Consider the following 576716-nt stretch of genomic DNA (forward strand, 5'->3'; position numbering starts at 1 on the left):
TTGACACCACTTTAATTGCTATGGCTCAATTCTATGGAATCGTGGGAATGCACGATTATATTGGAAACCGCCCTGAGTCCCTTTCGGGAGAGAGGGTGGTATACAAATAAACTTTTACTTACTTATTTACTAATGCAGTTTTACAAGGGCTTTGCCTTCTTTTTTAAAAATCTCAGCTGAAAACGTTTTCTAAAACTTTGATGTCGTTTTGCAATCGTGTATATTTTGATCACATATATTGATTAATTTGATTTGCACTATATTGTTTGTTTTTGCATTTTATCCAAATAATTTGCTTTGCACAACGTTGAGTTTTGTTATCCCTCCTTCCTTCTCTGTTTGTACATGTTCATACACATATATTTTAGATTGGATACCTTGAGCAGCAGGGCCCATTGTTTTTTGTTGTTTTACTGCAAAGCACCATGTACATTGTGTAAATAAATGATAAGGCTAATGCTAATATCTCAGGATATTATGCAATACAATCAGTTAGAACAATCCACCCCTCAAGACATTTTTCTTTCCATTCAGTCCATCTTTACCTCAGTTTTATGATTCCCTGGTGAATGCTAAGAAACCTAAGAGCTAGGAAGATGTAGCTGTATAAAGCACTTTATTTGCCTTTTTGTTGTATTTATATGGCAAACGTGATGTGATCTCCCATTAAGAGGGAAAAGGGTGATTGATATCAGGTCAGAAACTTTTTGTGGTGTCCCCAACTCTGGAATTTGTCACATGGGATATATATATATATTACTCCTTTTTGGTCTCCTTCTAGTGAACCTTAAAACCTTTTCACGTCACACTGATTTAATTGAGTGTGTTATTGGCACGATATGCTGCCTCTAGCAGTTTTCCTTTTTTTTTTCTCCCAGAATTGATCTCTTGGTTTTTTAAATTTTGTATGTTTGCTTTATTCCATTTGTTTCATTAGTCCCTCTATGAGAGTTCTTCCTGAAAAACAGAATATAGATTTACTCAATCAATCAATCAATCAGGTAAGTAATAAGTTATGACAATTTTTCTCAGCCTTTTAGACTGTAAAAATACAGCTATTTGGCTTACCTGGATATGATTGCACAATTGAAGTCTGCTTACTGGAACTGTCTTGGGTTTACTCCAAAAATATAAAGAGGAGGATGTATGCATCCAAACACAATTATTATGAAAGGGATAGGAAAATTCAAGCCCTGATGTTGAATTTGGCATTTGCTATGTCCCAATCCTCCTTCTAGGGTTCTCCAGAGGGTGATATATACCTTCCATATGGCACTACCGCTGGTTTCCCGGTTTCTGTATGCATTTACTCCATTCTATGAGGATGAAAGCCTTCTCCTAGGTGTAGTTACTGCTACAAGGAGGTCAAACAAAAAATTTCTGGTATTACCTTTCCACCTTTTGGTGAGGCATAAGCATTCTTTGGAAAAGTAGGCTAAGAGTACTACTCCCATGATTCCATAGCATGGAGCCACGGCAATTAAAGTGGTATCAAACTGAATTAACTCTAGAATGTAGATCAGTGGTTCTCAACCTGTGGGTCCCCAGGTGTTTTGGGCTATCCCAGCCACTTTACCAGCTGTTAGGATTTCTGAAGGCCAAAACATCTGGAGACCCATAGGTTGAGAACTACTGATGTAGATGGACCCTGAGTATACATGAAAATGATAGACACTTAAGAAGTGTGTTTTCTTCATTTGTTCAGATCAATGGGACTTAATTTAGTCATGATTAACATGACCCATTCATCCCATTGTCTTACATCATTTTCAATGCCTTCTTGTCTTAGGCATATATCTAAAACTCTAAAATGTAGGTGTAGTGAAGAGCTGACCCAAAACAAATACATCATGCAGTTTTTCTTAGAGCAAGGACTTGCTACAACTTGCTCCTATGTTTAACCTGCAGGGGAAAGGCTGGCCTAATTTAGACTACATGTGTCATTTTTTAAAGATGGGAAATAATGTAGAAGAGCATTGTTACAGTAAGTGTGGCCCTTGTTGCTTTGGTCTCTGTTGTTAATGAAAGGAGCAGAGAGAAATGACTTTTCCTTTAAAGCAAGGAGGATGTTTCCTTGAGTCTTGTTTACAAGTGGAATCAGAACCTCTCTTTTAAAGATAACTAACATTCGTCATGATCAAATACTGCCTTTAGAAATATTTACTTTTGGAAACAGCACATACGCACCAAAACCATTTCCCAAATAAGTGAAAAAGAAAAATACATAGAACCCCACCGCCTTGGGTTTGCAATCTGTGTTTAGATGTGCTTTCCAAGATTACAACTCTAAACAAAATCAAAAATTCCTATGGTGTGAGGCAAAACCTCCTTTTGTTGATCATCTTAGGTCATTCACCAGCCCATTATATGGAACTATGAACTTTTCCACTCAGAGAAACTCTGTTGACTTTAGATATCATCCTATCCCTCAAGGACAAAACAGAAGGGAAATAAGAGCTCTTTGTTTTATTTTCATTTATCCATTATTTATCAAATGCCTTGTATTTTCGAGGTATAGCTCCAATATTTTTTCTTTTTAAATACAGTACAGTCTTTCTTCCTAAGGATAGAACCTAATGAGGGGTTGGGATCTAGTGGTTGTTCTCTGGGTGGTAGACAGATGTATTTGTATTATGTGTATCTGATGTATTTCTTTTTTCCCCTTTACATTTTGTATACCACTTTTATGCAATAAATGTTATTTTTTAAAAATAAAAAAAATCTGTTTTCTATTGCTCCCACCCCCAGAAAAAGGGGCTGAGCTGAATCAGGCTGATAGAAAGACAAAAATGTTAAGGTAAGAGGAATGTTGTTGCAAGTACTCCCAGTAACAAGGAAAAGCCTTTTTTAAAAAGGTTCTTACTCTATCTGTAACACAATAGTTTAATGCACTTTTAAGAGAAATAAACATTTCTAATTCCGGCTCTTTATGGCGTATCTTTCTCATTATGTAACAAATTATACATGTATGTATATATTTCAATAAAAAGGCCACGGTGGTGGGTAAATATTGCTCTCTAGCTCTTCGAAGCCTTGTTAAAATGCATGACTTTGGTAGCTGCCTTGATGTCAAGGGCAGGATGGATGAAATGGGAATATTTCAACAGGAACAACCAAAGGGAACATGAATTAGCACAACTAAACAGGGACAAGGATCTGTTTCACACTAGGTAAAGGTTCTCCCCTGGCATTAAGTCGAGTCATGTCCGATTCTGCGGGTTAGTGCTCATCTCCATTTCTAAGCCGAAGAGCCAGCGTTGTCCATAGGTATCTCCTGGTCATGTGGCCGGCATGTCTGCATCAAGCGCCGTTACCTTCCCACTGGAGCGGTATCCATTGATCTACTCACATTTGCATGTTTTCGAATTGCTAGGTTGGCAGAGGCTGAGGCTAACAGCAGGAGCTCACCCTGCTCCCCGGATTCAAACTGCCAACCTATTAGTTAGCAAGTTCAGCACTTTCACACTACTTACTATTATAATGATTATTATTACTATCATCATCACCACCACTATCACCCCTGGAGTTGTAGATATTATTTTTTAGTTTTCTAGTTTTTCTGGATTTTTGTTGCCACTACAACAGTTGTGTGGGCTTATTTTTACTCTTGTAATGAGCTACCTTCACTATTTTGCAGGGGGACGACATGTAAGTGAAACATCAGCCTTACAGGTATACAGTTTTTTTGTTTTATGTAATGTCATAACTGAGGAGTTATTTCTGTTGGGGCAAATATTGGTTTGTGAGGACTCGGGTCACTGGCATCACCCTTGTTTCTGGTATTCACATGAAAAGCTCACTGTATAGGATATGCACCATGGTAGCTAAGCTAGAAATGCATATACATGGGCTCATCTTAGAATGGAAACATTTCCTGTTGAGTTTCTGAGTGGGGCAACCTATCACAAGATCAGCGCCTCAGCTAAAAGAATCACACTGGCTATATATGAGCTCAGGCTTGCCAGGGACATAAAAAACAACAAAAAAGGCTTTTTTGCTTACATTGGTAGAAAAAGGAAGAACAAGGAGGCAATAGGGCCACTGCAAGGAGAAGATGGGGTGATGGTGACAAGGGACAGGGAAAAGGCAGAACTACTTAATGCCTTCTTTGCCTCGGTCTTCTCACAAAAAGAAAGCCATCTTCAACCTCAGCAACCTGGAATGGACGAAGGATTGGGGGAAATCCAACCCCAAATAGGGAAACAAGTTGTCCAGGAACACCTGGCCTCTCTAAACGAATTCAAGTCCCCAGGGCCAGATCAGCTACATCCAAGAGTATTGAAGGAACTAGCGGAAGTTATTTCAGAACCACTGGCAATTATCTTCGTGAGTTCTTGGAGAACGGGAGAAGTCCCAGCAGATTGGAGGAGGGCGAATGTGGTCCCTATCTTCAAGAAGGGAAAAAAGAACGACCCAATTACCATCCAGTCAGCCTCACATCGATACTAGGCAAGATTCTGGAAAAGATAATTAAGGAAGTGGTCTGCGAACACTTAGAAACAAATGCGGTCATTGCTAATAGTCAACACGGATTTACCAAAAACAAGTCATGCCTAATCTGATCTCTTTTTTCGATAGAGTTACGAGTTGGGTCGATACAGGGAATGCTGTGGATGTAGCCTACGTGGATTTCAGTAAGGCCTTCGACAAAGTCCCCCACAACCTTCTGGCAAACAAACCAGTAAAATGTGGGCTAGATAAAACTACGGTTAGGTGGATCTGTAATTGGCTAAGCGAACGAACCCAAAGGGTGCTCACCAATGCGTCTTCATCATGGAAAGAAGTGACAAGTGGAGTGCCGCAGGGCTCCGTCCTGGGCCCAGTTCTGTTCAACATCTTTATTAACGACTTAGACGAAGGGTTAGAAGGCATGATCATCAAGTTTGCAGACAACACCAAACTGGGAGGGATAGCTAACACTCCAGAAGACAGGAGCAGAATTCAAAATGATCTTGACAGACTAGAGAGATGGGCCGAAACTAACAAAATGAAGTTCAACAGGGACAAATGCAAGATACTTCACTTCGGCAGAAAAAACAGAATGCAAAGATACAGAATGGGGGACGCCTGGCTTGACAGCAGTGTGTGTGAAAAAGACCTTGGAGTCCTCGTGGACAACAAGTTAAACATGAGCCAACAATGTGATGCGGCAGCTAAAAAGCCAATGGGATTCTGGCCTGCATCAATAAGGGAATAGCGTCTAGATCCAGGGAAGTCATGCTACCCCTCTATTCTGCCTTGAACAGACCACACCTGGAATACTGTGTCCAATTTTGGGCACCGCAGTTGAAGGGAGATGTTGACAAGCTGGAAAGCGTCCAGAGGAGGGCAACTAAAATGATTAAGGGTCTGGAGAACAAGCCCTATGAGGAGCGGCTTAAAGAGCTGGGCATGTTTAGCCTGCAGAAGAGAAGGCTGAGAGGAGACATGCTAGCCATGTACAAATACGTAAAGGGAAGTCATAGGGAGGAGGGAGCAAGCTTATTTTCTGCTGCCCTGCAGACTAGGACACGGAACAAGGGCTTCAAACTCCAGGAAAGGAAGGAGATTCCACCTGAACATCAGGAAGAACTTCCTCACTGTGAGGGCTGTTCGACAGTGGAACTCTCTCCCCCGGACTGTGGTGGAGGCTCCTTTTTTGGAGGCTTTTAAGCAAAGGCTGGATGGCCATCTGTTGGGGGTGCTTTGAATGCGATTTCCTGCTTCTTAGCGGGAGGTTGGACTAGATGGCCCATGAGGTCTCTTCCAACTCTACTATTCCATGATTCTATGATTCTATATTCGTCATCGGATTTGGTTTAAGACTTCATCCTTACTTTATAAAGCCCTCAAGAACTTGGGATAGGTTACATTTTCCCCTTTATACACCCATTCAGATTTTGAGATTTTCTAGCATACCTATCTGAAAGTGCCATGTGTTTTCAAATTCTCTACTGCAATCATTTGAAGCAGGGCATTTAGTGCAGTGGCATCTAGTACGTATATTGAATGTTTTTTCATTAGAATTTGACATTTTGCATCTATTCATAGTTCAAAAAATATTGTAAAAATATTTATTTAAGCAATCCTTCCCTGTCACCCGACATCTGTTTCTTAGACCTCGTGTAGTCTCTTTGTGTATCTGCTCATATATTAGGTCTAATAGTATAGGAGGGCTTCAGCTTGATATTAGTTCTTTGTCAAATTGAAAAGTTCATGAAAGGCTGCCATTAAGTCCAAGAGATTTTATTAAATAAAACACCAGTGACACTGCAATGCTATTTCTTTTTCATAGCTCTCTTTCCTTCTCCTTTCTTGGGAGGTCCTTTTCCACGGAGCTTCTTCAGACGTTTCATTTCTTCTTTGAAATCTTCATGTTCATCTCTAAAACAAAGAGGACAGAAGTAGAGAGTATGTTAATACACAGAAAAAGGGCCCTTTTCAGATTTGAGTGCCACTTGCCAACTTGAATCAATGTACAAGTTGGCTTAAAGAAGATGAAACAATAGGGTTGGCAACATTCATCCTTCAGATAGTTTGGACTAACTTTAACTTTCACATACACAGGAAACCTGGTTGTTGACACATGTGAAGTTTTGGGCAGAGTTGTACATGATAGAGTCATAGAATAATAGAGTTGGAAGAGACCACATGGACCATCTATTCTAATCCAACCTCCTGCCATGCAGGGAAAATCACAATCAAAGCAACCTTGAAAGATAGCCATCCAGCCTATGTTTAAATGCCTCCAAGGAAGGAGCTTCCACCATAGATCTTTTAACCCCAGGACTGTTCGTCTGAAACTTTAAGCATACAAACCACTGATTCTAACTTTCAAATTATTTGTGCCATCATACTGGAGGCTTTGGTGGAAAGAAATTTAGTAAATGTAAGATTAATTGAAGCCATTACAAAGGCGACTTCTTCATCTTGTTAAAGAAAGTGGGCAACCACAGTGAGTCTAGGAACCCATATTCTGCCCCTATGATCTTCCAAATCTACACAAAACAACAAAAAAGTGGGGGAAATAGAAACTGAGAATGCCCAAGTCCACTTCCAGTTTTGGAAACCACATTTTAAAAAACAGTAAACTAATGAAGGGGAGTAAGCTTTTAAAGCTTACTTTTAAAATATCGCTACTCCTGGCTAATTTACACTGAAAAGGAATGGTGTAAGGCATATGGCATCTACAATGTGGGGAACCAACATTTTTTCCCCAAATTTGTCAGGGTCAGGTAGCATATTTGTATCCATTACCTACAGTCGCTTCTTTCTTTCCCGGATGCTCTCTGCAGACCAGTAGCTTATTGCTTGTGACTGACACTGGTCCATGGACCACTGCTTTGAATAGTAATGGTGCAATGAAAGGCCACCAAAACTGCCTTGGAAGGTGGACCTAGGGCTGTGCTTTGCGCACTCTGAATTAAAACCTCATTTAACTACCAGTAGCAAAGATGCCAAGTGTACAGAGGAAAAAAACCACCGATTTCTGCTCTCTGTATGTTTTGCAAAGCTTTTCTTTACCTCCTACCAGTCGTCTGTATGTTTTACCGCACCCTGTATTCTTCAAACGTGTAGCTTTCTCATAATGGAATATTATTAAGCCTGTTAGAAATCATGAGCTCATTTTTAAAGGACGTTAATGAGACTCAAGAGAAGCCCCTTCACGCATCCTTTCTGGCTGCAATAAGCATCTGGCTTATGCTAACAAGATCAAACTATGCCTTTTAATAAAGCCAATTCTGATTAAAGAGCAATGCACTGTATTAGAGCCTTAATGTTGATTTACCTTCCCCAGTTGTTCCACTTGTCCATTAGCAAAATAATATCATTTGCCTAAGGCTGCTGAGCTGCTAATACAGTTAAAATGTTCATGAAGTACCTCTCAGGCCTTGACTTTCTTCCACCCCCATAAACTATCTTTAGTGAAATGAATTTCTGAAAAGCCAGCTGTGATCCCTTACAGGCTTTTCTCAGAAAGAAAGCAGCTAAAAACAGAAGCTTGAGAGAGCCAAACCCGTAATTTATATCTGTCACTGCCAAAGGGAAACCCCTCTGTGAAATGGGTAACTGCCATTTTCCTCTAAGCAACAAGGAGAACACCTGGATGGTTATTATGCAGGAGTAGAAAAATAGCAGGAACCATGAGGTCCCCATCTTAGAACAGGTTTTTTTATTCGTGTCAGAAGCGACTTGAGAACATATTGCAAGTTGCTTCTGGTGTGAAAGAATTGGCCGTGTACAGAAACGTTGCCCAGAGGATGCCTGGGTGTGTTACTGGGAGGCCAGCATGCAGCCCACAATGAATACATCTATATTGTAGAATCAATATAATTTGAGACCACTTTAACTATCATGGTTCAATGCTATATAGAAACATGGGAATTGTAGTTTTACAACTTAATCTGCTCTGACAAATAGTACTGGAGCCTCACCAAATTACAAATCCCAGGATCCCAAAGCATTGAGCCATGTCAGTTAGTGACATCAAACTGTAAATTCCACAGTGCAGATGCCCTTTCATCTCTTTTCACAGCTATACACTTTCTCACAGAGGGGTGTGTGTGTGTGTGGGGGGGGGGGGGGAGGAATGGAATGGTGGCCTAATGTTATTATATGGTTCCTTTCTTTTCCCAAATGAAGTGGAATAAATGTTCTTCTTCTTCATTCACAGTCGTTTCTGACTTTGTGACCTCATGGAATAAATGTAGGTTCCTAATATTTCAGTATGTGTATATATGAGAGTGTGTCTCCCTTACTTAATATACTTCCCTACTTCAGCTCTCTCCCCTCTTTGGAAGGACTTTATAAGCCTTAAGAAAGCTCAGAACATTCTTAAGGATTCATCTCACCCAGCATATTCTTTTTTGAATTATTACCATCTGGCTGACAGTATCCTAGAGCTGTAACCATATTGAACTCCATGGTTTCGCAATGAGGTGGCATTGGGGGCTGTGAGGTGGTTGGAGTGTGGTAGGATGGGTGTTGTTTTTGTGATGTGTGATGGTGAAAGCTTTTAGTTTCATTGTACAATGATAATAACATTATTACATTGTATTCTGTTCTACTTAGTTAAGAAACTAGGTTTTGAAATTAGCAAGAAGGAACAATTTGTCTGCCTCTGGGAGATGAAAAAAGATGAAAGAACCACCTGGACCCCTTTTTTGACTTCTAGGGCACAGGTGGGCAAAGTGCAGCACTCCAGATGTTGGGCTGCAGCTTCACAAAGCTTAGCCATGATAGCCAATAGTGAGAAATGCTAGGAGCTGTAGTACAACAGCATCTAGAGGGCTACATATTGTTCTACAGCAGTGGTTCCCAACCTTTGGTTCTCCAGGTGTTTTGGACTTCAACTCCCCAAAATTCCAGCCAGCTTACCAACTGTTAGGAACTGTTGGAGCTGAAATCCAAAACACCTGGAGAACCAAAGATTGGACACCACTGTTCAGCAGGAATAGGGTTAAGGCACACTTTGTCTATGCCTAAGAACTTCTGTGGGACCAGATGAGCTAGACCAAGGGCTGTTTGAAGCAGTAGGGACACAGGATATTGACAACCTGGGTGGATGACAAAAATGGTAAAAGGTCTGGAAAACAAAGCCTAAAAGGAGTGGCTTAAGGAGCTGGAAATGTTTAGTCTGGAGAAGAAAAGGTTAAGAGGGGACATGAAAGCCATATTTAAATATTTGAAAGGACATCATATTGAGGATGGGGCAAGCTTATTTTTTGTTCTAGAGACTAGGACACGGAGCAATGGATTCAAATTGCAATAAAAGGGATTCCACCAAAACATTAGGAAGAACTTGCTGATGGTAGAATACGTTGCCACAGAGAGACCAGGATGGCTCTATCCCTGGTTGCCTTTCACCGGCTGGTGAAGACATACTTCTGCTACCAGGAATTTGGGGGGATGTGTTGTCGAAGGCTTTCATGGCCAGAATCACAGGGTTGTTGTGTGTTTTTCAGGGGGATGTTTAGCTTTTGAATACAATGTTTATTGTCACTTCTGTATGTAATATTTAATTGTTTTTAAAATTGTATTTATATGTACTGTATATGTATTTACCTTGTTTTTAAAATTCTATTGTGTTGTGTTATGTTATTGTTAGCTGCCTCCAGTCTCAATGGGGAGAAAGGTGGGATAAAATAAATAAATGACACCCAATGGAGGAATCTCCTCCTCTGGAGGTTTTAAGATAAAGGTAAAGGTTTCCCCTGACGTTAAGTCCAGTCATGACCGACTCTGAGGGTTGGTGCTCATCTCCATTTCTAAACCGAAGAGCCGGTGTTGTCCATAGACACCTCCAAGGTCATGTGGCCGGCATGACTGCATGGAGTGCTGTTACCTTCCCACCGGAGTGGTACCTATTGATCTACTCACTCGAACTGCTAGGTTGGCAGGAGCTGGGGCTAACAGCGGGCACTCATTCCACTCCCGGGATTTGAACCTGGGATCTTTTGGTCCGCAAGTTCAGCAGCTCAGCGGTTTAACACACTGTGCCACCAGGGGCCCCAGAGGTTTTAAAGCATGCACTAAATGGCCATGTGTTGTGTTGGACATAGCAGCTTTCTAAAAACCTCCCATACTAGTTATTTGTTATGTATATAATTGTGATTGCTTACTATATTTATGTATATGATTTAGTATGCAGTTTTCCCTTAACTCTATGTTGTTTGATGTTGTGTGTGTGTGTGTGGGGCTGCAGACCATGTGACAGATCTGGGCCTATTCAGGCTGAGTCTTCATCAGAGGCAGTGCAGTTTAGAAGTCAGTACAGTATGCAGTTGGTAGTGTCAGTATGCTACTGTGAGTAGTCAGTCTGTATTGAGTAAATGTTCAGTAATGTATTAGATTGAGGAGAGTGTTAGTCTGAATGCACAAAGAAGAGACTAAAATAGAATGCTTTGGAGAACTTACTGTTTAAACTATCAACCAATAAGAAATGTACCTGTATGATGAATACATCAAGTTTGTAAGTAAATCAACTATGTTACTTTTAACGAAGACTTAAAAACCAATATTTTATGGGAGAGTAGATATTTTTGGGCAACTGAAATAAGACTTCTGAACATCTGCTATATATGTTGTACGTTGGTATATCTTTGTTACTAACAGTTCAGAGAGATAACCAGGTAGATCAGTCTAACAACTGAGAAGCCTAATTTGCCTTGCATGAATACTAGTGGATATTTACCACTAAGGAGAAGATTCACTCAAACAAGTATTTAACTCTTCTTAGAAATATCATACTGATTCCGCCCATCTGTTTATTTATCACTGTATTTTTATGAATGTTATTGTAATTAATTTAGGTAATTAATTTTAATTGATTTGTATTGTATTTTATATTTTTATATATGAGTGTTTTATTGTAAGCCGCCCTGAGTCCTCTGTTGGGTGAGAAGGGCAGGATACAAATGTTGTAATAAATAAATAAATACATACATACATACTTTATAATAGGTTATGATTATTCCAAATAGTGTGAATGCCAATTAATCTCCAAAAGTTCCACACTTCCAAAAGGCTATGGAGATTCATGGTTTTCCAAAAGCTTATGGTCTCTAAAAGGTCATGTCTTTCCAAAATTATGGGAGTGCTTTGATTGTGTTTTCCTGCATGGCAGGGGGATGGACTGGTGGCTCTTGTGGTCTCTTCCAACTCTATGACTCTTAAGTAGTCCACTCCTACTTTAATAATAATAAAAAGGTCTGACTGTTGGACTGCCTACATATAAATATGATTATCTACTACAGGCATGGGCAAACTTTGGCCCTCCAAGTGTTTTGGATTTCAACTCTTACAATCCCTAACAGCCAGTAGGCTGTTAGGAATGGTGGGCATTGATGTCCAAAACACCTGGAGGGCCAAAGTTTGCCCATGCCTGATCTACCATGTTACTGAATCCAATCATAACCATTCTTCCAGCCCCTACTGTAGAAGGACTCATCCTCTTTTCAGTCCACAACTTAATCGCAAGCCTGTCTTACCTGTAGAGCCCATAGTAGCGCAGCTTCTTCATGAGGCCATGGTACTCGTTGTGGGGAGGGTACCAGTCGTAAACCTCCTTCCGTTTTGCGTATGGTGGTTCGCTCATCAGCTTCACCACTTTCATTGAGGACGCATCCGTTGGCCGAACGACTTCTCCGAAGATCCGGGCGCTGAGACGCGCCATCCGCAAAGCATAGCTGGAAAGGGAGGACGACATCTCCAAGCGCCGACTCAGTGTGTGGACCTCTGTATGCCTCACTGAAAACAGAACAGATATTGCCACATTATTGATCTAATTTACATACAAACCCAGGGTGCGTCTACACCAGCCTGAGCAAACTTCTGCCCTCCGGGTGTTTTGGACTTCAACTCCCACAATTCCTAACAGCCTACCGGCTGTTAGGAATTGTGGGAGTTGAAGTCCAAAACACCCGGAGGGCAGAAGTTTGCCTATGCCTGGCCTACACTGTAGAATCAATGCAGTTTCACATTATCTCAATTGCCATGGATGCATGCTATGGAGTGTTGGGAGTTTGGTGAGGTACCAGCACTCTTTAGAAGAGAAGGCCTTGTAAAGCTACATCTCCCATATTTCCATAGCATTGAACCATGGCGGCTAAAGTGGTATCAAACCGCATTAATTCTATAATGTAGACGAACCCCTCTCTGTTCTTGATTATTTCTCTTACCATTTCCTAACAGACAAAACTCCAAACGCTGTGTGATTAATGTTATTCTATTTACACACAGACCCACGCTCTCCTGGAATAATTCCTTAACTTTTAACACAACTCCTCTCTTGGGAGTCTTATAAAACGTGCGAGAAAGAAAAAGCAACCCCCTCCTCTCACCTTTTCCATTTTTACTGCCGTACAAGCCTGCCACCTTCAGGAAGCGTGCTTCCTCCTAAAAACTCCGGGTAAAACAGGGAAGCGGAAGTGTAGAAGACTGTTAACGCGCAGGCGCTGATCCCTATTGGATGCTGCCATCTTGGACAAGAATGGGCGTGACGTCAGCGTACGGAAAGCGTCCTTTACCATTGTTCTGCTTGGAGTTGGTTCAGGTCTATTCAGAAGCAAGGTTTATTGAACCCATTGAGGTCTATACATCGGTCCAGAGTCATACGGTCCGGAATACATTTACACTGTATAATTAATACAGTGTTGACGCCACTTTAATAGATGTGGCTGAATGCTATGGAATCCTGGGAGTTGTAGTTTTACAAGGTCTTTAGTTTTCTCTTGCAAAGAATGCTGGTGCATTACCCAATTACAGTTCCCAGCATTCCAGAACATTGAGCAATGGCAGTTAAACCAGTGCATTAATAAAACTACATTAATTCTTTTGGCCAGTGAAGTAATGCAGTGCAAGAAATAAATATGGAATACGTGCAATTGACAATTGGACAATTGTCCCAGGTCAAAGAATTTGGATCATGTGATTATAATGTTTTAAATCGATGTTTTCATATCTAAGTGCTGTTTATATTTTATGTTTAATGGTCTTATTCATTTTAATGCATAGTTACATGTTTTTGTTTAGATTTTATGCTTTAGTTTTATGTGTATGTTAGGCATTGAATTTTGCCATTATTATATTGTAAACCGCTTTGAGAAAAGCAGTGAGAAAAGCAGTATATAAATATGGTAATAAATAAATAAATAATAAATGGATGCAACTTTGGACTGAGGCTGAGAGAGTGTGACTTGTCCAAAGTTACCCAGTAGCATTATGAAGGCTGCTGTCTTTCTGTCTTTTCCTTGGAAGAAAGTGTAGTTGAACTTCATGGGAATCAGTTTTGAATAAATGTGCACCATGCATTCATTTCAATAGGGTTCGGTTGTTTTTTTCCTTACAATCCTGTTTATTTGTTTGCTTATAATATTAATTATTATCACTTTGTTGACAATATTTACAATGTATCCTTTGTCTAAGAATATCAGGGCAGCAATATGGTTAAAACCAATCTAACACTTTTTGAACTGTGCAATAATACTAAAGTTTAAAAGTTAAGAACATATTAAACATATTGTCTGGAGATTTTTGAGCAGAGGTTGGATGGCCATCTGTCAGGAGGGCTTGGAATGTGTCTTCCTGCCTGGCAGAATGGGGTTGGACTGGATGGCCCTTGTGGTCTCTTCCAACCACTGCATCATGCTAAAAGAAGCACAATTAAAGCCCTGGCAGATCGTGCAGAAAGAATCTACAAACCCCACCTCCTCCGGAGGGAACTGAACCACCTAAACTGGGCTCTCCAGTCCAATGGATACTTCACCACAGACAGCAGAAGAGCTGCAAGGCCAAGAACAAGCTGTGAGAGGAAAGACAAAGATCCACCCAGAAGAAAAGTGTTCTTACCATACATCAAGGGAAGCACTGACCACATAGGGAAGTTGATGAAGAAACACAACCTACAAACTATCTACAGACCCACTAAGAAAATCCAACAGTGCTATAATTTCAGTATAATTATTATTTTATGATATTTTATTATAGTCAGATAGTACTATCTTATCACCTTTTATGATTGGATTCCGAATACTTTGCTCTGGTCTTTAGAATCATAGTGCAACCATTACTCCATGCTGTCTCTCAACCCAAATCTTACTCCTTTCCTATTTTCCAAAAACTGAAGACTCAACAGCCATCTTTTTTATTTTCCAAGCAGATGCAAACAAAATACAGACCCAAAAGTTTTATGATACATGATTGAATATTAATAGGTATAACAGTTATTTGTGTCACTAGGGCACATTTTGGGTTAATAGCATTATTATTTGCTTTGGATTATATCAGTTAGCAGTTGTTTGCAATGGAAGCCAACACCGAGGTGCTATATTACGAGCCTGACTTGTAAGGCTGCACCAGTCAGCCAAGAGCTAAGGTTATTTGCACAAGATGCTTGTTTATTTATCAGCTGAACAGAAGCCATCCTGTATAATTTATGAAGCCATAAACGGCATGGGGCCCATTTGTGCTCACTCTGGCTTCCTCACATCGATGAGGAAATGCAAAGCCCATGGTTTCTCAGAAGAATCCCATAAAGCACAAGTGACCACACCCAAAGGGCCACTTTTAGCTGTTTCTGAAACCTGGCTGGCAGAGCTGACAACTGTTTCCCAGAATTTGAAGTGACATACCCATAATTATCAGTCAGTTTTGGGGGCAATTCAAGATCCCCCTCTATTTTAATTAATCAAATAGCAAAACAGGGTTGTTTCCTTATGGGGTTTTTTTTTTTGTTGTGCAATGTGGGGCTTTGGGTAGGATCAAAGTGGGGATCAATGTCAAGCTTTATATGGGATTCTTGAGATCTATATCTGGTGCACAAACTGCAGCATTCCCACTCCAATATAAAGCTGTAACTGTCGCAGCTATATTTATTCAAGAACCAGGCAAAGAAAAATTCAGAAGTAGCCAGTGAACATAACATGACCATAAACATTAGCTAATTGGAACTCATCAGACTCCTAAGAAATAGTTCACAAAGAACCTTGAAAATATGGGTAAGGGTGACTGTTCTCTGGTTTAAGATTGCTTTCATGCTTTGCCATATGAAGACAAAGAAAAATCACTTTTGCAGCCAAATGTATGTATGCAAAATACATGTGCACAATAAAACATTCAGTACAATTTGTCTTTCTAGTCATTCTATTGGAAACCTATTTTTTGGCCTAAACGGGTAAAATTTTTGAATGAGTGAGATTCGTTGCAACTACTAAGCCTGAAATCTTTTCACTTTTTACTTTGAAGATCAGTGATATCATTGATCCTGCCAGTGGATCCTTGCACAGATGCAGTTTATTTATTTGCTTTATGTTTATCCCACCTCTAGGTGGCTAACAATAATATGATGCAATGTAAATGCATTAATATATGTGTGTGTGTAATTGAATATAAAAATATTGAAATACGTTAAAAACTACACAGCCACCTTAAAATCTGAATCACACCATCCCCAGCAATCAACCTCATCATTTCATAAAAGCCCAATGGCAAAGGTATGTTTTCACCTGCCTGCAAAAGGCAAATGGGTGCGGCCATCCTGGTTTTTCTAGTTCACACCTATTCCATTTGTAGTTCCCATGAAGAGATGTTATGGTCATTTTGTAACCAAATGGCCACATTTTGTGGTGAGCAGGCATTCCATATTTTTAGACTGGCTGGTTCTTGTCTGACAATGCAGAATCTGGACATTTATTTATTTATTTACAGTATTTCTATTCCACCCTTCTCACCTCGAAGGGGATTCAGGGCGGATCACAGAACACATATACGGCAAACATACAATGTAGATTATAACAATGGCAAGACAGTAGCATATATAGACTTTCTCATCTTTCAGCATCTTTGGAGGTTGTGCTCAGTTCCAGCCATTGGGGGTGCTGTTGCTCCATCTCTCTGCTGAAAAGTTTTCTTTGTTTGTAAACTTTCTCCTTTGTCTGATTGAAACACGGAGCTTAAGTACCTTCCTGCTTTAATGAAATCCCCATTTATCTTTTCACATTTGTTTTCAAACTGCTAGGTTGGCAGAAGGTGGGTAAAGGTCAGGAGCTCACACTGACCCGGGCTTTGAACTCTCAACCTTCCAGTTGGCAAGATTTTTACAGCTTGGTGATTAGCCTGCTGTGCTAAAGCCTGGCCCAGGCCATGCTCAAAGCCTTCTAGAAGCTGCCTCCATTTCCATAGTAGAGGGTTAATTCCACATCAGGTTGATGCAATAACATAGGACTTTTCTACACTGGTACAATTGGTCCTCCATATCCATGGATTCGATACCCAATCTTCCATGACTTGAAAATATATTTAAAATGATCCCAATAGCAAAATCTGATTTTAGCATTTTATATAAGAGACATAATTTAACTTTGCCATTGTATATAATGGAAACAGTGCATCCAAGGATTTTGGTATCCACAGAGGGGTCCTGGAATCAGACCCAAGTGGATACCAACACCCGTAATCTCATAGTGAAATAAAGCTAGTAGGCATAAAAAGGTCATTGAAAGAAACTGGGGAAAAACAGCTTTATACCAATACAGGGACATAACTGTACTCAGTGAAATTGGTTTCCTGATTATGATAGTTGTAAATTCTTATATGAATTGGCCGTGATATCTTTTGCATTAATGCACAGATTGGAATATAATTAGCCATCAGATGTTGCCCTTCTTGAAATGTGCCAATGCAGTCTTTGATTTTTTTTAAAAAAAGTATTAGAATTATATAAAAATTATATGAGTAAAAGATACATTCCAAGCAATGCATGCTGAATATCACATGTTTGTCTATTTGTTACATTTTATCTACTAAAGAAGTAGTGAAGAGGACAGATAATAAATGCAATTAAAATATAGATCAAGTAATGAAATTATTAAAATAATCACTGCAATCAACAAAAATCACAGTGATTTTGTTGCTTTTGTGCATCTTCAAATTGTTTCTGACATATGGCAAGCATTGTTCATTGATGCTGAGCGAGTGTAGCTTGCGCTAGGCTCACTTTCTTGGCCATGTTTTGATTGTTGTACACTGTTCTGTTTATTTTCTGCAGATTTTTTAATTTTTTAAAATCCATTTAATGCAGAAACAGGACCAAAACAGACTGAGTAGTGAACACACGCAAAAGTGATATGGATCGGTTCTAGTGTAATTCATCCATCCCTAGGCAGAACACATGGCTTTGGGAGCAGGCCTTTGAAAAATAGTGCAGTGCTATAACTTTAAGAGAAAATTGTGCAATTTGATTACAGAATGGCCTTAGACTGATTCTGGATGACGTGTTTTAACATTGGAATGTATTTTAATTGTGCTATTATGTATGTATTTTAATCCAATTTTATCTTAAGTTTATGTTTTTATGCCTTAAGGCACTGTATAAGTGCCGTTTGTAAGTTGCCTTGAGTCCCCCTTGGGGTAGAGAAATCTGGGGTATAAATAAGGTAAATAAAATAAATAAATAATAAATAAACAAGCACATGGTTTGTATGCAGAAGGTGGTAGATTTAGTCCTTCACATGTCCAAGAACTGGTTAGACCTGGGGGCCGGGCTGTGGCGCAGCTGGCTAGTAACCAGCTGCTATAAATCACTACTAACCGAGAGGTCATGAGTTCGAAGCCCAGGTCGGGTTAAACCTCCGACCATTAATAGCCCCGGCTTGCTGTTGACCTATGCAGCCCCGAAAGACAGTTGCATCTGTCAATTAGGGAAATTTAGGGACGCTTTATGCGGGAGGCTAATTTACAACACCATAAAACTGCCAGCAAAACACGAGGAAAGGAATGAGGAAGTACAGCCTCTACTGGACGGTAAAGCAACAGCTCCTCCTGTGGCCGGAATCGTGAAGCTGGAAAAATGTTAAAAATGCCTCTGAGTTTGTCTAATGTATGTTGTTTGTCTGTTGGCATTGAATGTTTGCCATATATGTGTTCATTGTAATCCACCCTGAGTCCCCTTCGGGGTGAGAAAGGCGGAATATAAATACTGTAAATAAATAAATAAATAAATAAATAGACCTGGCTAGACTGGATCGCCCAGGGAAGGAGCCTATAGCAAAGCACACACCAATATTTTTATGTCAGACCGAACTTATAAAGGTGTGTAACATTTAGTAAGGCAGGGTGACAGCTAAACGTGGTATGAACTTCTCAGAGCAAAGTGGGAAATGGTCAGAATGGTCAGGACCTTGGACAGCACATAGCAAAGGTAACTGACTTGATTGTTGAAGCAGAAAGGAAAACTCTTGTTCTCACCAACCAAGGCGTTAAGGATCATGGTAGATCCAGCACTTTCAGAGGCATTACCATCCACTATAAAATATTTTAAAGGTATGTGGTTGCAGGCAAGATATGGCTATGAGATTCTGGGAGTTCTAATCCTCTCAAGTTAAGTTTCCCAAGCTCCTAGTAGTAAACAGAATGGGACTAGCCCAAAGTATAGTCCTCCAGTTGTTTAGAAATCCAAGATGCCTTGTCTGCCTTGGGCAATAATCAGGGATGCTGGAGACTGAAGCCCAAAACACGTGGAAGACAAGTTTGGGAAACACTGGACTAATCCAATTCTGTCTAATATACTAAGAGCTTGAGAAACTTTTCTTGTGTGGACTACAAGCCCCAGAACTTCATAGCCATAACCATAGCAATATCTAGATAGGCAGATACCTACTATGATAGAAAACCATATTCTATCTTCCTGGATAATTAACTACTATTATCAGCCTACAAGTGTCTGGAAAAATGGTATCTATTGCTGCTAAAAGAGTTCAAGGCTTATGCAAATTCTGATTCCCATTCTTAGTCACTGCAGGATAACAACTCATAGATTTATTTTGGGAACTCAAGAACAAACACAACTTGAAATAGACAGCAATCCAGTGGCACTGCTTAAAATGTTTGATGCAATTAACAAGTTGGGCCTGCTTTACATAAACTGATGATGGAAGTAGCTGGAAATACTGCTTCTGCATATTTAAATAATTTCCAGGAGAAGCCACAGGGAAGGCTATACATCTAAATATCAACAGACATATCCATCCATCCTCATCCACATAAAGTGCCAGATTGGTGCACAAGCTAATTAAGTTCCAGGTTAAGGCTTCTGCCTATTACAAACCTCTAAATGGCTCCAAACAAATCTGAAAGTTTTTGTTAGTTGTTGGAATAAATAATACACAACATTATCAAATGCGGCATAGCTCATGGCCTTGGCACATTCAGGAGGTTGGAATTTCCTGAAAAACTTTCAAGGAATGATAAGCCCGTATTCATAATAGGACTATACCAAAATGCAGCTAGAAGCCCTGGAGAACCACTGCCAACCAGGGATGGCAATACTTGACTGGATCTGTGTGGGGTGCATTGTGTAGGCTATGGTGGCACCTGTGGCACTGCAGAAAATCTTTCTCCCTCCTCGATCCACTGGAGTTACCTATTGACAGTAAATAAACATGCACATTTAATATATGGATGGATAACTATGGCCCTCAAAAGTTGATTCCCATCTATTCTAGCTAGCATACTCCATCATGAGGCATGCTGTGAGTTGTAGTCTGAAAGCACTTAGCAGGCCACAAGTTGTTCACCATTGAGATAGAAACCAGCATTGCAGACAGTCACATTGCTTACCCCATAAGGTAGAAAGCAACAGGGAAGCCAGGAAAGGTGGTGAGGGGCTTCAGACCCCAGTGCTAAGCCAAGATATATCAGTTGCAGTAATTACTTCCATTTGTCATCCAGGCCTCTAATGGCCTGGAAGTATAATAAATCATTAGGCGGAGACAGCGACTGATCTAGAGTGTGTTTATATATTAACAATATAATGTATGTGAAACGCTTTAAGCATTTGAAATGTGCTACATCAAAACTAAGTATTATTTTGAGACTGGTAGGATAGCTGAAGTAACTTTAACTCCCATTCTAATATGAATTATCCATCATACCTAGGGTGCCCTAGATAAAGTCATTCATAGAGGTTTTCCAAGAATCCCATTCTCTGATCCATAATATTGAGCTTTCTAATATAGAAACCTAAGGGATTTATATCAATAGACTTAAGATATATGAATACGCATGAATCAGCATATTCCTTAAGGTTTAGGGACTTCCACTTATGTTTTGGATATTAGTTCAGAATCATGGCAATCTTAATCAATAATAACTCAGTAAGTCAACATATCTGTAGATCCTGTTGATTTAGTTTGTGTTGCTAAACCTGGGTTGACTTATACATTGGTCCATGTAAGTACTGTATCTTCACTTGTATCAAAAAAGGGAACATTTATGTTCTCTGAGGCCTCTTCTACACTGCCATATAAAATCCAGATTATCTGCTTTGAACTCGATTATATGGCTGTGTTGACTCATACATAATTTGAATTATACAGCATTGTAGAAGGGGCCTGAGTAGAGTGATAAAAACTGAGAATTTGGGCACCTTCTACACTGCCATTTAATCCAGATTATCAAAGCAGATTACACACATTATCTGCTTTGAAATGGATTATACGAGTTTACACTGCCACATAATCCAGTTCAAAACAGATCATCTGAATTTTATATCGCAGTGTAGAAGGGGCCCAGAGAAGAGAATGATGCTGGGGAAAAAGGAAGGAAAAAGGAAGAGGGACCGACCAAGGGCAAGATGAATGGATGGTATCCTTGAAGTGACTGGCTTGACCTTGAATGAGCTGGGGGTGGTGACAGCTGGCAGGGAGCTCTGGCGTGGGCTGGTCCATGAGATCACAAAGAGTTGGAAGTGACTGAATGAATAAACAACAAGTGGCCTGAGAAAATGGAGGAGGTTGGTGCTTCTTTTAACTTCTCCTAAAATGAAGTAAGCCCTTACCTTTTGCCACTATATCCAGACAAGGGATGTTTCTTTTCTAAAAAAAGAATCAGTACTGCACTTTTCTTCTCTAATCACAGTGGTGAAAAGCCTTCTTGAATGCTAGAGCAGGAAAATGGCGATGGCCAAGAGCAGCTGTCCCTTAATAATAATAATAGTAGTAATGACAACAATAACTTTTTTCTTGCCCATCTCTCCTCATGACTCGAGGTGGGTTACAACACTGTAAGACACACATTCACCTAAAAACATTCTTTAAAATACACATATTAAAACCTATTTCCACAAAACACATATTAACATACACAAAACAAAGCTTAAACATTAGGTGAAATTTTAAAATTCATCATTAAAACAGTCTGGGTAGGCCTTCTGGAAGAGACAGGTCTTAACTTGTTTCTTAAATTGCGACAGCTGATCTAGCTGTTGGAGCAGGTCGTTCCACAGTCTTGGGTGGCCGATGTGAAAGTCCTCTGGTCGCCAGTTGGATTCTGGCAGGCTGGAGCAGATGCCCCCCAGAAGACCTCAGGGTTGAGGGCAAATTGTAGGGAGAAGACAATCTTGTCAGTAACCTGGACTCAAGCCATGTAGGGCTTTAAAGGTCAATACCAACACCTTATACTTTGCCCGGAAACTAATTGGCAGCCAGTGGAGTGACTTTAGGATAAGTGCTCACTCCTGGATGCTCCTGTAACCAATCTGGCTGCCATATTTTGAACCAGCTAGAGTTTCTAAACTTGGTACAAAGGTAGACCAATGTAAATCACATTGCAGAAGTCCAACTTTGAAGTTATCAGCATGTGCACTACCATCTCAAAGTCATCCAAATCTAGGAAGGGGTGCAGCTAGAGGATTAGCCAAAGCTGATAGTAAGCAGTGGCACTTTCCCCTTTCTGCAGAATGACAGTCGACCTATCCTTGGGCCATATCAACATTCATCATTTTGTCCCTCAGAGCTACCGTATACATAAGAGCAACTTATACATGAGTATATAGGGGCCTCAACAAACCATTTGGGCACAGCAACAATAGTTCAGCTGAAAATTGTAAACACATCCCTTCCTCCATCCCTTCCTCCTTTCCTCTTATGCTTTCTTCAACTTGGTGACCTCCAGGTGGTCAGAACTACAGCTCCCATCATCAAGCTGTGGTGCTGAGAGTTGTAGTCTAGTACACTTGGGAGTATTCAAAATTTGGGAAGATCAGTCTTAAGACAACCATTGGGAAGAAGAAGAACCAGATATTCTTCATTTGAGAATTTCTCTCTTATGCTTGTATATTTTTTTGCCACTCCGTTTTATAATGTTTTTGTGATCTAATCATTCCTACAGCAACCCATTATAACACACACAAGAAGTCTTTAGGATTTCAGGTGGGAAAACACAAGCTTCAGGCACAGATGAACTCTGAATAATCAAAGAGTGAATGCATTTTCATGCAAATACCTGGTAATAAAGAATGAAAAGAGAAGAACATAAAGCTTGTAGGAGATTACAGCATACTTGTTTCTAAACATATTTTTTCATCCTTGGTGTCAGCTCTTCTTATAGATATTTTTGTGTTATTGACTGCAGTGACTCAGCTGGGACTCTCTGCCAGAAAAGATACAAAAGAATATTTTCCTTCTCTGTCCTTTTGTGGATACAAAAAACCTGGGAGAAACCCTCCCCATTTGTCTTGATGCCGAGCCTCCTGTAGCAATTTCATAACATTCGCAAATGTGGACTAAAATAATTCTTGGCTTGTATTTTCATTGGATGCCAATATGGAGCAGCACAGCAAGTTGCTAACTGAGGTTGGCATTGTGCACTCATTGTAGATCATACTGCATTCATTCTTGAGAGGCATCATTAAATTCCAGGGAAGTTTCTCAGTCAGTTTATGGGCACAGTTAACATTGCTCTATAGCAAATCTCCCATCAAAATAAACGTTTCTTCAGTTTGTCCAGTGAGTAGAATGACACTGAAATGACATTGTTCAGGCTCATTCTCTGAATATTAAAACTTGAGCTCATCCAATGAAACTAGCATAACCTGGGGATCACAACCAGACACAGTGAAGGCATCTTCCTTTGCGCTTTGCTACACTGCTGCTGAATACACATGCCCAGTGTGGAATACATCTCACTACGTTAACACAGTGGATGTGGCTCTTAATGAGACATGCCGCATTATCACAGGATGTGTACGCCCTACACCACTGGTGAAATTATACTGTTTAGCCGGTATTGCACCACCTGATATCTGTTGGGAAGTAGCAGCCTATAATGAAATTGACATCACCAGTCGATCCTCTCTTTGGGTATCAGCCAGCAAGCCAATGTCTTAAATCAAGAAATAGCTTCCTAAGATCCACAGAGATACTTGCAGGAACACCTCAGAAAGCAAGAGCCCAAAAGTGCCAGGCTAGAACCCGAAACCTCAATCATTGACTGATACCAGATGAGAGACTCCCTCCTGGGTACACAGAGGACTAGACAACTTGGAAGGCACTGAACAGGCTGTGCTCTGGCACCACAGGATGCAGAGCCAACTTTAAGAAATGGGGCTACAAAGTGGAGTCCACAACATGTGAATGCAGAGAAGAGTAAACCACAGACCATTTGCTACAATGCAGTCTGAGCCCTGCCACAGGCACAATGGAGGAACCTTCTCACAGCAACACCAGAGGCACTCGAAGTGGCCAGTTTCTGGTCAAAGGAAATTAAGTATAATGCTAAGTTTTTAACTTTGTTTGTGTTTTTTCTATACATTATATCTGTACCATCAATTCCTTTCTGACACAATAAATAAATCCAATGAAACTGAATCATGAGAGATTCAACACAGAAAAAACGAAGCAAAGTTAACGGTTGATACTAAAATGAAATGAGACAGCCAGTTCAGGCAGCAGCTTAAAAAAGGCAGCATTTAAAAAAAAGTTTGTATTAAAAATTAATTGTAACAATAAATATACTTGAATGGTTATTATCCAATGTTCCATATAGTACAGCAATTTTCTATGTGTGCTCAATGTATTTCTCCAAAAAGACATCAGATCAATCTGATAAGCTATTTACAATATGCAGGATAAATAGAACACAAAGAAAGAAGTTGACCCTTCTGAGCTTGTTGATCGGCTTATGTTTTGCCTAAGCTTTTCTGCTAGAGCAATTATCCATATTCTTTCCATCCAGGATTCTTTGTGGTGGTTTACAATATGTTTCCAAAGACTGGTGTCAAGGGCACTCAATAATAAAGAAATCAAGTCTTTATACTGTAGCATCCCTTTGAAATAAGGGCAATAATAAAAACTCCACTGCTACTGTTGCTTTTGTATTGGTTATTTCATCAGTTCCTTTAACTATTTCATTCCCCAACTTCGAAATTTCTGGCATTCAAGCTATAAATGTATTATAGATCCCTATTCTTAAATCCTATCTAACACTAGGGAGCTTGTTGATCTAGTGAATCAGGTACCACCAACTAGTGGCCTTCAATACATTTTTGCATCATGATGCTGAAATACATTTAAATGAAATAGATGAGCAAATTACCTTCCATCCATTCCCAAGACTGTAATTCCCAATTATCTCACCTAATATTTGGCCCCAACCAAACAAAGTTGTCATTATATTTTTATTGTTGGAGTAAAACAGTAAAGATATAATGACAAATTTTCTGCCTCATGTGCTGTGGCTGCTTCTTGTTCCAATGAACCTTGATTTAGGATGTGTGTGCCATTTTCTGCTGTCTCAGGTGACAACATGTCTGGGGATAACCATGAAGAGATGCAAATCTTCACAGAGAATGAGTATGGTATTTGCTGGCAGCTTTGGCCGCTGGCTTAGATGTCTTGAAAAGAGGATTACAGAAATTCAGGAAGGGCCAAGCTATGTTTGGCTAGTAGTTGTGGTCATTATATGCCATCTCTAAGATTAGAGATACCAGCTGCAACAACAGGAAATAAATATTGACCGCCATGTGGATGGCCAATGTGAGAACCTAAATCATAGACTAGATTGAATTTTTGTCTGACCCAACAGACTATTCTCTTCTTGTGACTGTTCATATTGCATAATAACAAGTATTCAGCTGGGAAACCAAGTATGAATAAGAGGATAAACTGTAGATTATCAATCAAGTATCATTTTGCTGATAGTTTCTCCCAACTCCTGTATTGCATCTTAGATTGCATGGCAGTAGCAAATAACCATACATTAGGAATTGTGTCTTTGTTATTAATTATTAAAAAGGATTTCCCCACTGTCTTTCATGTGCCAAAAGTCTTTTAGCTGATCAAAACTTCCAGGCAGCACCTCTCTTAATATACCTGCTGAGTTCTGACTTTTCCATCTGGATCAAATCCCATTTGCATCTTCTTTTCTTGCATTTTTGTAGATCTGGCACATGCTATTGTTATTTGCAGACCGCTCAAAGCTTTTCCATGCAATGAGGCATACTCTTGGAAAGACACCAACGCATTAGTATATACTGAAGCAACCGTTCTGTTTCTTCCTTATTCCCTTGTCAGATTTCTCTGCTACAGGAACTAATATGCTGTAGATTTTTCATTTAAAATGTGAAGACATTAGGAGCAGGTAAATGTAACCCTGTAGATAGGGATTATTTGGCAGACAGTTTCCATCCATTCTTGTCAGCATAACCAATAGTGTGGTATTATAAGATTTGCTGTGGAAAGATATCTGGAGGGTCAAAGTTGCCACTAATGCTCAGAATTTGGAAAATAATCACAGTGGCTGAAAGATTTTGGGAGCTGCCATATAAAATATGTATTTTTTGCAAATTCTGCCTCTGCTATACACACATCCAGAGATGCATGTTTACCACTATGACAATTATGGCCAGGTGCAAATGAAAACAGGGTTGTTGTTTTTTGCCTTTAACAGTTATAGATAAGAGAGGATTTTAGCAGGTGCAGCTGGCCAGTCTTTGATCAGAGCCAGCTATTAGAGCTTCAAGATCTCTATCTCCTTGTACCCAACTTCCCTAACTGTGAACAATACCAAATGGAAATTATACCATTTCCAACTCAACTAGAAACAGTGCCACTTACTGCAATAGACCATGGCTGCGGGGCAATTTATAATACAAACATTCTCATGTTATTTCAGAAATTATCCTACTGTTTTCAGTACAGACAAAGGGTCTTCAAAATGTTTCTGCACTTTTAAATTTCTGTTGGAAACAGTGAGTGGAGGAGTAGTAGTAATTGGTCATGTCTGAGAGTGTCACGTGGTTAGTCTGTCTGGCAAGCTGGCTGACCTTGCATTTGAGTGTAAGAGTTGTCATGATGTGGTGAAGAGGGCTTCAAAACTTGCAAATTACCTCAAAGAGGAACAGCGTTCTCATATACTTTTCTGTGGGCAGAAGATGTGCCGGAAGCATATGCACTCTGTAGTGGGATAATTCTCTTTTGTTGCATCCCATCTATGAGTGAATTGAAATGTTTGAATACGGCTGTACTAGTGTGATGGAGGCAGAGTGCTCCAGATGTCCAGCTACAGCCACAGCCACGAGGAATGAATAGAACTGGTTCATGATCACAGAAGAATAACAGTAGAAAAGATTGCAGGAAAGATAAGTACAAGTGTTGAATCTGCCTATGCCCTGATTCATGACAGCCTTAAATTCAGTAAAGCCAGGTGGGTGTCTAAGCCACTGATAGAGGAGCATAAGTCATGATTATGTGAAAACAGCAATGCATCAGTGATTGCATGATCAACCCAAAACATTTTTTGCAGATAGCATTTAAAAGTTGGGATGATTCTGGGAAAAATGTATTGCAAAGGAAGGTGACTGCGTAGAAAAGTGATGTGGTGTTGTAGACAGCTTGGTAAGTGTGGATGAGGAGATGCTGGTAGAAGGCTCAGTAGTAGGGATGGAGCCAGCAGCTCTCTCAGACCATCATCTTTGAATCATCATCATCATCATCATCATCATCATTATTTTTCTCTCCGCAAGGAGACTCAAAGAATCACCCATGGAAGAAGCTACTACTTCTCAGCCCGCGGAACAAGTGCAAGCGAGTTCCTCTGCGCACACAGGCTAAAGAAGAGTTAACTGTTCCAGCTTTCATGGATCTGGGAAGAGAGAGGTCTCAGCTACACAGGTACTCAAGAGTAGTTGAGAAGAGAGCCAGTAACAGGTAATACTTGTGGATTTATAATTTAAGGAACGAAAGCCTGGCATTTTGTTGCTTGCTGAAACATCAGTTCTAGAAGCTACGATCTTGGACTCTTGCTATCTCGTTGTGCTGGAATTACATAAGTTCCATTTCCTTTTGTTAGGTTGCCTAACAGTTTCCAAGTAGCCATTTTTTTTTGGTTAGTTTCATGAGGGTGGAGTTTAAGAAAACCTTTCCTGGTTTGTGTCAGTAAATTTTCCCACCCCTTTTGCCTGAGGAAAGGGAGCCATTTTAGATCAGAATTATTATCACCAGGGAATCTTAGGTGCAAGCAGGCCTGTAGCCAAGGGGGGGGGGGGGTAGGGGTTCAAACCACCCCCGAAATTTTTCAGGTTAAAAAAAAAAACCTGGTTTACTCATGAATTTTAACTGGTTAACCAAATCCCCATGCTAAGTCTATGAGACGCAAAAAATTAAGAGTCCCTTCAGGCACTATCTCAAGCAGATATTGACAGGTCTGTAGCGGTGGGGGTGGGGGTGGGGGTGGTTAGGGGTTCAAACCCCCACCCAAATTTTCAAAACCCCCTCTGAAATTTCTTTCTGGCTATGGCCCTGGGTGCAAGATGTGTCTGCAGTTGGTCCCAGTGAGATCCAGGCTTGGACAAGCCATTTCAAGTCAATTTTAAACCAATAATAACCAATTAACATCTTGGTTATTGGGTCTCAGAGGCCCCAATACCAGAGACAGCAAACAAGGAAAATTTTCTTCTATTCTTCACCTCAAGAATCATTCACTACCACAGCTTCCAGAACAATTGGTTACCCTTCAAATTTTAAGTATGAACTTTGTTGTGGGGAAATCAAGTTAGTGCCTGGGTGGAGAAAGACACAAGACCAGTTAATAAATTGTTCTTTAAAGCAATAACGTGGACATTGCTCCTGTGGGGTTCCTTCTTCAAATAGGAAGGTAATCCAGCATCCCCCAAGCTGATAGAAGATTAGGACACGTTAATGCTAAAGACATCTAAAGCAGCTTGGGTGCGACAGCACACTGGTTTTTCCTGAACCCTGGACTTACCTTGGACCTTGGCTACAGATTCTGATTCAACTTTGCACTCTGGACACTCCAGTATTTGGCTTATGGAATGGACATTTGGCTTCTCTATTGTGTTATTCTGTTAATGTTTGACCCTCTGTTGAACTATCGGTTTGACCTTGGTCTGTGGATTATTTGAGGTTGAGGATTTCACATGTAATTTGTTTTTGAAATTCATAATAAATAGAGTTCAAATTGTAGAAACTTTCCCTCACACTTTCATTGCTTTAATTTATTTTCAGAAGAATGTCCGACTTCTATGATTCCATAGCATACTGGTGGGGGGGGGGGGGGGTAGAAGGTGGGTCAGCCTTATCTGCTCCCTCCTCCTTTTTCTGTTTTGCTTTTTCCGTACTGCCAGTAAGGGATTATGGGGGCAGCTGCTGTTTACTTTGTTTGTTGTAGGAAGGCACACACAGTTGCAGTAGGATTAGGCAGTGTGTATCCAATTGTTTCCCAGTATATACTTTTATTGCATTACTGACTGCAGATATGTCACTGACTGCAGATATGACACTGAAAACCTCTGTTTCTCAATCCCTCCTTTCACATCCTCTCAATGCCAATATTTCTTTAAAATTTATTCCAGAGAACGATGAATAAAAGGGGGATTGGGGAGGCATAAAAATACTGTAAAATTCAGGAATGACTATAGTCAGTATGCAGCACACAGATGCCATATAGATCACAGGGGTCAAATGTACTCATAAAAGACATTGTCATCTCTTTGTTCTTCATAGGTTTGTGGGGGTTGTGTGTTCTCTTATCCTGTGTTATTTGACTCTTACTTTTGAGAAACTACCAAGGGAATGGCAAAGCCATAGGCTTTGGATCCCAGGTTAAAAAAAGAAGAAGAAATTGCTTTGAATCTTTCCAACCCCCTCCCCCACTAGATGGCACTGAACTCTTTTTCTTTTTCAGTGGAAAGAAAAACCAGAGGAGGAAAAATGATTGTAATAAAAATACAGTGCAAGTCATTTCAATAAAAGCGGGGAAGCGAAAGACAAGCAAAGTGAAAAAATGCCTCTTGATATGAATGCAACATTCTCAACCACATCTTAACAGCATATTAACATCAATAGAATTGCTTCTAAATTAATGGCTAAAATAATAATGCCACTAAAACTGTGATCATATACTTATTTACTCAGGAGTGAATTTCATTGCATTCCATAGATCTTGCTTCCAGGAGGTTGTCACTGTGAGCATTATCAGGAAGTAAACTCAAGGGATATATACACCTTTCTCTGATGCCAACACACATTTTTGTACCTCAAATATTAGGTCTGTTTCTGGGTATAAGTGACCTGTGGATTCCAAAAATGGCAGCAGTTTCCTCCTATTCACTCTAGTTTTTGAGATATAGAACTTATGTTACATGTTAGTCACTACCTGCTCACCCATAGCAAATTATGATAATTAACCATACCTAAGAAACTAGAGCTGATGCATTCTAGCCAGTGCAGCTATAATCTGAATCAGTGTCCCAAACAACTCCAAGAAGAGCCCAAAAAATGAAGACACCAATACTTTTTTGTTGGCCTGTGTAATTACACAGAAGCAAACCCCAATGATTTCAATGGAGTTTATACTCAAGTAAGTGCATATTAGTCTTGCAGCCATTTCTTTGCAGACTGGACCTTTATACTCATTGCCTGGAAGTCAGCTTCATAGAACTAGGATGTGCTTATTTATAAGTCAAAATCTCCATACCACTCAGAGTTGAATATAGAGAAGGAATAGGATTCTGTGTCCTTCTTTACATGTGTTTATCAGAGAGATGCTGCCAGGTGCTATATTTGCCACCAGCTCAGCCTCCCCAGGTGAGGAGTGAAGAGTTTTCCCTTGAGACTTGAGGAGCAGCTCTCTAACAGTGCATATTCACTGCAGAATTAATGAAGTTTGACACCACTTTAACTGCCATGGCTCACTGCTATGGGGTCATGGGACTTGTAGTTTGGTGAGGCACAGCACCATTAGGCAGAGAAAGCTAAAGACCTTGAAAAATTACAAGTCTCATGGCCCATGGCAGTTAAAGTGGTGTCAAACTGCATTCATTCAATAGTATAATTGCACCCTAAGAGAGCTCCTCCTCCAGTCTTCATGGGATAAAACAAGAGCTGCTTCATGAGGCAGTCGCCTCTCTCTGCCTAAGAGTAGGGTCCACCTGTCTCTGCCTCCCCTCAATTCTTACTTTCACCAAGCTGCTACCAAGAGCCAATTCTGAATATAAAGTCACTTTCTCCTCTCTATTTCAGAAATTGACATTTTTTTTATATCAGGAGAGACTTGAGAAACTGCAAGTCGCTTCTGGTGTGAGAGAATAGGCCATCTCCAAGGACCTTGCCCAGGGGATGCCTGGATGATTGATGTTTTACCAATCTTGTGGAAGGCTTTTCTCATATCCCCGCATGGGGAGCTGGAGCTGATAGAGAGAGCTCAGCTGCTCTTCCCCGGATTCGAACCACCAATCTGTCGGTCAGCCATCCTGCCGACACAAGGGTTTAACCCATTGTGCCACTGGGTGCTCCTATTTCACAATAAAAGACCAGAAAAACTCAACAGAGAGGGGAAGGGGATTTAATAATAGTCTGCGGAGAAATGCTTCTCCCTTGAATAGTATTGACAAGACAACCCCATGAATTTTATAGAGTTTTTTTCCTCATTCAGAGGTTGTTTTGCCAGTTTCTTCCTTTGAAATATAGCCCACAGCACACCAGTATTCATGGATGGTCTCCTACACAAGTGTTAACCAGGGCTGACCCTGCTTAGCTTGCAAGACCAGAAAAGATCTTTTAGGGCAGAGGTGTCAAACTTACTTGCATATCTGTTTATTCAGAGGTGTCAAACTTGTGGCCCTCCAGATGTTTCAGACTCCAACTCCAAGAAGCCCTAGCCAGCTTGTCCAATGACCAGGAATTCTGGGAGCTGAAGCCCAAAACATCACTGTTTTAGAGCATTTAAATTGGGGAAAAGCTAATAAAGGATGATAAAAGTCAGATCTTTCAGGACCCTGGATAGAGCCATGTTTTCTTTAAATTGGGGAATATATACAGTAGAGTCTCACTTATCCAACATAAATGGGCTGGCAGAATGTTGGATAAGCGAATATGTTGGATAATAAGGCGGCATTAAGAAAAAGCCTATTAAACATCAAATTAGGTTATGATTTTACAAATGAACCACCAAAACATCATGATAGACAACAAATTTGGTAGAAAAAGTAGTTCAATACGCAGTAATACTATGTAGTAATTACTGTATTTATGAATTTAGCACCAAAATATCATGATATATTGAAAACATTGACTCCAAAAATGTGTTGGATAATGCAGAACATTGGATAAGCGAGTGTTGGATAAGTGAGACTCTACTGTACCTTGCAGGAATCAAAATTAATAATGCCCTGCCTGTCAGTGTTGAGCCCCCATCTTATAAATCGTTCTAGAGCAAGGGTCCTCAAACTTTTTAAGTAGGGGGCCGGTCCACAATCCTTCAGACTGTTGAGGGGCCAAATTATCATTTGAAAAAGAAATACGAACAAATCCCTATGCACACTGCATTTGTAGTGCAAAACAACTACAACAATGAAAGAACAATAAAATATTTTAAAATGAAAACAATTTTAACCAACATAAACCTATCAGGCCAATGAGATAGTCAAGTTAATTAGGATTGTTGTTGTTGTTGTTGTTGTTGTTGTGTGCCTTCAAGTCAAGTGGGTGAGCCTAAGTCTAAAATTATTTATTTATTCATTTACTACATTTATTTACTACATTTATATCCTGCCCTTCTCACTCTGAAGGGAACTCAGGGCAGCTGTATGTACATACAATATATTATATTATTAGCATAGCACAATATTAGCATTATATATTACTATATTGAACTATACCACTATACTGTAATATTATATGTAATATATAACATGTAATTAATACTATTATATGGTGTTATTATCAGTATTACATTGTATAACATGATAATATTATCAATATCATATGTATATTATTAAAACTGATATAAAATATTATATTATAAATGAGGGTGGGGGCCAGGTAAATGACCTTGGAGGGCCGCATCCGGCCCCCGGGCCTTAGTTTGGGGACCCCTGTTCTAGAGTTCAAGGGGAGGAGGAATCAACTCAGGCCCTATATACACTGCTGTGTGATCCAGTTTCTGAATGCAAATTATCTGCTTTAAACTGGATTATATGGCTGTGAAGACTCATATAATAAAGTTTGGAGCAGATATAACATGCATTCGGAAACTGGATTATATGGTCAGTGTAGATGGGACCTACTTTGGATCCAACCTACATCTACACCAGTCATGGGAAAACTTTGGTCATCCAGGTGTTTTGGACTTCATCTTCCACAATTTCTAACAGCCTGCTGGCTGTTAGGAATTGTGGGAGTTGCAGTCCAAAACACCCGGAGGGGTGAAGTTTGCCCACGTCTGATCTAGCGCAAACTTACCCAACATAACAAACTTTAAGTACTGATGGTGCTTCTTGGGGTTAGTATGGCATGATGCGAGTTGTAGTTAATCCACAACTTTATGCATTTTGTACAATTAACACATTGGCTTTTTCAAATAACGTCGGCAGTGCTGGGTACCCAAGCTAGTTATACCCTAAATCCCATTATTCCATAGCATTGAATCAGGGCATAACGCCAAGCTGCATTAATTTTGCAGTGTATAACTGTATATGCATCCCTAGGGGTTGAAACTAGCTGCATTTTTCCCTGGGAACGAGATGGATGCGATGCGAAGGGGGAAATGTTGCCTTTGGAAAGGGACTTCTGCGAGGGACCAAAACCATATATTTTGGCCACCAGCCTCGGCATGACGTCACAAAGGAAGGCACCTGGCCCCGCCCATTTGGAAGGAGGGGGGGCAAAGATCTCGGAGCGGGTCGGAGCAAAAACCCGGATCTGGAGGTAGATAATGGAGTCAGCCGCCTTTGTCGGGCTTGAGCGTAGAGTCTTTCTTTCCTTCTGGCAAATGAAGCATTTGCAAGCTCTGCGGCGATAGACTGGCTGAGCTACTTACTCCTCCGGAAAATGTAATAATAAGCAGGGACTCCTCGCTTTGTCTAGCAAAGGAATCTTGAAGTCAGGGGATCTTCCCTATTTACATATTTCTTTCCCTTTACCACCTGTTTGTGGGAACAAAGAAAGCAGGAAGAGCGTGGGAATGCTGCTTCCTGGCCAGAAGAGAAGGTGATAGTACAGGCTGAGCATCGCTTATCTAGAATCCCATAATTATCCTTGTGCAGAGAAATAGCGGGGTAAATAATAATAATGATAATAATAATAATAATAATAATAATAATAATAATAATAATTAATAGTAATATAATAATAATAATATGATGATGATGATTATTATTATTATCATTATCATCATCATTATTATTATTATTTGTGTTGTTGAAAGCTTTCATGGCCAGAATGACTGTGTTGTTGAAAATTTTCTGGGCTCTACGGCCATGTTCCAGGAGAATTCTCTCCTGACATTTCACCCACTTCTATAACAGGCATCCTCAGAGGTTGTAAGGTCTGTTGGAAATTAGTCAAGTGGGGTTTATTTATCTTTGAAATGTTGAGGGTGGGAGAGAGAACTCTTGTCTGTTTGAGGCAGGTGTGAATGTTTCAATTGGCCATCTTGATTAGCATTGAATAGCCTTTCAGCTTCAAGCTCTGGCTGCTTACTTCTGGGGGAATCCTTTGTTGGGAGGTGTTAGCTGGCCCTGACTGTTTCCTGTCTGGAATTCCCCTGTCTTCTGAATGTTGTTATTTATTTACTGTCCTGATTTTAGAGCTTGTTAACACTGGTGGCCAGATTTTATTCATTTCTGGGGTTTCCTCCTTTCTGTTGAAATTGTCCACATATATGTGGATTTCAATGGCTTCCCTGTGTAGTCTGACGTGGTGGTTGTTAGATTGTGGGCAAGTCAACACAAATCAAGGAACATGAAAGGCACTGCAGACTGACCCACCTGGGCACAGCATATTATTTGAGTACACAGAAATACTGCTCTAAGAATCACAATGTTAGACTACACCATGTCGAACTACACCATGGCAGACTAGCCATCTCCAATAGTATGTCTACAGTGTAAAGTTAATGGCTTCCATTGCCATGGCTCAATGCAATGGGATCCTGGGAATTGTAGTTTCACAAGATCTTTAGCCTTCTCTGCCAAAGAATGCTGGTACTTTACTGAGCAACAACTTCCATGGTTCCATAGTATTGAGCTATGGCAGTTAAAGTGGTGTTGAGATACATTTACTCTACAGTGCAGATGCACCTCAAGATACGATATTATAGTGCTATACACAAAGGGGTTGGGTTTAGCACAGTGGGCTAAACCGCTGTGCTGCAGAAAAATCCTGCTGATCAAAAGGTCAGCAGTTCAAGCCCGGGTTGGGGAGAGCACCCGCCATCAGCCCCAGCTCACCTGCCCAACTACCAGGTTGAAAGAAGAAGTGTGGGTAGATAAATAGGTACCACTTTTAACGGAGAGGTAATAAAGTCACCCTTAAGGACAACGATCGGGAGGAAAGTTCTTTGGCATGGAAGATGGAGTGACAGCACACCCCCCCCCCCCCCCCCTGGCCAGAGTCGAGCACAGCCTCCAGGATGCCGGAAATAAGATGGGGAAAACCGCCTTTACCTCTGTTTGTGTTGTATGTCCTTGTTAATTGTATAATCAGCACTGAATGTTTGCCATATGTGTGCCCTGTAAGCCACTCTAAGTCCCCTTCAGGGTGAGAACGGCGAGGTATAAATACTGTAAATAAATAAATAAAATACACAAATGCAGGTATATTTCCATTTTTTTAAAAAGCCAAAATCCCACTTCTGGCCCCCATCCATTTTGGATAAGGGATATTCAACTTGAATTTGAAAGCTCACAGGTTTGTCAAGGGAGGTCTTCTTCACGACTCTAATTTTAGAATCATCTTTTTTGGTAATTAATAGCAATGGGAGCTGCATGGATTCATAAGATATCACTTATTTGCCCTGCAAGGAGGTAGAGACAGGGAAAGCTTCACTTGCTGAACTTCTGCAGCTTAGAGAGATTTATAAAACATGCTAAAATTGTCTCTGTGCACAGGGTTATTCATACTCAATGTTGTCCACATTTTGAAGTATCCCCCAACCAGGAAAAATACTTACATTGTGATTCTATGGCAATGAGAAAAGAATATGAAGGTTGCCCTGCTGTTGTTGCCAGGGCTGGGCTGTGAGTCTGAGAGTCTGAGAGGCAGGTTGCCAGGCACCTGTCGCTCCAGAGGGTGAAGGAGGGCTGGCCTGATGACTAAGCCAGCTACTTCAAGAAGCTGAGTTGAGATGTTATTATAACACATACACAGTTATCTGCTATTGTAATATCTTTACTACCCAGGACACAGAGGAATTGTTTTCTATCTCTTCTGACCAAATAATTTCCCTGGCTTGGGTGTACCCAGACTTGGGTGAATTGGAAAGTCCCATTTCCTACCACAGCAAAATGTCTTGGACCTGTCTGACAATAAAGGTGACTGTCAGTACTACAGTCAGTGAGAAGTGAAGGGGTGCATTTACACTGTCTAATGAATACAGATTGGCACCACTTTTATTGCCCTGGCTCAATGTTATGGAATTATAGGGTTGGTAGTTTGGTGAGCACCCATACATTGGCAAAGGAGGCCAAAGACCTTGTAAAATGACAGCTCTTAGGATTAGCATTTAAAATGGTGTCAAACTGCTTTAATTCTGCAGTATAGATACACCCAAGGACCAATTGGAAAGCAGGGCTGAGGAGCAAACCAGGATCAAGAAACAGTCAGAAATCTACATTTTAAAGGAATTATCCAGTGTTCTGAAACTTACCATGAAATAGGGTCTGTGCCCTAACAAGCCCCTTTAAATTTCAGTTCCAATTCCGCTGCCCACTGACATGACAGTTTCCACCCATCATCAGAAGGAGAGCCTAATGTCTGAAGATACTGAGCTAAGCAGGCTATATTTGAAAGTCTTTCGTGTTAGAGATGGAGCATGCCCATTTTCTGCTGATCCACAGGATCCAAACCAATGGATTTCAACAATAGAAAAAGAGATTCCAATTCAACATTAGAGAGAACTTCTTCATGGTTCTACAGGGCCGGTCTGTGATGCAGCTGGTTAGTAGCCAGCTGCAATAAATCACTATTGACTGAAAGGTCATGAATTTGAAGGCAGCCCATGTCGGATTGAGCGCCTGACCATTAAAAATAGCCCAGCTCATTGTTGACCTAAGTAACCCAAAAGATAGTTGCATCTATCAAGTAGGAAATTTAGGTACCATGTATGCGGGGAGGCTAATTTACCTAATTTACAACACCATAAAAAATCGTCTAGCAGCATGCGGAAAGGAATGAGGAAGTAATCCACCAAGGACTCGGTGTCACAGTGGATGTTGAAGCAGCAGCTCCCCCTGTAGCCGGAATTGAGCATACCTTCATGAAGCCTGGAAGCTGGAAAATGTTAAATTGCCTCTGTGTCTCCGTCTCTGTCTCTGTCTGTATGTCGTATGGCATAGAACGTTTGCTATGTATATGTACATTGTGATCCGCCCTGAGTCCCCTTTGGGTGAGAAGGGCTGAATATAAATATTGCAAATAAATAAATAAATAATCGGGGATCAGAATCATGATGTTGTAAGACTGCAACTCCCATCAGTCCTAGTTAGCACAAACAATAGAGAGAAATACTGTGCATTTTGATTCAGCACACAGTTGCAACCCATGTGGCAACAGCATTCAACAGTAGACTGTCTTGGTGGATCGTGGAGTGCATCCACACTGTAGAATTAATGCAGTTTGACATCAGTTTAACGACCATGGCTCAATGCAATGGAATCCTCAAAGTTGAAGTTTTAGAAAATGTTTAGCCTTTTTTTGCCAAAGACTGCAGGTGCCTCATCAAACTATAGCTCCCATGATTCCAAAGCATTGAGCCATGGGAGTTAAAGAGATGTCAATCTGCATTACTTCTACACTGTGGATTCTTCTTTGTTAAAAGGATTTTCAATGGGATGCTTTAGCTGTGAATTCCTACACTGACAGGAGCAAACTAGATGGTCCTGTGATTCTTTGAATTCTTTAAATCTGGCCATGCTCTGTCAGGCTGATGACAGCTATAGATGAAACCATCTGGGTGTCTAAAGATTCTTTTGTTCTCCCATACTCTGTAATAGCAGTGGTTTACCACTTTTTGAGACAGCCGTTTTATTGGACGTGTCAAAAAAATGGGGCAAAACATCCCTTTAGTTGCTAAGCATCCATAAAACCTGAAGTGGCTGCAGAGAGCATTTGGTGGCTTAGCAACCACAAGTCAAGCTGTCCTGCATTGTCTGGGCATGCTGCTGATTACAGCCACACTTTGAGATTCTGGAATCTGCTGGAGCAGAATAATGAATGATTGTGTATTGCAGGAACAGACAACATGGACTATTATTTGATTGCCACTCCCACAATCCCTCAATATTGGCTACTGTTGGATTAGGGGACGTTTCCCAGGGTGCCAATTCCCCTTTGGAAGGATAGATATGGCTCAGTGAAAAGGCAATCTCATTTAGCGGAATTTGCTGAGAAATGTGCTGAATTTCTTGAATACCCCCTCTGGGATTAACTTCTATATATGCAAAGCAAGCAGGCATTATTCAAGTGATATCGCTGAAAAGTTTACTAGTTTCATCCAGTGGGCATATTCTCACAATAACCTCAGAGCAAGCCCTGCATTCTCTTGGGACATACTGCTGTGCTTGTTGCACTTTTCAATCATTTTCTGACTATCATAAGGTTTTCTTGATAAGATTTGTCCAGAGGAGGAGTTGCCCCTGCCTTTCTCTGAGGCTAAGAAAGTGTGACATACCCAATGGGATTCCATGGCCAAGTAAGTATTTGAACCCTGACCTTCAGAGTTATATTCCAATGCTCAAACTATGACACTACACTGACTCTCCTGAGGTATATTGCCCAGTTGTTTCTGGACAGATGTTGCAAGGAGCAGTGTTTTAATATAAAGGTCTTCTATTAAACTGTGGGATGATCACAGTTTTGTCTACACATATTTCTGGAAAATGTTTAGGATTGTGTGCCTGTAGAAATATTCCTTTCCACAGTAATTCAAAATCCTTGTTGATTTGCATGGAGATGCTATGAGTGGTAAGCAACTACAGTAATTCCCTCCTCTTCTTGTAAAATGGGGACATGCCCCATGTTGACTCAGCAGTTGTGGTATCATGCTTTTGTGAGTGTGCATTAACAAAAATATATCAGAATTCAAAGAGATAGCAGTGTTGGTCTGTTTCCGCATACAAAGCCAGGCAGGAATCCTGCAGCACCTTTGAGATGCATCTGATGAAATGGAATGTAGTCCACAAAAACATTTTCCCCATCACTTAGTCCCAAAAGGCACTGCCCAATTATTTTACATAATGTAACAATTTGTGAAAAGGGCTTTGAAGACTTACGATTTGCAGACTTTGGAAGCATATTGTCAACATGTGCTTCTGAACCCGAGTATGGAGACATTTCTCCAGATTGTGTGCCATTTCCTTCTGATCCATAGTTTCTCCAATGCAAGAATCAAGGCACTGCTTTTATTTTTCTCCACCCCTCCCATTAGATGAATCTACCCCAGGCATGGGCACACTTGAGCACTCCAAGTGTTTTGGACTTCAACTCCTACAATTCCTAACAGCCGCTAGGAGGGCTGACGTTTGCCCATGTCTGATCTGCACTGTAGAATTAATGCAGTTTGACTCCACTTACCTGCCATGACTCAATCCTATGGAATCCTGAGAGTTGTAGTTTGGTGATGAAACAGCCCTCTTTGGCAAAAGAGGCTAAAGAACTTCTAAAATGGGTCCCCAAACTAAGACGTGTGGGCCAGATGTGGTGCAACAAGGTCCTTTACCAGTCTCATGCCTTAACCTTTAGATTTAGGGTTGTCTTCAGTCTGAAAGGATTTGACCCCACCTTAAACTTTAGACTTAGGGTTGCCTTGGAAATGACTTGAGGGCATACAACAAAAACCATCCTAATTAATTTGACTTATCAGCCAAAAGCAGGCCTACACTTCCCATTGACATACTGGTAAGTGAATGTTGGTTAAAATGGTTCTTCATTTTCAATATTCTATTGTTCTTTTATGTTCTTTTTGCACCACAAATAAAATATGTGCAATGTGCATAGGAATTGGTTCATGTTTCTTTCCAAATTATAGTCTGGGCCCCCCAACAGTGGGCTTAAAACCACTTCTTTCCATGGGTTCCTATTGTTCTGCACCAAACCCCATAGGATACAAGAGATAGTGGTCCAGGATAAAACCATTTTTTTCCATGGGATCCTATTGTTCTTGCCCAAACCTCAAAAGATACAAGACATAGTGGTCCAGGTTAAAACCACTTCTTTCCATGGGATCCTATTGTTCTGCATCAAACCTCCTATTGTTCTGCATCAAACCTCATAGGATACAAGTGATAATGCTCCAGGTTAAAACCACTTCTTTCCATGGGATCCTATTGTTCTGCCCCAAAGCTAATAGGATACAAGAGAGAACAATCCAGGTTAAAACCATTGCTTTCCTTAGGATTCATGCTTCCCCATGCTTCAGGACAAAGCCTCATTTATTGTAATCAGAAATAAATATTTCACAATATATAATTAATTACATATTGTTTTTGTGAGCAATCACTATGCTTTCATTGTGTTCATTGTAACAATGAAAATAGATCCTGCATATCAGATATTTACATTATGTTTCATAACAGTTGCAAGATTATAGGGATGAAGTAGCAACGAAAATAATAATATTATGGTTGGGGGTCACCACAACATGAGGAGCTGCATTCAAGAGGCTGTGGCTTTAGGATGGCTGAGAAGCACTGGCTTCAAGCGTTCGAGGTTCTGAAACTCCAGCTCCAGTGATGGCATAGCAAGTGGTGCCAACCTGCCCTGGCTCTCTGGATGTGGAGGAAGGAGTGCAGTTTATCTTTAAGGAGGCGAGGGAAGCATCAGGGATGGGGCTCACGTTGCCCGGGTGACATCACTGCCTTTGGGCTCCGTCTCCGCTTCCCCGCCTGGCTCGGCTTCGGTTTGAGCAAGGCCAGATCCTTCCCCAGGCGGAGGGAAGGAACCGGAGTCACCCCGAATTGGGGAGGTGGTTGATTTCCAAGGAAGCGGGGACTCAACCGGCTGCAGACGCCTTACAAAGAGAGATTGAGAGAGAGAGAGAGAGAGAGAGAGAGAGAAGAGGGCAGGGCCATGCCATCCCTAAGCCTCCCTTTTCGGGGAGCTCGCCTTGCCTTCCTTCCGCCGCGACGTGGGTGAGTTGATTCCCTTCAAAGGCGGGGGAGAAAGGAGAAAGGAGAAAGGAGAGAGAGGAGAAGCGGAGGAGGGAAGATCCATCCAGGTAGCAGCCGAAAGTCGGTCTGGAAACGGCTCTAATTTGGCTGCGGACGGAGGGAGAACGAGGAAAACGGCTCAAGGAGGAAAGATAGATGTAAACAAAGCAAAGGCGAGGAGGAGGAGGAAAGCTTCAGCTCTTGTGTCTGGACGGCTCGGAGGAAGAGGAAAGCGGCTTGGAGGGGAAAAAGACATGCAAATGAACCAAAGGCCAAGAGGAGATAGGCTTGGATTGTGAGTCGGAAAGTATATCTAAGTATCTATCTATCTAAGGTAAAGTAAAGGTAAAGGTTTCCCCCCTGACCTTAAGTCTAGTGGTGTCCGACTCTGGGGGTTGGTGCTCATCTCCATGGCTAAGCCGAAGAGCCGGCGTTGTCCGTAGACACCTCCAAGGTCATGTGGCTGGCATGACTGCATGGCGCGCGTCTATCTATCTCTACATGTAAATAGATCAAAGGCTAAAAGGAGGCAGAACTCAGCCCCGTCTTGGAAGGTGGATCGGGCCTGACTTCAGCGCACTCTTGGACTGTGGAAACGGACTGGAAGGACTGTGGGTCGGGAAAACGGACGGGAGGGTCAGAGCTCTAACTATCCATCTCTATCTACATGTAAATAAATCAAAGGCGAGTAGGAGACAGACCTTGGAAGGTGGATCGGGTTATTGGACTGTGGATCGGAAAAACGGACGGGAGGGAAATAGATCTAACTATCCATCTCAATCTACATGTAAATAAATCAAAGGCTAACAGGAGACAGACCCTGGAAGGTGGATCGGGCGTGATTTCAGAACACGGTTGGGCTGTGCAAACGGACTGGAGGGGGAAAAAATACATACCTATCTGTATAGATAGAGAAAGAAATCAAAGGCGAGGAGGAAACGGGGATTGAGGAGCCCCTTGCTCGGAATAGGACCCCTTTGGCCCCTCCCTGCCCCATTTCCGTCCGCCTGCTCTCCTTCGGCGTGGGATTCTCTCTCTCTCTCTATCTCTAGGCTTCCGCCTGGATAAATAAACAGAGACCCAGAGTCGGGGAAAGCAGCCTTGAATCGGGAACGGAGAGAGAAGCAAGAGAAGGAGAAGAAGCCAGGAGACAGAGGAGGAAGAGGAGGGAAAGGAAAGGAAGGAAAGAAAGGAAAGGAAAGACTCCCTCTCGCCCTTCTTCCTTCTTCCTTCCTCTCTCCCAGGCTCCATCTACCGAGGCCTCCTTCTTGGCTGTGTTTTCCTTGCAGAGGAGAGAAGCGCGATGTTGGGGCTTTGCTGCAAAGCGGCGGGAGGGCTGCTCGGGCTTTTCAGGGAGAGCTAAGAGGAGGAAGGCTCTGCTTCTGGAGGAGGAGGAAGAAGAGGCTACGACAGGGAAGCATCCCTTCCTGCACTTGCTTGTGTTTGGCTGCTTTTTTTAAGGAGAGGGGCGTCCAAATGGCCAGGCGGAAGAAGGAGAGGCGCCTCACCCGCCGCTGAGGCTTTGAGGATCCTCCAAGCCTGAAGGAAGAAGACCTACACTCGCCTTTTCCTTCCTTCCTTCCCTCCCTCGTGGGAGTCTTATTATGCTCCTGGGCCGGCCCTGAAGCCATGGCTGCGGGCAGGCTGCTCCTGTACGCGGGGCTGGCGCTGGCCCTCTGCGCCCTGGGCATGCTGGCCGTGGCGGTCTGCTCGGACCACTGGTACGAGACGGACGCCCGCAAGCACCGCGAGCGCTGCAAGAGCCTCACCACCCGCAGGAACGACCCGGGCTTCATCTACAACTCCAACAACAACCTCCCGCTCCGGGCCAGCCGGCCCAAGCTGGACCGCTGGGAGGGCAAGCTGCTCCTGGCCCGCAACCGGAGGCAGCTCTTCGCCCTCAGCGCCGTGGATGAGTGCAACCGGCAGTACAACTCCACCAACATGGGCCTCTGGAGGAAGTGCCACCGCCTCGGCTTCGACCAGGACCTGGAGGAGCTCATCGCCAAAGGTAGGCACTGGCAGATCTCTCTCTCTCTCTCCTGCCTCACATCAGGCAGGCATGGGCCAACTTGGGCCTTCCAGGTGTTTTGGACTTCCACTCCCACCATTCCTAACAGCCTCAGGCCCTTTCCTTTTCCCCCTCAGCCGCTTAAGCGGCTGAGGGGGAAAAGGAAGGGGCCTGAGGCTGTTAGGAATGGTGGGAGTGGAAGTCCAAAACATCTGGAGAACCCAAGTTGACCCATTCCACCCCCTATATCAAAGGGCGACATCAAGCTTGGAATTCAAAACACATTTCCACATTTATAATTAATGTATGTATTTACAATATTTAGACACCGCCTTTCTCACTCCCAAGGTGGTTTGCAACATATTGATGACAGAAATTCAGTGCCAACATACATACATCATAGGGAAAAAAATCATAATCACTCAACACTAACATATAGCTATGAATTCAAATCATTAAAACCATCAAACGTATGCATACACAACATTTAAACACTAAGACCAACATACATATAATGCGGGAGAAAAAAAAATCATAATAACTACATGCCAACATCTATATATATAAAAGAGTGATGGCATCACGGCAGCAGACAAAACAACAAAAGTAAACACCTCACAACCTCGAAAATCGACATCACAACCCCTCATCCATGCCTCTAGGTTGATACAACAAAAAGAAAAGAAAAATAAAGTCCTAATTAGAGGGAGAGGAATAATTGTTTTTATCCAATTGCTGCCAGTTAGAAGGCTAAGCTCCGCTCATTTGGTCTCCTAGCAACCCACTCAGCCCAGGGGAGCCTTTACCTTAACTACCACCAATTCCTCAATACTTTATTTCCCATACCACCATACTTCGCCACAGCAACGCGTGGCCAGGCATAGCTAGTATAGCTATAAATTAAAATAATTAAAACCATCAAATGTATGCATACGCAACATTTAAACACTAAGACCAACATACATATAATGCGGGAGAAAAAAAATCATAATAACTACATGCCAACATATAGCTATAAATTAAAATGTTTAAAGCCATCAAATGTATGCATACACGACATTTAAACACTAAGACCAACATACATATAATACAGGAGAAAAAAATCATAATAACTAAACTCCAAGATATAGCTATAAATTAAAATAATTAAAACCATCAAATGTATGCATACACAACATTCAAACACTAAGACAAAGCACTGAAACATTATAATATAAATATTAAAGGTAAAGGTAAAGGTTTCCCCTGATGTGACCAACTCTGGGGGTTGGTGCTCATTTCTAAGCTGAAGAGCTGGTGTTGTCCATAGACACCTCCAAGGTCATGTGGCCGGCATGACTGCATGGAGCGCCCTTACCTTCATGCCAGAGCAGTACGTATTGATCTACTCACATTTGCATGTTTTCGAACTGCTAGGTTGGCAGGAGCTAACAGCGGGTGCTCATTCCACTCCCGGGATTTGAACCTGGGACCTTTTGGTCCGCAAGTTCAGCAGCTGAGTGCTTTAACACACTGTGCCACCAGGGGCCCCTAACATATGCATATGCAACATTTAAACACTAAGACCAACATACATATAATACGAGGAAAAATAATAACTAAACGCCAACATATAGCTATAAAGTAAAATAATTAAAACTATCAAACGTATGCATACGCAACATTTAAACACTAAGACCAACATACATATAATGCGGGAGAAAAAATCATAATAACTGAACGCCAACATATAGCTATAAATCAAAATAATTAAAACCATAAAAGGTATGCATACACATGTAAACACTAAGACAAAGTACCGAAACATCTTAATAAAAATATTAAAATCACATTAATATTATTATAATATATACAAGGTGCCACCCAAATCTTCATATATATATATGTGTGTGTGTGTGTGTGTGTGTGTGTGTGTAGTACTATATTTTCATATTATATCTTGTCAATAAAGGGTACATTCAGCTGCAGTTTCCCCACCTATGGTGACTTTTGGGTCGCTCTGTATTTTCACCCTCATAGAATCATAGACTTGGAAGAGACCTTATGGGCCATCCAATCCAACCCCCTGCCAATCCCCTGCCCATTATGTACTCCATGTATACAATTATTTTTTCAGAATTCTCAGTTAACTGGAATTCAGGCAGTCAGGACTCTCAAGCCACTGGCAAATCAAACTGAAAAAATAATACATTAAATAAAAATATGTTTTTATAATACACTGGGTTACCTTCAGTTAAGTTGGTCTCAAATGCCTCAATTTGCTTTTATTTACTATTTCAATATTAATATCAAGTCAATACAGAGTTAGGAGTCATGGTGGTGGTGCAATGGGTTCAACCCTTATGCCAGCTGAACTGCTGACCTAAAGATCTAAAGGTTGTGGGTTCAAATCCGCTAGATGAGGTGAGCTTCCATCTGTCAGCCCCAGCTTCCCATGCAGGGACATGAGAGAAGCCTCTCACAGGATGGTAACACATCCGGGCATCCCCAGGTCAATGTCTCTGTAGACAGCCAATTCTCTCACACTAGAATTGGCTTGCAGTATATTCTCAATTCATCTATGACATGATAAAAATTACAGAGTTTATGACATGGTATAGTATGGGGTATAGTATTAGTTAGGCCTCTCAAGGAACCCAAAAACTACAGTTGTCCAGCATCTACCAGTCTCCATGGGTGCCAATTAACTGAGCGTTATACAATTTGTGTTATGCAAGTTGTAAAATCAGTAATTTTGCAATACATTGCATATACCAACAACACATTCATTCAAAACAACTTTCCCTGCCCCTCTTCCACTTGAAAGCAATCATCATAACATAAAGAAATTTCAAAGTTAAACTTGACTTCCCACCTTAAAGACAATGAAAATATTATCCTCATCCCACTAAGTAAGGCATGGGCAAACTTTGTCTCCCCAAGTGTTTTGGACTTCAACTCCGCTTAAGCGGCTGAGGGGGAAAAGGAAGGGGCCTGAGGCTGTTAGGAATGATGGGAGTTGAAGTCCAAAACACCTGGAAGGCCAAAGTTTGCCCATGCGAGCACTAAGTCCTTATCTTTATTCTACCTTACTATCTCAATATTTCAAAAATATTTTCAAGCCATGCATGGCTGAATCCATGGATGCCGAGTCCATGGATACAAAAGACAAATTGTACCGAGTCTGTTGAATTCAGTACAGTTTATTTTCACAGGCAAATGGAGGATGGGGCAAAATCAAAACATATTTAAGCCTGGTGCAAGCATCTACCCAACAGGTGGGCAAAGTATTGCCCTGTGGATCCCCATGTCTATTTTTCTGGCCCTTTCCCCACCAAAGAAAATAGTATGTGTATTTTGTCCCTTCTAGAAGCCTCTAGGAATAGCAGTTGATCTTATACTCCCAACACTTTTTATGATCCAAAATACCATTTTTTTCAAAGCCAGGACTCCCAAGGTTTTTATTTGTAATCCATGGAGCGTCCCCAAGGCAGAAAAATTGGACCCTTTGCAGCTGCCCATCTCAGTCTAGTCAAAGCATGGTTTTCTTGCTTCGGGTTGTGATGTCCACAATCTTATCCACTTGAGTAATGTTTTTGGCATTATTCTTGAGCCGGGAAAGATGGTTGGTGACAGTGCTCTGAAACGCTCAATCTAAGGATGAGGAAATTCAGTTGAGCTGCGGACTTATAGGAAGGGATTTGTAAGGTCATCAAACCTATCTTCTAATTTGTGTCTTGTTGTTTCCACGAGGCTGCACACATCACAGTGACATCCAGAATTCTGCCTTAATGCACGAACGGCAGAGCAAAGGCACAGAGCCAAGCATTTGGAATTGGACCCTGATTAGCTGAATCTGGCTAATTTTGTGGTCATTGCTAATCTTACACCAGAAAACTAGATTACTTCTGAATTAAACTAATAGGCTTCTATTAGCATCCAGCAGGAAGGAAACAAAGAGAAATGAGAGTGAATGAGTGAGTGAAAGAGAGGCGCTTAGTGGTTACAGGTTATTTACAAATGGATCCTTGAACTGCAATTGGCACCGTTATTGTTGAATGGAAGCAGCAAGAAAGCTCTAGAATGGATTCATTTTTCTTCATTTCCCCTCACAACACACATCTCCTGGCCTCAAACACCAACATATTATTATCTCTCCCCCCCCCCCCCAAAAGCATTTGGCTACCAATGATGGTCAATATGCCTGTACCAAATAACACAAAAAAGGAATTAGCAGTCGTGGAATATTGATCTGAGGGATGTGCATGTATTTACAAGATGTGTAAGGTAGAAGCAAAGTGTTTCTGCATGATTCCTGCCCACATGATTGTATTGCTGTGAAGCAAAAGCTCTTCCGATTGTTCTTGAGGTGCATTAAAGGGATCACCTTGCAAGGTTTTATTTTCTCGACACAGAGAATAGGCTTGTTTGCTTTCTTTTTCATCAAGCTTTTATTTTTGAAACGTTAAGAAGCTGCATCCCTCATTTAGCCAAGTTCTTCATTTCTAATCGTCTTCTGTGTAAATTCAAAGTAAATTTGCATAAATAAATATATAACTTGGCTCCCTTTGCTTTATGCAGTGATTCCAAAGGTCAGTGGTGAGACACAAAACACCCTGTAAAAAAAGCTAGGCATCGGAGTGGAAGCTTGTCATCTCTTTGTTCTGAGTTCAAATGCAATCTTAGGTTTAATAGCCTGGAGGCATTTCAGGCTAGTGGCTGCTTGGTGACTTCATCAAATGCATTCCTGGCTCTGTTCCATTTGGTAATGGGCAACTGTCCCTGATCAAAAGCTGTCATCACGGTTGGCATCCTGATTGGCAGGCTCAGCTGGGAAACTAAGGTTTCTTCCAGGTCAGGGTTTATTGACATGGTACTGAAAGGAATGATGGGAGTCTATCCTGGATGAATCTCTTCCCTCGATAAAGTGTGTAACTTGAGTCTCTACTGCATCTGGGTGGCAATAGCCACTGGCACTTGTATCCCTATGGTAAAAACTGAAAAAGGTGTTGCATTCTACTATGCAAGGCTGACTTACAGCTTGGCTCAGGAAACAAATTATTGGGTAGATCTGAGAAAACCTCGAGTCCTTAGTTTCACCAAGCCATTAGCAAAATAGAAATAGGACAGGCATGGTTATCATGAAGATGAGATTATAGAACCATGATTACTTGCCTGAGGGATAGGATGAGGTGCAAAACAAAACAAAATCCTGTATCAAAAATCCAGCCTGATATAACAAACAGAATATGTGAAACAGTCTGCTCTTCCCTGCTAGAATCCAATTTTAACAATCTATTCTTGCCTCGTGACTGTTGCTTATCATTTACACAATACTTTCAATTTGACAAGCACATTGTTCTTTTTATTTTATTTGCTGTCATTCTGTGTTAGACCTGAAAATTAGATTTTAACAGATACAGAACTAAGGCTGAGAGACAGTAGTATGTCCAAGGCTGCAGAGGGAGTTCAGTGATCAGATTGGCAGACTTGTATATGGGAAGTCATTATTCAAATCCCTGCCTGGAGGTAGAGTTCATTGGTTGACTTTGGGCAAGCAATTCTCTTAGGCAATTTGCCACCCAAGGTGAAGGTGAAATGTCCAAGATGATGAATGGAATCAAAGTCATAGGCTATTCCAATTTCATGGCAGGTGGTCTTTTCCAACTCTGTGATTCTATGATTCTATTCCAATTGAAATGAATGGTGCTTGCTAGTCACCAGTACCTGCATAAATCCTGTTGATCACTCAAAATGAGATTACTGAAAGTGGGACTAACATTGGATTTAGCTCAAATGGCAGATGGGCAGTTTGAGTTTAGGTCACTCCTTGCCCAAGCATTACTTTGGTTGTCAAAATTGCTTTTACTGGCCAGGACTGAAGAGAATTGATGTCCAGTAACTTCTGGAGTGCCATATTTTTCCTTCTGCTCCAATACATGCTATATAGCTCTTGAAAAGACTCCAGGAACCTCAGCTGGTCTAGAATGTAGCATATAGATCTTCAGAGCTGGTTATTGGTGCACATGATTCCTCTTTTCTAACAGTTTAATCAACTTCTGTGAGTTTTTATGTCAGCAAGTATTCAGTTTTTTTCAGTTAAAACCTAATTTATTTAGGACAGGGATGACTATTATGCAGTCTTCCATAATAGATAGAGGTAAAGGTTTTCCCCTGACATTAAGTCCAGTCGTGTCTGACTCTGGGGGTTGGTGCTCATCTCCACTTCTAAGCCAAAGAGTCGGTGTTGTCCGCCGACACCTCCAGAGCGGTATCTATTGATCTACTCACATTTGCATGTTTTCGAACTGCTAGGTTGGCAGAAGCTGGGGCTAACAGCAGGTTCTCACTCCGCTCCCTGGATTCAAACCTGCGACCTTTCGGTCCTCAAGTTTAGCAGCTCAGTGCTGCGCCGCTGGGAGATCTCTTCCAGAGAATAGTTAACTACAATTCCTAGGACTCCCCAGCATTGTTTTAAAAACTCTACATCTTGCAGTCTACTAATATATGAAAAGCCACACGACTTCCACCACCTGTTTAAAACCAAGACCTCAAGAGAAGTGTTTGTTCCATATGAGTTGCTCATTAAGACCAACTGGAGATGACAATATATGGAAGGCCATATGAATCCCACCTTTGGTTTCAGACCAAGATATCAAGAGTACGGTTTGGTCTTATATGAGCTTCTCATTAAAGCCAACCGGAGATGCTCTCTTTTATAACATTTGATATTCCAATTACATTTAGCCAGGGTGTAAGAGAAGAACTTCTGTACTATAAGCCTTGAGCTGGTGAACAAAGATATTTTGCCATTTGATCTAAATCATTAATGTTTAAAATTTCTTGATCTTGAGTTCTTGATTTGTTGATTTTGACATCGTTTTATCTGGTTTCTGTCACAATAAACCGGATAGGCGATATGGCGTTTCCCTATTGTTTTGGATCACAGATCTTGCAATCCCTAAGCATTGTTCTTGTTGTCTGTTTCTTATAGAACATAGTTCAAAATATTTGTTGGGTACCATGTTGCCTACTAGTGGTGTAAGCAATCTTGAGTTCTATGATATGAATGTTTTAAATAAGTTAATAAGATATAGAGAGAACTGAGTTAGAAATAGTGGTAATCTATAATTTTGATAGAAAGCATAATGGCATGTTTATAAAGATAGAGAACATAGGGATATCATCCTAAAACAGAACAAGATTCCTTTTGGATACAACTAAGGGAAAATATAGTTTAGCATTCTAGATCAGTAGTGATCAGCCAGATGCTTGGGAAAAGCCCACAAGCAGGATATCGGTGTAACAGATTTTTGTGGCATGTTATAAATCAGCACATTTATTAGGGAATTAGATTCATTGGATACACAATTATTCAACTATAAAGTGCAGTGCAGCTTTGGTGACAATTGAAGCCACAGACCACATTGAAAGATGAGCCAATGTCTGAAGCTCTGATGGTCTGGGTGGCATGCAACAGAGTAGTTCTATGTAGGTCTATTCTTCATAGGACAAGCACACTCTAGTTTCCATTCAAAATATTACATTGATATACATATAACAACAGATACAACATTATTCGAAAACATCCCAGTATACTTGGTCACTGACCTCAAGATGATTGTCCTTAAGCAAAGGAATTTCAATTCATCCATATCTTTATTTATATTCTACCTTTTTTCCAGGCTTGGGCTCAAGGCAGCTTATGAAAAGACAGTGAATACAATTAAAAACACATAGTTAAAAAGGCAAATGTTAAGATAAAAATAATATTAAAACAACAGAATTTTAGAGAAATACGGTAGTACAGAATGAAACTACCAAATAAGACATTCAAGTCTCTCTCCTCTGTCTTGATCAAGATTAAAAGCCTTTTGTCATCTACATATAATAATTATGTCCTCAGTAAAAGAATGTGTTATTACCGTACTCAACAACTGATTTGTGAATAATCACCATTAAGCCAGTTATCACTGTCTGAACTTTATGCATTTAAGCATGTATGTCTATAGTTCTGTCAGCTGGAGATAATGCCTGTGCATCCAATGAAGTGGATGGGGGTCCATGAAAGTTTATACTGTTTTTAAAATGTTAATTAGTAAGGGGCCATAAGCCTCTGCATCTCTCAAGCCCTAACAGCTGACAGATTTAGGGAGAGTAATAATTCAGGTGATAAAAATGCACAAAGGGAACAAAATTAGGAAGAACTGAAGACAAGGAGGGGATCTGAATAGTTTAGGGGCTATAATGAAGTGTGTGTATAATTAGTATTGCTGATGTTAAACTTCAGGAAAGGAGTATAAATGAGTAAAAAAGAATGAGAATGTGGCCTGAAAAAAAGTGGGGGGAAAAGAATAACAAGGAAAGAGGTATGTGTCACGGACAGCTTGGAAAGTGAGGATGACGAGATGCTGGTGAAAGGCTCAGCAGTCAAGCTGGAGACCAGCAGCTCCCACAGCTTTGAAACAACACCCATGAAAGGATCTACTACTTCTCAGCCTTCAGAACAAGTGTGTTATTCTGAGCAGGCAGAGAAAGAGTGAACTCCCAGCTTTTGTGGACCTGTGAAAAGAGAGGTCTCAGCTGGTCCTTGAGATCAGCTGAGAAGAGTGACAGCAACAGGTAACACCTGTGAATTTAGGACTTAAGGAGCTCACAGGTGGCACCTTGTTGCTGGTTGCAATGTCACTTCTAGAAGTTATGACCTTGGACTCTTGCTACTTTGTGTGTCTGGACTAACCCTTGGACCTTGGCTTACGGATTCTAATTTCAACCTTGTATTCTGGACCCTCTGGTGTTTGGTTTATGATCGGAATGGACATTCGGCTTCTCTATTGTGTTATCCTATTAATGTTTGCACCTCTGTTGGAATATTGGCTTGACCTTGGACTGTGGATTAATACTCTGCTACTATTTGTGGTCAAGGCTCTTAACAGTAGAAGTGAGAAGCACTCCCACCCCATTCTCTCTTCTTGCCCAAACTAGAAAAAGAAAAGCAGCCTCCTCCCCATCCTTGCTTCCTCATCTTTTTTTTTTTTGGCCTGAGGGTCATTCGGAAACAACATGGGGAGCCAAAGAATGTGGGTGCTAGAGGTTCTGTGAAGCAACAATGGTTATTTTTAATAGGGGCTTCCTATAGTCCCTGGGAGGCTTGTAAAGAGACTGCTAATGCCATGCAGTATTACTTATACAATAAGCCCTATAAAATATGGCCAGTACCATTCTGCTCCATTTCAAGTGCTTCAGATGGACGGAGTGCAGAGCATTTTCAGCACTATCCCATGAACAAGTGAAGCTGGTTTTTTAGGGCAAATTTTTAAATAAAGAAACTGACCTATATACAAGCATATATGATAGTATTTCTGGCTGGTTTCATGTTGATTTTTTTTGTTTCTCAACTTTCTCAATCTGTTGAAAAAGGGAACCAGAAAGCAGAGTTCCACCTACCTTAAGTACTGGTATAGCCCTCGTCAGCTTTCTGAGCTGTATTGACAATATTGATTTCAGACAAAAAGCTATTTCAGTGAAAGATACCCATAGAAACCATTGTGAATTCCATTCCTTTTAAATGGTCCTTGACTGCCAACTGTACTTCCAGGTATTCATTGTTCCAGGGAGCTGCACTTTCACAATTAAACTCTTTCGGAGAACCTTTATAAATCTTCCTTTAGATAGAAAGAAAGGAAATCAAGTCCTTATTGTTGGGGAAAAGAACACAGCAGGAGATTCCCATCATTTTCTATATTGACTTAGTTTGGAGATTGCTCTATGCACTTCAGAGAGCTTCTTTGATCTTATCCATTTCAGGGCTGTCTGATTATGCATATATTTGGGTTCAGAGGCAGAAAGCTTGCTGGTGTCCACATCAGTTGGGCAAAAATCTACTCCTAGTTTTAGAAAAACTTTAATGGTGAAATTCAAGGTGTTCAATCATATCCTCTCAAACAGTTTCTTTAAAATACAAACTAAACATGTAGTGGATTTCCTGCCTCTTTGAAGTGGAGGCTACCATTACTTGGATTATGAAGAGCAACACATCTTTGATGTATTATGTACAGATTATGTTATCTCTTGTTTGAACTAAGCTGAGTCTCTGCAATTGGGTCTACACTGGGATTGAATGAAGAGGAAATAGAGCAAATAAAATTTACTGATAGGCAATGCTTATCCTGTGTCCAGGCATCAAGTGTCATAGGAAGCAGGTTGTCAGAATACAAGACCTGTTGTGTGGTTAGTCAAATAATGTCAGTCACAAGGTATCTAGCAGGATAGAGAGCGAAACAAAGAGGGCAGGCATCACCTGATCAAGGAATTCTTCAATAAGTCAGTAGTCCAGATAAACAAAGGCAGCAAGAAATAAAACAGGCTCATAAATCATAACCAGTCCAAGTTCAAGAAAGCACAAAAACCTGAAGAGTACTGATAGTAATCAAGAAGGAGTGTTGAAAACAGCAAAGCTGCCACTGTAGTTGGGAGATGTATAGACAGTGGTCTTCAGACATTACGTGTCTAATTAGGTCAGCATCTCTTACTTAATTTACTGGAAACCATGCAATTTGTCCTTTTCTCTTCCATGCTTGATGAATTACGGTAATTGATCTTCAGCATCTGTAGTCTCCTGCAAGGAGTAAGCCCCTCTTTGCCGCAACTCCTGGCTCCTCAGACTCAGAGAGAACATGAACCTTAGAAGCTTCTCCAGTAAACTTGGTTGGCAACGCCATGGCCGGTAGACGGATTCCGCGTTCCTTCAAACCTTTTATTTCTCCATCCTGGGCATTGAGCTTATCACGGATTCGATCCACCTCATCCTTGTCGATGGTGTAGGTAATCGGCTGGCCGCTCGGCCCAGGTACGGTTCCGGTAGACATTCTGGCCGAGGTTAATTGGTGCTTAGGGCGCGGAGTCAAACTGTCACGACCCAGGCTACAGAGCACCAATAACCATACACAGAGGCCAGATTCTATCTAATATCTTTATTAAGGAAATATATAAGTTTAATAAAAATAAATGTAAAAGTTAGTTCAGAAGCAGACCTTTCAGGAAAGGTCAAAATTAGTCCAAAAAAGCAATGTCCAATATGAAATATTATGTTCCAAAGTTGTAATCCAATAACCGAAACACTCACTTTGCCAGGCAAAGTGAGGGGAGATGACAAGGTCCTTTAGTCCATAAACTTGAGCAAGGCTAGGAAATAACTTGATACTTGAAGCAAGGCTTAAAACGTGGAACAAGGTAACAAGGAACAAGAACAAGGTCCGTGGAATAACTTGGTAAAATCCGTGATACAAGGCAAGGTATGGTCCTGGAAAACAAGCAAGGTCCGTAGGTAAACAAAGGCTGAAACTGGAGCGAAGGCTGGAAAGCAGGGCAAGGCTTGAGCAGGAACGAGGCTTGAAACGGAGCGCGCTGTCCAGACACAACTCGCTCCGGAGGCTGACGAATTGACTCCGCGAAGTTACTACGCGGGTAAAACACCTATATAGAGTCTAACTTTCTCGCCGAAGCAGTTCTCTGGGAACCAGAAACGAAAGCTAAACTCTGGGACCAGATGTTTGACTCCCTAAAGATTCTCACGGAAAGCAGTCTTAATTGGCTACATTCTTAGCTGCTATCCTCGCACTCCTGCGCGAAGCTGCTTCCAAACCCCTCTGTTGTTTACAAAACTCACGGCGCAAGAACACGGGAGATGTGGGCTCTGGGTTTGTTTGACATACTTCTGGGACACAACTTTCTTGCAGGTGCAAGGTTCCCAGATCTGCCTGGGAAAGATCTGGCTGAGAAGATTCCAGTTCTGACTGGGAAGGTAAAAAACCCAAGTTTTCTTCTTCATCAGGGATTACAATGTCCTGAGCAGGACTACAAGGCCCATGGGTCATCACACTATCCCCCTCCTCAAGGCCCCTCCCAAACTGGGACTCTCTCCCCGAGGCGCGAGGTCGCGGCTTGGCGGGATAGGTCTGATGAAAGCGACGGGTTAGATCAGGAGCATGGACTGTGGAGGCGTCTTCCCAAGAGCGTTCCTCAGGGCCAAAACCCACCCAGTCAATGAGATATTGTAGGCGGCGGCGGTGAAAGCGAGAATCCAAAATGTCCTCAACCTCGAACTCCTCCTCCCCATTCATCAAAACAGGAGGGGGGGCCGGTTGGTCTGTATCAGGACGCACACCATCCGCCGGAAGGAGCAGGGAACGGTGAAACACTGGGTGGATGCGCATTGAACGCGGAAGTTGGAGTTTGAAAGTCACGGGGTTTAATTGCGCCACCACTGGATAGGGGCCAATGAAACGGGCATCTAACTTCCGGCAAGGGCGGTGGGAGGGCAGAAAGCGAGTGGACAGAAAAACCCGATCTCCTACCTTGATTTCGGGGCCCGGCTGGCGATGTTTGTCAGCGTGGCGTTTATAGTCCTCCTTGGCTTGGTCTAGTTGCTGGAGCAAAAGTTGTTGTACCGCTGTGAGTTCCTGCAGCCAATCCTCTGCTGCGGGAACTTCTGAAGTTTCAATGACAGGGGGAAAGAAACGTGGATGGAAGCCGTAGTTTGCAAAGAACGGCGTTTCTTTTGTAGAAGCTTGAACTCCATTGTTATAGGCAAACTCCGACAGTGGTAACAGAGAAGCCCAATTGTCCTGTTGGTAGTTTACATAACAGCGAAGATACTGCTCCAAAGTGGCATTGGTGCGCTCCGTTTGCCCATCTGTTTGGGGATGATGAGCTGAAGATAAGCGAGAGTCTATGCCCAATAGTTTTTGTAGTGCCTTCCAAAAACGAGAGGTGAACTGAGATCCACGGTCTGTGACTAAACTCTTGGGCAATCCATGTAGTCTGAAAACATGTTGAAGGAATAGATCTGCAGTCTCTTTGGCCGTGGGAAGACCTTCACAGGGAATGAAATGGGCTAACTTGGTGAAAAGGTCCACCACCACTAGGATCGTGGTGAATCCACAGGAAGGTGGTAGGTCAGTGATGAAATCCGCAGAAATTATTTCCCATGGCCGAGATGGGTTAGGAAGGGGATGCAGAAGCCCTGAGGGCTTCTCCCTTCTTATCTTGGAGCGCTGGCATACTGGGCAGGTGTTGACATATTTTTCCACATCTTTGCGGATCTTGGGCCACCAAAAATCCCTTAGGATCAGATGCATGGTTTTAAATAGTCCGAAATGCCCTGCTGGTTTGCAGTCATGACACAGACGAAGCGCTTTCTCCCTGCCCGGTCCGGGTGGGATATAAACATGATTTCTATAGCATAGCAGTCCATCTTTAAGCGAAAAGGGAAAATGCAGACCTTGGCGAAGTTGGTCCTGCGCCCAGGCATCTGCTTGCTGACTAGCCCTGATTTCTTGAGCACAGATGGGTCCTGGAGTAGAGGAAGTTGAACCAATGGGAGTGGATTTGGTGTTCCCCACTGTGAGCGTGGCAAAGTTCTCGGGTTGTAGTAATTGGGATTCAAAGGTCTCCTTGCGTCCTGCAGCGTATTCCGGTTTACGTGACAGGGCGTCTGCTTGCTTGGTTTGGGCTGGGGTCACATAATGAATCTGGAAGTTAAAACGTTCAAAGAACAAAGCCCAACGTTGCTGCCTCTGATTTAGTTTGCGGGCAGTTCTTAGATGTTCTAGATTTCGATGATCAGTGTGGACTTCAATGGGAAATTTGGCCCCTTCTAGCCAATGTCTCCAAGTTTCAAAAGCTGCCTTTATGGCCAGTAGTTCCTTTTCCCAAATGGTGTAATTTCTCTCTGGTGTGGTTAGTTGACGGGAGTAAAAGGCACAGTCATAAGGTCTATGTGGGGGTAACTTCTCGGCTTCCTTTTCATTGAATACATCCCAATACTCGGAGTACTTCTTGGGCAGGGTGATGATGGGCTCGGTGTCTGTGGCATGGCAGACCTTGGCTACAAGGCAATGGTTTTGGCAGTACTGTGAAGCAAACTGCAGTTCTCTGTTGGACCAGGAGATGCTTGGGTCGTGGAGAGTCAGCCATGGAATTCCCAAAATCACAGGGAAATGGGGAACCTCGGTAACAAAGAAGGAAATCTCTTCCATATGTTCCCTTATCCACATCCTGGTGGGTTCCGACCACTGACTTACGGGGCCCGTCTTGAGGGGGCGGCCGTCTATGGCTTGCACCACACGGGCATTCTTGAAATCATGATATTGTAATCCCAGAGAGTCGGCATACTCTCTATCAATGAAATTGTTGGTGGCTCCGGAGTCTATCATGGCGTGGATCATGACGGGTCCCCTTTTTGCCGACCATAAGGTGACCACGAGAAGGAACAGGACCCCGGTTGGCGGCTCTTGAACGGGTTTTTTGACCGGGTTGGCGAGCCTCTCTACGCCCGGTCGTTGGCTTCCCCCGCCGGCTGTGTGCCAGCCGGCTCAGACGCCTTCGTCTCCGTGGAGGACGCCGCCGCAAGACGGGCGGCGGGCTTCCCTTTGGCTGGGCACTCTCTGGCGAAGTGGCCCCCGTTCCCGCAGTACCAACAGAGGTTTAAGCGTTGACGACGGGCCTTCTCGGCGGCATCTAATCTGGGACGCACGTTGCCCAACTGCATCGGCACCTCCTCGCTTCCTCTGGGGTATGGGGTTGGTGGTGGGGGTCTCCACACTGGACGTGGCTGAACGCTGGCGGGAGCGGGGGGTTTTGCCCCAGCTCTACCGCTCTGGCCTCGAACCCACTGTTTCCTGTTGGCAATCATGACTTCAGCCCGTAAACATTGATCAATGAGTGCTTCGAGGGTCTGGGGAGGATCCACCTTGGAGATTTCCTCCAGCATTTCGATGTTGAGACCCTCCCGGAATTGTCCTCTGAGGGCTACATCATTCCAGCCGGTATTGTGGGCCAGCACTCGGAACTCGGCTATGTACTGAGACATAGGTCTGTCTCCTTGGAAGAGGCGACGGAGTTTGTGACCGGCTGCCTCCAAATTGTCCTCGATTCCCCAAGTCTCTTTAAGGTGGTCCAAGAAGCGTTGCGCGGATCTTAGGTGTGGAGAGGCTTGGTCGAACAGTGCCGTCGCCCAGTTGGCCGCTGGCCCGTCTAGAAGACTGTAAACCCATGCCACCTTGATGTCTTCTTGGGGAAATTCGGCAGCACGGGCCTCTAGATAAGCTTGGCATTGGCGACGGAAAACATGAACCTTAGAAGCTTCTCCAGTAAACTTGGTTGGCAACGCCATGGCCGGTAGACGGATTCCGCGTTCCTTCAAACCTTTTATTTCTCCATCCTGGGCATTGAGCTTATCACGGATTCGATCCACCTCATCCTTGTCGATGGTGTAGGTAATCGGCTGGCCGCTCGGCCCAGGTACGGTTCCGGTAGACATTCTGGCCGAGGTTAATTGGTGCTTAGGGCGCGGAGTCAAACTGTCACGACCCAGGCTACAGAGCACCAATAACCATACACAGAGGCCAGATTCTATCTAATATCTTTATTAAGGAAATATATAAGTTTAATAAAAATAAATGTAAAAGTTAGTTCAGAAGCAGACCTTTCAGGAAAGGTCAAAATTAGTCCAAAAAAGCAATGTCCAATATGAAATATTATGTTCCAAAGTTGTAATCCAATAACCGAAACACTCACTTTGCCAGGCAAAGTGAGGGGAGATGACAAGGTCCTTTAGTCCATAAACTTGAGCAAGGCTAGGAAATAACTTGATACTTGAAGCAAGGCTTAAAACGTGGAACAAGGTAACAAGGAACAAGAACAAGGTCCGTGGAATAACTTGGTAAAATCCGTGATACAAGGCAAGGTATGGTCCTGGAAAACAAGCAAGGTCCGTAGGTAAACAAAGGCTGAAACTGGAGCGAAGGCTGGAAAGCAGGGCAAGGCTTGAGCAGGAACGAGGCTTGAAACGGAGCGCGCTGTCCAGACACAACTCGCTCCGGAGGCTGACGAATTGACTCCGCGAAGTTACTACGCGGGTAAAACACCTATATAGAGTCTAACTTTCTCGCCGAAGCAGTTCTCTGGGAACCAGAAACGAAAGCTAAACTCTGGGACCAGATGTTTGACTCCCTAAAGATTCTCACGGAAAGCAGTCTTAATTGGCTACATTCTTAGCTGCTATCCTCGCACTCCTGCGCGAAGCTGCTTCCAAACCCCTCTGTTGTTTACAAAACTCACGGCGCAAGAACACGGGAGATGTGGGCTCTGGGTTTGTTTGACATACTTCTGGGACACAACTTTCTTGCAGGTGCAAGGTTCCCAGATCTGCCTGGGAAAGATCTGGCTGAGAAGATTCCAGTTCTGACTGGGAAGGTAAAAAACCCAAGTTTTCTTCTTCATCAGGGATTACAATGTCCTGAGCAGGACTACAAGGCCCATGGGTCATCACAGTTAAATATCTGTGCGTATCAAATAATATAGAGGAAGAAATTGTAGTGGATATTTCATTATGGTAATCTGGCAAGATTTATATATCTGTGTTGGTTAGTTGTAGGTGTATTTAGCTGTTAAATTATTACGTATGTTGTGTTGTTTTATTATTTTTGTTATATGCACCTTATCTTATATATAGTTTTATGATATCAATTGGATTCCAGCAAAAATATTTTTTAGAAAAACATTTCATTTTCTTTGTCTCAATTATATTTCATCTCTTTTTGATTGTTTAGGAGACTCAATAGTCACTTGACACAGCATAATTTGTATTGTGATTTCAATGCTTTTATCAGCTATTTTTCTCATTTCAAAATGCTTCTGTCCATTTTATCAGATTTTAAGTACTTTGAAGGACATGTGATGCCTCATTTTTAGAAAAAAGAAGACATGTAACTATTCTATTTAAAACAACCAGCAGATGCAGTTATCATCTCTAGTAGTGAATAGGAATCTCAACAACTGTCTGAAGAACCTAACATTAAATAAGGTAGTGAAAGGTGAAATAAACTACTTGTGGGAGATGTACAGTAATATGAGAGCTCTCTGCCTAGACCTTTAGACCCTGGAGGAACATCACTATCTTGCTTTTTGGAAAGCTGCCACTGACAATGTTCCACCTGACCCTATTGCTGGCTTCTACCATAACTGGATTATTTTGTTAAAAATAGATATAGCCACATTTTTTCCAATAGATCTGCTCCTGCCAGTTTATATTTCGTTTTGTGGAAACTGGATTTAATTAGAGAAGGGGGAAGGGGAGGGAGAAGGAGGACGGCACTATAGTCTAACATCAGTATGGCCAAGCCTTTCTTAATCAGGTCAACTACAAGTATATTTCAAATCATTTAATTTTTGTTTAGAATAGCTGGAAACAATGAGAAGGAAAGGCATGATAACAACACATTTATTTCCTATAAAGTTTAGGAGACAGAACTTGTGACATTTCCCCCTGTGAGGAAAAGGTCATAAGAACATTTCTGAGTGAAAAAGAATTGGTTATATCTGAACGAGTGCTGTACAGCACCCCCAGGATTGGGTACTTGAATTAAATTAATTGGAGCCAATTGGGAATATACACCATTGCATTTGCTAGTGCAAGTGCCTCCAAAATTTATCAACTCTGTATGTTACAGGAGGTGCAAAGACAGAACAATCCTTTCCCCTTTATTGCTAGAAGAAGCAACAGGAAGGGAAGGGAATGCCCCCCACAATTTTGCTGGAACATATGTTAACGGTACTGTGGAGTGTTTTCCCAAAGGGGTGCAAGGGTTCCTGGGAATCCTGCGATGACAAGATATGAGGATAAAGTCATTCATATTACCTTCTAACCTTCATGACATTATTGATTCACCTCATACAGGTATGTCCAGGGTACTATCTTGTTCGATTATATAAGATTAACTTTAGTCAATGCAGCCAGAAGTGCTTGGAGAGGTTCACATAGTCACATATGTGTGCTTGATCCTTGCTCATTTTAGTTACTTATCATTTAGCTGTGGTTCACTGTGTGGGTTCAGGGGATTATGAATACCTTTGTAAGAAAGGAATGGCCTGGGCCAATTTGAAAGTAAGGCCGTTTCTTAAGAAACCCTTGTTAGGCCCTGATGAGTGGCTTATCTATGAACCAGGTAGAGATATTCATAGTGGAAGACCATAGCATCTAGCATCTTATTTTTTGGAAGGTGATGATGGCTTCAGCTTCAATTAGTCTGTGCTGAACTGGCTCATTTAGACCAATTTCAGTCTTTTTTAAAGCCAGAGTTTAGCACTGAAGCAGCTTTGGACTTTCGGGTAGACTATTTTTGTCAGGTGAAAGATGGAGGAGTGCAACCCTATTAATTTAGTTGCCATAAGTTGGACTTTACTTGAAGGCATACAACAACAACAAAGCCTAGGTTAAACTGTTGGTGCATACCTTTAATGTCCTAAACATCTTGAAACTTAACCCAAAGAGGCCCCTCTCCTCTACTGTTTGGCTAGTTTATTATAGTTTTCACATAAGGATCGTCTTTGAGTTGTTGAACTTCATTTCATTTTGTGAAGTTCAATATAATTATAGAAAGTACCAGATATTTTCTGTGATGTCATGCCAAATTGGAAACATCCTTTCAAAGTTAGTCCAGTTATATAGGTGCCAGGTTAGAACATTGTCGTTTGCTCAAATATTTAATTTTTTAAATTGCTTTTGTCTGCGGTTCTGTGTTCCCACCCCCCACCATCCACCCTCCACTCTTCAGTTTTATGAAAGAAAATGTGTTGTTTTTACTATAATATATACTGCTCTGGAACATGTAAGGATGAAGAGGAGTCTGGAATTTTTAAAATAGCCAACTGCATCTATTTTGGCAGGAAGATATGTGTGGGGGGAATTAATGAGACATTACTCTTCCATTTGCTGAGGAATTGCTTCCAGTTCTTGCCTTGCTAATATGGAACTAAGTACTGTAGTTGACTTTGGTTTCATTGCTGCAGCCTCCCAGAAGTCCCCTTCCCGCACACTCTGCTCATGGAAGCAAGAGAAAATTGATCTTTGCATGGAGTGTCCTGCCATGATTGTGAACGGCAGCCCAAGGGGCAACGATAGTCCTTCAGCAGTGGGACTGACCCAGCTGCACTCAGTCAATACCTAGTCGAGAAAGAATCTCAGGATTTTGGACAGCTCCAAATAGACAACTTGTTGCGATGACAGCTGAAACCCAATGGAATTAATATAATCCTGCTATAGCTGCTGAAGATTTAACTGTGTTAATAACCTCATAGTCTGGGCTCTTTAATAGTTCTTGTCAGGCATGATGCCGGTATTGGGCAGTTTGGAATGAGATGCTGTTGTGGACAGGATAGTGATACTGCCAGGCTGGAGAATGCAGGTCAGGAACAATAATCTCTGGCTTTCCTGCTTTGGGAAACTTTTGTTTTGGATGTCTATGATCCTGTTTGGGCCTGGTTTTAATACATCTGCAGGTTGTACCTGTGACCCACCTAACATAACAGCTACTTTGGTTTCTCTGTATTTTTAGGTTAGTGACTGGAGTTGAGGTCTGGACAATTTGTCAGCAGTACTTAGCTAGTGTTTCATCAATTTTCATATCCTCTAGTCCACCCTTAGAGAAAATCAGACTATATCTTGTAACATACTCTTCAGTCCATTCCTATACAATCTATTTTGCTCCTTTTCTGAGATTTTATTTAGCACTAGAGTAATGCTTAGAAAAGCTACTTTTTTAGACTACAACTCTATGTCCCTTTTTCAGCATGTCCATGACCAGTGTCAAGGGGATTCTGGGGGTTGTTATATGAGGAAGGGCATTTTATAAGTTCTGCAGCATCTCTTTCAGGATGACATTTTAGAGTCCAGAAGATGATGGAAAGTAGCATTGTGAGCAAACATAGGTAAGTCTTCTTATTTTAAGAATAGCACCAAGACCCCCCCCCCCAACTAAATTTCTTTGTTTTATTTCTCTCTGCCCCCTCAGTGACCTAGATTAAAAGGAAGCCAGGAGAAACTCCCAGCAGCAAAAGTAACAGCTCTTGCCTAGAATACCATAGATGGAACTAGGACCTTGTTTCTGATTCTTTCCCTATTCTACTTTTACGTCCTCTGAATCTGGTCCTAATTTCTGACAGCCTATTTGCTTTCACTTTGATTCTTCTTTACCATCCATCTCCTGTCTTGGTGCTGACATCTCTAGCTATAGCATTGGTTGAAAATAGGCTGCCTTACTTGTTCACTACAACCCCCCTATTAAAAGAGCTCCACTGGCTGCCGATCAGTTTCCGGTCCCAATTCAAGGTGCAGGTGATTACCTATAAAGTCCTAAATGGCTCAGGACCTGCCTATCTTTGTGAACACATCTTCCCCTATGAACCCACACAGGCTCTAAGATCTGCTGGGGAGGCCCTCCTCTCGATCCCACCCACTTTTGTAAGATGTGTTATTATATTGTGATTTTATTGTGTTACTGTTTTTATTGATGTAATACTGTTTTAGGCTTGTCCCAGTGTAAGCCACCCCAAGTCCTTCAGGAGATGGAGCGGGGTATAAATAAAGTTTTATTACAGTAGAGTCTCATTTATCCAACCTTCGCTTATCCAACATTCTGTATTATCCAACTCAGTCAGCCCTTTAGTAGTCAGAGTTTTTGTAGTCAATGCTTTAAATACATTGCGATGTTTTGGTGTAAATTTGTAAATACAGTCATTACTACATAACATTATCTTGTATTGAACTGCTTTTTCTGTCATTTTGTTGTAAAACATGATGTTTTATTGCTTAATTTGTAAAATCATAACCTAATTTGATGTTTAATAGGCTTTTCCTTAATCCCTCCTTATTATCCAACATTTTAGCTTATCCAACATTCTTCCACCCCGTTTATGTTGGATAAGCGAGACTCTACTGTATTATTATGAACTAAACCCTTGCACTGTAGTGCTAATCTTTTCCATGTGAGTGAGTGACATTCTGCTTGTAGGGTACTTTGTGACATTCCATTGAGAATAGTCAGAACCAATAAAAGCTGATGTTCAGCAGGAATCAGTCTATGAATAAAGATGTTGAAGGGCAAAGGGGCAGACAGAAGAAATAATGGGTTTGTGTCCCAATACTAAACCCAGCAATCCTTCTACTCAAGACCAAGTTAGTTCACCTTCCAGCATATGAACTCTCACCACAGGGCTTCTTGACAAAGACTTTGCACTTCTCAGAAATTAGGCAGAACCTAGTAGTATAAAAGCTAAGCCTAGACCAATGTTTCTCAACCTGTGGGTCCCCAGGTGTTTTGGCCTATAACTCCCAGAAATCCCAGCCAGTTTACCAGCTGTTAGGATTTCTGGGAGTTGAAGACCAAAACATCTGGGGACCCAAAGGTTGAGAACCACGGGCCTAGACCCTTATGGTCTGTACCCTAGGCTCTGTCCAGGGTCTTGAAAGATCTGGCTGTCATTATCATTTATTAGATAATTTCCAACTTAAACACCCATAAGGCACCAAATCCTATCTGATCTTGGAATCTAAGTAGGGTCATTTGTGGTTAGTACTTGGATGGAGGACTGCCAAGGAATATCAGGTGCTGTATTTCAGGGGAAGGAGCTAGTAAGGTCGTCTCTTAGTATTCCTTGCTCTGTGAAATTAATGGAGTTGCCATAAGTCAACAGATAACTTGAAGACATACACACACGCAATCACGTAATATTTGCCTAGAGACCTGTCCATCTATTTCCTTCCTGTCTTCACCCTCTGTTCTACACTGTTTTCTGAATCTGCATCATCTTCCCTCTCTCGCAGGCTTTGACAGCCCAGAACCAGATCATGCTAAACAATACCATTGATGCAGAGAATAGTGGTAATGCTGCTTGTTCTGGAATAATGCTGCCTTTGAGAGAGAAGAGGGGAAGAAAGGTGGAGGGAGAAGGAAGAAACATTTTCAAATGTATGTACTATCATAAAGAGCCAGCATGGTACAATGGTTTAAGTACTGGACTAGTCCACTAGAGTTTGAATCCCTGCTCAGCCATGGAAACCCACCTTGGACAAGTCATATTCTTTCAGACTCAAAGGGGTGTAATGACAACCCCTCTCAGAACAAATATTACAAGAAAATCCCATGGTTGCCAAAAGTCAGAAATGATACGAAGTGCACACAGCAACAAAATTCAAGATACAGGACCAATTTTGGAGAATAAAGTTCAGCACTGTGAACTCCTTTCAAGTTCATTGCATGGTCTGACCTGTTACAGAGCAAATTTCTACATTTACACCATGTGGGAAATCCATAGTTGCATCTCTTGCCTCTAAACAGCATGACTTTTGCTCCTTCCAAGTACAAGACACATTTCACTGACCTTTTCTCTGTATGATGAAAGCATTTCATACTCACAAAAGAAAAAGGGGGAAAAGTCACACAGATACCCTCCAAACTGACAGAACATTGCATTGCACTCAGTCTTACCTTGGGGAGAAGATGAGAGAGTGAGTGAACAACATGTGACAGATGTTAGATCCATCACTTAACGCTTGATAGGAAAATACCATGGCAATGACAGTCATGTAACAACTTGTATAGGAGGAAACAGAGAACTCCCACCAGTGCCCTTGTTTCTTCCCCGGGGTTCATATTCATCCAGGTAAAGAAGTGGGTCTCCAAGAAAAACTCTTTCTTGCCCCAAAGAGCATTGCAAAAGAAATCTGATAGCTTCATTGTTCATCAGAGAATAGAAGTTCTATGCCACGAATATGGTGTAGATTCAGGAGAAAAGGTTCCAAGACAGACATATGGAAATGGGTTGTGAGAATCAGGTTGTGAGAGTCATGCAAAGAATTTAGAGTGCAGTTATGAGGAAACAAAACACGGGACAATTCAAAAGTGAAGTACTCTTCATGTGTAGCGGTAGGTGAATGGTATCTAGGTTTGTCCCTCACTTAAATGGCTACTGGTTCACAATGGCAGAATATGTGGGCATTTTCTAGCTCCCATTACATGGCCAAATGAGAAAAAATACAATGGTGAAGCTTTACTTTTTATCTGTATCAAACAGGATCTTGGCCTATGGCTCTAGACTTCACAGATATTGCCTTGGCTATGTCTGATAGTTGCTTCATTCAAGAGTATCATCTCAAATAAATACAATGAACAGCTTCAATGATATAGTCCTATGCTAGGGTTGAGAGCCTCTGCCTCCAGCTATCCTTATGTTTTCCTTCAAGAGTTTGGCCAATAGGTTGATATTTTTCTCCCAAAGAAGGTAAGCCCCCACATAAGCAACATAATTGTGTTGCAGCTAAATATATTTTTTGGCCATAAAGTCCCATTTCTTGTCCTCCTTATAGAAAGAGCAATATGGGTCTTTTGTGTGTATTTGGCTTGGGCAACTTTTACAATTATGGAAATTGTCTTCAGATGATGTAGAAGCCAATCCAAACATGACTCCACTTGCTCAATACAGTCAATTAATTTTCTTAGACCTGGGCTATATAGTAGATGGAATAGCTCAAGACCTGTGTGCAACTTTTAGGATGGGTAGCATTGAAGCTGGCATTGTCATCCTAGTATGAATCTGACCACAGATCAGGTCCACATGTTCAGCCTCCTATTTAATGTCTAAGTAAGACTCCTAGGCTAAGGTTGGGAATTTTGCAATCCTTCAGAGGAACTCCCAGTATTAATTATCACAGGCTATTGTTCTTGGGGTGCTGTCCCTTGAAGTCAAACAGCATCTGAAAGGCCTCTTATGTCCACTGTTGTTCTGTATCATAGTGTTTAAACCAGGTTTCACTTACCTGATGCCCTCTAGATGTTTTGGACCTGAACTCCGATCACTCCATTAGCATGCTTATGGGCTGAAGCTACGGTACATATTCCACTTTAATGCAAGAGAGGAAGGAGGAAATTAGACAAGGTTTCAAGATTTGTGATAGGGAAGAGTTCTTTCTCCTCATGACCCTTCAGGGAGTGGAATGGTTCTTCTGATGGATCACAGGACCAAGAGTGGGGTATTTCCTCCCCTAGTCTAGGGAATGGTGCTCTTTCAGTAAAGGATTAATGGTACATTGAGATGGCTTTCCTTTACATCACAGATTGTTCCCTTCCTTGAGCTTTTTCCTTCCTGGGATCCACTTCCCATTTTACTCTCCTTCCTTGTGGTATCCATATTTACCCTATGCCTAAGATGAATATGAGGCTTTTCTAACATCAGAATCAACTTTCTACTTCTCCCACTGTAGCTGCACTGTCACTGATCTTTGCCTTTCAGCACATAAAATATTATGTGACATCTTCACAAGAGAGATGGCAATTGCAGACGTTAATGCTTGTTGAGGGTAAGAGAAGAAGAATGGCTGTCAGACAGTGTCAGCTTTCATGTCAGGCTGACTACTGGTGTTGCCAGTGGGTGAGAGTTCAGGAGAACTAGGTTGTCACAAAATGAATACACTCACATATTTACTATATGTTGGCCACTTCAGATACGATAACTTTTAGACCCATGCCAAAACCCAGTACTTATTTTAAGCAAAATAATGAAAACACTTCTAAAATCTCCAGGGGCCCTTTTAATAATAATAATAATAATAATAATAATAATAATAATAATAATAAGAATTTTATTCTTGTATCCCACCCCATCTCCCCGTAGGGACTCGGGGCGGCTCACATGGGGCCTTGCCCAACATCACAATATAAAAACAAATCAAAACACATAAATTTACAACAATAAATCAACAATATCAGTAAAACCATCATAAAAACAATATTGCAGAAAAAAGCGTTAGAAACAGATATAAAACACAAGTCTAGGCCAAAGGGCGAATGTGTCAAATCAGGGGGAGGTAGTTACGTAATTGACATAGTCATTAAAGTACTAGAAATGACAATAATGACAATAAGAAGGCGAATCAGTGGGTCTATTATTATGTAGGCAGACAACTTGAACCAACAGAATTCACTCATCAAAGGCTTTCCGGAAAAGCCAGGTTTTCAGGAGAGGAGGGTGGGGGCCAGCCTAATCTCCCTAGGGAGCAAGTTCCAAAGCTGGGGGGCCACGACAGAGAAGGCCCTCTCTCTCGTCCCCACCAACATCACCTGCAAGGGTGGTGGAAGCGAGAGAAGGGCCTCTCCCGACGAGCGAAGAGATCGTGCGGGTTCGTAGGTGGAAATGCGGTCTCTAAGGTAGCTGGGTCCCAAACCGTTCAGGGCTTTGTAGGTAAGAACCTGCACCTTGAATTGGGCTCGGAAAGTAAGCGGCAGCCAGTCGAGCTCCTTAAACAGAGGCGTTGAACGTGCCCTGTAATTTGCTCCAGTTAGAAACCTGGCTGCTGTCACGACCCAGGCTGCAGAGCACCAATAACCATACACAGAGGCCAGAATCTATCTAATATCTTTATTAAGGAAATATGTAAAGTCAATAAAAATAAGTGTAGAATATAGTTCAGAAGAAGACCTTTCAGGAAAGGTCAATTATAGTCCAGGAAAACAATGTCCAATATAAAATATTAAGGTCCAAAGTTGTAATCCAATAACCGAAACACTCACTTTGCCAAGCAAAGTGAGGGGAGATGACAAGGTTCTTAGTCCAAGGAACTTGATGCAAGGCTAGGAAGTAAACTTGATTCTTGAAACACAAGGCTTGATACAAGGCAACAAGGAACGAGGAACAGGGACAAAATCCGTGGTAAATACTTGGCAAGGTCCTGGAAAGCAAGGCTGAGTCCTAGGAAGCAAGGCAAGGTCCATGGAGCAAAACAAGGCTGGAAACAGGAACGAAGGCTTGGAAGCGGGAACGAAGGCTTGGAAGCGGGAGTAGCGCTGTCCACACACAACCTACTCCAGTAGCTGACGAATTGACTCCGCAAGATTCCTACAGGGCAAAGAACCTAAATAGGGTCTCGTTTTCCCACCAAAGAACACTTCTCTGGGGAAACAGAACCGAAAGTCAATCTCTGTGTCCAGATGCATGACTCCCTAAAGTTTCTCATGAAAGCAGGCTTAATCAGCTGAATGCCTGGCTGCGATTCTCAGGCTTCTGCGATTAGCCTGTTGAACTCCTTTTTGTTGTTGATAATAATTACGGCGAGAAAATGGGGGAGATTTTGACTCAGGGCTTGTTTGGCAGATTTCTGGAAGACAAACCTCCTGCAGGTGCAAAGGCTCCAATTCTGGCTGGGAAAGTTCCAATTCTGGCTGAAACGGTGGAAAACCCAAGTTTTCCTCTTCATCTGTCACAACAGCGCTAGGAACGGGACTACATGGCCCATGAGTCATCACACTATCCCCCTCCTCAAGCCCCCTCTCAAAATAGGGCTCTCTCCCCGAGGCACGAGGCCGCGGCTTGGTGGGGTAGGTCTGATGGAAGCGGCGGGTTAAATCGGGGGCATGGACTGTGGAAGCGTCTTCCCAAGAGCGTTCTTCGGGGCCAAAACCCACCCAGTCAATGTGTCACGACCCAGGCTGCAGAGCACCAATAACCATACACAGAGGCCAGAATCTATCTAATATCTTTATTGAAGGAATATATAAAGTTAATAAAAGCAAGTGTATGAAATAGTCCAGAATTAGTCCTTTCAGGAAAGGTCAAAATTAGTCCCAAGAGACAATGTCCAATATGAAATATTAAGGTCCCAAGTTGTAATCCAATAACCGAAACACTCACTTGCCAAGCAAAGTGAGGGGAGATGACAAGGTCCTTTAGTCCATGAACTTGAGCAAGGCTAGAAGGTAACTTGATTCTTGGAACACAAAGCTTGATTCAAGGCAACAAGGAAACGAGGAGCAAGAACAAGATCCGTGGTAATTACTTGGCGAGGTCCGGGAAACAAGGCAAGATCTGGGGAGAAAAACAAGGCTGGGAACGAAGGCTTGGAACAGGAACAAAGGCTTGAGAGCAGGAGTAGCTGTCCACACACGCTGCTCCGGTAGCTGACGAATTGACTCTGCAAGATTCCTCCGGGAGCAAGGAACCTAAATAGGCCTCGTTTTCCCACCAGAGAACACTTCTCTGGGGAATCAGAAACGAAAGTCAACCTCTGTGTCCAGATGTATGACTCCCTAAAATCTCTCACGGAAGCAGGCTTAATCATCTGAATGCTTTGCTGCAATTCTCAAGCTCCTGCGATTAGCCTGCTGCACTCCTTTTTGCTGGAGATTATAATTACGGCGAGAAAAAGGGGGAGATTTTGACTCAGGGCTTGTTTGGCAGATTTCTGGAAGACAAACCTCCTGCAGGTGCAAGGGCTCCATTTCTGGCTGGGAAAGTTCCTTTTCTGGCTGAAATGGTGGGAAACCCAAGTTTTCCTCTTCATCTGTCACAACAGCACTAGGAACGGGACTACATGGCCCATGAGTCATCACACTATCCCCCTCCTCAAGCCCCCTCTCAAACTGGGACTCTCTCCCCGAGGCGCGAGGCCGCGGCTTGGCGGGATAGGTCTGATGGAAGCGGCGGGTTAAATCGGGGGCATGGACTGTGGAAGCGTCTTCCCAAGAGCGTTCCTCAGGGCCAAAACCCACCCAGTCAATGAGATATTGTAGGCGGCGGCGGTGAAAGCGAGAATCCAAAATGTCCTGAACCTCGAATTCCTCCTCCCCATCCACCAAAACAGGAGTGGGGGCCGGCCGGTCTGCATCAGGGCGCACACCATCCGCCGGAAGGAGCAGGGAGCGATGAAACACTGGATGAATGCGCATTGAGCGCGGAAGTTGGAGTTTGAAAGTCACGGGGTTAAGTTGCGCCACCACTGGATAGGGACCAATGAAACGGGCATCTAACTTCCGGCAAGGGCGATGGGAGGGCAAAAAGCGAGTGGACAGAAGAACCCGGTCTCCTACCTTGATTTCGGGGCCCGGCTGGCGATGTTTGTCAGCGTGGCGTTTATAGTCCTCCTTGGCTTGGTCCAGTTGCTGGAGTAAAAGTTGTTGCACCGCTGTGAGTTCCTGCAGCCAGTCCTCCGCTGCGGGAACTTCTGAGGTTTCAATGACAGGAGGAAAGAAACGTGGATGGAAGCCGTAGTTTGCAAAGAACGGGGTTTCTTTAGTTGAAGCCTGGACCCCATTGTTGTAGGCAAACTCTGACAGCGGTAACAGGGAAGCCCAATTGTCCTGCTGGTAGTTCACATAACAGCGAAGGTATTGTTCCAAAGTGGCATTGGTACGCTCAGTTTGCCCATCCGTTTGGGGATGGTGAGCCGAAGATAAACGAGAGTCTATGCCCAATAGTTTTTGTAGTGCTTTCCAGAAACGAGAGGTGAATTGGGACCCACGGTCTGTAACCAAACTCTTGGGCAATCCATGCAATCTGAAGACATGTTGAAGGAATAAATCTGCAGTCTCTTTGGCCGTGGGAAGGCCATCGCAGGGAATGAAATGGGCTAACTTGGTAAAAAGGTCCACCACCACTAGGATCGTGGTGAATCCACAGGAAGGTGGTAGATCAGTGATAAAATCCGCAGAGATTATTTCCCATGGGCGAGATGGGGTAGGGAGGGGATGCAGAAGCCCTGAGGGCTTCTCCCTTCTTGTCTTGGAGCGCTGGCATACTGGGCAGGTGTTGACATATTTTTCCACATCCTTGCGGGCCACCAGAAATCTCTTAGGATCAAATGCATGGTTTTGAATAGTCCGAAATGCCCTGCTGGCTTGCAGTCATGACACAGACGAAGTGCTTTTTCCCTGCCCGGTCCTGGAGGGATGTAAACATGATTTCTATAGCAAAGTAGCCCATCCTTAAGCGAAAAGGGGAAATGTAGTCCTTGGCGAAGTTGGTCCTGTGCCCAGGCATCTGCTTGCTGACTAGCCCTGATTTCCTGAGCACAAAGGGGCCCTGGAGTAGAGGGAGTTGATTCAATGGGAGTGGATTTGGTGTTTCCCACTGTGAGCGTGGCAAAGTTCTCGGGCTGTAGCAGCTGGGACTCAAAGGTCTCTTTGCGCCCTGCAGCATATTCCGGTTTCCGTGACAGAGCATCTGCTTGCTTGGTCTGGGCTGGGGTTACATAATGGATTTGGAAGTTAAAACGTTCAAAGAATAAAGCCCAGCGTTGTTGCCTCTGATTTAGCTTGCGGGCAGTTCTTAGATGCTCTAGATTCCGATGATCAGTATGGACTTCAATGGGAAATTTGGCCCCTTCTAACCAATGTCTCCAAGTTTCAAAGGCTGCCTTTATGGCTAAAAGTTCCTTTTCCCAAATAGTGTAATTTCTCTCTGGTGCGGTCAATTGACGGGAATAAAAGGCACAAGGGTGAAGATGATCTCCCACTGGTTGTAGGAGTACAGCCCCAATCGCCACATCGGAGGCGTCCGCCTGCACGACAAAAGGGGTTTCAGGATCTGGGTGCTGAAGGATTGGCTGGGACGTGAATAATTTCTTTAGTTGCTGAAATCCTTTCTCTGCTTGTTCCGTCCAGCGGAAAGGCTGTTTCCCACGGATGCAGCTGGTGATTGGGTCAGACCAGCGGGCAAAGTCTGGAATGAACTTGCGGTAGTAGTTCGCGAACCCCAAGAAGCGTTGCACCTCTTTCTTGTTGGTTGGCGCCCGCCATTCCAATACTGCCGCTACCTTGGCCGGGTCCATGGTGAGCCCTAGTGGCGAGACACGATAACCCAGGAAATCTACCTCTTGTAGATCAAAAGCGCATTTTTCCAGCTTGGCATAAAGTCCATGATCCCGCAATCATTGTAACACCATTCTGACGTGGTTCTCATGTTCTGATTGCGATCTAGAAAACACCAAAAAATCGTCCAGGTAGATGATCAAGAACCGGTCTAGATAATCCTGAAAGATATCGTTGACAAAATGTTGAAACGTTGCGGGAGCTCCACATAAACCGAAATTCATGACCAGGGTTTCGAATAAACCGAATTTAGTCTGGAAGGCAGTCTTCCACTCGTCCCCTTCCCTGATGCGGACTAGATTATAAGCTCCTCGAAGATCCAGTTTGGTGTAAACCTTAGCCCCTCGAAGCCGGTCTAAGAGGTCCGAGATCAAAGGCAGGGGATACCGGTTTCGCTTAGTGATATTGTTCAATGCTCTATAGTCCACCACCAAGCGTAGGTCCCCTGACTTCTTTTTCACGAACATCACTGGGGAAGCGGCTGGGGATTGAGAGGGTCTAATAAACCCCTTGCGGAGGTTTGTCTCTAAGAACTCCCTGAGAGCTTCTTGTTCTGGTTCAGTCAGGGAGTAGAGGTGTCCTCGCGGGATCGGGGCCCCCTCCACCAAGTCAATGGCACAGTCATAAGGTCTATGAGGGGGTAGTCTCTCGGCTTCTTTTTCATTGAATACATCCCAATATTCTGAGTACTTCTTGGGCAAGGTGATGATGGGTTCAGCGTCTGTGGCATGGCAGACCTTGGCTACAAGGCAATGGTTTTGGCAATATTTTGAAGCAAACTGCAGTTCTCTGTTGGACCAGGAGATGCTTGGGTCGTGGAGTGTCAGCCATGGAATTCCCAAAATCACAGGGAAGTGGGGTACCTCGGTAACAAAGAAGGAAATCTCTTCCATGTGTTCCCTTATCCACATTCTGGTGGGTTCCGACCACTGGCTTACTGGACCTGTCTTGAGGGGGCGGCCATCGATGGCTTGCACCACACGGGCGTTCTTGAAATCATGATATTGTAATCCCAGAGAGTCGGCATACTCTCTATCAATGAAATTGTTTGTGGCTCCTGAGTCTATCATGGCATGGACCATGACGGGTCCTTTTTTCACCGACCACAAGGTGACCACTAGGAGAAATAGGACCCCGGTTGGCGGCTCTTGAGTGGGGTTTTTGACCAGGTTGGCGAGCCTCTCTACGCCCGGTCGCTGGCTTCCCCCGCCGGCTGCGCGCCAGCCGCCTCAGATGTCTTTGTCTCCGTGGAGGACGCCGCCGCCAGACGGGCGGCGGGCTTCCCTTTGGCTGGACACTCTCTGGCAAAGTGGCCCCCGTTTCCGCAGTACCAACAGAGATTTAGGCGTTGGCGGCGGGCCTTCTCGGCGGCATCTAGTCTGGGACGCACGTTGCCCAACTGCATTGGCACCTCCTCGCTTCCTCTGGGGTATGGGGCTGGTGGCGGGGGTCTCCACACAGGACGCGGCTGGACGCCGGTGGGGGCGGGAGGTTTCGCTCCAGCCCTACCGCTCTGGCCTCGGATCCATTGCTTTCTGTTGGCAAGCATGACTTCAGCTCGTAAACATTGATCAATGAGTGCTTCAAGAGAGTGTGGAGGATCCACCTTGGAGATTTCTTCCAGCATCTCAATGTTGAGACCCTCCCGAAATTGTCCTCTGAGGGCTATATCGTTCCAGCCGGTGTTATGGGCCAGCACTCGGAACTCGGCTATGTACTGGGACAAGGGTCTGTCTCCTTGGGAGAGGCGCCGGAGTTTGTGGCCGGCCGCCTCCAAATTGTCCTCGATCCCCCAAGTCGCCTTAAGGTGGTCCAAGAAGTGTTGCGCTGATCTTAGATGTGGGGAGGCTTGGTCGAACAGTGCCGTCGCCCAGTTGGCCGCTGGCCCGTCTAGGAGACTGTAAATCCACGCCACCTTGATGTCTTCTTGGGGAAACTCGGCAGCACGGGCCTCTAGATAAGCCTGGCATTGGCGACGGAAAACATGAACCTTAGAAGCTTCTCCAGAAAACTTGGTTGGCAACGCCATGGCCGGGAGACGGATTCCGCGCTCCTTCAAACCCCTTATTTCCCCATCCTGCGCATTGAGCTTGTCACGGATGCGGTCCACTTCTTCCTTGTCGATGGTGTAGCTGAGTGGCTGGCCACCCGGCACGGTTCCGGTAGACATTCTGGCCTAGGTTAATTGGTGCTTAGGGTGGCGGAGTCAAACTGTCACGACCCAGGCTGCAGAGCACCAATAACCATACACAGAGGCCAGAATCTATCTAATATCTTTATTGAAGGAATATATAAAGTTAATAAAAGCAAGTGTATGAAATAGTCCAGAATTAGTCCTTTCAGGAAAGGTCAAAATTAGTCCCAAGAGACAATGTTCAATATGAAATATTAAGGTCCAAAGTTGTAATCCAATAACCGAAACACTCACTTTGCCAAGCAAAGTGAGGGGAGATGACAAGGTTCTTAGTCCAAGGAACTTGATGCAAGGCTAGAAGGTAACTTGATTCTTGGAACACAAAGCTTGATACAAAGCAACAAGGAAACGAGGAGCAAGAACAAGATCCGTGGTAATTACTTGGCGAGGTCCGGGAAACAAGGCAAGATCTGGGGAGAAAAACAAGGCTGGGAACGAAGGCTTGGAACAGGAACAAAGGCTTGAGAGCAGGAGTTGCTGTCCACACACGCTGCTCCGGTAGCTGACGAATCGACTCCGCAAGATTCCTCCGGGAGCAAGGAACCTAAATAGGCCTCGTTTTCCCACCAGAGAACACTTCTCTGGGGAATCAGAAATGAAAGTCAACCTCTGTGTCCAGATGTATGACTCCCTAAAATCTCTCACGGAAGCAGGCTTAATCATCTGAATGCTTTGCTGCAATTCTCAAGCTCCTGCGATTAGCCTGCTGCACTCCTTTTTGCTGGAGATAATAATTACGGCGAGAAAAAGGGGGAGATTTTGACTCAGGGCTTGTTTGGCAGATTTCTGGAAGACAAACCTCCTGCAGGTGCAAGGGCTCCATTTCTGGCTGGGAAAGTTCCTTTTCTGGCTGAAATGGTGGGAAACCCAAGTTTTCCTCTTCATCTGTCACAACAGCACTAGGAACGGGACTACATGGCCCATGAGTCATCACACAATGAGATATTGAAGGCGGCGGCGGTGAAAGCGAGAATCCAAAATGTCCTGAACCTCGAATTCCTCCTCCCCATCCACCAAAACAGGAGTGGGGGCCGGCCGGTCTACATCAGGGCGCACACCATCCGCCGGAAGGAGCAGGGAGCGATGAAACACTGGATGGATGCGCATAGAGCGCGGAAGTTGGAGTTTGAAAGTCACGGGGTTTAGTTGTGCCACCACTGGATAGGGACCAATGAAACGGGCATCTAGCTTCCGGCAGGGACGGTGGGAGGGCAAGAAACGAGTGGACAGGAAAACCCGGTCTCCTACCTTGATTTCGGGGCCCGGCTGGCGATGACTGTCAGCGTGGCGTTTATAGTCCTCCTTGGCTTGATCTAGTTGCTGGAGCAAAAGTTGTTGCACCGCTGTGAGTTCTTGCAGCCAGTCCTCTGCTGCAGGGACTTCTGAGGTTTCAATGACTGAAGGAAAGAAACGTGGATGGAAGCCGTAGTTTGCAAAGAACGGGGTTTCTTTAGTTGAAGCCTGGACACCATTGTTGTAGGCAAACTCCGACAGCGGCAACAGGGAAGCCCAATTGTCCTGCTGATAGTTTACATAACAGCGAAGGTATTGTTCCAAAGTGGCATTGGTGCGCTCAGTTTGCCCATCCGTTTGGGGATGGTGAGCCGAAGATAAACGAGAGTCTATGCCCAATAGTTTTTGTAGTGCTTTCCAGAAACGAGAGGTGAATTGAGACCCACGGTCTGTGACCAAACTCTTGGGCAATCCATGTAATCTGAAAACATGCTGAAGGAATAAATCTGCAGTCTCTTTGGCCATGGGGAGGCCATTGCAGGGAATGAAATGGGCTAATTTGGTAAAAAGGTCCACCACCACTAGGATCGTGGTGAATCCAAAGGAAGGTGGTAGGTCGGTGATAAAATCCGCAGAAATTATCTCCCATGGACGGGATGGTGTAGGAAGGGGATGCAGTAGCCCTGAGGGCTTCTCCCTTCTTGTCTTGGAACGCTGGCATACCGGGCAGGTATTGACATATTTTTCCACATCCCTGCGGATCTTGGGCCACCAGAAATCTCTTAGGATCAAATGCATGGTTTTAAATAGTCCGAAATGTCCTCCTGGCTTGCAGTCATGACTCAGACGAAGTGTCCTTTCCCTGCCCGGTCCTGGAGGGATGTAGACACGATTTCTATAGCAAAGTAACCCATCCTTAAGTGAGAAGGGAAAATGTAGTCCTTGGCGAAGTTGGTCCTGAGCCCAGGCATCTGCTTGTTGACTGGCCCTGATTTCCTGAGCACAAAGGGGCCCTGGAATATAGGGAGTTGATTCAATTAGAGTGGATTTGGTGTTTCCCACTGTGAGCGTGGCAAAGTTCTCGGGCTGCAGCAGTTGGGACTCAAAGGTCTCTTTGCGCCCTGCTGCATATTCCGGTTTCCGTGACAGAGCATCTGCTTGCTTGGTCTGGGCTGGGGTTACATAATGGATTTGGAAGTTAAAACGCTCAAAGAATAAAGCCCAGCGTTGTTGCCTCTGATTTAGCTTGCGGGCAGTTCTTAGATGCTCTAGATTCCGATGATCAGTATGGACCTCAATGGGAAATTTGGCCCCTTCTAACCAATGTCTCCAAGTTTCAAAGGCTGCCTTTATGGCCAAAAGTTCCTTTTCCCAAATAGTGTAATTTCTCTCTGGTGCGGTCAGTTGACGGGAGTAAAAGGCACAAGGGTGAAGATGATCTCCCACTGGTTGTAAGAGTACAGCCCCAATTGCCACATCGGAGGCATCCGCCTGCACGGCAAAAGGGGTTTCAGGATCTGGGTGCTGGAGGATTGGCTGGGACGTGAATAATTTCTTTAGTTGCTGGAAACCTTTCTCTGCTTGCTCTGTCCAGCGGAAAGGCTGTTTCCCACGGATGCAGCTGGTGATTGGATCAGACCAGCGGGCAAAGTCTGGAATGAACTTGCGGTAGTAGTTCACGAACCCCAAGAAACGTTGCACCTCTTTCTTGTTGGTTGGCGCCCGCCATTCCAATACTGCTGAAACCTTTGCCGGGTCCATGGTGAGCCCTAGTGGCGAGACACGGTATCCCAGGAAATCTACCTCTTGTAGATCAAAAGCGCATTTTTCCAGCTTGGCATAAAGTCCATGATCCCGCAATCGTTGTAACACCATTCTGACGTGGTTCTCATGCTCTGATTGTGATCTAGAAAACACCAAAAAGTCGTCCAAGTAGATAATCAAGAACCGGTCTAGATAATCCTGAAAGATATCGTTGACAAAATGCTGGACCGTTGCGGGAGCTCCACTTAAACCGAAATTCATGACCAGGGACTCGAATAAACCGAATTTAGTCTGGAAAGCAGTCTTCCACTCGTCCCCTTCCCTGATGCGAACTAGATTATAAGCTCCTCGAAGATCCAGTTTGGTGTAAACCTTGGCCCCTCGAAGCCGGTCTAAGAGGACCGAGATCAAAGGCAGTGGATATCGGTTTCACTTAGTGATATTGTTCAATGCCCTATAGTCCACCACCAAGCGTAGGTCCCCTGACTTCTTTTTCACAAACATCACTGGGGAAGCAGCTGGGGATTGAGAGGGTCTGATAAACCCCTTGCGGAGGTTTGTCTCTAAGAACTCCCTGAGAGCTTCTTGCTCCGGTTCAGTCAGGGAGTAGAGGTGCCCTCGCGGGATCGGGGCCCCCTCCACCAAGTCAATGGCACAGTCATAAGGTCTATGCGGGGGTAGTTTCTCGGCTTCTTTTTCATTGAATACATCCCAAAAGTCTGACTATTTCTTGGGCAAGGTGATGATGGGTTCAGCGTCTGTGGCATGGCAGACCTTGGCTACCAGACAATGGTTTTGGCAGTATTTTGAAGCAAACTGCAGTTCTCTGTTGGACCAGGAGATGTTTGGGTCGTGGAGTGTCAGCCACGGAATTCCCAAAATCACAGGGAAGTGGGGAACCTCTGTAACAAAGAAGGAAATCTCTTCCATGTGTTCCCTTATCCACATTCTGGTGGGTTCTGACCATTGGCTTACTGGACCTGTCTTGAGGGGGCGGCCATCTATGGCCTGCACCACACGGGCGTTCTTGAAATCGTGATATTGTAATCCCAGAGAGTCGGCATACTCTCTATCAATGACATTGTTTGTGGCTCCTGAGTCTATCATGGCATGGATCATGACGGGTCCTTTTTTCGCTGACCACAAGGTGACCACTAGGAGAAATAGGACCCCGGTTGGCGGCTCTTGAGTGGGGTTTTTGACCGGGTTGGCGAGCCTCTCTACGCCCGGTCGCTGGCTTCCCCCGCCGGCTTCACGCCAGCCGCCTCAGACGCCTTCGTCTCCATGGAGGACGCCGCCGCCAGACGGGCGGCGGGCTTCCCTTTGGCTGGACACTCTCTGGCAAAGTGGCCCCCGTTTCCGCAGTACCAACAGAGATTTAGGCGTTGGCGGCGGGCCTTCTCGGCAGTATCTAACCTGGGACGCACATTGCCCAGCTGCATCGGCACCTCCTCGCTTCCTCTGGGGTATGGGGCTGGTGGCGGGGGTCTCCACACTGGACGCGGCTGGATGCCGGTGGGAGCGGGAGGTTTCGCTCCAGCCCTACCGCTCTGGCCTCGGATCCATTGCTTTCTGTTGGCAAGCATGACTTCAGCTCGTAAACATTGATCAATGAGTGCTTCAAGAGAGTGTGGAGGATCCACCTTGGAGATTTCCTCCAGCATCTCGATGTTGAGACCCTCCCGAAATTGTCCTCTGAGGGCTATGTCGTTCCAGCCGGTGTTATGGGCCAGCACTCGGAACTCGGCTATGTACTGGGACAAGGGTCTGTCCCCTTGGGAGAGGCGCCGGAGTTTGTGGCCGGCCGCCTCCAAATTGTCCTCGATCCCCCAAGTCGCCTTAAGGTGATCCAAGAAATGTTGCGCTGATCTCAGATGTGGGGAGACTTGATCGAACAGTGCCGTCGCCCAGTTGGCCGCTGGCCCGTCTAGGAGACTGTAAATCCACGCCACCTTGATGTCTTCTTGGGGAAACTCGGCATTTCGGGCCTCTAGATAAGCCTGGCATTGGCGACGGAAAACATGAACCTTAGAAGCTTCTCCAGAAAACTTGGTTGGCAACGCCAGGGCCGGGAGACGGATTCCGCGTTCCTTCAATCCCCTTATTTCTCCCTCCTGCGCATTGAGCTTATCATGGATGCGGTCCACTTCATCCTTGTCGATGGTGTAGCTGAGTGGCTGGGCCCCCGGTCCGGCTCCGGTAGACATTCTGGCCTAGGTTAATTGGTGCTTAGGGTGGCGGAGTCAAACTGTCACGACCCAGGCTGCAGAGCACCAATAACCATACACAGAGGCCAGAATCTATGTAATATCTTTATTAAGGAAATATGTAAAGTCAATAAAAATAAGTGTAGAATATAGTTCAGAAGAAGACCTTTCAGGAAAGGTCAATTATAGTCCAGGAAAACAATGTCCAATATAAAATATTAAGGTCCAAAGTTGTAATCCAATAACCGAAACACTCACTTTGCCAAGCAAAGTGAGGGGAGATGACAAGGTTCTTAGTCCAAGGAACTTGATGCAAGGCTAGGAAGTAAACTTGATTCTTGAAACACAAGGCTTGATACAAGGCAACAAGGAACGAGGAACAGGGACAAAATCCGTGGTAAATACTTGGCAAGGTCCTGGAAAGCAAGGCTGAGTCCTAGGAAGCAAGGCAAGGTCCGTGGAGCAAAACAAGGCTGGAAACAGGAACGAAGGCTTGGAAGCGGGAACGAAGGCTTGGAAGCGGGAGTAGCGCTGTCCACACACAACCTACTCCAGTAGCTGACGAATTGACTCCGCAAGATTCCTACAGGGCAAAGAACCTAAATAGGGTCTCGTTTTCCCACCAAAGAACACTTCTCTGGGGAAACAGAACCGAAAGTCAATCTCTGTGTCCAGATGCATGACTCCCTAAAGTTTCTCATGAAAGCAGGCTTAATCAGCTGAATGCCTGGCTGCGATTCTCAGGCTTCTGCGATTAGCCTGTTGAACTCCTTTTTGTTGTTGATAATAATTACGGCGAGAAAATGGGGGAGATTTTGACTCAGGGCTTGTTTGGCAGATTTCTGGAAGACAAACCTCCTGCAGGTGCAAAGGCTCCAATTCTGGCTGGGAAAGTTCCAATTCTGGCTGAAACGGTGGAAAACCCAAGTTTTCCTCTTCATCTGTCACAACAGCGCTAGGAATGGGACTACATGGCCCATGAGTCATCACAGCTGCCGAGCGTTGTACTAGTTGCAATTTCCGAGCCGTCTTCAAAGGCAGCCCCATGTAGAGCGCATTGCAATAGTCCAGTCTAGAGGTAACTAAGGCATGGACCACCATGGTCAGATCAGACTTCTCGAGGTATGGTCGCAGCTGGTGCACAAGTTTTAATTGTGCAAAGGCCCTCCCGGCCACGGCCGACACCTGAGCCTCAAGAGTCAGCCTCGAATCCAGGAGGGCTCCCAATCACACAATTATAGCACTAATGCCATAGCACTTGCCATCCAATGGAATCCTGGGATTTGTAATTCAGGGCAGGCATTCAGAACTCTCAACCAGAGAGTTCTAGTGTCCCTCAAATTACAAACCCCAAGATTTCCCAAATGATTTTAATGGCAGTTAAAGTGGAATCATAGTACTATAATTGTGTAGTGTGAAAAGGCCCAGGTCTGTTCAAAAAAGCAGCCCTGGGCTGTAAGTCATAACAAGTAACTTTGCTTGTCTTTTACTCAATAGGTAAAATCCTGTGGTCTGTATCCTTCCTGAATTTCCACGATTTATCAGAGCCTAGCATCTCAAAATAAATGGAGCCCAACTTGGAGCTCTCTTATCTTCTGTGTCACCAGAACATCTGCTTATATCTGAATAAAATGACAAGTTACGTTTGCATAGATGCCTTTATCTTGTATTGATTTTTAACTTTAAAAAACAACTGGCAGAATGGATTCAATCAGTTTTAAAGTGACTCTCATCAGTATAGAGAGGGCTGGTTAACTTCTCAGATGCATTGCAATCCAAGTGAAAATCCTCATTCCAAGCCTTTGTTTCCTCTGGAAAGGAAGCTGAATTTGGTGTTACTAGCGGTTTGTTTCCAAGTTAACCAGCCATGGGTATGTGTGTTTTGAAAAGAACACGATGCAAGAGATATGAGAGATCTTTGTGTTTCCTGATGTTTTTGGCCTAAAACCTGTAGAAGTCCTACCAAGCAGGACTAATGCTAAGCGATTGCGGGAGTAATAATTCAAACTATTGAGCAGGGCTAAGATTCCTCACTTTCTATATAGTAGGAAAGGTCCATTCCTTCTTTTAGAGGTGTTATAATTCTGATTTTGGCATGTGTTTGTGAAATACTGGATTGGGTTGAGAATATATTCTGTCTTAGCTTTTACACACCTAGAATAGTCATTTGTGTAGAATTCATGGCAGCTGTTGGTTCCTATTTCAGAGGGGCAGTGAACCGGCTGCAGGTTCCATCTGAACTTTAAAGAAACTATCCAAGACACTGACATATTTTGAGGCTACAGTTCAGAACCTTGGATATCTCCTCTAAAGTTGAAACTGAAACCTAGAATGCATTCATTGCCTTGCTGATGTGGGAACCACTGCTGATTAGAATGTGGTAATAATATAACAGATATGGAAACAGTCTCTTTATCCATTGAATCCAGACTGTGATAAATAGAAACCTTTTTGTCTGGAAGTTTTCAAGTGATTATGCCGAATGCTTTCCTGTTTCTGATAGCCTTTTTTGCTGCAAGGGTGACTCCTTTGACATTTCAGGATAATGATGTTCGAAACATGGATATATTTTCCTGTGGTTTTCGTAGGAGACACAGGGGAGCCGGCTGATACCTGTCACTGTTTTTGTTTTGTTTTTGCCAGTCTAGTTTCAGAGGGCTTTGAGAGATCATATCCTTCAGCCAAGTGTCTATTTGATGCCCTCGATTACTGATGTTTCTCTTGTGTGACCTTTCCCTTCCTCAAAGTTTGTCTCAAAGTATGAACTCATCTTTTTTTTTTAACCCCAAATGACTGTTTCAAAGTAGTTAACTATCCTTAGGAGAGAATCTCTGGAATGCTGAAATTATCATTTTTTTTATTTTGGTCAAAGACGGAAGGAAAATATTGGAAGTGTTGCCTGTAATCCATGCTTGGACCTTTTCAACTTGTTTTAAATCAGGCTCTCAGATGGCAACCCACTCTAACCCTCTGCAATATATTATGGAAATATATTTGAGAAAGATATCACTATATTCCATTCTTCCTCAGCAAAATGTATGTTCCTCCTTGCTAAAGGCAATGTAAAATTATAGGAACAAACAGACTGATACAACCTAGTCTTTGGAAATGCTGGAGAAAATAAAAACATCTTTTTTGTGTAAACTGTTTATTATAGGTATGGTACATAACAAAACAACAAATCATAGCAGATATAGTCAGGTAATAATAATTTTGATATATACATGCCTATCTACGTTAGTCAATTAACCAGTTAATTCTGTCATTGAGTACATATTATTATCAGTGACTTAACTTAAAACATATAGACTAACTATTTCTGCATGTTATCCTTTTAAACACCTCTTAACCTGGTATGAGGAATCCTGTAATGTTGGTTCCTGTTGTGCTTTTTTTAAGAAGTGGTTTTAGAGTTGGGGCAACACAGCAGAATAGGTTATCTCCTTAATATACAAAACACACCTCTGCTCACTAAGGCCCTTGGATGGGAGCCTCAGCTGAGGATCTTAAAATAAACTAGATGATTTGGGAGGTAGCACAGGTTATATAGGGCTTCACATACTAAATACACTGAATCAGGATTGGAAGCACAGAGGTAATTGGGGGAGTTCTTTCAAACTTGCAACAACATCTTTCCATTTGCTGACAAATTCTGCCGACCAAGTTCTGTTCTGAGTAATCTTCATGGGCACCCCACATAGAACACATTACAGTAACCCAGCTGAGAAGTTATGAGGGCCTGGATCATTGTGACCGAATTACTTCTATCTCTATAGTCTTAGCTATTAGAGCTGGGGTGGAGAAATTCTGCCTGCCACCCACAACATAATGGGTTGTGTTAATGAAAATGCACTGCTACTGCTGAGGTTCTACCATATTCAGCAAGAACAGCAAGAACTCTCTACAACATAGAGAACTATTTTACAACGATCATGCCAGAAAGTTGCAATCTGTTTCTAGCTGTGACAGTAGCATATGGGGGGCAAAGGGAACTTCAAAAACAACTAAGGGGGTACATGTGACTTGGAGGATGTGTGTTGCCCAGAAATGGCTGCATCTAGCAAATCATACAGAAATTGCAAAAGTATTCATTTCTCAAGGATGGACCTCCCACAAGATGGAAGGATCATGCTGGAAAAGAAAGTGATCTCTAATACCACTTGGAAATGACTAACTGCATCCTTGACCTTCACTTGCAGACCCATGGTTTCTCATTTGATTTGGTCAAAAAAACGAATGGTCTCAATTTATCACTCAATAGTCACCAGCAATGTTTTAAGGCTGAGCTGTATAGCAAGTCCAGTCTTGAAAGTTTCATCAGTGAAATGCTTCAAGTCTATCATAGCAGCAGTGCCGTAGTCACACATTTTGAAGTTCAGGTTCTCCTTGATAGTTCCTCTACCACAGTGTTTCTCAAACTGTGCTCTCTTCCAGGTGTTTTGGACTTCAGCTCCCAGAAATCCCAGACAGTTTATCAGCTGTTAGGAATTGTGGGAGCCGAACTCCAGAACATCTGGAGGAACACAATTTGAGAAACTCTGTTCTAGCAACACTCACAGGAAAAGTCCAAACATGCAGAAGGCTGTGCAGTTTTCATGCTAGAAACAGGCCTATTATAAAGCTAATGAGTCTTGTCTATTCAAGACTAAGGCTGGATCTACATTGCCATATAATGCAGTGTAGACACACAGAATACAGTTTAACTGCAGTGATTGCCTTATATGTGTCTACATCAGTAGTTCTCAACCTGTGGGTCCTCAGATGTTTTGGCCTACAACTCCCAGAAATCCCAGCCAGTTCACCAGCTGTTAGGATTTCTGGGAGTTGAAAACATCTGGGGATGTTCACAGGTTGAGAACCACTGGTCTAGACTGACCATATAATACAATTGCAGTTTTTAGAGGGATTAGGACATCTTTATCACTTTTGTAATGCAAAAGTGTAGGAACTTAATTTCTTTTATAGTAGATGAAACCTTACAGTAAAAGTGTAACCAAAACTGCATTTAATTAAAGTACATTAATAGTAAATTGAGAATGAGCAGGATTTATATTCTGTTTATGTGAAGGGAGTATTCATTTAAATTTGTAGATATACAGTAGAGTCTCAGTTATCCAAGCTTCGCTTATCCAAGCTTCTGGATTATCCAAGCCATTTTTGTAGTCAATGTTTTCAATATATCGTGATATTTTGGTGCTAAATTCATAAATACAGTAATTACAACATAACATTACTGCATATTGAACTACATTTTCTGTCAAATTTGTTGTATAACATGATGCTTTGGTGCTTAATTTGTAAAATCATAACCTAATTTGATGTTTAATAGGCTTTTCCTTAATCCCTCCTTATTATCCAAGATATTCGCTTATCCAAGGCCCATTTAGCTTGGATACTGTACTTCCTTCTAGCCACTGTGGTGATTGTAGTTAAATTCAGGTTGAAATATCTATCTTTCTCAGCAAGCCAATGATGGGAGTTGTAGTCCAGCACTGATGAAAGATACACAGTTGGTTTAAGCTATTTCAGTTGGAATCCTGCTGGGAAAAAGCACCAGGGTTTCAGCACAGGAAGAAAGCTATCTTGTTTTGCATCTGTATGAAAGAAAACCTTTGAAATCTCACATCTCTTCTTTTTCATAATTTAAAAAAGAAAAGGAAGTGGAGTGACAGTGGAAAGCCCTGCATATAAATATCTTGTTTAGTTAGTCTAATAAAGGTATTACTAACAGCCCTGCTTTGAGGATTTATTGGAGGATTTCAGTAAGACAGTTTTAGTAGTGGAATTACATTCATTCCTGGGTAAGACCTTCCCATGCAAGAGAAAATAATGTTGATCCAATCAGAGATATTTTACAGGATCAATATAATATTCTCCTGCATAATCACAACCAAGAAGATTACTGCCTCTGTTCTGGGATGACAAAGGATCACTTGGCAGATCACGGCCTTATTCGTTCCTATTGTTTTAACTCTTCAAATAGAAAAGCAATTTTTTTTGGTACTGGAGAGAAAATTACATTTATATCATGTTAATACACTGACAAACACACGTGCCAATGTTTCTCGATAAGCGGAAATACTTGAATGTAATACTTTGTAAAACAACACCAAGACGGAAATGAATGCACATAAAATAACTTTTGCTGTATGACCTTGATATTACTTTTCTATTACTATCCTGAGATGGATTTCATGAATCAGAGCAGGTCTTTATAGGACCAAAAGAAGAGCTAATAGATAGTCTGCATTCCACCTACAGCTGGGCCATAACAGAGGCATGATGCCTATTGGGTTGGCTAATCCAGATATTTTATTAGGGATGGACAGGTCGGTCTATCTTTAATAACAAGGGACCGGGCTGTGGCGCAGCTGTTGAGCAGCTGCCTTAAATCACTCTGACCATGAGGTCATGAGTTCGAGGCCAGCCCGTGGCGGGGTGAGCACCCGTCAATTAAAAATAAAAAATAGCCCCTGCTCGTTGCTGACCTAGCAACCCGAAAGATAGTTGCATCTATCAAGTAGGAGATAAGGTACCACTAAAGTGGGGAGGCAAGATTAACTAATTTACGACCTGGAATGAGGAAGTGCCGTCAGTGTGGATGATGAAGCAGCTGCTCCCCCCTGTGGCCAGAATTGAACATCCCCTCAGAAGAAGGTTAACTTGCCTCTGCGTGTGTCTCTCAGTCTCTGTTTGATGTGTTTATGGGCATTGAATGTTTGCCCTATGTGTGTTATAATGTGATCCGCCCTGAGTCCCCTTCAGGGTGAGAAGGGCGGAATATAAATACTGTAAATAAATAAATAAATAAATAAATAAATAAATAAATAAATAACAACTGGAGAGCATATTTGGCTCCATAAAATGTAGAACCATCAGTTCCTCATTGCAATACCATTGGTTATGTTAATTTTAACATCTATTTTCTGTTTAGAATGAATTTCCGGCCATTTTATGATTGGTTGTGTGAATCTGAAACCAGTTGGGTAATAATGTTTCCTTTATATTGCTGGGAGAACACCTCCTAATGCAGCGGGAGCAGATGGCACATGGATATTCTTTTAACCCCATTGAAAGGAGTAGCAATCATGGAGTTATAATCATAACCTAATTTGATGTTTAGTAGGCTTTTCCTTAATGCCTCCTTATTATCCAACATATTCGCTTATCCAACATTCTGCCGGCCCGTTTATGTTGGATAAGTGAGACTCTACTGTATATCTTATCTTTTCCTTCTTCCCCCTTTTGTACTGTTTATTTGAGTTATTATTTTTTCTTTCTTTTGAAAACAAAATAAAACTTAATTATTTCAGAATATATATATAAAAAACTTCCAATATAGAAGAGGAACAAGAGCTTTGTGGTTATAAGCTGTTTTGCCAGAAAATAAATCCCCTGGAAAGTTTACCAGATTGTGCCATCCCGAATCCCATGCTGGCTAAGGGACTTTATGCTCTATAGTCAAAACATTAACCTTTCCAAATTCTACTAGTAAGATATTATTTCTCTTTGCTTTTCATTCATCTACCTTTCTGGTTTCTCTAAATATTCAATACTGACCTTTTCTTTTCTGCCCTGGGACTTTGCAAGGGCCTCACAAACTGGGGTGGAGAAAAACTAATGGTTTTTTTTTTAAAAGGTTAATAGTGTGTGTGAGAGAAAGATGGTGCAGGGGTGTGAGCGCTATAGCCTCCTTAAAAAGGAATCACTGAAGCCAAGTTTTGCCTATTCTAACTTGGGTTGGTGTGAGTTTTCTGGGCTGTATGGCCATGTTCCTGACTCTTCACCTGCATCTATGGCAGGCATCCTCAGAGGTTGTGGGGTCTATTGAAAACTAGGCAAGTGGGGTTTATATATCTGTGGAATGTTCAGGGTGGGAGAAAGAATTGTCTGTTTGAGGTGTGGATGTTGTAATTGGCCAACTTGATTAGCACTGAATAGCCTTTCAGCTTCAAGGCCTGGCAGTTTACTGCCTGGGGGAATCCTTTGTTAGGCAGTGTTAGCTGGCCCTGATTGTTTTCAGACTGGAATTCTCCTGTTTTCTGAGTGTTGTTTTTTATTTACTGTTCTGATTTTAGAGCCTTTTTAATACCGGTAGCCAGATTTTGTTCATTTTCATAGTTTCCTCCTTTCTGTTGAAATTGTCCACATGTTTGTGGATTTCAATGGCTTCTCTGTGTAGTCTGACATGATAGTTGTTAGAGCGGACCAGCATTTCTGTGTTCTAACTTGGTTTCAGGTTCCCAATGTTTCTGATTTTAGTTTTCATGAAGACATTTCCATTGTCTAGGAATGATGTCTCACTGCCAGTTTATGTTTTGACCAAAAAAGATTCTCAATTGAGTTAAATATGGTTTGAAAGAGCAATCATTGCTCAAAGTCTGTTCCTCCATACCATTTTCCTAGCATGTAAACAGAAAATTAATGCGCCCAAGAGCTAATCAAGCCTAATTTGTCATTAGAAGCCAAAATGTCTAAATTGAGGATATTGTCCTTTGGACACATCATGAGAGGGCATGATTCATTAGAAAAGACAATAATACTTGGTAAAGTGGAGAGAGATAGAAAAAAGAGGAAGATACGTTATATTGTAGATGGATTGACTCAATAAAGGAAGCAACCATAGCCCTATGTTTATGAGCCTTTAGCAAGGCTGTTGATGGCCGAGTTCTTGGATGTTTTTAATTCATAGGATTGCTATATAGTGAAACTGACTTGATGGCAAATAACATCAACAAAAAATAGATTGACAGGTTTTCACATTCTTGGCCAGAAACAATTTGGGTCAATAGAAGTAGTTACGTTTTTACCATGTGAATCAGTGTCTCTGTCTTCCATCCCAGTTTGTTTTTATTTTCTTAAAAGCTACCAGTTGTACAAGATAAAATACATAGAATTGTTTTTTTTTAAAAAAACAAATAAAGGGAAGCTAAATATGTAGTTTTTCTCCCACCCACATTTTAGTCAGTTATGGAGATCAGATATTTCAAAAAGGGGATGTTGTGCTGAGCATTAATCTCTTAGAGTAATCATTTAGTATATCAGCACAGCCCTGGCTGCAGAAAAAAACACCACAAGGTATTTATAACCCTGTAATTTGCAGTTGCCTGTCAGTCATTCTGTTAGTGTCTGTAGGAAAATCCACATTAAAAGAACATTAGGGGTTCAGGCTTAAGCCCACAAAAGCAAAGAAAATCATTGCAAATCCATGTTGATACTCTTGACCTCTGTTGCATAAGTTCACGAAGGGCTATTATTATAGATTTGTCCTCTTAACTCTCGGTTTTCTGGCTTTCTTTGTGTTTCATTCTGCTGTTACAAATCAGTCGTCTTACAAAGACTTGGTACATGAGAAAAATAAGTGAAAGGTGGAGAAGGGTGTGTGGTCTGGTTCTGAGACAGGCAAACCAAGGTCTAAAGGTCCCAGAGGGTAGATGACATAGTCAAAGGAAGCCCGGGTAGTTGGGTCACATAGGTCAAGCCAAATGTGTTCAGAAGCTTCTCACAAAAAACAACTTGCTCAGACTGAGGAAAAGTCTAACACAGGACTTTGTGAGACCATGATTGGCCTGGGGAGAATCAGCTGACAGTGTTCAGCCTGGTATTGCGATATACCATAGTAAGACTCTGTATCCATGGGGAATATGTTCTTAGCTGGACTGCAATTACCTGAAACCGCAGATACAACCCAACACCATTAAGTGATCTCTCTTCCAGTCTCAGCATACCAGAGAGTCGAGCTGGAGGATATAAAGATTCACAGAGAGGTATCCTCACTAGAAATTTGCTACATCCTGTAGCACAGCTCTATAGAAATCTCTGGGAGAAGCATACTATAATATTCCTAGAGAGGTCATTTCCTGCAGGCACGAGTAAGTGATGCTGAAGACATGGGTTCCACTATTATGGACATCTTACTGTATGTGGTTTGGTGAAGAATATGAGCATCAATAGTGCCTAAATAGAACCTAAAGTTCTGGAACATGGCCACGCAGCCCGAAAGACATACAACAACCCTGTGATCCCGGCCATGAAAGCCTTCGACAACACACAGAACCTAAAGTGTTACAGTACCTGGTTTATCTTGATCTACAACTACTATCATCCCCAAAGAGCATGGCTCTGGAAGGTTAGTTCTGTAGTACAACACATTGCCTTTGCTTCCTGTTGATTCTCATGAACTCTGACCTGGTTTTAATTCAGCATTGAGATACAGATACAGGAACAAAGGGGAATATTTGAATGGCACAAAGATGCAATTCCCAGCAAGACAGTAACTTGGAGGGAAGACAGTAACTTAGATGGACTGTTTAAAGAATTCCTATGATCCAGTCTTTTGTGATGTGAAGATACTGCATAGTTATTTTAGGAACACAGGAATTAGCATGGCCATTGATCCAGCTCTGTCACTATTGTCAATCACTTATCTTTAGCCTTTACAGAACTGGGATTGACATGATCACCTTAACATGATTTTAAGGAACTACTTTTTTATAGGGACATAAGAATACCCTAACTAGATCACCCCAAAGGACTTTCCACACAGTCATCTGTGTGATACCCATGCATAACTGCAATGGCTTTAATTTTACCTTTATTCTTGTGCAGATATAGGAATCCATAGCATCTCTGATTCAGGAGAGTGTATAATTCCATCATGTCTGTAGGCCTTTCCCCCATGAATTTGCCTGATCTCAAATTCTGGCTTGGGAATTCTGTGAGCAGGAGTCTCTAAAAGTAATGTTTCCATGGGAATCTAAAACACTGGACATGATTCCCCATGATCAATTTAGGCTAGTGGATAATGGACAATTATGGAGAATTCTTGGAGTTGCAATCCAAAAAGCAACTGTGGATCTGGATTAAATGGTAATTTTGATTTTAGTACACAAAAATATGCTTCCACAATCAGAAGTTAAGAAAATTGGAATTATGTTTTAAGAAACCGTCTTTCTCACCAGGCTTTACAAAATGGAAGGCACTAGATTTCTTAATAGCCAGCATAGCTGAAAACCCTCCAATCAATCTCTTAAATAAACACTCACAGGGTTGAGTATAGGTGAAGCAACAATTAAAATTACATCTTTGAGCTACACAATGAATCAAAGAAACTGGCAACTGCTTAGATCTGCAGGGTATTCTCCTGAGAGGCAAAACACTAAGGAAAACAGCTGGAGGATTGAAATGCTGGTAAGGGCTGGTAAGCACAAAACATCGACCACATGGGCGACACTTTCAATCTATTCTCTTTGATGGAAGTCTTTATATGAAGCAAAGTATTTCTGTGTAACCCTTCACTGCTATAAAGATTTGGTGGCATCCCCATCCCTGACAAAGCCTCCAAAGGCAATGTTTCCAAGGGGAAATTGTTTAATTTGAGTAATAATAATAATAATAATAATAATAATAATAATAATAAAGCTTTATTTATACCCCACCACCATCTCCCCATGGGGACTCGGGGCTGCTCACATGGGGCAAAGCCCGATCAGTATAATTTACAAAAACAACAGCGTAAATACATTGCACAATATACAAAAGATAAAACACAATAAGGCAATAAAACAAGAGTTAATATAACAGTAATAATATCAATCAACCACCAAGTACAATGCAGTTGACTTCATAGATGAAGGAACAAAGGCAGCTACTGCTATAGGGAAAGGTCAGCCACTGTTTTCTGTGGCTACAAGATTAGAAAGGGCACATGCTTATTCCAAAGGATTCTAACGTGGCTGTAATAATGGTATCAAGGAAAAAAGGAAATATGAAAGAGAATTTGCTGAAATGTGCAAGATTAAGAAATATTTTGGACTATGCTGTAATCATTCACTGGGAGAGGAGAGAAAATGCATGGATAATTAGCAGTCCAGCGGTCAAGATAGGTGAAAAATAATAGTCAAGATTCAGTTCCAAATGTCCAGAAAACTGCCCTGGATGTCTTTTATACAGAGTAGTGGAACAAGTACCCACAGTGACTGATAAGTTCTTGCTGCCTGCCTTATCTAGGTAGACTGATGGTTCAATGAAAATAGGTGGAACAGCACCAACTGAGCTTTAGATGTGTGGAAACCCTCTCCAAATACACTTGAGCTGGTGCTATCTGAGAAGGAGGCACAACAAACACATGTAACTTAGACATACAGTCAGCAGTGGAGGAATTTGAATAAGAAGAGCTAAAGCCACAGTGGGGAACCTCTGGTGCATGACCCATATCTGTCCTGACACACCTTCCCATTTATCTTGCCACATTTCTTGCCAGGTGATTCCTCCTGCTCCTGTACCCAACACATTGCCCACAGTGATCTGACAGTCTTTGCACAAGAAGGAAAGCTGAGAGGTTGGGGAAGAACACAGAAAGGGCAAGGAACTCTTTGTAACACCATGTGGGAATTACATTCTTGAAGACTGGGCCTGAAGATGCCTGGTTGTTGAAATATTATGTGTATGTGCGCACTAAAAATGGAACGTTGCATTGCAAGAGGCCACCAGAAGACATAGCTCTTCAAGTACTTCCTCTCCCCTCCTTTTCTGCAGCTGGAAAGGCAATCAAACAAGGGCGAGGGCGGAGGGGGGGGCTCTGATGAATGCCTGAATTGGAAAGTTTATTTAAAGCAATGGATTACTAGGAAATAAGTTACTCATATTTTTGGAGCAAGGAGGCTGATTGATATGTATGTATGTGTTTATTTGTGTGTATTCCAAATCATTCACGTATATAAGATGAGGGAGAGAAAGAGAGGGAGAGAAGGAGAAAGTAAGACCAATTCCATATTCCATATTCAGATTACAAAATTAAATTAGATTTGCACTTCTTCGCGAAATGTATTTTTGTTGTTCTGGTCATACATCCTTGTTTTCTCACCCAGCTGAAATAAGAATTAAATCAACCACTATCTACACCCTTGTTTGCACATTATGCCTATGCCCATAAGAGAATATTTAACAAATTGAAGTTCATTTGGGAGACTTTACAAAACCAGGCCTTCTGAATCAGCATCATAGTTTGTGGCCCATGTAGATGTGCCCTAAGAAACAATGTTCCAGGGAGTTGGACTAAAATTATGTCTTAAAGAACTGGGAAAAAACAGTAAGAATCAGTTTGGTGTAGCTGGTTGAGCATTGATTCTTCTAGGACAGCATTTCTCAACCTGGGGGTCAGGCCCCTGGGGGGTCACAAGGGGGGTTTCAGAGGGGTTGCCAAAGACCAGCAGAAAACACATATTTCTGATGGTCTTAGGAATCCAGATCCCGCCAGTATTTTCTGTTGGTCATGGGGGGTTCTGTGTGGGAAGTTTGGTCCAATTCTTTTGTTGGTGGGGTTGAAGAGGCTCTTTGATGTAGGTGAACTATAAATCCCAGCAACTCCCAAATATCATGGTTTATTTTCTCCAAACTCCACCAGTGTTCAAATTTGGGTATATTGAGTATGCGGACCAAGTTTGGTCCAGATTCATTATTGTTTGGAGTCCTCAGTGCTCTCTGGATGTAGGTGAACTACAACTCCAAAACTCAAGGCCCATCAAACCCTTTCAGTATTTTCTGTTGGTCATGTGAGTTCTGTGTGCCAAGTTTGGTTCAATTTCATCGTTGGTGGAGTTCAGAATGCTCTTTGATTGTAGGTGAATTATAAATCCCAGCAACTACAACTCCCAAATGACAAAATCACCCCCCCCCCCAGCCCCACCAGTATTCAAATTTGGGCGTATTGGGTATTGGTGCCAAATTTGATACAGTGAATGAAAATACATCCTGCATATTAGATATTTACATTACGATTCATAATAGTAGCAAAATTAAAGTTATGAAGTAGCAACAAAAATAACGTTATGGTTGGGGGTCACCACAGCATGAGGAACTGTATTAAGAGGTTGCAGCATTAGGAAGGTTGAGAACCATTGTTCTAGGATGTTCTAATCCTTGCTCACTGTGGAAACTCACTGGGCAAGTTGTTCTTTCTTATTCTTAGAAAAAGGTAATGACAAATCTTCTCTGAATGCATCTGGCCATAAATTGGAGCCAAAGGCACATAACAACAACTTTCACTAGTACACATTTCAGAACAAGTACTAACCAACAGACCTCTCTGTGTAAGCATTCCATAAGAAAGGTGTTACCACTGAGAATGCTCTTTCTCTGATAGCTACCTGCCTTCCTTAGATTTGCAAGCTTCCCCACTCCAAAAGTTCCACAAGGGCTGTGTCTACACGAGCTGCTTAATTTGGAGCCAGTCCAAAACATTATGCATCAGACTGTCTCTGGAAGAATTGTGATGGTGATCACTTCAACTGGGCCAAGTCTTCTGCAAAACTAAAGCAGTGTTCAGCCAACCCACTAGGCCTGTCCTCTTGTCTTCTCTGTCTTCTCTGTCACTTCTGTTCTTTATAAATCACGAAGCTCCCTGCAAAAGCCTGGCCATTGCAGTTGCATCTACTAAAGTCATAACTAGGTCCCTCTGCCAGCAAGTAGGAGGTAGAGTGATCTGTCCTCTTTACTGCACGCACCAGCATAGGGAAAGGGGAATGAGGATGGCGTGAGTGTAGATAAAATGAACCTGATCCACATGGCCATGAACCCAAATGACAGTAACAACAATGGGACTACATGACCGATTCAAATGCAAATTTGGTATGGGCAGGTCATGGTCTGCTACCATGTTGGATGGGGATTCTAAGAACTGTAGTGAAAATAGTAGCTTCTTCCAAGTTCTGGGTCAAACCCAGTGATATACAACCAATAAACATATTCAAGATCAATTGATACCTAAAAAGAGTGAAGGCCAGAAATAATCCTTGCACTCAAGGATTCAGATTGAAGGACAGTGTGCTTGTTTCCACCAGTTAAATACGTGCAAGTTAAACTTATTCCTTTCTAAATAATATGAAGTTCATTTAAAATATACTATAAGCCTTCTCCTCCAAAGTGAACTTAACTTGGCAGAGATTGCTCTCAGTGTCCCACAGCTGGGAGGGAAAAATGAATCACCCGGATTTTTTTGGCTTATGCATATTGCTCTTGATCCGATGATTCAGCATATAATGACTGAAAAAAAATAGACTGAAAAGGTGTGCATCGCATTTAAAAACCAAATGACAGTGAGCATATTCCCTCTCCCCCAATGTATCTCACATGAAATTTGGGCATGCATATGTACTGTGAGATATTAATTTTGCATTAGTCCTTGACATTTTTAGATGCTTATGTACCTTTCAATTATTTTTCTTTGAATATAACCAATGGTCATTTTTTTCATGTCAGAAGCGACTTTGAAATGCTTTCAAAGTAATCTGCTTTGAGTCTCCTTGTGGAGAAAAAAGCATGGTATAAATAAACAAGAACAACAACAACAATAATAGCAGCCCTCCAAACATGTTTAGGCTGCACTTGTTAGCAGAGCCATTGGTGACATATGGTGGAAGCTGCAGTACAGCAACATCTGGAGGATTATAAATGTTGAACTTCCCATGCCCTTTCAACTTGAACAGATGAAAACCGGGATAGATGCTGTTGTCCAGAAGCATGAAAGAGTGATAAAGATGGCAAATTTTATTAATGAGAAAGAGCATGCAAATTAGGAGAGTCTGTAGCAGTTTGCTTTTGGATGAGCCTACAGGGAAGGGCAAATTCAGTCTCTTCCTCTGCACTCTGCTGGGATAAGTACAAAGTAATTCTATATCCTGTGTTCATCTTGTACCAATAGAAGTAAACTGAGGACAGAGGGGAAGACAAGTGGAAGAAGGAGAGAAAAATTGATAAATAGGTAAAACAGAAGATTAATTGGGAATGCCTCTCCCAAATAGTTGAAGGATATGAAATGCTCCTATCATAGAATCATAGAAACATAGAATAACAGAGTTGGAAGAGACCTCCTGGGCCATCCAGTCCAACCCCCTGTCAAGAAGCAGGAAAATTGCATTCAAAGCACCCCTGACAGATTGCCATCCAGCCTCTGTTTAAAAGTCCCCAAAGAAAGAGCCTCCACCACAGTCCAGGGAAGAGAGTTCCACTGCTGAACAGCTCTCACAGTTAGGAAGTTAGAATTGCCTTTCCTGTAATTTGAAACCATTATTCTGTGTCCTAGTCTCCAGAGAGCAGAAAACAAGCTTGCACCCTCCTCCCTATGACTTCCTCTCACATCTTGATACATGGCCCTCATCATGTCTCCTCTTAGCCTTCTCTTCTGCAGGCTAAAAATGCCCATCTCTTCAAGCCGCTCCTCATAGAGCTTGTTCTCCAGATCCTTGATCTCCCTCCTGTCTTTCCGAAAGAGGACAAAAACGTGGTTATGGGACCAGGCATTTGAGCATGAGTAGCAGCAAAAATGAAATAAGAATATATGACCTACTGACAGACCCCACATGAACATGGAAAGCGCCTTAAATGTATATTTAAATGTATAATTATGTATATTTTAATGGATATTCTTAATTTTATTGTAATTTTTAATCTTGATGGATTTTTAAATTTGATGATAACTGTTTTTAATGTGTATGTTTATATTGTAAGCCGCCCTGAGTCCCCTGATGGGTGAGAAGGGTGGGGTAGAAGTGATGTAATAAATAAATAAATAAATAAATTTCAGTCGCCCTCCTCTAGACACATTCCAGCTTGTCAACATCTTCCTTAAATCACAGCACCCAGAATTTGACACAGTTCAATTCCTGGTGGTCTACAGCCCCCCACTCCCAACTGAAAATTGGAACATATGGTTAAAGAATCTGGAAATCTTTAGTTGCCCACTTGTCTTTTCTTCCCACTGGTGTCAGTCTGCTGCTTTTTTGCTGTTGGAATCCACCTCTATATCATACCCAGCCTTTTTAATATGCCAGGATTCTTGGGGAAGGACTGGATGAGCCGTGGAAATCTTAAACTACCCACTTTGCCTGCTTTTCATTCCATTCATTGGTCCTCTAGCTATTGCATTTAAATCCAATTGTTTTTAAAAAGTGTTTTTCAAAAGGGAAACATCACAAGCCCCGACTTTAGCTTTGTGTCTCCTGCTTTCCCTGAGCAGTTCTGACATCTTTTTGGAATGGGCAATTTGTGGATGTCACTTTGCTTCCTTTCATCTCCAGGGATCCCTCCATTTTTGGTTTTGTTTGCTGGGGTTTGGAGGAGACACCAAGATAAAGGTCACTTGGCATTTTAGAAGTGCCTTTTCACCCTTCTTATTCCCTCTAAAAATAAAATGAAATGAAATATCTAAAGGGGTGACCCCTTTTGTTCTGGTTTAGGACTTTATTTCTTTTTCTTTTAATAATATACTATTCATATTGACTGAGTAAATTGATCCAAATCCTTATTTTATATCTGCCCATCCTTATTTATTTATAAGACTAATCTTGAAATGTATTCATTCAAGTGTTATTAGATAGGAATTTTGGCTGTCATTCATTTTGATGCAGAGTTCCTCCCATCATCAGCAGTCAGCATGACCTTTACTATTGTCTGTTAGTAAATGGATAACTGAATAGCCCACCTTTTTCCAGTATTTCTGTATTTCATGTCACATTGTTTACCAGTTGTTAATAGTGAGCTTGAGAATTCAAATTCCTTTGCTTAATCCACATCTGAATTGTCAAACAAGCAATCTCTATAGTCTGTCCTATACTTCATAGGAACCTTGCTGGGGATAATGGGTTTTATTCCAACCCATCTGAAAGACACTAGATTCAAGAAAACTGCCCTTAACCATGATGGAGCATCAGTCTAAAAAATACAGAATGGTTTCACATGGCTGTTTTCTATGAAATATCACATTTCTTGAGGACTTAAGTCTCAGGTGCCAGGCTGGAATTCAGATTCTGGACTTCGGAGTCCCTTTCCATATTCATACGAGGCTGAGTGTGATTTTTCAGTGAATAGGAAGCAAAATACCCAGCAACTGTTCAGACACCCAGAGTTTTTTTTTTTACACTGGCCCATTATTTGGAGCCAATCCATAGCAGTGTCTGCTGTTGTTCCATAGTTGAGTAAATTTTCTCAGACACTAGAGTGCTCTGCCTGTTATTTTGGGATACTGAGGTCCTGAATGGGAAATTATTGTATATACTCGAGTATAAGCCGACCCAAATATAAGGCGAGGTGCCTAATTTTACCACAAAAAACCGGGCAAAGGTATTGATTCAAGTATAAAATGAGGGTGGGAAATGCAGCAGCTACTGGTAAATTTCAAAAATAAAAATAAAAATAGATACCAATAAAATTACATTAATTGAGGCATCAATAGGTTACATTTTTTTTTAATATTTACATAAGCCTGTAATTTAAGATAATAATTAGACTTTGATAAGATAAAACTGTCCAACTCTGATTACCTTTATACTCGAGTATAAGCCGACCCAAATATAAGCCTGCCAGGATCCTTACTTGAGTATATGCTGAGGGGGGCTTTTTCAGCCCAAGAAAAGGGCTGAAAAACTCTGCTTATACTCGGGTATATACAGTAATAACCATTAGTGTTACAAAAATCTACTCCTGCTAGAAATGGACATCAATAGAGCTTATTTGTTGCTATGAATCAATACAATGTAGTTTTAGATTCAGGTGTATTTGACTAAAGAGATTATCATAGAGACTGGAGTATTTGGCAAAAGGGATTGCCATAGTGAATGCCTGTACTCCAAAATTTACTGCTACTAAACTGCTGTAGCAGGAGTAGCCACTAGAAGCTTTGTGATATTAAACCAAAGGAAAAGTCCTGCTTGTTATTGTTCATAGTAACTGGCAAGAGGTCTTCAGATTCTTAGGCAGAGGACTTTTCAGAGCCTCACAAAGTAACTTTTGAGGTCACTGTCTTTCCGAGTTCTTTTCTGGACCTTCTAGTACAGACATGGGCAAACTTTGGCCCTCCAGGTTTTTTGGACTTCAACTCCCACAATTCCTAACAGCCTACAGGGAGTGTCAGAAAGCGAACCTGGGATCTTCTGCATGCAATACATCTATCCTGTTGGGTTGTGGCTCATCCATTGTACATTATGTGCAAAGATACATTGCTACAGCCTACCCCCATCTTGAGAAAAGGGCCCCTTTTTTCCCTAATCAGTTTTAATTTTGTGTTGAATCAACGACAAAACCAAATGCCTCTTTTTCTTTAAAAAAATGCTATGGTTGCTTCAAAACATAATTAACGGTTTTGCAAGTTTCAGAAGATTTGTACTTACCGTAAGTTCTTCTGTGAGCTGCAGATTGCATGCTCCATTGTCATGTGCACAGTTTTAAATGTTTTTCAGGCTAAGAATTATTCATTGTGAAAGAAATTATGAATCATTTTTGAATACTGAATAAATGTGAAGCTTCTTGCAATCTGTCGAGAGACAATAAATGAACAGGGAAAAGGGCAAAATATGTTGAATTGGTTCTACTTGGCATTATTCACTCGGTTCACTGACATGAGATGTCCAAATTGATGTGGCAAATGTGACAAGACTGTAGCTCTATTTCATATTCCCAAGGTTTTTTTTTGTATTTTGGAGCAGTTGTCTCTTTTAAAAAAAAGATTTCAGCATGAAAAAGGCATGTATATGAACTCATGACCCACATAATGATGTCTGTTCCTTGCTTTTGGGGGATTCTTGAAGTCATAATCCAAAAAAGAAGCTTTCCAAAGCTCCGTACCATGAAACAATAAAAGGTTAACAGTGGCATACAGCATACACCCCATGCTAGTGATTACACACCATTGTAGACAGGCATGTGATTATTAAACAAGTGCAGAAAAGTTATACTTGTAAATGATTATAAATATAATAATCATAATATAATATATATTATAAATATAATAATAAACATAACAATAAATATAGTAATCCCCAGGGAGATTAGGCAAGCACTCACTCTGGCAGCCTTTAGGAAAAGTTTAAAAAATGGCTTTTCCGGTGTGCTTTTGAAGAATGAATAACTAATTCCCAAGTCAGGTTCCGTCCCAGTGTCAATTGTTTTTTCTGATGCACTTTATCTCATCCTTCAGTTGAGAATAACCTCATTGTTTATCCCACGCGAGTTTCCCACTAAACGCAGCACTTTATCTATGGGCTCGGGCTGTGGCGCAGGCTGGAGAGCAGCTGCAATGAATCACTGCAATGAATCACTCTGACCAGGAGGTCATGAGTTCGAGGCCCGCTCGGAGCCTATATTTGTCTTGTCTTTGTTCTATGTTAAAAGGCATTGAATGTTTGCCTATATGTGTAATGTGATCCGCCCTGAGTCCCCTTCGGGGTGAGAAGGGCGGAATATAAATGCTGTAAATAAATAAATAAATAAATAAATAATAATCTACTTCACCCACGGGTTTTACAATTTTCACACCTCCCACCTTAGCCCAGCTTGCCCTCGTTTAATTTTTGTACTGTTTTCATACTCTGTTTTATTATGTTACTGTTATTATGTTTTGTTTCACTATGTTATTGTGTAAGCATATTTGTTGGATGTTGATGCGTGTCTTGTATGTATTTTATCTTGTTTTATTATAATTGTTTGGGCTTGGGCCCATGTTAGCCGCCCCGAGTACCTTTGGGGAGATAGAGGCGGGGTACAAAAATAAAGTTGTTGCTGTTATTATAATTATAATTACTATTAAAAATAGCAACATTGAACTCATACACAAATGTAGAGACAATCAGATTTCCTATATGCATACCATATGTACAAGTACAATACAGTACAATACAGACACATACAGGCAGTCCCCGAGTTACTGTTATCTGACTTACATCCAACTCATAGTTACAAATGGGGGTGACATAACAGGAAGTGAGAGAAATCTACTCCTAGGAAGGGAAATTCACTCCTGAAAGAGTAATTATCATGGGGAAAAGATGGCTCCACTGAAGCTTTAGCACCAGTCCTTGTTTCCGCAGCAAGCCAATTTTTTCCAAATACAATAATCACAGGCACAGAAAGTTGGGTGAAATCTTCTTATCAGTGGCACAGACAGCAAAACAAACACCAGAGGGGTGTTAACCCTTCCCTATGTTATCCAAAGCTTTAAAATACCATATATATATTTGGTTGGAGTTAAAAAATTGTACTGGTTTTGACTTAAATATAAATTCAACTTAAGAGCAAACCTACAGAACCTATTTTGTTCATAATTTGGGGACTGCCTGTATATCAGCATGATGTTCTAGTCTATGTGCAGTGTTAACAACAATTTTACCAAAAAAGTCTTAACACTAAACCCCTTGGAGAGTACTGGATGTGTACGGTGATTGATGCACAACAGGCTTCCAGGCAATGTCCTAATGCCTGTACAAATTTCTCCAGGTGCCAATCTGCCCAAGTAGAATCAGAGATACAAACTATGTGAACAGTTGAATACACTGTTACATAAAAAACCCCATAGACTCAACTTCTGTTTCTTCCTTTGATATTTATTTATATCCTGCCCTTTCTGTAATCTGGGACTCAAGACATATCGCAGGAATAAAAGCAGATACAGCTGAAAAATGCACATCACACAAAAGTTTAAAATACAATCAAACCATCAATAGGATTAAAAGCAGTTAAAAGCATGATCATTAAAAAGAAAAAAAAATAGAGCATATTATAAAAGGCCTCTTCTTCCTGTGCAATCCAGACTGAAACAATACAAAGTTTTTAGCTGCCTGTATAACAGGCATGGGCAAACTTTGGCCCTCCAGGTGTTTTGGACTTCAACTCCCACCATTCCTAACAGCCGGTAGGCTGTTAGGAATGGTGGGAGTTGAAGTCCAAAACACCTGGAGGGCCGAAGTTTGCCCATCCTTGCTGTAGAAGAAGAATATCTCTTTGGGAAGGGAGTTCCAAAGCCTTTGGTGTTACTACCACTGAGGAGGCCCTTCTCCATGCTCCCACCAGATGTACCTCTGTGTGTGGTGGGACGAAGAGAAGGGCCTCCCTAGAAGAAACCAAAACCCAGGTAGGCTCATATTGGAGATCACTAGGAGTTCATCTACATAGCAGAATTAATGCAGTTTGATACTACCCTCTTTGAGCCATGGCAGTTAAAGCTATGGCAGGTAAAGTCACAAGAGCTGTTGTTTTACATGCCTTGTCTGCCAAATAGTGCTGGTGCCTCATCAAACTACAACTCCCAAACTTTTATAGCATTGACTTTATAGCATTAACTTTTATGGCAGTTAAGATGATGTCAAATAGCATTAATTCTGCAATGGGACTTAATAAACCATAATCAGCCCTTTCCTCTATGCCCAGAAACTGGAAAACAATGGAACAGTCACAACAAGGGTGTTGCATGCACCTTCTTACCATGTCCAGTTAAAAATATAGCTCCAGCTTCTGATATCAAACATGTGTTACATCTAGGCTGGCTTTATTAATTCATAGCAACATTGCTAACATTATATGGGTTGTTGACTATGGTAGCAAATATATGTACAGTAACCTCATGTACTTCTGGCATAAGTTGACCATGGAATTGCTTTGCAAGCCTGGAGAGAACATTTCTTTAGGCATTGTTAAATTATCCTAAGTGATTCTATGGTATAAGCACAATTGTGTTGAATGAGCTCACATAAGTAGGCCAACTATATGCTTACTAGAGCTTGGAGAGGTTAGTTTTTTTTACTAGTACTCCCATTATCTTTCATGCTGGCCTCTCTGGCTAGGGAAATGATGAGAATAGTATTTTAAAAACAAACCCCAAAGAACCTTTCCAAGCTGTGGTCATATTGGAGCCTCCGGTGGCCTAGAGGATAAAAGCCTCATGACTTGAAGGTTGGGTTGCTGACCTGAAAGCTGCTAGGTTTGAATCCCACCCGGGGAGAGCGCGGATGAGCTCCCTCTATCAGCTCCAGCTCCATGCGGGGACATGAGAGAAGCCTCCACAAGGATGGTAAAACATCAAAACATCCGGGCGTCCCCTGGGCAACGTCCTTGCAGACGACCAATTCTCTCACTCCAGAAGCAACTCCGGTTGCTCCTGACACACAAAAAAAAAAAAGCTGTGGTCATGGCTTAAATTATTATCTTATCAGCATTACTTTCAAACTCAGCCCTGTTTCCTCAAGGTTCTGCTGAAATTTTGTTGGTGTTAATGTCATTGGCTTCATTGCATATGCTTTCTCTTTTTGTTTCATCTTGCTTTGGATTGTTTTTAATCTATTTGACGTGAGATGCCTTGGAGGCTAACATTTGATAGAAGGGCAGGAAATAAATTCTTATCCTTTAATTTCTGAATTTCTGATGCTATTTCAGTCAAAGACTCTTTAAGTGAATAGGGTATTCTTGGATATTATCACAGAAATTCGAAGCATAATTCAACGTTACCACTCTTAAAGGTAAACCCCACTGAGTCCAGGGAGTGACACATACCCGCTCCACCAACATGGCTCTACATAATTGTTGCACAAATCAGCCTGTACTTTTGGAGGGTGAGTGAAATTTTAAGTTAGTGGTTGAAAGGCAATCATGGTTATTTTTACACATGCTTTGGACTAAACAAAAAAAATTTTTCTACCTAAACTGATCTTGAAAGCCAAGCAGGGTCAGCCTTGTTTGGTATCATCGATGGAAGACTGCCAGTGAATACAGGTATTATAGACTGTATTTCAGAGGAAGGAACTAGCAAAACCATCACTGAGTAGTTGCCTAAGAAAACTGTATGAAATTCATGAGATCACACATACGCACACACTTACAAACACACACAGATAACCCATTAAAATAGGTATGGAATATTAACTCTTCTATATGTTGTTGGACTCAAGACCCATATCCTCCAACACAGAGAAATATTAAGGCACTTGTGGCAAAGCTCTCATCCTAAAATCTCCCTTTCTATGAACTGGAGAAGTCATACCCTTCCAACATTTTATGGATAAAAATTGGGGCATTTGTGGCCAAGTAATATCAGAGTGTGATCAAGATGGTGAAAATTATGAATGGGGAAGAACACACAAGCTAGAAGAGGCTGAAGCACAGTGGTTCTCAAGCTTTGGGTCCCCAGGTGTTTTTGCCTGCAACTCCCAGAAATCCTAGCCAGTTTACCAGCTGTTAGGATTTCTGGGAGTTGTAGGCCAACACATCTGGGGACCCACAGGTTGAGAACCACTGTGTAGCAGTTTGCATTTCCCTGACCTCGTTGGAAAGAGTAAATCTTCCTTCCTTCCTTCCTTCCTTCCTTCCTTCCTTCCTTCCTTCCTTCCTTCCTTCCTTCCTTCCTCCCTCCCTCCCTCCCTCCCTCCCTCCCTCCCTCCCTCCCTTCCTTCCTTTTGAATTAATTTTGTCCAAATTACTTTTACACTTTGAACTCTATTTGCAGAAACTGAAGTAAGCTGAGGACAAAGGGGGAATGTAAGAAGAAAAGAGAGAAGCTAGAACATTTTAAAAACAGTTGAAGAAGTGAGATGACAGAGGATTAACAGTTGGAGGACTTGTGTTTCCCTGTCTATACAGGCTAGCACAGCTGGGACTTGCAATCTTGTGCAGAAGAGGGTCCTAGTGAGGCTCATAGGACCCTCTTCTGCTCTAAAATGAAAGCTATTTGTTAGGCAGAACTAGCATAAGCCTCATTGTTTTCAGTGGATTGACTGTAGGTTGAGACTAAAATTGAAAGGTTATCTTTTTTTGGATTGTGACTTTCGGGATTTGGAAGCTATAGTTCAGAAATAAAAGTAGTGTTCCTAAGCCCTTCATTCTAGTAGCACATAAAATTGGACTCAGTTGAGATATTTGGAGAATCTCATAGCAGAGAGATGATGTCATTAGATAATCTCAAAGTAGGCTTCCATCACGTCCACTTTGAGGCCCTGATAGACAGTATATGTAGAGAAATACACTTTCCCTTAACTACTGGGCAAACTTTCAATAACAGCATATGGAAATTACACACAGACAGCATCCGTCAGTGCAATTAATGGACTTTTCTCTATAGTTTAACAGCAACATTTGGGAAACATATGGCTGACCTGGCAGAGAAATGGCCTCTCCCATTGCATAAAACAGAGGAAAGCTTCCTAGTCTCCCGCCCCCAGTAAATATGACAGTGCTAGTGAAGAACAACTACTTCAGTTTCCAAATAGGGCTGCTAGATTTTAGGATCCCTTCAATAGTCCTGATTTGGCAAGCACAGTTATAAACAATATTGGTTGTCCCATTTCTTCACCTGCTTTTAAAACATTCCAGTTTCTCTTTCCTCCTCCCAGCATGTCCTCTGCTTACTTCAGTATTTGGAAACTGAGTTCAAATTGCAAAAATAGTGTGTTCTCAATTAACTGAGCAATAGGGAGAGAACAGGGAGCAGAATTCTAACTTTCCCATAAGGCTCAGGCAAAAATAAACTTCTTAAATCTTTCCTGTATGGTGTGTTTTTCCTCATCAATAATGTTCACCATCTTTTATTTATTTATTTATGTATTTATTTATTTATTTACAGCATTTATATTCCGCCCTTTTCACCCCGAAGGGGACTCAGGGCAGATCACATTGCACACATAAAGGCAAACATTCAATGCCATAACATAGAACAGAGACAGAGACAAGACGCAGGCACGGGCTGGCCTCGAACTCATGACCTCTTGGTCAGAGTGATTTGTTGCAGCTGGCTTGCTATCCAGCCTGCGCCACAGCCCGGCCTTAAGCACACTCTGATGTTGCTTGGCCAGAAATGTTTCATCTGTGAAATTTTATGACTTGTCCACTCCTCTGGAAGAAGGGATCTTAGGATTCGAGCGCTGCCTTGCAAAGTATGTGTGTCCTCATTTGTTGCATTTGAAGTTATCATTTGAAGTTTACATTTTCATTTTTTATTTGATTGCCACATTGTGGCTGATGCTTAATGTTTCATGCCTAATGTCACCACCTTTGAAGTATGTCCAGGGCCCTCTATCTGTGATGTTAGAAGAAATCATCACTAGGTCTCAGAGTTTGAACTGAAATTTAGGATAGTTCTGTCCTGAAAATCCTAGAATTGTGTTACCAACTATTAAATATTGCTCTGGTTCCTGTGCTTCAAAGGGCCCTTCCACACTGCCCTTTATCCCAGGATCTGATCTCAGGTTATCTGCTTTAAACTGGAATATATGAGTCCTCACTGCCAGATAACCTGAGTAAACAGATAATCTGGGATCAGTTGCTGGGATATAGGGGTAGTGTGTGTCATGGTTTGTAAAGATACTATATGTGTGTTAACTGGAAAAACAAATGCATGAAGCAGATTGGCTTAGTTTGCAAGGACCTGGGGAATTAGTTTGCAACTGTTCCTGTCCTGCTGCTGGAGAACTGGTTTGAACACATTTCTCTCTCTCTCGCTCTGTGAGTCCTCTGAGTACTGGCTGAAAAGAAGATGGCTCTGTATTATTTCTGAGGCTTTGTTTGCCGTTGATCTTCACTTAAACAGATTTATGGACTAAAAAAGGACTGCTTATGACTACTGATTTCTGTAAGCAATCAGAGGGACTATTGTAAATACCATTGTTCTGTTGATCTCTTGGATTTAGTAAAAGTTCCTGTGTTAGTAAAAGGCTGCGTGGTGCATCATTCTGCAGAGTGACTCTGGGCTCATGGGCACACGCAAGAGCTTCCTTCTATCATCCCCAATCCCCAACAGTGTGAAAGGGTCCAAGGAACTGCCTACCACACAGACATTAAGCAATTAGTTATAGAGGAGTTTTTCTCTATAGTTCTATTTTGCTAGGCAGATCCATGTGACCATCCAGACATTATCAGACTACAGCTCCCATTGGTTACAGATGGCACAGACTACAGTGGGGATGATAGGTACTGGAGGGCTGCAGCACTTCAAGATGCACTTGGTATTCCTCTGCATGTTACAGGACAAGAGTGGTCAGAAACCTCTCTTCCTGGGTGTTTTTTCCTCATGTTTCTAATTTTGTTAGGAAATATCCATGAGAAAACTCAGGCAAAGCCCAGTGAGTCACTGAGACCAGTGGGAAGAGAAGAACTTGGATCGGAGAATACAGGAAGGGTCTGCAAGCATTCTCCTCACTAATTTACCACCTCTTCAGGCCAGCACATGACTTTCCCTGCTTTTAAAATTTTATTTAGAGAATGTATAAACTGACCTTCATCCATTGTTTTGATTTGAAACAATTATGTAAAAAGCCCACAATGCGATGAAGGTCAATAAAAGAATAATACAAAGGCTGGCAGCCATAGGGCCACTGAAATCAATGAAACTATACTATAAGAAATCTCTAGAAGTAAATATTAAAGCATGCAAGGATGCCTAAGGGAAATAAGCATGATTACTTTTCTGACCCGGTGCCCAGAAAATAATAAAAGCTGGCACCAGGTGAACTTCTCTGAGAAAGGCATTCCTAGAGCATTACAAACTTATTTCTTTTTTTGGGCTACAATTCTCCTCAAGCATCACTTTTCGGAGGTTTCCTTCTTACAAGAGTCCCACAAACAACAAGGTAACCTAACCTCAGATGGTAGTGATGAGGAATCACAGCAAGGCTTCTAGTGATTAATAAAGAGTTCAGACAGGGCCATTTGGTGGAAGATATGATGAATAAAATCCAGATACTAAATCTTAAAATGTTTCTGGCATGGTAGGGGAATTATGTGAGTAGACTGCATTTGCATGAACACATCCCATCTTTGAAATAAATACTTTCTGCCCACTCCTTGAGAGTTCTTTAGTACATTCAGATCCTTAGCAAATTTGCTTGGCTCTGCACGCCTTCTTTTTCTACTCGTTTGTTTCCCTGTCCTTGCCTTCATTCTGACTAATTTGCTATTGCTCTGATCAAGAAAATCTCAATTTCCTTCTCTGCTGGAGCCCACCTTTTCCCTTCTCACAATGTTATATTACTTGTCTAGCTTTTTGCCACTGATGGGATAACAAAACCATTTGAAAAACCAATGCGTTAAATTGATTGCAGTGTACATACCTGGAGCAACTGCCTTCATGAAAGGAGATTACGATTCATTATCAGGCAAAGACATTTTAGGCCAATACTTCCTTAGAAAAAATCTCTCACATATCTGTAGTACATTCCTTGTGAAATCTTTTCTTTTGGTACCCCAAGTCCACAATTAAAAAGGGGAGTAGGAACATAAATATCTGCATGTTTCACTCTTGCAAGCATTTGGCTTCTTCAGGTATCAATATTTTCTTATCCTGAATGAAAATAAGTATTGGATTCTTTGGTAAATTCCTCAAAGAGTCCCACAAACAGCAAGGTAACCTAACAAAACAGGAGCCGCGGTGGCACAATGGGTTAAAACCTTGTGCTGGCTGAACCGCAGACCTGAAGGCTGGGTTACTGACCTGAAGGTTGCCGGTTTGAATGTGTGAGATGGGGTGAGCTCCTGTCTGTCAGCTCTAGCTTGCGGGGACATGAGAGAAGCCTCCCAGCAGGATGGTAACACATCCAGGATGGGCAATGTCTCTGTAGACAGACAGTTCTCTCACACCAGAAGCAACTTGCAGTATGTTCTCAAGTTGCTTCTGACACAATAAAAAAACCTCACAAAATTCCTTGCATTTTTCATTGTTGTTCAGTACTTTCAAGTTGTTTCCAACTTATGGCCATTCTAAGGCGAACGTATAAGAGTGATTTCTTGATGGGATTGTTTCCAACAAAATTTGCCATTGTCTTTTTCTGAGGCTGAAAGAGAAAGTGGCTTGCCCAAAGTCACCAAATGGGTTTTTGTGGCTGATCATGGGTTTAAAGCCTGGTCTCCAGGGGCCTAATCCAAAACCCAACCCACTACACCACACTTCATCTATAGTAAGGTAAAGGTTTGTCCAGTCATGTCTGACTCTGGGGGTTGGTGCTCATCTGCATTTCTAAGCCAAAGAGCCGGCGTTGTCCGTAGACACCTCCAAGGTCATGTTGCCGGCATGACTGCATGGAGCGCGTTACCTTCCCGCCGGAGCGGTACCTATTGATTTACTCACATTCGCATGTTTTCAAACTGCTAGGTTGGCAGAAGCTGGAGCTAACAGTGGCCGTTCACGCCACTCCCGGGGTTTGAACCTGGGGCCTTTCGGTCTGCAAGTTCAGCAGCTCAGTGCTTTAACACAGTTCGCCACCGGGGTTCCTATACAGGGCTTTAAAGGGCACACCCAGCAACTGATTTTCAGTGAAGCAGCTTCAGCAAGGCAATTATGTGCTCCTGTAATCAACCTGGGACCAGCAGTCTGGTTGCAGCATTTTAGATCTGCTAAAGGTTCTGAATGGTTTCCAAAGTCCGCCCCATGTAGAGTGTGCTACAGTAATCCAAACAGAATACAAAGCTGTTATCAAAAGCTGATATTTCAAGGAATAAGCACAGCCAGAGCTCCAGTTTTATGAAATACACATATAAATTACATATTTGTTCTTACTTTGAAACTGTTGGAGTTTGGGTTGGAATAACAGATGTAGGGAATAGGAGGAAAGAGGATTCTGTGTTGCCTTCTCCTTAAATTAAGGGTGGTTGATGTGTGGTATGGAGCCTAAATGCTACCTCCTTTTTATTGCTTCTTCGAAGGGTCCAAATTATCTTACCACCAAAATCCAGTCATGAGACAAGAAACAAAAAATAATTATGGATTGTCCCCTTTAATTTTCCTGCCATGCTACCACATTTGAGAAATATGTCAGATTTCTTCCTCCCTCCCCAAACCTAATGTATTCAAAGTATATTATCATATATCAAGTGCAGTGGTTCCCAACCTTTGTTCCTCCAGGTGTTTTGGACTTCAATTCCCAGAAATCCCAGCACTCTTACTAGCTTCTTGGAATTGTGGGACCTGAAGTCCAAAACACCTGGAGGAACAAAGGTTGGGAACTAATGATTCTAGGGTTTTAGTAAGGCATTGTTTCCAGGTATTGGGCAGGGGGGCAAGGATGAACCATAACCATACATTGGTCCTGACTGGTTTCTTTTCTCTTCTGGGCGGAGCTGAAAACCAAGGATGTCAACTCTGTAGAATCTAGCAGAGGAAATACCACTTCTTTATCAACCAACCCTTTCTATTTCAAGAACTAATTGTTTTTTTTCACTTTTTTTCTTTTATTTTTACTTTTTGAAACATCATAACAATTAACTATTTTTGCCATACATAACTTATTTCAGTATACATTGTTCCAAAGGTAACTATTTCTTAAATGACATTTTAAACAATCCTTAGAAATGTATCACCCTCCACCCCCACCCTCCCCCCATACCCCCCACCCCCCTGGAACAGCCATTCAAAATTGTCAATACATCAGTTTAATCGTGTGGAACGCCTGGTTCAAGGTGCGGTATCTTTCGTCTCCGTCTATTTTGTCGATTAGAACAGTTCATTTCCTTAACCAGTCTTGATCTTTTAGGCTATTTGTATATATTTTTTTCTTTTGAATGATGAAATCGTTAATTATATATTCTGATATATAAGCCCACCAGGTTTCTACATCCCATTTTGTATCATCCCTCTATCCTCTGGCTATCGTGGCTTGTATTGCGGCTGTCATATATTTTAGAATCTCTGTCCAATTATTGTTATCTTCCCTTACCTTTACTGTGAGAGACATGTATCTAGCTTTGTCCCATATTAATTCTTTCCCTATTATTTCTTCCATTATTTTTCTTATTTTTCTATAGAAGTTCTGAATTTTTCTACAGTCCCACCACATGTGGGAAAATGTACCTATTTCCCCACAGTTATGCCAACACTTATTTGAAGTATTTCCTGTTATATGTGCTACTTGGAGTGGGGTTCTATACCATTTAGATATTATTTTCCTTTGGGTTTCTTTAATCCTTATATGTTTAATTTTATGAATATTGTCAATCCAAGTCCCAATTAATTTCTCAGTGAAGTTTTTTTCCTGTTTCCAATTATCTATAATGGTTATTTTTGTATTGTAAGTTAATGTGATTAGTACATCATACAATGGCCCAGTTATTCCTTTATCTATTTCTATTTTCCTTTTAATTATTCTATCCAGTGGGGTTTCAACTACTTCTCTTCTTTTCATGGCCTGAGCTTTACTGGACAGATCTAAATTTCAAGAACTAATTGTGAGGAGGAAACAATAATAGAAGAGACCACAAAGGTATCCCAGTCAAGGAGAGGCAAAAGGAGTGCAAAGGTATCAGACATCAGAGAGAAAATAATGCAAAACTCCCTCCCAGAAACTAAGTCCCATGAGGAACAGAGCTGCCATCTTGCATCTTTTTGGGAATGGATTGTCTTTGTGGTTTACTCTCTCTATTATGTTTTTAAATTCACATTGAATTTTGCTAAGGTCAAAGGGTTCTGTTTGGATTCACACAATAAACAGAATAAACACACAAGTGGTTTGGAATACAAGATTTTATTGAAAAACCAGCAAAACATCAAAGTAAGGATATAATCCTGGTAAATCTATCCCTCAGTCAGGTGCTCTAGGATTAACTCTGAGAAATGCCATTATGGGCAAACATAAAGCACTGATCTCAGTCTCTAGTAAAATACAGTCATAAAGCTAACTTCTCTTGATTTATATAGATGCCTCAGTTGCTGAAGTACTTTGCCTTATTGAAGTGTTAATTCTAATATACCAATCATGCTTCTGACTTTAATCAAACTACTCAAAACATCAAACAAGTGGACACTGGCCAGGCTACCCAATCATAGGAATGAAGGACTACTTGAAACATTAAACAAGTAGACCCTGCCCAGACTACTCAATTGGGTGAATGATGGTCAACCTTGATGATCAGGGCAACCTCTTCGGTCCAAGGCTTTCCACATTCAAGGCCATACTTTCCCAACGAAATTTGACTCAAGTTCACATACTCAAGTGAAAGAAATCTACTCTATTTCCTAGGAAGGGAAATTCACTCCTGAAAGAGTTATCATGGGGAAAAGGTGTCTCAGCTGAAGCTTTCTCACCAATCCTTGTTTCCACAACAAGCCATTTCCCCCCCAAAATCCAATTATCACACAGACAGAAAGTGAGGCGAAATCTTCTGAACAGGGGCACAGACAGCAAAGCAAACACCACAGGGGTGTTAACAATTTCCTATGCTATCCAAAGCTAAAAGATATATATTGACTGAAGTTACATTTTAAACTTACGTACAAGTTCAGCTTAAGAACAAACCTACAGAACCAATTTTGTTCGTAGCTTGGAGACTGCCTGTACGTACAATAGTCTTCTGCAATATTTCCACTACACTTTGGAGGACACAGGACAAGAAAACTAGAACCATGTAGGACTTGTAAATCATGGAGGGTGAAACTGACACCTTGTTATTTTAATGGATTTATTATATTTATTGTTGTGTGTTTTTCAAGTAGTTTCCAACCCAATGCAACTCTCTCACAGGATCTTCTTGGCAGGATTTGTTGAGGAAAAGTTTACCTTCCTCTGAGGCTGAGACAGAGTGACTTGCACAAATTTACCCAGTGGTTTTATGTATTATATATTTATATTTTCTATTACTTTTACTTTTCGGTTGTATTTTTATTTGGTTGAAATTTATATACCCATTCATACAGGAATAAAACCTTCAAAAGCACCAAGTGATTAAGTGAAACTGTGGACTTCCTGAAAGACAGGGCTTTTGTGTATGTGTATGTGTGCATGTGTCTTTTATGACATTTTCACTCCTATCACTCATCCACTGTTGTCGCTGCCAGCTGACTGCCTCAATGCCTTCAGCTGCATTTTCACAATTGTGGACTGGAATCTTTAAGTAGCTCTTAAGGAGAAAAAAAGTAAGATTAAATAACCAGCTGGTGTAGAAGCTAGGGAAAGGGCAGGAGAGATATGGGTGAGAAAAGACATTAAGAATGTATAATCCAAATGCTCTGCTCGTGGCTGTGTGTGAGAGAGAACAAGAGAGGGAGAGAAAAAGAAAGAAAGAGATTGACATCCAGCCACCTTGAAATGAAAATTTGATTTTGTCCCCAAAAGTCTCTGGGAACATGAGCTGGATAAATGATGTGCACTCACATGCATACACACGCACACTTATTCAGTTGTGCTCTGATGTGCAATGCTTTGTAGTGTAAAATCATTGCCATTTTGATTCTTGTGGCCATGTTGTTTCATGCTTAGATTTTCATGGGAGCCGAAGCATTTGTTTGATTTGGAAGAAATACGGAATACCTTACTGTCTAGGAAATAATAGTTATTTCTGCTTCAAGAAGGTGCTGCTTAAAAATAGCAGATTGAAATGGAAAATGGAGGCATAAGAAGAGAGAGCTGCTTTCCCCCTACCATTTTGAAAATATCAGCTTCAGCTCTTAAGACAAAACAACTCACATGATTGTTCCAGTTGATTCATGTCTTTTGCTCATTAAGGAATCCACTTTGCCTTCTTTTGAGGACACAAGTTCAGCAGCGTTGGTGGAGCCAGGAAAGAAACTCATTTTAATGGTAATTTACACCCCAGATTCATACATTCATTCTTTTCTTTTTAAAGGAGTTGTTGTGAATCTCTTTTATGGCTGTTTTTTCTCTGATATTCACAACATCAACACTTTTGTTGTTGTTGTTGTTGTTTATTCGTTCAGTTGCTTCCGACTCTTAGTGACCTCAAGGACCTGCCCACGCCAGAGCTCTCTGTCAGCTGTTGCCACCCTCAACTCCTTCAAGGTCAAGCCAGTCACTTCAAGGATACCATCCATCCGTCTTGCTCTTGGTTGGCTCCTCTTCCTTTTTCCTTCCATTTTCCTCAGCATCATTGTCTTCTCCAAGCTTTCCTGTCTTCTCATTATGTGGCCAAAGTACTTCAGCTTTGCTTCTAATATCCTTCCCTCCAGTGAGCAGTCGGGTATTATTTCCTGGAGGATGGACTGATTGGATCTTCTTGCAGTCCAAGGCACTTTAAGAATTTTCCTCCAACACCACAGTTCAAAAGCATCTGTCTTCCTTCGCTCAGCCTTCCTTATGGTCCAACTCTCATATCCATAGGTTACTATGGGGAATACCATTGCTTTAACTATGCGGACCTTCGTTGCCAGTGTGATGTCTCTGCTCTTCACAATTTTATTGAGCTTGGTCATTGCTCTCCTCTTAAGAAGCAAATGTCTTCAGATTTCCTGGCTGTAGTCTGCACCTGCAGTAATCCTTGTGCCTAGAAATACAAAGTCTTTTACTGCCTCCACATTTTCTCCCTCTATTTGCCAGTTATCAGTCAGCCTGGTTGCCATAATCTTGGTTTTTTTAAATGTTTAACTGCAATCCAGCTTGTTCACTTTCTTCTACACTAGGATTATTAAAAGAAAATTGAGCCAGTCCAAGAAAAAATATTTCTCCTAGAATATGAAAGTGGCATGAATTATTGACACAATCAGTTCCAGTCACTTTCTATTACATTTGTGGAACCAAACAACTTTGTGGTTTATTGAGTAACTGAGTGATTAACTGACAGCAAGATATGAAATATCCAAAGAATGGTGACAGACTTTGAATCCTACTAACCCACTGCTGAAATCTAGTGGCTACTGCAAGGTTTCCACCACCATCATTGGTTTATCACTCATGGCTGAGTATTATTGTCTTCCAAGAATAAATTCTTGGCGGTGGGTCCGTAAGTTACTATTCAGGATCTGCATGGTTTCCAGTGCTGTCATAGTAGGAATCGCAATGCTCTCCTTGGTAGCCATTCCAAGAAGAGAGCTAATATACGTAGTCTAGGTACTCATGCTTCGATATTAGGGAGCCACAGGCCCATTTAGTTATGCTTATTGGCACTTTCATCTTACAAGCTTAGCATCCTTTGCCCAGAATCCCAAAATTTGAAATACTTCAAAATCCAAAACTGTACGCATGGGTGATGTGATAGTGGTGCCACCTTTATTTTCTGATGGTCCAATGTACAAACTTTGTTTCATTTTAAAATTATTTTAAATGTCACATATAGAATTACCGTTTAGGCTATCTCTTTAAGGTGAATATGAAACATATATGAATTTCCTGTTTAGACTTGGGTCCCATCTCCAGGATAACTCATTATATATGTATATGCAAACATAGATATTCCAAAATCCAGAATACCCCAAAAACAAATCCAAAATCTAAGGCACTTCTGGTACCAGGCATTTTGGATAAAGAATAGTCAACCTGCACTTATATTTGCTATGAAATTTGAGGTATCAATAGCATTTGCTTGTCGTTTTTCCAAGTAATACTCAATACTTGCTCAATGGTCTTCATGATATCCCTGGAAAAATATGGCCAAACACTTTTTCTTGCCATCTTAATGAAGACCGCATGCTACTGAAAGGGCATTCCTTTGAAAGACAGATTTAATTCTTAGCATTAAGGAGAAACTCTGATGTTCTGTGCTGAAAGGCATCTTTTGTAAGCCGACACATAGCTACAACTATGCAGCTTTCTGGTATCATGGTCTGAAATAAGACACAGTAATGTTGACTGATGCTCAAATAATTTTGGTAAGATCAGTGGCACTATATCAGAGTAAATTTGGAGCACACGGCTGTTCTGGAAGACAGAAGAGGTTTTCTGCTTGCTAAACGGCAATGAATGGAGGATCTGTCCAGTGCTGATCTCCTTTTTTCATCAGTAATCTATTGCAATGCATTCCTTTATAGCAAAGTTGGGAGTCATGTTCCTGCCCAGACATTGTTGCACTGGAGCTTCTCTATCTGGTGAATCTGGCTAAGCCTGCTGTGATGTGCAGTCCAAAAACACCTAAAGGGCTGCATGATTCCCATGTCTATCCTATTGACTACACTTTGCTTTCTGATGCTACAGGGATAAGGATGAAGTTTTTTTAAAAAGCAAGCAACTCTATAAAAAATGTATATGTCACACTCAGAAGAACATATATATTTTTTAAAAAGCTAACATCCCAAGGAAAAGGTAATCAGGAGTTAATCACTTAGGCATGAATATTTTAGAATCAGTACGTAACATTTCAATAGCAACATAGCTTAGAAAACCTCAAAGTACTATACAGTCTCAGAGGATAGCCAAACAGTTTTTAATGAATGTTATAGGCACTCAAGTTGGTCATAGGAAGGTTGTAGGAGGTTGAGTCCTGTTGAAACAGCTCTACATAGTTTCTGGCTTTTTTGTCACTTAACTGAGATCTGAATCAATTTTTAAAAACCTTCTTCTATTCCTCTCTTTCTAAGCTTCGGTTTCCTCAAAATGTGCTGCAGTGCCACTGTATGATGAAGTCATTTATGTCTGATGCTGTTATAGGACAATGCTGCATTATGTGTGATGGATTGAGAAAGGATCAGTGGAAGTGCTTACAGTATAAAAAGTGAAAAGCATCAATAGCAATGAAGCAAGGAGCCAAAAGCTTCAGTAACAGCTGCAATAGAAGCAGAAGTTTCAGGATTTTGGTGGACAGAAAACAGAGGAAGTTGGTGTCTAGGTTTGATCAAACTATGGTGAAATTTGGGGATTTTGGGTGGATTATTATATTTGTTTCATAGGGTGCATCTACACTGTAGAATTAAAGCAGTTTGACACCACTTTAATTGCCAGGGCTCAATGCTCTGATATTATGGGAACTTGGTGAAGCACAAGCACAATTTGGCAGCTCCCGTGATTCCATGCCAGTTAAAGTGGTGTCAAACTACATGAAATCTACAGTGTAGATGCACCCTCAGAGATAAATCCCGTTGAATTATATAGTTGATGGCCAGATGAGTCGGTTCAGAATTATAGCCAAAGGTGAACACTGTCCAAAATTTCATTTCACACCGGTGACTTGCGGTGGGCGATCTGTATACTTGTTGGCATTTTTTCCAAAAGTGGAAGTGATTAGAATTTGATTTGCAGCTTCAACGATCCCTACACCTTTCTGTTCCCTCCCCAATAAACATCTTACAAAACAACCCTTACCAGCATCTTGCTGCTCCTACAGGTTTCCAGAAATACAATTGCCCTCTTTCCTCTAATTCTTTTCAACTGGGGTTTGTGGGAAGCTTGTAGGTGCCTAAAAAGATAGGCAAAGGCAGCACATGAATTGTAGGCCATGAGTTTCCCATCCCAAGAGAAAGAGCAATTAGCCTTATCTGTCATTCCATGAAGCCACTTAAATTTATCATGATTTAATCTGGATTTTGCTACCAAGATTAATTACTCATTTCTGTGGAAACTATTATGTTCAGAAACTATATGTCCAATTCTAAAGAATAGACTCACAAATTCTAACTCAAGTGTATCAATCTGTGGGGGTGAAACCCTTCCTCCCTTCCTGCATTTTCTCTTTACTATTCTGTTTGGAAAAATCTTTGCCTTGTTACTGAGTATCAGGGGATTCCTTTCCATCCCTTCCCTTCCTTTTCTGTTTGTTCACTCATTTGTATTGGAAGAGCCATTAGACATTCTTTGGGGTTTCATATTGCTGAGCTTTCTTTTTTATATCTAATAAATTATGAAGAGCTGACCTGCAGGCTCATACTCTCCGCAAGCTTGTCCTGAGGGGACAATTTTTGCTAACTCCTAGTCACATTAATAAGGCTTGAGCCAGAGGAGTTATTGGTAGATTGTGCCCTAAGATTCAAAGGGAGGAAATGAAATACACTGCTTACACATGTGTGTACACTTGTTTGAGTCCTTTTATTGGGAGACCTGACTTATATCTGCTTTGGAGTAGATGCTAACTGTAAACTATTCTTTTTGTGCCTTGTGCGCATTACACATTACATTAATCTTTATAAGAACAGCTAAATTTGCAAGCTATAGACTTTGTTCAAGGTAGAGGTTGCAGCGGTATTGATAGAATAATGGGAGGATTTGAAAGGTTTGTTCAGAAATTATGCTGGATGCTATTCAGCATTTGTGCATGTGTTTTGACTATCTTACCCCACCTTGATCTGTGAGAAGAGGCAGGTAACAAATAAAATGTTGTTGTTGTTGTTGTTGTTGTTGTTGTTGTTGTTGTTGTTGTTGTTGTGTTTCTACAACCTTGGACTTGCCCAAGATCACCCAGTAGAATTCCATAGTTGAGCTGAAATCCCTGCCCGCTTGGAGTCCTAGTTGAACACTCAGATCATTGCATCACACTGCCCCATAAATATTTAAAGACATGTAAATGTCAGTGTGCTTTAGTTGCCTGAGCATTGAATCATGACTTTGGAGACCAGGGTTTGATCCCTCATTTGTCCATGGAAAACTGTTGGGTGACCTTTGGTGAATCATACACTCTCAGCCATAGAAAACCCCATGTTAGATTCACCTTAGGGTCACTATAAGTTGTAAAAGAATGGATCTGGTTTCAGCCAGGAAAGGACAGACTAAAAGGTAAAGGTTTTCCCCTAAGTCTAGTCATGTCCGACTCTGGGTGTTGGTGCTCATCGCCATTTCTAAGCCGAAGAGCCAGCGTTGTCCGTAGACACCTATAAGGTCATGTGGCTGGCATGATTGCATGGAGCACCATTATCTTCACACTGGAGCGGTATCTATTGATCTACTCACATATGCATGTTTTCGAACTGCTAGGTTGGCGGAAGCTGGGGCTAACAGGGGGAGCTCATCCCGCTCCCCGTATTCGAACCGCTGACCTTTTGGTCAGCAAGTTCTGCAGCGCAGTGGTTTAATCTGCTGCACCACTGGGGACAGACTGATTGCTGGTAATTGACTTCTGTGTCAATGGGGTGATTATATGTCATGTGTTTTATATTGAACTTGAAAGGAGTTGTCTAAGGTGCTGAACTTTATTCCCTCAAAAAGATACCTTGAATGTTGTTGTCCACGTTCTCATCAATTCTGATGTATGAAAACCTGTATGAAAACCAACATGGGGTTTTCTTGGCAAGATTTGCTTAGAGGGGCAGGGCAGGGGTGGGGGTGTTTTTGTCTTCCATTGTGGTTTTCCATGGCTGAGTGAGGACTGGAAACCTAGACTCTAGAATCATATTCAAACCACTACACCACACTGACTTATGTGCAGTACCTTGAATATTTTTTTAAATTCAGACTAAAACCTTTAAAGTTCAGACTAAAACCATTGTTCCCATGGTGTGGAAGCCACCTTTCACTACTGTAGGTACTTAAAGCTTTTCTGTCTTCACCTTGAAGCATTTCAGCAACAGCCATTCCAATTATTGTCTCCTTAAAGGTAAAGGTAAAGGTTTCCCTGACATTAAGTCCAGTTGTGTCTGACTCTGGGGGTTGGTGCTCATCTCCATTTCTAAGCCGAAGAGCCGGTGTTGCCTGTAGACACCACCAAGGTCATGTGGCCAGCATGACTGCATGGAACCCGTTACCTTCCCACCGGAGCAGTACCTATTGATCTACTCACATTGGCATGTTTTCGAACTGCTAGGTTGGCAGAAGCTGGAGCTAACAGCGGGTGCTCACTCTGCTCCCCGGGTTTGAACCTGGGACCTTTCGGTCTGCAAGTTCAGCAGCTCAGTGCTTTTACACACTGAGCCACTGGACACTCCTTACACTGTTATATTTCTTACATCTTTTTCCAGCTATCCATTGCCAAGTTGTAGGGGACTGAAAAGTAGCACTGATGCTTTGTTTGTTTTTGAAATATTTTAATGCTTTTTAAGTACTGTATTGGGTTCATTTCAAGAGACCGACATGTCCTCATTGTAAGTTCTATTAAAAATGCTGAGTAGTTATCTGTCGGAGATATGGTAGGAATTTTCTGAGATTTCTCTTGGACCTAAAACATGCCAGTGGACATTACAATTGTACTAAAACCAATATATATTAGCAGGCACAGATAACATAAATGCTTACTAGTATCTAATGGTAAACCCCACTTACAGCCAACTGGTGAGCTGTGTGGCACTTGGGGCCCTTTGAAGGCCCCCATGAATGAGGCTTGGGTCCATGGTGGTGCTGGCTGTTTTTATTTTATTTTATGTGAGGGTGGCAGGCCATTGGAGGCTATTTAAGGCTGGTCCACCATTCTTTTTTTAGTCTTTTGACTGGCATGTGACCCACCCTCCCACCCTAAGGATAGTATGAGTGCAAACCAATTGCATAAAGACCTGGTAGGAATCTTTTCCCCTCAAGAGGCTCTTGGGCAGGGGCTACCTTCCCAATACCATTACTGTTGGGTCTGGTAATTGGCTCAGAGTGTCATCACCTTAATGACATGTTAAAAGGTCAATCAGATCCAGTGGGCTCCATGGCACGCCCTTTGTGGATGAAAGGCAGGCTTCTATAACAGTCTCTCTGGGTTTCATGGCTTGGGGTGCTGTGAGGTAGTGTCCACAGGATAGCCTTCCACTTAAGACAGGCCAGGGGACCAACCGAGATAGTCTGGATTGCATTTGAGGTTCAGATAATCAAGGATTGACATCTGGCCCGTGAACTAGAACCAATGGTGGCTTTCAACCCTTATTATGTTTCCTTATAGGTTGGCAGGAGTTCACCTAATAAATAAATAAATACATATACAGGTCAATAAATGAACCTTTAGTTCCATATCTTCTTTGGCCTCTTTATTTCACGTAGGAACTCAATAGGACTTAGGATACAGTATTTAGGCCTGGAAAGACCTAATAAAGGATGTCAATAGCCTGATCTTTCAGGATCCTATACAAAGCCCAGGAAGTGGTCAACTGGTATCCAGGCATGGCTTTTATCCCATCAGATTTTGGAAGCTAAGCAGGGTCAAACCTTGGATGCTAGACCACTAATGAATCCTAGGTCTTGTAGGTTCTATTTCAGAGGATAGAATTGGCTTCTGAGTGATCCTTGCCCAAGGAAACCTTATGAAATGTATGGGGTTACCGTAAGTCAACAGGAGTCTTTGAAGTATTACCTTGTAGTCAATGCTTTATAGTTTGTGCCACAGGGTAACAAAGGTTGTGGTCAAGTACAATGTATTCATGTACAGTTTCAAAATTTGGGGGAAAAACTGGCACAGCTCTGTGAAATATGATTGGAAATACAGTTTTATTGATAAAGGGAAGACAATCAATAACTAGGCAGGAGACACCTAGCAATGACTTGGCATACCTTTGAGTAGCATCCCTCTTTGGATTGATATAGTCACAGTCCTAGTCTTTGCCACACGTTTCAACTAAATGTAGAGTGAGTAGGATATCCTACATTTTTTACTTGTTTGCTTCCATCTGATCTTGAAAGCTAAGCAAAGTCAACCCAGTTAGTACTTAGATGGGAGATCACCAAGGAATTCCAGATGCTGTTGCCAATATTTCATGGGACAGAACCAGAAAAAACTAGAAAAAAAATTCATGAGGTCACCGTATGTTGCTATGTGACTTGAAGGCAGACAAACAGTTACATGCAACTGCTCCTAGAATATGAATACAAAGTTTCATAAGCCTTCCAACAACCTTGTAAAACAGATCATTCTTGCCTCGCTCGTATTGATAGAACCCTCACTGAACATTTACATGTGCATACAGAAGTGCTGTCTCAAATTTAAGGCACATTTTTAGTCTAGTAATGCAATGTGGTTCAGAGGAATTAAATTTCCATATTGTAGATGGATTGCTTTACAGATCACAGACATCAAATTCTGGCCAATTAGGAGCTTGGGATTCATTTCTAATTAACTGGTTCAATAATGTGAATTCTGCAACAAAGCATCAGCATGCATTCACCCTGATCCAATTAGGCTGTCGCTGTAGAACAATGTTCTCATGAAAACTACAGTTTCTCAAAAGCTTTGCAAGGCTTCTTAAAATTGCCACCAATTTTCCTTGGCAATACAAGCAGAGGGTGCTTTAGAATTGTAGAACCATGGAGTTGGAAGAGACCACAAGGGCCATACAGTTCGATTCAAAACCCAAAGTTCAGAAAATGAATTTGGCATCCTTGCAGTGCCCATCTGAAATGAACACTGCAATTTTTTTCTTTACTACAATGTTGCCTTTCTATCATACTGAAAATGCTGGAATACTAAAACCCACTGTGCCATGGCACTTAAGAAACGGGTACATCAGCCAAATTGAGAGGCATGGGATTTGCCCATCATTGAGTTAGATTGCATTGTTGGTTCATGCACTGTCTTGTGTGCAGTAAAATATTCTTAACACATCTCTGCAACACGAGTGTCATCATGGTTCCTCAATAGGCAACTGTTGCAAAGCCACTGCAATGAAATATATGAATATTTGTAGGGCCAGTTAGTGTAAAGAACTGAGTATCAGACAATCACGTTGGAGACTAAGGTTTGAATCCCTTTTCAGCCATGAAAATCCACTGGGTGACTTTGGGCAAGTCACACTCTCTCAACCTCAGAATAAGGCAAAGGAAATCCCCATGAGCAAATTTTGACAAGAAAACTTGGTGAAAGGGTTGTCTTAAGGCAGGGGTGTCAAACCCATTTTTATTGAGGGCCACATCAGCCTTGTGGTCATCTTTAAAGGGCGTTTGAATCTATGGATGGAGAATCTATGGATACAGAGGGCCACTTATAAAAAAAATTCATAGTGGTCGATGCTCTTTAGTTTTTACCCAGTTTGGCTCCTCAGATGTTATTGAACAACAGCTCCCATCATTTTTGATTATCTGCCATATGAACTGGGGAAAATGGGGACTGCATCCCAATAGCACTTGTGGCTCTGAGGATGGGGAAAGGTTAAAGGACATTTTAACATCAAACATCAGATCCACTTGCCTTGTATCAAAATTCAACTCTCATTATTATGACTAAACAAAGTGCAGCTTTCCAGATTTTCCACAACTTCCATCATCTGTAGTCATGATGTCTAATAACGAGGAGTACAGAAGTTATAGTCTAGCATCTGAAGGGCCACATGAAATGACATGGAAGGCCAGATTCAGCCTGCGGTTCTTGAGTTGGACACATGTGCCTTAAGGTCTTCATAAGTCAGAGTAGAGAAGCATTTTGTCTGGTCTAAGATCCCTTAATTTATGTTCTTCCTAGAATCTTGGTCAGAGCCACAAGAGTTTGAAAAAGTAACTTTTCCTATTACAGCTGGAGATTCTGGATAATATGCCCCCAAAAGTGACTATTTGGTGAGTTCTGCCTCTGACTGAATGTAAGGGTCAAACCTGACATCTTCTGCATTCAAAGGCCCTCTCCCTTGTTTCCTTGTGAGTGAAAATGCCATGATATTTATAAAGATAAATGGGACATGCATTATTTGCAGTGGCTACAGGTACCATATGTGTGCATGGGTATCTGATATTCTTATATGTCCATGTCTGTTATTAAGTAATTTATATCCTTTGACCCAGTACAGGGTCAGTTAAAACAAAATACAACTAAAATCCAATTGTGCGATTAAATAGGTTATTATATGAAAACCAAACATTAATGTAAAAGGGTTGAAAATAGCAAAAGGTGTGTGGGTGGGTGAGTGTCTGGGTGGGGGATCTCACTTAACATGAAAGACCCTCCTGCAGCAATCAGTTCATGGTCTCACTTCATTGCCTCTATACACTTATATCTACATATTGATATAAAATAAATTACATTGCAGTAAAATAATGTATTATATTATAATTGGCAGATAGGTTCCTCATTCAACAGGCTGTTGGATCATCACTAAATCATTAACAGTAATTGATGCCTCAGTAACTCTGATCATTTAATTTCAGGAATAAACGATTTTCAGCCTTATAAATTGCATTGCCCATAGCAGCAGACATGGCTAGGAAAGAGAGCAGATGCCTCTGCCTGCAAACTCCTCCTTGCCACTTTCTCCTGGCCTGGAGACCACTCAGAGGCAGGTGACATTTGTGCTTCGTAACTTTACATTGTGCCTGCATCTGTTCTGCAAGTCCTTTTTTTTTTTGGTTTCAGAAAAGAAGCAACGAGCTTGTCTTTCTCCAGTGGGAATTGAGTGCTTGGGTGTCTTCAGAGTTGGAGTATTTATCTTTCCCACCAGCTGCTATATTTATCCAGCTGTGTGCATCTGGAGCATCATTAGTCTGTAATCCACATGTTGCAATTTAACTCTTATTCTGAAGTTGCTGATTTAGTTTGATTTTTGATCCTACTGGTCATGTTAAGATGTTATCAAACCCTGATATTAGGTTTAGGAAGGGAAATTGTTAGAAAATATATTGGGAAAGTAAGAGCTGCGATTTCCAAAATCCTCCAGCTAACATGTGCATCCAGAAGCAAAACATAAAGATTTTTTTTAGTTTCAAGGAGGAAATTTCTGAGTGTTCCAATTTCAAACTAACCATTGTTGTCATCATCATGGTTTACATATAGTGTCATCACTGTGTATGGGAATGGCAGTATGGGAAGGGATTTAGTGATGCAGATGTTTCTTCCTCTTTTGAGAGGTTCCTTTCATCTGTTCTGGGGCCTAGGCATGATGATGCTATGCCTGCCTCTTCTAACAATACAAATACTCAAAATTTCTGCATGATGCGCAAGTATCTCAGTGCAAGCCTCCATGGCCTGGAGCCTTCCAAATATGTTGGACTACAGTTCGGTCCACTGTATCCTAACTAGCATGGAATTTAGATTTTGAAGCAGATCTGGGGAAGACAAATGAGGAGAATCTCAGATATGGCAACTAGTTTTGACTAGGATTGGGGGTAAGAGATGATTTATGACTACATTTTGGTTAACTGGAAGTGGTTTTCCAGGAACAGTATATCATTTCTGAGAGATTTGGGAGTGATTTTCTGATGGTTTAGGATCTCTCTCTTGCTCTCAGGCTTTAGCAAAAAGTTAAATGTTTAGCTTAATTGAGAGCTGATAGATGTTGGTGGGGAAACCAAAGACCAGTTGTGACCATAGGTAAAGGTAAAGGTTTCCCATGACGTTAAGTCCAGTCATGTCTGACTCTGGGGGTTGGTACTCATCTCCATTTCTAAGCCGAAGAGCCGGCGTTGTCCGTAGACACCTCCAATGTCATGTGGCTGGCATGACTGCATGGAGCGCCGTTACCTTCCCGCCGGAGTGGTACCTATTAATCTACTCACATTTGCATGTTTTTGAACTGCTAGGTTGGCAGGAGCTGGGGCTAACAGCAGGTGCTCATTCCGCTCCTGGTACCTTTTGGTCCGCAAGTTCAACAGCTCAGTGCTTTAACATACTTCACCATTGGGGCTCCGGTGGCCATAGGAGACTCAATTCTCACACGATCTTAGTCCCAGTTGGTGCCATCTTGTTGCTGAGCTAGATAGACTGCTTACTTGTAAGCCAGTCCTTGCAAGTGATCATCTACCTCCTCTTGCCTTAAAAACTATAATGTCCTTAATATGCTTTCAGACCTAGGGATAGATCTCATTGTTGTTTTGGTTCTGAACTGAACACTTAAGGAAATGAAACAACACTTTCAAAGACTGTGATAAAATTTCACATTGAAGCAAATGTGGGAGAAATCACAAAATATGACAACACACCTTCCAAACAAGCTGCAGGCTGAAATCTGTTCATATTTTAAATATTTATCAAATCAGCTCAAATGGTGCATTTGTAAAAATCAAAGCCAGAACAAAGAATAGCATTTGAATTAATTATCTACTCTGAAAAGATTCATCTGAAGACATGAAAGGAAATGCTCTTGGAGATGATTATGACGACATAAAGCTTCCTGAACCTACACCAATAATTCCATGTGTACAAAATGAATAGAAATCACTTAGATTTCATTTTTATTTTTATTGTATGATATTATATTTGGGAGTTTAAGAATGGAAGGGAGGGGGGAGGACCATTAAATAAAGAAAGGTAGACTGTAGCAGAAGAGAACATTTGCCATAAGGATTTCTGGTTCATAGATTTCTGGAACCAGTAAGGATTTTTATATTGCTTGCTCAACATGTAGACTCTACAATGGAGGATACAGCTTTAGCTTTTTAGACAAAGGAATGTCCAAATATCCAGTGAAGAGGAGTCCGTTATCATCTAGGGCAGTTTGTTCCACTTCTATTACCTTTGCCATTACATACCAAGTTTCCTATAATGCCTAGCATGAATCTGGGCCCTGACCTTGAAAAAGCTCCCATTCTCTTACTTGCCTTACCTTAATGCTTGAAATATATCAGGTTTTAGAAATCATAAAGGAGCAGATGGAACTTACAACAGCTCTGTTCCAAAAAGAGATCTTCCAGTTAACCTTTTGATAAAGTGTTCTGGCATTCCATGAAAAACATTTGGCTTATTTATTTCTATTGCTCTGGCACCCCCTTTCGCTTAATGACTTCATTATGTTGTCAAATCAGATTGATTGACATAGTTTTGGGACTTGGTCCTGTTTGCTAAAGAAATCGCCCAATTCACAAACCTAATTCAGTGAACTCAGTTCCAGCAACGTTGAGAGAAGGCGCGGGTAAAACACTCATGTTAGTTACAGAAATATATCCATCTGTTCATTTTATTTTCTCCCCACTCCTCATTTTGCAGCATTAATGAAACAGGACAGAACATTTGCACTAAGTATTGGAGACAAGAGGGAACATGCTGAGGTCAAAAGCTCTTTTCAATTATAGCAGGGATGGAGGACTTCTGGACTACAAGCCAGATACCACCCATGATGTTTCCCATCCAACCCCCAAGCTTCTTGTACTCTCATTTTTGATCATGGATTAGAAAGAAGAAGATTTTAAACATAGAAACATATTGCATATAAATGTGTTTGCACCTCAGAAAGCTGTTGCAATGGTGGCTTACTCCAGAACAGACATGTACAGAATTTATCTATGATTGTTATGCATGTAAGCCGATCTCCAAAACCTTTAATAATTTGGAATTTGGCCTCTGTCCTGAAAAGGTTTCTCCATCACTCAGTTATAGAAAAGTCACAAAGTATGATGAGATGCACAGTATTCTTAGTATAGGCTGTGTTGTTGCTACACCATGGAACTGACATAAGAATTGATACTGGTTGTGTGCAATTTGCATGTGTACACAGAAATGATACTGGTTGTGTGCAGTTTGCATGTGTACACAGTAGTTGTGTCCAAAATATTTGTATATATGGCACATATCCCATAAAACAGGACAGGCTTCATATCTCCCAAGCAAGAAATGACCAAGCAATTTCACCTCTCCCAGCCGCTGTTAATCCACATTTAGGGTACAGTTAGTGGTAATACATTTTGCTGTTGTCTGCACTGTGACATCTAGGAACTGTGACATTCAGTCAGGAAACTCACTAACTCACTAACAGGGTTCTTGTAAAGATAAAGGGATGGAGAACTATTCAGGACTCCTGGACTTAAGAGAAAGGGTGGGATATGATTGCAATAATTCAGGATTCCTGTTTTGCAAATCTTGTATGGTGCTGATGGTAATTTCCATAAACCTTTATAAGTTCTTTTTTGCCTTTTTGTCTGCATTCTTGTGGCTATGGCTTTGTATACTTTGTTGCCTTTCTAGAGAAGAGCTTCCTTTCAACTGATATGAATACTGAATAAGCATTTTGCAAATGCCTACCCTGGTCTCTCTCTGTACTGTAAATATAACAGAGCTAATTGGCAGGCTGGGAGGTGAAAAGTTTGGTTTCACATCTTCCAAACTGTTGTCACAGTATTGAATAGCTCATTGCATAGAAGGCAGCAAGGGCAGTCAACAAAAGAGATTGCATTTTACATGTACAGTTTTTTGTTGTTGTTGGAAACTTTTGTTCTGGGTGTGCATTTGGTGCCCAGATGGTGGAGGCACATGCCGGAGCCCATCGCGCTGTCAGGGCAGACGGGTACATATGTAAATATTTTGCTTTCTTCCCTATAATATTTAGCTGTGTCTAATCTAATTGCTATCAAAGGGAGAATTTTAGGCACACGCAAGTAAAGCAAACAATGATCACCTCTGGTAACTTGGGAAGATGCTAACCCACCTATGTTGAAGCAACTAACAATTTGGTTGCATAATGCCTTGTCCACTATTTGATTTTCTAGTTATTCATGGCAAATAAAGTTTTGGGACTGAATGTGTTTGAAAAGTTTGTTTGATAAAGGGGAGAAAAAAGTCTACTCTGATGGATATTGAATTTATACTTAAACTTAGTGATAATCGGTGTAAGAATGGCTGAGATAATGTGTGAAAAGTGATTTTGCCTGATTGCCCAAGGGACTGTATAAATACTACACATGAGTGCTGCAATTTAACCTTGTCCCCAGTAAAATTACATAGGCAACAGAATTTGGATATTGTATTTTATTTATGCATTGGACAGCATTGTTATGGTTCCAATGGGTCTGATCAGAAATCATATCGATCAAGTTTCCTGCATTTGCATCCCATAATGTTCTAGAAACAGGTAAATTGTAGAAAAAGATTGGGGAACTTTTCAACCTAGTATTGTCCTAGCTGGACTAGATTAACTTCTTAAAAGTCAATCCTCTTCTTTATGTATTTTGGATGGCAAAATACTTTCAGTGGCACATAAATGAAATCGAGTAGGTTCTCAAATATTGCGTAAGAATATTGTCTTTGCCCCTCTGTCTTAGCATGCCCGCTAGTGATTTGCATGTTTTCCTTCAGATAAGGAGGTAAAGGTTTTCTCCTGACATTGTCTAGTTGTGTCCGACTCTGGGGGTTGGTGCTCATCTCTATTTCTAAGCCAAAGAGCCAGCGTTGTCCGTAGACACCTCCAATGGTATGTGGCTGGCATGACTGCATGGAGTGCCATTATCATCCCGTCATGGCGGTACCTATTGATCATTTGCATGTTTTCAAACTGCTAGGTTGGCAGAAGCTGGGGCAAACAGCGGGAGCTCACCCCACTCTCCGGATTTGAACTGCCGACCTTTCAGTCAGCATGTTCAGCAGCTCAGCGGTTTAATCCGGTGCACCACTGGATGGCTCTCCATTTTTTTTCTTATCCCTAAAGTGCTTCTTTCTGTTGCCTGTTTATTGTAACACGTTCTGTAAATTCTTGTCCTACTGCCCTTGTGAAAAAACAAGGTCAGCTCAAGGCTTATTGCTGCCTGAGGCTGAAGAGCAGCTGATATTTTTCTCCATGAAGTTTTGCTACATTGTACTCAAGGCCAACCAAGCTGCAATCACTTTGCTGGTGTCCCACACCCATTTGTGACATATGGTTTTAATAGAAGAGAGTTATATTTTTGCATAACTAACTTTGCTTTATATATCTTCTTTCTTGCCTCTCCCAGGAGCAATTGAACAGTGTTCGTACATCAAGTACCACTACTCCTCAGCAACGATTCCCAAGAATCTCACCTACAATATTACTAAGACCATCCGTCAGGATGAATGGCATGCCTTGCGTAAGTTCTTTGTCTCCTTCCTTCTCTCAAGATAGTTGCTTCAACTGTGTTAGGTTGAAGAGGGAGAATAGGTCGACCTTCTTGATCCTCTATATAGCTGTGTTAATTTCTTGCTTATGCACCAGAAAAGATCCTGTTGGTCAAACAGCATAGCATTTTATTGTCGGTTGCTGTTTAATTATATTTGGGAATTATGGACGGAATCATTGCAGTCATTTTGGATTCACACTCAAACTTCCACCATGTTAATGATTGTGTTTGTGATGCTATTGAAGAATTTAAAGAATTCAAATGTTAATATAAAAGAGGGAAACTTCAGGGCTGTTCACATGAATAATAATTCACTGAAGTTGTTATTTTGTGAGGGAGACTTTCTGGTGTAGTCCTTCTCATTATCCAGCATGCAGCAAATGGTCCCAGTCATTTTGAGTAACTCTGAGGTAGTTGCACATTCTCATAGTTTGAATGTGTCTTTCTCTCTTGGGTTTCTGCTAGTTACTAGGGAGAGTTATAAAGGGGACTTTTGCTAAATATGGATTTGTATTCATGCAGACCCTAGAAAAGATTTTTGGACTGTAATTGCCAGAATCCCACAGCCAGCATTACCATCGACCACAATGGCTAGGGAGTTCCAGGGAAATGGAATCCAAAGACTACTTTCCCATGTTCTGCTTGAGGAAAAGCATCGCCCAGGGCCCTCTCTTTTCAGGGCTCATGCACCATCTTAACTACCTTCACTCAAGACATTTCCCCCCATTGGTTTGCTCAAGGCAAGACTCAGCAGGCCACCAGAAGTCTTGGCTGATGATCATTATGTCCCATGGACATTGAACACTCTCTGAAGCAACTGTATGTGACAGAGAAAAGTTGCCTTAAGATATATGGCTGATATTAGAGAGTCTCCCTGTGGCACTTGGAGAAGAGCAGAGAAGGGCATTTCATATCAGAGTCAGGAAGCATTTTTTCTTGTGGTTTCATGGTGGCACAACAATATAAGACCCTTTCTGTTGATGTGCCCAAATCATGCTTGGTTGGGTTTTCCTCCCTCCAGCAGTTCTTCAAATGAAGACTATTCATGTGGTATCTTAGCAGCTTTGAATAAATGGTAGGAATGACACACAAGCAATCCCTTTAAGAACAAATTATCATTGAAAAAAGAATAGCTGTTTATTACTGATGTTGATGCCATATATGCATTGGTGTGGTGTTTTTTCAAAAAAGAGTAGAATTTGGGAAATCTTTCCTGCATTACAACAGTGAGCAGAAATCCTATAGACCAGAGTTTCTCAAACTGTGCTCCTCCAGATGTTTTGGACTTCAACTCCCATGATCCGTAACAGCTGCTATACTGGCTGTGATTTCTGAGAGTTGAGGTCCAAATCACATGAAGGAGAACAGTTTGGGAAACACTTCTATAGACTATTGTGATATTCCCATTCTAGACTTAGGTTTACATCAGGGTTGGGAATCAAGTGGCTCACCAAATTTAGCTGGAAACCAACACCCTGCACTTCTCATAACTGACTATGCTGATAGAGGCATTGAATCAGTAATGTCTGAAGTGCTTCATGATTTCCACATGTAGTTTATGTGGATTGTAAATTCTGTATTAATGTTAAGGAATCAGTTTCAGAGATGTTCTCAAGTACTGCATTACAGGGATGGGCAGATGAAAGGTAAAATAGTGAGATCGAAAGTGCAAGCATGTTTTAGCTTATGTCTCTTTGTACTAGTTCCCAAGCCTCAGGGGAAGCACTTCAACCACTGAAATAAGGAAAAAATACACAAAAACTTGGAAAACATCAAATAACAGTATCACATGAAAGGAAATATGGGCCATCTGGATAAGCATAGAGGACCGGATTGGAAATTGAAAAGTGCTAGACTTTGTCCCAGTGCCTAAAATTATCTGCTCCTGGTATATATAACTTCTCTATTCCCAGCAAATATCTATGTAGGCTCAATTTTCCAAAAGGTTTGTATAAGTGTGGGATACCTTGTAGGTTATATTAGCACCCTGAACCTTCTAGGACAACAACTGAGGAAAGCCATGGAGGTTTCCTTTTAAAATAAGGCACACATTTCTTATACACCTTTTTTAAACATAAAGTCATGCTTCCAACAAGCTTGTATCATGATCACTACTTTTCCTATATTTTATGTTGCTCCCAAGGAAGAATAGTACCATATTGAAACATCTATTTCCACAACAAATGTTGGCAATTTTCCTCCCCCTCTTCCTTTAACAGTATCTTGGAATGCCACAAACAGCCAGCTGTTGCAAAATGTAGTATTTGTAGCTTGATGAAACATTAGATTTCTCTGTCTAAGCATTTCTCCTCTCTAAACTGCAAATCCACAGGATGGAATCAGAGTGCTATAAGTACATAGTGTGAAAGGGGCCCAGGAGAGTGGAGGCAGCAAATGTGCATTGATTTGATGTTATGCTTTGGAGCTGATAGCTGACCCAAGCAGGTAATTTAGAGCAGGCAGATCTCTACAGTGAATAAAAATCTGTAAAGTCAATAAAATATTCAGTGAGATTTTAATTCAAACTTTGAATAGTAAATTTGTTCTTGGGTAGGTTTGATGCACATTTCTGGTTTGTTGTTTATTATTTGTTCCTAGTTCTGTCAGTTATAGCCAGCTTGGGTATGAAATTTGCAAAGTTTACAATGAAGTTAACACTTCATATGCAAAAAGATAGTCCTTCAGTTCTTTTCTTACACTTTAACTCATGGAAATTCAGTGTTAAACCCAACCCTCCGCAACACACACACTTACTCAAGCAAATGGAAATGTGCAGGCTGCAACTATAGGTAAGTCCAAAACCTTGTGAAGATGGATACCTCTACTAACAAATTTATGTTACTCCAAGGGTTTCTTAGCAATATTTATTAATAGGAAGTTGCTCTTGCCTTCTTAGGCTGAGAATTACCTGCCCAACCTCACTGAATGGGTTTCCATTAGGCTTGGGTGTCTCCCAGTCCAACATTTCAAACCACAATAGTACTACAAATAAAGGAGCTATCCAAGGTGCTAAATTTATTTGTGGCACAGGGTTCAGCACCTTGGAATGAACTTTTAAAATCTGGACTTAGATTCGCCACTCCAGTGAAATTGAAAACACCAGCTGCCTTTCCTTTTGGTCCCTTTTGGCTTTGAAAAATATAGTATGACTTGGCTCTCAGAGGACCCAGGATGGTAGTAGAAAATTAGGCAGATTTGGCCCCCAGATCCTCCATAGTTACACATTCTGGTCTCACCTAAAAAGTTTATGAGCATAGTCCCATCTTTTAGGGATTTCCTGACTAGTTTTAGGATTCCCTATTAATTAGTCCATAATCATTACTCCCCAAGTTGGCATCTTTTTAGCATAAGGTGAGAAATTAAAATGATGTTCAGATCCAAATGATGTCTGTTACTACTTAGAGAGGTGTTGCTTCCTTTACGTGAACCTGCCAACCCCTCCTCAGCCACTTCCAAAAACCCTAAAGCCATTTCCAGCTAAATAAGTCTCCCTCGAAATCTGTTGCTTCCAGTTGCCTGCAGGAAGGTTAAGATGAGAAGACAGAGGGTTGATTTTTCATATGGGAAAAAGAAAACAGAAAAGGAAGATGAGATGGTAGCTCAACGTGATCTTAGAAACAAACAAATTCCTACCATATGTTCCTGGGTAATAAGATTTTGTTCTTACTCTTTCACGGAAAGCAAGAGCCAAACCCCCAGCGATGGAAAGAACCATGAGTAAGTCAATATATGATGCTCAGGCTGTTTGTTATCCAAAGTACAAAAGTGTTTTGCTTCAGGGCTCCTGCTCCAACACGTGCAGGCATCCAAAATGAAAACACAGAAGGGAGGATGTTTCATTTTTTCTTTTTGCCAAAAATACCTTCTCTGCTTTCTTGAAAAGGTTTAGAAGTAGAAATCCCTCTCTTTCTTTGACAAGAAAGCACCCAGTCTTTGATCTGAAGGGGAAAAAATTAGGGATCTTAGAAAATGCATAGATATTCTGCCTTTAAAAATACAGATATTGTATTCTTTTTTCAAGATTGAAAGTTTTGGAAAGATGATCGCTTTCTTAAAGACAGAGTAGTAGTGTGCCTCTTTCCATGACAATAACACTCTGTTTCATACGAGGAAAAAAGCCTGCAGCTCAAAAAATGCATTGATCTTTTCAGTCTTTTGAAATGTTCATTTGTTTCTTTGGAATACCAATTTTATGGCTTTTCTCTGGGGACTATGTAGCTCAGAGGGATTAGAAAAGCTGCTTTAGGTAGAGTTCTGGGAGTTCTGATCCAAAAAAGCAACTTTTCTAAGCCCTGTGAGCTACATAGTCTGTAGAGACAGGGCACAAAATGGATTTGTAGTCCCCCTACTTGGAAAAAACTTTGACAAGCTCTGGTACCTCATTGCTTCACCTTTAGAAAAATCACCAAATTCAATCCCTAGCATCTCTAGTTTAAAAGATTAAATGGTAAGTGTATTCATGAAAAATATCTCTGCCTGAGGTATCTTAGAGGGTGACGTTTTCTTAGAAATTGTGGGAGGAAAGTTGTATCTGTGCTGTAGCAAAAACTATTGAGAAAAGATTAGAGAGACAATTTTAGGACATAACATACAAAACTAGCTACAGTGTTTTCTCTCTCGACTACTAGCATATCTTATCTTTTTAACAGAGATAAAGGGACAGACGCAAAGAGAAGGATGGGCGTTCTTCTACATCTCTTGACTAATCAAGAGCGATGTGCTGCACATTTTCTGGGTGACTGTGCGGCAGTGGGTTTTTGTGTTGTTTTTTTAAAAACCAGTTTGATCTAAATGGGCCTTTTCCATCTCTGACTCCTATAATTTTTGATTTATATAGCAATTTAATGCCTGGCTTGTAATTATTTATCTCCCAGATTATTTATACTCCAGCCCTACAATCACACTCCATGTTATTTTGCAAGATGCAGAATAACCGTTTAAATATTTCGAAGTGATTACATATAACATTTTCCTTCTGCCTTTTTTTCTCAAAATGAAACAAAACAGGGTTATAAGTATAACACAAATGTTCCCTTTCTCTTGCACAGTTGCAGTTAAGCAAAAGACTTTAGCGAAACTATTCATTTTGAAAAAAGAATATAAAACAATTTGGAGAAGATGCCTTTGCTAGCCCTAAGCAGACCAGGTCTCCTTGGCTGCAGGCCTGAATCCCTGGAACTGAGTATTACATTTATTTAAGTCTTTTATGATGATGTGCCAATGAGTCATAGATATGCTTAGATTTCCAAGCTGCATTTGCTATTTTGAAAATTTGAGGCACTTCTATAGAAACTCAAATCTAAATTTAATCCACTATAGTGCTATAAAAATCAATGGTTTTTATGCCATCATGTCTCTCATTGATGTGGCTCTTATCCTGAACACAGGTTGTAGGTCACAGGATGGAAGGACGATCTAAATGAGGGGCAATGAAACAGCCATAGGCAGTCAAAAGGATGGCAGGCATAAGCCAGGCAGACAGAGATGCACCATGGACAGCTCCAACTGACTAACTTGTTCCAGCAAAATCTGGAACCCACCTCCAAAGATGCAATATCAGGATCAATCAACATTTGGTCTTCTAAATATTTCTAGACTACAGTTTTGGATATCTTTATCTCAAAGTGTGTGCTTTTAAGACTGTTTTTAAAATGTTTTGCTAGCTTGTAAATCTCTTTTAAAATGAATGTGTCTGAACCTGAGATTCTTGGATCAAAGTTAACAGCTCCACGAATGTCACCTTTGGAGATCTTTGCTCAGGGGGGACCTATCTTAAAGGAACTCCATGTGACCATTTACTGACATGGCATTAGGATCTGTATTAGGGACCTCCGCAGTCAGCATCTCCAGATAACAGGGTTCAAAGACAGGTTATGATATAGCAATGTTCACCAAATGCTCCTTTTATAGTTCAAAGTGGAGCCCCTGGTGGGGGAGTGGGTTAAACCCTTGAGCCGGGAGGACTGTTGACTCAAAGGTTGGGTTGCTGACCTGAAGGTTGCCGGTAAAAATCCAACCCCGGGAGAGCACGAATGAGCTCCCACTATCAGCTCCAGCTCCATATGGGGATATGAGAGAAGCCTCCCACATGGATGATAAAAACATCAAAACATCTGGGCATCCCTTGGGCAATGTCCTTGCAGACGGCTAATTCTCTCACACCAGAAGCAACTTGCAGTTTCTCAAGTCACTTCTGATATGAAAAAAGCGCTCTCTTAGTATCAACATACCTAGATCTCTCCAGTTTGTCCAAATCCAACATTGTATTTCATCATACTTATAGAACTCCACCTGACTACTTCCTACGGTATGCTCCATTATATTTTTGAAGGCTAAATAAGATTACCTTTTGGAAGCTACCATTTGGATAGAAGGACAGAACTACATGTTTAAAAGACATCTGGATGGCTACCAAGTTTATTACAAACCTACACTGTAAGCTTTATGACCACAGAAAGATGGAATGCCAGGAAGGAGTGGACTAGGTTAGTATTCCAGTAGGTTTTCACATGCTGATTTTTTTGTTTTTGTTTTGGAGAACATACAAATTCCCATTACTAATAGAAAGCAATAAAGTTGTAGCTGAGTTGTAATTTAAAAGGCTTCTCAAGTATTCTGTATAAGTCACAATTTTTAAATTAGGACATGTAAGTGGCATGGATGGCAGTTAATGTATTGCTGTTATATGCCTTCTAGTCAACTTTGACATGTGACAACCCTATAATAGGGGTTTCTTGGTAAGACTTACTCAGAAGGGTTGGCCACTGTCTTCCTCTTAGACTAAAAGGGTATGATTTGTCCAAGTTCATGCAGTGAGTTTCCAATGGTGGCCAAATCCTTGTCTACTATATTCCTAGTTCAATATTAAATCACCCTGGCTCTCTAGGATTTTCTGATATAACAAAAAAAAAACTGAAACAAAATTTTGCAGAGCATTTTTGCAGCATTACAACCAACCAGCTATACCATCTTGCATATTATTCCATTTTCCACCCTGACTTCACCATTCATTCCTCCAGCACACTGTCAGCAATCTGTGCCATATGATTAGTCCTTCTTGGACTTAGAGGTTTATTTTCTAATATGGAAATTGCTTATTTTACCAGCCTTGGTGATTCCCAAGTCTGCTGCTATCTCCTGTGGATGATTTTGACCACACTGTAACTTGCCTTTCAGAAATAAGAACATAAAAATATGCCGTATGCTGGATCTTTCTAGCTTAGTATTGTTACTACTGACTGGCAGTTGAATCCTAGAGTTTCAGGGTGATTTCTTTTCTAGATTGGTCTGGAATTGTGTGGGATCGAATTCATAATCTTCTACAAACAAGTCATGTACTCTTTCACTGAGTTACGTCCCCCTTGAATCTATATGACATCAGCATACAGAATCCTTCCCAAAACTGGTATCCTTAAGATCTGCTGGACTACAACAGTTTGGCCAATGAAGTTGTAGTCTAGCACATCTTAAAGACACAATTTAAGGAAGGTTGCAGTATAAGATGGAGCTTCAGCATATGGACATTAACATTCTGATCCTTGTATGTAATAAGATCTGACCTCTGGTGGCTATGTATATGTATGCCAAGTTTTCAGTATTCTTATTAGAACTGAAATGAGTTTCAGTAAGTAAACCTTACCTTTTCAAATTCATGTTGCAATATAAACCTTCAGATCTGCACTTTGACATTTGAAACGACACATTTTCAATTTACGTAGAGTGTTGTTTGAACTATATCTGCTCTGGCAAAAGAGCACAGACTGTTTTTATAAGCTCTTTAGACTTTATAAGGTTACTTGGTAAAACCTCTAAAAAAACCTGTAACATATAAACTTTATGTAAGTTATTTTAAATTTATTGAAAACAAATGGGGTTTTGATATAAGATTTTGAGAAGTGAATCTTTCAGTCTAAATTGTCTTCTACTTTAATACTAATTGAACTGGAATGGTTCTGATGTATTCATGTTTCCCTTCCCTAGCTCATTTTGAAATTGTAAATATCCTTCCAATTTTAGCTCTCTATCTCTTAAAGTCTGAGCCCTTTTCCAGGTGGATGAGATGAAAACAAAGAGGAATAATGAAAAAGCCTTTTTTCTGGAAGCATCCAGTTTGGTTTAGTGGTTTGTATGTTGGACTGTGACTCTGGAGACTAGGGTTTGATCACTGGGTGGCCTTGGGTGAGTTACACACTTTTGGCTCCAGAAAACTATTTAATAGGTTCATCTTGTAATCCCGATGAGTGGCAAATAACTTGAAGGCACAATAATAACACATCTTCCCTCTCACGTGTGCTCTTGTTCCTCTACTCATATTAGTAAAATAGGAAAAATAGGGGGGGGGGATCTGTTCTCTTCCATTGTTCTTCTGTCGGTAAGGCATGTTGGCCCAATTGGTAAATGTAAATGTTTGTTAAATTAAATAGCTATCTCCAATGGAGGTTGGGCATGTAAGGATGACAGCTAATCATCATTTGGGTGGAAGAGATAATTGATTTTCTTTTTATGTGGGTGTGTTCAGACTCATGCAGGCACATGGCATTCTTGTATGTATATAAAATCGACGTTTTCTCGTTTAAGTTATTACTACTGACTGTACTCAAATTCCCCTTAGTGTCTCTGTTTACTATTTGAATTTTAAACTCAATTCTCACTTAGGGACTGTGAGGAGGAGAAATCAATGGAAGCCTATCTCTTACTGACATGAGAGGGACTCCTCTGCCGTACACAACAAAGCCTATGAATTATTCAGAAGGGTCTCAGTCTCCTATTGCCTCTCTCAAGGTTGGGCTGATTAAAGTTGCATAAGAGGGCTCACAGAGGGTTGAGGATCCATTTGGTCGGCTGTCTCTGGAAGAAAGAGCACACAGCCTCCCCAGGTTATGCCATTACCAATTTTGACCACTCTGCATGATGGGCTTTCATGTTGACACAGGGCTGATCTATCTTTGTGTGAAACAAGTGGAACCTGTTTCTAGAGCATGAAAAAAAATCTTTTTTGGGATAACAACATCCAAAATCTCAGTTGTGGCTCCAAAGTCCAAAAGTGACTTTTCTGAGCTCTGGTATGAAGTTGTGATGCTTCAACACTCAGCTTTTGAGGATTTTTACCTATCCAAGGAACTGAACCTTGCCCCCCAAATAGAGTCAACACATTTCAGGTTTCGACTCCAACCTATTACATCCTCATGTTCTATTGACATGCAGCCTTCAACAGTTGCTGTTTATGTTTCAGCCAGTCATAGAATCATAGAATCATAGAATAGTAGAGTTGGAAGAGACCTCATGGGCCATCCAGTCCAACCCCCTGCCAAGAAGCAGGAAATCGCTTTCAAAGCACCCCCGACAGATGTCCATCCAGCCTCTGCTTAAAAGCCTCCAAAGAAGGAGTCTCCACCACAGTCTGGGGCAGAGAGTTCCACTGCCGAACAGCCCTCACAGTGAGGAAGTTCTTCCTAATGTTCAGGTGGAATCTCCTTTCCTGTAGTTTGAAGCCATTGTTCCGTGTCCTAGTCTGCAGGGCAGCAGAAAATAAGCTTGCTCCCTCCTCCCTATGAATTCCCCTCACGTATTTGTACATGGCTATCATGTCTCCTCTCAGCCTTCTCTTCTGCAGGCTAAACATGCCCAGTTCTTTAAGCCACTCCTCATAGGGCTTGTTCTCCAGTCCCTTGATCATTTTAGTTGCCCTCCTCTGGACAGCTTGTCAACATCTCCCTTCATCTGCGGTGCCCAAAATTGGATGCAGTATTCCAGGTGTGGTCTGACCAAGGCAGAATAGAGGGGGAGCATGACTTCCCTGGATCTAGACGCTATTCCCCTATTGATGCAGGCCAAAATCACATTGGCTTTTTTAGCTGCCACATCACATTGTAGGCTCATGTTTAACTTGTTGTCCACGAGGACTCCAAGGTCTTTTTCGCACACACTGCTGTCAAGCCAGGCGTCCCCCATTCTGTATCTTTGATTTCCATTTTTTCTGCCGAAGTGAAGTATCTTGCATTTGTCCCTGTTGAACTTCATTTTGTTAGTTTCGGCCCATCTCTCTAGTCTGTCAAGATCATTTTGAATTCTGCTCCTGTCTTCTGGAGTGTTAGCTATCCCTCCCAGTTTGGTGTCGTCTGCAAACTTGATGATCGTGCCTTCTAACCCTTCGTCTAAGTCGTTAATAAAGATGTTGAACAGAACCGGGCCCAGGACGGAGTCAGCCTTGCCTTCTTTCTGAGACTTCATCCCATTGCCCTTTCCTCCCATTTTCAATCTCAACCCACAACAGTTGTTTTGCAATCTGTGGTCAGTGTGCCTGCTCAGTCCTCAGTGGCCTGTTTTAGACAACATTGCTCTTACAGAATCTTCACACTAAGGATTTTTTTTTTGGCTGTGAATCCCAAGGCTCCACCAGCTATGCCTTCTCTCATTAGCTTTGTTTGGATGTATAACTGTCGTAGTTCAACACTGAGATTGCTCTTACTTTTATGTAGTTCTTTGAGTTTCTTTTCCTGCTGTCTACTGAAAGTTTCTTCCAAGGCATTTTGCTGTTTTGAGATATGAAGCAAAATCAAGCCCTTGCCCTTTGCACATATCGAAGTCTCTTTGAGCCTACGACCCAAAGGCAACTCCAGAGAAATTCTTGGGGGATCCACAGTTCCTTTATTCCAATTTTTAGCAAGAAAGTTGCCAAAAATGACTGGACTCATCAAATAATAATTAGTTTAGGAAGGATGCTCTGTCAAAGCAATACTAGGTCTAGTTTACTACAATTTGCTATTTCCCCTCCTATCTACTTCTACTTTTTTGGATGGTCATTTGAGGGTCCTCTAGACTGCAGAATCCAGGATATCCTACCACTGTTCAGTTATGTTTGCCTTCAGCATGCCATTATATCCAGCCATATTAATCAGGATAGGCAACATATGAACCACAGATCTCATGTATTCCTGATTGGACTACTGGGCCAAAAAGGCATTGAGGGGTAGAGGGCAAAGTACTCTCTTGAACATTTTTGGATTAATGATTTGTTACTATTGGTGGTACTTATATGAGGTGGGATGGGTGGGTTGCAGAGACTTTACTTTTCCCACCTCTGATTAAGAAGAATTAATATAATGAGATAGTGGTAGGATGATGCTGTGAAACTCACTGCTCAGTGGTGAAGGTTTTCCAGATCTCACATTCATTCTCTTTCAAAATAACTTTCCAATATCTGCTTGGAAGCCTTTAACACTGAAAGGTAAAGCAGAAGTGCTTAAAATAAATTAATAAATAAGTGACACATATTGTATATAATCTGTTCTTGTTGGTGACACCTAATAAGTCCACCGCAGAATCTATTTTGGCTGGTTGGACACATCTTTTATCATTTGTCAAAGCAAAAGGAAGTCATCCGCTAAGAGTACTGTAAGCAATTTTTATTTACATCAGTGTCTGGAGAATGAATAATTGGTTAAAGACAGCAGGATTCTGCTAATTTAGGGATGCAAATTTTGTGTGAAGGTGAAATCCGGAGATAAGGAGGATACCACAAATGGGAGAGCCCTGATGCTGTTTTTTAATTGATATGATTGTCCAATTTATTACCTGGTTTTGGGGTGGGATTCAGTTACTGAAAATCAGATCTCTCAAACTGCGATCCTTTGTCATTTGTTGAATGGAATTTCATTCTCTGCCCAAGTATGTGCTTATGTACATCTGTTTATATAGTCCCATAAACTCCAAATGTCAGACAGTACTGACTAATTCTCTGCCATCCCACTTTTCAGTGGCTTTTAAAATGTCCCAGTTTATTTCCCTTTTTCCTTACATTCCGCCTTTGTCCGCAATTTATTTGAATTGCTGCAAAACTATGTTCAAAACACAAAAGTTGTTTGCACTTAATTAACTCAGCAAGATGGAGGAGAGAGGAGGAGTCAGAATCTTGTCCTTCCCAATAGATGCAGACAGAAGAAACTGCTGCAGTTTCCCTTAGTTTTTGTGTCCTTCTTTATTATTCACTTTGGGCATCATAACAACATTCTGACATTACGTGACCACACATGCCCTAGTTTTCACCTGTGAAATGTTGGAGAGCGTGCATTCATTTTAATGGCACCGGTTGGCTAGCACCTATGACATTTCTACTGGTGAGAATCAGAATGTATCCCACTTCTGGTCATGTTTTTTCATCACTTTCCAAGTGTCCATACAACCCCAAACAGAACAGGCACAAATCTTCCAGCAATTGCCTGCTTATTGCACTGTTATTGCTACCTCCAGGAAAAAAAGCATTTGGAGACAGCAACATAGTGCAAGGGGCTGGTAAATCACCAGCAGTAATAAGATCTACCAACCAAAAGGTGGAAAGTTTGAAGCCCAGTCGGGATGAGCACCTGACTGTCAAGCGCAGTTCACTGTTTACCTAAGCAGTTCGAAAACAACTTAGAGCTGTAATTAGAGAAATTAGGTATTACAAATAAGCAGGGGAGGTATTTTATGGCATCATAAAAGGAAAATACCAGAAATGCAGGTGACCAAAAGGAAGGGGGAAGTCCTGATGGCTCTTCGTCATAGAGAATGGAGCAACAGCACCCCCTTGTGGATGAATCCCAGCACAATCTCCAAGGTACTGAAGCGGGACTTCGACACAACATGCCTTCTTTCTGTCTGTTCTGTCCTGTTTGTCCAAATTGGTATTGAATGTTTGCTATGTTTGTGTACTGTGATCTGTCCTGAGTCCCCTTGTGGAGATAGGGTAGTGTGATGACTCATGGGCCATGTAGTCCCGTTCCTAGTGCTGCTGTGAATGATGAAGAGGAAAACTTGGGTTTTCCACCATTTCAGCCAGAAAAGGAACTATCCCAGCCAGAAATTGAGCCTTTGCACCTGCAGGAGGCTTGTCTTCCAGAAATCTGCCAAACAAGCCCTGAGTCGAGTTCTCCCCCTTTTTCGCGCCGTAATTATTATCTCCAGCAAAAAGGAGTGCAACAAGCTAATCGCAGGAGTTTGAGAATTGCAGCAAAGCATTCAGATGATTAAGCCTGCTGCCATGAGAAATTTTAGGGAGTCATACATCTGGACACAGAGATTGACTTTCGTTTCTGATTCCCCAGAGAAGTGTTCTCTGGTGGGAAAACGAGGCCTATTTAGGTTCCTTGCTCCCGAAGGAATCTTGCGGAGTCAATTCGTCAGCTACCGGAGCAGCGTGTGTGGACAGCTACTCCTGCTTTCAAGCCTTTGTTCCTGTTCCAAGCCTTCATTCTCAGCCTTGTTTTCTCCCCGGATCTTGCCTTGTTTCCCGGACCTCGCCAAGTAATTACCACGGATCTTGTTCTTGCTCCTCGTTTCCTTGTTGCCTTGAATCAAGCTTTGTGTGCCAAGAATCAAGTTATTTCCTAGCCTTGCTCAAGTTCATGGACTAAAGGACCTTGTCATCTCCCCTCACTTGCTTGGCAAGTGAGTGTTTCGGTTGTTGGATTACAACTTTGGACCTTAATATTTCATATTGGACATTGCTTTTTTGGACTAATTTTGACCTTTCCTGAAAGGTCTACTTCTGGACTATTTCCTATACTTGTTTTTATTAACTTTATATATTTCCTTAATAAAGATATTAGATAGAATCTGGCCTCTGTGTATGGTTATTGGTGCTCTGCAGCCTGGGTCGTGACAGTTTGACTCCGCGCCCCCCTAAGCACCAATTAACCTAGGCCAGAATGTCTACCGGAGCCGGACCGGGGGCCCAACCACTCAGTTACACCATCGACAAGGATGAAGTGGACTGCATCCGTGATAAGCTCAATGCGCAGGAGGGAGAAATAAGGGGATTGAAGGAACGGGGAATCCGTCTCCCGGCCCTGGCGCTGCCAACCAAGTTTACTGGAGAAGCTTCTAAGGTTCATGTTTTCCGTCGCCAATGCCAGGCTTATCTAGAGGCCCGTAATGCCGAGTTTCCCCAAGAAGACATCAAGGTGGCGTGGATCTACAGTCTCCTAGACGGGCCAGCGGCCAACTGGGCGACGGCACTGTTCGACCAAGACTCCCCACATCTAAGATCAGCGCAACAATTCTTGGATCACATTAAGGCGACTTGGGGGATTGAGGACAATTTGGAGGCAGCCGGCCACAAACTCCGGCGCCTCTCCCAAGGGGACAGACCCATGTCCCAGTACATAGCCGAGTTCCGAGTGTTGGCCCATAACACCGGATGGAACGATATAGCCCTCAGAGGACAATTTCGGGAGGGTCTCAACATCGAGATGCTGGAGGAAATCTCCAAGGTGGATCCTCCACACTCTCTTGAAGCACTCATTGATCAATGTTTACGAGCTGAAGTCATGATTGCCAACAGAAGACAATGGATCCGAGGCCAGAGCGGTAGGACCGGAGCGAGACCTCCCGCTCCCACCGGCGTCCAGCCGCGCCCAGTGTGGAGACCCCCGCCACCAGCCCCATACCCCAGAGGAAGCGAGGAGGTGCCGATGCAGTTGGGCAATGTGCGTCCCAGATTAGATGCCGCCGAGAAGGCCCGTCGCCAACGCCTAAATCTCTGCTGGTACTGCGGAAACGGGGGCCACTTTGCCAGAGAGTGTCCAGCCAAAGGGAAGCCCGCCGCTCGTCTGGCGGCGGCGTCCTCCACGGAGACGAAGACGTCTGAGGCGGCTGGCGCACAGCCGGCGGGGGAAGCCAGCGACCGGGCGTAGAGAGGCTCGCCAACCCGGTCAAAAAACCCACTCAAGAGCCGCCAACCGGGGTCCTATTTCTTCTAGTGGTCACCTTGTGGTCAGTAAAAAAAGGACCCGTCATGGTCCATGCCATGATAGACTCAGGAGCCACAAACAACTTCATTGACAGAGAGTATGCCGACTCTCTGGGATTACAATATCACGACTTCAAGAACGCCCGTGTGGTGCAAGCCATCGATGGCCGCCCCCTCAAGACAGGTCCAGTAAGCCAGTGGTTGGAACCCACCAGAATGTGGATAAGGGAACACATGGAAGAGATTTCCTTCTTTGTTACCGAGGTTCCCCACTTCCCTGTGATTTTGGGAATTCCATGGCTGACACTCCACGACCCAAGCATCTCCTGGTCCAACAGAGAACTGCAGTTTGCTTCAAAATATTGCCAAAACCATTGCCTTGTAGCCAAGGTATGCCATGCCACAGACGCTGAACCCATCATCACCTTGCCCAAGAAGTACTCAGAATATTGGGATGTATTCAATGAAAAAGAAGCCGAGAGACTACCCCCACATAGACCTTATGACTGTGCCATTGACTTGGTGGAGGGGGCCCCGATTCCGCGAGGACACCTCTACTCCCTGACTGAACCAGAGCAAGAAGCTCTCAGGGAGTTCTTAGAGACAAACCTCCGCAAGGGGTTTATCAGACCCTCTCAATCCCCAGCCGCTTCCCCAGTGATGTTTGTGAAAAAGAAGTCAGGGGACCTACGCTTGGTGGTGGACTATAGAGCATTGAACAATATCACTAAACGAAACCGGTATCCCCTGCCTTTGATCTCAGACCTCTTAGACCGGCTTCGAGGGGCTAAAGTTTACACCAAACTGGATCTTCGAGGAGCTTATAATCTAGTTCGCATCAGGGAAGGGGACGAGTGGAAGACTGCCTTCCAGACAAAATTCGGTTTATTCGAAACCCTGGTTATGAATTTCGGTTTATGTGGAGCTCCCGCAACGTTCCAGCATTTTGTCAACGATATCTTTCAGGATTATCTAGATCGGTTCCTGATTATCTACCTGGACGATTTTTTGGTGTTTTCTAGATCACAATCAGAACATGAGAATCACGTCAGAATGGTGTTACAACGATTGCGGGACCACGGACTTTATGCCAAGTTGGAAAAATGCGCTTTTGATCTGCAAGAGGTAGATTTCCTGGGATATCGTGTCTCGCCACTAGGGCTCACCATGGACCCGGCAAAGGTCACAGCAGTATTGGAATGGCGGGCGCCAACCAACAAGAAAGAGGTGCAACGATTCTTGGGGTTCGCGAACTACTACCGCAAGTTCATTCCAGACTTTGCCCGCTGGTCTGACCCAATCACCAGCTGCATCCGTGGGAAACAGCCTTTCCGCTGGACAGATCAAGCAGAGAAAGGGTTCCAGCAACTAAAGAAATTATTCACGTCCCAGCCAATCCTTCAGCATCCAGACCCTGAAACCCCTTTCGTCGTGCAGGCGGACGCCTCCGATGTGGCGATTGGGGCTGTACTCCTACAACCAGTGGGAGATCATCTCCATCCTTGTGCCTTTTATTCCCGTCAATTGACCGCACCAGAGAGAAATTACACTATTTGGGAAAAGGAACTTTTGGCCATAAAGGCAGCCTTTGAAACTTGGAGACATTGGTTAGAAGGGGCCAAATTTCCCATTGAAGTACATACTGATCATCGGAATCTAGAGCATCTAAGAACTGCCCGCAAGCTAAATCAGAGGCAACAACGCTGGGCTTTATTCTTTGAACGTTTTAACTTCCAAATTCATTATGTAACCCCAGCCCAGACCAAGCAAGCAGATGCCCTGTCACGGAAACCGGAATAGGCTGCAGGGCGCAAGGAGACCTTTGAATCCCAGCTGCTACAACCCGAGAACTTTGCCACGCTCACAGTGGGAAACACCAAATCCACTCCCATTGAATCAACTCCCTCTACTCCAGGGCCCCTTTGTGCTCAGGAAATCAGGGCTAGTCAGCAAGCAGATGCTTGGGCACAAGACCAACTTCGCCAAGGGCTACGTTTTCCCTTTTCGCTCAAGGATGGGCTACTTTGCTATAGAAATCATGTTTACATCCCCCCAGGACCGGGCAGGGAAAAAGCACTTCGTCTGTGTCATGACTGCAAGCCAGCAGGGCATTTCGGACTATTCAAAACCATGCATTTGATCCTAAGAGACTTCTGGTGGCCCAAGATCCGCAAGGATGTGGAGAAATATGCCCAGTATGCCAGCGCTCCAAGACAAGAAGGGAAAGACCCTCAGGGCTTCTACATCCCCTCCCTACCCCATCCCACCCATGGGAAATAATCTCTGCGGATTTTATCACTGATCTACCACCTTCCTGTGGATTCACCACGATCCTAGTGGTGGTGGACCTTTTTACCAAGTTAGCCCATTTCATTCCCTGTGATGGCCTTCCCACGGCCAAAGAGACTGCAGATCTATTCCTTCAACATGTTTTCAGATTGCATGGATTGCCCAAGAGTTTGGTCACAGACCGTGGGTCCCAATTCACCTCTCGTTTCTGGAAAGCACTACAAAAACTATTGGGCATAGACTCTCGTTTATCTTCGGCTCACCATCCCCAAACGGATGGGCAAACTGAGCGCACCAATGCCACTTTGGAACAATACCTTCGCTGTTATGTGAACTACCAGCAGGACAATTGGGTTTCCCTGTTACCGCTGTCAGAGTTTGCCTACAACAATGGGGTCCAGGCTTCAACTAAAGAAACCCCGTTCTTTGCAAACTACGGCTTCCATCCACGTTTCTTTCCTCCTGTCATTGAAACCTCAGAAGTTCCCGCAGCAGAGGACTGGCTGCAGGAACTCACAGCGGTGCAACAACTTTTGCTCCAGCAACTGGACCAAGCCAAGGAGGACTATAAACGCCACGCTGACAAACATCGCCAGCCGGGCCCCGAAATCAAGGTAGGAGACCGGGTTCTTCTGTCCACTCGCTTTTTGCCCTCCCATCGCCCTTGCCGGAAATTAGATGCCCGTTTCATTGGGCCCTACCCAGTGGTGGCGCAACTTAACCCCGTGACTTTCAAACTCCAACTTCCGCGCTCTATGCGCATTCATCCAGTGTTTCATCGCTCTCTGCTCCTTCCGGCGGAAGGTGTGCGCCCTGATGCAGACCGGCCGGCCCCCACTCCTGTTTTGGTGGATGGGGAGGAGGAATTCGAGGTTCAGGACATTTTGGATTCTCGCTTTCACCGCCGCCGTCTACAATATCTCATTGACTGGGTGGGTTTTGGCCCCGAGGAACGTTCTTGGGAAGACGCTTCCACAGTCCATGCCCCCGATTTAACCCGCCGCTTCCATCTGACCTATCCCGCCAAGCCGCGGCCTCGCGCCTCGGGGAGAGAGCCCTATTTTGAGAGGGGGCTTGAGGAGGGGGATAGTGTGATGACTCATGGGCCATGTAGTCCCGTTCCTAGTGCTGTTGTGAATGATGAAGAGGAAAACTTGGGTTTTCCACCATTTCAGCCAGAAAAGGAACTATCCCAGCCAGAAATTGAGCCTTTGCACCTGCAGGAGGCTTGTCTTCCAGAAATCTGCCAAACAAGCCCTGAGTCGAGTTCTCCCCCTTTTTCGCGCCGTAATTATTATCTCCAGCAAAAAGGAGTGCAACAAGCTAATCGCAGGAGTTTGAGAATTGCAGCAAAGCATTCAGATGATTAAGCCTGCTGCCATGAGAAATTTTAGGGAGTCATACATCTGGACACAGAGATTGACTTTCGTTTCTGATTCCCCAGAGAAGTGTTCTCTGGTGGGAAAACGAGGCCTATTTAGGTTCCTTGCTCCCGAAGGAATCTTGCGGAGTCAATTCGTCAGCTACCGGAGCAGCGTGTGTGGACAGCTACTCCTGCTTTCAAGCCTTTGTTCCTGTTCCAAGCCTTCGTTCTCAGCCTTGTTTTCTCCCCGGATCTTGCCTTGTTTCCCGGACCTCGCCAAGTAATTACCACGGATCTTGTTCTTGCTCCTCGTTTCCTTGTTGCCTTGAATCAAGCTTTGTGTGCCAAGAATCAAGTTATTTCCTAGCCTTGCTCAAGTTCATGGACTAAAGGACCTTGTCATCTCCCCTCACTTGCTTGGCAAGTGAGTGTTTCGGTTGTTGGATTACAACTTTGGACCTTAATATTTCATATTGGACATTGCTTTTTTGGACTAATTTTGACCTTTCCTGAAAGGTCTACTTCTGGACTATTTCCTATACTTGTTTTTATTAACTTTATATATTTCCTTAATAAAGATATTAGATAGAATCTGGCCTCTGTGTATGGTTATTGGTGCTCTGCAGCCTGGGTCGTGACAGGTAGAATTTAAATAAAATATTATTATTATCATTATTCTGTTGACATGTTGCTCCAGGTATAAAGACAAGATCTTTTGGACATAATATGAATTAAAGAGTTTAGAAGAGTTCCTTTTTTTGGTCTGCAACACCCAGTTAGAATGGCGAAGTTCCTCAATACCTAGCTAGTTTTCCAAAACAGTAATCCCCTGAATTAATTTTTTCTAGCTCTGATAGAATGTATGTAAGCTTTTAATAGCACCTCTAGTGGTGCAGCGGGTTAAACTGCTGAGCTGCTGAACTTGCTTACCGAAAGGTTGGCGGTTCGAATCCGGGGAGCAGGGTAAGCTCCCACTGTTAAGCCCAGCTTCTGCCAACCTAGCAGTTTGAAAACTTGCAAATGTGAGTAGATCAATAGGTACCACTTCTGTGGGAAGATAACAATGCTCCATGCAGTCATGCTGGCCACTTGACCTAGGAGGCATCTACAGACAACTCTGGCTCTTCAGCTTAGAAATGGAAATGAGCACCAACCCCCAGAGTTGGACCCGACTAGACTTAATGTCAGGAGAAACCTTTACCTTACTTTAAGATTTTAATAGTACAGGTGTCTTGTACGTGTGATGTGTAAAGCAGCTTGAGAACTAACAGCAAAAGGAAAGGCAGGCAAATACCCGGGCAGTTCTCATTTCCACAGAAAGACAATGCTGTCATCTTTAACAGCCTAGGATTTATGGGATCTGTCTTTGGGGAAAGCCATCATTTACCTCACTCTATCAAGGTGAGCAAGTTGGCTGGAGATGTTCTGAAGTAGCAGCCAATTGCAAATGAAAGATTACTGCCCCACAGTCCGTATATTACAAAGTTGAATTTCTGAAGCGTATAAGGGACATGGTAATGTGAAATGATGGAAGCAATGTTTTGAAGTTAGAAGTTTGGGTATTTGTATAGTGCAGGCATTGGCAAACCTTGGGCCTCCAGGGGTTTTGGACTTCAACTCCCACCATTCCTAACAGCCTCAGGCCCTTTCCTTTTCACCCTCAGGGTGAAAAGGAAAGGGCCTGAGGCTGTTAGGAATGGTGGGAGTTGAAGTCCAAAACATCTGGAGGGCCAAGGTTTGCCCATGCCTGGTGTAGTGCCTTGCAAGCAAAAAATGTTTAAAGATACAAACTGGATTGTTTTGCGAACACGGATTTGTTTTGGCTGGCAGGGATAGCTCACCGAAACCGATTAGAATAAAAAACAGAGTCTATGTGCAAGGTTGGAGGAGGCACTGAAGAGACAGATGTGTTGACTTCGAGGAGCACAAATGGATGCAAAATGATTTTGACAACTTTAGAGTGAATTTTAGATTGAAATTTGGAGTAGCTGAGGAGCAGGAAGATGAAGATGAAGCAAGAGATGTGGAGGGAGCTGTGGGACTTGGTATGGAAGAAAAAGACAAAAGGAGTTGGTTTGAAGTCCGACATTTGCTGATGGAGCTTTGTGCCTCGACTGAGAAGATTTTGAAGTCCAGGAGGATTTTGGAGCTCCTGATTTAAAGCAGGGGGAAGAGAACTGGAAATACACAATGCTGATTATTAATGTTTAATTTTGCATACGTATTAATAATGGATGGACTTTCTGTAGGGAATACGGGTATGAGGGTATAAGATTTGATCTGGATTACCAATAATTGTATTTTACAGAAAGGAGCTAAGGAATCATTGTGTGAGAGAGGCATTGATGGATGTTAGAGTTTGTTTGGTTTAACCACCGAAGAATAGATTGCGAATCACTTTAATCTTTCTTTTCCCTTTCTTTCTCATTTTTATCTGTTTCTCTTCTCTTTTCTTCGTAGTTTTTCCTTTTCTTATTATTCATTGTTGTTGTTCTATTTTGTATAAAGAAAATTAGTAAAAACATACAGGCAGAAAAGAAGTTGTGTAGTTCAGTGTTTAATGCACTTAGAGCATTCCCTCATCTTTAGACAGCAATGTTGCTCTCTCTGGGTAATTCACTTGTTCATTCATTCCCAGTTTAAATTAAATGCAACAGTGTTATATTTTGAATTTCAGGTACTCATCATGACAGTCTTAGAATCATAGAGTTGGAAGAGACTTCATGGGCCATCCAGTCCAACCCCCTGCCAAGAAGCAGGAAAATCACATTCAAAGCACCCCTGACAAATGGCCATCCAGCCTCTGCTTAAAAGCCTCCAAAGAAGGAGCCTCCACCACACTCCGGGGCAGAGAGTATTAGTCGCCCTCATCTGGACACATTCCAGCTTTTCAACATTTCCCTTCAATTGCAGTGCCCAGTATTCCAGGTGTGGTCTGACCAAGGCAGAATAGAGGGGTAGCATGACTTCCCCGGATCTGGACACTATACTCCTATTTATGCAGGCCAAAATCCCATTGGCTTTTTTTGCCGCTACATCACATTGCTGGCTCATGTTTAACTTGTTGTCCACGAGTACTCTTCTAAACCATCTAGCTATATTGATCAATCAAAAACCAAATAAAAAGACTTCTCTCCTAAAATCAAAGCAAACATAGTTCTAGCATGTGCTCCAGGACTTTTGAAAACTCAATGGCTCTTAGTGCCATGTTCAAGATCAAAGCAAACCCAGCCTCACTTTACAGGCATAGCTCACAGCAATATATGGTTGCTGAGAAAATCCACTTTCCCCCTATCTTAACTGTTGTGAGGATTGCAGTGAGGTTGATGGGTTTGTGAAGATATACTACTCAAAAAGCCCTTCCGTTTCTACCATATGAGCCATGGCTCCATTAAACCACTATCCAAATTGGCCTACTATTATCATCCTCCATTCTTTTCTCTAACAGGGCTATTAGGACCTTTGGTGGGTTCAGAAAAGGTAGAGCAATTTGAAGCTAAGAATAAAGTGAGACCTCAGGTGGCTGCCCCAAAGTCCTACCATGCTGGTTTTTCTGCTAGGAAAGCCACCTGTTTTTCCACCAAGACGCAATGGAGAAGAAGATTGGCGCCAGCTGGCCACATTTCTTTTCTTTTAATTTACTTTTCAGCTTCTGTGTTTTTCAGTGTCACCGCGCAGCTTAAGGGAGCAGCAGGAAAGACCGAGCAAAATAAAACTCTCTCGCCTTTGATTTCCCAGGATCAACAGACATCAGTCTCTTCATTTGGCCAGAATGATAAAACAATAACAGAGGGAGTTAAAAGAATATGGGATGCATCTTGTGAATGGGCAGTTTCAGAAAGTAGGTGACAGCAGTTACTCGTTTTTTTTTCCTCCAGAATGCTATCTTCTTAGGGATATTGTTGGAGAGGGGAGGCTGGAAGCTGCTAAAAAAATGCAGAACACATGTCTCCAAGCATGTAACTAGTACAAGGAAGAACTCCAGTTAATTTCCTCACACCTGAAATTACATTGCCTGGATTCCAAAGATGTGGAAGAGGAAGCAGGAATTGTGTCCCTGAAACCTCTACATATTTATGACAGATTGGCAGACTGTCTAAAGCAGGCATAGGCAAAGTTCGGCCCTCCAGATGTTTTGGACTTCAACTTCTACAATTCGTAACAGCTGGTAATTTACAATGACAATAAAGTTATTCCATATTGCTCTATAGTTCTACCAAAATGCAACTGCTAGATTCAATCCCTATATGTTTCCTCCAGCATCAAAGGCAATATGCCTCTGTGTATCATTTGCTGGGAAATATAAGAAGAAAGGCACCACTGTTTTTGTCTCTTGCTATGGGTTTCCTATAGTGTTTGGGCACTATGTAAAAAGAATACAGGATTAGATAGCTCTTTGGTTTTATTAACTTTTATTATGAACTCAGGAGTAGTACCTTCTACTTGCTGCTCTCTTAGTCTTTTTTAGTAGTGGCATCACAATTGTGAAATATTGATCCCAGAGATGCTTAGCTGGCCATACCTTCTTATATCTTTACAAGTCAGAAGTAGGGGTGGGTGGTGATGGACATATCTTTAGGACAGCAGTGTTGGGAAACAGGTAAACAACCCACCCTGGTGTCATTTCGCCAGTTTAAATCATTGGTTTAGTGATACATTTTGGATTTCAGGTATTCATGAAGGCCTCCTCCAAAAAAAACCCCATTGGTTCATTTAAAAACACACACAGGGTCTCTAGTAGTTTTCATCGTCTTCAGAAGCAGATATATCCCAAACCTAGTATCTTTTAATGGCACATTCAAGACCAAAGCAACCCTCCTCACACAATAATGTGTATTGCAACAGGATAGCTCACAAAAATAAAGGATTCTTTGGAGAATGCATTCTCTCCTTCTCCCTCCGCTGCTGTGTTGATTGTAGCTACATTGATGGGAATATGGAAGTCTGATGGGAGGGTATGGATGTAGCATCAGCCCTTCTAATCAAAAATTCTTGGCTCCAATAGAAATACCTTGTTCCTAAGAGCTTTCCTGAAATAGTGGCAGAAGAAGAAAACATGGGCAAATTCCTAACAGAATCATGAGAAGCTTTGGGTTCCACAAAAGTGAAGCAACGCAAATCTAAGAATCCTAAGAACTAAGGAAGTGACGTGAAGGAGAAGTTTAAACAACACCTCCATTTGGGCCCATACCACAAAGCTAATCTCCTGTTCCACCAATCTTGAGTTTAGTTTACCTTTAAACCTAAAGAACAGCTTGAGAAAACTTTGCACAATTAAACACCTGTTCTTTCTGTATTGGCAAGAGTTCAGAAGGCAGTTCTTCCTGGTGCTTTTTTGGCATGGTCAGTTACCTTGCTGGCATCCGGGAAGGCTGAGCAGCCTGTGTTTGCTTTGTCTGTTAAGATTTGATGACCCAGTAGGGTAGAAATGAAACAGGTTTTGCACATGAATCCATGGAGTCCTTAGCTTTCAGCAGAGACTCGGTAAAACTTAGTGTGAGCCCACACAGTAATAAAAATAATAATGATGGTAATGAATAATCATTATTTAGCTGCTTGGATACTGCTGAGAATTCAGCAAGAGGGAAAGAGGAAGCAAACAATGGCTTCTCCTGCCCTCTCATGCCAATGACTTTGAGCACACTGCGGAGACAGAAGCAGGAAGGACAGAAAAGATAAGAGTCTCTATATGAGATTCTTTTTCCATATGCAGAATGGGCATAATGCTGCCTGCTCCGGGGCAATGATTATTATTATTGTAATTGAAGTTTGAGGGTGGTATTTTTAGGTTTCTAAATCTGTACTTGGAAATTATCTTTAAATACTCCAGTATTCAGTCAGTGTGGAGCTGGATTTTTTTTTAAACCAACCCTCACAGCTGGGGTAGCATGCAGCATAGTAATTTTGTGATTGTGTCTCTGTATCTCCGGCATTTCAAAATCATAAAAGCTCATCTACCTCCCTGCCCCATTCTCCTTCAAAACTGGCAGGCAGACCTCATTGCCTCAACCTGTCAGTGTCTTGCTGTGACAGATGCCTTGAGTCCAAAGCTGCCTGGGAATGGGGCAGGCCGGAAACCAGAAATCATGTCATGGGGGGGGGGGGTATGCTTGTAACACTTCTGGGAGGAATTGGCATGAATGCCTGAGTGTTCACAGGTATTATGCCACAGCGTGCAATGGGCTTGTGAGGATTACATTAACCAGTAGACAGGATATAGACCTAGGAGAGTAGAGCTAAACTCTACCCTGATTCTAGAGATGAAAATGAATTTCCAACTTAACTGGTTTGTTGCAAGATAATTGGACCCAGAACTTAGCAAGGTGCTTACTCCTGCTGTATCCATTGATCCCCTATTATATTTAGTAAAACAATCTTCTTTCACACAAGTGGCTTAAGCTAATCTTGACTACCTGAAAATCTGACTGATAAACATTAAGTCGACCCAGCTACTGACTGCACTAAAAGACTTTCTGAAGTTGAGAGGAACAAAGTGCAGAGGGCGGCAGCTAGAACCAAATACATTTAAAGCTATTTGTTTGTGGAAATATTTTCATTTTATATTTATTTTAATTATAGATGAAATACTGTTTTCTGCACAGAAATATTATTTTTTGCGTTCTCATTCTGCAGTTGGAGAAATTTTGTTTTCTATAGTATTTTCTGCACAAAAAAATCTATATGGTTTTGTGTGTGTGTAAAGCATCGTCTTTGAAAACTGCAGTTTTGGATTATTTTCTTCCAGCGAAGAGTAAAAAATAAAATCATTTATTCTTTCCTGCAGCAGTGAAATGTATGAAGATCTCAACTGGATAATGTTTCAAAATGAGGAGACCATACATCAGTAGTTCTCAATCTGAGGTTCCCAGATGTTTTTGGCCTTCAACTCCCAGAAATCCTAACAGCTGGTAAACTGGCTGGGATTTCTGGGAATTGTAGGCCAAAAACATCTGGGGACCCCAAGTTGAGAACCACTGCCATACATGGTCATGTAAAGATAAATGCACACAAAGACATAGGGTTGAGTTGAATGTGGCCAATCTGGTTAGAAGATTCTGGGACCCAAAGCAGGAACATTTTCAAGCCCTGCCATACCAACAGGCAAATCTCAAACAATACCTGGAATATTCTTGAAAAAGCCAAGGTATATTCTTGTCAAAAGGTTATAACCTTTGAGGGATGTGATGTGGATATATTTGACAGTGCTGTACGTGTCTTCACTGCACTCACTCTAGAGATATACAGTCGATATTCCGACACTCTGTGACCGCTTTACATTTTAATGACAATTCAGCATCTTCGTTTCAGCTTGCTGCCTAAAGGCTGATAAATCATCCAAGCAAATCCTAAGGAAGTGGGCAACAAGATTTTATTGGCACCCTGCTGCAGCTCATTGCAGACTCCTTGATCCATAATGAAAAATATTATGAAACTGGCTTCTATCTGCTTTTAACTGAGACTTTTTCTCATGGAAAATTGAAGGTGGGAGGCATCTTATGGGTTACTGAATCCAACTTCTGAATCAAATCCTGCGGCAAGGCTTCTTCTTGCTAAATCCTTTGCAATAGATGCACAGTTGGTTCCCACTTGGAACATCCTGGGAAGCCAATAAAAATGCTTTCCTTGAAAATATCATCTTTAAAGGAATTTGATGATTTGTCCCACCTAAATTGCCTTACCATTCACTTAAAAATCTAATAGAGGTACTATACCATGAAATTTTGTGGCTCTATAATCCACTTCATTAGATGCCTGGAGAGATAATATTTCATGCATGTGCAGAAATGGGCTATAGCTTCGCAAAACTCAAGCTACAATAATCTTGATAAGGTAGTGTTTGGAAAAACATGAGACTTTGTTGTAGCTTGCCACCCGCCTCCCTCTAGTGAACCACACACTAGGCTTTTGTATTAGTCTCTTTTGCTGTTTGTCCATATTTGGAAAATATGTTTTATAAAGGAGCTCTGATGGTAAGCTGAGATCAGCACCGAAAAAGCCAATGTATTATATTTATTAGTTTTTTAAAAACTTTATTAACTTTTAATATGGTAGGACTATGTGGGGGATGTATTCCAGGATCATTCATGTACCTAGAACCTTATCTTTCCTACTTGAAATGAATTATGTCTTGGGTTTCTAGCTGTAAGTTACCATAAAATCACTCCGGAGGATCAAACAGATGCCTAGAGAAGCCTACAGTATGACTCTATGGCCAACTTCCAATGGAACTTCTGCCAGAAATTGCCCATAGAATCATGCCGGAGTCCTATCAAAACAGGCATGTTCTCGATACTCCAGTAACTAAAACATTTGTTATTATGGCAAGAAGCTAGAAGTGTCTCATTTGTTGCTATTTCTTTTGAAAGGTCGTATCCTTACATCCTCATTACATTCCCAAAACAGGAAAAAAAGTGTTGATTCTGTGCTTTGGCAAAATGTTAGCGATGGTACAACAGAGCCCTTTTTTGTCAAAATACCTTTTATGTGCTTCCAGTTGCCTGCTTGACTTTTTCAAAAGGAAAGGAAATGATTATGGGAAAGCAGCCAAAAGACAGGCGAATGGCTTGCTTCTTTATAAAGCCATAAGGGTCAGACACAAAGCCAGGTCTGTCGCTGTGCAAAATTCACTTGCCCATTCCTGGTGTGTAGATCTGCAAGGGCTACCTGTCTGCTTCGCTTTTGCACCTGTGATCATTTCCTACTTGTATTCTTACAAGGCAAGCAACATATTTGTTTGCGGATTTTGTTGTCTTCTTTCCTCCCAGTGATTCTCGAGGTGGATGCAATGCAAATATAAAGACATTAAAATATGTGAGAGATTCAAAAACACAACAACAAAATATGTTTTAAAAGCCTGAAGTCATGATCATTATGGCTTTGTATAGGGTTAGCACCAACTAATACAGATCTATCAGTGGCTATCAGCTATGACAAGTGGGATCCGCAACATGAGGCCGAAGTGTGGAAAGTTATTGTTTAGTATTTCAGCCACTTCATTCCACTTGTCCTGGTTCTGTTACTCCAAGCCTCTTCTGAACAAATCTTGCTAAGAGAACCTATGACAGGTTCATCTTAGGGTCACTAAAGATCAGAAACTAATTGAAGACACACAACAGCAAGCTGCAACTGATACTCAGACTTCTGAGTCATTACATGGTGGACCTATTGGGGTTCTCACTCTGGTTTGAGTCTCTCTACTCCACACAAGGACACAAGTGGTGACATATAGCAACCTGAGGGTGCTATTAGAATATATATGGCTCAGATCTAGGCTGTTGAAGAACTTTGCTTGTGCACCTGCCTGTGTTCTAATCCAGTAGATTTTCCCTGTCCCCTCACCTTCACAGACACAATTGTTGGGAACATGGGACAAGGCCTTCTCAGTGGCTGCTCCCACATTAGGGATGTTAGGATGCCTCTTCCTCAGCAAGCCTTTGGAAATCAATTTTTAACAAGAAAAGAGCTTCTTAGGTATGATATTGTTTTAATCTTAATTTTAAAATAAGATTTTAAATTATTGCAATTCCTCTGCTGTTCATTATTGTTTTGACCATAATGTATATATTGTTAACCATAGGTGTTTTTGTTGTGTTTTCTGCCTTTTTGTAAGCTGCTTTCAGTTGCATTCTGGGAGAAAGGCAGAATATAAATGAAGGAATGCATAGATGAATAGATACAAAGACCAACTAAATCAAGACTTTTATAGAAACCATCTATTTCAAAATACCAGATGCTGAGCATGGGCTATGCTGTTCTGTTTGTATTCTATTTGTGCATTTCTTGTAAGTATCTTGATGGCCTATGTTGAAAACTACACAGGCCTTTGGAAAAGCCATTTTTGGGACTAAAATCTGTGTAGAAAAGTAACTTTCTTGTACTACATCTTGCAGTATAATCTAGTTACTTTGGCTGTTGTGAATTCTGGGACTGGTAATCGAAAATGTAACTTGTATAAGCTCTGACCTTGGTCCAATTCAGCAGAATTGCTCTTTGGAAAAATTAAAGTAGCAATGACAATCACTGTGCAGTTTATTTTCTAGTGATTTGTTTTGCATGCCGTGGCTATGGCTGGAGTCCTATTGGTGCATTACTCTAATGTAATTTTCCTTTTTTTAATATGTGGGGTGAATATTTTCATGGTGTGGGTGATTGAATCCATTAATACAGAATCTGTGGATACTGGATAGAGAGGCTGTCTAGCTATATATTTACATATCCAGGAGCTTTTTCTTCTATGTTTCTTAACATATTCTTTTCACACTTTTTTAATCAAAAGACATGCATTTGACTTAAATGGATGCATTTAATTTAGATACATTTTGTAAAGTGAGAAGCATCTTGCAAAACCTGAGAGAAGTGCAAAATGCCAACCGTATATCTGTGTTCCAAACCATGTGTTCATCCGAGAGATGCAGATCAGCTCACTCTGCATCCAAATATAGATATCACGTAACTCAAGTTTCCCTTCATCTGTATGGCACCATCATCGCCATACTGGTGAGGAAATAACTGTTCTTAGAGGGGAAATTGCCACAAAGCATCCAACTTTGCCACACCAAACTTTGGCATGGTAGAATGGCAGGATGGCGGAATGCTTTGTGGCTGTGTCTTCCATAAGAAAAGGGTTTTTTCCCCCTTTGCCAGTGTGGCCTGTCAGACTGTTTGCTCCTTCTTTGTTATTTCGAATCCCTATCTGTCAGAAGGCTCTTGTAACCCAAGATGAAAATGTCTCGTTCTGTCTCAGGCATGTCAGTGTCTTTAGACTGACAGTTGCTCATTGCTTTTCATTGCTGGAGGGATCCATTTGTGCCTGGCCCCAGGGAAATGTTGTCAAGCAGAAATCTTTTCAGCTGAAAAATGGCTTGTAGTACGGTAACCCTCACTCTTCAGTTCTAACCTCAAAACGTGGTATTAGTGTGGCCTTGTTTGGTTGTGGCAATATAAAGAAAATGCTGGAGTTTGATTAGCTTTCTGTAGCAGCTCTCTTGTTCTTTAAAAGCAAATGAGTGGGGTTCAGTAGAAGGGTAACTGTGGCACATGACCTGCATTTAGACGCTTGCCGAGGGTCCTTTAATCTTTAATGCATCTGCTTGAGGATGGGGTAGAGAAAACCCAGAAAAATAAAGAAACACACAAAAAATGTTTTACTCTGGGAAAATCAGTAAGAAATATGTAATTTTAAGTTATATATATATATAAACTAGCTGTGCCCGGCCACACGTTGCTGTGGCATAGTTTGGTGGTATTGGTTAAAAATTGGTTAAAATTTTTTAATTGGTTTTATTTTATTTTATTGTATTATTTTTATTTATTATATTTTATTATTTTATTATATTATTTTTGGTTATTTTATTTTATTACAGTATTTTATTGTATTAATTTCATTTTATTATTTTTAGTTTTTTCATTATTTTATTGTATTATTTATATTTATTGTATTGTTTTTGTTATTCTTTTTTTATTATTTGGTTTTTGTATTTTTTTATTTTACTATTTGTATGTATTTTATTTTATTTTTTATTTTATTTTTTATTTATGTTTTTAAATTTTATTTTTTTATTTTATTATTTTATTTTATGTATTTGTATTTATTTTATTATTTTTGTTTCTCTTTGTATTGGGTTGCTCTGAGTTTTCCTGGTCATGTTCCAAATGTATTCTCTCCTGATGTTTCGCCTGCGTGTATGGCAGGCATCCTCAGAGGTTGTGAAATGTGTTGTAACGTAAGCAAGTGGGGTTTATATTTCTGTGGAATGACCAGGGTGGAAGAAAGAACTGTTGTTTGCTTTAGGCAAGTGTGAATGTTGGCATTGGCACTGAATAGCCTTTTAGCTTCAAAGGCTGGATGCTTCCTGCCTGCCTGGAATGAACAAAATGTGGTTCCCAGTATTTAAAAAAATCTGTGAAATCAGGACAGTTAAATAAAGAATAGCAGCGAGGAATCAGGGAATTCCAGACATGAGGGCCAGTGAACATCTCCGAACAAAGGATTCCCCCTCCCAAGCAGGAAGTAGCCAGGCCTTGAAGGTGCAAGGCCATTCAATGCTAATCAAGGTGGCCAAGTGGAACATTCAGAGTCGCCTCAGACAGATAAGAGTTGTCCTATCCTGGATATCATTGCTGAGATAGATAGAAATAAATATCCCACTTGTCTCTTTTTAAACTGATGTCATAATCTCTGAGGATGGCTGGCATAGACATGTATAGCAGTTTGGCAGTGGATAGGGTCGTGAGAGCCGCAGTTTCGAGGATGGTGCGTCCGTCGGCACCATTTTTAGTCCCTCGCATGGGTGCGGGCTTTTGTCTCCTGAGAGGCACCCGGCCACCCCCTTTCCTCCCTCCCTCCCCTCCCCACACAGGGTCCACCTTGCTGAGCTGCAATCACTGCTTTCGCCACCCTTGCTATCTTCCCGGGCGATGTGTCCTTCCCTCCGCCATCCAAAGGATGCGGTGGTTTTGGCGAAATGGCGAAGAAAAGCGCTGAAAGCGCCAAAGAAATGGTGAGCCCGGAAGAGTAACCCACCTCTTTCTTCGCCCTCTCTATTTCCTTGCGCGGGTTGTGAAGATGGCTGTGGCGGCAGGAATAGGCGAGCACACGAGCGATTGTTGAGGGGGGGGGGTGGCACGTGATGGTCATGCACCGCGGCAGTGCAGCCGCAGATGGCTTTTTCCTGTTTTTGGGATTTTTGGGGTCCTGGTTCCGTCCCAGATGTTGGGTTTTGTTGTAGGAACCTAACGGCAAGATTGTTGTGTTGTGTTGCGGAGTTTCGTGGTTCTGGGTCATGTAGTTTTGTTGCCTACTTCTAGGCCAAAAGTCCATAACATTTATATACAGTAGAGTCTCACTTATCCAACATAAACGGGCCGGCAGAAAGTTGGATAAGCGAATATGTTGGATAATAAGGAGAGATTAAGGAGAAACCTATTAAATATCAAATTAGGTTATGATTTTACAAATTAAGCACCAAAACATCATGTTATACAACATATTTGACAGAAAAAGTAGTTCAATACGCAGTAATGCTACGTAGTAATTACTGTATTTACGAGTTTAGCACCAAAATATCACGATGTATTGAAAACATTGACTACAAAAATGCGTTGGATAATCCAGAATGTTGGATAAGCGAATGTTGGATAAGTGAAACTCTGTGTATATGTATGTATGTGTGTATATATATATATATATATATTGTATCACTTAAAATTACACTTAAAATTATCACTTAAAATTATATATATATGTGTGTGTGTGTGTGTGTGTGTGTGTGTGTGTGTATCTATATCTATATCTATATCTATATCTATATCTATATCTATATCTATATCTATATCTATATATATATATATATATATATATATATAAAATTGATTTCAAATAATGAGATGTTGGCTCTATTTATGTCTACTTAGAAGTACGTCAACCCTCCACATTTGCTGGGGTTAGGGCACAGGACCCCCAGGAAAGTGAAAAACTGCAAATAAAGATAAATGCTATTTTTTTTAAATCTGAGAGAACACATCCCTAGGAATCTCTAGGTTTTCCAGCACGATTTTATGGTCAAGCTCTCTAGGAAACACTGTATCTTCCAGCATGAATCTGCAGTCAGCTTTTGGCAGAGGTTTACCATAAAGTCACTCTGGAAGGTCTCAGGATTTTTAGAGACAATATTAAAAAATGAAATCTGTGAATAATGAAATCTGCAAAAGTCAAACCCTCAAATGTGAGCCACTGTTAAGTCCTGCTGTGTGGCTTACTCCTGATTAAATATATTCTTGATCACACGTGGGCAAACTTCGGTCCTCCAGGTGTTTTGGACTTTAACTCCCACCTGTAGGCTGTTAGGAATGGTGGGAGTTGAAGTCCTAAATACCTAGAGGGCCAAAGTTTGCCCCTGCCTATTCTAGATGCAACTTGAATTCGATGAGTAAAGTACCCTTGTTTTCTCCTTTCTCCACATTATATCCAAGGCTCTTGAAAAACTGGAAGAAATGTAATCCAATGCATATCTCAATTTGTATTCTCTTTGACAGGTGTAATGATAAAGCTCCAAATCACCATGCACACTCTAGGTTTTATTTACTTACTTTATCAGTTATCCAATAATGGTCCTTTTTCTGGGTGGCTCACAAAACATAACAAAGCAATTCAAAAGCTTAGAATGAACACAAATGCCATTCTATAAAAAAAATATTAAAGCAGTAATAAAAGAAAAACTCCTAAATCATATGAAGCAGGAGAATACAAGCTAGAGAACATTTTTTTTTGAGAGCCTCAGAATAAGACATTAAATACACCACAATACTGGCTCTTCTTGACTATGCTTCTCTTCCTCATACTGATGGCTTCCATGTAATCATTCTTCCCTGGATTTTAGTCTGACCTTTAAAGGAGTTATCCATTGTGCTAAACCTCTTTTGGGACAGGATGTAGCATCTGGGATAGCTATTAAAATGGGACTAGGAAACTGCATGGGAACCAGAGATCAATTTCCTCCAAGATTTTGCAGGATGCATCCTTCCCAGCAAACTAAACAAGTTCAATTTTTCTTCATCTCTTCGCAGAATGGTAGCCAGATGTGCTGTGCACAAGACTTTGTTTTACCGTTTTTAGAAGGACACTGATGAAAATCAGGAGGTGGCAGGGGATTTCTGTTTTTCGTGGAGTAAGATGAGAGGTGCTTTGTGTATTTTCACATATTTGATTACTTTCTATGGGCTTTTCAAATTCAAGTGGTTCCAAAGTCATGCTGAAATATTTTTTTAGGAAACTGAGGGGTGAGTTTGGTGCCTTCAGAGGATTGGAAGAGGTTACAAAAGGGGTGCCCATGGGTGCAAGCTTGTGGGCTGGGCTGTAGCAAAGCTGTTAAATTACCAGCAGTAATAAGATCTACCAACCGAAAGGTGGCCAGTTCAAAGCTCGGTCGTGGTGAGAGCTCGACCTCAAGCCCAGCTCACTGTTTACTTAAGCAGTTCGAAACAGCTTATAAGCTGTAAGTAGAGAAATTAGGTACCACAAATTGTGGAGGAGGTATTTTACGACACCATAAATAATAAGACTAGAAATGCGGTGACTGAGAGGAAGGTGGAAGGAGGAAGTCCTGATGGCTTTTCATAATAGAGAATGAAGCAACAGCACCCCCTGTGACTGAATCGGAGCGCAACCTCAACCTCCAAGGCACCAAAAAACTGGACTTCAAGACTACATACCTCCTTCTGTTTGTCTTATTCTGTCCTGTCCTGTCTCCAAACGGCATTGAATATTTGCCGTGTATGTGTACGGTGATCCGCCATGAGTCCCCTTGGGGAGATAGGGAGGAATATAAATAAAATGTTATTATTATGTTATATTGTGGGCTGTACATTCCCCATCCAGGGACTAAATCTCAGATTGGACATGGAAATCCTCAACCACCCTCCCCATCTCCACATTCTCCTACTCCAGTCATCTCTTCATTTAGTATGGGCAACCAGTATAGTAGTGATATATGGGGTGAGTGTGTATGCAACTAGCAATTCATACTTTGGGTACACTTGGCTTTAAAAAAATGTGGGGAAATCTGTGCAGTTACTTAATGCCTGCTTTGAGAAAACCACCTGCTGAGTTAGAGAAGACTGTCCTATATGCAGTTGGCAATGCTCTGATTTGTAAATTAGATCAGAAGCCAAAGGCAATAAAGATGCTGTTATTTTACTTCAAGCTAGTTTATTGTAATTTAAAAAAAGAATGGAGTGAACCTCTCTTAGACCTCAACAGTGAAGTGCTGAGATCTGAATTCCCTTTCAAATATTCACATGACCTCTTCCTCCATGGATGCACTTGACATTTACATTCAACCTCCTGGGCGTTAAGTGGGTAATCTGTCTTGTAGGCCCTGCCATGACCATTTCAATCAAGTTTTGCTAGTGTGTGATTATGTGTGTACAAACACAGATACACATATGTGCAAACAGACATATCTTCATACAGGACTGTGTGTGTTTTTCTCTGCTCTAAGGAAAGCTCTGTTTCAGAGTAGACGTCATTCACTTTGATGCAGAAACTAAACAGTCTCATCCATTCATTCTATGATATAGCCATAGCAAAATTGTAATTATGCAAAAGATATGCAGAGAGAATGATCATTTTTAGAGTCTATCAGAACACTACCAATCCAAAACTGCTACTGGAAATTCAGGATCATAATGAGCCGGGATCTACTGAATTTTGATTGCCACCTTAACTGACAAATCTGAATTACCTCACTAGAGGCTGGCTTGACTGAGATGGTCCTAATCGTAAAATGCTGATGAAAGAAAAGAATTTTATCTTCAAGCTAAACCAGTCCAAAAATAGAATAACTAGACTACCCAGATGTTACAAGACAACAGACAACAAAGATAAAATAACGAGACAGTATAGATGTTTTTGGACTACAATACATTTGGCCCTCCTTATTCATGGATTCCGTATCCATAGATTCTACCAACAATGGCTTGAAAATATTCAAAAGAAAGTTCCAAAAATGAACCTTGATTTTGCCATTTTATAAATGAGAAACCATTTTACTATATCCTGGAACCTAACTCCAGGATACCTGGATACCTAGAACCCACTATACCCAGAATTCAATTTGTGAGCATTTCCTTTTGGGTTGGCTTTGACAGCATCATCTAATGCAACGTTTCTCAACCTAGGGGTCGGGATCAGGAGGGTCAGGAGGGAATGTCAGAGGGGTCGCCAAAAACCATTAGAAAACACTTATTAATTCACAGTGCTTTCTAGAGGTAGGTGAACTACATCTCCCCGAAATCACTATCAATTCCTTCCAAATCCCTCCAGTATTTTCTGTTGTAATGGGGGTTCTATGTGGGAAATTTGGCCTAATTCTTTTGTTGGTGGGGTTCAAGGGGCTCTTTGATTGGAGGTGAACTGGAGGTAAAGGTAAAGGTGAATTGGAGGTAAAGGTAAAGGTTTCCCCTGACGTTAAGTCCAGTTGTGCCCAACTCTGGGGGTTGGTGCTCATCTCCATTTTTAAGCCGAAGAGCCAGCATTGTCCGTTGACACCTCCAAGGTCATGTGGCCGGCATGACTGCATGGAACCCCATTACTTTCCCGCCAGAATGGTACCTATTGATCTACTCATATTTGCATTTTTTCGAACTGCTAGGTTGGCAGAAGCTAGAGCTAACAGCGGGCGCTCACTCCGCTCCCCGGGTTTGAACCTGGGACCTTTCGGTCTGCAAGTTCAGCAGCTCAGTGCTTTAACACACTGAGCCACCGGAGGCTCCGAACTAACTCAGCAATTACAACTCCCAAATGTCAAGGTCTATTTTCCCCAAACTCCACCAGTGTTCACATTTGGGCATATTGAGTATTTGTGCCAAGTTTTATCCAGATCCATCATTATTTGAGTCCACAGTGATCTCTGGATGTAGGTGAACTACAACTCCAAAACTCAAGTATTTTCTGCTGGTCATGGGTATTCTGTGTGCAAAGTTTGGTTCAATTCCATCATTAGTGGAGTTCAAAATGTTCTTTGATTTTAGGAGAATAATAAATCCCAGGAATTACAAATCCCAAATAACAAAATCAATCCCCCCCAACACCACCAGTATTCAAATTTGGCATATCAGGTATTTGTGCCAAAATTGGTCCAGTGAAAATGTTTGATAATAAGGAGGGATTAAGGAAAAGCCTATTAAACATCAAATTTCATTAAGATTTTACAAATTAAGCACTAAAACATCATGTTTTACAACAAATCAACAGAAAAAGCAGTTCAATACCTTGCGGAGGCAGGCCGCAGGAAACAGGAGTTGCCTCGATGGCGCCCCCAACAAGATGGCGCAACAGGCAACTGCCTAGTTGGCCTGGTGGTTGAACCGCCTCTGGTCGCAGCATTAGGAAGGTTGAGAACCCACTGATCTAATGTGTTTTTAAAATTACCTTAAGAGTTCATTGGATCAAAATGTCACTTTAGGAGGATAGGAAAATGTCACCTCCATTTTTCTAGAGATCTAATCATCTCTAGTAATATCTGTATTACTTTTTTGGTGTTAATTCATCTATTGCTCTTAATTCTCACCAATGACTAGAATTTGGAATGTTATTTCTAAAAGTATAATCATTGTTCACATTTTGTTTGTGTGTTTGTAAAGTGTGAGGAACATTTTACTTTTCGCATTGTTGTTGCTGTTGCTAAAATGGTAAAATGCCCCTAAAGCACTCTCCTAAAGCACCCCAAACAATATTTTAAAGGTAATGAGTGAATGTTACTTATTAAATTAAAATGGTCACAGTGATGCAGTCCATTGTTTTATGTTGCAGACATCATGTTTGCCTGCCTTATCCTAAAACAGTAATGCATTACAAAGAACTGCCAGACACTGTTGTTTTGGTAATCAAAGGTTTAATACTTTGCATTGGACATCAGCCACCTGTCTATTTTCAAAGAGAAAAATAAACTATAAATAATGAAATGAAAGAGACGAAAGAAAGAATGCAGTGCTTACAACCTGCTCTCTATCAGGCATAATTAATGGAGTGTGTTATTTCTCATTTTAAAAATCCCTCCACCCTGCCCCTAGACACAGGGCTCATAGTGTCGTATCGGTATAACCAGGTCTGAAGCAATTACTAGACTGCAAAATGAATTAAAATAAACTGCTGACAGCTCTGAAGTGCAGTGGCCCTCTCAAAGTGCTGGAACATCAAATGAAACAGCCATGGCATTTGAACAATAACGGGGAAGTAATTCAAAAGGGGAATTGCGTGAGTGCTTGAAGAATGTAACATGATGCAAGCATAATGGGGAAATCAGGAGTGTTTTTCAGCAGTAAGAAAGCATAGTATCTCTACAATGCAGTGTACTGTTTTTGTAGAGTTAGGGGTTACCAAACCAGAGATTTTTTGATTATTTTGGCAGTATATCCTCATACATTAGATCAATAGCTCTCAAGGAAAGAATGTTGTGTTAAAATAATTTGGAATTATTTGGAATGTCATGTGAAAGCAATTTGGTAAGAAGCTCATTTATGTACTACATTATCATTGCTACTGCAGCAATTGTCACATAAAACATTATGTTGCATATTAGAACAGGGATTTTCAACCTGAGGTCCATTGATGAACTTCAAAGGTTCTATGAAGATGTTTTGTTTTTCTTATTTGAGCAAGTTATTATTTCGCTTTGATTTTGCTTCTTGTTGGTTTGAATGAAAGAAAAAAATAGTTCAAAAAGACATACATGGAACTTCAGTTTTCAGTCATACCAATGAGACAAGTCCATGGGTTATGGCAAACTTGAATTTCACATACTAATATGCAGAATTTGGGGAAATAGGTTTTGGATTATAACTCCCAGAATCCCCTGGCCATGTTGGCAGGAAGTTTTACAATCCAATGATCTCTTTTTTCGATAGAGTTACGAGTTGGGTCGATACAGGGAATGCTGTGGATGTAGCGTACCTGGATTTCAGTAAGGCCTTCGACAAAGTCCCCCACGACCTTCTGGCAAACAAACTAGTAAAATGTGGGCTAGACAAAACTACGGTTAGGTGGATCTGTAATTGGCTAAGCGAACGAACCCAAAGGGTGCTCACCAATGCGTCGTCTTCATCATGGAAAGAAGTGACAAGTGGAGTGCCGCAGGGCTCCGTCCTGGGCCCGGTTCTGTTCAACATCTTTATTAATGACTTAGACGAAGGGTTAGAAGGCACGATCATCAAGTTTGCAGACAACACAAAACTGGGAGGGATAGCTAACACTCCAGAAGACAGGAGCAGAATTCAAAACGATCTTGACAGACTAGAGAGATGGGCCGAAACTAACAAAATGAAGTTCAACAGGGACAAATGCAAGATACTTCACTTTGGCAGAAAAAATGGAAATCAAAGATACAGAATGGGGGACGCCTGGCTTGACAGCAGTGTGTGCGAAAAAGACCTTGGAGTCCTCGTGGACAACAAGTTAAACATGAGCCAACAATGTGATGCGGCTGCTAAAAAAGCCAATGGGATTCTGGCCTGCATCAGTAGGGGAATAGCGTCTAGATCCAGGGAAGTTATGCTCCCCCTCTATTCTGCCTTGGTCAGACCACACCTGGAATACTGTGTCCAATTTTGGGCACCACAGTTGAAGGGAGATGTTGACAAGCTGGAAAGCGTCCAGAGGAGGGCGACTAAAATGATTAAGGGTCTGGAGAACAAGCCCTATGAGGAGCGGCTTAAAGAGCTGGGCATGTTTAGCCTGCAGAAGAGAAGGCTGAGAGGAGACATGATAGCCATGTACAAATACGTGAAGGGAAGTCATAGGGAAGAGGGAGCAAGCTTGTTTTCTGCTGCCCTGCAGACTAGGACACGGAACAATGGCTTCAAACTACAGGAAAGGAGATTCCACCTGAACATCAGGAAGAACTTCCTCACAGTGAGGGCTGTTCGACAGTGGAACTCTCTCCCCGGGGCTGTGGTGGAGGCTCCTTCCTTGGAGGCTTTTAAGCAGAGGCTGGATGGCCATCTGTCGGGGGTGCTTTGAATGCGATTTCCTGCTTCTTAGCAGGGGGTTGGACTAGATGGCCCATGTGGTCTCTTCCAACTCTACTATTCTATGATTCTATGATTCTATGATTCTATGAAGTCTGAAAGAAAGGCAAGACTAAGGCATGGACTGTATAGTGCTGAGTTGGTCTCTTCCCTCCATAATGTTTTCATTTGTCATATGTGAGCTTTGGATGGACTTTCACATATGAAGTCAGAGTGTGCATGTCCTTAAACTAAACTATGGGTGTGATAAAAAAATTGCAAAAATATGCTCACCTAAGAGTCAGGTTTGCCTTTGGCTTTGTGTTGAAGTGACAGTCCTGGGTTTCTTCCTATGTGCCCTGCATGAAGGAGGAAGTGTTTGGAAAGTGAAGATGAGGGGAGGTTTACAAGATCTCAGATATTCCAAATTCATTCACAGGAAACAGGCAGAGAAAAAGAACAAAACAAAGGAAGTAGCAGGACAAGTTGGATACCTTATAGTCAGTCATACAAGGCGGTCCATCAGTTGCTTGCAATAACAACATTGTTGTTGGTAGATTTAAAGCTGCTTGACCTGACATATGGTATTTAAGTCAGTGTACAAGGCACTGAAACTGTTTTAGCTTTTAGTTGGCTTGTCATTGTTGTATGAAAAGTTTTCTTCTCAACATCCATCTGCAGTGGCTGATATGTTGGCTTCTCATCCACAGATGACTGTATTGCCTGTGTCTGCTATATTGTTCAGGCTCTACAGAGCTGTTGTCTTCTGGAACCGTAAACCATTCCTAGTCTTACTCTTTTGAGTTGGAGTCTTCATATAGAATAAGTTAGAACACTATGTACTTTGAGGCTAACCCCATTAGCATTCAAGAAATAACACATGCAGTGTTTTACTTTTGTGTTAAACCTTTTCTACAATATAAATCAAGGTGACATACATAGATTTCAGTGGTGGCTTCCCAATAGACATGAATAAGATACAGACCAGCTTGACTATTATTTGTTTGATTTGATAACATTTCTATATGATTCTATCTTCCATGAAATCATACCATGCCATTTCAATATGATTTGAGGGTGTCCATACTACTGGGAAATAGCTGCAGTCCAAAAAAGTAACATTTCCAACTGTGGTAGTAACCAACTGAGTACTTTAATTATTATGTCATGATTGTAGTTCACAAATGAAAAGCAAGTTGTGCACCTTTCTGAAGAATTTTTTTTCCTTCTACCTTTCATGGGATTTATGCAGGGATATTGAATTGACACGAGCCCTGACAGATGCTCTGGGTACTAAAGAATGTCTTTTGTAGCCTGTGAGCTGGACTGTGAAGAAAGCCAAGAAGAAATCTTAGTGGGCCAGATTGTATCTTGTCTGAAGAGTACAGAAGGCGAGAAGCTTCCATGGCTGATTTAATTTCCATGGTAATTAGTTTCTTGCTCTGCCATCTAAGCGGGCTATCTCCTGCCAGCGGAGAGATCTATTTGTACTTTCCCCTAGTTGTAAGGAACTTTTAGCTCTTGCTCAGTAATATCAAATGGTGCTGAGAGAGATTTCTTCTGAATGAGAGAAAATGAGAAAAGCAGACAGGAATTCTGTATTACAGACCCATGCAATGTGTAACCTAAAATGAAGTCCATCAGTGATGTTTGTTGGCAGTGGTGGCTCCCATGTTGGTGAGATGGTGAATAAATGCTGGGTTTGCATCTGAATGTCACTGTAATTTAGATCCCTCCTCCTCTCTCTGGAAATATTTTCATGGGGATAGTTAAAACATCTTCCTTCCATATGATTCAAACTATTGTAGTCCTTTTACTCACCACTTGGTTTTGCTGCCTATGTTAAGCTCTTTGACCCTATTTTTTGCATATTGAAGGTTCAAAAAGAGGGGAGAAATACTATGATGAGAAATGATGACACAGGAGCCTAATTGTAAACAAGCCTCCACAATTTGTCACCAACTGTGCCAAATAAGGCCACTGGGCATCTATCATGGCTTGTCAGCTACTTGGCAACTCTCTAGGTGGGGGAGAGGGGGGATTGCTTTTCCCAGGACCTTGTGGGTCACCATACTTGGCTATTGTGCTGCATTTTTGATGCTGTGAAGATCTAGGGCAAGGCCAGTTTAGATGGCTCAAATAGCTGACTTGGTAGAAGGTAACCTTTTTTGGTCCTAGTTCTCTAGCCATGTGCAGTAGGAGGTTAAGATGAACTGTCATTTTTCACTTGTTTTCCAGCACGTTTGTCAAGAACACACACACGCATAGGGAGCTAGATTGCATGGTTTCCAATACTAGAATGATAGTTTGTATTGGATGGTGAACCACAAGATGTGTTGTTTTACATTCATGTTCATGCACAGGATTTCTTCTGCAGTGATCTGGGGTTGGGCAGCAAGCAAGAACACAATCCTTCAGAGATCAGATTTGGACTATGAAAATGAATTTGCAAGTCTGCAGGAGAGCATTCCAGCGCATCTTTGAATTGTCTTTTATTCTGAAAGAGAAATGGACTTGATATTTACCAGACTCTGCACTAGGGAGCTCCTTATTGCTGTTAAATTAATTACAGGAGCTTTCCAGTTAACCCCTTCATGCCAGGAGGCACATTTTCTCTTTCAGACCAACTAATTAATTCATAAGCAGTGAGAAGCAATAAGTCTTGTCTGGGGAAGGACTCCAGAGAATTCATTTGTATTTTAGGAGCTTTTTGGTTTAAATATCAGATGGCTTGCACACAATATCAAGGGCATTGTCTGCTGTGCCACAGCTAATCAGCTAGAGTAAATGAAGCACTTGCTTTGGTTGATGGATGTGAGGAATGGCAAAGGGAGTCTTCTAGAGAGATCCTAGAAAATTTCCTTTTAAAAGTACAACCTCTAAATTCCTCAGTCAGCATGGCTACTAGCAGTTAGAACTGAGAATCTTGGAAGCTGTCGTCCAAAAAAGTAGTTTTTCCAAGGTTTACTTCAACAGCATCATGCAGAGGATGTCAGATCAGTTTCTTTCATGACTTCACTTTCCCTCTATTTGACTTATGTATTCTTTGCCATATCAATGGCTTAAAGATATATGCTCAAATTACAGTATATGACTGACTGACTAGCACTTCTCAGGGATTGATCAGAGTTTCATGATAGGTTTCCCATGAGCCATATTGCCACAGAAAGCCCTTCTCCACCCGCAAGGCATTGCCAGAGGTTTTGGTGAGGCTGCCAAATTTCCAAACAAATTGTTCTTCAAATTATGCACTCCTTTCCTTTGTGGTCATAAAATTACTCCAAGGAAGAAGGTGTATTGGATCAGCCAAAGTAAATGTATGAGAGGCCAATGTGATATGCGGTTTTGGTCTACACCCTCTAGATATGTTGGACTACAACTGCCCATCCAAACCATGTTAAATGAATGAAAAGAGCAATAAGTCAGAAAGGTCTGAAAGATGTCATTATGGGCAAAGCAAGCTTATAATGCTGAACTAGGATTGTTTATCACCACTGGAGCAGGCATGTTGACAAAACCTGCCATGTCTCTAATTTCAAGGGGTATTTGAGAATCAGCTGATGTGATTAAAGTGCTGCACTATAACCAGAGATACTCAGCTTTAGATCCTGTGTCCAGTGATGAAGATGTGCACTATGGTGTTGTCCAAGACTCATCCCTTTCTTTTAAATATTTCATGAGTATTTCACCATCTCACTGGGCATAATGATCCAAGCAGCTAGCTAGAAACACTCACCAAAATAATACTTACCTTAGTAGCAAATCAGTTCTACCACTAAAAGCCACCCTACCTCATACTGTTTTTGTGAGGATGAAGTAGGAGAGAAAAAGAGTTCCATACATTACCCTGATCTACTGGAGGAAGTGTGAGATAAAAGAAGATATAGCTAGCTGCCTGTCTAGACAGAAATGACTAGCATCTATCTTCATGTTTATAGTTTGATCACATTTTTATCCAACCCTTCCTCCAAAGCACTCAAAGTAATAGACACTGGTCTATCACAACATTTTTTTCTGGCAGGTTAAGTTGAGAGGAATTGGTTTGTTGAGGCTGTTCAGTGCATTTTATGGACAAGAAAATGGACCTAGGTTTGCTTAGTTCAGTCTTTTCTACATCACAGTATGCTGCCTATCCTAAGTAATCCCCTTTCTCTCTGTGTTTGAATGTATATGTGTATCTGTTTCTTGTCAGTCTGGAATTTATTTCTGAGAAGAATGACTATAATGACTTTTTGGAACTACGTATCTGTAACTAAAGAGTGGTAGTATGATATTGGTAGGTGCTGATTTTCACTTTTAAAGCCATGAAAGTTTAGTGCCTGACAAAGATGCTCCCTGTCTCATTGTGGACATGAAGATCAGAATGTTTAATGACCAACCTTAAAATGTAGGATTCTTTCAAAACCTCTACCAGAGTTTAGCAACATCTTGCTCTACCATTCAAAACGATGTAACTGAGTGGTCAAATTGGATCCCAGATAGTGAGGTTCATAATAGACAAAACTGTTGAGCTTTCTAGGGGAGCCCCTCCCAAGAATATGATTTCCTTTGGAGGTTCATTTGATGGGGATAGAAAGGAAAATGTCCTTCCAGGAATGCCCAATGCATTTGAGGTGGTGGGAATGCCAAAATCGTTTTTGGTTTTATAATCAGTCTTCATATAGTTCCTCCCGGCTATATAGGAACTCTCCTAGTGCTGATCTTCTGTTTGGCATGGCATCCACCACTTTGATTGCTACCATACAAGACAAAATTAGTGCGGAAGGAATGCCATAAAACAAACAGTGAATTCTCTGTCCCATTAGTCCTGTTTCTCTTGTGTTGCTCCCAGATTGTGGATTGTCCCCCATTCACAGTTGTGATTGCTTCTTATAGAAAGGCAGTAAAAATACATCACTTCAATAGAAGAAGGGGTCATAAGACTCCTCGAGAGTCAGACTCTTTCGAGGAGCGTGAAAGAAAACGGCTCCGGGATTTGTTTACAGACCCGACAGATGAGGAATCATTTGAGGGTTTTTCTCAGGGTTTGGAGGAAGAGATGGCCAGCTCGGAGGAGGATGACATGGAATGGACTCGCGTGAGGGAGGATTTGGGTGTTGGGGAAACAGGCAATGGAAGCATGGGAGGTGATTGGCGGGTTACAGGATCAGACCCATGGACTGGCTGGAGGGATGGAGCGGGATCCACAGCTGGGGATGCTGTGGGGCGTAGTCAAAGGTGCTTAAGCTCTGATGAGGATGATGATGTTGGGGCGTCTGGAATTGGGATGGCAGCTGACAGCGATGATGAGCTTGAACTGGGATAAAATGGGGTTTGGGATCAATGTCTAATTGCGTTGGGCAAGGTAATCTGGACGGACGCTTGGGCTCTTGTTGGGGAACTTCCTGAAGACGGGTGTGATTCGTTGCTGGATACGTAAGTTTACCAAGGACACTGGGCATCGACGGCGGGAGGAACTGTGCGGGGTTTTTCTCTGTGCAACTTGTGTTTAATCTCAATAGCTTGGACCTCCGTCGTCTTTTTGACGGGCAATACGTACTTACTGGATTGACGCTGGACTGATTGACTTCGATTCCGGATTATCCCTTCTGCTGGCTATCGGTGAGACCCTTGGATTTCTGGACGACTACGCTTGGCTATAGACCTCTGGACCAGATTGGGACCCTGCTGACTGCCGTTACCCTGACCGCTGTGCCTGGACCTGGATTTCGTTGGCCGCTGAACCTTAACCTGAATCCTGACTACGACCACGCTTTCGTCCGCTGCAGGAAGGAATAAACAAGCCTGGTTTATTCCCCTGCTGTTTCTGAGTAGCAGAGAGGAATCTGCCACCAGTCTGTTGTTTACATTCTGACTCCTGTTGATCCTCTTTTGTTTGCATTGTTTGCCAGGCTGAAGTAAGCACTTTGATTTAATCCGGATTATACTTCTGTTTAACCCGGTTTATTCCTTTGAACCGTTTAAGCTCAAACTGAGCTGTTTTTTGTTATTTATCACACTGAAGTCAAGTGTTTGCCCTGTTCTTTGTTTCCTACGGGCGTTTTTAGTGCTGTAACCTCAATAAACTGAGTTTTGTTTTACTTGCTGGCGTTCTGTCTGTGACATTGGTGTGGTAATTTTGAAGGTTTTTAAACGTGGCGGTGATTTTATTGGGTTTATTTATTTATTTACAGTATTTATATTCCGCCCTTCTCACCCCGAAGGGGACTCTGGGCAGGTCACGTTGCACATATGAGGCAAACATTCAATGCCATAACACAGAACAGAGACAGACAGATGCTGGCACGGGCGGGCCTCCAACTCATGACCTCTTGGTCAGAGTGATTTGATGCAGCTGGCTGCTAACTAGCCTGTGCCACAGCCTGACAGTGTCTGACAGTGGTCCTGTCTGAGGAGTGCATTTTAGAGACCATATGAGAGTGCAGCAGGGGATTATTCTTTGCTCATTTAGAAGTACTGTTTTTGACCTTGTGGAGATTTAAATGACTTGGAGTCAGAATATCTGAAAGATTTCCCATTTGAGCTTCCCTAAAGTTTGAGATCTCTGGGATCTTCAATGGCGGCTCTGTTGCATATTCCACCAACTGACACAGTCCTTCAGGATGGTTGGATAGACAAGACCTTCTCTGTAGTAGCGCACAATTGTGAAATTCCCTTCCAAAGTAAGCCAGCCTAGCTCCATCCCTTTTAAATTTCCAGTGGGCAGCAAAAACCATCTTTGGGTTGTTTTGAGGTTTCCGAGCTGTATGGCGATGTTCCAGAAGCACTCTCTCCTGATGTTTCACCCACATCTATGGCAGGCATCCTCAGAGGTTTTGAGGTCTGTTGGAAACTAGGCAAGTGGGGTTTATATATCTGTGGAATGTCCAGGGTGGGAAGAAGAATGTTGCAAGACCATCTTGTTTCATGTAGCCTTTAGTTCTTAAAACCAGTTAAACGCTCTCACACTTTTAACTTTGGTTTTAATATTTATAGAATGCTTTTAGTTTGTAACATATGTAATGTTTGAGGTCTTTTTATCCACTGTACTTCACCTGAGAGAGCCCTAGTACTAGAGGATAGATACAAGCTTAAAAATAAACACAGAAAAAGAATTTATTTTAATTTCTTTTTAAATATCTATGCTTCATCCCTATGTGATTTTCTTTAGCAGAAAGGAAGGGAAAAATGTATATCATACAGTTCCTGTACTGGTGGGACCAATACATGCGGTTTTACCTACCCAGAGCTGACAAAATCAGGAAAGTTCTAGGTTCTCTGGATAATTCTATGGTATGCTTCTGCCATATGTTAACATAAAGTCACACTGGAAGACCTGACATTTTTTCAATTTTCAAAATTCACCAGGCTGACTCTGTAATTTCTGGTGGCAGTTGTTTATTTCAGCAGGTTTCAGTATTATCCTGTTTTCATGGTAAGTTCAGGAACATATCGTATCCTCTGTGGAATTGAAGATTGTACTGGAACAAACGAATAAGGCTTTGTTTAGAGCAGTAGTCCCCAACCTTTTTTTCACCAGGACCCATGTTGAACAAGAACCACTTGACCAGGGTTCACATTAACCAGGGACCACTCTCCAGCATTAGTACCAAAAGAGTTACAAATCAGTTTTTTGGTCAACTTCAGATTCGGTTTGGTTATTTGCGGTGCTGATTCAGAAAATTGCATTTGATAGACCACATCAGCTGGTCAGCTCTGCAGAAAGAAGTGGAAATAAAATAAAATAAAATAAAATAAAATAAAGAGGAAGGGGGTTCGCGGATCGGATTTTCATTCTTGTGGGAACCACTGGTCTAGAGCATCATCCTATGACTAGTCAGTTAGAGGTGGAATCAACAGCTCGTTGTATTCATTCTTCTTAAACACAATTTCCTAAGTTTTTCTTCTTACTGATCACGTATTTTGTCTTTAGCAGCCAACTGGGAGTCCACCCATTAGGACTTTAATACTTCCCATTGTGATTTTCTCAGCCAGAGCTAATGTTCTGTTTTTGAGTTGTCAGCAGCAGCTTTTTTATCAAAGAGGGAGAATGAGTGAATTGGGAGAAAATTCAGGTTGCTTATAGGATAAATTTTCATGTTGAGTCAGGTATGTTTTGCGCAGATGTCTGCAGTGAAAGCATCACAATTAACCCCCTTTCTCTGTTTAATGCGGGGGTGGGACTTGTATGGCCCTCCGGATGCAGTTGAATCAAAACTCTCAGCATTCTTCACCTGTGGAGGGATGCAGCATTCCCAGATCTCTTTCAAAGAAACTGTGCAGCATTTGGGAAGCCATCCTCCCTCACAGTGCAGTATGCGCTGGGTGTGTGCTTGCTTTTTATTTTTTGTGTCTTCTGGAGTATCTTTCTAGGACCTTGCAAGTTTGGTTATGGTACCTGAGGCATTCAGAGAAAGGTAGTTCAAACAAGTAGGAGCCACGGTGGCGTTGCTTGTGTAAGCTGAACTGCTGACCTGAAGGTTGCTGGTTTGAATCCACAAGATGGGGTGAGCTCCCATCTGTCAGCTCTAGCTTTCAGGGACATGAGAGAAGCCTCTCAGCTTCCCTGGGCAGCATCTCTGCACTTGGCCAGCTTTCTCACACCAGAAGCAACTTTCAGTATGTTCTCATCTAGCTTCTGACACGATAAAAAAAGTTCAAACAAGTAACTTTTTATAGCTCCATGAGAAACAAACTGGTACGGGTTAAGTATTCATTGTCTTAAAGCAGAAATATTTTGGGATTTTGGAAAATGTGAATTTGTATAACAACAACAACTTTATTTGTATTCCAAAGGGATTCAGGGCACATATAATGTATGTACAAAATGAAAGATCTTGGTGATGGGACCCAAGCCTAAACATCAATACTTCCCAATCCCACAATGTTCCCATCACTTACCCTGGTGTGATGGGTCTCTCCGGCTTCTATGCCAACGATCAAGTGACATCAGAGGGAGGGATTGTCCTCCCCTCCCCCTTGCTATTCCCAAGCTTTCTGTTTTCCATTTATTTTATATTTTGGGTTATGTCTCTCCCCCCTTTTAAAGCTGAGATTGTTCAATTGCTCTCAAAATAAAAATAAAAAAGCAAAACAGTGATATTGCAGAAATGTGGGTTTATGAGGGCATGCAGAAGTATGATCACGAGACCACAAATTGGCAAATCAGCACAACTGCATGATTGAAGACAGGAGCAGTACTGAAGATCTTCAACCCGGTATATATCTGCTATGAAAGATAAGAGCGATCGTAGTGGAAAAGTAGCTGTCTTGTAATATGTGCTTATGTGAATGTTTTAGTAAATAATATTAGAATTGAAAGTCATGCATTGAAGCTGAATAGTGGAATGATGTAGACCAGACAACAGCTGAGAGGTTCCGCACTTGATGACATGAGTAACCTCTTAATCTGAAGCAAAGTGAATTTCACTCAATTCATAATTCACTAGAAAAAGGTGGAGTTAATAACTAACCATGTGCTTTAAAAGGGGATAAGACAAATTCATGCGGAATAATGCTAGCAGCCATGAGGGAGAGATACTCCTTCTAGTACCAGAAACAACATGCCATTAAATATCAGTTATGGGGAACTTTACTGAGAGCATGTTGTTTAAGATACTGCTTAAAATACCATGTGATCAATCCATTCCTAGATATTAGCAGTGAGGAAATGCTCCAAAATGTCATTGAGCTGAGGCCAATTAAAAAACATATCAAGATTTTGGTTACCAAAAAATGTATCTGCTAGCCTGAACTGTGAAAGAAAGTCAAAATGGGCATTTGCAACATCGTATTTAGTAGAATAAGGCTTCAGTACACTCATCCAGCTTCCTTCCAATCAAAGAAACAGAATGCAAATTACAGAACATGGATATCTGATAGTTGTTCTTAAAGCTTTCCAGCCTGATATTGAAAAGCCAATATCACTGCTCCAAGCACATCCATCCTATTAAAACTTTGAAGACAATGTTGTACAGATAAGATGCAATTTTATTTTTCCAAATTGATAAAAACATAAAATACATTGTTTTACAAAGTAACATTTTGTTTGTGAAATACATATGCATGCTTAACTTTATAATACTAGAATGGTTGTTTTGAATATGCAGTAAACAGTAGATATAATGTCAGGAAATAGAGGTGTGTGGATTGTTGCCGAAGAGTAAACAAGCTGGTAGCCCAATAAATTTGGGGACCATTGGTTTAGATGTGGTATACAAGACCAGTTGATGGGGAACCCACATGATAGGAAGTTGTAACAGTCAGGTCCTGCTTATGGCCCATATGGGAGGAGAACTTGGTAGGTCTTTGGCTAGACCCTCCATGGCTCTGATTTTTATATATTTCATACTTTCCTTCCTTCTGTTCATCCAACTGTCCGTCCCTTGCATACAAATCCTCATAAAATGATAGATCTGGAAGGGCCCCCACAGACCATCAACACCAACACCCTACTCAATACAGGAACTCCAGCCATAGCATCCATGCTTCCCCACTTTCTTGCACATGCACATACCCATTCTTTATAATAATTTACCCCATATACCCCCCACAGCCATAAGTAGTTACATATGAAGTGTAGGAAGGAAGAAGCAACAAACAAATTTGCAGTCTCAAAAAATAGCTCTATAAAAAGATGTTATAGAAAGTTCTATATTCTCCTTTCTTGGCTTCCACACTCAGAAGTACTTATTCCCCCCAAAAGTAATCATTCTAATTGTCAGCTCTTCAAATGCAAATTTGAGTACTCTCTGCTTCATACATCATCTTTGGAAAGAAAGAGCTTCCAATTATAGCTTTGCTGACAATTTCATTGGTGATGAATGAGACCAAACACAATTCAGCCGGCTTTTCAATAGCTCGATTTTACTTGTTAGCGTTGAGGAGCAAAACTTCATGTCAGTAAAAAGAAGGAGATATGACTGCTATAGATGCATACAGTGGGTGCCTATGGGCTCCACCTGTCCATCATGTTCTGGGTGGAGGATCCATGAATTACAAGATGAACACCTTGAAAACAACCCATTTTTACTTCATGTTATTTTCTTTGAATATGCCATTTAATGAAGACTATGCTCTGAAATACCCATTTTTTTCCTCCTGCACATTGTAATGGGGGCATAACTAAGTGAAGCCAAATTATACTTTCAGAACGAAGTGGGAAATTGTGACTTGTGTTTGCTTATTGTGTGCATAGTGTGTTCAGCTGGCAGCATTCATTTTTTTTGTAGAATTTATAATATAGTTGAGGGAGGTAACAATCCAAGTCTTATTGGATGAGGACCCAGAGCCCCTCCTCCAAAAGCAGACCTCCTCAAACCTACCAGAGGCCAAGGTTCAGGAGGAAGTGGGACCATAAGAGGAGTGTCTGGAAGATTCACTCCCTTCAGAGGAGTGATATTCCACAGCAAAATCAGAATCAGAATTGCCTCCGAGTTCTTAAGAGCATTGACACTTCAAGAGTGAGGGCAAAAATCTCTACTTAGGAGAAGTGGGAAGCTGCAGCAGAGAACTGAACTAAGGAATTCCATGACTGGAGGCCTTCTAATATTCTCTGTTCTGCTACAGCTAAAGATAAAAGATAACTAAGTTGGTTTACATGTTGGTCTGAAAGTGCAGCATTGGCTATTAATTCTAAATAGCTGTTCTAGGTTTAGCACCAGCCATGCTAGCTGTGGTATTCTGGAATAATACATCTTTAATGGGAGTAGTCATGCTAGTTGGAGATACTCTGAAATAATCTTTTACTCTCTTTGGTGCTGATGGCCTCTTACTTGGTCAATAATCTACTTGTGCTGGCTGAAATGCTGACCTGAAGGTTGGGTTGCTGATCTGAAGGTTGCCAGTTCGAATCCGTGAGACGAGGTGAGCTCTCGTCTGTCAGCTCTAGCTTATGGGGACATGAGAGAAGTTTCCCAGCTAACACTTCTGGGCATCTCTTGGGCGACATTTCTGTAGACTGCCAATTCTCTCACATTGGAAGCGACTTGCAGTATGTTCTCAAGTAGCTTCTGACACAATTTTCTAAAAACCTTGGTCAGTATTAAATTATATTAAATTGGTCAATATTAAATTGTATTGTGTTTAAATATGTCGCTAGCTATATTTAAAGTTTCATTATGAATAAAACAACAACAACATTCTGGGCTTCAGGAGAGTAAAGCAGGTGTGTGTAAGAGAGAGAGAGAGAGAGAGAGGGAACGACAAAAAGAGATGAAGCATATTATGACTCATCGACACAGTATGGTGTTTCTATTATTTTCACAGGTTCTTTTTAATGTTCTGTTTCCTGTAACGTCAGCAAATACGTTGTAATGAAAGTAAAACATTAAAAAAGAGGACTGTATTGGATCTAGATTTCCAGGAATTTAAGGGTTGGCACATATCTTGGGGAAGACAGGCAGGCCGCTGAAGAGAGAGTTGGAAACTGACTTATGCCAGGTCAGTACATAGGTCTATGTCATGATTAAAATTTCCTACAGATATGAAAACTCTCCAGGCTCTCAGGCAGAGGTCTTTCCTATTACCTTGTCCTTCTAGTAACTGGAGATGCCAGGGATTTAAATAATCTGTCGCAGTGATGTCAAACTTGTGCTCCTCCAGGTGTTTTGGGCTTTATCTCCCAGAATCCCTTGCCATTGGACAAGCCAGCTAAGGCTTCTATTTTTCTAGGAGTCTGAAACATCTGGAGGGCCACAAGTTTGAGACCTCTGAATATGCAAATCTGTGCTTTATAAAGTTAAGGGTGGATCACACTTTGCTTCAGATGCAAATGGATAGCTCGTGGCTCTCCAAATGTTGGACTGCAAGTCTAAACATGTCTAGCTAAAATGTGCAATATTGAGGGAGCATGAGATTTGCAGTCCAACAATGTCTGCTGGACTATACATTCCCAGACAGATACCCATTGTAGAAAGTCCATTAATTCAAAAGATATTGGTGCCTAATAAATGGATTCTTGTTTATCTTTGAAGTTTGTACTTCTGTTCACTTCTAGTGGAAGCAGGCATGTCTTCTTGAAGATTTGTGATGGCAACAGGTTAGGTTCACAACTGGAAAAATGTATGATTTTGAAATCTGGATAGTGAGAAAGGTTGACAGAAAAAGAAATCATTTGAAAAATTGTGATACGGGAGAGTAATATGAATACCATAGATTATCCCCCCCCCCCCAATAAAAATTACAAGAGTGTTACATGAGTACCATGGATCCCTATAAACACAATGAATGATTCTGAAAGGAAATCCAGTCTGAACTCTCTATAAAATACAAGATTACTAAACGGAGGCTGTTATACTTTTGACATTTTGTGAGATGACACAACTCGCTAGAAAATAAAACAATGTTAGATAAAGATTAAGGCAGGAGAGAAGGGGAAAGATCAAAATATAGATGGATCAGCCTTGTTAAGACAGCCACAGCCTTGACTTCACAAGACTTTAGCTGGGCTGGTAACAACAGGGTGTCTAGGTAGTTTCTTATTCATAGGGTCACTATAAGGTGATTCTGTCCTGATACCAAAAAGCAACACTGAATTTGAAAAAAGTGCACTGGTGTAACAAATGGAGAATACACATGAAATACTCCCGAACCTTTATGGTTTACATAAGGATGAGATGGGCTACAAAACCACTTACCCATTATAGTGCCCTGAGATAATAGAAACCATACTTGTTCCAGTTTCATCCCTAAATAAAGATCCTTTGTGACACTGGAGTTCTTAAAGGAATGTGTAGCATCTCTCCCATAAAAGATCCACTGTGACACCTCTGCAAGAGGCCCAATGACGTTGAAATGGAATCCAGGCAGAGATGGAAAGTACACTTTGTTTTGTGGGAGAGGGAGATAAGGGCATTAGTTTATTGGGAATGAAAAGATAATTAAAAGCAATACTGTCAAGCAATCAGATATGCGTGGAAGAGAATATAATCTATAGTCACCTGGAAGACCATCCTGTAAAGGCAAAATCCTTAAATATGAAGATAGGCAAAATGAAGTGTGTCCTGGTGTGGAAATTAAATGGTGCTGGAGACTTTTCTGAGCCTTCGTTTTTTTAATGCTTATATTCCTTGATAGTGGCCCCTCTCATTCCCAATAAACCAGTGTCCTTGTATTTTCCCTTGAAATGAACTTGGAGGTGACTGTTAAATCAGTAGATCCTTCAGACCGCTCCCCAGCAAATATAGGCAATAAATTCATTTCATCCTCTCCTTGAAGTTCAGTGTGTCATTTCCACTTTCCATTGCATGAGTTAAATATGAGAGGATGTATTTACCTGAGGCACTTTTTACTCCATAACCGTCTGCCTTCACAGGGTGCCAAAACTAGAGAGAAAGAACAGGATGCTCAAAGATTTTGTTTGGACCACACTTTAAGACAAGCAGTCTGATTTCCTCTATGCACCGATACACGGATTGGAATATGATTAACTTTTTCAAATGTTGCAATACAGTTCTCAGCGCAGAAACTTTACAAAAGTGTATTTTAGCTTGATATGAGTCCTAACACATTTCTGTGGATAAGTAATAACATTGAATGAAAGCAGAATTTGAAGTTGGCACAGACTGGAAATAGGCTGATTGGTATATTTCTGTAGAATCTGTAACTTTTCAGATGTGGTTGGAATCAAATCCTTTCAGCAGTAGAATAATTGCATTGCTTAGGCATAATGGAAGCTGTAGTCCAAGAAGCAACTGGAGGGCTCCCAGGCCCCTTCCACACTGCTGAATAAAATCCCACATTATCTGCTTTGACCCAGAAAATATGGCAGTGTGGACTCAAATAGCCCAGTTTGAAGCAGATATTACAGTATTTTCTGCTTGATATTCTGGGATATATGGCTGTGAGGAAGGGCCCCCAATTGCCTATGACTATCAGACAAAGATAAAAAGATTTATTTCTGATGTTATTTTGTGATCTCTATTCCTAGTCAAATTAGATTTAAGTAAAAGATAATTCTTTTGGACTGTGATCCAGTGCAAGTCACGAAAGCCAGTGAAGACAGAGGCCCCTTCCACACAGCTGAATAAAATCTCATATTTTCTGCTTTAAACTGGAATATATGGAAGTGTGGACTCAGATAATCCAGTTTAAAGCAGATATTGTGGGATTTTCTGCCTTGATATTCTGGGTTATATGGTTGTGTGGAAGGGCCCAATGTTGCAGTGACTTCATTCAGGGTCTTTAAATTTAATCCTATTTTCCTGATAATCTTTAAAGATTGCTTTTTTTAAAGTTCAGACAAAAACCCAGAACAGATTCATGTCACAGTGGAAACCACCAGCTGTCATTGGTAAGTAATGGGTTTATCAGGACAATTGCAATAAGATGAACCAAACAGTAAACAAATTCAAAACTTGCAAAAAATGTTTCTTCAACAATAGCTATCTAATCCATATCCAGATTACTGCAACAAGAAACATAAAAACAATTGCTAGTAAAGTTTAGTGAGCAGCAAGAAAGCCCACAATTCTATCTTTATATAGCTGTCCAAACATCATGAATCAGACAATCACCAATCGGGATCCATAAATTAGAGCCACTGAGATGACATTCAGCTTTGCTTTTTAAACGCTCTTGTCTCATAGGAATGAATGAAGGCAGAAATCAGGTTGTCTTTGTGCTCACCATTTTAGCCCACCCTTTTAGCAAATAAAGAAATATTTCACAGGCTGGGAACTGCACATTTTGGGCAAGGATTTGACTCAAATCTAATTTCCATATATTCGATATTTGATTAAACTGAGCAATTTAATAGGATATGTTGAAATGTACAGTAATGACACAGACTCTTGGATAAAAGCTTTTTCTCACATCTTCCATTCAGTCCTGCTTAAATCTAGATGTTATTAATTACATATATATTCGGTTGTCCACATCTGCTTGGATTAGGGGAACAAGATCTACAAAAAGAAAAAATGCAAATTTAAAAGGTGTGGTTTTTACAAAGTAAGGGAACTTTTTTCTAGGAATCTCTAAGTTCTCCATATGACTTTATAGTCAGCTTCAGCCAGAATCATACTGACTGACCTAGATTCCTGGAGAGATGTTTATAGGCTGTCCATTGAATTGCACTGAAGGACGTAATCATTCCTAGAGGTAACATTTTAATCAAATCTGTGGATAATCATATCTGTAAAAGTCAAACCTCAAATGTGGAGGTCCAACATTAAATATATTTAAAATACGTAACTAAATTATGCAGCTGCTAAGCCATAGTCAGCATCCCATGTTAGGTCTGAATTCTAGCAGATTACCACTGTACAATCCTTAGATGGACTCCAAAAACCCCATTTGGGCTAAAGGAGGAGGAAAAACACTTTCCAGGAAGACTGTTCATTTCAACAGACACAGAAAAGCAAAAACTCAGATTCATTATTGATTTTCTAGCAATGTCTAAATACCAAGATCTTCCAAAATGGAAGGATCCAGGCATCCTTTGGGGTGCACCTAGTTGGCAGGCCCTTGATCTAAATATAAAAATTAGAGTCCTTGGAAAGAATGTTATCTTTGTAGGTATAAAGAAGAATTTGTGCTATGTACATAACATTAGTGGTTACAGGTTTTGGTCCTGCAAATGCTTTTGGACTTCCAACTCTCAGAAGCCCTAATCACCATGGCTAATAATTAGGGATTCTGTCTGACAAAGTTCAAAATATTTGGCAGAACAAAGGCTGACAACCAGCAAGAGTGCATTTACACTGTAGAATTAATGCAGTTTGACACCACTTTTACTTCCATATTTAATGCTGGGGAATTTTGTAGTTTGATGAGGCACCAGTCGTCTTTGGCAGAGAAGGCTAAAGAGCTCGCAAAACATATATAGTAGAACCATGACTTAAAAGCATCCCAACATAAGAGTGTTTTAGTTAAGAGCTGTTGCTCAGCCTTGTTTTGCTTTGGCATACGAGTAGCACTTTGTGTTAAGAGCTGGTGTTAGAGGAAGTGCTAGCACGAAAGCACAAGTGCTTTAGGGCTTCAAGGGAGCAGCCTCCGTGCCTTGTGCTCTTGTCCACTTTGGAAGATTGCTGTCTGCTTTGCTGTTGTCCTCTTTGAGGAACTTTGGGTTAGTTGATTTTGTGTGGTTTTTATTCCTGGTATGTTTGGCTTATGAAGAGAGAGAGGTGGAGAGGGAGCAAGAGAGGGAGGGAGGCTGGAATGAGTACATTATGAAGAAAGTGATGCTTCTGCCCCTTCTCTTTGTGCTTTGCGCTTCCTTGCCACAACTTTGTGCGTTTAAAGTTGATCTTTCTTTTTTATTGTTCCACATGAATGTGCATTTATACATTATTTATTATTTATAAAGTGTATATATATTTGTGTCAGAAGTGACTTGAGAACATACTGCAAGTTGCTTCTAGTGTGAGACAATTGGCTGTTTAATGAGGTGTTGCCCAGGGGATACTCGGATATGTTAGCTGGGAGGCTTCTCTCATGTCTCCACAAGCTAGAGCTGACATACGGGAGCTCACCCTGTCTCACAGATTCGAACCAGCAACCTTCAGGTCAGCAACCCAACATTCAGGTCAGCAGTTCAGCTGGCACAAGGGTTTAACCCATTGCGCCACCGCAACTCCATTTTCTTATATAATATCACATAACAAAAAATTGGGGTGAGAGTTGGGGGCCCGGAACAGATTAATAGCATCTCAATGGGAAAATTTGTTTTGAGATAATAGCTATTTGAGTTAAGAGCTTGGTCATGGAATGAATTGAACTCTTAACTCAAGGTATCACTGTAGCTCCCACGATTCCACAGCATTCAGACATGGCAGTTAAAGTGGTGTAAAGCCAGTCCAAGTTGTAGAACCTGCTCCAGTGCTACAATGTGATAGATCCAGCATTACGATCAATAAGGGGTATGAAAAATGCATGGAGATAAGGTCTAATAAACACAAACACAAACAAAAATTCCAGAGGAGCACATAACTGCAACAATATTATAGTAAATCATTACAGAAAGCACACCCATATGATAAATGTAACACATTTATTGTATATCTCAACTACACATACCATGCTACAATTGTGAGGAAAAACCTACTGCAGAGGGAAACTATTAGATAAACATAGAACAAGAGTCTTGAAATAAACATGAATAAAATCAATGAATAGCTAGAATATAAACTAAGCAGCAGAAAAAATGCAATGAAACATAAATGAAAATAAAAGACAATACAAAACAGGAATAAAATAGCTGTGAATACCAAAATGTTTTCAAAAGTTGGCAGTAAACCGGCAGGATTTCTAGATAATATCCTATTTTAAAAGAGCTTCATCAGTAAACACCACATTTTTTTTTGCTGAATTTCATGTTTACATTTCTTATGGAACTGCTAGAATATGTGTGTGTGTGTGTGTGTGTGTGTGTGTGTGCGTGTGTGTGTGTGTGTATATATACTAGCTGTGCCCGGCCACGCGTTGCTGTGGCATTGTCTGGTGGTGTTGGTGAGAAATTGTGGAGATAGTGGTGGTATTGAATGTCTGTTGTATGGTTGTCTTTATGTTTAGTATGCACACTGAAGTGGATTATATGGCAGTGTGGAGTCAAGATAATCCAGTTCAAAGCAGATAATATAAGATTCTAAATGGGTTATATAGCTGTGTGGAAGGGCCTTGAGTCTACCCTGCCATATAATCCAGTTAAAATCTGATAATCTGTGGAAGAGGCCTAAGTGAGGCCTAACTGTGCCTGTCCCCTGGGCTGAGGAGGTTGCTAGGAGACCAAGTGGGTGGAGCTTAGCCTTCAAACTGGCAGCAATTGGATAAAAACTATTATGCCTCTCCCTGTAATTAAGACTTTATTTTTCTTTTCTTTTTTGTTGTATCAACCTAGAGCCGTGAATGATGGGTTGTGTTGTCAAATTTTGAGGTTGGGGGGCCTGTAGTTTTGTTGTTTTGTCCGCTGCCCTGATGCCATCACTCTTTTATAAATATAGATATATGATAAAAGTAGGAATAAGAAATATTCCTGTTTTTATTCTTAGGAATTAGAATGATGTCACTGAGGGAAAGTGTCACTTGCCAATTGTGAAGAAACAACTTAGATGGTTGCTTCAGAAACATTAACTATGCCATAGGTAAAAGAGTCAGGATTGTGTCATTCTTAATCTTTGAGACCTGGAAGCACAGACATCTCTCAAAACCCGTGATTCCCAACCTTTGGTCTTCCAGGTGTTCTGGATTTTAGCTCCCACAATTTCTAACAGCTAGTAACCAGGGTTTGAATCCCTATTGACCCATGGAAACCCACTGGGTGATCTGGGCAAGTCCCAGTTGATTAGCCTCAGAGGAAGGGAGGACAAACCCCCTTTGAACAAATCTTGCTGTGATAGGTTCACTGTAGGGTTGCCATAGGTAAAGGCTCCCAAAATTGGATGTCAACACAGCATATCTCCTTTTTGTCTGTTCTGTCCTGTCTGTCCAAATGGCATTGAATGTTTGCCGTGTATGTGTACTGTGATCCACCTTGACTCCCCTTGGGGAGATAGGGCGGAATATAAATAAAGTGTTGTATTATAAATTATTATTATATTATAAAGGCACGCAACAACAATCCTGGGTTAAGGTTGCCTCAATATTTGTAACTCCCAGAATCACTCAACTGGTATGACTGTGTTGTAGTTTACAAAGATCAACGTTTTCCAAGTCTAGCATTTCTCCATCTCTCTAGGGTGCAATATTCTCTTTCCCTTTCCCACTCTGCAGGATTTTCAACCTGTTCTTCGCAATTAGTTCAGTCATAAAGAGGTTCTCTGAAAGGTTTGAGAAATGACAGGAGTCAGCATCTGAATGTTTCTTCTGAATGAAACTTCAGGCAATCCTTCAATTGTCCCTTAACTGCCAACTCCTGCTGTAGGAGTCGTTTATCTCCCTTTGGTTCTAGTTGGCTAAAAATTGCAGTAGGCCCTGGTGGTGAAGTGTGTTAAAGCGCTGAGCTACTGAACTTGCGGACCAAAAGGTTGCAGGTTCGAATCCAGGGAGCGGAATGAGCGCCTGCTGTTAGCCCCAGCTTCTGCCAACCTAGCAGTTCGGAAACATGCCAATGTGAGTAGATCAATAGGTACGGCTCCAGTGGGAAAGTAATGGCGCTCCATGCAATCATGCCGGCCACATGACCTTGGAGGTGTCTATGGACAACGCCGACTCTTCAGCTTAGAACTGGAGATGAGCACCAACCCCCAGAGTCGGACACGACTGGACTTAATGTCAGGGAAAACCTTTACCTTAGGTTAATAAAATTGTCTCCCTTACTGGTTGGATCTCTTTCAGGTTTGTTCCTCAGACTAGTATCAATGCTCTTTTCCCCCTTTTCAGACAAACACATTGGCCAAGGTGTTGCATGATGGGGAAGAAGGAGAATAGAAGGAAACACACATTGGAAGTCCTGTCCAATGGCATATGCTAAACAAAACAAATTCCTCATATTAACTTCTGTGCAAAGTGTAAGAGAATGAGGACGCTTTTGTGCTTTCCAGGAAAACATAGGATCATAGAGCAGGAAGATACCACAAGGGCCCTCCAGTCCATCCTTCCATGCAGGAACACACAATCAAAGCACTCCTAACAGATGACTATCCAGCCTCTGTTTCAAATCCTCCAGAGATAGCGATTCCATCATGCTCCAAGGAAGAGTAGTCCCCTATCAAACAGCTCTCATCATTAAGAAGTTCTTCTTAATGCTTAAGTGGAATCTCTTTTCCTGCAATTTGAGTTCATCACTCATTTTCCTAGTTGTTGTCAGGAGCAGCAGAGACCTGTATGTAAATGGCAGCCATCTATAAAGAGACCAGTTTTTTAACCTGAGGTTAATTATTGCCTTAGAGATCATGGAGACCTTTTGCCCAGTCAAGGCATTAAAATGCCAGAACTAGAGGCCATTGCTGCTATTATCGGCTTAGCAAATTGACTTATTAAAACATCACTTATATGATGAGCTTTTTGGTCTCTGCTGAATTTCATGAGGAGCCATTGAAGCTGATTGGAAAGCAGCATTGTGCTCACAGCATCTGGTGAACCTCTTCTACTCACTGACCACTCCTGGCCACCTATTCCCTTTTTGCCCCACTTCGCTGTCTTAAATGTCAAGAATATGAATGCCCTGCGTGGGAATGCAGTGGAGGTGGATGGCAGGGCAGTGCTGAGGGGAACAGTAATTATTGCCTCTAATAGCAAACACAGGTGGTGAGCTCCGGCAGAGATGTGCTCAAAACCGACGCCATTGAAAACCAGGGGGCGGGGAGGCTTTGGCAAGTTTGGGGAAACTATGAGGATTACAGAAATACAATAAAATCTGTTGCTGTTATTGCAATACCTAAGGGAGTACCTCCCCCTCTCTTAAGGGAACTGAATATATTTATTGATAATACAATATTGAATGCTGGCTGGAAAGTTAGAAAAGATGGGTGAGTCGGTGGAATGAATATCAGACATGCTGGAGGAGGCCTTGTTAGCTGGATCAAAGTCCAAACAGAGCACTCCTGTGCATTCTTTAGTTATTCTTTGTGATTCCTATGTGGTAGGAGAAGTGATTAATGCATTTATTAACCTAAACCAGGGGTCCCAAAGTAAGGCCTGTAGGCTGGATGTGGCCTACCAAGATCGTTTGTTTGCCGCCCACCCCAAACTTTAGACTTAAGGTTGCTCTAAGTCTGAAATGACTTGAAGGCATGCAACAACGATCCTAATTAACTTGACTGTCTCTAGGAATTTGTTCATGTTTTTTTCAAACTATAGTGGCCATTCCCCCCCCCCCCCCATTCCCCACCCCATTAGTATGAGGAACTATGAACTGGCCCTTTGCTTAAAAAGTTTAAGGATCCTCGAAGTGTAAACTATTAAGGATCAACAATGCATGGCAAGCAAGGATATGAATCCTTGACTATTTCATCCTGGCATGTGAGGATGAATAATTATGGCTGTTTTTCCCTGCTGAGGGAGAAAATGAATATTCCTTTGTGAGCATCCTGAACTGCTATGGAAGAGATATTCTTCAGCACACAACCCCTGCCCCATCTTTTCTGTGCAGAAAACCAATTTTCTGCTTTCTTCCCCCCTGAAGAATAATTTGATTTGTTTATTTATTTACTTCATTTATACCCCACCTTCCTCACTCCATGGGAGACTCAAGGCAGTTTACAACTTTGACAATGCTGTTTAAAAAATAATAATAAACACAGCGTTCTGAGATATCAAATGTCAGGTGAAAATTGTGCAAATTAACATTGGTCTATCATTCCTAATGGGGGTTCTTAGCTGTCATGAAATTGTTTCTCAGCCTGGGAATTATAGAATCATAGAGTTGGAAGAAACCACATGGGGCATCCCGTCCAACCCCCTGCCATGCAAGAAAAGCAGAATCAAAGTACGTCCGACAGATGGCCATCCAGCCTCTGCTTAAAAGCCACCAAGGAAGGAGCCTCCACCACACTCTGAGGTTCTCACAGTCAGGAAGTTCTTCCCAATGTTCAGATGGAATCTCCTTTCCTGTAATTTGAGCCCATTGCTCCGAGTCCTAGGCTCCAGGGCAGAAGAAAACAAGCCTTCTCCCTCTTCCTTATGACATCTTTTCACATATTTAAACATGGCAATCATGTCTCCTCTCAACTTTCTCTTCTGCAGGCTAAACATTCCCAACTCTTCAAGCTGCTCCTCATAGAACTTGGTCTCCAGATCTTTGATCATTTTAGTTTCCCACCTCTGGACATGTTCCAGCTTGCCAATATCCCTCTTGAATTGTGGTGCCCAGAATTGGACACGATGCTCAAAGCAGAATAGAGGGGCACTATGAGTTCACTTGATTTAGGCAGTATACTTCTTTTGATGCAGCCCAAAATCACTACAAATATTCTTATCCACAATGCCAGCTCGTCAGTTGATCTTATTATATGAAAAGGTAAAACCTGCTAGAACTAAGATCCAAAGCTTTCTGAGAGAGTTCCAGCTAGTAAAGAGAATGATGTGAGGACCTCAGCCAGCAGTTGATATGTGGTACATAGAGAAGAGCAGTATCTGTCCCCTGTGAGGAGATGGAAGAAATATGTTTTGGACTGATTCAGACCCAACACTAACAGGTGGGTAACAGCACAAGCCCCTGAAGATTGTGACAAGTCTGTTTAACAAGAACAAGCTTGTGGCCTCCTATGTATTATTGGACTTCATCAATTCTCCCTATTGGCTGTGATGGTGAAGGCTCCTTCACCATCATAGTTTTAGAGCATCCAAAGAGCTGCATGCTTCTCATTCCTGTACTAAAGTAACATTCATATTATAAGGTCGAAATAAAGGTTGAGCACTCTCCAGCCAAAACTTGAGCATCCCTTATCCAGAATTCCAAAATCTGAAGTACAGGCAGTCCCCAAGTTACAAACAAGATAGCTTCTGTAGGTTTGTTCTTAAGTTGAATTTGTATATAAGTTAGGACAGGTACATTTTTAAGTGTAACTCCAGCCAAAAAAAATTGTATTTTTTTAGCTTTAGATAGCACAGGGAATGGTTAACATCCCTGTGGTGTTTGTTTTGCTGTCTCTGTTCCTCTTCACAAGATTTCGCCTCACTTTCTGTCCCTATGATAATTGGATTTTGAAACATTTGGCTTGTAGAAACAAGGATTGGAGATAAAGCTTCAGTCAAGATACCTTTTCCCCGTGATAACTCTTTCAGGAGTGAATTTCCCTTCTGAGGAAATTTCACTTCCTGTTGTCTCAGCCCCGTTCTTAACTATGAGTCGTTTGTATGTCGGATGTTTGTAATTCGTGGACTGGGTGGCTAAGATAGGAGCACATTTGCTTTTCAATGTTTCAGTGTACACAAATGTTGTTTTGTCCACAACATTATTAAAATATTGTGCATAAAATTACATTTAGACTATGTGTGTAAGATGTACATGAGACATAAATGAATTTTGGATTCCATCACGAAGATACCTCCTTATATAGATATATGTGCAAAAATGGATATTTCAAAGTACAAAAAACTCCAAAATATGTTTTGTCCCAAACATTTCCTCAACCTGTATCAACTGAAGATTGGGGTTATGAGTGATCGAAAGCTAGTGTCTTCTACAGCATTCCACTAGGGTGTGATAGTATTATTTTTTATGTGTGCAAATGACCCAGCTCATGCCCTAATATACAGAATGGACTATTCATAAGCTATTGCATTTAAGCATTGTTGTTTTTGAGTTAAGGCAACATCAATATTCCTTTAACACAAACTTAGCAATTTTTATGAAGGGCAGGAGAAAACCTACCCAACCCTGTGACTGATGGTGCATGCTTTACAATGTGTGTTCATTAGGCCAATATTTTTGCTGTGGTCAGTGTGAAATGTCCTGATGGAGGGTCATTACTGCACCACCATCTGGCTTCTCCACCCCACCATCAATTTTATATTTTAATTACTAGGAAGAAAGATTGTTGCTGGTTTGGTGAAACATTTGACATTGCCTGTTTTCAGAACTGCATTTTAGTTAATTAGAAGCTGCTTGCGAACACTCCCATCCCTTTGTTGTTGCTGGTGCATTTTGCTGCTTGGCCAACACATATACTCTTGTATGTGAATTCTATCCTCTCTGATTACCTGTGTCCTTTTTAACCCAATGCTGGGCCAAAATGCTCCTTATGTTGGCCATCTAGGGTTGACAAGTTATTCAGCATCCTAAGTGCTAAGAATTCAGAGCTAAAACCCTATATATATATATATATATATATATATATATATATATATATATATTAGTTTAAATCATGCAAGCTAATTTACATCAAAGTATACAACATTCAAGAAAAGCAAGGGGAAAGGGTGGCTATAATAATTATATAACATATATGAATAGCTAAAATTAAAACTAAACCACTACACACTACACTATGCCAACACTGTGGCCCCATGTACACTGTCAATATAATGCAGTTTGATAATGCAGCCTAATTGCATTTAACTGCTTTCCATGGCAGTGTAGATGGCATGTTAGACACATTATTAAACCAATAATCTATTACAGTTGGCCCTGTATTCATGGGTTCACCCATCTGTGTCTTTGAAAATATATATATATTTAGAAACCAAAAAACACATCTTGATTTTACCATTTTGTATTATGGACACCGTTTTACTATGTAATTGTATGCAGTGGGACATGAGCATCCACAGTGGCTTACATGGTTCTTTGGCCTGAATCCAGGAGTTATTTGTGTGTTTCTACAGTGGAACCAATACTGTCCTCAACCCAACTGGTTTCTAAGAATTGTTCCCAAAATCTCCCGAGGCTTCTTTTCTGGCTTTCAACCACTCCCCAGATCACTTTATTTCTGCAAAAAAGAAACAGGAAATTCTGTATTAGTAGAGCTGCCACATTACGACTATCTTGGGTCCTAAATTTTCAGTGGTGGAACTTGAAACTTGAAATCCCTTCTGACCTCATAAAGACATAAAGATTATTTTGCAACAGGTAACCTCTGGTAATGCCATAAAGTGTGGTAACTACTACATCAAGCACAATTGCGTAGAGTGTGTCATTCAAATTAAAAATAGCAAATTGAAAATCACACATACTTTTCAAGGGAGTGCTCTCACTCAGAGATCCTTCTCCTCCACTGTTGACTGGAAAAGATGGCCCAGGCCCTTAGACCTGGAAATCCTATTTGTCTTTCCTAGAAGATTGCAGATATTTCTGACAATTCATTTTTAAATAAATAGCAGCCTTTAACATTTTTCAAAAATGAAAGTGGACATCTGTCCACTACTGGATCTTTAGGAAGGTGGCAGTTCATGAGGCCTTTAGACCCATCTCATTAGGCATTTTTGTTTTAGAATAATGAGCCAACATCTGGAAATCTACATTTGGGAACTGGTCAGATAATTGCTTCTGGCTAATAGGTTCATCTTCTCAGCCAGTCCTTTCCAAAACTTCCCTAAAAGCTCTTTACGTTTGCATCAAGATTTCAGTTTGCAATAAATAGTGCTATGAGTCCCTGACCAGGTAAATGGGGCTTATATGTCTGGAAGATAAATCTGTTGGAGAAATTAGGCATTCACCATAATGACTGTCTCTTTGCTATTTCTTGTTAAAATAATCTCTGTGAAAATTGTTTTCAGGGAATGTATTGTCTGAAGCTTGAGAATATAGGCTGATTCTCGTTTTAAGAACTGATTATTTTGTAATAATGTGATTTTTTTAACAAAAAGGGAAACTTATGGGCCCCTAATTAATTAGACATTATGGATACAATTCACGCTTTATGAATATCTGCTTTATGAATTACTTGAAGTCAGCTGCCATAGTAAAAGTAATTTCAAATTTCTAATATTCCCAAAGGACAAGCATATCATTTAAAAAATATCTTTAAATAAAAATGTCTTCAGTGCCAGAGATTTGAAAACCCCATTCAGTCCGGATCACTTTGCAACACAAATGTGAAGCCTATAAATAGCAAGTTATTACCGAGACCAGTGGGAGAGATTGGCATGTTATTTTATATTCATGTTTCTGGATTATTGAGACAAGAGCTATAGACGTTCTGTGAATGGATACAGTTGATGGACACCCAGAAAGCTTCTTCCCTCTGTCCAGGAGGACTAAACTGGATGTGTGTGAGTATGTGTCAGACAGTGGATCCGGATATGGCCCTCCCAGAGGTTTTTCAGATGGCATGCTCTTCCCTATAAAAACATTAAGTAAAGCTTTCCTCAGATCTGTTCCACACACAAATTCCAAGTGGCTGAAATGTCTCTATTAAGGCTTACCCTATACCAGGCATGGACAAACTTGGACCCTCCAGGTGTTTTGGACTTCAGCTCCCACAATTCTTAACAGCTGGTAGGCTATTAGGAATTGTGGGAGTTAAAGTCCAAAATAACTGGAGGGCCCAAGTTTGCCCATGCCAGCCATATACTCATGTATAAGTCTAGACATTTTAGTCAAAAATTCAACCTCAGAAACCTAGGTTGACATATCCATGGGTCAATGTGAGTACTGTATATAATTTTTTATTTTAAAAGGAACCATTTTTATTTTAAAAGGAACTCTTCTCTGAGTACAGTGGTGAAAGGTAAAAGCTCAGTCCATCCTGGGAAAACCTAAAAGAAGTATCAACCCTCTCTACTCTTGGGGCTGTGGTGCTCCTTCTGATCTTTCTGAATGTCCCGGTGGGGAAATGGCAGTGATAGCTGAGATGACATTGGCACTTTCTCCTGACTGCACAATGACCCTTGACTTATCCATGGGTCATATCAAAATCCATAATTTTGGCACCAAAACCTGCCCTCAAGTTATACTTGAGGCCAAATTAAACACAAGTATTTATGGTAGTTACCATTAGTATAAGTTTTATGGTAAAATGTGGTATTCTTCTGGTTCCACCCTTTTGGCTTTGCTCCATCCGTCACTGGAATGCAGACCTTGGTAATTTCTCTGAAGTTAAGTTGGACCATTTTACAGAAAGATGTTTCCAACCCTTGGGCCAAATGCTCAGAACCTTTTTTATCTCAATCTCTGAACGTACTTTAAATCAAGTCTGGGTATACTGCTGCCTTCCAGATATTGCATACCCTCCAACTGTCTTAATTTGTCAAGTACAGTCCCAGTTAACCCCGTTGTTTCACTTTTGCTGCTGCTTTTGAAATGCTCTCATCCTTTCCTCCTTGTATTCAGCTTACTTTAGTTGCTGAAAGCTTAATTCAAACTGCAATAGTAGTTTTCACTCAACTAACTCAATAGAAGAGAGAGGAGAGGGTGGAGTCTTGTCCTTCCCAGTTGGCTTAGGCAAGAGCAAACTGTGGAAGCCTTCAGTAGCTTGTATGCTTTTTCTTTGTTAAGAACCTTTGCCATCATGACCACATTCTGATGTTGCTTGTCCACATATGTCCCAGTTTCCATCTGTGAGATGTTGGGAGAGTATGATTTGTTGAGTTGCAATTCCCAGCGTTCTAGGATTGATGGAAATTGCAGCCCAACATCATCTGAAAGGTCTCAAGATTTTAATTCCTGTTTTAAACAGTTGTCAATTGCACAACTACCTCTAACCACCCCTCCTTTCTCCTCTACCTTTCATGAGATGTTAAAAGTAGAGAATCAATAAACGGGAGAGCAGGAGGAGGCCACCTGGCTCCCAGGTACTTGCATGGCATTGATTGAGATGATAAAGTGGACCCTGGATTCATATTAAGCGGCTGCTAATCTCTCTTTCCCATTAAGAATCCACCACTGAAGAGAGAGCTTAGTTCCTAGTGTTTTGACAGAAGATGAACAATTGCATTTGCAGGAGCAATTTGAAAGATCATAAAAGCTGTCAGCACAAAGAGAGCTCCCTGTGTGTATGTTGTGTGTGTTTAAGAGACAAAGAGACAGTGTCTGTTTGTGTAGTAGTTGCCTGTCTGTTTACACAAGGGATACTTCAGCTTCTATGCAGAAGTTCTGCCTTGATAGCCATATAACTTAGAGTACAGGTTTTCTGTAGAAAATACGTCAGCAATTCTGCATTTCACACAGCCCCAGTTGTGTTAGGTTATTAGCAATCTACATTCTGTTTATTTTCATGCTGAATGTACATTGGCAATCTATGTTCTTTTGTGCATGCATAAGCAGAATAGTGCTGTCATGGGTTTTGCAGTCTTTAATGGCATATAAGACGCAGTTTGAATTACCATGCTTTACTCTGTTTGTTTCTTTCAGTCATTACATGTCACTTTCACAATGATATTCAAAAGGCTTTGCAATAAAAATACAGAATGCAACCACTAATTAAAGTAACGGAGGAACAAATAGTCCCAAACGTTAAAAAAATAAAAAATGAAAAATGTCTTTTTTTGGACACCTAAGCCATTTTCTCTCAGCTGTACAGAACCTCCTCCCCATTTGTACAAATAGCAACTAAAGCCGGAAAGGTGAATTTGAATACTTGAAAGGACTGTAGAGGTATTTAAATACTATTGTTAAGTCTTGTGATGTGATAGAAAATAGCTGCCTACATTTCTATTCTACCTGCTTAACTCTGCTTGGCTTCTCAGTAGTTGTACCAAAGGCTCTCACTCAGGTCCAGCATTAGACGTTTTGCTGCTGGAAGCAGCACAAGGTTCACAATTCTCCAAAACAACCAAGTGTTTTGAGGATTCAAGGTAGGAAATCCTACAAAGCCATCTTTCTCTAACTGGAACAAAAACACAATAGCCCTTTTTTAACATAAATCTTCCTGCTGAGATGGTGACTTCACTCTTCCTAATGGTTAGACTAGCCTTATTCTCATCTTGCTGATTGGAACATAGGACAGGATCCAGTTATAGTGACCCTGCTTTACAACAAACATTTACATGACACTCTAGGAACCCTTCTGACAAAAAGCTACTTTTGGAACCCGGGCTTCCTTAATTTGTGTATGAGATGTCTGATAAAGTAAATACCGATTGCAGGGTAGAGGTATGCCAAACATTTATCTCATTCCATAATAATAATAATAATAATTTTATTTCTTCCCCACCTCTCCTCATGGCTTGAGGCAGGTTACAACATTGCTAAAACACATAATCACTTAAAAACACTCTGTGGAATACACATATTAAAACATATTTCCATAAAATACATATTAAAATACATAAAACAAAAATTAGATGTAGAATAGAAATTTAAAATTGTCATTAAAACTGTTTGGGCCTTCCAGAAGAGATAGGTCTTCACTTGTGTCTTAAATTCCGACAGCTAGATCAGCTCTACCAGCCATACCAACTGTCCAAATCTGGCAGAGACACGGCTGATTAATCCTCTGCTTCCCCTCATTTTCAGCTGATCTAACCTATCCCATTGAGGTCGAGATTCAGCTACCCGCAAAAGAGCAGACTGAGGTATGGTTCCTGGCATGCCCTGCTACTTTGAAAAACAGATCAAAATGCAAATGGGGTTTTAAGGCAACAGGAACAGAAGTTGGTTACTTTCAGGACTGAAAGGATGTCTGATATAGAGTCAGCACTTAAAAAGATCAGACATAAAGCATTCTGAAAAGCTGGACCAACTTGGATCTGGGCATTTGTTGACTGGGAATTCCTCCTGGTGTCAAATGTGATTGTCATTGATAGATTTGAAGTTGGGGTCCTTTGGAGGGTCCTCCCCGAGAAGGGTGCGGATAGGTGGAATGTTTTGAGGCAATATGCAAAGTAGTCCATGATGAGATTGCGTGTCAATTCTGGTTTACATAAAGGTTGAGCATCAGAAAACACAATGAGTTTTTAAAAGTAAATATAAACAGCTCAATGAAAAGTATACAATATGTTTCTGTGCACTGGTGGTGACTCATCTTCAGATTCCCTCAGGAAGTTGGAAAACTTTACATGATGGGGTTAATTTCTCATGCTGGGATTGTCTCCTCCTGATGGTCCCACCTCACAGTAGGAGGGGAGCCTGAGAACCCTTCATGGATACACAAAGGCAAATTATATTATTTTAGTTTGTCCCAAGAAGTAAGAGCTGTACTGTGTGAGTGCAGATATGGTTCTCCACTTCAGCACATCCAGCTATCTTTATTTATAAACTATGTGGAGATCCTAAAGAGTTATGAAGTGAACCATGTGAGTTCTAGAAGTGATAGATAAGGATAAATGTAGGGTTCTGAGTCAGGGTTTTGTTAAAAGAGTTACCAATAGGGATTAGCGGGTGTACATTCCCCATTCAGTTCCCCTGAGGTAGTTTATTTAGTTAATCCCTTTTGGAGTGTGTAGTTTCTTGGCCAGTTTACTGGAAATGAGCCCAGATGCTGGGATGGGGGATACTACTCTTTTGAGATTGCGAAACCTTATGAAATATAGAAATAAAATAAAATTAATATTTGACTCCAGAATTCATGTTGAGTCTATCTTTTGGGAGTCCGATTTTTTGATAACACCAGTTTCTCTCTCCTTTTCTTATGTTCTCCCTTTGTGTCCACCTTTCATCCAGTGCTGCAAACAGAGTTCAAAGTGCGAACGTAGTTTGCACAACTCAGCAATGGAAATAGGATGGGCAGGATAAAGTCTCAGGCAAAATCAAACAGTAGACTCAGGCAAAAGGAAACTGTTGGATCCTTTCTTAGCTTTTGCATTATTTCTTGTGAATAACATCTACCATTTGATAGATGTTACCGCTCTGATACCACTCTGATACCGCTTGGCTACAAGTAGTCTGGTTTTCATTTGTGAAATGTTGGAGAGTATGTTATCCTGATTGTTTTGAATACAAAGCAGTTTGCCTTCTTTTTTTGGTATCATCAATTTTTGTTTTCTATTTCCAGCATTTCCATAGAGCAAGTGGCTTATACTTGTTATTCTTTATCCATGTAGAGAGAAGCCTGTTTCAGGATGCCTACGATCTGCTTATAGAATGGATTTGATAAATAAATGGGCAAATATTATTTAATATTTTTAATAATGCAGCATGAAGCAGGAGTGAATATAGATGGAGAAGAAAATCATTTGGTTTGCATTTTAAGGTGAAACCACCTAATTTGCACTTCTTGGGCCGCTACTCCAACACAGTTAGTATTTGTTATTCACACTTCTCTGCATTTTACAGTGCAATTTTCTTTATGAGACATGTATAGAAAATGTATTGGGGAAAAGGGCATCGAAAATGGTGCATCTGAGGGAAACTAATATGCAAGAATATGACGATATTAGAGGTAATTGCTTGCAAGAATGCATATATTAATGGAAGCACCACTCAAAAATACATTCCGCTAGAGAAAACTGCCTACAAAAATGCATATATTAGCAGAAATAAGCACAAAAAGCATACACATTTCTGTACTTTTTTGGCGGGGGGAGGGTGCCATGATGAAAAATTGGGGAGAACAAACTTAAGTCCAGAAAAACAATAAACTAGAAGAGCCCAGAAAGTGCCAGACTCATCTTTCTCCAGTAGCAAGTTAGAATATGCAGTACTATATATGAGTTTAGCCAAACATGTTCTGGAAGCATGAAGTTAAAAGGGACAAATTATGCAGCAATTTGTTCATGTTTAATTTCATCTTTATAGAACATGAGAGGCACTGCTAATTCACATGTGCTCGTAGAAATAGATGAATCTGACAGTGACAAATGTGTAGTAGAGATCCAATCTGGTATAGTGGTTTTGGTGTAGGATTATGACTCTGGAAACCAGGGATGAACCCAGACATAGACTTGGGCAAGTCACACACTCTCAGCCTTGGAAGAAGACAAAGGCAACCCCCTTCAGAACAAATTTTGCCAGAAAAAAACCCCTGAGATAGGGTTGCCATAGATTGTAAATCACTTCTAGGGACAGAAGAAGAAGAAGAAGAAGAAGAAAAGAAGAAGAAGAAAAGAAGAAGAAGAGAAGAAGAAGAAGAGAAGAAGAAGAAAAAAAAGAAGAAGAAGAGAAGAAGAAGAAAAAAAGAAGAAGAAAAAAAAGAAGAAGAAGAAAAAGAAGAAGAAGAAAAAGAAGAAGAAGAAAAAGAAGAAAAAGAAAAAGAAGAAAAAGAAAAAGAAGAAAAAGAAGAAAAAGAAGAAAAAAGAAAAAGAAGAAAAAGAAGAAGAAGAAGAAGAAGAAGAAGAAGAAGCAGCAGCAGCAGCACAGCAACATTCAAAGAAACAATGAGCTTTCAAACTAAAGTGAGAAGAAAGAGAGGGGTCAGTCTGGCATAGAATAAAAGAAGTGGGTTAAATACAAACACGAATATAAGAATAAATGGATTACATCTGACCAAGAATAAATTTAATCTGTAGTCTTAACAAGCAAAGGGCTAGAATGCTATCTGCTTAGAACAACTGACAAAAAGATTATGATATGTTTTCAATATGCTTCTGATGATGAGATGTTGGATAGTGAGCAGTAATCAATCAAGAGCATGGCATAATGTCAAGAGCAAGGAGATATGAGCAAAACCTAGAAATATTTTTTATTTGGACTACAACTCCCAAAATCCCTAGACAGCATGACTCATATTTCATAATTCCAGAACTGAGTTCAATTTTAACATTGTGCCCAGTTTCAACCTTAAGGAAAAGTAAAAACTTTTGAGGAAAACTTTTCATTTAAACATACCTTCCAATATTTCACCCATGAGCAGAGGCGGTCCAACCATAAGGCGAAATAGGCATTTGCCTGTGGCGCCATCGTCCCGGGGGCACCATCGTCCTGGGAGGAGGGCACCACTCTCCACCTCCTTCTCTTTCGGGCCTTCCGGCCAGCGCAGACCCACCTTCGCACCACGCAAGCCCACCTTTGGGGCCTTCAGAGATTGTGAGGTCTGTAGGAACTTGGAAGCTAGGTATGTGGGGTTTATATATCTGTAGAAGGTCCAGGGTGGGAGAAAGAACTTTTCTTTGAAGCAGGTGTGAATGTTGTAATTAATCACCTTGATTAGCATTTAATGGCCCTGTGGCTTCAAGGCCTGGCTTCTTCTTGCCTGGGAGAATCTTTTTTTGGGAGGAGTTAGCTGTCCCTGATTGTTTACTGTCTGGATTTTTTCTGTTTTCAGTGTTGTTCTTTATTTATTGTCCTGATTTTAGAGGTTTTTTTTAATACTGAGGGCTATCTGGGTTATCTAAGTCCACACTGCCCTATATCCCTGTTCAATGTTTAGTGCTAAATTTGCAAATATAGTAATTCCTACATAACATTACCATGTATTGAACTGCTTTTTCTATTGATTTGTTGTAAAACATGATGTTTTGGTGCTTAATTTTTAAATCATAATGTAATTTGATGTTTTATAGGCTTTTCCTTTATACTTCCTTATTATCCAACATTTTCGCTTATCCAATGCTTTTATTTTTCAGTGATTGGTTTGGGGGGGGGTGGTGCCAAAATTCTGTTCGCCTACACTTGAAAAATACCTAGGGCCGGCTCTGCCCATGAGAGCCAGGACACATACGTCAAAGGAACATCTATGGTATGCTTCATGTCAAGTATAGTAAATATATTGTTATTACCTATGGCTTCAGGCATCCACAGAGGGGCTTGGAACACATTTCCTATAAATATGGTGGTTGTTCTGTAGTTTTAATGTGTGATCCTCTTTTGACCAGTACAGAGAACTAAAAACTAAAACTATCTTCATAATACACCAACTTGTAAAAGCTCTTTGGAGATCTTGGACACATAGATGGTGTATGTTAATAGTATTAGTAGTGGCACGAGGAGGAGAAAAATAAGCTTTATTTATGCCACATCTTTCCCCCAAGATTGAGACACAAAACAGCTTACAAATTAAATTACTGTAATATAATATAATGATTGCAATATAGACTGCCCTTGAGTTACAAACATCTGACTTACAAATGACTCATAGTTATCAATGGGGAAGAGAGAACAGAAAGTGAGCGAAATTACTCCTCAGGAAGAAAATTCCCTCCTGAAGGAGTTATCATGAAGAAAAGGTGTCTCCATGGAAGCTTTAGTACCAATCCTATTATTATTATTATTATTATTATTATTATTATTATTATTATTATTATTATTTTACTATATGACACAGCAAACAAGATAGATATGCTGGATTTCGTTTCACAAAATCACAAGTCGAACACTTCCCAAGTGTCTAGGACTGTGTGATGTATTTTCGGATGATGGGTGCAGATCCCAGTAGGGTGGCCTTTTGCAGTTGACAGATCGTAATTTTGTCAATGTCTATTGTTTCCAAATGCCGGCTGAGATCTTTTGGCACAGTACTCAATGTGCTGATCACCACCGGGACCACCTGTACTGGTTTCTGCCAGAGTCTTTGAAGTTCAATCTTGAGGTCCTGATAGCAGCTGAGTTTTTCCTGTTGTTTTTCGTCAACGCAACTGTCACCTGGGATGGCAACATCAATGATCCAAACCCTTTTCTTCTCCACAACTGTGATGTCTGGTGTGTTGTGTTCCAGAACTTTGTCAGTCTGGATTCGGAAGTCCCACAGTATCATTCTCCAATACTTTTGCAGGTTTGTGATCTCAGCAGTTCTTTACTGCTAGGAGGTGGTACTTGAGGCATAAGTTCCAATGAATCATTTGGGCCACATAGTTGTGCCTGTGTTTGTAGTCTGTCTGTGCGATTTTCTTACAGCAGCTGAGAATATGATCAATGGTTTCGTCAGCCTCCTTGCACAGTCTGCATTTTGGGTCATCAGCTGATTTTTCGATCTTGATTATTATTATTATTATTATTATTATTATTATTATTATTATTATTTTATATTCCAGATTTGCTGGTCTAATATGCTACTCTTCTGACTATACTGTATTCTGACAATACATTTCTCGGCACATTTGTGTCAGTTTGTGATTGATAGCAAAGCAATTGTGATACCATCTCATGTAAAAATCAGCTTTCAGCAATTATTATACCCATTCTGTCTTTCCCTGGATCCTTGGCTGAGGCAGGGGAAACATTGTTGGCCTAGGCATCTATTTTTGTTTGCACTTTATATATTTTTTTCTTGTTTGTGTGGCTTAGAACATGTCCATCTCCCTCCCTTTCCACACTCTTCCTCTTCCCTGTCTTAAAGCGGCTCAGTATTATAGTGTTTGCAAGCCCCTGGTGTATCTTAATGGGTGGATGGCAGGAGAAATACATTTTGCAAAAGCTCTTAGCATAAACAATGCCTGGTGTCATTTGTATATGAGAACAGTAATAAATGCTGATGCTGCTTTGCACCTTCAGGGTAAATATACCATGCTGAGATGCCAGGAACAAATCCAACTCTGAAGGTAGGGAGAAGACGGGGATCGGCGAGGAAGCTTCATTCAACGTTGCAGCGTGAGCTCCGTTAACTTCCCATTTTGCATCTCTGTGGAATGAATGATGGGCCCCCTGCACTCTTCAGTGCGGCCTCTTTGCCTGCACAGTCTGAACTCAGCGTGAAAATATATACTTCGGTGAAATCCCACTTGTGTTATGTGCTGTGCGACATAATGTGAGCAAAGAAGGGCTACTGGGACTGAAATTGACTTGACTTCATTGGAAGCAACAGGATCATTTTCCATCCTACACTTTGTCAGTACAGATGCATCTGATCAGTCGGTCCCTGATAGCTGCCTCACTTTTTGCATGCTTTCAAAAAGAATTCAGGGAAGAAACAATCTTGGGACTTATTGTTCATTTTTGTATAAAACTGTCCATAAAAAAACAAACTATTTCCTGAACTGTTTAAGAATGTTCAGTAATTTCAGTGGACCATAGCTGTTTCTCCAACACAGTTCTTAGGATGGAGCAGTGTGGTTGAGACTCATTAAGCCAAAAAGTCACAGATAACTATACAGTATAAAAGAGGTAAACAATTCATTAAGGCCAGATTCAAGCTCTTGAGAGGAACTTCATGTTCCCATTTCCCATTACCTATTAAGGCCATCACGGTGTCCAATCTTTGGTTCTCCAGGTGTTTGGGACTCCAACTCCCAGAAGCCCTGACCAGCTTATCCAGTGGTCAAGAATTCTGGAAGCTGAAGTTCAAAACAATTGGAGAACCAAAGTTTGGACATTACTGTGATAACCCTTTAATATGAAAAGTGGGCAAACTGTCAGTCACATTTGCTGGTATTGTGTGCCTTCAACTTCTTTCAGACTTAAATCTTTCACATGGTTTCCTCAGGAGATTTATTTATCTTCCTCTGAGGTGGAAAGACCATGCCGTGCTCAAAGTCGCTCTAGAGCAATGGTTCTCAACCTGTGGGTCCCCAGGTGTTTTGGCCTACAACTCCTAAATCCCAGCCAGTTTACCAGCTGTTAGGATTTCTGGGAGTTGAAGGCCAAAACATCTGAGGACCCACAGGTCGAGAACCACTGCTCTAGTGAATTTCTTTAGCTGACTGAGAATTTGAACCCTGGTTTCCAGAACCATAGTCCAGTAATAGTACTGAAATCACCGTACCATGCTGGCTCTTTGACACTAACATTGGCGCAATTCACCCCCAGTGGCGCAGTGTGTTAAAGCGCTGAGCTGCTAAACTTGCAGACCAAAAATCCAGGGACTGGAGTGAGCGCCCGCTGTTAGCTCCAGCTTCTGCCAACCTAGCAGTTCAAAAACATGCAAATGTGAGTAGATCAATAGGTACTGCTCCGGCTGGAAGGTAACGGCTCTCCATGCAGTCATGCTGGCCACATGACTTTGGAGATGTCTATGGACAATGCCGGCTCTTTGGCTTAGAAATGGAGATGAGCACCAAACCTCAGAGTCGGACACCACTGGATTTAACGTCAGGGGAAATCTTTACTTTACTTTTAATTGCATTTACATTATTTTTCTCTCTTCCCAAGAAATCCTGGCCAGTATTTATGGGATTTCCTCCCATTTTCTCCTCATAGTAATCTCAGGAATTTGAATCAGTTATGCAGGTCTTAATCTACGCCCTAGTAAAGATTTGAACACAGGTCTTCTTAACCCCTCTTCAATGGAAATATAATCCTACAAATGTTTGCATGGGAGACTGGCTGTCTTAAAAATATGACAAGATTTCTCCCTGAATTCACCATTTCCTCTTATCCACACGGTGTGAGGTAGCAAATCTATCTATCTGTCCAAAATCCTTCCAAACTAATTGCTCTGTTTGATCAAAAGATAACTAATCCTTCATTTTAATCTTCCTAACCTATTTTCTATCATTGCTATATATTTTTTCATTCAATTTTTGATTTAGTCTCCTCTCTCTTCTGTCTGAGCTCTCTGTTTGATTCCTCCACTGTATCTGTTTCACTGTTCTCTGGGTGTAATATTACTAATTTAGTTAATATTGGGGCTTCCCCAAACATCTATTAGGTTGTTTCCAGAGATGCCAGACATCCCATCCCCTCTTTCCAGGAATTCATAATCCATGTTTTACATTGTGCAGAATGGAACTCAAATTTTGCAAGCCTGATTCCTTCTGGGCTGAGCAGCAAATAGCACTAAGGCAGAAATATTGTTATAGAAATGGAAACTGCCACTTACACATTGCCAAAAAAGAAAGAGTGTTATCTCACACAAACACAAAAGAGGTTTGCATAGAATTGCATGTATTCCTGCATATGTGAAAGAAAGAAGTTGCTATAAATGGAAAGACAAAGATATCTGATTATAGCGGAGACTGACTGGGCAACCTCTATATCTTGCCTTGCTCTATCTCAGGCATGGGCAAACTTCAGCCCTCCAGGTGTTTTGGACTTCAACTTCCACAATTCCTAACAGCCTCAGACCCTTTCCTTTCTCCCTCAGCTGCTTAAGCCTGAGTCTATTAGGAATTATGGGAGTTGGAAGTCCAAAAGACCTGGAGGGCTGAAGTTTGCCCATGCCTGAGATAGAGCCACTTTTCATATTAGCAAAAGCTTGAGGACCAAGTCTCTAAATTTTCAGTTTGTGAGGAAAGGATTTTTTTAAACAAGTTAAGATACATTTAAAAATTAGCTATGGATGTAAAATTAGCTACACAGGTTTGTAAAACAGATTTGAAATTAGCTCAATTTAAGTGGAGACTAATTCTGCATTATATACTGCTAAATTCATTAAAATTCCTGCAATTCACTGTTAGGAAATAAACCCTTTCTCTTGATTTATTATTACTTTTATATTTTTACTCAAATGAGCCTTAAGTGTACTCAGTTTGATTCTGATTAATATAATATTAACTTAAATGAACTAAATTAAACATCACATTGACTGTTATGTTGACTGTATACATTTAATTTCCTTTTTGCTGTTGTGTCAAAACCATGGCGTCACTTTCTTTTTCACAATAATAAAAATAATATTAATATTAATTATAATATTAATAAAATCATAATTATATAATAAGAAAATAACAGTTTCGAGGAGCATTGAGGGGTGCTCAGTAAGCATGCATGACTTTGGACTGCCCTAGGCCCACCCTATATTTAAAAACAAAATTGTAGCACTATGGTTCTCCTTCAACACTCATAGCTGCATCATGAATCCTTTTTTCTGTGTGGCCTCTGTAATTCTCTGTGTTCTGTAACCCTTATTTAAAAGTCTGGCTTTTTGTGGAACCAGCAGGAATTTGAACAATCCAATTCTACATGGAAATCATCTTGGCTCCAGTGCAGCCTTTGGCTGACATCCAAGGGGAAACGGCATGTTTCATGCAAACCATTCTGAGCCCTGTTGAGATTTTGTTCGTCTCATGAATTGACAGGCAAAGTATATCCTTGGCTGAAGGTAGTAATGCTCAAGTAAGAACATTTAGTGGAATAGATACCAATCGTTGCAAAGTAGCATGGAAAATTAAGACAAATTCCAGTTATCCTTTCCACAGATAATTGCTTTTGAGTTAATTTCTTGCTGTTGTTTTAGTGCAAATGACTTCAAAATTAAGCATTTTCAAAATCTCCTACATTAAAAAAATACTTTAAAGGCAAATATATTGGGAAGAACATAGAGGAAGTTGTTCAGTCTGGTCACCCCAGTTTTCCCCTGGCAACATCATTGCACCAGAATAGAAGAGCCTGAAGTCTGCACCAGGTAAAGCCCAGGGGTTCACTGTTTGACCAGCAGCTTCTGCAATGTTGTCACCATGACATGACTGGAAGTACAGTAGAGTCTCACTTATCCAACACTCGCTTATCCAACATTCTGGATTATCCAACACATTTTTGTAGTCAATGTTTTCAATATGTCGTGATATTTTGGTGCTAAATTCGTAAATACAGTAATTACTACATAGCATTACTGCGTATTGAACTACTTTTTCTTTCAAATTTGTTGTTAAACATGATGTTTTGGTGCTTAATTTGTAAAATCATAACCTAATTTGATGTGTAATAGGCTTTTCCTTAATGCCTCCTTATTATCCAACATATTTGCTTATCCAACGTTCTTCCGGCCCGTTTATGTTGGATAAGTGAGACTCTACTGTAGCTGCATTTGTAAAATTATTTAAAATAGTTGTGTATAAGCTGTACACTTTGCAGGTGCTTTGTATGGAACTGAGGTGTGTACTTTTTGCACAGGGGTATTCACACATACAACAGTCTTCTATCACCATCTGTGTGTCACAGGTTCCAGTGCACTTTAGGGGAGGATCTACAATGATGATTATGATGACGGCTATTATACCCCGTTTTTCTCTCCACAAGGAGACTCCAAGTGGCTTACATTAAAAGCATTTCAATACAATTTAAAATCTATAAAAATACAAACATTAAAACAAAATTAAATATCATAGGTATTTTAAAAATTCAGAGTTAATAGCCATGAAAACTTATTTAAAGCTAAAAGCACAGCACCCACTGACTTGATGTTGAAAACCTTCTTATTTAAAAGCCTGTCAAAATAAAAAGGTTTTAGCTTGCCTCCAGAAAGGAGGGGGGCGATGAGACTACCTTGGGAAAAAGGGAGTTCCAGAGTTGAGGGCCAGTCACTGAGAAGGAATGCCCATTCTTTTGTTCCCACCAACCAAACATGTGATGAAAGTGGGACTGAGAGTAGGGCCTCTCTTGAAGACCTCAGGGCCCGGGCAGGTTCATACAAGGAGATGCGGTCAGCCAAATAGCATAGATGTGAGCTGTGCCCAGAAACAAACCGGCAGCCAGTGGAGCTGCTGCAACAGGGGGGTTGTCAGCTTCTTAAGGAACGGCCTTAGTTAGCACACAAGTTTTAATTGGTCAAAGGACATTTAGTATAATGCCAAGCAGGCATGTAGCAGGGGGGGGGGGCTTGGGGGGGCTTGAGGGGCTTCAGTCCCCCCCCCCCCAAATTCTCAGGGTGGTCTGCGAGAAGACCTTACTGGTATTATTTAAACTGTTATGTTTATTCCTATCATGATCTGATCACCATGCTCAATATATCCCATATGCATGGGGTATTGGATAACGATACAAAAGGTTTGCTAGGGTAGATCCTCTCCCACTCAGATTCAGCCCCCCAAAACCAAAATCCCAGACCCCCCCCTCCCCCCCGAATCAAAATTCTGGCTACAGGCCTGATGCTGAGTTTTTAAAACTTTGCTTGTGTTTCAAATACATTACAACTTGTACAATCAGTTCGCTTCTGACATGATAAATAAATAAAGGTATTGTATTTACATTGACCCATGAATAAGTCAATCCAGTTTTTTTAGTGCTTTTAAACAACCTTTAAAATGTATATAGTTCCTATATGCATTAATATATAGGATATTGTCCTTTTCACACTAGGATTGAGAATACACATGAATATATGGGTTGGTTCCTATGTGCATCCTTTGAAAATGCTTGGCTTGACTGCAAGATTGATTGTATCAACTGGTTCATTCTTTGTTCTTTGGTGTAGCCGACACAGCTGCGACACTATGAGCAATAATGGATGAAAAGTCCTGCATTGATACTAGGGAAAGACTGTAAGATTCCTTGTAATTTCCCACCCTGCTATAATAATCCATCATACTGACTGAATTTTTGGATGACAATGCATATGATCGAAGGCAAAAACCCAGAAACCTCTGACCAAAGCTCAGGAGGCCCTGCTAAGCAACTATGGGATGCAGTAATGATGAGGGGGATAATGGCTTCTTTTGGCCGTAATAGATCTAGGCAGTGTAATTTCCCCCGGTGAAAATAAAGAGGAATAAATCTTTAAAATATTGTTAAATCAATAGCTGGTGGCAAAGGGGCTGCTATGAGACCCGTGGAGTCCTATTATTTCTTAAGCGGTGTGCTTAGAACTCTGGATGGAGGCCTGCTGCATCTATTTCCACAATGCTTTGTGACTCCTGCTAAAGATGTAAAAAAGTCAAATTTTGGGCAAGCTGGTTAATGGTGATGCTGGATGAGTTTATGAGTTTATTCATACTTCATGCCCTCTGGACTAGAAATGGTTCGATAGCTCTCTATAATATCAGTGTGAATTCAATTGTGGTGGTTGATGGTAGTGACCTAAGGATGGTTCACATGTGCATATACATCACATATGTCAAACTCAATACCCGCGGGCCGAATCCAGTCTGCTGTGTCATTTTATGCTGGACTACAACTCCTTTATTCCTTATCATTAGACATCATGACTACAGCTGATGGGAGTTGAGAAATAGGAAGGTTGAAGTTTGTTCTGTTTCATCAGGATAGCGGAATTTGAATTTAGATACAAGACTTGTAGGTATGGTATTAATATCCTTTAACCTTTCCCCAACCTCAGTGCCATAAGTGCTGCTGGCTTACAATTCCCATTATTCCCAGTCTGCATGGTAAATAAGCAAAAGGGATGGGAGTTGTTGTTCAATAATACCTGGGGTAAAAACTAAAGAGCACCACCACTATGTAAACAAATATAGTTTGCCCTCTGTATCCATGGATTCTTTGGCCTGTATCCATGAATTATTTGGATTCAACTGCCCTTTGAAGGCCGATGGGGCCCTCACTGAAAATGAGTTTGACACCCCTGATGTACATCATTATTGTATTTGATGATTGATAATGAGATATGTGGGTTAAGTGCCTGGGAAAACATTATATCCAGCAGAGTATAAAACTTTTTTTATTCTGAAATTAATTCTGTGTCTGTAGTCCATTTGTACATACTGGTTGCCTCTGAATAATGTAGTTACCAACTGAGAAATGTGCTAGTATGTGTGAACTAGCCCTGCAGTGCTGACAGAGAAACTGTGTATGCTTAAATACAATGAGTCCTGGGACTGAAGCGCAATCAAACTACGAGGATTATCCAGAAAGTAGATTATGTTTTGTAATTAAAAATGAACAAAGTATAGGAGAAAACATTTACCATATGCAGTTGAAAGCCACACCCAAATACCACTTCTCAACATAGTCGGCATTCAAATCTAGGCACTTATCATAGCGATGAATGAGCTTGGCAACTCCTTCCCCACAAAACTCTGCCGTTTGCATCCTCAACGCAGCGTTTTTGGTGACGATACGCAGCTGCGGGAAGGGGGTGACCGGCTGGTTGAGGATGCAAGTGGCAGAGTTTTGTGGGGAAGGAGTTGCCAAGCTCATTCATCGCTATGATAAGTGCCTAGATTTGAATGGCGACTGTGTTGAGAAGTGGTATTTGGGTGTGGCTTTCAACTGCATATGGTAAATGTTTTCTCTTATACTTTATTCATTTTTAATTCCAAAACGTAATCTACTTTCTGGATAACCCTCGTATGTTCCACAGAAAGTTCTGGCTCGGATCCATAGCTTGGAAGGTTTATCTTTTGCACCTGTAATTGCCATAATCTTTCAGTCAGCATTTTTTTAAAAATCAAACCCATGTCCTCCTAGTAACTCCTAGTAACTAGTTCATCTTATTTGTTTGTTTTATTAATAGATTCCCATGCTACCCTTCGACACCAGTTTCTAGGGCAGTCTTCAGAACTGCAATTAAAAATAGCAAAACATAACAACAGGAAAGTACATGGCATCATCACAAAACCACAAAACAGTGATTAAGAGCAGCATGAAGACCAAATCAGACAATTTTAAATGTCAGGAAGAAGGTCGGTGGCCTTTTCCTGGTCCAAACTATAGAAGCAATAGTGCTGAGATAACTTCTTGGAGGCAGAGAAAATGATGGGGCTGGCTGAAAAGAGAAGGACCAGTTCAAATTCTACTACCGTACTTACTATATTTCTCTGTCTTCTGCAAATGTGGGGATATGGAAGAATGTTGAGTATTTAGGGAGGAATTAAAATTAATATATGGCTTTCAAAGACGGAGACTTACCTAATGTGATAGGAAGAACTTATTTGCCTTTTCTACTTTGTTTAGATTCCACTTATTAAAAAACAACAATCCAAAGTTCCAGTTTGTCAGCTCATTCTTTGAAAGATTTCAAACTGGTGCCAGGAATGTTCTTGGCAACTATGATACATGACACAGCATAATTGCTTGGCAAGAACATGGGGCACAATGGAAACGGCCATCTGATAACCTTCCCCATTGTGATGCTCATGGGAATAAGTCTCCACCATACTGTAGCATTGTTCCAACAATGTTCTCAGATTATGTTTCAAAGTGTTTGGAGAACACTAGAAAGTGTGCACTGCAGCCAACATGCATGTGTGGCTTGCGGGAGTTGGTGTGCCTTTCTTTTCTTTTTGATCTCCGTAAGCAGTCTATAAGGAGGGAGTTGACAGGGAAACAATAGCATGCATTTGTCTGCTGGGCTGGTGCAGGAGTGGACAAAGTTGGCATAGCTAATGGGAGCAAGTGGAAGGTCCCTACTACCTTGACCTGCATGGGCTAACCTAACAGGCCCAAGCAATTTATCTCTCGAAGCAGACATTTTCTTTCTGGACATTTGATAACCCCTGCTATGCACACATCTTTCAGCGTCTCTTCAAGGTTATGAGCTCAGCAATTCAAGGGCAGAGCCTTCTCCAAGTGAATTGTCTGAGACTGTTTTCTTCAACTATTTCATTGAACAGGAGAGCAGAAAATATAACAAAAAGATACATGCAAGCAGACTACCTTTTGGGAAAATATATGGGTTTGTTTTTGGCATAGGTTATTTTTTTTTAAAAAAAAGTCATTTTGACAGTGGGCCATCCAGTCCAATCCCCTGCCAAGAAGCAGGAAAATTGCATTCAAAGCACCCCTGTCAAATAGCCATCCGGCCTCTGCTTAAAAGCCTCCAAAGAAGGAGCCTCCACCACACTCCGCAGAGATTTCCACTGCTGAACAGCTCTCACAGTGAGGAAGTTCTTCTTAATGTTTAGGTGGAATCTCCTTTCCTGTAGTTTAAAGCCATTGTTCTGCGTCATAGTCTCCAGGGCACCAGAAAACAAGCTTGCTCCCTCCTCCTTATGACTTGCCTTCAAATAATATTTGTAAATATTTTTTAAATATCTAAGAGCTCCCACCTTTGATTTGGAAAGTACCCCAGTCTGTTGTGAAAAACACAGAATGCAATTTGTTAACTTCCACATGGGCCACAGCTGGTATACTGGATCTTCTGGTATGGGGTGTATCTATCTATATTATAGAATTAATGCAGTTTGGCACCATTTTAACTACTATGACTCAATCCTATGGACTACAACTCCTATGATTCCATAGCATTGAGCCATGGCAGTTAAAGTGGTGTCAAACTGCATTAATTCCACAGTATATTTGCACCCTTAGGGCCTCACACAAACTAAGGAGCATCCCCCATATGGGAGGAGAGTGTCACCCATCAAATGTATTCAATGTAGTGGCACCGACTATTCTTAGTTTTCTGTGTATGTTAAAAACATAATTATCTTGGCTAGCCTTCCATATTTAGTCCATCCCAGAACTATATAAATATGTATTGTGTTTGTATTCTGTGTGTTTGTGTGTTGTGCATATTTTACAAGTTATTGCTGTGCACCATTTGAAATTTTAGGATATAAACAGCATCCAGATATTTGCAAATGAATCAACAGCTGTTGATATTATCACTCTTTTGTCCTATTGTTTGCTGGAATGCCTCCTTTAAGGCAGACAGTGATGGATATTGGTGAATTTATGCTTGCTGTTCATATTGTATATGAAAACGGGCTCATTAATTTATTGAAGATGGATGGGTGCCTCTTTGGGTAGGAAGGTTTTAGGGCTATTGTGACTGACAAAGAACTAGGATGTAATAGATGGCTTTATGCTTGATTTGCATAGTCTGCAGCTGTACATGTATATAACAGTCAAAAGGCCTATTGTTTTCATCAGTTTTAAAAGTTGCCAGGTTTAGCCTAAGGCCAGTTTGATTTCCTGGTATATATTTTATTGAAGAGAAGATAGTACTAGATGTCATAAATTGAACCTGTTTTAAACATTTGGGATTCAGAAATCACCCAGAGATCCACCAGCAGATCTTGGTCTCATTTTTTGCTGGCTTAACATATTTGAGTAGGCTTTTATGAGCCTGTTCTTCTTCCCAGGCTCCCCTGTTTGCATCCCTCTAAATTGTTTGTGCATACCCATTATATTTTCTTTTTGTAGTGCTAATAAAACTATATAACACCATTAGTCACATTTCTCCCTCATGCAAATGGAAAAGGGAGCACAGAGCAGGGAGAGTGGGAGGTTTGCAGCTAAAAAACAGCAGCTGCAACATGAGAAACAGAAACATAATAAAATTATTACAATCATCAATATTTAAAGAGAGGTTAGAATACATTTCAAGGAGGCGTGATGCTGTCATGTCCAGTAAAGGCCTTTTAAAAAAAATTCTGAGCAAAATATTTTGCCCTATAAGCAAAATGGGAGTTGCTGATTTAATGAGAGCAACAAAGCAAAGTTGGTGAATACATACATAATAACCTGATTTAAATAGTAAATGAAGAGGGTGGTTTATATAATATTTCTATGGGAATGGAGAGATGAGAAAGTGATACTATAACGTCTCTCTCGAGAACAAACTAACAATTGGTCTAAAACCACATGTAGATGTATCAAATTATATTTATTGAGGGTGACACTAGATATACTTTGATACATCTACATGTGGACAGGTGAGGAATGGTGTGTTTTGAGGTATTTTCTCAGCAGATCTGCATGATAAAACTTCAGCATTGCCATCTAGAATCATAGAGTACCATGAAGCAATACATAATTTGAGCAATGCTAAAGATCCCATCCAGCCCCTGTTTAAAGACCTCTGAAATGGGAGGTGCGCCACTCTCTGAGGCTATTTCACTGTTGAAAAGCTTTTGTGGTAAAGAAGTTCTTCCTGATGTTTAGATTAAGCTTTGTTATGTTATTTTTTTGAAATGGAATATTTTATGCCTTTCTAGAGCAGCTGCATTTTTTACAATATAGTTATCTGACTATAGTGAAGCAATATGATAAGAGTCAAACATTCTTGTATCTCATTGAGTTTCAAACACTTAGCAGAGTTTTAATGGATGTCAGGTCTTGAACCAAAGTTCTGAATGAGTCCATAGTTTCAGCCTTTCTGGGGCCAACTTTGTGAATGTGAGAGAGCTACCTCAAGAGCCATTATGGGCAAGGACAGGGAGATAATGGTGCTGGAAAGCAGAATTACTATTATATGCCATGCAATTTATTCCACTTCCTCTCTGCAACTGTCTTCCATCACCGTGAAGGTTGCGATTCCATCATCAAGTGCTGAGATAAGATCTATCTGCTGGTCCGATTGGCTTGTATCTATAGAATGATGGAATACATCTATAGATATTTCTTCAGATATCAAAATGTTTTGCTCTGACTTACCCTATATAATGGAGCTTCCCATTGCTTTATTCAAAAGGTATATCTATTCTAAAAGTTGAGCTAAAAGAGCAAGCTTGGAGGCTAAAGCTCAAAGAAGTTAAGATAAGGTCAGTTTGTTCTGAAAGCAACATTTGAAAAGAGGTTAATCTGATCAACAATTTTAGGCCCTCAAGTGTTGGGAATTTCAGTTATCGATAGTCCTCAAAATCATTTATGCTGGAGAGAGGTAAGTTCAATAACATTTGAAGGGTCACATAAATTCATTAAGACACTTAGCTGTAATGACAGGAAGGCTAACTTTTATTGAGTCACACTAAGATCACCATCTGTCTTGTTGAGTTCCCTGCAATAACTATATTAAACACATGTTTTAAAATATGTTTATTTCTTACTGTAAATTTGTTTTATAGGTTATTTTTTTACATATTTATAATTTTTTATTGCCTTTTATATAATGTTCTAAGCCGCATTGGGTCCTGTTTAGGGAGAAAGATAAAGGTAAAGGTTTTCCCCTGACGTTAAGTCCAGTTATGTCTGACTCTGGGGCTTGGTGCTCATCTCCATTTCTAAGCTGAAGAGCCGGCGTTGTCCGTAGACACCTCCAAGGTCATGTGGCTGGCATGACTGCATAGAGCGCCGTTACCTTCCCGCTGGAGCGGTACCTATTGATCTACTCACATTGGCATGTTTTCGAACTGCTAGGTTGGCAGAAACTGGAGCAACAGTGGGCGCTCACACCGCTCCCGGGATTTGAACCTGGGACCTTTTGGTCTGCAAGTTCAGCAGCTCAGTGCTTTAACACACTTCACCACTGGGGCTCCTATAGGGAGAAAAGCGATATATAAATAAAGATGATTTATTATTATTATTATTATTATTATTATTATTATTATTATTATTATTATTATGTATCTTAGGAGCGCCAACCAATCTAGCACTCTTATGCAAATCAAAGGAAAGACAGACTTTTCAAAACCATTATGTCTTATAATTTTACCTCTTAAGGGGTGTTCTGTTGTACAGTTTCTTCCAGTATTCATTTGTAAAGGCTAGTAGCTAATTATAGGCATGTTCTCCATGACACTGGTTAGATCTCTGTTTTGCAATTACCCATGTTTTGTTTGATTGTGACCTGCCATAGTTCCTGTTTACCTTTAAACTGGATCCACAGGGTTTTGATTTTACTCCTAGAAACAATGTATTGAAACATCTTGTAGACTGTCAGTGCCATTTTGTCCAGTTCATTGATAGAGATACATTTCCCATACGAGCCATGACTTTTTGATACTGTAGCAGTGGATAGAGCTGGTGCACTTGTGCTTGAAGCCATCTCTTTCTTTACAAGACAGCTGTTTCCAAGGCGACCTTCACATTTTAGGAGAACATCATCAAGGAACATTAGTGGCTTATTTGATTTATTCATTTATGAAGGGCTTATAGAGGCAGGCAACTATATATGGTATAAGACAAGGTCATTGATCCCTGGAAGCTTGCAGGGTTGTTGTGCTGGATTCTTCAGGTTGTTCTGGATAACTCTAGGTAGTGACACAAAGAAAAATCTGCATGGCATAGTGGTTTGAGTGTTGGTCTATGATTCTGGAGACCAGAGTCAGAACCCTTGCTCAGCAATGGAAACCCACTGGGGGACCTTGTGCAAGTCAACATCAGAGGAAAGCAATGGCAACCCCTTTCCCCAAATAAATCTTTCCAAGAAAGCCTCTAAGTCAGAAATTACTTGAAGGCACATATCAACTGTCAGGATATTGTGACCCTGGAGAATTTAAAACAAAGTGGTGGACTATATTCAATTGCTAGTGCCAACTAGAGGACATACACTTAATCAAGGAAAGTCACATAAATGTGATTTACAATGTTTCTATTGATTTGTGGGTCTTCTCTAGATGGGACTAGTGACTGAATGTTCAGAGTTGTAGTCCATCACTCAAACCACTAGACCATTCTGGCTTTCTCCTGAAGGAGATGCTTGCATGTGAGATCTAAGTTACTGGCATGTAGATAAGTTCTTCTTTTCCTCACACCCTTATTCACATGCCTTTCTTGGTCTGCGTGCTCATTTCCCAAGGGATGGGGGAGGAAAACACCTCTGCAAGTCAACAGAGGTTTAAAGAGCAAGTCTAAGTTTTCTCAGCATTGTTTGATGGTCTTTTCATTTTGCCAGGTCTGTTCCCTTTCTGAGGACAGTTCAGATTTTTTTTTTGGGGGGGGGGGGGCTCACTAATCATTGTCAGTGCCTTTGTCAGTTGTTGCTTTTCCAACACTGTCAGTTGTTGCTTTTTCAAACTTAATATTCCCGAAGAAGGTCAAAGGCCTTGTAATTGACAGCCATGCCAGAGAGACCCTGATGAGTATACCATTAAGAAGAAAGTACTGACTAATGCAAGTAAATGCAGTAGTGAACAGAGATCACGCCCTTGATGCTTCCCTTATGACTTTTGGCTCAGATACTGCTGGGATGTGTTAGAAAGCGTTGATAACAGATCTCCCTGGCATGGTCACTTTCCTCGCCATTCACAGCTTGTTCCTTCATAGGCAACATTTCATGACCTGACAGTGACAGGTTTTCCATGGCTTCTCAGTAGTCCCTCCATCCAATGCTGTTATTTATTATTCCTGACAGCAATTCCTCTCTCTGTGTCTGTTTGATTGTGATATGCTTTTTCGTAGATACATCTTCTCTTTATATTTCCAGGATCCCCTTTGGTGTGGTATTATTATCTGTATTAACGCAGAGAAGCCTCCTTGTGGTACACGTAGTAGTGTGTAACAAACTGAGTGGGACAAATCAGACATGGAAATAATTAGAAGCTCAGATAAGCTATTTCTATAGAACTTACTGATAGGAAATTATACAGGGACCCAGCAAATGCAAACACAAATATTTTGTATAGACCATGAGGTTTGTATAGTGTCATGGCTGCCATGTTTTCTTTGCTATAGGAAAAGCTACCCAATGAAGAGAAAATAGATAGGATCTATAATATAGTTCAACAGGGACAAATGCAAGATACTTCACTTCGGCAGAAAAAATGAAAACCAAAGATACAGAATGGGGGATGCCTGGCTTGACAGCAGTGTGTGCGAAAAAGACCTTGGAGTCCTCGTGGACAACAAGTTAAACATGAGCCAACAATGTGATGTGGCAGCTAAAAAAGCCAACAGGATTCTGGCCTGTATAAATAGGGGTATAGCGTCTAGATCCAGGGAAGTCATGCTCCCCCTCTATTCTGCCTTGGTCAGACCACACCTGGAATACTATGTCCAATTTTGGGCACCGCAGTTGAAGCTCTGATTTAGACCGCTCTTTTGTGTTTTCTCTATTTTGCTCTCTCCTCTCTCTCCAAAATGTCAGCGACCTATTCTACTGAAAGGGGTTGGTCTAGACTAGAGAATGTTTTAGCTTCATCCACAGCAATGGCTCTCAACGTTTAGTCCTCCAAGTGTTCTGGACTTTTATTCCCAGATATGCTGGCCTATGTTGGATATAACCAATGGTAAGAGATTATGGGATCTGAAATTTGAAATAACTGTAAGATTTTTGAATGCAATTTCCCTGCTTCATGGCAGGGGTTTTGACTGGATGGCCCACAAGGTCTCTTCCAACTCTATGATTCTGTCTAAGATTGAGAACCACTGTTTTCACTGTATTCCATATGAAGATTGAGATTAACTTTATGGCTTTCTGCTTGGTAGAGTACCAGGGAAATAAATCTAGTTTAAATATACTTCCGAAAGGTTTCAGGTGTCCTTCCCTGGAATCCACAGACAACTCATGCGTCTCATAAATTTGCACATTGTAGTAGCTATTGTGTGTGTGTGTGTGTGTGTGTGTGTGTGTGGGAGAGGGAGAGAGAGAGAGGGGTTATCTGCTTCTTGATATCACGTCCTCCCATCACCGAAGTTTGTCATCTCAGAAGATGAAGTTCATCCTGATGAACAGCTGAGTTTTTCTCCAACTCGCTTTCTTGCTGAACATCAGGTTGAACTGGTAAAGGAGGACTTGGCTGCCCGTAAGTCTTCTTCATCTTCTGAGGAAGATGAACTCTCCAGGGAGGTGGGGGCGGCATGGCACTTAACATCTGTGATTGCCCACAACTGGTAAGGAAAGAAAGGCATCCTATAGCAGGGAAGAAACAAACAAACAAACAAACCATAAGGCAGTTTCTTTTTTTGAGATTTTATCAAAAGTAACTATTTTTAACCACCCTGTTCAGGTGTGTGTGTGGTGGTAGGGGAGTTGTGATAAGGGTACTGAAACTTCTCAAGAGTTTCCAGCTTATCAGGCATTTCCATTCAATTTGGGTTCTATGACTGACCTGCTCTCAAGGTCATCACATTCAGTAAATGGAAAATTCAGCAGTAAGGGAACAAGAGAAATATGTTATGTTAAGAAGGCGGCAGCAAGGAAACAATGAAGTAGAAAATTGTGCAGTGAATACAGTTCTACATTTCAGTCCACTGAACCTCACAATCTTAGTTGGATCTCAGATCTTGGTGGGTGTGACTATACCAACATAGACAGTGAAGGCAGCAATAAAAATTCTGCAGGTTCAGTGATGAAAGGCAGAGAAAACCACTGTACCATTGTCTGGAGAGAATGCTGCTTGGTCCTAAACAGTGTATTTTTTTGGTGCTTGGCTTCTGAGCGGCCTTAATCAATTGTTTGAAGTTGACCATTGTGTTATCTCTCTTTTGTACATGGCAGTCTCACGATTGCTGAAAGGATGAGGGAAGGACTATGGCTCAATAGAAGAGTGCATGATTTACATGCAACAGATTCCAAATTCAAGCCTTGGTTTCACCTGTCTAAAAGGACCCTGTAGTAAGTAATAAAAAAAAAAAACCCTCTGGAGAGCAGTGCCAGTTACAATAGGTTGTTGTGGGCTGAATTGATCTGGCACAAAACAGCATTCCGTGTTGCTATCCATGCACCATGTTGAAGTTAGTTTCTATTTACCAGAACTTTGTTGTTGTCTCTGCCACCCCTCTCGAGCAGCTGCTTCAGTTTTCCTAGGACCTCATCAGATGCAGGGTCCTCTCCCCCATTTCTACACACTTTAAAAACAGTTTAAAGATGGAGTGCCATGAAGCCTATTATATAATACAAAATTCTTCATGGGATTCCATCTTTAAGTTGTTTTTAAAGTGTGCAGAACCTGAGGTTTTGGACTTGGGAGCAATCATCTTCAGAATTCCTGATTTATGCAGAAACAGTGAAAGGTGTTTATTTTAACATGGGATGGGAACTGTCAGATTCCCTCATGTTATAGTGATGTCAAAGTATGAGCATTTCTGTGGGTGGTCTCAAAATGCGTCTCAATGCTCCCTTTCTCACCATTAATCGTCTTGCATGAAACCTTTATGGTAATCTTAAAAATGTATTTACAGGATTACTGTCGAAACGGACAAAATTACATTGCACGTGATGGGGATGAATATATTACATTATATATATTACTACGGTGAAGAAGACGATTCCCACCACTTTCCTCCCCTCATGGGATGAGGTCCCTAATGAGAGAGAAGCCAAAATGGCAGAATATGGTAATAAAAACCTCAAACATAGGGCAGGAAGCCAAAGTGAGACAGACAAAGAGAACACATTTTTAGCAGAAGCTATAGCAGAGGTTTGTCTTAATGTTCTGTTTGGAGATTATACTTTTTGTTTCAAAAATGCATGTCTTGTTTGATAATTATTTGAGTATGCTAAACGTGACAATCCTTGTTCTAATGCATCACATTTATTCTTCCATTCACATGCAAAGATGCCCTAAAATCCATTTCTGCCCTTCAAGCTGATAAATGGTCACAGTTTTCTTTTACATGTGATCACGTTGCCAAGCTTGTAGTGCTTTGTGCATTAAATATTCATGTTTACCTTAATATACATTACAAGGAACATTCCCATTTCATTTTTCTTCACTCGTTCCTGCAGGTGAGTCATGTTAGATTTAATTTACATTTAGGCCTTTCAAACACCTTGTCATTTCCCCTTGGTTTTTCTATGATTTCCATATCACACAGATCACAGGGAAGACAGTTGCGCTTAGGGATGGGGGCAACAACAAGAAAGTCCATAACTCAGCATATTAAAGTGAGGCCATGTGTAATTTTAGAACTGGGTTTTTAATATGTCACAGTCCAGAGATTTCTGCACTCTGTGGCAATTCACATGTAAGTAACTCAAAAATTTAATGTTTTTTTTACTCCCTAGCAGGACTGGCTTCAAACAAAGGGCCTTAAAGAGAGGTACACCTGTAGATTATTCTCTTGCCAAATCACTTCACTTCTGTTAGATGAGTTTATTTGGCTCCATCAACTAGGAATATTTTTCCTAAGTACAGTGCAGGTTCATTCAATTGCAATTTGACATCCACTACATTTTTTAAAGTTTGCCTAATATTTGCATGTATTTTCATTGTGTACAATGTTTCTATCTATATTCTACCAAGTATTTTTAACACCGTTCTCCCAACGTGTGTGTGTGTGTGTGTGTGTGTGTGTGTGTGTGTGTGTGTGTGTGTTTTAAATCAGAGCTACAATTCTACACATTTTGAAAACAGATTTCTAAATATTTATATCTGGTGGTAAAACATCTAACTCTGCCTTTCCCGTTTTTGCTAGAACCCTGTACTACTAGGTATAAAGAGAGCTTGCCATGTTTTGCTAGTCATTATGCCACTAAAATTGGATATAATGAGTGGCTATTATTTTCAGGCATTAGCCATTGACACAATTTAATTTTAAATTAATTTGGTTATGGTTGTAATTGTGCTTGGGCATTGAAAAAAACATACTTATATATTAAATTGGCTGTTGTAAACATTCATATTAAGTGATGAACACAACAAATAGTGTTCTAAGGGTCAAACATAGATTTGGTGGGATGGTCAATCTATGGCAGGAAAAAAAGAGCGATGCGAAATAGATTATTCTTCTGCATAAGAAAACCGCTCCCTCTCCTTTGTTCTCTAGATGTGCAGAAGCACTCAGAACCAGAAGGGACATTGGCAAAGCTTTCTTTCTGTGAACAGAAACCTTGGAGATTGCTTAAGAGCAATATAACTGCTATGCTGCAAATACTGGGGGCGGTCATCTTTATAAGCACCATCTCTATGAGTGTTGATTAAATTTTATTGATTAGCACCCAAGCTCTCTGACACTAGAGTTGTAATTATTATTCAAGCTATCAATACAAAGTTTGGTTGTAAAGCACCATGGGCAAGAGAAATACGCTGATATTGCTAAATAGTAGTCATAAAAGAAACTTTTTTCCATTTTGTTTTGCCTCATTAGGTATTAGCAATCTACAGAAACACCCGAACTCAAATTCTGATGAGGCTTTTTGATGCTGTAGACCTGGCCTGATATGTCTTGCAATCCAAGATATTTGGAGGCCAATAGGTTGGTAAAGGCTATTGTCTATTTGTGTTGTTCTTTTGTATGGAATTGCTCTTCGTTTTGTGTAGTTTCATTTGTGTCATCTCATTTTCATATTTGGTTCCTGCTAATGAAAATGGGCCACCCATACGACATGAATTTTCATCTGGCTAACGAAAAACATGAAATTTTTTGGGCCAGTGGCAGAAATGGGAGGGCTTCCAAGGCTCACCGCCCCCCCCCCCCCTCGGTTTTTGGGCTAGAGGAGTGAAAATTACCACACGCGAAGGGCATTTTGACCCCTTTTGCCCACCAATTTTTTAAATGTTTGGGTCTTCCCCAGAGTACTACTGTTATTAATATTATTATTAACACCCATTGGCACACATCAGGTGTCATGGGGAGGCAATCCTTCCCCAGACTCAGCTTAGAGTCCCAGAGTAGCTATCTTTATTAATATTTTATATATTAATATTATTAGAAAACTATTGGCTCACATCAGATGTCATGGGGAGGCACTCCTCCTCCAGACTCATCTTAAGGTCCCAGAGTATCTATCTATCTATCTATATTATTATTATTATTATTATTATTATTATTATTATTATTATTATTATTATACCCATTGGCACACATCAGATGTAATGGAAAGGCACTCCTCTCCCAGACTCAGCTTAGGGTCCCAGAATAACTATTGTTATTTATATTTATATTATTATTAACATCCATTGGTACACATCAGCTGTAATGGGAAAGCAGCCCTCTGTCAGTACCTGCTTATTGTTATAGGGCCGAAATGAAAGGAAAACGAAAGCAAGCATGATGACTGTGTGGCTTTCATTTTCGTGTCGCCTCTTGTTTCCTACAAAAATGTTGTCATTCGTTTTGTGTAGACGAACGGTCGAAATGAAATGATAGCACAAAGGAAATGAAGGAAAAATTTTCACACACATCTCTATTGTCTATACTCAGGCTCTGACACCTCCAGCATCTCGGCTTGGAGAGGGGATATCTGAGTTAAGAAAAAAAAGAGGGATTGGAGGTAGCTTTGAAAAAGGTGTTGTAATGTATTTGTTTTTTCAAAGGTGGAGTGCAGGTGGCTTAAGGATCAGGTGCACTTCGGATCTCAGGGGAGGAAAAATGTACTCATGCATGATGTATCAGTTAAGTGACATCAGCACCCAGAAAACTAGGCTAAGAGATATTCCTTGGTAAATTTAGTTCTTTGAGAATTCCCTTGTTATCTATCCAGCTCCAGTTTCCAAATTCTTGGATAGGGACATAACTTATACAGAACCAAACTAGATTGGTAAATGGATACTGGGGTTTCCAGATCTCTGGTCTGGGCCTTGCTTGTCAGAGTCTGGACTCTCTTCTGTAGTTCTCAGGGTGAAGGAGAGGATTTTCAGGGCAAGAGCACTGTCCTCAAAAGTATGTGTATTTTGCTATTTTTAAATTTTGGAAATTGCATATTCTCTACAAATGTGGTTGATTCTTAATGCATTGTGTTGAATGATATCACAAGGGGCTCCCCACTGTAACCTCATTCTTGTATCATTGTCAGGACCTGCCTCCTGTAACATCACAAGGACACATCCCCAGTTCTTGGGTTTTCTTGTTGAAATCTCAGGGCTTGGAACAGAAACCACAGCTGCTTCCCAAATGGTGTCTGATTTCAATAGCATGACATTTTTCTCACCTTTACATCTTGCATTTAGTATACTTTCTTTTCTGATTGGTCATTGAAAGGAAACAAGTTGATTTCCAGGTCATCCATTTCTAAGATAATCCCATTGTCAGAGAAAAGAGAGTAAATACTGGGGATGTGCGTTCAGGCTTAATGTCTAGTTTGACCTTTAGACTGTAAGTATATGAGGTAGAGCAGGACTTCTTAAACCTTTTCCATTCACAACTCCCTTCTGCTTGAGAAATTGTTATGTGATCCCAGGTATATAAAATAGGTATAAAATCAAACATTTACTTATAAAAAACAGTGTTGCAAGGCTTGCTAAATAATTTGATCTTTTCATTTTTATGAAATACAGAATCCACACTGCACGTTGTTGGTAATAAAAAGGTAAAGATAAACATTTCCGCTGACGTTAAGTCCAGTCGTGTCTGACTCTGGGGGTTGGTGCTCATCTCCATTTATAAGCCGAAGAGCCTGCGTTGTCCGTAGACACCTCCAAGGACATGTGGCCAGTATGACTGCATGGAAAGCCGTTACCTTCCTGCCAGAGCGGTACCTATTGATCTACTCACATTTGCATGTTTTTGAACTGCTAGGTTGGCAGAAGCTGGAGCTAACAGCAGGCACTCACTCTGTTCCCCGGATTCAAACCTGCGACCTTTCGGTCTGCAAGTTCAGTGCTTTAACACACTGTGCCATCGGGGGCTCCCAGTTGCTAATAGATTCATGCAAATGTCTAAAATAGCCACTAGGTGGCATTCAGAAGCCTTTTGCTGTTGCTAACTTTTTGCAAGCCCAAAAATAGGACCCCGTTTGAGATAAAACACACAGTTTAAGAAGCAGTGAGATACGATTTGGTATTATTATTATTATTATTATTATTATTATTATTATTATTATTATTATTTTATTTTTATAGAATCATAGAATCATAGAGTTGGAAGAGGCCTCATGGGCCATCCAGTCCAACCCCCTGCCAAGAAGCAGAAAAAATGCATTCAAAGCACAGATGGCCATCCAACCTCTGTTTCAAAACCTCCAAAGAAGGAGCCTCCACCACACTCTGGTGCAGAGAGTTCCACTGCTGAACAGCTCTCACAGTCAGGAAGTTCTTCCTGATCTTCAGGTGGAATCTCATTTCCTGTTGTTTGAAGCCGTTGTTCCGTGTCCTAGTCTCCAAGGCAGCAGAAAACAAGCTTGCTTCCTCCTCCCTATGACTTCCCCTCATATATTTATACATGGCGATCATGTCTCCCCTCAGCTTTCTCTTTTGCAGGCTAATCATGCCCAGCTCTTTAAGTTGCTTGTTCTCCTGACCCTTGATCATTTTAGTCATCCTCCGCTGAACACATTCCAGCTTGTCAACATCTCCCTTCAACTGCAGTGCCCAGAATTGGACACAGTATTCCAGGTGTGGTCTGACCAAGGCAGAATAAAGGGGTAGCATGACTTCCCTGGATCTAGACACTATACTCCTATTGATGCAGGCCAAAATCCCGTTGGCATTTTTAGCCACCGCATCACCATGTTGGCTTATCCTACCTTTCTCTCGATATAGAATTCTCAGATACAATGAAGTATGGAAAAATAACATTTCTAAGGAACAAACAGCTTTGGTTACTCGAACCCTGCATCCTGACATTGTGATTCTGTACTTACTTCCATGTTAGCAAACCTCATTGCATAAAGTCGACCATAATTCAAACTAAACATGTATAGGATTGCATTGCACACATTAACAGCCATCCTCTTTCTCTTTCCCTCTTTCTTTCTGATTTTGAGCTTGTCTAATGGGGCAAATGGTCTCATTTTCCTCATCCTGCCATGACTGACAAAGTGCAGCATTTTCTCTCCCCTCCCTTCACCCTGGCATCCTTTTCTATAAATCTGTTGGCTTCTGACAGAAAATGAAAACAACAATTAGTCTTCAACTCTGCTAGCACTAAAAGCTCGTGAGGCTGAGTTGAAAGGCCTCCATTTTAGCCGGGACTGGTGGATGCTGGATCACTGCAAGCCAGGCAAGTGAGGAAGAGCATTAGCTGCCGTCTGTCATAACAAAATATGAAGGGAGTATATAGTGAGTGCCCGCACAGAAAGCAATGACAAGAGGCAGTGGCAATAAATTTTCCTCAAGGCTTTCTGCAGGACAGAAAGAGTGGGGTGAAGCAAGCAAGGTTAGTCAAACAGCTAACCTACTCTCCCCCCCTTCCAGGAACCTCTGAAATGCTGCTCTTAACTTTACTTTCTCATCCTAGCAAGCATTTTCCTTAATCCTTAACACTTGAAGCTTACAATTGACAAGAGCATTTGTCTTTCTTCTGCGCTTTCCTTTCAAGTACAAGGGGATATAATAAGCACAGGGCTTCATCTAGTGCATATCCGGAAATGCAGTCACCACGTAGCTGCTGATTCCCTTCAAGGCCTTCATCATAATCTTTTGGGCTCTGAACAACTTGGGCATCGCTGGTGTCCCCCTTGGCTTTTCTCTACCCCTAAGACAGTGCCAGGATGTGAGAAACCTCTTTGGAGAAGGACTCTGTAACAACATAACATAACAAAAAAAAACAAACAAACAAACAAAAAAAAAAACAAAGACTGGGGTAGGTACAGGAGGGACATGCATTTTGTTTTTATGTGCCTTCAATTTTTTCTTGACTTATGGCAACTTTAAGTTGAATCTATCATTAGGTTTATGTAGCACAATTTGTTTAGTGGAGGGATTTTTTTTTTACTTTCCTCTGAGACGGAGAAAGTACGTGCTTAAAGTCAAGCAGAGACTCTGACCCTGATCTCCAAAGTCATAATCCAGTAATCAAACCACAATACAATGCAGACACCACTACTAATGCTGACCCAAAGCATACAACTAGCATATTAACAGTAATGCTGTCTGTTCTTAAACCACAGTGGCTTGTAGTGAATTTATGATAAGGCAAACCTTATTTATACATTTCCAAAAGAATTAAAAGAAGAAGCGGAAGGGGGCTATTTACCTGTAAAACAGACAATAATTTGCCTCTTCCCACCACCACTCTTCTGCCATCTGTGATAAGGATCAAAACAATGCTGCAGTTATCTCATTTCTGTGATAGCCTCTAAAAAGTAATGTATATGACTTCAGTAACATTGAGATATGTCAAGGCAGTCCTCCTGCATTTGGGTGTCCTCTTTTTCCTTCTTACTGAGGGCCCTTCCACACAGCCACATAACCCAGAATATCAAGGCAGATAATCCACAATGTCTGATTTGAACTGCAAAATCTAAGCCCACACTGCCCTATAATCCAATTCAATGTGGATTTTATACAGCTGTGTGGAAGGGGCCTGAGTAGGGTCAGGATTCAAACTACCATGAAGATGTAGTATGTCAAATCGCTTGAGCTATTAGTTTATCCCATCTGCTCCTAGTATTGAAGTACTTCATGCCAGGAACAGGAGTGTGGAAATCGTCTCAAGTGGATCCTCCACCACTTACGTTTTCTCTGTTTCCTTCTTTTGTATGATGTTGCAAACCTTATGTGGGAGGTGGTTGCATGGAAATCTATGCTTATTTTTCCTTCTTCCTTCTTTCTGTAAAGTGTACATATATCCAGTGCAGTTCTGGGCTGCATCAAAGGAAGTATAGTGTCCAAATAGAAGGAAGTAACAATAGTATTCTATTCTGCTTTGGTCAGACGTCTTCTGGAATACTGTATCCAATTCTGGGCAGCACAGTTCAAAAAAAATATATTGACAAATTAGAACATTTCCTGAGGGCGATTAAAATGGTAAAAGGTCTGCAAATAAAGCTCTACAAGAAAGTGTATCAGTGGCTGGGTATTTTTAGCTTGAAGATGATATGAGGGATGATTTAAAGACATCTTTAAATATTTGAAGGGATGTCATATAGAAGATAGAACAAGGTTGTTTTCTGCTACTCCAGAGACTAGGACATGAATCAATGGATTTAAATTACAAGAGAAATGTATCTAAGCATTAGGTAGAATTTGCTGATAGTAAGAGCTGCTCAACAATGAAACAAACTATGTTTCAAACTAGTGGACATTTCCTCTTTGGAGCTCCTTAAGCAGAGTTTAGATAGAAATCATATAATTCTTCATTAAGTTTCTTTTAAAAAGAAGCAACAAGTAGTTTTAGCAATTTTGCTTCCATTGTGAGAAGTTCTTGAAAGCCACACAGTTTTCAAAGGGCAATTGAGCAAAATCCACACGTTGTTGTTTTGCTCCCAAATCAGCATTTTCTGCACGGGAACAGCATTTACTCCATTGAAAATAGTATTTTAATGCAGAAATATGCATGTGACTCACTGTTTTCTATGCAAATCAACCATATGTAGATTTTACGCAGATTACATCCCTGATTATACCATCCTCCATGCAGGAATTAATATTTGCACATTGAAATATTATTTTCCATGCAGTTAATATTGTTTCCTATGCTGAAAATGCTGTTTTCTGGACAAAACAACCATATGTGAATTTTGTACCAAATAAGATCCAAACTGTGAAGATTCTTGTCAGTCCAGGATTCTTCTCAACAGGGGTTTTCAACATTCAAAAGACATGTTTTTGACCAATTTATGAATATTTTAAATATTTTTTCTATCCTTGTTAGATGGCTATCTTTTGAGAGCACTTTGGTTCTGTATTCCTGCATAATAGGGAGTTGAACATGATGGTCCTTGTGATTTCATCTGGCTTTACAAGTCTGTGATTCCATTTATATATTTTATACAACATCTGTATTTTTGCCATTGACTGAGATTTATTTCTTCATAGTGTTTTTCAATTGTGAGCATTGAAGCCAGTCCCATTGGAAACATGCCCATCATTTTGTGTGAACCTTTATTTCTTTGAAATGCCTCATAGATTTTGCAAATTCTCAAGGTGATGTGTATTTCTTCTCAAAAGATACGAGAGGCATGGAAAGATTACATTTGCCAAGACTGTTAAATCCAGTGGATGCTTTTCCAACCCTAATCACAACATCATGAGATTCTGAGTTTCCTGCTCTACATCAGTGGCTACTGGTGATAGAACCAGGAAGCTGAAAAATGCCTGATCATATTGACTACAATGGAGGGTAAAAACATACTCATTCCTGCAAACAAGCAAAGCTACACTACTAGGAATTCTATTATATATAAGTAACAGTGGCAAAGGATATCTTTATATATCAATTAGCCTCTACAACAACAGAACAAAACATGGTGTTCATTGATTTATATACTTCTTCCATGAGAAAGGTGGACATTATTGCCGAAGGAGTCATCCTATAACAATCTCTGTAGCCTTACACTGGTCCTCAAACAAGATTGTTGTTTCCTTTGAGTATAATTAATAATTCCATATAGGTCTTTTCTCTGGCTTTAAAAAGAAAGATAGGTGCCAGATTCTTGTGGAGAAAACCAGCAATTTCCTCAGGATGTAACATTATACCAAGCCCAGGGAATAGGTCAGCCATCTCTTCAGAATCCCATCTGAGTTGCTTCCTTCCATGCTGTATTTGAAGGCAGATGGTTCATCCTCTAAATATCAGTCTTTCATTCTCCAACAGAACTGTGCACTGTTATTTACCACAGTCTTTCCTAACAGGTTATCAGCTAAGATTATCATCCTTGCCAGATCTCAATGAGTTGCTTCAGCATGTCATTGTATTCCTATAAGAGATAACTTCCTAAGGTTTTGCTGAAGTGGCTATAGTTTGAATCATAGGACTCCATTGATTCTGGCCATGTCCAGTGCTACCTTGTGACTGAGTGGTACAACAAAATTATTCACAAAATATACATTTGTGCACACCAGTCTTTAGAGACTCAATGTGGTGTAGAGGTTTGAGTGTTGGATTATAGCTTTGGAGAATAAGGTGTGATTCTTTGTTTAATCATGGAAATGGTCCAGACTTTAGCACCAAGCTGCAATTAATCACCAAGCTGCAATAAATCTTGCCAACTGGAAGGTTGACAGTTTGAAGCCCGGGTCAAGGTGAGCTCCTGACCTTTAGCCTAGCTCCTGCTTACCTAGCGGTTCGAAAACAAATGTGAGTAGATAAATGGGAACCTCATTAATGCGGGGAGGTATTTAGCTCGGTGTTTCAATCAGAAAAAGGAGGAAGTTTACAAACAAAGAAAGTCTTTGGCAGGGATATGGAAAGACAGCACCCCCTGGTGGCCGGAACCAAGCATAGCCTCCAAAAGATGTCAAAAGATGGGAAAGCCTATATACAATAGAGTCCCGCTTATCCAATCTTTGCTAATCTAACGTTATGTATTATCCAATGCAGTCTGCCTCCTGCCTGGATCCATAGCTGTTTCTCTAGGCAGGCAAGGATCACAGATTTTTAAAAAAATTTCACAGGGCTGAACCTTTTACGAATTTAACTTCCGACAATGTTGTTACTGTAAATTCATTTTATACAATTCTATCTTTATTTGTAGTCAATTTTTAGTAGTCAATGTTTTTCTAATCAATGTTTTCAATACATTGCGATGATTTGGTGCTAAATTCGTGAATACAGTAATTACTACATAACGTTACCTTGCATTGAACTGCTTTTTCTGTCTGTTTGTTGTAAAACATGATGTTTTGGTGCTTAATTTGTAAAATCATAACATAATTTGATGTTTAATAGGCTTTTCCTTAATCCCTCCTTATTATACAACATTTACGCTTATATCCTGCCGGCCTGTTTATGTTGGATAAGCGAGACTCTACTGTATTCCTCTCTCTGTTGTCTGTTTTGTCGTTGTTATAATCGGCATTGAATGTTTGCTGTATATGTGTTCTGTGATCCACCCTGAGTCACCTGCGGGGTGAGATGGGCAGAATATAAATACTGAAAATAATAATAAATAAAATCTATTGGTTTATCTTTTGTGAGTCACACACTCTCCACTCCAGAAAGCCCTGTGATAGACTATCTTTAAGGATTGCCATAAGTCAGAAAGGCATACAAAAATGAACACCTATCCTGGGAGATTAGGGTGCATCTACACTGTAGAATTAATGCAGTCTGACACCTCTTTGCAATTGCTGGATATTATAGAATTCTGGAACTTGGAGTTTGATGTGGTATTATTTGGCAGAGAAGGTTAAGGAGCTTGTAAAACTACAACTCCCATGATTCCAAATAGCACTGAGCCAGCCCATTGAGTCTTTATTCATGTAAGCTGGCCTTTCCGAACCCTAAGCCCTCCAGCTATGTTGGGTTACAACTAACATCATTCCCTGGCCGGGGCTGATGGGAGCTGCAGCCCACAGGTTGAGGAAAGCTCTTCTAAGCCCTTTATCAACATTTCACAGTGAGTAATTGCATTACAGAAATATGAGCCAAAAGGCAACCATTACAGCAGAACAGATACACTCTCTTAAGTGTTGGATTTTCAGCAGGGTGGGATGAAAACACACAGGTTTTTAACATAATTCCTTCAAATGCCCATTACTCCTAGCCAGACTGGGTGGTTCATCAAGGGATAAAGCATCTGGTTTTGTGTTTGAAAGGTTCTGAGTGCAAATTCTGTTTGGGAGTTTTATGCCTTTGTAGTGAAAGTATTTTCTCTCTCGGTGTAATACAAACAGACGGAGAGATGGGGAAAGAAAAAAAAATCCCCAATCCTCTGCTTGCGTTACTCTTATCTGCCCAAAACATGCTGCCAGGGACTCAAACGTTTCAACAGCTCTTTGTACTCAGGAAGCAAAACATAATAAATTGAAGCCTGATTTTGCAGAAATGTTGCATCCAAAAAGGAGAGCTTACTTCATATGAAGTAGAGGGATATACTTTGAACCATCGATCCTTTCATTTCTGAATTTCTCCTCCCCACCCGGTCCCTTTTGCCTGTAATTCTCCAGTCATCATCTTTTGTTTATATATATATATATTTAAGTGAAAAGATCTTTTCTACCTCGATCAATAGAACAAGAAGCCTTCTGTTTATATTTTTAGCATTCTTTGCCTAGGTCCGCTATGGCATTTGCAGTTAATTAGCACCTTTAAATGCCAGTGTCAATATGTTTCTTATTACAATAACAGGGCAATGGCTGGTGCCCTCGGGTGGTAATATCCATGATAGCCTGGTCAATAAGGTTGCTGGCTGCTCCTCACAGAAAGACTAGGATGTTTTATTTTAAAAGATTCCTCAGTCGGGGTTTTATCTTAAGCTATGTTTTTCACAACTATTGTACTACAAAATTTGGAGTTCAAAATATTACAAGTTGCATCAGTTGTATCATTCTCCACTTTTAAAAAATCTTTCTAAATGTGACAGACAACTCTTTATTTGGCAGAGCTTACATTTCTAAAAATTTAGGCAAGCCTAGAGCCTTTTACTTTCAAATTATGCCAACAACTCTGATCAATGGAGAATTTTTCATAGTCCCCTTTAGTCCACTGTATATTTGTGGGATTTGAGAAATAGAGGGTCTGCCTCATTATTCATTTATCCTTTTATCCTTAATTTTCAGGATCTATTCTGTCTTGCCTATATTCAGAATATTGTTCCAGACAAGGTTTTCTACCTCTGTATGATGCTGACTCTGTGGTAACTCAAAAAGTTTATCTTTTGCTCTGACAGCAGTAAAAATTCAAACAAGATTTATTGCTGATATTGTGGTTGATAGTTGTGAAGATTCACTTATCTAATTGTAGCATTGTTTTTATCAAGGTGGTTTAACTTTATTGTATTTTTTAAAGAATGATAGATCTATATGCTATCTATTCCAAGATGCATGTTTTACTGAACTCCTTTGTTTTGTGTGTGAATGGTCTATGGTCTAAATATTTTGAAACTAAGCCTACTGTTTTCCATGTTAATGAGCAATATTGTCCTTTCTAATGAGTTAGGTCATATCAATGATATGTCCAAAGTACAACAGCCTCTGCTTAATCATCTTCACTTTGAGGAAGAATTTTGCACAATCTGCTCCTAAGACTCATTAATTTGGCAGATAATAATAACAACAACAACAATACACTTTATTTATATTCTGCTCTTCTCCCTGAAGGGATTCAGAGCGGATTACAGTATATAAAGCAGACACAGGCAAACATTCAATGCTTTGTTAAAATCAGCATAGCATGAAACACACAACACAAACCAAGGCAAAGGCTTCTCCTTTCATTTCTGGATTCTGGAGGCTGTGCTCATCTCTGGCTCTGGGAAGGTGCTCTTCTCCATTTCCAAGCTGAGAAGCCTGCATTGTCACCTCCTGGTCATGTGACCGGCATGACTGCTTGGAGTGTCTTTTTGCCTTTTTCTGCTCAAGTGATGCCTATTTATCTACTCACATTTGCATGTTTTCGGACTGCTAGGTTGGCAGGAGCTAGGGCTAACAGCAGGAGCTCACCTATGGATTTGAACTGCCAAGCTTCAGGTCAGCAGTTCAGCAGCACGAAGGTTTAACCCATTGTGCTCCATCTTTTTCGAGTATTCAGATTAGACTGTTAAAGAAAACAACACAAAAACAGTATAAAATATCACTCATTAAAAAAGAAATGAATAGCAACAATTCAAATTGTGGACCCGAATGTTCAATATGTTGAATTAAATCCTGGAGGAAGATAGTAGAGTCAATTCATATTATAAATGTCTCTGTTGTTACTCTTGTTGTTGAGAGCCAGTGCAAAAAATGGAAAGTACGTAACTGGAACCACCTGTGAAAGAGATACATCTCAAGAAACTTTAAGGCAGTGGTTCCCAACCTGTGGGTCCCCAGGTGTTTTGGCCTACAACTCCCAGAAATCCCAGACAGTTTACCAGCTGTTAGGTTTTCTGGGGTTGGAAGGCCAAAACATCTGGAGACCCACAGGTTGAGAAGGTGATATTATTATTAAAAGTACAACATGTTTTGCTTTGATAATATTTTAAGTTCTTTGACTAGCTATAAGAAAATAAGAACAAGATAATAATGTACACAGACATCATAAGATATAGAATAATTCAAATAAATTCTGCCATATAGCCTTTATTTTCTCAAAGGAAAGAATGTGCTGACATTTCTGATAAAATTCTTCAGTACAACCCACTGCCAACTGAAAACATCAGTGGAAGGCTGTGGATTTCATTCTATTGGATATATTATTTTTTGGTATTGTTGATACCTTTATAAGTAATTTATATCTAGTTGTGGCTATATTTAAAGAGGGAAAAGGGGAAATATCTGACATTTTCAAATCTTTTAATTGAAGGTGGAGGGGGGGAAAGGGTAAGTTGTCACTGGGGCAGTGAAGGGAGTTTTAAACTTAAATCCTTATCAGTAAGAGCTTACTATCATTTCAAAATATCTATCCTAAGTTGTTCCAACCCATTCCTCACTTTTAAGTCTAAAAATTGGATTTCAGAGCTTATAGTGAATGCCAAATCTGATGTTATTCTTAAGCATTTACTCACTTAGAAAAATCTGTGAGCTCACCCTCACTCTTTCTCCATTGTCAATAAAACTGAACTAAACTACAGTGTTTCCTCACTTATAACGGGGGTTAGGTTTCAGGACCACTTGCAATAAGTGAAAATCCACGAAGTAGGGATGCTATATTTATTTTAATATTTATACATTATTTTAGTAGTTATACACTATTTTAAGTCTTTCTCAACCAATCATGTGTTGATAGATCGCCTCCTTCTCCTCCCGTTGCCACTTGGGCTCCTTTTCTCTCCCTTTGGCTTCACCTTCCTCCCTTCCTTAGGCTGTAAATTGTAATTTTTTATGATTTATAATAGTCTTTTAGAGTTTATTGAAAAACCGTGAAACAGTGAATCTGTGAAAAGTGAATCGCGAAGTAGTGAGGGAATACTGTATAGGTTTCCTAAGAAAAATAGATCTCTTGGACAGATTTTATTGTCTCTAAATGCCAGTATATAAATGGGTCATCCCATAGAACACCTCCCAGCAACTCTTTCAATTTGTCAATAAAACCCCATGAGAGGGTCACCTTAGGGTTGCCATTAGTCAGAAACAACTTGGAGGCACACAACAAGAAGTTATTGTACATGAAATAGAGCTCTCCAAAGTGCTGAATCTGAGTTAAAGCTATTTCAACTAAAGAAACAAAGACTCTGAGAATGAATATTTTTCATCCCTGTCCAATGCACGGTGTATGACAGCTAGGGAATCTTCTTGAGGCAAAATATTATGATCACAATGTCCTTTCTGCTATTTTTATAGGTGTTATTTTGCTTATAAAATCAGAAGAGTCTTGTACATCTCTGTTATTCATCCATTACATCTTTGCTAGGTGCTGAACAGACTGCAAACATTTCTGTTATTACAACTGTTGTTATTCCTGGTGCCATTAAAACATTTTAAAAGCTCCCTTCATCCATATGCAGACCAGGACTGCTGAAATAGAGTTGGATCAGTAAAACAATTAAGACAATACAAGCTCAAAAGATGTCACTGAAACAAAGCAACAAAATGAAACAGAATGAATAAGCTAATTTTTAAAAGCATTGGCATCCAAAATGCTTTTTCACTGGTGTCGAAATGATTGCAGTCTTGGCTCCAGATACATCTCCATGGGGAGACTGTGCCATGACTGTGAGCCACAAATAAGAAAATTCTCTCCCTTGTTGATATGTAGTGTGCACTTGGAGAAAAACTTCCAGTATAGCAGTCTTCAAGGTTTCCTATATATACCTTAATTAATAGATTGATAGTATTTTAATCATTTTTCTGAGTGCCAATCATTATATAGCTAAAATCCCCCAATATGAAGGATTGGGTGGCAGCATTATCTGGATAATTTCGCAGGACATGTAACAGAATGAAAATCTTTTAAGGGGAGAAAAGTCACATAAAAAGTGTCCAATTGGAGTGCTCAGTGGCCTTGTGATACACATATTAGAGAAAAGACTAGAACATTTTAGAAGGAGTTTACATTTAGAAGAATGACTGAAATGCTGAGTACTCCAGAGTGCAACATTGGAGACTGAAGGCTCTGATACCAGTGGGATGATGAATCAACTCCAGATTTTAGACTGATCTTTAAATAAACTATTCAAAATGGCCCACCTATGTTTAATGCTGTGGATTCACCGTTCCCCTGACCCAGCCTCCATGGCAGGCTCCATTTGTCTCCTCTTAACTGTAGAGGTAAAGTTGCTGATCCATACAATATCAAAATAGTTTTGATATCTTTGTCTGCATTGAAACGCAATCAATTTGTGATATCAGTTTTGAATGTGTCTGTTCCACATCCTTCTTTCCTTTAGCAAACTGGTATGTTATTTTGTGGGATAGCTACATCATCCTGTGAGTCACTTCTGGTGTGAGAGAGCTGTCTGTCTGCAAGGACGTTGCCCAGGAGATGCCCAGGATGTTTGATGTTTTTACTATCCTCATGATAGGCTTCTCTTATGTCCCCGCATGGGGAGCTGGAGCTGACAGAGGGAACTCATCTGCGCTCTCCCCAGATTCAAATAGGCAACCTTCAGGTCAGCAGTCCTGCCTGCACAAGGGTTTAACCCAATGCATCATCCTGTGAAAGCACCATCCTCCTTTCTTTTGAAGTTGACCCAGGTCTTTTGGAGACATGAATTTTCCTTACATGGAGTGTGCCTTAAGATTCTCTTTGTCTGCTTTCATGAGATGACATTGAAAAGGAGTCCACTGTCTTTCCTGCATCTGTGTAGTGATATCACACCAGGCAATCTGCATGTTCAAATGTTAATAGATTCATGTTCTTGGAAACAACCACATGTACCATTTTCTAGATACTAGGATAGATACTATTGTTTCACATGGAGAGTCCTTATGTTGTTTTTCTGTTGCAAAAACTACCACTAGTGGCTGGGGATGTGACAAATCAGGAAGGAGAGATTTAGGTGTGTCCACTCCTCCAACCCTAATTCAGTCCCATGTTTGTTGGGAGATTTTGGGAGTATTTGTCAGAAAAGTAGCTTCTCTAAACTCAATATATTACAATATAGATTATATATATTAAAGAACTTAAAATATCACAGCGGCAAAAAAGGGCATGTTATTGTCAGTTCTAAAAGAGCCTCTGAGATCTCTCCTGTGAGATATGCTTGTGCTTTTTTGAACTCCAGAGTTTTGTTAGAAAGCTGTTCCTCTACTTTTATAAAGAGGAGCCATCATGTTGTAGTGGTTTGAGAGGTATTACAATTCTAGAAGCCAGGTTTTGAATCTCTGCTTGGCCATTGAAACCCATTGGGTGACCTTCGGCAAGTCATACACTCTCAGCCTCAGAGAAGAGCAGAGGCAAATCCACTTTGAACATATCTTGCCAAGAAAAGGCTGCCATAAGTGTGAAAAAACTTGAAGACCCACAATAACAACAGCTTCCAGAAGGAGTGGAATTAATACTGCTTCACAGTTCTTTCACTTCACAGTGTTGTTGCAGAAATATTTCTGGTGAAAATAATTCCCTTTCTTTCAAAACAACTTTCCCCCCTGCAATTTAGTGATAGGAGAGAAATCCACCCAATTTACATTTCAATGCAAGATTAATTTGTAGTGCCCAAATCAAGTTCCAACCCGAACTTTTTATGCTTCACTTTCACACTTTTCTGAATTTTGTCATTCAGTTCTGTAGTGAATCAGTTCCCTGGTTGGGAATTGGGTAGAAGACTGTGTATATTATTTACATTTATAAATACAAATAGGTGAGACATGAATAATAGGAATATCTATGGTGGAATTGGGAAACGAGACAAACCGGGCTTGACCCCACTCCCAACTGCTATTCCCTTTTTCTTGTGTACCCTGATTTATTTAGATTGCAAGCCTAAGACCTGGAGACTATTGAATTAACAATTTGTATGCCACTCTGAGAGCCTCCTTGGCTAAAGGGGGGGGGGATATAAATTATCTAAATAAATCAGTATGTCTGAAAGTCACCAACAGGTTTCATAGTCCAAAGAGGACTAGAACCTAGAACTCCCAAGTCCAGACCACCACCCTTAACCACTCTGTGTTCTCTGTATAAACATGCTATATACGATCTGACCATAGTGCTTTTCTATACTAACATGCAAGTAATGTTACAAATATATTAAGAAAATTCCTCAGAAAGAGGTATGTAATGGCAAAATGGGGAAACTACATGAAAATATGCGCGTGTTTGTGAGTCTGATGCAGAAACTGTACAAAATGAATGTAAGGTGGACAAAATGAGAATTGGACTGGAATAAAAATTTGCAGATTTATCCATCTCTAATCGGATTGCCATGATCTGCACTGGGAAGAAACCCAACCCAGAATGGCAAGGCATACTCTCCAAGAACAGACCAATACATTTAGGTAATGTTTAGATGTCAAAAGATAACCCACTTCTTCCGCAGAGCACCTGTCAAAAACAGGTGCTCTGCCAAACAATTTCATTCTAAGAAGAGGTTGGAGAGAGAAGGGATGCAGACAGAATCCCTCCATCTGAGACAGTCAAGGAACAGAGGTCATATTTTTTGACAGCACAGCTCTGTTGAAGCAGCTGGATTGGCCGTGGAAAGAAATTTATCCTTAGAACAGTGGAAAAGAGACTTCTTGATGGCTGTTACTAATAGGGATGCCCTCGATGCTTGTAAATGAATATTTTAAACAATTTGCTTCTAGTTTACTCTTTGCTGTTTAATGCAGTTGGCTGCTTTGTGTGTCTCCAGATTCATCCCAGGGACAAACAATATACACCTAGTCAGTTTCAGAGTCATTTTCCAGTCAATTTCACTTTCAAGTCCTCCCTGATGTAGAGGCAGCAGTTCCTACCGCCAATTGCTAATTCACTTTTTAAATGTTTCTGTTTTTTTATTTTCCCCAGTTGGTGCTTTGTGGTTTTGTCATTTCCTTGAAATATCTCTACTAGTCTTATTGTTACATAAATTTCACTGATACTCAAAGTTTTGATTAAAGCTTTGAATTTGTGGGATGATGCCCCCATTGATGGGTTTAATTTGGTTACTAGAACTGGATAATCAGGTCAACAGTCTCTCCACTGGTACCTCATGCTAGGCAGAATGAGGATGATGATTATGATGATGATGATGATGATGATGATGTTTATTTACACCCCACTTTCTTTCTCTACAAAAGATACTCAGAACAGTTCTACAGTCAACACGCTGGAGAATGCCTGTCTTAGAAAGTCAAAGGACCAAATGAAAGGGGCTCTTCAGGGATGGGAATGAGGGTCTTTAATGTTAAAATGAGACTGGAATGAAATTTAAGCAGAATACACAGAATTGTGAAAATGCTTTCTACTTCCCATTTGCCTTGAAATGAAAAAAAAAGTATCAGTACCATATGGCTACTGTCACATCTAGTTTGGCCCCTTTGTAAGGGTAACTACTTCCCTTAGCTATCCTCTGTTTTCACCAAATTACTTAGCATTTTTTCTCTTGCAAAAGAACATACTCAACCCTTCCTTCCCTGACATGATTTCTTCCAATGATTCGGTTCTCTAATGAGCAAGATGAACTCTCCGAGGGGTGCATGACACTGAACCCTCCCTGAAGAAATAAAACAGATTGGGCTACCTAACAACAGAGCCATGCAAAACACATCCTCCAATTCTAACTTTTCTTCTCCTGAGGCAGAAGCTACTTCTGTTTCCCAAAATGAGACAGAGAGGCAGTCACCCTAATCAGTTCTAACAAATTGTAATGACTAAACCCACTATAACCTAAGCTTCGCTGGAGCATCAACTTGGGGATATTGTGAGTTAGGAGAACTTGTTAGAACAATCAAACAAATTGATGATTCAATGGATGTTAAACCCAAGAGCTGGTTAAATCCTTAAATACCTAGCAGAGCTTGGAAAACTTCCTTTCTGGATGATGATTTCCACAACACTGAACCAGTATTGGGTCATTTGTATTGGGATTCTGGGAGCTGTAGCCTGAAAATTATTCCCTACTCCAACCAGTTCTGCATCTGTACTGTAAATTGAGACTACTTTAGTTGCCATGGCTCAATGCTGTGAGATCCTGGGAGCTGTGATATGGTCAGGCACCATCACTCTTTGGTAGACAAGGCTAAAGATCTTGTAAAAGTACAACTGTGATTCTTTAGCATTAACTATGGCAGTGAAAGTGGTGCCGAATTGCCTTAATTATGCAGTGTAGATGTACCCTATTTTGAGGAGATATATATATATATATATATATATATATATATATATATATACACACACACACACACACACACACACCTATTTCCAGATAGAGCTGAAGCTTTGATACCTCACATACTTTATAATTTAAGTGCTGCATCCATTCTTCTTAATGGTTAAAATGTTGTAAAGTATAAGTGGGACATGTTTCTTTCTTTTTTCATTGGTTCTGTGCAGCTAAGCTATTGGAAAAACATGCACCTGCTCTGGAGTAGTAATTCCAAAAACCCTTTTGCATCAGTGGTTTCATGTATCCTAGCAAGAGGTTGCTGGGGAAATGGATTTAAATGAACCAGCACAACTAGGATCCAATTCCCACTGGAGTTTTAGCTCAGACACAAGGAGGAGGAGAAAAAGAACGAACGCACCCATGGGAGCTGTAGCGAAACTTTCTTTCTTCCTTTTGAGAATCGCACAAAATAGGTTAAAAAAGAGAGAAAAATATACCTTTTAGTCCCAATTTCTTACCTAAAATATTTCATCATGTGTGGAATATTTTAGAAGCCTCCCATTCCTGAGAGAGAGGGGGAGAAAGAGAAACGATGGCCAGATACTCCAACAGCAAGAAGAACATAAAGATGTATAAAGGGTTTCCATGTGACAGAGATTAACTTGAGGTGGTTGCCTTCAGGACCTCAAGTAATGAGGGCCTCATGGACTCTGATGAGGAAATCAGCAAATACTTTCTACCATGGCTGCTTTTGGAAAGGATTGGGTGGCGCAGGGCTTCGCATCCTCAGCATATAAAACCTTCCAAAATTAAAGGCATCATTTTTCTGGGGAATTTTGCACTGAACTCACGCAAAAATACAAAATTAATTAAGCATGCAATCTCATTTGCTCGGAATAATGGTTTGTAGGCAAAAACAATGGGTCTGTCGGGGGTCCTAAAAACACAACCCTATGCAGTTCTACTCAGATCTCCTAGTATATTCAGTGATGTCAGTTAATCCTACATAAATTGGTACTGCATTTTAGCCTGTGCTGTATACACAGTGATGCCAATGTGTACCACAATACCTATGTAAAAGATTTTAAAACCTGATCTTGCTATTCTTTCAGGCAAAGGAGATTTGGGGCCATAGCTGTGCAGTTGCATTCATGATACCTTTCTTCTTTGTTGTGGGGTCCTTAGACTTTGGTATGTTCTGGATGCTATTACTACTAACAGTGTTGATTGGGATTTCTAATCAGAATGAAGCAGCTGTCTCTTGTGGGTATGTCATGGAAAGCATTGCTGTCCTTTCTTCTGAGCCATTTGGCTCTTATGGTATTTTCTATTGGAGGATAGAGCTCTTCTCTTGTAGAAGGTAAAGGTTTCCCCTGATGTTAAGTCCAGTCATGTCTGACTCTGAGGGTTGGTGCTCATCTCCATTTCTAAGAGTCGGCGTTGTCTGCAGACACCTCCAAAGTCATGTGGCCGGCATGACTGCATGGAGCACCGTTACCTTCCCGCCGGAGCGGTACCTATTGATCTACTCACATTTGCATGTTTTTGAACTGCTAGGTTGGCAGAAGCTGGAGTAACAGTGGGCGCCCTTTTCGGTCTGCAAGTTCAGCAGCTCAGTGCTTTAACACACTTCGCCATCGGGGCTCCTTTTAGAACCTGATGCTAAATAATTTATAGACAACCCAATTCTGTGTCATGTGTGTCAGCTGTACATATATCAAAGAGATAATAGAAGGAATATATATGAAATGTATGTAAATATAGCCTGCGAGTCTCAAAAATATGGGACTCTATATACAAATTGTAAGCAATTGTGAAATTGTAGGTCCATAGTAGATTACTAAATAGTTATGGACTATAGACATGCTATCATGGTGCAGTGGTTTTGGGAAGAGGACACTACAAGACCCAGATTCGAATCCTTAATTGACCATTTCTGATCTTGAGCAAGACACACTCTTTCAGAAAGTAAGAGTAACCCCCATCTGAACATGGAAGAATAAGTTTCATGAAGTGCTTAGAACGTCCTGTTAGAGAATAATACTCAACTTCTCTGAACTACAACGCTCAAGCATTTTGGCTGACTATCCTGAGTACCTCACCAACTTATAAATCTTGAGACACTATAGGAAGAAGTCATAGCAATGGGAATGGTATCAATTTGCTACAGGTGTGCAGCATAGACGCTCTTTAATACTTGAAGCTCTGCAGATACAGAAATCTTTCCCATTTGCTGCCCTGGAAATAGTTCTTAGAAGTTGCCTGGATTAGAGGATGGGTGAGCTTCCAATGTGTTCCATACATTTCCTTGCCAGTTCCTTTTCAAAAGAAGATGAATGTGTGTGTGTGTGTGTTTTCCTTCCTGCTTCCATTTGTGGATACATTTGTGCCTAAATGATGCTTGTGAGCCTGATTGTGTGTGAGTGGCAGCTGAGAAGACTAACTAGATGCCTACTTCCCAATACAATTGCTTCATCAGGAGAATGGAGAAAAGAGATAATGAAGGTTGTTAGAAAGAGGGCTACTACTGCCAAACTTGCTTGGCTTCATAAATATTCATAAACACTCCCTCCCATCTCCTTGCCCTTGGGCTAGCTCTATTAATGGAGAACCATTAGCTGCAGATTGAGGCCAGAACATTTAAAATAGAGAGAGAAGGGAGTTGTGATTTGGTTCATACCTGGTGCTTTTCTAGCAGTAGCTTGAGGCGTGGACACTGCTGACTTAAGCATCTGGCTGGTATGATTCCTAACACAGATAAAACTGTTTTTGAACAGCTTTCCTGGGAATAAAGAAAAAGAGAACAATAAATAAAAATAACTTACTGCTGTCTTGCAAGGCAAAGCAGAATATTTAGCTATTGCAAAAGATATGTGCAGCTATTAAAACATGAAAGGGCAAATGTGGTCCTTTTGGTGTCATTGGGCTGAAATACACATCAACCAATGCCAAAAAAAGGAGGATTATGGGTGTAGCTGTCCACACAAAACAAGTTGGTAGGCCATTATTAAAAATGTGGTAGAAAAGGCTGGGTTCAGCATTGGACTATGAGTCTGGAGACTTTGGGCAAACCACCCCCTTGGAAGCAATACCACTTTTCTTCTGAACAATTATTTGCCAAGAAGAGCCTGTGATGGGGTCATCATAGGTCAGAAATGACTTGAAGGTGCACAACAACAATCAATGATGCAAACTTACATTAGGTTTTATGCAATTTAATTTTCATATTCCCCTTGGAATACCAGGAATTGTTATTTGGTGCAGGTGCCAAGAATGGTTTGTTGGAGAGTTCTAGCAACCATTCAGAACTATTAGTCTCAAGGATTTCAGAAGATAAATAATCACTGTTAATCTAATTTGAGATAGATATGGCTTAAGTAACACTCTAGTATGTTTCTTTTCTTTTTAAAAGCCAATATGGAACAATATCATTCAGATGGGATAGATATAGGTGAGCTTATTTTTGCAACCAAATATTTTTTCATGATATTTGGATCCCTCTGTAGTAGTAATCTTTCAGAGTATGTGTAGAGAGGTTTTTGCTAAGTAGGACATATTAGGTTGTGTAGAGTCAGTTATACAACTGTTTCCTTTTTTAAAGTACTATGTAAGCAATGCCATTGCTAGCACTACATGGCAAGAGACAGGAACATCAGCCTAGTTCCTTCAAAATTAATTCTTCCTTCCCCTATTGGGAGTAAATGCAACACTTTCCTTGTCTCGTCTCTGATATTGTAATGTAGCTAATCTTCTTATCTATGCTGTATCGTGATGTTATTTCATTTATGATATGATTCCTGATTGGATATTCAATAGCTGAACTCCTCACCAGCAGACAAGTTGGGTTGGGGCTTCAGGGAGTTTATGTCTATCAACATCAGGAAACCAAAAGTTGGGAACTACTCAACAAGATGACTCTTGAGGTCCCTTTCAGTTCTTCAGTTCTGTGATTCCTGTTCTGCTCTTAAAGTGTATGGATATGTGGAAAAACAGTGGATCCTGCCAAAGGTGTACTGTCTAAAGTATATGTCCATCTTTGGCAGGGCCCACTATTTTTAGTTGTTGTACTTGTAAACCACTATGTATAACAATGCACATCATAATGCCACAGAGATTACATTTTAGCCCAGTTAACATGAAAGAGGGTAATAACCAGAGTAATACACAGATATACCTAATGTATATTTTACCTGAAGAAATGACAGTCAATGGCTTCCATATCAGGGGTGCATTAATCTGCTCTCTTTTTATTCCAAACTTCAAAGCATCTAGCCAAGTAGCTGAACCCTACTCCCAAAATAGGCCTAGGGCCCTTCCACACAGACATATAACCCAGAGTATCAAGGCAGAAAATTCCACAATACCTGCTTTGAACTGGGTTATCTGAGTCCACACTTCCATATTCCGTTTCCAAGCAGATAATGTGGGATTTTATTCAGCTGTGTGGAAGGGGCCCCAGTATCTCGGAAAGTTCTTTAAAACTCTGGAATAAAATCCAGAGAGAATTCATGACTCATTGGAATGGAAGCAATTGGCCACAACTCCTATTTGTTTATTGTACTATACATTGTAGTGAACTCACCAACCTTGATTAATGTACTGATTGGGAAGAACATTTTTGAGACATTTTAGTGCTTCACATCAAGCATGTGGCATATGCTCTACAGTGCCCTTGCAAGTAATTGCATATTGGGGGGAAATCTTACCTGAAAAAATCATGCTAAAAATTATAGTTCCTTTGTTCTTCAGATGTTGGGTTGTCTGGTGACCTTCTCATTAAAATTCTGGTTGCGGTATATAAGATTTTGCTCTGGAGAATTTTGAAGTACTTGTCAGGTTTGGAATTAAGGATATGGGGGCTGAAGGAGTAAATGTTAACAGCCCACTGATGTCTCATTGCAGAATGAAACCTAATTAGGTTGGGCAGTATACTTTTAGAGGGAGTTGTTTCTCAATTGTTTTTTCAAAGGAAATTTCCATGAAAACATGCCAACTTTTGCCAACTATCATTCTCTTCCATTCAAAAGCCAAAAGCTTTCTGAATGTACAAGTAATTTTATGGCAATTATGATGAGAAACCTGTGACTTTTTAATACTTACTTAGGCGATCCCTTGTTGTCTGAGTATGATGGCCTTCCAAGTTCTTGGAAGACGCTTGTGTGTGAAGTTTTTTTTTTTTTTTTGATGTGTGGAGGTCTGTGCACAACTGATCAACACACAGTCTTCACAGAGTGAGGGTCCAAACCAGTAGTGTGGTTAACTTGATGACTGTGGCTTCTCAATCTGTTGCAGCTGTCTTCCACCTTCACAGCCATTGTAACGTGTAACATGTTATCTTCCACCTGATCCGCCGTTGAGGTCTTCAGATTGCTTGATCTGGAATCTCCCCTTGGAGTGCATGACTCCAGTGATTGTGCCCACAGGTTCATTGGAACACACGCCATTTTATTTTCAGCCAAGTCTTTATTGCTCTTTAAATTGTGGGACAAAAAGAAAGAAGCAGCACTGGTTGTGTGTGTGTGTGTTTGTATGTGCCTTCAAATGTTAGTTATGTTAGCCCCATGGAGTTCATGGGGCTTTCTTCGGCAAGGAATATTCAAAAGTGGTTTGCCATTTCCTTTCTCTGACATGTAGCCTACAGCAGCTGGAACATCTGTATGAAGGGTTATGCTGGTTAGCACTAAGAAGCCAGTCAGTGTGATCCAAGAAACAATGTCTTCAATCTAAGTACAGTATCAGGATATCATATTGGGCTTTGGATTATTTGTTTTGATCCATAAATAAGTTACTGTTACATTTGAGGCAACAGGAAACCATGGTTACCACATATGCAAAAGAACCATGGAAAGCCTCAGATTCATACTGCCATATGCTCCTTTATTTTCACGTGGCAAAAGAGGAAACCCATATCCAATATTAAACTAACCACAACTTGTGATGTCAACATTTAAGGAACCCTGATTTGTTTTACAATGGCTATTGAAAACAAGCCAAGCTGTGACCACAGTATGATTGTGGCTTGAAACAGAGGGTTGATTTCACCAAATTCAGTTTCAGAGACATTTCAGAGGGTGGCTTTTTTATCGTGGGTAGAACAACAAACAGATGTGTGGAACCCAAAATAGTAATGTATTATAGCTTAAAGCTCTTGCCAGAAATGAAGTACTGAGTAAGAATTTCAGTTTTCTATAATGAATGGGTGACTGGAGAGGAGAGTTTATAAAGAAGGTGGTAAATTATCAGAGATGGTGGGCCCATTCACACTTCACAATTATTGGTGAGTTTATGTGCGTGATTCTAATGCACCATTGAATCTAATGCACACTGCAATTTTTGTAATATAATGTAGCATTAAAATAAATTAAGGTTTCCCCTTGACATTAACTCTAGTCAATCTGACTCTGGGGGGTGGTGCTCATCTCCATTTCTAAGTCAAAGAGCTGACCTTGTTTGTAGATGCCTCCAAGGTCATGTGGTCAGCATGACTGCATGGAGCATTGTTACCTTCCCACCAGAGTGGTACCTATTGATCTACTCACATTTACATAGTTTCCAACTGTTAGGTTGGCAGAAGCTGGGACTAACGATGGGAGCTAACCCTCTCCGCAGATTCGAGCTGCTGACCTTTTGGTCAGCAAGTTTCACAGCTCAGCGGTTTAACCCGCTATGCCAGCGAAGCCCCATAATTTAGCATTAATCTCAAATAAATATGGTACCTTAACCACCAAGCTTTGTGAGCTCCCCTTTCCTATCAAACATCCTAAATGGCAAGACACACCCTAGAAGTGGCCACTCCATAAGTAACAAAAGACTATTGCAAGAAAAAAAACACTCTGGATGATTGGATGAATAAATAAATAAATGAATTTCAGGTGGTTGGGATCTTTTTTCTACAACACTAACATTGCAACAGCTAGACTCATGACCTTTTGTTTTAGACTTTTAGTAACAGAACACTATATTCTTCTAAAGAAGTCATATTCTGAGTGCCGAACACCAAATCTGCTTAGAGCCTGGTACAAGTCCCAGATTTTCCTAGGCTGTATGGCCACTGCCATAGTGTCAATCAGCTGCAAAACCTCACAACTCTCTAGGGCTGGATCTACACTGCCATATAATCCAGATTATTAAAGCAGATAATCCAGATTATCCATTTTGAATTGGGATTATATGAGTCTACACCAGGCATAAGCAAACTCCAGCCCTCCAGGTGTTTTGGACTTCAACTCCCACAGTTCCTAACAGCCTACAGGTGTTAGGAACTGTGGGAGTTGAAGTCCAAAACACCTGGAGGGCCAAAGTTTGTCCATACCTGGTCTACATTGCCACATAATCCAGTTCAAAGCAGATAATCTGGATTTTATATGATAGAAGTATAGAAGGGGCCTTAGTGTCCTTCACATGTGGACTACACCAGTGATTGATAGGTAGGTTTGTATAAGGTGGACACAACTTTATATGAAGTGTCATTCCTTTGGCTTGGTTTCATATGGCCCATTTTCAGAGCTTATGTGCGGCATCTCCTAAAACAACACACCAGCAGTCATTTTGGTTCCCTCCATTTTGAGGGAAAAGGTGAATGTTAACCAGACATCGCCTTGTTTCCCAGATGATGTTTCCTGGGTCTTTTATTTTCTGATAATGTAAAAGAGAGAGCATTATTGAATATTTAGATCTCCACATTGGAAAATGATCTAAAACCATAAAACCATGCCACTCTTTCATAAGAGAAATTAACCAATTTTAGGTTTGAAAGTGGACTGACTGCATATATAAACACACACACATGCAAAAACGTGTATATACTTGAAATTACATTTTATTTTCTGAACTTCTTGTTTATGTTCCTGTTTGGGAGAGAGATGTTATTTAAAGACTGCTGATTCACTAGCACTCATAAGAAATTTTATTCTTTTTTAAAGGCGCAGGGGGAGGGGGTTTGCAAATTGCAGGATGTTTAATTAGGAGGCTTTGAGGACAAGATGACAAAGCACTGGTTGCCATAGAAATGGAAATTGATAGTTGGTTTTCAGCCATAGCTAGACAAAGTGGGAGACAGAGAGCCCTGCCGAGGGGATTAGTGGGAGTTAGCCACTGTGGGTGAGGGGAAGCAGCAGAGGCATCGACATACATTAACAGATAGAGCTGACACATTTGGGAAACGGTTGAAAGTCTGCAAAGACATACTAATGACATAGTCTTCCAGTTAGGGTGGATCAGTGTGTTGTTGTTAACTGCCATCATGTTGGCTTCAATTTATGGTGGCTCTATGAATGAGAAACCTCCTGGTCAGCCTGGTATCAGTAAGCCTGTCAAAACATTAAAAACTCAGGAGTGTAACTTCCATAACCGAGGCTCCTTCTACACTTCCCTATATCTCGGGATCGAATCCCAGATTGTCTTCTTATTCCCAAATTATCTGACAGTGGAGACTCATATAATCCAGTTCAAAGCAGAGAATCTGGGATCAGATCCTGGAATATAGGGCAATGTAGATCCAGCCCTAGAGAGAGTTCAGACTTGATTTGCTCTAGAGTCCATTTACAGGTAGTCCCTGAGTTACAAACATTTGACTTACTAATGACTCATAGTTAAGAACAAGGGTGAGACAACAGGAAGTGAGAGAAATCTACCCCTTGAAAGAGAAATTCACTCCTGGAAGAATTATCATGGGGAAGAGGGGTCTCAACTAGAAGTTGTTTCTCCAGAAGCCCTTTTTTTTTCAAAATCTAATTATCACAGGAACAGAAATTGAGGTGAAATCGTCTGAACACAGATAGTAAAATCAAACACTCCAGGGATGTTAACTCTTCTGTATGCTATCCAAAGCGTATAGTATATAGTATATATACTATCTCTATATATACTATCCCCCCCCCTCTCTCTATATATAAATGTAATGTCCATTTTTCCCATGGAGTAAACAACAAAACCATTGAACCAAATCACACCAAATTTGGCCACAAAAGACATAGTCATCCAATCCATGTCTTTCAATTAAAAAAACCCAGAAAAATAAAGTCTAAATTACAGAGGACGAGGAAGAGCCATTCTCCCCCTGGCTACCAGTCAGAAGGGTAGGCTACACCCCTTTAGGCCCCACCCCTTCATGTTATAGCAACCCCCCTCAGCCACAATGGGGCCCAGTGGACAGGCAGGGTTCACTTAGGCCTCTTCCACACTGCCTATAAAATACAGATTATCTTATTTGAACTGGATTATATGGCAGTGTAGACTCAAGGCCCTTCCACACAGCTATATCACCTAGAATACCAAGGCAGATAACCCGCCGTATCTGCTTTGAATTAGATTATCTTGAGTCCATACTGCCATATAATCCAGTTCAGTGTGGATTTTATACAGCTGTATATACAGGTATCATATAATCCAGTTCAAAGCAAATAATATAAGATTATAAATATGATATATAAAATTACTGTGGTATAATAAAACAAAACAATATAATCTCTAAAATCAGGACATTAAATAAAGAACAATACTCTGAAAACAAGGGAATTACAGACAGGAAACAACTAGAACCAGCTAACACCTCCCAACAAAGGATTCCCCCAGGGAGGAAACAGCCAGGTTTTGAAGCTGAAAGGCCATTAAATGTTAATCATTCTGGCTAATTGTAGCATTCATTCTTCCCTCCAACAGACAAGATTTCTTTCTCTCACCTTGGATATTATTCCACAGGGATATTAACCCCACTTGCCTGGCTGCTTCCTACCTAGGGGAATCCATTGTTGGCCAGCATGAATAGCACTGTATAGCCTTGCATAATCAAAGTCTGACAAATCCTCTGTTTTCTGAGGGCCACAGCTTTTCATTTTGATTGTGTGCGCTCAAGCACTGCATATGGGTACTTCTTAATCTACACAGACAGTAGAAGAACAGAAAATATTGCAAAGAACAACACTCTGAAAACGGGAATTCCAGACATGAAACAATCAGGGTCAGCTAACACCTCCCAATAAAAAATTCCCCAAGGGAGGAAGCAGCCAGGCTTTGAAGCTGAAAGGCCATTACATGCTAATCATTCTGGATAATTGCAGCATTCATACTTGCCTCCAATAGACAGGGAAAAAAGGAACAACCAGAAATATTGTATATTCACAAGCTTTAGGAAATACCATATACTAACCACCACCAATTCCTCGATAATTTATTTCCCATACCACCATCATACTTCGCCGCAGCAATACATGTCTGGGCACAGCTAGTATATACACACACACACACACACACACACACACATATTTGCCAAAAAGACAGTCACCAAGTTACGAACAAGATAGGTTCTGTAGATTGGTTCTTAAGTTGAATTTGTATATAAGACGGAACAGGAACATTTTTGAAATGTAACTCCAGCATATATATATACTAGCTGTGCCCGGCCACGCGTTGCTGTGGTGAAGTCTGGTGTTATGGGAAATAAAGTATTGAGGAATTGGTGGTAGTTAAGGTCAAGGGTAAAGGTTTTCCCCAGACATTAAGTCCAGTCGTGTCTTACTCTGGAGGTTGGTGCTCATCTCCATTTCTAAACCGAAGAGCCGGCGTTGTCCGTAGACTCCTCCAAGGTCATGTGGGATGACTGCATGGAGCGGCGTTACCTTCCCACCGGAGCAGTACCTATTGATGCACTCACATTTGCATGTTTTCGAACTTCTGGGTTGGCAGAAGCTGGAGCTAACAGTGGGGGCTCTCTCCGCTCCCCCAATTCAAACCTGTGGCCTTTCGGTCCAGAAGTTCAGCAGCTCAGCGCTTTAACACGCTGCGCCATCAGGGGATATTATTTCCTAAAGGTTGTGAATATACAATATTTCTGATTGGTTTTTTTGTTTGTTGGAGGCAAGTATGAATGCTGCAATTAGGAAAAATGATTAGGATGTAATGGCCTTGCAGCTTTAAAGCATGGCTGTTTCCTCCCTGAGTGAATTTTTTGTTGGGAGGTGTTAGCTGGCCCTGATTGTTTCCTGTCTGGAATTCCCTTGTTTTCAGAGTGGTGTTGTTTGCGATATTTTATGTGCTTCTACTGTCTGTGGCCCTGAGAAAACAGAGGATTTTCCAGACTTTGATGATGGGAATACTTTGTTGGAAGGTGTTAGCTGGCCCTGATTGTTTCCTGTCTGGAATTCCCTTGTTTTCAGAGTGGTGTTGTTTGCGATATTTTATGTGCTTCTACTGTCTGTGGCCCTGAGAAAACAGGATTTGCCAGACTTTGATGATGGGAATACTTTGTTGGGAGGTGTTAGCTGGCCCTGATTATTTCCTGTGTGGAATTCCCCTGTTTATTTACTGTCCTGGTTTTAGAGATTATATTGTCTGCATTATTCTATCCCAGTAATTATTTCATATTAAAGAAGAATCTCACTTATCCAACATTCGCTTATACAATGTTCTGGATTATCCAACGCAGTCTGCCTTTTCATAATCAATGTTTTTGTAGTCAGTGTTTTAAATTCATTGTGATATTTTAGTGGTAAATTTGTAAATACAGTACAGTAGAGTCTCACTTATCCAACATAAACAGGCCGGCAGAACATTGGATAAGCGAATATGTTGGATAATGAGGAATTAAGGATAACCCTATTAAACATCAAATTAAGTTATGATTTTACAAATGAAGCACCAAAACATCATGTTAGACAACAAATTTGTCAGAAAAAGTAGTTCAGTACACAGTAATGCTATATAGTAATTACTGTATTTATGAATTTAGCACCAAAATATCACAATATATTGAAAGCATTGACTACAAAAATGCGTTGGATAATCCAGAACGTTGGATAAGCGAGTGTTGGATAAGTGAGACTCTACTGTAAATACTACATAGCATTACTGCGCATGGAACTACTTTTTCTGTCAAATTTGTTGTATAATATGATGTTTTGGTGCTTAATTTGTATAACGATTACCTAATTTGATGTTTAATTGGCTTTTCCTGAATCCTTTCTTATTATCCAACATATTCACTTATCCTGCCGGCCTGTTTATGTTGGATAAGTGAGACTCTACTGTATATTGATAATCTTATATTATCTGCTCAGAACTGGATTATATGAGGCTCCTTCTTCACAGCTGTATAAAATGCACACTGAAGTGGATTATATGGCAGTGTGGAGTCAAGATAATCCAGTGCAAAGCAGATAATATAAGATTATAAATGGGTTATATAGCTGTGTTGAAGGGCCTTGAGTCTACACTGCCATATAATCCAGTGCAAATTAGATAATCTGTGGAAGAAGTCTAAGTGAGGCCTAAGGCTGCCTGTCCCCTAACTGAAAACTGGCTGTCCCTTGGTTGCTAGGCAACCAAGTGGGCAGAGATTAGCCCTCTAAACTGGCAGCAATTGGATAAAAAAAATTATTGCTCTCCCTCTAATTAGGACTTTATTTTTCTTTTCTTTTTGTTGTATCAACCTTGAGGCCTGGATGGTGGGTTGTGTTGTCAAATTTTGAGGTTGGGGGGCCTGTACTTTTGTTGTTTTGTGAATTGCCGTGATGCCATCACTCTTTTATATATATAGATATATATAGAGAGAGAGGTGGGGGGGGGGGAGAGGGAGAGTTTGTAACTTGGGGACTGCCTGTATTCATCTTTTTGGCAGTCCATAGTCTCCCCAGAACTCTCAACCATTATCACATTTCAAATGAGTTGATTCATAGCCTATCTTCTTTCTTTATTGTCCAGTTTTTATAGCCATACATAGAAATTGGAAATATGATGACACTGACTTTGGTATTCAGTTAAATATCTGTAAACTTCAGCATCTTGCCTCGTTCCTTCATAGTTGACCTTCCGATCATAGTCTTGTTCTGATTTCTTGACTGCAGTCTCCTTTTTGATTAATGACTGAGCCAAGGTGCAGGAAATCTTTGACTATTCCAGTGTCTTTGTTGTTTACTTAAAAGGTGTGGAAATAATCTGGGACTAATATCAATGTGTCCATCTCATTCATAAAGGGCTGGCATGAACCCAAGATATTTTGGTGCCTGAGATTGAAGAGGAAAGGGCACCTTCTCTTCCAACAAGTTAAAGTGAAGTATACAGAAGGCTCAAAATCCCACTAAAATACAATAATACATTAAATAACTATTGATTTTATACCCCATTGTGGCATTCAGTGCCTATTGCTTGAGTCAGCCGCCTTACCCTACCATATTGTAGAGCCGGTCCTGTAAAACATGTCTCCTGTGACTTGCTTTGGGAAATTCCTGCAAGCTCTGTTTCCTGTGCTATAGAAAGTAGTTATAATGACCTTTAGCATACTGGTTGCACTCTTGGCAGCGTGTCCCATCTATTCTGTCGAAGGAGAGCACTCGAGCTATGTAATTAAATGTGTCAGCTCTTTATCCAGGAGGGTATGATATTAAATTATATACAGTAAATATTTTTGGAAGGTGGAATTCAAAAGAGAACTTATTGATTGATGGCAGGCTGCCAGGCTACCGTTAGAGGTTGGGATTCAGTCATACTCAGAATCAAGTATAAATGTGGATGGAATACACATATATAAGAGGAAGGCGGGATATATTAGAGGAAAGGAGTTTGAGATTGCCCATAACTCTGCTGACACTGGGCTCATTTTGCAATTGAGCACAGCACAGGAGGAACACTGAGCCTGCATTCAACCAAAAACATGCACCCGTTTCTCATGCAACTGTCAAATCAATACCAGGCCCTGTAGGAAAGTTTACTCAGCATTGCCTTCTTGGTTGGGTCGGCAATTGGCAGACATATCAAGGATGCTGAGATGGAGGAAACAACACTAGCAGCAAAGCCAAAATGGAGACGTTCATATGGATAGCTGGCAGTACTGCTAAAGCTGGAAACCATTAACAGAAAAGTAGAAGCATTGTTGTGGTTCTGCAAGAAGACTGGGCTGAGAAGTTCAATGCTATTCTTATATATCTTAGGCTCCATCTAGTCTTCCATATAAAATCCAAAATATCTGCTTTGAACTGGATTATATGGCATTGCAATTTGGGCTCGATCAACACTACTATTATTTCCCAAGACCTGATCCCAAATTATCTACTTTGAACTGGATTATATGTTTCTCCACTGTCATATAATCTGGGATAAAGAGATAATCTGGGATCAGATCCTGGGATATATGGAGTGTAGAAAGGGCCCTGGATTATCTGATTTGATCATTTGGATTATGCGGCAGGGTAGATCCAGCCTGTATCTTGTAGGAAGGGGGTGCTTAGGAGAAGAGGAGAGTAACTAGATGTACATTTCAACTTAACATATGTGGCATTTGGTGGAAAGCCTTGGATCCTCTATGCTCGTAGCAGCCAGAGCTAATATAGAAATCCCTTTATCTGTGGGTTCAGCCTTTTTGCTGAAATGCTAGGATTACAAATCACAGGCCACATCTACACTGAACATAGAATGCAGTTTTAGAACATAGTTTAACTGCATTGAACTACATTATATGGCAGTGTAGGCTCATATAATCCAGCTACATCCTCCAGTTAATCTGTATTCTGAGCCACATTAGATGGGGCCCCAGTCTTCAGAAGGGACTTCTAGGCCTCTTCTGCATTGCCATATAATCCAGTTCAAAGCAGATAACATGAATTTTATTTGGCAGTGTAGAAGGGGCCTTAGGCACCCAAGTGACTGCACCAAACCAAGCTTGACATTGACTCTCCCTCACTTGGAACAAGGATAAGAAAGCTGTCAGATCAAGGTGAATTTTGCCTGGATGGTTGTTGCTGTTGTGTGCCTTCAAGTTGTTTCCAATTTATGGTGATCACAGATTTGTAATTTGCTCAGAGGAATTTTGCAATTGCCTTCCTCGGAGACAGAGAGTGTATTATTAGCCCAACATCATTCTGTGGGTTTACATGGCCAAGAGAGGATTTGAACACTGGTCTCCTTAAATGCAGTCTCTATTCTGATTCATGATAGAGCCAAGGTATGGAAAAAGGCTAGACTTTTCTTTTGGAAAGAAAAACTCAGAGATGTTGTGCCAGTTTTGTTCTGTGAAATATAACCTAGAGCACCTGGTATGCATTGGCTGTTTCCCATCCAAGTACTAATCAGAATTCAAGCCTGCTTAGCTTTCAAGATCATATGGGATTTGGTGCTTTTAGGATACTTGGGCCTGATATTTTCCTGCTCTGTGGACTTTTAAAAGGGTCTGTATTCCCATCCCCAGTCTGGAGGAGACACCGCAAGCTATCTATTTTCAACATCCCTTCCTTCCTTCCTTCCTTCCTTCCTTCCTTCCTTCCTTCCTTCCTTCCTTCCTTCCTTTCTTTCTTTCTTTCTTTCCCTCATTGCTTCTTTTTTTTCCTTCCTGAGGAGTTTGTAGTTTTATCCAAGGCCTTCTCAATGGAACAGTAAAGATCAAGGTTTGTGCAAAGCATGGTATTATGTTCTCTGCAGGGAGCCATCACTTTGTTATGTAAAGCTATGCTCTTCATTTTGCAGTGTAAGGTCATTTCTTGCCTGTATGATGAAACACCATCTCTTACCCACAAAGATTTAATTTTAAAGTGCCCACTGCCTCTCTTTGACTGGGGAATAACCCTCCTCAGTTTCGGAGCAGCAATTATGCCAGCCAAAAGGGAACACGAGAGAAAAGAAAAAGAGGATATCAATGATAGTATCATCCAGATGATATCCCTTTCCCCCCTTTCTCTTGCTTTCATTTTTGGTTGGAGTATCTGAAGCTCAGGAACTGAGCTAGACAGCCAGCATGGTGCAATGGTTTCAGCATTGGCCTATGACTGGAGAACAGGATTCAATTCTCCACTCAGCCATAGAAGCCCACTGTGTGACCTTGGATGAGTCACACACTCAGCCCCAGAAAATGTGTGATAGTTTCACTTTAGGATCATCGTAACTCATACTTGAAGGCACACAAAAATAAATCATTGAGCTATTGCTTGCTGTAGAAATGCACATCTCTCCCTGCATGCTCCCTTGTTGTCTGGTTATCCTTTACAGCACTGCTCAGTAAAGAGTTAAATGAACACCACCTTCTCTTTTTGCCAAATTAAGGAGAGAGGTCAATTTGGAAATATTCCTTTTTTAGATTACAACTCCTATGGAGATTACATAACCTGATGGAAGCTGGAACAAATTACAATGTGGCCAAGATGGCAGAAGTTGTTAGTGAGGAAGGACATACAAATTAGGAGAGGCTTGTGCAGTTTGCTTTTGCTTAAGTCTGCAGAGAATGTCAAGATTTTGCCTTTCTCTTCTCTCTCACTGCCGATTTCATGGAGGATGAACTAATTTAGCAGTTTGGATTCAGTCTGCAGGAACTGCAGTAAATATTATGGTAGGCATAGCTGATTTTTTTTTTAGTTTTTTGATGTTGTTTATTCGTTCAGTCGCTTCCGACTCTTTGTGACCTCATGGACCAGCCCATGCCAGAGCTCCCTGTCAGCCAGTCACTACCCCCAGCTCCTTCAAGGTCAAGCCAGTCACTTCAAGGATACCATCCATCCATCCATCTTGCCCTTGGTCGGTGTATCTTCCTTTTTCCTTCCTTTTTCCCCAGCATCATTGTGTTCTGCAAGCTTTTCTGTCTTCACCTCTAATAATCTTCACTTCAGTGTGCAGTTGGGCATTATCTCTTGGAGTATGGGTTTAATCTTCTTTTGGTCCAAAACACTCTCCGAAATTTCCTCCAACTCCACAGTTCAAAAGTGTCTATCTTCCTTCGCTCAGCCTTCTTTGTGGTCCAACTCTCACATCCATAGGTTACAATGGGGAATACAATTGCTTTAATTATGTGGACCTTCGTGGCCAGTGTGATGTCTCTATTCTTCTCTATTTTATCAAGATTGGTCATTGCTCTCCTCCCAAGAAGTAAATGTCTTCTGATTTCTTGGCTGCAGTCTGCGTCTGCAGTAATCTCCGTGCCTAGAAATATAAAGTCTGTCACTGCCTCCACATTTTCTCCCTCTATTAGCTGGACCTTATTATAAGAATTTACCTAAACTGGACATTTATCCATAACTGGGATTAAAGCAATTTGGGATTAAGAACATTTGAATGTGGGGAAAAATGAAAATTTGTAAGTAGTCTTATCCAGGCAGTGAACTTTGAGTTATCAGCTCTTTAAAACCTGCCACTTCATCACATAACTTAAATTCAACTAATTTCTACACTTAAAAACTCGTATTTCACTGGGTTCACTACATTCGTTTTGGTTAAAGTGCAGTTTTTGAGTCTTTTAAATGTTGAGGACAGCATTTTTTCCTAACATATCAGGAAGAGGTGAGGAAATTGATTTTTCTCAAAACTCCGGATGTTTTGCAAAATTTATAATGAAGTAGCACTTATGGCTCTCAGGTTTGGATCACCCAATTTGTGGGAGAAGAAATTGGGGGAGGAGTCAAAATAAACTTTTTTTGGGCAATTTCCTTTTGCTCCCCAAGCAGGAAGATTTGGTTGTAAGCTACCTCATAACACTTCTACTTTGCAAAAAAAATAAAATAGCCTTTTAGAGTACCTTTATTCCTACCATGATTTGTCTGTGTCCTGTGTTGTGAGGGCCAGTGCTGTTGCCCTTCCAAAGGAGTTTCCCTCCCATTCCTTTTCATTCTCTCTCCCTCCCTGCTCTTGGGAATTGTGGGAGTTGAAGTACCAAAAAGTATTAAGAAGGATGGAGGGCGGGGCCAAATGTCTGCAGTGTGGAAACCTCTTCATTGAAAAATACACCAGACAACTGAGTGCACTAAACAGTGTGATTGTAAGGTAGAGAAAAACTCCATTTTATTATGAAATGGAGTTCGACTGAACTCTCTTCTTCTGAACACTTCTGAAACTTCCCAGTGTAATCTGATGAAGTCCTTGGATTTGAATATCTCAGGCCCCTTCCACACAGCTGTATAAACTCAACATTGAACTGGATTATATGGCAGTGTGGACTCAGATAACCCATTTCAAAGCAGATGTCGTGGATTATCTGCCTTAATATTCTGAGTTATATGACTGTATGGAAGTGCCCTCAGTACTCAACAATGCTTGTATGTGAAATTAGGATTGCCAACACTCACTCACTCACTCACACACTTTTTTTCTTGACAATATAAGAGCTTTATCTTTAACAGTTACATAGGAATTAGATAATATGCCATGATCCTCTTCATACTGTGAATGCCTATTGAATTTAATTGGTGTAAATAGGCAGGAATATTGTATGGTTCAGGTTTTTTTTTTAAAGATCCTAAATTAATTTATCTTAAATATGACAGAAAAAAACCTCTCAAATGTGGAGAAAATACCTAAATGATAGATTTTCCCTTCACCATAACAATGTTTGGTAGCTGAAAAGGAGGCAATTAAGGTGCGTTTTTTGTTTCAGATTAATTGGATGTATATATGTACATTATATTACATGTGGACATTCTGTTATAAACAGATTATTTCCTTTCATGGGACAATTGATGAGATACTCTGCTTGTTTCACTGTTGCTCAGATTTTCATTTTTCCTATCTTCCATTCATTTTGTCTTGGTTTTGTACTAGCTCACTGTGTAAGGTTTTTAAAACCAATAGTCTGCACGAAAGGTACATGAATTATAACTCATTTCTCCTAACATCCCCATTTGTGCACACTATCAACTACATTTTCCAAGCAATTATGCGTAATGTAATACATGCTTATGTTCATGTATATATGCACATTCTTTTATATTCACATTATATGTATTTTTACATTGTAAACCGTGCCATGGAATGTGGAAGAGTGCAATAATTTGGAAGCATGTATTGTTTTGGGAGGGAGAATCAAGTAGCAATGCAATCCTTTCTTTTCCCAAATAACAGGTAAGCTCAGCCAGGCAGAATATTCTTGGATATATTTTAAAAGCAAGTGTTTTACCCCAGCCTAGCTGGGACAATAGCAAGATGAAATGTATATTGGCATTTCACTTCCTTTCTCTCTCACACGGCATCTTCTACAAACAACTGTAAAGTCTAAGGGCCAAATTAATCTGTTGACGTCACTGGAGCCGTGCCCGAGGAGGCTGACTATATATTTATCCCCAGGTCACTAATGAGAGATCAATCACACAGGCACTAACCTTGCAGAGGGCTCTGCAGGCGCAGCTCTGGCACAGCAATGGAAAAGAAACAGGAGAGGTTTGGAGTGAAGTTACTTACAGTGCTGCTGAACTCTATTTAATTCGGGTGATTATAATCAGAGGAGAAAGTCCTATAATTTCAGCAATTATGTACTCCATGTTTCTTTTCAGGCTTCCTCTTTTCTTCACCATCTTGTTTTTTGCCTTGGAAAGAAGTCAGGTCATTGAGTCTTTTTCCTCCCATCACAGATGCTCAGTGCAAAAAACCCCCCACAGAGTGTCAAAGGGGATCACGTGCTTCTTCTGAGTGTGGATTCCTTCCTTGCGCCTGCAAGTCATTTCTGACTTGCAGTGAAAACCAGCATGTGTCCACACTGTAATATGTGGACACATGCTGGTTTTCACTGCATGTGATAGCAGCTTGACACACTTTAACTGCCATGGCTCCATCCTGTGCTATCCTGTGATTTGTAGTTTATTGTGGTACCAAAGCTCTCTGACAGAGAAGGCTACATATTCACAAAACTACAAATTCTAGGATTCTGCAGCATATATCCTCAGAGGAACCTATCACAGGTTTTCTTGGCAACATTTATTCTGAGAGGGCTTACCTTTATGAGAGCGTGACTTGCTCAAAGCACCCAGTGGATCCCATTGTTAAGTGGAGATTTGAACCCTGGTTTCCTAGGACATTCCAACACAAAAACCACTATAGCTTTCTGACTTTTTATTTATTTATTTATTTACAGTATTTATATTCCGCCCTTCTCACCCCGAAGGGGACTCAGGGCAGATCACATTACACATATAAGGCAAACATTCAATGCCTTAACATAGAACAAAGACAAGACAAACACAGGGCTCCGAGCTGGCCTCGAACTCATGACCTCTTGGTCAGAGTGATTTGTTGCAGCTGGTTGCTCAACAGCCTGCGCCACAGCCCGACTTTTTGGATTCATTCCTTATTATCATTGAAAGTACTCCATTTTAATGCAAGGATGGATTCAATTTTGGAGAACTTCTCACTGCATTGCAGTGGTGGGCAAGCATAAGCAAAGTGTAGGACCAAATACTGTAAATAAACCTTAGGAGAGATGCTTCAATTTTTAATATATATATATATATATATATATATATATATATATATATATATATAATATCTATCCAAATGATGGTGCCATGGGGAAGAGAACGTAGCCAGTGGGGAATGTTGGGAGAGATGAACAGTTTCTTTATGGCGATGACCCTCCAATATTTGACAGATGAAAACTGGGACATGTTTGGCCAAGCAGCATCAGAATATGGTCCTGATGGTAAAAATTACTAATGAGAATGAACAAACAATTCAAGAGAGACTGCAACCGTTAGTTTTTGTCTCAGTCTACAGGGAAATACAAGTTTATTCCCTGCTCCACTGAGTTAATTGAATATAAGCCACCTTTCCACACTGAACTCTGTTTGTAGCAATTGACAAAATCTGAGGATGAAGTGGGAATATGGTACAAAGAGAGAGAAAGTGGGACATTTTAAGCCCAACTGATAAAAGAGTGGATAATAGGACTTCCAGAATAGCCTGGAGTACCCAGTGCCAGATTTAGGACAAATGAGGCACTGTGCTAGTTATGAGGCCCCTTCCTTGATCCCTACACTGCCTGCTTTGTGGTACACTCCCATAGACTATCCTCTCTATCATTATGTCTGTAATCACTCTGAAACAAAACGCCTTCAAATTTAGTATTGCACCACATAAGCAAAATGCATAATAATTTTTTGGGGGTGGGGGCAGGAAGACGCCCCAGCCCCCAGCCATCAGGCCCTGTGCTTAAGCACCCCTAAGCACAACGATAAATCTAGCACTTGGGATACCATTTTGCATGCCGGTCATAAGTTAGCCACTGCTAAACTATAGAGGTAGCTCTGAGAGGAGTGGCTGCTTGTTTTATCTCTTTAGACACTAGTTTCATGCATTTGTATGGAATCACTATCTGTTTCTATTGGTCCCATTCGTATGGCTACATTTCCGTCCGCTGCTTCTGGAAATGGGCGCCTATACGAATGAGCTTTTCCACCCAAGATCTGAAAAAACCTGTAGGCCTTGCCAGCCAGGGCCTACACCTGAGCTGAGTGCTTGATGCTCTGCTGTAGGCCCTGCAAGCCAGCCAGGGTGTATAGCCAAGTGCCGAAAATCAGCCGACCAAATGACTACCATTCCCCCTTTTTTTATGTTACACTGCTCCTTTTGCTCCAGAGGGGGTTGTACCATTACATGTCATCCTAATGGACGGAACAGTACAAAAACATGAAAGGAATAGATGAAACAGTATTCAGGCTCAACTCTATTGGACACTGCTCTATAGAGCCCCGCTGAAGATGCTTGATCAGGAAGGAAAGGAGGAATATGGAAAAAATATTTCAGACAAGGAAAACAATTCACATTGTGAACTTTTAAAAAAATTACGTAGAAATGATAAAAATTCATTAAAGTTTAGGTGTGATAGTGACGTTGTACAGTTGGTGCTGTTCTTGCTTGTTGAATTTCTGCACACCTCCAACCACTAGAGTAGTTACTGCAAGAGTCCTTGAAACTGGAGAACTGAAGAACCTCCTAGAGGAATTTTTCTCATTTTATTAATATTCTTTCAACATTGCTTTAGATTCCAAAGGTGTTTGCCTGTTGCAGACAAACCAAAATTGGCTCTCATTGATATCTCAGAGGCAATTCAGTCATAATTCATGAAAGTACAAAGAAAAATGTTATTCTAATGGCGGTCCCAAATAAAGCTTTTCTTTGTGATGGTCGTTCCTGTTGGTGTGCTCAGTTTTATTCTGTTTGTTACATTCCTCTCACCTACTCAATTGTATCCTCACTGTAATTTCAAACTTTCAATTTTGTTCTATCCTGGCTATGATGGAATTTGTTAATTTCTGAGTTTCAAGAAGAAGAGCCACCAAAGTGAAACCCATAATGCCTACTAAATATTGTATTTTGGGACAGAGAAGTGCTAATTGGGATTAATTCTACTAGATCACTAGATCCCTTTTTGATCTTGGAAGCTCACCAAGGCCAGCCCTCATACTGTAGGTTATATTTCGAAGGATGGAAATGGCAAACCACATCTGAGTATGCCTTCCCTAAGAAAACCCTATGAAATTCATGGGGTTACAATATGTCAACAGGCAACTGGAAGGCACATACAAATAAACAGGAATTTTACATCTTCAGGCAAACATTGAATTCTGCCTGCCACCTCCATTATCTGGCCCCAGAAGAAAAAAAAATTGAAAACTTCAGAGGGAGGACAAAATCACTGAAAATTTCCCCAGTGAAAGAATATTCCAAAGTTAGAGGAAACTGTTTGACATGCATTATGTTCTAATTTTCTTCTCTGCTTATTATACTATTCAAGGGAAGTGCAATTGGTCAATATGAGAGAGGGACAGTTTGCTATTTCTCAAGGACACAAAATAATTTACTGCTCCTCCAGCTGATCATTAGAGCCCACCAAGCCAGCATCCTTGACCATTAAGGTGTGCAAAAGCCTACAGAGAGAGTCATCTCCATACTTTGCACAGCCATAATCCATATATCATCACTCCACCCTTACTCTGAGCCCTTGAAATACAGCCAGAAAGAGCTATAAATCATTCAACGACTCTCTCATCCTGCTCTGTGAATATATGGTTAAAGAGGTGTGGTTCTTGCCATCCTGGAGAACTATTTATACCATGGCAAGGGAGAAAACATATATCTTTTTTTATAGCCGACTTGTACATGGAAACCGACATGGTATTGTCTAAGAACTTGCAGTTCTTAAATCTGTCCTGGAAGTTAGTTACTTGTAGATACTGTGTTGTGTCATAGTGTTTTGATTTACTTGTACTGATGGGACCACTTTGAAAAATGAGCCAGTAATCTTTCTCTCCACCTCCTTGATTGGAAATGGTTTTCTGTGGGAAAAGCCAATTAACTTAACCTCTGCAGAGGAGAGAATAGAAGGATGGATAGTGATTTGACAGGCTATTTGAAAGCACATATACACAAGCAATCAGATGTTTCTGCTGGACCTATCTATGTATAACTATTATTTAAATCCTAGTTAAGACCGTGACAATGGCTCCTGGAGAACTTTGGGGACATTTTGGTGCTATTTTTTTGATGCCCTGGGGGTTGACCAAAATAAATCTGAGACACAGAGGATGCATTTGGCCCACCTCTGCTCTAGAAGGCAACTCAAGTCTTCAAGATAAGTGGTTTCTCACGATTGTTCCAATGAGAGGATAAACTTGCTTGAACAGTTCCCCTGAAAGGGATTAAGGTTGAGGGATGTTTGTGAGACATACTTAAATAAATGCTATACTTCTTGTTCTGTTGAAGTGGACTCTAGTAAAGTGCTCCTCAAGGTTTCTGAAGTATAGGGCTAGCCATTTTACACACACACACGCAGCAATATTCCGGGGACTAATACCATATTTGTTGCATAGTGTTATTATGGGTTTCTTTCTTTTCTAAAAACCTGCTATGGACAGACGTTGAATGGCCTGTGGTCTGAGGCTGGTCCATGGATTACCACTAGTACAGAACAGCTTATACTGCAATGCAATAGATATAGAGAAAGAGAGTCTTCAGGCTGTTTCCTTTCCCTTATTACGCTATTAGTCACTTTGGGATATTGTATAAGAAAGATGGAATTTAAATTATAAAAATCCATAAAATAAGAACAGAGAGCCTGAAGGCTCAGTGCACTGAACAAAATGGGGAAACTGCTGTTTAGAAACCTCTCTCTCATCTTCAGATATAAAGCAAATGTGTGAATAGTAAGGACCTAAATGATATTTGCCTACAATATAGTTGTACTCTGGATTTTTGAAATTCTGTAAAATTTCATTTACAAAGGATACAACAAATGCCTTCTCTTGATGGATCTTGGCAATATGCGGACAGAGCAGCCCACATTCTTGGTTTATTGTTTTGAAGCAGGAGTAGGCAAACCACTGCCAATGGGTTGGACGTGCCACCAGGATCATTTTGGGGGCCCAAAACCCCCATGGTTAAAAAAATTATGTCCAACTTTCCCTGAAATTTTCTGTAGTGAGTTTGGGTGAAGTAAAGGGTATTTCCACAATTTTGGAACCTCTCTTGGTAGGCCAAAATGAATATTTGTAGGATTTTTTTCTCCAGAAGAATTTCACAAAATACTCTCTAGTCTTCCACAACTGCTCACCTCAGGTTTAAAGCAATGCCTTAAATTATGGCAAGTATGCAAATGGGATTTTTTTAGAGCCCTCTTGATATAGTGGTTTGAGCTTTTGACTTGGACTTCAATAGACCAGGGCTCAAATTTCTACTTGCTTATGGAAACCCACTTGTTGACCTCATGCAAATCACACTGTCTCATCTAAGATAAATTTGCTCTAGAGTTAGTCTAGGTAAGAAACAATTTGAGGGCACATAACAACACAACTGAAAATGGTAAATATTTTCAGAGCCTTTTTGGAGTTTTAAATTAATGGGAAGTCCAAATTAATTTCAGATCATTATAGAATAAACTCTTAGGGCTATAAGCCTCAGAGTCTAGACCTTCTTCTCTGGTTCTCAGGGTGAGGAGGAGGAATTTCAGGGCAAAAACATTGCATTGTTGTGGAAATGTGGATGATGTTTAGTGATATCATTAGGGATCGCCTCTTTGTAACATTCCCTGAGATAGTCCAAAATGGTCATTCATTTGGTTCAGCTTAAGGCCTCAGAACCTCAGGCCCTTGGGTAATTGTGACCTTGCAACCATGTTGACCATTCCAGATATCCATTATCACTGATGCAGTGTGCCCCGGTGGCATTTATTTGAAGTTTCCAAAGGGCCGCTGAGCTGGCATATGTAAAGCACATTAAAGCAATTCAGTGGCAAGATTAATACAGTCAGCCTTCCATATCTGTAGGGAATTGCTTCCAGGGGATGTTCAAGTCCCTTATATAAAATGCCGAGGACTGAAGACTGCATGTCAGCAAGTTGCAAAAACAAACTGGCAATCACTCTGGCAACTATGGACCAACAAAATAGGCTCAAACTGGATTCTGTATCAGCGAGATGCAAACAACTCCCTGCCAATCATTCCAGCAACCACAACGTTGGCTCCTCCGCCAATCTGTGTAATTTTCAAATATATTTGATCTGTGGTTTATTGAATCTGCAGATGCTGAATCTGCAACTACGGGGTTTAATTAGATAAAGATGGAAGATCTGTTTTTACAAAATTTTCTGTAGAACAAGACTAATCTAAGCAACAGCTTGTGGAAGGGAGGGAGACCTCTTTGGGGGTCTATGAACCAGATCTCAATTTTACTGTTATTGATTTAGATTTGTATTTGCAATGCCACCTTGGCTCTGATTTTATTATGGAATGTGTGGTAAGCTAAAATGAAATAAAAAATAAGCACTTGCTTCAGGAAAATTATTCCAGAAGGGATGCTGTCTTTCCATCTGCTCTCTCAGTGCCAATCCCACTACATTGCGTGTGGGAAAATCCTATGAGCAATGCTACCCAAGTTAGGTCAGGCTTCTTTTGCCAGAGAGATCACTGGAGACTTGAGGCATTTTGTAATATCTGCTTTACTGTCAGGCATACAAGCAGAGCCTATGTGGAGAAAGCTGCACAAATCCTCTGCCGACATCAGATCCACAGAGAAAACCATGCTTCCAGACTTCACTGTCAACTCCTTGAATCTGTGTATCTCAGGGTCAAGCTACATTTCACACTTAATGCAGAGCATGAAGCTTTACCTTTGGATTTTTTTGGTTGTAAATCACTAGAAAAAAAACTAGCCAGTTTTCTACTAATTAGAATAGTCCTTATGCTGTGATGGCTGAAAGGCTTCGAGCAATATTGTGAAGGTGTTAAAGTTAATCCAATTTAACTTATATATCCCTATATAGACAGGGTACGTGTATGAATTAATACAGCATAGTGTTTAAATAATATGTGATGGCAGATGTTTTCAAAACCATTAAATAGACAATTATAATGGCAGAAAAGGTTTAATATACATGTAAAACATCCGTAAGATAAAAGTACACCACACCCTATTAAAAATGAATCATCTACTACACTCAGCTAGAGACTGAATACCAATTGAAATAAAAAGGTCTTTACCTGCTGCGGAAAAGAGATTGTGTACATTCTTGCCATCATGTATAAGTGAAACCATGGACTGTTGGATCCATAGGGATACACCGTTTCTTGATAAGAAGCATTTTGCAATTGCTGTTGATTTCTGGCAGTTTTACCTTAATGTCATGGGAACGCATCCCTGAGTGGATAAAGATCGCACTTGGTCCAAAATTCATTACAATGGGCCTTTTGTATCCCCTGGGGTTTGATTCCAGGATCCCTTGTAGATACCAAAACCCATGGATGCTCAAGTCCTATTATATAAAGCAGCATAGTAAAATGGAATCCTTTATATAAAAGGGAAAAATCAAGGCTAGCTTTTTGGAATTTTGTATGCAAAAAATGAACATTTTCATGCAGTGAATGGTTGAATTTATGGATATAGAATCCATGGATATGAAAAGTTGACTGTAGCCCAGGCATTGGCAAACGTGGGCCCTCCAGGTGTTTTGGACTTCAACTCCCACAATTCCTAACAGCTTCAGGCCTTTGCCTTTTCCCCCTCAGTCGCTTAAGCTGTTAGGAATTGTGGGAGTTGAAGTCCAAAACACCTGGAGGGTCCAAGTTTGCCTGTGCCTGCTGTAAACAAAAGCTGTAATCTGGATAACCAAAGCCAAAAAAGTAAGGCAAGAGTAAACATAGCTAGACTGGAAGTCAAGAACCTCAAGCAGTAATGAAGGCAGAGACCATTGCTCATGCAACAAACTGAAAAGAGATATACATGTTGCCCAACATTTTTGTTCAGAAGATGTTGACTCCTACCATTCAATTCCTTCTCTTTTCACCAGACTTTAAAGGATGGAGGTTATCTCTTCAGCATCCATCAAGTCATGATGAGGTGAAAGTCCCTCAATTGCTACTATCATTTCAGATTCAAGGAACTAGCTTTCCTCTGGAGCAAGAAATGGCCTCTACATAAGACCCTTCTTATGCCAGAGGTTGAGTTACAACAAGAAAGGCCAAATCTCCTACATGCTGTGAATCTTCCTGGTCACCCCACATCTATAATGGGAAGGCCATGCTATCTCCAGCACCCATCCACACTTGAGCCAGTAAATCTGCCTCGTCCTGAACCAGTTAACTAAATTCTGGGTGGCCATTATTCCTAACACTGGGATGATGAAAAACAACAGAGAATGTTGTGGCACCTTAAAATTAACAGATGTATTATGGCAGGGAAGCACACAGATTCATAAACATGTTTGCCAATAGGGTGCCACAACTCCTCACTGTGTTTGCTGCAATCAGCTCTCTGGAAATGATTATGATTATTCTCCTTTTTTTATTCTTATTTTAATGAGTTTCAAGCATCATTGCCATTTTTTGTACAAGAGATGTTGATGGATGTTTTTGAAATGTACAACCACTGACAAAATAATTCAGTGGTCTAGTAATTCCTCCTAATACTATTAATGCTGCTGTTGCAACTTTTAATGAGAAATCATCCTTAAAGAAATCATCCTGGATAGGTTACATGGTCAAGGAAACCCTTTAGCTATATAGTTTTCTGGAAGGAATCACACTGTGATTTGGTGGCAACAATACTCAGATGTGGAGGTGATGAATCATAGAATAGTAGAGTTGGAAGAGACCTCATGGGCCGTCCAGTCCAACCCCCTGCCAAGAAGCAGGAAAATCGCATTCAAAGCACCCCTGACAGATGGCCATCCAGCCTCTGCTTAAAAGCCTCCAAAAAAGGAGCCTACATCACGCTCTGGGGCAGAGAGTTCCACTGCTGAACAGCTCTCACAGTGAGGAAGTTCTTCCTAATGTTCCTGTAGTTTGAAGCCATTGTCCCTTATCCTATTCTTCAGGGCAGCAGAAAACCAAGTTGCTCCCTCCTCCCTATGACTTCCCCTCACATATTTATACATGGCCATCATGTCTTCTCTCAGCCTTCTCTTCTGCAGGCTAATCAGGCCCAGCTCTTTAAGCTGCTCCTCAAAAAAAGTATGGGAAAACATACTTCTGTGTGTGTGTGTGTGTGTGTATGTGTGTGTGTATGTGTGTGTGTTGGGAGGAGCAATACCAAGTGGAATATGCTCCCTGCTGCCCCCAAAATGTGCTATGATACAAGGGGGAGAATGAATGGGAAGGTAATTGTATTTTTCTTCCAATACTCTCCTCCCCAAACCCCAGGCGTAACTTTGACCCCTTGCCGAATCCTCCACATTCAGGCCTGAGAAAGAGAATTGCAACAAGAAGCGGGCTGGATGTTCGCTGTTGTTGCTAAGGAAACCGGAGAGGAAAATGGAGGGCGAGGACAAATTGTGAATAAAAATCAGCCGCTCTTCTCTTCCTCCCTCCTCCCTCCTGCATTTTATTTGCCTTTGTGTATATGTGTGTGCACACTTTTCAAGGACCAAACGTATGATGCATTCAGTACATTTCTGGGGGGAAACCCCATGATAGCAACACAGCCTTCTTTGTTGTTTGGTGATCTCTTCCTCTCCCTCCTCTCCTCATGCTCCAGTTCCTTTACAATCAAATTAGATACATTTGTCCCACTTTGGGTCAAGGGGAAAATCCGACCACGTTGCACTGTACATTCCTCTCTTGCTACTTGGCATCTTGCTTCCCCTCTGGGGTTTTGAGGGAGTTTAATCTTTTTCAATTTGGACTCTTGCTTTTGCCCATCCAACTTGACCAGCAGAGATAAGGTGCATAATTAATTTTGCCCTCACCTGGCTTCTATTTGGAGAAGACGTATGGAGAATAAAAACACACTGATGCAAGTACAGTATTTCACCGGCTCCCTTCCAGTTCTCCCTCCAGCCACTTCCACTAGAGCCGCAATCTTGCATTTTTGCAAAGGCACTGCAAAAATCAAGCTAAAAACCCTTTTCGGGATATTTATACAATTTTCCCTGTCTCACCATCTGAAGATAAAGAAAGGGAACTCATATTCTCCATTGTTTCATACATAAGAATGGGGAACATCTTTTTAGTGCACTTGTGGAGTTTATGAGTAGATTGTGGAATAAGACAACTGCCACAATCTCTTCTCTCTCAACATTCATGAATTTTGTGTTCTTAGAAGAGAGGAAAAGCGCTAATGTTGGTGGGTCTTTTCTTCCACTACGTATGCTCTTTGAAATTCATTGGCTTTAGGAGCAGATGCTTTCAGGTCACTTGTTGACTTACGATGACCCCAAATTCAAGGGTTTTCATAGGCAAGGAATATTCAGAGGTAGTTTTGCCAGTTCTTTCCTCTGAAATATAGCCCATAGCACTTGGTATTCATTGACGGTCTCCCATTCAAGTAGACGTCAGGATTTCCCCTGCTTAGCTTCCAAGGTCTGATAGGATCTGGTTTCTTTATGGTATTTAGGCCCATGAGTAAATGTACCGATCATGATATTGAATCTAGACCACAATAATTTGAAAATCCTGCCTGGCAAGGAATGCTGGCAATTAATTCAGTTCCCAGATTAGAATTAACTTAACAAAAGCAGTTGAAGACATAAGACAGAGGCAGATTTATTCATGCAAGGTCATAGGAGGGAGACCTGTGGGCTCACATCCAAGATACAAGTCTGTCCACATGTGCTCCTGCAAGGAGCTAAATAGAGTCTGTTTCATTGTTGCAGTTTGAATCCTCCCTCCCTCGCTTAGGATTGGCTGAACCTTCAATGGTGTGGCTAGAAATCTCCTCCCAGCCAGGCTGGGGCTAGGCTCAGGTGGGGAAGAGTCCAGAAGGAAAGTTGGCATGTACCCAGTAGGGGATGATGGGATCATGAACTCTAGGACCAGGAGAACAATGGAGGGTGTGATCAGGAGGAGGCATGACTTGACAAGCCAGTTTTGAGAGTATATGAATGCCTCTCGCCCCTGGTATTGTGGTTCCTTTGTTTGTCATTGTGTGGGACAGGTTCACAATAGCAGGGTCATTTAACATGAATTTCAGTACCTTTGCCACATGTTCATTTCTGAGGTATATATATATATCCCCTTACAAAGATTTTACATGGGAAAGGGATCCTTGCTGCGGTTACTCCTTTTGCAAGGTGGCCAAGACTTGCCCCCCCCTTTTATACAATTTCAGCTTGATGCCCTTTAGCAAACTTTGTCATTGTCTGGGACTGGTTCGCAATAGCAAGGTCATTTAACATGAATTTCAGTACCTTTGCCACATGTTCATTTCTGATATATATACTAGCTGTGCCCGGCTACGCGTTGCTGTGGCGAAGTATGGTGGTATGGGAAATAAAAGTATTGAGGAATTGGTGGTAGTTAAGGTAAAGGGTAAAGGTTTCACCTTACATTAAGTCCATTATAAATGGGTTATATAGCTGTGTGGAAGGGCCTTGAGTCTACTCTGCCATATAATCCAGTTGAAATCAGATAATCTGTATTTTATACGCAGTGTGCAAGAGGCCTAAGTGAGGCCTAACTTTGCCTGTCCCCTGGGCTGAGTGGGTTGCTAGGAGACCAAGTGGGCGGAGCTTAGCCTTCTAACTGGCAGCAATTGGATAAAAACAATTATTCCTCTCCCTCTAATTAGGACTTTATTTTTATTTTCTTTTTGTTGTATGAACGTATAGGCATGGATGACGGGTTGTGCTGCCAAGTTTAGTGTTTCTGGGATGTGTAGTTTTGTTGTTTTGTCCTAGGCCGAAATTTCATTACCTATATATATATATATATATATATATATTTATACATACACACACACACACACACACATATATACATATATACATATACACATACACCCTTACACAGATTTATCATGCTGCTGTTACTCCTTTTGCAAGGGGGCCAAGACTTGCCCCCTTTTATACAATTTCAGCTTGATGCCCTTTAGCAAACTACAGATCCTTTATTATTGGGGGGGGGGGGTAGTGGTGTTTGATAACAATCACAGTAAGCTTCCCTTTGTTTTTAAATACATACTTCACATTTTGGTCCTTTGGGGAATTACATTTTTTTAAAAAAATCAGAATATTTAAGTAGGGTTACCATATATCCTCCTTTTCCCAGACGTGCCCAGTCTTTTCAGCCAAAATTTCTGTTTGGGTGGATTTTTAAAATGTGTGTCAATTTTCAAAATGTCTGCTGCAGCTTTGCCTCCTGCCTACCACCCTCTCCTTCCCCTCACCTTCTTGCCGGTGCCATTGAGGCTTGTGGAGGTTGAAGGGAGCGTGGCAGAGAGGGAACGAGAGGGAGCGATTTGTGGGTGAAGTGAGGCAGACTCGGATGGAGAGGGGAAGGAGAGCTACCAGAGCAAGGTGACTGCGGGAGCCTCCAGCCACATGAGCGCGATGGAGCAGGACAGCTTGGTGAAGCAAGCAAGGCAGCTGTCAGAAAAGGCAAGGAAGGGGAAAGAGAAGGCACAATTGTTGTTCAAATACAATGAAGGTTAGGAATATTTCTAGTAGCAATTAACACTATTTAGCTGGGATATTTAAAGTAGGTTTTGTCATAGAAATCAATGGTTTGAAGTGGCCGGTGGGTAATTGTGTCTTTTTTGCCTTTCAAAATATGGTAGCCCTGTATTTACGAAACCCTTTGGTTTGCAGTAGCTGACATATACGTATGGAATATCTGCAAAACAAAGCAGGCTGATACACCAGCATTAAGGAAATGGAACATATTTCCTCCTACATTTCAGTGGCAGGCTGCCCTTAAAAGCAGGGAAGCATGCCCATTGGAAAAAATGGAAGATTGGGCTCAGCATAAATTCCCAACAAGGGCAAAAATTCCAGTTCAACCATTTGTTCTCAAATCTCATCTCCCCCTCCCCACCCCTTCTCTTTCTTTAACGCACAAAAGCATTCTCGGTGTGTTAATTTGCTTCCTTCTGTGAAAGACTGCTCCCAGTTGGTCTTTAATCTTTGAATTCCAGCTCGGGGGTGGAAGGGGTAGACTGACTCAGTATGGTGGGTTGTGATTAGATGCATCCCAAAAACTAAGGTTAGTAATTATCTCATTAATATGCAGCCTCATCTTAGGACGCATTTGTAATCAGGGCTTCCAGCCTCCCAGGTGCTGTTCCTTCCGCAGCTAAGAGCTGCAGTTGCTGCTTAGTGCTGTGTTTGGCAGTGTTGGGCTTTAAGCAGATTTGTTTCCAGCCTTTTCCAGTGACACTCTTGCAGAAAACCTGTTTTCCTCTCAATTTATGTTCTTGTACCGGCAAGACCTCTTAATGAGAGCATTATCAACTGATCAGAAGAAGAACTGCCTTAGCTTGATATTACGTTTCTACAGTAGCTTGAGCCACTGCAGCGAAATGGTGAGGCTTTTCACAGTTTAGAGGCAAATGTTATCACTTCTGAATGTCTTACAGACCAAGCCTTTTTAAGCACCCAGCTACACAGAGCAATTGAAAAGCTGGCAACCCCACTTAAGCACTGGCTTTCAAAGTGAAATAAGAAAGCAAAGTTTCAAAGTTAGGGCATTATTTTCTTATGCCCAGTCTGTTTCTGAATTTAAAATTATTTCCCCAGGGGCTCCTTAACAAATACACAAAAATCCAGGTATAAAGATAAATGACAGGCACATTTAAAAGTATAACAATTTTATTTTTCAATTTAACAATTTCCAATAAGCCTTTATTGGCTTATTTTTCATTCCATATTTTTTGAGAAATCTTGGCTACTTTAGGAAATAATAAAGACAGGCAAATCAGCTATGCAGAAGATATTTCTCTTGTCTTCATCAAAGAAGACTGTGAAAACGGCAGCATAATCGTTAAGCATGAAACGTGATTCTTATTTAACATTATACATGGAGTTGAAACACAGTCATTGTTTTGCCAGAAAGAAAAAAGGTGGTGGCACTATGGTGGAGTTAGGAATAAGATAAGAAAAGCACACTTTCGAGGTAAGGATTATTGGCTAATCCATTTTAGGCCTCTCCTGAGCAATGGCTAGTAATTAATCACAGCTGTTGTTTCAGTAATCTGATGGGATTCACAATCTGCCAGCAGCTATCTAGGGAATCTAGAGCAGAAAGAACAATGCCACCAGTCAGTGTGAGCAGAACAAAAGCCCGGTGAACAAGGAGAAATGCAATCCACATTTGGAGGTGAACACTAAGCAGAGCTTAGAAGCAACTGGTTGCAAATTAATAGTTATTTACAATTAATTTCATGGTTCCCCTGTCATGAAGATTTAAATACATAATGTTGCAGTTATGACTGAGCAAGGAATAATTTCCATCTATCCACTTGCAATATGATTTTCTTATTTTCCTGTTGATTTCTACTTCACCTTTATTGTATTTTCTCATGAGTGACATTTTCTCAGGATGTTTTTAATGAACAGCAGTTTCAATTTAGCCTTTGAAACTTTTCTAGAGCATTCAGGCTTGATTTGGTCTAAGACCCATTCATTACAGTTTTTGGTAGTCTGTGATAGCGGTAGAACTTTTTCCAGGACATTTAACATTTCATCCTGTTGGTTTTTTTCACCAGCTTTTACAACATATTTCCCCTTTATCTAGAGCAGAATCTAGAAGGAAACATGTGGCCCTCCAGATGGTGTCGAACTGCAACTCCCATATTCTCACTATAGGCTAGCCACTGCTAAGGAATGCTGGAAATTTTGATCCAACAACCTTTAGAATAGTATGCGAGTCATACCATTGACCTAGAGTTGTTGATCAAGCTGAGCATGTCCATATTTCTCTTTGAACTTCCAGTCAAACCTTTGGAATACCTGTGTTTTCCAAAGAAAGTGAAACTTTGTTATATCAGCTAAATGTCAGACCAAACGTTATGTTTCAGAAGAAAGAAATCAGTGGTTTCACTCCACTGTTCCCTGTGTGGAATCTAATCAGAGTGGTGGCTAAATCTTATTTCAGCACTTGGGACAGCTACCTCCATTACATTGAAAGACTGCTGTGTAGAGGCTGTGAAGCTTGGCTGTATCCACCTCACCATTCTTCTCTGCAGTTCACTACAGACATCTGCTCTGAAGTAGCTGCCTCATAGTAAAGCTGACCCCAGAAAAGTTAAAGTGATGGCCCCATTCAGAACTTCAGGTCAAGGCTGCTCTTCCAAAATAAGTCTACCAGGCACTAGGAACTCAATCGAGTTACACCATTTGACTTTTCCCCCTCAAATTCCATGTACTCTATCTAAGAAAAAGGCCTGTAAAAAGACCAATAAATCTTGAATCACAAGAGGTGTTACTTTGCAGATACTGTTGGAGTTTAAATTTTACTGTCCTTTGTCTCAAATGGGTGCTTTGTCTCAGTCCCAACCTCTGCCTGCATTGAGATCCCAGCAGACCAACTGAACTACAACTGAAACAATATCTGACATGAAATGTAAGCCTGTGACTATAACACTATAACTTTACTTTTCTTATCCTATATAATTTGTTTGAGAAGGAAGCTAGTGGAACTCTGAAAGCTTGCATGAAGTGTTTTGTGCATTGTCATTGACTGATAAAGGCATTTGCTCTTTTATTAATTTTCTTTATTTAGTCTTTCTCAAACTAGTCCTTGGAAGCCCATTATAAGAGGCGCCTCCCATTATATCTGCCTGTAGTGACATGGCATGGGCTTTTCTCATGGCAAATGGTCAACTAATGTAGGAATGGTATTTAAATGTTATAACTATAGGTCAGCATTGGTTTTCAGGGATGGCTATATTACACAGATCGAACCTTTTAGCTATACCTGAACTGCAACAGAAGTTTCATTATAAGAATTTTTGGTGGCAAATGTCTATGGATTAGTTCTGACATACCATCATAAGTTCTAGGGAGGGAGGAATCTCCCACGCAACCCCCTCCTATCTCCTTATTACAAAGTGCATTTGCATATATGTTTGAAAGAAGCGACCTTTCTCTCATGTTTGCCTCTCTGCGGAGTCTTAGTCACCAGTACCTGCAGTCACGATCCTCCAACAAGCCATAAGGTCAAAAACAAAGGACAGGTCTCATCCAGATACAGAGCACACCCCACAACTGGTATTGTCCTAAAGGAAGCTGTCAACACTCACTTGTTGACATGGTCTTCAGACTGTAATTGAAATACACTAATACTTGCATATATGTGTGTACATTATACATTTTTTAAAGGTAAGAACAGAAATTTCAGAGAGGCATAGAATTAGAATGGGTTGCCTTTAAAGAGACTCTCTTTAAAAGTTTACCAAAAGGAACTGCTGCATCTTTTATTTTAAGCAAAGACAAAACATTTACACACCAGCAAAATAAAAAGAGCAATTAACCTCCCTGCCCTCTCCTTTCCTGCCTCCCCTTTTCTGTTCAGGTTGATCAATAAGCCTCTCCAATGAAATAAGCAGTTTTCTTTTCCTATGAATCACAGCTGTACTTTCCCTATCTTGCCTCATCCATTTCTCTGAAGTAAAAGTCTTTTAATAGCTTGAAGAAGGGTCTTTTGATAACTGTTTCTTCATCTGTAATAAAACAAACAATGGCCAAGAAGAGAGATTGATGACTGATGTGATAATTCAATTCTGGGCTTTTGATGATCTATTAAATTACTCACTGATGCCTCCAGATGCACCTCTAACTAGTAAGGGACTTTGCAGCCCTGAGCAATCATTCTTTCCATTAGCCTATAAATAACCCATACAGTTGGAGGTCAGTTTATTGGTTTGCCGACTGGTCAGAAAGAAAATATCCTCTCTGGTTTTTGCTTATATCCTTAACATTAATTGTTTATGTAGAAATTGGGAAGTGGAAGTTTTCAAAGCACAGAGATACATGTTTTAATTTCTAATTCCTGCTCAACAAGTATTAAAGGTATAAAAGCTGGAAACAAAAGTTGGCAAACCTATCAACTTGACAGATGAATGGTTCTGTCTCCATGGTAGAAGTCTATCCTATTTCCATCATTAATTGTAAAATGAAAGATATTTTAACGTGATGTAAATATATCCCTAGAGCCAATCCCCCATTACATGTTTCCAAATTATATTCTCCCAAAATTGTTGTAGTTTATTCATTCAGTTGCTTCCAACTCTTCGTGACCTCATGGACTAACCCATGCCAGAGCTCCCTGTCAGCTGTGGCCATCCCCAGCTCCTTCAAGGTCAAGCCAGTTACTTCAAGGATAACATCCATCCATCTTGCCCTTTCTTGGCCCCTCTTCCTTTTTCCTTCCATTTTCCTCAGCATCATGATCTTCTCCAAGCTTTCCTGTCTTCTCAGTATGTGGTCGAAATACTTCATCTTTGCCTCTAATATCCTTCCCTCCAGTGAGCAGTCTGCCATTATTTCCTGAAGTATGGACTGGTTGGATCTTCTTGCGGTCTAAGTCACTCATCGAATTTTCCTCCAACACCACACTTCCTTCACTCAGTCTTCCTTATGGTCCAGCTCTCACATCCATGAGTTACCACGGGGAATACCATTGCTTTAACTATGTGGACCTTCTCCCAAAATATCAATCCTGAATTTGCAATTAAGGTCCTCAAAGGATTTCAAGGAGTGTGGAGCAAACTTAAAGCCTTTGGTTTCAGGATAAGGCCTATAGACCAAGCTAAAATTCCCATCAAAGTCTTGTCTGAACAAACCCTTAAGGTTAGTTTTCCATGGAACCCTGTTACATTGTCAAGGATTCCAGAGTAAGCTGTTTATCAAGGAGTCTTATCCTCTCATGTTCAAATCAACTGAATTTCTCCAGAACAAATTTGGAAAGACTCTCTATTAAGTCAGCTACCATGAATGAATCAGTCAGCAGAATGAGATTGGCAGAGTGTCAGTCAAGCCAAGATCAGAACTTATTGGACAGATCCTATGGAGAAGCAGATAGCATCTCAAGTTTTATCTGGAAAGGCAAGAAAGAGATCCGGAAAACAGAGACGAGTCTAGTAATTGGTTTTGGTGCTCTGTTTGATAAAGCTCTCACCAATTACTCAGAGTGAAGAAATCCAAAAAGCTTGATAACAAGGAATGTCATGTTATTGGTGCTGGTGCAAAGAGCTCATGGACTCACTCAAAAGCAGAGCTGTGAAACACAGTGTATGAGAAAAAATACAGCCTCAGCACCTTAGATTTTTTCCCACCAACAAATATGTTAGATGAATGATCTGAGGCGAAAATGAAGGAAAATAACCTTTTGCCTCTTGGTTTGTGGCTTAATTTCTTTCCTACATAAAGAAAATTGAGATATTCCAGGTGAGGAACAAGAGGACCTGAGTGTGCTCCTAAAATACATTAGATTTCCTCACCCTATATACATTAGTGCTTTATTCAAGATGCAACCCTAGAAATAACTTCTGGTAGCCCCTTGTGAGTTTAGAAAACCATGTTAGATAACCATTCTCTGTATCCAGTCCTAGTTGCATCCAGCTGTTGTTCTCTAGTGAGGATGAGCATGTGTCGTGCAAGGTGATCTCGGGAAGGCAGAGCCTAGTGTCTCTTTCTCTCCATGGTGAGAGGAATTCCCTTGGGGAGTATCTCAGGAGTGGGTATTTGCGCTGCCACTGATCAGACTGACAGCAAAGAGCAAACGCAACTAGTTTCCCCAAAGAGATACCTTCCACTTTTGGCTGAGTCTCCTCCATTTTTAAAAAAAGGTCACACGCAGATACAAAAATGATATTAGGTGAAGTCAGGTAACTCTTGTATCATGGAGGGCAAGAAAAATATGTATTGGTACCTCTTCAGTGCTGTAAGACCAGGGATGAGAACTGTGCAGCATTGGAATCTCTACTAAATGCACAGTCTGGGGGACCATGAACTGGCCCTCTGCTTAAAAAGTTTGAGGACTCCTGATTTAATTCAGCCCCCCTGCCATGAATGAATATGTAAATCATGTTCCCTCTCAGCCTTTTCTTCTCCAGACTAAACATACCTAGTTTCTAAAGCTGCTCCTCTCAGGGGTTTCCAGACTTTTTACCATTTTAGTCACTTTACAACTTCTCAGTGTTCTTCTTGAGTTGTAGTGCTCAGAATGGGCATATTGAGGAAGGCTATGAGAAAGGCTGCATTATGGGAACAGTTTTTGTGGACCTTACGTCAGCCTATGACACGGTGCAACATAGAAAAATGCTGCAGAAAGTCTACTATATCACCCGGGACTTTGACTTTACAAAAACTTTCCAGACCCTCCTAGAAAACTGCAGCTTCTATGTGGAGTTTCAGGGCAGGAAAAGTAGATGGAGGAGGCAAAAGAATGGTTTACCCCAAGGCAGCGTTCTTGCACCAACCTTGTTTAACATCTTCACGAACGATCAGCCACTACTACCACTCACAAAGAGCTTTATATATGCTGATGACCTTGGCCTAACAACACAAGTGAAAGATTTTGAAACAGTTGAAAGCCAACTCACTAATGCCTTGAAAGATCTCTCCAGCTACTACAAAGAGAACCACCTGAAGCCTAACCTTGCCAAGACACAAGTGTGTGCTTTCCACTTACATAATCGTGAAGCCAACAGGAAACTGAAAGTTACCTGGGAAGGCCAAGAGCTTGAACACTGTTTCCATCCTAAATATCTTGACGTCACCTTAGATCAAACACTGACATATAGGAAACACTGCATGAACACTAAGCACAAAGTAGCTGCACGCAACAGCATCCTGCGGAAACTGACTGGCAGCTCATGGGGTGCAGACCCAACATTAATAAGAACATCAGCCCTGGCCTTGTCTTACTTAACCTGCTGAGTACGCCTGTCCTGTCTGGCACAAGTCTGCCCATGCAAAGCAAGTGGACATAGCACTGAACGAAACATGTAGAATAATCACAGGACGCCTTAAACCTACACCTGTTGATAAGCTAGCTGGCATTGCCCCCCCCCCCCCCGATGTGCGACGGGAAGTTGCTGCTAACAGTGAGAGAAATAAGGTCGAACGTTGTGAGAGCCACCCACTGCATGACTATCAGCCTCCTCCCAGTAGACTCAAGTCAAGGAGGAGCTTCATGAGAACCACCACTCCTCTTGATGTTCCTCCAGCAACAGCAAGAATATCCCTCTGGGCAGCTAAACCAAGCAATTCCAACTGGATGGCCCCCCATGAGGGTCTTCCTCCAGGGGCAAACCAAGAATGGGCAACTTGGAAGTCCCTAAACAGACTCAGAAGTGGAGTGGGCAGATCACCTGACAAGATGGTACTACCTGGAGGAATCTTCCACCTTGTGTGACTGTGGAGCTGAACAAACAATTCCTCATATATATGCTTGCCCACAATGCCCTGCCTCATGCACGGAGGAGGAGTTGTTCAAAGCTACGGACAATGCAATTGCTGTTGCCCACTTTTGGTCTAAAACTATTTAGCAGTTTGTGATTCCTTTATTTTATCACTTTTAAACGTATTTATTATTCAATGCTTTTGACTTGAAATAAATAAGTGCTCAGAAAAGGACACAGTATACTAGATGAGGTCTACCAAATTAGAATAGAGTGGTACTAATGCTTCCTTCAATTTAGATACTATTCTTCTATTGATGCAGCTACAACCACATTGCCTTTGTACTCATAAAAGCTAGATACTTGCTTTCAGTTCTTATGACTTGAAAGCCCTCCATATACAGCACAGCCTTCTGTACAGTAGGACACAATGGTACCCTAGCTGAAAACCTAGTGGTTAATCCTATAACACAGGCATGGGCAAACTTTGGCCCTCCAGGTGTTTTGGACTTCAACTCCCACAATTCCTAACAGCCGGTAGGCTGTTAGGAATTGTGGGAGTTAAAGTCCAAAACACCTGGAGGGCCAAAGTTTGCCCATGCCTGCTATAGACCCATTCAATCTGTGAGATTTTGAAAAGTGTCATTCAACACTTGATTCAATAGATATTGTGGTGGGAACCACAGGGTGGAACAAAAGTCACAAAGAGGAGTCAATATTTTAGGACTTCTTCATTTTTTGCTTTTCATTTACAATACCATAGCATCACATACATTATATATATAAGAAATAAAATTACATTATATTTCTGTACACTATATGTAAAATATTTCCCCCCAAAAGTTATTTAAACATCACATGCCTTTGTGCTTTTTGGCCATTTCTATAGTATTTGGATTTAGACCATTGTGCTTCTGAGAGCATAAACATAAAATGTCTCAAATATAAAATTATTTACAAACACAATAGCCTTTGCCCTGGAAGTCGTTTTAGGCACTTAAATTCTTCAGCTAAGCCTAAGCCTGAAAAAATAAAACTATGTAGCCTAATAGAAATTCCCCACTCTGTCTTTCTTTTCACGGAAAACCACTTTCTAGCATATACAGAAACAAGCTAAATGTCAAGTAAATAAGCCGTATTGAATGATAAATTGCTTCATGTTGTTATTAGTTGATTATTCTGTCCCATGCAACATAATTTATTTGCTAGATGCAATTTTCCTGAAAGGAGAAAATTTTCTTTCAGCTCCTTTCTGAAGAATGAAAAATAGTTTCATTGTAAAGGGGGAAATGACACACAGAAACCACTTTTGTGGATGAGAGAAATGCTATGCTCAGATAACATTAGACATTGTTTGATTCCATGCATTGAATCTTAGCCTACCTGAAACAAAAGATGACGTTTTCAGTTACATTAAGGCAACTGTAAAATATCATCATTGGCCATGTTATAAAGCATTATCAACAAGATTTAAAGTTACTGGGTTGTTGTGAGTCTTCCAGGCTGTATGGCCATGTTCCAGAAACATTCTCTCCTGACGTTTCGTCCATATCTATGGCAGGCATCCTCATAATGATCTACAATACAGCCCAGAAGATACACAATAACCCAATGATTCCAGCCATGAAAGCCTTTGACAACACATTTAAAGTTGCTGTTAATATGATCTTTCTGTGTTGCCCCAATTTTATATTGCTGTTGCTTGGTTGATTTTAATGGAGGTACAGGACTAGAAAACTGGAATATCACAATTGCTTTCTGAGGCTTTCTTCTACACTTCTACCATATAAATCCAGATTATCTGATTTGAACTGGCTAATATGGCAGTGTAGACTCATCTAATCCAGTTCAAAGTAGATAATCAGACATTTTCAACCCTTTGTTCGCAACTGAGTATGCATTCTGCTCGGAATTAGCCTGTCTCTGGGTTCCCAGTAACATACATACATACTAACACACATAGCCTCCTGAATTTTATCTTATATCCTGTATGTTGTACTTTGTATTTCTCAGGTGTATTCCCAGGACTCAAAGTTGGCACCAAAATAATCCCGATTTATAATATCCTTATCATATGGCTGGAGCCACTGGTGGCTCAGATGGTTAAATTTTTGACCTGCCGAACTTGCTGACAGAAAGGTTGGTGGTTCGAATCCAGGGAGCAGAGCGAGCTCCTGCTGTTAGCCCCAGCTTCTGCCAACCTAGCAGAGTAGATTTGAGTAGATTAATCGGTACCACTCCAGCAGGAAGGTAATGGCACCCCATGCAGTCATGCTGGCCATATAACCTTGGAGGTGTCTACAGACTACGCCGGCTCTTCATCTTAGAAATGGAGATGAGCACCAACCCCCAGTGTCGGACACTACTAGACTTAATGTCAGGGGAAAACCTTTACCTTTACCTATCATATGGCTACTACAAAATTCCAAGCAATGTTTTGGTGACTATTGAGGTGTATGCTGGGAATGGGAATTTAGCATTTCTGTAAAAATTAGTACCTCCAGCCAAGACCAGTGTTACTGATAGAGCCACCCTTTCCAGTAAGGTATACTACATTTATAACTCTCAGATGGACACATCATTGCCTTCTCTTTCAAAATATGGGTTTCCTTCCATTCCAACCACAAGCATCCGAGGCCAGAAATAGTCAAACAGAAATGTCTGTGAAACCAGACAGATTATTAATTTGTGATAAATAGTACTCATAGCCTTAAGAAGCCTAGAAGATTGCTAATAAATGAGTTGGCTTCTCAAACTGCCAGGTAGCCAGGGCTTTTCAATATTATTTGTTAAAAGAAGCACTAACCCGAATGTCTGTGCATGGTGTGTGGTTTTTAATGCTTTATTTGAATAGGACCCAGCAGGATGACATCAACAATGCTTGACAGTAAAGGTTCAGGAACACATTGCTATGTCTCCTAAGACTCTTTGCAATAACAGTTAAGAGCAATTGGTTTTAATGTACCCACACTGGGTTATGTCATTATGCTAATTTGTGCCACTTTCCCAAAAACAGGACTTTGTGATTATAGCAGTGTTACACCAAGCAAAATGTGGCATAACAGCATTATGACTGGGTGATCCACAGAAATATCCACTTTGAATATTTCCATATAGTTCTATAGTTGAAATGAAGATGAGCAAACTTTTCTCCTTTACAATTTTTCAGAGTACAGAAAAGTGTGTGTTTTTTTGTTTTGCAGTATAACACCCATAATCCCCCATTCAGCATGACCATGGTGAGGGTGTCTGTGGGAATCTGTAAGTTGCAATATAAAAAACTAACTGTTCCAAGCTCTGCAAATATTCCCCAAGAAAATTCCCCCCAGGTCAGTAAGTGCTTGATTATTCATCACAAGCATTTGACATCTTGACAATTTTCCAATAGCAAACTAACATCTGACAATATCTGACAGCTGGTGAGTATTAGCAATCAGTATCTGACAGTATCTGATTACTGCCTTGCAATTATTTTTGTAAATTTTATGCTCAATTCATTCAGCCAATCATGACATACCCCTCGAATAGATGTGTGACTGGGGGCAAGGAGCAAACTCAAGTTGACAAGTCAAAGTATCATAAACCTTGGAGGCACAATTTTAAGATATTTGAAGTTAGACCACTTTCAATGTTGGGAGTGGTAAGCTTATCGGTAATGTAAAAAAGCAGGATTGCTTTTCATTGCGAATTAATTGTAGTTACTGTAAAAATCCTTAGTGATGATTGCAGTAATGCTGTTTCAAAGGAGTACAAGCACAACATTGGCTATTCCCAGGACAAATAGGACTGTTTCTGCCACTTAGCCATCTTAATTCCCAATCGGGAGAAAATCGGGATATAAGAAAAGTGCTGGTAGCCTGGTTGGATACTGCTGCCCCTTTCTAAAGTGAGTTGAGTTATGATGGGAAATGGAGTTTGCTGCTGTGGCACCTCATCTCTGGAATCCTCTCCCCTATGAAATTCAAATAGTGCCATATTTGCTTTTCTCTCACTACCAAGTTTTTTTTTTGTGTCAGGAGCAACTTGAGAAATTGCAAGTCGCTTCTGGTGTGAGAGAATTAGCTGTCTGCAAGGACGTTGCCCAGGGGATGCCCTGATGTTTTGATGTTTTTACCATCCTTGTGGGAAGCTTCTCTCATGTCCCCGCGTGGAGCTTGAGCTGATAGAGGGAGCTCATCCGCGCTCTCCCCAAGTTGGATTCGAACCAGCAACCTTCAGGTCAGCAACCCAACCTTCCAGTCATCAGTCCTTCTGGCACAGAAGTTTAACCCAGTGCCCCACCGCGGGCTACGAAGTTATAACACCTTATTATTTTCTAGTTCTTTTCTAGTAAATATTGTGATTGCATTTATCTACTTATTGATGTTATTGTATAAGTAGTTTCCAACTTACAGAAACTTTAAGATGACCTTAACATAGAGAATGATTTGCTCAAGCTCACCCAATGAGTTTTCAAAGTTAAGATGGGATTCCAACCTTTTTCTCCCAGAGTCAGCCATGGCACCATGTTGGATCCCTATTCTTTTTTTTTTCTTTTTTCTTTTTTCTTTTGGATCTCTATTCAACCATTTTTGTTGTAGTATGCCTTCAAGTCATTTTGACGAATGGCAGCCTAAGGCAAACCTATCACAGGGTTTTCTTGGTAACATTTTTTCAGAGGGGCTTTGTCTTTTCCTTCATCTGCAGTTGAGAGAGTATGATGAGGCCGGGCTGTGGCGCAGCTGTTGAGCAGCTGCCTTAAATCACTCTGACCATGAGGTCATGAGTTCGAGGCCAGCCCGTGGCGGGGTGAGCACCCGTCAATTAAAAATAAAAAATAGCCCCTGCTCGTTGCTGACCTAGCAACCCGAAAGATAGTTGCATCTATCAAGTAGGAGATAAGGTACCACTTATAAAAAGTGGGGAGGCAAGATTAACTAATTTACGACCTGGTATGAGGAAGTGCCGTCAGAGTGGATGATGAAGCAGCTGCTCCCCCCTGTGGCCAGAATCAAACATCCCCTCAGAAGAAGGTTAACTTGCCTCTGCGTGTCTCTCTCTGTCTCTGTTTGATGTGTTTATGGGCATTGAATGTTTGCCCTATGTGTGTTATAATGTGATCCGCCCTGAGTCCCCTTCGGGGTGAGAAGGGCGGAATATAAATACTGTAAATAAATAAATAAATAAAATGATTTGCCCGAGGTCACTCAGTAGGTTTCTGTGACCAAGCAGGGATTTGAACTCTCTTCTCCAGAATTGTATCCAATTCTCAAGTTACAACACCACACTTGCTATATTTATATTCCATCTCTGCTCCAACAAACCCAAGGAGGTAGACATTGTTCTACTTTCCTGCTCTTTTTCACTTTATAATGTCTCCCAGTAAATGTTATGCTTCATGGGGACTTGATTCGAGGCATCTTTTTCCCTCTAACCATTGCAAAGCCCTATCTGCCTGACATCACATTTCACTGTTATTTTGCTAGGTGTTCCTTTTATTGTTATCACTATGTTTTATTGTTTGAACTATGAGGTTTATTTAATTATTATAAATGTTTTTAAAGCATTTGCCCCAGGGCTGTGCATAAATATTCCAAACAAATTAATAAACAAATTATTATGATAACTACATTAAGACCAGGTTGGATTAATATTTTGTCTTATCCAGCTGGGGTATTGATAGCCATTCACTGAGATTAGACATAATTAGTCATAAATAACTGGACATAATTAAATCCTCTTTTTTACAATAATCTAATATTACAATTGTAATTTAATAAGAATAGTTACAGAGTGTACCTATTAGTTACAGAGCCTTTCCAAATAATTTGAAATCAAGCTAATAGTACTGCACAACAAGCTAGACAAGAAGAAATGTTTTTTACTCCACAGACATTGTAACAGCCTGTAACATTCAGGTATTTAAAAGCAACTGAAGATAATTATTTTAAGGTCCATTTTAGCAATAGGAGGCATACTTTTTTAAAAAAAAGTATAAACAGAGCGGTAATGTTATTTGAGATCATAACTGTAACTAAATACATGTACAGTGTTCCCTCATTACTTCGCGGTTCACTTTTTGCGGATTTGCTGTTTCATGGTTTTTCAATAAACTCTAAAAGACTAAATCATAAAAATTACAATTTACAGCCTAAGGAAGGGAGGAAGGAGAAGCCGAAGGGAGAGAAAAGGAGCCCAAGTGGCAACGGGAGGAGAAGGAGGTGATTTATCAACACAAGATTGATTGATAAAGACTTAAAATAGTATATAACTACTAAAATAATGTATAAATATTAAAATAAATATAGCATCCCTACTTCACGGATTTTCACTTATTGCGGGTGGTCCTGGAACCTAACCCCAGCGATAAGTGAGGGAACACTGTAACTGAAGATGCAAGTGAAGATGCCAGCCACAGATGCAGGCGAAATGTCAGGAGAAAATGCTGCTAGATCATGGCCATACAGCTCGGAAACCACAAAACATCCCAGTGATTCTGGGCATGAAAGCCTTTGAAAATATATTGCAACTAAATACTTTTAAAGTAACTTTCCAAGCTGTGGACTGAAGCCAGGTGTGTAGGTACTTCTTTGGAATAATCACATGTTGTCTGGAAAACAGGGTATTACTTGTCTAACCACTCTTCACTTCCATTCCTAAATAATATCACCCCTGCTAGGCTCTCCTCCATTAGACTCCATTTTTCTGTCTGGGATAATATGGAGCAATTTGCCTTGGCATTATGCACACCTATTATGTGGAGGCTTATTCATCAAGTAATCTTTCTGTCTTTAATTTTGATGTCAGCGACAGTGAGGAATGCATTAGAAGGAAGGTTGAATACTTGCGAAGTTAAAAGAATGCCTGGTGGTTGACAAGGATGACCCTTGCGAGGAAGGCCCGGGAAGCGCAAGGGTCGGGATTCAGCAAAGCTCCAATTATGACAGAGCAGTTGGCAGCTGCTCAATAGTTTAGGTGAACTGAGGTGAAATCTTCCCCTGCCAAAATTGCAGGCTGTTCTACATGTTTGAGCTCAGCCATGAATGTTAAAATTTTCTGGCTGAATGAAAGCAGCTTCTGGTGGTTCTTTCTTAAGAGACAGGTGCACATTGGGGGGCTTAGAATACATAGTATGACGGTACCTATATAATAATGGCGAAAGCAATTGGTGTAATGTTTATAGAGCTCAGCTGGTGCTAGACCTTTGATATGTTTTAATCATCAGAAAGATTATTTATAATCGATATGTATATGTTTTTATAGTTTTATAATATTGTGTTTTACTGTTATTGTTATTATCAGAATCTGGAATTGAATTATTGCCATAGTTTGTAAGCCACCCTAAGTCCCCCTTCAGGAATGAGAAGGGCAGGGTATAAGTACAGTAAATAATAAATAAAATAAATAGCAATACTATCTGATCATAGAAACTAAGCAGGGTTAGTTAGTTAGTGATCTGGTTAGTATTTGGTTCAGGTGCTGCTAAGAGACTATAGGCCAGGGGTCCTCAAACTTTTAAAGCAGAGGGCCAGTCCACAATCCTTCAGACTGTTGAGGGGCCTAATTATCATTTGAAAAAAAAAAACGAACAAATTCCAATGCACACTGCACATATCTTATTTGTAGTGCAAAACAACAACAATAACAATGAAAGACCAATACAGTATTTAAAAATGAAAATAATTTTAACCAACATAAACCTATCAGGATTTCAATAGGAAGTGTGGGCCTACTTCTGGCCAATGAGATAGTCAGGTTAATTAGGATTGTTATTGTTGTGTGTCTTCAAGTCATTTCAGACTTTGGGCGAGCCTAAGTCCAAAATTATTTATTTATTCATTTACTACATTTATTTACTACATTTATATCCCACCCTTCTCACCCCGAAGGGAACTCAGAGCAGCTGTATGTACATACAATATATTATATTATTAGCATAGAAAATATTAGCATTATATTTTATGCTATATTATGCTTATATTATTAGCATTATATATTATATAAAGAACTATACCACTATACTGTAACATTATATGTAATATATAATATCATATGTATATACAATATATTATTAGCATAGCACAATATTAGCATTATATATTACTATATTGAACTATACCGCTATACTATTATATAATATGTAATATATCACATATAATTAATATTATTATATGGTATTATTATTAGTATTATATTGTATAAAATGATATTATTATCAATATCATATGTATATACAATATATTATATAATTAAAACTGATATAAAAATATTATATTATAAATGAGGGCTGGGGCCAGGTAAATGACCTTGGAGGGCCGCATCCGGCCCCCGGGCCTTAGTTTGGGGACCCCTGCTATAGGCTGTATTTCAGAGGAAAGCAATGCAAAAATTTCCTCTGAATATTCCTTGCCTTTAAAAACCTATATTTATTTTATTTTATTTATTTACAGTATTTATTTTCTGCCCTTCTCACCCCGAAGGGGACTCAGGGCAGATTACAGTGCACATATACATGGCAAACATTCAGTGCCATTAGACATACAACATATAGACAGATACAGAGGCAACTTAGCATTTTTCCAGCTTCGTGAGGATATGTTCAATTCCAGCCAGAGGGGGAGCTGCCGCTTCATCATCCACTTGTGACATTGAGTCCTTGATGGTAGCACTTCCTCATTCCTTTCTGCACACTGCTGGCAGTTTTATGGTGTCGTAAATTAGTTAAATTAGCCTCCCAGCATAAAGCAGTACCTAGAATTTTCTACTCAATAGATGCAACTGTTTTTCAAGCTGCTTAGGTGGGCAGTGAGCTAGGCTATTAGCGATCAGGAGCTCAATCTGACTTGAGCTTCAATTCCATGACCTCTTGGTCAGTAGTGATTTATTGCAGCTGGCTACTAACCAGCTGCGCCACCATGGAGTGACCATAAGTTGACTTAAAGGCATAGACACACTACAAGAGTAACTCTATACTCAGTTCTTCAAACAAATATCTACAGTTCCTGTTTTTCCAAAGACTGTAGATTACTTGGAATTATGGTATTTGTTCACCATTGAAATTGCTGCCATTTTAGGTAAATCCCATGATCCAATTAAAAGTCTGATTCTGACTGGAGTATTTGGTGGTTCTAACTAGTTACGGCCTTTTCACTGAAAGGCAGTATTTGTATTAAACCCATTGAGTCTACTCTTGTCAAAACTTCAAGGAACTACCATCATTGAATAAATCCTGGAAAATAATCTGTCCAATAAGTATGCTTCCTCAAATGCTCTTCTATTCCCCACTACTGTTTCATAGTGATTATCCCATTTAATCCTTTGTCATCCCACATTTCTTAATGCTTTTAAAATGTCATGACTTCCCTCTTCTTCCCCCTTTGTCTTTAGTCTCCTTCAGTTGTTGCACAGTAGTTTGCATTTAGTTGCTTTAACAGAGGAAGTGGACTGGATGGGCATAGTCTTGCCCTTCCCAGTGAGCTCAGGGAAAAAGAAACTACTGAAACTTCTTCTAGCATGTTTTCCGCCTCGCCAACAACACAAACAAATAATTTGCTATTTTGTTTTTGCCACAATTTGAGGCTGCTTGGTCAGATGTCTCAGTTTTCATCAGTAAAAATTTGGAAGGTATGTTTGTGTCCTGGATCCTTCTCTTGTCTGCGGGAAATCTTATAGCCTTGAATTTGTCCCAGAACTCAGAAAGTTACTTAAAAAAATTAATTCCTTTTGTAGTGAATTACAAAACTCAAAAGTAATTCTTTTCTATTAAGCTTGCCAAAATCCATTTTTAATATTATTCATTGCTTTATCTTATAAAAATGGAGTGAAAAATATAACATTGGCAGCTGCTGCCTTCCATATCAGTGGGCTGGTAAATCTGCTTTGGGCACTAGTCCAAACTTTAAAGGAATTCTCCAAAGTGCTGAAACTATTTTAGACCGTAACTCAAGCTAAGACATTCAGTAAATCAACTGCACCAATAATACAGGCCACCAAGGTTAAAGGAAAGCTTAAAATTTGAAAAAGTCAGCTAAAAATACCGCCCAGATGCCCTTTAAAGGCTAGTTTAAAAGAAATTGGAAAATGCTATTCAAAAACCAGAGAAGGGTTTTCAATAGTTAGGTTGGTTTTGAAATACAGTTTTGCTCCACTCTTGTCCCCAAAATGGTAACATGTTATTGATAGATAGTTTGCCCCAATGTGTCACTTCCATGGTCCTATATGAACAGTGAACCCAAGGCTATCATGCTGTCACTGCCAAGTCCTTTCCTACAACTGCGCTGGAGAGATTTGCCAGTTTCTAGTGGACTAAGAAAGGTATTATTCTCCAAAACAACTGTATTACTTCTCATTCGGGATGGGCAAAGTGCAACTGGATTACAGTTTCCAGCAATCCTCACTGTTGGCTATGCTGATTGGAACTGATGGAAGTTGTAGTTCAGCAACAACAGAAGGGACATTCTTTGTCTGCTTCACATATTCCTAGACAGTTGAAGGATATGCAACACACATGGAAAGCATGCTCTATGACAGCATTGACTGTGCTGGAGTTGGAGTCCAAAACCTCTAGAGCAGTGGTTCTTTACTTGTGGGTCCCCAGGTGTTTTGGCCTTCAACTCCCAGAAATCCCGGTTTACCAGCTGTTGCAATCTTGAAATTACATATTTATTGCTGTCCAGACCAAAGGGTTTCTCCTATTTGGGGGCAGCAATAGAGATATTGTTTGTTGTCCCAAATAAATTGCGGCTGGAATTACACATATCATATTCCCTTCAAGTGTAAGTGGTATTGACTAGATCAGTGGTTCTCAACCTAGAGTCCCCAGATGTTTTTGGCCTTCAACTCCCAGAAATCCTAACAGCTGGTAAACTGGCTGGGATTTCTGGGAGCTTTATGCCAAAAACATCTGGGGATCCCAGGTCGAGACCCACTGGACTAGACAGAACTTATGTGGCCTTCCAGATGTTGTTGGACTTCAACTGCCAACATTCATTTCCATTGATTAAATATTTTTACCCAACCTTTTAGCTTTAAACAGTTTACCACCATTAAACAAGCAAAACAAATATAAATTAGCAACAGTGCACATAAGCAGATTTGCAAACAGCAATGTAACAGAGTTCCCAGAATCAGCAACATAGTATCATGGAGCCAAGGAATAAAGTAAGCTAAAGAAAAAGATGACAAAACAGAAATACAGTCTTAATGCAGTGAAAGATTAGTTTTCAACTCCCAGAAGCCCTAACAAACATGACTGATGGTCAAGACTTCTGGGAACTGGTTTCAAAACAACTCGAGGGCTGACATCTAGCAACATCTGGAGGATTGCACAATTCCCACCCCTGGATTGAAGTTTGGTGTTGGAACTGTTCTTTTTTGTGAGCTCTGCGGCACTTCCTTCAGTTCTTATGATTTTTGGAGCACAGAAATGAATTTCCTCCCCCAATAACTTCAGGCAGTTTTGACTGGCCTTGGTGTGCAGTAAGAGGATGGTGATAACAGCGCAGCCCTAAGGCCATATCCCAGAAGTGATGCTTAAGTCAGTATTTGCATTTCCAATTTCTGTAACTGCAATTCAAGCTGAGTTATAAAATCCACAGTGGTTAGCTTATACATTTAGTTTGAAATGAAGTGTCTTCTGGTGTCTGCCCCACATTTAACTACACAGAAAAGTACCATGTTCCACATTAAAGGGTGCTTGTAAGAGAACTTGGAAATATAACGTAGTTAGACTGCAATTCCCAATATCCTCCAGTAAGTGGCCATGGTGGCCGGATACTTTTGAGGACTGTAGCTGAACAAATACATTTTCAAAGCTCTGTGTTTTAGCAATATTTGGGAAACTATCCTAAGAGCGGTACTGTTCTAACCAGCTGAAAGGTAGGTTAGGATTGATAGCAATTGTAATAAGCCACATAAAGGGGTGTTCTCTTTATCCCAATGAGACTGAGACTTGACAAGCAGCCAATGGCAGAACAAGCTTCCTTTTTGTGGCTGAACAACAGCAAAATAGGAAAAGGAGAGAGTACACACAAGCTAGAAGGATTGGCAGCTGTTTGCTTCTTCTTGAGCCTACTAAGGGTAGGATTCTGCCCTGTTCCTCTCTTCTCTTTCTTGCAAGTTAATTGAGTGCAAGTTTTGTTTAGAATTGAAACTAAGTTTGCAGCAATTGAAATAAAATGAGGATAAAGAGGAAGGAACATTGAAAAACTAGAATGTTTTAAAAGTGGTTGAAAAAGTGGCATAGCTGAGGAATAACTGGGACTGTCAGTTCCACATCAAGACAGTTGGAGAGTGTAGGTCCCCTAAGGAATCCATGCACATCTAAAAAGAAGAGGAAGCTGCCATAAGATGTTACTCATAAATGAATTGCTAGCATGCCTCTTGGAATCATAGAATTGGAAAAAACCACATGGGCCATCCAGTCCGACCCCCTGCCATGCAAGAAAACTATAAGTAGATATTTCAAATGTTTGGGAGATTTGAGTGTTGCAGTTATGACTCTGGAGACTTGGGACCCATCTATACTGCCATATAATGCAGTTTGAAACTGCATCATATCCTCTGTGCAACCTCATATATAGCAGTTCTATGCAGTAAAACCTCATTATATGAGTGATCATATAATGCATGGGTGTGAACTGCCACTTCACCATAGAAACCCATTGGAGACCTTAGGCAAGCCACATTTGCCTTAGAGAGAAAAGAAAAAGCAGATCTTCTCTGGACAATCTCTGCCAAGAAAGCCTTGTGACAGGTTTGTGTTAGAATTGTCATGAGTAAGAAGTGACTTGAAAGCATGCATAACAGTGTAAATCATTGACTATTATTTCCTTACATACAATAATGAGAAATTACTGTACTTCTCTCCTTGCTGCAGGAGAAAGCAAACCTTTCTCCCCAATATTCTCTCTATCTTGGAATGCCCAAGTGTTGCAGAAGAATGATTATGCAGCGAGGGGAAAAAACATAGTTTCAGAACAGGAAACAAAGAAAATAATGATTTTAACTTACAAAACACACATGCCTTTCTCTATACAGTAATCTCTTTGAAACACTTTGGGACATTCAAATACGAAGAGAAAGCTGTGCAAAGGTCTTGCTAATCTATTACTCTTCTTGACAGAGTGTCTTAACTGTTAGGAAAGCAATTTTTTCAGACCTGGAAATGAATAATTATGAATATTCTTTCCTTCCCTGCAATAGCAGTAAATAAGAATGTATGTATGTATGTATGTATGTATGTATGTATGTATGTATAAATAAATAAATAAATAAATAAGAGAAGTAACAAAGAAAACAAGCATAACATTCAGCATTCTTTTTCCTTGGAGAAAATCTGACATAAGCCATAACTACATGGAGACAAGAGCCATTCTATGAATAAGTATTATCACTCTTGATTTAGTAAGCTTAAGCTTGGAAGCCACAATCTACTTGATGCGATCTATGGTTGTCCTACATTTCACAATGATTCAAAAAGATTTCTGATGTACATCAAGTTAAAAAGTGCTGAAAACTGGGATATTTACATTTTAAATGTAATTTCCAAATACATTTCTTTCAAATTTGGAATGAATAAATACACTGTTGTACTCGTACTCTCCGAATGTTAAAAACTGGTCTGAATAATCCAAATTAACCCACGGTCATTCCACTTTTTCAGTATCCTTTAAAATGGCACAGTTTTTCTATTCTCCTTCCACTTTCCCTTTTGTCCTTAGTTCGCTTCAGTTGCTGCAAACTGAGTTCAAAAGTCATTTGCACTCTATGCATTCAATGAAAAGGAAAGAAAGAAGTGAAATTTTGTGCTTCCCAGTTGGCCCAAGCAAAAACAAACTGCTTAGTCTCACAGTCCATGTCATGTGTGAAATGTTGGAAAAGAGGAGATTCTGGTGAAATTTGGAAGAAGATACTGGCTCCTTTGGTGCCTTTAGTCCCACTGACCAAACCTCTTGAACATTTCCATGGGAGAAATTTGCAGAATAGGTATTCATGTGGCTGCACATGATGAGACACTCTTTCACACATAAACACATATTGGTGGTTGGCAAAGGGTTTGTGAGAACAGTAGACAGAAGGTGGAAAAGTATTAGTATTATTTGATACACAACAAGATTAGTACATGGCCAACAAGATTACTATACTGGCTGATGTATTGGATCACATGTCCAATGTGATGTATCAGCGAATAATGCCTGCATATCCAAGTAGGTGGCCTTTTGCAGCTGACATATGGTAATTTTGTCAGCAACAATTGTTTTTAGGTGCAGGCCAAGGTCTTTAGACCTCACCCAGTGCGCTGATCACCAATGGGAACCACCTTTACTGGCTTGTGCCAGAGTCTTTGCAGTTCAATCTTTAAATCTTCATATCGTGTCAGCTTTTCCAGTTGCTACTCCTCAATTCTGCTGTTGCCTGGGATTGCAACATTGATGATCCATACTTTATTTTTTCCACAATCATGAGGTCAAGAGTATTGTGCTCCAAAACTCTGTCAGTGTGAATTCGGAAGTCCCAGAGTAGTTTGACATGCTCATTTTCTGTAATTTTTTGAGACTTGTGATCCCACTAGTTCTTTGTCACAGGCAGATGGTATTTGTGGCACAAGTTCCGATGGATCATCTGAGCAATTGTATTATACCTCTGCTTGTAGTTGTTGTTGTTGTTGTTGTTGTTATTATTATTATTATTATTATTATTATTATTATTATTATTATTATTATTTTATTATGACACAGCAAACAAGATAGATATGCTGGATTTTGTTTTACAAAATCACAGGTCGAACACTTCCCAAGTGTCTAGGACTGTGTGATGTATTTTCAGATGATGCGTGCAGATCCCAGTAGGGTGGCCTTTTGCAGTTGGCAGATCGTAATTTTGTCAGTGTCTATTGTTTCCAAATGCTGGCTGAGATCTTTTGGAATGGCACCCAATGTTATTGTTGTTGTTGTTGTTGTTGTTGTTGTTATTATTATTATTATTATTATTATTATTTTATTATGACACAGCAAACAAGATAGACATGCTGGATTTCGTATCACAAAATCACAAGTCGAACACTTCCCAAGTGTCTAGGACTGTGTGATGTATTTTCAGATGATGCGTGCAGATCCCAGTAGGGTGGCCTTTTGCAGTTGGCAAATCGTGATTTTGTCAATGTCTATTGTTTCCAAATGCTGGCTGAGATCTTTTGGCACGGCACCCAATGGGCCGATCACCACCGGGACCACCTGTACTGGTTTCTGCCAGAGTCTTTGAAGTTCAATCTTGAGGTCCTGATAATGGCTGAGATTTTCCTGTTGTTTTTCGTCAATGCGACTGTCACCTGGAATGGCGACATCAATGATCCAAACCTTTTTCTTTTCCACAACTGTGATGTCTGGTGTGTTGTGTTCCAGAACTTTGTCAGTCTGGATTCGGAAGTCCCACAGTATCTTTGTGTGCTCATTTTCCAATACTTTTGCAGGTTTGTGATCCCACCAGTTCTTTACTGCTGGGAGGTGGTACTTGAGGCATAAGTTCCAAGGGATCATTTGGGCCACATGGTCGTGCTTCTGTTTGTAGTCTGTCTGTGCGATCTTCTTCTTCTTCTTCTTCTTCTTCTTCTTCTTATTATTATTATTATTATTATTATTATTATTATCATTATCAGGAATATAACTCCTTCTGCAACCTCAGGTAGGTATATTGTCTGAATAATTTTGGAAGTTGTCATCTCCAAAATGACATTTTTAAAATCAGTGGGCCCAAAGTAGAATATGTTTAGAAAGGGGGAGGTGAGAGTTCAAAAAGATGTGAAAATACCACCTTACCTACAATGGCTGCATGAATAATTTTGTTTGCTTATCTTTCTCTCCCCCCCCCCCTCCCAAAACCACCAAAATAAGCTCTAAGTAATTTCCTCCCATCTAATTTGACTCGAGGCAATTTGCATTTCAAATGTATGTTTATTCTTTCCCTTGATTACCTTTTGCCCTAGAGCTGCGGTTGGAGCCTGCCTTACGCAGGAGTGTCTTTTAAGTCTTGCAGTGAACAATCTCAAGATCCCATTTCCTCTAACTCTGATTCTGTTAACACATAATCTTGTGCCCCATGGATATAAAGTGACACTTCACTTGACTTTGCCGTATTTCTTACCAATATGCAGAACACATCTGCAGGGCCTTGTGGTTGCTTTGCACTCAGAAGTGCAAATTAAAGAACTGCAATCCCCCTCCCCCTGAACTACAGCATCACTCTTGTGTGACAAACCATTTGCAATCTGCATTTTATCATGCTTAATGTCATTTTCTTCCTCCCCAAAGAGAAGTACTGAAATGAATTGTGTGCAATGATGCAAAAGTATGTTTGGAACATGATCCATCCTTCAGTCAATGGGGAAGGTCTTTAAGGATACCATATGATGCTGCATTACATTGAATCAAACCATTGGCAGTCCAGGCTAATCTTTATTATATATATTTTAGGTGTAGCAAAACGTTTAAGAAGATATCTTCTACACAGAAAACCCATTTAATTTATTGTGAATGTAATTATGCATAATAATTATTTTTAGTTACTTAATCATGAAGATTATAAACCATTAGCTTTACAATGGACCTAATCCTGGTTGACACGACAAGTTTGTTCATCTGTATCTCTGGAATCTGCTTTGGTACCTGATTATGTACCAGGAGCCCCTGGTGGTGCAACAGATTAAACTACTGAGCTTGTTGACTGAAAGGTCAGTGGTTCGAATCCCAGGAGCGGGGTGAGCTCCCACTGTTAGCCCCAGTTTGAAAACATGCAAATTGAGTAGATCAATAGGTACTGCTCCGGCAGGAAGATAACGGTGCCCCATGCAGTCATGCTGCCCACATGACCGTGGAGGTGACTACGGACAACTCTGGCTCATTGGCTTAGAAATGGAGATGAGCACCAACCTCCAGAGTCGGATATGACTAGACTTAATGTCAGGGGAAACCTTTACCTGATTATGTGGACTGTTGGCATAGGTGCATACATTTCACAATTTGTAATGGTGCCTTTTGTTGTTTACTATCTCTCATGCAATTAATATTGACATCTCTGTGAATCTCCCCTCCCCACATTTTAATCACCATTAGCTATGAGAGTATGAATTCATTCCATTTTTCACATATGGGTTTGTTGTATACACATATATGTTCAGAACTTTACTGACCTTGAAAATTACTTTTCAGACTTTGTAATTTCTTAGCCAGTATGGCTAACAATCATACTGTATGGGGGAATTTGGGTGTGAAGTCCCCCACAATATTTTTCTAGAATAGTGAGGTATTCTAAGTGGTCTTACATTAGATTTATGAAGTAGATGCAATAAAATTTTTGTGGGGTGAACATCAATTGGTAAATGTCTACTTAAGTCTCCAGGCTTCACAAAACATTTTTGGGAGAAATAAGAAAAACTCCATGAAATAAGTGCATTGCTGATTTTGTCGATTGTAAATACTTCTCTGTGCATTCATAGTAGGATAAGAGGCACATCCTTGGGTGTGTACACTTCCAGCAACAGTCATATTGTTAGAAAATATGCAAGAACATGGGCAGGGCCAATTATATGGCCTTTTCAGTCTCTCCTTTAGGCTAGTCTGTCAGTAGACACAAAAGACCTGGACTGACTTGATCATGAATAGACAATTGATCACGAATAGACAATTAAGACCCAATAATTTAAAAAAACCTCCTGGTTTGAGTAACATGGCTAGAAATGGTTTGTTTATATTGCCTAATATCACCTCTTTCCCATATCTATATACACATAAACCACCCATTTGGGATAATATTAGAAGATAGCAGGAAAGGCAGTGGATTTATCTCAATAGAAGAGAAAATGTTAAATGGTTTCGAATGCCTGCGGAAATAATGAGTAGTAATATTTTTTAAATCCCAATCTGTTTCATTTTGTGTGTATTCTCAATGCCTTCTTTGGGGATGATATAAAATCATTGTTGTGTTATGTGCCTTCAAGTCATTTCTGATTTATGGCAACCTTAAGGCAAACCTATTGTGAGCTTTTCTGGGTCTAAAAGTATGCGACTCGCCCAAGGTTTCCATGATTGAGAAGGGAATCAAACCCTGGTCTCCAGAGTGTCAATCCAGCACTCAGACCACTACATCATGCTGGCATATATACATGACAACATTGCAATCGCTGTCTCTTAAGCTTACAGGCAACAGAAACAGTTGTTTTGGCAATGGCTAAGGAACAAAATATGTACAGAGGAAAGATAGCTAGAAGCTTGAGGAGCTGGTAAAGGGAGGATATCATAAGTCAAGCAAAACTTCATGACTCAGAAGGAAGAGTTCGATGAAGTAAAGGTTAAGAAGTATAACTGTGTTGGTGAACTTGAATCATGTGGTTAAATATGCTCATCCATAAAACAGTGTCATGTTAATTATCAGACCCTGGGGCTACAAATCAAGAGTTGCCTTTGCTTATGAGCATCTTTGGAATATTTGCTTCACTTCTAAATGATAAAATGATGAATGTTACAAGCTTTCAGAAAGGGTAGTTCTACAGTTTGTGGGACTGGGTGACAACCCCCCTTAGCTCCTCTAAATTGTACTTAGACTTGCAGGATGAGATGGAAAACCAGATGTAGTTGGCCCATCCTTTAGTGTTTCCCTGGCTTCATCTCTGTTGTCTTCTGTCCTACCAGGTCCGGTGGCCCTCAGATACTACCAAATTTATTTTTGTCTTCATAAAGGTCAGGTAGATGCTGAAACATGAAAATTGTCCATATACCAAGGTCTAATGTCCTTTTGAGAGAGCATAAAGCATGGGATTTAGAGACAGCGTTGAAACTGGACAGAGGCTGGCTCATGGTAGCATGCTAAGTGGGATCTCAGAAGATGTAGAGACCATATGCACTGCAGACCAACAGCAGTTCAATGTCACTTTAACTGCCACAGCGCCATCCTATGAAATCCTGAGATTTGTAGTTTGTTGTTGCACCAAGAATTCTCTGATAGATAAGAATAAATATCTCACAAAAATACAAATTCTAGAATTGATAGCATTGAGCTATGACAGTGAATATGGTACAAAAATGCTATAAATTTGTATCATGGATACAACTGTAACCTCTATCAGGAAGACGTCGACATGGGGAACTCAGCATATTCTTTAGCTTAGTTTGACAGTTGCTTTTTAAATATTCCAGTTTCTGTCTCCTCCTTCAACTTTCCCTCTTTGTCCTCAGGTCACTACAATTGCTGCAATTTGAGTTCAAACTGTAAATGTAGCTTGCATGCAATTAAATCAGTAAAGATGATGGATGGAGATGGGAATCTTGCCCTTCCCAGAAGCGAGGACAAAAACAAACAGCTGCATCCTCTCCTTGCTCAAGTGTTCCTCATTATTAACTTTTGGCATCTTGATCCCACTGTAATGGGGCTTCATCTGTGAAATGTTGGAGGGTATGTGGCTGCCATAAATCTCAATAGATCTCTAGAGGCAAAGCATTCCAAGGGTAGTTGCAATTATGAAAAGCTAACCTTTCCTGGCTAAGTCAAGAAATGTCACTCAGTCTTGGCAAATGTAATGATCTCACAGCAGCATGTATCCAATCAGATAAGATCAGTGAGAGCAAATGAGGTCTGCTGAAAGTCAGACAAATCTGGACTGAGTAAACACAACATTTGAACATTTTATATGAAAGGGTAAAAAAGTATGGGGAAAAGCATTTGTAGAAAATAGGAAGTCATCTTGCTTTTCTGAACTTGTCTTTTTAGAAGAAATTGAAGAGTTCGGCATTTGGAAACAGCTGCTTAGGATTGTAGCAATCCATCAGGCTTTATACTACTTTGTGAAATTGTAAACAGTTGTAGACTTTAGAAAATACCAACGTGCATTTTAAAAGCACAATATATTAACATGCATAGTTTAACATAAATGTTTAGACGTTGATGTTTGTGTGGGATGATGTTCAGAGTAATAATCGCATTCACATTTATGTACTGTGCTAAAAATCATAGGTAAAATGAAACGTGTGAAAGTATCCATATCTTCCTGTTCCATTTTAACACATTCTGCAATAGAAGCCACAAAGATCTAACTTTGGACATCACTGATAACTGAAGATATGCTTTACAGCCACAGAAGCCTGTTTGGTGTAGTTGGTAGAGTGTTGAGCTAGGAATCTGGGAAACCGGAATTTAAATACCAGGCAGCCACGGAAACTTGCTGAGTGACCTTGGGAAACAGGGTTGTTGTATGTCTTTCGGGCTGTGTGGCCATGTTCCAGAAGCATTCTCTCCTGACGTTTCGCCCACATCTATGGCAGGCATCCTCAGAGGTTGTGAGGTATGGAGGGAAAGTGAGAGAATAGAAGAGAATAAGAGAATAAGACTTGGGAAAGTCTTATTCTCTTGGCTTTAGAGCAGTGGTGTACAACCTGTGGCCCTCCAGGTGTTTGAGACTTCCAGAAGCCCCTGGTGAGCTTGTCCAATGATCAGGGATTCTGGGAGCGGAAGGACTATGGTTTGTGCACGACTGTCTTAGAAGGAGGTAATGGCAAATCTCTTTTGAATAGATATTGCCAGGAAAACTCAGAATTGTTGTTGTTGACTGCCTTCAAGTTGAGTTCGACTTATAGTGACCCTATGAATGAGAGACTTCCAAGTTACCCTGTTATCAACATCCTTGCTCAGATTTCATTGACTCAGGATCATAGCTTCCTTGACTGAATCTATCCACCTGTAATATGGTACTCCACTTTTCCTACTGCTCTCCACCATGCCAATCATTATTGTCTTTTCAAGTGAGTGATCTCTTCTCATGATATGGACATACATCTCACCTTTGAGTGAGAGTCCAGACTTGACTTGCTCTATTTATGTATGTATGTATGTATGTATGTATGTATGTATGTATTTCTTTCTTCTTTAAGCAGCCTATGGCATTCACAGAACTCTTCTCCAGCATTACAACTCAAATGAGTTGATTTTCTTCCTATCAGCTTTTTTATTATTCAGCTTTCACAGTCACACAAAGAAATAGGGATACAATGGCATGAATCATTCTAACTTTCATATTGAGTACTATATCTTTTCACTTGAGGATTTTGTTTAGCCCTTTCATAGCTGCCATTCCATAAATCAGTGTTAACTTGAAGGCAGGTCGTAAGGACAACAAACAGCGACCCTCTCTTGTCCCACTTGTAAAAAAGTTAGTGTTCCTTGGGAGTCAAAATGTCAATTCTTACCAAACTTTAGAGTTGCTACGTACATAGGTATCTGCACTTGTTTGCAACCACGCATTATGATGATAGGGCTAATTTGTTATTGGAGAACCTGAGAAAAAAGTGAGGATTTTGTTTAGCCTTTTCATAGCTGCCATTTCATAAATCAGAGTTAACTTTAAGGCATGCAGTAACAACAACAAACGGCTACCATCTCTTGTCCCACTTGTAAAAAAGTTAGTGTTCCTTGGGAGCCAAAATGTCAATTCTTACCAAACTTTAGCGTTAGTATGTATGTATCTACAATTGTCTGCAACCACTCATTATGATGATAGGGCTAATTTATTATTGGAGAACCTGAGAAAAAGGTGGGGTGCAGAATGCAGATTATAGCTTTACAGGCACTGGCTTGATTGAATGAGCACCTTTGGTAGAGTGAAGAGCCAACGGAGGGCCGCAAATCATTGTCAATCCCAGTCACGAATAATACTTGAGCAGGTGCACAGCTCTTGGGCTGCCAGCATATGACTTTATTCATTACCACACTAAACTCTGGAAGCTGCTGTCTTGTTTTTAATTAAATAATTCCCTACGTTTTGAGGTGCGTGGGCTTTTTAATATCAAGAAAAATGAGAAAGATGGCTTGCAGGGGGAAGAACCTCTACAACAGCTGAATTATTTCTGATGGCATTTCAGTTTTTTGAGTGAGCCTCCCCAACCTGTGCCATAATATGTTGAGTCCAAGTATCTGCTTCACAGATAAAAATAGGAAAAAGGAATTAGCAGTTGTAGTTATAGTTGTAGTCTGATGTTTTTAAACTGTTTTTAATAGTATAATTAGTTTAAGCTATATAATTTATCATTCTTTTATTGGAACCTATTAATTTCTTACTCGCCTCTCCTCGTGACTTGAGGTGGATTACAGAATAATTAAAATACATAAGGTAAAGTTAAAGGTTTCCCATGACGTTAAGTCCAGTCATGTCTGACTCTGATTCAGTTTCAGTTTATTTTTCCTCATCCAACCCATTACCTCCTGAAGAAATATATTTGGGTGTCATCAGCATACTGAAAACTGGGATGTATCAGAGTTTGGTTAATATGACAAAATCATTATTGAGGAAGAACACAATAATTCAGAGAGGAAACATCAGTCTGCTTTTAGTTAAGTCTACTGGGAAGAGTAAAACTCCATTTCTCTCTTCTCCTGCTGCTGTGTAATATGTGTACAACTACTTTTTCATTTTGAATTCAGTTTCCTGCAACTCCAATAATCACTTGCCATTTTCTAAGCTGGCAGGTGCATATGGTTGTAGAACAAAATACCTAGAACGAAGTGGGTTGCCAAAGAGATCATTTGTTGTTGTGGTGGTTTACCTTCAGGTCGGTTCCAACATACGGGGACCCTAAAATGACCTTATAATGGCATTTTCTTGGCAGGGTTTGTTCAGAGGAGGTTCACTATTGCCTTTCTCTGAGGTTAAGAGAGAGTGAGTTGCCCAAGTCCACCCATTGAGCTGCTATGGCCGGTGATTCAAACTGCAGTCTCACACAATCCTACTGCAACACTGTTTAAGAGATCACAGTTATCTGGTTGTATGTTATAGGTGCAATTCATCAGTTATAGTTCACTGTGTCCTTCCTCACAAAACTACAGTTTCCATGGTTCTTCACCAGACAAAATGACTTGTGAAGGAATCTAAATGACTGTTCAACTGCTCTGTAGCATAGATGTAACCAGGAGAAGCTTCTGCTATGAAAACTCAGCAATCTCTTATAACAAGCAGAACAAAGCCTTCTCTTAGAAGACAGTGAATGAATGTGCTTTGTTTTTATCTTTTAATGGATCTAGTCTAGCACAGTTGTTTCCGAGCACAATTTAGACTGATAGCTCAGCTGGACTGAATTGGACACACTAAAACCAGAGCTTTCGTGAACTAAGCTCTTCCTCTTCTTTCTGCTGTTTAGTATGCATTGGCTCTCTTCATTTCCATGTCAGTCCACATCTTGCCAAAAATCCCATCTGCTCATCATCAGTGGTGTTCAACTACAGGAGGTTCTCTGGGGACCTCAGGCTGATTAATAGCCTCAGTGTTGCTGACTGCCAGAGTTTTGTGGGGAGAAAGGAATGAGGGACAAGAAGCTTGAGCCAATTTGAGGTCTTAAGAGTATGAGGTCAAAAAAGCTCTTCTCAAGGGAGCACTGCTGTTCTCAAAGATCAGATGGCCAACAACATCTATATGCTATCAGAAGCTTGCAGGCAGAAACATGAATCTAGGCTGTTCCTGCTTCTTCTTACAACCCAAGTCACGAGGAACAGACACATCAGTTTGGCCATATAGGAGAGGGAAATACTTTATCAAATAGTGCCCATCTAAAGAAATCCCGTAGTTTGTTCTTAGAAGTTTTCAGCAGTTAGTATTTGTACTTGAAAAGATCATGTAGGGTACATTGCTAATGCAGATGCCTGGGTTCAGACAGGATGATATTCCCTAGAAAGATTTTTCCCTGTGCTGTTATTGTTATTTGCTATCAGATTAACTTCAACCATAGCAGTATGAATGGGAGTCCTCCAAGAGCTCTGTTCAAATCTTGCAAACACAATGCTGCAGCTTCCTTGTTGACCCATCTGTAATGTAGTCTTCCTCTTTACCTACAGTCTTAAATTTTATCAAGCATTATCATCATTTTCCAGTGATATATTCGAATTACGATACCCTTGAATTGTTTTGTTTTCAAGTGGAAGTTCAGATCTTGTCTTTTTGGTGGTCCCTGGTATCTACAGAATTCTTCTCCAGCATCACATTTCAGATGAGTTGATTTGTTTTCCTGTCAGGTTTCATATTGTTGTTTCTATAGCTGTGGTGTGTCTGTTGTTGATGCTGTTGTTCACATATTTAGTTATTTATGACAACCCTAAGGATAAAATATCACAGGGTTTACTTGGCAAGATTTGTTCAGAAGGAGTTTATCATGGTTTTGCTCATAGGCTAAGAGAGTGTGTGTTGCCCAAAATGATTGCATGGGTTTCAATGGGAGACAGGGATCTGGACTTTGGTTTCCAGAGTCCAAGCCAACACTCAAACCTCTACAGCAGACTAACTCTCACTGCTTCTCTTGTAGATGCTCATTTCTGGCATAGAAGTTTGGCCGGTGAGGTGTGTGTGAACAATTGTGCCAAGTATCAGAGAAGGTGGCCATGATCACATTATCTGTCCAACCTCATGGTCTCATGATCTCATCACTAAAGAAGACAAGGGAGTTGAAATGGGAATGCCTGGGGAGGAAAATGGGAGGAAAATCCTGTGATTTTTTTTTGCATTTTTTCCAAAGCATCTCGGAGTAAAACAAAGGGGAGAATAGAAAAAAATAGTTTATGGAATATGCTCTTTTAAAATGATGAATTAAGACAAAGCATTCATAAATGTATTCCTCCAATACTATTTCTAAAAACTATGTGTTAGTGAAACTTTTATTTAAGACGTATATCTATAGTACCTTGGCTTCCTTTTCTCAGTTTTTTAAAGGAATTGTATGTTATATCTGCTTGTCAGTATGGAAAACCTGGAGTCACAAAATAATTTTCTGTTTCACTTATGCTGATAGCTTCTTCTGCTTCTATTGGTTTTGGCCTACAGTTAATAAATTGGGAAAACAAAAGAGGGGCTTGCAGTTCCATTGATAACAAAAATATTTACTTTTAAAAGGATACCTTGTGTATACCAAATAATGTCACAACAAACAAAAATTTCCACATTACATTTAATGTTCTTAATTAGCAAAGTGACTTTCACATTTTTATCCCCCCCCCCCAAAAAAAAATCAATCTCTCTCTCTCTTTTTCCTATGGCTTCAACACTACAAGGAGCAATATCAGTATCATGCAGAATATTGCATGCATTAAAAGGCAAATAACACAGGCAAATGGTACACAATGCTTTTAAGACAAGCGAGGATGCTGACTATACCCTTGTATTATGGTATATACCTTCTGAGAACCTGTTGTCAAATCTTGGAACTTGTGCCCTAGGGAAGCTGTGATGGCTCTCTCATTGTCCTTTCGCCAGGAAGTGGCAATATTTTCATTCTTACAGACAGTTAGGAATTGACTGTAATAGGATTTTAATGTGGTACTGTTTTGATTATTTTTAATTGGCCTTTTAATGACTTTTAAATAGTTCTTATGATATTGGTTGTTTAATTGTGCCCTATTACTAACTTTATATAATTTAATTGATGTTATACGTATCTTTATCTTTGTTTTAGTTATCGTAAAATGCCTTAAGACTCAAGTTTTGAGAGATATGACACATAGGAATGTGTCTGTATGTGCCTTCAAGTTCCTTTTGACCTATGGCGACCCTATGCATTTCATAGGATTTTCTTAAAGAAGGAATACTTAGCTTACAGAACCTGATCTTAGTCCCATTGTTAGTCCCATCTAACTATAGCTGAGCCTGCTTACCTTCCAATGTCAGATAGGGATTTGATGCCTTTAGCATATTTAGGCTCCTAGCCAAGATACAAATGAATAACATTTTTAAAAGTTCATTGTCTACCCAGTGAAATTTATTGCAGCTTTGGGTCATTGATAATTCAGATTCTATCCATAAATTTAGGAATCAGGAGGTATAGGATGACAATGATGACGACAATGATGTTGATAATCAGATTAGAGATTTCCGCATCCCATTCCATCCCACTCAGCAATCTAGCCTGAATCAGAATTGTTAGACAAGGTGCGGATAAAGTCTATTTTCTTCAAACACACTCCAAGCCGACTCATGGTTGGGTGGTTCTACAAGGATACAATATCTCTTGGCCAATGTGTTGTATCAAACTCATCCAAACCCATTTCAATGCCATTAAATGACTACCCTTACTCTCCCCCTTCTCTGCATAGCAACAGCCACCAGGCATGAAATATCTAGTGGCCATTGCTTGTTGACTGGAGTGATGTCAGCTGGAATGCGAGAGCAATGCAGGAAGTGAAGCAGATGTCACTCCTTCCTTTTCCTTTTGCTTCTCTGATTGCCTTTGCGCCCCAGTTGACCTCACTCTGGGTGACAAGCAATAGCCACCTGATTTTTGTCATCACAACAAGAAAGAGAGGGGAATAGTAAGTGCCATCCAATGTTCCTGCCTGCTTGAGCCTGGAGAATGACCTTGCAAACAGCTGGACCAGCCCAACTGTTTGGGTGGACCAAACTTCAGGGAAACCGGAGAACAACCTACGGTATGACTTTTGTTAAGCAACTTTGATGCACATTAACTCAAACCAGTTCCGTGTGGTCAACATGGAGTTATAATTAAATTCACCACCACCACTCCTGTGGGGTTAAGTGTTCATATAGTTGTGCCCTTTATTACAACTGGGGGGGGGGGGGCTGATGGGACAGTGTGTTAAAGTGCTGAGCTGCTGAACTTGCGGACCAAAGGGTACCAGGTTCAAATCCTGGGAGCGGAATGAGTGCCCGCTATTAGCCCCAGCTCCTGCCAACCTAGTAGTTTGAAAATATGCAAATGTGAGTAGATCAATAGGTACCGCTCCGGCGGGAAGGTAATGGCGCTCCATGCAGTCATGCTGGCCAAATTACCTGGAAATGTCTATGGACAACAGTGGCTCTTTGGCTTAGAAATGGACATGAGCACCAACCCCCAGAGTCGGTCACGACTGGACTTAACATCAGGGGAAACCTTTACCTTTAGCTTTACCTTTATTACAACTGCTTTTTCTCTGAAGTTAAGAGCAACATCAGAGCAGCAATCTCTTCCCACAATGTGGCTCATTGCTGTTCAGTGTTCATTGCTTCCCCTCTACAACCAGCTCTACAACCTATACAGAGGACAGCTGCAGGTGTCACATCCATGTTGTGGGTTGCAGACTATCTGCCTGTATTGCCTAGTGTTCAGCAACATGTCACCCCCATTGCAGAGGAGTGGCAGTTCTTATTCTGCCACCTTTTCTCGCAAACTGAAGATCTTCTCGATATGGCCGGAATTAATCATGCCTCTTCGATGCTAAGCATCCCCTTTGCAGAGTAAGAATAAACCTTTCCTTATACATATCTAAAGGGCTCTAAATCCCCCCCCCCCACTTCTACAGGCTTCCCAATGCGTTTCTTTCTTTCTCACCCCACAGCAAATTTAGCAATAAATTTTAGAGGATGGGGGTGGGGGGGGAGGAAAGCGCTTATTTTGGCAAACATTTGCAAGCGAGGGTTGCAAAACAGGCACACATGCCTGAGTTATGAATCCCCCTTTGCAAATCATTCTTGCTCATGAGACATGTATTGCAGAAAGGTCTGTGACATTCTCCCTGTTGTCATGGCAAGCAGGAAGGCAAGTCTCACCAAACGTCAGCACCTTCACCCCTTTCCTCACCCCATTGGCCTTGCTTCCCACTGTCCTGGCAAAGGGCCATCCTGACAAGTAAACAGTGTCTGGGGTAGCAGAGAAGCCGTTTGAAAGCCATTCCGCTCCCATATTCTCTCTCATATGCCTATGCGTGGTGAACAGATGTCCTCGTATAAATATATTTAATGAGTGTTTTCCACAGGCTTTCTCCCTGCCCAGGGCTCTCTCTACATTTCATGTTTTTTCTTGGAATATATGAAAAATAAAATTTCTAAAAGTGAGGAGAGGGGGGTGGAGAAAACGGATGGGAAATCGTGCTTTTAAACCAGTACAACTAAAAATGATGTGATGCAAGAGAAAGGAGAGGATGATACGCCTAACAGGGATGTAGAGGAAAAGGGTTATACATTAAATAGATTAAAAAATTAAAATTCAGACGCAAAGACTTATTTTATTTGTTTATTTTATTTTATTTTTTATTTTATTTCTTATCTTGCATTTCACCCAATATAGGCACCCAAGAGAGGTAAAAATAAATATAAATAAATGCTAATTAGAACCAATGTGATTATGTTGTTGGAGGCTTTCATGGCCAGAATCACGGGATTGCTGTGAGTTTTCCAGACTGTTCCAGAAGCATTATATCCTGACATTTTGCCTGCATCTAGGCAGGCATCTTTAGAGGTTGTGAGGTCTGTTGAAAACTAGGCAAGATGATCTGTGGAAAGTCCAGGGTGGGAGAAGCCACTTTGAGTCCCCCTCAGGGGTAGATAAAGGCGGGATATAAATATTGTAAATAAATAAATAAAACAAATAAAGACCTCTTGTCTGTTTGCTACATTAACACTTGCCTCCAACAGACAAGAGTTCTTTCTCCCACCCTGGACTTTCCAAAGATATATAAACCCTTATTACCTAGTTTTCAACAGACTGCACAACCTCTGAGGATGCCTGCCATAGATGCAGGTGAAATGTCAGGAGAGCATGCTTCTGGAACATGGTCATACAGCCCGGAAAACTCACAGCAGCCCAGTGATTCCATCCATGAAAGCCTTCGACAACACATCTTATTTCTATCACAAACTAGCCAAACCCCACCCTCCCCAAGACAGTCTGTCTAATGAAGACTTTCATGTAGCTCAAAGGTTTGTGCCAGCTTTTTAAAGTAATTTCAATAATTAAAAGAAGTCTTAGTTTTTTTAATGTTTTAATTAATATATAGCTTTCCAGTCGGTTATCAAAGTTGTTTACCATTTAAAAATGACATTTTTTAAAATAATGTAGTCATTGAAATAACAACATTCATTTAAAAATGAATAACTGCAACCATCTACCAAAATCAGCAAAGCACCAGATAATATGGAGCAAAACATTCAGACTAATTTCCCCCCAAAAAACAGAAAAATAAATGTTTCTTTTGCTTGGATAACATTTCCAGAAAGGGAACAAACAATCAAGCCACTGGAGGAACAGAGTCAGTTGCCATGCCTGCTAGGAAACTTTGGGAGTTGGAATCCAACATATACCTTCTCTAAGCTCTGGAAAGGACATTTCAGATTTCCTGTCCCACAAAACATCATCAAGCTGCAGGAGAACCATTCAGCTTCTAAATAAGCTAGAACCCTTGATTGATCTGAAAAAAGAGTTTTACACTGAAGGTAGGATTCCTGAGATAAATGAAGTGTATCCTGTGTGCCTTTATCAATGTTTAAGGGATGCTAACTTTTCATTGATTTGTATCTGGTCATTAAGACTGTATTCCACCTTTTCAGCTTCCATGAATCCACATTGCTCCATGGCTACTCCACAAATGAGAACAAATATCAATGTGTGGCCTTGAGTGAAATGGGAAATTCACTCATTTAAAAAGAACATATAGTGTTAGAACAATTGCACTTGCTTCTCCAAACCAATTTGCTACAACAACTCTCAGCATGATAAAAAACCATCATAGATCAATGCATGATTAAGACAAAGGGTTGGATTTAAGTCCTCGGTAATGTCATTGTCAGAGGTGTTCAGTCCTTTACAATAGGTTTGGCATTTCAAAATTTCAGCATTCAGCCCACGCAATCTCAGTTATATTCAGTACATGAGATGAAGTTAAGGTAGTATTTTATTTCCATTTTCATCTACTCAGGAGCCTTAAGAAGGCAGTTTTATTATCTAACCCACATCAAAATTGTGCAAGCAGTGAATACCAAGTGCAGAGGTGTTTCAGAGGAAGGCAATGGCAAAACCAGATCTCAGTATTCCTTGCCTATTCAAACTGTATGAAACTCATGGGCCAGCATAAACCACCAGATGACTTGAAGGCACAGGCACGTACACAGTGCATACCACTGAAATAATAAAAAAATCAAATCCAACAAACAAGATTTTTTTGTTCAAGTCAGCAGTGTGATTCTTATGCTTCAAGAACAGAGAAGATAGTCCAGATCCTGAGATCTTGGAAGTTTAATATACATCCAATTAAAAAGTTAATTCAGGATGAGTAGTAGAAGGAGAATGCGAGAGTTCAGTAGTATTGTCTTACTAATCATGATGTTACTTGCAACAAGTTTCTTTTGAAGGCCAGAAGGTCATTCCTGTTTCGCGGTAATGGTTAAAGAAGTGACTTCTGAAGTTTCGAGCCACATCATTGTTCTTAGGCCCACTTAAACCACTGGAACTAATTAATTAACATTAAAGAGGAACAAATCACTTTCCACATTGTGGTGATTATTTTAGATCACAGACAGACCATCAGACTAAGCTTGCATCTGCCTGAGCAAGGCTAGAGAGAACACTAATAAACATATCCATCAAGTGTTCACCAGGTCTGCTGGAATTTCATGTTTCCTAATGGCATTGGGGAGGCAGGGTGGAATTTGCTGTAGCTTGGAGCAAAGGTACAATAATAACAGAGTAATAAATATGATGTGGTTCCAGCCTTTAGGTTTAAAAATAATCGAGTGATCAGAGGAGACAGCAGACGAATGATGGGGAGAGGAGAGGGGAAGAAACTTCTGGAGACCTGTTTAGCATTCAAAAGGCTGGAAAAGGGGTTTGGTCTAAGAAAACAGGCAATGTGGTGATAGAAACAGAAACAGGCTTAGGAAGAAAATTAATTCCAACTTGAATCAGGCACTGGGTGGTTGCTCTTTCCTTTCCTTTTTAAAATTGCATTGGTATTTGAGTAACAAGTAGGACATTTTATTCCATGATTTCCATAACTAGATGCAACACTTACACATTCTCTTTGAGTTTCCGTGGAATGATGGTTCTTAAAATTCACAGCTGTCTCCATGTGCCATAAACCTCTCCCTAATGTGGGACAGTGGGTTAAACCACTGAGCTGCTGAACTTGCTGACTGAAAGGTTGGCAGGCTCGAATCTGGGGAGCGGGTGAGCTCCCACTGTTAGCTCCAGCTTCTGCCAACCTAGCAGTTTGAAAACATGCAAATGTGAGTAGATCAATAGGTACTGCTTTGGTGGGAAGGTAACAGTGCTTAATGCACTCCACATGACCTTGGAGGTGTCTACGGACAACACCGGCTCTTCGGCTTAGAAATGGAGATGAGCACCAACCCCCAGAGTCAGACTCGACTAGACTTAATGTCAGGGGAAAATCTTTACCTTTTCTAATGCATACAGTCAAGAAAGGAAGGGCAACTTGATATAAGCTGTGGAGACCTGAGATGCTATTTTCAAAGATGGGGAAAGGATTATTTTTAGATATCAACTCCTAGAGTTTTGGGATCTGTGGGAAAAATGACTTAATGATCTAAGTTTTGTGTTTGTTTTTCCAATTGGCACTATCCTTTTCTAAGTGGTTTTATAAGTTTCATAGGTGTTAGAACAAGTGATACATTAATCATCATTATTATCTTTATTTTTATATCCCGCCTCCATCTCCCCAAAGGGACTTGGGACAACTTACATAGGGACAAGCCTGATCCAACAAAAATTAAAACCAAACATAGATTAAAACATATCTCAATAAAATCAACAACATTACCACAAGACAATAACAAAACAGCATCATCAATAGCTAACAGTCTGAGCAGTAATGGGTACTGAAATTTGGTAAATTATTAACCAGGGAAGTGTATACAGTATACATTGTAAGCTTAAATGCCAGCCACCTTGCATATGATGGGTACATACTACTTCCAGTACCAGAGATCATGTGCCTTTTGTATATCAGTTGCTGGAGAGGAGGCATGTTCTGCTGTATATGTCCCACACACAATTGATTGACCACTGTATCAATTGAATAGCAGACTAAATATGCCATTGATCTGATCCAACATGATGCATCTTAAATTTGGTCATATTGGTCCTTTTATTATAAGGAGTGATTTGAAATACCAACCTTGTTCTTTTCCAGTTTCCAGTTACTGTTTTGCTTCCTTTATGACTCTTCTCCATTTTGATGGCTTAGGACAGTAGTGATTTGTGGCTTCTGGTTAGAGGAGCTGTAAATACATTCTGGATTCTAGGATGGATCAATATATTAGCCAGTGCTATATCTATGAGGAGTTGGTTCAGCACATTGGACAGCTCCTCAGACTAAACTACAGGGAGTTCACCATCTAATGGCAAGGAAAATGCTACCATAGTAGTTGCTATACCCTTGGTATTCTAAGAACACTTGACCATTTTTACAGTTTCATTGGGAATAGTTCTGAGGACAAGTTGATTTCTTTTCCGTTTGAGCGGAGACTATTTTCAGTCATCTGTGCAAAACTTTTCTGACAGTTTGAAAAAAGGTGGGGAAAAAGAGTAACACTTGAGGCCCATCAGCTTTTTTTTTGGGGGGGGGGGGGGTGATTTAAAAAAATTAGGCAGAAAAGGAAAGAGAAAACAAAGCTCGGGAAAATAAATAGGCAAGAGCCCTGTGGCTTTCATTTAACCTTCAGCATGACTGAAAATTCCACTAGCAGGTGAACAGAATTATTGATGTTTGAAGTAATTACTTCAGCAGGCACTGCTATCAAAATTCATAGTGATTGATTTCCCACTAGTCAGCTTATCTCTTCCAGAACAAGTGCGCTGGAAAGCAGCTTGTAACCCCTTCCTAATAAGCCATGGCACATTATTGAAGTAAATGGCTTTGGGCTCATTCTTTCTGTTTTGTTTTATTTTGCATTTACTACTTCCATAAAAAGCAAGATTGTTTAGGATGCTTAAACTAGTTCTTCCTCTTCCTTTTTCCTTCCCATGATCATTTCAGGCCCAACAAAACTGTCTTATGCTGAGTCCGAACATTTGAAGTGCCAATGGCACTCCAATGAAGCTGCCAGGCAGAGATTTTTTTCCCATCACCATCTTTAAACCAAGAATTGGAGCAAAAATCTGCATTGGAAGTAAATGATGCACAACTCAGCTATGTGTTAGAAGAATAATATTGGATGAATAAGAAGAGCCATGTTGGATCCAACAGAGACCTATCTAGTCTAGCATTACCTTCACCAAGGAGCCAATCAATTGGCTATGTGAACTCCTTATCCATTTATGCATACATAAATGTGTATGTCACAATATATATTTATATACTGTATATGAGGCCCCTAGGACCATAAGAAATGGGCTAATCCGAAAAAGCATGTTCAGGACATATGTGGTTGCTAACATGAGTTATCACCACTGAGGACAGTGCTTTGGATAGGGTTACACTGATGCAACTACAGACTTTGTATCCATTATTTGATTGGATACTTCAATTGTGCTTTCCTTCATCGCAGGAGGTCAGACTATATGGCCCATGTGGTCTCTTCCTACTCTATGATTCAGGAAAAAAGGAAATTGCAATGCTTGATTCTTCCCAGTGAATTTTTTTAGATTTTTATAAAGCGAAGTTCCCAGTCTTTATTAAAAGAGCCAAGTGATGGCAATATATCTGGAAACAGAAACCAATGAAGAAAGGTTGAAGGAGCTGTATATGTTCAGCCTTGAGAAGAGATATGAGAGCCATTTTCAAATGTTTGAAGATGTGTCACAAGAAAGATGGAGGAAGCTTTTACCCCCAGATGTATCAGATATAGGACCCAAATCAGTGGATTCAAATCACAAAAGGAAATTTCAACTTAATATTGAATGGAATATCATGATGACAGCAACTGTTAATGGTCTCTCCAATTTGGGGAGATATGAAAACATAGCTGGATGGAGATCTTTCAGGGATGCTCTCTGTGTAATTTCTGCATGTTTGTGAGTTCCAATAGATGACTCTTGGGATTATTTCCACCTCTGTAGTTCTGTGGTTGTATTAATGACAAAATAACAACATCAATAATCATATCAATGTCTTGCAAATACAACTCTCTGTTATGCCCTCCCTTTTTATTCTTCCTCGGAGTTTCTTTCATTTTGAAGTTCCACAGATCATTTTGTCACCTACCTTATTTTGATATGTATATAAGTTTAGATCACTGTAGGGAATTCCATGGCCACAAATGTTGTACAGTAGAGTCTCACTTATCCAACACTCACTTATCCAACGTTCTGGATTATCCAACGCATTTTTGTAGTCAATGTTTTCAATACATCGTGATATTTTGGTGCTAAATTCGTAAATACAGTAATTACTACATAGCATTACTGTGTACTGAACTACTTTTCCTGTCAAATTTGTTGTTTAACATGATGTTTTGGTGCTTAATTTGTAAAATCATAACCTAATTGGATGTTTAATAGGCTTTTCCTTAATTCCTCCTTATTATCCAACATATTCACTTATCCAACGTTCTGCCGGCCCGTTTATGTTGGATAAGTGAGACTCTACTGTATGTGAATTTGTGCTGGGATTTTCCAGGAAATAGATAAAGGTAGAAGATAAATTTGGATCCTGCAAGATTCCATGTGTTATATACATCAGTCATGACTATGCCCAGGCCATCATCTCCTTGGAGACTGATGAACAATGTCCTACATTGCTGAAGTCTGGAAGAGGGTTTGAGCGGAAGTTCCCAAGCTGATGGTGTGTCAGGAATTCATGTCACTTGCAGAGGAGTAAAATGTGAAAAAAATATTCTCCCTTTCCCTGTCCTCCGCATGTGAAAAGAGAGAGAATTGTCAGTAAAATTGTGTTTTTGGACTCCCATCTGCCATGAATGCAGAAAGCAAATTATACTGTTTTGCAGGAAGCAAAAAGATAATTTGCCTGAAATGGTTTGGTAAGAAGGAGGCATTAAATTTGCTGAATGAAAGCATTTAACAGGGCAAAGGAGAGATCTTATATTTGCAAATGGAGCTCTGAAATCTTTGCTTTAATGCATGTTGGTTGACTCACAGCCAAGACATCAGCATCTAATGGCCACAAAATGGCAGGTTTAAAAGTACTGACATTCTAGGAAAGGCCACTAAAATGGTATGGTTCTGGTCCCACCTCGGCTATACAGTCATTACTTTATATTTGTGGGTTATGCATTTGCAGATTTGATTATTCATTCATGACTATAGTGGCCACTTACTGCACTGCTACTCTTTATGAAGTAATCCTATACTATATGTTTACTCTAGGTATTTCTAGGCCCTCCAGCACAACTGTACAATCAGCTTGTATCAGAAGTTGACCATAGAATTGCACTGAAGAACCTAAAAATGGATTATACAGGCCTATATTCACTGTTTTCCCACTTTTACAGGGATCCTGTATGTCTAATCCCTGAGAAAGTTCAGGGACAACTGTATTATCTTTCACCATTTCTCACAACAGAAGAGTTATACTTTTGACACATTGAATAGATAAGGCAGTGTGGAAACATTCTGAGAAGTGTTTTGGTATTATCCAAACTGCTTGCTACCCATTGGTGTACCCTAGATGTTTCTCTTGAGCAGGGTGCTTCAAATTCACCATGAAATTGTCATATTAAGCAAATGTCTGTAGCTATTTTATTTCAAAGAGTCTCCCTTCAGATTAGCTGATGATACACAAAAGGGGTATCTGAAGCTGTCAAGAAACTGCCTGATCCATCATTTTCTCCTAACAGTGGGAATGAGCTTGGGAAGATGATCATTTTTTAAAATCCATCCTCACTATGGTATCTTGAATAGCACTCAGATGACTGCAACCTTAAAGCCATCTAGCACTTTGCTTTTCTTCAGGCAGATTATTGATGATGCAGTCCCTGGGAAAAGAGAACTTGGATTCTTCTGAACATTCATGATCCAGAAGGTTCCACTACTGAGACATTTCACAATTGTAATGGACCAGCAAAGAAACTTATCTTTCTCACTGTCACAGAAGCCTTTTGAAAAAGGATTGTGTCTCAGGTGCTTTCTGAGTGTTTGTGCTGTAGGTGATGTGAGTGTAGTAAAAGTGGCTGTTGTCCACACTTGTCATTTTTTCACACCTATCAGACCAGGTACTATTGAACAACTGTAGACAAACAGGTGTAGCTGCACCACTAACCATATGCAAATAGCAGGGAATAAAGTGGGGACTTGAGCCCAGAAAGGTGATTGCTGGCTTATCTAGTTCAAAGATTCAGGTGTAACAAGGTGGTGTAAAAGACCCTGGAAATATGCTATCCAGAAGGGTTGGAAATGTGGCTATCAAATGTATTGGACTACAGTTCCCATAAACTCTAGTCATCATGATCAATGGCCCTGGATTATGAGGAATTAAATATCTGAAGACCTTAAGGTTGTTTGCATCTAGAATGAACAATGGGGGAGATGGATGGTGTCGTGCGTCGGATCGGGGTATTGGGTGGCAACCTGTGCTGGACGGGGTTGCACTCCCCCTGAAATCACAGGTCCGCAGTTTGGGGGTCCTCCTGGATTCAGCGTTGATGCTTGAAGCACAGGTGTCGGCGGTGGCCGGCAGGGCCTTTGCACAACTCAAACTTGTGCGCCAACTGCGACCATACCTCGTGAAGTCTTAGTTACCTCTAGACTGGACTACTGTAATGCGCTCTACGTGGGGCTTCCCTTGAAGACGGCCCGGAAATTACAATTGGTCCAACGCTCGGCTGCCAGATTAATAACGGGGGCAAGTTACAGGGAGAGATCCACTCCCCTGTTTAAGGAGCTCCACTGGCTGCCGTTCATCTTCCGGTCCCAATTCAAGGTGCAGACCATCATCTATAAAGCCCTAAACAGTTTGGGACCCACCTACCTCCGTGACCGTATCTCCTTCCATAAACCTGCCCGATCTTTACGATCATCTGGGGAGGCCCTTTTATCACCACTGTCGTTATCCCAGGCCCGCCTTGTGAGTACAAGGGAGAGGGCCTTTTCTGCTGTGGCCCCCCGATTGTGGAACTCACTACCTACTGAAATTAGGCAAGCTCCCACGCTGTTAGCTTTTAGGAAAGACTTGAAAACATGGCTTTTCCGCTGTGCCTTCGGTGAGTTATTTCTGTTATATATTTCTGTGTTACTCCCACCCCGAACAACTATCCTCTAGATTACCCCACTTCCATATGTCCCTGCCCGCAGTGGAGTACCCCTCTGTCCCTCTCACTCCAGGTTTAATCTTTGTGTTTACGCGGCCTGCCCTTGTTTTATTGTTTTTTGATTTCTTGATGTAATGCCTATGATCATTTATTGTATTTTTTAATGGTGCTATGATATGTTGTTTTTATATCTTATTATATTGTATTGCTCTGGGCATGTTAGCCGCCCCGAGTCCCCGTTGGGGAGATGGTGGCGGGGTATAAATAAAGTTTTTTTATTATTATTATTATTATTATTATTATTATTATTATTATTATTATTATTATTATTATTATTATTATGGCTCTGGTGGCATTGGAATAATGTACCTGCTCTGGGTATTAGTGTGAACTTGAAAAGGGCTTTCCTTCAGATAGGTGCAACATTTTGGGTAGCTCTTTTAAATTAGAAGTTGAAATCAATCCACAATCTCACTGGTCTATGAGCCACCAGTTTCTTCCAGCAATATTGTCCCAGATGGACCAATAGGCTAACTCCTTATAAAGTGTCTTCTGAGTAGCATGGATTTTGTTATTTTATTCCCCAAAGTTGATCTACATTTTGAAATGCCCTTTGCCTTGGGACAATACAGCCAAACTTCACCACACCCCATACCCCTCTCTATATGATTGCTCATGGGTCCTATCAGTGTTTATGAAACACAGACACAGAGCCCCTCCATTGATCTGGAGTAGAATTTGCTCAGTTCTTGTCCATTCTCTTTTATGTAATATTTAAGGAAATTAGATGTATGACATCTGCCTTATAGCCCTTTCTTGTGTTATTAGGATGTTTTCCTTAGTACTTTAGCTAATACTTTGCTCCAAGTTGGATGACTTATGCCTTCGTTAGTTGTCTAGGGTAATAGGCACATAGCACAAGTTTATATAGAGAGCAATTCCCTGACATGTGGGAGCATGTAAGCCCACCAGGAGGCTCATGACCCAGCCAGTTGTGTGTCCCAATCTTGTCACATGGATGCCCATCTGCCACATTTCATTCCCAACCTTTCTTCATGTGGATGACTGGAAGCCATTGGACTGACCTCCCGCTCATGGTAAATTACATCCAGCAGAAGAGAATTGCTTGTCTCAGTACAGAAAGGAATCTAATAACTCTTGAAAGAAAAACTTGTTTATAGATTTGTTGCTGCATTTTCCTTATTGCCCTCTGATATTTTATTAGATAACATTCTATGTTTCTATGTGATTTTTTGTTTTTGTTTTGGACTTCCTTTTTCAAAGGAAATATGTGCCAAAATAGTTTGGATGGCTTTGGGCATCATTTGCTATTCCACCACAGGTGACAAAATGTCATGGGCTGCGCTTTCTATCCTTTTAATGAATTACTATAATGAATTTATAAATGTGGCTGACTTTGACAAAGGCTTGGACATTTAATGTAGCAGCCTTTTTTTAAAAAATGAATAGCAAAACTTATTAGGATCATATCTCACCAGTGTTAATTGAGGTCTTCTGGCTGGCTGTCCATTTCTGAAGCACAATCAAAGTATTTAATATTGACTTGGATAACACTCTCAATACTTTGGAATCAGAGCCTAAGTGCCTGATGGAATGCTTTAACCCATGCAATTCTTCTTGCACTTTCAGATTGTCAGCCTGGAGAAGAGGTGAGATGTTTGGGATATTAAGTCCCAAAAGCCCTATCTAGTACAGCCTATGGTATAGGATTAAAGAACTTTTCACACAAAATGTCTGGTTGTCTGGTGATCCCCCACTTGTGACTTTCTTTTCTCTCTTCGTTAGAAATCTATTTCCATTAGATAGCAAAGCTTCTCAACATTGGGAGTCATGATCCCTGGAGGGGTCTCAAGTGGGTTTCAGAGGGGTTGCCAAAGACCATCAGAAAATACAGATTTCTGATGGTCTTAGGAACCCATATCCCTCCAGTATTTTCTATTGGTTGTGGGGTTTCTGTGTGGGAAGTTTGGCTTAATTCTATCGTTGGTAGGGTTCAAGGGGCTCTTTGATTGTAGGTGAACTATAAATCTCAGCAACTCCAACTCCAAAATGTCAAGGTCTATTTTCCCCAAACTCCACTAGTTCACATTTGGGCATATTGAGTATTTGTGCTAAGTTTGGTCCAGATCTATCATTGTTTGAAATCCATCGTGCTCTCTGGATGTAGGTGAACTACAACTCCAAAAAAGCAAGGTCAGTATCCACCAAACCCTTCCAGTATTTTATGTTGGTCATGGGATTTCTGTGTGCCAAGTTTGGTTCAATTCCATCATTGGTGGAGTTCAGAATGCTCTTTGATTGTAGGTTAACTATAAATCCCAGCAACTATAACTCTCAAATGACAAAATCAATCCCCACCCCACCCCACCAGTATTCAAAATCGGATATTTGTGTCAAACTTGATCCAGTGAATGAAAATACATCCTGCATATCAGATATTTACATTATGATTCATAACAGTAGCAAAATTGCAGTTATGAAATAGCAATAAAAATAATGTTATGGGCAGGGGTCACCACAACATGAGGAACTGTATTAAGGGGTCGCAGCATTAGGAAGGTTGACAACCACTGCTTTAGAATAATCTCTGTAGGTCTCTTTGGTTTTATATTCTGTGATTTTTACAGTTTTGATGTTTTAATTATGCAAAAGCAACCCTAGAATGACTCTGTTGAACATCAGTATATAAATATTTTAAGTAAATAAAAAAGTACTAGGTCAGACTTCATGTACCTTATATCTCCATAGATCTGATGTATCACACTTCCACTGGTTACCCTGCACAGTCCCATTCAGTGCTGTGGGGATGATGTTGAGAATTTTGTTTTGAGGCCAATTGCATTATAAGCATATATTATATAAACTGAGTAATGAGTTACACAGTTACAACCTGCTGATGTCTGTGTGAAATGGGCAAAAAGTGACTTTCCCCAAAACAATAGAAAGACCTGGCTATTTTAAAGACTGGTATAATTCCAAAGGTATTTCCCACTTCAAACTGAACTAAAACTTACAAAAATCATTGACAGTGCTGCTACCAAAAAGCCCTTGTCATTTTGTCAGTTTGCTAGCATCATATCGTTTACTAGTGGGCATATGAATGCATCCTTCACAGTGGATCATCAGAGCCAAGCAAAAATCCTATTACAAGCTGCTTGAGACTTTAAAGCAAAGGAAATTGTTGCTATGTTTTTGCAGTTAAGAAAAATTAAGACCAACATCTCTGAAAATTCATAGAAATTATCCTAAGCCTGAAGATGGCCATATCTATTTTCTAATTTTACAGGGGATGAATGCTCCAAAAATGTTTTGGAGCTGTATTTCCCAAAATCCCACAACCAAAAAAGGCACTGATTGTGCTGGCTAGGCCATTCAGGAAATTATTGTCCCAATAAATTTCCAAGCATTGGATGACTAGTTCCACTCATGGGGCAGAGCTTTTAGGCTTTTATGAGACAACAGCACCATAAGAAAATATGGATTCAAAGAGATAGCCTTCATTTTACTTCTGTACACACACACACATATTTCTCAAACAGGCAAGTTTGTGGCTCCATCCACATCTTTAGATTAATTATCTATGTGTCAGATCTTCTACTAATCCAGGACTGGACAGTTCCCTTTTGGGCTAAGCAGCCTCTCTGTGTTAGTTATTGTTCTTGACATTTCACCTGTCATATTGTATGCTCTTTTGGGTGGGATGGGAGAGCAATGAAATGTTTGGATCCCTGAATGTGAAGTTGACACACTCTATTCCCCACTGACATGAGATTAAATAGGTTAGGAAACTGGAGAAGAAGAAAAGTGTGAAGGACAAAGGTGGGTTGGGGAATAAAAGGCGCAAAATGAACAAAAAAAGTGGTAAATTGCCTAGAGACAGGTGGACAAGTGACTAGCAAACCAGAGACTCAGCAAACTGTGTTGAAAAGACTTCCTAATGATGAGTCTGGTGACAGGTTTGTTATTACCAGCATGCAATGACTGTGGTTTAATGACAAATAATGTACCTTAAATGATTTATAATAAAGTGTGGTCTGAATGACTTTGTGTGGGATTTGGGAACATCCATATCTGAATCAGTCTTCCACATCTAATAGCTATTAAGAGAATCATTGGATCTTAGCTGTTATAGGGGGAAATGACGATATGAATTCTGAGATCCAAACAGGTCATTGAAACTACTATAGTAGGGATGGGGAAAGAATAAGTTAGACCTCCTTTTTAATACACGGGTATGTAATAGTTTGAGGGCTGGGCTAGGACTCTAGGAGACAAAGGTTCAAATCCCTGCTAAGCAACAGAAATCTACAGGGTGACCTAGGTCAGCCTTAGAGGAAAGTAATGGCAAAACACCTCTGGAGATTTCTTGCTAAATGAACTCTGCTTATAAGTTCACAAGTGAGACTTGACTTGAAGTCACAACATGAATAACAACTCAATTTGCACTTCATGAGCTAATAATGTTCAAACCAAAATACAGCTTTATTTCTATTTTTTTAATAAATGGGTTAGTAGATTACTAGTTCAAGTCACACCCATCCCAAATTTGATGTTTTCTTTCCATTCTTAAATCATGGCAAATGATTTGAAGCCCACACTTGTTTGTAAGTCTACCTCAAAGAGCATTGTTGACACAACAAGACTGTAAACCATAAATACACCAGTTCCTTTTCTGCTCCTCAATAATCTGATGCATACCTTTAACATTTTCTATGGGTTGAGACCAGAGTTTAGGAACCTTCCTTTTTGGACTACAGTGCCCCAAACTTCTAGTCTGGCGAGGAGATTTGAGGTACTATGGTCTAAAAAAGATTTTTTTTCCTAGCATTGATTAGGATTTTAATTCCTGAAGGATTATTTTTTTAATAGAGCAGGGTTTCTTAAACTTTTTTCACTGCCACCTCTTTCTGCCTGAGAACTTTTAATGTGACCCCAGGTATAATAAAATAGTATAAAAATCAAACATTTACAAGTACTACATCAGCATTTGCAAGGCTTACTAAACAGACTTATCTTCCTTTTTATGAAGTACAGCTGAAGCATATCTGCAAAACCCACTGTAAACGCTGCATGTTCTTGCTACCATATTTGTATAAATGTCTAAATCAGCCACTAAGTTTACCCCTACGTTTAGCTAAGGGGACCCTATTTGAGATTAGTATCCATAGTTTAAGAAGCAGTGGCCTAGAATTATGGCTCTGTAACTGATTCACCATCATGCTCCCCTGTGTATTCATAATTGTCACAATAATGTAGGCAATACATTGTTGTCCTTGTGTGCCTTCAAGTCATTTCTGACCTATGGTGACACAGAAGTGAACTTTCCAATATCTTTCAACTGCCTGCGCTGACAAGACCAATGTAGCAAGCAGTTAGAAGGACAGGAGGCACATCACCAATAAGAGCAGCTTTACTTGTTGTTTGTCTGTTTTTGAGCCCCATACTTCATAGAATTAATTATTCCAGGCATAATAGATAACACACATTCTTTACCAAATGATGCCCGAGGTCCACAGAGAAGATGCCGTAGGCAATTCAGAAAATATCCCCAAATTAAGGCAAAACCTTCTGACAGTGAGGAACAAAACATTCTGGGAAGGCACAGTACAGTCACACTGTATTTTATTTTTGGTTTGCATTTTAATTTCACTGCTTGAAATTGATAGGTTGCCTTAGGTTAAAACAACTTTTTCGCACAGTGTTCATGGGGCTGGGTAGTTTGGAAAGCTCTTGTAAGTGGCTTCATAAGGCACCCAAAGTAGACAGTATAGACTATCTACTTTGCCTCATGGTGAGAGATGGCTGAATGTCTCTGGGACTGTTCTTATTAGGGGTAGATTGACCATTATAAGAAATAGGTTGCAATTGAGATTGGCTCATGCTGTATAGTATAATAAAGCTCTGGATAACCCTACAGGCTTGTCAACCAACAACTCAAAAGTGAAATACAATTCTAGCAAATGCTGCTGCCTTATCCATGTAAGTAGACATTACTGAAGATCTGAAGATAGTTGGATCTTTAACAGACATAAATCTATACAGGTTGTAGTGAAGATAATGTGGAAAAGGGTAGAATGGGAGTGTGTGTGTATCTGTTGAGATAGATGGTGATGCAGAATGAGGGAATTTTAGAAAAGAGGAAGGGAAACCCATGGGAACTTTGTGGAGCTGTAGTGTTGCTTTTCCTTCGAACATATGAGCTATTAATATTGCTCTTCTTGGAAGGAGTCATTCTGATATTCTTTGTTCACTCAAAATATTTTCATCCTATTCAATATTATCAACACAATTTGAGCTTTTAAAAACAAAATTATGGATTATAGGGCTTTTAAGACAGAACATATTGATCAGTTTCCATCTGACCAGTTCTAGAAGTGAATTTCCTAAGCCTTAAAAGGAAAGGAAAGGAAAAGAAAAGAAAAATGATAAAACTGAAAGCTGAATAATTTGAGGACACATCAGAAGAAACATAAAACAGGATTTTACTTAACTCTCTGACTCAACACAGATGTTCAGTGCCATACAAAGGAAATAATACTCAAGAGCTATAAAGAATTTACCTTCATCATTCTCAACAGAGCCCAAACAAATCTAATTTCCAGCATCACTCTCGGCTTGAGCAAGCAAAGCTGGTTTATTCTAAACCATGAAACAGGTTTCCTTCTTCAAGGGAAGGCTTCTCTGAACATGGGTAAATGATGTGACCCGTGTGGACATGCATGTGTGTATATGAGAGGCCTCAATTAACAATAATTACAAAAGGTTTTAACAATGAGGTATCCCTTTCGAAAAGGGATATTTTAGAAGTCTTGGTTACAAACTAGGCAGTGTTGCCAACTTTCAAAGAGACAAGAGGGTCCCCAGATCTGCCCATCATTTATGCTGGTTGGGAATGATATGATTTATAGTGTATCTGATGATCCAAGATTTGGAAAAACTGTTGTGAGTTCCAAGGAAAGGAAAGAAATGCATAGTGTAGTTCTGAAGTCATATTTATTAGAGCCTAGACAGAGTTACAGTTAATATGATTATAAGTCTGGGTAAGGAAGCTGTAAAGATCTAATTTTGACAAATTCTAGTGTAAACTAATTTGCTGACCACCTCCTGGTCTAATATATAGATTGCAATTTAAGCATCTATCTGATACCCAAATCTTGCAACACAAATATTGATTCAAAAATATGTCAGAATATATTTTGGATGCATATTATGAGATAATACATGCTTAGAAAGTATAATGTGTATGTGTGTGATACGTATTTATCAGAATATTTATGCATAATTTAAAAAATGACAACCAGTGCATTGCAGTTTAATGCAGAAAGAAGACAGCACTGATTTATGAGTAAGTACATAAAATGTGGTGCAGACTAACAATTGAACAAAATTCTCATACTACAGTCCTGTTTCTATTTTCAGGCTATAATGTAACCGTAGAGATTTAAAATCTGTTATGCCTATACTATACGATCCATGTATCTGCAGGGGATACATTCCTGGATTTGGTGTGGATACACAAAACAACAAATAATAATGAACTTTATTGAAATGAAGGATGTCTTGTCCAAGAATAGCATAGAGGACTTAGAAAATACCTAGATCAGCTATATTTTGTTAAAAGTTGATAAATGAAACCACTGGTACCAGTCCTGCAGATACAGGGGTTGTTTGGTATATCCATCCTTTTTCCTGTAATGATTATTGCTGTTATTTATTCATTCAGTCTTTTTAAAATGCCATCCGTCATTGAGGACTTCAGGGTGATAAACCTGGCACTGCCAAATTAATCTTCAAAATAACCCCCTGTGTTCAGTTCTTGGTTCCTCCCTGCACGCTATCACAATTTTATTGAACAAACTGAACAAGGTCTCTTATTCTGCTATGAACTATTATTTTTTTTGTTTCTCATTTGGCAGCGCCTTGCAGACACAACCTCTGATCTTGTTGAAGGGTAGGTCCTATTGTATAAACAAAGAGGCAGAATTCAGAACGTAGGAGGCGTATTGTGAATCAAGCAGTTCCTTTGTGAAGCCAGTTTGTGAGTCAAAATGCAAACATGGCTCGTCTAAAACATTAAGCTGGTTGTGAGGAATAAAATTTGACAGCAGTTAGGAGGAAGGGTCTACTGGGCTGGAAACATCTAGAAATGCAGCAGGAGAATGATGTAAAAGGCTTTAGATCAGTGTTTCTCAACCTGGGGGTCGGGGCCTCTTGGGGATCACGAGAGGTTGTCAGAGGGGTTGCCAAAGACCATCAGAAAACACATATTTCTGGCAGTCCTAGGAACCCCTTTGGCAGAGAAGGCTGAGGATCTCTCAGGAAAGAGATGATGCAGATACATTGTGGGCTGGGTTCAATTTGCTCTTTGATTGTAGGTTAACTATAAATCCCAGTGACTATAGCTCCCAAATGACAAAATCACTCCCCCCCTCAACCCCATCAGTATTCAGATTTCGGTATATTGGGTATTTGTGCCAAATTTGGTCCAGATCCATCGTTGTTTGGATTCACAGTGCTTTCTGGCTGTAGGTAAACTACATGTCCCCTAAATCACTGTCAATTCCTCCCAGATCCCTCCAGTATTTTCTGTTGGTCATGGGGGTTCTGTGTGGGGAGTTTGGCCCAATTCTATCATTGGTGGGGTTCAAGGGGCTCTTTGATTTTAGGTGAACTATAAATCCCAGCAACTACAACTCTCAAATGTCAAGGTCTATTTTCCCCAAACTCCACCAGTGTTCAAATTTGGTCATATTGAGTATTCGTGCGTCCAGATCCATCATTGTTTGAGTGCACAGTGCTCTCTGGTTGTAGGTGAACTACAACTCCAAGACCTAAGGTCAATGCCCACCAAACACTTCCAGTATTTTCTGTTGGTCATGGGAGTTCTGTGTGCCAAATTTGGGTCTGTCTGTTCCATAGTTGGTGGATTTCAGAGTGCTCTTTGATTGTAGGTGAACTGCAAATCCCAGCAACTACAACTCCCAAATGACAAAATCATCCCCACCCACCCCACCAATATCCAAATTTGGGCGTATTGGGTATTTGTGCCAAATTTGGTCCAGTGAATGAAAATGCATCCTGCATATCAGATAATTACATAATGATTCATAACAGCAGCAAAATTACAGTTATGAAGTAGCAATGAAAATAATGTTATGGTTGGGGGTCACCACAACATGAGGAACTGTTTTAAGGGGTCACAACATTAGGAAGGTTGAGAAACACTGCTGTGGAAACACATGCAGACTGGGGCCCCTTCTACACTGCCCTATATCCCAGGATCTGATCTCAGGTTATCTGCTTACTCCAGACTATCTGTCAGTGGAGACTCATATAATCCAGTTCAAAGCAGATAACCTGGGAACAGATCCTGGGATATAAGGACAGTGTAGAAGGGACCTAGATGAGGATGGCTCGTTTTACATTCAGCACCATAAAAATGCCGTCAGTCGAAAACTAGCATAAAAGAAAGCTTGCCTGCCAATATTTTGCAAAAGAAAACCTGGACACATTTGAGCAAACAATCCCAATTTGGGGTCAAAATAGCAAATGCTATTAATGAGAAAGCTCCTTCTTCTTCTTTTAACCTTCAGCCTCTGTAAAGTCTAGATAGAAAGCACACAAGGAAACTTCAACAATTCCTTATTTTTACTGTATATTTGCTAGGAAAAATGCAGTCACACAAAGCAACCAAAATAGTGAGCTATTCCATGACATGCTTGAATCGGATGGAAGGGGATTGTTCTACATAGTGCTTCTTAAAAGTCTCCGAGGCCTTGTCCTCTGCATGCTGTTAGAGATGCTTGAAACCCGTATCAATGTCTTTACTGTTCAAGCCTCTTTGTCTCTCCTCCATCCCATTTCTCCTTTCTCCTTTTCCATTTAGTGATTGCTTTGCTTGAATTCAAATGGTTTTGTTGTGTTTGTTTATGTTCTGTTTCATGCATCAGCTTCCAGGATGAATCGTTTCAAGAAAGCAGATTCTGACTGGCTGGGTACACACGGTTGCTAAGTTACTAGAAGAAAACCCATCACATTGGGAGATTTTTAAAATGCCCTTCATAATACAACGTAAACACAAGCAAACAGTCACAAAGACCATAGGAAACCTAATATTTAGTGGCTGTAGGAGGCAAGGTGGCATTTGCTAGGGTGTGATGGAGTGACAGGATTAAACTTTTCATGTCCCTCATAGGATGCCCAGTATTCACTACAATTCCCAGTATTCCTCATCATTGCTGGCTGAGCTATCTGTGGATGAGCAGAGGTTACGAACTTGTGATAGAAACCAGAGCTTCTCAGACTGTTATAGAAGATGGACAAATGGCACCATATTTGTGACCACTGGTTCAAATCCCCTGCTCAGTCATGGGAACCCAGTGATAAACATTGGGCAAATTCTGGGAGTTCTAGTCCAACACATTTGAAATATGATTTGTCTCAGAAGGCCAGGTTATTTCTACACCAAGGGTGGGAAATGTAGCCCTCCAGGTTTTGTTCAATTGCAACTCCCAGTAGCCCTAGTACTAGGAGATGCAATCACAGCCATGTCTGGAGGGCTACAGCGCTCTTACCACATTACAGAGATGGCCTTTTTGACCGGCCTTTTTGACCAGCTCAAATGTCGAATGTTGTTCTCCACGCTCTGTGCATAGATCTGATATATAAATAAGGGGCTGCTTCCCTGCAGCAGTGCTGCCAGGGAAGAAGCAAAAAAGAAAAATTGATTTTTTTTTTGTTTTTGTTTCATGAGGTTGCAAAGAAAAGGGAAACCTTTTGTCCATTAAAATTAAATTAGTTGTAAGGGATAGCTGTTATAACTGAGTCACCGCTGCCTCAGGCAAGACATAACAGAGGTATTTCTTCCTTGTGTTTCACTAAAGAATTTTCCTGAGGTTGGGATTATTATGACCATATTTAGGAGAAAGAGGAAGGGGCTTTTAGGCAAACTAAGGCTATGATTTGTCTGTTTTACACTAGAGTTTCTTTCAAATCAGAGCGGAGCAACTGCCTGGGATGGGGGATACATTTTGCCCCATGGCATCAATGTGATGTCACATCACTTCTGCTCACTATTTTTGATTGAAAGTAACTGGAGAAAGTAATTGGAGAAGTTCTGGGAGAGGCTAAACTCCAAATCTGTGTATAGTTTAAAGCAGGAAATCATCTGAAAATAATCTCTCCAAAACAAAACCATTTCCCCCTTTGCTGAGAGGCTTCAGAGAGGTTCAAGAACCTCAGATGGCCCATAGGATACACTTTTCTTATCCCATCTGTAAACACACACATACAGACATTAAATGAGAATGTTTGTGTTCCCAGTGAATTGTCAACTTTTCCTTCAAGATAGATAACTAACAACATGACAACACTAGTATCCCCTTAATCTGATATCTGCATATCTTCAGAGCTGGACCAAGGTATTTTGTAGCCTGAAGCCAACAACTAGACCAGTGGTTCTCAACCTGTGGGTCCCCTGGTGCTTTGGCCTACAACTCCCAGAAATCCCAGCCAGTTTACCAGCTGTTAGGATTTCTGGAAGTTGAAGGCCAAAACTTCTGGGGACCCACAGGTTGAGAACCACTGAACTAGACTGACAGTTATTGGATCTGACTTTGACAATGACAATGTTGCAGCATTTTTCCCCACACAGGAGGCAATAGGCTATCTCAGCACAACACATTCTGCCACTAAATAATTGTATCCTCCCACTAAAGACCAGAGATTTCTAACATTGGCCCCTGTCATTATGCCACCTCTCTGAGCTTCACTTTTAAGGCCTCATTTCACGTAAGCACAGCTTAGTCTGTAGGTGTGGACACTTCATTTCCCATTATTCTGAAAGACAGCTTTAAGAATGCTGCATATTCATGAGAGGAAATGTTGATTATCTCTCTCTCAGCTCCATTGGGTCCAGTGTGTCCTCTCCTCCAGTCTTGTCTTGTTGTTTCAAGAAGGCTGTTCCTCCTCCACAAGGCATGCTTCTCTTCTTTATTGTGCCGTGTTTTCTCCTTTCTCTCTCTTTCCCCCTCTCTCTTTCTATTGGTTGGATGTGTGTGTGTGAGAGAAAAGCAATTTCATGGCTCATGCACTTAAGATCCCATCAGAAAGTTGAGCCTTTGATCAGGCAGAGAGATGCCCTGCTGTGCTTTCATTGGCAAATCACAAGTCCCTTAATTAACACTCTGCATCTTGATGTTGCTAAACTGCAATGGGGTTCATTTTACATCCAGAGAGTTATCCAGGTTGTGCTCAGCCTCAGTTCCCTGAAGGACACCCACAACAAGCAGAAGGGACTAGAGAGGCTCCAGCCAGCCAGCCAGGCCTTAACAGCAGCCCTCTCCATCTCCTCCTCTTCCAAATTCATAGAATCATAGACTCATAGAATCATAGAATCATAGAATAGTAGAGTTGGAAGAGACCTCAAGGGCCATCTAGTCCAACCCCCCGCTAAGAAGCAGGAAATCGCATTCAAAGCACCCCCGAATTCATCAGAGTCCATGACCGGCTAAGGAGGCATCATCATTCTCCCACAACCTTTTTTGCTGGGTGTTTACTTTTAATTCTTTTTTATTTTCAAGCTGAGTGGTCACCTAACATTCTTCATCTTCTAGCAGGATACTATATCTCCCATCATCCCTGACTATTGGTAATGCTGGCTTGTTCTCACAGAAAGTGTAATCCAAAAATCTGAAGGGACTTTGACTTGTTTTGTATCCCCAGCATCTCCTGACTCACTTCTTGAACACAGAATTCCATTTAGTTCTTTTCCGTAACAGCCATTGATAGGCCTGTCTTGCCCTCCATAGATTGATCTAAATTTTTAATTAAGCTGGATGCATGCCTAGCAAAAAGATTGAACTCTTGTCTCCTACCACCTCTGCCATATTTTGCCTCTGTTACCTTGGGGAAATTCAAGCTACTTTCAGCTTGACTTTTGGAGACCAGCTGTGGCACTTGGAGCACCTCAAGTACCCGGGGATTGCATCTATATAGATTCTGGTTAGGGGATTCCGGAAATTATAGAAAAAAATAAGTTTTCTATGCTCTCAAGATACAGAGCTAGATGGGAAAAGGTTGAGAACATGCAAGATGTGCAGAGCTTTGAAGCCCCACAGAACAGTGAATACAAAGAAATGAAATAACAAAAAGGCCAGTCTGCACATTCCACAGAATGTGAGAAAAGACCAAGATGTAGGAGTATTTCACACCTCTAATCTTGTTCCCTTGATTTGCACAAAACTCCTTGAACTAATGTTTCTTAGATATGTGCTACAGAACCAAGCATATTTACTAAGGGGTAAGTCATGTTGAGTTGTAATGGCACTTAATGCCAAATAAACCAGCATAGGATTTGCATTGCAAGATTTCAGGCTCATATTGTCCAACTACCTCACTCTGACAGAGACAGTCCAAATTCATTGGCTGCCATCCTTCTTTCTCAGCTTCTCTTTCCACCATCCACTTTTTCTGTTCGTCCTCAATTTGCTTCAGTTGTTGCAAAGTGCGACAGTAGTTTTAAAAGCAATTGAAAAACTGGGACAACTGAGAATTTACTGGAATTGTCTTCCTAAATTGGGACAGTTAGAGGGTGTGCCTTTGTGATATTGACATTGCCATTTCAAGATTTTTTTCCTGTCTGAGCTGGACAGCTTGGCACCTCCTCCCCTAATCGACTGAGAGAAGTTGCCCATCAAGTGAGATTTCCTGGGGATACACAGAACATGATGGTATCCACTACCATATTGGAGGGCAGCCTGCTATAATTTGGGGTGCAGAACAAAACATGTGGTGTACTCTTCATCAAGAAATCTCAGGGTGACACACAATAACAGTCTAGAACAATTTAGCGTTTAAAGTAAGATAATACGTGTTAAAAATCATGTATGCGTACATTTTAAAAAGATCAATTAGACTTTAATTTTTAAAAGGTCACATTCTTGCTTCGTGATGAAATGAGATGAAATGTAATCATCAGTGCCATTGTCAGTCATTTCTCCAAGGGTTGGGCATTTCACCATGGTGTGCTGCTGCAGAAAAGACCCTGCCACTCCTTCCAGTGGACTTTGAGCTTCAAATACTGATATATAAAGAGATCAATGTATTTCTTCTATGGGTGCAAACAAAACTGTGGAGCAAATGACCTTCTTTCCTCTATCCATTTATTGCAGAGAGTATATGTGCCAAGGAGATTTTCCCGATCGGGACTCAGAATCTGTTCAGCATCGACCAGCCTTTACAATCCAAGCCAAGCTTTGAATAAAAACATTGTCTTTTAAAAATAACACTGGGAGGAACTTTGCAATCCATCTTTTTTCTTTGTCACTCATAAAGCGTAGCCTGGAGGGCAGGCTGATGTGTCCTTATAGAAGAAGGTTCTGACTCAGAATACGTTAGGAGCTGCATAAGAGATGCTACCTGTTCAGTGCCACCTTTCATAGCTTACAAGATCAGCCAAAGCAGCATGCCAGGTTGGATCCCATCATGTTGTTTTCAACGGAAGCTAGTGTCTTAATGCATCAGCAAAGTCTTCCATAGATGTGAACAGAAGTAAACACAGTTACAGCATAGACTGTTGTCCCCTTGCTATGGGAAAGACAGATGTAAATCATGTCGAAAGAGAATAAATCATGTTGGACAGCAAACTCTTGAGTATCTACTCCCCATTTGTTTAGTTTAGTTTTCTTTAATAGCTGTTAGAATTTGCTTATCAACTTGTAAATGCTTTTAAAATAATAATGTCAGAAGCAACTTGAGAACATACTGCAAGTCACTTCTAGTGTGAGATAATTGGCTGTCTACAGAGATATTGCCCAGGGGACGCTCAGATGTGTTACCATCCTGCTGGGAGGCTTCTTTCATGTCCCTGCAAGCTAGAGCTGACAGACGGGTGCTCACCCTGTCTTGCGGATTTGAACTGGCAACCTTCAGATCAGCAACCCAACCTTCAGGTCAGTAGTTCAGCCAGCACAAGGGTTTAACCCATTGTGCCACCGCGGCTCATTTGTAAATTCTAAATTTGTGAAGTTGTGATAAAGTTGTCAGCCTCATCCAGTTTAAATACAGTATATAAATAGGGACAGAACTATACAGTAAGCCCTCTATATGTGTGAGTTTGCAGATTTGATTATTATGACTCAGGACTCTCTCCATCCTTCAGGGCAATTCTGTGGTCAACTTCCAACTATTCCATACCATTCAGGATCTATGTTCATGAATGTTGCAAATGCTATAAGGCCTGGGTTGCAAGTCTTTGAAGATGTCTCCTCCTACTGGTAATGTTAAGTCAAGCCTAACCTGATAGGTATTACTAAAATTCTAATCATGGTCGTGACAGATTAGCGACCTGTTTTTCTATCTCGAGGAGAGTTTGTATGATATAGTGATTGAGGATTAGACTAGGACTTTAGAGACCTGGATTTGAATCCCTACTCAGCCAGAGAAACCCACTGGTGATCTTGGGTATACCATACTCTCTGTCTCAGGAGAAGACCAAGGCAAATTCCTTCTTAACAAATATTGCCCAAAACCCTTGTGATATGGTGCCTTAGAGTCACCATAAGTCAGAACCAATTTGAAGGCACAGCAACAATCAGTCTTAAGAGACTGTAAATTGAACGCAAGACTGTTGCAGGGACATACATGGTGTTAATTCTTCCTCTATTCATTTCTGTCAAGGCCTGCCAATCACTAACCTGTTGAAGCAAAACTAGATGTTAACAGCTGAGGATTTTCTTTCCAAGACATTATTTGCTGTGGTTCATCCAACTGTAAAAAAGGTGCTCTTTCCTCTCTTCGCTTTCATTGTATGTAGCATACAAGATTTTCAAAATATTTTTTAAGTATGGTTGGTTTGGATAGTGTGGACTTCCTCATTTCTTTCTACTGTGCCTGTGTTGGCAGGTGGCCTAGCATTTATCATGTTACAGTTTTAGATTCCTTCCTCTTTTGGCAGGCCCCTATTTGGGACAATCAAATGTCAATGGCATCAGTCGCAAAAGGTTCAAGCCCACTGTAATCAGAAGGTTTATTAACAAGGAAATGATTGGGTTTTGGAGATGGGGAGTGGTAAAGGGCAGAATAATATCCATTTGCTAGGTGTCTGCCTTTCCTGATGCATGTATTTTCTTGACACCTATAAATTTAGAGGAAAACCATTTGCATAGAAATACTCTGGACCAGAATGAAACTTCAACTCTGTGTCTAGGGGCTCAGTAATAACAAAAGAACTATAAATAGACATAAAGGGCCTCTCACTTTGGGAAACTTGTAACTTGCCAGAAGGAGAAGAAGACCATCAGTAGGCTTGCATAGGCAAAAGAGGAATGTGTTTCTGATCAGATAATCAGTCTGGAGCACTATATAACTGCAACACCTTAGTAGGGTTGTAACAGTGGCAGAGCTTCAGAATGTTATATATTGTGAATTACAGTTCCAAAATCGACAGTGGAATCGTTTGCCTCTGTGGGTGGCAGATTCTCTTACCTCTGAAGGCCTTTAAATAGAGGTTGGATCACTGATGCTTTGGCTGAGTATTCCTGCATGACAGGGGGTTGAGTGAAACATTCCTTGTGCTTTCTTTCAACTTTATGCTTCTGTGATCCCTCAGCCAACATGGCTGTGGCTTTGATGGATTCCACTTGTTCTTATGGGCTCCAGAAATCTCACCAATGGGATATTGGACTTTAAAGTTAAAAGGCACAGTTTGAGTTGAGCCCTCAGATAGATCAGGTAGCAGTATGGGAAGTCTGAGGAAATGCACAGCATGGTGATGTCACACCTCTTTCGATGACATCATCCTCCAGCAGCCCCTCCAGGTTTTTGCAGAGCTTTGTTCGGCTCCAGAGTGACACAGGAGCTATTGTGGTGCAATCCTGGGATTCCCTCCCCCTGCACGGGCTTTCCAAGCATGCTTTTGTGTTCAATTAAGAGTTCTGCAGTGAACCTTGGAGGTAAAGGCCACGGAGTATATTGCTGTCAGCTTGCAGCATTCAGCCTGACCTACATTCTAATCAGTGACCTAGCGGGGAAGGCACCAGAGCCCATTACTTGTTCCCCTGGGGCACCCCGTTCACTATCTATCCATTTTTCTGCAGTGGCAGCCAAAGCCCTGTCAGTTGCCAGTTAATTCACTGCTAGGAGGGCACAGCAGAGCAGCTGGAGGGGCGGAGGGTGAAGGGGAATGGAGGGACGCATGAATGCCTTTCTTGTTCCATAGAAACAATATTGAAAATGAGGAGAGGGTCCATTTTTCTCATGAAAATAAAGTAAAAGAGAGAAGACATGACTATTAATAACAGGAATTGCCTTGGGGACTTTTTCATTGGAGAGGGGAGACTATTGTGCCATGGAATTAGAGCGCGTGCCACACACAGGTGGCCTTTTGTTAACCTTGTGTCATTTTCATGGGGGAGATTTAATTTCACCACTTGGAATAAAAACCCAACAGGGAATTCTGAGGCAGAAGGCTGAGACAATAAGTGAGAAATCCTTCCATTTGCCTTGCCAATTTAGCCATAAATGAGAGGAAAATTTAAGAGACAAATGTGTGCAGCTCTGTTTCACGTGGGGAATTTGGCAAAAAGGTGAGCGATTCATTTGGGGCAAGGGAGGAATCAATTGGCAGGGCAGATGCATGGGATGGAGGTCTGCTTAGCCCAGATTCCAGAAGCAAAACGAGCATATTGATACAGACATCTCTCTCTCACGATTCTCCCCGGAACGGTGATTTGTGTTTAAACTTCAGCTACCAGACTCTTCTAGAATTTTGATAAGGCTCTCAGGGTGTATCAACACTACATAATTAATCTAGTTTGACAACACTTCAACTGCCATTGCTCAATACTGTGGAATTATGGGAATTGTAGCTTTTAATAGTCTTTATCCTTTTCTGACAAAGTTATGCCTCCCTCAGCCATAACTCCCAGGATTCCATAGTACTGAACTATAGCAGTGGGGTCAAACTGCATTAGTTCATTGGCCCCATCTACACTGCCACAAAGTGCAGAGTAGAAAACACATTAGCCTAGGGTGTCCAAACAACACAGCCACGCTAATGTGTTTTATTCTGGGGGTAAGCCTTTTACTCCAGCATGACCCCAGGTTAAAAAAACACCAGCAAAGATCTGAATCTTCCAGGAAGATCCAAATCTTTGCAGGTACTGTGGACATGGGGACAGCCAACTGGGATCACCATACATGATCCCAGTTAGCGGCCCCACGGCCATCCTGTGCTCAGGCAGCCTGTGGAGGTGGGATGGCAATGTTTCCGAGCCTCCCTGCAGCCTAATTCCCTATCATGTCTCCTCTCAGCCTTCTCTTCTGCAGGCTAAACATGCCCAGCTCTTTAAGCCGCTCCTCATAGGGCTTGTTCTCCAGACCCTTGATCATTTTAGTCGCTCTCCTCTGGACACATTCCAGCTTGTTGACATCCCCCTTAAATTGTGGTGCCCAGAATTGGACACAGTATTTCAGGTGTGGTCAGATCAAGGCAGAATAGAGGTATAGGACTATGACTCCACTATAGCTGCTCTGATTCTTTCTATCCCATGGGACTTGTAACTTAGGGAAGGGCATTTAGGATTTTCAGCATTCCACATGAAGACAGCTATTTTGAGTTGTGGCCAATGGCAAGGAAACAGGTCCCTTTTGGATACAGAGCTCTAGTGCCTGATCCCAGGGTTCCATATGATGTTGCCCTTGTAGCTAAAATGGAAGCATGGGACTATAATGTTTTCTAGTGTGGAAGAGCACTTACTTTTTGAGAACTAACATTCCCAGTCATCTAGATAGTATGTCTATATAATAGTTCACTTCTCTGTCATTCAGAAACAGAGGCAAGACACTGTCAGAAAACCCCCTCCCCAAATTGCTGCACTCCAGATAGATTGGACTACAGCTTCTGCCATTTCCAACCAGCACGCCCAACCCTCATTCATCCCTAGCCCTAGGATACGGAAGTGTTTGTTCTATGAGAAGGTTAGAAAAATGGTTCAATAGTATGCTTGTGCCATCATTGAAAGCTGAGGTCACCACTGTCAGCCAGATGCAGCAATGTTTGGTAGTGCAAAAAGAGGTGGAGGAGATCATTTGAGGAGAACTCATGTATATTTTTAAAAGAAACCAGCAAAACATTATTTTAAAATATACATGATGAAATCTAAAATTATCTCCTTTGCCACTTTTTTTGCATTGCACTGCAGTACCTTTAACAAAATGCTTTTTGTTGAAACTGTAAGAATAACAAGAAACATCCAGCACCAAAGGTACCAAAAAACAAACCAAAACAAAAGAAATTGTAGGTGTATAAAATTATATAATCAAAATATGCAGAAAAATATTGCAGAACTGGTATATAAATAACAAGGCTAATGTTGAATGCAGAATACTGTAGTATCAAAATCAGAGTAACCATGATATCAACACAACACGGTAGTGATAACCAACAGTAATAATTAGAACATAAGATGGTATCAAATGACATCTAGCAATATTAACTCACTATCTGACCTTTTAGCACAAGAATTTGTTTTTCTTCTTCTTCTTGGTTTGTTGTTATTGTGTGCCTTCAATCTATTTCTGATTTATGGCAACCTCAAGGTGAATCTATCATGGGATTTTCTTGACAAGATTTGTTCAATGGAAGGGGTGCTGTTGCCTTTTCCTTTAGGGATTGAAAAGAGTGTCCAAAGTTTCCCAATGGGTTTCCATGGCCTAAGTGTAATTTTAATCCTAGTCTTCAGAATTTTATTCCAACATCCAAATCACTATACTGTACTAGCTCTGCTTATGGTATCCCTATGGATAATCTTTCAAATATGGAGGTCAGCCGACAAAACATGTGGTCAAGATGACAAAACATGTTGATGAAGAAGAACACATAAGTTCAAAGATTGTGCAGCAATATACTCTTGCCCAAGCCTACTGGGAAGGACAAGATTTCCACCTCTTTTCTCTCGCCTGTTGAGTTGAGTGCAAATTACTTTTGCACTTTGCAGTCAGTTTTCAGCAAGTAAAGTAAGCTGAGGATAAAGGGGGAAAAGGGAGAGGGCAAAGAAACTGGGACATTTTGAAAGCAACTTTTTGAGAACAAAGAATAAATGAGAGCTATCTTTGCTAAATTGGGAAAACCAGAGGGCATGATGGAGTATTTATTCTTTGCCAAATGTATCTAAATGCCTTGATCCACTCCTGCCCCCAACATATCAACCCATACGTGAACAGTTTGAATGACTGCATAGATAAATAAGCCACAAAGTCTGTTTGAATACCTGGAACGTACAAAATGCTGCGAGCAAGGATGGGAAGAAAAGTGCCCAGAACTAAAGCTAGAAGCTGTTATGTTTTCACTCCTCTGCTGTTGTTTCTGAAAAACATGGAGTGGTTGCTTTTTTCAGACTATAGGTCCCACTGGATGGGGGATTTGGGGAGCTATAGTTCAAGACCAGAATTCATTTGGTGTCCTATACAGTTATACTACTTTTCCAAGGTCACAGGGCAATAGCAAGGGAAAACTGAAGTGGTCCAACAGGTTCAGCTATTTCACCAAAGTATTTTATTGTTGTTGCTGTTGTTGTTTATGGCTGCTACCTCACCAGCCCTTTTTTCTTCTGCTACTAATGCCCATAATGGCACCAACAGGATTCCAGTCCAAAATTTCAAGCTCCGAGTTTACAAATCATTGTCCGCTTTTTACAGAAACATAAAAGGGCAATAGATGCCCTCCTCTATTTTCCACTCCTGTTGGTTTTAATATACTTCTAATTTCATCTCTGTTTTTTTGCCTTCAGATAGAAAGATTCAATCATTTATAGCAGAAAAGCAAATGGAGATGCGTTTCACTTTGCCATACATTTCCACTCATTTTTAAATGGTGTCGATTTAAATGCAGATTTCTCTCATGTGAAGCTTGGAAGGAAGGCTGTTAATTTAAATGTTAATAGAAGGGTAAACTTCAAAATAATAAAAAGAAATATAAAAAAATTCTCTATGCAAAAGATCACTCCATTGGAATAGTTAATATCTTTTTAAGCTGCTTCCTCTTTCCTTGTTCTCCTGCTGGCAACCTGTCTTATATTAAATGGTGGGTTTTTTTTAAAAAGGATACATCTTTGGAAATGCTTAAATTAAAGTGTTTAATGCTGCGGTAATGCAGGAGGTTTGAGCAGAGGCCTGAGGTGCTGATAACGGAGAGATCTCATACTTTCATTTCGGGCTGGTTCCTTAGCAGCCCATTCATCAAAATAGCTGTTCTGAAAGCTTTACATGATTATTTTCTGGTTGCACAGCATAATGTTCTGAAGGAAGGGAGAACAGATAGAGAATATCTATTCAGATGGCCTTCAGAATCTTCTCTTGATTAAATACTAGGAGGGAGCATTGAGGGGACATATATTTAGGACAGAAGCAAGAAAAGAATTGACTGAGATCTGTTGATAGATTGCTGGATTATATGTGGTTCTTTGCAAATGTCGCCAATCCCCACTTCCTTAACAACAGCTATAAAAACTTTCTTGTGACCTGGTATCAGGCTGGTTGGTATCCCTGACCTTGAACTTACTAGCCTTGTTGTTGATTACTATCTTCTTTAAAAAATTCTGGCTATGAATGTTTGTGCTTCACTGCTCCTCATCTATAAAATGGAACCAATGTCCTCTGAACAGTATACCAACATGGTGCAGTGGTCTCATTATTGGATTAGAACTTTTGGTGAATCATACACTCAGCCCCAGAAAAGTCTATGATAAATTCACCTTATGGTTGGAGTAAGTCAGAAAAACTTAAAGACATATAACAACAACACTAATAATATATCTTTATGTGTCTACATCTGCTTCCAGCCAGAACTAAAATCCGTGCTGAAGCAGGTAAAAAAACCCCACTTCGGCTGGGTATTCAGTCTCCACTGCTCCCCAAAAACCCAGGCTTCTCCGGAGTGTTTGTTGCTACATGTTGTACTCCAAGGCTGGAAACCACCTCTGAATTTAACACACATTCCAGTCCAAGGTAAAATAGCAAAGCAGTTTATTGAAAAATATATATAAAAAGCATTTCAGAAAAATAGTATAGAAATCCAAAGTCCAAATATCAGGAATAATCCACAAAAGTCAAAGTACATGAGAAGCATCAAAAACCAGAATACAAAAGCAGGACAAATCCAAATGTGAGATTCAGGAACAGTCTTTGAAAACTTGAACACAGGAAACATGGGACAAGAAGTCCCTTAACAGACTTGACTTGGCAGAAATTCTATACTCAAACACCAACGTTGCCTAGGTTGACAAAATAGCCTGTTGGTCTTGCAAATATAGACAAAAAAATCTTGCCTTTTCCCTTGAGAAGCTGATATGGACTTTTTGGCTAATAGGCAGCTTGATCTTCATTCTCTCTTCTGAGAAGCTCTATGATGATGGAATATACATCTCCTATCTAACTGCTGCTCATTAGTCTGTCCACCTGGACTTTCATTTTCATCCTCTGAGTTCAGTTCTGTCTCTGACCTTGCTTCTCTAGGGAACTGCCTACCTGGAATGTGGTCTCCTCAAAGTCCCCCAGTTTTTACCTAAAAAATAAGTAAAATGTATCTGGCCATCATAATCTTTCTCCTCATGCAAGGAGATTGGCGGGGGGGGGGGGGGAGAGGAAAATCCAGGAGGGCACGAGGAGGAAAGTTGTCCATTTTGCTTAACTTTTAGGGGTAAATGGGGGGCTGGGAGGGAGGTGGTGGGCTTTTGGAAGCCCAAAGAAGCAATATTTTTTCAGTACCAGTTTGAATGCATTAAATGGTTAGTGTAGGAATCTCAATGTAATTCTATGGTCAACATCCAGTGGACAATACATATTACTATGTAGAGTGTGATTTATCTCTGGAGTATTGTCATCTGATTGTACTTTGATATCTTAATATATCTTAATATATTGCTATACAAAATGTTGCAGAACAGGGTCTCATAACCTCCCAACGTTTCACAGCAATGGAGACCAGGTGGGCCTGTGTTGCAACCAGAGACTGCCAAGACATGAAGGGCGGGGGGAAGAGGGGACTGCCATCCTATGTTGCTGGGATGCCTGAACTTGGGAACGTGGGATGAAAAAGGACAGTTGCAGGGAAAGTTTTGAGGCAGAATTTGGGCTTTCCTTTTACTTTTGATAACATGGGGCAAGGCTGCATTAATTGGGGCTGATCCTAATCTACATCGAACATGGCAGGGGGTTGGACTAGACGGCCCTTGTGTTCTCTTCCAACTGTATGATTCTAAGTGGTTAGTGTAGATGGGGCCTGAGAAGTCCCAGGAAGTTTAGAATATGAAGGCATACATATCTTTATTGTTCCGCCTTTATTGGGATAAAACTTGTGTACTTGGGGAAGGAGCAGAGAATCAAAAGATGTGTGCGGGTGCTGGGGATACTTCAGATATGGCTATTCTCTCCCATTGGGAAAAAAAGGTTGGGAAGAATGAACAGTCTATAGTAACACATACCCCTCACTTCCAGGTTGGCAAGAGGATGACACAGTTAGGTAATGTTGCTGGAACACTGTATCCCAAAGGGCCCTGTTTGCCTGCCATTGGCCACAACTCAAAATAGCTGTCTTCACCTGGAATGCAGGAAATGCTGATTAAACTGCATTGGGACTCCTTGGCTTCAGAGACCCACCAGGTTCATTGCTGTTCTGTGACACAATGTTAGCAGAGGCAAGCTTCTTTTCTCTCTGACCTCCTTCTTCCTAAATAGCTGGAGGGTGCTGATTCAGCGCTACGCTGCTACTACTACACATGCACTCATTTCCCATTGGAAGAAGTGCTGCTCTGAATAGATATCTCCTTTGCACTGACATTTCTGCACAGTCTCTTGTGACAAGAGAGGAATGCCAGCAAGATACAATCAGTGTGTGTGTGTGGAGGAGGGCAGACCTGTTCAGACAACCAGTTAACAATTTTTCTTTTACACCCCAGTCATTTGTGAGTGGTCCTTTTGGTAACAGCTATGCAAAGAAATACATACAAACAGAACAATGTATTTAGCTTCTTCTTACATGTGTGTTTGTGTGTGTGTAAAGAATACTTACAAATACAGCACTGGAGATAGGGAGAATTGTTGAGGGCTAGACGTGTTAGTTGACTATCACAAAAACTATTAAAATGTTGTGATACCTCAAAGAGGAATCCATTCATTTCACCGCAATTTTTTGTGTAGTTCACTTCATGTAGCATTGTCATATCCCCTTTTTGCAGATCTGGGCTAATAATGGAAAATACTCTAATTGGCATTGTAATTATGTAAATGAGGCACATTAATACTTGTATTTTTTTTTCTGCCACTAAAACTTTCCTTTGTACTTTTTTTCCCTTACAACTGCAACTAATTTGTACTGGATTTGAAATGGAAATATCCAATCTCACTTGGTCATGTAATAAAATAAGCCACCATAAGCATCTCTAACTGTAGACTTAATGTGGTTTGACACCATTTTAAATGCCATAGGTTGATGCTATGCAATCATGGATGTTGTGGTTCGATGAAGCATCGGCACACTTTGGCAAAGACAGCAAAAACTTTCGTAAAATTGCAACTCCCATGATTCCAGTTAGAGTGGCATCAAACTGTATTAATTCTACAGTGTTGGTGTGATGTTGTGTTTATTTCTCAGGATCTATTTGTACAGCATAGTTAGACTACTGTTGAATCTAAAACTACATGTATATAAGATATATATTTTTAAAGATGATATGAAGTGATGTTTATTACAATGTGTTTTGGCCTGTTTATATTTTCTGAGACTAAAAGGAAATTGTTACACTTATGAAATACCACTTGCTGAGGACTGAAGACACACAGTCTAGATTTGGGTGGGAATTGTGAACCTCCAGATGTTTTAACAGGTTTCTTTCTCTCACTTTTCAGACCTGCGCAGAATGACAGCTGGTTTCATGGGCATGGCCGTAGCCATCATCCTCTTTGGGTGGATTATCGGGGTGCTGGGCTGCTGCTGGGACCGAGGCCTTATGCAGTATGTGGCAGGACTTCTCTTCCTAATGGGAGGTAAGGAGGAAACCTTTTGCAAAGAAATACCATTTTGTTTCAGCAAATACAGTATACTACAAAGTGTAGTTTCAAAGTAGCTGGAAATCTAGGGTGCATCTACACTCTAGAATTAATGCAGTTTGGCACCACTTTTCACTGTCGTGGCTCAAAGCTATGGAATTCTGAGTTGTAGTTTTGTGAGGCACCAGCACTCTTTGGCGGTGAAGGCTGAAAACCATGTAAAACTATAACCTGCATGATCCCATAGTATTGTGCCATGGAAGTTAAAATGGCAACAAATTGCATTAATTTTACAGTGTAGATCAGGCATGAGCAATAGTGAACATTTCCAGTACTGACTTTAAAGTATATTATTTTTACCATGAAAAGCCAAAAATGTTATTTTTTTAGGAATAGCTAACGGTTCTTGTTCAATTGATTTGCTACTGATTGTTTTTCATAATTTCAAATGATTGTTCATAACTGAATGGCCTATCTAATAAATGAATAAGTGATTTTAACTTTTTACTTTTTCTTAATGTTTGACCATTAACAAATTGAATTTAACTTTAGCATGTAAATGCATACTATCATTCCCAATACTATTCCTTAATACTATCTATCTACTGTATATGCTTGAGTATAATCCAAGTTTTTCAGCCCATTTTAGGGTTGAAAAAGCCCCCCTCATCTTATAATTGAATGAGGGTCTTGGCCAGCTTATGTTTGGGTTGTCTTATACTTGAGTATATAGGCAATCAGAGTGGGACAGCCTTCTCTTATTAAAGTTTTATTATCTTTTTTAGTATCTTTTAAAAAAATTAACCAGTAGCTGCTGCATTTCCCACCCTTATCTTATACTCGAATCAATAGGATTTCCCAGGTTTTTTTTGGTGGTAAAATTATGTGCTTCAGCTTATATTTGGGTCGGCTTATACTCAAGTATATATGGTATATAGATATTTCCTGACTGTTCACCAACATTATTTATTGTGTCCTAATAACTGGTCTTCATTATTCCTGTATCCTTATTCTCATGAGTTGACTAGTTAGAAAAATGGATCAGAGTTAAACCAGAGAGATGATTCAGAGTAAAACACACTCCTAACTTAAAACTTGGTATATTCTGTATGTGTTTTAAATTCCTTAAGAGCCCTTTGTGAACATGTCTAAGGTGCCATTATATAGACTCCAGAAAAAGGGTTGTTACAGTTACAATTATTTAAAACAAGTTTAAAGTGGTTAAATACATGCAGTTAGCAGCAAAGTAATTTAGTTTATCTCTGCTTAATCAGAAATGAGATTAACCAATTTAAATGGAACTTACTCCCAAAGAAGTGTATATAGGATGATAACCCAAATTGCTTACAGAGGAAATGAAGTAAAAGGAGACATTTAGAGTTTCCTATTTCATGTTAACAAAATGGAGTGTCTTAAATCGCTTTTCATTTGTTGATGTTACAAAATAAGACAGGCTTAAACAGAAAGGTCATGTAAAAAGTTAGAGTTACGTATAAACCAAACTTAGAAGTTATCCTTCAGGTGGAGATTTGAAAAGTTCCAGAAAGCCTACTTGAATCTACCCATATTATTCTCAAGTTACTTTCAAGTACAGCTGTCAACTAAATAAAGATCTTTTAATCAACTAACTGGCTTTTAACTATATAATTACATATCACAATGTTTGAATAAACATACTATTTTGGGAATCACAGCTGACTGAAGCTGATATTTCTTTGATGGAAAATGTTGGTCAAATCAATAATCCATCCCTTGCTTAGGAAAATTACCTTTACTTTCTTATCTGAATTTTGGAAATAGCAGGCATTGGCCCCATCTACAATGCCAGTTTGAAATGACATTATATGGTAAGTGTAAAATCATATAATGCGGTTTAACTGCATAGAACTGCATTATACAAGTCTACATTGACCATATACTGCAGTTCCAAACTGCAATGTAGATGGAACCATTCTTGTAATTCTCTTTTGCTCATAACAAAGATTGCATGTGTGTCATGATTCTTCAAGAAAAGCAAACATGTGTAGATGCTAAAATCTGATTTCTGAGAAGCCAACCATCCTTTTATTATTCCATTGCAATGCAAGTTTTGGGTTTCATTTTTATCCTGTTACGTTTAAGACTGAGCAACACCTGATGAAATCTCATGCACCAAAGGCATTGGTGTTTGTAAGATTTTAAAAAGTTGGAGGATATCAGTGCTTTGTATAGCTTCTTTTCCCTCATCATGAGTAGGATAACCAGAATACATTATGTAAAATAGAAAAAATGCAGCATAACATTATGCAAATTGTCTCAGTTTGAATAATGTATACAGTCACAGTATTCAACTGTGACAGACGCTTAGCTCAGAATCTAGATTGTCTGCTGATATATGTGTGTGTGTGTGTGTGTGTGTGTGTGTGTGTGTGTGTGCATATATCTCAGTATATATATAGCAATAGACATGGGAGTCTTATGTTGGATAAGCAGAGATTTCTCTTCCCCCAGCACACCTTGTGCATGGATGCTGATGTTCAATTTTAGAGAATAATGTCCTTCTCAAGCTTCCATGCTCCCATTAACTGACTGCTAGCGTGAGCATTTCTTTATGCAAATGGGCCAGCAAACAACCATATGGACGATAACTTATGAGCAACTTGCCTGAAATATATCCTCCTCCCCTCGCCCTCCCTTGTGCAACCTGATTTAGGAAAAGCAAACTATATAGATATGCATTGAGCTGGGTCAATTTTCCACCCCATCTCCACAGACATTGGCTGCAACTGAGTACACCCAAATGCCATGCTTTCCTTCTATTTGTCCTTCAACATCGTAACTGGCAGTGACATCATATAACTTCTTGTCACCATTTTGGGGAAGCAAGAGTGGGTAAAGTTATTTGAGAGGGGAGCGGGGTTGTGAGAAGGTTGGCAGGTGTTTTGTCATTGTTTCATTTGTGCAACTGTGTAAAAGGTTCCAATGATTTTTACCAAAAAAAAAATTATACTATTTTTAAATGTAGGCATTCAAGCAGCTTTGGATCCCATTGTAGGACATAACCAGGGGTGTATAAAGCTTATGGGTTATATTTTCATCACCTCAATATCCATGTATAAAAACTTTTAAAAACTATGAAAAACAGTATTGTTAAAGACTTTTATGGATGGAATCACTGGAATGTTGTGTGGTTTTTGAGCAGTATGGCCATGGGCTAGAAGCATTTTCTCTTGATGTTTTGCCTGCATCTTTGGCTGGGATCTTCAGAGGATCAGACTCTCTGAAGATGCCAGCCACAGAAAACGTCAAGAGAAAATGCTGCTAGAACATGGCCATACAGCCCAGAAACAACACAACACTCCTATGAAAAACATATTTTGTTGAGATACCGTAATAGGTTGCAAGATTGCGGATATCTGTGTAATTCAGAAGATTGTTGTAGTGGTAATGACTATTAGTAGGATTCCGCATTTAGTCAGGTCAGTGGTGACTGCGACTTCCATGTAAGTGGGACAGTGAAACCACTCCAGATCTTGACTTATACTTTAAAGTAGCTCTCCAAGGTGCTGAACCTCATTCCTAAAGAGTTTTATTAAAACTAGCAAAAATCTGGAGTGGATTCACCAGTCCACTGTCATGGGAATAACTAGCCACCAGTGGGCAAATAAGATAAGCACAAGCAAAAAAAAAAAAGTAGAGAGCCCGTAGTTCTGCAGATGTTGCTAGAGTCCTCTACCAAGGAGCCCAACCTAACTAATGAGATATGAGCATTGCCAATGGATAGGAATGATAGGATATATAAAACAACAATAGCTGGATGGGCACGAGTTTTCAACCCTAAATAATCCTACCCTAGGGTTCAGATGAGAAACATTGGAATGTAGTGGTATAAGTGTCAGTCTATGACTTCAAAGACCAGTGTTTGAATTCCTACTTTGCCACAGAAGCTCATCTTGGAAAGGTCACACTTTCCCAGCCTCAGAGAAAGGCAAATGCTTTCTGAATGAATCTTGCTAAGACAATCCTGTGAGTCAGGTGTTTTAGGGTTGCCATAAATTTAAATGCTTTGAAGATATCAGCAACAAAACCGAATTAAGATCTGTCCATTTTAAAAGCATTAGATGTTCAGAACATACTAGGAAATTTTTCACAGGGAATAATCCACATTTTAAACCCTATAAAATGAGAAAATAGAAGAAATTGTTCTTACAACATTATTGGACTTTTTGAACTTGCTCATTTCTAGCACAGTTTTGTTACTATGGGGATGACATGTCCAATACATGCATGGGTGTTTGGTACCAAGAAGAATAGAAATTTTTAAAAACCTGGAAAGGTCACTTTGGTGACAGCAGCTCCCAAAATCCCACAGCTAGCATAACCAGTTATAGTCCAAGGAAATAACATTTCCAAGTAGTGTTAAAAAGTGAAAACAATAAGAAATTTTGAGTTCCTGGTAGCTTCTGTGGATGGCCTATAGCTTAAATATAATAGAAAGGTTGCTGGGTAATGCAGAAATTAGTAATTCTTCATTCTACGGTCTTTCCATTCATTTTTCTATGCTCTCAGGTCATTTTTAACTTATGGTGACCCTATCACAAGGTCTTTTGGGGCTGATAGTGTGTGACTCGCCCAAAGTCATCCAGTAGGTTTCTATGGCCAAATCTGAAGATCCATCTACAGTGCAGAATTAATGTATTTTGACACGACTTTAACTTGCATGGCTCAATGCTATTGAATCATGGGAGCTGTAGTCTTACAAAGTCTTTAGTCTTCTCTGCCAAAAAGTGCTTCTGCTTCACCCAACTATAAATCCCAGGATTAAATGCTGAGTTATGTTTTATCCTACTTGTTTGTAATGTTTTATATTTGTGCATTCGATTGTTGATGATTTTGTATTGTATTTTTAACATGTTGGAAGTTGCTTTGAGTCCCTTTGTGGGAGAAAAACGGCATATAAAGATTTGTTGTTGTTGTTATTCCATAGCATTGAACCATAGCAGTTTAACTGGCTTCAAGCTGCATTAATTCTACAGTGTAAATGCAACCCTGGTCTCCAGAGTTGTAGCCCAACGTTAAACCATTGCACTATGCTGACTCTCAAGTTCTTTCAGAACAACCCCCAAATGGTTAGATAACTATCAACATGATTGTCAAGTGTGACACTGATATACAGGTGTAGTACAGTTTTCATTACTCTTAAGTCTCATATACACTGCCATACAGTGCAGTTTGAAACTGCACTATATAGTCAGCATAGATTCATATAATGCAGTTCGGTGTAGTTAAACTGCATTATATGGCAGTATAGATAGGGCTTAAGATTCATGAAAAACGTTCATTGTTGTTGCTTTAACTATGTTTGTATTTGAAAGCAATCATATTGACATCATATGCTTAAGACTTTTATAAGGTATTGGATTTAGAAATTGGAGCAGGGGAAGAGCCCCAACACTATACAAAGATCAATAACAACAGAAGTCAAACAAATTAGAAATTGGGTAACTGGTAAATTCCCTAACGTAATTGTTAACAGGAAAATTATCATTAAATGGAAGTGTAGCACAAACATCAATTCTTGACCCAGCGCTATTCGATATCTTTCCCAACCATCTGGAAGGAAATAGAAAATCATTGCAGATAAGTACAAGGACTAGTCGTATGGCAGAGAACAACAATAGTGACAATTTTGTTAAGTAAACAGAACTTAGGAGCTTTGTGTCAAGACAAACCGAGGGCTGGACAAAAGAGCAGCAAAAGAACTTAATGGCCAGCCAGTGTCCTTGAATGGTTTCACATGAGTCACAGACCCATAGCAGAATTTCAGAGGTCCTTTTTTTTACTCTGTGACAAAGTCATAGATGCAATTTAGTGACATTGTTTAAAATAGGCACAGAGAGAAGACTGATTCAGCTTTTTCCAACCACCATGGCTGTATTTCTTATTATGAACATTCAAATATTACTGAAGGGTGTTAAGGATGAGGGAATTCCTCATTGAAGTTTGGCCATTCAGTTGTTAATGTCACAGAAGGCGTGGAAAACCCAGTGCCAACCTGTGCAATCTACACATATATAAATGTAATGTGCATTTTTTCCATGGAGTAAACAACAAAACCACTGAACCAAATCTCACCAAATTTGGCCACAAAAGACATAGTCGTCCAATCTATGTCTTTCAGTAAAAAAAAAAAAACCCTAGAAAAATAAAGTCCAAATTACAGAGGATGAGGAAGAGTCGTTCTCCCCTGGCTGCCAGTCAGAAGGGTAGTCCCCACCCCCTTTAGGCCTCGCCCACTTTGTGTCCTAGCAACTCCCTCAGCCACAATGGCTAAGGGTTCTTCCACAAAGCCTATAAAATACAGATTATCTGATTTGAACTGGATTATATGGCAGTGTAGAGTCAAAGCCCTTCCACACAGCTATATAGGCCTTCGATGATTGATCCAAAAGGCCTTCAATGATTGATCGTTGTAGGTTCGATTTATCTGCCCATTCAACAATAGCTCCATCGTTGATGCTTTGCCATTATTATATTGCACTTTATTGACTATTTTATCTGTGAAAGTACCTCTCCCCATTTTGAAAATTCTGCACTTTGGCCCAGATCCGTGTATTAGTCTCCTGTTTTTAACATTTTATGCTGTATGTTGATTTTATGACTGTTTTATTGATGTTGATGTTTTATTGTTGGGATATTTGTTTTATTGTCTTGTTGTTGTTATTATATTGTTGTGTCGGGCAAGGCCCCATGTAAGCCGCCCCGAGTCCCTTCGGGGAGATGGAGCGGGGTATAAAAATAAAATTTATTATTATTATTATTATTATTATTATTATTATTATTATTATTATTATTATTATAACTCAGAATGCCAAAGCACATAATCTACAGTATCTGCTTTGAACTGGATTATCTTGAGTCCACACTGTCATATAATCCAGTTCAATGTGTATTTTATAGTTGTGTAGAAAGGATGTAGACAGCCATTGGATACTTCTACAATATAATTGCCTGTGCACTATTAATATGACCACTCACATTAACAGCTCCACCATAACTCTGTCCACACAAGTATTGCAAGTTCAGCCCAATTATTTTCAGTGTTTTCAAAATAATGTGTGCAAATTTTCCACCTGCCATATCACTTATCTTCACAAAGCCTATAAAGTCTTGTCTTATTCCTGCAGCTTCAACATCAATATACCTTACCAAGAGCAATAACCATTCTGAGGCACTCACATTCAAAGTTTCACCTGCCAAAACAGAGAAACACTGTGATGCATTGCATCTTTTATCAATTCATTTGACTATCTTGAGGACTAGTATACTGGGCATTCATAGCTTCAATTTCAAGATGACTTTTCAGGCCATTGTCTCCTGAATTGGCAAGAGATCTCAACAAGGGCCTGAAATTACCATCATTGTGCAAAAGTTCTTCACAGGTAATACGCCCTGAATCATTGCTCCCTCTTAAAGCCAGTTCTTGTCAGCCACAAAGGACAATAGTTTCCACAATTGGCAGACATTTCTTTATGTTTTCTTTTGCTTTCTTCTTATTTCCTTTATCATGATACGAGTTACATCAAGACATTTTCTACTATGAATTAGCAAGAAGTTTTCAGCCAAATACAAGTTGTACTCTTCTTTGTTGTCCACTGAAGACTTGTACTGCATCGTTCCATTGCACAAATGGTGTAGCAATCAATTGACCAAGCTTGTGATGACCACATTTATCCCCAACTTCTTTTCCAAACACTACACAATATTTTTACATGAAATGAGTAGGCTAACCATGGAAATCTGTTGAAAACTTAAATCCACATGAAATACATATCCTGGTAATAGAGTCTGTGGAATTTGCACTAATTGAGCTTTCAGTTGGTCATCAGAAACAGTCTTGTTCATTTAAAGTCCAAGGTCTAACAATGACACACATGTCTTTGCTCCTGTTCCATTATTTCTTTGGCAGAGTTTGGATTATATGAAACAGTGGTAGACACCTCAGTTTCCACTGTTTCCTCAGTTTTCACCTGTAATCCAGGTGTGCATGCTCTGGAGTCTTTATTGGTACCAGCTGCTGTTCTCAACCTGCTGTCTTCTTGGTCTTCAGTATTTGGCTTTTTCTTTTTTGCCATGAACTCAAAAATGTTCTGTTGCTTTGACTGGTGTTTAAGCATCTTCTGGAATTGGGTGGATGAAAGGAAACACTAACAGCAACTAACAGGTCTTTAAGTCTCAGAACAGCAACTTAACTCAAGCTAGCAGTTTGGAATGACCCACTGCTGCTTTCATGCCTTCCTTTTATAACCCAGTGGGAGGAGCAAGTGGCAGACATAAGACAGAGCTCTAAAAGGGGGAAGTGAGCAGCGATGTGACTACTTTAGGAGTTCTTTTATAATATTTCAAAAACTATTAAAGATAATTACATAGGGTAAAAAAATGAAACTACATAATAACATCTATAATTGTGTTCAAATTTCATGTAAAAATGTTGATTAGAACCAGAGATACAGCATTCTGAAAGATCTTTTGTACATATATTTTTATTTTAACTTGGAATATCTAAAAATCAAGATCTATGACCTACACATATTATTACATTTTTAGAAACTACATAAAATACCTTTAATCTGGTACCTAGTTATCCAAAAATATGTGATAGTTTAGGAGAAATTAAAGTATAAACTTTTAAAGCAAGCACAAAATATCATAGTTGTTATATACCTGGAAACATCATAAATTTTGTTTAAATATAAGTTTATTATTATTATTATTATTACATCACTTCTACCCCGTCCTTCTCACACATCAGGGGACTCAGGGCGGCTTACAATATAAACATACACATTAAAAAACAGTTTTCATCAAATTTAAAAATCCATCGAGATTAAAAATTACAATAAAATTAAGAATATATATTAAAAATATACATAATTATACATTTAAATATACATATAAGGCGCTTATGAAGTTTAACCTGGATCGTCCGAGTCTAATATCAGTTTCAGTGGATTAATTTGTCTTCACATCAAAAATGTTGATTAAACATCCGCAATGTCAAAACTTGGTCGCTTCCACTATGTCAGCTATTGCTGCTATTGCAATGTAAATTGGCAGAAAGGTAGGTGATTATAGTGTGAATAAATTATCGAAATTTGGTTGAGATAGTGCTTGCAGTGCTTGAGGAACTCATTTTTGCTTCCCATAGACTTAGCATGGGGATTTGGTTAAACAGTTAAAATTAATGAGTAAACCAGGGTGGTTTTTTTACCTGAATTGTGTGTGTGTGTGTGTGTGTGTGTGTGTGTGTGTGTGTTTAATCCATTACCTCACCCCACCTCCAGGCTATGGGCTTGACATCTATCAAGAGCAACTGTCTCTGCACTTTGGCGGCATCCAGAGTCCACGGGTGATGTTTTGTTGTCAATTGGGGCAATAGTAAAGCACCCCATGTGAGCTGATCTTAGGCCCATTGACTTCAAAACTTAAAACAGCTAGTTCTGAAAAATTGGTGGATTAAGCTCAGTTGGTTTCCCGGATCCTTTGACAGAGGCCAAACAAACCAACTATTTATTTTCAGAGAGCTTGTTATTTCCATGATTTGCGGGGAACATTGAGCAAGGACAGGACATGCTGGGTAGAATAAGACCCCTGCCAACCATGTGTCAAACAAATGAACAGACAAAGGAGCCAATGTTTTCCTTACATTCCACTTATTTGCCTTTTCTTGCAATGCTCTAGGAGTATCCCTTAGGGTGGTTTTGACATATGGTATTGCTACAGATGACTGGATACATTAGCAGACTCATTCCGATGTCTTGTCAGAAATATGTATTTTCTTCCCTTTCAACCTTAGACAACAATTGGACATTCTTAATGCAGGACTCATGCTCTTCTTTTGACTATGCCCTCTTCGTTTTCTTTACATTCTCAGGTTTTTATTTCTAAGTTCCTTGAGGCAACTCCATGTCTTTTCTATTGTCATCACTGCATGTGCCACAAAGCAACATGAATGAATATTAGTAAACATGACACTGGTAGCATATCTCATTAAAAGTGCACCAAAGTATTTCTCCATGCCTTAGACTTCAGCCCCATTAATAACTTTTGGTACTTAACAAGGAATGCCCATTTTGGGTAATTGTTATTTCTGGCACCAAAGACAACTCTGTAGTCCTCAGCATCACCTTTTTTGGTTCACCTCCATTTTCTTCTTAGCAGTAACTTGTCCTTCCATTTATCTTCCTGCCATTACTGTTGCCACAGAATGCCATTTTGCTGGCAAATAGAATGAGGAGGAGGACATTTAAGCATGCTAGCATCACCAGGTAAAGGATGGTTGTTTGATTGAACCTCTCTAAGCCCTTTCGTAGACACAGTTATGGCTCTATATTCCAGTTACCTGCCATGGCAACATCCTGTGGAACTCTATGCTTTGTAGTCTGATGAAGCACTGGAATTCTCTGGATACGAATCCTAAATGCCAATCCCAGGATTGCACAGGAAAGGATGGAACTGTGGTAGGGAAAGTGGTATAAAACACTATAAATTGTGTCATCTGACTGCACTTTTCCCAGTTTGTTGAATTCATAGTTCCATGACCTGTATTTTCTTTTTGCATTAATTTTGTAGCCCACTCTTTTATATTTAGTTCAAGTTCTAAATCAAACAGTACATTAACTAAAACATTGTCCTTATCTAGCTCAACACTATTTTGCAAAAACCATCACTTGCTGATTTCTGCACACCAAGTTGTTACTTACGTCAAAAGAGCACATGCAGCTCTTGTTTCTGATCATTTGGCAACCATGATAATAGCCTACATTTCAAAGCTGAGTGGTTGAGAGATCTGCCTCAGAGATGATTTCTGGGTTGTTTTAAGAAATTTAGCTCTTAATCAGTGTTGGATATTTTTCCTTGCCAATTCCTATTACTCAGCATAACAAGGATTTGAACTCTGTGTTGAATCTGATTATATCAAGGGATTTGTCAAAATGAATCATTTGTGGGCTATTATCTTGTACTCTCACATCTAGAATCCCATGGTGAAGAAAAAGCGCTCTAGGATGCATTAGATATTGGTACTCAAAATTGTGTTTGCAATAAGGTTTAAAATAAACGTTGAAGCAATCTTTCCTCTTTAGTTAAAATTACAGCCTTGGGCAGGAAGTGGACAGGTCTTAGAAAATCTTTGCCTTTGATGTTTTGTATATTTGCTTCTTTTTCACATTTGTTTCATAAGGACACAAACCCTAGGAGCATCTCCTGTGTGAATTGTATAAAATGATCAGAAACCATGCTTTGCACGCAGTTCCCATTATATTCAGCACAGCAAAGTCACCTGTGTGAAACTGTCTTTCTAGACCAGAACAAACCAACTTCTTGCTGGATGCAGTGCTTGCTGGGCAGCTGCTCATCTGTGCTTCCATTTGAATGTCAAAGGATGGTCCTAGGGCATAGCAGTATAAGGGCCCTTTCATATTACACAATCATAGCACCATAATCCACGTTAACTGCTATGGCAACATTTTATGGAATGCTGGGATTTACATTTCAGGGAGGGGTATTTAGTATTTCTCATCAGACAGTGATGGTGCCTCACCAAACTACAAACCTCAGGACTCTTTGGATGTTGCAATGATTGTTAAAGAGGATTATAGTGAAAGGGTCCAGAGGTTGGTGCCTCTTCGTCTCCTATGTGCCTTCTTTGTCTAACCCATCAACCTTCCCTATTATTATATTTTGTGGTCCTAGTGGTCAGTACAGGCTTTGATTTGTCAATTCAGGTCCTAACATGAATTCTTGCTTTCCACAGTGTCAGGTTTTGGAAGGCAGAGTTTCTGCTCTAAACTGAATGAGGTCCAAAGGTTTCAGCAATTTGTGGGTTGATGTTAAACTGATGGCCACACTAGTGGGATTGTGTTTGTTTTAGGGGTCTATGATGTGGATATTAACACACAGGACCCAAACATACATTCATGGTGTTCCTTTGGCTTGCCCTTTGGGTTCTGGGACCCAATTATGAGAACAAACTTTAGAGCTACCAAAGATCACATCTCCCTTTCAAGTCTTGAGGAGTTAAAGTTACTGCATTGTAGCGAAGATGTTTGGCAGGTAACATGCTATTGAATGTGACCTGACACCATAACACAGGCATGGGCAAACTTCAACCCTTCAGGTGTTTTGGACTTCAACACCCAGAAATCCCAGCCAGTTTACCGGCTGTTAGGAATTGTGTGGGTTGAAATCCAAATCCCTGGAGAGCTGAAGTTTCCCCACAACAAATGACTTACCCATGAAGGGGAAGAGAGCCAGAGAAACCACATCTTCATCACATGCTTGATTGGTTCCAACCCCAGAGTATATACTCTGTATATACCTAAAATGCAAGCCAACTCTTGTGTCCTGTTTTTGGAAATAAGGAAATTATTATTATCCCTGAAAATAATACTGTAAATACAAGATGCTGAAGTTTAGCTGATAGAAGCCTGGTTATTCGATGGTTTTAAACCCTGTGTGATGGTGTAAGCCCACTGATCTTTCATTATAAATATATATATGTGCCCTGGTAGCAGGTAGAATCTATGTCATTGAAATGACAAATCTTCCAGGGATTTTATTTTTAACTTTAAAGGAGGACATCTTCTGAAAGGTCTAGAAATGCACAACGTCAGAAATGTTGTGGAACCCTGGAACATCTCCAAGAGATTTCCAAGAGGCTTGGGATGAGCTTTATACAGAGAGGCCTGCCTGATGTATTACTCACATCAGTTCCTTTTTGCTGATGCTTATTTATTTATTACAGCATTTCTGCCCCGCCCTTCTCACCCCCAAAGGGGGACTCAGGGCGGGTTACAGATATAAAACACATGTATAAAACAATTCCAAATACAATACATTGCAATTTAAATTAATTAGTTTAAAACATTCACAAAGTTATACATATCATATATAATATATATTCACAGCACATTCTGAGTCCAAACCATTATCCCACAACATTGTGGAACCCGAAACTGGCAGATTAAGGAGAATATTTAGAGCTTTCAGCCTAAGCGTTCTAGCGCCTCACTGAACTACAAATCTCAGAATTCCATAGATAGTTAAAGAAGAATAATGGAGCTATAGTTGGGTAGTGTGGATGGCTCCACAGTTCCTGTGGTGCATAAGATAACAAGTGAGTAAGTACCTCTCCTCATCCTTAGCTGCAAAATCACAAAATAAATAACTCATAATATACTCCCATTTTATGAAACCCCAAAATCTTCTACCTAAGGCAGCTGACTGATTCTGGTGGATGACTCATTCTGGTAGTTTAAACAGAAACTGGTTCTGGACATATTGATGCTGCAAAGAGCAAGCTGATGCCCCATCTTTTGTGTAGAAAATAGCAGACTGGACCAGCACTCGTAATCTTTCTTTGGCACCAGTGATGGGATTTTATCAACAAACACTGTCCCTGGAGGAAGAACGCTCACTTTGGACCACATCACATGGAAGTCTAGAAGCCGGGGGACAGCAAAGAAACCATGGGGTTGTGTTCCGCTTCATTCCCTTAATGTCTTGGGCTGCCATTCCATGACATTTCCCTGCTGTCCCTGGCTTTCTTCCATGCTATCCCCGGCTTCTTCTATGAGGAGTTGGGTAGTCATCTGACTCCTCAGGGCTTCATTTTGGTGCACTGCCGGCACACCGCCGGCACAGAGCCCAATGGAGTCCTGCTGGAAGTAGCTCTGCATCATTTGATGGGCTCCGGCAGACTCCATCCCAGCAGCATTCCAGCAGCACACAGAGACGGGGAAACCCACTCATCTGATGAGGTCTTGAGTTAGTAAAGGGCAAATTACATGATATCACATACAATAGGATGATGAATCTGTTCTGGGTCTGGGGGTGCCTCTACACTGTAGAATCAAGTTTGACAGCACCTTAACTTCCATGGCTCAATGTGACTGCATCATTCTGCCTAGAGTTTGCTGACTTTGTACTGTATTTTTTACATGTTGGAAGCCACTTTGGGTCCCTTTGTGGAAGAAAAGTGGCACATACATAAATATTTATTATTGTTGTTGTTATTGTTATTAGAGATAGGGCAAGATGGGTAATCCCCACCAACCTCTCCATTGCCGAACTGGTAATTCCTCCAAGTTGCTACTTTGCCATACTCTTCTCCACATTTCTGGTTTTGAATTTGGGGGGAAACCATTACAGAAACAACTGTTCATGTAACAGGTTTTGAGAAAAGCATTTCATACAAGACGAACAGATGTGATGCCAAGAGAATGGCAAGGAGATATTGGTGTGGGGGGGGGGGGGGCATTGCTGAATTCAGGTCTGGCCTTGCTTTAGGGCATGCAATGTTGGTGTGAGGATGGTTAATGGCAAAAGCCTAGATACAAAAGCTAGGAGTATAAAAGCTTTTATGAGATGGCTAGAGACAAAAGGTCAGCTAAAGACCTGAGTTTGTAGAAATGAAACAGTGTCATAAAAACCACACAGCAGAGATGTGAAGCACTCTAATAATGGACACTGTCCCTGATGAACTGAATTGAGTAATGTGAACAGACTTTCCTTAAGGGGGATGGGGGTGGGAAATGCCCTTTCCATTTTGCTGTCTGATGACAAAGGTGTTGACAGGGGTTCACATTGTTGAGGACAAGGCATGGGGAAAAGGAAGAAAAGGATCAAAACCTGGACCTCTTTGTGGAAAGGGAAAGTGTGTTTTACTTTCTCCAGCTTGGTTTTTTAAAAGTTCTCTATTTCTTTTAAAAACCTTTGAACCTTTAAAATATTTATATTTCACTCTTCTATTGGGCAGAAAGGATGCATACTTCTACCCAGTGGCCATGGTACCCCTTCCATTGCAGTGGGGTAGTGAATCCGCTCCAGGTTTTAATCTGAATGTAATAATAACTTTTTATTTATACCCCGCCACCATCTCCCCGCGGGGACTTGGGGCGGCTTACAACGAGAATATGACAACAAACATAGCATACAATACAATGTAATGACCGAGGAAGCAGAGAGATATCCAGGAAAGCTTTTTAATGCCATTGTCTAAAAAAATTCAAAGTCTCCCCCTCCCACAGATAATGCAAAACCATGAACAATAATTTTACAAATTGCTTTCAAAACCCATTGCAACCAGTGGTGGCAATGCATTACTCTTTTAAAAATAACTTTCCATGCCGTGTCCCAAATGACTGTACAGTGTGGAAGTTTATTGCATTTGGCTCTTTGTGATTCTTTGGATGTTCCATGAGCTTTTTAAATTGGCATACTTATGTCAGCCAATTTAAATCTGTCTCGTTGCTTCTTATCAGCAGATTAAGGTTCTGCTTTTTTCTTCACTGGCATTCTGTCCCTCTTTTCTTTATCCTCTCTGCCTGCCAGTATTGTATCTTGATAGAGGCAGTTACTTGCTTTGCAAAACCTCTAATTTCAGCTGGAATGCCAAATTCTCTATAACTTCTGGGCTTTATCCTGGTTATCAGCAATACTTCAGTATTGGTGTCTTTCCGCTGGCTTATTAGTTCGACTTGTTACTGTAAGATTTGTTTTTGTCTTCAAAAATATGTCACATCGGGTCTCACCTGGAAGCTCCAGTCTTAGAAATGACAACCCTGGGTGGCTGAAAAGCTCATTGGGAGTTTTGAAATGACTTTGTCTAGCACTTTCTTGATCTTTCAGCATTATTTTGTTTCTAGCAAATCTTAACTTGTCAGCATCTAACCTGAAATGAATTTCTCCTTTCACCAGTACTTGGAAAATAAAAAACAGTTCATTCTGGTGATTTTTCCTGGCTTCCTTCTAATTGGCAAAGTATTTTTCCTGTGAACCAGAGTTAGGAAAAGTAATCTTGTTGGAGGGTGACAACTCCCCGAATCTCCCAGCCAGCATGCCTAGCAGCTTGGGTGCCTTGGGTTTTCTGGAAATTGTAGTCCAAAAAGTAGCTATTTCCAAGCTCTGCTGTAAATCCTACATGGTAAGATATTTTTATTATATATTTATTTATTGAAATTATTTCTGTATCACTTTACAGCCTATCAAAACCCCAAGGTGATGAATAAATAAAAACAAAGCAGAGGCTAAAAATATGAAAAATACATTCAAATAATATTTAAAAACAATACTAAAACTGAGTTTTAAATTGTGAAAGTGGAGCATTTTCTAACATTAAATGCCATGTAGGGCATCACTGTTTTGGCTGCTCACTGAAAGCTTAAAAGGGATAATTGCAGAATGTGATGTCTCTGTGGTTGCAGAATTATGAGTGCTAATTTCACTCCAGACTTCAGTCGTAACCTCAACCTTATTATCATCATCATCATCATCATCATCATCATCATTAAAAGAATTGTCTACGGTTCTAAACCCATTTTGGGGATAGAGTTGGACAGCTCTCTCAAAGTCTAAACTACAGCCTGGCATGGATTCACCATCCACTAGTACGGAATTAACCAAAGCCTAAGTTTGAGAAGGTACTCTATAGTGTGTGAGCATTTACTCTAAAATGTCAGAAACTCCAAATATTGCAGGAAGTCTTTACGAGCTGGATAGTGTCAATTTATTTATTTATTTATTTATTCCCAGAATTTATACCCCGCCCTTCTCACCCGGGGGGACTCAGGGCGGCTTACACAGTTGGCAACATTTAATGCCAAGAACATAATAATAAAACAGAAAACAGTACATATAATCAATTAAAACTATAAAAATACATCATTAAAATACATTATAAAAATTAAAACATAAGTAAATTAGATCCATTTGTCTAAAAACCTCATGCTTCAGCCTTCAATCGGACCATGTTGACGTTATCATATTACTCGTTAAAAGCTTGTGCACACAGCCATGTTTTCACAGCCTTTCTGAAACCCAGAAGAGTTGGGGCTTGTCGGATATTTGTGGGGAGGGTGTTCCACAGCCGGGGAGCCACCACCGAGAAGGCCCTGTCCCTCGTTCCCACCAGCCGCGCCTGCGTGGCAGGTGGGACCGAGAGCAGGGCCTCTCCAGATGATCTTAGGGATCTAGCTGGCTCATATGAGGAGATACGTTCAGATAAGTAAATTGGGCCAGAACCGTTTAGGGCTTTATAGGTCAAGACCAGCACTTTGAATTGGGCTCGGTAGCATATCGGCAGCCAGTGGAGCTGGCTTAGCAGGGGGGTGGTACGCTCCCTGTATGCCGCCCCAGTTATTAATCTGGCTGCTGCCCGTTGTACTAGTTGGAGCTTCCGGGCCGTCTTCAAAGGCAACCCCACGTAGAGAGCGTTGCAGTAATCCAAACGAGCTGTAACCAGAGCGTGGACCACCGTGGCCAAGTCAGACCTCCCAAGGAACGGGCGCAGCTGGCGCACAAGTCTCAGTTGCGCGAATGCTCCCCTGGCCACCGCCGAGACCTGGGGCTCCAGGCTCAGCGATGAGTCCAGGATCACACCCAGACTGCGAACCTTCAGGGGGAGTGCGACCCCGTCCAGCACAGGCTGTAACCCTATTCCCTGTTCAGCCTTACGACTGACCAGGAGGACCTATGTCTTGTCTGGATTCAGTTTCAATTTGTTGGCCCTCATCCAGTCTGACACAGCGGCCAGACACCGGTTCAGGACCTGAACAGCCTCCTTAGTGGCAGGTGGGAAGGAGTGACAGAGCTGGACATCATCTGCGTACAGATGACACCGAACCCCGAAACTCTGGATGATCTCTCCCAGCGGCTTCATGTAGATGTTAAACAACATGGGGGACAGTACTGACCCCTGCGGGGCCCCACAAGACAATGGTTGTGGGGTCGAGCAGGTGTCCCCCAATGACACCATCTGGGAACGACCCTCCAGGAAGGACCAGAGCCACTGCAAAACAGTACCTCCGAGACCCATCCCAGCAAGGCGCCCCAGAAGGATACCGTGATCGACGGTATCGAAGGCCGCTGAGAGGTCCAGCAGAACCAGCAGGGACACACTCCCCCTGTCCAGTTCCCGGCGTAGATCATCAACTAAGGCGACCAAGGCTGTCTCGGTACCATGCCCCGGCCTGAAACCAGACTGCACCAGATCTAGAAAATCAGTGTCAACCAAGAATGCCTGGAGTTGTGCTGCCACCACACGTTCCACGACCTTGCCCAAAAAGGGGAGATTGGAAATAGTTCTCCAATTGAGTGGGGTCCAGTGATGGCTTCTTCAACAGCGGTTTGATCACAGCCAGTTTGAGGCTCGCTGGAAATATGCCTTCCTGAAGGGAGGCATTCACCACCACCTTCACCCACTCGGCCAACCCCCCTCTGGCTTCTCTCACCAGCCAGGATGGGCAGGGGTCTAGGATGCATGTGGTAGCCCTCACCTCTCCAAGCACCTTATCCACATCCTCGAGCTCAACCAATTGAAAAGAATCCATCAAAATGGGACAAGCAGGTGCTCGTGTTACATCCTCGGAAGCTGCCGTTAATATGGTGTCAAAGCCAGAACGGATCAAAGTGACTTTGTGCGCAAATGCTTCACAGCGGGCTGCCGAGTTATCAGGGATCCCGTCTTGAGGGACAGGATATAACAAACCTCTGACAACTCGGAACAGCTCCGCCGGACGGTTCTTTGCAGACGCAATATTAGCTGCAAAGAAAACGTTATTTGCAGCATCTATTGCCGCGGCGTATGCAGCATCTATTGGCCCGCTCGGCTCCGAACGCCACACGCCCTCTAGTTCCCTCTTCTTTCGCTTCATCGCTGCCAGCTCCTCAGTGAACCAAGGAGATGGTTTAGCTCGGGTACTCGAGAGGGGACGTTCCGGAGCGATCGTGTCTATTGCCCTAGTCGCCTCCTTGTTCCAGAGAGTGACCAGAGCATCGACAGAATCACCAGCCAAGGTGCCGGGAAACTCCCCAAGAGCCGTCAGGAATCCGTCCGGATCCATAAGCCATTTTGGGTCCTCCACCCCTGCGGAGGTTGGGGGGCGCAGTGATTCTAAACCTGATCAAGTAATGGTCAGTCCATGGCAAAGGAGCGATGGTGAGCTCCTCCACACCGCCACCTTCCTCCCCTCCCTGGCAGAAAACCAAGTCAAGTGTGTGCCCTGCTCTGTGGGTAGGGCCAGATACTAATTGGGACAGCCCCATGGTTGCCATGGCGGCCATGAAGTCCTGAGCTGCACCAGAAGGAGTGGTCTCGGCATGGACATTGAAGTCCCCCAGCACAATGAGCCGTTGGGACTCCAGCGCCAGGCCAGAGACCATCCCTGCTAGCTCAGGCAGGGAGACTGTAGTGCAGCGGGGTGGTCGGTACACTAACAGAATCCCTAAACTGTCCCGGCCCCCTACCCTCAGATGAGCACACTCGAGGTAGACTGCGGGATGGGGCACCTGGTCAGGGGGATGGACTCCTTATAGACCACTGCAACCCCTCCTCCCCTGCCTCCAGATCTTGGTTGATGCTGCACGGCATAACCTGGTGGACAAAGCTGGGTGAGATTGACACCCCCAGTCTCATCCAACCAGGTCTCCGTTATGCACGCCAGGTCTGCCCGCTCATCCAGGATAAGATCCTGGATGATTGCAGCTTTACCATTGACAGACCTGCCGTTCAGCAGCACCACCTTCAGATCGGAGGACCCGCCACCTTGGGCACCCAAATTTACTGTGTCACGAGGCCGTTTTAAATCTACAAGCACTCTGTTTCTCACCCTAGGCGGAATTAAGTTATGCCTCCCTTTCCCGTATCTCCCCCTTCCCTGAATTACTTCAATAGGGGCCCCCCAGCCGATACATGCCCCCCTCTCTCCATGGTCCATCACAGCGGTAATGCTAGTAGTTAAATATGAACAAGATCTTATCATACCACTAATGTGACACGTGACAAATAAAGGGGATGATTCCACAGCCTTTAGTAAGGTATTCAAGTTAGTTCTAAGGCTAAAATGTACTTACGAGATAAGATCAGAAGGAACCCATTTTTTTCCCACCCTCCTACCCACCTTCCCTGCCCCTTAAAATTAATGCCTTAATTAATAGCACAGTTGGAACTCATAACAGATGGTAGAGACAGCAGCACATATAAACTAAAGTGCTTCAGTGCTCGCATATAGTCTAATAGTTAGTTTACAGGGCAGTTTACAGGTCAGCAGGGGTTGAACGATGTATAAGATAAGGTGGTTCAACTCAATTCCAACAATCAAAGTTTTTCCAGTAAGGTGCACAAGTGCTCAAAAGTGCCGGTCCAGCAGAATATTTAATAGGCAGCAGCAGCAGCAGCAGCAGTTTCTGCAGTTCTTGTAGTCCAGAAGGCAGGCAGCAGGAGTGCTGTTGTAGAGGCTCTTACCTTCTGGACTCTTCCTGCCACTGGAGTCAGGGGGCTCTTAAAGGGTCCAACGACCCACACCCAAAAGCAGCAGCCCCCAGGTGGAGGCCACAGCAGGTGCAGGGAGCCACGCCCAGTTTGTAAGTAGGCCTACTCAGTAGCAGTTCTGCAGTTCAATGAAATATTTAGCTCCAACTATCAAAAACTAATAGAAGACAGGCTGTTGCTGTTGTTGTTGCTTCTACTAGTACTACTTCTGATTATTTTTAGACACCTTGTATCTAAAGATCTCAATAAAATGACCATGTTCAAAACAGTGACTGGCATTCTGTTGACCAGTTACAAATGTGCAGGCTAGACTTACACATCTGTAACTGCTTCCTATTAATGTTTATGATTGCCCCCAGTGGTGCAACGGATTAAATACTTGTTCTGGCAGGACTACTGATTGAAAGGTCAGCAGTCTGAATCCGGGGAGTGGGATGAGCTCCCATCTGTCAGCTCCAGCTTCCCATGCGGGGACATGAGAGAAGCCTCCCACAGGATGGTAAAACATCTGGGCATCTCCCAGGCAACATCCTTGCAGATGGCCAATTCTCTCACACTAGCTTCTCAAGTCACTCCTGATACAATTGTGATGTACCTTCAACACCCAGTATTGCCTAGGACACAACAACACCTATTTTGGAAAGAAATGACCAGAGTGCACAAAATCCCCCACAGGAAAACATGAATATCAGGCACAAAGTTCAGAATGCAGAGAATCTAAGGTTTGATTTTGATGTGAACATCTGTGGTTCTTATCAAATAGAACTAAAGTGATTTTTTTAAAAAAATGCTGTCCTTCCATTGAGTATAGCATGTTGTGCATATTTTTGAAATAGTTTAGTCATGCAATTTTTAAAACCCACACACAATTTTGTGCCTATTTTTCTTTGATGAGACACACCACAGGCTTCAGAAATGGGCAGCTTTCCAAGCCAAGCTGCATTTCATCCTGTTGCCAGTCTCAAGGGGCATGAAATGTATGTTTTTATAGGGAAATCTGTACCTAATGGATTTTCCTTCTTTTTCTACCATGGAATGTCAGATAAAAGCAAGCAGAGTTCATAGGGAGAGTGGTTGTGAGAGCTGCTACATCCATGTTCACCCTGGCCTTTGAACCTTTTACTTTCTGGGAGGATAGCTTTGCTTTGACTTTCTTCAAAGTGAATGTTTATCACAGTCTAGTGTTGCTATCTTATTTCCATGGGTCTTTCTCTTGCAACTTTGAAGACAGTTTAAAAAAGATAAAGTGTCATTTCCTCCACTTTATTCTCATGCCAAGAAAAAGATATGCTTGCTTGACTTCTGCATGCTAAGTTGTTATTTAAAGGAGGACAGCAGGGAAAGCTAGCAAGGACCTGCACCTTCCATTTGGCTTCCCATATATGGGGCAACAAGGCAAGAGTGACTTCTCCTGCTTCCGTTTTCCTCCAAGAAATAATCAACTGCCCTTCACAGATCCCAAAAGTTCAGAATTGAACCAATCCATCTGTAGTTCAGTTGTCCTCTTTTCCTGCTGCCTTCCAGTTTACCAAGCATCACCATATTTTCAAGGAATGACTTAATCTCATGATATGTCCAAACTGCAGCAACCTTAGCTGAGTCATCTTTACTTCTTGGTAGCATTTCTAGACCATTTACAAACATCATTCTCAACATCTGGAACAATTTTGGATCAGGATATCCATAGGGATACCATGTTTATAAAGCTATTGTCCTTTCAACTCTATTGCATGCCTCCAAAACATGGACTATTTACAAACAGCACTTTCGACGTCTGGAAAGAGTCCATCAGTGTTGCCTGCTAAAAATCCTACAAATCTCTTAGTAGAACATGTGGAAAAACATCAGTGTTCTGGAAGAAGCAAAGACCACCAGCATTGAAACGGTGATTCTCCGCCATCAACTTCGTCCGAATGCCCGATCGCCATTTTCCAAAGCAGTAACTTTATTCTCAGCTCAAGAATGGAAAATGCAATGTCAGTGGACAGCAAAAAGAGATTTAAATATGGGCTTAAAACAAAATTTTAAAAATGTGGAATAAACATTGAGAACTGGCCCTTGAGCATTCTAAGTGGAGGTCAGCTGTTACCAACAGTGCCGTAGATTTTGGAGAGGCACGAATAGAGGGCGAGAGGGAGAAACATGTTAAGAGGAAGATGCATCAAACCATCCCTTTATCAGGACTGCCTTCGATCTGGAAATGTATGTCCTCACTGCAAAAGACCATGCAGATCCAGAATACGTCTCTACAGTCACTTACAGTCACTTACAGACCCACTGACTCTACCCTTGGAAGGCAATCGCAGTCACAATTATATGATTCCTAGAAGTTCTAATATTTGATCCAAGATTTGCCGTCCTATCCAACAAAGTGAAGTGTCTGGCTCATGTGGCAAATGCCAAGTGGTGGTGATAGGGAATAGCAGTGAGGTGTTGGTGAATGCAGATGTATATGCCATGCAAACTGTTGCTTTGAAGTACCATACAATGTACTGTTTATCACTTGTGTTAAAGATTCTACTGCCAGTTGCACAGTCAAATGCAAAAAAGACTGGGGATCCCACATTTTTAATGGCTGTGCACTAGAGGAAATTCCAGTAAGAATGGCTTGTCAGATGCAATTAGGACATCCCTGAGAGGGAGAAGTGTCATCAAAGCCTTCTTGGGCCATCCCAGCTTCTACTGAAATAAATTATCCAAAAGTTACGAGTCATAAATTGTCTCATAGTTAATCATTGAGAAATATTACCTTTAGGCATCTACACTTGTGTCTCTACTTGCTGAAAATCCTAGAATCAAGAACTACAAAGGAATTCTGAATCTCTTTGTGATCAAAGGAACTGGCCTGAAAAGGATCCCTGAAAAGCGATTCAGACCAACCCCAAACCCATCATAGCTCTTGTGACTTGCTTTTAGAATATCTAGAAACATCTGTTTTACCATTATGAGAGATAGGATTAGATCAATCTTTATTTTTATTTATTTATTTATTTACAGCATTTATATTCCGCCCTTCTCACCCCGAAGGGGACTCAGGGCGGATCACATTACACATATAGGCAAACATTCAATGCCTTTTAACATAGAACAAAGACAAGACAAACATGGCTCCAAGCGGGCCTCGAACTCATGACCTCCTGGTCAGAGTGATTCATTGCAGTGATTCATTGCAGCTGCTCTCCAGCCTGCGCCACTGTTAGTCCTAGCTAGGGTAAACCACTGAATCAATGGAACATACAGAAGTCTTTAAATATCCAGTTCCCATTGACTCATTGTTAAAGCATCAGGTTTCCATATTTTAAGTCAGATGTTTGGATCTAGGCCTTGGTGTGTCACAGCACAGTTTTTATTATGTATTACTGAGAGGCTAACATTATATGTTAAGGAAAACATATATCCTCTATGATCAGCCTATTTTTTCCCACAGTTCTGAGCTGTGTGTTTTGGCAACTGTTTTGGCAAAACCTGTAAGGGTTCTTAGGCCCCTTCTAGGTTTCCCCTGATGTTAAGTCCAGTTGTGTTCGACTCTGGGGGTTGGTGCTCTTCTCCATTTCTAAGCCGAAGAGCTGGCATTGTCTGTAAACACCTCCAAGGTCACGTGGCCAGCATGACTGCATGGAGCACTGTTATCTTCCTGCAGGAGCGGTACCTATTGATCTACTCACATTTGCATGTTTTCCAACTGCTAGGTTGGCAGAAGCTGGAGCTAACAGCGGGCGCTCACTCTGCTCCCCGGATTTGAACTTGCGACCTTTCAGTCTGCAAGTTCAGCAGCTTAGCACTTTAACACACTGCACCACTGGGGCTCCCAGGCCCCTTCTACACTGCCCTATATCCCAGGATCTGATCCCAGATTATCTGCTTTAGACTGGATTATATGAGTCTCCATTGCCAGATAACCTGGGATAAATAGATAATCTGGGATCAGATCCTGGGATATAGGGGCAGTGTGGAAGGGGCCTTAGACTGGATCCACACTTCCATATAATGCAGGTTCAGAATGCAGATTAACTGCATTGAACTGAATTATATGGCTGTGTATACTCATATAATCCAATGCAGTTAATTGAACTATATTATGTGGTAGTGTCACAAGAAGATCAAACCAGTCCATACTCCAGGAAATAAAGCCCGACTGCTCACTGGAGGGAAGGATATTGCAGGCAAAAATGAAATACTTTGATTTATGAGAAAATTATGAGAAGACAGGAAAGCTTGGAGAATATAATGATGCTGGGGAAAATGGAAGGAAAAGGGAAGTGGGGCTGACCAAGAGCAAAATGGATGGATGGTATCCTTGAAGTGACTGGCTTGTCCTTGAAGGGGCTGGGGCTGGCCATGGGCAATAGGGAGCTCTGGCATGGGCTGGTCCATGAGGTCATGGAGAGTTGGAAATGACTGAACAAATAAACAACAGATGTGGTAGTGTAGATTCTACTCTAGAAAATTGCCCTCTTTTACAACCGCCAGTTCTTCTATAAGAAAGACATTCTGGTTGTTTCTTGGGGAATGCATTGCTGAAAGTCTCCTCCTGCCCCAGTTATAAGAAGTCTATTCCCCTCCTCTTTCACTGTTTCGGTTCCCCTTTACATGTCATATAGTGTATCACAGGATAAGGTTCTCAATACCCTTTTCCCCCAATGAAGTGTGATCTCTGGCATTGTTTGCATGCAAGCTGTGAGGTTTTCCAACACTGCACTCTCATGTTATGGGGTTAAAAAAACAACAATATTAGGACTACTGTATTTAACTAGTTTGAGAAGTTTTAATTTCTCACCATTTACTTTAACCTTCAGCTGAACAAGTAAGTGAACATTGATTGTCACTCACAAAGAAAACATACTTCCATGATTGTAGGAAAACAATATGGGCATTCTCAGTAAGACGTCTCTTGCATTGTGAAAGAGAACAGTTGGCTGCACTTTTAAAATCAGAACAATACAATGTGGCTAAAAATTCCAGAACGAGGGTGGGCGTAGATTTCAAACAATAGAAGCTAAAAGAAATTGGCATTTTTGTTTTTATAGTAATAGAAGGATAATGGAAGGAAAGCAAATTCAGATCACAACCTAACCCCATTTCATATTTAAGAGCAGCTTAATTCCATTCAGCTTGGATATATTTAGCTGTGAAAAAAACAGGATGCTTAACTGAAATCTTGTACATACATAGCAATGGAATAAGATCCCTTGGGATAAGGTTGTGGAGAAAAACAGAATTGGCCTTATAGTTTTGCAGAACAGGGAATTTCAGCAGGTGGATTTTGCCTGCCTCACCTTGCAAATCTTACATTATTTATTTATTTGCATCACTTTTACCCCGCCTTTCTCTCCGAGGAGACTCAAAGCGGCTTACAGTAAATAGACAAAAATTCAATGCCTAAAAACAATGTAAAAACAACAATTCATATAAAACAATCTACAAAACAACAGTTCATATAAAACAGGTACCATTACAAAATAAAATCACATTATATAAAATTTTAAGAATGTCCAAGATTAAAATCCATTCATCCAGAATCCTCAAGTCTTCGTACAGGTCATGTAAAGTCCATGTTCTTATTCATTAAAAGCTTGTGTGCACAGCCATGTCTTTAAGGCTTTCCTGAAGCCTAGGAGAGTTGGTATCTGCCGTATGTTGCTGGGGAGGGTGGATACATTTTGACTCCATTATGAATGTTCTTGTTTTCAGGAAACATAGACCAGCAATGGATAAACCTTTTTGATCAAGGAACCTGATTCCTTCAAGAATGACCTACCTTGGCCTCATACCAGCACTGGGTGGGGACTGAGTCAAAAGTGTCCATGATCATCTTTCCCCCTGCCTTTCTCCTTTTTGTGTATGCTTTCAAGTCAGTTCTAACTTAATGGATATTCTTGGCAAGTTTGGTTCAGAGGTGGATTGTCATTGTCTTCTTCTAAAGCTGAGAGAGTATGACTTCCCCAAGGTCATTCAGTGGGCTCCCAAGATCAGATGAGAATTTACACCCTAATCTCCAGGAGACCTTGTCTAACATTCAAACTACTGTGCTGCACTGGTTCTTTCTCTCTGCCAAGTTCTTATTCCTTCTTTCTCTCCTTTCATGTCTGAATCATTTATTTCTCTTTCTCTTGGTTAAGTGAATGAACCCAGAGGGTGCTCACCAGTGCTTCCTTTTCATCCTGGAAAGAAATGACAAGTGGAGTGTCGCAGGGTCCCGTCCTGGGCCCAATTCTGTCCAACATCTTTATTAATGACTTAGATGGGGGGCTGGAAGGCATGATCATTACGTTTGCAGATGACACCGAATTGGGAGGGATAGCCAATACTCCAGAAGACAGGAGCAGAATTCAAAACTATCTTAACAAAGATGGGCCAAAACTAACAAAATGAAATTCAACAGTGACAAAGTCAAAATACTCCACTTAGATAGAAAAAAGGAAATGCAAATATACAGAATGGGGGATGCCTGGCTCAATAGCAGGACGTGTGAAAATGATCTTGGAGTTCTTGTGGACAACAAGTTAAACATGAGCCAACAATGTCATGCAGCAGCTGTTTTGGCCTGCATACATAGGAATATAGTGTCTAGATACAGGGAAGTCATGCTACCTCTCTATTTTGCCTTGGTCAGGCCACACCTGGAATACTGTGTCCAGTTCTAAGCACTGCAATTGAAGGGAGATATTGAAAAACTGGAATGTGCCTAGAGAAGAGCAACTAAAATGATCAAGGGTCTGGGGAACAAGCCCTATGAGAAGCGACTTAAAGAGCTGAGGATGTTTAGCTTGCAGAAGAGAAAGCTGATAGGTGACATGAAGAGGGCCATGTATAAATATGTGAGAAGTCATAGAAGGAGGGAGCAGGCTTGTTTTCTGCTGCCCTGGAGACTAGGACATGGAACAATGGCTTCAAACTACAGGAAAGGAGATTCCACCTGAACATCAGGAAAAACTTCCTCACTGTGAGAGCTGTTCAGCAATGGAACTCTCTGCCCCAGAGTATGGTGGAGGCTCCTTCTTTGGAGGCTTTTAAACAGAGGCTGGATGGCCATCTGTCGGGGTACTTTGAATGCAATTTTCCTACTTCTTGGCAGGGGGTTGGACTAGATGCCCCACGAGGTTTCTTCCAACTCTATAATTCTATTATTCTTTCCTCCCCTTTCTCTGCCATTCCTCTTCCTCTTTCATTTTTACACAACTGTCTTCTCTTATTCTGCCTGTATAAAAAGTCACATTTGATGTATCCCCTTCATATACATTTTGGATTCTTCTTTTTTCCCCAGCTACTTTTCTCAGTCCCATCCCTGCCTGAGGTGTCAACTGATTGTTTGCACTTTTCCCCATTCTACGTATTTCATCTTTCCTTGTTTTTGCTCATTTTCCATTTAGTACCACCCTCCCTCTTCTGGGTTTCCATCCCTGGAATTAAGCCAAGTACATAGGTTGCCCACCTGTGTTGTAGAGAGGTGGTGCATCTTGAAGGTGACAAAGTTGTACAGTTTGTATTCCCTGAGCCTGAGCTATGGATGCATGCAATTAAGTGGCAAATGAAGTGTCCCCAGAAAGAAACCCATGGCTAGCCACCTCATGCTGAATCATCGGGGCCCTACAAGTTAATGTACCTTGAGCATTCCATATGCTGGTGAAAAACAAAGCCTTACAACAGGGAAAGGCTCAACAAAAATAATGCTTGAGAATGCTAAATGACTCAACAAAGAGATTAGAGCTACAGTCCTTTTGCACGTAGGCTCTCACAAGGGTTTGAGATTTTCTCTTTGGAATGATGTGGTGGCATATAGCCTTTTCCCTGGCTAAATACCCTAAAGACCCCAGATTCTCTCTGATCTTGGAATCTAAACAGGAATAGCTCTGACTGGCACGGGATGAGAGACACCCATGGAATAGCAAGTGCTGTTAGCTATATATTTAGATGAAGGAATTGGTAAAAATTCTGTGGTCTGCTTCCAGTGCTGCTGGAAGATCTAGACATTCCTTGGGAAGTATTAATTCAGGTTTTAAAAATAGCATTCCTAGGAAGTATTGTTTCAGGTTTTAAAAAAATCGTTATTCATGGATTTTTACTTCCACAGGGGTCCTGAGCCCCTAATGTAGAAGGGTGATTATAGTTAAACAGGAGTTCACTGCAACAAGATGTAATGATGACCATCTGCTTAGGTGGGGATTATACAAATTCACGGGGGAAGACTTCATCATTGACTGCTACTAGTCATGATAACTAAATCACAGCATCACAGTCAGTGTATTCTGACCTTGCTATTTTCTAGTAAATATGTCATTTTTCCACCCCCTCTAATTGTTCTTGATTTTACTGCTTCCCATTTGGGCATGGAACGCTAAACACCCACCAGGTCTCTAATTTCTCTGCATAAGGTAAGCTATGGACTGACTCACAGGAAATGAAGTGCACACTTGACTATGGGAATCTGATTCATCTGATCCCAGTTCCAGGTCACCAAACTAAAGTGTGGGAAGCCTTCCTGCAAGCAAGCAATAAGTTAAGTTATGCAAAACAAGTATGGATTGCCAAACAATTGAATTGCCACCTTTCTTTTAATCTCTTGTGCAGAGTGGCTTTCTGACTTAAGTAGAACATGAGAGGCAGGTGTTCCATTGGCGCAATAGGAGGCTACACCTATTGAGTTTCTGCCTGTGGCTTAGCTATTATAAGCATAGTGAAAGTTGGCAATCCCTAGCTGGATTCCTTGGCAACTCGTCAGCTAATGACAACCATGAAAACATTCAGAACCAACTTCAGAAGGGCAAACTTCAAATTCTTTCCACCTATAACCCTTCTTTGTTGATGTTAGATTGATACACAAGCTTGTAAACACACCACACAAGCAATAAAAAGGGCCATCTCACGCATAGTACTATACTTTGACATCCAATCACCATCAAATGCAGGCTTTCATCAGCAGAAGCCAGACACAACTTTCCTTTGGTCCAAAGATCTGAGAGCCTACAGCATGCCATATTATTGACCAAAGCTAACTCAGACTTCTCCCATGTTATAATGAGATGTCATTTAATCCCAATTTTTCAGCTGTTAACCAGTTCTCTTTTCAAATCCTCTTTATTGCTCATTTCACACAGAGACAAGAGAAGGAATGACACAGACTGTGGCTGCAGAAGGGCATGCATTTCCTATATTTATATGTGACATATGGGGTTTTTAATATAGGATGATCATAGAGCCAAGTTCTCTCCATTTGTATTCACAGTGAGACATTCATGTGCAGGATTGTCACACTTTACAACCTACATGCCATTTTCCTCTGATTCCCTCCATCAGGCATCCACAATGTATGACCTTAGGGCTGACAACATAATTTCAAAAAGCTTCTGCAATTGATCAGTTCAGAGTTCTGGAAAGAACTGTATGACCCTTTCCTGGCAGCGCTCCAACCAGGAAGGAAAAGGGAGGAAACAGGGGTGGCAGAAAAACACAAGTTAAATGAGTAGCTGTTTTAAAATGTTGGTTTTGACCAACTACTGTTTTCTGCTTCTGTATGAGGCCCCCAATAGTTTACCTGGGAGACTCTTAACAACAACAACAACAACAACAACAACAACAACAGCAGCAGCAGCAAGAAGGTTGCTACCTCTACTCTACGAAGAAATATATTTTGCATATTGGAAATCTGTCATGGATAATCCACCACCGATTCTGCAGTTTTGTTAACCTAGCTTGCACATCCTTCAACAGTTCCAATTGGGCAGGGATAGTCCTAGTTAATCTTCTGCAATCCCATATTTTTCAGTTGCTTTTAAAATGTCCCAGTTCGTTTTTCCTTCTCTTACTTTCCCCCTTTGTCATCAGCTTGTTTTAATTGCTGCAAAGTGAGTCCAAACTATAAACATACTCTACATTCAACTCAGCAGGAGAAAAAAGAGAGGAAGGAGCAGAATCTTTCTATTCCCAATAGGCTCAAGAAAACTCAAAGTGCTGTAGCCTCTTCTACCTTATCTGTCCTTTCTCATTAATAACTTTTTACATCTTGCCCACACTCTCATGTTGCTTGGCCATGTATGTTGTAGAAATGGGGATGAAGGAGGAATTATTATATTTCTGCCTACTTTTCTCAATATACAGTTTCATAGAGCTTGCAAGTTACAACTTACATTGACATATTTGATTTAGTACCTGCTGAGAACTGGTGGAAACATAAGCATGAAAAAGTTGTTGAAAATTGTGTTATAAAATTTTTATGGGACTTTAGGATTCAAGCTGACAAACAATTACTACGTAAAATATCTAACATAACTATGATTGAGGAGAAAAAAAACTTGGATTAGATGTGACAGTTCTGGAAGGCATCAAAACTGAAGACAAAGAGAGGATGGGGGGGGATAATGAAATCTTACTCAAGGCACCAGATCTTATTTGATTTTGAAATCACAATAGTACAATTACAAAAGGTAACATTGTGATGTGCCACATTATCCATAGATACCTCACTGATTCTTATATTTTTGGATGGAATCTAAATAATTGATAGTCCAAAAATTCCTATTGATAACATGTGATGGACTGATAAACCAGCAATCTTGATAATATTAAAGTTTTACTCATACTCAGGCAGAACGTACAAGCCTGGCTGACAGAAGGGGAGAGCAAACTAACTTTGATAACACAACATCCCATTATCCCCTGCTCCCTGATATATATAATTGGGGAGCATTAAAAGCTTCATTTTCCCCTCCAAAATGATTTCCTTCACTACAACCATTGTAGATTTCAAAACTACAACAATAGCATCATAGAAAAGGGGGAATACCTGCAAAAGCTCCTTGGCTTAAAGCAGCCTCTAAGAAATGATCACCCAGTTCCTCTGTCACATGGTTGGATTGATTCTTTCCTGTTTAGTGATGGGAGTAAAATTCCCACACTACAGTGGAGACTGAAAATTGATCCAGTGAAGCTACATAACAACCATGCAATGGCTTAATTGTGGGGCCAGCCGAAATGCACTTTCATCCGTTTTGTAGCTCTGGCCCATTTTCAGGCACTTGAGTGAACTCTGAGGGAGGCCAAGCCAAGATCTCTGGAGAGATGACGAAATCAATATTGCTTTATGTTCCTGTACCCAACTCAATCAAATCTTTTGATTAGCCCAGGAAAAACAGACCCACATTGACCTTTTTTTTTTTTTGCCATGTGGAGGTGACTCTGACTCCAATTTAGGACCTCCATCCTGGAATGGTGCAATTTGAGGGCAAAATGTGCAGGGAGTACTCTTCTAGGAATTACTAGAGAAATCCTTCCGACAGCATCATGGAAAAACTCTGCTTCTAGATAGTGCTGCCAGGCTTAGCATCTGTAGCCATATTGAAATAATGGGGATATTAAGTCTAGGGACTTTCAATCAAATAAACCTGAGGCATCAGCTGGAAACCTGAAAGGCATGTCACAATAAAACTAAAAAGAACCATTAGAATGTAAGAATTGTGTGTTACAGACTTCTTCTCTGTTTTTGATGATCCTCAAGATAAATACAGAGAAGGTCAATTTTCAATGAAATGAGTCATGGAACTAACAGAGGATTAAAGGCTCAGAAATTCCAGCTGCCAAGTCATGCCAGTTTAAACTTAATTCTGAGCTGCCATTGAGTAAGATCTCTGCTTGATTCTAACTTCTGTTCCTTTATTGTTGAACTTGTGCATAGCTAGCCCTACCATTAGGAAGAATGAAGTGTCTGTCTCAGGCAGCAGGTGCTGAAAGGTGGTGGTAAGCCATTGAAATAGACTATATATGTTGCATAGTGTGTCCTGCACCCCTTAAAATGAGATTGGGTATCATTTAATGCTCCAAGTGTTATTAGGCTTCAAGTCCATAAAGCCACTGATGAAAAATCCTTAGATCTCAAGATCTGGAGGGCTGCATGATACCCACCCGTGCCGAAAACTAAATTTCCACCTTCAAATGTAATATGTTGTAGCAGTGGCCACTTTTATGTGTCTGTTGTAATTCAGTATCATAAGATATAACTATCAATAACATTTCTCTGTATTAATAATTTCAGAACCAACTGGCACATCTCTAGGTCAGAACAATACATGAATTTAGTTTAGTTTAGATTAAATTTGCTATAGCAAACTAGTCTCAATATGAATAAAACAATTTTGTGCACAGCTTATATGGAACTAGAATGATCCAGTTTTAATGGTTTGAAACAATATCTTTGGGAGAAGAGAATATACACAGTCTTTCAAGTTTCACATAACTCTTCAGAAAAGAAGAGAGAAGAAAGACTGAACATTTGTGAAGCTCCTGAACTTGAACATCCTCACCAAGAAAAGTTGGCCTTATCTTGCTATTCTATAGATAAGCAGAGTTCTCTGGTCTCCAGGATTGTCAGGCTGACAAATTTCAGCCGCTCTTACGTTTCCCTTGAAAAGTAAAAGCCAAAGTCAGATTCAGAGATAGTAATTTCCTTTTTTTTAAAAAAAAAAAAAAGATTAGAAATAGGTCTATTATATGTATCCTGCAGAAAGGATGAATGGGTTGTGTTGCAAAAAGGTCAAAAGAAATGTGCTAAATGTCCCTCTTTACTATAGAAGCAGCTGATTTCTTCTCTCAAATTGTGAAGGTCAGTTCAAATTAAAACAGAGACCAGGAGAAAGATAGAGAAGGACTTCTACCAAGGTTGAACATCAAACTGGCGCTATGTTTTTAAAACATTTGAATTTATTGCCTCATGCTTTAGAAACTTTTGTATGATACATATACACAATCTCATTAAGACATGATACAAAAGGAAAGGGAGTGACTGTGTGTCCAGCAGATGGTGCCTCCTCTTCTATTTCTCTGTGGCCAAGGCTGTGGCAGTAGGGGTGGATGGAGGCCTCCCCACAACATACATGCCAAAAGAAAGGCTAAATACAAAGGTCTATTGATGGAAGAACAACAGAGGGGCTTGGTTTAATTCTCCTTGGTAAAGAATTCCAAAGTCTGGGAGTATCCAAGGTAGACCCCCTCTCTCATATCTCCATCAGGCTCACAATCAGATCCAGCCTATCTTTGTGATCACATCTCCTTCTATGAACTGGTGCGAGTTCTAAGATCTGCCAGGAGGCTCTCCTCTTGGTCCTGCCTCCGTCACAATCGTGGTTGGTGGTGATGGGGGGAAGGGCCTTCTTGGTGGTGGCCCCCCTGCTTTGGAACACCTCCCCAGGAAACTTCGGCAAGCCCACACACTACATCACTTTCAGAAAGAGCTAAAAAACCTGGTTCTTTCAACATGCCTTTGATAATGTTTAAGATAGCATCCAGACCACTATCTTTAGCCAGGGGAGGCTAAATTGAATGCATTGATCTTTGAATCAATGGCTATTGCTATAGTTTATTGACTCTTTTGCTCTTGCTAATTTTATGTATGGTTTTAAATGTGTTATTGGTTTTTAATGTTGATATACTGTATTTTATATGTTGTATAGCACCATTATGTGCTATTTGTAAGCTGCTCTGAGTCCCTATGAGAGATGGTGGTGGGGTATAAATAAAGGTTTATTATTCTTATTAATAATAATAATAATAACAACAACAACAACAACAACAACAACAACAACAACAACAAGAGAGGGGACTTCCCAGAAGGTCCTAAAATCTAAAAAGGCTTGTATGGTAGCATTCAATCATTCAAGTACACTGATCCAAAATTGTATATAGAGCATTACAACTCTTTGAATTTCCCTGTGAACTAAATGGTAACCAGTAAAACTTTATAACAGAGATATTAACATAGCCCCATTAACTAGACCCTGTTAATTGTCTGGCTTCGATATTAGAAATCAGCTGAAGTTTTCAAACACTTTATGAAGGAAACCCCAAAGAGAGTGTGCTATATTAGACCAGTCTCTTATATGCATCACCTGTACGTCTTGAGCAGTCCCAAAATGTATAGGACTTGAGAACTTTGTACAAATCCTTGCCTATTTTTTCCCTGCATGCAAGGAGAAGTAAGTTTGATTATTCTCTTACCACTGTGGGGGAAAAGTAACATTTTGGCACAGTATTATCCCCATATGCAAATCTCATTGTGCAAAATAACCACTCTTTTTACTTGGAAAAAAGTTTTTCCCGTACAAAAGTATAGATTTTTTGCATGGGAAAAATCCCTACAGAGGAAGTATTGTTTTATATGCAAAACCTGCTATTTTCTATATAGAAAAATACATTTTCTATATTAAAAGTAGGGGGTTATAAAGGACATATGTATTTTGCTCAAAATAATTATCCAGAACACTTTAGGATGTGCGAATAGAAGGATAAAGCTAGAGTAGATCCTTGGTATCCACCGGGGTTTATAAATCTCACTTCTGATTTATTTTTCTCTACAGGGTTATCAGGAAACCCTTATCTCATCTCATAAATTAATAACTTTGAATATTTTTCCATCCCTATTATATTCTAAAATGTGGAAGAAGATAGCCAGAGGCTATTTCGCCCATTACGATTGTGCATTCCCCAGCTGTCACAAACACAGAGATTGACACAACTGCACCTGCATGCTGCCGAACTCAGTCCCAGAGCCCCTCACATGTTCTCCACCAAGAAGAAATGCAGCTGGCTGCTCATTGTAAGCAGAGCTTACTATTTTTTTACTTTTATTTTCTAGACTTATAACTGCCAGAATCCTGTACTTTCTAGCAAATCCTGGGGATTGAAATCTTGATTTCTGAGCTCTGGTTGTAGAAGGCTCTGTGAGAACCACTCTCACGTCATTCTAAGAAGAAAAATCTGTTGTCTATTGTGAATCTTAGCTTTTGTGAGTTAGTTTTTCTTTCTTTTCCCTTAAGAAATATATTAAATTTGAAATCCATGCGGATTCCTGATCTCACATGGCCCAGGCTCTGCCTTAACCAATCAGGCTGTTTGTTCTTTCCGAGGCATTTTAATAAATTAATAAATAAGGGCAGATTTAAACTAAACCCTATCTGTCACGCACCCGTCTGTTAGCCGATGATGAGGCTACAGTGTGTAATTAAACAATCATTTATATTCTATGCAAGCCTGTGCTGAACAATAAAGCGCTCTGAAGAGCCTTGTGCTGCTGAGGCATTTAATCCAGGCACAGAAGGAGTTTGCTGCAAAGCTGCTCCTACAGAATAGACCTTGTCACCGTGGAGCAGGGAGGGAGGGGAGCTTTATTCTTCAATAATTTGATAAGGCGCTTTAATAATTTCAGGAGCTAATAAGGATTCTGTATTTCTTGGACCACGTCCACATCTTGGGTTGCTTGAAAGTCTTTCACATACTTTGCCAGGGTGGAGTAGAGGGAAATTAATTGGGTAGACAATATTGGCAGCTTAGTGGAATGATATACAGGTGTATTGTGTGTGTGTATACGTATACACACACACACTAGTGGAACTTGAATTCTCCAGGTAGACCAGGGACTTTGAAACTGTTATTAAGGTGAATGGGCTCTGACAGGCAGGTAATTATGAATTTTTGGGACCAACATGAAGTGCTTTGAACATTCAGAAGTACTAAGTTGATGCTGAGTATTTTCCTTCAAATTGAGTAGCTTGTGCTTTATATTGAGAAGTGTACCAATTTAAAGAGCACTGTTTCTTCATTACCCCTCACTGTGCATCTAATAAGTGTAGGCAGAAATCATGCAAACTAGAAGTAATTATTTGTGTCACTTGTGGAACATAGGCAGCCCTTATTTGGTCTCTTGAGAACTCTCTCTTCCCCCTCTCTCCATTTTTCATTCTCCCTTGACTAGGAGAGATGGAGTAGATGTCATGACTGGACTTTTTTCTACTGATTTTGATGTTATTTTGCTCCTCTGTTGTGTGATTACTTAACATTGCAGACCTAAGAAATGAGTCAGATTCTGAATCCTTGTATTTTCAACCATGATAAAATAGGATTGCTTCTTTCATTCTTTGTCTTGATGCGGCTCCCATCTCATAACCCTTTCAAGATAGGCAGGGACATCATGGTCTTCCCCATTCTGGTATTAAGCTGTACCTGTTGAATTTGGTCTATGCAGCAGTGTAAGATTTTATTTAGATTTTCCTTTTTGGACAAGAACTTTCCAATATATGAAAAGGGAGGAGGAGGAAATTAAAAAAAAACAGTCCAGGAGAAAATAAAATTGATATCTTGCTGGGTTCCATGTTGGTGGGGCAATGAATCCAATTTGGGTTTTCATCCGAATATTGAAGAAGCTATCCAAGGTAGAGAACTCTACTTTCCAACTAGATACAGTGCTTTGGATAGCACCTTTAAGCTTCTGGGTAAAAACCAGAGCAGATTCAGCATCCGGCACACATGGATGCAAACCTAATGTTAGGATCCATTCCTAATGTCTAATTTGTTTATTCATTTTTTAAAATATTTTAACTGAAAATATGGAGCCTATTGCATGAGGGAGGCAACACCCATCAGCTCTATCCAGCATATCTGGTTAAGAATGCTGGAAGGGGCATTCCAAGAGCATCTGAGGAGGTGAACTTTGTCCATCCATCGCTATTCTGTTGACTGCTCAACAAAAGGTGGGATAAAAGTATTTAAAATAAATACACAACATTCAGCTTTGTCAACTACAAACTCCAAAATTTTGAAACTGTGTCACTTTAGTGTCAAATTTTTGTCATTGTTTTGTACTACAGGTGTTTTGTACTACAGGTGATGTTTTTATTGGATAACTGTTTTATTGCTGTGTTTTGATATTTGATTGTTTTATCGGGCAAGGCCCCATGTAAGCCGCCCCGAGTCTCTTTGGGGAGATGGGGCGGGGTATAAAAATAAAGTTATTATTATTATTATTATTATTATTATTATTATTATTATTATTATTATTATTTGTTGCAAAACAATGGCAAAACCTTGGCACACATTTGGAGAGGATTCCAAATTAAATGCTTCATAGTGAACAAGGTATTCCTGGTCCTAGCATTGTGTTTTCTTTTATCTGTTTTCTCCAGCTGTTCTCCTTCTTTTTCATGTGACTGGCAGTGGCAAGTGATTGCTTTTGAAAGTCTAACTTTTAATCATTCTTCCTTTCCCTGTTTCTCCCTCCCTCTTTCTTCCTCTCCAGGAACCTTCTGCATCATTTCACTGTGCACATGTGTGGCTGGAATCAACTTTGAGCTCTCCCGATACCCACGGTACCTGTACGGACTTCCCGACGACATCAGCCACGGCTATGGCTGGTCAATGTTTTGTGCCTGGGGGGGCCTTGGTCTCACTTTGATCTCCGGCTTTTTCTGCACCTTGGCTCCCTCTGTACAACCTGTCCCCAGGACCAACTATCCTAAATCCAGACCTGAGAATGGGACAGTATGCTAAAACAAACCCAAACAAACTTATAAATATACATATTATAAATATTATATATATATAAATATATATACATAAACATATTATATATATAGATCTCAAACGGATGCCAGTGCCAAGGTAGAGTGGAGTCTAATATGGCGCCTACATCTTCTCTACAGACTTCGTATCGCTCTTGCTCTTTCTCCTGGAGGTGGAAATAACTTCTCTTCAACATCGCGCTTCCATCTAGGTCTTTCAAAAACAAAGTCTCCAGCATCCCAGTTTAAAGTCAAGTGACCATATTGTTGCATCTGTCTACTGCCAGTTGTCAGGGGGTGTGGTAGGGATGGGGAGGGAAAGGGGATGTTTTTTGGGGGGTGGTACTGAGTCTGTACAGGAAATTTGAAACAAAAGCGCAACTTTGTCTGCTCCAAATTGGGGAAATACAAACTGAAAATAAACGAAAACATTCAAGTTACCTCTCTAAACGCAATCTCTTCAAGCCATCTTCAGAACCCCCCTTCCTTCACACTTTCTACTTTTAAAAAATCACAAATCCTGCCTGGTTTTCCCCCTCTCTCTTGAGTTACCAACGAAAGGGAATGAAATAGAACTTTAAGAAAGGTTTTCCCTTCCATTGCTAAACTTAAGGGAGGGGATCAAGAATCCCATAGAATAAAACTGCAAATGAAGATGCTTCGATGGATCCTGTTTCCAACTTCCACCTGCCTTACATCTAGGCTGACCATGGAGGCTGAACTGCTGGCAGAAACCAAATGCTGTGATACATGTGTGTATAACTCCCTTTTCCCCACCTTTCCCCACCTTTATTACAGAAAGAAAATCCGTTCAAACATGGCTGTGTGATCACCAACCAAGCCATACTCACCACAATAGTGACTGAAGGCATCAAGAAGGAAAATGTCTGTTGTGAGATTGCAACTCTCATAAACCAGATTTTGTTCTTCATCTGTGTGTGTCCGTCCGTGTCCCATGGATCACCAGAAAATGCCATGTGTTGCATGAAAGGAGGTGGCCCTTGTGGTTGGTTGGCCTTAGTTGGGTGCCTGTGCAGGAAGAGCTTGAGTGGATTGTTTTGTCATTGTTATTGTTGTTGCTGCTACTTTTTGTTAATTATAGACAACTGGGTTAAAAGCCATTGTGGAAGGAGAGATAAAATCTGGCTTAAGTGTTGCTAATAAGAGATTTTTTAAAATGTAGTGCCTCTTGTTATGTCTGTATACACCAAAATATGATGTCTCATATTTGTGTTTGGGAGAAAAGGCCTTTCTCACATACATAGAGCTGTAAGGGCCAGAGGCAAAATGGGAAAACCCATTTTGCAAAGTTTTTGTGACATGGTTGTGACTCTATAGCTTTTTCTCCCTTCTTCCTTCCCTCTTCTGCTTCTTCCTTCTGTTTCTCCCTCTTCTTGTTTCTTTACTCCTTCCCCAGTTTTTACTGTATTTGATCCACTCTACTAGCATTCATGCCAAAGGCAAATGATAAGATAACATTTTTTCCAAATATTTGGAGCTAAATCCCTAACATACCAATTTAGTGGTCGTGTCACGTTTCCCAAATTTTCTAAGTAGGTTGATGAATTGCATGGTGCACAATTTGTGGGATTTTCCATTTCAGAATCTGAGATTTTTATATTTTTTCATTAAAAGCATAATTTTGGAGTTCTGTCAAAATTTGCCACTTTCATGTAATTTATTTTTTACAATAATAACCAGTTCCTCTCCCTCCCAAAGAAATGCTTATCCTTCGCTTTCAAGCTTCCAATTCACCAATTTGTCCTAATACAAAGCTTGTTCAGCAACAAGTGGTTACAGAAAATTAGTCATAAAAGTGGGATGTAGGGAGCAAAACCCACTGCCTAAATTTAGAATGTGTATACTGCAATCTCACGGGTGCTTCAGATCTTTATCTTTCCCATTCTGCAAATCATCATATGCATTTTATTCAGTATTTGATATTCAATTCATTTACTAGCAGATAATATCAAAGATGCATGGGGTTCCTTATCTTGGATCAGCTGTTGCTCAATAAAGTGGGTTCGGGGTTAGAGTCCAAGAGACAGTACAATATGTCCCCAGTATCCTTGGAACCAGTATCTGTATTAAATCACATTTATTCACATTTCTAAGCATTTTCTAGGTCCTGCAGCATGACTCTATGGTATTTTTGGCTGGAAGTCCTTCATTTCAATAGGGTTTAGGATCATCCATAGTTTCACGTATCTATGTGAAGTCTGTGGACGTAACCCTTGCAGATACAGGGATTGTATTCTATTTAGTAAAGTATATTTAACAAGCTAAGTGATGTTGAATTCCAACCCATCTTTTTAGCATCCCAATATGTGTCTCTTTTCTCTTTGTGAGTTGTATTGGATGTTCTCCAGTTTTTGCTCTTTCTTTTGTTGTTTACCTGAGGCAGCAACATGTCTCTTTGCAGATCCTTCAAAAGAAAAGAAAGGAAAACAGTGGAAACTGCTTGGCAATACTTTTACATAATTTGGCTACATCATTTCCCATTTGTCAGAAGGTCTCATCCAGCAAGAATATAACTACACTACAGAGTAATGCAAAGCAGGTTTCATCTGGCTCACAGCATAAAGCTGCACTTCCATCAGACAGATGTTGTGTGGTAGTGGAAGGTGCAGAGGGAAAAGGTTGAAATCCTCCACAACAAGATGTTAGATTTAGAACGTCTTCTGTTTGGATGAGCTGAATTATTTATAGCTCCTGGGAGTCGGAAAGAAACTTAAACACCTAATTTGAACCATTACTATTTTTACAGTGCAATTTCCAACACTTCGGTGTCTTTCTTCATGGATTTGTCATTTAATCTTCCACAATATTTTTGCTGCCTCTTCTGATATGAAAGACTAAAAACCAGGGGATTTTCTTTACTATTTCTCCTCTCTTTAGTGATTTCAGTTATGCCATTATAAAGTGTAATATGGGATTTATCATATTGGGACTTAGATACAGAGTAACTTTTCTAACCTGTAGTTCCAATCTCTGAAACATGCATATGTGCATATACACAGACACACAAGTATACACACACAGCTTAAGGTAGAATGATATTCGATTTCAACATTCACATGACACTGTAAAATCCAGTATTTGCAAAGCTTTTCTTGAATGAGTCAGACATGTTTTTGAGAAGGCAAAAATATATTTAATTCTATCTAGTGAAATCAATGTATATTTGCCTAACTACACCTGCACATTAAGAACATCCTATTTACATCTATTTATGAAAGTAGTTTTTTGTCAGTTGGTGTGAATCTGACCTTTTCATTTAATATTCATAAATGTAATAAACTTCATGGAGTTTATTTATGACTAGCTTTAGTCATTTTGTTACGGCAGATTGAAAAGAAAAACATCGCCCACACACCACCCATTCTGAGTTTTTGGTTGTTTTGTCATCATCGTCATCACCATCATTAGCAGCCATCATCATTAGCAAGAGCAGTACTTTGCCCATCCACCTTCAAACAAGATGCACAACATAGCTAAACCTCCACATGCTCATGATAATCCATAAGCATACCTAAAATAAATTTAACATAAAATTGTTAAGATCAAACACCTCTAGCTTTTTAACCTGATATGGATCCCTCTTTTTACTCCTTTTTTATTCTCCTTTTTTCAGTCTTTTAAATGCACATGGGCTCCATCTGCCTCCAGTAGGATAGCCCTAAATATGAAAGGATGGAGCTCATCTTGACAGTATGTAAACAAACCGTGCCAACTGTCAGCAATGCATAAGAGACCTTGGAAACATTACTCTTTCAGCACTGGAATATCCAGACTCCCCATGCCATGTTGCTATGATCTACTGTAGTCCAAAAATGTATAATAATATTTCCAAGATCAGCATAGGAAAGTAACTAAACTCAGTTACCTGCCAGTAAGTTCCCTTAAACCCAGTGGTGCATATTTCTGACTGCAAAAAAAATCCACTTATGAAAGACACCAAGCTTTAACAAAAGCCAGCTGAATACAACCTTTAGCGTTTAATGAAAAAGGCAAAGAATCCTGCAAAGGAAGACTAGTTTTAAACTGAGGGAATAAAATAAGAGAGCTCCATCAAAAAGTGTGTGTGTGGGGGGGGGGGGGGGTCTACAGTCTGGTCTGCTTGATTGTGATTTCATTCTTTAACTTCCTTGGAGCAAATCTGTCACAGTGTTGGAAGAATGAAACTTGAAACCCTTGTTATCATCTCATTTACAGGCTGGTGAGAGAGAATCTCAGCATTTCCCATTTAGATTTACAGTGGTGGCCACTGACTCATGTAACTTTCAAACCCAGACTTTCGATAGTAATTCAAACCTGGGTTTTAGTCTGAATCTGAGATGTAGATAAAATAGGGTTAGCGCCTCGAATATCTCCTTTAAAGGTGAACTAATTCTTGGAGTGGATTCACTGTCCAACTGGCACAGGAACCACCAGCCACCATATGTCACACCTCTCCTTTCCCCATTTACCGAACTAGGTTTGGGGCTCTCTGCTTTGGTTCTGTATAGCTTCTACCCTTCCTGCATTCCCTGCAAAGCATCAGCAACAAAATGCAAATCTCCTTTCATGGACTGCTGACTGTACCTAGAATGTATTGTAGCTAGTGTTATGTTCTGTTAAGGACAGCTGTGATAAGCCTAGGGTAATGCAATGGCAAAACCATTCTACGACTCTGTGTGTGTTTGTGTGTACATAGATGTATATATATATATTTTTGAATAATGGGTTTTGTAGATTGCGAGAATCGCTTGAAAATGATACACAGGAGGCTTGACAGACTGTGAGATTTGACAAATATGGTTTGTAATTAACCTTTGAAGTCATCATTGGGTAAATATAGTGTATGTCAAAACTGCCACTCCAACTGACTTATGGAGGGTGATAAGTGAGGTGGAAGTAAAGGAGTATCCAGGTGATGAACCATTCATTCTGTTACAAACCTGGCATTTTCTCACAACTATGAACTAGAGAGTCACTTGAAGGTTTCCACCCTAAAGCCATATATTCACTTTTATCAGCTAGTCTATCTCTTGTGACCTTACTTAGGGTCTTGACCATTATATTTGAATTTCCCAGTCCTTTTCACAGCACTTGTTTCTCCGTTTTCCCTGGATAACTCAGAAGCCAAGTTAGGTATGCGATATAGATATGTCCTCTTCCTTCCAAACTTTGGAAATGTTATCTTTTAGATGCTGGAAATCATAGTCTAAAATTAACTTTTCCAGATTATGCCTCCTTTTCTGCTCCTATTAATTCTATATGTTATGTGCTTCTTTTTCAAATAATTTTCATGTGGGGAGATATTTGGGGTTGCACTTTTAAGGCAGATCAGCCCTATCCAAACTATCCTGGATTGTAACATCCCTTATTCCTAGACAGCCCTCCTGACACCCAAGATGAAATGATAATCACTTTCCCCACAATTTGACAGAATGAGATAAATGGCTACATGATGAGTCAGTTCAGTGGCCCATATTGTAAATTACTGTTTGGGAAACACTACTCCATCCCTGTTCAACTTTTTCAAAATACAACATCCACTAATGAATTTGGGAATTCATGTCTTCTCTTCTGCATTAGCCTCCCAACTCAATACCCCCCAGATGATTTACTCGATGACCAAATCTAATTGTTAATCTCATCTAGAGTAGGTCTATTGGCATTTATCTCTGTGTTGACTCATAGTTGTGGCCAACCAATAGGATTCATGCCTGTCACCTTCCTATCCTATTCACCACGGCCATACTAAGCTGGATGCTAGGGATTACAGTCCAAAATATCTGTCCAATGCTAGATTGTGGGAGCCTGCCTATATCAACCAGTAAAGTGCTTTCTAAGCTAAAAGATGGGCAAGTTGTGGGCTTCTAGTTTTGGCTGGACTGCAGTGATTGATGTAACTCCTTACCTTTAGGTGTTCTTACAGATGGAAGTTGCAGTCCAAAAACATCTAAAAGGCTAGACACTCCCCACTTTTGCTTTAGATCAAATACTTAGCTTTTCACTGTGTGACTGGAATGTTACTACACATCACGGACCAGACTGTTTTGGTTGTGTGTGTCTGTTGGCTAGGCATATTTGAATGAAGATAACAGTTTCTCCGGACTAAGTGACATGGACAGATGATTTATCATTTGAAAATTGCCTGAATGATGATGTGTGCACTGAAGCCTTTGAGCAACACCACTTGCCCTGAATGCCAATTTCATAGGGCATGACTCTGGTGATAGCTGGGTTTTTAAAAAAGAAAATCCAGTTTTATTCCATATGTGACTGATTAATACTGACTGATCAATTAATAACTTCAGCAGCAAGCCTAATCTAGGCATACAAACAATGGCTTAGATCTGCATTGTCATTATTTCTAGGAAGATGGATCTCAATAATTGTAGTTACAACTGATGATGCATCCCAGAAACCTGCCTTCACAGCTTGATAGTAGCCTGACTGAAACACTTTAGGGGTGCTGGAGATTGGGGCACTGGGAAATGATGCCCATGGTGTTCTTCCAGTCATGGAGTGTCTCATGAACAGGCAACTGGAGAGACCTTTTGAGGTCCTGCTACAGCTGCTTGTTGCAATGCACCCAGCCTTCTGATATCTAGGACCTCCAGGTTTCAAAGGTGGTATTTTGTGACATTCAGTCATTCATAATTGCAGACATAAATCCCCAGACATTAGAACCAAGTCCTATATAGGAGTGGCTCAGGGATCTAGGGAAAAAGAAGGCAGAGAGGACATGTGATAATAATGTTTAAATACTTGAAAGCATATCACATTTGAAGAGGGACAAGCTTGCTTACTGCAACTCTAGAGACTAAGGACAAGGAGCAATGGATTCAAATTGTAGGAAAAGAGATTCCACCTAGATATTAGAAAGAATGGATGATAGCTGTTTGGCCAAGGAATATGAGTGTTGTGGAGTCTCCTTCTCTGGAAGTTTTAAATCAGAAGCTGGGTTGTCATCTGTTGAAAGTGTTTTGGTTGTGTTTTCCTACATGGCAAGGGATTGGACTGGTTGGCCATTGTGGTCTCTTCCATCTCTGTGATTCTGGGATATCATACATATAGCTTATTATAGTGTAAGTGCTCAAGAGGATGCCATCCAGCAATAGCAAATGTCCCCATACCACATCCCACTACTCTCCACTTCCTGACCCTTAAGCATTGAAAGAATACTCTTTAGAGTACAGCTTCCAGAAATTCATAAGCAGCATAGCTATGGCTTTGATGCAAACTTTTTAAAAATCCAGCTTTATTCCTCATGCTACTTGAATAACTTGCAGACAGTTCAGGAAAAAAATGTGCTGAACTGAATCCAATAGAGGCTAGAGGCCACATAAAGAGTGTCTGAGGGTAAAATGAACTTCTGCAGAAGGAGAAAAAAATTGCCAGCAGGTGATAATGATCTGAGATGGGTCTATATTAAGAAAGTAATTTTCAAGCCTTTAATAAGAACAGCGTTTACAGGAGGCATGTGACAGTGGTAAACTAAATTCCTGGAATTAATGTGCAGGTTGAAGCAGTCCAAAGACATAATGCAAGTTAGTGGCACAGGAAGGGTGGGATACAGTTGGGCACCTGAGTGACAGCCACCTTTGAGACCAGTAAGCAAAGAAACAAACCAGGCTGTTTTGTTGCTCAGATAGGCTAGAAGTTCTTATTGTGGTCTGAACTGGTTGCATGACCTGATCTCCAGCTTTTTTGATTTGAGGGTAGCTTTGGCTTATGACCTTATTTTTTCTTTCTTGTGGAAGTATCACAGTTAAGCCTCACGTTGAGGAGAACTTGCACACTTGAATCCTGATGGAAAACAATCCACAACTCCTACAGCAAAGCATCAGAAGAATATATGCCTCTCAACACCTTGTATAGGCATTGCAGGTTGGCCATCCCTTATCTGGAATTCCAAAATCCAAAATGGGTGGCTGAGATAGGGACGCCTTTATTTTAGTGTACACAAACATGCACAAAATTATTACAAATATTGTATGCCATTGCCTTCAAGCTAAGATGTATATGAAACATAAATGAGTTTTATGTTTGGACTTGGGTCCAAAATATTTCATTATGTATGTACATGCAAATACAGAGATTCCAAAATCCGCCCCCTCCCCAACATTCTGAAATCCAAATCTTCTGGTCCCAAGCATTTTGGATATGGGCTATTCAACCTGTATTCTCATTCTCTCTCTCGCTCTCTCAGTCTTTCTCTCTCTCTCACACACACACACATTTCCACCCGCAAAAATGCACACCAAAAAGCACATAGAAACACAACTAGATTATATGTTTTTTTGCATTGTGAATGATGTGGGAGGAGAAATCTTGCAGGTAATGTGTTTGGTACACTAATGGAACTGGGTATTATGATTCCATATGTTTTTTTCCCAGTATGTATAAGAAGGTTGCTGTACCTACTTATGCATTTTCCCCCAGGAAGCACAACAACAACAATATGGTACTCAGGTATACGTCTACTGGCCACCATCCCATTTGAGGGTGTAAGGCAAGCTCCCACCTTCATTGCCCTCCTGGACTATGCATAACTCCATCGTCATCGCTTTATGTTCTGCTAACGTACAAAAGTACCTTGATTGCTCTCTCATCTACATGAGTTATTTTATCCAGGTTTGGCCCAGTCACAGCTTCACCTAGTACAGACAGGCTGCATCTTTCATGCTTAGTAAAGAGGGCTCATGCCTCAAGCCTGGAATAGTTAACAGGATATAATGCCCAAACTAGTCATGCTGGAAGGTATAATTCAAAAAGTAGTTGTCCCTTGTTCCAGTCATGTCTGACCCACATGAATTAGATGCACCATAGAAGATGGACTATCCCTGAAAATATTCCTAAATAGATTTACCCAAAAATTTGAGTGACAATGAATCCCAGTTCGTTTTCAAAATATTTCGTCTTTCCTCATATTTCTCCCTTCCCTTTTCTCCTGCACTGTGCTCTCTCTCTCTCTTCCCCTCTCCCCTCCCCTTGTTTCTTTCTCATGAAAATGTTTTATATAAATAGAAATGCTTCAATTCCATCAAATCCATTTTCATATCAGCGCCTTCCATGTGTGACTGTTTTGGGATCCAGATGCCTGTAAAAAATGTACAAACTTAAAATTGTGAACTGGAGGGGGGAGATTCAATTGTCATCTGTTTGGGTTTTTTTTCCTATGGAATTTTCCAAGACAGCCATGATGTTGCCTCCCTGGTCCTCCCCCCAATTCTCAGAGGGGCAAAGGGGATGGAAAGCATCAAAGCCTCTATCGTCCTATAATTGTAGACGTCACCAGCTCTCAAGCGAAACTGTTTGCATGTATTGCTGTCAAAAGATGAAAAAAAAAATAGAAAAAAGAAAAAAAAATCCTGTCTGAAAGGCTTGTAAGGTCTCTGTGTCATAATAAAGTCAATGTCATAAAAATTTATTGGGGAGAAAGTGAGGAGAGGTGAAGTGGTTCTTTCCAACAAATTATTTTACTATCCTGTTCCAAGCAGTGCCTCCAAGCATCTGCACTGGATGGAGTTATCCTTTATCAGCTGCATTGACCTTGGCCAGGATGTATGCTTGCCAAAAGGGTTCTGTCCTGGTTTATCTTTCTGGCAAGTGACCTTATGATACCACCTGACTAAGCTGTATATATTTTTAACATGGTTTGATTCTCCTCTCCTTGGCACAGTCCAGTAGTTATATCCAACTGAATACTAAACTCTTATAATCTAGGAACGGCCTGTTAATTGTATCCCTTTTTCTCATGCCCCACAGCTTAGACTACAAACCAGATTCATCCACAATGAAAGATTCTGGGTGCTATAGTCCAACAAAGTAAATTTTCCAAGCTCTTTGCCATGTTACTGCTGAACTGCATAAACGCATAAGCCATGAAACGAAAAGGCACATGGAAAGAATCCTTGCAAAAGTCACTCATGGTTTGGTTTTCTTCTTCCTATGTGATTTTGGATTTTCTGCATGTCTAGACTTACAGAGGAACCATAACCATACTATTTCCAAACCCAAGAGTGTCTTCTGAACCCCACTGAAATCAATAGGACATAAGGCCTGATTTGGTAATCTTATCCTTGTTAATCTTATCCCCTTTTCTCATGCCCCACAGCTTGGAAAGGTTCCTTTGTTGGACTACAAACCACTTCATCCACAATGAAAGATTCTGGGTGCTATAGTCCAACAAAGTAAATTTTCCAAGCTCTTTGCCATGTTACTGCTGAACTGCATAAATGCATAAGCCATGAAAGGAAGAGCCACATGGAAAGAATCCTACAAACGTCATTCCACAGTTTGGTTTTTTTCTTCCTATGTGATTTTGGATTTTCTGTATGTCTAGACTTACAGGGGAGCCATAATCATACTGTTTCCAAACCCAAGAGTGTTTTCTGAACCCCACTGAAATCAATAGGGCATAAGGCCTGGTTTGTATAATTGGCAAAATCTAACGGTTCAACCCCTGGACTGTGCCTCTTCACAGGTTTCCATCTTTAAATGCTTCTTCTAATGGGGAAAATTCTCCCTTACATTTAGAAACATATGAATAAAAAGCCTCCCCCTACCCGATACTATCATTTTCTGTTACTTGAGAGTTTGTGTGATATATGTTCATACATATTCTGCAGACTGGTGTGATACAGCATCAATAGAAGTATTCTAATTTTGGTATTCAATTTCATGGTTTACAACTAAACATGACCCCCCCCCCCCCCGCCGCCAACCTAAATTGGTTAGCAAAGTCATGCCTCAAAGAAAGAGTTTATGAGGAAATGCAGACTGGGGTACTGGGAAATGCTCCTAGAGTTGGGGTTTATTGAGAGAAACAGTTGAGACAGAACTTCCAGGGGTCCCAGCTGCATGTTCTCAACACAATGTGTAAGTGAGGAGCAATGCAGATGTCAGTGCCCAGCACCCTGATCTCCAGGAACCCTTTGGTTGTGGAGCAACCTCAATGAAAATATAGGTTTTTGGAGGGCTTTCACAGTTAGACATAATCAGAGCTCCATCATCATGTTGACATCTGGCAATGATTGGATCTTGGGCCTTTTTTAAAGATAGGTCACCTTTTATTATTGATGTGGAATTTGTGATGTTGAATTCAAAATTTGATGTAGATTTATGGAACATTACTGCCAAGAGATAATCAAACTGCACAATTATACATCTAAACAGATCACCCTTAAATTTAAACATAGAGAGCGAGATTGAGATATTATATTACAGTAGAGCCTCATTATCCAAGCTAAACGGGCCGGCAGAAGATTGGATAAGTGAATATCTTGGATAATAAGGAGGGATTAAGGAAAAGCCTATTAAACATCAAATTAGGTTATGATTTTACAAATTAAGCACCAAAACATCATGTTACACAACAAATTTGACAGAAAAAGTAGTTCAATATGCAGTAATGTTATGTTGTAATTACTGTATTTACGAATTTAGCACCAAAATATCACGATATATTGAAAACATTGACTACAAAAATGGCTTGGATAATCCAGAAGCTTGGATAAGCAAGGCTTGGATAAGTGAGACTCTACTGTATATTATAAAAGAGAGAGACAGACCCCTGTATCCACAGGAGACACATTCCCAGTTGAATTGTGGTATATGAAGCTATGGATATGACTGAACACCAATGAATTACCCCACTTCGAATCCAAGCATACCATAGAATTGTGTTGGAGGATCAAGAGATTCCCAGAGAACTATTTGCATAGGAATTTGCTCCCCAGAAGCAACTTTATGGTAGTTTCCTTGGAAAGTATACTATGGCAAAGACCTAGCAAATTCTTAGAGAGACCCTGGACATGGGTAAGTGAACCCATGAAGATGACTCTTGCAGTTACAGGGTTTCATGCTGTATATAAAACATGGCATAACTCAGGCAGGAACTACAGATAATGATGTGGTTCCTCTGATTAGGAATTTGTTCCATTATATGAATTTCACCATATTGCAATCAGTCATGTATGCCCTCCAATTAATAAGTTGATGGAAAACAATGTGAAGATTATAAAATTAACGATGCCTAATTCCAACAATGCAGAAATACTCATATATATCAGTTTCTGAACAAATTATATTATTACTGCTTTTAAAAACAGAGCCAATCACCTGCTTTTCAGCAAAAGAGATCTGTACAATAGCAATGTTGCCTATCTTAACTTCAGTGAACACATTAAAGTGAATTAAGGTCATACCAGGTGACTTTTAGAAAGAAAAGGTATCATGATGCAGCTGCTAAGCCAAAAATTAACACCATAAGTGAATGCTCTTCATCATATATAGCAGTTCTTTACTTTCTTTAGATTTCTCTCTCTCTCGCTGGATCTTACTCATTCTTTCAAAAAATCAAAGCAGCTTACCAAGAATAAACTGATAACACAGCAATTTGGTTATGTAAAATACAACGTTCAGTACAGAATTTAAAAGCAGCAACAGCAATAACAGCAGCAACCAATTACAATATTCTGAAAACATCCTGTTTGTCTAAGGTCTTTTTATAACACTTTGATACCACCTTAATTGCTGTGACTGTATTTCACAGAATCCTGGGATTTGGAGTTTAGCGAAGAACTGGTAAAGAATTCCAAATACTTCATGAAATTACAAATCCCAGGATTCCACGGGATATAGTGATGGTAGTTAAACTGGTGTCAACATGATATAATTGTATGGTGTGGAAGAGACATAAAAAAGCAAGCAGAACCAGAACCAGCTATAGCTCCCTTGGGAGGTATTCCAGTTCCTGGGTGACACTGCCAAAAATTCCAATGTATGGAAGTCATTTCCAGCACATTGTATAGTGGATCCACAGAAACTGAGCACAACTCTGAAGCTGTTGTGGGGGGAAGTGGATCTTCTCATCATATTAATTGTAAATTACATTTAAGAGAAAACAAAGGAATGGCATCAGTCACTTGAAGAAAATGGGAAATCAGACAGTTACTGAAAGTTGGTGGAACTTAACCTTTTCCTTAGGCTTTGGTTCTTATGTTTGAAAATTACTTGCATTAACAATGCAGTCATTGACTTATGTAACTTGGACCAAGATCCTTCATGGGGAGATGGAGTGTAAATTACCACCACCATGGGATTTTGCTTTGTCTCCCCTCTCCCCTCCTCTAATACTAGACCTTTCTTTTCCCTGTTAGAACACACAGGACCAGGACAGTCCAGGGGTATCTGAGAAACATCTGGCTATGTCCCTGTAGTCCAATAGTGGATAAAGTGCTGCCCATGGGCCACACGTGGCCACCAGGTGCCCCTAGGGTACAAATGTTTCCAAATGCTCTCTAGAGAGTGTAGAGGGAATTTCTACCCTGAAATATCCAAAAAAATCAAACAATCTTTTGCAAAATAAATTCAAAATAAAATTTTCCTCAAAATTATAAAGGTCCTCAAACTAAGGCCATTGGGTCAGATCTAGCCCACCAATGCCTTTCCCTCGGCCCCTGCTATGAACTTTAGACACACCACTACTACTACCACCATTTGTGCCCTGCCACTATTACCACCCTCCTCTTGCTCCTTAACTCTCCATTCTTTTCCTCTCCTATCTCCTGCCAAAATGGCAAGCTCCTCTGTACCCCTTCTTGCTCCTTAACTCTCTTTTGCTTTGCTTTGCTTTCCTCTCTATCTGTTCCCAAAACAGAAGGAATTCTTTCCACTCCCTTCTTGCTCCTTTGAGGTAGGTAGGAAAAAGTGTGAGGAGGGGTTCAGAAACCGTGGTGTAGTGGTTTCAACTTCAGACTGTGACTCTAACCCCACTGGGTGCCTTTAGGCAAATCATACTTTCTCAACCTCAGATGAAGACAAAGGCAAATCCTCTTTGAATAAATCTTGACAAACAAGCTCTGTGGTAGGGTTGTCTTAGGGTTATCCAAAGTTTGAAATGACCTGAAGCAAACTATAGTTGTAATTCCATTTATGAAGATACAATGCTCCAATTGGATTCTAGCTGAGTGGAGCTAAAATAACATTAACATTTATCATCTGCACGTGGAACTGAACAGTATACGTTAGAAGCCATTCATGAATATACAATGTCCAAGATCCTGTATGGCACAGATGAGTGTAATAGGTCTAGTTGCTGAGCTGTGCCACACCTGTCCTCTCAATACCCCTGTCTGGCACAATGTTTAGCTGCTGCCAGGCCCCCAAAACATTATGTGTCTGGCAGAGAATGGGGATGATTGGAGAAGTATCAGGCTATGCCTCCATAGCCAGAAACAGAATGATAACATTGCCCACTGAGACATGCCAGGGTTCTCCAGAGGTCTCAGCAGATGATGTAATCATTTGACGTCCGGTTGTGGAACCAGAGCCTTCTCTGATTTCCTCCTTGCACTTTCCAACAGCCATGGAAGGGCTGTGCAAGGAGAAGGAGGCAGAAATCTGCAGCAGCTAAATGGTGAGTCCCAGAGAGATGCTTTGTTCATTGCAGAGGAAAGAAAACACCCACCTCCACAATGACCAAAAAAAGACGCACATAAAGCAGACTTACGCCTTCGCATATCACAGCATGCCAGCCAATACATGTATCATCTAACTGTATGCTATGGAAATTTTTATTGTGAAAAGAGATATTTCCTATTCTGTAAAACTGCTCGAGAACTACTGTTTTGTTGTTGTTGCTGTTCCTTCAGAAGCCTGGTCTTTATGTCCCCTCTCAGTTTCAGGCATACTCCTTCACATCTCTTTCTGATTCTGACATGATGACATAAGACACACATGTACTTTAGAGAAGAGCCCACATCTTGGAAGATGTCTTGTATATGAATCAGTGACCTAGTAAATACAAAGAGCTGGTCATGTGGCAAAACTGCAACTGTTCTTGCATTGTATCATTTTGGAACAGAAATAGGAGCATGTAGGATCAAATATTTTCTGACTAAAATAACCATCTCTCTGAATATATTTATCAGGTAATAGGTTAACCTGGGTATGACATTTACCTGTGAAAGCAGTTCTTATTATTATTTCTTGTCTTTCCAATCTCTTCAGTACAGTTGGTGACTAAAGAATTATGAAACTATGACACATCTGTAGCTTCAGTGATCATAGAAGGGATGTTTTTAGACTCAAAGGTCAGCCCATGGCATCAGAATGAGACCCAATATGGTAGATTTCAAGTCACTTGTATTGTTTCCCAGATATTGTTGGAAAGCAATACCAGTAACCATAGCCAGTTAATAGCAAAGGATGTTGGAACACATCTGGAGGGCCGGATAAGTCCCCAACCCCATCCTTTTATACAACTTAGGCTCTTTCTAAACCAGGATTTATTTCACGCTGCTAGCATTAGCCATATTTACATGTCACCTGCATCTCCAGGCACTCAACATTTAGTTGCTGTATAGCCATAGACAGAAAAAAGGTTTGAATATCTTGTTGAGGACTCATCTTTGAGTGATGGAGAGGCAAGGGCGCAATACTTGATAAACTTTTGTAATTGTGTTTGCAACTTTAAAGAGCTTCCTTTTTAAAAAGAATAAAATGAGCCACTTCATTTATACTGAATCCAGAGCATTTACAATCTCTCAACATCCCACATACCCTATAGTATCACTGTAGGACGGGCTTGCAAAACTCTTGCTGCAACCTTAAATCTCTACAAAAAAAACACAAGACAGATAAAAACAAATACTGCAGAGTTCATTATAAAAAATAGAGGCTTCAATTCCCTCCTAAAACCATACATTAAAATGATATTACTGGTTTTAGAGTGGAAAGAGTCAAATTCATATCCCTGGTAAAAACATTTCCTCTCCCTTTCAGCTCTCCCACATTCTATAAAATTGATAAATACAGCTCCTTTCGGATTTCTTCATCCACTGGGCTCAACCATTAGTGATTTTTTTTTATACATAGGGGTTGCATTACTGTAGATATTTAAGATCTTTTATGTATCATGCCTTCTTTCATTTTATTGTCCATAGCAGAAGTCAGAGTAATCAGCCAGATTGAATACAATGGGTTAGACACGGATGAGGATGGAATGTCAGGCAACGTTTTTGGCTTCAGGCCACTCATGAAATGCAAGTAGCCCAAATGGCTTTTGGTGCTAAATAATAATCCAATAATGATTGTGTGTGTTATGATTCTCGTCCAGATATGATGTGAATAAATGTGTTGTTTGAACTTTTTACAGCTCCATCTTATCACTTCTCCTTCTTCACATTAGCCCATCATAGGAAAGGTGAGCAAAGATCGTTGTATGCATCAAAAATCAAAATGTTCCTCTGTTTTAGGATATGTGTTTGAGGCAGCTAGGAAGCAATGCCTCTTTCTTCATCATAGTGCTAGAGAGGCAGCTGGCAATGGCAAATGGAAATTGAAGTGTGCTTTTGAAACTCATTTCAGAATTGCGAAGGACACAATGTATGGCAGGACTTTTCTGGGAGGAAAATAAAAGGTATGAAGTTGAGAAGGATGCTAAGTAGGTTGAGAAGGACTTTGCTGGGAGGAAAAAGGGAACTTTAAAAACTGGCTGCATCTTACCTTTTATTCCTCTCGCTCTTTTTTTCAACTGACAGAAAAATCTGTATTTCCATAGGTTTACAATCTCGTCTGGTAATTAAGCAATTTGTTTATGGGGAAAAATGAAAAAAGTAAACTGTCAATTGTGGAATGTAAACTGATTAAACAATTAAATAAAAGGAAGTCATGTTGTGTGTTTTAAAGACAAGTGCCTGGTTATTTCTTCACTGTTCTTACTTGTGTCACAAAGACTTGCATGTGGTAGCAACAGTCGGTTATCTTTTCTATCTGTCCAATCTTTTATTCACAGTGATTCTATTTTTAAAGAGGAGACTCTGAAGATCCTTCCCAACTGCACTAATATAATACTATGATTCCACTTTAACCAACACCAAAAAATACACATTAAGATTCACAGTTCTAACAGCTGGTTTAGCTGTCAAACCTCTTCCAGCAGGTCATTCTGCAATCTTGGGGCCTCTGCATGACAGATGCCAGTCAGGTTCTGGCTGATTGGAGCAAGCAGTCCCCAAAGGACCTCAGTATTTGGGGCAAATTGTATGGGAGAATGTGATCCTGTTGGTAACCTTGGACTCAAAACATGTAGAACTTTAAAGGTCAGAAACAACACTTTGTACATTGCTCAGAAACTAACTGGAAACCAATGGAGTGACTTTAATACAGATGCAATATGCTTACTTCTAGATGCTCCTGTTATTGCCCAAGATATTGAACTTTATTCTTAAACAGGGAGCCAACAGGGAGCCCACGCTGCGGACCAAATACTGTAATCGAAGGAATGTCTACTCTTCATGTTTTCACATGGAGCCCCCGGTGGCCCAATGGATTAAACCCTTGCACTGGCAGGACTGATGGCTTGAAGATTGGGTTGCTGACCTAAAGGTTGCCAGTTCAAAGATGGTAAAAACATCAAAAACATCTGGGTTTCCCCTGGGCCAATTCTCTTACACCAGAAGCAACTTGCAGTTTCTCAAGTCACCCCTGAAATGAAAAAAAAAAGTTTTCACATATGGATTTCAGTCTCTGTTCTTGTCTAGTTGAGGTGAGAAGGGAGGGGGCAGACAGGCCTTCCCATTTCTTGATATTAACTGACAATAGCTGTCCTTTCGACAGCTTTTTACCCTACAGCAATTGGCAGATTATCCTGTTTGATCTCCATGCACCTGCTGATTTCTGCATATCATCAGATACCTGCTCACGGAAAAGAAACAGGCCAATCTGTCAGGTTTTCTTTTCATCCTGGCTAAAGCCTTAGTGAGAGGCAGTTTAGGGACTGACACTAAACTACATTAGTCCTCATAAGAGATACGACTTTCTCTAGGAGCAAAGCAGTCCCAGAGATTAGAAACAGTGCTTCCTTTTATTACAGGTCCAAGGAACCCCACTTATTATGTACCAAACCTCAGAGGTAAGTGCTCAATTTCTGCTCACATATTGCCAGAGGATAGGAAATGCATCTTCAAAATGTGGACCAAAAAGATACAGATTTTTCTACAATATTGCACATGCTTGTTTGCTTATAATGCAAATTTTACATAAACTCAAATAGAGAAATATCTACTATAATCAGCATAGAAATACAATACAGCTCACCAAAGCAATGCAGACTGTGATCCAGAGACAAGTGATTGTATGTCCTTATTTTAAGTGCAATTTCTAGCCCTATCTAGAGTAGGTCTAATGAATCATGGCTGAATAAGGCAACATTTATATCCATTTCATTTTAACAGAACTAGTTTAGTTGGAACTAGCAGCTAGATTTAGGCCCAAACTCTAGCCTTTTAAAGATCCTAGTTCACCATTCGGGTTGTACTTTAAACTGGACTCTGACCACACTCGAACTATCCGAGACCTACTTGCCTTTCGGAAAGCCTGCAAAACTTTGCTCTTCTGACAAGCTTTCGATGGGTGAAAAACCCGGGGCTATGTCTGTTTTTATTGTTGTTTTTATTGTTGTTTTTATTGTTGTTTTTATTGTTGTTTTTATTGTTTTATTGTTATTTTAAAGCTAAGTGTATTGTTTTAATCTATTTCTGTAAACCGCTCCGAGCCAAACTGGGAGTAGCGGTATACAAGTCTAATAAATAAATAAAATAAATAAATAGTCTTTAAAACAGAGGATGTTTTGAAATATTTTTTTCCTCCTGGGAAAAAAATCAAAGAAGTTATAAAAGTTAATTCCTCTCTGGTCAATTTTGTTTTTAATATGTATTTTAATAACATATGCCTATTGATATATTAATACCAAAGCTTGAAGGGTTACCATTACAGATTTTAAGTCCCACAATCCTCCTTCTCTTTCCCCTCCCCCCTGCTAGCAAGGCCATATGGGAAATTCTAGAAGTTTTAGCTTTTCCAAGTTCTGATCACTATGCACACCAAATTGTGTGACTTACTGGTATGTGATGAGTTAACTCATATTTTGACTGCTTGAGCTTTAATACGGGTTGTTCTCTCCCTTAAAGACCAAATCTTTCACTGACACTCTTCACCTTTCTCCCAGTGTGTCTCTTTCTTTCCAAGGAACTGAAGTACATATCTGAGTCATTATGACCCATGGCACCAAACCGCATCCTTGCCAGCTTTCTCCACTTGAACATACATCAAATATTTGTCATCAGTCAAGCATGTAATGACAGGCGCATGAGGGTAAATGACAGAGAGCAAGCCTCTATCACTCTTGTTGTAAAGGACTTCTTCCTGTGGCAGCAAAAATCAGTGTTAAGACTGAAATGGAAAGAAAGATGTACAAATCAACATCAGAGAGCCATCAGTTGTCAAATGCATCATTTACATTGCCCTGCATTGCATCGACCCTCCTGTCTCGCCAGCAGATTGAAAACTGTGAACTCTATTTAGTGGGTTTTGAGGAAAGGTTAAGGACAAAACAAAACAAAACAAAAAATGGGGGTGGCAGAAGAAGAATCAATTAACCAACTGCTTGAAAGGCAGGAAGACCTTTAAAATCTGCTTTCTTCAGTGGCAGTGCTCGAAAAAATACAAGCAAAGTAAATTTCTGGCGAGAGAAAAGATTTTCCAAACATGTTTGTCTTTTAGAAGAGAACAATATACCTCACATCAAATACTTCCATACCATTAGAATACATTTTCCCCAAAGAATAGTCTTACTAGTGGAATCTATTTCAGAGCAATCTTGCTTAGCTTTGCAGCCTCATTTTTGTAGGAATAGTTGTGGAAGAAACAGGATGCTCTTGAAAGGTTAAAGGAAAAACATACATGAATTTTGTTGGGAAAGCCATCTTGGGGCAGGAAAAGAAACAAATGCCATCCTTGGTTACAAGACCCTCTAAAACAGGCATGGGCAAACTTCGGTCCTCCAGGTGTTTTGGATCTCAACCCCCACAATCCCTAATACACCACCAGATCTTAGGAATTGTGGGAGTTGAAGTCCAAAACACCTGGAGGGCTTACGTTTGCTCTTGCTTGCGCTAAAAGCTGGACCTTGGGGGGGGGGGGGAGTAAACTAGCAGCCATTCCCTTCTTCCTCCAATTAAAATATTGTAATACAACATTTTGCAATGGCAGTTCATTGACCTTCCACAACACCCAAATTCTGATCTTTGAAGTAGCTACTCCATTAGGTTCAGTGACAGAGGTAGTCCTGGAAGAACTGAGGCTGTCCTTGCCTTTTACAGTCTGTTGTTGTGGACATGTGTGAAGATGTTTTCATTTCTATAGAGTGCTTAGACATGGCATTGAATCAAGATGTTATGCTGGGAGGTAAGAACTGTTTTTTCATTCTCTGTTGATTCCCCCCCCCCTTTCCAGAAACTTGAAATCAACTCAAAGCTTTTCATTTCTGCACCACTTCTGCCTTTGAAGAAAGAGGGTTAGCTTCACACCCAGCGTCCGCTTGACTTTCATAAACCCACTGTAAAAAATAGACACCAGAAGAAGAAAAAGTCCAAAGCCATTCGGCTGCCTCAGGCACAGGGAGTGTTGAAAAACTCTGGCTGCCAGGCCAATACATACTGTACTCTCCTTTACTAGGCCGGTGTTCGTGAACTGCAGGCTAAATGTCCTGGAAATGGGGTGTGAAGGGTAAGCGTGGTATGGATTAGCTAGGCAGCCAGAGCTTTTTAATATTCCTTGTGCCTGCAGAAGCTAGATACAGGTCACCTCCCCTTTCCTTTACCTCATCAAATTTCTGAAAGTGGTGTAGTGAGAGTTCTTTGAGAAAACCTCAATGGATGTTGGATGGGTAGCTAGCCCCATTTCCGTCATTCCTCATTCATTGTGTATATGCAAATACAGGTATTCCAAAAATCCAAAACAATCTGGAAAACCTCTGGTTCAAAGCATTTCTGATAAGGGAGACTAAACCTATACTTATCCAGGGTTAAAGGTGTTCCAGATTCCTTGCGCCCTAATTAACATGCTGGAATATAGTCTGGGGCATTTTAAAGTCAATTGAAACCAAATTCCATCTTTTGTTTCCAGAGTAAAATAAACACATAGCACAAAATGACAAGACTGGTGGAAGAGCTTTAAGGAATAAGAACATGTTGCTGCTCGGCTTCTTCAGGCCCTCATAATTTAGCAACGCCAGCTGATGCCTGAAAAGAAGCACTGACTCGTGTCAGTTTGCAAAATACTGAAGCTAAAGAAGGGGAGGCATAGCTCTCTTGGGAAGAATAGAGGCCAGCCAGCTGTATTTGCTAGAGCTCTTTATTTGCAAGCCAGAAGACTCGGTCACTGTCAGACTGAATGTGGAGAGATAATCAAATATTTCTTCTTCATATAAACCCAAGTGAGATCAGCCCATGGCTGTGAGATCTATCCACATCTGTTTGCTTATGCACATTTGTTTTCTGCTGTTTGCCTCGGGGTGAAGTATTTTTTTTCCCCTCATAGGGTGAAAGGAAACTTCAGAGAAGGTCATTTTAGAGTGGGAAAACATCAAGATGAGGGAATGTTAACTTGGAGGGAAGAAGTTCAGAAATCATATTCTCCCAGGAAAACTCTGGTTCATCAGGTTTTAGGGAAATTGCATTTGATACCACATCCGCTCTAGTTTCTGATACAGAACATATGCCATCCAGTAGTTTCCATCTGCTCGCCCACAGAAAACCATATTTAATAATTTAGAGCTGATGTGGTCTATCCAGTGCAATTTTCTGAATCAGCACCCCAAATAACTCCAGGAACAGGCCTAAAAATGAAGGCACCAAGGTGCCCCTGCTTTTGGGTGCCACATAGAAAGGCTCTGCTCAGGGGGAGGGAGAAGGAGGAGAAGCAGCAGTCAGGAGGCTTGTTGTTGCGCCTTTCCTGGGTAGTCAGCTTCTCTCCTCCCGATATCGCCATTGCCTCGACACTGTAAGAGGGTTTCACGAAACCAGTCGCTCTCGTTGCAACGATGTAGTAACAGTGAGGTGGTGGACCATATTTTAGTTCTTGGGGACCACTGGTGGTCAACCGACCACAGATTAGGAACCACTGACCTAAAGTGACTTCCTGTGTTTGTGATCTTCAAATAGTAGTTGTGGGGAGGAAGGAGCATATCACTGCAATGTATTTGCCTTTTGCAAACAGAATAGGGAGGGACAGCCAAATATCTTAGTCTGGTCTGACTTATCCTTGCCTCCAGCATCATAGCCTCAGTCCAATTTGTTGAGGAACGGGCTGGAGATCTGGGTTTTAGCTCAATGAACTGTCCAAGGTGCTGAAACAGTGTTAAAGATGGGGTTCATAGTTTATTTAAAGTGTGGGCTAACCACAGCGTGCATTCAGCTCACTGGTATGGGAGTCAACTACCATCACTGACTCAACAAACAGTGTGGTCTGGCAGTTTGAGTGTTGGACTATGACTCTAGGAGATCAGAGTTCAAATCCCTGCTCAATTATGGAAACCTATTGAGTGACCCTTGGGGAGGCCATACACTTACAGCTCAGAGGAAAACAATAGAAAATGTCACAAATAAATCATGTCAAGAAAACCCTGTGAAAAGTTCACTTCAGGATCATCATAAGTAAGAAAGTATTGAAGACACACAACAGCAACAGAACAATACATGCTTTACTGAATGCGGAGGAAGCTTGACTTTTAAAATCAAGTTGTCTGGATGACATGTTTAGGAAGAGACGTGTGGATTCCTTTCAGTCCTTATTATTATAAAAACAAATCAAATTAAATGCTAATCCATCATGAATGAATACAGTGGCACTTAATCTCAGGTAAATGTGTAAAGGGTTGCAACCCAAGACTTCTCAAATAAAGATATAAAGATAATTGCAAACAGACAGACTGAGTTAGTGTGCCGATCCACCAGTTAAATACGATGAGCTGCAAGTGGAAACAAAGCTGCCTTTCTTGGTAGCCAAGCAACTCATTTGTGCCTGTGATGCTGACGACAGCCTCCATCCAGGAGGGAAAAGAGCAGAATGATCTGTTGAATGTGCCTAGTATTTGGCACACCCAATGAAAGAGCAGGCACGCCTCAGACAGCCAATGAAAACACTGTGAACAGGTAGTAACAGCTAAATTCATCTCACATCCTCCAGCCAATCACATCTCACAATGACTCCTCTATTAAAGGTTGATTGTGAAATTTCATTCTTTCTTTATCTCCATCCCCCCCCCCCCCACTTTCTTTCACACACACAAATTATGTTTCAACACAGGGATAGGTAATGTGTGGCCCATCAGATGTTGTTTTGGCATGCAATTCTCATCATCCCTCACCACTATCTATGCTGGCTAAGGCTGATGGGAGTTATAGTCCAGCAATATTTGAAGAGCCACCCATTTGCATCCTCTACAGTAATACTCTTGGGAATCATACAGTTACGTCCTTTGTCTCCACAGATTCAACCATCCGTGGTTTGAAAATATTGCAAAAGGAAAAAAAATCCAAAAAGCAATCTTTGATTTTGCTGTTTTATAGAAGGGCTGCCATTTTTCTACACATCTGTATCTAATAGGATTTGAGCATTCATAGATATTGCTATCCATAGGGCATCCTGAAACCAAACCCTGTCTGTTGTATGAAAATGATTCTGGAAAAGCTTCTCCATTTATAATTGAAGGCTTTCAAGCCCAGGGATTTATTCTGAGCACCAGAACTGAACAGAGCTCCTAATACTTGCACACACACAAAACAGGTTCCATTGATGTTCACTGCATATTCATTCAGATCAATGTGCTTGGGTGAGCATTAAGTTGTGCACTTGGTTGCACATTCAATGCCTTGGTTCAGGTGTGCAGTGTCAACTCAACCACTGTGTTGCACAATTAAGGCATAATTCTGCATGTGGAGATTCGCACTACTCAGTCCTGATGCAGGATCTTAGCCATTGCTAATAACTCTTCAGGTACCAGTTTCATAAATGCCCATTTTGTAGACCTAGTACTATGGGCGCTTAATATTAAGAAGTCCAGTTCACATTACATACGGGTTTCATTATAGTTAGTATTTCCCTCTCCGCCCTCCCAGATCTTTTATTATTGATTGTTTGGAAGAGAATGTGTAAGTCATAACAAAAGTAAAGAGAACCAAGACAAAAAAACAAGTGAGGAAAGGAAAACGATACACATGTATATATAACTAAATCTAAACTACAGCTAAACCACAATACTAAATCCTTTACAAGCAAAAATAAATATTAAATAAAATGCTAAACAATGACCGCCTAAAACAATGAAGAATTCTGACCCCACCCATTCAAATTCTAATGATGAAAGTAACAACCAAAAATAGATATATTATTTTACCATTATAGATTCAACTAAAAGCCTAATAGAATCACTTATAAGCATAACCGCCAATTCTTAAATCATAAGATTTCTTATTGCTCAGAAATCCATAAACAGTTTTCAATCTTTCAAGAAGTATTCACTTGGGCCCCTGCCACACTGCCATAACCCAGATTATCAAAGCATGTAATCTACATTATCTGCTTGTAGCTGAATATGAGTCTACGCTGCCATATAATCCAGTTCAAAGCAGATATTCTGGATTGTATATGACAGTGTAGAAGGTGCCTGAGTTTATCCTTCAAATCTATGTTAGTTTGGCAGTTTGGGCTAACTCAACAACTTTAACAATATGCTCTCCCATTGTCCATGCCTTGGTTTGTTTTGAAGTTTTAGCACACAGTTTTCTTGTTGCTGTTATTATATGTTGAAGAAGAGATAGTGTATTGCAGTGGTTTGAGTGTTGGACTATCACTCTGGAGATGATATAAACCCATTGGGTGTCTCTGGGCAAATTACACTTTCACACCCAGAAAACCCTGTGATGGGTTTGCCTTAGTCTTATCATAAATTAGAAATGACTTGAAGGCTCAAAACAACGAAGTCCATATTTACTATCCAATATTTTGTCCACAATACCCAACAAAAACATTTCTGGTAATATTTCAAAATCTACCATTAAAAAAAGAATTAGCATGAAAATCTCAGACCAATAAATTTGCATGAATAACATACACCTACACACGTGGACTGTATATGTGTTGATAAATTTCCTCCCATTTTTGGTAATGCATGTAAGTTATGAATATTATCATAAAAGCATAATTGGCATATACGGTAAGTGATATGTCTTATAATATTTGGGTCATGCATATTATCATAAGCAATAATCCTAGGAGAAATCTGGAAGATTTGTCTGTCTGTTTTCATGATAAATCTTTCATCATTATCTGACACCATAGCTTCCCAGGTGAATGGAGGATGCAAAAGCAGAAAACCCAATTGCTCACTTTATTAGGCCTTAAAAATGGGATTCAAAGGACATAAGAAATATGCCTTTTTGCTGTGTCTGGCTATTTTCCTTCTTATGAAAGCATGAGCAGAAGAAGGCAGAAGCACAGCCTCTGAGTTAGAGAAGAGTTGAGGGTCCTGGAATATTACTCAGTGTGTGGCCTTGAGTCCAGTCTTGCTTCAGAGCATCTTATTAACAATAAATTCCAATTAATCTCATCAACAAAATCCATTGTGAGGCATCCACCATATGGCAAAAGCAAAACGTATCAGTCTTCACAGTTCAACTGCACGGTTGGCAAAGAAGCTATCTCAGATAGCACAAAAACAGTTGCAAATGAGAGGATGAAATCGTTGGAAACAGCAACCTTCTTCAAGCCTCCACTAGTTATTTGTTTGTATATAATTCAGATTGCTTACATTTTTTATATATGTGTGTATTGGCATGCAGTTTTCCTTAACTATGTTGTGGGAGGGGCTGCAGACCATGTGATCAGATCTGGGATTGTTCAGGACTCAGACTCCATTTTAGAAACAGTATGCTTTCAGACACCAGTAGAAACAGTGCAGTTTAGACACCAGTAGAAACAGAATGCTTTAGAGAACTGACTCCATGAGACTCTCAGAACAGAGAGGTGCTTTGGACTTTAGACTGTTAAGATTCTAAGAAAGATGCCCTGTGTTATCTGCATAGAGAAACTATTTCAAATCCTATCTGTAACTGGACTGATAAGCAATGTACCTGTATGCTGAATACATGAAGCTTGTGAGTAAACCAATGATGTTACGTTTAAAGCAGTCTATTTATTTTTGTCTCTTGAGAGCATGATTTAAACCAAGATGTTTTAAGAGAGAGTAGATGTTTTTTGGGAAACTGAAAGAACGGATGTGTGTGTGTGTGTGTGTGTGTGTGTGTGTGCGCGCATTGGCATATCTTTGTCCTCAACAGTTCAAAAAGATATCTAGATAGGTATATCAGTTTAACAGCTGCGAAACCTAATTGCCTTGCATGAATACTAGTGGATATACACCACTAAGGAGAAGGCTGACTCGAGCAAGTTTTTAACTCTTCTCATGGAGATTCCTGATTTTTCCCAAAATGGTGGTGAATGCCATTTCCCAAAGGTTATGGCATCTTTTTTCCACAAGGTTATGATTTCTAACAAGGTCATGCCTTTCCAAAGATCATAATTCTCCAAAAGAAATTAGTGAACTGGGAGTTTTTCAGGGCTGGCCTTTCTGTTAGTATAATGAGGCAGATGCCTCAGCCAACAAAATTGGGCTGTCATACAAGGTGTTCAACTTGACAGTTAATACAATTGTTGTTGTATTTTTACTGCCAGGAATGAGAGAATACTACTGTGTTTCCCTGAAAATATGACAGTGTCTTATATTAATTTTTGCTCCTAAAGATGTGCTAGGTCTTATTTTCAGGGAATGTCATATTTTTCCATGAAGAAGAATTCACATTTATTGTTGAACAAAAAAAAATTGAACATTTATTATATACTATACAGTAGTTGTCATCACAAACCAACATAACCAGACAAACTGTGAATCCTATCAAGAATTTCTTGTTACTACCATTATTTCCATGTACAACTGGTATGTACATTTACCGATCCTGCATGCTCTGGTGTTCTGTTTGGCAGACATGCTTCCAAACAAAACCTTTGCTAGGTCTTACTTTCGGGGGAGGCCTTATATTTAGCAATTCAGCAAAACCTCTACTAGGTCTTATTTTTTGGGGATGTCTTATTTTAGGGGAAACAGGGTAGAGAGAGACACTTGTGGTATTTTCTCTGTTGGGTATCAAAATTACTATGTCAGTTTTGGGTACAATTCACCTTGTGTTTGTTATGTGAATGGAAGGAATGCCTCTTGGAGAGCTAAATTCCATCTGTCAAGCCTATAGGGTATACCTATTTCACATTTTCCTCTTTTTAAAATAAGTAAATCATTGATGATGGTCATAGTTGCTGTTGTTGCTGCTGCTGCTGAGTGCTTTCAAGTCTTTGTTGTGACCCAAGAAAACCTTTTCGTGGGATTTTCTTGGCAAGATATTCCAGCATGGGTTTGGTTTTGCCTTCCTCTGAGGCTAAGAGAGTGTGACTTGCACAAGGTCATCCAGTAATGCCTTTAAAACACAAACTCATATACATATACTGTTAATTCTCAATTCATATAGGCGAGACTCTTGTAAAACTGGCATTACTGTTAAACTCATTGATTGCTATTTGCCATAGCAGACAAGGATGGTGCCTCCATATTTAAGGACAGTATGTAGTTAAATATTCATATGTATGCCTGTGTATAAAGCATTTCTATCCCACCCTTAAGCTAGAAAAACTAGAGATTTAAAGAAAAACAAGAAAGTCTTTACACTAAAAAGTACAACAACAGATATGACACACAAGGAGATGTGGATGAGGAAGGGGAGGAACAGGACAACAAAGACCATGGTTTTAAATACCATATAGTTCTTATCATAATAAACTGTGAAAGTTATAATGTGGCCAGATATCATTGGTCTTCTTATCATGAACAATAGCCCAAACTGGATGGTTATTTGCTGAGCCAAAGAAATGGCTTGGCTTCCTGTCTTCAACTCCTCTATAGTGTGATGAAATGATGTGGTGATTACTGGATTCTAGGGAAAAGGAACAAAGGATAGCTCTGCATGTGACGTCATGTCCTGGTTGTAAGTTTCCCAGAGTTACATGTCTGGTCACAGTTGGTGACAGAATGACAATAGGCCTTTTACTTGATCCAGCAAGGCTGCTATTATAAATGATGTTTGCACAAACATCCCTGACATATTGAGAGGGTGGGCTGGAGATTGAACTTTTTAGTCATACTAGAACTATGCATGTTGGCTGCACCCTGCCATCTGTGAATTGGGAGTATATGAGAGGAGGCTCTGTTGAAATAATGGGGAAAGACAGTATATAAATAAATATGATAACAGCAAGAACAACACTTATAAAGGATAGAGCCTTTCTCACAAGTGCATATTTCACAGAAGAAATGTTGGACACATGTGGCCAAGCATCATGAGACTGTGATCTAGTTAACAAAGGTTATAAATGAGGATCAACACACAAGCTACAAGAAACTGCAGCAGGTTGCTTTTGCTTGAGGCTCCTGGGAAGAAAAAGATTTTGCCTCCTTTCACAGCATTTTGAGTTAATTGAGTACTGTGTGAGCAAATGTTGTCTAATACGAGATGCATTTGAAAAATGTATGTAGGCTGCATAATGCATTTTTTTCATTTTATTGTTTCATTTTTTATCTTTGCAAAGAATCTGATTTCATTGGGTATTAATTTACAAAGGGAGTTATTGCAAGAAAACATATAGACTAGTTATCTGAATTTTAGACTAAAATATATGTACAAGGGACAAAGTGACACAGTGAAGCAGAACAACAACCCTCTTATGCATAAAAGAAAGACCAGAGAAGAAAGGCAGTTTTGCTCTCAACTTTACTGCATTCAGAATTCAAGGCAAAATCCATCGCTTTGCTATATTCCCTTCCCCCTAAAAGGATTTTATACAGAGAAGCACCTCTGCCTGTTCATACTAGGTACCTATCTCAGAACTGCAGTTAAAAGAATAGACCTTATCCCTGGCTAGATTGAAAGCCATTGCTGAGTTTAAAAATCAATCCTAAGAAACATATGTGTTTGCATGTGGTATAAGGAATCTTTTTATGAGAGAGCAACTGCAAGGCAAAACAAAAATAAAACTTTGATTTAAAAAGGGGGATCTTTGTAATTTTTTGTGGGTGTGAACATAGAACTAATATAAATGTTGCAAATCGTTTAACCACCCTTTCAAATACTTTATGAAATGAATGTATGTTCAGGCAGTTTTCATTTGGAAGAAATATTGCAGTCTGTCAGCATTTCATTTACCACCAAGATGGATATTGCCTTTTCACAATACTCAGCATTGGTTAATATTAATGCTACAAATGGTTTTGCAACAAATACGTTAAATGTGCATATTAAATCAGGTATCCCCCTATTCTGAAGATCTCCTTTCTCTCATACACATATAACTGACTGTTCAATTTAGAATCACAGGAAGATACAAAACTCACATGTTTTGACTGATGTGTGGCAAAGATTTCCTAAACATTATAGGGTCACACTTATTTATCAAAAACGTTTTGAGCTAACAATCATTATAACAAGCTGAAGCTGTGATAGCCTGAAATCCCCTTGAATTAGGGAGACTGATCAAGCCTATCTTTAGGAAAAAATGGGCAGCATAAGGCTTGAGATTATTCCCTGAAGTTTCTGAAGGTTATGTACCACCTTGCAGGTTGTTTTGATCTGATCTGTCACGCATATCTCCTGCACATTAGACAAGCAAACATGGATGGATGTGGGATGCATTTACCCTTCCTATGTTTTTAGAATCTAACTTCAATCATATCTCAAGAATGTGTATGCTGGCTAGAGGTAGCAGCAATCCAACAATGTCATTGGAGTAATGGTCCTCAGCCAGGGATGAACACCATGTAGGTGGGATGAACTTTTTTCACATACACATGTATAAATCTAGAAGTTTTAGTCAAAAGACAAACCCTGGGTCAACTAATCCATGGGTCGATGTAAGTACTGTCTCCTTCTCTGGGTAGAGTAGTGAAAGGCAGGAGCTTAGCTCATCCTGGGAGAACCTAAAAGTAGCACTGTCACCATGTACTCTCACTGCTTTGGCACAGAGCTCTCATACAACTAGGAGTGGCTTCAGAAAGATCAGCAGTAAAGTCAGGACTGGATTGCCCGGACCCATAGCAGCATATCCATTGACTTGCCCTGCATTCTGATACGTGCTTGTAGCTTAACTACTCTTTGCTGATATGGAGTGTTTTCACACTACAGACTCCTAGCATTTTATTGTTGTGTGCCTCCAAGTCATCTCTGACTTATGATGACTTTACCATAAGGTTTTCTCCTTAAACTACAGATCCTATGATTCCAGAGGATCTTGTCTAGTTCCTTCATGGTTGACTTTCCAAATCTTAGTTTTTTTCTGCTTTCTTGGCTACAGTATCCATTTTGATTAATGCCTGAATCAGGGTAAAGGAAATCCTTAACTATTTCACTATGGTTTCACTTTAATTCTCATGACATCTGTCGACATATACATATCCTTCTTCTAAAAAAAAACTAGATTTGGAGTTTACTTTGATCAAGGTAATTTTCAAGTGTAGGCGAACAGAATTTTGGTGCCCCCCCCCCCCCAACCAATCAATGAAAAATAAAAGTCCTGGATAATCAAAAATGTTGGATAATAAGGAGGGATTAAGGAAAAGCCTAAATAAAGAACAACACTCTGAAAACAGGGGAAATCCAGACAGGAAACAATCAGGGCCAGCTAACACCTCCCAACCAAGGATGCTCCCAGGGAGGAAGCAGCCAGGCTTTGAATCTGCAAGGCCATTAAATGCTAATCAAGCTGGCCAATTGCAACATTCATACTAGCCTCAAACAGACAAGAGCTCTTTCTCCTACCTTGGACTTTCCACAGATATATAAACCCCACTTACTTAGCTTCCAACAGACCTCACAACCTCTGAGGATGCCTGCCATAGGTGTGGGCCTGGCCCCGGAGGCAGGCCTGGCCCCGGTGGCAGCCACAGGCCCCGGAGGCAGCCACAGGCCCCGGAGGCAGCCACAGGCCCCAAAGGTGAGTGGGCCCAGGCCGAAGCTGAGAGGAGGCAGGGGGTGCATGCCCAGGTGTGCACGCATGCGTGCATGCGTACGCACCCCCCGCCTCCTCTCGGCTTCGGTCTGGGCCCACTCGGTTTCAGCCTGCCGAGCGTGCCCAGAACAAAGCTGAGAGGAGGCAGGGGGTGCCTCAACTGCGCCCCCTAGAGAATGGTGCCACAGGCAAGTGCCTGGTTCGCCTCACGGTTGAACCGCCTCTGACTTTGATAGTCTACTTGGTGGAATGAAAGATATGGTTGGTTGAGAATCACTGACCTGGAGGATCAGATGTTTATTATTTCTTTATGTAAGGCATTTATACCCTGCTTTTATGTGACAAGATTTCTTAAGTGACTTACAAATGAATATAAATGACCCAATCCCTGCCCTAAGCCTCATAGTCTAAAAGAGCATGACAAACAAACAAAAAACAAGATGATGTAAATGTCAAATTAGGGGCAGGATTTTTTATGGTGTCTAGGAGGAGGAAATTAGAATTACCCATTACTCATTATGAATTTTAATTTGTACTGGGTTATTGTACTTTGCTCTCATAATGAGTACTACATTTGTGGTTCGCCAGATTTTAGGCAGTGAGAAATAACCACAGATGGAGCATTAATTATTTCTATCTTGTGGGAGCTTTCTATTGATGATAATGATGTTGTGTCCTTGAGTATTTAAAAGCAGCAGGAGAAAACATGGGGTGGTGGAGGTGGTATTAAAGGCTGGGCTAAAATCTGTGGCCAGGACGAAAACCCTATCTTCCTAGCCAAGCTAATATCAACACGCTAGCAGTCTCGACCATGAACTCATCTCTGAACTAGATCAGTGGAACTAATTATGACGTGCAGTTTGAGAACTTGAAAGAGAAAACACAAGGTTTTCCTTGTCTAGAGTCAGAATCAAAGCTTGAGGAAAGGAAGGTTTTGGACTTTAATTCCCCAGAATTTTGTCAGCCAGGATAATTGACACGGGTGTTGATTCATCAAGTTCCCATTAATTTAATGGATCTGCTCTGATTGGGATTAACAATTGGATTCAAGGCTGGATGTTTATCTCTCTGTCTAGCTATCTGTCGATTCATCTATCTATCTATGTGTCTTGCTGGGCCAAATGATGCTCATTATGAAGTCAGAACAAAAGGTTTTAGCAGCAAGTGATTAAGCAGCCTTGGCAAAATCAAGCCCAGCTGGAGGAATGATCTGCCAAGATGAGACAAACAGCAAGAGGACTCAGGATCTAGAATGTGTTCTAAGGTTATTTTCCAGGGAAACAGACTCCAGAGAAGAAGGGGGAAGCGGGAAGAAAAGGAGTGAACTTTGGCTTTGGAACTAAACCAGAAGTACTGGAGAAACAGCTGCTTGGACTACAGATCAAAAAGAATTAATCTGGGTCAGCAGCTTGTGCAAGCGGTCACAACGTGTAGAAAAGTCATAGATTCATGGAGGAAAAGGGCCATTAGCAGACTTATAGCTGGCTGACACAATTTGGAAGTTGGAGAAGTATGAAGGGGAAGCAAACAATAATGTCCAAGGGCAAGATCATCTGTTATACTCCCATGTGGTCACAATATTAAGTTCCAACACAGCAAGCAATAAAAAACCTTTTCTAATGTCTAAGACAGTGCAAATTTAAGTCCTGAATTTCCAGGTTCATAAACCGGGACTATTCAGCATACAAGTTTGTTCATATATGATTTCATGGATTCATCCGGACTGGTGAATTGTTCCATTTAACCTGCACCATTTAATGTTACTTCTTTATACTTCTTGTCACTTCTCTGTCAAAACATACTCTAGACTTAAAACAAATCATAGCCTACATTGGAAAGCAGCACGGTTCGATTTGTTTGTGAGCATCTTATTTATGACATGGGTTGTGAAATTAGATGTGGGTTTCTCCTTCATTGTCCTTGCATTCATTTTTTCATCGTTATTTTACTCGTCCCAATTGTGGCTCCGCTACCCATTGAGTGGACTGTAACAATGTCTTTCACTTGTAATTTGGCTATGAAGTGCCACCTAGTTTGTCTCTGCTTCTTGGTTCACTCAAAGATATTCCTATCACTGGGACTTGACTCCAGTTTTGGCCATTTTATTTACATCAGTTGTGGAGAATTTTGGCCCTTCAATTATTTTTAAGAACAGTTCTCACAATCTATGACTATCTATGCTTTGTTGGACTGTTAGGAATTATAAGACAAAACACCTAGACAGCCAAAGAAATGCCAGATTTTTACTGTGACAAACTATGGTGAAGATGAGTAAACAGGCTGGTGTACTTTGGATATTTCATGAGGTGATGTGATTCATTGGAAAAGATTATAACATTTAGTAAATTGGAAAGCAGTAGCATAAGTGTAGTATCACAGGTGGGCTGATTCAATTGAGAAGTCACATTCCTGAGTTTGAAAGATCTAAGTAGGGCAGTTCCTGATTTTGGAAGTCTCTCATTTAAATAATAAAATCATCATAAATCACAAATAAACTTTACAGCAAATATCAGCAATGAAGCTATGTCTTTAAACAAGAAAAAATGAATTAAACTCAGCTTGGCAGTTTGAACCACAAATAAAGAGCAAGAAGGAATTATATTCATGACATGAATGATTCAATCAATCCCTACATCTTTATCTTGATAGGCAATGAACCAGGCACTAATGAAATGCTAGTACTTTGCAGAAGTTCCAATTAATACATTTAAGATAAAGGGATGAAGTCAGAGTTTTGTTAACGGCAGACATGAATTGTATAATGTGGATGAATTGCCAAAATGGATGAAAATAATGTTACATCATTAGAAAGGCTGTCTGGGATACCAGTAATCAAAGATCATGCTTTGGAGTACAGGCTCATAAGGCCATCTGCCCAGAAGGCCTTGCCTAGCTCTGTTTCTTTTGCAGTTTGACAGCTGGAAGATGAATTGGGGGGGGGGGCTCTTCAAATGCACAGGGAAGCATTTATAAAACTGACACATTTTGAAATAAATTCTTCTTCAGGGGGCAATATGGACCTATAGAATATATGGATGTAAAGCACCACTCTACTTTCTACACATTTATGAAAAGATCTTCAAAGACCTGCCTCTACCTCCACTTCCCAAATGAGCAAAGTGGCTTCCAGGTGAGATGCTGATGGTGCAACTGCTTTGTCTTGGGCTCCATCTACACCAGTGGTTCTCAACCTGTGGGTCCCCATGTGTTTTGGCCTACAACTCCCAGAAATCCCAGCCAGTTTACAAGCTGTTAGGATTTCTGGGAGTTGAAGGTCAAAACTCCTGGGGACCCACAGGTTGAGAACCACTGATCTACACTGTCATATAATACATTCTCATAATGCAATTTAACTGCAGTGAAGTCTACACTGACATATAATGCAGTTCAGTGCAATTAAATCACATATGACAGTGTAGATGGGGCCTCAGTCCTTATGAAAGTTCCTATCAGACTGTTTTCCATACGTAATCCTCTTATCTTTTTCTACCATTTCTTCCCCCTAACAACACCAACTCCCCTAAAGTCATAGAACCCGTTGAGTTGGAAGAAACCACCCAGTCCAATCTAAAGTATCCAGGTGAGAGACTCTACCACCTTCTGAGATAGTTTGTTTCATTGTTCGTGTCTAGTCAAAACTTCCCATTTTGTAATTTGAAACTATTGGTTTGGGACCTAGCAGCCTACAACAGCAGAAAACAAACCTCCTGCGTCTCCTACATGACATTGCTTTAATTATCTGAAGATGGCTATTGACTTCAGTTAACCATGTGGTCTACTAAGGATCCAACATCCATTTCACATATAAGGTAAAATTCTTTATTGGGGAATTTTGAGCCATCAATTTTCTTGCATGGTAAATTGATGGAATAGTCAGGTGGTTACTGTAATCCCTAGTATTCCCCTTCTTAGCCAGGCCTTGGGATATATATTGAACACTTTCAGTCTGTGGGCCATTGTTTATTTTCAGAACTTGCTGACAGGTTTTAGTTAGATTAAGTCAACTTGATGGCAGTTAACAATAAAATCCCAAACTGCGTTTGAAGACTTTCTCGCCGTGGGAAGAAAATTGCTAAAATTACTCATTGCTTCCCCCAAAGAAGAAAACTAGTGAAGAATTACATCCCTAGCATTGAGCTTCCTTTCTGTTCCTGCATCCAAGCAATATATAAGGATGTAGAACTCCTTGCCAATGAAGCACAGAACCTTGCAGCACCCCGCTTATCACTTCTCTCAAGTAATTGCTGACACAATGGCAAAAGGTGTTGTGGTAAATGGGGCTCATGGTTCAAACTTCAACAGTTCAGCATTTTGGATTTCTCTCTAGTGCATCTACATTGCAAAATTAATACAGGTTGACACAACTTTACTTAGCTCAATTATGGAATCATGGGAGCTAAGGTCTTTAGCCTTTTCTGCAAAGTAATGCTGGTGCCTTACCAAACTACAACTCACAGGATTCTACAATGTAGATGCACCCTCAGAAGTTCAGACCTCCGACATGGAAACCATCAACCACCACTGCATTGGTGAAGGTTCTTTGAGTTCAGTACACCAACCGGCTACACATCAATCCAACAGTGGCATTGTTCAGCCTATATTTTGTTTACTTATCTGAATTCCATTGAGAATGTCTTTTGCTTGTTAACAGTAGGAACTTTCTGCCTGCAAGCCTCCTAAGTAATGGGATATCATTTTTACACAGTTGGCTAGTGCCTTCCAGCAGATATGCACTATTTCTTTGGAAGCCATGTATTATCATATTCAAACAAGAAACTGATTGCACACATTTAACGACAAAAAAGAATTTTCAAATTATTGTTTTATGGATTATTTTGTTCCAGAAAACAATGTCTGTTTTCCGACGTGTCTCAATATGCACCTCATCTATTGTTCTGTACGTATATAGAACTTGTACATTGCTCTGTAAGATATATATTATACATGAAAGACAAATACGTATTTTTAGATGGGTATTCAGATACAATCTATCAAATTTCATTGTTTGCAATATCAGCTAAGAGAGCTGGAGTATGCATCTCAAAGAATGACAATGGGTTGCAAAGGCAATTCTTATATCTGAGCAAGTTTTAAGTCAAAAAGTAATTATGAAGGAATTGTTTAGTTACACTTTTATGTTACATGAGAACTGAGATCCTTGCTTATTCACATTTTATGCCTTTAATATTTTTGCTTCAGCAATTCTATTGTTTGTGATTATCTGTAGCTATCAGCGGTATAAATCTTTTGTGTGAACAAAGAATGTAAAACTATGATACACACGGCATAAGCACGGCAGAAACTGATGGTAATAACTTACATACTCTTATAATATGAACAAAGCCAGTAGCAGGGCAGACATCATTTAGTGTTCATGCGGCCCGCCCTTGTTATATTGCTGTTTTGATCTTATGTTGTACTATTTATTTTATGTATTGTATTATTTAATTGCATTATGTTATGGTTATATTGTATTGTCCTGGGCATGGCCCCATGTAAGCCACCCCGAGTCCCCATTGGGGAGATGGTGGCGGGGTATAAATAAAGTTTTATTATTATTATTATTATTATTATTATTATTATTATTATTATTATTATTAGAGTTCCTATTGAAAAACCTAGATATAAACAAAACACACACAAACACACATATATGCTTATAGCTAACTAACTACTGTAGATTGAAAAATAGAATAAAATTAGATTGTGATGGATGAACAATCCAATCAACTAATGAAAACTTATTTAACAGCTTAAACAACATATTTTCAAATATTTATGTAACAGAATATAGAAAGTTTGACAATAGTCATCCTTTGCCCAAATATATATATCAATACATACTGTTGTGAAGAAAGTACGGCCTGCAAACCCCAACCCTATAGCTGTTCTGTGAGTTCACAATAAACCTTTATTTTCTAAAAGTTATTTTTTCCCTAGGGTGAATTTTGGGCTATTTCTCCCCAAACACAGCACCTTGCCAGATGCATGTCCCCTAACAATTCACAGATGAAAAGCTGGACACCTGTGGCTAAGTAATATCAGAGTGTAATCCCAATCACAAAGGTATTAATGAGAACACACAAACTAGGAGAGGCTGCAGAAATTTGCTTTTTCCTGAGCAAAAGCACAAGATTCCACATCATCCTCACCTCTCTGCTGAGTACATCAAATGTAAACCACTTTCACATGTCGAATTCCATTAGCAGCAACAGAAGTGAGCTGAAGACAGAGTGGTGTAGAATTTTGAGTGTGACCCTGATTCACCCAGATCTCCAGTTCACAACTAGAGAGAACATTTTTGACCCTTTTTTCACACCAGAATTTCCCAAAAGCATTCCTGACCACCATTACAACATCAGAATCTACTTCCAGTGATGCATCTAGGTATACTTTAAGACTGCAAACCTGTATTTCTAGGGGAGAGCAAACCCGCTCAGGATTATTGCACTGGCCTGTTGTATCTTGGCAATCTTGATCTTTTAGCAAATAGAAACATACCATTATTGGAATGATCACTTTCATACCTTACCGTAATTATGAATACTAACACTTTGTGGATGCAAACTATGGGAGAGACATTGCGTAATGTGGTAAGCTCCATTCAAAATGCCTTTATCCATTGGCTCTCATGTATCTGCATCTCTTTGTGGTTGGAAGCTTCCATGTCAGTGATATGTTTGAATCTGGGTTTTAGTCCTTACTTGCCATTTAAGGTGCTGAACCTATTTTTGAGGATGGGGTTTATCAACTTGGATAGCTTCTTTAAAGCTCCAACTAAAACCCAGAACAGATTTACCACTACAATGAGATTCAAACTACCAACTGAAACTGGATATACATTGTTTGAGAGCTCATAAAATTCAATGATGCTGGGTTTTTGAGGCGACTGAGCAAACGCCTCAGGAAAGTGCTAACTCTGATGATGTGTAAACATCCTGGGGCTATGACAGAATGAAGACTATTCCTATAACTATTTCTCCTGAGAATTTCAATGCAAAAACATTATATGAGAAGCAAGGAGAAGACATGGTCAGCAAACAGATGCCACAACAATTTGCAGATGGCTCATCACAACTCATTTACTAATGATGGACTGGTGAGACATGTTTCATGGAGTGATTGAGCTGTGTCTGGAAGCACGTGGTCTTTCAGATGTTGTTGGATTACAGTTCTCACAAGCCCTGGACAGGAGAGCCAACAGTGGTGGATTGCCATTCTTGCAGTTCCAGTATTTGAGGGAGGAAGCAAGGAGTTTTCCCATTTTCCTATTGTTGCAATAGAGAAAGATAGAACTATGTAAATACTGATGTAAAACATTTTGGATTTTGCCTGTGTCAGTTGCTCAAAATAAAAGTGAATTGAAACCAAGGTGGAGCTTAATGATGGAGTGTTCCAAAATCAGTAATGATCCACTGAAAAGGTGCTTTAGGGTTGTTCTTTGTCACAAATCAGGTCCTGGAGGAATAATGACTTTCCCCCTCTGTTTGGTGCAAGATTGTACCAACACAAGAAAATTAATTAAATACATGCCTTCCAACCATTCACGTATGAAAAGTGGGACACATGTGGCCAAGCAATATCAGAACATCATCAAGATGGCAGAATCTATCAGAGAGGGAAATCACATAAGCTTGGAGAAGCTGGTGCAGTCTGCTTTTGCTTGAGCCTACTGGAAAAGGCAGGAGTCCACCCCATCCTTTCCTCTGACTAGGCCAATGGTGTGCAAGCTACTTTTGCACTTTGAATTCAGTTTGCAACAACTGGAGCAAGTTGAAAACAAAGGGGGAGAGTAGGAGGAATAGAGAAACTGGGACATTTCATGAAGAGCTGAAAATATGGGACAACAGAGGATAAATCAATGCTATTCCTGCCAAATTGAGACAGTTAAAAGGTAGGCTGATGATATTGAACTACAAATCCAATCTACCCTAAGACAGCAGAATCTGTGATGAAGAATACTGGAAGTTGTAGCCCAACAACATCTGGAGGATTGCAAGATTGTCCCTCATATGTAAATGATTTTATGTTTGGGATGCAGCAATAGGGAAGAAGTGGTTTTCTTAGAATATTTGCTGATGGGAAAGAAAGCAGGGGGAAAATTGAATAAGCATTACTTTTGGCAGGATTTCCTTTATTCAAGCAAACAGTACCTACCTAATGCATTGTGGCTCACAAAATAGAACAGGCATTCAGAGTACTTGTTAAACTTTCCAGATGAGCCCCTTTGGGCAAAGCAGACATGAAGCTAAATGTGCCAGTCTTTCTGCCTTTCCTGCTCAGTGGTTATTCAAAATTCTAGGCCAGGCATGCTTTTCGAGGAACAAGATTCAGGTTCTGTCCTTGGTATTTATTATTTATTTATTTATTTACAGCATTTATATTCCGCCCTTCTCACCCCAAAGGGGACTCAGGGCGGATCACATTACACATATAGGCAAACATTCAATGCCTTTTAACATAGGACAAAGACAAACAAACATAGGCTCCGAGCGGCCTCGAACTCATGACCTCCTGGTCAGAGTGATTCATTGCAGTTAATTGCAGCTGGCTTGCTCTCCTGCCTGCGCCATCCAATACAACAGGGGAAGTCTCCTGTAAGAAACCATGGAGAGTTGCAGCTAGGAAAACAGACTGAATGGGTAGAGGAAGGTTGATCCACATGTTTGGAAATACTCTGCATAACTTGAAGTGGATGGATGGTGTCAGGACCCAGGCTGCAGAGCACCAATAACCATGCTCAGAGACCAGAATCTATCTAATATCTTTATTAAAGGAATATATAAAGTCAATAAAAACAAGTGAAGAATATAGTTCAGAAGTAGACCTTTCAGGAAAGGTCAAATATAGTCCAGGAAATCAATGTCCAATATGAGATATTAGGGTCCTTTAGTCCAATGGAGCTTGACAACAAGGCTGGAGAGCAAACTAGATTCTTGGCAAACAAGGCTTGATTCGAGGCAACAAGAAGCAAGAAACAAGAACAGGGTCCGTGGCAAAATCCGTGGCAAGGTCCGGGGAACAAGGCAGGGCTGGAACGAGAACAAGGTCCTGGAAACAAGGATCAGGAGTAGCGTAGTCCACACACGATCTCACTCCCGAAGCTGACGAATTGACTCCGCAAGGATCTCCTTGCGGGTAAACACCTATATAGGATCTTGTTTTCCCGCCAAGGAACACTTTCCCTGGGGAACAAGAAGTGAAACCCATACTGTGTCCAGATGCATGACTCCTTAAGATTTCCCAAGGGAAACAGGTTTAATCAGCTAATTGTCTGGCAGCGATTCTGGCGCTTCGGCGATTCGCCTCCCTAGCGCCTCTATCTAGATTATAATTATCCCGGCGAGAGAACGGGGGAGATTTCTGCCCAAGGCTTGTTTGGCTGACTTCTGGAGGGCAAACATCCTGTTATGATTGAGCCTCATGGCTCTGCTTCTGGCAGACGTGGACGTAAGACTCCTCGAGAGTCAGATACTCTCGAGGAGCGAGAAAGAAAGAGGCTGCGAGATATCTTTGCAGAACCATCTGACGAAGAATCTTTTAAGGGATTCACGGAGAGAATGGAGGAAGAGCTGGTTAGCTCGGAAGAGGATGAGATGGATTGGACTCGGGTAAGGGAGGAGTTGGGTGCCACTGGCAATGATGGGATGGAGGATGATTGGGGACCTTCAGGATTAGACCCATGGACAAGCTGGAGGGATGGGACGGGATCCACAGCTGGGGATGCTGTGGGGCGTAGTCAGAGGTGTTCCAGCTCTGATGAGGAAAGTGATGAGGAAATGCCTGGGTTAAGGAGGGCAGCTGATAGTGATGAGGATTTGTAACTGGCATAAAATGAGGCTTGGGAGCAATTGCAAATTGCGTTGGGCAAGGTAATCTGGACGAACGCTTGGGATCTGTGTGGGACGCTTTCCTGAAGACTGGTGTGTTTTCGTGTGCTGATACGTAAGTTGTTTTGGAATTTGGGTTCAGACGGCGGGAGGAATTGTGTGGGTTTTTGTTTGTGCAAAACCTCTGCTTAATCTCAATAGCTTTGACCTTCCGTCGTCTTCTTGACGGACGCCATCTGCTACTCTGGATTTACGGACTGAAAACTGACTACGGGCTCGCTTTCTCCTATTGGACTTGGAAAACTGCAAACGTCTGATTCTGCCTCTCGACCTTCGGAACGAACTGGGACTACGCTACTGCTTCAACCCTTGGCTGCTGAGTTTGTATTGGAAATTTGCCTTGCTGTGTGAAGGAGTGACTCCTAGTTACTCAAAACATAGTGCTGGCAGCAGAGAGGCATCTGCTGCCAATTAGTTGCATTCTTTTGAACTCTTTGTTTCCCAGCTTCTGTTTGTTTATCCCGAGGCTGAAGCAAGCTGTTTTGATTTTACCCGGATTAAACTCCGGTTTAATCCGGTTTATCTTTTGAACGTTTTTCTTGCCCCTTTTTGTTTTTAAAGGCTAAAGTTGCCTTGCCCTTGTCTTTTACGGGCATTTTGAGTTCTGTAAATCCAATAAACTCTGTTATCTTTGATCTTGTGGCGTTCTGTCCTTGACAGATTGCCCAACGCAATAAAAAAGTTTACTGCAGTAATAAATCTCGTCAGGAAGACGATGGATGAGTTAAAGGCTAAGTTTGACCAATTACAGGCGGCCTTTAACGTCAGTCAAGCAGCCCATGCTGCTAAAGGACATGTTTTGACCCCTGAACGCTTTGACGGATCCAGGTGCAAACTGCCAACTTTTTTGGCACAAGTTGAGCTTTATTTTTCTCAGCTCAGTGCTCATGCTTACCCTACGGACACTAGCAAGGTGGCATTTATTTTGAGTTTGTTGACTGGTCCTGCAGGACAATGGGCCACCAATTTGATTTGGGAAATGACCCAGTCAAAGACAATTTGAATAATTTCAAGAAGCTTCTAACTGACACTTTTGGGGATCCCCTCCGTACGGAGAATGCTGGGTGGGCTCTGTATCGGTTGAAACAGGGAAAGGGGACTGTTTTGGATTACTTAAATAAGTTTAATTTGTACCGTCACCAGCTGGATTGGGGGGAAAATGCATTCATGCTTTTGTTTACTGCTGGTTTAAGTGATTACCTCCAGGACGAATTGGCACGCTTGGAGCCGGCTGAAAATTGGGATGCCTTAGTAGCTAAAGTGCTGCGTTTGGACGCCAGGTTCGAGTCCCGTAAGCACTCAAAAGCAATGTGTGCGCCACCTATGCATGTAACCAAGGCACCTGTGGTGATGGGGGAAGAGCCTATGGAGCTTGGGGTCTTTAAAAAGCTGTCTACTGAAGAAAAGAACCGTAGGAGGCAGCTGGGGTTGTGTTTGTACTGTGGGAATGCTGGGCATTTTGCCAAAAACTGTAATGTGAAACCTTCCCAGCTGTCGGGAAAAGGCCAGCCCTAGTGCGACGTGAGTCCAACGCATTAGGGCTTCTAAAGCAGTCAGCTGAGGGGAAGAAGCATGTTTTCGTACCCATTACGTTATCTGTTGGGGGAAAGGAACTTGTTTCTACTTTGGCACTGCTGGACTCAGGGGCTACGGTCTCTTACGTAGATATTGAGTTTGCTAGGAAGCATGGCATTCCTATAGTGCGCAAGGCATGCGACGTGTGGGTGGAAGGTGCGGATGGGAGACTATTGGAGACTGGGGTGGTTAATCATGAGACCTCAGCAGTAATGTGGGAAGTGCAGGGAGTAACGGGAACGTTTGTGTGGGATATTACGAGCTTGCCCAGATACGATGTGATCTTGGGGATGGATTGGCTAGCCGTAGTAAATCCACAAGTGGATTGGGTGGCACGTAAGCTGACCTTAAAGAGGCAGGGTTGTTGTACTCTGAATACTACTCAGCCTGATATGGAGGGAGTGCCTGATGAGTATGGGGAGTTCGCTGATGTATTCTGTAAAAAGGAAGCGGACAAGTTACCGCCGCATAGGCCGTATGATTGCGCCATTAAACTAGCGGAAGGTGCAAGATTGCCAGCGGGAAGGCTGTACGCCTTGACTGTACCGGAAAGGCAAGCTTTACGAGAGTTCCTAGATGAGAATTTAGCCAAGGGGATTATTCGCCCATCTAGCTCTCCAACTGCGGCGCCGGTATTCTTTGTGGCCAAGAAGACTGGGGACCTTAGGTTGGTTTGCGACTATCGTATCCTTAACAAATACACCATTCGGGATAGGTACCCGCTACCTTTAATCTCGGAACTGCTATCAAGGGTGCAAGGGGCTAAGGTCTTTACCAAACTTGACCTGCGGGGGGCGTATAACTTAATCAGAATACGGGAAGGTGATGAATGGAAGACGGCATTTAACACGTGTTTCGGATGCCACGAGTTCCGAGTCATGCCTTTCGGACTTTGCAATGCGCCCGCGGTCTTCCAGAGGTTCATAAACGATGTGTTTAGGGACCTAATTGATCAATTTGTGGTAGTTTATTTGGATGATATCTTGATTTTTTCTAAGGACGAGAAAGAACATCGTCAGCATGTCAAGCAGGTTCAGCACCGCCTGCGGGCTAGTGGGCTCTTCGCCAAGGCTTCCAAGTGCGTCTTTCATGTGCCTGAAGTGGAGTTCCTAGGTCATGTAGTGTCAGGTAGGGAACTTAAAATGGACCCACATAAGGTTGACGCAGTCAACTCATGGCAGGAGCTCAAGACCAAGAAGGATGTGCAAAGGTTCTTAGGGTTCGCTAATTACTACCGGGAGTTTATCCCGAATTTTGCCAAGCTCACGGTGCCTTTGACGCAGCTCCTGCGTAAGAAACAGCCATTTGTGTGGGGGCGGGAAGCTCACGACGCGTTTTTGCAACTAAAATCTAGCTTTCAATCAGACAACATACTAACACACCCTGATGTAGACAAACCGTTCGTGGTAGAAGCGGACGCTTCTAGCTACGCGTTGGGGGCTGTATTGTCTCAGAAAGATTCTTCAGGGACCTTGCGTCCCTGTGGATTTTATTCGTGGCAACTAACACCATTTGAGCAGAACTATACCATATGGGAGAAGGAGTTGTTGGCGATTAAGGTGGCGTTTGAGGTGTGGCGGCACCGGCTAGAAGGGGCGCGACACCAAATCGTGGTCAGGTCTGATCATAAGAATTTGGAGCACTTGCAAACAGCTAAAAAGTTAAACCAGCGTCAAATCCGATGGGCTTTGTTTTTCTCCAGGTTTAACTTCAAGGTGCAATTTGTGGAAGGGAAGGCAAACTTGCGGGCCGATGCCTTGTCCCGCAAGCCGGAGTTTAAGACCAATGAGCAGGTAGTATGTCAAACCATCTTGCCTACTGCCTCTCTATGTGTTGTAGATAATGAGCCCGGGTTACATGACCAGATCATTGAGGCTCAAAGAGAAGATGGGTGGACTCAGGAACAACTCATGCTGTTGTCAGCAGGTAACCGTACAATACTGCCTCACCTACAAGACCAAGACGGAGTATTGGTACGCAGGGGGCAGGTCTATGTACCAGTGGGGGCCCTCAGGTTAGAGGTAATTAGAGCCCACCATGATGAACCCATGGCTGGGCACTTTGGCAGATTCAAGACCGTGCAGCTCATTACCAGGAGCTACTGGTGGCCAAAGATGCGGCAAGACATTCTGCGCTTTTGTGACAGCTGCGCTGTTTGCCAGCAGAGTAAGACGCCTGTGGGGCGCCCTAGAGGGTTGTTGTCGTCTCTACCTGTTCCTGAGAGGCCATGGCAAATCATTTCCATGGATTTCATTTCAGATTTGCCTAAGTCTGGGGGTTATACTTGTATTTGGGTGGTGGTGGATTTATTTAGCAAGCTGGCTCATTTTATTCCTTGTTCGACCATTCCGGCGGCCCCTACGTTGGCCTTATTGTTTACTAAGCACATCTACCGTTTGCACGGAGCTCCTGAGGTGATTATTTCGGATAGGGCTCCACAATTTGTGTCACGCTTTTGGAAACACTTCCATGAGTGCTTAGGTACTAAGTTAAACGTCTCTTCAGCGTTTCATCCGCAAACGGATGGTCAGTCGGAACGGGTTAATGGGCTCTTAGAGCAATATTTACGTTGTTTTTGTTTAGATCAACCCACTGCTTGGGTGAAGTGGCTACCGGTGGCGGAGTTTGCTTACAACAATGCGGTGCACACGTCTAGTCAGCATACGCCATTTGAACTGACTTATGGTTTTCACCCACGGGGAGGTGTGGCGCCGTCGACCAATGTGGTCTCTTCTGACCCTGTGTACCGCTCCTCGGAAATGGCTGCGTTGCATGATGTTGCCCGTCGCTTACTGTTGGAAGCTAAGGCAACGCAAAAGACTCAGGCCGATCGCCGCAGGCAGGCAGGGGAGGAGTTGGAAGAAGGGGATTTGGTGTGGTTGTCTTCCAAGCATATTAAACAGGCTGGGGGAAAGTTTGCGCCTCGGTATTTGGGTCCCTTTCCTATAGTTAAAAAGATCTCTTCCGTTGCGTTTCGTTTGCGTTTACCGTCTAGTTTAAAGGTCCATCCAGTGTTCCATCGTTCGCTGTTGAAATTGGATACCTCCAGTCGTCGTAATGCTATAGCGGAGGATATCACTGCCACCTCTCCGCCTTCGGGGGAGGAGGCCTTTGTGAGAGGGGATAGTGTTATGATTGAGCCTCATGGCTCTGCCTCTGGCAGACGTGGACGTAAGACTCCTCGAGAGTCGGATACTCTCGAGGAGCGAGAAAGAAAGAGGCTGCGAGATATCTTTGCAGAACCATCTGACGAAGAATCTTTTAAGGGATTCACGGAGAGAATGGAGGAAGAGCTGGTTAGCTCGGAAGAGGATGAGATGGATTGGACTCGGGTAAGGGAGGAGTTGGGTGCCACTGGCAATGATGGGATGGAGGATGATTGGGGACCTTCAGGATTAGACCCATGGACAAGCTGGAGGGATGGGACGGGATCCACAGCTGGGGATGCTGTGGGGCGTAGTCAGAGGTGTTCCAGCTCTGATGAGGAAAGTGATGAGGAAACGCCTGGGTTAAGGAGGGCAGCTGATAGTGATGAGGATTTGTAACTGGCATAAAATGAGGCTTGGGAGCAATTGCAAATTGCGTTGGGCAAGGTAATCTGGACGAACGCTTGGGATCTGTGTGGGACGCTTTCCTGAAGACTGGTGTGTTTTCGTGTGCTGATACGTAAGTTGTTTTGGAATTTGGGTTCAGACGGCGGGAGGAATTGTGTGGGCTTTTGTTTGTGCAAAACCTCTGCTTAATCTCAATAGCTTTGACCTTCCGTCGTCTTCTTGACGGACGCCATCTGCTACTCTGGATTTACGGACTGAAAACTGACTACGGGCTCGCTTTCTCCTATTGGACTTGGAAAACTGCAAACGTCTGATTCTGCCTCTCGACCTTCGGAACGAACTGGGACTACGCTACTGCTTCAACCCTTGGCTGCTATTGGAAATTTGTATTGGAAATTTGCCTTGCTGTGTGAAGGAGTGACTCCTAGTTACTCAAAACATAGTGCTGGCAGCAGAGAGGCATCTGCTGCCAATTAGTTGCATTCTTTTGAACTCTTTGTTTCCCAGCTTCTGTTTGTTTATCCCGAGGCTGAAGCAAGCTGTTTTGATTTTACCCGGATTAAACTCCGGTTTAATCCGGTTTATCTTTTGAACGTTTTTCTTGCCCCTTTTTGTTTTTAAAGGCTAAAGTTGCCTTGCCCTTGTCTTTTACGGGCATTTTGAGTTCTGTAAATCCAATAAACTCTGTTATCTTTGATCTTGTGGCGTTCTGTCCTTGACACATCCTGCAGGTGCAAGGGCTCCAATTCTGGCTGAAACGGTGGGAAACCAAAGTTTTCCTCTTCGTCTGCCACAATAGTACTAGGAACGGGACTACATGGCCCATGAGACATCACACTATCCCCGCCCTTAAGGCCCCCCTCAAACATGGCCCCTCTCCCCGAGTCGCAGGGCCGCGGCTTGGCAGGGTAGGCCTGATGGAAGCGGCGGACTAAGTCGGGGGCATGGACTGTGGAAGCGTCTTCCCAAGAGCGTTCTTCGGGGCCAAAACCCACCCAGTCAATGAGATACTGAAGGCGGCGGCGGTGGAAGCAAGAATCCAAAATGTCCTGAACCTCGAATGCTTACTCCCCGTCCACCAAGACAGGGGTGGGAGCCGGGCGGTCTGTATCAGGGCGTACACCATCCGCCGGAAGGAGCAGGGAGCGATGAAACACTGGATGAATGCGCATAGAGCGCGGAAGTTGGAGTTTGAAAGTCACGGGGTTAAGTTGCGCCACCACTGGATAGGGACCAATGAAATGGGCATCTAGCTTCCGGCAGGGACGGTGGGAGGGTAAAAAGCGAGTGGACAGCAAAACCCGATCTCCTACCTTGATTTCGGGGCCCGGTTGGCGATGACTGTCAGCGTGGCGTTTATAGTCCTCCTTGGCTTGGTCCAGTTGCTGGAGCAATAGTTGTTGCACCGCTGTGAGTTCTTGCAGCCAGTCCTCCGCTGCGGGGACTTCTGAGGTTTCAATGACAGGAGGAAAGAAACGTGGATGAAATCCGTAGTTTGCAAAGAACGGGGTTTCCTTGGTTGAAGCCTGGACACCGTTGTTGTAGGCAAACTCTGACAGAGGTAACAGGGAAGCCCAATTGTCCTGCTGGTAGTTTACATAACAGCGAAGGTATTGTTCCAAAGTGGCATTGGTGCGCTCAGTTTGCCCATCCGTTTGGGGATGGTGAGCTGAAGATAAATGAGAGTCTATGCCCAATAGTTTTTGTAGTGCCTTCCAGAAACGAGAGGTGAATTGAGATCCACGGTCCGTGACTAAACTCTTGGGCAATCCATGTAGTCTGAAAACATGCTGAAGGAATAAATCTGCAGTCTCTTTGGCCGTGGGGAGGCCATCGCAGGGAATGAAATGGGCCAACTTGGTAAAAAGGTCCACCACCACTAGGATCGTGGTGAATCCAAGGGAAGGTGGTAGGTCAGTGATAAAATCCGCAGAAATTATCTCCCATGGACGAGATGGAGTAGGAAGGGGATGCAGTAGCCCTGAGGGCTTCTCTCTTCTTGTCTTGGAACGCTGGCATACCGGGCAGGTATTGACATATTTCTCTACATCCTTGCGGATCTTGGGCCACCAGAAATCTCTTAGGATCAAATGCATGGTTTTAAAAAGTCCAAAATGTCCTGCTGGCTTGCAGTCATGACACAGGTGAAGTGCCTTTTCTCTGCCTGGTCCTGGAGGGATGTAGACATGATTTCTGTAGCATAATAGCCCGTCCTTAAGTGAAAAAGGGAAACGTAGTCCTTGGCGAATTTGATCTTGAGCCCAGGCATCCACCTGTTGACTGGCTCTAATTTTTTGAGCACCAAGGGGTCCTGAAGTAAAGGGAGTTGGTTCAACTGCAGTGGATTTGGTGTTTCCCACTGTGAGCGTGGCAAAGTTTCCAGGCTGCAGCAATTGGGATTCGAAGGTCTCTCTGCGCCCTGCAGCATACTCTGGTTTCCGTGATAGAGCATCTGCTTGCTTGGTCTGAGCTGGGGTTACATAATGGATCTGGAAGTCAAAACGCTCAAAAAACAAAGCCCAGCGCTGCTGCCTCTGATTTAGCTTGCGGGCAGTTCTTAGATGTTCCAAATTGCGATGGTCAGTATGAACCTCAATGGGAAATTTGGCCCCTTCTAACCAATGCCTCCAATTTTCAAAGGCTGCCTTTATGGCCAAAAGTTCCTTCTCCCAAATAGTGTAATTTCTCTCTGGGGCTGTTAGTTGACGGGAGTAAAAGGCACAAGGATGAAGATGTTCTCCCACTGGTTGCATGAGTACAGCCCCAATTGCCATATCGGAGGCGTCAGCCTGCACAACAAAAGGGGTTTTAGGATCAGGGTGCTGTAGAATTGGCTGGGACGTGAATAACTTCTTTAGTTGCTGGAACCCTTTCTCTGCTTGCTCCGTCCAGCGGAAAGGCTGTTTTCCACGGATGCAGCTGGTGATTGGGTCAGACCAGCGGGCAAAGTCTGGAATGAACTTGCAGTAGTAGTTCGCGAACCCCAAGAAACGTTGCACTTCTTTCTTGTTGGTAGGCGCCCGCCATTCCAATACTGCTGAAACCTTTGCCGGGTCCATGGAGAGCCCTTGTGGCGAGACGCGGTATCCCAGGAAGTCTACCTCTTGTAGATCAAAAGCGCATTTTTCCAACTTGGCATATAGTCCATGATCCCGCAATCGTTGTAACACCATTCTGACGTGTTTCTCGTGCTCTGATTGTAATCTAGAAAACACCAAAAAATCGTCCAAGTATATGATCAAGAACCGATCTAGATAATCCTGGAAAATATCATTGACAAAATGCTGGAATGTTGCGGGAGCTCCGGATAAACCGAAATTCATGACTAGGGACTCGAATAATCCGAATTTAGTCTGGAAGGCGGTTTTCCACTCGTCCCCCTCCCTGATGCGAACTAGGTTGTAAGCCCCCCGGAGATCCAGCTTGGTGTAGACCTTGGCCCCTCGAAGCCGGTCTAATAGGTCTGAGATCAAAGGCAGGGGGTAGCGGTTCCGCTTCGTGATATTGTTCAATGCTCTATAGTCCACAACCAAGCGTAGGTCCCCTGACTTCTTTTTTACAAACATCACCGGGGAGGCAGCTGGGGATTGAGAGGGTCTGATGAATCCCTTGCGAAGATTTGACTCTATGAACTCCCTGAGAGCTTCTTGCTCTGGTTCCGTCAGGGAGTAGAGGTGTCCTCGCGGGATCGGGACCCCCTCCACCAAGTCAATGGCACAGTCATATGGTCTATGTGGGGGTAGTTTCTCGGCTTCCTTTTCATTGAAAACATCCCAAAAGTCTGAATATTTCTTGGGCAAGGTGATGATGGGCTCAGCGTCTGTGGCATGGCAGACCTTGGCTACTAGACAATGGTTTTGGCAATATTTTGAAGCAAACTGTAGTTCCCTGTTGGTCCAGGAGATGTTTGGGTCGTGGAGCGTCAGCCATGGAATTCCCAAAATCACAGGGAAGTGAGGCACCTCGGTAACAAAGAAGGAAATCTCTTCCAGGTGTTCCCTTATCCACATCCTGGTGGGTTCAGTCCATTGACTTACTGGACCCGTCTTTAGGGGACGGCCATCGATAGCCTGCACCACCCGGGCGTTCTTGAAATCGTGATATTGTAATCCCAGAGAGTCGGCATACTCTCTATCGATGAAATTGTTTGTTGCTCCTGAGTCTATCATGGCATGGATCATGACGGGTCCTTTTTTTGCTGACCACAACGTGACCACTAGGAGAAATAGGACCCCGGTTTGCGGCTCTTGAGTGGGGTTCTTGACCGGGTTGGCGAGCCTCTCTACGCCCGGTCGCTGGCTTCCCCCGCCGGCTTTGCGCCAGCCGCCTCGGCCGTCTCCGTCTCCGCAGAGGACGCCGCCACCAAGCGAGCGGCGGGCTTTCTCTTGGCTGGACATTCTCTGGCGAAGTGACCCCCGTTCCCGCAGTACCAACAGAGGTTTAAACGTTGGCGGTGGGCCTTCTCGGCAACATCTAATCTGGGACGCACATTGCCCAACTGCATCGGCTCCTCCTCGCTTCCTCTGGGTATGGGGCTGGTGGTGGGAGTCTCCACACTGGACGCGGCTGAATACTGGCGGAAGCGGGAGGTTTCACTCCTGCTCTTCCACTCTGGCCTCGGAGCCACTGTTTTTTGTTGGCTAGCAGGACTTCGGCTCGTAAACATTGATCGATAAGTCTTTCAAGAGAGTTTGGGGGATCCACCTTGGAGATTTCTTCCTGCATCTCGAAGTTGAGACCCTCACGAAACTGTCCTCTGAGGGCTATATCATTCCAACCGGTGTTTTGGGCCAGCACTCGGAACTCGCCTATGTACTGGGACAATGGCCTGTCCCCTTGGAAAAGGCGCCGGAGTTTATGGCCGGCCGCCTCCACATTGTCCTCGATCCCCCATGTTGCCTTAAGGTGGTTCAGGAAGTTTTGTGCGGAACTTAGGTGCATGGAGCCCGCATCAAATAGCGCCGTCGCCCAATTGGCCGCTGGCCCTTCTAGGAGACTGTAAATCCATGCCACCTTGACATCTTCTTGGGGAAACTCGGCTTGACGGGCTTCTATGTACGCCTGGCATTGACGACGGAAAACATGAACCTTGGAGGCTTCTCCAGAGAACTTGGTTGGAAGCGCCAGGCCAGGGAGCCGGATACCTCGTTCCTTCAAGCCCCGTATTTCTCCCTCCTGCGTATGGAGTGTATCACGGATTCTGTCTAATTCATCCTTGGAAATGGTGTAGCTGAGTGGTTGGGCTCCCGCCCCGGTTCCTGTAGACATTCTGGTCTAGGTTAGTTGGTGCTTAGGGTGGCGGAGTCAAACTGTCAGGACCCAGGCTGCAGAGCACCAATAACCATGCACAGAGACCAGAATCTATCTAATATCTTTATTAAAGGAATATATAAAGTCAATAAAAACAAGTGAAGAATATAGTTCAGAAGTAGACCTTTCAGGAAAGGTCAAATATAGTCCAGGAAATCAATGTCCAATATGAGATATTAGAGTCCAAAGTTATAATCCAATAACCGAAACACACACTTTGCTGAGCAAAGTGTGGGGAAATGACAGGGTCCTTTAGTCCAATGGAGCTTGACAACAAGGCTGGAGAGCAAACTAGATTCTTGGCAAACAAGGCTTGATTCGAGGCAACAAGAAGCAAGAAACAAGAACAGGGTCCGTGGCAAAATCCGTGGCAAGGTCCGGGGAACAAGGCAGGGCTGGAACGAGAACAAGGTCCTGGAAACAAGGATCAGGAGTAGCGTAGTCCACACACGATCTCACTCCCGAAGCTGACGAATTGACTCCGCAAGGATCTCCTTGCGGGTAAACACCTATATAGGATCTTGTTTTCCCGCCAAGGAACACTTTCCCTGGGGAACAAGAAGTGAAACCCATACTGTGTCCAGATGCATGTCTGGCAGCGATTCTGGCGCTTCGGCGATTCGCCTCCCTAGCGCCTCTATCTAGATTATAATTATCCCGGCGAGAGAACGGGGGAGATTTCTGCCCAAGGCTTGTTTGGCTGACTTCTGGAGGGCAAACATCCTGCAGGTGCAAGGGCTCCAATTCTGGCTGAAATGGTGGGAAACCAAAGTTTTCCTCTTCGTCTGCCACAATAGTACTAGGAACGGGACTACATGGCCCACGAGACATCACAGATGGATGAAATCTGCCCAAACCAAGTATAAACTAATGCTTCATAAGTTATCTGATATGGGGGGAACCACCAGGTACCTCCCTCCCCCCCCCCCCAGGTGCTAGGCACTGGAACCATACTTGTGCCCATTAGCTGTCATTACTTCTTATCTTTGCTGGAAACTTGGTAATGGACTGGCAGTCAGTGGATCCACAAAGTACCACTTTGGGTACCACCAGTATAAACAACACTGAAGTATGGAAGATACATATCCACCAACCATTCCAATTGATTAATTGCTGATTAATCCTCTGTCTTTCCAGTCTTTTAGCGGCTTTTAAAATCTCCTAGCTTCTCTCCCTCTTATGTCTCCCTTTTTCCTCAGCTTACTTCAATTGCTATGAAATGAGTTGGTTGGCTCAGCACCATGGAGAGGGATTGAGGGTTGCACTCTGATAGGCTCAGACCAAAGCAAACTACTACATCGACTCTTGCGTGTTTGTCTTCGTTATTTTTGCCACCATGACCACACTTTGAGGTTGCTTGGCTACAGGAATCCTGGTTTTCATCTGTGAAATGTTGGAGTGTATGTAAAGCTTCCTGCATTTCAAAATCTAAAGCTTGTGAAATGTTGGAGCGTATGTAAAAGAATAAGGCTTCCTGTATTTCAAAATCTAAAGCTTTGCAAAAATACCTAGTTTGGATTACAAGTACCAGAATCCCCAACCCCTGAAAATGCTGGTTGGGGTATCCAGCAGTTGTATTCCAAGCAATAAACTTTCCCAAACCATGGGATCTCTTTGAGTCTCATTGTGGAGAAAAAATGGAGTATAAATAAACATAAACATAATATTCTCTCTACTTAATGTCAAACTTGTGACTTTTTTTTTCATTTCCTCCATCTTAAGCCTATGCTTTCCATTTAGATATAGAAATGAACAGAGAAGGAAAACGGGAATAATAAAGCAAACATGACTGTACATACCAGTCAATAGTATATGGGAAAGGAAAACATGCTTTAGAGAAAATGCCAAGTGAGATTTAAATACACCTCTGAAGAGTAAGCTCCCAAAATTACACAATTTTCAAGCTACAAAGCAGCTTATATTCTGCAATCTGCAATTTTCTAAGAGTTAAAGGTCTGCTATCTGTGAGCATCACTATTTGGAAAGACCAGACCAATGATCGCTTTAATGACAACCTATTCTAGACAGCCATCTAGTGGCCCATTTTCCTTCCCTGCTCTAAGACCTCAACAAGTTAAAACACTCAACGCTTTTCTGCCAAGGCCAACATGTCAAAAGAAATTCATCTTTGCCCTGGTCAGCAAATAATTATAATTAACACCAAGGCTACAAGCTTTCATCACCTTAATTGGCAGATTAGTCAACCTAAGCTTTAGCTGATTAATCAAGACCAAAATGTAATCAATGGAAGTAAATTTAAAACCACAGAACTATGAGCCTGAAGGAACAGTTGGTTGTTTTTATGATTTTAAAGTCATTTTCAATTCTGGCTTGTTACTGTATTATTTCCAGTGTAGGGCTGACTCCACTGTTTAGCAGATGTGGCTGATTCAAATGCAGATTTAAAGTGTCATTAAAGGGTAACATATTGTAAATTATGTACTTTATCTTTGCATTTTTATTGTCAAGTTGTGAGGAAAGACACTTGTAGGATTTTTTTGCCCCATCTGCCAAAATAACTTGGCTGGCTTTGAATACCACAGACTTTGTGTTGAGGATTTTTTTCTTCTATTCTTCCTCTGGTAGAAAAGTATCATAAGTCTCCCTCCTTCCAGTGCAATATTCATAATTGTAAAGATGAATGGTGAAGAAACAGGAAGAAGAGACAATGTTCTCTTAAACGTCTTAAATTTGTGGATGCTCAAGTCCATTTATATCCAATGGCATAGTAAATTGGTGTCCCTTTTATTAAATGGAAAAAGAAAGATTTACTTTGGGGGATAGTTGAATACATGAATACAGAGGGCAAACTGCATTCAAACAAGCAGATATAGAGATTTTCATTGCACGTAAATACATTTAATCCAAATGACAAGCTCCAAAAGCAAATGTTTTGATCAACAAAACATGTAATTAGTTCATAGTCTTACATAATACAACAAAGAAGTGATTGTTCAGCAGCATTAGCCACTTTCAAAGAAATCTTCCATGGTTAGATACCTATATAGAATCAAAGAGTTGAAAAGCCGTCTCATTCAATCTCTTCCCATGTAGAAACACACAATCAAAGCACTCTTGAAAGATGGCTATCCAGTCCCTGAAAACCTCCAGAGAAGGAGGCTCCACCAAACTCCGGGGCAGTGTTTTCCACTGTTAAACAGCTCTTACTGTCAGGAAGTGCTTCCTAATATTTAGATGGAATCTCTTTTTCTGTAGTTTGAATCAGTTGCTCTGTGTCATGGGCTGGATCTACACTGCCACATATGTGGTTTGAACTGCATCCTATGGGTCTCTAGTGATCATATCATATAATACAGGTCAAATAGTGTATTTTGAGATAAAGTTTTTCACCCTGAGAGAAGAAATTTCTAAACATCTGCACCGATGGGTTTAACTCAATTGTGTTTATAACAGGCTGTTCGGTTTGCTAGACCCCATAGCCAGGGAAGAAATCTCTGAGAGAGAGACCTTGAAAATAGCACTGTGTTTTATTGCCCTCTTGTTGCTGCAGGCAGCTTTGGAGACACTACTGTAGATTTCTTCACTTTTCAAAGCAGTGGCTGAAAAGCTTTCTTTGTCTGAAATATAATTCCCAACTGTTAAAGCAGTATTTGCAAAGGTGTTAAAAACAGGGCTGGAAAAAGTGTTGGTTTCCTATCACCACCCACCCATCGCAGAGCTTTGAGAACTTAAGTTTCCAATCAGAAAAATGTTTTTTTTTATTTGACAGATTTGACATTTATGATACGAACAGCATGCTCAGAGCAACATGCTTAATGTCTCATACTTAATTAGATCAACAGGAGTCATTCCAAGGCCTCTGGGTTTGGCCCTGATGTAACCCTAGTTTCATTTGGGGTGGGGGGAGGATTATCATTTATTTACACTCCTGCTCTAGCCAGGCTTTGCCGTTGCTTTTTGGCAATAATTTGCATTTTTGCCTAGTTGTGCCATTGATTTTCATTGCAGTCTTTTTTAGTTTTATTTCACTTTAGGGGAACCTTTTGAGTGGGGTTGGTGCTGCATGTGGTCCATAAACTGTGCTTTGTCCACTCCCTGCCTGAAATGCTTTCCAACATTTCACAGAAGAAAACTGGGATGTGTGTGGTCAGGGTGGCAAAAGTTATGAATGAGGAAGCACATACAAGGTAGAAGAGGCTGCAGAAGTTTGCTTTTGTCCTAATCTACTGAGAAGAGTAAACTTTGAACTCGGCAATAATTGAAGTGAGCTGAGGACAACTGTGTGGGGAAAAGATTTACAAGCCTTCTATTCTTGTTGGTGGGAATCAAGGATCAATTTTGGGGATTATGGGATGGATTGCAATCCAGTAAATAACTTGGATTTGAAGCTTAATACCATTGCTTGTTTTGCACTTGAGCAGATGTCAGTGCAACCACATCAATACTGTATGTTTATATGAAACTCTTTACATTCATTTAAATCCATTCATTTATTTGCAAACTAGATCAAGTCTGTTGTTGAAGGCTTTCATGGCTGGAATCACTGGGTTGGTGTGACTTTTCTGGGCCATTATGGCCATGAAATAATCAGGGCCAGCTAACACCTCCCAAAAAAGGATTCACGCAGGCAGGAAGTAGCCAGGCTTTGAAGCTGAAAGGCCATTCAATGCTAATCAAGGTGGCCAATTGCAACATTCACACTTGCCTCAAGCAGACAAGAATTCTTTCTCCTACCCTGGACATTCCACAGATACATAACCTTACTTGTCTAGTTTCCAACAGACCTCACAACCTCTGAAGATGCCTGCCATAGATGTGGGCGAAACATTAGGAGACAGTGCTTCTGGAACATGGCATATAGCCCTGAAAATTCACAGCAACCTAGATAAAATTTCTCTGCCTCAAGACACCAATGAGGGGAACAGAGGAGGATAAGATTTCTTTATCAACCTAACTATAGTATGGCTCTCATATTCATGGAGGATTAATTCCTGGACTAGCAAAATGTGTGGATAATAGCAAACTTTATTGAATAAACAACACCTCTCTATTTATTTATTTATTTATTTATTACATGCATTTATACCCCGCCCTTCTCCCTGAGGGGACTCAGAGCGGCTTACATTCTGCCACGAGGGCCAGCAACAAATATACTATAAAACAAGACAATTAAAACATGATAAAAAGTATACAAAAATTAAAACGCTGCAAGGCAGCGATATTGCACCATCCTCAGTCATTCAATATTGCTACAATTACAGATTTGTGACCCGATTACATCAGCCAATGAGCTTATTCGCTGAATGCCTGGGCGCAGAGCCAAGTTTTTAGTTTTCTTCTAAATCCCAGGAGGGATGGGGTTTGCCGGATATTGCTGGGGAGGGAGTTCCACAGCCGAGGAGCCACCACCGAGAAGGCCCTGTCCCTCGTCCCCACCAGCCGCGCCTGTGAGGCAGGTGGGATCGAGAGCAGGGCCTCCCCGGAAGATCTTAAGGTTCTAGCGGGCTCATAGGAGGAGATACGTTCGGATAGATAGGCAGGACCAGAACCGTTTAGGGCTTTGTAGGTCAAAACCAGCACTTTGAATTGGGCTCGGTAGCATATCGGCAGCCAGTGGAGCTGGCTTAGCAGGGGGGTTGTACGCTCCCTGTAAGCCGCTCCCGTTATTAACCTGGCTGCCGCCCGCTGCACCAGCTGGAGCTTCCGGGCCGTCTTCAAAGGCAGCCCCACGTAGACTGTGTTGCAGTAATCCAGCCGGGATGTGACCAGAGCGTGGACCACCGTGGCCAAGTCAGACCTCCCAAGGAACGGGCGCAGCTGGCGCATGAGGCGGAGTTGTGCGAAGGCTCTCCCGGCCACCGCTGAAACCTGAGGCTCCAGGCTCAGCGATGAGTCCAGGATCACCCCCAGACTGCGAACCTGCGTCTTTAGGGGGAGTGCGACCCCGTCCAACACAGGCTGTAACCCTATTCCTTGTTCAGCCTTGCGACTAACCAGGAGGACCTCTAGGCATTGTTAAGTCCTCTAATATGACTGTATGGTCAATGTATAACAGAAGGATACTGTAGATGTTAGAGGATCTGGAAAATGCCTAGAGATGACCTAATTTGTAAATTTGTAAACTAGTCTGAAATATATGGTGTGTGTGTGTGTGTGTGTGTGTGTCATATTACATATAGGTAGCTAAGGTCTTCTTCCAGATCCTGGGGAGAAATTGTAAGATACATTTTGGTAACACATTACAGTAGAGTCTCACTTATCCAACATTCGCTTATCCAATGTTCTGGATTATCCAACGCATTTTTGTAGTCAATGTTTTCAATAAATCGTGATATTTTGGTGCTAAATTCGTAAATACAGTAATTACTACGTAGCATTACTGCATATTGAACTACTTTTTCTATAAAATTTGTTGTATAACATGATGTTTTGGTGCTTAATTTGTAAAATCATAACCTAATTTGATGTTTAATAGGCTTTTCCTTAATCTCTCCTTATTATCCAACATATTCGCTTATCCAACGTTCTGCCGGCCCGTTTATGTTGGATAAGTGAGACTCTACTGTATCTGGCTTTTGAGAAACAGGAGAACAAATTTTAACAGATTTTTTTGCACATATATGAAAGAATTCTTTTCGGCCACTTACTAACTAGATTCCTAGAAAACAGTGAATATGTGAGGTCACTTCCCTTGGCCTTTAAATCGACTGCAGCACAGAATCCAGAGGGGGTCTTTTATTAACTCTCCTTTTCTGGGGTCTACATGCTGCTTTGCTAATAACGTGCACTGAATATTTGAAACAAAACAAATGTAGAAGTAGGAAATAGGTTTTTGATATACGTAGAAAGAACAGCAGGTGGGCTATGCCTTTAGGGCAACCAGATGTCCAGGATACAAAAGAATGAAATTAAGAAATAGGACAAGTACTTTTGCCAAGAGGGATTCCAGTAGGAATGTCACATAAGGTCATCAGCTTGGATGGGTAATAAGGCAAGAAGGTAATAAGGCAATAAGGAAGCATGAGGCATTGTTCAAATTAGTACAATGCAATTGCAGAAACACCCAGCTGACGTGAAATTATAAATAGGATATATGTATGTAAAACTATCATTACCTAAGTTCAAACATAATTTCTTAAGTTTTTTTGTAAAAAAACCTGGAAATCTGAAACATGGATTACTTTGGGAATTATTATTAACAATCAATAGCCTTTGTATTAATAGTCATGTTATAATGCAAATATTGTTACTGGTATTAAATATTAAACATTAAAACTGGTTTATGGTTATTATGTGTTAATACAAAAGAATACACTTTTAGTAATAAAAACATGTTATCCTGGAAAAATAGGGGTATACAGTTGTAGTCATACCTATAAATATTACTATAATTATTAATTATTATTATTATTATTATTATTATTATTATTATTATTATTATTTCTTACCTGCCTCTCCTCATGGCTAGAGGGGGTCACAGTACACTCAAAAACACACAAATACTATAAAAAATTCTGTACACACATATTGAATTGCAGTTCCATAAAAGATACATATCAAAGCACTTCTATAAAATACACATTAATCACACAGGACAGAGACCAAAATACAGGACATGAGTTTAAAATTCATGCTTTCAACTGGCTGAGTAAGCCTGCTGGAAGAGATGGGTTTTTAGATGATTTTAAAATTTTGACAGCTGATCTGTTAGAGCTCTTTTGGCAGTTCGTTTCACAGTCTTGAGGTGGCCAATGACAAGGTCATCTGGGTGGTGGTTGCCAGTCAGGTTCTGGCTGGTTGGAGCAGACCCCCCCCCCTCCCAGAGGACCTCAGTGTGAGGGGTGGATTGTACAGGAGAAGGCGATCCTTTAGGTAGGTAGGTAAAGGTAAAGGTTTTCCCCCAACATTAAGTCTATGACTACATGGAGCACCATTATCTTCCTGCCGGAGCAGTACTTATTGATCTACTCACATTTGCATGTTTTCTAACTGCTAGGTTGGCAGAAGCTGCGGCTAACAGTGGGAGCTCACCCTGCTCCTCAGATTTGAACCATTGACCTTTCATTCAGCAAGTTCAGCAACTCAGCAGTTTAACCTGCTGTGCCATCAGGGGCTCCTTTAGATAACTTGGACCCAAACCATGTATGGCTTTAAACGTCAAAACCAACATCTTATACTTTTCCTGGAAACTAATTGGCAGCCAGTGGATGACTTTAGGATAAGTGTGATATGCTCACTCCTAGATGTTCCCGTAACAATCTGGCTGCCATATTTTGAACCAACTGGAGTTTCTAAACTTGGCACAAAGGTAGCCCAATGTAAAGAGCATTGCAGAAGTCCACCTTGAGGTTACCAGCGCATGCACTACTATCTTAAGGTTATCCAAATCTAGGAATGGGCTCAGCTGGCGTATCAGCCAAAGGTGATAGTAAGTATGCCTGACTGTTGCATCTACCTGGGCTGACACTTGGAGAGACAGATTCAGGAGCACTTCCAAGTTGCGAATGCAGTCTTTCGGGGGAGTTGAAACATATTTGGGTATCACCAGCATACTGATAGCACCCTGCTCCCTGCCTATGGATGATCTCTCCCAGTGGTTTCATGTAAATATTAAAGAGCATTGGGGATAGAATGGGATGCCACATAACAGCTCCTTTTTAGAGGAGCAGCTATCCCCAAGTGCCACCATCTGGAACCTGCCTGAGAGGTACGACTGGAATCCCTGCAGCACAGAGCCTCTGATTCTCAGCCCCTTCAGGTGTTCCAGAAGGATACCATGGTCCATGGCATCGAAGGCTGCTGAGAGGTCTAGAAGCACCAACAGGGACACAAGGTCCTTGTCAGTATTGAGACTGAGATCATCCACTAAAGTGACCATAGCAGTCTCAACTCCATATCCTGCCCTGAAGCCAGTTTGAAATGGGTTAAGGAAGTGTGTGCCATCTAAGTCTAGTTGTTTGTTATTGTTTCAATAATATATATCACTGGTTGCTATGTGCGTCTTTGAATAAAAAAGGCAAGGAGATATATCACCTACAAAAGCAGCTGTTCTCAACCTGTGGGCCGTGACCCAGCAGTGGACCACAAGAACGAAAATCCAGTCTGCAAACCCCCTTCCTCTTTATTTTATTTTATTAATTTTATTTCCACTCCTTTCCACAGAGCTGACCATTGCATTGGATAGACCACATCAGCTCTAGATTAGTAAATATGGTTTTCTGTGGGTGAGCAGATGGTAATTACTGGATGGCGTATGTTCTGTATCAGAAACTAGAGTTGATGTGGTCTATCCAATGCAGTTCTCTGATTCAGTACCCCAAAAAACCAAACTGAATCTAAAGCTGACCAAAAACCGATTTGCAACCCTTTTGGTACTAAGTGGTCCCTGATCAAGTGGTCCCTGGTCAAAAAAAAGGTTGGGAACTGTAACAGAGCTTGTCTACCTTATAGGGTTAGTGAGTGGTCTGCTTTGCAGGGCTGGTGTGTGGCCATTTTCAAGCCTTTCTGGTGAGCTTGGCAGAGCAAAGGGGAGGATGCAAATGAGGAGAGTTGCTTAGCAACTGGAGATGGGTGGAGCCAAAGTGACAGTTGGAGCTAGAAAACAACTTCAGTTAGGAAATCAGTTAGTCAGTGTTTGAAGTGTGGAGATAGAGATAGTCTTGGGAACTGTGTTTTTAAAAGAAAACCTCTTTGAGGAATATAGTTAAAAGTCTTCGGGGAAGAAAGGCTGAGAACTATATTGAGTCTCTATAGTTTAGAGTGTTGGTTTTAAAGGTTTATATTATCCTGTTTCTATTTTCTGTGTGAAGGAACATATTTCCACATAATTCAAGTTATAAAATCATTCATTGTAAGAGTTAAGTCTAATCCTTTATTGAAACCACTACACATCTAGCCTAACTTGTTATTGAAATGGCTACGCATCTTTACTGTTTAAGAACAAATAAACAACTTGTTTTCCTCACATAAAGTGTTTTGTGTGACTCTCTAAATATCCTAACACAGAAGAGGTGGCAGCATTAGTAGAGGCAGCGAATTCGAATCCTCCATATTTTTGGTGGCAGCTGAAACCAAAGCCTCAGCAATTTTGGCAATTTTGAAAAATCCTCTATAAGAACCACTGTACTAAAGAGATAAGCGACATATAAATGAGCAACAGCAAAAATGTAGATTATGGTAAGAAGCTTTCCGCTACTCCAGCTGCCAAGGCTAGAATTCCCTAATAGCTTCTGTCCTTCTGGTGTAGGCACAAGATTCCATCTGATCATGGACACTAAGCAGGGTTGGCCCTGGTTACTACTTGGACAGGAGATCATCAAAGATTACAGGGTGATGTGGGCTATATTTCAGAGAAAGGACATGACATACACACAGAAACATGAATTTCTTCAGGTGTGGTTTGTTACTGTTGCTGACCGCGTTTTAGGGGATCGGGGCCCTTGAGGAGAGACCCGATCCGGTCCTGAGAGAACGGACCTTGGCGGAGCCAATAGGAAAATATGAGCCGCAATACAACCTGAAGCCGAAATGAAGAAGGTCCGCCAAAGTTGAAGGAAAATCCGCCAAGGAGTCTTTATTGAGCAATTCAGCTGAAGAGGACTCTAGTAGCGATCATTCGGTCTACTAGGGTACCATACAATCAAAATAAAGCCATACTTATACAAAATTTCAGTCTGACAACCCTTTGAATTTCCCGCCCTGCTTCCCCGCCCATCTGATCGTTGATAGGCTAGAAGGTTGAACGAGGCGGGCTTTCGTTTCCCGCCTTGCTCCGTTGGCCCAATAGGAAGCTGCCTTTTGTCTCTACTCGGGCCAATCAGGAAAGAGAAGGTGGGAGTTATCGAAACAATGAGGTGACGGGACAGGAACTAGCGGATTAAGTCCTGCTAGACCGATTTCTAAAGGTGCTTAATTTATTAATGGCAGCAATCAAGGGTGTCCGGGTTTCTGTCACGTATACAGATTTTAGATATGCCTTGGGGTGTCAGAGATGGAAGCAAAGATGGGTGGTGATGAGCCATATTGACAGGCCCTGCAGGGCGCCTTCCTGAGGTGTCCTGGTTTTTCCTTTGGGTGAGATATGACAATGTTTGCCTTGGGGCGAATCACCTTTAGGTCAGCAAACTCCGAATTCGGCAACTCAAGCCCTATATTGTCCATGCAATTTGAATTTGATTGGATTTAGCGGTGGCAGATTATCCTTTTGTTTTTGGGAAAGGAAGCCTGGGTCATAGGAAATGGGATAAGTTCTGGGGTTCAGGTTGAGTTCAAAATATTTCCTATTTGATTTCATGATTTGACAATTATATGAAATAAAATGAAAAATAAAATAAAGTTGGAATATAAACCATGCTGGGAAAAATACATATTTTCCGGGGATTCCAAAGAGTACAAATACATATAGGCAGATAGATAGATTTCATGGAAATAAGGGAGAATTCATAAAAGTGAGTTACATTTCATAAAGGGGAATCATGAATGATATAAACAATTGAAAATATTTGATAAGAACGAAGTTCATAACATCTGGAGAACCCAGCATGGAAATTCATAAAAGTGGAGTTTTAGCAGCATGATTTTACAATTCATGAAGTTGTTATCTCTTGCCTCAGGCTAAAAGGTCAAACACCTTTTGTGCAGAGTCACAGTAAACTCCAGTAAAAAGTCTCAATCACCTTCTACTATATATATATGGAATATAGAACATAAAGTCTTGATTTTTGAACTATCTTTTACAAAGTCCTGGGGGGGGGGGGGGTGGTCACCTCGATCACATTACTTGGTTGTTTACTTGGGTGTATCTACAAGGAATGGGCAAACTTTGGCCCTCCAGGTGTTTTGGAGTTCAAAACACCTGGAGGGCCAAAGTTTGCCTATGCCTGATAGAATTAATACAGATTGCTTACTTACTTAGGCGATCCCTCATAGTTCAAGGATGATGGTCTTCCAGTCGTGGGGACTTGAGGGTGAATTCTTAGGTGGCTGAAGAGACCTATTCTTGATCTGCATGTTCTTCCGCAGATAGAAGGCCGTCCCGGTCAGGGTTGGCTTGACGGGCCTTCCTCTTGGCAAGTTTCTCCCTTAAACCCTCCATTTGTGCTTCTTTGAACTCCGCAGCACTGCTGGTCACAGCTGACCTCCAATTCGAGCTCTCAAGGGCCAGGGCTTCCCAGTTCTCAGTGTCTATGCCAGTTTTTAAGGTTGGCTTTAAGCCCATCTTTAAATCTCTTTTCCTGCCCACCAACATTAAGTTTCCCGTTCTTGAGTTCGGGAATGCAGATTGACAGCACTTTAAACTGCCATGGTGTAATGCTATGGAATCCTGGGACTGGGCGCCAGCACTCTTCATTGTATATCCCAGGGTTCCATAGCATTCAACTATGGCACTTTAAAGTGCTGTCGAACTGCATGCATTCTAAGTGTAGAGATGAGATGCACTCTCTAGGAAATGAGCACACACAACAACAATAGTGTCACTGTCTATAGAGCGGAGGCCAGGGCGGAACGAAAGTGAGGTGGTTCTTTGTTTCCGCGGGAGGGAAAAACAGCGCGAGCCAGGAAGCGCGGGAGAAAAGGCTGAAGGGAGGAAAGGCTTGACAGCGGCGAGACAGCAGAGAAGCAAGGCGAGGGAGGGAAGCCGGCCTTGGGGATCTTTTTGAACCCTGTCTTTCATCTCCTGGGCGATGAGGAAAGCTTCAGAAGAAGCCGGGGAGTGTGGAGACGGTTCTGTCCCTTCATTTCTTTAAAACCCCGCAACAATCTTGAGGTAGGCTTGAGGTTGAGAGAGTGTGGCCTTTCTCAGGTCACCCATGTTACGGTTTACAGTTCAGGGAGAACGCAGAACGCTGTAGACTTGATGCTGACACCACTTTCTCAATTTTATAGCATCCTGGGAGTTGTAGTTTGTCAAGGTCTTTAACTTTCTCTGCCAAAGAGTGTTGGTGCCTGACCCAACTACAACTCCCAGATTCCACAGCATTGAGCCGTGATGACTGAAGTGGTGTCAAAGTGCATTAATTCTACACTCTAGAGCAAGCATGGGCAAACTTGGGCCCTCCAGGAGTTTTGGACTCCAACTCCCACAATTCGCAACAGCCTCTGGCCCTTTCCTTTTTCTCTAAGTGGCTGAGGGGGGAAAGGAAGGAGCCTGAGGCTATTAGGAATTGTGGGAGTTGGAGTCCAAAACTCCTGGAGGGCCCAAGTTTGCCCATGCTTGCTCTAGAGTGTAGAATTAATGCACTTTGACTGATTTTGTAATCAGTGGAGCTTCAAAAGCATGGGTGATATAAAGAGAGGCAGTTTAGAGTGTGTATATGTATGTACAGGTTGAGTCTTCCTTTTTGGAAATCCAAAATGCTCTGAAATGATCCAAATGAATGGCTAAGGCAGCGACACCTTTGCTTTCTGATGGCTAATTGTACACTCCTCTGTTTCATACATAAAATTATTAATATATATATATTTGGCTATAAGAGGCCTAAATAAGTTTTGTGTTTCGACTTGGATTCCATAATAATAAATAAATAAATAAATAAATAATAAGCTTTATTTGTATCCCACTCCCTCTCCCTGAAGGGACTCGGGGCAACTTACAATAAAAAAACAATACAGTAAATGATATAACACGGACAATAATCACATGTCAATTAAGAAAAAAATAGCACAGTAAAAAAGGTAAAGCTTTTCCCCTGACATTAAGTCTAGTCGTGTCTGACTCCGCGGGTTGGTGCTCATCTCCATTTCTAAGCCGAAGAGCTGGCGTTGTCCGTAGATGCCTCAAAGCTCATGTGGCTATCATGACTACATGGAGCACAGTTACCTTCCCATTGGAGTGGTACCTATTGATCTACTCACATTTGCATGTTTTTGAACTGCTAGGTTAGCAGACGTTGGTGCTAACAGCGGGAGCTCACCCCGCTCCCTGGATTCAAACCACCAACCTTTCAGTCAGCAAGTTCAGCAGCTCAGCAGTTTAACCCGCTACACCATCGGGGGGCTCAATAGTGTAAACATAAATAAATAAACAGTTTAAAAGACTATTGAGCCCTCTAAAAACAGTATATAGTACAGTACATGCCGTTTAAAACCAGCCTATTCCTGTGATCAGGGTATCCAGCATTGTAAATTATTGTTCTAGATAAAGGTAAAGGTTTTCCCCTGACATGAAGTCTAGTCGTGTCCAACTCTGGGGGTTGGTGCTCATCTCCATTTCTAAGCCAAAGAGCCGGTGTTGTACGTAGACACCTCCAAGGTCATGTGGCCTTGGAGTTATAGTTCTTTATAACCATTATAGTTATTTATTATAGTTCTAATAACCATTTAAAGTCCTGTCCGATAGGGTGGTTGATACTCTTAGCCATTATCAAAAGCCTGCTTAAACAGCCAGGTTTTCAACTCCTTCCTAAAAGTTATGAGATTCCATCTCCAAGATATCCCGTGATGTATGTCAAATATTCAAAGCTTTGAAAAATCCAAATCCGACCCAATGTATAATGGTTAAGGGATATTCAACCTATGTTTGTAAATCTGAAAATTAATCTGTGAAACCATACATATTTTCACACTTGGACTTGCAGGAAGCTACTTACAAGTTTTGTGGCTTTGTTGTTTAGATTATACACTTATCTAATTCAGCCTCCAAAGGGGGCAAAATGAGGAAAATTATCATGTAAATTATTCTGATAAAATAGCCACCTGAACTTAACAGCCTTTTACTGGCTTAATTGGGTTCTGACTTCTTGGCTATTAGTTGGTGGAGAATATACAATTCACTACATCAGAAAGAGGGGGCAGCAAATGAAGGGCCCATATCTGCAGCAAGTCAAGATTACCCAAAAAGGCTTTACCATGTTAGACAGGGGGTATAATCATTTGCCTTCTTAGGTAAGCAGCCTCTTGAAGGGAAGAAACTGGCACAGATTTTTTTCCTACCTGCTGTACAAGTGTGAGTCCATTTAAAATGTCCATTTTGTTCTACCAGTAGAATAGTTCAGGAATGAATGTAATAGATGGGCTTTTATATGCTATCACTTTAAAATGTGTGGATGAATCAGGTTTATTCTTGAATTTAAGGTATAAAAGAGTGTGCTCGATGTGCAGACCAAATTTTATTTCTCTATGGTAATGCAGAACATTGAATAATAAACAGGAAATGAAGAATATCTAACTGGGAGGCACTTCTCTTTGTCTACAATATTTCCCATCTTCATTTTACCAACAGTAGTGGATGTAGTGAGTGAATTAATGTTACAAGCCATTTCTCTATCTCTGCAAATGTTAAGTTTTTATTATTTATAATTTGCCATACAGTTGTTCCTGTGTTCTGTTTCTTCATCTCAGGGTCCTGGTAAGAAGTGTGGAATAAAACATAAATATGGCCAAGGTGATCAAATTATTTAATACTCTCAGAAATCATTGGAAGAAAACTACAGTTGGGGCTTGCCTGCTCACCTGGGGAGGAAACTGGCTGTATGGAAAACATTGGTAATTACTCTTCAATTTCTAAAATACTATTGGAATTAGAAATAATTTTGGTTTATTTGCATGTCTGACTAGTAACGACATGTAAAACTAGCAGTTCAGAGAATATCATTAGAGTGATAGACAGAGTAAGATCAAATGTAGGAAGACTGCTGTTATGATAGTAGGAGAGCTACAGTATATTGGTTATCCACAAGCTGTTTCCCACTTCAAATAGTCTTCTGGATGAACATGTCAACCTGACCTGCATTATGGAGATCTGATTCCATGAAATTGAGGTGGGGGTCAACTTTTCTCATCTTTGTCCACCTGGGTTCTTTGTATACCATCAGGTGAGGCCTGGGGGCAGGGAGGCAGAGTGTTAGTGGTCTGTTGTGATTCCCTCTCTCTCAGCTGCTCTGTTCCACAGTTGTGATGGATTAAAATGTGGTTTTTGGAAATGGGTGGCCAGGACAGAATTATGTTGGTGTTCTATCTACTCTGCTGCTCACAGTTCCCCTTCATGAACTGGCTGAGCTGTTTTTGGTGTCACTGTTGGAATTGTTCAGGTTGTTGTACTGGGGGTTTCAACAAGTAGAGACTGCTTTACCAGGAGCAGCTCAGGACTTCAGGTCTGTCATGATAAACATAGGACAATCCCAAGTAATATCTGCTGGCACCCATGCTGAAGGATATACTCTGAATGTTTTTTTCTTTTTTGAGCAGGATGATAGTGATCTGGAAGTGGAGGAATTTTCTATATTTCTATAGTTGGTGGCATTTCGACTCTGAAACTTGGAACCATTGTAAAGCAATATGGTCAGTGTCAGAAGACATACACCAGATGGATTCCTGATGACTCTTAGGAAACTTTCTGTTACCCTGGCAAGTTATGCTGTCAGAGCTTCATATGATTTCTGGAATAGAGGAATAATTAGAGTGGTGGACACGATTGCTCCCAAACATCCCATCTCATGGCAGTGGAGCCAAGTTAGCAGTCTGGTTCACTATGAAGCTGGCAGTGATAAGACGAATAGGATGGAGATTTGGTGACAATGGCAGAAGACTCAGAGTAGTCCAACCAAGCAAGGGTAGAGTTGATTGGAAGCCTGTTCTGTAACAGTTGGACAGTGAAGAAATTATACTATGCATCTGTATAGTGTCATCTGGCAGAGCTGTCTTGAGTAGTCAGGGACCTGTTATACTCTGGCCCACAACTAAAAAATGAAACCCACTCAACAGCCTGCTGTGATGAATTTGAAAGGTCCTTTGTGGACAAAATTGCTCAGATTTGCTTTGACTTGAATGCTGTTGGGAACAGGAATATTCCCCAGAGGCGTCCTAGACCATTGTTTCTAAAAGCTATAGTGATATTTTAACTTTAATCCTTCTTTATACAGTTAATAAAGTTTCAGGGGAAAGTAAATATAACCATATGCTTTTAAATTACTCCCAGCTTGAGGGCCAGTCTGTTTTGTGTCATATTTTTAAAAAATATATAGGAACTAATTACGGTCTTCTATTTTCAGCTTATTTTATGTTAAATCTCACCAAACTCTAGATGGAAGACTTAAGCAAATCTTTTTGATCTGTTTTCTATTTTACTTTACCTGCTTCCAATATGTTTTTGTACCTGTAATAATTTGACTTGATTGATTTTGGTGAGATTTAACTATGTTTTAAACATTAGCAATTGAATTCAGGCCCTAAACTATGTTGGTAGTATAGAGTTTTATTAACATGCTTATATTCTCTGGTAGGGCTTTAAACACATTCTTTGGGCAAGGAAGGTTCCTTCTAAACCAAGAGGAAAAAAGATCCTGACAAAAAGATTATTTAAGATTAATTAAGGAACTGGGTATAGTAATGTCGCTGCATATAAAAGTAGCATGGTTGAGTGAAGGTCTGGTAAGCATTACTGTAAAAAAGAATTTGAATAATTGCTAGGTAGGATGTCCTGGAAACTGTTAACTTAGGGCCCTTCCACATAGCCCCATATCCCAAAACATCAAGGCAGAAAATCCCACAATATCTGCTTTGAACTGGTTTATCAGAGTCCCCACTCAGATTATGTGGGATTTTCTGCCTTGATATCTTAGGATATAGGGATGTGTGGAAGGACCCTTAGGGCCTTTCCACATAACCAGAATATAAAGGCAGAAAATCCTACAATATTGGCTTTGAACTGGGTTATATAAGTCCACACTGCCATATATTCCAGTTCAAAGCAAAAAAAATGTGGGATTTTATTCAGCTGTGTGGAATTGGCCTTAAGGGGGGGTAGGCAGCAAAACATGCAGCAAAAGGCCTTTGCTGGGAAAAATAACGTTCATTTAAAAGTGAACCAAAGGATAGCTTAGTAATTACAAATTGAGTTCTTGTTAAGATAGCATTGAGATATTGTGAGACGTGTGTGTGTGTTTCAAAAGTTCAGCCTCACAGTATGTGTCAGTGTAGTACACAACAGTTGGATAGGTTGCCTAATATTGTCCCCACCAGTCAAAATGCATGGCATGCTATTGCACCACTGTGTTGCTCCGTGATAACTAGGTGTTCAAAAAAAAATTCAGTGCCAAAACTTTCTCCAATAAGCTCTTATTTATTCTTCAATAGCACTGTATGGGTATTGGCTGTTGAACTCAAAGATTTAATTCCTTAGAACAGTATAGGAGATCATTGTGTCTTCTCCTCCTGATTAAAGCAAAAAATAAATACATCTGAAAGTATTTATTTATTTATGTAATCAATTTCTATGCCTCCTTTCTCCAGGTAGATCCAAGGTGGCTCACAACATCTTAAAATATACTTCATGGATAAAACAGTTATCTAAAACCAATAGTAAAAGTGTGTGTGTGCATATATATATATAGAGAGAGCTTTTATATATATAAAATCTTTGTGTAGCATAGGGAAGGGTTAACACCCCTATGGTGTTTGTTTTGCTGTCTGTGTCCCTGTTCAAAAGTATTTCGTTTCACTTTCTATCCCTATGATAATTGGGTTTTGAAAAGAATTGGCTTGTTGTGGAAACAAGGATTGATGAGAAAGCTTCAGCTGAAACACTTTTTCCCCATTATAACTCTTTCAGGAATGAATTTCTCTTTTTAGGGGTAGATTTATTTCTCTTCCTATTGTCTCACCCCCGTTTGTAACTATGAGTCATTTGTAAGTGGGATGTTTGTAACTCGGCCTACCTGTAGAAGATCTGGTGGGGGTAGGGGAGGAAACCTTTTTGGGTATTATAACGCTTCCCCTATGGTTCTGAGCTCTCACATAGTGACTGTTCTAACAAATATAATAAAATGCAGGGAATTCTAATCATAAATCTCCTGCATTTTAGTTGTAGCCTATTTTTCTGAATTAAAACTGAAGGAACAATGTGTTGTCGAAGGCAACAGGGTTGTTGTATGTCTTTCGGGCTGTGTGGCCATGTTCCTGAAGTATTCTCTCCCGACGTTTCGCCCACATCTATGGCAGGCATCCTCAGAGGCTGTGTGGAGAGAATACTTCAGGAACATGGCCACACAGCCCGAAAGACATAAAACAACACTGAAGGAACAGTTTGTACCCAGAAAGGTTGGAAGGATGCTTGATTACTTAGATCAGAGATTCATATGCGTGCAACAGTTTCATCTCTATTGCAGGTGTGACTTAATTATTCCTCATGTATAATTTGGAAAAGTCGCTTTTTTGAATGACAGCTCCCAGAATCCTCAACCCAGAGGAATTATAAAGGAATTATCTTCAAAGAATGCTGACTTTAAAAAGGCATGCCCTTATTCTCCAGTAGCTTTTAATTTCAGAATCCCTTACTTTCGTCCAGGAACAAGTAAAAGGTAGATCTGAGGTCATTTGGATTTAAATTGGTAGCATGGATAAGGTACCCAAGCAGTTTCGCAACCAAGCATTGCTGCTTAGCTTCATTAAATTGTCTGCTTCATCTGCTTTCAAACCATGCCCTTCTGACTTCCAGTTGTTTGAGAATATTGCATTGAAAAACAAATTCTCTTCCTTGTTCAATCTTGTGCTAATTGCTTCTCTTGGCTCTAGTACTCTTCATTTCAAAAACAGGATACTTAATTGGTTGCCTCTGATCAGGTCTTTGTGTAGCTCAGCTGGACGGTTTGAGAGCTTTGTGTTGAAATCTCCGATTTGTAATAATTCGAGATGGATTTGTGCTACATAAAGGGCTTCTCTACTGACTTGTGGGATGTGGGAGGTAATTGGATCTATTTCCAGATCACTCTTATGTGCTTGACTTATCACAGGTATGAGTTAAAAATAAAATTCTGCAAGCCAAAGCTGGCTTTTCCTAGTGCCCAGTTTGCAAATTATGGTATTAGAGAACTTGTTTCAAAACTTTTCTTATATTGCAGTATTTCTAAATGTCTGTCTAGGAAACACTGACTATGGACTTTTACACACAGTAAGTTTGTTTCACAATTGCACAAGAATAGTTCTCTGATCTTTCCTTATCACAAAACATCATGACTCTCCTGTTGCTATATTGTATTTCTGTCATTACACTATGCAATATGATTTTTGTACCTGGGTTATAAATATCATTTCCTAATTGGTACTATCACAGAAACATGGGAAAAGTTTATTAGGACATTATTGTTGTTATTATTATTATTATTGATTAATTATTTATTTCTATCTTCTTTTCTCCCGGGATGGGACTCAAAGTGGCTTACAGCATATAAAATCAGCAACAGTTACATAACATAAAATACAATAATAAACCACGAGATATATAAAATGGCGGCTTATACCATTATGAAGCCCCCAGCACATATAAATCAAAAAACGACTAATACAAAACATAACTTGAAAATTTAGTTTAAACACCTCAATAATATCCACTGCCATTGCCAAAGGTCCACTCTATTGTTCACACATTGCACATCGCTGGTAGTTACCTCCCTACTGTTCTTCTTCAGGGAAAGCCTGCTTCCAAAGGAGGTTTTAACCTGATTCCAAAATGAGAGCAAGGAGGGGGCCGGGTTGTTGTGTGTTTTCCAGGCTATATGGCCATGTTCCAGAAGTATTCTCCTGACATTTCACCTACATCTATGACAGGCATCCTCAGAGGTTGTGAGGTATATGGAGAAACTAAGCAAGGAAGGTGTTGCACCCCTAGGCTGTGTAGGCACCTCAAAACCACGTGGGAGCCCCAGAATATAAGCAAACAAACTGTTTATTGAAGGTTATAAGTAAGCACAAGCGAATAAAGTTCAGAGTCAATAAAATGGGTTTAAATCCACAAGAGCAATGTACTTGAAAATCTTAAATCAAGAGTCTAAGAAAGTCACTCAAAAACATAGTCCAAACCAGATATCAAATTCAGTCCCACGAAAGGCATCAAGAATAGTCCAAACAAGGTTCAAATCCAAGGCATGAGACAAACTGGAACCACAGGAAAACAAGGCTAGATTGCAGAATCAAACTCCAAAGTAATCCAAGGTAATAGAAATCCAAACAGCAAAGTTACTAGAACACACCACTGCTTTCAAACCATACAAAACCAAGGCAAAACAAGGCTGGAACTTGAAGCAAAATCCATAGCTGCAAGAATATACAGGACACATAGCAAAGATCTTTCTCTCTTGAATTGCAATGTTGCCACCTCTGCTATAGCAGAGAAGAACCAGACATTTAAGGAAAATCCAAGGTCTTTCTTTCATGAGAAAACTACTCATTAGAACGCTTCAAAAGGAGTCATTTACTTCTCCGTAAACCTTCTCGTTTCCTCCTTTGGTGATTTATTGCTCCCCTCCTGTCAAACTCATTATCCTCCTCTAAACTAAAATGTCCATCTGACACCTGGTGAACTGGCCTTGACGATGGAGAGGAATGTGGTTCAAAATACCTGCTTGCAACCATTTTATCTCTGGTCCCAGAATCCACTGGAACAGACTCTGGTTGCATCTCAGGCCCAAACCCAGGGTCCTCTGACAAATCAGGTGCAGGGACAATTACTGGCTAAATGGGCTGAAGCTCAGGTTCAGTCTGAGCTACAACAGAAGGTGTATATATCTGTGGAAGGTCCTGGGTGGGGAAAGAACTCTTGTCTGTTGGAGCCCAGTGTGAATGTTGTAATTAATCACCTTCATTAGCATTAAATGGCCTTCCAAGCTTCACATCCTGGACTGTTCAGAGTATTTAGCTGCCCCTGATTGACTCATGTCTGGAATTCTAGTTTCAGAGTGTTGCTCCTTATTTACTTATTTTGGGGTTTTTTAATACTGGTAGCCAGATTTTGTTCATTTTTATGGTTTCCTCCTTTCTGTTGAAATTGTCCACATGCTTGTGGATTTCAATGGCTTCTCTTGACTAGTCTGACATGACAGTTGTTGGAGTGGTTGAGCATTTCTGTGTTCTCAAATAATGTACTATGTCCAGGTTGGTTCATCAAGTGCTCTGCTATGGCTGACTTCTCTGGTTGAGTTAGTCTGCAGTGCCTTTAATGTTCTTTGACTCGTGTTTGGGCGCTGCGTTTGGTGGTCCCTGTGTAGACTTGTCCACAGCTGCATGGTATACAGTAGACTCCTGCAGAGGTGAGAGGATCCCTCTTGTCCTTGGCTGAACATAGCATTTGTTGGATTTTCTTGATGGGTCTGTAGATAATTTGTAGGTTATGTTTCTTCATCAGTTTGCCTATGCGGTCAGTGGTTCCCTTGGTAAGAACACCTCTGGGTGGATCTTTGTCTTTACTTTCATGGCTTGTTCTTGGCCTTACCGCTCTTACGATGTCCGTGGTGGAGTATCCATTGGCCTGTAGAGCCCAGTTTAGATGGTTTAGTTCACCTTGGAGGAGGTGAGGTTCACAGATTCTTTGTACACGGTCTGTTTGTGCACAGTTTGTACTGGCCTATTCCTGTTGGGTGTATCATGGATAGAATGGATATCAAGTTCAAGGACTCTGCCAATTCACAGTAACCACAATTGTCTGAAGAGATTTTATGCATTCACTTGGTATTTGATGATAGATAACAACCAAATAAGAGCTAGAATTGAATCGATGACTAGAAGTCACCTTCAGGTATTTGTAAACTATGTTGAGGTAGTCTGAAAATGGAGTGCCTCAGGGATAGATCTGAAGAAGGGAGACATTGGTTTGAGTTGGCAGTCTGGTACATCATGGAAAGTCCATTTTACTTACAACAGTTGTTGAAACATATTTTCATATCGATGAAATGTGGGTCTTAGAACTGACAGTGGGTCTACCAACTAGGAGTCTAATGTACATTGACACTGTTCATCAGAATGAGCTACTTTATCATTAGTTTCTTCTGCAGTAGGCGAATAGATAAGAAACAACATGTGGGTAATTTGTTTGGAGCATCAGAGAAATGTGCTGTGGATGTCTCAAGTGGCTAGCATAAAGAATTGCCTTTTATTTGAGGATGTTTCCTTCAGTTGAGACTACTTCGATATTGTAGAAAATTGTCCATTGAAATCATTAGAGCTAGGTCTTCCTGCGAATAAATAGAGCTATTTTTCAGATAAGGTTTGTTTGCTCCCTAGTTTGTGACAAACTGTTGTTTCCTTTAATTTAGAAATAACAATAATCATCCTTGTAGAATTCAGAAATTATATTTTTTTTCAAGCATCCTATAAACAGAGATGGGAAAATGGCACCTGTAGTTCCCATCCAATCCTCAAGACACTCACGTTAACTTTTGTTTTGCCCTCTCAAAAGCACAATAGTCTGACGCCTCTACAACAGTGGTGTCAAACATGTGGCCCTGCAGGTGTTTGGACTTCAGTCCCCATTATTCTTGGCCGTTAGACAAGCTGAGTTGGGCTTCTGCAAGTTGAAGGCTCAAACATCTGAAGGGTCACAAGTTTGACATCCTCAGAAACTAAATCACACAGAACATTCATAGCAGAATTGCCTCCCATAAGCTTTAAAGGTCATAAAAGGGCTTTTTGAGTAAAGACATTTCAGGAGGGCATTGTGGAAAGTGATCCTCTGAAGTACGGTGTGTGGCCCTTGACCTCTGGAAAAGTCTCTTTAGCGCCAAAAAAAATGAGGATCCTATCTTATGGGTGTGGAGGTGCAATCAGAACAATGAATGAAGCAATGCTTCATTAGTTGGAAATCAATGGATTTAGTTTTGCTTTTGGGCATTACTGAGAGTTTAAAAAGTGTGGTTAGAATTTCTGGGACTCAGTGTAATGTAGTAGTTTGAGTGTTGGACCTTGGGTGATCAGACTTCAAATCTGCTCTGCCATTGAAATTCACTGGATGGCCTTTGGCAAGTCGTATTCTGCTAGCTACAGAGGAAGGCAATGGCAAACTGTCTGAAAAAATATTACTGCAAAACCCTGACATTGGCCTGCCTTAGGATTGCCATACGTCTGCAATTTGAAAGCATACAGCCACAAGCAAATCTCCATTTTACCTATGGACATAATTGTCGCAGCTATCAAATTGGGGTTCCAAACATTCAATCCCTTCTGCGGAAGTTGCACCCTTCATCCAAGGAGAAAATCCCAAAACAAACTGTCTTTTAGTAAAGAAAGATTTATATGAAAATATATACAAACGTAACAGTCCTTGGCTTTTATCAGCAGTTCTCAAATGACGAAACAAAATGTTCTTCTCTTCAAGCTTTCTTCAGCTTCACTCCAACAGCTTTCCAACTGCAGCACCATCACCTTCACAATCACATTCACTAGCATCCTCACTAACTCAAGATTTACCCAGTCTCTATTAATAGCACTCAGTCTTTAGCAGGTGTCTTAATTGCTGCTGGTCATACATGGATAGGACATGATTCTTACAAACACTTATCCATTTTCACATAAGAAATGACCTAAATAATATAAAACTCTGACAATAATCACTGCAAAAGTTCATTGGTGGTGATTGCTCAGCTGATGGGTAATGTTACAAACATTCTGTCTGCCTTACTGTCTTCTTATTCCTTGATGGTGAATTGAATTGTCATCCTTTTTACTGCATGACAAAAACATTCACATTTTGGCATCTTTTGGGGATACAAGATTAAAATTATTGTATTTACCCAAGTATTTTAAGTTTATGCCTTGTTTATTTTAATATTAGATTTGTATTGTTTGCTGTACTATGGTATAGTTTGTATGTTTTTAATATTCTGTTTTACACTTTGTTCTGTTCTAAGAATCAGGGTTAAAGAAGAGCTGGTCCATGTTTTAATAAATCAAATCAATTTAGCGTTAGTAAATTAAATGAACATAGCTTGTAGCAGAGATCTGTGAGAGCAATAACATTCCTGAATCCAGTTTTTCCTTGTCATTTCCAGCAAAGGAAATGTTGCTTGAGGAGTGTGGCATCAGGTACAAGTCTTACTGATGTGTTTATGGATCTCTGAATCTTGTCCAGAACTATAAGTGCAACTAGGGTTACTGAATGTGGATAACATGCCCCCTCCCAATCCCATAGTAGTTTCTTGGCAGTATTTTGTGCATAGTAACTTTCATGGATTTCCTTTCCTGTGATCTGGAGCGTTTTGGATGTAATCCAGAGCAAAAAGGCAATTTGTCCTCTTAGATGTAACTTACATTTAAATATTTCGTGACATTAATTGAAATTAATGGGACTTCACCTTCAAGTTGCATTTGTCATTTGCCATGCAGGGCAACCGTTACATTATGTACCACCCTATGTCCTCCCTGTTCTCACAACCTTGTCTTAAAGGGCAATGCTGTGACTTCTGTCCCTGAAATAGATGTTAATAGATCTGTGCAATATTTTGGCAAAGTGTCTGTTTAACCTAACATTGAAGAACTCAGACAATTAGGCCAGGGAGCTCAAGAAAGTTGTCCTTGTGGATATGTTCCCTGATGAACCAGCCAAGCTTTTTTTTTTTCAGACTTTCCTAGGTGCTCAAATACTCAGTAGGGTATTAGGAGGACCCTTCTTATATTTTTGCTGAGCGGTCTTTGCATAGTAGAAAGAAAGGCATTATTATTGTTGTTGTTTTCATTGAATTTATATCCCATCTTTTCCCCAAAATACTGTAGATGCAAGGCAGTTTAAAATAATTCTAAAAAGATTAATTAAAACATTAATGTACATAAGTTGAACAAAATTAATTAACAATATTGTTTAAAAAACATGATTTAAAACAGTTGAAAACATTTAGGTCATAATTTCAATAAAAGATAAAAAATACAGCATACTATTTTTCACACATGCTACTGCTCCATATTTGGCCTTTTTAATGGATAGATTGGTTTGTACACAACATGTGTGGATAAGATATAGTGTGACTGTTCAATTCATTTCAGCACTAAAGTTGGTTTTTAACTAGTAACTTAGTAAATTACTGCAATTAGTCACTAGTCAGTCCTGTTTTTTTAAACAATGTTTCTGCTTCTTAAGACACATGATTTATTTCTCTGAATCTGAAGAGCAAACATTATGTTAAGAAGAGTTCCTCTGAGGAATACTTTGATAAATATTCCAATTAGGCATGAATTGGAGTAATATATTATTTATACATTCTGTCGCTTAAGAAGCATGTTTCTGTTTGTCCCATTATTTTCACTAAAGGTTTCCTATTGACAGAGTTTCTTTTGTTGCTTAGTTTGGATTTATCTTGATTGATTCTCTATCTGAAATCAATTTTCTGAAACACAAGAAAAGCTACGGTGGCTATAATGTTAGAAAAACCAAAGAAGTTAGGTGACTCCAAAAAGTAGAATAAGCAAAGAAGGGTAAAATGTCCTAAAGTAAATGATTCTGTAACAAGCGAAATGATGTGCTCCCTGTTAGCAAAACTCCAGCATATTGTCTGAGTGAAATAGAAATAAACATCATGTGACCTTTTGCAGCACCAGAGGCCTGGTGACAGGCTTCCTTTTGCCTTCTGGTCTTTATGTCCCCGACCTCTACTTCATTGGGGCACAGTCAGGCTCTTTTGGGGCTTTTACCAGCCTGACCTTTACTCCCTGTCAAGCAAAAGTAATGTTCTTGCTAAACCTAGAGCACTTTAGGCTACATGAATTAGGCCAAGAACACATTCTTCATAGGAAGGAGCTCCTTTGAATTACCTCTGCCACCAGAGTTCTTCTGCTCCTAATTCCTTAATGTTTAAATATAAATTTTAATGATGATTACAGGGAAAGAATTTTTGCATTATTAAGGAGAAACATAAATTCTGTCTATGCATTATATCTATATTCTACATCCTCATCTACCTGGGGTTCCATTTCAGTAATGAAAACAAAATACTGTACAGTAGAATGAAACATCAGTTCTAGAACAGATGAATATATATGCTAAATTATTTTACTCAAGCTTTAGAAACACAGGCATGGATTCATGCTGTGGTCAAATTGAAGGTGACCAATAGGCCCAGTTGTTGGATGATGTCTGATAAGCCTTTGACTTTGACCCCATGTCTTTCCTTTGGTACCACAATCCAGTTGGTTTTCTAGCTCCCATTCCTTCATGACTGCTCACCAGTTTCTTGTTCTTGGCAGCAACAAGGAGAATGGGGGAATTTGGAGCTGATATGATGTTGAAGACTTACTAGGTTTGAATATATCATTCAGAAATAAGCCTGGAAAAAATGTTTTCTAGATTAATGTGGTGTAGACTTTGGTTAATTTTGCAGATGAAGTGTATTATGCAATTTTTGTCTCATGGCATATGGTATAGCGATGAAGACATTGGCAGAGAAAGAAAGAATGTGGCTTCATACAATTAAGAACATTACATGATATGTGTTCCTGACAGATAGTCCCACTGAAAAGTTCTGTCTGTTAGAGCAGTAGTCATAGATACTTCTAAGCATTTATCTATCTTCCTTCCCTAAATGTTTGCCATCTAACACCCATTCTTTTTTGTTTGTTTGTTTGTTTTCTCAATAGTGATAACTTGCTAAGGAGAGCTGCATGCCAAGAAGCGCAGGTAATACCAATGAACAAGATCAACTTGGATTAAAACTGCCTCCTTATCTCACTTGTGTAGGATTCTGGAGATTGTTCCACCAGGTCTCCTTTATACGACTTACCTGAAAAGGGAGCTACCTGCTTTCTTTCCTGAGATCCCACAAAATACTTTCACCTTCCTGCAGGTCCTTTACTTTGCTTTTAGTTCAGGCATGGGCAAACTTTGACCCTCCAGGTGTTTTGGACTTCAACACCCATTATTCCTAACAGCTGGTAGGCTGTTAGGAATTGTGGGAGTTGAAGTCCAAAACACCTGGAGGGTCAAAATTTGCCCATGCCTGTTCTAGTTACATGTCAGATTTGGTACCCTCACAATTTATTCAGAAACGCTGTAATGATGGATATTTTTGATTATTTTGTATGACAATTTAGGTAACTTGATCTGCTTTGTTTCTGTTAATACAGAGGCTAAAGGAAATTGGACCATGAACTCTGAAAATCCAATAAAAGTGCAGCTTTTTCATTGTGAATGTGATATTTTAGTACTTGTTCAAAAGGGAAAAAGAGTCCAAGAAAACAGAAAATACTTTATTAGATTTCATAATCTGAAAAAAATTACTTCTACTCACTACAGAATGTCACATGTGCTCTTTTGTTAGATGATGTATTTCTCTTATTGCATTTATTATGTTTAAAGTGTTCTTGCGTGTTTAGTATCTCTTTTGGACTGATTTAGGTTCTTTGTATTTAAGGAGCAAGCAGTGTTATTATCTGTAGTTTTTATTGCCAATATAGGCTGATATATGGTTACAATTTGATTTAAATTAACTTTACAGGACAACCCCAATTTGAAAACCACAAAATGGTTTAAATGGAAAAAGTGGGTGATTGCATAATCTATATTTGGATCAACTGATAGATCCAAGGCAAGAAATGCCTTTTCAGGGCTACAGTCTATACGTTTATGCTCTGGTGTAGTATGGCAATATTTACTGATTGTCTATATATATAAACACAATATTTACAACTGTAAATATTGTGTTTATATATATAGACAATCAGTTTGAGCCCCTCAGTCACACCCACAGTGATACAAATGTTATCTGAGAGAAATGTAACCAAAAGGCATAGTTGCAGATGTAAAGACTTAGATTTTTCTATGCAAATCAGTCAGTTGACAATTGTTCAAGTCTCAAGGACTAAAACCTCAGATTTCAAAGGAGACATAGTTCATTAAAAATTATTAGACACTACTTCTGCTTAGAAAGAAATTAGCTATTTCAGTACTGTATATAGTCATGTATCATTTGGGGGGAAAAATAGACAAAAGAAACCCCCAAAACTTTCCATTTATGGACAAATGTGACTTACTTTATTTTAAAATGCATCAAATGCTTAATGAAATGTTACTGAAAGTCACCTTTCAGTTAAAATATTTGGAGAAGGTTCTCAGAATAGCTCCCTTCATTCCCACTTTCACTGTCCTGGCCTCAGTTTACTTTTTTTCCCAAATCTTAAAAGAATGTAAGCCTGAGTGAAGGCAATTATTTTGTTTTGTTTTTTACTTGTAAAGCAAAATTATGTTGCTTGATTAAATAAATAAATAAAAGTTAATTCAAGGAAAGGCAGGTTTTTCATTAAAGAAAATGGGATTCTGGGAGTGATAATCCAAAACGTCTGGTGAGCTCACCATGTTTGGGAAGGCTGGAGGGCATGCAGTGTTTACTTTAAAACAGGCGAGATTGTGGTACAACTTAAAATAAATTTATTGTAAAATGAGCTTGCTAGGTGCTTCTCTCCCTCTCCCCTGTTTATAGTTATAAGTCATTACAAAGATTGCTGACCTCCTGCCCACCTCCAGATTTGAATGCATGAACACAAAACTGCCAAAATGGCAGTCTGGTAAAGGTAATGGTTTCCCCTGATGTTAAGTCCAGTTATGTCTGACTCTGGGGGTTGGTGCTCATCTCCATTTCTAAGCCGAAGAGCCGGCGTTGTCCGTAGACACCTCCAAGGTCATGTGGCCGGCATGACTGCATGGAGCGCCGTTACCTTCCCGCCTATTGATCTACTCACATTGGCATGTTTTTGAACTGCTAGGTTGGCAGGAGCTGGAGCTAACAGCGGCCGCTCCCGCCGCTCCCAGGGTTTTGAACCTGGGATCTTTTGGTCTCCAGCTCAGTGCTTTAACGCACTTCGCCACCGGGGCTCCTGTATAAATTATAAAAGTATGATTTGTAGAAAAGACAGGTTTTTTGTTAGGGTAGATGGAGATTTTCTTTCTCCCCACCAGTGGAATAATTAGATGTTTCCAACAGCTGTAACAGCTCAGAAAATTATGAATGCAGTCATTTTCTTTGATTTCCCTCAAGAATGCAAAAGTAATAGAATTAATCACTAACTTTCCCCATCTGTTCTTCATATAATATGCCAGTTATTTCCTCTGCCCTGTGCCCCCATGATTTGCTGTCTCTTGCATACCTTCTGCCTTCACTTTCCATTCACAATACAATACATAGAATTTAATGCTCAATTTTGCTTCTACACATTTGAAATTCTCTGCTCTAATAAGTTCAGTCATGACGATAATTGCTGTGAGTTTCTGTTTTGAAATGCTGTGTAGCTTTTTCAGTATGATAGTTTTAGATGCCTTGTTTTAGCCTCACAGAAAGCACTGAGAGTAAATTCACTGATTACTTCTATTTGTGAAATTTTAGAGTATTTATTCTTACTACTCAGTTTACATCAAATTGTGACAATAAGCAAGCCACATAAGTACCTGATATTCATTTTTCTCACTGAAACTAACTGTTGGGCTTAATTTGTTATTTTTTTGTTCCTTGTAAATAATGTCAGTTTATCTACAACTGTTAGATTTGCAGCCATAATGCTCAATGAATGCCTGAACTAGACACTCTGATAACAACTGAAATACTAAGGAAATTTCAGTGCTATGTCTGTAAGTCTCCAAAACAGTGGTAAACACAATGGATTTTTTTGCATTACTGTGTTTTAGGTGTTTGGCAACCAGATTATACCTTCTAGCATGCAAATAAAGAAAGCAACTGTATTTCTCAACCCTGCAGCTTGTAAAGGGTAAGAGTTTCCATTTTATTTCCTTTTCTAACACCCCTTTTTGTATATTTTTGCTTGCATGGAATTCATTTGTGTGTCAGAGACTTATTCCTTATCATCCCCAAACCTAGTACTGTATTATCAAACATGGTAACCTCTTTCCGTTTTTAATAAGAATTAAAATAAGGGCACACAAAATATAAGAATCCTAAATAGTGGGCTTCTTCTTATTTCATATTAGGTTTTATTCTGATTCCATATTGTTCTTCTGAACAACGATGAATATTATTCAGGTGCACTATCCACAGTGATATAAATCCTCCATGTTTAGGTGTTTACATCAAATCACAAAAGCTGGAAGGGGTGGAAGGGCAGTATTTTGCTTTTTTTTTTTTTTTTTTAAAAAAGCATAATCAAAACAATTTTTGGACAAATTAGAAAATCAATTAAAATCAACATGGTTGTAATCTGGAGCATCCTATCAAGTGAGTCTCTTACCTCAAGATGTGGCCTATGCAGGCAGGAAACCAATGTAGTAGAATGGACAGAATCGTTTCAAATTACAGAAAGGAGATCACATTTGAAAATGCTTCCCTCCCTGCAGAGAGAAGAACTGCACAGCAGATAAAAAGCAGAACTATATCTCTTCTCCTGAGAACTCTAGCTTAAACATTTTATTATGATATAAGTCATCCACATTACTCATCTTTGACGAATGCCCCATATTTGAAATCTTGTTTTCTATTTTCTGAGTGCTATACATTTTTACAGAATAATTTATAATTAATAGTAGGCTTATTTATTATGCTGTAACAGGCTGAAAAATGCTTATGAGCAGTCCCAAAACAAGGTCGAGTAAAGTTTTTGTTGTAGTGATGGTGAATAATAAAACTAGTAATATCTCCCCTTAAACGTTAAATTTTCATCTTATCAACCAAGGGCTGGTATTCCAGATCTAATTAGCAGCGGGAAACCAAATATTTTGCTCAAGAGATTATTTACAGTATAAGGAGGTACATTGAGGTTTCTGAACTTACTGTAGAAAATTTATGGTCGGACTGGGGAAGGGGTGTTAAAATAGTCTCCCATTTTTTTAACTGGACAAAAAGGGGTATCTCAACCTTCAGCACTCTCTGCAGATAAAATTGGGGTATAGTTCAGAAGCTTTTTTCACACAAGATTTGTCCTTGTCTAACCACAAGAGAGTTTGGGATAGAAAATAATATTTTCATAATTAGGGGTTATTTTCTGTGAGGAAGAAAGCACAACATGATTTTGTGAAGAGCAAACCAGCAGTTTTCTTCACAGGAACATGTTCTACTATGTTTTTATTGGAAGGGAATAAAAACATTACATTTTCTGAGCAAAAGATTCATTTGGAATATTTTCCTGCAAATTTCTCATTTATCAAAAGGTGCCTTTTTCTCATTTTCTCTTCTAGCAGGGAGAAAGTAGTTGAGATTATTTTTCTTGCTCTCAAGAACAAAATAAATCAAGGTTTACATTCCCAGATAGGAGATACAGCCATGAAGCTTATTGGGTGACCTTGAGTCACTCCTTGTCTCATAATTTTCCCTGTGTGTGTTTATGAGGATGAAATAGGAGCTGGAATAGGGAGCTACCAGGTGTATCACATTGAGCATCAGGGGAGAAAGAAGAAATGAAATAAAATAGTTTATTTAGGGCCCTTCCACACAGCCATATAACCCAGAATATCAAGGCAGATAATCCACAATATCTGCTTTGAACTGGATTATCTGAGGTCATACTGCTATATAATCCAGTTCAATGTGGATTTTATACAGCTGTGTGGAAAGGGCCTTTGGAGCCTTGATGGCAGTTCACAACAAATTCTTGTGTTAGCTAAATATGGATTGCACTACTAGTAGTATATTCTCGTGGGAGTAAGCCTTCTGAATTGAAACAGTGGGAAAAAGTATGTTAATTATACTCGCACAGTTGGTGTCATGTCACTTTAGCCCCCTAAGCTGAACCTGTCATTGCACAGAAGCGATCATAATAAAGAAGCATACTATGTGGTGATAAAACATTTTTTCTTAAATACCCTAAAAGCACCAGACCCTGTCCGATCTCAGAAATAAGCAGAGTCAGTCTTATGATGTGAATGCAATGGATACCACATTCCATAGACAATATTTTAGAGGAAGGAACTGGCAAACTACCTCTGATTATTTCTTGCATAAGAAAACCCTGTGAAATTCATGTTACCATGCGTTGACAGGCAATCAGTAACATATACAGGAATCCAGTTTGCTAATAATTTTTTATTTTATAAAGGTCATCTACAGATACTTATCGTATGGTGGATAAAGCTCTGCAAAAGGATTTTTATGAATTACATATGTCATCACAACAGAGGGGAGATTTATCATCATACTGTTCATAGGAACACTTATTATTTAAAGGATTTTTTTTTTAGCTCTGAGTAGTTCAGAATAGTGGACTAGGTATTGTACTAGAATTCAAAAAACCTGGATTGCAATATTTGTTCATTTCTAAGCACACTGGATGACTTTAGTACAATTAGCATCTGTCTAATTTACATTGCAGAATGGTCTTGCAGTAAAATCAGGTTTGTGGGGGGAGGGCAAAACCATATAAGCTGCCGTAGACCCCTGAAGGAAGGACACAATAAAACGTAACACAGTAAATAAATAAGACCAATACTGCCAAGTGTTCTATTCTTCATGTTTTCACTCTCACCGGTTTGCTTGGTCATGAGGAACAACAGTTTCATTGCTCACACAGGTATCTTATCATATAAAATTGTGTGCTGATGACTCATTCTGCATATAAAATTTATGACTGTGAAATAGCCAACTTTATACTAATAAAATAAGACTGATTCCCCTTGACAATGGATTTAATTTTGTTCTCTCACTGGTTAGAATTTGCCAGGGACATTCTGAACAGCTTGTTTTTATTACGAACATGACTTTGATGTTCGAAAACACCTTTACAGCACAACTGTCATGAAATGATCTGTCACTTTTTACTTTCCAGCAAAGGCAGAAGTCTTTTTGAAAAGAATGCAGCCCCAATTCTTCACTTGTCTGGTTTGGATGTTACTGTGGTGAAGGTAAAAGCTAAGAACAGATCTTCACTTTCTCCTCCTGTTGAATATTTTCTCCTTAGAATTTGCCTGGGCTTGAAAGGAAGCTATTGTGGAAGGGCATAAATGCTCGGAAGGGAGAGTGCTATTTTTGTTACATTAAAAATGGTGCAATTTTTTTAAAAAAATCTTCTATTTGCTTTGTTGAATAAAGATGATGGAAAAGAAGTGATCTATCTTGATGAGCGATGCAGTATAGCTGTTTTGAATGTTCGTTACTAATGCATTGTAACATGCAGGGAATTTGATAGTTTTACCTAAGAAAGTTGAACTGTGTTGTTCAAGAGCTCACACATTGCAATAAAATACTTGACATTAATGAAGAGCAATCCTAAGCATCATTAATGTCCCTTTAGATATCAGAGGAATAGATCAGTGATAGGAGCATTTAAAAGCAGGAAGGAAAGACCTGAATGGATGAAATGGTTTTGAAATTTTGTATTAACCAGTATCCTATATTTGTAGTATCTACAGGGAATAAAGGTTTTCATTATTGTGCTTTGTGCTTTATTGTATTTTGTGAAAGCGCCCCCCCCCCCTTCAGCCATTGTGCTCCAAAACCTATAACTAAATGTATTGGCAGTGGTAAAGATTTATACATTTCCTTCAGTAGCGTAGGCAAACTGTGTCCCTTTGAGGTGTAATCTTGTTTATTCAAAACTTGTGAATTCATCAAAGGAGAATTATTATACATGAAATACCCACAAATTGACCAGTAATTTGTTTCTCAGTGTTTGGAGTGGAGATAGTTGCATATCCCTCTAGTACGTCAGGAAATACCTATTTGTAGTTCAATAGGTGGCACTCTTAGCTTTCCATAGTAAGAGGGATAAATAGAAAGGTGTGGTTTTCAAAAGCCATCTATTATCTCTGCAGCCTCTTCATCCTGATGGAAAAGTGATTACATGTTTGAAGTTGAGTTGTGTTGCTAATTTAAAAGTTGTATGGGCTATATTTATCTTACCAGAGTGTTAGAACATATTGTAAACATATCTCTGCATGATATGCTGTAAATGTAAACAATCTTGAAGCATTTCCTGCGAGGTGAAAAGGATGCCAATTTTAAAAACAAAATTATACATACTGCTGTATAAGAGCTGTATGTCTATATTTGAAAGGATGTTATATTTAGGTTATATTAAGGAGGGAGAAAGCTTGATTTCTTTTGCTCTAGAGCAGTGGTTCTCAACCTGTGGGTCCCAGCCAGTTTACCGGCTGGGCATGTTCGCAGGTTGAGAACCACTGCTCTAGAGTTTAGAACTCTAGGACATGAAGCAGTCAATTCAAACTGCAGGAAAAGAGTTTCCATCTAAACATTAGGAATATGTCCTGATGGTTAGAGCTGTTTGGCAGTGGAATATGCTGCCCTAGAGCGTTATGGAATCTCCTTCTCTGGAGGTTTTTAAGCAGAGGCTAGCAATCTGTCAAGTGCTTTGAATGTATATTCCTCCACAGCGAAATAGGGTTGGACTGGGTGGCCCTTATGGTCTCTTCGAATTTTGTGTTTCTGTGCCAGCCTTCTCCAGCCTGGTGGCCTCCAATGGGTTGGATTAGAGCTCTGAGTATTCTGGGAGTTGTAGTCCAGCAAGTACAGAGACCACCAGTTTGAGGAATACTGGCATATAGGATTCGTCTCCCTCCCTTATGGATAGCTGAATAGAGATGGAGAGGCCTGAAAAAAACCTGGAAAAATTGGGGGGTGGGGAAAACAGGTTTTTTTCCCATGTATCGTTGAAGACTTTCACAGCTGGAATCACTGGAGTGTTGTGTGGTTTCCGAACTGTATGGCCATGTTCCAGGAGCATTTTCTCCTGAAGTTTTGCCTGCAACTGTGGCTGGCATCTTTAGAAAAAAAAGTGTGTGGGAACAAAAAGTTTCAGAAATCTTTCATTAAGGTCTTCAAGTTATATAGTTTGAATACAGTGTCATAAAGATATTATTTATCATTGGAAAAGAACATATTCTACACACATCTCAATTTTTCCGGGTAAGATGGCTTTGGAAAAAACGGGGGGGGGGGGGGGGGAACTGTTCCTCCTGTTCCCATCCCCATCCCCCCATTTTACCCTTTTTTTTCCAGGCCGTCCCATCTCTAGGTAAACACATTGTTTTTCTGTGCCTTTTTTGTATCTCAGACAGATTATGAAGGGCAAGCAAAAAAGTTGCTTGAACTGATGGAAAACACAGACATGATCATTATTGCAGGAGGAGATGGAACTGTACAAGAGGTACTGTGAAAATGTGTATTTATTCCTTCATCCTAGCACTTAATCCACATTACAAGTAGAGAAATAAAGTAATATGGAGAAGCTTTCCAGGAATCATCTGTGAGCATTTATCTTCAAAGTGGAGACATTTCTGTAAGTAATCTCAAACCTCAAGGGTGCTGCTATACAAGCACACAAAACATAGATGCTATACGTCATTAGTATAATGTCTCAGGCATATCAAGCAATGTTTGGGATTGTTGCCACTCTTATGATGGTTGATGGAGAGTTGTTCTTCAACATTGTACCTAAACCCTCCAGCTTCTCTTCCCACACTGCAATCTGTTTTTACATCATAATTTCCTTTGCTCTATATTACCAGCAGAATGCATTTCTGTGTCCAAAGATGTTTTGGCAGAAGTTTTTAAGGACACTTCCTCCATTCTGGTTTCTGACTATTTGTTTTCAAAGGTTACTCCTGTCGTGCATTTTGTTAATGTTAATGATAGTCGTTTTGCTATTGGGAAGAGGTTGTTATGCAATAAATAACAGAGTCTTCACTTGGTTGTGGCTGTATAGCGCATTTCCCTAAGGCTCCAGGGTAGATACACACTAGGGCTACAATCCGATGTGCTAAATTATAATTCATAATTTAGAATGGCATGACATGATTGTATGTTTTTTCAAAGCAGCCTGTTTTAGACAAACTGTCAGTCCAGATGCCACAGTAAGCTTTTGTTAAGTCCACATAGTGAAAGCTTCTGAACCCCTTGTGCTTGTGGAAGAGAAGGCAGGAAGAGGTGAGCAATTCACTGTAGCAAAGTATATTATTCAAAGGCAGGTAATGGTTTATTGTGCTCATTAATTCCTTGCCCAAAGAAGGAGAGCTTCTTGCTGGTAATATAAAGAGGAAATGCCTGTGTAAGGACTCTTAACTTTTTCCTGGGCACAATTCTAAGTGATTGCACCACAAAAAATTATTATCCTATGCACAAATAACTTTCCTCACTCCTTTGTAACTCCAAGACTTTCTCCTAGGATTCATATTTTATGCATCCTAGGAGCCTCGTAGTATGTTTTATGAGAGAAAACAAAACTTGTAAAATTGTATGCCATTTCAAAAGAAGCTTTATCATTGCTTGATTGGAATTTTTATACTATTCCTAGACTTAGTCTTGCATGCTGAGACCAGTAGAATAGATGATAGTTTTGTTGTGGATAAACCTAGGGGCTTATTTGTTTTGATAACTTAGTAAAAAGCTTCATTTCTGGATAAAAGTAAGTTTAATTTTTCACACTTCCAGCTGGCTGGGTGACTTCTTGTCTGTCAAAGATACTAAAATGTATAATGGGAAAGGGGTATTTGCTAAAAATTTCTGAGTGTCCCCCAGAAAATTTCCCCAACAACTGAGTCTTATTCCTGGGTAGCTTGATTAAACTATTTGAAACTCAGATTTCCATCAAAGGAGGTCAGAGCAAAAATGATGTGTCTTTGCTTTGAGAGTGGAGGCAAACAAATGTTAGCATGCCTTTTGTATTCTTTGCCAATGTAAGCTTACATGTTTTCTGCTTGTTTCAGGTCATAACTGGGCTTCTCCGAAGGGCAGATGAGGTGAGATGTCATTTTCTATTGTTGTCTTCAGCACCAAATACTAGGCATCCTGTAATATTTACTGTCAACTGTTATTATACATCACCTAAATTTTTAATCCCAACTAGATTCTTCCCTGCCTATCTTCAAACCTATTCAAAAATTTCATTTATGTTCCTTTTTCATTGGTAATGGCTACAAATTGATGAGATAGTGTTGTCCCGTGATAATGAATCACTTGAATGTTTTCTCTCTTTTCTGATTTAATGTGTATGACAAAATGACACATTGTAATGTAGTTCATTGTTGTGTGCTTTCAAGTAATTTCCTAAGGCAAATCTATCATGGGGCTTTGTTGCAAAGATATCATCAGAGGGAGTTTGCCTGTGCCTTCCTTTGAGGCTGAGAGAGAGTGACTTGCCCAAGCTTTCAGTAGTTTCCATGACCTAGCGGGGATTCACACCCTTGTCTCCAGAGTCATGGTCAAGCCCATTCACCATTATACCATGCTGGCTCTCCAGTGTAACAAAAAAAACCCTGTATGTGATGCAGGTTGCATATATCTATACACCTGCAGGTGCAAAGCCACACCCCAGAGGCTTGATATACAACATAACATCAACTTCAAGTATAACTAATCTCCCTGGTTATTCTTCAGTCGATGATGTAGGTATAATCAGTATGTTTGCATTATAGTGTCTTACCTGTTCAAGGTAAGAAGTGATAATAAAAGAGAATCGCATGGGGAAAGGCCATAAAGTGGAGGGACTAATAAGAGAAAGAGGTATTGGCAAAAGCAATGCAGAAAAAATGGATTGGATTTGCTGAGTCACAGTGCTGCAAACCGCAGTATTCTGCAGAGAGTCAGGGACTTGGGGTTGTACAGTCATTAACACTGACTCACTGACACAGTTCAGGGAGCACAGTGTGTGTGTGCGTGCACATGCATTCTAGTAATGCAGCCTGAACTGTGCCCTCATCAAGAGAACAAAGCAAATCATGACTTCCAGCCAACAACTTACAGCAAGCAATCTATCCAGAGAACAGAGCTGCAGCTATACTGTTAAATCCCATCTTAGAAATGGAATCAACTAAGCAAATCACTTTTGTTTTCCCAGTTTGCAGAGGCAAAGATAAATGTGTAAACCTGGATAGCTAAACTTGCATTTAATTGAAAAAATAATTACGTTCACCCTTTGGTTACCTTGATTCTTTTGAATTCTCCCCTCATTGGCAAAAAGTGCCTGCATTATTTCCAAGTGTGAAATTTTTACTTGGAGATAAGGTCTGAATGCAGCCATGCTTTGGATGCCATCTCCATTCATTTAGTAGATAGCAGGTTACTGACAGGATCCGTACCTTGAATGGGTGCCATCCTCCCTTTGTGTAACAATGGGCCTAATGACTACAGAATGCTGCTGTGTAGCCAGTTGTCACTTAGAGGGTTCTCCAAAGAACCTGATTTTCTGCATCATTATTTATTGCTGCCTCTCGTTCAGGAAATGCTGCCTGTTTCATGCCAAAATTGTGGAGCAGGAAGGAGAGTGATATTGGGCACAGCTGTGCTCCATTAAGAAAGAGGGAGGAAGGGAAAAAAACACCCCTGAATTCAACTGTCTCTGATGTGGTTTTCATTTGCCCTTGTTTCCAGGCAGCTTTCAGTAAGATTCCTATTGGATTTATTCCCCTCGGAAAGGCCAGCACCTTAAGTCACACTCTTTATCCTGAGTGTGTAAACCAAGTCCAGTAAGTGTTCACTTCCACATTTTCACATATTAAGAAGAATAGGATGATGGGGGTGCTTGCTTCTAATCCTGGGAGAAAAATCAGATAATAAGGGTGAAGGTCTGTGAATGATCTTCAAGCAATCACGTTCTTTTCATCTAATCTATCTGATAGGGTTGTTATAAGGATGGAGTGAGGGACCACCTTGAGCATTTTACATGAAATGAAATACTAATTAATAAATACATAAATAAGTTGCCTTATACCAACCTTCCCTAATTTAGCATCCTCCAGAGGTGTTTGGCTACAACTTCATCACTCTCATGACTCTATTCATTGAGGAGGAGAATAGGAATTGTGTTACAATACAATGGAAAGATGTCATTTTAGGAGTGACGAGTAACTAATACTAATTCAGTCTCATTCTGTTAACGCTGACTGGCAGTTCTCTAAAACCCTTGAATGTTTTTTCCTTAAGCTCTACTGTGGAGTTTTGACTGGAGATACCCGAGCTTGAACATTAGGATTCTGCATGCAAACAGTGTGTTCTTCCCGTGACTTATGTGGTACTTTCATTTTTTTTTCCTCAGATGTATCACGGATGCTACCTTGTCTATATTGAGAGGAGAGACTATTCCTCTTGATGTGTTGCAGATCAAGGTACTTGCATGTTAGTAACCATTCTTTTTCTCTGGAAATTCTATTGGCTACCTATCTCTATTGTTCAACTGCATCAGTTCAATTCATGAGAAGTGTATTAATCTTTAAGACTGTTTTTATAGGACTCTCCTCCCTAGAAATATTTAATTGTTCTTTCTGAAAGCCTTTAACAGAGACAATTATGTTTTTGCACCATTTAACATTTTTAAAACAGCAATTTCTCAACATCAGAAGAAAACTTTTGGCTATTTCCAATTTTGTTTCTCCCATTTTTGGTCTTTCTATGGATCTATGGAGTCTAAGGAGTAGAAAGCCCCAAACCTGTTAAAGTTGCTTGTCCATACTATAGAGATTTACATCTACAAAATCGTCTTTCAACAAAGAGGATGTGTATTGCAGAGTAGATGAATAACAGATAAAATTGTGGTTGAAACTGCAGCTATTACAAGTGAAATAATATATACCGTCATTGAAAGCAGGTTATTATAAAATGGAGGTTACATCCACGCAACAGATCATTAGGCGATTATGTGCCTTTGCTATATGCTTTTCCCCTTGTTCATATATTGCTTTGCTGTCTTAAAGTGTCACAACACAGACACCTCTTAAAAGGCCACACACACAGAGTAAAGATAGCAAACGTTTAATAAATGATATTCTGAACCTAGGAACACTTAACTTCAGTGTTCCTAGTAAAAGTAAATGTCTTTGCTTAAAAAAGGCAAAAAAATGCGGAGTCTTTCCTTCCAACTCCACTTTTAACTTACGCATCGTTATCCGACGATGATGAGGCCTCCGCCCTGTCATCATTATCCACAGCTGATCTTGAACCTCGCCCATCATCCCTCCAGTCCCTCCATCTTTGTTCAAGACTTAGATCTCCCCATGTCCCTGGTGTATCAGTAGCTTGCCAATCCCCTGATGCACCCCCAGAAACTGGCTCTGCACACACATTTACTTGAGTCCAATCTGTAGCACTTTCCATTTCACTCCCAGACCCATCATCCCCAGTAAAACCCTCAAATGTTTCATCTTCAGTGGGAGCAGTGAGAAGATCCTGGATTGGATCTCTTGCTCCTGAGTTGACCTTTTAGTTCCTCTACTCTCTGTTAACCCATCTTCCTCCAGCATGGACTCCTCATCGCTAGAGAACCCTTCAAAGGTTTCTTCCTCAGAAGGAGCCATAAGTATTTCCCGGACCCGCTTTGCTTGCTGTTCCTCATCAAACACCTGCTCACCATTAGCCCTTTTCCTCCTGCTAGCAGTTCTACTAGTAGTAGAATTATTGCCCCCTGGCCCAACTACAACAAAAAGTACAACTGCTTCTCTCCTTCCCTCACTCAGCCCATTGCCCAAAAATGTAGCAAATCATTTCACTCCAAGATATTCTATGTAAACTGCATATACAGTTAAAACAGTTAGGAAAAGGAAGAAAATGCTCTGCTCCTTTAAAATTACTTTTTATTTCAGCAGCAATGTAGCAGTCAAGGATGCTGAATGTCACTCTCTGCTTTGGTCTTTGGGTATTCAAATAACAATATAACACCTGGCCAAACAAACCTAAGGAAGAGAGACATAGAGCATTGGCGCACAGAAACCCACCTTATAGTGGATCGAGCCATTGGTCCTTCTAGCCTCATATTGTGGACTGACTACAATTAGCTGTCCAGGTTTTCAGACAGGAGTTTTTCCTTGCCCTACCTTGTCCTAGGAACATTTAACACATTTGTGGAAGCAACTCCACTGGCTACCATTACATTTCTGGACAGAAATAAAAGTGCTGATTATGACCTATACTGTAAATCCTTATATAGCTTGGATATACTTTCAGTTGTATTTTGTTTTATCCTACACTGGAAGCTGGGTTGTGTAACATATTCTGAAAAGTTCCGGATATAAATAAAATATAAAATAAAATATAAAATAAATACCTGGATATGTCAGGGTTTGAGCTTGGGACTCTCTGCATAAACTACTTACTGTACCACTAAGCTGCAGCCCATAGTGGTGACAGTGATGGGATTTGAGGTCCCTCAATTCGTGGAAGGCCATCCACTCTATTCCTGCATGAATATAAATAATTATTTGTAATTTTTGCCTAATGGAGTTGCACAAACATTGTTGTTCAGCCTGTTGCTAAATATTGGATGTCTTTCTGCCAAAAGGCAAAGGCTTCTTTATTTAGACAGGCCTCACTCTTTTACTTTCTTGCAACAACTGGAGCTTTTAATGGAGTGTGTTTTTAAAGTGTTTTAAATTGTATTTTTAAAATAGAATTGGATATGAATTTTGAAACCTTTTTATTAAAAGTTTTTAAATTTTACTTTAAAAATGGTGACTGTGTTGAGAGAAAGGTAGGATACGATGTAAAGTATCTATAATCTATTGTAGCTGAAATGACGACAGATTAATATAATATAAATACCTGGCTGCTTTTGTATAACTGCATTTTGTTTTACAGGGGAACAAAGACCAGCCTGTGTTTGCAGTAACTGGTTTACGATGGGGGTCTTACAGAGATGCAGGAGCAAAAGTCAGCAAGTAAAAAATAGCAGTATTTTTATGGTCTCTTGTCCTTCTGTCTTTTACTTCTCACTGTGTTCTTTTCTCCACTATGTTGAACAATGTCTTGGGTTAAGTAACTTTGATCGTGTGAGAACACATTGCTTTCCAACACCTGGAAGGATTTGGCTGAAAGAATAGAGGGAAGTGTGATGCACACTATTCCCACAGTGGCACTGGTTCCAAAGCTGTTATTAACACAGCCAGTCCTCTGCACCTATCCCTTGTCATATTACAAGATTTAATTTAGATTAGGAATAAGATTTTTGTGGCCCATGAGCTACCAGCAACTCTCTCTCTGGTCCTTGAGATGTAGGGAGGTATGGAATTTTTGTGACGTAACTCTACAAATCCTTAAGCGGTTGAGAGGGGAAAGGAAAGGGCCTGAAGCTGTTAGGAATTCTGGGAATTGAAATCCAAAACACCTGGAGGGACGAAGTTTGCCCATGCTGGGTTAGATTCTAACAGGTTTTGTAACAATTGCAGTGAGGCAGTTACTGTTTGTTTTCTACGCCCCATTACATTTTATGTTTTACTTGCATTCTTTTCCAGGTACTGGTATCTTGGACCTCTGAAAATCCAAGCAGCTCATTTCTTTAATACATTAAAGGTAAAGAAAAACTGCATCAGAAGTTACAAAATGTAGTTGTGTTAGGGTAATTTGTGTCCTCTTGAAATATGGCCCTGTTGTGGAACACCTTTTCCAAGCAGAAAATCCCAATTCAGTCCTCAGCCAACATCTTCAGAGAGAAGGATCTCCTGAGGAGTATGTTTTGCAGAGATCTGTGTTTAAAGTAGCCATAGCCAAACTCAAGCTAAAACAGCATTGAATGGCTGTCTATGCAGCATATCTAAGGCAGTTCAGCAGGGACAGGAAGACTTTAGACTCTGAAACTCCTGGCATTCTCTGGAAAGCCTTTCCTCCATTTTGATGGTTTTCTAGTTTTTGTATATATTTTTCCTTATTGTACAAAAACAATCCTAAATTACAGCAGGCTAAAATAAACTGGTATTATGTTAAAATGGGATATACTCACTCCTGGAAGTGTCAGCTGTGACCATAACACATGTCATTTTGTATCCTATTTTGAATAATGTGGCCTGCTTCTGGAACTGTTTAGAAAGTGCACTTGGTCCCAAATTTTGTAACCAGACAGCTGATCTAGATTACTTCTAGGGAACATATAATTTGCATGTTGAAACCATTTAATGCTGGTTCATTTTTATGCACAATTCAAATCTATAATCCTTTGAAGCCCTATATAGCTAAGGCCCAGTCTGCCTGAAAATCCATATCTCCTAATAGGAACTTGCTCAGGTTTTAAGGTCCCAAAAGGAAAGCTTTCTATTTACAGCAGTGGTTCTCAACCTGTGGGTCCCCAGATGTTTTGGCCTTCAACTCCCAGATAACAGCTGGTTTCTGGGAGTAGTAGGTCAAAACACCTAGGGACCCACAGGTTGTGAACCACTGTCTTACAGGTTCTTAGCAACTGCCCCAGACAATGGAATTCACTCCTCAGGGGAAATATTTTGGGTTCCCTTCATTTCATTTTGCACCGGCAGGCAAAGACTTTATTTATCCAAACCTCTGACTGTTAATTGGCATAAAGTCTTTTAATTGAGCTGTGCTGCTATTATTGTGTTCTAACTGCTTTTTAAATGGCTGAAATTAAACCTTTTATTAGGGTTTTTTTTTTTAAAAAAATCCCTTTTAACATTTGTATTATTCATTGGTTTCACTGTATTTAGTTTTATATCATAGACCACCTTAAGTCTTCTTTGGAAGAAAGGTGGACTATAAATTAAAAACAAATTAAAATATTATTCTATACTTTTTGCCTATGGCTTCACACACCACTGTAGTGTGGCTCTTGATAACCCCTCTGAAGATGAATTTCACCCTCAGGCTGAAATATGCTTCTTGCTGTTACATCTTTTTTAACATATTCAGAGCCGGGCTTCACTGTAGGGAAGATGTGAGACTACCACTGTGCTATATATATTTACTTCTGGCAGAGACCCAGAACTTATGTTAAGTAGGATCCTAGAATGTAGCTGAAATAATATTGCAGTGCTAGAAATTGCTAGCTGGAGAATATTAACAGAGCAGCCGTGATGCAGCTGAGACCCATTAGAGGCTACTCGGCTGGCTTCCTCTAGCGCAGGCCTCTCTCATGGTTTTTATGGTTTTTGTTATGCTAATGATTCACCCTGAGATTTATTCAATTGACGTAAATGGTGCCTATAAATAGAGCCTACAGGACTGTTGATAATCTGCCTCTTGCAGTCAGCCTACCTTCTGTCACAAAATGAGCAGAAAGGTTAATTGCTGTAGTCTGAAAGTTTTCAAGTACTAAAGGATTTGACATACATTAAATGAGCTGCATTTTCTCCCTCTGCACCCACTGTTCTCCTGATTCCTTAGCAGATAGTAAGCTCAGAACACACTGCTGCTTCATGTAACAAATATATTGCAAGATTTGGTTTCTTGAGGCAGAACTGGTATGGCCTATGGGTATCCTGGGAGTGAGAGCAAATGGTCTCTGAACCCTTTGTAGCTGTTAATCCCAATTTAGACCAACTAATTTGGAATCACCTATCTGAGTGCAATTGCTGTGTTATGGAACGTAGCTTCCCTTCTACTGTATTCTAACAAATATAGAGTGCTAATATGTTGTGAAACAGAATAGTAATTTGCTTATTATGTCTCTGTTTATTATAGTTGCTGTTTGTTATTCAGAACTGTATACTGTATGATACTGCTGCTAAGCAATTTCTCTGCAGTGTTCTGTGCCATTGAGTTCCATGGGACAGTTATATGTGGCTGACTGAGAAATGATTAGTTTTTATTACTTGACCTTCCTCTGGAGATTTCTCTTCCTACTTATGGCACTGCTGCAGAGATGGCCTTGGGGAGTCAGATGACCTTCTCAGTAACTTTTGCTGAGCAAGATCTGCATTTGTTTGTGGGGGTGGATGCCTCTGTGTTTATAGAGTCTGTTTATGCTTCTTGCGTGAGAATGATGGTTGACAGCAGCAGGCTGTATGAGACCCCAGCCCATTCTTGTGCTCCCTGATTGTTCCCCAAATTCCCATACACTCATCAGATTTGGGGAAAGGTAGACCCCCCCCCCCCCCCCGAAGTTTAAATAAGGGCAATCGTTGACAGGATCAGTGAAATAGTTAAGTAAATTTCTTCCGTACATGAAAAGGCCTCTAAATTCCTAGAAATTTTTGCCATGAGGATCCCATTTATTGCCATGAGGATCCCATTTATTGGCTGCAGAGGGGGCCATCACCCTTTGTGGGGAATATGCAAGAAAATTAACTTTCCATGCAATAGGAAGGTCCTTTCTCCCACTTTTCCTCCTTTCCACTGGATACTTTTGAGTCATCTGGAAAAGATACTTGTTTGCTTCATCACAGTAGGGAAAGTAGACTAGCTGTGGGGAGAAGCATGTGGCAGCAGAATGGTTAAGTTGCTCATCCATTGTCTGTGGCCTTTTCTGCAAAGACCCCTTTGTGTTTTTTGAAGTTGTGTAATGGCCACCAGGGTTCTCTATATTTGCTGTCACAAAACCTTGCCTAACTGGACATTTTGCTCTCTTTCTGCTCCAATTTCAAGGAGTGGCCTCAGAAACATCTTGCCTCCCTTTCTTATTTGGGTCCAACTCCAAGACCCCCTGAGGAGCCTGAGAAGAAGACTTCTAGACCTCCTCTGTATGCCAGGATTTACAAGAGACTGTTACATTATTGGGCACCTGCCCCCACAGGTAAGCTGATGTGCAACAAAGTTACATTTTCAAAAATGTTATCTGTTAGAAGAGCACTTCCTTCCCATTAAGTCCAGATAGCATGACCTTTAGAAATACATCAGTGGATTCGGTAGAATGCATATACTTTACTCTTCTTGTACTTTGAGGAGTTACCTTCCCCATCTCAGCTGCTATAGTTACTTTTCAGTTATAAGTATATAATATGGGTTGATGGAAGTTCTACAAAGTAACTTGGAAGAAAAAGCAATCTCAGTCTTTGCTAGTCTTACACAATGCTACCTTGTGTCCTATTCTTCTTAATGATATCTTGGCTTTCTGTTCTCAGAAACTCCCAAAGAGGTGACCCCAGAGCCCTGGCAAGAAATGCAGCTGTCAGCCATTGAATTATCTGTCACTACTCAGAACAGGCACCTTGACTTGAAAGTAAGAATATTGATGCTAAAAAGTCCTAAACCTTCCTTCCTATTTCATGATGTTATTGCTTTAATTATGCCTGCTTTAAGTAAGTTAGGTCTTATGCATTGAGTTGAAATTAAAAACAATAAACTATTGCTGACAAAAGGAATGTATATATGTGTTGTCTTTTAAAATTCACATATTGGGGACCTGCTTATAGTATATCTTTTAATTGTGGCATGTTATATTGCACATGCCCCTATACAGTATGCACACCCAAGACTCTGTGTGTTTATTGCATTTCCATAAGCTTTGAAAGATGTGTATTTCAAGACAGAATCCTGTGGAAGTAGAATGGAGAGAAAAATTCCTAGTAGTTTGGGGTTTTGAAGATGTGTGGAGAATGTCTGATGAATCTGTAAAATCAAAAAGGAAGTCTGAGTAAGATTTCCAATGGGCAGGGAGTTGGTTTTCAGTGTCCCACACACTCCTTTTCCTTCTCTAGGAAAAGAACTGGATAGCCCTTCCCAACAGATGTTTAAAACCGGATAGCCCTTCCCTTTGTTTAAAAACCCTTAGAGAAATACATTCAGCTGCACTCCTAGGCAGCATATTCCACTGTTGAACAACTCTTGGTGTTAAGAAATTCTTCATAATGTTTAAAATAGAAATTAAATTAAATATGTTCATGTTTTAACTAGAGGCATGTGACCTTATTTATCTGTTAAAGGAATATTTATAGTGTGCTGTGCATGTTAGTATTTTTCTGTCTTTTCCCTAAACATATTTTTAGCATACAGAGGATTTCATGAATATTTGCATTGAACCAGATACAGTCAGTAAAGGAGACTACATAAAAAGAGGGTGAGTCCTTGACAACTTGTAAAATGTCATTTGCTTACTTGTTTATTTTTTGTTGATAGGTAGCTTTTAATAAAGTAAAGGACTAAACTAGACTCTAAGACTGGATCTACACTGCCCTATATCCCAGGATCTGATCCCAGATTATCTGCCTTAAACTGAATTATAGGAATCTACACTACCAGATAGTCTGGGATAAGAAGATAATCTGGCATCAAATTCTGGGTTATAGGACAGTGTGGAAGGGGCCTAAATTTCTGTCATTCTAAAATCCAGATTGGAATTGTTTGCCACTCTGCTTTCATTAGTTCACCTTAAAGGAACTTCTGTGCATTGTGAACTCCCCTTTTGAGTATTTACAACCATGGGATTTCACCCAATATTTCACTTACTAAACTTACTAAAATCAGTTTTCTTTAAGTTCAAAGTGCCTATGTTTGGTTTCCCCATTCCTCTGTATAACAAATCCCAAGAGGACACGATCACCCTTTTCTCTGTATAACAGATTCCATTATTCCCACCCCATATTCCATTATTTCCAGTTCATTTCAGTTGATTAGGATCAAATCCAAAGTATTTCAATCCCTTGTTGCCTCCTCCACTTTCAATGCAGTGAAATTGTCTGGAAGGCTGGCAAGAAATACGGCCGCTTAGCTTCTGACAGTTGCCATCCCCTATTTTATAGCTTACGTGTCTGCCCAACCACACAAGCAACCACCTGGGGTTTTTTTATTGCAAACTGCTTGGGAGCCATTATAGCTGAAAGGACATCGGCAAATATAATTAGCAAGTAAATAAATGAATACAACTGACAGAAAAAGAGAAGTAGAGTACCATGGGGTATCAGATGTTCACTGCAGTCTCCAAAACTACAGTAAATCTAATATAACTCAAAGACTTTTGCTGATGGGTCCAGATGTTCTGCATCTGCTGCTGGGATAGATGTAATGAGTGCACTGGATTCTTCATGCCTCATGTGAGCCTACAGTGCTGAGATTATTGAATAGCAAAACCTCTAGCTGCAATATTAACCTTGTATTTTTAAAATTTTTAAATAATCCAGTCATTTCCAGCTCAGGCCTCCTACAGATAAAAGGAAGAGCAAATAAGCAGAAAGAAATGCTATACCAAACTCTGGTGAGAAGATTAAATATAGAAATGGACAGGGATTGCAAGGCCACTGTGTGTGCAAGTGGATGCTAAGGAATGCCAACAAAAGTCAGCTTCCCTTCAAATTTGCAGAAAACATATGCATTATGAATTCAAGTTTGCCTTCCCTTTCCCAAAATCCCAGTGGCTCTAATAACCTGTTTTTTGTTATATCCATAGTAAGATTTGGACTCTGTGAAGCCTTATGTCACTGACATCTCTGAGCACAACACTCAAGGTAGCTTGTAACAAAGGATAAAACAAAGTACAGTCAAACCCAAATAAAGAAGTTTAGACATCTTACATAAGCAGTCCTCTTAAGCATTAATTTGAAACTGTTTAAAACACATTTTAAAACATAGGGAATATTATTTTTTAAAAACAGCCCATTGAAAGGCCCTTCTGCGACAACTAGTTTTAACAATCAAGGTCCTTTCCGAATAGAAAGTCATTTGCCTTGAATGGGAAAAAGGAAGAGGGGTTGTCCTGTTCAGTGTCTGGATAAGAAGCCACCTGAGATTCTCATAAAAGCATCCTTCAGTTCATGGGATAGACGTAGGAAATTTGTTGTTGTTGCCCTCAAGTTAACTTTGCCTTATTTTTGCTGAATTTATGGAATGCCTCCTAATCACCCTCGAATCAAGAGTCCCATCTTTCAAACTCGGGACCATGGCCTCCCAGGTTGGGTCAATCCACCTGTAATGCAGCTCTTTCCTTATTGCTTACCAAGCATTATTTTTTTTCTACAGTCATGGCTTCTCATGGTATGTCTAAAGTACAGCCAGTTAATCAAGTCAAAACCCATCAAAACAAAATGTTCTTTTGTCTTTTCTAATCCTTTGCCATGTAAAGCAAATGCAAAAAGGCAGCAAAGATATAAACCTTTATCTTTGGTTCTATTACTGTTGCTGTTCTTCATGCAGAAGAGGGCATTTCAGTATCCAAATAGAAAACTGATTTTCATCGATTTTCAATTGCTCATAGGATTTTTTTTCTCCATTAACCTACATTTTAGAGCTCTCATTTAGATTTATTTTATGTGTTATTGAAAATATTCTGTTACTGTCCTTTATTCTATTGGATTTCAGAATAGTGAGCAAAACGTAAGATGCAATGAAGACCTGAAATGATAATATGCTATAGACTTAGGTCCACTTGATTTATGTTGCTTTGAACATTTTGTCTTACCTTAATAAAAGATGCATGAGAACATTTTACATTTCTTTCAGCATCTTCCCTCACATCAATGTCCTCATTGCCCATGTGGTGATCTGGTAAAGCAATTATATAGCTGAGTTCAAATAGTGACTTTAGATGTGACACCATCAACCTCAAACTTTCTCCACGTTTCCTGTTCATCTTGCACTACTGTTGATTTGAAACTTGGCTGATCAGAGTTGTTCAGAAATGTTTTGTTACAGCTGCACTGGACGCAGTCCTTGGAATACCTATAAGCTATCCATATGCAGCTGGTTTAGCTGGGCCACAGAGGAATTGCATAGAAAACTTTAGCCACACATGTTTTCTCCACCAGGTATTGCCTGGAGCAGGAAGTTGTTCTAACCACTCATGACAAGTTTTCCTCTTTAAGAACTGCAAAGAAACATCACTAAACAACCCCTTTGCTCTTGCATATTTAAACAAAGCCTTCAATTCTTTCTGTATCCCTCTGCTTTGAACAGAAGTCAAAAGATGGAGGAGCCCCACATGTGTCCAGAAGGAAGCCAGTTTCTTCAGGCTAGTCGATGCATCTTGCAACTTCCAGAGGTGAGAAATAAAATGGGAAAGCCTAGCTGTTTTCCTTTTCTTCTTAAAAGGAGATATATGCATGCTGCGTAGGATCCTATTCCTTCTGTCTTGAAAAGAATGGTTACCTTATTTGAAAGGAGAGAACTGATGAGGAGATATGTACAGTCAAATGAATGAGGAGATAAATCTCCCAAGTGTTCATAGATGGTCGTTTGCTTTGTTTTCAAAATCCAGTGCATTTCAGCCACTGACGGAGTTGGCCTACTTCAGGGATTACCCTTTATACACAAATTTCTGGAGTTGTATAATACACTTAGAAGAAAAAGACCATTAGAAAAGAGACATTGAACAAAGTGAAAGTGTCTTCCCTTGCTTTTAGGTGTCATGAGACATATTTGACAAACACCTGTTCTGAAAATGATTTTGGAGGGTGCTGGGAGGCAGCAAGGCATACAATATGGCAGGGGCGGTAGCATGTATTCATACCTGACCTGCATCATGTTGTCATTGCTAACCATAAAGAAACTTGCTTTTTAAGTTAGCAAGGATTTTGTATGTGTTGACTTCTCTTTCTAAATTAATGAACACTGATTTAACTCTAGGAAACAGCTTTGTGTAGTGCCCATATAGAACTCAACAGGGACCATGAAGAAGAATACTTCTAGAACATGGCCATACAGCCCGGAAAACATACAACACCATGAAGAAGGCTTGAAAGAGCTAGAAATGTTTTTGTTTTTTTAAAAAATACTGGCGAATTTTTACATTTGTGGTTCTTTTTCTAGATTTAATGTGAATTTTATTCTTTGAAATTTGTAGATGTTAGAAGTGTGGAAAGGCGCAATGTACAAACCACTTCTGTCGTGACTCAGCCGCCTCTTAAAAAGCCACACACATAAGGAAAGTTCTTAAGAGTTTATTAAATGATATTTTAAACTCAGAAACACTTATCTGCAGTGTTTCTCTTCAAAAGTAAACATCTTAGTTCAAAATGAGTCAAAAGCAGGAACAAAAGGATAAACCAGATTATCTGGCTTGATAATCCGCATCAAATGTAACAGAAACGTCACCAGAACTGACGCCACTCAATGCTGTGGCGCAAAGGGCTGGAGAAGAGCAAAACACTCCCAAAAGGCAGCAAGCAGAATCGTAGTCGAAGCCAGGCCGAGTTTCAAAAACCAGAGGGAGCAAACCGGAGATGCCAAGCCAGGAGCAAGTCGGACCGGGTTCAGAAGCCAGGAAAGCCGAAGTAGGAGCACCAAAGCAGGGACGCCAAAGCAGGAATGCCAACGCAAACTCTGAACTGGAAATGCTGGAGCAGAAACGCCAAGGCAAATGCCAAACTGGAAGTGCTGGAGCAGGAATGCCAAGGCAAATGCCAAACTGGAAACGCTAAACTGGAACGTCGTTGTCAAGAGCCGAACAGGAGTCAGAAGCCAGGAACACCGAAGCAGGATTCAAACCAGATTATCAGGTAGTTGTACAGCCAGGACCCAAGGAGAACAAGCAGCGACAAAGCAATGTCCCCATAATGACACCTTGCCCTTCTGCAAGGCAATAGTTCTCCAAACTCTACTTTTAACTTACTCGTCGGAGTCAGATGCTGATGAGACCTCCGCCCTTTCCACATCAATCACAGCTGATCTTGATCTTGTTAGTGGACCTTGCCTCCCATCCCTCCAGCCTCTCCATCAAGATTTAGATCTCCCCATGTCCCAGAAGTATGAGAGGCTTGCCAATCCCCTGATGCAGCCCCATGGGCTGGCTCATCATCCACATTAACTTGAGTCCAGTCAGCATTCTCCATCTCACTCCCAGACCCATCATTCCCAGAGAGTCCCTCAAAAGTCTCCTCATTCGTGAGAGCAGTGAGTATATCTCAGATCTTTTTCCTTTCTCTTTCCTCATCCGACTCCTGCTCTCGAGTAGACCTTTTAGTTCCTCTACTCTCTGCGAAATCATCATCTAGCATGGAATTCTCATCACTAGAAAACCCATAAAACGTCTCATCCTCTGAAGGAGCCATAAGTATTTCCCGGACCCGCTTTACTTGTTGTTCTTCATCAAGCACCTGCTCTCAGTTAGCCCTTTTTCTCCTTCTAGCTGTTTCACCTATAGAACCATTACTGCCCCTTGGCCCAACTACAACAACTTTGTCTTTATATGTCATCTGCATAGACTGTTTAAAGAAACTTCTGACTTCATGGTATCCCCAGTATCTCCTACTGCAATACTGTTAGGCAACATTCCTTCATTGGACAGAGAATAAATGTATAGTCTCAGGGATTGCTGAAGCCAGGGGTAGTTAACAGCCCGCCTTATGTATTACAGCTTCCCCATTTCGTATTGTTTAGCCAGGTTGGCTAGGGCTTCCAAGTTTTGATGCTCCAATTTGGAAGATAAAGGTGTACCTGCATCAAGAGCTATATCTCCCTTAAGCCAGGAATAGGAATTCAGTTCATTGGTTCAGGTTCTGCACAAATAACACAAAGCTAAAAAATGAAATTATATCAGTATTAATCTTTAGAGCATATCAACTATATGGTGCCTTATAGCGTGTGGGAGCCTTTTCAGTGGAGTGGCCAATGAACCAGAGCCTGCGGTGGTGGAACGGGTTAAATCGCTGAACTTGCTGACCGGAAGGTTGGCGGTTTGAATCCACGAGACGGAGTGAGCTCCTGCTGTTAGCCACAGCTTCAGCCAAACTAGCAGTTCAAAACATGCAAGGTGAGATCAATAGGTACCTTGGTGCGAAGGTAATGGCGCTTCATGCAGTCATGCCGGCCATATGATCTTGGTGTCTGCAGACAACACAGGCTCTTCGACTTAGAAATGGAGATGAGCAACACCACTCAGAGCCAGAAGGGGAAGCCTTTACTTTTATCTGTGTTATGGTTTTTTCTAGTCATTGAATGTTTGCCTTTGTGTTTGTGTATGCTGGAATCCTCTCTTGAGTTCCCTCAGGGAGATAGGGCGGAATACAAATAAAGTATTATTATTATTAGTAGTAGTAGTAGCATAGTAGGCTGGGGGGGAAAGAAAGTCCTCTTTGTGTGAATAGAAGCTTCTTTTCCTATACTATATAGACACAATTGTATGTAGCACATCTGTTAGCCTTTCCTATGTAATCATTTGTTGTAAACTGGTTTCTCTGCAGGATTCAGAAGGCTCATTATCTATAGACAGTGAAGAGTATGAAGCAATGCCATTGGAGGTGAAGTTGTTACCAAGGAAGCTCAAATTCTTCTGTGATGCCAGCAAAAAAGATCAAATGCTTCACAGTACATCATAATGCAAGAAGATGTCAGCTGTTCCATTTTAAAAACAATGCTCTGAAATGCCTGATTGCCAGAGTTAAGATAAACTGCAGCCATGACCAGTGCCAAAGGAGATAGGTGTAAAATATTTCTGAAAATAGTATCCATTTGGTTGCACTGTTAACAGAACTGTTGAATGGCCCCTGAAAATTCTTCATTCTTTTTCGACAACACTGAAAGCCTTTGTTGTTGCTGGGTTGCTGCCTTTCAAATTCTGTTTCTCAGGGTAAAAAAAGGCGCTAGTCATATACATTGGTCATTTTACAAAGGTTTTTTTTTCCTTTCCCCACTACATCTGTGACAGTTGTATGTATTTCAAAAGAGTAAGCAATGACACAATGCTCTCATTTGCTATTTGGATTTGTAAAATGTCAAAAGTTAAGCACTCAAAAATCAAAGACCTAATGTTTCTAACATGAATTATGTTTTGCCTAATCTGTGTCAGATGCCTCTTCAGTATTTCTCAATTAAAACATGTTTCTACTCCTGCTGTCTACTATAAAATGAAGATGAAACATGCAAGATGCTACTTGCTGTTATCTAAGGTACACATTTCCATTCAGGAAGAAAATTTTGTTAGGGAATTATACATGTTTCATAAAATTGTTTAAGAATAATTTACACAAAGCATAAATGTGTTAAAAGTGAGTTTTAATAGAGTAAAAAAACATTTTAATATATACACATAACTCCTTGGGCTCCATAGAAGCTGTGGCAATCCATAGACAGTATAGTACTTCTTACTGAGAAATGTAGAAAGCCACTGGTAATACAATGCTCAGAAAAAGTGCTTAGTTGCAACATAGTAAGAGTCTAGCTGCCAATCATACCATTTTTACAAGTTTTCAGCAGAGACAAAATAATCAACTGTGTTATCCATGTGGCAATATCACAGCAGCATCTACGTATATACTCTTGAGCCTGCATTATTAGTTATTGGGGATTTCACAACCATTTATAAAACAAATACACAATTTTAACCTGGGGGAAAAGCATATTTTTAAGATAATTAAATGTGATAATTTAATGTGATATCTTGCCAAAAATATTTATATACCCAGCAGTTCACTTTAGGCCTGAACCTGCAGTGTTATGTGGAAAAGCAGTATGTCTTGTTCTTTAAAAATGTGCATACAAATTTTTATCAGGGCGACACTCCCACTTCATTGCTAAACTTGATCCAGCCGACACGAAAAGAGCATGTTTCTTTACTTTTAAAAAAAGCTGTTAGGAGATTGGAATCATAGCTCTTCATGTTTTGATGGTTGGTGGCCTTTGTGATAAGACACATTAATACAGTGGGCCCAACATATTTGCAGATTCACAACCTGTGGATTCAGTCCACTGCAGACAGAAATGGGTGGAAAACAGCTTCTGAGGCATAATTGAAGGCAGGACTCCATACTTTGCTGTTGAACAGTAGAGTAGGAATTCTGCCTCCAATTGCCTTGCCCCTGTGGAAGCTGCTTGAAGATGGAAGGGGGCAATCGGTGGGCTCCCCAGAGGTGCGAAGACATGAAATATGCTGTGTCGCCTGGTGCTTTTTGCTACCTTCACTGATGTCCTACACCATGTTTAATAAGACCTTGTGTTATTTGGTATCAGCGGGGAAGGGGGGGAGTTGCAAATGCCATGTGGAACTAATAGTCTGCGGATACTAAGGGACGAGTATTATTACGTTCTTTTTTCTTATAAAAACATCTGCCTTGAGGATGTGTATGCATAAAATGTACTCCACTTTTTTCACAAAGATCCGTGTAGTGAAGCTAGCAGCTATTTTATGATAGGTAAAAAGTCAAGCAGTTACTTGCAGTAGATGTTTTGACCTGGTTCACAGATATTTACCATTTGACTTACATGGATTAAGGGGGCCATCAGAGCCCATCATTGCCTGAGATGACATCATGCAGTAAACATTTCAAAGGTTAGTCCATACACTCAGCTGCCTCCACATCAAATGATCCACGTGCACACATGAACTAGCCTGTGATAGGAACAGTGCCTATTGTTAAGAGTGCATCATATACACTGTGGAGCGTTGGCGCGAGGGTCAAGTATGTCTTTAATTATTAAGAAAAGGGACAGTAGTTCACAGCTAAGGTGATATATCTGTAGACACACAAAAATACCAATTGTTTCAACACACAAGTGTGTCACATTCTGTTTTTAAATGAGGAGCTGGAGAAATATTAGTAATTTCTGCCCTTATCAGAATTAGGAGTGTAACTGTTAATTTCAGTCTTCCTAAACAAGAACAAATAAACTCACAAGTTTTCTCCCAGCTGGGCAAGATTGAGTGTTTGGAAATTTTCCCAATATTATTCGTATTTTGGGATTTTCAGTGAAGAACATTTTTTTTTCTTTTTTTTGCAAAATATTTTTGTACACAAATACATTTCTCCATATATTTTCTGTATATTTTACAAATGAATTTCTCACAAAAAGCCCTGGAATGCAGAATAAAAGAAACTCAGTTGTTCACCATGTTCTCAATAAACCACTGAAACATAGTTTCTCTTGAAAGATGAGAACATCTTCACATTCCTAATTAGCATTAAACACCATTTACATACCAAGCTTGCACATTTTGTCATGTACAGCAGGGAGAGCATCACAGATTTATTATTGTCTCTCCCTCTATAGCCACAACAGCACCCAAAGAAACAACACAAGAGAAAAGCTAGGAGTAGGCTTGGAGAAACAACAGAAATATCTTAACTCATGACCAGAATTCTGGTCAGGATCATTCCCTGCAGCAGATCTTATTGTCAGGCCCATGTTTACCTTGCATCTGTGTTCATATAACAGAGTTGCAGTTATAGGATCACCAGCAGAAATCATGTCAAAAGTGCTCAAAAGTTGTTTTATGATAATTGATATTACAGTAGAGTCTCACTTATCCAACCCTCGCTTATCCAACGTTCTGGATTATCCAACGCATTTTTGTAGTCAATGTTTTCAATACATCATGATATTTTGGTGCCAAATTCGTAAATACAGTAATTACTACGTAGCATTACTGTGTATTGAACTACTTTTTCTGTCAAATTTGTTGTATAACATGATGTTTTGGTGCTTAATTTGTAAAATCATAACCTAATTTGATGTTTAATAGGCTTTTCCTTAATCCCTCCTTATTATCCAACATATTCGCTTATCCAACGTTCTGCTGGCCCATTTATGTTGGATAAATGAGACTCTACTGTATAATTGATTTCTGAAACCAAAAAAAGGTATTTTCCAGTGTTTTTGCAATATAGGGCATAGGCAGAAAGTATTGATTACCAAGAAATTCTCAAATTGTGTTAAAGGCTCACAAATAACAGCAGTGAATAGGTGGCTTGGATTTAGCTGTCTCAACATAAAAAGCTAAAACTTAATTATTAATTTGGTTGGACGAAGCACTATCTAGCAAATTTAAACTTCAAATAATATTTCTGCAACAGTATATTTAAATGCTTCACTGGCAATCATTCCATGTTGTCTTGGAATGGGGAAAATACTCTTACCTTACCCAGCAGCAAAATTGCGGCTGATATGAAGACTACATACTGTACATAGTTACAATATACCAGGTACCTATATCCTTTTTTACACGAGAAAGGATACTGAGAAGTAGTCACTTGTGTTCACAGAGTGAGTAGGACTAGTCAAATGGTAACACCTAGCCATGGAAAGGCCATAGAAATGGTATTTTGAATCCCCCCAAAAACAAGCAAGGGTATATTAGGGCAGATTTTGGATTTATTAGGGTCTGTATATTTCCAGAGAACTTGCAATTTTTGATTCTGGCGTAATTTCAGAAAGGTACATACCAATGTTATTTCCTCTTTGAGGCTTCTGCAACCTCCTACTGCAGAAAAAGAAAAATTTTAAAGGGCAAATTGGTCTTAGGACAGGAAAATACTGATAAATCTGAAAGGGGATGGTCTTAGGACAATCCCTTCACGTTTAGAAGCATTTTCTCCCCCTGAAGGTCAGCAAGCACAGCCTGAAAAAATCTTGGAAAAGACAACAGTATGCAGGGTTTATGTTTTACAAACGTATACCACCTTATACGAAATCAGATAAGAATATTCAGCTTTTCACTATGAATTTTGGTTCCAAAGCTGCAGTTTGCTGTGGCAGAATGTCCTTTGCATGTCATATCATCACAGGTCCTAGCTTCAGACATGACTGCAAAAAGAAAAGCAGTGTCAAGCCAAATATTTCCAAGTTTACTGTACTGAGATATCTTTGAGCCAAGACCTGGCACTACAAACAATCCTTGCATGGGCTCTTAAAATACCTCATTTATTGGCTGTTGTTGCTTCAAGGCTTTCCTTTTGTGAAAAGTTTATATTACCAACAAATAAAGTGTCAAGAGAAGGAACCTGCTCTGTCGCACAAACAGCACACCATTAAATTGGGGAAAATGATCAAATACTCATCTCTTTACCAAAGAACAAGAAGTTGCATGGTTTGAGGCCAGGGAAATAAAACAGACCAGATAGGAAAGAGTTCTATGCACTACATTTAAAAACAGGGCAAATGGGACTACAAAGAACCCTTATTTTCAGGATGTTACATACTTCAATGATAGCTTTGACAGTTGTATCTGAATCTGCTTGCACATTGCCAGCTTTTTAAAAAATGGCGATTGCTCCTGCACTTTTATCAAAAGCTTTCTGCCACACACAAATGAAATGGCTTTTTTAGTACTGCATGACCATACATAGCTGCAAAAGCACTTTACCTGCTAAATTTCCATATTTCAGGCAAATATAAAAAATAATGGTACTACTGGCCCAGAATCTGAGAAATTACTATCATTTTTTTTATTTTTTCCAGAAAAGTGCCTTAAAATGCCCTCCCAAGTCCTCCATTATTTCATGTTTCAAAACTTCATAGCTATTAATTATACAGGTTTAAGGACAATCTCAATTCAGGAGGCATAATAAATAAATACAATAAAATAATAAAACATTACATTTTCTTTTTTGCCAAGAAAGGTCTCTATCCTAGTGTCTCTAAAACTCTGGTTTCAAATTCAGAATAAGGTCGTCTTAGTTCCAAGCATGATATTCCATTAGTGAGTGTCCTGCTGTATCTTGGGGTTTGTGAAAAAAGGGGACATAGGGCAGCCTTATCCATAAATCGCCTCTACCGTAATGGGCCAAGAGGTGCAACCATAGGAACTGCTTGAGAGAATGATTTACTTACAGCAAATGTAAGGTATTTCAATTTCATTTCAAGATATAAAATAAGTTACTCAAGTACTTGCAAGGGAATAATCCTTCCTGCTGACCACTGAGGTAGGAGTGAAGCGTTTAAAGGCAAAATGTCTCTTTCTGCCTAGACACGAGAGTGAATCACCCCTGTGGCTGCTTACCCCCAGGTGGGATGGATAATGCTGGCTCTGGATGATTGAAGTTGGAGGATGCCAATTTGGGAAAAGCTATACCGATTACAAAACAGCAAAGTATCCATAAAACCCCTTTGCCTCCAATGCAAAGCTTCTGAGGAGTATATACATGCCTTTTAATAGTGAACCAAGGGTTGAGACCAAGGGCACAAATAGTGAAGCCACTACAAAACCCATGCCAACTGAGCTTAGCTTGATGCAAATTATTACCTGTAGCAACATGGCACCACTTAAACTGAACTTGAGACACAGAGCACTCTATTTGTTAATAAATTATTTCACAGCTTTAAAATCTTACTCTTCTCAATTTCAATATACAAGTCCAGTACTTCATGCAAGCAGAGAATATAACTCTTACCTTTCTTACTCCAAGATAAAATCAAATAGGAGATTTCCTATCACACCTTACTGCTTCCTTCTGTCTGTGAAAATATTTCACCATTGCTGCTCTAGTTAGAAACTCCCATGCCTTCCCATATAATCAAAGACAGACTGCTTCTGTACAGGCTGCTTCACAAGCAATAACAGGTCAACAGATGCCAAGGAATAGTCAAGGCCACCTTAAGTAGTAGTTCAATGAGAAGCAATCCCAACACTGAGATAGTTCAGTTCTATAACTACAAACTGCTGAGAAGTTCTATAAAGCATTAAAGTTAATGTTGATGTCAAGTGCATTCTTTCTGGAAATGAATAATTTGACATTGGACTCTTCTGCTCAATGAGGGTGGCTGCAAGGTTTGCTGCAGCCCAGTGAGGATGAGCCACAGTCATCTCTCCAAGCGCAATCTGCTAAATAGGGCTGGAATTATGTATTCTTCCTATTCTTGCTGAACTGCAACTCCCAGCAGCTCTATAGGCAGTTCAGTAGTGAGGAATATTCGGAATTATAATTCAGTATTTAGAGGGCACATTTCCAGATGTATGGATAAAGGTAAAAGAGGAAAATGTTTTCCTATAACCTATCTGCTTGATACCACAGTGAAACCCTAAACCTTTCAGGCTGAGATGAAACACCAAGTGGGTGGAATTGAAGCATTTTAATATACATGAGGCAAGTGGTAGGAGTAACAGAAAAGAAAAAAAATATGTAAGTGGTAGAAGTAACAGAAAAGAACAAAAATACTAATGGGATTGCTTCTACCTAATATGATAAAGTATAACCTATAGCCAAGTAATGGAATATCAAAGCATTATTATTATTATTATTATTATTATTATTATTATTATTATTATTTTCATATTGGTCCCCAAGAGAATAAAGTGCTTTTTCCACCCAACACGTCTGGACTAGGCTTTCAAAAGATGCTTATGCTGGGTTATGTATGAGCAGGTGGGACGGACAGGAAGGAAAACCATCAGTTTTACAGAACCCAAAGTGGGAAAGCATGGACGGACAGTCTATCCAGGACAGATATCACATCTTGGTTGTGACACATCTGAAAATAACAGTCCACAGGAGAAAAATATATTCAGATAAATAACACTTTCCTTAAAGAATTCTCTTAAATAAAAGGCAATCCTTCATGACACAAGTCGTGGTGAGTTCCAGTAAAGCTGCCCTCCTGCATCCCATAGTCTTTGAAGTTGCTGCAATCCCCTCGCTCATGAGTTCATTTGTCAGCCTTTGGGCATCCTATGTTTTAAGTACAACAAGGGTTATCAATGACCAGCATGACATCAATGCCATAGACTTCCAGCAGGTCCATAAGGAAGCTACGGTCCCCCTGGGGGTCCAAGCCCATTCCCCGGGCATGGTCCGCTGTCAGTGTCTTGTCCTGGCTGGCCGAAACCTCCATCAGTGTCTGGAATATCCGGTTGTTTTGCTCCATGAAGAACCTTCAGAGAGAGAATGCAAAAGACACGTGAATTCCAGAGGATTTCTATGGTCAAAAGCCATGGACTGAGAGTGTAAGGCCCATCCTGTTACCCAAGTAAAAAGACTTAAGTGCCTTAAAGACTAAGAAGCAAATGGAGAGCTAAACCAAAAACCAGCACTAAAGAATATTGGCTCAACATCTTTTAGCAAAATGCATTCTTCAGTTTTCAGTTTGAAAATATCTCTATTTTACGGGATACCTCCTCAAAGTTCTAATTCACAGGCTAGACAGTTATTTGAATCAGTGCATTATACTTCATGTCGAACTCTCTTGAGTTTTTAATGACCATTTTGGCATTCGCCTCATCTTACACTTACAGACCTTTATGATATCAGTAAACTTAGTGCTGCTCACTGGAAGGAAGGATACTAGAGGCAAAGTTGAAGTATTTTGGCCACATCATGAGAAGACAGGAAAGCTTGGAAAAGATCACAATGCTGTGGAAAATGGAAGGAAAAAGGAAGAGAGGCCGACCAAGGGTGAGATGGATGGACGATATCCTTGAAGTGACTGGCTTGACCTTGAAGGAAATGGGGGCAGCGATGACCGACAGGGAGCTCTGGCGTGGACTGGTCCATGAGGTCACGAAGAGTCGGAAAAGACTATGCGACTGAACAGCAAGCTTAGTGTTACTACTCTTTGGTTTTTCTAAATTTTTGAGGGGCTTAGGAGTTTAGTCTAGCTTAATAGGGTGGCCACCTGCTCTGATTAACAAAAACAGTTGAGAGATTCCCTTTGCCAATCATTCTTGGCATCTCTTCAGCTGGAGATGCTGGGAGCTGAACAGCCATTGCTAAAATCCTATTTGTGTCACATGAATGTCATTTTCCTTATTTGTCATCTATCAGCCATTGTGGAAGTGGAGTTCCACAAATATATTCATCATTATACAGGTAGCTGTACATTCTGGGCAGCTGGGTAGCTCTTTATCAGTGCCTTCAGTTTGCCATTGATTCACTGAATTGCAGAGACAGCTTGGAGCTTCAATTGTCATATGACTACCACTGCACATTTTCCAATGTGCAAGGAGACATAAGCAGGCACACTGATAAATAAACAATCAATTTTGTAATGTTCAGATGAACAATAAGAATGGAATAACTCAACCGCTATAACTCAATTAGTAGAAATTGATGCAACAAAAATGTAATGTAGTATCTCTGCCTATTATGTACAGTTTGGGTTTTTTTCTGGAAATCTGAAAGACTTCAGAATGCTAGACTTTTTTGCTGCTCCCTCCAACTTTTCCCTTTGAGGAAAAGGGAGCTAGTTACACATCGAGACGCTACTATATATTTCTCAAGGAGCTGTCACTCCACCACAGTTTGAAATTTGATGGGGGAAAGAAATCGAGATCCTGCCAGTAGACTTCACAAGTTCCCTGTAAAAAGAAGCATCAGAGGAGGGAAAAGTCCAAATGCACCTGGTGCTACAAGCTTAGAGAACATTGCAAAGCTCTGGCTACCTGGCCAAGCCATGTCACCTGGCAGGTGCCTTGAAAATGGGGTGCAAGCAGAGCATGGATTGACCCTTCCCACCCTTGTCCCACATTCACTATGCATATGCAAATATGGGTATTCCAGAAAATGGAAGAAAATCCAGAAAACCTTGGGTCTCAGCCATTTCAGATAAGGGAAACTCAACCGGTAATACAACTTAATCATTTAGTCAGCTTGTCCTCATTCCACTACCTCTCTTCTCACCATAACTAGAAAACACTATTGAAACTGGCATTTCCCAACAAGAATATGTATTTTCAGTGGCCTATTAATATTCACATTAGATTTCAAGCAGGGTTAGAATAGAACTGACCTGCTGCTCTACAACACTTACAAGAGGGTTCTGTCTTTTACTCTTAACTCTGGCATACTGAGGAGAGGCATAAGGAATCCATGGAAATGCATTTTTCCTAAGGGCCACTTACACTGAAGAAGACCTTGAGGAAACTATTTTTCTTCAATGTGGGTGGAGGAGAACTCAGTACCATCACTGAAGCTACAACAGGAGCCAAGCTATGTGTTGTGGGAGGAGATGTCTGAAGGAAAAGGATGCAGTCTTAAGATATTCAGAAAAATAAGCTCAACCTTTGTTTAAAAGGGCTCAGAAAGAAGCTGAATTGCCTCAGTACTTTTGTTTAAATGAGACAATTAGCTAAGTCATGAGCCAATCTGATTTGAGGCCATTCCTAATTGGGGGCAATTCCTTAAAGAGTCTCATACGAACAACTTACAGAATGAAGAGATCTTCTTCACAAGAACTGCAGTCCCCATCCACTTCCTGGGAGTACATCAGCATCTGCCTAGAAAAAGAAAACATATAGACTGTCCATCATATTAGACCTGCAGAATTTGAAGCTCCTTCCCTTGAGTCAAGTGGGACAATAAATCCCACTTGACTTAAGAAAACTAAGGGCAAATTCTGGGCTTTCTGATCCATATATAATTCGGTTAGGGAGAATTAGGTTTAGGTAGCAAACATTTTATTCCTGACATTTTTTAGTTTATAACATTTATTTCCATACTCTTGATTTTAAGAACAGTCTCCTCTGAAACTCTTGGAAGAAGAATGGAACAGTCTGAACATGGTAAATACAGATTTGCTTCCAATTCCAACACTCAAAATTATCTGTAAACATAGGAAATGTTTCCTATGCTAGTCTTTGAAGGTACCTCTGATCATTAAGCCTCCGGTATTTTTCCTTGTCTGCACTGTTAATCTTCAGGAGGGGCTGCAGGTGCTCATGGTGTGTTTTCACATTCTGGTTATCCACATAGACATCATAGAGATCCCGCTTCTCTTCAAAGATTTTCTCTGTTGTGCCTGTAGAGAAAACAGCAAGAAAATTAGTCTGAATCCAGGTGGTGTTAACTGCACTTAGTCCCATTGAAAACAAGGAGGGGAATATGCTCAAATTCCTGCCCACAGCTAGGCACACGCTGTCTTCGAAGCAGACTGCTCTTACTTCATTGTTTCCAAAGAAAAATCTCAAATATTTTATACCTAAGTAGAGTCTGAATTCTGAGATAATATGCAAACCAGGCCACTAATTCTACCTGTCTACATGGACTAAAAGACTGTACCTGCCTCTTAGAGGTTCTGCTCCTGACACACAACATCTATGGTGATTTGTTTGCAATACCTTTCTTTGTGCTTTAAACCTTTTATCCCAAAGTTTGCCAGAAAATCAGACTTGCAGGTGTGTGGCCATCCCTTAAGGCAGCATCACTTAACTGTCTCATTAGCCCCATCTATACTGACTATTTATTTATTGCAGTTTGGAGCTAGCTCCGAACAACTGCTGCAGCCAGATAACATACTCCCATAACAGTGCATGAAAGATAGCCCATAATGCGCATCAATGCTCTGGGGTTTTTACAATCACTATCTGAATCTCGCACTGATTCTAGGAATTCCTATGTAACCACCTGTACAGCGAAACCACTTTTTTCAATGCTGGTTTGAAACTGCAATGTACTTTCTGTTGGCTTCATTTTAACATACGAGTATGTTTATATACTCATTCCATTTCTATATTCTCTTAATTCACATCAAATTTTGATGCTTGGCAGGTGTGGACCAAAATTCTAGAACTCCTGAAAAGCATCCATACTTACAAATCGTTGGGTGGTTTGAATATTGCACGTTTGGGTGTTCTCCAAAAAGGGAACTAAATGCAAGAGGCACTAAACACATTTAAAAACACATTCTTAAGGGCAAAGATTCAGTTGAGCCTTCTCAAGATACCGCCTTCTAAGTATAGTTGAATTTCTGCTGTTCCAAAGCATTCTTAAACTCTAAAACAATCCTGAAAGGGTACCATTCCATAAAATATAATATTTAATTTTGCTGAATGTATAGAACTGCCCATGGTTACTTCATGTTCGGGGCCAAATCTTAAAGACAATAAACAAAGGCAGCAGCTGGATTTTGGCCCAAATATTTGCCATACCAGAAGTGCACGATCTTCAGGATGAAAGGCAACAACTCATTCAGAAACTGAACATACTCAGGCATACTCACAAGCCACATAGGACACTTCTGTCTCCAGCATTTCAATATCAGCCACATTGACATAGAAGAAAGGTTTCGACTCAGGAACAGTCCCACCAATTCCAGGCAAGGAGACATTAGCAAGGCAGCAGCAGCAATAAACTGCAGAGCAGGACAGAAATTGCATCAGAAGGATGAACAAGTTGGCTTTCAGTTTTATCACCTGCCTTCAGAAGTGAAGGCCTGAAAAGTGGCCCTAGTGAGGAAACATCAGCATGTACAAGGAACAACTAATTCATTCTTACTGGATGAAATGGCTGTATTCAGAAAAACATTTAAAAATCTGTTAATTGCCCAAGAAAGTTTACACATTTTGCAGTTTAGGACTAAGAAACGTAACCCAGTAAGATACAATATACCGCAGAATGGGTGGGAAGGAGATGAGAATCTACTGATAGATCTTTGGATAAAAGATTTCCCCTCACTTTCTGTCCCTGTGACAATTGGATTTTGAAAAAGTTGGCTAATTGTGAAAACAAAGATTGGTGATAAAGTTTCAGTGGAGACACTTTTTTTTCGCCATGGTAACTCTTTCAGGAGTGATTTTCCCTTCCTAGGGGTAATTTTCTCTCACTCCTTGTTGTCTCACCTCTGTTCTAAATTATGAGTTGTTTGTAACTTGGGGACTGCCTGTAGTTTATAATAACCATTTTAGGTCTAAAGAAAGATTTTTTTGAACAGTAATAATAGTTTATGGTTCATGGGTTGCCACAAATTATTTATTTTAATTATTTATTTAAAGAGATTTATGGATTCTTTTGAGGAAGTGGTGCAGCTCCATCTTTTACCAAAAAAAGTATCTTTTCCTCACATGATAAACAGAAACAAAATGCAGCAAAAGGACTTGAGACCACAGAAAACTGCTTTGCATGTTGAAAGTTGGCAGCAAGTCACTTTATCGTTGTTGTCTTCAAGTCATTTACAGCTTATGACAACCCTATCATTGGGTTTTCTGGGGTCAAGAATATGATATGTGCCCAGAAGGTTTCATGGCCAAGCAGGTAATCAAACCCTAGTGACCACAGTGATAGGTAAAGGTAAAGATCTTCTCCTGACATTAAGTCTAGTCATGTCTGACTCTGGTGGTTGCTGCTCATCTCTATTTCTAAGCCAAAGAGCCAGCGTCCGTAGACACCTCCAAGGCCGGCATGACTACTTGGAGCGCCATTACCTTCCTGCTGAGGTGGTACCTGCTGATCTATTCACATTTGCATGTTTTCAAACTGCTAGGTTGGCAGAAACTGGGGCTAACAGCGGGAGCTCACCCCGCTCCCCGAATTCGAACTGACAACCTTTTGATCAGCAAGTTCAGCAGCTCAGCAGTTTAACCCACTGAACCACCAGGGGGATAGCGTCATAGCCATAGCTTAATCACTAAATCATGTTGACCCTAAAATGCTACCTGAACATCTCTTTCGGTGATCCTCTTTAAGCATCTGTAGTTTGAAATTAGAGACAATATCTATCCTTCCCTCACTGCGACTGCACCATTCATGGTTCTTCAGCTCCTTTTGCCTCTTCCATCCTTACCTCTGTAGCAGACCACACCAACAGGAGGTGGTGAAAATATCAAAATGCGTTTGCGAAGCAAGGCAAATTTCCAGAGAGTAAGGATCTGCTCGCCAAAGAACTTGATGAACTGAGACATGCAGCCTGCAGGATGTGTGATCTGCAACCAAAGAAAAACAGGGGAGGGGAAAAGTGAGAAAAATGGCTTCAATTTTGGCAACCTGAAAGGGTGGCAGCTAAAATTAAACCAAAGGATGAGGCAGTGCCCTAGAACTCCACAAGTCACTACTATCTTCTCAAAATAAGGCTTTTCTGAGTCAAGTTGCTGACTAATTTCTTTCAATTTGTCATCCTTCAATAGTCACTGAACAATTGGATGTGTGTCAGCAGAATTTTTTTAAAGGAGTACCTGATAATTCACTCTATGTCTGCATGTTTTATAATACACATTAGTATTATATATTTTAAGAATGAAAAGGACTCCTGAGATTCATCTTGTTTCTGCTACTGAAGAAAATATGTTTTACTAAGAAGTTTCCAATTCTATGGGTTGTGTGGTCTATAAATTATAGCTATATTTGTTTCAGTATGAATCTGTACCTTTGAATTCTTTCAGGCCCCAATGCTTTTATGCTTTATAATAGCAGAAATACAAGATTCTCCAACGCGTCTCGCCTCCCACTTGTGACAAAAACTACAGCAAATCAAGTGCAGCCTCTGCAAACCATGAAAGGGGCACCTGGAGCCACCAACAGTCTGAAAAGCAGCAAATGCAGAAAGTACCGGTTTATAGAGGATAAGCAGGTCTGACTTTGGTCAATACCTGGATGGCTTTCTGGAGACCCCAAATATATTATCCTGGGGGATTTGGAAGAAAGACAATATGCAAATATGACAAATAAATCATGCAAGCAAAAAGTTGGTTGAGATGGGATGAGAGGGCTTCTATCTTCAAATAGTCACTCCGCCATGAAGCTCACCCTCTTCTCAGCCTAACCTACCTAAAATCCATGTAAGTCACACTGAGCCATTTTGAACTGAAGCAACAAAAATTTAATAAACATAAGTAATAAATGAAAGTACATTTTGAAGGACAGGAGCTATGCTCCCACTTGTGCAATACAATTCTACAAGTAGTCTCCTAATATAATATACAATCCTGCACATGCCTGCCATCTCACAAAAAGTACTTTCATTTGTTTACTTTGTTTACTGCATAGTTACCTTGCTTATCTTCCAAACAGATCAGGGGACACACTCAGATCCTTCCTCTTGATAGGAACATAACTTTGGGAAAGCGAGAGAAAGGGAATCTATTTCAAAGTTGCCTTGCTGACCTTTGTGTTTGGCTAGGAACTTGAATCTGGGTCACATCTGCTCTCCTCCCTTGCATCGTTACATCCTCATTTTTTAAACATTTGTATTTCACCCTTCTGCCGAGAAGCTTAAGAGTAGTTTGTGTGTGGTTCTCAGGTGGCCATCCATTTTGATGCAAGAAGTGTCAAATTGGCATCAGCTAAGTAATAGCTGGGTGCCAAAGCCACCAAGCAATATGGTCAATATGGAACATCAACACATTGTGCACTCGGTCAGAATCTGTTCCTTACCTTCATCTCTGGGTACATGTATCTATGGATGGAAGGCAACCAGTGGATGGGCTGCTGAGAAGCAGGGGTGCCAGCTGGGAGAACACCTTTCTTGTCATCATAAAATGCTTCTAAGTGAGAGTAGTGTCCTGGCATCTCCAGCTGGTGTCTGGAAGTCAAGCAATACAGCAAAGTATGTTGTGAGAATACTCATGGAATGGCCTGCCAGGAATCAAATAGGATGAGTTTCCCAATCCACAGTAAGATCATATGCTATTCTCTCTCTGGAGTAAAAAGAAACATTACCTTCACAGAGTCTTCTTTGTCAGCCACCCAATTCCTTCCCCAACTGACAGTATCATCAATAAGACAGATAATGCAAAGGACTGGTGTTGGTACTGAACTTTGAATCACAAAGGGAAGAAGTTCAGCCCATTTGCACACAATCAACTTTTGGATGGGGCAATGATTTAAGTCCAAAGTGTGCAATGTTATCACTCATCAAAGAGAAACATCCAACTTGCACATTTCCTGCACAGGTAGTTCTTCATCCAGAAGATGTCTCATATTTATGCATATGCCACCAGATGGCTCCATTCAAACTCCATGTAGATATCTCACTTTGTACACCACAAGGAAGTAATCACTCCTCAGAAACAAAGTGACAAAATAGAACATCCCTGTGCTGTATATCTTTAAAAAAACTCCTGGCTTTCCAAAGGTGATCTGAACATTTCTCCTGTGATACACTTCAAAGCATGAATAAAGAACACTAAACCACTAAACCAATGTTTCCTTTTCTTAAAGACTGACCTGACTTGATTCTCCAGGAAGTGCATATATCTGTATAGCAGGGTGTACGAAGGAGAAAGAATACCCACAGATTTCATGCGAGCACCACGTTCTAACTCACTCTCCACGGGCATGTTTGCAAAGCAGGCCAAGCCAAAGCACAGTCCTTTTCGGAAGTAACTGGAAAGGAACACAAGACATGATCAAAATAACTAGGCAGCAGAGAAAATAAGAGACATACCAGGATGGCAGGATGGGTCAAGAAAGACCATAGAAAAGGACAAGAGGTGAAAAGACATTATGTCTCTGGGTATTATGTTGAAAAATTTCCCTCTGTGAAGAAACAAAGCACCGCCTCAACTATGACCTTTTTTATGCCACTAGCCTGTAACTTTGCTTTGGGAAACAGCAAAGATTATAGAAAGTGTAAGCATGGAATGGCTGATGAATTGGAGAGAACAATGAGAGAGAGGGTGGGATCAACAAGCTCCTTCAGATTCATGGGCCAAACATCCTGCTTTATGTGCTTGTATCCCAAGTCATATATAGTTTTATAGGAAAATAAAGTCGGCCCTTCATATTCACTACAGTTTGATTTCAGGATGCTCATGAACACCAAAATCCATGGATGCTCATGTTCATTACATACAATAGCAATGTCCTTACATAAAAATTGCCTAATAAAGGTTAATTTTTTAAGCTGTTGATGACTGAATCTGTGGGGCAGAATCTGTAGATATGAGGAAATTTACCAAAGCATAGATAACTGTGGCTATCTCTTCATGTCAGGTAATTAACATTATTTGCAACTAATGTTGTTGCTAGCACTTCCCTTAATCAAATTTGATTTTTTTTTGGGGGGGGGGGGTTGCTCTATTAAGGAGAGACAGGTTAGAGAAATCTGAGGAGTGGTGGTCCCTGGATCAATGTTGGTCCCTGAGCTGCTGGCTGCTGGCTACTGGTCCCTGGCAAGTTTCCAGGAGCATCTTGTCCATTTAATCAGATACAGTTTGTGCAAGCTCATTTCTGGACAACATAATGATACACATAACAGTACACTATGACCAAAACCCAGAGAACATTCTGTATACTTACATGAAATCTGACTGAATTTTATGGGACCCACTGGCCATAGACTTGAACTCGACGCCTTCCAGGTCAATGTCTTGTGGCAAACACCATTCAACCATATTACCTGGGAGAAGGGAGGAGGGAGAAATTAGCATGAAAAACAAACAGCAGTATTAAGTTAACTGAACAGCTAGGTCTCTGGATCAATTATGGAAATGTGCATACGTTGTTGTTATTATTATTATTAATTCTATAATACCCTTTCCTCCAGATCAGGACTCAAAGCAGCATGTTACAATTTAAAAAGACATTGTTAAAAATCCATAAGATACAAAAGTTATGATTAAACAAAAACAATTACAACCAGGCAAAAACATAATTAAAACATATAAACACACACTAGCACAACAATTAGCAATATCTAATTCACTGCGTAAGATGGACCTTATATAGACACTCATCAAATAAATGTCTGTTTCTCTGGAAATATTAATTACACATACTAGGTAGCCTACCTTATTAGTTACCCTACTTTATTCTTCCACTTTTAAGATCACAATACTCATTGGTGTACCTGCACCCATAGAAGTTTACTTTGGTGCTTGCAGAAAAATCCAAAGTTGTAGGTTTATATCTGCATGCATAGGGCTTTGCTCCTAGATTCTCCTTACTCCCCCCCCCAACTTAGCCATTTGCAAATATTACCTTTATTCTATTTCAGATTCCTACCTGAAAAGAACTTATAACAAGGCTGTGTTTGGGGGGGGGGGGGGTTGTTATGTTGTTACTGCTGGTGATATAAATCGAATTGTGGGGAGGTCTGGAATTGCACCCAGTTCCTGATTGGAGCACTTGTTCATTTATCCCTTTTCCAATCTTTTCCCATCACATCCACTAAAATCTGTATATTGGAACTCCAGTCATATTATTCTCAATTTGGTTAGGTTATACTTATATATTGCTCATAGCATGAACAATGCAGATCAATAAAATTATATTTAGCTGTTGAAATAAAGTGTTTGCTGGCACGTTCTTTCAAGTTCAAATAAGTCCTGAGTGTCTTTGTGCCTACTCAAGATATATGGCTGGGTTTTGGAAAGGAAATTCTAGTTATATTTGACCAGTCACTTCTCTCCAGGAAAAAAGAGCAACTATTCGTGAGTGCTCTCTAAGTTCAGTATTTCAACCAATTACAAACCCACCTAACATCAGCACTTCTTAGCTTTGATCAGTTTTTCTGCAGGAATAGTGTGGGCACCACATCAGTGATGCTGAAATCAAAGTGTACTGCATCCACAGTAGTTCCCTGGTCTATCAAACTTGTAACTCTATTTTTTAAAAAGGAGGAGATATGATTAATTTATCGAGGAACACTGGGTTTATGTCTCGTCAAAGGCTTTCATGGCCAGAATGAAGGCTTTCATGGCTGGAATCACTGGATAGCTGTGAGTTTTTTGGGCTGTATGGCCATGTTCCAGAAGCATTCTCTCCTGACGTTTCACCCACATCTATGGAAGGCATCATCAGAGGTTGTGAGGCAACTGGGTTTATGACTGGACCCTATCATATGACTCACTTCTCTCCATGAACAAAAAGGACCATTGGTGAGTACTCCCTTGGCTGGTTGGTCAACAATTGTGCATCCACTATGAAGCCCGCAAGGCTATCAATGGGAACCTTATCAAAAGCCTTACTCAAATTAAGATATACTATTATACTGACGTTAAACAAAGAGATATAGTTAATTTGGTATGACTTGTTTTTGAGCAACCCATACTGACTTTTACTAATCACAGCATATCTTTTAAAGGTCTCAAAAACTGATAGTTTAAGGATCTATTCTAGAAACTTTCCTGATACGGATATCATTTTTTGCCCTTTCTGAAGATGGAGACATTTGCCCTCTTTCAGTCTGCTGGAACTTCTCTGGAGGGTAAATATTGTCCTCATCTTCAAATTGCCTGAAAAACTGCAACTAGAGTCCTCCAATATGTGTGCAAACACACAGCCCTTTCCAACAACCACAGTCTCTATCAACTCCTATCCCTTCCAAATATTTTGTTTCCTTTTATTTCTCCTTAAAAATGATGACAGGAAATGCCATGTCCAAACGCCATCTTGAAAGAGAAATGTGAGGAAAACAAACATTTTTGTGTCTTTAGGGATGGCACAGTCTGCTGAGTCCTCAGCATGCACCTCCTTCATGCTAATATCTCAACACTTCACTAAATATGTCAAGCAAACTTAAATTAGCTGCTTTGTGTTATATCTTCCTTTTACCAAATCATCATTATCACAACCACTATCATCTGAACGATAACAAACAGTTAAACGGTTTTAAATGACCTCAATGATTATCTCTCTGGTATCTATGACAGAATGCTGCATTTACACAGCAATCCTAGCTCTATCTACTCAGAAGGAAGCACCTCCAAGGCTTTATCACACCAGCCTGTTATCTCATCACAATCATGTGGGGGTTTTTTTAGCAGTCGTGTTTTTTTTTTAACAAACAGAAACATACCATTATTGGAACAATTTATTTCACACCTCGGCACAATTGCATGATGCTCGCCCTTTGTTGATACAAATTTTCACGATCTGTCTTCTCCACAGCCTGGCTTCCTACCCATATTTGTCTTAGCCAGCACATGCCAACTGTGAGCTTTCTTTGGTTTGATTTCAACACTCTATTCCAGCCTTTCCTAATTTAGAATCCACCCGGTCTTAGACCATAGCTCTCATTGTCCCCAATCAGCAGTACAAGTGTGTTGGTTAAGGATGATAGAAATGCAAACCTAACACACCTAACACAAGGGAAGGGAAGGCTATTCTAACCACTATACACTAGCTCATCTGAAAACAGAGACTTTTCAAGTAATGTATGAAAAATTCAAGGCAATGTTTCCTCAACTGATGTACTTCCTATTTGGTTTATCTTAACTACATGCGCCTATATAAGAAATTACAGTATTAGCTTGCCAAGAAAGAGTTTGAACTTATTTCAACTGGTTTACATAGCTGCATGGGAAAATGCTAGCTTCTCTGATACCTGTCTCTTTCATTACAGCTAAAAGATGAAGGCAACAGGTTGGCTGCCATCTCCAGGAGCAGGACATGCTAGATCAGTGGTTCTCAACCTGTGGGTCCCCAGATGTTTTGGCCTTCAACTCCCAGAAATCCTAACAGCTGGTAAACTGGCTGGGATTTCTGGAAGTTGTAGGCCAAAACACCTGGGGACCCACAGGTTAAGAACCACTGCACTAGATTCATCATCACAAGCAAAATATCAGATCACATTGTTTGTTGATCCAGTTCAGTACTGGTCTGTTCTGGAAACATCTGGGATTCAGCATTAAGCATTCAGTGTCCAAAGCCATGCATTCAAACAGCCAAGTCTTTCTCCAAAAGTTTTTGGATATTTTGGCACCGACAATCAATTAATCTGCATATCTTTTTCTTTCCCTCCTGAACACCATCCAAAAATATGCCTGTTGTGATCTACATTTCACAGCAGCCTGGTGTTCTGAAGGGGGTGCTTCTTAAAATAGCTCTGTTATAGGTAAAGTATTAAGTTTGTGTAATTCAGTGGAAATAATTCATTTTGTTTCCTTAAACCTGGTCTGCCTGTCAGGTTTTCTGGAATTGCTAGTATGAGATTCTATGGCTTATTTTCACACACTGAGAGCTAATTCCACAACTGCTTATCTTGAAGTTTTAGTTTGTAATATTAGCAAAATATTTTAGGAAACAGAAAGACAAGAACACAGGAAAACTGATTTATGGAGAATGAACACCATTGCCCAGTGATTCTCAGACTTTGGCTCTCCAGGTGTTTTGGGACCCTTCTACGCTGCCATATAAAATTCTGATTATCTGCTTTGAACTGGATTATATGGCAGTGTAGACTCCGATAATCCCATTCAAAGATATTGTAGATCATCTGTTTTGATAATCTGAATTATATTGCAGTGTAGAAGGGGCCTTGGACTTCAATTCCTAGATGTCACTTCCAGCCTGGCCAACAGGTAGGAGTTCTGGGAGCAATACTAGGAGGACCAAAGTTTGAAAACCATTGTATTGATTCATTCTGCTGGAATGACCTGTGCAATTTACAGTCATAGCATTTGAGTTTGTTTTCTCTCCACTGCCTTATTAGTGCTTGTGCTGACCATATGGGCCTGTTAAAATGTGCCATTTTCCATTCAATGTCAGCCAACATTATATTCTAGAATGGCCCATTTCTGTGCAAGTGCCTAACCTGGGTTCCCTATTCTGGACAATTGACAATGAATCATGTTTGGGATTTTCATAAATGCGCCCCCCACCCTGGTGCAGCTTAATTTAATATCCTTCCTTTTTCCAGATATGGGACCCATGGCATCTCTAAGCCACTGGGGGGAAATTTAAATAAGATTCTGGCTGAGCTTGCACCATAAAACTTTGAAATTCTTTAATTTGACAAGCTAGGTTGTCATACTCTTGGACTACACATTCTCATTACGGTGAGGAATTTCAGGTTCAGACAAGCATTTGCTTCTCAAGTATCGTGCAATTTTTATGATATTCTTAAAATGTATTTTATTGCTATTAGTCAAGGCTTGAATGAACAAGGGCAGGTCATTAGGCTTTGTATAAATAAATACACTCAGTAATACTGCTGCCTCTTCTGCCTGAAAATCAGTGTGCTGTACAGATCTGAGTGTTCAACTCAGAGCCTGGGAGCCCAGGGTACAGATCACCCCTCAGCCATAAAAACTCACTGGGTGAGTTGGGGCATGTCACAATCTCTCAGCCTCAATGAACAAATCTTGCCAAAACAAATTCAACTATAGGGTTATTGTAAACCAGAAACAAATTGTACACCCATCAGGACCAATTGACATGGGAAGGACTCTAGCTACCAAGAGCTCATAAGACAGCAATGTTTCTCCTGTACTAGTAGAGTCAATATCCCTGGTTTCATTGACCTATAATGCAAAAGTGTTGGTGGGATTCTCCAAGTCCTCCAATGCTTCCAGTCAAAGTATTGAGTTCATTATTATTAATGGTATGGGTATCTACTGAGAATCTAGAAATGTGTCTCCCTGGACATGGGAATCATACTATATACACACCACCCAAATAGATGGGGCGGGAATGTATAGCTCATTTTCAACTAGGTTTCCATTTTAGTAAGTTATGGATATCTCTACTGAATGTGAAGTCTAGAGTCTTTACAGACTGTCCTCTTTGGAGTGACATTTTCAGGTGCCCATGGCAGCGTTACCAAGGAGTTAGAAAACACTTCAACAATAAATAAATGCATCTTGTACTATATAATCTTGGGAGGACCTCAAAAAGGAAATATTGGTTTACTGGCAGATCTGGAGAGTAATTTCCGAGTATGGACAGCTCATTTGCCAGGATAGAATGGCTTGGGGCACTAGTATGTGCATGCATCACCAACAGGATTCCAGTCACTGTCCCCATATTTCAGCCAACTGTCATCTAGTTTATTCTTCTTTGTCTTCTTCTTTTTCCAATGTGATAATTTTATGTGATGATTAGTGCAATGCACTAGGATGCAAACTATCCATTGTTTTTCAGCAAACTCTGCTGCAGCAGCAAAATAATCGTAATGTATTCTGGTAATCAAAAAGTTGGCTCCATTCACACAAATTTTAAAAATATCACCTTAGAGAGTATCTCCAGTGTGATGCTATGATCAACTTTTGCCAGAAGTTGGTCATAGAATTGTGCTGGAGAATCTAGAATTTCTTAAAAATAACAAGCTAATCAAATCTGAGAATAAGCAAATCCTTAAGTTAAACCCACAAATGTGGAGGTGCAACTGTATTTTATTCTACTTTTCCTTTTATTCCACCATATATTTTTTGTCAATGGGTATTTCAGTGGAAGATGCTATACACAATTCTTTTGAACATGGAACTTTTTCCATGTTCAGCAATACAATAGGAATTCTCATTGGTGTCAGGAAATATCACACAATTCTCACTATGTAAAGAAAGGAGGCTATCCTTATACAGAGAAATTAATCCCTCCCTCCTTCCCTGTGGCTTCAATGTTACGGAATTAATCAACAAGATACCTAAACCTATTATGCAATATAATAGTTCTTTACATCCATTTTACGTGATTTTCTTCACAGTAAAAATTTGTAAAATACATAAACACTCCTTTATCCTCAGACTAGAAAGCCCTTATTTTAAATTCAGCCACATAGTTAAGCACTGACCTGGTTGCCAAGGGAAACAAGGAATGGATGGATGGATGGATGGACAGACAGACAGACAGAACAAGGGTGGATGCCTTCTTATCAGCTGTCCCCTGATCACTCCTGTCTTCTTCCCTTAAACCCTTTGGATTTCTCTACCAAGGCTAATATTTTGGTAACTTTTGGGTTGGCAATGCCTTCTGCAAGATTGCCTCTGGCTGGATCTACACTGCCATATAATCCAGTTCAAAGCAGATACTGCAATCTGGATTCAGAAACTGCATTATATGGCAATGTAGATGAGGCATCTGTTACAAACCAAGTGAAACTTACTTATGAATAAATCACTAAATCACTGACACATCTATTCTGCTCATTAGCAGGTGAGAAAATAAAATATTTTCTAGACAAGTTTGTTGTGTAAGCTTCTTTACAAGGCTGCATGGATTTAAAATTACAGGTAAGATTTCCCAGATCTCATGCTGTTTTAATAAGCTTTCAGGAGAACACTTCATGCTTCTTATCGACTATATTCCCACAAAAGCACATGTTATAACACATTTGCTATTTTTTGTGGTATCACAAGAATTTTTGTTGGTTTTGTTGTTCCACTTGGCTAATGGAACAGACTCACATGATTGTTGCTATGCCTTCAAGCCATTTCTGATTTATGGTGACCCTAAAGAGAACATATCACAGGGTATTTTGGCAATGTTTTTCAGAGTGGATTTGCCTTTGCTTTCCTCTGAGAACAATGTGACTTGCCTAAAGTCATGTTTCCATGACTGAATGGGAATTCAAACCCTGCTCTCTAGAGTCATAGTCCAACATTCAAACCACTACATGGCATTATCTCTGTCTCATATGATTAGTCCTTTAGAATCAAAGAAATTGTTCCATCCACAGGTCTCCTAGAACTGGACATGTTAACACATACACACATTTTAAAATATCCAGCAACTACAAATGTCTAATATCCAATCCTACCAAGTTCAGGATCTGAGATCAAAAACATTTCCTGTTTGGACTGCAACTCCCAGAATCCCCCAACTGTGTTGCAGAATATGATTGTTGTAACAATGCATGAAAGGAATCAGGTTTCAGGAGTCCTTTCATCAGCATTTACCCCTTTCCTTTTCTCCCACCTCTCCTTCATGAAGTCACTCCTTTGTTTGCTCTAGCCATTTGCCTGACTGATTGCTATCTCTTCCTCTCCCCCTGCTCCTTTGTTTTCTTGCCACGTAGCCCATTTCACATTCATGACACAACCAGGAAAACAGTGAGGCAGGTGGCCTGCCGGGCAAAAGGCAGGTGATTTTGGCTAATGGGTTTCAACAGATGGTCAGCCACTACAGGGGAGAAACCACTGTCTTGCCAAATCATACAGTATCTTCACTTGCCAAGTAGAAAAAGGTGCAGTGTGTCTCGTGGGCGAGAAGTTTAATTAGACGCTTCCAGGACTTCAGTTTTGTTTACTTTGATGCTGACTTAGTTGTTAGGAAGAAAAGTATGGGTTTGTTTGGGATTTTGTCAAAACCTAACCCCATTCCACAAACACTGTACATAAAAAAACAACCTGACATCGTAAACTAAATTGCCAGTGCAAGCTAAAGATTTGCTGAATCAACTGCTGAATTATATGGTAACAGCTCTGTAAATCCATTGACTCAATGGGTTTACTCTACTGAGGAATAACAATTGGATTTATGTCTTAAACAGCATTCCAATCTTATCCAACTGAGCTGGGATAAGGAAAACTTCAATATGCAGTATTTCAAACTTAATCCCTAAACCCAAGTTGCCGTTGCTTCACTGGACAGTGGACTACAATATTCCCTCCACTTCATCGCGATTATAGTTGCTCTCAAAATGTGTGGGTTTACCTTTTGCGGATTTAATTATTTGTGGACTTGATTAATATACTCTTTCTAGGTCCTCCAGTGCAAAACTATAGTTAAACTTTTCTGGAAACTGATCATAGAGTTGTGCTGGACTACCTAAAGATTCCTAGAAAGAACACCTCAACTTCCAACAGAAGCTGCTCACAGTCACATTGGAGGACCAAGAGATTTCCAGGTAGATATTCGCTTAATTTTTTTAAAAGCCCTACATTTTTAATTCACATTTTTTTCAATTTTGCAGGGGCCTAGCATCCCTAATTCCAGCAGATGTGAAGGGTTGACTGTACTAACTTCCTACTTCAGTTTGTAAACCATTATTTACTTATTCATTAAACAAGAAAATGAGGATTTCCATCTACCAGCAAAAAGAAAAAAAAATCATTGCAATATGTGAAGTGACCACAGAGGTGAATAATGTGTGTTCTCCAATCATTATTATTCTGAAGTTCCTAGCATCCTTCACCACCAGCCCTACGGACCAGGGCTAAAGGAAGTCTCAGTCCAACAAGTGGAGAACCACACCTTACTCGTGTCACCTTTTGTGGGGTGCAGATAGGCCATTGCCGATTATGCATTCAGATGATATACATTCAGACATATATGGAAACACAACAATAGATCCTTCTGTTTTCGTCTCTCATCTATGTTGTTGCTGGGTGCTTTTCAGTTGTTTATAACCCAAAGGCAAACTTATCATGGGATTTTCTTGTCAAGGTTGTCTTTGTCTTCCTCTGAAGCTGAAAGAGTGTGATTTGCTAAACGTCATCTAGCAGGTTTCCAAACAGAGATTTGAACCTCAGAGTCCAAGGCTCAAACGACTGCGCCACAACAGAAAAAGTGTGCATTGCCCAATTGAATTCTCCCTGACATAGTTTCTGCTATTCTCCTGCACAACTTTTCTTAATACACTGAGCATGGCAATAAAACTAGGAATGTTTTGAGAAACACACAACCTCCATTCAATCAGGAAAGAAAAGGAAATAAAACAATGGAGTGCCATGCACACCACTGAGAAGGGGAAACTATAAATTACTGTTGCAATACATACACAACTATGTTTTGTGTAGTAGTGCTTATAATAGTATAAGGCTGGCTATTATAATATAATAATAGTTATAGGCCAGTCTGCTTTAACTTGTTGCCCTATAAATGTGCTGGTTTAAAACACCCATAATCCACAAACCACAGGGCCATCAATGGATGATGGAAACTAATTGAATCCACCAAATCTGGAAAGCCTATTATAGACAATGAGCTCCGGAGAAGAAATTATACTTCCCAAAACATAATATTGCAATTTGAGTTTGAGGAAAAAACAGCCTTATTGCAGTTCTCCTAGTCAAAATCCTAAAAATTTGCATATGAATGTCAAAGCTTTGTTTCTCACACCCCAGAAAATCAACAAATGTTTCAGAATGCTGCCCTGCCTAAGAGATAAGGGAAAGCCCAGACAAGTTAGCTCTCTTCGAAAAGCGCAATACAGCGTGATTGTGGAGCGTAGTAATGTTCCCTCATGGGGCGAGTAATTTGTGCCATCAGCAGGACTTTCAATTAAACCAGAAAAGGGGAACTTGAACTAGCTGTACATTTGTGGTCAGGGAGAAATTAGCAAGGCAACACTGAGCATAACATCCACTGGAAAAGTAATGAATTGGGCTGGGAGAGGGGGCAAAGCTAATATTATCACTAGCTTTCTCTTGGAGAAGGGGGGGAAAGATACAAGGATATGGGGAAATGATGCAAAGTATTTTTTTTAAATGACTCTTTCACAGGGTTACGTTTGCACCATTTCACTTGCCCTTTTCTTGTTATAAGGAGCAGAACCCCCATATCCATAAAGGATTCAACCCTGGACTTTGTGTGCATATGTGGAACCACAGATAATAGCAAGCCATGGATAACAGTAAAGGATTTCAGTCGGTTTTCATCATGAATTTTAAATTTGCGTCTTGTTCTGTGTATTTTAATATATATAATTGTAGAAATACATTTTAATATGTGTATTTTACTGTATATGTGTGTGTGCGCGTAATGTTCCTTTTAAAAATGTTATATTTGCATGTTTAGATAGCTGTGTGTCAAAACTGCTTAAACTATTAGGCAGAAGAATTCCATACAAGCGTGACACCTTAAACTCCAGAAAGTCATGCTGGAGAATCTAAAAAATACATAGAGAGACTATAGTTTATTGGACATAAATAAATAGAACTACATTTACAGAGTTGGTGCTACATTTATCTAGGTATAGAGTGTGTGTGCATACTGTATTTTTCCCTTCCTCACATAATCGTTGCATTTAAAAAGAAAAAAACTCAGAAACAGAGTCAAATGGGGCCTTCCTTCTACCCTCCTCAGAGGAAAGATTTATATATATATATATATATATATATATATATATATATATATATACACACACACACATACACACACACACACACACACACACACACACATACACACACATATACATACACACACACACACACTAGCTGTGCCCGGCCACGCATTGCTGTGGCGAAGTATGGTGGTATGGGAAATAAAGTATTGAGGAATTGGTGGTAGTTAAGGTAAAGGATAAAGGTGTGGAGTCCAGATAATCCAGTTAAAGCAGATAATATAAGATTATAAATGGGTTAAGGATGGATGGGAGTTTTTCAAAAGTGAAATACTCAAGGCGCAAATGCAAACAGTGCCAACAAAGAAGAAAAATAAGACAAGTGCAAAGAAGCCAGAATGGATGTCCAAAGAACTTCTAACTGAGCTAAAGCTCAAAAGTGACATGCACAAGAAGTGGAAAAGGGGAGAAATCACCAAAGAAGAATTCAAACGTATAGCCAACTCCTGTAGGGAAAAGGTTCGCAAGGCTAAAGCGCAAAATGAGCTCAGGCTTGCCAGGGACATAAAAAACAACAAAAAAGGTTTTTTTGCTTATGTTGGTAGAAAAAGGAAGAAAAAGGAGGCGATAGGGCCACTGCAAGGAGTAGATGGGGTGATGGTGACAGGGGATAGGGAAAAGGCAGAACTGCTTAATGCCTTCTTTGCCTCGGTCTTCTCACAAAAAGAAAGCCATCTTCAACCTCAGCAACATGGAATGGACGAAGGATTGGGGGAAATCCAACCCCAAATAGGGAAACAAGTTGTCCAGGAACACCTGGCCACTCTAAACGAATTCAAGTCCCCAGGGCCAGATCAGCTACATCCAAGAGTATTGAAGGAACTAGCGGAAGTTATTTCAGAACCACTGGCAATCATCTTCGAGAGTTCTTGGAGAACAGGAGAAGTCCCAGCAGATTGGAGGAGGGCGAATGTGGTCCCTATCTTCAAGAAGGGAAAAAAGAACGACCCAAACAATTACCGTCCGGTCAGCCTCACATCAATACCAGGCAAGATTCTGGAAAAGATCATTAAGGAAGTGGTCTGCAAACACTTAGAAACAAATGCGGTCATTGCTAATAGTCAACACGGATTTACCAAAAACAAGTCATGCCAGACTAATCTGATCTCTTTTTTCGATAGAGTTACGAGTTGGGTCGATACAGGGAATGCCGTGGATGTAGCATATCTAGATTTCAGTAAGGCCTTCGACAAAGTCCCCCACGACCTTCTGGCAAACAAACTAGTAAAATGTGGGCTAGACAAAACTACGGTTAGGTGGATCTGTAATTGGCTAAGCGAACGAACCCAAAGGGTGCTCACCAATGCGTCGTCTTCATCATGGAAAGAAGTGACAAGTGGAGTGCCGCAGGGCTCCGTCCTGGGCCCGGTTCTGTTCAACATCTTTATTAACGACTTAGACGAAGGGTTAGAAGGCACGATCATCAAGTTTGCAGATGACACCAAACTCGGAGGGATAGCTAACACTCCAGAAGACAGGAGCAGAATTCAAAACGATCTTGACAGACTAGAGAGATGGGCCGAAACTAACAAAATGAAGTTCAACAGGGACAAATGCAAGATACTTCACTTCGGCAGAAAAAATGGAAATCAAAGATACAGAATGGGGGACGCCTGGCTTGACAGCAGTGTGTGCGAAAAGGATCTTGGAGTCCTCGTGGACAACAAGTTGAACATGAGCCTACAATGTGATGCGGCGGCTAAAAAGGCCAATGGGATTTTGGCCTGCATCAATAGGGGAATAACGTCTAGATCCAGGGAAGTCATGCTCCCCCTCTATTCTGCCTTGGTCAGACCACACCTGGAATACTGTGTCCAGTTTTGGGCACCGCAGATGAAGGGAGATGCTGACAAGCTGGAAAGCGTCCAGAGGAGGGCAACTAAAATGATTAAGGGTCTGGAGAACAAGCCCTATGAGGAGAGGCTTAAAGAGCTGGGCATGTTTAGCCTGCAGAAGAGAAGGCTGAGAGGAGACATGATAGCCATGTACAAATATGTGAGGGGAAGTCATAGGGAGGAGGGAGCAAGCTTATTTTCTGCTGCCCTGCAGACTAGGACACGGAACAATGGCTTCAAACTACAGGAAAGGAGATTCCACCTGAACATCAGGAAGAACTTCCTCACTGTGAGGGCTGTTCGGCAGTGGAACTCTCTCCCCCGGGCCGTGGTGGAGGCTCCTTCTTTGGAGGCTTTTAAGCAGAGGCTGGATGGCCATCTGTCGGGGGTGCTTTGAATGCGATTTCCTGCTTCTTAGCGGGGGGTTGGACTAGATGGCCCTTGAGGTCTCTTCCAACTCTACTATTCTATGATTCTATGATTCTATGATTATATAGCTGTGTGGAAGGGCCTTGAGTCTACACTGCCATCTAATCCAGTTAAAATCTGATAATATGTATTTTATAGGCAGTGTGGAAGAGGCCTAAGTGAGGCCTAACTCTGCCTGTGCCCTGGGCTGAGTGGGTTGCTAGGAGACCAAGTGGGCGGAGCTTAGCCTTCTAACTGGCAGCAATTGGATAAAAACTATTATTCCTCTCCCTGTAATTAGGACTTTATTTTTCTTTTCTTTTTGTTGTGTCAACCTAGAGGCGTGGATGATGGGTTGTGTTGTCAATTTTCGAGGTTGTGGGGTGTTTAGTTTTGTTGTTTTGGCGGTCGCCAGGATTCCATCACTCTTTTATATATATAGATACACACACACACACACACACACACACAAGAAACCAGAAAAGCTAAAGCACATTTTTTTTCTCCATGCAATGGTTGCAGACAACACACAAAACAAAAAGGCATATAAATGCAACCATTATGTGGTGAAATACGGTATGTGCGTGTGACACACACACACACACACACATAATGTACCTTTTAAATTTTTATATATTTGCATGTATAAATAGTATGAATAGTTATGTGCCAAAAGTGCAATTAGGCAGGAGATAATTCCTTAGAAGTGACACCCTAAATTCCAGTAAGCGGAATCATCAATTACAACTGGCTAGAAAGCCAAACCAAAATTGGTAGCCTTAATAATGGTGCAGGTCTGTTTTCTTATAAGTCAACATCATACTTAACACTTTTCCCAGTCTCCACAAGCAATCAATTCATCACAGACAAGTGAGAAGGCCATTAGAGAAAGGAAGAAAGTGCTATTCCTTTTTGGACACTCCAATTGGTTTCTGTGTAAGCAGCAGAAGAAGGGAAGCCTCTTTCTCTGTCACCACAACCTGGATGAGTTGGTGGTGGAGAAGGGAGGGGTTGGTTTGTTCCTTTTCTGACAATCACACAGCACATATGTTGTTGAAGGCTTTCATGGCCAGAATCACCGGGTTGCTGTGAGTTTTCCAGGCTTTATGGCCATGTTCCAGAAGCATTCTCTCCTGACGTTTCGCCTACATCTACTGCAGGCATCCTCAGAGGTGTGAGGTCTGTTGGCAACTAGGCAAGTGACGTTTATATATCTGTGGAATGTCCAGGTTGGGAGAAACTCTTGTCTGTTTGAAGCAAGTGTGAATGTTGCAATAGATCATCTTGATTAGCATTTAATGGCCTTGCAGATTCAAAGCCTGGCTGCTTCCTGACTGAGGGAATCCTTTGTTGGGAGGTGTTAGCTGGTCTTGATTGTTTCATGTCTGGAATTCCCCTGTTTCCAGAGTGTTGTTCTTTATTTACTGTCCTGGTTTTAGAATTTTTTAATACGGGTAGCCAGATTTTGTTCATTTTCATAATTTCCTCCTTTTTGTTACTAATCAAGGTAATCAATTGCAACATTCACACTTGCCTCAAACAGACAAGAGTTCTCCCAACGTGAACTTTCCAGATATATAAACCCCACTTGCCCAGTTTCTAACAGACCTCACACCTCTGAGGATGCCTGCCATAGATGTGGGCGAAACATCAGGAGAGAATGCTTCTGGAACATGGCCATACAGCCTGGAAAACTCACAGCAACCCAACTCAGCACATGTTTTAAAAAATATCTGGAAGCTTGTGTAGTTATGTGGGCCATAGCAGATGGGGTTTCCCCTCTTCCATAGTCAATCCAGAAATGCAGGATGCAAACCACAGAGCGAGCGAGAGGGTTCTCTTATTTGTTGGCTTGTAACTCTTGCCGGCTTATTTACAAGGCTATTGAAAATGCCAAGCCTACTGAATATATATGAAGTCACCCGGCAAGTACTTCCAGGAGAGGAAAAGGCAGCCTGACTTAGTTATTTCGTCACTGGAGTCCGGTGCCTTGTGAAAGTCCATCCCCACCCGACAAAAAGCAGCCGCTCAAATTCTGCCACACAGCCGTTCCAGAGAAAGGTGATGCAACTTCCCAAAGACAAACAAAGCGTCATCGTATACCTATTCAGTACAGACATCATAAGCAAATTGGACAGACTTTGAACCATGAAGATAGTCATCTGCAGTAGTATTTAAGAAGCGTAGACGATAAGGGAAAAGCACTCTTATCAAACTTCAGGAAACTCATTCAATAGCTTCCCAAGTCCTGAATTCAAATTTTGACTGAGCCAGATGTCTTTATGCTGAGGAGGGTTGGTTCAGGACTCCTCATGGATACCAAAACCCATGGATGTTCAAGACCCATTATATGCAATGGCAAATCCACTTTTAAAAATACACATTTTTGAGTCATGGATGATTGAGTCCATGGATGCAGAATCCATGAATTGTTTTATTTATTTATTTATTTACAGTATTTATATTCCGCCCTTCTCACCCCGAAGGGGACTCAGGGAGCATCACATTATATACATATAGGGCAAACATTCAATGCCCATATACACATAGAACCGAGACAGAGACAGACGCAGAGGCAATTTAACCTTCTCCTGAGGGGATGTTCGATTCTGGCCACAGGGGGGAGCAGCTGTTTCATCATCCACTGTGACGGCACTTCCTCATTCCAACGTCGTAAATTAGTTAAATTTGCCTCTCCACTTTATAAGTGGTACCTTATTTCCTACTTGATAGATGCAACTATCTTTCGGGTTGTTAGGTCAGCAACGAGCAGGGGTTATTTTTTTTTTAATTGATGGGTGCTCACCCCGCCACGGGCTGGCCTCAAACTCATGACCTCATGGTCAGAATGATTTATTGCAGCAGGCAGCTCACCAGCCTGCGCCACAGCCCGGTTGTATGGAAATCCAACAGTATTGTGTTGGGCAAGGGGGTAGTGAACATTTTGGCCCTCTGAAAGTTGCTGGGCTGCAGTCCTCAGGATTCTTCATCACTGGCTGTAATGGTTAAGCCTCATGAGAACTGAATCCAAGAACATCAGAAGGCTCTTAAATTGTACATATGTTGTTCTACAACAAATCATTTTAAGGTAAACAAGTTATGAGTGAATATTACTGTACACTGTCGTCCTGGAAAAAGACCTGGTTGATGTGCGACCTACTTCTTTTGAGTTCAATGGGATTGACTTCATGCAGGTATATACATGCATAAGGTCTAAAACTTTTATTTCAAAATAGTGTCAGTAAGGGACACACAGGTTTCCAAAGAGTTTACTGCAACCAGGAGTCCAGCTCTGTCGCAAACCTGCAACATATTCATGCAATGGGTTAGCGGGTAGCCAGGAAAGAAGAATAAAGAAAACCGCGTAAGAAAAAGGGAAGTCATCTGATGCTAGGATGAGAAGGAAACAGTCCAAAAAGTTCACATCATCAAACTGTTGCAACAAATACCCTACGGAGAGAATGTAGAACTTTTCACACACTAAACATGTTGACTTATAGTTTCCTTTGGCCCCACACATCATAGTGAATAGGAAGGAACTGGGCATCTGTTGTTCAAGGATATCAGGAGGACAAAAAGTTTCTCACACCTGTTTTACTTAGTTCTACTCGACCTTACAAAAAAAAAGCTGCGTAGAATTAACACAGATCCTATGTAGTGTAGTGGATTGAGCATTGGACTACAACCCTAGAGGCCAGGAGTCAAATTCTCACTCAGCTTTGGAAACCCATTTGGTGACCTTGGGCGAGTCACACACTCTCAGCCTCAAATAACACCATGATAGGTTTGTCTTAGGGTCACTATAGGTTGGAAACAGTTTGAAGGCCAACAACAACGACAGTTCTTATTCAAAGCCTGTTAAGCCCACAGGAACCAATATACTAATTCACCAGCATAGTAACCATTCCAGCACAACTTTAGGCAACCTCCTTTCATTTCAATGTGGATGGCTCAGAATTATTCTCCATTTTAACACAGGTCCATCTGTACATGCCTGTGTGAATGGAGTACCGCCTATATTTCTGACACCAAATCCTGGGCGTGCTCTATCTAGCAGCCTTTGGAGCAAGTAGGAGCAACTGCAATGAGCACAATGAGGAATTTTCTCCTTATGAGCCACTCTGGGGGCCACACAGGTTGCTCCAAATGCTGATAAACCAAAAACTGGCAAGAAGTTCCCACCAGATTGGGTGAAAATTGTGCTATTTATTGCTTATTCAGAGCCAGGAGGTTCTGTAACCTAGTTAAAAAGGGAATTTCAGGAGATGGGATTCATCCCTTGGAGGGTCCAGGCAAGGTAAAATGGAGTCTGGAGGAGTCCGATCCACAAAGCAAGCCTTTAGAGCAGTGGTTCTCAACCTGTGGGTCCCCAGATGTTCTGGCCTTCAACTCCCGGAAATCTTAACAGCTGGTAAACTGGTTGTGATTTTTGGGAGTTGTAGACTTGTGGGGGACCCACAAGTTGAGAATCACTGCTTTAGAAAGCACATACTTTGAAGAGACACATTCACACTAAGGCCATATAATCCAAGTATTCAGTGCAGAAGGGATAATAAATATATAAACAACATTGTTGGAATAGGACTCTGGACTGGACCATGACTGCATTGCTATTAAGACACATGGAAGACAGGAAGAGCTTCCTGTGTTTGCAGCATCTCTTACTGATTCTATCTCCATTGCTTCCTGCAGTTTTTCCATTCCTTTGATCTCCCAGATGTTGCTGTACTACAAGGCTGTCATCATCCCTAGCCTGCTGGATTGGGATGATGGGAGTTGTGGTCCCAAAACACCTAGGGAACCAAGTTTGGGACAGGATGCTTCAAAACAATACTATTGAATATACATGTAGAGCAAAAGCTTAGACTGGTTTCCAAAAAATACACTGTTGAATCCAATGAGTATAAATAAGGTACAGTAATAGTCCATGGCACATTAGGGAGAAAACATCAAAGATCATCCATTAAGGAACGTAATGGTTCAGGAGAGCACAGTGTGGCGCTGGACTATGTCTCCAGAAAGCAAGGTTCGAATCCTGATAGGACCAATATTTTGGTGTACAGTTCTCACAAAACAATTGGCACCACTGGCTATGCTGATGAGAACTGCGATTTAAGACCATCCTGAAGTCTTCCAGGTGTTTTGGACTCCAACTCTTAGAAGTCTCAAATGCTTTGGACAATAATCAGGGATTCTGGGAGACAAAATCCAAAAATACTGGGAAAAGTTTGGGAAACATTGTTCTAGAGAATCACAGCTGGCCATTCCATCATAAGAAGAGTGGTAAGTAAGTTGAAAAAATAAAAGATGGAACTGCCAACTTGAACACGCAGCAGCCATGTTGGATTACAACTCCCATCAGCCTTGAGGTGATGGAAGATGTACTGCAACATATTTAAAAGGCACCAGATGACTCCTCTGTTACCATGAAATTTTCCAAAGTAAGCCCAAAAGCAAACAAAAAATGAAACAGATGTCAAATTTCTTGTTTACATTTAAGGATTCTTGTTTACACTGACACAACTTTGGGCATCATGGGACAATAGGCAGAAGGTGACACATCCCTCCTTATTTGCACATTCCAGAATAGATACCTTCCTGGAGGGGGAAGGTAAATGCCAAGTTTAATAGCATCACTAAACCCAAAAACAAGGGCCCCAAATCTGGCCAAGGCTGCTAAACCACAATTGCTCCATGTGAAAGAGGAGAAAACATTCTGCACATGATCAGAGACACTGTTTTGTAGCTGTTTCCCACTACAGGTTGAGCATCCCTTATCCAAAATTCTTGGGGACAGTTTGGATTCCACCCCGCACCCAATTTTTGGAATATTTTGAGGTATCTTGGAGATGTGGCCCAAGCCTAAACAACTTTGCGTATAAAATGAATCATCTGAAAAAGGATCATAGACCCATAGAGTAGAGGAGACCACAAAGGCCACCCAATCCAACCCCATTCTGCCAGGGAGGAAAATACAACCAATACAAACCATGCTGGGAGCAGCGTGCTTTCTGGATAAGGGATCCCACACCCCCCCAAAAAAACCAGGGTTCATCTACACCAGGGGTCCCCAAACTAAGGCCCAGGGGCCAAATGTGACCCTCCAAGGTCATTTACCTGGCCCCCGCCCTCAGTTTTAGACTTAGGCTTGCCCAAAGTCTGAAATGACTTGAAGGCACACAACAACAACAATCCTAATTAACCTGACTAGCTCATTGGCTAGAAACACGCCCACACTACCCATTGAAATCCTGATAGGTTTATATTGGTTAAAATCGTTTTTATTTTTAAATATTGTATTGTTCTTTCATTGTTGTTGTTGTTGCTTTGCACTACAAATAAGACATGTGCAGTGTGCATAGGAATTTGCTCGTACAGTAGAGTCTCACTTATCCAACATTCGCTTATTCAACGTTCTGGATTATCCAACGCATTTTTGTAGTCAATGTTTTCAATACATCGTGATATTTTGGTGCTAAATTTGTAAATACAGTAATTACTACGCAGCATTACTGCATATTGAACTACTTTTTCTGTCAAATTTGTTGTATAACATGATGTTTTGGTGCGTAATTTGTAAAATCATAACCTAATTTGATGTTTAATAGGCTTCTCCTTAATCTCTCCTTATTATCCAACATATTCGCTTATCCAACGTTCTGCTGGCCCGTTTATGTTTGATAAGTGAGACTCTACTGTATTTTCAAATTATAATTCAGCCCCTCAATGTTTTCAATACATTGTGATATTTTGGTGCTAAATTTGTAAATACAATAATTACTACGTTGCATTACTGCATATTGAACCGGCCCTCCACTTAAAAAGTTTGAGGACCCCTGATCTACACTATAGAATGAATGCAGTTTGATACCACAGTCACGGCTCAGTGTTCAGGGAGTTCTGGGTTGTGCAGTTTGGTGAGGCAGCAGCACTCTTTGGCAGAGAGTAGAACTATGATAGTAGATAGGAGAACTACAACATCCAGGATTCCATAGCATTTGAGCTATGGCTGCAAGTGGTGCCAAACAAGGTCTCATCCGCATCCGTCCCAGAGTGTAGATGCAGATGAGCCATAGCCTGAGTGCCTCCCAAGGAAGGGTTAAATGCAAACCAGGGGGAAGGAGGGGGCTCCAAAGGCCCCACGAAAGGCGCGGGAGGCAGCAAGGGCCGGCCTTACCTGTCCGGGAGTCGAAGGTGACCACGAACACGGCCACGATCTGGTCCTGCTCCACCTGCTCGGCGGAGGCGGCCTCTCCCGGGGCCGATCCGGGCGAGCCCTTCCACGCCGCCTTCCCCGCGGAGGGGCCTCCCCAGCCCGCCTCCCGGGGCGCCTCCTCGGGCAGCGAGATCCCGGGGCCCTCGGCCCAGAACAGGAGCGGCGCGTCGTCGGCTTGCTCCCCCATGGCCGGCTGCGGCGCTCGGAGAGGCGGAGGAGGAGGAGGAGAGGGCGGCGCTTGGCCAGCGCGAAGGACGGCGGCGCCTCCCTCCCTCTCCTTCCCTTTCTCCCTCTCTCCCTTCCTTCTTCCTAGGCCTCGCTCGGTCTCTCCAGCTCTCCACTGGCCTTCCTTCCCGCTTGGAGAGGCTGAAACTGGGAACCCCTGGAAGGAGGGAAATTTGGCCCAGCAACCAAGGCTGCATCTACACCAGGCATGGGCAAACTTGGGCCCTCCAGGTGTTTTGGACTGCCAAGGCTGTTAGGAATTGTGGGAGTTGAAGTCCAAAACACCTGGTGGGCCCAAGTTTGCCTATGTCTCATCTACACTGTAGAATCAATGCAGTTGAATGCCTCTTTCACTGCCCTGGGGACCGCTGTGGTTTTGCAAGGTCTTGAGGACACTATTGCCTTCCAGATGACAACGTCAGTGCTGGCAGGAATCCATAGCAGTTAAAGTAGGGTCAAACTGCATTCATTCTACAGTGTGGATCATGTAAGGGATTGATGATAATAAAGGGAAGGAGCCTCCGGTGGTGTAATGGGTAATCTGAAGGTTGGGTTGCTGACCTGAAGGCTGAAGCAACAACAACAACAATAATGAAAGAACAATACAATATTTACAAATAAAAACGATTTTAACCAACATAAACCTATCAGGATTTCAATGGGAAGTGTGGGCCTGTTTCTAGCCAATGAGCTAGTTGGGTTAATTAGGATTGTTGTTGTGTGCCTTCAAGTCATTTTAAGGAGCCTCCGATGGCCTAGGGGATAAAAGCCTCGTGACTTGAAGGTTGGGTTGCTGACCTGAAGGCTGCCAGGTTCGAATCCCACCCGGGGAGAGCACAGATGAGCTCCCTCTATCAGCTCCAGCTCCATGCGGGGACATGAGAGAAGCCTCCCACAAGGATGGTAAAACATCAAAACATCCGGGCATCCCTTGGGTAACGTCCTTGCAGACGGCCAATTCTCTCACTCCAGAAACGACTCAGGTTGCTCCTGACATAAAAAAAAATGATAAAGGGAAGCTCTTACATGTGCCTGCGATCCAGAATCACCCGTAGAACAATAACATGCCAGGTTTGCAGAACAAAAATACAGGAACTTTACTGATTCCAAGAGATCAAAAAACAGTATTTACAATGATCCCTCTGATCACTTACAGAAGTCTACAGTCATAAATAGTTCTTTCTCAGTCCACAAATTGCTTCAGAGAGAAATACAGTCCTGGTTCTTCTCCCTCTTTTCTCAGCAGCAAACAGGCCTCAAAACAGCAAGGCCTCTCTGAGTTCACTGCTTTCTACACCAACAGTACTCAGTCAGCACTGAAAACTTGTCCAAACTGGTTCTGCAGAAACAGTATCAAATCAATCCCTGGGTCTTTGAGCCTGAGCAAGCGGGTCCCCTGTGGCAGCATAGCAAACAGCCCCTACCAGAAAATAAAGCCCTGAAGGCCACATCCAGGATATCCACCCCGAACCAGGCAGTTGGCCACATAATGAAGATTTATACTTCCAATATAAATTGTGCCTTGCTCTGAGGCCAAGGGAGTATGACTACAGAGTTTCCAGAACAGACCAGATCTGATGCCTTCTAGTTTGTTAGGCCATGAGTCTGACCAGGCAGAACCTGGAGGGCCTCTCAGACACAGAAGAAGACCCCATGGCCTCCTCCAGAACGACCCCAGCCTGGGACAACAGCCCAAAGGCATGAAGCCTGACATGAAGTCTGAACAAAACGGAGACCTCCAAATGAAGGCTTCCTAATATATCGGCAAAGGCAATAAAGCTGGACATGAGGCCTAGAACAAGATGGACGCCTCCCAATGTAATGGTAAGATTCAAAGACCTGAAACCAAAGAGAGCTCCCCTACCCAATATACTGTAATTGCAAGAGTTTAAAGCCTAACATGAGGCCAAAGCTTAACTCCTACCGGTAACATGAGATATGCAATAAAATGTAGGCCTCAGTATATGATGACAGTTAATGAGTGGAATTGCCTGTGCCTTTCTGGGGCTGAGAGTGTGACTCTCCAGACAACAATTCATTTAAAGGAAGGAGTTGTCTGCAACCTTCCTCTGTGGCCCAGCAAACATGATTTGAGGTCGAGAGTGTGTGACTCATCCGGGCAACAACTTATTAAGAGTTTATTCTAAAAGGAGAACTTCCTTTGCTATGGGATGTGCCTGCCTTGAGACAACTCGGGGGGGGGGGGGGGGGGGGGCTCTGCCTAATGCAGCGACCCAAACCTCCAGCTCAGCCCTCATGCCTTTATTGGAAATTCCTGCCAATAAATGCCAAGGACAGAAACTGCCAAATTGTAGGGCGAATCCCTGAGGCAAAAGCATAGCAATGGGAACCCTACTATCCTATGGAAATGGGGTAGGAGCAAGGAGAGAAAGGTCTAAAGTCCCATTAGGATCCTGCCTCCTCCCTCAAGCTGAAGCAAAGAGCACAGCAGGGGGGCAGAGCAGCCTCAAATAGCCTGCAACCACTCCTACAATGTCTGATCTTCTTCACGGGCGGTCTTCAAATCGCCCCCTTATGCCTTAGGATTTGCCTGCCAGTTATGGGTGGGCCAACTTGGTTGCTTCCACTATATCAGCTATTGTTACAAGTAATGACTGTGAATAAATTGTCAAAATTTGGTTGAGATAGTGCTTGCAGTTCTAGATGGACTTGTTTCATTTTTGCTTCTTATAGACTTAGTATGAGGATTTGATTAATCAGTTAAAATTCAGGAGTAAATCAGGCTTTTCTAACCTGAAACACTGGGAGCGGTTTTGAACACCTAAACTCCCCATCCCACTTGAGCACCTGGTTTCTCGGTTCAGTCCTAACCAGACTTGGCTATGCTTAGTTTTCATTCATATATACCAATAACATGCTCACTCTCTACACACACACAACCATACACACAAATCACCTTTTATTTATGTAAAACAATATGTAGGGGAAACAGCCAAACATAATTACATTACAAAAACAACACAAACATAACTAACACAACTAGAAAAAATGTTGTTTCCACCTTTTTAGCTCATGGCTATAATGGTCATCCAGGGATATCATCAATATTTTGTGGTTATATTTAGGTACATGGAGTTTTTAAAAGTACATTTCTGCTGAAACTGCACAAAATAAGAGTCATTTTGGTGTCACTCCCTTTGATGTTGACACTTGATGTAGTTTGCATCTCTCCTGTGATACCACCAATTTGATGCCTTCAACATACCTTAGGCTGCTATGTCGAACTTGCTCCATTTGAGAGAACAGCACTAGTGCCTTGTGATTCAATCCTATGCAACTTTACAACACCAAACTCCTGTTTTTAAATACTACTTCACGTTGCAGACTTCTGTTTACTTTCTTGGGAGCACGTGGGTTATCAAGCAAACATGAGAAGGAATTCACTCTTAAGTCTTTTTGTCTGCTTGGGCTGCAACATTACAGTTGACTTAGTAGAATGTGTATTTTAGTATTCTAAAATCAGGGATTGTTTTAATTTCTATCACACCTTAAGTGTTATATATATACCTAATATACAAAACCCAGAGTTAGGCAGAGAAGCAATACCTGGCATAAAAGCTTCATGTCTGAAGATTTGGAATCTGGGTTGCTCCAATTCTACATATGTTGAAGTGCTCTGTTTCAATCTGATTTATTCCGAAGTAAGTAAGTGGGTTTGACCAAGGCAGGAACTCCCAGCATTCCTATCATTGGCCATCCAAGAAGAAGTTGCAGTTCAGCATCCATACAGTTCCCGTCCTTCATTTACCAGCACAAGCACAGTTAGCTGTGGGTAAGGACCTCTAAGCAAAGCAGATATTCTGAGTAAATGTGTGGAATTCAACTACAAGTTAAAGATTCTTACTCACAAGTAAGTTTGCATGATCTGTGTGTATATTTTCACTAAGTTCTTAGTAAACTAAAGTATTTTAGAATGAAGTCCCTCTGAGATTGGTAGTACTCTTCTCAGAATTATTGTTAGTATTAATGTCTTAAATTATACCTTTCTCTTTTGCCAAAACTGGCACCCAAGTGAAACTAGCAGGAATTTTTTTGTGCTAGTTAAGTTACCATATGTTTTAAAAAGTTATCTTTCATTTGCACAATCCCCACAAGAATACCTGAATGTTGTAGCAGAAAGCCAGTTCTCTGCTCTTTAGTTACACTTTTTGTCAGTAGTGGTGTCTCCGGTAGTGCGATATTTTTATACTAAACAGTTGCAATTAATTCAGAAGTGCCATCAGTGCATACTATGTGACCCATCTTTTTCAGCTAAATATCAGGTCTTTTTACTGCATTTTTGTTCAACTGCACATTTTCTGCCCAACTGCATGTAAAAACATCCCATCAATCCCAGTTTTGGGAAGTTTGGCCAAGTTGTCCTCCCTTTTAAAGATAATTTACCAATGCTTCTGCCTTCCTTGCTTTTTTTCTCCCGTGCCTATTCCCATGCCTCCTTTCTCTCTTCCGACCCAGTCCACACCATGATACATAGAGTTGAAGAGTACAAGTTAAATGAAAGAAAATGTTCTGTATATTGGCTCTTTTTATTGCCTTGCATGTTGAAAGAGGGCAGGTGATCGAGTTGCTGATGTGGACATACATCTTTGCAGGATAGACCAAGCAGGAAGCTGGTCTTCTTAAGTGCATTTACTTCCACTGGGTCCACACTGGTAGTTTCAACAAAAAGAGGATAGCAAGAAATGGTCAGGGGTAATTTGAAATAGATTATGACTTTCCTTTTAATTGTTGTCTTTTAATGCTAGTGCATCTTCCCTTTGAATGGTTATAAATTCTGTGGGTCATTCAACAAGAAACCAACCCCCAAATATGGAGCTTGACAGCATTTGCTAGCTGGCTGGAGGCCTTTGCACCTGCATGTAGCATAGGCCCTTTTCTTCTGGGGTCTAGAGGTCCATGTAAAGGGGTTATTATGTAAAGTCTTTTCTCGCTTGTGTAATGCCTGAGTGACTTCAGCCCTTGTGTGAGTACAGCTGTAGCCTGACTGATTTATTCCTAATGAATATAAAGTCTGTGTGCAGACGCCTCTTGTTCCTATTTGCCTGGAAAAGAGAGCCACTCAGTTTAATAGGGCTTTCCCACCAAGTAAGTGTACATAGAAAGTTAGGTTTAACATAAGAATCGGGTCTTGCTTTAAAAGGCCAAATCCTTTCCTAATACAGAGCTTTTTCAAACTCTGTTTTCTAATACTTTTGTTAATTATAACAATTCTGGTAAATGGGAGGAAAGGGTTGTTCAAAATAGAGTTTTGTGTGTAATATGTAAAAGTTGAAAACCATAGTAGAGATCATCTGATGAAAGAGAAGTCAGGCTTGTGAAAACCAACAATTAAGGAAGCTGTGAGATAAATGCCTGTAAGGATTCAGCTGGCTGGGTATTGCCAGGGCCTCTTTAATTTCCAAGCACTGAATTCTGGTTGGCGGAGGAGAGGCAAGGTATAGATTATGGCTATAAAGCCTTGAGTCTACAGTGTATACCCTCCAGCATTTAACAGATGACAGAACCAAGTAACACCAGTGTGATCTAAGTGGCAAAAGCTGCTTAAGGAGGAAGAACAGAAAAGCTAGAAGATGCAGCAGTTTGCTTAAGCTTGAATCTACTGGGAAGCAAAGATTATCTCCCTTCCTCCCTGAGTGAGCTGAGTGCAAATTACTTTTGTACTTTGAATTTAGATTGTAACAACTGGAGTGATCTGAGAACAAAGGATGATACAACTAGAACACTCTGACAAAGCGGGATGACAAAGGATTCATTGGATCTGTCTTTGCCAAATTGGGGCAATTAAAACATATGTCATTGCATGCTTTCTTTTTCTTTGTAGTTGCCATGGATGACTGGAACTGCAGTAACCAACCTGTCCAGAAGCTGGATTTTTCCAGCTGTGGAGAAGACATTGAGTTAGAAGAGGACAACAGCATCCATGAGGAAGAAGTGAGACCTGTCACTCCACAGAAAGACTGGGCATTTCAAGATTGGCAGTCAAACTGTCCAATCCCTGTTACTCCACAACGGCAACAAGATGATTTCTCTCCAGATCTCCCAAAGTCTTGGGCAACTCCTGTGAGGAAAGGCAAGGAATCTCGGAGAAAGAACATCACACCTTTGGAGAACTACCCTGAGACTCCTTTACACTATGTCACATGGCAAAAGCTGCAGCTCTGTGATACTCCCAACACCCCAAAGGTAAAATGGCAGGGGCAGCAGTAATGGATAAAATCCTACATATACCCTATCTAAATCACACACTGAAATTTAAGGCTTTCAGATTGGTTGGCACTCAAATTGGTTACCACTCAGTTCGTTTCAGTGGGTCTATTGTAATTAGGATGGATGTTGGATGTACAGTAATCCAAAATATTTGTGCTTTAGTTTTATGTGACAAGTATCCAAAGTATGACATGAAGCACACTCTGAACCTTTAGCTTCAGCATGGAGCGTGGAGAATCATATGGTGCTGAATGGCTTTTTCTTAACCTTTCTAGTTACTTCCTACTCCTGAACCTATTAGTCTGCCTTGTTTGTTGCTATAAACCTTAGAGGTAGAAATTTCTGATTCTCCAATAAAGCTTTCGCCTTTGTTTAATTGTTATAAGCAGGGCCATCTATACCATTTAGCACACCAAGGTAGCTGTTTCAAGCAGCAGATCTCGGGTGAAATGAAAGGAGGTGGGGAGAGATCCATGTGATATTGGATTTTTGCCTTACATACCAAAAATAACTTTGCTGGCTCTTGATATTATGCATCTTGACTTGAGTTGTTCATGGGGAGAGGTGGCGCTGGCAACCTCGAGCAGGTAAAGATTATCTTGGGTAAAAGTAAAATCTAAATAGTGTGTCCAGACTGAGAGCTGCAGGAAGAATCAAAGCCTACCTTCAGATTAAACTGACAGATTGGTTGCATCCACTTACTCTTCATTTTTCTGACTGCAACTAAAGAAAGCACTACTTCTTATGGAATTTATATTACAAGGCTGTCTTCTTCCTCCAACTTTCGACACAGAAGGCCCAAAATTGTTGTATTCTGGTTATGGAAGAGGAGAGGGATCTCTTTCCTTCCCTAGTTTACAAGATCTTTAGCTTCCTCTGCGAAAGAACCCCAGTGCTTCACCAAACTACACTTCCATAGCATTGAGCCATGGCAGTTAAAGACATGCCAAATTGCATTAATTCTAGAGTTTAGATGCATCTGTTGGCAGGGCTGGTTCTGTCAGGGAGGAGAACATTACCTGAACATTAGGAAGAACTTCCTCACTGTGAGGGCTGTTTGGCAGTGGAACTCTCTCCCCCGGACTGTGGTGGAGGCTCCTTCTTTGGAGGCTTTTAAACAGAGGCTGGATGGCCATCTGTCGGGGGTGCTTTGAATGCGATTTCCTGCTTCTTAGCAGGGGGTTGGACTGGATGGCCCATGAGGTCTCTTCCAACTCTACTATTCTATGATTCTATGAGAAGGACGCTATCTCAAAGAGTGGTGGAAAGATGTTGAAGGACATGGCCTATCATGCACTCCCTCAGCTATTGCTTTCAGGTGGAAAGTACTGCCCCATCACCAGTGTAGAGATATCCAACTGCTATTCTTACCAGCTTCTGCACATGAAATGGGAGTGGATGTCATCTTGCCCATTGATTTGGGTAGAAAAACATCATTAAAAGGTTTTGTGGTTCTTTACTTGCTTTCTGGGCCAATCTGTGCAATTGCAGAATGCGAAACAGTCACTTTTATTTTTTACTACAGCTCCTAGATTCCCCCCAGCCAATTTTGATTAACAGAACAATAAGACTTATAGTTCTCCAAAATAAGTTTTTAGTAAGGTGATCTGAGGTTACTACTTCATACTTCCACTTTTCCGAGTTTTCTATTGAGCACAGGGGTACAATATGTATTTTCCTCCTAACTATCAAAACCATCAGAGCACCACTAGGAACAGCTTTTCTTCAAAGCAGCTGCTGTCACTTTCTCGTCCCAGGTTGGATGTAGAGTCTCTGCAGGCTGTAAAGACACAATCCTTATTGATTCTTTAATTGTGTTTTGCTCTTTTAAAATCTGAAATGGAACAATTTAGAAAATCCTCTTCATCTTCCTGCTTGTTAAGATAGATATCTGAGAGGAATTCACTGGCATCTGTGGCTCCATATTGAGCCTTTCTACCCAGAAAATCCTGCTGTGAAAGTAGCACAGTTAAGTTTGAACCTTTTTTTTTTTTTACTTTCTCTAATTTTAAAAAATTCAGTGGCTGATAAAGATCCTTCTTGACATGAAGATGAATTTGGCAATTGACTTTTGACGTTCCAAAAGCAATTTGTATAAATTGGTCCACCTTGTGACAGAGACAAATTCAGTTTGAAGGTCTTTGCATGGAAAAGAGCCCAGGTTCAAATCCTGACCACACAGCGGCTGATGGGAAAACACAGCCAGACTTACTCTTGAGCAAGGGAAGGGATCGTGAAGCCTTTTCAATGTCAACCATCCTGAGTTTCCTCAGGGGGAGAGGTGCAGGATATAAATAAAGTATTATTATTATTATTATTATTATTATTATTATTATTAATCACTATGGGCCCTGGCTAGCAAGGCCCATAGTAAAAAATGCTGGAAGTCCAACAGCATCTGGAAGGCAAGCACCTTGGAAGTGAGGGGCTTTAGGGCCAGCAGTTTTTTGCTTAGCTCTTAGTTTATTGGCTTCATTCCTTGCCATAATCTTCCCAGAGGTATTTGGTTAGCTGACTCGATTCTTTTGGAAAGAGAGCACTAGGTCAGATGGCCTTTGTTGGCCAGAGGGACAAAGTCAATCAGACTTTATATTATATTATAAAGCACATTGATAACATATTAGCATTTTGGATTCTGGCATGCATGCTAAAACTCATGATGCACTTACCATGGATGTTGGGAACACCGAAGTATAAATTTGAAAAAGACTGCAAACCACTTCCTGTTTCATTAAAGCCATTGCATATGCATTAGGTTGAGGGAAGGTCTTAATGGTATAACATTAAAAACACCTATTTTCTGTTGTTTTATTTTTCCTTCCCCATTCTTTTTGTGTATTATCTTTAGACAGTCCCTGCCTCAAATTTATAGTCTAGTTTTGTGAATCTATACTTGATGAATTATTATTGGAACCTTTCTTATTGATATACCATTTTAAAAATAAATAATGTAATAAAGGTGTTTTTTATTTGCAAATCAAGCAATCGTATAACTAATGGTTTTGCACATTCTTTTATTTTCTATCTTTTTTTTTTTTTTAGAGTCTCCTGGGCAAGACAGCTTTCCCTTCACCGGTGGGAAAATTCTCCCCCAAAGGGATAAGAAATTTGCGGTTCAACTCATGTACAGATTCTGAGGAGCCTCCCTCAAATTCTCTGGTTAATATTAATCCTTTTACACCTGATTCATATAGACAGATGGTTTTCCATCCCAGTGGGAAAAGGAAAACTAGAGGAGAATTGTGAGTATTTTCTAACTTAAGATATTTTGTCTAACTTGGAATGCAAAATGGAATGGTAGAGTAACTATTCTGGAGCCAAACTACATATTAAGAGGAGTGTGTACTCTCCAAGATGACTATGTTTTTCATTCCACAATAGGATTTTCTCAAAGATACATATCTCAGTAACCAGACTTGCATGTTCAGCTTGTGCTTTCCATGCAATGATTAATCCAAAGCAAAACATAATAAATGCAAGATACAGAACAAATGAAGATTGCATTTTGTGGCAAACAGATGTCTTTCACAACTTGTGCAAAAAATATGTTATACTTTACATGGCACCTTCCAAAACTATTTTTCTCACAGTTTTTGGGTTTCTTGAGAGAGTATTTTTTTCCACTGAGAAGTTTAGTAATGGAGGCCATTCTCCTTTTAAATGATTGCTACTCAGCTGGATATGGTGCTTTTATGCATTTTTGCCTGGCAACAGCTATTTTATTATGTCTGGCTCAAGTTTTATGGCTGAGTGAGAATTTCAGTTGAATTTGAATTTAGGTTTTCTCATTCCTAGTGCTCTAATCCCTACTCTATAATGGAGCTCTCCTTGTTAAAGATGTTTCTGGGTTTCCAATATCAAGCAGGTATTAGACTAGAGGGTTCTCTTCTTCGGTTTTTCACAGTTCCTTATGGAAAGGTTCTCCAGAAGCTTTTCAATCCATCATCATATCCCAAAGAGAGTTCCTTTGTCTTGACTACAAGAAAATCTACTGAACACTGAACTGAGCTTTAACCATGCTGGTTGGGACTTAAGGGTATTCTGGTTTATGATTATTCTAAAGTGGGCCTATCCTGGGGATTTCTGGGATTGAGAGTATGTGACTCACCTAAAGTCACAGTGGGTTTCGATAGCAGAGTGAGGAATTGAGCTCTGATCTCTAGAGCCATAGTCCAAAATAACGCTATACCCTTTAAATTACAAACCACTTCAACAAACCATGCCCTTAATAAAATCCTAGTTGCCTTTGAGTCTCCTGCGGGAAAGATAAAGCGGGGTATACATAACTCTAATAATAATAATCATCATCATCATCATCATAACACAATAGATCACCAGAAATATCCCCCCCCCCCCAAAGAATGGAATGAATGGTTACAAAGGCAACAGTAGCTTTAAAAACCCTAAAATATATGCTATAAGAGTCACGCTTATTTAAAACAATCTGGAAGAGCTTTGGGAAGATATATTATTTTGTTGCAAATCTAGCATATATATTTTTTCATCCGCATTTGTAAAGAAGAAAGGGGACTTGCTGTTTGAATAGAGCCTTTATAGATCTGTTTGAAATTGCATGAATATTTCCTTCCAAATCAGTTTAGAGACTTGGATTTTACAACTTGAGAATGGATTTCCTTTGCTGAAATGGCACACTACCATATTCCTCGTCTCCCCAGGTATCAAGGATTCACACATTAAGGAGGAATCTGAATTAATCCCAAACTAGAATATGAATCTCCCGAGTTGAAGGCTGTAGCCTCTGTATGTCTAGAGTGAATTTTCTTGTGGTTTCTGTTCACTTTACATGCAGACATGCCTGTATAAATATTTTATAAAGTTTGAGTAGTTCCTGAAGCTCATGCTTAAATATTTAAATGGTGAAATTGAAGGCTTGTTGACTATATGTGTGTGCAAGGAAACCATTCATGAGATTAATATTGTTTTAGGGATGATCCCAGCCAAAAAGGGAGTCCAATGGAGCTTGGCTTGCCAGCCAAGGTGAGTAGTGTGTTTGCCTAGGTGCAGAAGTGCCTATGGTTCTATATGTGAAAGAGAAAGCTGCTTGGCAACCTACAGCAGTGGGCAATGAATGTATTACAAGAACATAATCATAAGGGCTTACTGCCTTCTTTAATTTTAAAATGTCACATAAAACCAAATAAAGGAAATGGAAATGAAACAGGAGTACAATGAAAGAACTGATTGAAATATTACATTACTTATAAGGCTTCAAGCTGCAGAACCAAAGCACATTTGCAGTCTTATTGAAATATAGAGCATGGAAACTATTCCTCTTTCTGGCTTGTAGTTCCCAGAATACCACAGCCATGATTGTGGATGGATTCATTGATATGCACTGCTTTAAATCAAAGAGGGCAACAAATTTCTACCATTGTTCATACCATCCTGGAAACTCAATGTTCAACTACCCCGCCTTTCCTTCACTTAATCTGTGAAGGTGGATAACAACTGACTATCTTGGTGCTGTTGAATGCCCATCACTCCAGCATACCCAATGATGCAGAATTATGGGAGGTGAAGTCCCAAGAATATCTGGAAGAGCAATCTAGTAGAAAACCTCTCCCAGGTCTAAGTTTGCTAAAAACTTCTAATGATAAGTTAATGATGGGTGGGAGGGGAGGAAAAGCATTTGGCTGAACTCATGGCTGCTGCTATAGGTTACTGCTTGATGTTTACTTTCCTGTGTTTTATGCATTATCTGATCCAATTACCTGCTATCCAGGACTATACAACTAAAACACTCTCAAGAGATGGCCATCCATTCTCTGTTAAGAGGTCTCCAAATATGGAGAGTCTACCACTCCTCAAGGCAGTTTATTCCATGGTTGAACAGCGCTTACCATTTCAAAATTCTAATGTTTAGGTGGAATCCTTTTTTGTAATTTGGATCTATTGGTTCATATACTAGCCTGACACTGAACTAATAGAATTCTGGAGCAGCAGAACACAAACTACTTCTGTCTTCTACATTCGTGAATCTAAACCTTAAGTCTTCCTAATGTTTTGGACTTCAACTTCTAAAAGTCTCAAACAGTATGGCCAGTGATTCTATCTGTTGAATTCCAAATATACCTTGCAGATTAAACACTTCTACATGGCACCCCTTCAGCTATTGAAAGGTGCCCATCATATCACCTCTCAGTCTTCTCCAAGTCAAACACATCCAGTTTTCCAAGTCATTTCTCATAAGTCTTGGTTTCAAGGTCACATGTACTGATTAGATCTGATTTACTTAAATAGTCACTGTTGAATGTTTTTATGTTGAATGTTTTTTATATTGTGGAATGATATTTTAAATTGTAAGTCGCTCAGAGCACTCTGGTGGAGAGCGACTAATTAAGAAATAAAGTGAAGTGAAGAAGTGAATGTACTGCAGATATGTTTGTTTAATTTGACACAGTCATTCAGATTCATAACAATAGTTTCAGAGAACAAAGAAATGTGGACAGGGATGGAGAGATGACAAAGCAACATGGATTTGAAATATTTGCATTGCAACAAGGAACGTATTTCTGGGAGGCACCGCTCCAGAATTCTAGTGTCCCTATGTATTCTTTGCCTTGTAAACCTGAGTCTGTGGAAAGCTGTTGTGACATATTAAGAAGGGGCCTTGTAAGACAACAAAAAGCTAATCTATTCAAAACCTTTCTATTGAGTGTAGCTTTCTGTATGGAGGGATTTATGTCTCTGGGAGGCCAAGCACACACACACAGAGGGATCTAGTGGGATTAGATAATTGCTCTTGCGCTTTCTGCACATGTTGATGGGCTCTAAATGCTTTTGTCTTATCATTATCACCACCAACTGTCTTGGCTTTGTTGTTGTTGAGGCTACCAGGGGAGAAATTAAGCAATCACAAGCTTCTAATTGAAAATCTAATGAAGACAAAGCTTTTTGCATGGGCTGGGGAGGAAAGAGAAGCAGAGAACTGTACTGACTGTTAGATAAATATCTCCCGCAGTGTTGCCTGTCCCTATGTTCTGCTGCACAAATCTCTCATCTGGCTCCCTTTTCCTTGAGTCAGTGCTGAGCACAATTACTACTGTTTACAAAATGGATTTTGGTCTCCCAGTAGGAATCATCAAATGATAAATCGGCATTGCCCTCTTCTGGTGAGAGCCCAAACTGATTCTAAAGCATAAAACTTTTCCCTTGAAAATCTAGGACTTGACAGAAACTAAGCAGTCTTGGGGTGTATCTGAGCTGTACAATTAATGCAATTTAACTCCACTTTAACTGCCATGGCCCAATGCTATGGAATGATGGGATTTGTAGTTTGGTGAAACGCCAGCACTCTGACAGAGAAGACTAAATATCTTGTAAAGTAACAGTTCCCCAGATGCCATAACATTGAGCCATGGCAGTTAAAGTGGTGTCGAACTGCATTAATTTTACAGTGTAGATGCACTCTAGTTCTACTTATATTGCTAACTTAGTCAACATATCTGGTCTTTAAAATATTAATGTTCTATTAATAAGCCATGCAGAAAACTAGTTTTTTTTTTCTGGCAAGGCAAACTGTGGTGGTTCATTGCATGTGTATATACAGTAGAGTCTCACTTATCCAATATAAACGGGCCGGCAGAACGTTGGATAAGCGAATATGTGGGATAATAAGGGGGGATTAAGGAAAAGCCTATTAAACATAAAATTAGGTTATGATTTTATAAATTAAGCACCAAAACATCATGTTATACAACACATTTGACAGAAAAAGTAGTTCAATATGCAGTAATGCTATGTAGTAATTACTGTATATACGAATTTAGCACCAAAATATCACGATGTATTGAAAACACTGACTACAAAATGCGTTGGATAATCCAGAACATTGGATAAGTGAGACTCTACTGTATATTAAGAAATATTGGACATAACCATAGAGAAAGATTTTAAATTATGCAGTCTCTTGGAGATAATTTGTCTTTAACTTACATGTTTGTTTGTTTTTCTTATCAACCTTTAGAGATTCCTTTTGCGTGAAAGCAACATGGTTTCTCGTTACAAGAAGGAATTCTTGGAGCTGGAGAAAATTGGTGTGGGGGAATTTGGTTCAGTATACAAGTGCATCAAAAGGCTGGATGGATGTGTTTATGCCATCAAGCGCTCAAAGAGGCCCCTTGCTGGATCCTCAGATGAGTAAGTGAAACCTACCCTTGTGCATGTCTTCTAATGTGCATTTAGAGGCAATAATTGCCTTTGAACCTGTCATATTATTTTGTACATCCTCTAAACAGGTTTTTTTCTGGTATGTTGAATAGTAGCCAAAAGAATAAAGGCACGTAGAGAAAGTGGTAGGGAGATTTTTCCTCTGTTCCACAGTACTAAAACTAGAGACATCCAGTGAAGATACATTCAAAGAGAAAGATAAAAAAGCTGCTTCTTTACATAGTCCTTTCACTCTACAGAAATGTATCACTTGGATTCTAATTTAACTTTTATGGTTTTATTTTACAGAAGCCAGGGGTTGACAGTTAATGGAGAAGTACTGTATTTATTGTGTAATGCAAAAAAATCCATAGCTCAACCAATGGACTCCACTGCCACAAGATATAACAATGGCCACAGTTTTGAACAGAGGTTAGGCAGTTGAAATAGAAGGAGAGGGGATATCAGTACTTATAAATCATGATGTTTCTATATTACATACAAAATTAGGAGTAAGGGGAGAAACAATTGACCCTTTATTTAATTTTTCTTAATCTATCTTTCTCCTGATACAGGGATTCTTTCCAGATATCACTGCACTGTTAAAGAAGTAAACTAATCTCACTTTTTTTAAAAAAACCAACCAGCTTCATCAGGGGCACTTTTATACTGCACATTTATAGCAGTATGATTCCATTTTAATTGGATTTGAACTCTGATTGAGAATTTTAAATACATTTCCCGAGGCTACAAATTCCAAATATCCATAGGATGGAGTCACATTTAAAGTGTAGCCATAGTTTATAGTATGAAGGGGCTTTGGGACCATTAAGAATGTCTGCAGCAATCTATCTGGTCTCATTAATTGCCTTCTATCCAAACCCCTAATAGCATAACAGTATCACAGTTTGAATGGGGGGCCTTTGTTTTATCTTTCTTTTTTTCTTTGCAGGCAAATGGCTTTGCGAGAAGTCTATGCCCATGCAGTGCTTGGCCATCATCCTCACGTGGTGCGTTACTACTCAGCTTGGGCAGAAGATGATCACATGATTATTCAGAATGAACACTGCAATGGTAAGAAGGTGTCCCACCTTTCAAATATTTGTTCAGCTTCAAAGTACAGTAGTACTTCCATAATTGCAGGGGATACATTCCTGGCTAGACCATGGTTCTTTGAAAGCAAATAATATAATCCAACACCATTAAATTTTTTCCCTTGCAGTATACCATAACAGTTGCCTTCGAGAACCTAGAGAATCCCTTCTTTCCGAAGTAGCCTGTTCATTTTTATGCTTAGGATTTCTACATACAACACTTTAATTGTAACCTCATGTTACCCAAGTATACTCAAGTGGAGAGGGAGATGGAACAGGGGAAGTTATAATGTTTCTTGTAAATATATCATGTTCCATGCATCAAGAGTGCTTTCTGTACATGGTGTTCTAGACTCATCAACTGGTATAGTAATTCTTAAACTTTGGTCCTGATAACATTTGGAACTTCAGCTCCTGAAATTCCTGACCACTTACCATGCTGGCTGGGATTCTTGGGAACTGAAATGCATAATATTCTGGAGGACCAAAGATTGAAAAGCACTGGTGTCGCATATTTACTTAATAGGGAGTCAAAGCCAGTTCTGGTTCTCAGAGTATACTAGGTCTATTTTGTTTTCCATTGTTATGTACTGACATAAGCATTCAGGCATGGAGGCTGAATAACTTACAGTGAGGACTATAATTTCTATAACCTAGCAGCCAGCCAGTTAGTTTTCCAGACTCTGATCTGTCAACCAATGGTGGAGCTTGTTTCCCAAAAGGTACCAAATCCATCTGAACAAATTTTACAAGAATAATTTTTCAAAACTGTGCTGAGGATATGTATTATTTTGCTATAAAATGCAATTTTAAGCCCTGTACTGAAGTGATTTAATCCATTTTGATCGTTTTGATCTGAACATGATATTCTACTGTATTACCACCTATAACTCATTTTTTTTAAAGAAAATGGTATCTTTTGGATACTCCATAATTGTTGTACTATACTTCAGTTTCACTCTGAATTGACATTCAGTATATATTATTAACTAAATGAAAGTACATACTTTTCCATGGACTTTGCACTTCAGGTACACAAAGATCCCCATAATCACATCACCTATATCCATGGTTTCACTTATCTGCTTCTGCAGAGGAAATCTACTAGGTCCTCCAGGCAATGTTTTGTTATTTTTCCGCAGAAGTTACCAACAGTTGTATTGGATATCCCAGCAAATTCCTATAGAGGATAGATCTTTAGGAAACTGCAGGACACTGAGGCCCTGGCAGTATGATAATACAGTACTTGGTTTTTGGCAGGTGGTAGCCTTCAAGATGTGCTTTTGGAGAACCTGAAGACAGCCGATTATTTCAAAGAATCTGAGCTGAAGGAGATCTTGCTGCAAGTCTCCATGGGGCTGAAATATATTCACTCTTCTGGTCTAGTGCACATGGATATCAAGCCCAGTAAGCTGCTCTGTTCTATAATGCACTGGGTGTCAAATAGTCGTGGCTGGCAATTGAGGAAAAGTGAGCTGAATTCACTGGGCTGGGTGTGTGTGTGTGTGTGTCATTATCCTTATACAGAACTCTGAAAAGCTTCAGCTGAGTTGCATTGACTGAAATTGCATTGACACAGCATCACTACATTGCTAAACTCAATTAGATCTGCAGAACTATTGCTTCAAGGCAATAAGGAAACATAAGCCTCTCTTCTAATTGAGCCATTTTGTTGTTCTTTTGTGTCTTCAAGTTGTTTCCGACTGATGGAGACACTAAGGCGAACCTATCATAGTATGTTATTGGTAAGATTTGATCAGAGGGAGTTTGCTAGTACATAAGAACAAATCATATATTTAGACCATTGGTTCAATAGTTCAAAACTGTCAACACTCAATTGACAGAAGTTTCCCAAGACTTCAGACTCACTGGGGCTCTATCTACAAAAGCTGGAGACTGACTGGGACATTCTCTATACAAAATGTTTTCTATAGATAATAATTCCCCCCCTACAATTCTGTTTCTCTGCATTTCTTTTTAAAAGTGTTAAAGGACAATCTGGACAGCCATTCAGCTTTGAATTCCCTGCACTAAGAGAATAATTAGACTAGAGCATGGGAAGGTTAATTTGAAAAATCACATAAGAAGAGAATTCAGCAAATTGCAGCCCAAAAGCACACTCTGAATTTGACTAGAAGGTCTAAAAATAGTGCTTTCAACCTTATAGTTCTGTGAAGCCTAACAAAACAGGACCTATAATATTCTGGTCAGTAGAAAGTTCTTTTATGTTTCTTTTGACTTTGGGACCATGATAGTTAGAGCCATAAAATCAGCCAGAGCTCTAGCACAAAGCAAATTCATTGCCTACATGATAGGATCTTCCACAGCCCCCTATGTTTCCTTAGAGAAAGAACTGTCAACCATTACCTAGCAATGTGAAGATAGATGTTTGTGGAATGCAAACGTTATTGCTTGTTGCAGATATAATTCATCTCTGTGAACATGGCAAACTTCATTATTCTTGTTTCTTACTGGTTTCAGGCAATATCTTTATATGTCACAAGCTGATTGGGCTTGCAGGAGTGGAGGAGAGTGACGGTGAAGATGATGGCTTTGCCTCTTCTAGTGTGGTATATAAAATTGGTTCGTAGCTTAACTTTGTTTATGCTTATGGAGAGCATGGCACAAAGTGGTTTTCAGTTCATGCTTTCTGAATTTCCCTTGAACTAAGGTCACCCTCCTTGCCTTTTATATCCCTTTCCTCCCTCCTGTAGGACTTACTTATCCAAAGTCTGTACGTGCTCCACAGATGGCTATGATAATGGGTTTAGTGCAGGCATGGGAAAACTTTGACCCTCCAGGTTTTCTGGACTTCAACTCCCACAATGTGAGAATTTAAGCCAAAAGCCCTGGAGGGCCGAAGTTTCCCCATGTCTGGTTTAGTAGAAAGTTGCAGTATGGTGTGATGGTTCTAAATTTAGTGTACAAAATTGATTCAGTAAAAATCACTGTAGGATGTAATCTTATTTCCATACCACAACATAAGAAGGGTTTAGTTCAGGCATCCTCAAACTCCAGCTCACCAGCTGTTTGGGCCTCCAACCCCTGGAAGCCCTAACCAGCATGTTCAATGGTCAGGAATTCTGAGAGTTGGAGGATGTCTAGTTTAATTATATGAGACCAGAGGCCTCTCTAGTCCAGCATACTGTAGCAGAGCAGCCAACTCAATTTCTAAGGGAAGCCCTTAGCCAACCAGCAGAATATGTGCATAGAATTGTTTGCCAATGTTTTCCAGTAACTGAGAATCATTCTGTCTAATACTGGAGGTAATATAGGGCCTAATCTTGGCTCACTTCTGTTGTAGGATCCAGGCTTCCTAAGGTTTACGTTTACATTTGCAAAACACTATACATACATGTGTCTTGAGTATTCTGGGGATTTGTAACTTCATCATTGCAGGTAGTCTTTGCATTGGTGCACATTGCTGCTAATCGTACATAGCTGATATGGTCAACTGGTTACTAATTGTGGTGAAAAACCTACCCATTCTTAACTAGGCATGTATGCAAAGGCTTTTCCATTCAAGTAGGGCTTCTATAACTGTCTGATTGATACACAAATCATGTCAATTAATAAAATTAAATATTTTAATTTTAAAAATTTTTAATCTTGTATTTATTACTATTAGGGAATTCTGGTTATTATGACTAGTCTAATTTGCACTTATATTTGTAAACTAACTCATTAGTTTCTCTGTTAGGAGACCTTGGACATGTGACATCCATAGCTACACCACAAGTGGAGGAAGGAGACTGCCAGTTCTTGGCCAATGAAATCTTGCAAGAGGTAAGAACATATGAGCCCTTCTGGTTCAAACTGCTGCATAGTGCAACGTTGTGTTTCCCACAGAAGCCTCTTGGAATTCCAAAGGCAGGACATGAAGACAAAAACATTGACGTACCAAGTTCCTGTTGATTCCGTGGATCTATTCTGGTTGGGGCTGCCTGTTGGATATTGGCTGGTGTGTCCTGGATTTTTTATTATAAAAAATTATGTCCTTGCAAAACTGTTGTTTTTAGGACAACATGAGATTCACATTTCTAAAACCTTCCTTAGCCTGGTGCCTTCTAGGTGTCCTAGGCTATACCTCCTTCCTAGCTAGCATGTTTAAATTGAACCTGATATATACACTGCTTCTTGTGATGTAACACCTCTCGTTTTCCTTATTACTTTTTCTACAGCAATACTGCTATCTGCCCAAGGCAGACATTTTTGCTCTTGCATTAACTGTTGCTCAGGCAGCAGGTTGTGGGACATTACCTGCCAATGGTACCATGTGGCACCACATCCGCAAAGGCAACCTTCCAGCAATCCCACAGCAGCTGTCACGTGGCTTTATTGAACTGCTCAAGGTGAGTTTCCTTTGGGGGAGTATGAAAATAGCATTGGTTATTTCAGCAGTAATATGAAGCATACCTCTTTCTCTCTGTCTTCTATTTGTTTTGTTCTCAGCTTATGATTCATCCTGACCCAGTTATGAGGCCATCAGCCACTGCACTAACCAAGCATCCTATCCTTCGGCCTTCTCTTGGGAAAGCTGACCAACTTCAGAAGCAGCTAAATGTGGAGAGGTTCAAAACTGCTATGCTGGAAAGGTAAAGTCCTTCAACAGGGTCAAGCCTAGATGCTATGGTGTCTGATAGAAACTGGCATATCATTGGCCATAGAAGAAATGCCTCTTCTTTATGACACACTACATGGTCTGATTTTTTTTCCATTTTAATTTGCCACCTTAAAGTTCTACTAGTGTAGTGAGGAGAAATTACAGAAATAATGGGGGGGGGGGTGTACTGTCAAGTGGTTTCCATTTTATGGAGACCCTAAAGTAAACCTATCACAAGGTTTCCTGGGGCTGAGGGTATGTAACTTGTCCAGGGTCAAATAACACACTACAGCTAGTGTTAGCTGCAAGGATAATTCTACAACTTCCGATGTAACATATATTTTTTGCCTTTTTGAAATGATAGGCTGGATGTGTCCATCGTCCTATTTCTCTGGGAAGCAAAGTGCGCGTTCAACCTTCCTCTGTGACCCTTCCTATGGAACCCTCTCATTTCTGATTTCCCTAACCTAATATTTCTCACTCTGTGAGAAATATTCATTCCAATCCTTTGATGTCCTTGGGATGGTTTTGTTCATCATTATTGCTTCTCTTTCTTAGGGAACTGAAGGCAGCCCGTCTAGCTCAGACCTTCAAAAAGGAGCAGGCCATCAAAAGAGACCTGACTTTGGAATGTGCCAGGCCTCAAGAATCTGGAACCAATTCAAGGCTTAAGAACAACAAGAAACGCCTAGTGGGAGGGAAAAATGCCCGGTCATTTAGCTTTACGGCCAGTGGCTACTGAGGACTGAATAATTCAGGGTTCTCAGGTTACAGAAGCAAATCCCAAAGAAAAATCATCACAATTGACTTTCACTTTTTGCACCATGATGGTGCTGAATCTTAACCTGCAATCCATCCTATTTCAAGATTATTGTTTCATTTCATACCCACTGTCCCTCATTTTTTTCTCCACTGGGCTTGTCAACTATAGCTGGTTTTATGGTGAGGCCAGTAAAACCATGAGTGCAGGAGGCATAGTGATGTCATTGTAGCTTCTCCAGCCAAAACATCTCTTAAAAGTCATGGGTGTATTTTTTCTCCAGGATTCTCAGAAGAACATATAACTTTATTTCCTTTCTCTCACTGTTATATTTGCCTATTTTAAGCTCCTTTTGTGTTGTTTTAAAAAAAGATTAGAAATAGCTGTGTGTTGAAAGAGAATATTTCTTAAGCAGTTGACTTCTCACAGTTGTGGATGAAACTATATGAAGTTATGTCATCATTCTAAGTTTTAAGTCTCTTAAGAGCCAGGGGAAAGTGGTGGTGAACTTCAATTCTCATTGACTCTAGCTGGCATAGTCTATGTTGAACAATCATGGAGGTCGCAGTCCTGAAATATCTGGAAGGGATATAGTGATTCAGTCTTCCAAACAAAAGCAAAATATATTTAATGTTAACAGTTGTCAGCAATGAGATCTTATTTGAAATTAACAAGTGCATCTTTTGACAATAGAGGTATCCTGATTTGGAAACAGGTTGGCTCTCTTTTTTTCCAACAGCAGGTAAGATAAGTCTTGGCTGGGAGGGTGAGGGGCTTTATTCTTAATTGGTGACATGTGAATGACTGACATAACTAATGGATAAAGGCTTGTAAGTGTCTGAAATGGGGTAATTTTTTTAAACACACTGGAATGGAGGTAAAAATGCTTTTTGGAACCCCTTTCTTTTCAGGGGATGACATTATGTAAAATGTTCCTAATAAAATAAAGTAAGCCTTGTGCCCCTGTTAGAGTGTTAGCTTTTGATGTTGTTGCATCAACAAAAACAACAGTTCCATGGATTCTTCTATTTGTAGGATTTGAATATTGGATTAGTAATTTTAGTGGTGGTGTCCAACATTTCCTACACCATATATATGAGTTTCCCAAACTTTCCTGGACATAATTTAGTCCTAGCTGTCCTAGGGAACGTATTTTAGCTGTTGTTTTTTTATGTTTTTCTAAAGAAAAGCACATGATACTTTGAATAAAATTGTTTACCTTGTTTATGTAACAGTGTACGTGTGGGGGCATTTCTTTGAGACTCTACAAGGTGACTCTAGCCCTATCTCTTGAGTCATTTGAGGAAGGTTTTATAGATGTATGTCCTTTAATCCTCCTCAACCAGATGACTTGGCTTCTGAGGGCCCTTCCATACAGCCCTGTATTCCAGAATATCAAGGCAGAAAATCCGACAATATCTGCTTTGAACTGGGTTGTCTGAGTCCACACTGTCATATATTCCAGTTCAAAGCAGATACTGTGGGATTTTATTCAGATATTGTGGGATTTTCTGCCAAAGTCTCAGCATCCCCAGCCAATGTGGTCATGCTGGGTGGAGGTAAGAGAACTGGAAATCAACATAGCTGGAGAGCAGCCAATTGAAGACAGCTTATCTAACTGGCAAGATTGCATCATGATGAATGCTGTCAATCTGATGTCCAAAGAGGAGAACATGTGTTTAGGTCAGGAGGTCTGTGGGTTCTACAATTATCATAGAAGGAACTGTTGTGGCTGATAGGAGAGATAACACCAAGAGCAATCCTTTGTTGAGGCCGAAAAGGATGATTTTATTTTCAGCTGAGACACTGGTGTGGAATTTCCTCCAAAAGCAAACCAGAGTGAGGATAAAAGAGTTGACTTTCCCTTTTATACATCTTGAAATACAGGCAGCTAAAGAAACATGCTTCTACATACATATCGTCATCAGTACGTCACTTTACATGTTTGCATACATGGGCATATACATGCATGTCTCAGCATTTTCCTATCTAAGCCCTCTAAAAGCAGCCAGTTACGGATAACTGGGGTTCAGCTATAGACATCAATCAGGGGCCTATTTTGACCTGTCAGGGGAGAGAAGTCCACTCTCCCTCCATTAGCCATACCAGGGACCATCTCCCACTGGAATGTATAGCTAACAGGCCCCCCTTCTCCTCCCTGTCCTGCCAGTTTGTGCATCCTTAGAATCTAACACACAGAAAGGCTGATTTTTCTGCATTTCAGTGCTTCTAATATGCACACAATATATGTGATTATGTATATTTTCCAATACAGTACTTCCTGATCAGAACTCAAAGTGGATACAACAAAAAGTACAGTAGAGTCTCACTTATCCAACATAAATGGGCTGGCAGAATGTTGGATAAGCGAATATGTTGGATAATAAGGAGGGATTAAGGAAACGCCTATTAAACATCAAATTAGGTTATGATTTTACAAATTAAGCACCAAAACAACATGTTATACAACAAATTTGACAGAAAAAGTAGTTCAATACGCAATAATGCTATATAGTAATTACTGTATTTACGAATTTAGCACCAAAATATCATGATGTATTGAAAACATTGACTACAGAAATGCATTGGATAATCCAGAACGTTGGATAAGCGAGAGACTGCTGTACATCGATATTTATGCCCAAGAATGGTACGGTTGCAAACATACAGTTTGTAGGATAATGTAGGATATTATCTCGTGGGGGCTGTGGTGGGGACGATCCCTGGCTGGTGAGAATCCTTTATTTGGCAAATACCCATTTTGTGAATGTCTGGAGGTATGGAGAAACTCAGCAGCAGTTATCAGTGCCCGGGTTTCTTTCGAAAGGGCCTGAGGCTGTTAGGAATGGTGGGAATTGAAGTCCAAAACACCTGGAGGGCCCAGGTTTGTCCATGCCTGCCCTATCCTAGGAGACTTACAAGTCCTCTACTTTCCCCATGTTGCCATTCTTTTGAGAGGTTCCCCTTTCTGTTGCTCAGTGATGTGGATTTCCCTTTCCCTTTTGATATGAATTCTGCCAACCTAGCAGTTCGAAAACATGCAAATGTGAGTAGATCAATAGGTACCGCTCCGGCGGGAAGGTAACGGCGTTCCATGCAGTCATGCCGGCCACATGACCTTGGAGGTGTCTATGGACAACGCCGGCTCTTCGGCTTAGAAATGGAGATGAGCACCAACCCTCAGAGTCGGACACGACTGGACTTAACGTCAGGGGAAAACTTTACCTTTTACCTTTGATATGAATGTAATTGCCAAGGCAATTATCCCAGATCATGAGATGTAAATTCCCCAAAATGAGGGAACTACTATGTGTGACATCCTAACCCAGGCATGGACAAACCTGCTATCGGAAAGCAAGTATATCACTAACTAGAGTTTCCTCTATAATTTTCCTAAGTCTATGGTGTGTTGAGAAAGAGGGAAAAGCATGGAGTTGGTGGGCGGGGCTATATGGAGTGTTTGTTTTCTACTACCGGAAGTTCGGATTCAGCCGCCATTGCTAGGCTTCGACTTAGATCGGCGCCGCTCTAGCCGCCGCGTCTCCATGATAGTCCTCCAGCGTGGGACGAGAAGCGTGGGAAGCCCCGCGTTCTTCAAAGGCGGAAGTAGCGGGTCACTGCTGCCTGGGTCTGAGTTTCCCATCCCATATTTGCAACCATGTGCCAGGCCTGTGAGTGCTGAGCGAAGCAGAAAGAAAGGTATCCGGTGCAAGTTTCCAGGTGAGCAACCATCTATACAGGCATGGGCAAACTTGGGCCCTCTAGGTGTTTTGGACTTCAACTCCCACAATTCCTAACAGCTTCAGGCCCCTTACTTTCCCTCCTCAGCTGCTTAAGACTCAGCCTGAGGCTGTTAGGAATTGTGGGAGTTGAAGTCCAAAACACCTAGAGGGCCCAAGTTTGCCCATGTTTGATCTATGCAGTAGGAAACCCTTGAGTTGCTCAGCTGATGCTTTCTTAGGGTGCTTCTATACTGCAGAATTAATGCACTTTAATACCACTTGAATTGCCCTGGCTCAGTGCTATGGAACCATGGGACTCGTGGCTTGGTAAAGCACCAGCACAAGTTGGCAAAGAAGGGTGAACGCCATAGAAAACTAAAACTCCCAGGATTCAGTAGCATTGAGTCATGGCAGTTCAAGTGGTATTACAGGGCATTAATTCTGCATTTCATATGCACACCTAGGCCCCTTCTACGCTGCCATACAAAATCCATATTATATATTATATAGCAGTGTAGACTCATATAATCCAGTTCAAAGCAAATAATGTGGATTTTCCACTTTGAACTGGGTTATATGGCAGTATAGACGCATATCCTCCAGTTCAAAGCAGATAATGTGATTAGCTGATTAGATAATCTGCAACATATAGCAGGGTAGACTCATATAATCCAGTTCAAAGCTGAAAAAATGATTATCTGCTTTGATAATCTGGATTATATCGCAGTCTAGAAGGGGCCTTAGGCTTCTGCAGTTTACTAAACCAAAGCTTTTCATTAGAGAGAATTCTTTGCTTCCAGGTACAGGCTGAGTATCTCTTATTCGAAATGCCTAGAGCCAGAAGTGTTTTGGAAACCCTGTATTTCTATACCTGCATATTATGTGATAGCTGGAGGTGTGCAGAATTAATGCAATTTGTCATCATTTGTTACTGCTATGGATCAGTGCTAAGAATTATGGGAGTTGTAGTTTATCAAGGTCTTTAGCCTTTTTAAAACCTTATGTTCATAATTTTTATTGTCAATTGTGTTACTTGTCTGCAGTATTTTATGTTTTATATCAACTGGAAGTATTATTAATTGTTTATTTCATTCTATGTATCTTACTGTATTGCACTTTACTGTATTACAGTAGAGTCTCGCATATCCAACATAAACGGGCCGGCAGAATGTTGGATAAGCGAAAATGTTGGATAAGAAGGAGGGATTAAGAAAAAGCCTATTAAACTTCAAATTACGTTATGATTTTACAAATTAAGCACCAAAACATCATGTTTTACAACAAATTGTCAGAAAAGCAGTTCAAAACACTGTAACGTTATGCAGTAATTACATTGACTACTAAAGAATTGACTACAAATAAAGATAGAATTGCTGCCTAAAGAAACAGCTGTGGATCTGGGTGGGAGGTAGACTGCATTGGATAATACAAAAAGTTGGATGAGCAAAGGTTGGATAAGCAAGACTCTACTGTATTTATGTTGTAAGCTGCCCCAAGTCCCTTGTGGAGAGGGGTTGGGATATGAATAAACATTATTTATTTATTTATTTATTTACCAAGGTTTACTGGTGCCTGACCAAACTACAAATCCCAAGATTCCATAGCATTGAGCCAAGGCAGGTCAAGTATTGTCAAACTGCATTAATTGTACACTGCAGATGCATCCAGGGTCTGCCAAACTCCTAGCCCCCATTTATACTGCCATATATAATCCAGATTATTTTATCTGAACTGGGTTATATGGTAGTGTAGACTCAGATAATCCAGTTCAAAGCAGATAATGTGGATTATATGGCCCCAAATCCAGCACTCAAACCACTGCACCATGCTGTATCTCAGGCTGGATCTGTACAGCCATATAATCTAGATGATCAAAGCAGACAATCCAGAGTATCTACTTTGAACTGTATTATGAGTCTACACTGCCATGTAATCCAGTTCAAAACAGATAATCTGGATTTTATATGGCAGTGTAAATGGGGCCTCCTTCTTTCTTCTAACCCCCTTTCAGTCCCAAGACTAAATTTCAATAATGTATTTGGGGACTCCATTCCAATAATGCAGATGACCAAATGCAAAAGGTAGAAACAAAATCTTAGGTTATTTGACTTAAAGCTGTTTCTGCCTCTAGCTAAGCCTTAGGATAGGGTTGTTGACCTTTTAAAAATGAGAGAACCTCTACAAATGTGCGGACAACCAGAAAAGACAAGTGGGACTTTCCCCAGAAGTGGAAAATTAGAAACACACACATGCTAGAATGAAGTGCGTACCTAATTTCCCATTGTGGTTTGTTTCTGTTCTTGAAATGCAGTACAGAAATGAAACTGGTATGTTATTTAGCAACTGGTACCTGTCTTTCTTAACAGCTGTTTTCTCTTTCAGAAAGGCCAGGAAAGCACCTAAGTAAAAACTTTAAAAATAACCAGGATGTTGCGCAGGCCACTATTACAGGTAACTATCCATTTCCTTTTGATAGTGTTTTAAAAATGGAATAAGGAATTCAGACAGCATGTGATTTGGTTGTATGTAGTGTTTGAGGCTAATTTTATTTTAACTAAATCCTTTTAAGGAACTGTGGAAAATGGCATAAACATCTAAGGGGCCTTCTACGCTGCCTTATAAAATCCAGATTATCTGCTTTGAATTGGATTATATGGCAGTATAGACTCATATAATCCAGTTCAAAGCAGATGATGTGGATTATTTTATTTGATAATCTGGATTATATGGCACTATAGAAGGAGCCTATGTAAAATGGAAGAAAGTAAAATGTCCTGCTGACCACTACTACAGGTAACGATAGAAGAATAATTTTGTAGTGAGAGCAGGGATTTCATGGAATTGAATTGAAATGAAGGATTAACTTTGGGTTCAAAGTAGTCATAAAATCTGTAGAAAACCATTTGATGCCAAAGAATTTTAGTGGTTTCCGTTTCTGGATTTGAAGGAAAATGAGGGGAAATAATAATAAGACCACAAGGTCCATTCCTTTGTATCCAGCAAGAATATCCCTGTGGGCAGCAAAATGAGGCAATTCCAACTGGATGGTGATGTTTTATTTTTACCTGAGTTAATTGAGATGAGAAATTAACTGGTTTGGCTTTGCCTGGAACATAAATCCATCTTAGTATTTATTTCTAAATATGTGTGTATTGATACATGTTTGATTGCAAATTCCATATGGATTTGCATCCTCAGACCTCAGTGTTCACAAGACTTGCAAGCAAAACCTACCTGACTGTTTTTGCCCTTTGGTCTCTTTCTCTAGGTGATGCGTCAGTTTGTGAGACATGAATCTGAATCAACGTCAACTACACCATTAGTACTGGAAAGATGTAAGTCCCTTTTCCTGGGCCAGGATAGATGATTTCTAAGGGTAATACCAAGTCATCACTGAATGATCACGTTTGTCTATTTAACTGTCTTTATTCTTGCCAAGAGTGTGTCTTGGCAAGAGTATGGGTTGTATGGGCATCTAAGTTACCTCATACTAATACTTTTTCCTGTTTTCCTTTAGCATTGAACCGAATCCAGCTACTTGGCCGTGTCGGACAGGATCCTGTCATGAGGCAAGCAGAAGGGAAGAATCCTGTTACAATTTTCAGCCTTGCGACCAATGAGATGTGGCGATCAGGGGAAAGTGAGGTCTTCCAAGGAGGTGAGCATGAGGATGTAATAGTGACAATGCATTAGAAGCCTGAGAACTGTTCTGCATAAAACCTAATTAGGAAATGTCTCATTTGCTTCACTCTTTCAAAGTATGTTACAGCCACAGCTTAAAAAGCTTTCTCTTTTTTTGAATTATAGCTCCCAAATTCCCTTACCATGACAACTGACTTGTGTTGGTTGAGGGATTCTGGGAGCATCTAAGCTCCCATTGTTACAATGTCAGTCCTAAATATGCATTGTACATTGCCCCTTGCCCCACGTACTCCCTCAAGGCAAAAGCAGATGGATAAGTGATGTTTCTGCTCCATTGGTTTTGGTTTGGAATTGAAAGCAAGGGAATGCTACCTTTTTCTTCTGATCTCAGGCTTTAAATCCATAACATTTTAACTTCTCAGTTCTCCTATATGTCTTCTTCCCTATATCCTTTCTTGAGCTTCATAACATCTTTGGCCCATTCCTCTCATTCACACTTCCATGACCTCTGCCATTGTTGCTTCCTGTGCTTTAGTCAGTTTATTGTTGTGCAAGTGTTGGAGTGCTTGCTCCAGATAGTCTCCAATAACATCTTACCTGAGCGACTACATATCTTTCATCGTCATCACTTCACCTATACCATGTTTATCCGCTTTTGTTCCTTAGATAGTGATAAATGTTCTCGAACTATTTCACCTTTCATTTCTGTGCTGTGTTAGAGGGTCTACTAGCAAAGATGTTCGGCCCAAATTAAGAAGGTTTACATCAGGTTTAAAGTTACTGCCCGTCACTGATGTGCATGTAGCTTGTGCTGTTTAGCCTTGCTGCCTATCACTCTTTTCAGTGCTTTGGATTTGCTTGATTTTTATAATCTGTGCTTCATTCAACTAAGGTGACATCTCACAGAAGACAACATGGCACCGAATCTCTGTGTTCAGACCGGGGCTGAGAGATGTAGCTTATCAGTATGTGAAGAAGGGGTGAGTTGAACTGGAGTAGGAATGCTGAATAATTAGACGATAAAATAAGATCTTATTGCTAAAATTCCTTGTATAAGAAAATGTCATGTATAGTAACGGTGGGGACCCAATGCCGTCCAGATGTGACTCACAGCTACACCCAGTTATTCAGGCCAGGCCAAGGAACACAGTTCACTGACACAATTAAGGTCATGGGCTGTTTTAAATAGCTAACCTCTATTTAAAACAAGCATTACCTGCTGAAATGTAGGAAAACTAGGTAGTAGATGGGATTGCATCTCTTCCTATGGATGATGTTGCTGTTGTCTCTTTATATTGGAAATAGACTTACATGGTTGTTTAGGGCTCAGGTGGGCCATCCATCTCGATTATTTATTCTGCTGAGGAGGTACCGTCAGCCTTTGATATTCACACGTTCTGTACCCACAGATTCAATCAACTGTGGCTGAAAATATCCAAGCCAGAAAGTCTGGAGTTCTAGTCTTATCCTGGCAATAAATATTCTGAATTTTCTTTAGCAAATCACTCACAACCTCAACTGCTCATTTCCAGTGATGGGGAATATAAATGTTTAACCATCTTCGAAAGGCTACTTCAACGACCACTGAAGTTAGCCAGTTTTTTAATGCATGAGGATAGCGAACATGGCATACTGTAAACTGTACATGCCATGTTCAATTACCATTGTAATCCAAAAAATGTAATCTAGAATGCAGGATGATTGCCTGGATTATTATTAAATCAGGCAACTGATACCCCCCCCCCCCCCCCCGCTAAGCTGTGAGATACTCCCATAGAAGCAATTGGATGTGGTCATTTAGGTCCAAACATAAATTGTCCAAACCACTTGATCCATCAACTGTTATATGCATGTTGTTTCTACATGACTGCACACTGATGATCTACCACTTGGTAGGGATCTGCAGGTTCTATTTCATGTGCCAGCCATGATAAGAATGAATGTCATTTGCATACTCTACCCTAATAACCCAGACGAACAATAATAATAATAATAATAATAATAATAATAATAATACTTTAATAAATGAATCGACTGTTGAGCATCATCTGTTATAGTAGCATTTAAAGTACTAATTTAATTACAAGTTGGGAACTCAAGGTTGAGAGTGTATGTTGCCATTTATCTGCCTGCTGTCTGTTTTTGCCTCCTGTCAGTGCTCGGATCTTTGTGGAAGGGAAAATAGATTATGGTGAATACATGGATAAGAACAATGTGAGGCGGCAAGCCACAACAATTATTGCAGGTAAAATTTTCTGATGCCTTAGCAAACAGGTTTACCCAAATATCCAAGCTTAATTTCCCTCTGTACCACTTGTATTTAGCCAAAACAGAGTACAGGCAGTCTCCAGGTTACAGACAAGATAGGTTCTCTAGGTTTGCTCTTAAGTTGTATTTGTATGTATGTCAGAACAGGTATATTCTTTAAGTGTAACTCCAGACAAAAATATTGGTTTTGGAAAGCACAGCTTAACACCCTGTAATGTTTGTTTTGCTATCTATGCCATGTTTAGATGATTTCACCTCACTTTTTGTCCCTGTGAGTCAGATTTTGAAAATTTTGGCTTGTTATGGAAACAAGGATTGGTGAGATATCTGCAATTGAGGCAACTTTTTTCCCATGATAACTCTTCCAGAAGTGAATTTCCCTTCCTAGGGGTAGATTTTCTCTCACTTCCTGTTGTCTCACTCCCGTTTATAACTAGGAGTAGTATGTAAGTCGGATGCCTGTAATTCCTGGACTTCCTGTATTATCTTCAATATCTTGGCTTGAGAGCTTTCCAGGCTGTATGGCCATGTTCCAGATGTTTTGCCCACATCTGTGACAGGCATCCTCAAAGGTTGTGAGGTCTGTTGGAAACTAGGCACGTGAGGTTTATATATCTGTTGAATGTTCAGGGTGGGAGAAAGAACTCTTGTCTGCCTGCAGCAAGTGTGAATGTTTCAGTTGGCCAGCTTGATTAGCATTGAATGGCCTTGCAGCTTCAAAGCCTGTCTGCTTCCTGCCTGGGGGAATACTTTGTTGGGAGCTGTTAACTGGCCCTGATTGTTTCTTGTCTAGAATTCCTCTGTCTTCTGAGTGCTGTTCTTTATTTACTGTCCTGATTTTAGAGTTTTTTAGATACTGGTAGGCAGATTTTGTTCATTTTCATGGTTTCTTCCTTTCTACTGAAATTGTGCACATGCTTGTGGATTTCAGTGGTTTATCTGTGTAGTCTGACATGGTGGTTGTTAGAGTGGTTCAGCATTTCTGTGTTCTTAAATAATATGCTGTGTCCAGGTTGGTTCATCAAGTAGTCTGCTATGGCTGACATCTATGGTTGAGTTATTCTGCAGTGCCTTTCATGTTCCTTGATTTGAACCAGCCTGGACACAGCATATTATTTGAGAACATATAAATGCTGGACCACTCTAACAACCATCATGTCAGACTACACAGAGAAGCCATTGACCTCACAACCTCTGAGGATACCTTCCACAGATGTGGGCGAAACATCAGGAGAGAATGCTTCTGGAACAGGACGTACAGCCCGGAAAATTCACAGCAACCCAGTGATTCTGGCTACGAAAGCCTTCGACAACACAATGTCTTGGCTGTTCCACTAGGTGTCACTGTTGGGTGCTACTTTGGAAAAAAACAAGCAAGGCTGGGGTGGAAAAAATTGGTGGGTACACATAACAGAGCTTTCTTTGTAAGCAACCCAAGAAATTTAGCCCAGCCTCATCTGTTAGGTTTCTGGTGGGCAGTGGGAAGAGATGTGAAAAAGATATACATTAAGAAAACTCAGTGAGGGAAAAATGCATGCCAGATAGATTTCTTTGAGGGAATTTAAAAAAAATGTTACAAGCAGAAAATGTGGGATTCTGAGTGATACAATGAAAGGTGGAACTGATGGATTATCGTGCTTTAGTGAGCAGGTTTGCATAGACATCATAATGCAGCCTCCCCCAATTCCTTGGAAGATGTCATGGAAAACAATTCTCATCCGTCATGCTGGTTGGGAATGGTGCCATCCAGACTTCTTGACCTATTTGTTTGGGTGAGGCTCTCCTAACAGACACTGTTAAAAATGTTTTGCCAGTGAGTTTTGGATTATTTTCTCACTGCTGGCAGAAGCCACTCATGCTGTGTTTGCTTGGAAGTGAGCTTTGCATGAAAGTTCAAAAATATAGCCAGAAATACTTGAATGTCTGGCCATGTCACTGATTACAGGTTTCCTCCCAGTTCTCCATCATTCTCCATCCACCCACTTCAAGAGAGATTTTTAAGAAGTGTAAAAAGACAGAGAAGGAATCAGATATAAATAAATCCCTCATAAAAGGGCTAGAGTGTTGAAACCAACATCCTGCTAATTATGAGTATTATAGTCTTTCCCCAGTCTGGTGAACTCCAAAAGCCAGACGAAGCTGACTGGGAGTTGCAGACCAACATATTTGGAGGGTTCCAAGTTGGAGAAGGCTGCTTTGGTACACATTCTTGAGCAAGCTCTTGCTAAACTCATGCTGGCTATTAAAGCAAGTTATGTATATTAGAATTAGGTGTGGTTTTCACTGTTTGTAGCAGTGATGGATTAAGATGGAGATGCAGAATGCTGACAGATTACAGGCTGTCCTAATAGCTGTTAAGATCAAGAAGCAATAATGATCATTTTACATTTTCAAACATCACACCTACTAGTTACTGTGCTCTGCCGCCAAAAGGCCCCTTGAGAGAGCAAAGAGCAGAATTAAAAGAGAAATACAGTAGTCTTTATGCCAGCAAAGCTGTAAGTCTGTAGTGTCAGCAGCAGTCTTTCAGATACATCCAAGAAATGTTATAGTTGTGTCTGCTGACACATAGCCATGTATGTCATAGTGACTTCAAGTGTAAGGCTGAAAAGAATAGTCAGTTGTCCCAGGCAAAAGGCTAAGCAGCTTCTGTAATCCTTTATTAGTCAAATTGCCCAGTGCTTTTGGGAGAAGAAATCCAAAATACCCGAAGGGTTTTCACAATTTGAACCTTCACAGTGTCATGTATGATTTAGCCTCTTGGTTTCAGTAGTTTTTGCCAGACATATCTGCACCAAGCAGGTGGTAAATAATATTCATGTGCTGGAATATATGTTCTATCTTTCTGCTTAAAATATACAGTCAGCAATAGCAACTTACAAATGAAAAAACCTAACTTGAAAGAAATTTGGAACACATATCTTAATGTATTAAAAGCTGGGAGATGGTTATATTAGGTGCTCATACATTCAGATTTGTGCATATAGTGTCTGAAACTGGGAGTTACAACATCCAAAAGCCTCACTGCTCTTTAAGTCTGGGAAGCGTGGCTTTTTAGTACAGCACTAGGTTCCAGGGTCAGTTCTGACATCTCCAGATACAAATGGCATTAGAGCTAGAAAAATCCCTCATCCTTTGGGGGAAAATGTAGTAGCAATATGCATCATATTTGAATTGGTTGCCTCCAAAGTAATGGGACTTAATATCTTGTGTATACATATGTTTAAATGTGCAGATTTTCAAACCTTTTGTATATCATTTTTTTTGTTTCCAGATAACATTATTTTCCTGAGTGACCTTCTTAAAGAAAAAGAATGAGGTGGTCAGTTTTTGGACTTCAATTGTACTTTCCCCTTTTTTTCCTAATTCTGTAATCATGTCTACCAATAATTTCTTTACTCTGATTAAAAAATTAGATATTTTGTAGTTTTGAGAACTGTGAGTTTATTTTGGGATCCCTACCACTTTGCTGCACCAACCCTGCAAGATTCACACTTTTGACACCTGCATGTTTCATTCTCAAGAGAAGTGAAAGCATGGCAAAGAGAAAAAATATGGCTTATTTTTCATTTCTCTAACACCATTGCTGCTTAACACCATGGATTTATATGGAGGTAATCACTGAGAATTAACATGAAGAGAGGCTAACAGAGGTTTTGCAAAACATTTTCCCTTTCATAGTTCTGCTTTCAAGTTAGGAAAAATGGCAGTGAAATATTAATGTCTGAAGCAATAGACCTCAGTCCTATTGGTTTTCCTGCCTGGAACAAATTTATTGATTGGTAAATCAGCACTTACATCACTCCCATTGTTTCAGTGGTCTCAATCTAATTGGGATTACCAATTGTATTCAGGAATGGTGTAGCTTCTTTCATGCTATACAGTAGTGGAGCTCAAGAGTTAATAGCATGCCTTGGTACAAGAGGCTTTCTTGTGTACTTGTGCTACTCATACTTGATGAGATTTCTGGACTAAACATCCCAGAATTCCTCACACAACATGAAGCGTTCCCAGGCTATTAATTTCCAGTCTTATGGCCTGCAGTGTTTGGATTTGGGGAGCTGTACTCCAAAATAAATTTTCCATTTCCCCTTGATCAAGTGCCTATCAGATTATTGTTCTGTTCTTGGCACATCTTGATCTCCATTGAGAGCTGTTGATCATTGCACTTGATGCTGTGATTGCTATGGATTTCTAAGATGCTGTTGTCTGGTGTTCTTTAACTGGGATGACAAGTGATTGAAATAGTGACCTTATCCCTGTGCTGTTCTCTTCCCTTGGTGTTTTTTGATAGACATGGTGATTGCAGCCCACGCTTGTCCTCAAACTGCTTTCCTCTAGAAGCATGTTGAGATTCATGATCTTTGATCTTCCTGTCTGATTTGTGCTCAATGTTTGTTTATGGCTGAATTGTGTCATCCTTTCCTCATTGCCCCATGGACCTATTGCCTTCTCCCCAGATCTTGTCAGGAGTACAGCTGCACCCACCACCTTTGAAGTTTGGAAAACCACATGGGCTGTTAGAGGAACAGTGGCTGTTTGAACAAAAATATACTGGCAGTGTGACTCAAAGCACTCTCTGGCCAATGGTTCAAAGCATTCTTGGGAAAAGTCAGGTTATATTTCTGTCCATTCTTTACCTGTTTAGCAAAGCAAGGACCATATTAAAAGTTTCATACACAAAGAGACAAAGCACATGCAGCTCTGGGATGCATCTTATTTATCCCCAGCCTTCTAAGCATTTCTATAGCACAGCAGTTAAGCTGAGCCGTGAATACAGAAGTCCCTAGTTTGAATTCTGTCCTTTTAATGAACTCAATAAATGGCCTTCGGTATTCTACTTTTGCTCATATATTCCCCCCATGTGGTCAAATGATAATGTTAATCTATCATATCATAGCATGCACAACTTCGAGGAATCCTTGTTGGATTCTAAAGAACCTATCAGAGATCTCACTCTACAACTGCCACCTAATTTAACACATGAAATTTGCAGCCTCCATTTCACTCATCTGCTTCACAATCCACATTAGGAAATATGCATGAAGTCTTTGAAAATATTATACATACATATTTAGTGATAGTATTTAAATTGCGGAGCCAGCTGAGTTTAGTGGTTTCAGCATTTGGATGCACATCCCTGGATACCAGGGTATAAATGCTTGCTCAGGCATGGAGACCTCACTGAGTGACCTTCAGCAAGTCACACACTCTCAGCCTCAGAGGTAGGCAATTGCAAACCTCTGAACCTTGCCAAGCAAACCACATAATAGGGGCTCCATAAATAGCTTGAAGGCCACAGCAAATATTTAAAGTATTGGATGGCTTCCCCTGTCTCTTAAAGGCATAGTATCTATGGAAGCTAAACTGGTTAACTTTACTTGGATTTTCCAAGCTCTCATCATATGCTCCATATGAAATAATATAGGGGAGGGGAACCAAATAAGGTTATACAAAATCTAAAAGCATAGCGATACTGATCATGGACACATACACCCTGAAATAACATCAAACAGGCTTTATGTATTTGGTCTTCCATCACTCTCAAGCAACTTGTCATTATATAACCTTAGGAAAAGGTAAAGGTTTCCCCTGACATTAAGTCTAGTCATGTCCAACTCTGGGGGGTGATAATCATCTTCATTTCTAAGCTGAAGAGCCAGTGTTGTCCATGGACACCTCCAAGGTCATGTGGCCAGCATAGGGCGCCGTACCTTCCCACCGGAGCAGTACCTATTGATATACTTACGTTTGCATGTTTTTGAACTGCTAGGTTGGCCAAAGCTAGGGCTAACAGCAGGAGCTCACCCATCTCCCTGGATTCGAACCACCAACCTTTCAGTCAGCAAGTTCAGCAGCTCAGCGGTTTAACCCGCTGTGCCACTGGGGGCTCCTTTATATAACCCTAGAAGAATTTTAATATCAAAGGTTCATCTCATAGTACATAGTTGAAACTCTGGTACAGTAGAGTCTCACTTATCCAACATTCGCTTATCCAACGTTCTGGATTATCCAAGCCATTTTTGCAGTCAATGTTTTCAATATATCATGATATTTTGGTGCTAAATTCGTAAATACAGTAATTACTACATAGCATTACTGCATATTGAAGTACTTTTTCTGCCAAATTTGTTGTATAACATGATGTTTTGGTGCTTAATTTGTAAAATCATAACCTAATTTGATGTTTAATAGGCTTCTCCCTAATCTCCTTATTATCCAACATATTTGCTTATCCAACGTTCTGCCGGCCCGTTTATGTTGGGTAAGCAAGACTCTACTGTACTTGCTTCCATAACATGTAGTCATTATCCCAACTCAAATAACTTTGAAAGTGAACTGAGAAAGTTCATGGATGGCTCATAATAAGCATACATTGCCACCAGTATCTGAAGCCAAATGTTAGGGAACATACGTAGGAGGTTGCTATTGTATTCATGTGAATTTCCCACAGGGAAATGACCGGCCACTGCAAGAAAAGAAGGCAGACCCTGATAGACCTTTGGTCTGACTCAGTGGAGTTCTTCTTATAGGGCATAAGTACTATTATTAAGAATGCAATTTTCCATCAGCATTCTTGAAATATACAGCCTTGCAAAATGTACCAGGTGGGCTTGGTTGTTCCTGTTTGTTGCTGAAAAGGAGAGCTTTTGCCACCTTCAGATGGGATTGGCTTTCAACTCTCATCATTCTGGACTAGTAGCTCAGTTTTTGAAAATTGATGGAAGCTTGAGAATCTCTCTATGTAACAAAAAGAGTATCTACAATATCCTAAGAGGTTATTCATACCTCTTATGTGTGGTGGGTGGGAATGATGGATTACAAACAAGTATCATGAAAAGGCTGGCTCATTGAAAATCTAAATGTGTATTAAATATGTGGGCTGCTGATTGTATTGTATTTCCTCCCATGCTGTTTTTACATTGGTAAACAGGTAATTGCTTTTTTAGATACGCATCTCTATGCAGCCTGTTATTGCTGCAAATATGTAGCCAGTGCTCATATTTAAATCCTAGAGGTAAATACAAGGATTCAATGATACATTATGCCCTTGGAATGAATAGGCCAGAGCATTCCTATGTGTAGCTCCAAACATGCATTTGACCCACCAAGAATTCAAGTATTTCTGTACTGGAAATTACTGAGAAAGAACATAATTTGGAAGTCAAAAATCTCTGTTATCCTTCATAAAAAGATGCAGGAGCAGGTGATGGGAAAGAGCAGTAGGATGGTAGGTTTGTGATAGAGTATATGTTTTGCATATAGAAAGGCCCAAGTACATAATGGTTGTAGAGCAACTATGGATTTTGTTATCCATGGGATGTCCTGGAACCAAATCCCAGTGGATATCAAAGACCCACACACACCAAATGCATTTGCCAACTGCAACTACCATCATCCATAGCCAAAGGTGAGGAATGTTGGACGTGACAGTTGAACAATATCTGGAAGATTGCACATTTCCCATGCCTGATTTAGAAAGTGACATGCTCTGATACGTTTTTAAGCGGTTCCATGCATTCCCTTTTAAACTGAAGACCACTATATTGCTGTTTACTTTGACCTGGAGAACAATGGAGAACTTTTCAATCTCGTCCTTCGAAGCTTGTAAGTCAGAGACCAAGCTGTTGCCCTCTGAGGTCACGGTGATAAAAAGTCTTGAAATCATTCCAGCTTTCAAACGAATGTCACTCTGCCTTCTTTGGCTTGCTGGGGCCTTGACCTGTAAAGGTAAGTCAGTTTTGATATTTAAGCCTGATGTGCAAACAATCCAAGGAGGAAGCAGTCTTATGAAATCCACATATGTCAGCACAACCCCAAATGGCTTATATATACATGAATTTAGATGCTTGGCCAACTGGGATTATGCTTCATTATAGCAAACATTGTATTAAAACAAATAGTGGTGCCTCTATCGTGTATTGCACTAGCCAGGGTTAAATCACCCTATTTGACCTAGTGGTGACCCATTTCAGCAGTTGCCCTGATAACCCAGCCATATTTATTAATCTGCCCATTTCCTCAAAACTATATGAAATTTAAAGATTGTGCTTCAAGACTGAGTTCGCTTCTGCTTCTTAGAAAGAGGTTAATATAGTGGAGTTGACTACTTTATGTGGGTGCAACATCATTCATAAGAAAAGGGAATAAGTTGGGGTCTGTATGCTGGCAACAGGTGGGACTAGAGCCAAAAAGCTACCACCTTTGGTCCTTTTCTGCTATGTCTTGCCTCAGACCCCTTTTTCCACAGCCCCTTTACATGAATGTTTAATGTTTTAACTTATAATTTGTGCAACTGCTTTTTTAAATGGATACATACACTTTTATATTACTTTAAACTTGTAATGAGTCCCATCATCTGGAGAAAAATGAAATATAAATCAATATAGTAACAACAATAACCAGCACCAAGATTGTCACGACCCAGGCTACAGAGCACCAATAACCATACGCAGAGGCCAGATTCTATCTAATATCTTTATTAAGGAAATATATAAAGTTAGTAAAAGCAAATGTAAAAGTTAGTCCAGAAGCAGACCTTTCAGGAAAGGTCAAAATTAGTCCAAAGAAACAATGTCCAATATGAAATATTAAGGCCCAAAGTTGTAATCCAATAACCGAAACACTCACTTTGCCAGGCAAAGTGAGGGGAGATGACAAGGTCCTTTAGTCCATGAGCTTGAGCAAGGCTAGGAAATAACTTGATACTTGAAACAAGGCTTGAAACGTGGAACAAGGTAACGAGGAACAAGAACAAGGTCCGTGGAATAACTTGGTAAAATCCGTGAAACAAGGCAAGGGTTAGTCCTGGGAAACAAGGCAAGATCCGTAGGTAAACAAAGGCTGGGAAACAGGAACGAAGGCTGGAAACAAGGCAAGGCTTGAGCAGGAACGAGGCTTGAATCGGAGCGCGCTGTCCAGACACAACTCGCTCCGGAGGCTGACGAATTGACTCCGCGAAGTTACTACGCGGGTAAAACACCTATATAGAGTCTAACTTTCCCGCCGAAGCAGTTCTCTGGGAACCAGAAACGAAAGCTAAACTCTGAGACCAGATGTCTGACTCCTTAAAGATTCTCACGAAAAGCAGACTTAATTGGGTACATTCTTAGCTGCTATCCTCGCACTCCTGCGCGAAGCTGCTTCCAAACCCCTCTGTTGTTTACAAAACTCATGGCGAGAGAACACGGGAGATGTAGGCTCAGGGTTTGTTTGACATACTTCTGGGACACAACTTTCTTGCAGGTTCAAGGTTCCCAGATCTGCCTGGGAAAGATCTGGCTGAGAAGATTCCAGTTCTGACTGGGAAGGTAAAAAACCCAAGTTTTCTTCTTCATCAGGCATTACAATGTCATGAGCAGGACTACAAGGCCCATGAGTCATCACACTATCCCCCTCCTCAAGGCCCCTCCCAAACTGGGACTCTCTCCCCGAGGCGCGAGGTCGTGGCTTGGCGGGATAGGTTTGATGAAAGCGACGGGTTAGATCAGGAGCATGGACTGTGGAGGCGTCTTCCCAAGAGCGTTCCTCAGGGCCAAAACCCACCCAGTCAATGAGATATTGCAGGCGGCGGCGGTGAAAGCGAGAATCTAAAATGTCCTGAACCTCGAACTCGTCCTCCCCATCCACCAAAATAGGGACGGGGGCCGGCCGGTCTACATCTGGCCGCACACCATCCGCCGGAAGGAGCAGGGAGCGGTGAAACACTGGGTGAATGCGCATTGAACGTGGAAGTTGGAGTTTGAAAGTCACGGGGTTTAATTGCGCCACCACTGGATAGGGGCCAATGAAACGGGCATCTAACTTCCGGCAAGGGCGGTGGGAGGGCAAAAAGCGAGTGGACAGAAAAACCCGATCTCCTACCTTGATTTCGGGGCCCGGCTGGCGATGTTTGTCCGCGTGACGTTTATAGTCCTCCTTGGCTTGTTCCAGTTGCTGGAGCAAAAGTTGTTGCACCGCTGTGAGTTCCTGCAGCCAATCTTCTGCTGCGGGAACTTCTGAAGTTTCAATGACAGGGGGAAAGAAACGTGGATGGAAGCCGTAGTTTGCAAAGAACGGCGTTTCTTTTGTAGAAGCCTGGACTCCATTGTTGTAGGCAAATTCCGACAGTGGTAACAGAGAAGCCCAATTGTCCTGTTGGTAGTTTACATAACAGCGAAGGTACTGTTCCAAAGTGGCATTGGTGCGCTCCGTTTGCCCATCCGTTTGGGGATGGTGAGCTGAAGATAAACGAGAGTCTATGCCCAATAGTTTTTGTAGTGCCTTCCAGAAACGAGAGGTGAATTGGGATCCACGGTCTGTGACCAAACTCTTGGGCAATCCATGTAGTCTGAAAACATGTTGGAGGAATAAATCTGCAGTCTCTTGGGCCGTGGGAAGACCTTCACAGGGAATGAAATGGGCTAACTTGGTGAAAAGGTCCACCACCACTAGGATCGTGGTGAATCCACAGGAAGGTGGTAAGTCAGTGATAAAATCCGCAGAAATTATTTCCCATGGGCGAGATGGGTTAGGAAGGGGGTGTAGAAGCCCTGAGGGCTTCTCCCTTCTTATCTTGGAGCGCTGGCATACTGGGCAGGTGTTAACATATTTTTCCACATCCTTGCGGATCTTGGGCCACCAGAAATCTCTTAGGATCAAATGCATGGTTTTAAATAGTCCGAAATGCCCTGCTGGTTTGCAGTCATGACACAGACGAAGTACTTTTTCCCTGCCCGGTCCGGGTGGGATATAAACATGATTTCTATAGCAAAGCAGTCCATCTTTAAGCGAAAAGGGAAAGTGCAGACCTTGACGAAGTTGGTCCTGCGCCCAGGCATCTGCTTGCTGACTAGCCCTGATTTCTTGAGCACAGATGGGCCCTGGATTAGGGGGAGTTGAATCAATGGGAGTGGATTTGGTGTTCCCCACTGTGAGCGTGGCAAAGTTCTCGGGTTGTAGTAGTTGGGATTCAAAGGTCTCCTTGCGTCCTGCAGCGTATTCCGGTTTACGTGACAGGGCGTCTGCTTGCTTGGTTTGGGCTGGGGTCACATAATGAATCTGGAAGTTGAAACGTTCAAAGAATAAAGCCCAACGTTGCTGCCTTTGATTTAGCTTGCGGGCAGTTCTTAGATGTTCTAGATTCCGATGATCAGTGTGGACTTCAATGGGAAATTTGGCCCCTTCTAGCCAATGTCTCCAAGTTTCAAAAGCTGCCTTTATGGCTAATAGTTCTTTTTCCCAAATGGTATAGTTCCTCTCTGGTGCGGTTAGTTGACGAGAATAATAAGCACAAGGATGAAGGTGATCTCCCACCGGTTGTAGGAGCACAGCCCCAATTGCCACATCAGAGGCGTCCGCTTGCACCACAAAAAGGGTTTCAGGATCTGGATGCTGAAGGATTGGCTGGGATGTGAATAATTTCTTTAGTTGCTGGAACCCTTTCTCTGCTTGATCAGTCCAGCGGAAGGGCCGTTTTCCACGGATGCAGCTAGTGATTGGGTCAGACCAGCGGGCAAAATCTGGAATGAACTTGCGGTAGTAGTTCGCGAACCCCAAGAATCGCTGCACCTCCTTCTTGTTAGTTGGCGCCCGCCATTCCAATACTGCGGAAACCTTGGCTGGATCCATGGAGAGCCCTAGAGGCGAGATACGGTATCCAAGGAAATCTACCTCTTGTAGATCAAAAGCGCATTTTTCCAGCTTGGCATAAAGTCCATGATCCCGCAATCGTTGTAACACCATTTTGACGTGGTTCTCATGTTCTGATTGTGATCTAGAAAACACCAAAAAATCGTCCAGGTAGATTATCAAGAACCTATCTAGATAGTCCTGGAAAATGTCATTGACAAAGTGTTGGAACGTTGCGGGAGCTCCGCATAATCCATAATTCATAACTCGGGACTCGAATAATCCGAATTTAGTCTGGAAGGCGGTCTTCCACTCGTCCCCTTCTCTGATGCGAACTAAGTTGTAAGCTCCCCGAAGATCCAGCTTGGTGTAAACCTTGGCTCCTCGAAGTCGGTCTAGTAGATCCGAGATTAAGGGCAGGGGGTAGCTGTTCCGCTTGGTGATATTATTCAATGCTCTGTAGTCCACCACCAAGCGTAATTCCCCTGACTTCTTCTTCACAAACATCACTGGGGAGGCGGCTGGGGATTGAGAGGGTCTGATGAATCCCTTGCGAAGGTTTGTCTCTATGAATTCCCTGAGAGCTTCTTGCTCTGGTTCAGTCAGGGAGTAGAGATGCCCTCGCGGGATCGGGGCCCCCTCCACCAAGTCAATGGCACAGTCATAAGGTCTATGTGGGGGTAACCTTTCGGCTTCTTTTTCATTGAATACATCCCAATACTCGGAGTACTTCTTGGGCAAGGTGATAATGGGCTCGGTGTCTGTGGCATGGCAGACCTTGGCTACGAGGCAATGATTTTGGCAGTACTTTGAAGCAAACTGCAGTTCTCTGTTGGACCAGGAGATGTTTGGGTCGTGAAGTGTCAGCCATGGAATCCCCAAAATCACAGGGAAATGGGGAACCTCAGTAACAAAGAAGGAAATCTCTTCCATATGTTCCCTTATCCACATCCTGGTGGGTTCCGACCACTGGCTTACGGGGCCCGTCTTGAGAGGGCGACCATCAATGGCTTGCACCACACGGGCATTCTTGAAGTCATGATATTGTAATCCCAGAGAGTCGGCATACTCTCTATCAATGAAATTGTTGGTAGCTCCTGAGTCTATCATGGCGTGGATCATGACGGGTCCCCTTTTTGCTGACCATAAGGTGACCACTAGAAGGAACAGGACCCCGGTTGGCGGCTCTTGAACGGGTTTCTTGACCGGGTTGGCGAGCCTCTCTACGCCCGGTCGTTGGCTTCCCCCGCCGGCTGTGTGCCAGCCGCCTCAGACGCCTTCGTCTCCGTGGAGGACGCCGCCGCAAGACGGGCGGCGGGCTTCCCTTTGGCTGGGCACTCTCTGGCGAAGTGGCCCCCATTCCCGCAATACCAGCAGAGATTTAGGCGTTGGCGGCGGGCCTTCTCGGCGGCATCTAATCTGGGACGCACATTGCCCAACTGCATCGGCACCTCCTCGCTCCCTCTGGGGTATGGGGATGGTGGTGGGGGTCTCCACACTGGACGCGGCTGAACGCTGGCGGGAGCGGAGGGTTTTGCCCCAGCTCTACCGCTCTGGCCTCGGACCCACTGTTTTCTGTTGGCAATCATGACTTCAGCCCGTAAACATTGATCGATGAGTGCTTCCAGCGTTTGGGGAGGATCCACCTTGGAGATTTCCTCCAGCATTTCAATGTTGAGACCCTCCCGAAATTGTCCTCTGAGGGCAACATCGTTCCAGCCGGTGTTGTGGGCCAGCACTCGGAACTCGGCTATGTACTGAGACATGGGTCTGTCTCCTTGGAAGAGGCGGCGGAGTTTGTGCCCGGCGGCCTCCAAATTGTCCTCGATTCCCCAGGTCGCCTTAAGGTGGTCCAAGAAATGTTGCGCTGACCTTAGATGTGGGGAGGCTTGGTCGAACAGAGCCGTCGCCCAGTTAGCCGCTGGCCCGTCTAGGAGACTGTAAATCCACGCCACCTTGATGTCTTCCTGGGGAAACTCGGCATCACGGGCCTCTAGATAAGCTTGGCATTGGCGACGGAAAACATGAACCTTAGAAGCTTCTCCAGTAAACTTGGTTGGCAACGCCATGGCCGGAAGACGGATTCCGCGTTCCTTCAAACCCTTTATTTCCCCATCCTGTGCATTGAGCTTATCACGGATTCGGTCCACCTCATCCTTGTCGATGGTGTAGGTAATCGGCTGGCCGCCCGGTCCAGGTCCGGCTCCGGTAGACATTCTGGCCGAGGTTAATTGGTGCTTAGGGTGGCGGAGTCAAACTGTCACGACCCAGGCTACAGAGCACCAATAACCATACGCAGAGGCCAGATTCTATCTAATATCTTTATTAAGGAAATATATAAAGTTAGTAAAAGCAAATGTAAAAGTTAGTCCAGAAGCAGACCTTTCAGGAAAGGTCAAAATTAGTCCAAAGAAACAATGTCCAATATGAAATATTAAGGCCCAAAGTTGTAATCCAATAACCGAAACACTCACTTTGCCAGGCAAAGTGAGGGGAGATGACAAGGTCCTTTAGTCCATGAGCTTGAGCAAGGCTAGGAAATAACTTGATACTTGAAACAAGGCTTGAAACGTGGAACAAGGTAACGAGGAACAAGAACAAGGTCCGTGGAATAACTTGGTAAAATCCGTGAAACAAGGCAAGGGTTAGTCCTGGGAAACAAGGCAAGATCCGTAGGTAAACAAAGGCTGGGAAACAGGAACGAAGGCTGGAAACAAGGCAAGGCTTGAGCAGGAACGAGGCTTGAATCGGAGCGCGCTGTCCAGACACAACTCGCTCCGGAGGCTGACGAATTGACTCCGCGAAGTTACTACGCGGGTAAAACACCTATATAGAGTCTAACTTTCCCGCCGAAGCAGTTCTCTGGGAACCAGAAACGAAAGCTAAACTCTGAGACCAGATGTCTGACTCCTTAAAGATTCTCACGAAAAGCAGACTTAATTGGGTACATTCTTAGCTGCTATCCTCGCACTCCTGCGCGAAGCTGCTTCCAAACCCCTCTGTTGTTTACAAAACTCATGGCGAGAGAACACGGGAGATGTAGGCTCAGGGTTTGTTTGACATACTTCTGGGACACAACTTTCTTGCAGGTGCAAGGTTCCCAGATCTGCCTGGGAAAGATCTGGCTGAGAAGATTCCAGTTCTGACTGGGAAGGTAAAAAACCCAAGTTTTCTTCTTCATCAGGCATTACAATGTCATGAGCAGGACTACAAGGCCCATGAGTCATCACAAAGATGGCCAAAGATTTGGAAACCAAATTATATGTGGAGAGGTTGCTCTGTTTAGCATAGAAAACTCTGAGAGGTGATATGATAAACATGTTTAAACATTTGAAGAGATTTGTGTAGAAGATAAATTTATTTTTGCTGTTCCAGAGATTTGGAGAGAAACTAATTGATTCTAATTACACAGAGAGAAAAAGAGATTCTGCTTAAACAATATCAAGAGCAATCTGACACTAAGAATTGACAGTGAAACATATTTCCTTGGAAGTTGGTAGAATCTCCTTCTTTGGAAGGTTTTAAACAAAAGGCAAGCAGCCATCTTTCAAGACTGTTTTAGCTGTGGTTTTACAAGGTGGGCACTAAATGACTCATGGGATTAATCCCAAACCAATTTAATGTATGCATACAAAACAGAATAATGCATTTTTATCGTGTTAGAAGTGATTTGAGAACATACTGCAAGTCGTTTCTGGTGTGAGAGAATTAGCCATCTACAGAGACGTTGCCCGGGGACTCCCAGATGTGTTACCATCCTGCTAGGAGGCTTCTCTAATGTCCCCACAAGCTACAGCTGACAGACGGGAGCTCACCCCATCTTGAGGATTCAAAACGGCAACCTTCAGGTCAGCAACCCAACCTTCAGGTCAGCTGTCCAGCCTGCACAAGGGTTTAACCCATTGCACCACCGGGGCCCTTTTTAAATAATGGTTAATTCTAGGTACAAGGTCCTGTCTAATATTGGAAGCTAAGCAGGACCAATCCTAGTTAGCATTTGAATGGGAGACTGCTAACAAATACTTTTGATTTTCCTTGCCTCGGAAAACCCTATGAAAAATTCATGGGGTTGCCAAAAGTTGGTAGGTGACTTGAAGGCACATGGACACATTCAAAAGTAGTTACGTCTGTTTTAGTCTGGGCTAGAACTGAAATTGTAGAAACCCAGCACATGAACTGCAAAGGGCTACAGACACACAAAAAATTCTTAAGTAAACTGTTTTACTTAACTGTCTTAAGTGTTCCTGTTTTGTTTTGGAAATGAGTATAATCTTGAAGCCAGTTCTCCATGCTCCAGGTTCTCTTTTTATCAGTGGATCAGAGTGCATACATCATTGGGTGAGAGCAGGGTTGCACTCTAAGCCCATGCCTAACCAGGGACTTTAGTCTGATAAGTGGGTTCATGTGATCTCTTTCTCTTGTTATTTATTTTTGTACTGTTCCAGTTCATTTGTGAGCTAGAGCTGAGCCACAGATGTTAATCTTCAGTTAAGGGTGCAATATGCAATATATCCAGTACCACCACTATGCCATTATCTCTCTGCAGAGGGCATTCAAAAGTCAAAGTCTTGCCCAGGGCTCTTACAGTCAGGGAATGCCTGAAGCAAACTAATTGCTATAGGACACGATGTACAAGGGGCAGATCTACTGAGAAGCTGAGTCACAATCCTGAAATAACATTCTTAACTGAGTTAATCCTTCCTTCCTTCCTTCCGTCCATCCATCCATCCATCACAGCAGGCCCTTCACTTTCATGGGGATTAGGGATGCAGAACTCCCATAAAAGAGAAAACTGCAAAGTTAGAGTCAGCTTGGTGTAGTGGTTTGAGTGTTGGACTAGGATTTTGGAAGTTGTTGTTGTGTGCGTTCAGGTCATTTCCAACTTATGGTGACCCTTTCAAGCTTGGTCTTCAGAGTCAAAGTCCAACATTCAAACCCCAGAATTCAAATCTGTGCTCAGCTATTATGAGATCTGGGCAAACCAAATTCTCTCAGCATCAGGGGAAGGCAATGGCAAATTGCATCTAAACAAAATTTGCCAAGAAAACCCCATGATGAGATCACCCTAGATTGCCATCAATTGGAAATGACAGGCACGCACAAAACAATATTTTGGGTAATATTCACTTGATTACACAATGCACTCCATTTCAGAAATGAAACGAGCAATAGGAACTGACAGCTGCTGTTCCAAGATAAAATAATACATTAATGTTATTCTTAAGAATTATTTCTTGTATGTTTAAATTATAGTATTATCATTAGTTCTCTGTTCTGTTATGATTTCCTCTAGTTGGAGGACATCACTTGAACAACTATTCTGTAAATAAAGTAACACTATTTATCACACGGATGCTTACAACATGGTAGAATTTAGTTCATGACTATTTCTGTGTGTCTGCCTTTGTCATTCTTATGTCTGGGACATCTATTAAAGCTAAGCTTAGAAGCCCTGAATGCTACAAGTAATGCATAACATTGAGCCATCTCCTAAATATCCCACAGCTGCTGTATTTGTGTGAGTTTTAAATAAGTAATATTTGTAGAACTTGTCACATATGTAGAAATTGCTAGTTAGGCAAAGGGAATTTCCAGAATTTGCAGAATCTCTCACTTGATGTCTGCAGCACAGGCAAAGAAAGATATGATACGGCTCCTTATTCACATAATTAGGCAGTATGCATATTGGTGCTTACGATTAAAAAGGACTGATCTAAGCTGCTTCTGCTGCTAGACATTTGTCTTTTGTCACCAGAAGAACTAGAATTCTAAGAAGCAAACTGTAAGTCTCAGGGTGCCAACCGGAGACTTTGAAAAGTGCTGTGCTTTTCTGTGTCTCATGGGGAAATGATAACAGTTGGCTTTTGCTCTTTATTTATTTCAGTAAGTGAAGTGGTTTTGAATCCTAGGCATCCATCTCCACCCACTCCCAGCTGGCACCAGAGCTCTGTAGCTCATCCTGAAGTTGTTTGTACATGTGCTGTGTTGTACCTTCCAACTCTTCCAATTTGGCAGGGACAGCCGTGATTAATTATCTGTTGTACCACTATTTCATCTGCTTTTAAAATGTACCAGTAAGTCTCTCCTTTGACCTCACCTTATTGAATTCAAAGTGTAAAAGTAATCTGCACTCAATTAGCGGAAGCCCTGGATCTCAACTTTCCAAGTAGGTTCAGGCAAAAGCAAATTGCTGCAGCCTTTCCTGGTTTATGTGTTCTTCCCCATTTATAAATGTTGCTATCTCAACTACACTCTGATATTAAGCGTATATATGTCCTAGTTTTCATCTGTCAAATGTTAGGAGGCAGTGCTGAATTTGTGGAGCATCAGTACATCAAAAGGTCAGGAGACAGAGAAGAGGATTGAAAGAGAGAAGGTGGGGTGCTTGGAGGTAGTACTATCATTGCAACTACAAAGCATCTTGTTGGGTAATTTTTTTAAGCACTGGCATAAGGCATAGAGAGGAGGGGCAGAATTCTCTGAGATCTGGAAGTGAAACTTTTACAAGACCAAATATCAGCACAGAATAGGGGCAAGCTCCAATGTGTCCCATGTATGATAGGTAGGTACATGCAAGATAGTATAAGCTTTGGTCCTAAAACCACACAGAATTAAATGCTGCTAGCTATCCTATATAAAAGGTTTTTATAGGCCATGGGAAATAACAAGAAGGGGTTGCTTCATGAGACAGCCCTAGAGTAAGGCAAGGTGAGGGGGCTCTTTGGGATATTTGATTTTGGGTGTTACGCAATTGTTAATTATATAATTAATTCCTGCTGGATTTTTAATGCCAGTGAAGGGGGGAGATGTGACCAGGGTGTTCTCAGCCTCAGATAGAAAGGAACTGCTGAGTTGGTCCTTTTAGATACTAATGAGGATTCTGTCCTATAATTTTCTTGGTAAGATATGTTAAGAGGAAGTTGGCATTCTCTCAGAATGAGACAGCATGACTTATCTATGTTTGTTTAGGGGTTTTCTATGGTGAGCAGGGATTCAATGCCTAGTTTTTCCCCAGAGTACTAATCAAATATTCAAAATCCATATCATGTTGCCCCCCTTTGTCACACACTTCTGATAAAAGTCCTAATAGGATCTTCCTTCCAAGATGTAAGCAAGAGTTGGAGAGATTGTTGCAGGAATAATACTTAGCGCGAAGTCCTGACAGTTCTCGTGCATTTTCCTTTCCAAAGTAGTTCCATTTTTAAAATATGTTCAAGCAAATACTATGGACCTCTTCAGGGGCAAAGTGGAGGGAATAATCTTATTTCATTCTCTACTGTCTTTCCCCATCTTTTGGGATGGCTGGGCATCCCATATCATTTCCCATCATTTTTCATGGTTCTCCTGCTTCCCCCCTATGTTCTGCAAATATTAGTCAGGTAGAACCTGACTCCTGAAAACAGAGTCTTCCCTCCATTTACAGGCACTGGCAACACGGATTCCCATAGGCAACCACCAAATGCAGCTGTGCGTTGTGGGATGGCCTTCGTGGGCCTTCATGAGACTCTGTTTTGCTAGTGCCTGAAACAGAGAAGACATAGAGAAGACTGTGTCTGATGAGGTCTTTATACACAAGATCCAGCAGAGTTGGCATTTATATCACACATAGAATCATAGAATCATAGAATAGTAGAGTTGGAAGAGACCACATGGACCATCTAGTCCAACCCCCTGCTAAGAAGCAGGAAATCGCATTCAAAGCACCCCCGACAGATGGCCATCCAGCCTCTGCTTAAAAGCCTCCAAGGAAGGAGCCTCCACCACGGCCCCGGGGAGAGAGTTCCACTGTCGAACAGCTCTCACAGTGAGGAAGTTCTTCCTGATGTTCAAGTGGAATCTCCTTTCCTGTAGTTTGAAGCCATTGTTCCGTGTCCTAGTCTGCAGGGCAGCAGAAAACAAGCGTGCTCCCTCTTCCCTATGACTTCCCTTCACGTATTTGTACATGGCTATCATGTCTCCTCTCAGCCTTCTCTTCTGCAGGCTAAACATGCCCAGCTCTTTAAGCCGCTCCTCATAGGGCTTGTTCTCCAGACCCTTAATCATTTTAGTCGCCCTCCTCTGGACGCTTTCCAGCTTGTCAACATCTCCCTTCAACTGTGGTGCCCAAAATTGGACACAGTATTCCAGGTGTGGTCTGACCAAGGCAGAATAGAGGGGGAGCATAACTTCCCTGGATCTAGACGCTATTCCCCTATTGATGCAGGCCAGAATCCCGTTGGCTTTTTTAGCAGCCGCATCACATTGTTGGCTCATGTTTAACTTGTTGTCCACGAGGACTCCAAGGTCTTTTTCGCACACACTGCTGTCAAGCCAGGCGTCCCCCATTCTGTATCTTTGATTTCCATTTTTTCTGCCGAAGTGAAGTATCTTGCATTTGTCCCTGTTGAACTTCATTTTGTTAGTTTTGGCCCATCTCTCTAGTCTGTCAAGATCGTTTTGAATTCTGCTCCTGTCTTCTGGAGTGTTAGCTATCCCTCCCAGTTTTGTGTCGTCTGCAAACTTGATGATCGTGCCTTCTAACCCTTCGTCTAAGTCGTTAATAAAGATGTTGAACAGAACCGGGCCCAGGACGGAGCCCTGCGGCACTCCACTTGTCACTTCCTTCCATGATGAAGACGACGCATTGGTGAGCACCCTTTGGGTTCGTTCGCTTAGCCAATTACAGATCCACCTAACCGTAGTTTTGTCTAGCCCACATTTTACTAGTTTGTTTTCCAGAAGGTCATGGGGGACTTTGTCGAAGGCCTTACTGAAATCCAGGTACGCTACATCCACAGCATTCCCTGTATCGACCCAACTCGTAACTCTATCGAAAAAAGAGATCAGATTAGTCTGGCATGACTTGTTTTTGGTAAATCCGTGTTGACTATTAGCAATGACCGCATTTGTTTCTAAGTGTTCGCAGACCACTTCCTTAATGATCTTTTCCAGAATTTTGCCTGGTATTGATGTGAGGCTGACCGGACGGCAATTGTTTGGGTCGTTCTTTTTTCCCTTCTTGAAGATAGGGACCACATTCGCCCTCCTCCAATCTGCTGGGACTTCTCCCGTTCTCCAAGAACTCTCGAAGATAATTGCCAGTGGTTCTGAAATAACTTCCGCTAGTTCCTTCAGTACTCTTGGGTGTAGCTGATCTGGCCCTGGGGACTTGAATTCGTTTAGAGAGGCCAGGTGTTCCTGGACAACGTGTCTCCCTATTTGGGGTTGGATTTCCCCCAATCCTTCGTCCATTCCGTGTTGCTGAGGTTGAAGATGGCTTTCTTTTTCTGAGAAGACCGAGGCAAAGAAGGCATTGAGCAGTTCTGCCTTTTCCCTGTCCCCTGTCGCCATCACCCCATCTTCTCCTTGCAATGGCCCTATCGCCTCCTTTTTCTTCCTTTTTCTACCAACGTAAGCAAAAAAGCCTTTTTTGTTGTTTTTTATGTCCCTGGCAAGCCTGAGCTCATTTTGCGCTTTAGCCTTGCGAAACTTTTCCCTACAGGTGTTGGCTATACGTTTGAATTCTTCTTTGGTGATTTCTCCCCTTTTCCACTTCTTGTGCATGTCACTTTTGAGCTTTAGCTCAGTTAGAAGTTCTTTGGACATCCATTCTGGCTTCTTTGCACTTGTCTTATTTTTCTTCTTTGTTGGCACTGTTTGCATTTGCGCCTTGAGTATTTCACTTTTGAAAAACTCCCATCCATCCTTAACTCCCTTGTTTTTTAATATCGGCGTCCATGGAATGCCGCTCAGTAATTCCTTCATTTTTTGGAAGTCAGCTCTCTTAAAGTCCAGAAAGCGTGTTTGACTTGTCTTAGTTTCAGCATTCCTTTGTATTGCAAACTGCAGGAGCACATGGTCACTTGCCCCTAAGGATCCAACCACTTCAACTGTATTGATCAGGTCTTCCACATTTGTTAAGATTAGATCAAGAGTTGCTGATCCCCTTGTTGCCTCTTCTACCTTCTGGACCATAAAATTATCTGCAAGGCAAGTGAGGAATTTGTTGGACTTTGTACTCTTGGCTGAGTTTGTTTTCCAGCAGATATCGGGATAATTGAAATCGCCCATGACTACTATATCTCTTCTTTGTGCCTGTTTGGTCAGCTGTTGACAGAAGGCTTCACCAAGTCCTTCATCCTGACTCGGAGGTCTGTAGTAGACACCCACGACAAGATCTTTTTGAGTCCCGATTCCCTTGATTCTTATCCAGATGCTTTCAAGCTGGTTTCCCGGATTACAGTCTTGCATTTCTTCTGCAACGTAACTGTTTTTGACATATAAAGCTACTCCCCCTCCTCTCCCCTTTGTTCTATTTCTGTGAAAGAGGTTATAGCCCTCAATGGTTAAATTCCAGTGATGGGAGTCATCCCACCAGGTTTCAGTGATGCCTATGACATCGTATGTGTGGTGCTGTGCTAGGAGTTGGAGTTCGTCTTGCTTATTTCCCATGCTCTGAGCATTAGTGTAAAGACATGTAAGCCCCTGTGACCTCCTCTCAAACTGTTTATTTGGGATTATTGTGCTCTCTGTACTTGGTCCTTGCTGTGTTTGTGCAGCCCTCCGTTTAGCCTTTCGGCGGTTCCCTGTGGTCGTGGGTAATATATTGTTCGCCAGGCTGTTGTTCCCCTCCCCCAGTGGATCTAGTTTAAAGTGCGCCTGATGAGGTTTGTGAGTCTGTGTGCAAAAAGATGTTTTCCTACTTGTGTGAGATGCACCCCATCGCTTGCCAGTAGTCCATCCTCTTGGAAGAGTAGACCATGGTCAAGGAAGCCAAAATGCTCCTCTTGACACCATTTTCTGAGCCAGTTATTGACCTGTACTATTTTTCCGGCCCTTGTAGAGCCGTGTCCTACAACAGGGAGGAGGGATGAAAAGATCACATGTACATTATACAGTTTTAGCTTTGTTCCCAGAGCTCGAAAATCATTTGTGATCTTTTGAAAAGTATGCCTAGCGGTGTCATTGGTACCTACATGTATCAACATAAGGTGGGGAGGGTGATGGGGCTTTAGGAGCCTGCTGAGCCTCTGAGTGATATGGTGTATTTTTGCCCCCGGGAGGCAGCATGTTTCTCGAGCCATCCCATCCGGTCTGGAAATGATGGCTTCCGTTCCTCTAAGGAGGGAGTCACCTACTACCAAGACCTGTTTCCTTTGAGGATTGACAGGGTCCCTTTTGTGCAAGACAGTGTGTGTGTCCCCTGAAGAGTGTTCCTGTTGAAGTGAATCATGTAGGTGTAAAGTGTTCTCCTCCTCCTCAACATCCCCAGTGCATTCATCAATGACAATCCATTGAGATACATCCGAGAGCCCATTACTCTCCCAAGGATGTTCCTGTTGCTCCTGGTCTATGATTGGGGATGGAGCATTTGCATGATTACATAAGTGTGACTGTGGTGATGCACTGTCCCCGTCAGGGCTATCCCCTGTGCATTGATCCAGGGTGGTCCACTGAGTGGTATCTAAGAAACTGTGGTCCTCCACAAGATGTGTTTCCTGATTGTATGTTAATGATGTAAGAATTTCAAATCTGTTGTGTAAATGCAGCTGAGCAGAGGAGTTCTGCGGAGGCTGCCTGGTCCTGCGTCTCCTTCTATGGGTGACCTCCTTCCAAGCCTGAGGGTTGTCTACCTTTGAGTTGATCTCCCCATAAGGTTCCTGATCATGGTCTTGGTGGTGTTGGTGTGATGCAGGCTGCTGATCTACAGCAGCGTGTTGTGCAGTGTCCAAGAAGAGCTCGAGTGCCTGAATGTCCTTAAGGGTCTTAATACGGTGCTCGAGCTGTTGGATCCTCTGCTCCATCAGAGTCATCTGTTTGCATTTGGAGCAGATGTAGTTGTCTAGTTTTTGTGTGAAAAAGCGGAACATGCCACAGCTGGTGCATGTGATGGGAATGTTTTGCTTTTGTTGCATCTCTTGGTGAGCGTGGTGGCCAAGTGGGATCTTTGTACAGTTAAGTAGTATGCACGCACTTTATGTGCAAGCTGCAACAAACCACCTCTTTGTGTATTTGTTTATGTTGCTTTGTTTCCTGTATGTACTGCAAAGGATAGTTAGTAAAGGTGCCTTTTTCGTGCGCGCGTGGCAAATAAAGCTTTCCCAGAAACTCAATTAACAGGGGACAATGCCTGCTGTCAATCAACTTAAGTACCTGGCTCTCTTTCAACACAACAGTCACACAACAGTTAGACTTTGACCACAGGAGCCAAGCCCACACTCAGTTTAAAATCTTAGCCAAATCTTAGCCAAATCCTACCTGAAGCCAGGGAGCAAAAATGTCCTCCTGCTGCCTCTGCTTCTGCGAGAACCACAGTGTCTATTTTATTGAGGTGGGCAGATAGCAATATTTTCAAGATAGCAGACTTTGCAAAACAGCATGCTGGATTTTGCAATGTCTTCCTAGAACTGCGGGGCTTTGAGCCAGTTGTAATCTTTGGTCCACCTCCAGCCATTTGTGTGCATTTTCCAGTATGAGCTTTGATGAAACTTTCCTCATCCACCTTTCACTCCCTATTTGTTCTTGTGCATCTCCTGAAAATTAAAGGCATTTGCAGGCACCATGCCCAGTTTGAAGCAGTTCAATCATGCGTTTGTCATCTGTGCACCAAAACTTTGGAGAGCTCTGATTTCAGCCATACTGCAATGAACACTGCGAAGGGTTCGTCCTACTATGTCATAAGCTGGTCCTGGCTGTACATTTGTGATAATTTCAGGAGGGTGGGGTCAAGTCACAGCGAGGACATCATGTTATTTGTCCTATGTCTAATTTCTGCTTTTCAGTGTCTCATTTCAGGAAATGAAATACTGATTCAGTTGAGATTGGGTGGTTCTTACTTGAGCCAAAAGGACACAGAACCTTTAAAAACACAAAACACTGGTTTTGAGAGTTACACTGGTAACTCTGGTGTCCATATTCTGAGTACTTCCTGGGTGGACTTCTCTTAAGACTTTCTGACATTGCATACCACAAAGAACAGCTTTCGAAAACAGCTGTATATATGGGTGCATTTTGAGGAATAAGAGCTATAAGAGAAACAACATACTATAGTCAACCCTATATATTCACTGGGGTTAGGGGCACAGGACTCCCTGTGAAATCATGCAAATAAATAAATTTCTATTTTTTTTACCTGAGAGAATACTTCTCTGGGAATGTCTAGGTCTTCCAGCATGATTCTATGGTGAATTCTTGCTAGAGGGTGACCATAGGATTGTATTGAAGAACTGTTCTCTCTAGAAATCTTATGTCCCCCAGTATGGCTGGAGGAAGTTGACCCTAGAGTCACACTGGAGAACCTAGAGATTTTGAGAGACAATATTTTAAATTATATCTGTGAATAATCTATTCCACAAAAATTAAATCCATAATTGTAGAGAGATGACTGTGCTTTGTGGCAAAGCCTCCACCCCCCACATACAAATAGATACCCTCTAGATTCCATTCTGGCATCTCCTGTTCAAGCCCTTCTGCCTGAGATGCTGGGTATCTGCTTTTGTAGAATGATCCAGCATTTGTTCTGTAATGGTCTATGTCCACAAAGTAGTAAATGCTTGCTTATTTAATGAAGGGATAAACAGAGCTGGCTTTCCTGTTGTTGTTGGACCTATTACTCATAATCTCAGTCAATGCTCACATATCCTCCAATATTTCATAGATGAAAAGCAATCTATGTGTGGCAAGCAACATCAGAGCATGGACAAGCTGACAAAAGTTATTAATGAAGCAGAAGAGAACCTATTTGCGTGAGTGCTGAGTTGAGTGCAAACTACTTGTCCTTTCTGAACTTACTTTGAAGCAAATGAAGTAAGCAGAGGACAAATGGGAAAAGTAGAAGAAGAGGATAAAATAGCCAAAAAGGGGGGATGACGGTACATGCATTGGGATTGTCCCTTTCAAGTCAGGACAGTTGGAGGGATGCTAGAACTTGCAATCTAACAAATGTGAAGGGTCAGAAGTTACCTATTACAGTATTTACTATAAATGTTTGCCACTTTTTTGTATATACCGAAGTAACAAGTTTTAGGGAAAACCTATGCGTGTATCGTTTTGCTTGCCTTACTGAAACATACATGTGTTTTGGCATTTTAGACAGAAATCAAAAGAAGGAAGGATGTATTGGCACTCTAAAAAGTCCCAGTACTTTTTTTTACAAATGTGTAGATGTATGGTACTTTCCCACAATCTTTACAGTCTTTTGTTGTCTAATGTAATGAGTGTATATAGTGTTTCAGCATTTTTTGGTATGCATTGAACCTTTTATCAAAATTGCACAGTAATTGCTGTAGCTTGAATGTGGGTATTTATGATTCCAGCTACTTTATTCCATTTCCTCTTCGCCCTTTCTTTTCTAATACACCTCCTTGCTGCTGTCAACCCGGCTTTCATTATCAGGCAGCATTTTTGGCCATTAAGCATTTAAGTTCTCATTGGGCCTATTTTTGAGGTCTCCACTCCTTTATTTCTCCAAGTGAATGTTCTGTACGTTTGCAAATTCGGTTTCCCCCTTTTTCTCGATAGCATAGCCATTTTAGCTACATGAACAATAGCCTAGATGCTGAA

At 40.8% G+C, this 576716-nt stretch overlaps 6 protein-coding genes across 14 annotated transcripts; 4 read left to right on the forward strand and 2 right to left on the reverse strand.

Annotated features, from left to right (window-relative positions):
- Nucleotides 1-6209: 6209 nt before the first annotated feature.
- Nucleotides 6210-12972, reverse strand: mrps33 (mitochondrial ribosomal protein S33). Its single transcript, XM_003220853.3, has 3 exons — nt 12822-12972; nt 11970-12228; nt 6210-6363 (listed from the first exon to the last, which is right to left on the reverse strand). Exons 2-3 carry the CDS (start codon nt 12185-12187, stop codon nt 6258-6260), a joined length of 324 nt encoding a protein of 107 aa, XP_003220901.1. The 5' UTR covers nt 12188-12228; nt 12822-12972; the 3' UTR covers nt 6210-6257.
- A 27538-nt stretch (nt 12973-40510) lies between these two features.
- On the forward strand, nt 40511-395502 carry tmem178b (transmembrane protein 178B). Its single transcript, XM_003220854.3, has 4 exons — nt 40511-42929; nt 128689-128802; nt 341043-341180; nt 378548-395502. The coding sequence occupies exons 1-4, from the start codon at nt 42548-42550 to the stop codon at nt 378796-378798; spliced, it is 885 nt and encodes a 294-aa protein (XP_003220902.1). The 5' UTR covers nt 40511-42547; the 3' UTR covers nt 378799-395502.
- Nucleotides 395503-442587: 47085 nt separating this feature from the next.
- On the forward strand, nt 442588-484079 carry agk (acylglycerol kinase). The gene is made up of 16 exons (XM_003220855.4): nt 442588-442810; nt 445384-445527; nt 457372-457411; nt 460409-460488; nt 463492-463567; nt 465736-465828; nt 467387-467419; nt 469050-469144; nt 469714-469783; nt 472245-472324; nt 472898-472955; nt 475971-476118; nt 476447-476544; nt 477311-477381; nt 480210-480294; nt 483434-484079. Exons 2-16 carry the CDS (start codon nt 445418-445420, stop codon nt 483566-483568), a joined length of 1272 nt encoding a protein of 423 aa, XP_003220903.1. The 5' UTR covers nt 442588-442810; nt 445384-445417; the 3' UTR covers nt 483569-484079.
- A 148-nt stretch (nt 484080-484227) lies between these two features.
- On the reverse strand, nt 484228-520099 carry dennd11 (DENN domain containing 11). Its single transcript, XM_003220870.4, has 9 exons — nt 519816-520099; nt 499907-500006; nt 498833-498991; nt 498041-498188; nt 496455-496593; nt 494895-495026; nt 493544-493694; nt 493105-493173; nt 484228-490833 (listed from the first exon to the last, which is right to left on the reverse strand). The coding sequence occupies exons 1-9, from the start codon at nt 520039-520041 to the stop codon at nt 490638-490640; spliced, it is 1320 nt and encodes a 439-aa protein (XP_003220918.1). The 5' UTR covers nt 520042-520099; the 3' UTR covers nt 484228-490637.
- An 882-nt stretch (nt 520100-520981) lies between these two features.
- On the forward strand, nt 520982-542165 carry wee2 (WEE2 oocyte meiosis inhibiting kinase). 8 transcript variants are annotated; one of them, XM_062983093.1, is made up of 12 exons: nt 520982-521903; nt 525922-526283; nt 529350-529549; nt 531254-531305; nt 534295-534467; nt 535429-535550; nt 536831-536977; nt 538052-538153; nt 539271-539356; nt 539752-539922; nt 540023-540165; nt 540732-542165. In XM_062983093.1, exons 1-12 carry the CDS (start codon nt 521882-521884, stop codon nt 540913-540915), a joined length of 1764 nt encoding a protein of 587 aa, XP_062839163.1. In that variant the 5' UTR covers nt 520982-521881; the 3' UTR covers nt 540916-542165. The 8 variants fall into 8 exon arrangements, with proteins under 8 accessions (XP_062839163.1, XP_008108748.1, XP_008108743.1 ...); XM_008110541.3 differs by lacking the exon at nt 520982-521903 and adding an exon at nt 523680-523872; XM_008110536.3 differs by lacking the exon at nt 520982-521903 and adding an exon at nt 523681-523950.
- A 2245-nt stretch (nt 542166-544410) lies between these two features.
- On the forward strand, nt 544411-553991 carry ssbp1 (single stranded DNA binding protein 1). Of its 2 annotated transcripts, none has more exons than XM_003220856.4 (7): nt 544411-544653; nt 547038-547106; nt 547924-547990; nt 548173-548313; nt 549190-549277; nt 550454-550542; nt 553840-553991. In XM_003220856.4, the coding sequence occupies exons 2-7, from the start codon at nt 547083-547085 to the stop codon at nt 553881-553883; spliced, it is 453 nt and encodes a 150-aa protein (XP_003220904.1). In that variant the 5' UTR covers nt 544411-544653; nt 547038-547082; the 3' UTR covers nt 553884-553991. The 2 variants fall into 2 exon arrangements, with proteins under 2 accessions (XP_003220904.1, XP_008108751.1); XM_008110544.2 differs by lacking the exon at nt 544411-544653 and adding an exon at nt 546847-546917.
- The last annotated feature ends 22725 nt before the right edge of the window (nt 553992-576716 follow it).

This window comes from Anolis carolinensis, chromosome 5, assembly GCF_035594765.1.
Source record: "Anolis carolinensis isolate JA03-04 chromosome 5, rAnoCar3.1.pri, whole genome shotgun sequence".
NCBI lineage: Eukaryota > Metazoa > Chordata > Lepidosauria > Squamata > Dactyloidae > Anolis > Anolis carolinensis.

Coding starts and splice junctions, on each gene's coding strand:
- mrps33 (XM_003220853.3), bottom strand. CDS start 12,187: ATGTCGTCCTCCCTTTCCAGCTATGCTTTGCGGATGGCGCGTCTCAGC. Junction 6,364..11,969: donor CGCTACTATGGGCTCTACAG/GTAAGACAGGCT, acceptor TCTTTGTTTTAG/AGATGAACATGAAGATTTCA.
- tmem178b (XM_003220854.3), top strand. CDS start 42,548: ATGGCTGCGGGCAGGCTGCTCCTGTACGCGGGGCTGGCGCTGGCCCTC. Junction 42,930..128,688: donor GGAGGAGCTCATCGCCAAAG/GTAGGCACTGGC, acceptor TGCCTCTCCCAG/GAGCAATTGAACAGTGTTCG. Junction 341,181..378,547: donor ACTTCTCTTCCTAATGGGAG/GTAAGGAGGAAA, acceptor CTTCCTCTCCAG/GAACCTTCTGCATCATTTCA.
- agk (XM_003220855.4), top strand. CDS start 445,418: ATGGCCAAGGTGATCAAATTATTTAATACTCTCAGAAATCATTGGAAG. Junction 445,528..457,371: donor TGGCTGTATGGAAAACATTG/GTAATTACTCTT, acceptor TTTTCTCAATAG/TGATAACTTGCTAAGGAGAG. Junction 476,119..476,446: donor TTGGGCACCTGCCCCCACAG/GTAAGCTGATGT, acceptor TTCTGTTCTCAG/AAACTCCCAAAGAGGTGACC.
- dennd11 (XM_003220870.4), bottom strand. CDS start 520,041: ATGGGGGAGCAAGCCGACGACGCGCCGCTCCTGTTCTGGGCCGAGGGC. Junction 498,992..499,906: donor AAAATTCAGTCAGATTTCAT/GTAAGTATACAG, acceptor GTTCCTTTCCAG/TTACTTCCGAAAAGGACTGT. Junction 493,695..494,894: donor AGAAGTGTCCTATGTGGCTT/GTGAGTATGCCT, acceptor TTTTCTCTACAG/GCACAACAGAGAAAATCTTT.
- wee2 (XM_062983093.1), top strand. CDS start 521,882: ATGGACGCCTCCCAATGTAATG. Junction 521,904..525,921: donor GGACGCCTCCCAATGTAATG/GTAAGATTCAAA, acceptor TTTTCTTTGTAG/TTGCCATGGATGACTGGAAC. Junction 540,166..540,731: donor AAAACTGCTATGCTGGAAAG/GTAAAGTCCTTC, acceptor TCTCTTTCTTAG/GGAACTGAAGGCAGCCCGTC.
- ssbp1 (XM_003220856.4), top strand. CDS start 547,083: ATGTTGCGCAGGCCACTATTACAG. Junction 547,991..548,172: donor ACCATTAGTACTGGAAAGAT/GTAAGTCCCTTT, acceptor GTTTTCCTTTAG/CATTGAACCGAATCCAGCTA. Junction 548,314..549,189: donor AAGTGAGGTCTTCCAAGGAG/GTGAGCATGAGG, acceptor CATTCAACTAAG/GTGACATCTCACAGAAGACA.